At 42.0% G+C, this 441772-nt stretch overlaps 11 protein-coding genes across 41 annotated transcripts; 5 read left to right on the top strand and 6 right to left on the bottom strand.

Annotated features, from left to right (window-relative positions):
* The first annotated feature begins 1494 nt into the window (after window positions 1–1494).
* ART1 (ADP-ribosyltransferase 1) lies at window positions 1495–10462 on the top strand. Its single transcript, XM_033119104.1, has 5 exons — window positions 1495–1538; window positions 5671–5788; window positions 6096–6876; window positions 7986–8027; window positions 9590–10462. Exons 2-5 carry the CDS (start codon window positions 5726–5728, stop codon window positions 9685–9687), a joined length of 984 nt encoding a protein of 327 aa, XP_032974995.1. The 5' UTR covers window positions 1495–1538; window positions 5671–5725; the 3' UTR covers window positions 9688–10462.
* A 397-nt stretch (window positions 10463–10859) lies between these two features.
* Window positions 10860–17331, bottom strand: CHRNA10 (cholinergic receptor nicotinic alpha 10 subunit). Of its 2 annotated transcripts, none has more exons than XM_033119188.1 (6): window positions 15985–17331; window positions 15707–15867; window positions 14063–14208; window positions 13507–13661; window positions 12164–12696; window positions 10860–11518 (listed from the first exon to the last, which is right to left on the bottom strand). In XM_033119188.1, the coding sequence occupies exons 2-6, from the start codon at window positions 15855–15857 to the stop codon at window positions 11061–11063; spliced, it is 1443 nt and encodes a 480-aa protein (XP_032975079.1). In that variant the 5' UTR covers window positions 15858–15867; window positions 15985–17331; the 3' UTR covers window positions 10860–11060. The 2 variants fall into 2 exon arrangements, with proteins under 2 accessions (XP_032975079.1, XP_032975078.1); XM_033119187.1 differs by having other exon boundaries at window positions 16260–17331.
* Window positions 17332–23166: 5835 nt separating this feature from the next.
* NUP98 (nucleoporin 98 and 96 precursor) lies at window positions 23167–116404 on the bottom strand. Of its 7 annotated transcripts, none has more exons than XM_033119748.1 (33): window positions 116274–116404; window positions 106445–106548; window positions 104178–104279; window positions 103887–104063; window positions 102179–102318; window positions 100751–100858; window positions 99468–99648; window positions 97429–97592; window positions 94338–94475; window positions 92787–92925; window positions 86892–86984; window positions 81083–81223; window positions 75745–75878; window positions 73146–73333; window positions 66182–66298; window positions 64638–64936; window positions 62292–62405; window positions 61424–61562; window positions 54779–54956; window positions 53871–54035; window positions 47968–48150; window positions 47108–47264; window positions 45289–45718; window positions 43571–43800; window positions 41403–41669; window positions 36780–36937; window positions 35863–36006; window positions 34973–35115; window positions 32215–32436; window positions 29256–29497; window positions 28607–28761; window positions 24189–24300; window positions 23167–24052 (listed from the first exon to the last, which is right to left on the bottom strand). In XM_033119748.1, the coding sequence occupies exons 2-33, from the start codon at window positions 106518–106520 to the stop codon at window positions 23835–23837; spliced, it is 5454 nt and encodes a 1817-aa protein (XP_032975639.1). In that variant the 5' UTR covers window positions 106521–106548; window positions 116274–116404; the 3' UTR covers window positions 23167–23834. The 7 variants fall into 7 exon arrangements, with proteins under 7 accessions (XP_032975639.1, XP_032975638.1, XP_032975640.1 ...); XM_033119747.1 differs by having other exon boundaries at window positions 116149–116321; XM_033119749.1 differs by having other exon boundaries at window positions 92838–92925; window positions 116149–116321.
* Window positions 116405–116548: 144 nt separating this feature from the next.
* Window positions 116549–136644, top strand: PGAP2 (post-GPI attachment to proteins 2). 14 transcript variants are annotated; one of them, XM_033120836.1, is made up of 8 exons: window positions 123168–123259; window positions 123433–123453; window positions 126360–126534; window positions 130545–130713; window positions 134267–134519; window positions 134659–134765; window positions 135376–135484; window positions 135687–136644. In XM_033120836.1, the coding sequence occupies exons 1-8, from the start codon at window positions 123241–123243 to the stop codon at window positions 135815–135817; spliced, it is 984 nt and encodes a 327-aa protein (XP_032976727.1). In that variant the 5' UTR covers window positions 123168–123240; the 3' UTR covers window positions 135818–136644. The 14 variants fall into 14 exon arrangements, with proteins under 14 accessions (XP_032976721.1, XP_032976724.1, XP_032976723.1 ...); XM_033120830.1 differs by lacking the exon at window positions 123168–123259 and adding an exon at window positions 116549–116739 and having other exon boundaries at window positions 134267–134847; XM_033120833.1 differs by lacking the exon at window positions 123168–123259 and adding an exon at window positions 122168–122275 and having other exon boundaries at window positions 134267–134847.
* Window positions 136645–137272: 628 nt separating this feature from the next.
* Window positions 137273–149416, bottom strand: RHOG (ras homolog family member G). 4 transcript variants are annotated; one of them, XM_033121146.1, is made up of 3 exons: window positions 149273–149347; window positions 138796–138828; window positions 137273–138469 (listed from the first exon to the last, which is right to left on the bottom strand). In XM_033121146.1, exon 3 carries the CDS (start codon window positions 138398–138400, stop codon window positions 137825–137827), a length of 576 nt encoding a protein of 191 aa, XP_032977037.1. In that variant the 5' UTR covers window positions 138401–138469; window positions 138796–138828; window positions 149273–149347; the 3' UTR covers window positions 137273–137824. The 4 variants fall into 4 exon arrangements, with proteins under 4 accessions (XP_032977037.1, XP_032977036.1, XP_032977039.1 ...); XM_033121145.1 differs by lacking the exon at window positions 138796–138828 and having other exon boundaries at window positions 137273–138468; window positions 149273–149416; XM_033121148.1 differs by lacking the exons at window positions 138796–138828; window positions 149273–149347 and adding an exon at window positions 148607–148753 and having other exon boundaries at window positions 137273–138468.
* Window positions 149417–158935: 9519 nt separating this feature from the next.
* On the top strand, window positions 158936–335887 carry STIM1 (stromal interaction molecule 1). Of its 5 annotated transcripts, none has more exons than XM_033119857.1 (13): window positions 158936–159687; window positions 253416–253546; window positions 279632–279746; window positions 302411–302522; window positions 305825–305940; window positions 313586–313763; window positions 317807–317984; window positions 324896–325063; window positions 325581–325681; window positions 325955–326190; window positions 329243–329309; window positions 331458–331494; window positions 333967–335882. In XM_033119857.1, the coding sequence occupies exons 1-13, from the start codon at window positions 159549–159551 to the stop codon at window positions 334009–334011; spliced, it is 1623 nt and encodes a 540-aa protein (XP_032975748.1). In that variant the 5' UTR covers window positions 158936–159548; the 3' UTR covers window positions 334012–335882. The 5 variants fall into 5 exon arrangements, with proteins under 5 accessions (XP_032975748.1, XP_032975744.1, XP_032975745.1 ...); XM_033119854.1 differs by lacking the exon at window positions 331458–331494 and adding an exon at window positions 327419–327511 and having other exon boundaries at window positions 158942–159687; XM_033119856.1 differs by lacking the exons at window positions 158936–159687; window positions 331458–331494 and adding exons at window positions 186070–186088; window positions 327419–327511.
* Window positions 335888–337739: 1852 nt separating this feature from the next.
* Window positions 337740–377962, top strand: RRM1 (ribonucleotide reductase catalytic subunit M1). The gene is made up of 19 exons (XM_033120407.1): window positions 337740–337975; window positions 346779–346867; window positions 349068–349245; window positions 350365–350465; window positions 352241–352300; window positions 353122–353161; window positions 353426–353588; window positions 357386–357527; window positions 358897–358980; window positions 360389–360550; window positions 360925–361004; window positions 361691–361892; window positions 364736–364885; window positions 365100–365321; window positions 369573–369649; window positions 373959–374094; window positions 374954–375049; window positions 376146–376334; window positions 377360–377962. The coding sequence occupies exons 1-19, from the start codon at window positions 337957–337959 to the stop codon at window positions 377546–377548; spliced, it is 2379 nt and encodes a 792-aa protein (XP_032976298.1). The 5' UTR covers window positions 337740–337956; the 3' UTR covers window positions 377549–377962.
* Window positions 377963–387405: 9443 nt separating this feature from the next.
* LOC117029920 (olfactory receptor 52K2-like) lies at window positions 387406–388377 on the bottom strand. Its single transcript, XM_033119246.1, has one exon. The coding sequence runs from the start codon at window positions 388375–388377 to the stop codon at window positions 387406–387408; it is 972 nt and encodes a 323-aa protein (XP_032975137.1).
* Window positions 388378–416262: 27885 nt separating this feature from the next.
* On the bottom strand, window positions 416263–423960 carry TRIM21 (tripartite motif containing 21). Of its 4 annotated transcripts, none has more exons than XM_033121325.1 (8): window positions 423838–423960; window positions 423521–423731; window positions 422419–422863; window positions 421843–421938; window positions 420512–420742; window positions 418640–418662; window positions 417869–417969; window positions 416263–417581 (listed from the first exon to the last, which is right to left on the bottom strand). In XM_033121325.1, exons 3-8 carry the CDS (start codon window positions 422824–422826, stop codon window positions 417031–417033), a joined length of 1410 nt encoding a protein of 469 aa, XP_032977216.1. In that variant the 5' UTR covers window positions 422827–422863; window positions 423521–423731; window positions 423838–423960; the 3' UTR covers window positions 416263–417030. The 4 variants fall into 4 exon arrangements, with proteins under 4 accessions (XP_032977216.1, XP_032977218.1, XP_032977217.1 ...); XM_033121327.1 differs by having other exon boundaries at window positions 423586–423731; XM_033121326.1 differs by having other exon boundaries at window positions 423521–423728; window positions 423838–423913.
* A 10326-nt stretch (window positions 423961–434286) lies between these two features.
* LOC117029922 (olfactory receptor 51G2-like) lies at window positions 434287–435240 on the top strand. The gene has a single exon (XM_033119248.1). It carries the CDS (start codon window positions 434287–434289, stop codon window positions 435238–435240), a length of 954 nt encoding a protein of 317 aa, XP_032975139.1.
* A 4084-nt stretch (window positions 435241–439324) lies between these two features.
* On the bottom strand, window positions 439325–440272 carry LOC117031279 (putative olfactory receptor 52P1). The gene has a single exon (XM_033121784.1). The coding sequence runs from the start codon at window positions 440270–440272 to the stop codon at window positions 439325–439327; it is 948 nt and encodes a 315-aa protein (XP_032977675.1).
* Between the last annotated feature and the right edge of the window lie 1500 nt (window positions 440273–441772).

Genomic DNA, 441772 nt, shown 5'->3' with positions numbered 1-441772 from the left:
GGTCACGTGGCGCCCAGCATCTGAGCAGCACCCCTCTTTCTCTTTACCGGGCTTCCCCGTCAGTAGGGTTAGATGAGATGCAGAGCTCTCTGTCTCAGATCCTCAGAGTCCAGCCCCCTCCCAGACCCTCTCTCCCTGGACTTCTCAGACTCAGGTGACAGTGTTTACAAACACTGACTGGCCTTTCCCCTTGCCTCCTGTGGGCCTTTCTATAAATAGCTTGGCCCTGAGCTTTGGATGCCCAATCGGAGGTAATGGGAGAAGGGGCCAGCTGAAGAATCAGTAAGCAGTTCTGGGAAGAGATTTCTGCCGGCCTGAACCACTGAGGCTGGGAGGGGTACTCCCCCTCAGCGGCCAGACGAGTTAGGGGTCCTGAAGGTCAGGATTTAAGAGATGTTGCCCGCTTCCTGCTGGGGCTGAGGTGGGCATGGAGGTTAGTTAGACTTACCCCAGGCTTCCATCCTGGTCTGGCTCGTTCATTTAGCCTCATCCCTGTTCCCCGATCTCCTCAGACTGCCAGCCAACTAATTTGCTTCACCTAGAATCCTGCTTTCTCCAAAAAGCCTTCCTATCGACCAAAAAGGAAGACAAACTGTGTGTTTGGGCTTGGGGTAGGGGGTTGTAGAAGGTGGAAAGAGTGGCATCCCAAAAACACCAGAGTGTTTTTCAGGTTAACAGCTTCAAGGCAAGTTCTTCTGCCCCCTTCCAAAGAGACTGGTCATCCCAAGGTCCCTAGATTAGAAAATCAGGAACCACTCTCCTATTCACCATTATTGTGAAAAGCAACATCTTGCCTACATATCCTGCATGCCTGGAGGGACTTGAGCGTTTATGGTTGCTGGAACAGAAGATACCATCTGGGACAACGTGGCCCTCTGGGACAGTTCCTGGGACCATATCTTCTAGAATCAGGCTTTGCCTTCTCTCCATCCTCTGGCTTTAGGGAATTGCTTCTCCCATCCCAAGACCTGGAACCCCAAAAAAGGCCCCAAGAGATGGAGTTAAATTTAGTCATTAAACAGCGGTCCTGAAGGAGGCAGAAAGTTTTCCAAGATCACACGGCAAAGTATAATAGTGCTGGAGCTGGGACCCAGACCGAGTCTCCTTAATCTGGGCATCTCTCCTTGCATCTTAGGTGATTCTCTGTGCTCACATGAAACAAACAAACAAACAAACAAAAAACCACAAACAAATGTAAGGAGATATTCTCTGAGATTTTTCTCAGGGGTGCTGAGCACGGGACCAATCCACCGGGGGGAGGCAGCTATTCCAGCCTGGATCCTCCATGCCACGGCCCACCTTCTCTCTGGCTTCAGGGATTCCCTTTCTTATGGGAAGAGCACTGGCCAGAGCAGGCTGGGCAAAGGCTAGTTAGTGTTCCTGAGCTTTGAGGAGACATCCAGAAATAGATGGGGGAGTGTCACATTTCTGAGCAGCTGTGTGGGGGAGGTACAATATAAAGGAGAAAGCTGCCCTCCCCTCCCCCAGTGGCCATGCAGGAGACCAACACCAGCTTCCCTGCCTTGGAGAAAGCTGAGGTAAGGGCCACACCATCCTCCTCCTGGGCACTGGGCAGGAAAAAAGTTTTCTTTAGGGGAAATTTGGCGTATTAATGGTGGAGTTTTAGCGTCATTAGGAAAAGTTTCAGGCAATCTTTTATCTTAGTGTGTTTTATCTGTTTCTCACATTTCTGGAGGATGGAAGTCCCAAGGTCAGGGTACTAGAATGGTTGAGTGAGTGCTCCCTTCCTGGATCACAGCCTGTACCTTCTCACTGAATCTTCACATGGTAGAAGGGGCTAGGGAGCTCTGTGGGGTCTCTTTTATTAGAATACTCTCCACCCTCATGAACTAATCACCTCCTAAAGGCCCCACTTTCTAATACCATCACACCTAGCACTAGGATTCCAACATTTGAATTTTAGGAGAGACACAAACATTCAGACCTTAGCACCTTTGATAGAGAGGTTTGAGACCATTGGAAAATTTGGGGGCTCCTGGGGAGAGATTTGGAGTCACATCCCCAGGAGGGAATGTTCAGCGAGGGCCTGGATGAGAGGAAACTGACGAGAAGTGTTCTGAGTAGGATGAGGACAGCAGGGCAGCTTGGATATGAAAGGGGATTGCCTGGTACCTCTACTTCGACTCCTATACCTTCCTCATCTCTCTGGCCCCCACCCTATTTCCTCCAAACACTAGTAATAATCTACATGCTTGCAATGGTCTACATTATTAGCTGCACCCAGAAAACCTCTCAGACCCTCAGCAAACATTCTGGGAGGCCTCACCTGGGCCTGGCCTCAGGCTGAGCTCTGGGGACACAGAATGGGTCATACCTAGTCCCTGCCTTCAAGAAACTCACAGGCCAGGAAGGGAGACAGACACATAAGGGCAGCACAGTATGATTAGGACAGTGACAGAGGAAGCACAGGCTGATATAGGAGCTCAGAGGAGTCAGAGGGCTTCCTAGAGGAGGTGACCCCTGAGCCAAGCCTGGGAGAGTGGGTAGCAGGAGAAGAGCATCCCTAGCAGATGGCAATGTACGCAGAGCCACAGGGAGGGAAATAGCAGAGCTTCGTCTGGAACTCTGCACTATAGCAGTCAAGCAGGGGTGGTGGGGCATGAGGCTACAGAGGTCGTGGAGGACCAGGTCACAGAGGACCTCAAATGCCAGCATGAGAAGGTAAGAATCTCTCCTGAGGGACTCTGATTGGCCCTGCTTGGGTCATGTGTCCGTCCGTGAGCCAAGCACAATGACCAGAGCATTACAGCACCAGTTTTGGGTCATGTGTTCCCTTCTTGGGGGTGCAAAGAGTGAGGAAAGTCCCCCATGAATCCATGGGCTGGATTCTCCACAAGAAAGAGAGGATGTATTATAGAAGCTCCGGCTTCTTGGGTGAATTCCAAAACAAAACTTCAAGTAGCTTTTTGCTACCACATACTCACATACTCTGCCTATTAGTATTCCATCCTGGTATTGGGGGGCAGTGTCTTGTGCTTTACACCGCACTGTGATGCCGTTTTCGATTCTATATACTCTGTACCTCCTCTGGTCAGCTCTTCATTTAAACCCCATTCCTGGTACAAATTTGTTTCCATTAGCCTCTCTTGGTTCTTTTTGTAACACACATTACATGTTACTTGAAATTACTCACTCCAGCTCCATGTCCACCTCGAAAAAACTTAAAGAAGAGGGATGTGGGTTTTGTTGTTGATGCTGCTATTCACAATTTTATCCTCAGTGCCTGACACATTACAGATGCTCAAGAATTTTTTGCTGAATAACTGAGTAAGTTAGTTTTGAGGGAAAGAAGATAACGAGTTCAGTTTGGGATATGTTAAATCTGATAAAAACTGCTGCTAATCTCATTGCCCAGAGAAGCTCGTGCCTCAATTTAAATTGTACAATGGCAATTATAGGATCTTAGATTTGGAGACTCATGAATTATAGACACATAGAATCCCAGTGTCAACGAACTATCAAAACTTAGGCCCCCCCCCCCCAGCGCCAGAGGGGATTATGGTGCAGGGATGCTTAACCTAAGTGAGATTGGGACAGAGGCATAACCACCTGATATTTGTGTAATGTTAGTATGAAGGGGCAGATATCTGCTTTCTGAGGAGAGGTTTCAGCTTTCATCAGGTTCCCAAAGATAAAGAACCACTGAATATATTACCATTCATGTAAAAGAAGGAAAACAGAAATACCTGTGAATTTGCTTGTATATGCATATCTCTGGAAGGATACACAAAAAATGGGAACACTGGTTGCCTCTGGGGAGATGAGGTTGGGGTTGGCGAATTAGTGAGAGGAAGATGTTTCACTGTATGTCTTTTGGACTATTGAAATTTTGAACAATGAAAATGTACTAACTCTTAGAAAATTAAACTAAAACTTCAAAATATTAAAAATTAAAGTTATGATTGATCCTATTAGTGAGAAGATATGTAAATTAAAAGTAGATACCATTTATGCCCACCAGTTACCTGAAAATTAAAAACAGATTAATAATATCCAGTGTTGGCAAAGATGTGGAGGAAAGGACAGACACTCTCATTGTTGGTGGGAGGCAATTTGGCAGTACCTATCAAAATAAAAACTGTTCATATCCTTAAAATATCGTTACTTCTTGATCTTTCATATAAAAATATGCACACAAGTAGACAACTATTTATATACATGAATGTTCACTGCAGTATTCTGTGTAATATAAAAACCTTAGGACAAAAACTTGTGTCCATTAATAAGGAAATGATTAAGCTGTGGTTTAATTATACTATGAAATACCGTGCTGCCATTATAATGAAGAAGGTAAATATGTCTGTATGACATGGAATGAAGTCTATGATGTGCTGTTTCCTGAAAAAGGTTATAGAATATGTAGGTGTAAGCATGTTCCCTTTTTCTTTTTGAATAAAATGACAATTAAAAAAAATAAAAACAGGCTGTAACACAGAAAACTATGTATATTTAGGCATATTAAATGTATGTATAAAACTATGTATGTACATTTAAATATTATATTATTTGTATGTTCATAGAGAAAGGTCCAGAAGGGTGGGTGCCATTGTCACAGGCCACCCCCCCACCCCGCCCCACCCGCCCTGGCAGGCATGGGTAAGAGGGAGAAGGGGGATGCAGAGGGAGAGAAAGAAGAAAGGGAACTTGGACTCTGTGTTTCACTCATACACTTTTTGGTTCACAACAAGCATGCATTACTTTGTAATAAAATAAACAGAAAAGCAGCAGCAGCACTGACTTAGAAACTGTCTGTTCCAATACTGACCCAAAGCTGGGACACCTTCTCCTTGGTGCTACTTCAGGCCCCCAGGTTCCTTCCCGCTTCCTTTGGGGAAGCAGGTTCCCTCTCTCCTCTCCCCCTTCGAGTCCCTCTTCCCTCACTGCCTGGGGGTCTACATCTGTCCCTGTCCTGGAAGAAGTTGAGGGCTCAGGGGAAGAGGGCTCAGCTTGCTTCAGGACTGGACGGAGAAGGGAAGACCTCTGGATCCCCAAGCCCTGCTTTCAGCCTGTCCCTGGAATTCTGCTGTGACTCCAGCAGCTGACCACTCCTGGATCTGCCCTGTTCCAGCTTCACATTCTCCATGAGGTGAAGCTGGGACCTCTTACCATGTCAGTCTTTCTAACAATCTCACACTGCTAGCTGTGCCACACTAGACAAAATGTCTCTTACTCTTTACATCCTAAGAATTCCTAGCTCCAATACCTTTGCTCTACTCATTCCTGCTGCCACAAACTCTTTCCCACCCAAAATTCCCACTTTTACTCTCCCAGTCTCCACTGATTGAAACCTTATGCTCCTATGCATCCTACAAGACCCTATTCACACATCACCTCCTCCAGGAAATCTCCCATGTTGCTTCCAGCTAGAAGGGTCCTCTCTCTCTCTTCTGAGCCTTTATTTCTATGTTGTGACTCTGTGCCAATTTGGCAGTGCCTATCAAAATAAAAAATGTTCATATCCTTAAAATATTGTTACTTCCTGATCTTTCGTATAAAAATATGCACACAAGTAGACAACTATTTATATACATGGATGTTCACTGCAGTATTCTGTGTAATATAAAAACTGTGCCAAATACTAGGAGTGGTACAGAGTAGGTGTCAATAAATCTTTATTCAACTGTATAGATTAACATTCTCATTTTCCAGAGGAGGAAACTGAGACCCAAAGAGAGACAGTAACTTACCCAAGGTCACCTCCACCATGCAGACTCCTGCCATGATGTTTCTGCTGCTTGTGTCCATAAGCCTCATGGAAGTACTTCAGGTATGGTCCCCCTACTGTCCCCATGCCAGCAGGGAGCTGAGCTGTCAGCTTCATTGGAACTCTGGACAGAGGAGTGGAGGGAGGAGAGAATGTCTTATGCTTCCCTTGGGGCTCACTCAGCCTGCGGGGACAGCCCCAAACCCCAGTCTTGGGGCATTGGCAGTGAATAGTTCCCAACCCTCCTTGCCCTCCACATGTGTTTGGGGCCTTTACAGTGTCTTTCTCAGCTCAGTGGCGGGGAAAGCTGGATAGGCTCCCGTTCTCCGAGGGTCCATCCTGTCGGTCCCTGCTGCTCCCTCTCCCTCAGGGTCAGAGCCACCCCATCACACGACGAGAACTTTTCTCTCAAGAAAGGCCCCTGGACATGGCCCCAGCCTCCTTTGATGACCAGTACACTGGCTGTGCAGCAGCCATGACAGCTGCTCTCCCAGATCTCAACCGCACCGAGTTCCAGGCCAACAAAGCGTATGCTGATGGCTGGGTGCTGGCAAGCAGCCAATGGCAGGAGCGCCAAGCCTGGGGGCCCGTGTGGGCCTTCAGCCCCACCCGGCTGCCCCCACCGCCCCCAGGCTTCCGAGATGAGCACGGGGTAGCCCTCCTGGCCTACACCGCCAACACCCCCCTGCACAAGGAGTTCAATGCGGCCGTGCGCGAGGCGGGCCGCAGCCGGGCCCACTACCTCCACCACTTCTCCTTCAAGACGCTCCATTTCCTGCTGACCGAGGCCCTGCAGCTGCTGAGCAAAGCCCAGCGTTCACCCCAGTGCCACCAGGTGTTCCGGGGGGTGCATGGCCTGCGCTTCCGGCCAGCAGGGCCCGGGGCCACCGTCCGGCTGGGAGGCTTTGCCTCCGCGTCCCTGCAGAACGTTGCAGCCCAGCAGTTTGGTGAGGAAACCTTCTTTGGCATCTGGACCTGTCTTGGGACACCTATCAAGGGCTACTCCTTCTTTCCTGGGGAGGAGGAAGTGCTGATCCCCCCTTTCGAGACCTTCCAGGTAATCAACACCAGCAGACCAGCCCAGGGCCCCTCCCGCATCTACCTCCGGGCCCTGGGCAAGCAAAGCACGTACAACTGCGAATATATCAAAGGTGAGCGGGGCATGTGCAGGTCAGCACCTGTGCAGAAGGGGGGCTTCCCACCCGATTTTCAGGGGATACATACAGAAACATTAAAAACAACCCAACAGTGAAGGGGATGCAGTCCTGTCCCCCCACTCCTCCACCCTTGCATCTAAGGGGAGACAACCTTCTGAGGTAGGACGCTTCTTGTTCCTGGTGGTGTCTGAGCCAGAGCTGGCCACTTACCTGCTGGGAGGCTGAAGAGAGTTTCCTGACCAAAGCGGGGGTCTTTGGCCATTTGAGGGCCAAACAGACCTGGTCAGGCTTTTCTGGCTGGAAGCTAGAAGAAAATTAATTTCTAGCCACAGTACTCACACTCAGACCATTGGTGAAAGAAATGAGAAGAGCCCAACTTCAGTGTCTGAGAGGAGTGTGTTTATTCAATTGAACAGAAATCCTGTGCTGTCGTGTGGAGGGTGGGGGCAGGGGTGGGAGTGGGGAGCCAGCAGGGGGTTGCTGTGCCTCTAACTTCCAGTTCAGGCTGTGGCTGGCCTCGGATACTCTTCCTGCGTATCCCCCCAGGAATGGCCAGGAGGAATCATGAAGATGGGCCCAGTTTCCTAATCTCTGACGGGGCTGTAGGCTCTGGTCCTGGCTAAGTGATGCCCAGGGGCTGGTGAGGCCTGGTTTTCATAGTTAGAGGCAGGCTATTGACTGGAACTGTGGACCATATGCAACACAGAAGGCCCAGTGTGACTTCAGGTCCCAACCTAGACAGCATCACAGGTGTGCATGAGTTGGTGGAAGGTGAGGAAGACATGCAAAGAACATAAACTAGCTCCTTCTTGGCTGGGACAGGCATAGAGAGGGAGAGGCGGGTGTGCCGGGGAGGCGAAGTTCCAGGGCCAAGGGAGCAGGAGGAGAACCTGGAGCAGGCCCTGGCTTTGAGGGCTGACTCCCTTCTGGGCCCACTGCTCATGGATCAAGTCTAATCTAGGCAAGGGAGGTCTCACCATAAGGAAGCAGAACTGAGGAAAATGTACCAGCTTTTCCTAGAGCAAGTTGGGGATGGTCCACAGGGCCTTTTTCCATCCTGAGAGCTATTGAATCTTTGATTCTTTACCATTTCTTCCCTACAGACAAGCAGTGCAAGTCTGGGCCCTGCCGTCTGGATAACTCAGGTAAGGGCTACAGGCATCTGTGACAGGGGCTCCTTTCTGGGATGAGCAGGCTGCCCTGGGGTTGGACCCATTACCCAGATGTCTACCTTATAAGAAAAACAATCCTCTTTTAACAAAAAAAAGTAAATCCTCTAAAGCAGACACCTCTGGGGGTTGCTAACCATTCCCAGAGGGTGTATTTTTATGTATGGGGTGGTGGTTGGGGGAGCTGACACACCTGCCCCCAGTTGGGCTGACCCTCCCTCCCAGGAGATAGCTGATCAAGGCTCAGAGAGATCCAGGTTGCACAGAATTGACAGAAGGGAAGGCTGCTTCCACAAAGTCCTCCCTGGGGCCTGCTCTTTCAGCTGCACAATCCTCTGTCTCTTGTTATTGCCCTTAGTGCTCCCTCAGACCACCTGCCAAGGTAGAGGCCAGACCTTAGGTACTGGAAACCTGGGTTCTAGTCCAGGCTCTGTCTGAACTTTCTCTGTGACCAACCATTAACTCTCTGGGCCTCAGTTTCCCTACCTGTATAAGCCGCTTGGACTAGATGATCCCCAGGTCACTTTCAGCCATGACTTCTCTTCCCTTGAACACCTGCTATGCCAGGGCCTACCTGGACCACCACTTCTCTAGGTGGGAACAGGCCATTCCCAGAGAAGAAACTGCAGCTGCCCCTCCCCTGCGGGTCCCTCCTCCCTCCCTCTGGGCTCTGTGAACAGTGGGCAAGAAGGAGGCCCAGCCTCCACTGTGTTCCCACCATTCTTCATGACAGTGCCACTGCGGTGTGCCATTGTTCCAGGCACATCGTGCCATGAATCCTCACCATGGCCTGGTGGTGTACGTACTGGCATCACCCGTTCTACAGATGAGAACCAGGCACAGAAAAATTAAACCATCAGCCCTCCACCACACAGCTGGTAAGGGGTGGGGTCCAGACAGTCTGGCCCTAGACCAAACTCTGAACCCCATGCCAGGCTGGCCCCCACCTCCCTAGACACCATCTCATTTTATGCTTATTGCACAATAATCTTTTGGAAGGAGACAGAACAGGAAGTATTATCCTATTATATAGTAAAGTGAGACCCAGAGACAGAAGTGACTTGCCCGAGGTGACAGAATTAGTGGCAGAGGCAGGGTCAGAAGTCAGGTCTCCAGCCTCCAACCTACTTCTCTGAGTTCTGATAATGAAATTTCAAGCACTGGAAACTTGAAGATTCCCTGCCATCCCCTGGCCCACCAGCACCTCTCCTACCAGGGTTTGGGCGGAGCAGCCACGGTCAGCATCACTAGACCCCATTCAGATCTCTACCCATGTTTCATCCCACCCTGCAATGCCTCATTTGTATCCATGGGAGGCAGAGGGACAGACCTAATCATCTCTGGAAGGGGTCCTGGGGCTCTCCCGGTGTCTTCATCTCTGTCTACTTTCCTCCCTAAATTCTTGCTCTTTATTTCTGTCTCCCATTGCACTGTTTGCATCAGTCTTTCCAGCTCACCCTGCTTGTTTCTCTGTCTTGTTTCTTCTTTGTGTACCTCACTTTACCCCCAAATCTCTCTTTCTGCCTGTTTCCCTGCAGCCATGGGTCAGGACTCCCTTTCTGCAGTCTGGTCCCTTCTACTGCTGCTCCTGTTCTTTGTCGGAGGAGCCTTTCCAGAGAGTCCAGGACTCCTCTGATCATCAGACCCTGACGCACCCTGCCAGCCGCCTCTGCCCAGCGTGAGGATGTCAGCCACGTGGATGCTTTAAGTGTAGCTAAGATCCATGGAAACTCCATCTGTGGGGAACTCTGGGACCTTCTCTGGCAGCTGCCAGGCCTGCTGCTGGAGAAACAGGAGAATTCTGGGTCTGAACCTGACTCGGGGCTCTAGAAGTGAGACACTGAAGAGAGGTAGGGAAACTCCAGCACAGGCAACGACCCACTTGGAGGTAGAAGAGTAAACTAATTTGGGGTGGTGGGTGACTGAGGAGAAAAAGCACTTGGCCATGGTACTTGAGGGTGTTCTTCAAAGGCCTCACATGTGCACGTGGAAAACTAGTCACTTCTCCAGGAAGCCTTCTCTGCCCCCTGCCACCCTGCTGGGTTAGGGCTCTGCCTTTGTGCTCCCACATGTCCTGGGGGCTTCTCTACCCCACATGTCCACGTCTGTCACCCTGTCAGACTGTGAGCTTTCTGGGGGCAGGGACTGGTGCCAGGAAATGTGTGAAGGTCAGAAAGGGGCAAATACCTTGTGAATGGCTGGTCTTCGCATTGCCTCTACCTTGGACACTTTCAAGTTCCCTGAATCTCAGTGTGTGGGAATGGAGTTAATCCCTGAGGGAACAGAACAGGAGAGATGGCAGAGAGCTTTAGGTCCTCTGCCAGGGTTTTGGTTGAATCTCAGTCATTTTGTCAGCAAAGATGTAATTTCTGTGCTGATCCATGAGTCCTAAGGTTTCTGTTTCTAGAGAAACAAACCTGGATCCCCATCTCCCACCACCATGGGCTCCAAGGGTAAGACAGGAAATTGAGGAGATGCCAGGCACACACTTTAGGATGAGTTGGGGCTTTGGGGCCAAATCCCTGTGTGGCCTCCTGCTCTGGAAACTAGACCATGAATCTGAATCCCCAACACCCCTCCCTGAGCCCCTACGCAGGGATGGGTAAAACCAAGTAACAGCAGCCACCGAGGAAGGAAAAGAAGGAAGAAAATATGGCAGTTCTGTTTCTCATATCGTAATTTGCACTCTCCCCACTGAAAGCTCTAACATTCAGCATTGACGTTCAATTCTGTGCCTCCAGGACTGCACTTTGACCTTGACCCTTCTTACAGTTCCTTCTCTGTAGGAAGTAGGGCAGTGGCGAGCTCTGAATTTCCCTTAGAGTTTAGCGTACGTACACAACAAGTGCTCCCTCGTGGCTTGTGAAGTCAGCAGTGCTGATCCTGAGAGAGGGTATCCCAGGCTCTTAGGCACAGTAGGGAGAGATTGGGCAGCCTATCTGAAGGCTAACAAGCGGCTGGCCTTTCCACCCCATCTGGGATGCTGTGGCTGCCGCAGACTCCCAGGACTCACAAGGCCTGCACCAGCACCAGGAGGCTCATGACCAGGGTCATGAAGAAGAAGATGCCCAGGAAGAAACGGTCCATCACACGCGCCAGGCGCTTCCAGTCCTCATGTCGGCGCTGGGCAGCCCGGTGGCTGCGGAAGGTGTTGGCAATGGTGGCTACATGGCGCAGTAGGGCTTCCTGATGGCATAGACACCGGGGCTCATGGCAAGGGCCTGCTGTGGGGCCAGCCCCTCCCTCGGGAGGCTGGGGACTGGGAGGTGACTTGGGTGGTCTAGACTGCCCACAGGGCTCCCCTCGTTCCCGCACACACAGGCCCCGTGCCAGGCGTCCCAGCAGGAATGCCCGAGCCCAGGCTGGCACTGGGTGGGCACTGGGACCACAGTAATGCAGGTTCATGATAAGGATAGTGAGCGCTGTGGAGAAGGTGACCATGGTCATGGTAGCCATGTAGTACTTCCCTGAAAGAGAGAGTGAGCTGGGACCCAAAACAAGAGCTCAGAGGGCCTGAGCTACCCAGCCTCCTCAGTACAAACAGGAATGAGCTCACCCTCCATGAGGCTCTCAGGACCCTCCAAGCCCAAAGGATGAAAGAGGAAGGCCTCCCCAGTCTGCCTTCCTCAGTGGGTCCTCAGAAACTACCTGCTCCCTGATTGTTCCCCTCACTGCTGGAGGCAACACTTACCCACAACCCAGGAAAGTCACCCTCTCAAATAGTATGGCCATGATCTGGGGCAAGTGACTGATCCTTTCAGCACAACTGGGATAACAACAGAACCTGCTGTAGGTCTGAGTTAATAAACAAGTGTTTAGTAGAGTGCCTGGCACACAGTGAGCACTCAATATACTTTGCCTATTATTACAACCCTGGGGACATCGACCTTCCCCCATCAAGTCTTTGAGAAAAGAACTGACTCCTTCCCCCGCCTCTTCCAGTGAAGGGAGGGTGTCCTCCCTGGAAGAGGCCTACTCCTTTCCCCTCGATCTTGGAATCAGGCATGCTCCCAGGAGGCTCCCAGGACGCCCCCACCCCCCCACACACACACATACTGGGTCCAGTCTGCCGACCCAGGCCCGCCCCCCAGGCGTGTCCCTCGCCCACTCACCGATGAGCGGCACACTCTCCGCCGGTGGCATGCTCTCGGCCAGGAGCAGCTGGAAGACGGTGAGTGCCAGCAGCACGGTGACGCCGAGGGATACCTTCTCACCCGAGTCGGCAGGCAGGTGGAAGGCAAGCGGGGCGAGCAGCGATATGAGCACGCAGGGCAGCAGCAGGTTGCACACGTAGGCGGCAGCGCGGCGGCGCAGCAGCAGCGTGAAGGTCACGTCCGGGTAGGGCTCGGAGCAGCAGCCGTAGGTGAGCACGCGGCGCTGCGCCGGCATACCCAGTACGTGCCACTCCACGTTCTCCACGAAGTCCGCCAGGCCGGCCCCGCTGCCACGTGGCCGCACGTCCAGCTGGTGCCCACCGTGCGTCCACGAGCCGAACGTCAGGCCACAGCGCTGTGAGTCGAAGGGGAAGGCTGACACGTCCACGCGGCACGAGCTGCGCGTGATGACCGGCGCGTCCCAGCGCACCGCGCCGTCGTGCCGCAGAACCACGTTGGTGCTCGCCGAGGCCGGTGGCTGTGCGTCTGCCCTGCGGGAGGGAGTGGGGATCTCTGAGGTGGTGGCTGCCCGTGAAACTGTCCCGGGGTCAGCTCAGGACACCCCTGTAGGGGCTCTGTGATTACAGGGGCCCTACAGCCAAAATGCCCACTCATGGAGGGTGGATTTATGACTTCTGTGCTTTCGAGGTGAAAAAGGGCAGCAACTGAAGGGTCTAGCCCAGGGCAGCTTAAAAAGTCCTCTGCAAAAGTTGGCACCTGACAGCCCAGCGTCTTCCGTTGGGTGTCATCTACAAAGCTCATAGAGGAGTCCCTGGGAAAATATGCAGACCTGTGGGTTGTCTGGAAAACACAGAACTGGCTTAGGCAGGATAAAGGGAAGCTCCAGAAGGCTAGGCCCCAGAGCAAATCCCTGTGCAGGCCCTTGGGGAGCCCTGAAATGCACAGCTGGCCTGGAAGGGTTGCGTGTGCCATAAAGAGGCACTTGTGCCCCAGAACCCTCTCTGCGAGAGATACAGAATTGGCCCTGGCCTGTGCAGTGGGTTCCTAGGAGATACTCAGTTGGGTTGCCTTGGGATAGCCTAAAGTGGGGGTGCTGTGGAGGGGCTGGACACCCAGCAGGCCCTTGCCATGAGCTGCAGTGTCTGTTTCATCAGGAAGCCCCACGGCCGTGTAGCCACCACTGTCAACATCTTCCTGCCACATTAGAAGAGTCCCAGGGGAAAGCTTACAGGGCAGCATAGCAACCTGGTTGGCGTGGGGGTGGGGGAATAAGTGCATATGCAGAGTCAGGGGCAACTCTAGAGAGGGCTAGGAGAGGGGAGGAGCCCAGTAAGCAGTACTTATTATAGAGTACGATGTCAGGCCGCCACACAAGACTGCTGGGAATGCGGATGGCATCCAGGCCACCATAGTCATCGGGGTCCCATTGTAGGTAGGCATCTGTCCACTCCTGTCGCATCCACAGGTACAGGGTCAGCACCTGGTTGCGCTCATCCTAGTTGAGGGCAGGGAGTGAGCACATATGTGGACATGTACATGCATGTCTTCCTGTGTATGGGCACACTCACCTACAGAGCTCTGGTCAGCACCCACAAACCCAACTTGCCCATACAGTCCAGTTCCCACCCAGGCCTTGTGACCTTGGCAGGTTCTCTTCTCTGGGCCTCAGTTTCCTCAGCAGTTACATGGATGATAATCCCTGCTGGGCAGGAATTCAAGTGTGCAAAGTGTTGGGCACACCGTGGGCACCCAGCAGTTAGTATCCAACAGATAGTAGCTGCTATTGTTAACGTTTACAGAAAAGAATTGTTTGGAGAATAATCCCAGTTTCTCACCCCCAAGTTCCTTGACACTGTCCCCAGCACACTCCACAGTTGTACAACCACTACAACGCACCATGTCGATGATCTGGGACAATGTCACCTCCAGGGTCATGTTCAGAGCCTGGTCTGTGTCTGCCACTGGTCTCAGGGCACTTGTGTAGTTGGCGAAGAGGTCATGGAACAGCCTGTGAGCCAGCCTGCCCTCAGCTCCCAAGCACTCTGGGGGACCAGTAAGAAGGGTTGTCCATCTGAGACCCTAGTCCAGGAGCGCTGCACCCCCACAACGCTGGGGCTGTCACCTGCTCCACTATCTCACAGCTGTCTGACTGGTCTTCCTGATGTCTGCTTCTGTCCCTCTAGCTGTGACTCTAGTTCCCCTTGGCTTGCCTCCACGGATGAAGGCGGTGGAGCAAATGGGTACTATCTTCAGAAGCAAGGCTGCTGGGTTTCTTCCTTACCCATCCCATCCCAAGGACCTGGATTCTGCCTGCCCTGCCACAAATGCTACAGGGGACCAAATAGGCCACTGGAGTCTCAACTCCCACCCAGGCATCTTAACCCCATTGCCCCACCCCATCCAGTCTCTCAAACCTGCCTCCACTTCTCCAGCTGCAGTTCAGTTGATTTCTTCAAAGCTTTTGACACTATGGGCCAGTCCCTCCTTCTGAAAACATACTCTTCCATAGGCTTTTGTCACGTACTACATTGTCCTTAGTCTCTGACTTAAGTATTGCTCCCCAGAATCCTGTCTTTGGCCCTTGTCTCCTTCTTCCGCCCAGACTTTTCTGCTGAGCTCCACTTCTGAATGTCCTACAGGCACCTTAAACTCTATAGTTACAAAATAGGAACTCATTTCTCCGCCCCATGCTCTGAAACCTGCTTGTTTGGTGTTCGCCAAGCAGGGGACTGCAGCTGGAAATCCAGCAATGATCACTTCCTTCTCCTGCCCCTCCCCTTGCAAACCAACCAGTGCCCACATCCTGTCCGTCATACTGCTGAGCAGCTCTTGAATGCTTAAGGCAGGGTGTCCAAACTGCAGCCCGCGGTCCATTTTTTATTGGCCCGCAGCAAATTCCAAAAATATATTTAGTTTACTTAAATAAACCAGGTGAGGCAATATGTACTTCACCTCGAGTGAGTGGCCCGGCTGTTTGTGTATTTTACCGCATATGGCCCTTGGTGAAAAACGTTGAAAAAGTTTGGACACCCGTAGCCTCATCCTCCCTCATTTGGACCACGGCAGTGGCCTCACTACTCTCTCCTCACTTGCCTTAGGTTCTGCCTCTCTGACCATTCTCCACACTTCTGAGAGATCAAGCTTTTATTATTTTATTTTTTATCATTAGTTTCAGGGAGATCAAGCTTTTAAACACACCAACCTGACCAGGCCAGTAACTGCTTAAAACCATTCAATGGCTTCTGATTGCTGGCTGGATAAAGCCCCAACTCAGCCTGGCATTCAAGGCCCTTCATGATCTGGTACCCTGGCTTTTCGAGCCCTATCTCTGGGAGCTCCCCTCTCACTGCGCTCACCCCAGCCAGGCAAGTCTTCTCTCACCCTCTTCTGCAACCCTCCCGCCACCACCTCCATGCTCCCCAGATAGCTTGTTCCCAGCACAGGTACTAAAGAGAAATGAAGAGAGAACATGTGGAGAGAGATTGGGGAGGACGGGAACAGCAGCAGTGCCCAGAGAGGCTGGCTTATTGAGCATCATACCTGGAAGGAGTGGGAGCAGGAGCAGGAGGCCCAGGCTGGAGACAGAGAAGCCCAGGCTGAGGTAGTGGTTGCCGGGCCCCCTGGCCCTGCCACAGCAAGAGGTGGGGTGGGTCTCTGGGTATGAGCCTCCTGGCCCACCCGAGGGCAGCATCAGGTCCTGCCTGCAGGGATAGTGTGGACAATGCCTGGAAGTCAGCAGTAGGACAGATCTCTGCTGCGTTCAGCTACCCTCCCAGGAGCCCTGCGGCCCTTCCAGTTATCTGACCCTCCTTTTTTACCTGCCCTTGGACTTTGGTACTTGGTCCTTCGCATCTGCTGTTTCTCCTTCTCTGCTGGTCTTTGCCTCTTCTGGCCTCTGCCTCTGTCCTTTTCTCTGCCTCCGCCATCCCCTTTACCTCTCACTCAGCTTCTGTCTCTGTTTCCTTCTGTCTGTTCCTCTGTAACTCTTAGTCTCTCTTGGCTTCCTGACTGTGATCTTCCTCTTTCCACTCTCTCTTCCTTTCTTCTCCTATCTCAGTACCCTGCCCCCCCTTCCTGCCTGCATTCCCCATACCTGAGCTCTAGATGAGCATGGCGCATTTTCAGCAGGATGGGGCAAGGACTGTATCAGCCCCGAGCCCTCCGAGGCACAGGACAGCAGCTCCCACCATCACCCTTGGCCCTTTCCATTAACTTAATTACAGCATCTGGATGCCTGTGCCCATGGGAACACAGCAACTGAAACTGACACCTCAGGTCACTGGGACCTGAATTATTCATCTTCTGTAAGGCAGCACCCAGGCTCTGCTCAGGCCCAGCTTGGGGGGTTGGAGGGTAGAGAGGATCTGCAGGACACTGGGGCTTAAGCGTGTGAGGGGCCAGGGCCTATGGATGGTAACTGTCCTCACAGCTCTGCCACCACTGCTGAATCCTGGAGGCTCCCTTTTGACTCTCAGCTCTGCCCCCAGGGAGGGACTGAACACACCTGTCCAGGTGCTTGGTGCCATGCAAACTCTCTGCTACTGGTGGGAGTGCTGCCGAGCCTCAGGCTGCTCCAAGTGGCTCCACAAAGCAGGAAATGCAGCCCACATCCTCGCCTCCAAGTCCCCACAGCCATCTGGATCGGAGCCTCAGTATGCTCCCCATGCCCATACACCACGGGCCATATTGAGTAGCAGAGAAAACAGCCTGTAGAGTCACTTTCAGCTCTGTCTTAGGAGCTGTCTGACCTGGGCAAGATGCTGAAACTCTCTGGGTTTCAGTTTCTCAAACAGGATAATGGGATTAATAATACTCACTTCAAAAGTTGCAAGGATTAACTGAGACCACCCACCAATACAAGGCAAGCACCTGGCATATTGCCTGATCCACAGTGTTTGTAGATAATCAGCAGTATTTGCACTATGTTTCCAGGGAATTAGTCAGGATATCTTCAGAAACACACTCAGAATGACAAGCCTCAGCCCCTGGCAACCACCATTCTACTTTCTGTCTCAATGATTTTGACTACATACCTCATATAGCATTTGTCTTTTATTTCACTTCATATTATGTCCTTAAGATTTGTCCATGTTGTGGCATATGTCAGAATTTCCTTCCTTTTTAAGGCTAAATAATATTCTATTGTGTGTATTTACCACATTTTACGTATCCATTCATCCCTTGATGGTACTTGGATGGCTTCCACATTTTAGCTAGTGTGACTAATGCTATTATAAACATGTATAAATTGTATTTCTTCCAGACTCTGCTTTCAGTTCTTTTGAGTATATACCCTGAAGTGGAATTACTGGATCACATGGTAATCCAATTTTTAACCTTTGGAAGAATCTCCATACCATTTTCCACAGCAGCTGTGCCATTTTACATTCCTACCAGCAATGTACAAGGGTTTTTTGATGTTGGTTTTGCAGACATTTATGTTTGTGGAGAAGACTATTTGCTACAGGACCTTACTGTGTTCATTTATCCAGGTAGTAAAAACCATCTTCCTGAAATCCTTTTTAAAAATATTTTATTTATTTTTAAATTTTATTTGTGTGTTTTTCCATGACCCATCAGCTCCAAGTCAAGCAGTTGTTTCAATCCAGTTGTGGAGGGCGCAGCTCAGTGGCTCATGTGGGGATCAAACCGGCAACCTTGTTGGTAAGAGCACTGTGCTCTAACCAAGTGAGCTAACTGACCGCCCCTGAAATCCTTTTTGAAGGGATATGAACAAATAAGTGAATGGTCATAAATGATCAGGGGAACGAGGAGGGCCGTTTGAGAAAGGAGGTGTGTAGGCGAGCCCAGAGCAAATGCTACAAGCCAATGTTTGCAGAACATTACTGCTGAATTCTGTAAGGCTGTTATGAAACCACATACAACTTTCAAATAAATATGGTACATTCTGGGAGGTTGAATGAGGAGACATCGCTGTTATGAAAACACATACAACTTTCAAATAAATATGGTACATTCTGGGAGGTTGAATGAGGAGACATCATTCTCTTCTCTGTGCTTGGGGTTTTACCAGGGGAGTAAGATTATTAGGAAGAACTAACCCATGAGTTCCTGTATCAGGTTGAATAGTGTCCCCTTAAAATTCATGTCCACCTGGAACCTCAAAATGTGACCGTTTCTGGAAACAGGGTCTTTATAGATGTAATCAAGTTAAGATGAGGTCATACCAATTTCTCCACCAACATTTATTTTTTGTTGTTGATAGCAACGATCCAAAATGGGTGTGAAGCGGTATCTCATTGTAGTTTTGATTTGCACTTCCCTAATGATTAGTGATGCTGAGCATTTTTTCATGTACTTATTGACCATTTGTATATTTTCTTTGGAGAAATGTCTATTCAAATCCTTTGTCCATTTTTCAATTGTTTATTTTTTTGTTGTTGAGATTTAGGAATTCACTATATATTCTAGATATTAATCCCTTATCAGATATCTAATTTACAAAGATTTTCTCCAATTCTCTGGGTTGCTTTTTACTCAGTTGTGTTTTGATGAATAAAAATTTAAAATTTTCATGTAGTTCGACTTATCTATTTTTTGTTTTGTTGTCTGAATCTTTGGTGTCATACCCAAGAAATCACTGCAAAATCCGATGTCGTGAAGCTTTTGCCCTATATTTTCTTTTAAGATTTTATAGTTTTAGGTCTTAAAGTCTTCGATCTATTTTGACTTTAATTTTTGCATATGGTGTTAGATAAGGGTCCAACTTTATTTCTTTGCATTTGGATATCCAGTTTGCCTACCACCATTTGTTGAAAACTCTGTCCTTTCCCCTATTAAATGGCCTTGTCAAAAATCACTTGACCACGTATACGAGGATTTTATTCCTGGGCTCTCTATTCTAAATTTATATGTCTGTCTGTATGCCAGTACTATAATGTTTTGAGTACTATAGCTTTGTACTAAGTTTTGAAATCAGGATGTGTGAGTCCTCTATTTTTGTTCTTTTTCAAAATTGTTTTGGCTATTTGGGGTCCCTTGAGATTCCAAGACTTTTAGGATGGATTTTTCCATTTCTGGAAAAAAAAATACCACTGAGATTTTGTTAGGGATTGCATTAAATCTGTAGATTGCTTTTGAGAGTATTAACATGTTAATATTGTGTTCCAATTAATGAACAAGTGATGTCTTTCCATTTGTGTCTTTATTGTTTTGTAGTTTTCAGTGTACATGTCTTTTGCCTCCTGGTTGTTTATTCCTAAATTTCAGACATTTTGATGCTATTGTAAATGGAATTGTTTTCCTAATTTCCTTTTCATTGTTATTGTATAGAAATGCAACTGATTTTTGTGTTGATTTTTTTGTATCCTGCTACTTTACTGAATTCATCTATTAGTTCTAATAGTATTTTTTGGGGGGGGGGTTGGTGGAATCTTTAGAGCTTTCTACATGTAAGAACATATCATCTGCAAACAGCGATCATTTTACTCCTTCCTTTCTAATTCAGATGTCTTTTGTCTTCCTTTCCTAACTGCTCTCGCTAGAATTTCCAGTATTATGTTGAGTAGAAGTTGTGAAAGCAGACATCCTTGCCTTGTTTATGATCTTAAGAGGAAAAGCTTTCAGTTTTTTGCCATTATGATGTTCATTGTCTTTTTTTCATATATGGCTGTTACTGTGTTGAAGTAGTTGCCTTCTATTCAAGTTTGTTGAACGTCTTTATCATGAAAGGGTATTGAATTTTGCCAAAGCCTTTCTGTATCAATTGAGATGATCATGTGGGTTTTCTTTTTTATAGTTAATGTGGTTGACTGATTTTCCTATGTTGAACCATCCTTGCATTCCAGGAATAAATCCCACTTGGTCATGGTATGTTATCTCTTTTAAAACTTTTACGTGTGTTTTTCCAGGACCCATCATCTCCAAGTCAAGTAGTTGTTTCAATCTAGTTGTGGAGGGTGCAGCTCACAATCGAACTGGCAACCTTATTGTTAAGGGCACTGCACTCTAATGAACTGAACTAACCAGCCACCCCAGGTATGTTATCCTTTTGATATGCTGCTGAATTCAGTTTGCTAGTATTTTGTTGGAGATTTTTGCATCAATATTTATAAAAGATACTGGTTTGTAGTTTTTTTCTAGTCTGGCTTTGGACTCAGGGTTATGCTGGTCCCACAGAAGAGTTTGGAAGTGTTACCTCATCTTTAATTGTTTTGGAAAAGTTTGAGTTCTTTAAGTATTTGGTAGAATTCACCACTGAAGCCATAGGTCCTGGGCTTTTGTCAGATTTATTTTTTTATTACTGATTCAATCTTCCTAGTGGTTATAGGACATTCAGACTATTCATGATTTTATCACGGCATGTTTTGTGTTCTAGGAATTTATCCATTTCATCTAGATTATCTAATTTCTTGGTGTACAGTTGCTCATAGTATTGTTTTATAATCCTTTTTATTTCTGCAGAATTTGTTATAAATTCCCCACTTTCTTTTCTGATTTTAGGAATTTGAGTCTTTGTTTTTGTCCATCTAGTTAAAGGTTTGCCAATTTTGATCTTTTTCAAAGAACCAACTTTTGGTTTCATTGATTTTCTCGATTGTTTTTCTATTGTTTCATGTATCTCTGCTCCAATCTATATTATTTCTTACCTTCTGCTATCTTTGGGTTTAGTTTGTTCTTTTTCTAGTTCCTTAAGTTGTAAAGTTAGATTGTTGATTTGAGCTTTCACTTGTTTTTTCTTTTTATTTTTTTAGGAGGGTTCAGCTCACAGTGGCCCATGCGGGGATTGAACTGGCAACCTTGGTGTTATTAGCACCATGATCTAACTAACTGGCCACCCCCTCATACTGTGTTTCCCTGAAAATAAGACCTAGCCAGACCATCAGCTCTGATGTGTCTTTTGGAGCAAAAATTAACATAAGAGCCAGTCTTATTTTACTATAAGACCGGGTATAATATAATAATACTGGGTCTTATGTTAATTTTTGCTCCAAAAGATGCATTAGAGCTGATGGTCTGGCTAGGTCTTATTTTCCGGGAAACACAGTACTTGTTTCTATTTTTAAAAGTATTTCATTGGGCAAGGGGAACAGGACTTTATTGGGGAACAGTGTGCACTTCCAGAATTTTTTCCAAGTCAAGTTGTCCCCTCAATAGTAGCTGTGGAGGGCACAGTCCAGCTCCAGGGGGCACAGCCCACAATCCCTTGCAGGAGTCGAACCAGCAACCTTGTGGTTGAGAGGATGCGCTCCAACCGATTGAACCATCCGGGAGCTCAGTGGCAGCTCAGCTCAAGGTGCTGTGTTCAATCTTAGTTGCAGGGAACAGAGCTCATCATCCCTTGAGAGAGTCGAGGAGTGGAACCGGCAACCTTGCGGTTGAGAGCCCACTGGCCCATGTGGAAATTGAAACGGCAGCCTTCGGTGTTAGGAACATGGAGCTCCAACCGCCTGAGCCACCGGGTCGGCCAGTATTTTTTTTTTAATGTAAGCATTCATAGCTATACATTTCTCCCCTAATACCACTTTCACTGTGTTCAATACATTTTGGTATGTTGTGTATTCATTTACACTCATTTTAATGTATTTTTAAATTTCCCTTGTGGTTTTGTCTTTGATTCATTGGTAGAGTATATTGTTTAATTTCTATTGTTTAATTAAATTTTCCAGTTTTATCTCTGTTGTTGATTTCTAACTTCATCTAATTGTGGTCAGAGATAATACTTTGTATGATAACTACCGTTTAAAATCTACAGAGACTTCCTTTGTGGCCTAACATATAGGTAACCTGGAAAATGTCTCATGTGCACTTGAAAAGAATGTGGCATTGTTAGGTAGAGTATTTTGTACACGTCTGTTAGATATAGTTTATTGTGATCTATTTCCTTACTTATCTTCTGTCTGGTTGTGCTATCCATTGCTGAGAGTGGTGTATTATAGAGCTACTATTCTCCAACTATTATTGTAGAGCTATCTATTTCTCCCTTCAGTTCTGTCCATTTTTGCTTCATATATTTTGCTGGTCTGTCTCTATGAGCATAAATGTTTATAATTGTTATATGTCCTTGCTATACCATTCTGCATTCCACAACCAAAACAAACAAAACAGTACTCATTAGTTTCGTTTCATCCCTCTCAAAAACAGCCCTGTGAAGCAGCAACATCAAGGATCACTATCCCGTTTACACAATGAAAACTGATAATTAGAAAGGTGAAGTGTCAGAGCAGCAAAGCAAGGAGGCTAAGTGCATCCCATGGGCAATTTGGGACCCCTTTCCTCCCCCCACTAGGAATCCAAGCACATAAATGTATGTGCAGCAGTCAGGATTAATCAATAATCTCACCCCTTGACCTTGTAAGTCTAGCCTTTGATCTAGTCTGTGTCCCAGTTTAGCCAAACTGTGTTCTTTTAATCAATGGCCCATCTCCCTTTAGATCGCAAATCAAACTAGGCCACCATAAAGCTCCTTGGGGCAAGCAGCTCCAAGACACAAAGCGAAAGCCAATTCCACGAATGCTATAAACATTTCATTTATTTCTTTCTTTTGTTTTTTTAAGAAAGTAGCTTCAGAAAAGAGGAAAATAATCTAGATCATTTATTTATATATATGTATATATATATATGTATATATATATATCTTTTTTTTTCTTTTTTTTAATAAAAACCTTTACATAGTCTTCATGCATAAAGACCCAGGAGTGGCTACGTTGTCTGTGACAGCCTGACATCAGCTGTCTCAGGCTGTACCTGGGGCTCCCCACAGTTGGCAGTTTAGTGAAGGCCCTCGGCCTATCCCTGAAGCCAAGATCCTTGCCTGCCTCAGTGATGGTTTTACCTTCTGGAATTGTAGATGGAGGGTGGTGAATGGAAGGGACAGGGAGGGCTACCCAACCCGCCATGTTTTATCCAAACTCTTCAGGCAAATCCGGACAGGAGGCCTAGCAAGATGACTGAAAACCAGGGACCAAATGGAGTTCTGGGACCTTCCCAGAGACATGGGATCTATGACCAAGGGCTCCTGCACGTGGTAGTAGGGAAGCTTTGTTGTTAATGGAACATTTAAGACAGGAACAAACAAGACTTGAAGACCCACCTCTCCATGGCTGGCATGCACTTCTATCCTAAACAAGTCAGAAAGACCCTGTTCTGCTTCCTCATTCAGTCCAACCCTCGTTTGATTCTAAAACCCAGTGTTAACTCATCGGTATACTTAAAAGACAGATTCTCTTCCTCCTATGGATAGCTCATCTGTTAAGGAAGGACAGTCCTAGATCAACACATTTGTACCGTCACCTGTCCCACTCCTAAAGAGTCCTTGTGTAAAAGGGCCCGGGAAGGAATAGGGCAGCCGGTAGGCAAGGAGAGTCTCAAGATCCAGAATGGATGAGGGTGGAAAATGATTCCCTGGTTCTTTGGGGGGAATTCTGCCAAAGGTGATTTATTGACCACTAAAAAAAAAAAAAAAAAAAAATGTCTTGAGGATGGTAAAAAGAGGCTTGGCTCCTTTTTGGGGTACCAAAAGCCCTTATGCTTTGTTCTGTATTAAGAAAAGCCCTGAACAACTGCAGGATGTTGCTTGGGGCAGCAGGAAAGGAGGATGTATTCCACAGACAACCCAGAGAATGGCAAACAGGGTCAACTCAATGCAGGGGACCTTTGTGTGGTGAGTGTGAATGAACATGTGAATGTGATGGAATAAGCCTGGGGCTTACTGGCTCCCAACAGTCAGTTCTTGAAGGTAGGACTGTGTGAGGCTGCGCAGTTCTTCCAAGGCATAGTCCTCAGGCATGGGGAGCCGGCCAATGTGGGGAGCCAGCAGGCGCAGAGGGACTCGCTGAGGGTCTGGCGTTGAGTCAGAGGTTGCATCAGGGGCATGCTGAAGGCTCAGTACCACACGCAGCAGGTTGGCTACACGTTTGGCCATGTCTGCAAAGAAAAACAGAGTGAGAACCACGGATGGAAGGTGGGGAAACGTGAGCACTAGGGTGGGCTGGGGTGTATGTGTAATAATCATTAAGACAGGAAGCAAGCAGGCAGAAGTGGGGAGAGGCTAGAGGCTTACCTGACTGAGCCAGGCGATCCTTGGCATTGTAACACTGGATCTGCTCGATCCGGTTGCACAGTGAGGTCACTTTGGTATGTAACCGCTCCAGCTCATAACCTGAGCAATCCACCTACAAAGCAGCAGATAAACTAATTAGGCCAAGAGGAGACCCATCACTGCCACCTTACTCAAACTGACTATGCAAAACTTTGAAACAACGGAGAGGTGAGGGAGGGGAACCCAAGAAGCTGGCTGGCAGTGCCATGTTATTACCATCCTCCCTAGTCGCTGAGGGCACAGTACACCTGAGCAGTAATACACAACAGGAAAGTAATATAGTGTACAGATCCTTGGATTGGGCAAGTCTTCAGATCAGCATTCATGAATCATGTAACTAGCAAACTATAACATGGCTCCAAAAATCTAGATAAATCTGGTTCAGAGAGACGCTATGACTTCTTAAGATCAGTTAGCAAGAGGTGGAGCCCAAACTAACATTTAATTTAGGTCTTCTGCCTCCAACTTCACAACCTTCTTCTCACTATACAGCCTCTCCCTCTGTGTTGTGCTCCATTCCTATGGCTTCTTTCACAATCAATGTGCTGATGATTCCTCAATCTCTATGTCTAGGCTAATATTCCAATCTTCCATCCTTTTTGCCAGAGCAATTGCCTTAGCTCAGGTTACCATTACTTCTCACTTAAAATATTTTAAGAGTTTGATCACAACCTTCAATGTCATCCCCTCTACATCCTTTTTTTCTACCATACTGTGGCCAAAGTAATCTTTTTTAAAAAACAGTCTATATTTTTATTAATTATATTCTGAATACATTCCAGCTGCACCTTAGCCTTATTTGTCTCATGATTTTTGGTTAGCCCTCCTCTCTCAAAATCCGACATTAAACCACCTACCTACTAAGTCTCCCATCACTTCCTTCTCCAAATGGCTCACTCAACCCTTCCAAGAACTATCTCTCTCATCAAATCAAATTTTTTTTTTGGAGGGGGTGGTTGCAGAGTGTACCATTTAATGTCTACAGAAGCATGATCCTTTCATCCCCAGAATCCAGTCTTTAACTTGACTTTGAAAGGTGGTAAACAAGATTAAGACAAGGTCTTGCTCTCATGAAAGTTACAGAAAATAAAGAAATAGTATCAGACAGTAATAAACCTACAAGAAATAAGCCATGCAGATAATTCATACAGGGGATGTGACAGAGAAAAATTGGATGACTACTTCAGATTGGGGAATCAGGAAAGGCTTACTTGAGGAAGGTCGTATCTAAGTGGAGAGCTGAATAACAAGGAGAAGGTGAAACTTTCCAGGCAAAGAGAACAGCTAAACCTCAGCTAAGGTAGGAATGCAAAGAAAGTTTATGTCTGAAATGCAGGGTAAAGAGGAGAGTAGAAGATGAAACTGGAGCGGTATTACATAGCTGGGGATTGTAACCAAGGGTCCTTAGAATTCAAAGGGTCTTGGACTTGAACTGGGAAAAATAAAATCTTAATTTTTACTAATTTTTAACTAAAAACTAGCATTTATTACTGTAGATATTAGCAGTAACTGTGGCTTTGTTAGCAACAGAAATCAGTTACTTTCGTATCACATTACAGTTAGTGACTTTTAAATATAGTACTTCAAAATTACAGTAGTTAGTAGATCCACTGCTAAAACTTATTTGTTAATAAGCACTTACTAACCACAAGTTTTTAATATTTTGATAACTGCATTTTAATATAATTGATTTCCCTTGTAACCCTATATATTTAAATTTTATGCATTTAAAAACATTAGACATCCATCCATGAACTTCACCAAACTGCCAAGGGGGTCCACAGCACAAAAAGGTAAGAATTATTATTTTTTTAAGAGTTTATTTGAACCAAAAATGACGCCATATGCTGGGGACAATGATATCAAATGCTGTAGGGTAAGAATTATTGATGCAGAGCTTTGTAAGATTTGCAAAGAAGCACTTTATTTTAAGTGAGATCAGAAGCCACTGGAAGGTTTTAGACAAGAGAGATGATGATTTGTCTATTAAAAGATCGCTCTGGGGGTGGCTGGTTAGCTCAGCAGGTTAGAGCGTTGTGCTAATAACACCAAGGTTATCAGTTCGATCCCTGCATGGGCCACTGTGAGCTGCGCCCTCCTTAAAAAAAGCGATCACTTTGGTTGCTGTGTGGAAATGAACTGCAGAGGACCAAGACTAGACAGAAGCAGGGGAAACCAATTAGGTTGCTATCATAGTAGCAGTGAGCGATATGGGGTATGATAAAAAAAATAGGGTGAATGTTTAAATTAAAAAAAAATTATTGCAATAAAAGACACATTGCCATTAATTCCCCTCGAAATACTCCCCCTTTAGTTGCACTGTCGTGGCTGCCTCCATATCCTGAATTGATTCAAAATGTTTTCCTTTCATGGTCATTTTGACTTTAGGGAAGTAGAGCCAGAAGTCGCATGGTGCCAAATCCGGTGAATAAGGTAGAGGAGGACACACTGTAATGTTTTTATTTGACAGAAATTGCTGTACCAGAAGCGAAGTGTGACACGGAACGTTGTCATGATGGAGAATGAAGTAAAGACACTCATGAAAGAGGACTTCCAGAACTGCTTCAGAAAGTGGCAAGAACGATGCGATAAGTGTATCTGAAGCGAGGGGGAGATTTTGAGGGGGATTAATAGCAATGTGTCTTTTACTGTAATAAAATTTTTTAATTTAAACATTCAACATATTTTTCGATCGTATCTCATTATCTGTGACTTTACCACATCTACATGGTTCCCCCTTCTACTCTATACCCCAAAACCACTGAATCTATTATAAGTTCCCTGGAAGCACAGTGATATCTCTGATCTCTAGACTTCTCCCCATGCTGTTCCCTCTGCTGAAGCACTCTTCCCCACTCAGTCTCCTTTTTCATCCTTAAGAGCTTAGATATCACTTCTAGAAAGCCTTGTCGACTCCCTCAGACTGGGTTAGGTACTTCGTTTATATATACTCTTTGCTTAATCCCCACACTTATTATTCCATAGTAATTGCGGGTTTACCTATGTATATTAACATCACCCCCACCAAAATTATGACTTTGGTAAGGGCAAAACACGTACACTTTACCTTTACATCCCTCCACTCCACCAGTGCGCGGCACATGGCTCTCACTAACTAGGCTGGGTAAATGAGTAAATGTTCAAATAGAAAAGGGTTTCTTCAGTGATAATTTAGGGATGATGTTCTTAATCCATCCTAAAGGTATAACAAACACTGAATTATGAATATTATGTGCCAGATACTGTGTCAGCAGTTGGCACTTTAATGAGGATAATAGATAACATTAAGCATTCAATATATATAAAATAGTCTGCTAAACACTTTATGTATATTTTGTTTAATCTTTATGACAACTCTGTCAGATATCTACTATAAGCTGTAACCCCTCCCTGCCGCCATGAAACAGGGAGGTTAATTAACTTGCTTCAGGTCTCATAGCTAGTGATGAGGAAGCCATGAATTGAACCTAACAGTCTAGCTCCAGTACTTGATTCTTAACCTCTATACTTTATTGCCTTTAAACTGAAAATAAACATCTCCCCAAAAGGAGGTCAAGGCAACCTGAAGAGAGATGTGGATACATTAACTATACTATGGTCAGGTATGCTAGTAGACAAATGCATCAGTATTTTGGTAATGAAAAAAGGAAGTGCGATAAACTCTTCCTGGGGGAAAAGGAGAGCGAAGGAGAGCGAAGTAGAGCTCACTGCAATCTCGATCTTAAAGGATGAGTATGAGTGTCTAGCTAAAGAGTGGAATAAAACAGATTTGTTGGGAACCCCAAAAGTAATTAGCATGAGTAGAGCAGGCTAGTAAGGCTGGAATGTAGGGTAAGCGTGTAGGGTAGGCGTTAAGGCAGGAGTGAAAGGTAAAGGCCTCTACAGGGCCTGAATCCTGTACTTATGAGTTTGGTGTTTGTGCTGGGAGCAGTGCAGATCTATCTTATGACCACCAAGACCGACCCAAGACATTTTAACGAAGACTGAAAAAACTGTAAAGCTTGCATTTTTAAAACATGGCCAAATGATGAGGGAGACAATTATCCTCACCAAATCTCTGACATTACTGTATCTCTCATTCCTGAGTTTCTCACTCAAACTAGGGCTGGACCAGGGGAGGAGACTATGGACAAGCTCAGAAATGTCTATTGTACATACCACTTGGTAATAAACACAAGAAAGTGTTTCTATTAAATTTTGATACAGCTATAAAAATCACTACATCAAATCAGCCTCATCAAAATGTCCCTCCTGAACTGACAGTGCTCTCTCTAACGCCTGTGAGTTTTTCAAGTCGGTGCTCAGGCCGTTTGAGGTCTCTGTGGCTCTAAGGGCCAGGGAAAAGGAAAACCATGCAGTCATTTAAGGAACTTGGGTACCTGTTGTATATGGTGGAGCATTTCAAGGACCTGAATATAGTCCAGGTAAACAAGGCCTGATGTTTCCCAGTCCTGGATTAGGCTGCTGCGCTCAGGAGGTGCCAGGTCTTCCAAGAACCCCTTCAGGTAGTCATAGTTCTCATTAATGATGGCATCTGAAGAACAAAATATTGAGCACTGTGTCTGCACAAGTATATGATTCCCAAAAGTACAGAGGAAGTATATGGCAGAAATCCAAGACAGGAAGAAAGGGGAAATAATATTGGGTCAGACTTGAGAATTTCAAGTAGGTATTTTGAAATTCTCCAAAAAAAATGTGAAGAATTTCTGGCTTCAGTTCCCCAAACAGGTATTTTTGGTGCTGTTGAATAGAATTCCCTAAATAAACAAAGCTCTTAACATAGTACAGATCAAGAGTATTCCTGACAAATGATAACAGTACTGCTGCCTACCCCGGCTCCGGCAGCCCCTCATCCTGGCCAAGACTCTTCTGCACAGAGGGCCTGCAAAGTGGGATCTGATTCACTCTGACCGACGTCTGCCATGTCCCACACTGAGCATCACCTCGGGCCTGACTCATCACGGTGTGCAGAGGTGGAAGAACGCGGTCTGGTTCCAGGAGACACAGGCCCTCATGTGAAGCACTCACCAGAAGCTAAGTGCCGGATGACGAGTTTGTGGCAGCGGTTCCAGTGGCCGGCTTTAAATAAATAGAGGGCCTCCAGATGCTTGTCGGATTCCATGTGTGCTCGCACTGCTTTGGCCTCATGAATCCATTCAGCAGGCACACAAAGCTTCTGGGTCAGGAAAGTCTCCTTAGCCCAAGATTCAGGCGTCTCCAATAGTTGGCAGTGCCGGGTAAGCAGCTCTCGAACAGCCTTCTCACGCATGCTGTAAGAAGAGATACTGGAATAAAGCGAATTCTCGTTTATGGAGAAGGCTGCCTCAGACAGCTCAGAGTGGCCCCTGCAGCAGTCTCTCAAATTGCAGGTCTCAACCCTTAGTCGATCAACTCAAATTTCACTAAAAAAAGTCAAAAGCCATCATACCAGCATTTATTTTTTAAACAAAATAGAATATTAAGTATCCACACACATTATATTTTAATGGCCAAAAAAGTCTGAAAACTAATACTCTAGGGAAGATTATCACTGCCCAGAAAAGGCTTTCCCTAGCTAGGATCTCTCCTTTATTTCCTTTCAGGAGATCAAAGACTGGGATAGGGGAATTCTATATTCTACAGAGCAGTGCTCTGAAGTTCACTACTAACTTTCTCCCTTCTCTTACTCTCACGTTGTCAGTACAAGTAAGCAAAATAGTTTGTCTCTTCCAGGTTCTTGTTTTTTCCCTCAAAGCCATCAACCTTCTTAATTCATTTTTTTTTCTACCTCCAGATTTAGGCTACACTCACTCTTTCTGCTCTTGAGGTCCCTTAAGGAGAGTCCTTTTCTGTCTGGGCAAAAGGACCAGCCATTTTAATTTTAGACCAAAACTATTCTCATCTTAGACTCTTTTCAGAACTCCTAGGTTTTTCAAGAACTCCCAATCTTATCACAACTGCTTCCCCTCTACTTCCTCCGTCCCCAGCAAACAGGATCTGCTTCCCTACAGTCAACTCTGAACCATCAGATATCCAATTAGCCTGCCTTTTACCATGTGAAATAAACTCACAGGAAAAGTCTGGAGTTGTTTTGCTTCCTGGTAAGGGAAAAGAAAAGAGAAACTCCTTAACGGAAGGGCTGTGCCAGATGCTTTATACTTTTACTTCTTTAATACCACAATCACCTTTGAATAGGAATTAGTATTATGATCTTACAGATTAAAACATTGAGGCTTGGAGATTATTACCCAAAGTCAAATGTGAGTAAGCTTTACCCTAGGTCAAAATGAGTAATGTTGGATCCAAAATTGAGGCAGGTCTGACTACAAAACTCAACTTCTTTCCATACCATACAGCATGACAGTGATTGACAGCATAGACTGGGTGTTTTGAGTTGGAAGCCTCCTCTGCCATCTACTAGCTATGTGACTTTGGGCAAAAGTTACTTAATCTTGCTGTGTCTTGGGTTGCTCATTGGTAAAACAGACAATAAAAGTGTATCTCATAGGTTCATTATGAGCATTAAATGAGTTAATATATGCAAAGACTTACAACAAAGAATAAACAGACATAAAAGCACTATATAACAAAATATTACATAGATGATTGTTTTTGTTATTATTGTAATGCCATGTTGCAATGGCTAACAAAAAGCCACCCCCCCAAACCAAAAAACCAACATACACAGCATGAAGAAAAGGCATTTCTCTGGTTCTCTTTCAGGAAAGAGAACCAAAAGATTACGTATCTAAGCAAGGTTGTATTGGTAAATACAATACGATTAAACCTGAGGGGTAGAGGAGGGTAGATGGCAAGGGAAGGCCAGAGAGGGAGACAGCCAGTAGACAGAGATATAGCAGGGCCCTCCCTGCACCATTCCACGGATCCACTGAGGCAGCTCAGCCAACACTATTTCTGAATACAGTAGTCCCCCGTTATCCGAGGGGAAAATGTCCCAAGACCCCCAGTGGATGGCTGAAACCATGGAGAGTACTAATCGATATATATATATATATACTATGTTTTCTCCTATACATACATGACTGTGACAAAGTTTAATTTATAAATTAGGCACAGTAAGAGATTAACAATAACAATAAAATAGAACAAATTTCACAATTTACTGTAATAAAAGTTGTGTGAATGTGGCCTCTCTCCAAATACCTTATTGTACTGTAGTCACCTTTTCAACTTAACAAAAGCACTCTACCGCTTCTCTATGGCATACCAAATTGTGACCATGACTACTCTTGAGCTTTGGGGCCACTACTATGTCAAACAAGGGTTATCTGAACACAAGCACTGTGATACCATGACAAGTCAATCTGACAGCTGAGACAGCTACTAAGTGACTAATAGGTGGGTAGCATACACAGCGTGCATATGCTGGACAAAGGGATGATTCTCGACCTGGGCGGGATGGAGTTGGACAGCAAGAGATTTCATCATGCGACTCAGAACAGCATATAATTTAAAACTTATAAATTATTTCTGAAATTTTTCATTTAATATTTTCAGATTGTGATTCACCACAGGTAACTGAAACTGCAGAAAATGAAACCACAGAGGGGGATTACTGTAATTCTAAACATGTCATATTCAAGTGAATCTGAGCCTAAGTTAAGGGGGTTTTCCCACCTGGGCATATCTTTCCTTTTCCACTAATCATTTCCTATTCCAATTTTACAGGTTCTTTGAAACTTATCTCTACAAAAATTCAGAGATTTTGCAGTTCAGAGATCTCTTCTCCTTCTCAGACATGAGAGAAGTCTTAGGATAAACAGCATAATTTGGCACTCAATCAAAGGCAGTCTCATTTCTAACTTGTTCACAGGAATACAGAGATAGTTTGGGCTGCAGGTTGAACCATCTTAAGGTTTATCACAAGGCTAAACCCAAAATATATTCTAAACACGTACTTGCTGAATTGAACTCTAAGAAACTGATTCCTTTAGCACTGCCCTGTAGCTCTAGATGTACACAGTGGGTCTGATGAATTCTCACTCACCTTGAATTGTCAATGTGCAGGAAGACAAAGATGGCCCACTCCCAAAGCCCCTCACTTTCCAGTTGGCCAGCGTAACTGGCCTGCAGCACACCCTCACACTGCTCTGAGAGATGGGTGTAGTTAAGAGCCCGCAGCACCTCCCACAAGTGCCAGCTTAGACGGTAGTCCAAAGGATCCACTGTTATGCTTCGAGGCTCTAGCAGCTGGTTGAGATCATAATGTCTGCAAAGGAGAATGGGCGGAGAATTACCATATCCAGCCAGCAGACCACGTGTAGTGAATGACAACTGTTCTGGCTATGGCAGGCAGGCCACTCAGACCAGAAGCAGTACAGGTCTCATAGTCTCCCTCTTAGGCAGTGTTATAGCAATCTATCTCTACGTTCAGCTAGATTATAGCTCCTAGCAAAAATTCAGGCACCTTCCCTTCTGTGGCAGTGTAATCTACTAGGTTTGCTGATATTTGGCCTATATATTTTACCCTCCTCATATAGGGAGTCTCCACAGCTCTCATCCTTTTACTACCTCATTATAGTGTCGATTACTTTTCTTAACTATTAAAAAAACAGTTACCTTAGTATCTTTCAGACTGTTCCACTATCTGAAGTTGCTGGAGTGCTAATTCTCCAGTTTGTTTGAACAACTAAATAGTCTTCATGACGGGTAAGCCATAGTCTACGTATAAACTATAGATGTAGTATACAGCTTATAATTTTCACCTTTGATTTTATCTACAGTAGTTATTATTCTTTTTATAGAACAGGTGCCCTGGGTTTTGAAAGTGTCCCTATACAGACTTTGCTTTTTCTTTTGCTGGGGGCCCAGGGATTTCAATGGTCCTGGACCAGCTTATGTGTTAAGTTCCTAGCTTGGAATTCCCAGATCCTAAGAACAGTATAAACTAAGATCCCACACCTGCAAGTTTTAAAGATCCGGGGCTTAGATTACCAACCAGTAACTTCCCTTTCACCTAAGATCCCTAATATTTCATAACTACCTAACACCTCTGTGAATGAGCAGTTTTTCTTGACCAGTGCTTGAAACTGAACTTTGTGCGATGAGGGACATGTGCTATATATAGTCTGCCTTAACCAATATGATACCCACTGGCCACATGTGGCTAGTAAACACTTGAAAGGCTAATGTGAATGAGTAATTTTTAAAAATTTAAATCATAAGTCATATGTAAATAGTAACTATTATATTTAACAGTGCAGTTCTAGACTATTTTTAAGAGACAGGATGTGCATTTTATATAAGGGTTTTAGTCACAGCAATTCTCCCTTTCATGAGAATACAGTTTACTATCTCATCCTGGCTTTGGTTTCTCTATTTCTGGTGCCTTGAGATACTGCTTTCCTCCTCTTTTTTTCTTTTTAAATTAAAAAAAAACTGACATATAAAATCAACTGCACATATTAAGAACGTACAATTTTTGTAAGTTTTAACATATACACGTATACCTGTGAATCTACTGCCAAGGTCAGGAAAACAAACATACTTATCACCTCTAAAAGTTTCATTCTGACCTTCTGTAACCTCTCTCTCCTGTCCCTCCCTACAGCTGCCCTTCTCAGGCACCCACTGATTGCCTTTCTGTCATTCTAGATTATAGTTTGTATTTTCCAGAATTTTACATAAATTGGAATCAACAGTAGGTACACTTTTGGGGTATTTTTTTTTTGTCTTGCCTCAAAACTAAATAAAATTATTCTGTAATTCACTATATTGTTGCAGTGACTGAAGAAAACCACTCAGTGTTTCTGATATAATGTAAAAAGACACTTCTGAGTTTAATTAATTGATTAGATATAATAATAGCATGTGTTACTATGTTATTGTAGGATAAATAAACCATTTTTCATTTCTTATTCACACACACACACACACACACACACACACACACACACTACTATATGAGATACCACTATATGCCCATGAAAATGGTGAAATTTTTAAAACTGACAATACCAAAATATGAAGGGATATGGAACAACTAGAAATCTTGGTGGGAATGTAAAATGATACAAGCACTTCTGGATATAAACGAGCACTTTTGTTATGTTTTTTTTGTTTTAAGGAGGGTGCAGCTCACAGTGGCCTATGTGGAAATCAAACCAGCATCCTTGGTGTTGTCAGCACCACACTCTAACCAACTGAGCTAACTGGCCACCCCTAAATGAGCACTTTTGGATATAAGTGTACATAGCAACTATATTCATAATAGCCAAAAACAAGAAAACCTAACTGTCCATCAACAAATAATATTATGCAATAAAAAACTTCTAATATACATTATTAACGTAAATAAATCTAAGAATCATTATGCTGAATGAAAGAAGCCAGGCACAAAAGATAATACACAGAATGATCCCAATTATATAAAATTCTAGAACAGCAAAGCTAAACTATAGTAATGAAAAGCCAGTCAGTAGCTGTCTGGGATGGGAACTGATTGCAAAGGGGCACAAGGGAACTCTGTGGGTAACGTAGACGTTATCTTGACTGTGAGTAGTTACATTACATTAAAACCTATCAAACTACACACTTTATTATATGTAAATTGTATCTCATTAAAGTTGATTAAAATAAAATTTAGATTGCTAAGTCTAGTTCCAGTGTTCTTTGTACTCAACTACTATAGGTTGTATTTTGGTAATTTATACAGACTAATGGCAATTTGGCCATGTATGAAAGGGAAAGGACTCCCTAGGGCTGATGGCGCCCTCAAGTGACTATACTGCAGGGCTCTGATTTACCTGTCACTGTAGAGTTTTAGAAGATGAAAGCAGACGTCTTGAAGTGGTCTCCGTGAGTCTTGCTCCTCTTCTACCACACAGCCAGAGCCCTCCAGGTATGAAGGAAGTGGGGAGCAGGCATATCTGTCACCCTCAGAGGTATTCTGAAGTTAAGAATTTGATAAACAATACATCAGCTGCCAGTGTGTGTCACAGATACTATGTCTCAATTACTCAGACATGTGTATTAACAACGTGACACCTTCTAAAGGAAAGTGCCAAAGATTTTAAACTTCTTTTGATCAGTGATACATTCCACTTGTCTTTAAGGAAATGGCTAAGACTACAGATAGCTCTCACTAATCTCACCACCGTTCTTGCCACAATTCTTATTACACTCAGTTTCTTCAGTGTTCCCTTTTTCTTGACAAATAATATTGGGCAGTAAGAAAAGAACTGAAGAAATGATGGCATTAAAAACAGTAATAATACCTCAACACTGACAAGGAATATGAAATGTGTTATTTACAGGCAAATTGCAGACCTAATTTGGGGCTACACCAAATCGCAAGTCAGGCAGTATCTCAGGGAATTCCCAAAGAAACAGATACCATTAGGAATGAAGAAAAACCCTCTGATTTGGTGGCAGAAAAACAGCAATAAGAAAGTCAGCTGTGGATATTCATCATATTAAACAAAACAGAAGCAGACACCTGGAAAAGTTTAAGAATAGCCCTGTCCAGAGGGCAGAAGACAAGGAAAATATTTCCCATTGGATTTCCTGGGTTCATTTCAATTTTATGATACTTTCAAAAAAAGCAGTTAAGAAAAAGTATTATGAAATGTGACTTGATGGTTTTTTCCCTGCAGTCTTTCCAGGACTCTTGCTTGGCTCTACTGGACACATATACCTGAAATGCTTCTTCATACATGCTGAGTGCCCTGGAAATGGAGGCTGTTGGTGGAAGCAAATACCAAAGATGGACAGCCAGAGAGCGTTTCCAGTCCAACTGGGAGCATACATTGATTTGCTTCTGCTCTGAGAGCTGCCATACCTGCAGGAGACAAAATCACCATCACAGTTATACAGTATGTTACCTTGTTATTGCACAGGTATGTAAGTTATTCACTTATTCAAGTAACATTTTAAATGATCTAGTAGCAGTGTTAATGATCCAGATATAAAATACATCCCTGGGGCAGGTGATTAGAATCACTGCTCTGAGAAGAAATGAGAATCACTGACAGCAAGCAGGAGGTCTTCTCACTGCCCGCAGTTGCCAACTTATAAAACTTTAAGATGTGAATAAATTCTGACCAACTTTTTCATTTTTGGAAATTGACTTTAAGATGGCAGCAATAGAGACCAGCTTAAAAAAATTAGGGCATATCACTCATAAAATGGAATAGAAGTGGCTATTAAAAAGATGAGGCTGCATGACATGAAAAAATTATCCCTATAAAGTATGATAAAAAAAAGTTGCAGAACTGCTATGTATAATTGATTTTATTTTAATATACACATATGTAAATATGTACACATGTATGTTGATATAAACTTAAATACGTGTAGAAAGACAAATTATTCACACTGTTCATCACTATGATATGGTGTATATTAACATTTTGATTTCTGTATGGCTAGGTTTTTTTTTTCTTTTTACAATGCATATATACCTGTATAATCTGAAAATATTTCCATTAAAAATAAGTTGCTTAGTTATGTGTATTAGTGTACAATTTACAAAAATAGCTCTTTGCTTTAACCTCAAGCAAGTTTGTATTTATGAGAAAATTTATGTGAATTTATGAGAAAAGAGGAAAATACCGGTTTGCCAGCCAACAGAGCAAAGATGCGCAGTCTCTCGTCTTGGATGAAGCAGTCAGCCTGGAGCTGATGCCAATCTACCAGCTGCATCGTAAGCAGCTCCCGAACCGACTGGCTACCCACCAACTGGGATAAAAGAAGGGCAAGACGATGATCACCTACAAGAAAAACAGAAGTTGTCTGGTGATACTGAGAAGTTACAGACTTGGGGAAACATGTGGGGGCATTACCTTACTTCTTCTAGCCCTCAGGACAGAGACCTGTGACTGCTTTCTGCAGTAGTTCCAACACAACCACCAAAAACTTAACCATTTTCTTCTTGGGTAGAAAATCTTCCAAGTAGTCTAACCTAAATTGCATATGGACTGTATAATAGGCAGAGTTCAATGACAAATCTATTACTTCTATAACCCTACACAAGGCACTTCATCTATAAAATGGAGGAAAATATCATGATTCAAAGGTTTATAGTGAAAACTGAGATGGCATGACTGAAAACATGCCCAACTAGAATGTACTATATAATGACACTGAGAAATGGCAAACTCAAACCTAAAGGAAAACACATGTATTTGATATAAAGAGAATGGGTGAGTCTTTTACCCTCACAGACCCAATGATCTTTTAATAAAAAAAAATTTAAGTACAAGGGGCTAATTAACCAGAATGAGGGGATAGAAATTCCAGTTTATGAAAATTTCCAGTTAAATTGTGAATTAAGAGAAAAATTCTTTGTCTCAGCCCTTCAGACAAACTTTCTAGAAGTCAATAATCCTTTTCCTTTCGTTTTTGTGTATCAGTCAGTGCTACATGACTATATAAAGTATTGTCCTGCCAGAAACTAATGTTCTCATCTCAAAGAGTTTCCTTCACAAACTAGAGAGGCCTGGAGGAAAGAAATCATACATCAAGAACACACCTAGAAATGTGCTACTAGGCCAAGGTGTCTCCCTGGTTGTATACAGGTAACCAAGCATGACTGGAGTATGATTCACGCAGTAAGTACTGCAGCCCACTTGACCATGAGTTGCTAATGCTCCAGGTGAATAATAAGGGAAAAAAGAAAAGATTATTTCTGTGTATCTATAGAACCGCAAAGACAGGATTTATAAGCCAACAAATATAAATATCCTGCTCACTAAAGATGATCAAGTTCAGAGAAGAAACTGGAGTATCATATCTTGAAACAATCATTCATTAAGATCATTCCTCTTGGCTCTGATCACACAACCAACCAATCAGCTTCTTCCAATCCTTAACTTTTCACTTAGACTTTCTCATTGATGACAGCATGTATTTGAGCAAATGACAGGATTCTAGGGTAATTTCTCAAGCTGATTTTAGTGTGTGATGTGAGGTTAGGATCTAAATTCATCTTTTACATGTGAATATCCAACTATCCTAGCATTATCTGTTGAAAAGACTATCCTTTCCACATTTAAACTGTTTTGGCACCTTTGTCAAAAATAACTGACCATGAGTGAAAGGGCTTTATATTTGGATTCTCATTTCTGTTCCATTGATCTGTATGTCCATCCTACTATCAGTACCACATCATCCTGACTGCTGTAGCTTTACAGAAGTTTTGAAATCAGAAAATGCTGAGTCCCCTGACTTTGTTCACTTAAAACACTGTTTAAGTTTTTAACATTTCCATATAAGGATCAGGACCTGCAAAAATGCCGGCTGGAGATTTTGATATAGATTGTGTTGAAAGCATAGATTAACTTGGGGAGAACGGACATCTTAACAATACTGAGGTTTCTAGTCCATCAGTGGTTCTCAACCTGGGTGCTTTTGCCCCCTAGGGAACATTTGGTAGTGTCTGAAGATATTTTTGGTTGTCACAACTAGAGGGTAGAGGGCAGAGATGCTGCTGAATATCCTACAATGTCAGGATAGCCTCCACAACAAAGAACTACCAGCCAAAAGTGCCAGTGGTGCTGAGGTTGAGATGTAATCCATGAACAGGGACTTTATTTATTCAGATCTTTTATTTTTCCAGCAATGTTGTCCAGTTTTCAGTGTACAAGTCTTAAACTTTTGTTACATTTATTCTTCAAGTATTTTATTCATTCTGATGCTATTAGAATTTTAAAAATTTCATTTTTGGATGGTTTGTCACTAATACATAGAAATACAATAGAACTTTGTATATTGATCTTGAATCCTGAGACCTTGCTGAACTATTAATAGGTCATTAATCCCACTACTGTTTCTGTGGATTCCATAGGACTGTCTACATAAAGAATTATGCCATCTGTGAATACAGACAGTTCTACCTCTTCATTCTTAATCTGTATAACTTTTGCTTCTTTTTCTTGTCTGAATACACTGGCTACAATATTCATTACAATACTGTACAGAAATACCAGTTACAGAAATTACAATACTGTACAGAAATAGTTCCCAATCTTAGTGTTCAGTCTTTCAGTATTAAGCATGATGTTAGCTGTAGGTATTTTGTAGATTCACTTTGATATCACAGTAATGTCATCATAGATGCACTAGAAAGTATTTCCTCCTCTATTTTATTTTCCTTTTTTTTTAAGGAGGGCATGGCTCAGTGGCCTATGCAGGGATAGAACCAACAACCTTGGTGTTATTAGCACCACGCTCAAACCAACTGAGCTAACCCCCTCCCCTATTTTCTAGAAGAGCTAGCTGTACAAGATTGGTATTCATTCATCTTTAAATATAAGACATCTGGGCCTGTGCTTTTCTGAGTGAAGATTTTAAATTACGAATTCAACTTCTTTACTTGTTATGGCTCTGTTTAGATTTTCTACTTCTTCTTGAGTCAGTTTTGGTAATTTATATCCTCCTAGGAATTTGTCAATTTTATCTAAGTTGTTGAATTTGTTGACACAATTTCTCATAGTATTCCCTTTTCTGTAGGGTTAGGAGCGATGTTCCCTTTTTTACTCCTGTGTCTTTCCTGTTTTTCATGATCACAGTAAAGCTTTGTAGACTTTCTTGATCTTTTCAAAGAACTAACATTTAGTTTTATTGATTTCTTTATTGTTTTTATGTTTTCATTTCCACTGATTTGTTCTAATCTTTATTATTATTTCCTCCCTTCTCCTACCCTTTGTTTGGGTTTAGTTTGCTTTTTTGCTAGTTTCTTAGGTAAAAGCTTAGGTTATTGATTTGAGGTGTTTCTTCTTGTTGGGTAGTTACCAGGTAACACTGGTTGACACTGTTAAAGTATTCTATAGTCTTGATTTTCTGCCTAGTTGTTCTATCAATATTGAAAGTGGAGGTAGTGAAGCAAAAGTTTTTAGTAAGCTGAAAGGTAGTGCCTTGCCAAAGGTTTAACCTTATGGTAAGAAAAAAAGGGTGGGAAAAACAGTTTGTGAATGAATAAATCTAAGGACCTGACTTCTGGCATTTAAGATTCTCTTTTGCTACATGTATGTATGCTGGTGAGCATAACTTTATCACTTTAGTGATTAATAATCTTGATAACTTTATAGAAGATCAATCCTAAAGACAAGTTCTTACCATACAAATAAAGACCAATAAAGGCACCGAGCTCAATGTGTAGTGATAGTGAAATGCAATTAGCCATTTATATAAACTATGGATTCTAGCTTTTCTTGTGATTTGTTCCTTATAATCCCCAAATTGGCCAAGACCTCAAAAAATCCAGTGGATGGCTTCAGTTAATTGGCTTCCGATAAATTAAATTCCAACAAAACAAGGTTTGATCAAGGATGAGAATAAGTTGAACTATTGTTATCCTTTATTCTTATCAAGATTTGTGTGTAGACAGTCATTAAGTACTAGCTGAATGCTTCTCATTAATATTATGTTGGTGCAAAAGTAATCGCGGTTTTTGCAATTGTTTTTAACCTCCTAAACTGCAATTACTTTTGCACCAACCTAATAGAAAAGGAACTAAGAAAAGCACAAATATATATATAGTAAGTACTAAAAAAAAGCCCAGTGAGTATCTCAACCCAGAAATTAAATTTCTACATATTTATTTGAGTGAGAGAAGTGAATTAGTGCAAAACACCTGTTTAAGAGGTTCAGAATATTGCTTATAGTGAGGGGGGAAAAAGCCTAAATATCAAAAAAGGAATTTGCTGACATGAATCATTTACATACAAAAGAATACTGAAAAGCATTTGACTGTAGTATCTATATTATAAGACATTGTCATGTATGACATGAAAAGAACAGAGTATGTATGCATGTGTATATAATAGCAGGATACCATCTTTGAAAAGTTTATATGTGTATCATATGTTGCTCTGTGTGCACATATCTGTATATACTTTATATATTACAAAGCAAATAGTCCAAGTATAAATTGCACACTGAAATGTTTGTAGTGAATAGTAAAGGATTTAGGAGTTTTTGGTTTACTCCTTTTTGCTTACCTTCATTGTCTACTTTTACTACAAATGTGTATATAACATATAAAATTAAAATAATTTTAATAAAGTAAATTTAACATTTAGGTTCTAAAAAAGAAAACTAGAAGACACAATCTCTATTCTGGAGGAACCAGCAATCTTCCTGGGTAGTCTATAATTAATATTCAGGATAGACGACAAAGACAAATCCACAATTAAGAGGTATGGACGGTAAGTAGGAAGTAGGCATATGCCCTACCTGACTGCTGGGCCAGACAGCAGGCCTCACTGATCCTCTTGCCTGTGAGGTAGCTGAAGACAGCCTCCACAGGGTTGTCTTTTCGGGTTAAGGAGACTTCTTCCTCAATCTGAGGTGCGGCAGTATGGGATAGCCAGCGAGAGAAAGCTCTTCTTCGCTCCAGAATCTGAATGTATTCACTAGATTCATCCAGTGGGCTGTCAAGCTCCTTCAGATGGCCCCATAGAGCTTCACATAATGTCCATGTTAGGCTCCAGTGCTTCACAACTAAGGAAGGGACAGGAAAACAATGCTATGACACTAAGTCCTACAATAACTATAGAATACATAAATTAACATACATATGCTTAAGAACATATAATAAACACCCCAACAACCACTCAAGTCGATTACCCCTGAATCTGTCTCTGCCTAACTCAGTTGTGTCGTACAAGCTGCAGAGATGGTGGTGTAGCTGCTTGCTCCCTCCATGTTCCTGTAGTACTTATGAGGTGTGATCAAAAAATATGGTGAATGTTTAAATTAAAAAAATTATTACAGTAGAAGACACATTACCATTAATCCTCCTCAAAATACTCCCCCTCACTTCGAACACACTTATCCCATCGTTCCTGCCACTTTCTGAAGCAGTTCTGGAAGTACTCTTTTGTGAGTGTCTTCAGTTGTGCTGTCATGGCTGCCTTGATGTGCTGAATCGATTCAAAGTATTTACCTTTCATGGTCATTTTGACTTTGGGGAAGAGCCAGAAGTCACACAGTGCTAGATCATGGTCACTGCGGCATCACCATAAACTAATTTATCATTTTATGTGTTTCTTCAGCACTTTCTTGCCATTTAAAACAAAATTTCATGCATTGTTCATGATCCATGATTTATTTACTTTAAAACACACCTTCTCTCAACTGTAGCTCACACCCGACTGACTGCACCGCACAAGTTGAAACTTGTCACACACTGTCACTACGGTTCGATGTGTCGCTTCTGGTATTAAAGATCCCTGCCTTTCCGATGGATGGCACTCAGCAGCAGCATTCACCGTATTTTCTGATTACACCTCATACATAACAAATGAAACTCAATGCTCCTTTAAACTGTTTCCTCTAGCCTAATTATAGTTAATATAGACTCAAATGGTAGAGAAAAGTCCTCTAAATTGATCAAATTCTGTTTACAAAAGGCTTTAAGGAATATGAAATGCTCTAAAAATTTGTAAGGGATTATTCTCTCCTGCTATAGGCACAGCATAACATCTAGTGTCTAAATGAATGCTCAAAGCACTTAAAAGTAAACCAACTCTAACATATACAATGTGACTATATAATAGTTACTATCTTCATTTTACAACTGAAGAACTGAGGTACAGAGTGTTAAGTAATTTGCTCAAAGTTACAAGCAATATGTAGTAGACCCAGGATTCAAACCCAAGTAATCTGAGTTCAATTCTATACTCTTAACCACTATACTGCCCAAGAAGGAAAACAAAAAAGAACTATTTACCACTTTAAGCCACTTACAAGTATGCACTGGGAAGGTGACTCACATGTTTGAAAAGACAACTGAAGCAAACACAAAGACGTGAACTCAAGCAATTTCTAAAATGTGTAGTATGGAACATTCTAAAATAGTCTCCATATTCCAATAAAGGTGATGTGAAATGTTGTGAAACACATAATTATGATTTTTCTACTATTTGAAACAGTAAGTTCCTAAATTAGAAATGCTCTTTATCAAAGTATTGGTTCAGAAAAACATGGTCACCATAGTTACAGAGAAGTAATAGTATGGGAGGTCAGGAAGGGATGTTATAAACCCCAAAGTTGTTGGGGAAGACCAAGTGGGACTTGAGCTGGACATGGAACAATGGGTAAAATTTAGAAAAGCAAGAAGGAATCTCTCTCTCCCTATGTTCTCTGTGGGGAGGAAAGAATGCAATTTCATAAATACAAGAGATTTGACTGGCTACAGTTCCTTCGAACAAGGACTTGTATGTTCAAGGTCATAAGAGTAATTGTAAACAATGTAATTTCTTTTTGCTTGGGATTTTGCTCATCCCAACTCAACTGCAGACAAGTATAAGCTCAGGCATATGGAAATCTGTCCTCCTATAACATATGCTCCTATTCCTATTCCTGGGACATCAAAGATTAGAAGCATAGTCCATACTCACTTTGTGCTTCCAATAAATCTCCTGATGCTTCCTTAACCCAATCTGCATAGTCATGAATGACAGCAACTCCTGGATTGGGAACAATGAGAGGACACAGCTCATCCACGTGGACAGTGCTATGTTTTAATTTGAGCTCCAGAGGTATCTGGTATAATTGCAGGTCTTCATCCAGCTTCTTTTGTCTCAAACTGAGTTTTTCCAAATGAACTTTGAATGGGGATTCAGTTAGGCTACAAGGGCAAATGACAAGATAGAAAATAAAGATAAGAGACGCCAGAATTTTCCTACAACCAAAACTTTGTTTCTTTTTATGATTACAGATAGAATGCAAAACATTGTACTGTTATTTAAAAGAAATTTTGTTTCCTAATGTCAAATTATAATGAAACTATTTCCTATATACTGAGTAAATAAATGATTTGGCCCATGCAATCAGAATCCAAAGGCTTCTTAGGTCAGGTTATAACAAGCATGGGAATCAGCACAGTTAGACATGGAATTGGCTTCAGCGTGCATCTAAATACTATGCAGTCCAAGGACCAAAAACTTGTGAGATACCTATTTCTTAAATTATACTTAGTGAGGTACCGTGTGTCCCCGAAAATAAGACCTAGCTGGACCATCAGCTCTAATGCATCTTTTGGAGCAAATATTAATATAAGACTTGGTCTTATTTTAATGTAATATAGGACCCGGTCTTATTTTAATATAATATCGAGTCTTATATTAATTTTTGCTCCAAAAGACACATTAGAGCTGATGATCCGGCTAGGTCTTATTTTTGGGGAAACACGGTATCAAAAGTAACGAGGTTAAGCTTATAATAGACACTGAAGAACTGACTCAAAATTAAGATAAACATATAGTCAATTTAGCCTTGAATCAATTTTTAAGATTGCTTTTAACAACCTCCAAAACATCATGACATCATGCATGGTTTCAGGTTTAGGATTAACATTCTTAATTGTGAGGTTCAAGAGATGCTGTTATTTCTTCAAAATCTACTTTAAAAACTAAGAGTAGGTGATCATAGCCACTTAATCTGTAGTAAAGATAGAACAATTTGTTATAATTCTAAAAAGGAAATAGGAAAATGTTACATATTTTGCAAAGAACAACTGTATACTTAGTGCCTAATAACTACCAGAAAACTATACATATAATCTATCAATCAATCAATCTGCCTACCTACCTACCTATCTGGTATATATAGAACTATAAGCACACATACATACATGCTGATGGGATTGTGCAGAAATATGTAACATCCATAGTTACCAGATGTCACCATATTTCCAAATACTTATGCATGGATTATCCACAGTTCATACATTAATCTTATCAGGTCTAAGATATAGGAAATGTGTACTTAGTTGAGAATATACCTTATATTTGAATAAAACACAAATATTTAAGTGAGAAAACAGAAAAAATGACTAATAAAAAGGGTGAAAATCCAAGGAATACTGCAGCATTAGCTTGGGTCTGTTACTTTTCCAACTAAAGTTTAATGACTTGGTAAGTATTATATACTCTTCATACCTTGATAATACAAATGGAGTTATCTTACTGATCATTTTAGTTTTTAATTATACAAATACCTTCTGGTATCTAAAATTGTGCTAAAAATATATCTAGAAAGATCTCCTGATGATCAAAAGTTTTTTTCTCACCTACCATGTTGCCTTTCTCAAAAAGCATAAGGAAATGTGACTCACGATTTAACAGCCACTGGATTAGGCAGGAATCCATATTCCACAGAATCAGTAATCTGATGATTTTCCAGTTCATGAGAGGCACTCAGCTGTTCTCCACTATGAGCAAGAATCCAGTTGGGGCCCCAACCAACCCGAAATGAGCGTCCCATAAATAGGGCTATGTCCATCAAGAGTTTCCCCTTGCCATAGGTGACAGACTTTTCAAGAGGGACTAGGCCTGGTTGTCTGCGTGTACCCACTGTTTTCAACTGAACCTCAGCGGCTGGGCTGGGTACTGCAAACACAGAGGTCAGGGGTGGAGGGACAGACCAAGGGGATGTGGACGGGATATTCATCAAAGACGATGTTCTGGGAGAGCGACATTCTTGCACAGAGGCACTTGGTGAGAAAAAAGCTCCACTTGTAAGTTTTGATTGTAGTAACCCACCAACTAAAGTAAGGGGGAGAAAGGCTATTAGAAAATGCAGTCGATTGCTTTTTGAACAACAATCAGTGAGGCTGAAATTATAGCTTTACCAAACTAATTAAATCAGGTATAGAAGACCAGAAGCAGGTTAAGTCAGATACTACAGAAATTACTCATTCAACCAGACATCAATGCGGGAATTATCATGACGATGATGTCAACAACAACATTAATAATAAACACGGCTACAACTATTTAAAAAAACTTATTTAGCACTTATCTGCAGCAGACTCTTTATAAGCAATCTGTATACAGTTTAATTCATCCTTCCGTAACTTTAAATGAAGAACATTATCATCTTCATTTTATAGGTGAGAAAACTGGGCTCAAATAAGTGACTTGTCCAAATTCACAAAGATACTAAGTGGCAGGGCTGAGAGATAAGCCCACGTAAGTCTGACACTAATGCTCATGCCCTCACCAGAATGCCAAATGTTAACTGTTTCTCAGTCAATAGAAAAAGCTTAATAAAACCCTACCACTCTAACGCTCAATGCTGGGATTAGGAAACAAGAACCCACTGAGGCATCTTGTGATTGCACATGTGCCTTTCAGAAAAACTGTTGTTACTACTGCCAATTTTCCAATTTTACATGGTTCTTGTCTAAAGTAAGGAGCTAGCTATTCAGGTATGAGATTTTCATGTAGTGCCCATTATAGAAAAGGTTGCTACGAATATTTACTTGATGCCTTATTAAAGTATTAAAAGAAGGAAAGTTAATACCTTAGGGCACTCAAAAGAAATGAAAAATAAACGTTTAGTTTAGGCAACATAAATCTCTTCCTTTGTTTTTCAAAATATTTTGAAATTACATCTGCTTAAGTCCTTTGTCCTCTACCTCCAATCCCACCCACATAGCTAAAAGCCTGCTAGAAAAGGGAAAGCTTTGAAATGAAACGTATAATCACTTCCCTGGGAATTTGGGAAAGTTTAGGGAAAGTACAAATCTGACAAGTTTTTTGCATTATGAGAAGCAACATTTGCCCCTGGAAGGCAATAAGGAGAGTGTTAGGACTGTAAAAACGAGTACAATTTGCTGTTTCCTCTAAGGTGTGATAAAAATTAGGAAATCTGAGATTACTATCTAATCCAGATTCATAAGCAAATAAAAACATGACTCTAAACAAAACAAATGCTTTTTTTCTCCATACAACTTTTGCATCAGTACCAATAAAGCAAATCATAGCTTTTAAAAACTGGCCCCACTAAACAGATATTTACACATTTCCTCTTGGATCCTTATGTCATACACCTTTAAGGGAGATATTTGCTAGAGAAGTCTGCTCAACTTACAAGATATATGAAAAGCAGGACTTTACACCTTTCTTATAAAATAGCATCTTTTACAGTACCTAACGAACGGGATTTTGATGAGTGGGCTGCTGAAATGGGGAGTCTGGGAGAACAGATTTCTTGAGAAGTATCTACTTTACAAGGAAGGCGGCTGAAGCGTTGATCCAGGACCATATCTACATCTTCTTCATCAGCAAGCAATGATGCTTTCATGATCTAAAAAGGCAATATCTATAGAATGAATGTGCTCCCCCAAAGCCAAAGGCGATAAAAGAAAAATGCAGTTTATAACAACCGATAAATCCCTCTGCTTCAAGGCAGTATTCAGAGCAGGTACAGTTGTATAACTGACTTAATTACACTTGCATGTGCCTGAAGGGTAGAAGTTACATAATATTCCTCTGCTTTGTACTACAGTCTCACCAGAGCCTGGCACACAGCAATCTCTCACATGGTTGCTAAATGAATAATCTGAAAGGCAAATAAGCCAAAGGTTAAACTCATAATATGCCAAAAAGCATGGGCAGGGGAAGTTGAAGCAGAGCTTAAAAAGAAACCTGCATCTACTAAGTTTTTTGTTCATTTTTTAACTTTTGTGGAGCACTTTCAAGAGCCTCAAAACCAATCTCTGAAGTAAACACAGTAATATTTTATAGAGAAAAATCAGTGCTCACAGATACTAAGTGACATGCCTAAAGTCACACAGTAATAGCGACAAAACTGGGGTTAGCATCTAGGTCTTTTGAACCTTCCCTTCCCAAATGGGAAAACAAGGCCCACACATGGGCCGTAGTCCTGTTCTTACTCCAGGGAGTATTCAGTGCTCTTAAATGGAGGAAGAGGCCCAATGTTATGCAAGGGAAGTAAGTTATTAGTTTGGCTTTCTTTCTGTTGAAGAAGGGGTGGGTTAGGACTTCACCTGTAAGACATGTGGATTAATTCCCAGAGAAGATGCAATGTGTGTTGAAGCAGACACAGGTTCCTGATCCTCAGGCACGCTCTCTTCTAACATGGAATCCAAAATTGGCTCCTGGGTGATATCTACCATGTCACTGTCCAGTTCCACAACCCTCCCTAACTGCTCCACCTCTGGACTCTGGCTCTGTAGATAGTAGAAAGATCAGGGAAGCAGCATTAAATTACACTAAACAGAGCTTCTAGACATATTTAGTTTATTCAGAATATGATATAGCAATGTTAGATTCTGCCCATTCCACATAATGTGAGGTAGCATATTTGCTAAAGAGGATTTAACAACAATTACCAAAAAATCCCCCCTATAAGTACTTGGGATATTAATGAAGATTCACAGACTCACACTTTTGTAATATTTCGGTCTGGTGTCTGGAACCTAAGCCAAAACCCACAATGAAAAAATGGTGGTCTTCAGACAAAAACTATGCCTTACCTGATTTAGCTACTAACTACAATTTTCCAGTTTATACAGGGTCACCCTGCCCTTACACTGCCTTATAGCCAGAAGCCATTGGGAAAAGAGAAAAAAAGGTATAAATATCAAAGTCTCCAGTAACTTTGCATGTTTTTTTAAAGAAAACATTTAGAAACAAATTTCTAGTTAACACAAGTTGGGCCTGGAATTTATCTTTTGAGTAACTGGATCCTAAGGTCAGCTGGGCTCTACCTGTGCCGTACCATGTAAGTAAGATACAAAAGGAAAAACAAAGTAATATTTTGAGGAACAAGTTTAATCTGGGAATAATTCCTTTATGTTTAAAAATGTCAAGTTATATTTACATTTATCAAGCAGTTTAAAGATATAGGTAAACAGAGTTGAAGCACACTAAAATAACTAGTTCACTACAAATTCATCAAATATGTCCTAAACTTTCATATGACCTGGCAAAATGTTAACAAGTGGCTAAGCCAAGTTATGGAATATTCTCAATCTAAAAGTTCTACCAATTTTTATCACCATATCATTTTAGATTATTAACCTTCCACAATTTTTGGTTTATCTTTCACAAGTGGCCTATTTCATGCTAAACCTCAAATGGATGCTATTATATGTCAGGTAGCTTAAAAATTTTTTTTTCATGATTTCTTTGGACAAAGAAACCATTAGTACAACTTTTTCTACTTTATTTTTAATGACATGTTAGCTATTGTTCCCCTGCATTCCTTTAACAAATACCCTTACCGAAAGAATGACTGCTCCCATTTTTAATTGTAGAAAAATCCAGGTGTTGGATACATGGTTAACTGCCACTTAAGATGTGAACAATTCCCAAGGACTGCTCTAACAAAACTTGAAGCCAGATAATGGTCAAAAAGCAAAGATGACATTATTTTTTTTTTACCTGTTGGGGAGGCTACAGGCAGGTCTGACTACTTTTATGCTTTAAAATTCTGGGCAAAAAAGGCAGCCTTGGTGATGATACTCCCATTATAATTACAAGGATTGTGGGAACACTCTCACTCCAACAGCTCCCTAGTATGTTGATTTTTAACCAATGCACTTTTAAGAAAAGTGGTGAAACTTTCCATCTTCTGCCAACCTACCAGTTAGGATACCCTATCTATACCTATTTTATATAATGTATCACAATGTATTATAATTTCTTGCATATACAGAGGGTGCCAAAAAAAATCTATACACATTTTAAGAAAGGAAAAAACTGTATTAATTGTAATACTCAATATATATCACTAACAAAAGATGAATACAAGTCACGTTTGACTTCTGCAATTACAAGAGGTGCTCAAAGTGGTTACCATCAGAGTCCAAACATTTCTGATTATGGCAAACTACTGCTGGAGCATAGATAACCTCTCTTAAAATGTGTACACATTCTTTTGGCACCCTCGGTATACATTTGTCTCACCAGATTGTTAAGGCTTGAAAACAATCATGGCCACTGTTTTCTGTATCTACCACCAAGAACATTGTTAAATCCAATGTTCACTGACCACTTTCTTTGTTATTTCTATTGCCTAATGCAGTGCCTTATACATAGAGAAAGCAATTATGGAAGGACAAGAAGGAGCAAGAATGGGTGGGAGGAAAGAAAAAAGGGGGAAGATGGTTCCAACTTATTACACTACTCAACAAAGGAGTACTGACAGCAAGAGACATTCACTTAGAACACTTTTAGGTAAAATGGGAAGATATCAAATAACTGGGTTACGGACCTAAGGGACCCAGCATATCTTTAAGAAGAATGCTAAGGATCAAGGTTTTATTTGCTCCACCTTCATGTATAGACTTCAAAGCTATAAGGTATCTTAAATGGACAAGGAGGAAGTAAATTATTATGAAAGTGTGAGGACCTGATAAGCTCTTAGAACCCCCTAGATGCCTATTTTGCTAAAGTATACCTAAGTAATTACAATAAACCCCCACTGTGTACTTATTTTCAGAGAAATCTTGGGAGATCAGGTGCTTCTTCAAAGCAAGTCCTGGAAAAAAAAGTACACTAAATAAAAAATGATGGCTCAGAAGGAACTGAAGAGGAAAAAAAAAAAAAAAAGTCCCTGGGGGGCAAGGGCTCTATAGAAAAGAAAGGCATGTACTAGGAGAAGCAGACAAACAGTATTATTTTAACTTGCCCTTTCCTACACTGTAATAGGATATCTTATTTATGTCTAAATATCAGCACAGCATATTACAAATGCTAAGTACACAAATTATATCTGTAAAATGGCTATTCAGACATATGGAGGGGGGGGAATTCATAACTTAAACCTTTAATGACCAAGAAACCTCCACTCTTCAACTCAAAATAATTGTCCTTATACAAAGCTGCCAATACTCTAAACATAAAGCATCTCCTAATCCAGTAGGTTAAATGATTCAAATAGGTACAGTATATCAAGACACCCATATTCAACAAAGGATAAATGACCAGTCTACAGTAAAACAGATGTGAAAACAATTCATACTGTCCTCTCATCCAAGTAGTTTAACCAGTATAACTACTACTGTTGCCTGCCTCCAAAACAACTTGCTTTCTAACTGCGACGAATGTTTTATATTCATTTTGCTGGAGAAGCAGACCTGTCAACAATATTGCATTCTCAAGAGAAATTCCATGTCAGGGTTTCAAGGGCCCACCAAAGTAAGTGTATGTCTTTACACATACAATCAGGGATATTACTGTAAGAAGCATAGGATTCAGTAACATTAATGTCTGAAGCAAACAGGCTTGTAGCTATAGAATTATTTTATATATATGAAATATCTACAAATTAAAATATATATTAAAAATATATATTGGCTCATTGGATAAATTTAGATAGCTGCCATTTTATTTTTCAAAAAAGTATACACAGATGAAATGGAATTTTCTTCTAAATTGTAACCACTGCTTTCCTTTTAAAAAATTTTAAACTTATGTGAATGTACTCACTAAGTGAACAATGCTAAGTTTCTGAGCAAGTCAGTTAGTCTGTCTTGATGGTACTGAAAACAAGTTACATTTCAGTATAAGGCTGAGGTTAAAAACAAAACAAAACTGCATGTCTCTCTACCTGATGCCAAATATCCGAGGCTTTTCAACAAACAGTTCTGAAGCCTGGCTGCATATCTCAATCATCTGGGGAAATGTAAGCCTGAGCCCCATGCCAGATCTATGAAATCAAAGCTCACCAACGTACTGATGCAATCCATCAGCTGAAAACTGGACCCCAGGTCAGCATTCTGGAACTAATGATCTAACTACCAAACAAAACATTTCTGCAACTGCACTAATTCATCTGTGTGAAGGTTTTTCTGCCAAAATTTTCTTTAACTTAAAAGGCATAAGAGAAGATTACATGAAATTTTAGTTACCTTTATGTTTTCTGGTTGCTTAGATTTACTTGCTTTTTTAGGAGCAAAGTAAGGCTTAAGAATGAACTGTAAAGAAGTGACTGAGGATATTGTAAAAAAGACAGTGGAATAAATGTGACCATTAAACAAAATCATAAGTCTTCCTAGAACCTGAGATCCTGTACAGGGCAAAAAAAAAAAGGGGAAAAAAACAGGAAAAAAGAAAAAGCTACAGCAGACTGAGAACGCTATATCGTGAAAATCAATCTCTCTAAGGGGGCCAGGTGACAGCACTCTTGAAGATAGCACTTTTGACACTGGAATGAGAAGACTGGTCTGTCTATTCCAGTTCATTCAGATGGTTCAAGTATTCTCATGCCAAGTAAAACATAGGTCTTTGATACTAATAACTAAAAACTTTGTAACCACTGGGAAATATGAAGGAAGAGTTCTTCAGAATCCCACATTATTGTTTTAACACATCAGCCTGAATATCTAAACTCTACCCATTTCTCTCATTTCTGCTTTCCCCATCCAAAAGGTCAAAAACCATCCACCTCCTCAAATCAAAGGAGATGTCTGAAAAAAGACCCCTATTTACTATATTCTCTTCATCCATTTTGATCCTCATCATCTTTTTCCTCTAGAACCTTGTTCTGAAATATTTTGGTGCTCAGTTTTTCAGAATTCTTTCTTACCTACTCAAGTGTCATCACAGGAATTTATAGTTATCTGTTACTATTTATACTTTGAAAATTAAAGAGCCTAAAAAACCACTGGTTATCAAAATTATATAAATTTGCTCTGTCCATAGATAAAGCTTTTTCCCCCCAGCTGTATCTTTAGGATCCTTCATATTACTTTCATTGGCAGAAAATAAGTCTATCTGACTATTATCCTAAGAAATATCTGTAAGATATAAAAAGATACTTTGGAAAGGATTATATAAAGTATATGATTCAGACAAAACGAACATGGGTAACTGGAAAACCAAGTTCATTTACAGCATTTCTTTAGTTCAGAAGAAATTTCTTAGGCGTATCCTAAATGCTACAAAGATAAAAGTCAACATATTTTCCATCTCCCACTTTTATCACACCCTCCCCTTCACCCTGTACGCGCAAACATGAACATACACAATAATCTCAAAAAATGCCTCCCAAGAAATTATTTAATAAATCATAAAAAATCACACAAATCAGTAGCCATAAGAATTGTTGCATGGAAAATTCCAAAAATCCTGCTTTTAGCAGCTGAGAGGTAGAGGATGCTTTACAAAGAAATTCTGTATCAAGTTCTTTCTTTGAGGGAGTTATGGCAGCAAAGAAAAAAGTTTTTGTAACTTGATTTAATATAAACAATATCCAAATGAAAGTAAAACTTTTATGAGTTGGCAAAGAAACTACCTGATATTTAAATTACAAACCTTTCCCTACAAGGACAGAAAGTTTATGGCTTAACAATGCTGAAAAAGAGTAAGATACAAATGATTGCAATGCAGCCCATACTCTCCCCGAGCCAAACAATTCATTTGCATTCTAAAACTTTATCTATTTTCATAGAGTATGCACCGTTAATATACAAATATCAAGAAGTATAAGAGAAATATGGAGTTAAAAACCCTTGCAAAAGCTGATGGAACTTTAAAAAAAAACACGGAGGTAAAGAATAAGATTAAACTACACATCAGGTAGTCAACAAAAGGAGGATTTACTTTGCATCAACCCACACAAGCAAAAGGCTATTATCTTAAGTTGATCACTGAGCAAAGAATTTAGCAAGTCCAAATGAGGTGGGGAGGGGAAGGGTTGTTAAAAAAAGACAATCTGTAGATGGAATGATCCAAACAGCAAGAGAATTCTTTAAATCTCTCAAGTAAAAAACGGATGCCAGTACCACCTCATGCCCTCCCTTGTACTTGTCTCAATGTGATTGCCAATGTATTTGTACTCTTCAAAGTTCCAGGGGTCATAAAACAGTTTTGTACTAGCTGAATGACTTGGTTTCAACTTCTGTATCACGGATTCCATTCAAATTCATTGTCCTTTCTCTACCTGGGGTGGAGGTGCTGGTTTGCCATTAAGAGCCATCTGGAAAGGGGTGGCCTGGCCTGCAGGAGGCAAAGGCGCAGTCTTCAACTTCTTCGTACTGGTTTTGGATGGTCGTTCCTCCTCTTCTTCATCAGAATCTTGAAGGCCATACTTAGAAAAATGAGATACCTAAGGAAGAGGAGAATCCAACAAAATCAAGTTTAATACTGTTATATTCAGAAGAGATTCCACAATATTTGCCCTCGCAATCCTGCAGATTAGCTTTAAAAAAAATAAAAAAAATTAAGAGATTATCACAATATTTATTTAAAGCACAATGCAATGTCACCTATCACACCTTACTGTTTTTCTAAGATTTAGATGTTATTCGGTGAATGTACTAGTTGCTCATATAATTACTAAATTAATATATTAACATAGAAAACTGAATCCTAAAGAGCCATTACAATTTTCACATCTATATACTACCTAACTGTTCTCTACCAACACAAGGGCCTTCAACAAGTTAAATAATCCAATTAGCCTAGAAGAAAAAGACACCAATGGGTTAAACTTTATAAAAAAAGGCAGAAAGTCAACCTCTACATCCCAGAAATCTTCAAAAGAATGACAATTCTTTGGGAAGAGTTGATCTATGAAGAGACAAAAGTTCTGCCTGATGTCGCTGATGATGCCACCCAGAGAAATCACACCTTAGAAATGTAGCTAAATGTTCACAGGATGGGATAGAGGATTTGAATCATGATCCCTAGGGTTTATCTAGATGTGTATGTAATTTGGAGCAAATCATAATGTATTTCTACATCTATTTCCTAATTTGAAAATAAAGAGAATCAAAGAGAGGATCATTTCTAACAAGCATTTTATGACTCTCATTACAGTTAATTAAAAACAAGGTTAAATGACTATACCTTAAACACCCAAGAACCTGTTTCAGGACGGTACTCTTTGAACTGAGCACCCTGTTTCCTCGAAACTGCTTCTAATCTTCCCTCATAGTTGATATCAGCAAGTCGATCTGGGCTCTTTATTAAACAACGAGATGTTTTATCTGTTGGCCAAACTCCGTCCAATGTAACTTCAGCCTTCCTGTAATGTACAACCAAGTAATGTATAAATGTTTCATATTTAAGGCCAGAAATCAATTAACATCTATATAAATAGCAAATAAAGGCACCTATGTTACTTTGGAATTATTCTGGTGTTTGCTTGCCAAAGTAGATAAGCTTAAGAGAAATGGGAATTACTCCCACATCAACTAGCTCAGTATCTGGTACGAGAGTCATACTCCATTTATTCCAAACTACTAAGGTACATCAATTATTTCCAATCTAATTTTAATAACATTTAAGCTATGCATCCTTGACCAAGTCCATTGCTAATAGTTCAGTGGTTATAGTCCAGTGCTAAGACCTAAGTCTTAGCGAAGGTCTTAGAGAACTACTGTACTTAACAGCAATATTAACAGCAGCAACTACCAATGATAGATAACATGCTTGCAAAGAGAAGTATCAGGAATATCCCAGTATTAACCATTAAATAGTGAGTGTAAAGATGACTATACGTGGTTATATATCCTTCTAATATTAGTACCTGAGATCAAGGACTGTTTTCCTATTCATTCTGTATGCCTTGCATCTAGTACAGTGACTAGCACATGACAGTTGACTTTTTAAAACATTTTTTATTGTGGTAAAAAGGAATAACATAAAATGTACCATCTTAACCATTTTTTTTTTTTAAAGATTTTATTGGGGAAGGGGAATAGGACTTTATTGGGGAACAGTGTGTATTTCCAGGCCTGTTTTCCAAGTCAAGTTGTTGTCCTTTCAGTCTTAGTTGTGGAGGGCGCAGCTCAGCTCCAGGTCCAGTTGCCGTTGCTAGTTGCAGGGGGCACAGCCCACCATCCCTTGCGGGAGTTGAACCAGCAACCTTGTGGTTGAGAGGATGCACTCCAACCAACTGAGCCATCCGGGAGCTCAGCGGCAGCTCAGCTCAAGGTGCCGTGTTCAATCTTAGTTGCAGGGGGCGGAGCCCACCATCCCTTGAGGGAGTCGAGGAATCGAACTGGCAACCTTGTGGTTGAGAGCCCGTGCTCCAACCAACTGAGCCATCCGGGAGGCAGCTCAGCTCAAGGTGCCGTGTTCAATCTTAGTTGCAGGGGGCGGAGCCCACCATCTCTTGCGGGACTTGAGGAATTGAACTGGCAACCTTGTGGTTGAGAGCCCACTGGCCCACGTGGGAATTGAACCGGCAGCCTTTGGAGTTAGGAGCATGGAGCTCTAACTCCCTGAGCCACCGGGCCGGCCCCCATCTTAACCATTTTTAACTGTACCATTCACTAGTGTTAAATATATTCACATAGTTGTGCAACCAATCTTCAGAACTTTTTCATCTTGCAAAACTAAAACTCTGTAACATTAAAAAACAACTGTCTATTTCCCATTACTGTTATCCACTGGCAACCACCATTCTACTATCTGTTTCTAAGCATTTGACTCTTTAGGTGCCTCAAATAAGTGGCATTATACAGTATTTATCTTTTTATGACTGGCTTGTATTACTTAGCATGTCCTCAGGGTTCATTCAAGAGGTAGCATGTTTCAGAATTTCCTTTCTTTTTAAAGGCTGAATAATATTCCAATGTAGATACATTTTATTTATCCATTAATCTGTCAATGGATACGTGGGTTGCTTCTACCTCTTGGCTACTGTGAATAGTGCAGTTATGAACATGGGTGTGTAAATACTGCTTTGAGATTCTGCTTTCAATTCTTTTGGATACATACCTAGAAGTTGAATTGCTGGATCATTTTTAATTTTTTAAGGAACCACCATATTATGTTCTATAACAGTGTACCATTTTACCTTCTCATCAACAATACAAATGGATTCTAATTTCTCCAAACTCTTGCAAAAATGTATTTTTTTAATAGTAACCATCCTAATGAGTGTGATAGCTTACTGTGGTTTTGATTTGCAATTCCCTAATTATTAGTGGTGTTGAACATCTTTTCATATGCTTGTTGATCATTTGTATGTTATCTCAGGAGAAATGTGTATTCAAGCCCTTTGCTCATTTTTAATTTTGTTATTGTTGTTGCGCTACAAGGTCGGACAATTAAGTTCATGAACTCACACTAGAAAAAGTGCTACCTACCTCACTGCTGATATCACTACGGTCACCTTTGAAGTACTCCCCTTGGAAAGTTATGCACTGACGCCAGTGCCTAGTCCACCCTTCAAAGCAATTTTGGAACTGTTTTTCCAGAATGGCCATCAGAGCTGTTGTCGTATTACCATTGATGTCCTGAAATGTCCTCCTTTCAATATTTCCTTTATCTTCGGGTAAAGAAAGAAGTCACTGGGGGCCAGATCAGGCGAGTAGGGAGGGTGTTCCAATAGTTATTTGTTTACTCGCTAAAAACTCCCTCACAGAGAGTGTCGTGTGAGCTGATGCATTGTTGTGATGCAAGAGCCAGGAATTGTAGGAGAAAAGTTCAGGTCGTCTAACCTTTTCACTCAGCCTTTTCAGCACTACCAAATAGTAAACTTGGTTAACTACTTGTCCAATTGGTACAAATTCATAATGAATAATCCCTCTGATATCAAAAAGGGTTAGCAACATCATTGCAACAAGTTCGCAAACTTAATTGTCACACCTTATATAGTTCTTCATATTCTATTAATCTCTTATCATATATATGATTTGTAAATATTTTCTCCCATTCTGTAGCTTACCTTTTCACTCTGTTCATAGTGCTCTTTGATGTACAGAAGTTTTAAATTTTGATGTAGTCCAATGTGTTTATTTTTACTATTGTTGCCTGTACTTTTAGTATCATATCCAGGAAATTACTGTCAAATGTATGTCATAACTTCCCATTTTATTCTAAGAATTTTAGTTTCAGGTCTTTGATCGACTTTTTTTTTTTTAAATAAATTTTATTGGGGAATATTGGGGAACGGTATGTTTCTCCAGGGCCCATCAGCTCCAAATCGTTGTCCTTCAATCTAGTTATAAAGGGCGCAGCTCAGCTCCAAGTCCAGTCACCATTTTCAATCTTTGTTGGAGGGGGCGCAGCCCACCATCCCATGCAGGAATTGAACCGGCAACCTTGCTGTTGAGAGCTTGTGCTCTAACTGAGCCATCTGGCCGCCCCTAAGTTAATTTTTATATACTGCACAAGAGTCCAACTTCATTCTTCTACATGTGGATATCTAGTTTTCCTAAAATCGTTTTTTGAAGAGATTGTTCTCTCCCCATTGGATGGTCTTGGCATCCTTGTCAGAAATCATTTAACCACACATGAGGTGTGATCAAAAAATACAGTGAATGTTTAAATAAAAATTATTATAATAAAAGACACCATGCCATTAATCCCCTTCAAAATACTCCCCCTCACTTCAAACACTTATCCCATTTTTCTTGCCATTTTCTGAATCAGTTCTGGAAGTCCTCTTTCATATCTTTAGTTGCACTGTCCTGGATGCCTCGATGCCCTGGATGCCTCGAAGTCCTGAATTGATTCAAAACGTTTGCCTTTCATGGTCGTTTCGACTTTGGGGAAAAGCTGCCAGAAGTCGCACAGTGATAGATCTGATGAATAAGATGGATAAGGATACACCATAATGTTTCTGTTTGACAGAAATTGCCATACAAGAAGTGATGCGTGACATAGAGCCTTTCCACTGTGATCAAACAATACAGTGAATGCTGCTGCCAACTGCCATCCAATAGAAAGGCAGGGATCTTCAATATGGGAAGCAGCATGTCGAACCTTAATAAGTGTGTGGTTGTTTCAACTTGTTCAGTGCAGTCAGTCGGGTGTGAGCTACAGTTGAGAGAATGTGTCTTAAAGCGTGCCATAAAAAATCCTCCATCATGACAACGTTCCATGTCATACATCGCTTCTGGTATACGGCAATTTCTTTGAGGGGGTATAAATGTCTAATCATTATGTTGTTTTATACACCTGAAACTAATAAAAGAAAACCTAAAACAAAACAAACAAACATTACAATGTATCCTCATCTATTCACCGGATCTGGCATCGTGCGACTTGTGGCTCTTTCCCCAAGTCAAAATGATTCAGGCCATTGAGGCAGCCATGACAGTGCAACTAAAGATACTCACGAAAGAGGACTTCCAGAACTGCTTCAAAAAGTGGCAACAACGAAAGGATAAGTGTGTTCAAAGGGAGTGGGTGTATTCTGAGGGGGATTCATGGCAATGTGTCTTTTACTATAATAATTTTTTTAAATTCAAACATTCACCAAATTTTTTGATCACACCTCGTGTGTAAAGGTTTATTTCTAGGCTCTCTTATTCTGTTCCACTAGTCTGTATTGTCTGTTTTTATGCCAATACTACACTGTTTTGGTTACTGCAGCTTTGTAGTAAGTTTTAAAGTCAGAAAGTATGAGTCCTCCAGTTTTATTCTTTTTTAGATTATGTTGGCTATTTCGGATCCCTTAAGATTCCATGTGGTTTTAGGATGCATTTTTCTATTTCTGCAAAAAATGCCACTGGGATTTTGATACAGATGCAGTAAATCTGTAGATTGTTCTGGGTAGTATAAATATCTTAGCAATTTTAAGTCTTCCAGTCCACGAAAATGAGATACCTTTCCATTTATTTATCTTCTTTAATTTCTTTCAGCAATAGTTTGTAGTTTTCAATATAAAAGTCTTTTGCCTCCTTGGTAAGGTTTATTCCTAAGTGTTTTATCTATTTGATGTTATTATAAATGGAACGATTTTCTTAACTTCCTTTTTGGGATGTTCATTGTTAGTGTATAGAAATCCAATTGATTATTTTTTCTTTAAAGATTTTATTGGGGAAGGGGAATAGGACTTTATTGGGGAACAGTGTGTACTTCCAGGACTGTTTTCCAAGTTGTTGTCCTTTCAATCTTAGTTGTGGAGGGTGTCGTTCAACTTCAAGTTGTTGTCCTTTCAGTCTTAGTTGTGGAGGGCACAGCTCAGCTCCAGGTCCAGTTGCTGTTGCTAGTTGCAGGGGGCGCAGCCCACCATCCCTTGCGGGAGTCCAACTGGCAACCTTGTGGTTAAGAGGACGCGCTCCAACCAACTGAGCCATCCGGGAGGCAGCTCAGCTCAAGGTGCCGTGTTCAATCTTAGTTGCAGGGGGCGGAGCCCACCATCCCTTGAGGGAGTTGAGAAGTTGAACTGGCAACCTTGTGGTTGAGAGCCCACTGGCCCATGTGGCATGTGTGTCGAACCGGCAGCCTTTGAAGTTAGGAGCACAGAACTCCAACTGCCTGAGTCACAGGCTGCCCCCCAAACTGATTTTTGCGTGTTGATTTTGTATCCTGCTACCCTGCTGAATTTGTTCATTAGCTATAACACTTTTTTGGTGGAAGCCTCAGGATTTTCTTCATATAACATCAAGTCATCTGCCATCTACGAACAGAGATAATCTTATTTCTTCCTTTCCAATGTGGATGGCTTTTATGTCTTTTTCCTGCTTAATCGCTCTAGTTATAACTTCCAGTATTATGTTGAATAGAAGTGGCAAAAGTGGGCATCTTTGTCTTGCTCTTGACCTCAGAAGAAAAAATTTCAGTTTTTCACTATTGAGTATGATATTCACTGTGGGTTTTTCAAATATGGCCTTTATTATGTAGAGGTAGTTTATTTCCAGCTCCAGTTTGAGTGTCTTTACCATGAAAGGATGTTGACTTTTGTCAAATGCTTTTTCTGAACCAATGGAGATGATCATGTGATTTTCTTCATTCTGTAAATGTGACATATTACACTAATCGATTTTCATATGTCGAACCATCCTTTCATTCCAGGAATAAATCCCACTTGGTCATGATGTATAATCCTTTCAATGTAGTTAAATCCTGTCGTTGAGGATATTCATGTCAATATTCATCACAAATATTTGTAGTTTTCTTGTAGTGTCTCTGTCTAGCTTTGGAATCAGGATAATGATTGCCTCATAGAATGAGTTCAGAAGTGGTCCCTCCTTTTCAATTTTTATCCTTTATTCTTCTTTATTCTTCTTTAAATGCTCAGCAGAATTCACCATTGAAGTCTACTGGTCTTGGGCTTTATGGGAGGTTGAGGTTTCTGATTACTGATTCAATTTCTCTATTACTCATAGTACTGTTCAAATTTCCTATTTCTTCATGATTCAATCCTAGTAGGTTATGAATATAAATTATTTTAACTATGGCCCTTTCACCTTTCTAAAGAGATATCAGAAGCTAGTGTCTCACACTAAAATACAGAGAAAGACTTGAGCATGGGCATAACAAAAATATGAAAAAAAAGTACTACTAAAAGTGATGTTTGGAAACCAACAGTTGGACCTGATAGTAGGGAAAAGGAGTCAAGAAGTCATAGTGTAGCATTTCTTTATCATTTATACTTTAAAATGAAAGTATAGAAAAAATAATCGCACACTATACAGTAAGTTTAAAAAGCAAGTTGCAGAAAAATGTATATAATATGAACACATTTGTATTTACAAAAAAAAAAAAACTGATTTAGCTGATTATTTTCTAAATATGTAAATAAATTCATACCTATTTAGTCCTTCACCCACAGGTGGTTTTTGGTTATCATCTAAATAGACAATAACTTCTTTCCTTCGGATATGCACAATGTCATCCAAATTTAGATTTGTCAAATTCACCTCTCCTTCAAAATAGATTGAACCATAACCTACAAGACAGAGCAAATAGTTAAAAACTCATCCTGTATAGAGGACAAATACCTATATTACATTTCTAGTAATTAAATAATCAGGAGCAAGCTGCTTTAAACATTAAGCAATATTTTCAATCACCCAGCAAAATACCTTGTATGTGTTATTTCATCCATAATATGTACCAGAGGGTGACATTAAATATATTACCTGGTAAACATCTGTATTTTCACAGCACTTATGTTGTCTTCAAAACAGCCTTCTTAAATCTCTTCCCAAATATCTACACTGCTCCTATCTAAACAACTCATAACACCTAGCCTGCAGTATGAGTTAAAACACGTGAGCCTGTTTTTGAATACAATACAGGAAGATGAGATTTTATTCCCCAAGAAAATTATATCTGTAATAATAATTTAAAGTTGAACCTAAATATAACCCATCTTTTGTCATCTATTCAATTTTCTCACTTAGTATTTCTTGCTGTTTACAGTGTTTTAATTGTAGAAAACTGCAATGAGACAAGTAATTAACAGAGAATGTTATCAGGCTCTAGTCTTGTTTTTTAAACTTTTTTTGTTACTATTTTTTTGTCTGTTTTGTTACTTGTTTTGTCTGCTCTTCAGGCCAAGGTGGACCCAAATGTAGGAAAAAAATGGATTTAGCTATGAAGAGCTTCCCTTACTTAATTAGAAAAATAAGGTGCAGATCTCTGGCTTACTACTAACTCCTAAACACATACTCACCTTTACGACCAATAGTGAAGTCCGAGACAATGCACTCTCCTTTTTCATTGGTAATTTTAGCAAGGTCATCCATAGATGGAATAGTATAATAACCAACCTTAGTGAGAACAATGCCTATGACAAAAGAAACAGAAAATATTAAATTGTGATTGTCCTTAGGTATCGGAATTTTCAGAAATATTTATTTCACTCTCTTGCCTTTTTAAAAATTTTCTACAAAATGAGTAATTTAAAAAAATTACCTATATAATCAGTAACTAAATTATTATATAAAGAGAAAATATATAGGAATAAAGCATTTTTCCAGACTTGTTTTCTAAGAAACACTAATCCTAGGAAAAGATTTTTTTTTTTTTTTTTTTTTAAAGCTTCATGGTCAAGAAAGTTTGGGGAACATGCACAAAGCAGTGTATTACAGGCTCTGAAAACTCACAAAATAATGAAGTCTATGTAATTTGACTTAATCTAGTGTTTCCTAGATTTAATTAACCACAGAACCTTCTTTTCACTGACACCCATTAATATACTACACTATGAAAGGCATTCCATAGTCTACATCCTACAAAAAAACTTACTTAATCCATTTGTTTCTTTTATTGTACACAATGATACCAAAATCTGAGGTGGAAAGAACCTGCCTTGGTTTACACAGTAATTCAGTGGTACAGGTAGAGCTAAAACTCAAAACCCAGTACTTTTTGTTTTATAGCCTATTGTCTTCCAGACACCTCTTGTATCTATCAAATTTACACCTCAAAATAGAGCACTAAAATCAAGATGAAAAATCCTACATGAGAAAGTTCCATAGACAAATGGAAACTTAAAGGACCATATAATTAGTGTTATTTTTTTAAAGTATCAAATAGGTGGACTTCTGAAGTCAAAGAAAATACGACACTGATTCACTTGTTCTAATCACTCCTTCTCCCATTTATATGTAGAGATCGAGCTACCTTTGTGAAAAGAAAAAAAGTAAGGCCAGTATCAGATTAAACTCCAGCCTTCAGCAATGTCCACTTATATATTAAACTTGTTTCTCTACTGTCAAGGTTTAGAGGATTATTTGTGTCCTTGGGAATGAAATTTTAAATTGGGAGGTGGCAAACAAGATCAATGAGAAAACTAGAAACAATAAAAAATCTAGACTGGATATTTGAAAAAAAGATGCAGTACCATAATTCATGCAGATAAACACACACAAGTATATATACTTGAGATTTTTGAAGTGAATGGATAAAGTTATTTCCTTAAGGTACCAAGTGACCAGAAGATATGTATGAAGGCAATAGCATAATTAGATATAAAAAAGTTTTATAGACACTTCAAGAATAACTGTACAATGACCCAAATGTTTGCTAACAGAGACTATATTAACCAATGTGGCATATTTAACAGAATACTACTGAGCAACAAAAATGAAGTGTTGATATATATACTATGGATGCACTCTCATAAAAATTATAGTCAAAAAGACTATGTATAGTATGATTTCATTAATACGAAGTTGAAGAATAGACAAAAGTAATCTATGTGACAAAAAACTGTGATTGGCTTTTGGGTACGGGGGCACAGAAAACTTTCCAGAGTGAAAGAAATGTTCTATTTCTTGATTGAGGTATTAGATATCTCAGTACATACGTGCCAAAATTCACTGAAATGAACACTTAAGATCTATGAACTTCATTTTATGTGAATTGTACCTGTTTTTTTAAAAAAGGGAACACATAATGACATTTATCAAAACCCAAAAGAGCTGATGTATCAACACAGAAAAAAGGCAAGCTTTTAGTATTCAATCAAAATACTGTAATCTTGTAGTTTATATTACTTGTTTCATGGATTACTTGGGAAAAAATTAATCATTCATTATTTGGGAGGGTGGGGCACAGAACTGAGGTGATAATAAACAACCATAGCAACAGCTACAATTTGAATGCCTATACATGTTAGGCATTATGGTCTATATACTTCAATCTAATTCAGATCTCAAAAAACATATAATTATCACTATTGTTTTCATGAAAAAACTAATAATCGATCTATGTTCATTTATAAAGCAAGGAAAAGTTTGAGGATAGTCTCTCTAGCTATAAAATTTGGGATCTTTAAACTATGCCAAGATACTTTAAATAACATGAATTTTAACTACTCCAAAGGTACAAAAAGTATGTGAATTACAAATCGACTAAAGCATAAGTGAGAAGTGTTTAAATGTTAATTTTTGTAAGATGCAATAAAACACATTTAGAAGTTCAGATAGCTGACTTTCATTATGTTGAAAATCTGTGACAAACGAAAACAGGTTTCAAATAGAGATTACTCATGTACCACTAATCTTAACCTGACCTGCTGGATGCATATGGTAAGTATTATTTTCTATTTCTTCTCGGTCATCCTGCAGTGACTCCTCATGAAAAGAGGTCTCGTCACTGCTTCCTTCCAGTCCATTTCGCAAGGCAGCACGCATGTTTAACGCAACAATGGTATCATCCACACTGCTGCTGCTGTTGTGTTTATTGCCAGCACTCTCTGGGGTTTGAGGAATGGGTTTGGCAATAGGGTTAGTATAAAAACGTGACACAAGAGAATCATCATCTCCATCCTGCTGATGATTCTCATCAACAGGTTTGCTCAGGAAACTGAATCTGAAAAGGGAAAGTAGAAACATTTTAGTCTCTTGTAGTAGTAGTAACAGTGATAACAGCGAATACTTACTGAGACTTTACTAAGTGTCTGGCACTGTTCTAGGCAAGGTCACCATTCTGGGTAATTAAATGAATATTAAAAACTCATTTAATATTCATAGTAATCCTGTAACACAGGTTACTATCATTCTATTTTATAGAAAAGAAAACTGAGACAAAGAAAATAAAGTAACTTGACCAAGGTCATACAGTAAATGCTAGAGTGGGGATTTTAACCCAGGAAATATGGCTGTAGATTCCAAGCCTTTAACAGATCTATTTTCATGAATAAATGGATCTGAGCATCCAATTTTAGTTTAAAAACAGGATGCTTTACTATGTGTGTGTGTGTGTGGGTGTGTCAAATAACCAGTGGTGAGTTTCAAATTAAAAAACTGAAAAACATTTAATATAATCAGCAAGGTATGAGAAAATGTTTCATTAACAAAAAATCAAACTAGAATTTTATCCAAAGAGAAAAAGAAAGAGTGCAAATATTTCAGGGATTTTTCACTGAGGCATTATTTTGAATATAGAATTATCAAATAATCTAAATGTCCTCTAATCGAGAACTGACTGAATTGTCTTACATTCACAACTGGCTAGAGAATCATTTAAAAAGAGGGGGCAAATATATTCATACTGATATGAAAAGGCATTTATAATAAAATAAATGGAAATCAGGTTACAAAATATATATTATTCATTCATAACTTCTATAATGTATATCTATAAAAATATATTTATAAATAAATTTCTAAACTGTAAGAATATACACCAAACTATTAAGGATTAATGTATATGTACTTCCACTTTCTCCTTTATACATTTTATATACTCCTGTAGGTATTTTTTTTTTTTGGCTTGGTTATAATGACTACATATTAATTCAACAATTATCACAAAATATCCCTTATTTTAAGGGAATGTCAAATGCATGCTAACCCTGTCCAAAATGACATACATAGATATTAAAATAGTTTTGCAGAACTGAATCAGAAGAACTCTAATAATTTTAAGGTCTAAAGTACTCAAAAAGCAAAAACATAACTTAATTTCTAGGTGCACCTATGCTGTAATACTTTTATGTAACATTCGCCAAACTTCAAAAATTTTCACAGAATGAATAAATTCTAAGCTCAGAATCTTTTCAAAATGAGACTAGGGCTCTCTACCAAAAACAACCCAAAACAGAATTCAGTTTACCTCTCTCCATTTTCTGGATAATCAGATGGTGAAGCTAGATCTTCTGAATCACGGTTAACCGGAGAGAAGAGATTGCTATTGCTAAGGTTTTTCAAAACCAACTTCTTAATGCTCTTCCTATAAACAGAGACCAAAGTGGGGGGGAAGGGGAAGAAGAGCTCAGGCACATAGTTACATCACAGACATCATCTTCAAAACCAGAGTTGAAAAGGGCACTCTTATTCAATTCTTACGTATCTAAAAATGACCTAACAAATTCAATTCACAAACTCTTCCTATAAATAGATAACCAGACTATAACATCTCAAATACACTGCACTCTGGTGTTTGGAAGAAAAGCTAAGCACATTCAAAACAAAGTGGGAATTCCTTTTGAAAATATTATTCACAGTTCTCTGAACTGCTGAGCACTTTATCCACTTAGTTCACTCATCACACTATGACTTATATTTCAATTATTTCTCTACACGCCTTTTCTCTCTTTAAACATTTTCTTTCTTTCTGTGGGATGATCAGAGTTTATGACTGTATTCCTATCCCATAGAACTCGGCAGGCTGCCCTGAAGAAAAAGTAGGTAAATAGATACTTGTTGACTGAATGAGAAAAGATTTTTAAAATAAGATGACAAGAAATAGGAGTGAAAAACCCTGATGTCCAATGATGCAAATGCTCACAAATACCTAAAAAGTTCAGGTTTGTGTACAGCAGGTTCACTTAAGGCAAGAATCTCTACAGTACACACAAGCTTCAAGTAGAAGAACTTTAATCAACCTCCACTTAAATCACTGAATTGACAAATGTGCTCCATTCCCTCTTTAAAAACAAACAAACAAACAAACAGCAGACTACTCCCATATATTTGTTTTTTCTAGTCTCAACAACTCAGTTATGTAACAAACATCAGTAGTATTTGTTCCAAACCTCTGTACGCTACTTATATTCTGTAATGTTATATTTAAAGTGAATTAAACAGGCACTTAAAATGAAGAATTGTTATTTCCATGAAAACTAAACTGAGACTTGCCCTTCTTTTGGTAGACTAGGTAATGGAGACTAATTCTCCTAGGAAGGATAATTAGAATAGTTGGAGCTCTTTGCAGGCATCGACAGGCAACAAGTTGTAAAAGTCTCTATCCCTGAAGATAAAATAAAAAGGAAAAATCACACTGTTTTAAGTTCAGCTTTGACTCAACTCAATAATGAACTTGCCATAAAAAAACAAATCTCTCAAAGTCCAAGAAGAAAAACGGCCAATAAACACATGATTGGATGCTCAATATCATTAGTCACGAAGGAAATGAAAATTAAAAGCATGAGATACCACTTCACACCCACTAGGATGACTATTACCAACAGACAAGATAGAAAATAAATGTTGACAAGGATATGGAGAAAATCGAACCATTGCACATTGCTGGTGGGAATGTAAAATGGTGCAGCTGCTATGGAAAAGTTTGGAAGTTCCTCAAAAGATTAAACATAGAATTAACATATGAACACAAACAATTCCACTCCTAGGTATACACTCAAAAGACTCTGAAACAGGAAGCCAAACAGATACTTGTACAAGGTGTGACCAAAAAATACAATGAATGTTTAAATTAAAAAAATTATTACAGTAAAAGATACGTTACCATTAATCCCCTTCAAAATACCCACCCTCACTTCAAACACACTTATCCCTTCGTTCCTGCCACTTTCTGAAGCAGTTCTGGAAGTCCTCTTTCATGAGTATTGTTAGCTGCCCTGTCATGGCTGCCTCAGTGTCCTGAATCAATTCAAAACGTTTACCTTTCCTGGTAATTCTGACTTTGGGGAAGAGCCAGAAGTCGCATGGTGCCACATCTGGTGAATAAGGTGGATGAGGACACATCATAATGTTTTTGACAGAACTTGCCAGAAGTGATGTGTGACACAGAGCGTTATCATGATGGAGGATGAAGTAAAGACACTCTCACGAAAGAGGACTTCCAGAACTGTGTCAGAAAGTGGCAAGAATGATGGGATAAGTGTATTCAAAGCGAGGGGGAGTATTTTGAGGGGGATTAATAGTAATGTGTCTTTTCCTGTAATAAATTTTTTTATTTAAACATTCACTGTGTCTTTTGATCACACTTCGTACACCAATGTGCACAGCAGCACTATTCACATCGCTAAAAGGTGGAAACCCAAATGTCCACCAACAGATGAATGGATGAATAAAATGTGGCATATCCATATAATGGAATATTATTGTTCAGCCTTCAAAAGGAATGAAGTTCTGATACAGGCTACAACATAATGAACCTTAAAATCAGTATGCCAAGTAAAATAATCAAGACATGAAGAAATATTACAATTCCCTTTATCTGATGTCCAATGTATCTAAAATAGGCAAATACATACAGTCAGAAAGTAATATTAAGGTTAACAGGGGCTGAGAGGAGAAAGAAGTGGGGAATGACTGCATAATAGGTACAGTTTCTGTTCGGGAAGATGGAAAAGTTCTGGAAATAGTGGTGCTAATGGTTACACAACATTGTAAAAGCTATTAAATATTAAAATGCATAAATTTAGGAAAACTGTAGATGTGTTCGGATTTTTTTTGTGTGATTTTAGAAGGAAACAGTAGTTCAAATATCCAAACCAAACCAAACCAAAACAGTGTGGCTACACAACACCTAAATGACTAGCAAGCCATACCCAACAAGTCTAGAATACACAGTTTTCAAAAACACATGGAACATTTATAAAAACTAACCATATGTTGAACCATTAATGAAATAGGAAACAATCACAGAAGAGCATCAATGTTGCCAGAAGTTAGTTCTTCTAAATGACCAATAAAACTGGTAGATCCCTGACAGACTGAGAAAAAAAGAAGGCGCACACACACAAAAAACAACCCCATGTCAGGAATGAGAGTGGGGATAGCCCTAATATTCTACCCGAATGAAGAAAGCTGAATAGTCCTGTAACTTTTAAATTAATTTAAAAAAACAAAACACATATCACTGCAAATACTACTTCAGGCTTATGTATCTTTACCAGTATCCAACATTTAATGAAGGGGGAAAAAAAAAGCCTATCTTACACACTCTTCCAGAAAACAGAAAGAAGAAATATTCTCCAATTTGTTTATTTGATCAGGATAATCTTTATACCAAAGCCAGATAAGGAAATGATGAGATAGAAACATTCAGGTCAATCTATGTCATAAACACAGAAAACAAAAATCCTCGACAAACTTTTACACAGTGAATCCTACAAGCAAGGAAGTTACCAAACATTATCAGGGCCCCTAGAAAGGACCAGGAGCCAACCTGAAACGACTCCTGCTGGTCAAAGACAGAACAATTTGATCATTATACAAAACAATAACTGCAATGGACTGAAACGCAGTGACAGAGAGGGAAAGAAGAGAGAGACTGATAAAAGGTTAAAAGACATGATAAAAGACATGATAAAAGGATACTGATAAAAGGATAAAAGACATGAAAAATATAAAACTAGAAGACAAGGAACAAAAAACGTATCAGACAAAAATCAAGGGGATTGGGATCAGAAATACCAAGTGAGGGAGGTACAAAGAACAGATACAAGAAGCCAAAGAACAGAAAACTGTAGCAAAACTAATTTGGTAAAGACATTTAATAGAATACTAATTAAACTATGTTTACAAAAACATTGAAAAAAATACTGGAAAATAAGATTATATCTATTTGAAAAATATACGCATAATTAAAACCAGAAACATATCAAAATATTTCCTCTGCATGACTGTTTTCCCTGTCCCTCTTCAGTTTAAATGATATATCCCCAGAGAAGCATTCCTTCATCATTATCCTGTTAAGTGTCTCCTGCAGTGGCAATCGCTACTCCTTTCTGTCACTTCTCTCACTTGTGATTACTCTGTCAGCATCTTCCCTCCATAGATTGTGAATTCAATGACAAAGCAATGAGTCTTGTTCACAGCTGCATGCCCAGTGGCGATCACACTTAGCATTTACTAGTTGCTTGATAAATTAGTTCAGAAGTTGAGTGAAGGAATGAACAAAGGTATTAAATATTTCCAAATTCTGTCATTTAAAGAAAATTATTGACTTGCTCCATAGTAAATTTCCCCTGACTAGTATGAAAAGGCAAATGGCAAAAGATATGGCACTGGATAGGGTCATCACACTTGTCAATCTACCAAATTCATCTTTCAGAGCAAAAAGAGTGCAGTTCTAGAACTGGCCGTGGTTATAAAGTCCCTCATCAATCCTTTACCATCTGTGGTATTATATGGCAATTATTTACAGCCATAAAGTGGTGACTCAAGGCTTAGTTCAGAAGCGAATAGTGGCATGTGCCATTGTCATTAGTGAAATACAATTAATATTAAATTCTAATATAAAATTATATACTAACAACTCAATAATGGAAAGCTGACAGCAGAAACTAAAAGGACCTTTTAAATCCCCATCCCCTCTTGTCCCTTGGTTTAGATGATCTCCATCTCTAAGTCCCTCCCTTCCATGAGGGGCTACAGGAATAAAGTTGTGGGATTCCCTATGATTATTTAGCTGCTTTTATGCCTCCTAAGATCTATTTGTATGTTCAACATTTACTATGATCATTTACTATGTCACAGGAACTGTTTTAGGCACTTTAAGTGACAAAAAAAAAAAAAAGTACCTACCTACCTACATAAAATTTTTGTTCTGGAGGGAGAAAGCAGGCAAAAACCACACACACACACACACACACACACACGAAAAAGGATAAAGATGTGAGGAGTAATTGACAAGAGAAATGATGGGTGCAATTTTAAAGAGGGTGGTCAGAGTAGTCTTTATTGAGGTGACATGTGAGTAAAGAATGAAATTTAGCTATATGGATTTATGGGGGGAAGTGTTTCAGGTAAAGAGAACAACTGGGGCTAAGATCCAAAGGCAAAAGCATGCCCTTCCTACTCTAACAGCAGCAAGGAGGTAATAAGATTAGAGTGGACTGAACAAGAGATAGATATGTTCACAGAGGTAATGGAAGGTCAGACCTTACAGGGCCTTATATGCCATTGTTAGGACCTGGGCTTTTACTGCGTAAAGTATGAACCACCATAGCGTTTTGACAGAAGAGTGACATGATCTCACTTATGCTTCAAAAGGATCACTGTGGTAGCGACACTGAGAACAGAATGCAAAGGGGTAAGAGTACAAGCAAAAAGATCAGTTAGGATAATACTGTAGAAGTTCAGTCAAGAGAGCATAGCTTGGATCATGGTAGTAGCAGCGAAGGTGGTAAGAAATGGTCAGAGTCTGGGTAATTTTTGAAGATAGAACAAAGATAATTTGCTGATGGCTTGGCTGTGGGGTGCACGAAAAAAAGGGTAATTCCGAAGTTTTTCATCTGATAACTAGAATGATGAAAATGCAATTATCTGAGATAGGGAAGGCTTTGGACGGAACAGGTCTGAGGTGGAAAATCAGGGGTTCGGTGTTGGACGTGCTGATTTAGAAATAAATGTCTATTAGACATCCAAGTGGAAATGTTGAGTAGAGTTGGATATAAGAATCCAGAGTTTGAGGGAGAGGTCGGGCTGGAGATAAAAGTTTAGGTATCATCCTTGATTTTTTATGTATATCCTTTGACTTTTTTCAACTATAGATGATACTTAAAAATCATGAAACTAAGTTACTTTGGGAATAATGAAAATGTGATCATGAACTGAGCCCAGGATCATTTCAATTTTAATAGACTGGGAACAATAGGAACCAGCAACGGAGACAGAAGTAGTGACCAGTAAGGTAGGAAAAAAACTAGAGTGTGGGGTTCCTGCAAGCCAATTAAGAAAACAAATCAAAGAGGAAGGAGAGATGAACTATATGAAATGCTTCTGATACATTAAGTGAAGACCTTGAGAGCAACACCACAGAAGTGGAAACCAAGAAGGGAATATAGTATTAACAGCAAAATATGCACCTTCCCACCTGAATCCTTTCTATCTGTGTATTATACTTTCAAATCCTAAGGTGACCTGGTGAAATTGCCCTGGGCAATGGTTGAACTGGTAAATGCAAGCCCTTTTGATCTACTCTGTGCTGAACAATTTACTAAAAGCTGGAGACATAAACATGAATTATACACAGTATCGGCCTTCAAAATAAACTAATGCCATTCTAAGAAATGTGTAAAATTGGACTTTCCAACTTTTCTGAAGCAGCAACCCAACATATTTTTAAGGAAAGAGAAGTAATTTTTTAAGTTAACATTAATAGACAAAGAACTGTAAGTGATGAATTCCCACTTTTTCTCCAAAGCCAAAAAAAAAAAGTTAAAAACCACTGTTTTCTCCTGATTAGAAAAGTACTTGCTGTTTAAAAGCCTGTCTCGATGTGTCTAACTATGTATCTAGAAAAAATAAGCAACCCAGAAATAAAATGCCCTGAAGTGACATCTCCAGATGTTAACTATCGTTAAGAGTTTAATATGTATTTTTCTTCCATGCATATATTAACACTCTAGGCATATTTGCTCTAATACATAATTTAAGTGTTAATTTTTTATGTTTACCAACAACTCTTCTAAACACTTTCCTGTATTTTTTTTCTGTGTGATTATTTTATTATTGGTTCAACAGCTGTATAGAAATTTCAAAAAATATATTTAGATTCTTCTTAATCAGTTTGGCCAATTAGTTCTAAGAAAAATGTGTCTTCTGCTTAAAATAAAATTATGCAAGCACTAACCTCTCAAAAAAAACAGCAAAAGCATATATATGTAAAACTAGAAGCATAGTAGTCAGAATATATTTATGTTAATTATGGTTATCCTCAGGAATGACCAGGTCATTTTCATTTTTCTCTGTGATGTTCTGTATTTTTCAAATTAAAAAATAAAACTATATAGCATTTGTAGTACATTTAAGTAAATAACTACAAATTATATTTACTACATTAATACTTTACATTTAATTTATGTTAACAAAAATAAACTCACTTGGGCATAAACGCTCCATTGGCTAAGGATGGTTCATCATCATCCAGTCCATCAAAGAGATGTGACTTGGCTGTGCCTGTCGTTTGTAAAGCCTTTGGTCGAACTCTAGTGGCAGGGCGGGGTGTCAATTTATAATGAGTGGGTGTAGTGAGAGCCTTCTGCGCTGCTGGATTTGTTGGTTTCAATCTCTGAAAAACAAAAGCATCCAGGAAAGTCCTAGTTTAATTCAAATGTATGGTTTTGGCCTTAAAAAATGAGACGATCAGAATGCAAACCTCATCTCTGCCACTGACCTAGATACCTCTGGAAGTCTTTGCTTCCAGAAAACAAGGATGTCAACACACCGGATGTTGTATGTGTATGTGAATGCTAATGTAACTGTATTTCTTTATAATTGATTTTTACTCATCTCTCCAGCCTCCATTTCAACTGTTTGTCTGACTTGTTTCAAAATGTAATTAAGATACTGCATTTGAAGTACCTTGTATATTAAACTATACTAACATGTTATTAATATACCTTGTGCATGTGCATTTCTCTTCATCTTACAAAAGAGAACAGCATGCATTAGTAGTGTTTTCTAAAACAAGGATGACAATATTTATATTCATTTAAAAAAATATTTAAAAATTCTAAGCCAAATTATTATTCAATTAAACCAAAAATCTTATGCTTCAAGAAAAACTGAGACACAGCTATAAATTAGTGTTCAACTTTTATGTAATCCAAATCAGTCTGAAAAAAGATTGTTATTAGCTTGCATTTATCCATCATTTAGTAAACATTGGTAATTACGGGAACCAAACACTAAGTACTGGGAACAAAAATAAAACTACTTTCCCTGATTTTTGAGGATATTACAAGTTAGTAGAGGAGACACACAACTAAATTGATTAAGACTCTAGGTTGATTTTGATGGCACCTTTACTATGTTTCTATAGCATTTTTAGGATGTTATACATTTGTGTCCTTAAACAGTATACACTGAATTATATAACTACTTGAAACAATAATATCTAACATATAAAACTTGTCACAATTTATTCTTCTCTTCACAATGCAGACTGTTTACACTTCAGTAACAGTGAAACTTCCCAGATCTTTTTGTGATCTTTCACAATTCTGTGCCTTTCTTTGGAAATGTCTTGACTTAGGTCTACTAAATTTTACATACATACACAAAAAGAATTAAATGTTACCTCTTCTGAAAAGCTTCACCAAACTCACTCAAGAATCTATGCTCTTCTCTCTATTATGTTTTAATTTATTAAGATAAAATTCATATAACATAAAAATTACCATTTTAATACACGTAATTCAGTGGTTTTTATAAGGTTACACATCATTAACACTACCTAATTCCAGAACATTTTCCTTACTCTAAAAAGAAACCCTGTATCTCCTAATTCTTCTCCTTATCCCTTAGCAAACATGAATCTACTTTCTGTCTCTATAGACTGGCCTATTCTAGACATTCCATATAAATGGAATCATTAAGCCTTTTGTTGTTACACTGCATCTTCCACCCAGCATACATAATGTTCTCAAGGTTCATCCTTGTAATAACATGTATTATGGCTGAGTTATATTCTATTGTATAGATTATACAACATTTTGTTTATCCATTCATCAGTTGATGGGCCCTTCTATTGTTACATATACTATATTGAGCTACAATAAATTTAAACACTTACAGGTCTGATCTTCCTCACTAGATAACAAGCTCTTAGAGAATAAGTTTTTGTTTATTTTCATATTTTGTATCCTCAGTGCTGAACACAGGGACTAGCACATACTTAGGCACCTAAAATTATGTTGTATGAACAATATAATTTTCATCTAATCACAACTTACATTTACACAGCACCTTAAAAAGCACTTTAAATTTATATTTTGCTTCTCATTATATCTACTTACACGGTTAAGTGGATATTTAAGAACTAGCTGAGGAATGAGATGACATAAATGACTAAATAATAATGTCTGTATACCGAACAACTTACTATAAACCAGGTTTGCGTTATCTCATTAAATTCTCAACGCTGAACAGTATTACTATTCCCATTTTACAGGTAAGAAAATAGATTCCAGAGAGGCAAAAAAGATATGCCCAATGTCTTACAGACTGTAAGTGTTACACAAAGATTAAACAGACCAAAGACTATACTTTTGATGCCAAATCAGTGAGCAAAAGATCATTTCTTTGCCACTAGAACATAAAAGGTGAAGACAAAGCTATATAAAAATAAGGAGAAAAGATTTTGATTTGCTGCTAAACAGTATTACAATTTTAGGAAAATCAGCCTCTCTGAGCCTTAGTCCGTTCAACTATAAAATGAGAATAATATCTGCTTTATTTCAGGGCTGTTAAAAAGTCTCAACCCTTACCTTTTCAGTCCAGTGCTCATTTCACTGTTTGTCATACTGCCTTCTAATAGCAAAAATAATTTATCCCCTGGCCAAGTGAAAAGCATAAATAAATGTGTCTTAAAAACTTATTTACACCTAAATTTGCTTAGCCTATATACATAAGAAATTACATTCTGCCCAGTTTCTCCTACGCTGAGAATAAATTTTACAGAAGCATCCTTAAATTTACCTCTTCTTTCTTCTTAGGGTCTGACATGGGATTCCGAAAGAGAGGAGAGTCTCCAAAAGGTGAGTATGTTAGACTGTTGATGTGCTGTTGGAGAACAGCCTGCTGAGCAGCGGAGGCGTTTGGATCTGTCAAAGCTTTTTAAAAAAAGAAAAGAAAAAGCAAGATGTCAGTCCAAGGATCCAATGCCTTTATAACAAGAGAACTCAAAACTCTTTTTGGAGATGTGGTCTTCAAAATGTTCAGATTCACTCAATGGCATTATTGGTGGGGAGCAAGTGGGCACACTGGAAAGAGATCAATAATCAAATAAACTAATGGGTTAAAGATATGAAGAGGCATTTCATAAGAGACAGCATAAATAAAATTTTTTTAGGCGTTCAGTGAGCAAAGAAATGTAAATTAAAACAACCTTGAAGAAATATTTTATACCTCATTACCTATCAGTGGCACAGTTGTATAAAACGAATTATAGTCTTTGACTTCTAAAAACATTACAAATTGGTTTAGTCTGTCTAAAAGAAACACTATGACAGTACATAGAGCAAGTACTGTTGTAATATTTTTTAACATAATAATTTCAATCATAATAATTTAACCCAAGGACTTAAACTAGGAACAACATAATGTTTGTTAAGTTCTGACACATGTAATAGCCAAGACTTGGAAACAACTTACGTTCAACATTTAACAGTAGTAAAAATCATCATACATCAACATGGTGGGTTAAGTACTATTAAAAATAATGATAATGTGTTTCATTGTGGAAATAAAGTACCTTTGATTTAATAAGTAAAAATTCCAGAATTAAAAATATTATTTATACTACTAGAGCATACCAAAAATGAAAATGGCTATTAAGGTATCCTTATATGTTCATCATTTACATTTAATACTCATTACATTGAAGTAAAAATTGAAAGAAAACAAAAATCACCCAATTAGTCTAATTTTAGTCTAATTTTCTTTCAAAGTGCTAAGAATTAACGTGTCAAAAAGAAAAACCCCACCCTATCTGCATTGTACTTGACTGATGAAGCAAGATAAATTAAATACTTCCAAAACTACTGATAAAAAATCAGACCATACTTATTTTAGAGACGTACTTTTTTTCTTTTATAAACATTTAAAATAAGGCTAAAGCCAAAATATAGTAAGTCAGTATACATTAAAAGAGTACCATAAACAAAACATTTAGAAATTTTTAATGCTCACAACAGGAGTTAAAAAACACAAGAGTGGCAGCAAAAATAACAAGAAACCCAGAATCGAACAGCTAAAGCTAAATTTATGACAAAGGAGTAGGTCCACCTAAGTCAAATTAAGTGTTCTTAAAATTAGATGGATTCATTAAATACAAAAATGAATATTTAAGGAGAGAGTGCAAAGTTGCTCAAGATTGTGAAACCCAGAGATGTGAATTTAAAGAGCATATAGTAAATCACCTGTATTCAGAAACTTTCATAAACCCATTTTTAAGACCACAGGTAACAAAAATATATAAAAAAGTGTCTTTTGGTACACAGTGCCACAAGTAACAGAATGGTGTTATTCTATGGACTATTCAAGGAGACTTGAGAAAACCTGGATATTTTGAAAGAACTCTAATATTCACTGGTCAGTTTGTTACTTGACAGCCAATTATCCATTAGAAAAAGCCGACCGGCACCAGCTGATTCCATCATTTAACAAGTGTAAGTAACCCCATCTGGGTTTGCTCAAAAGAATAACAACTTCCTTTAACAAATCCAAACATAATTAGGAAAATGTGTGAGGATGTTTTTATTTTTGTATGTTTAAATATGAAATCTTCTCTATGTTAACTGTATTACTTAAAAATACAGAAAAGAGAGCTGATACATTAGCAATCATAAGATATGAGAAGCAAGCAAGCATAAGCACTAGTTAAGCTACCACTGGTGGTGTATTCAATTTTGGTCATAATAATTGAAAACATACTGAAAAACTACATCACAACCAAATGATTAAAGGGATAGGAAAAAGTATGAAAATCAAGTCTTCTGAAAACAAAAGAAACTGATGATACTTTATCTGGAAGACAATGGGGTTCCACGAAGAAACTGTAGCAGACTGGTCTATTTAGCTTTCGGAGATAAAAGTAGAATCATCGGGTGGAAATACTATGGAGGCAGGATTTGGTTTCTAAACAATCTGAACAAAATGGACTGACCTGTTAAAGGAAGCCACCTTAACTGAGATTTTTCAAGACAAGTAAGGGACTCTCACAGTAAGGGTGGCCTCTCGTAAACTCTAAAGCACCTTCCAACTAAGATTCTGTGATGCAAGGACATACATTTTAAAAATCAATACAACTACATTTAAGTAGGCAGTAACACTGATATATGCAACTGTAATATTAAATTCTTTGGTCAGGAACTTTCAATTAGCTTTGAAAAACGATGGGATTATTAAAAACCATTTAAAAAGCCATTCAAGTGAAAATGGAATGTTACAATATTTATGCTACCTCCTTCTACTGAAAACAACCAAAAATAAGGACAAGAAATCAAATGAAAATATCATTTTTAATGATAAAGCTGATTCTAACGTTCACACAGATATCAATTAGAATTCTAATTCACTTTTGCTCCCTCCAAAAACCTAACTAAAATCTATGGTTAATAAAATTAAAACATATCTATATAACCCACAATGACAAAGAATGGGAATGTAGTAAATGAACAGATGAGAAAATATAAAAAATTTCTAGGGGAAAGAAGTAGACACAGGAGTGATAAAGCAGGATAGAGCAAACACTATAGCTTAGAGTACACTCAAAGGGGATTACAGCCAAAAACAGAGCATAAATATCCTGGAGAATCCCAGAAAGGTTAGGGATTCAAGAAGACCAAATTTGATGAAATGAGGCTGAAAACAGAAGGAAAGAAGAATCAGTGCAAAGTATATATACAAAACAACTACACAACTGGCATCCTCTAAATCCCTGATGCTTGACAGACAGGCCAGAATACCCAAGAGCACGCCTGTGATGAAACCTAGTTAACATAGGGAAAGAACAAATACAACTAGTTTGAGTGCTTGCATCATCCCAGAGCTAACATTTAGAGGATAACAGCTGGTTCCTGTACGATTTACCTTAAAGTGAAACCTACTGGTAAATGAGCTCTACCCCCACACACAAGTAGCCAGTGAGCCTTTTATTACTTTATTCTTAAATGTAAATGGAGAGAATCACCAAGCATTAAAGATGAAAAAAAAATTATCCTGAAGATTTAAGGAACAGGAGAACCTTTGCGAATGTTAGAATCAGCTTAACATTGAAAAAAATTTAATGCCAATTAACAAATTCAGGTTTTCAAGAAAAACTGCTTCTTAGAACCAGATGCTTAAAAAAAAGGAACTTTCAGGGGGACCGGATGGATCAGTCGGTTAGAGCGCAAGCTCTGAACAACAAGGTTGCTGGTTCAATTCCTGCAGGGGATGGTGGGCTGCGGCCCCCCCGCCCCCATAACTACCATGTTTCCCCCAAAATAAGACCTAGCCGGACAATCAGTTCTAATGTGTCTTTTGGAGCAAAAATTAATATAAGACCCGGTATTATATTATATATTATATTACCCGGTCTTATACTATACCAGGCCTCATATTAATTTTTGCTCCAAAAGACGCATTAGTGCTGATTGTCTGGCTAGGTCTTATTTTTGGGGAAACACGGTAGATTGAAAACGGCAACTGGACTTGGAGCTGAGCTGCGCCCTCCAGAACTAAGACTGAAGGACAACCACTTGACTTGGAGCTGATGGGTCCTGGGAAAAACACACTGTTCCCCAATAAAGTCCTGGAAATACACACTGTTCCCCTTCGCCAATAAAAACAAAAAAAAACAAAAAACAAGAGCTTAGAAAAGGTCTAAGCAAAGCACTGAAATTTCAGGACAAAGGAACAATCCTAAATGCTTGTGGGAGTGCGGGTAACAAGTCTCAAGAATCAGAAAGGCTTCTGTTCAGTGATGGTTAATGCCAGAAAGAATATAGTAAAAGTTCTGAGGGTAAATTATTTTCACACCAGAAGTCTGTATCATTGAAGTGTGAGGAACAAATGAAGGCATTTTCAGACCTGTGAGTACAATTTACTTGAAAACACATTCCAGAAAATTCAGGATATAAACAGAGGAAAACCCTATATCCAGGACACAGCAGTTCCCACTGAGTAGACTTGAAGGGAATATCCCGGGGGAATGCTAAAGGCCTAGGGAATAATCAGAGTTTGTATGGCTGCAGGAGGGCAGAGAGATCAAAGAATGAGGGACCTAAGGTAAAATTACGATACCTCCCTTAAAAATTGGGAGTTTAGAAAGGTGAAAAGGGCTGATAATGCAAGGGAAAAAAAGAATCAAATCCCAGGAAAAGCTGCATGACAAAGGTGTACAGCATTTTTTTCATGGTTATAACTTTTATGCTTTAACCAAAGAAAAGGAGACAGTACTAATTGTAGGACAGACAACATGTTAACAACTTCATCAACACAAAAATATAAAGATGGCAAAAGAAATGAGGCAAAGAGAAAGATAAGGAAGGGCACTAATGTTCTTACTTCTTACTTGACCAAGGGGAGTCAAGAAATACTATCTCCTAGTTGACAGAAGAAAAAGTATACAAAGACACGGCTTAACTTTGCAGTCTTCTCAAAATGTGGTACATGGAGATGAATTTAAACTCCTTCCTTCCCTCCCTCCCACCATTCCTATCTATCATACTCTACCTATGCCAGGTGGTATCTATCAATTTTTCCCTTTATGGTAGAACACAGTTTTCTTTAAAAAATATATTTAAGTTAAAAAGTAAGTTAATTTTAAATCAGAAATAATAATAAAGGTGGCAGGCAGGTATTGCAAAAACGAGGAAGGGATGTTCCAATAAATTAAGTATGAAAAACACTTCAATAGATAAAACTAAACTTAGGGACTTTAGTAAACATAACTACATTGGGAGAAGTGAATAATGAACATAGAGGTGATAAATGGGCTAAATTCTCCTGTACCATTAACTATTTACTCAGATTTAATAAAGCAAAACACAGCAATATAAGCACATCATTTAGAGAGATGAACTTAATTACATACCAGGTGAATTAAAAGCTGTAACAAAAGTGCTTTCTTTGGGGTAGTAGGCCTGAGGATGGGGAAACAGGGAAGGCCAGGATCTATTACAAGCCCTTTTGCACTACATAATGATTCAATGACATGTATGTATGTACTGCTTTGGTAGGGGTGGAACAAAAGTGGCATGGAAAATTGGGTTAGCAAATTATTAGCAAGAAATAAACTGAGTAAAGCCTTCTAAAGTTGACTGACACTTACCTACTGGGGCCTGGGGGGCTCCAAAGCCCAAAGTGGCTGTCGTGGTATTAAATCCAGGGGCCCCAAAGGCTCCTGTACCAAGAGGCCCTCCGATCTTAGGTTGGTTGTTCCCAAACAAAGATGCCTGTCCAGCACCAAGAGCTATGGAGACAAGAGGAAAGAAAAAAGCGCCACAGAAGATCCTTTCAATGTTGTACCAGGTCAATTACTTAAAAATATAAAACATTTGGAAACTTCATAATGACCACTCACTTCAACAAAAGAGCTAATAGAGTAAATGCTAACTACATGCCAGGCACTGTGTTGAGTATATTATATACATTACAGGCAAAATAGTTTCTCTCTCTGTGTTGTTTCCTCAACTATAACGAGATAATAATACATAGCTTAGATATTTAGCCTAAGATTAAAATGAACAAACACATATTAAGCATTTAGAAGATGTCTGGTAGATATTAACATTTATTAAATATTAACCACTACCATCTTATTCAATCTTCATAAGCCTGAAAGTAGAAACTATTATCCTCATTTTACAGATAAGAAAACTGAGGGTTTAGTAATTAATTAGCTCAATGTCACAAACATAGTAAATGATGAAACTGGGGATCAGACCTCAGTACATCTGACAATACAACCAAGGGCTCTTAACTACTACTCTGTAGTAAAACAGATTTTGAAAAAATTTTAAAAAGTCAATTCTCCTTAAGTTTCAATCTTTCAAAATCAAAATACTCAGCTGAACCTATCACAGTATCATCTTTTTGACTAACTATGGCTAAACTACAGAAAATCAAATCCAACATACTTTCTTCCAATAGCAAAAAGTAACACTTTCTCAAGTATCTATCTCATGAAAACTACTTTAGACAAACTTTTTGTTTTATAAAAAGCTAAAATGCCTTGTGATAAGGTTACCAGATTCAATTTTCAGCATGAATCAGATCATACGGAGTAAGAACTTATTTTCGCCAGAGGGAAACCCACGGCAAAAACTTGGAATGTTTTAAAGCCTAATGAATCTTGATTATGGATCTTATTATCAGCAGTGATTTTTAAAGTATAAAATGGGGAGAATTTATTTAGATACAAGTCACTGACATAACTTTTTAAAAAAATTTTCATCCCCTCCACCTCAAAAAGTTATTGGCAATTTGTAAGAGCCGAAGTGCCTTTTAATGCATCAATGCATATTGACAGCATGTGGTTTACCATGAAAATCACAAAAATCACTTCAAAGATAATAACTTGCAAGTCAAAAATCTCGAATGAGAACTGCTTTGAGATCACAACCAAAAAAAGGATAGGAAGTTTATACTAAGAAAATTCACATAGCAAATTAGTGAGGATGACTAATGACTGAATGGACTAAACATTCCCTAACTGTCCAACTGCATCAATAACAAGACAACAATGTAACAATGAGATTATTTCACCTAAAAAGCCCAGCTTTGGAACAGGGAATAAGTACTAAACCATTAGAAATTGGTAAAAATTACAAGAAAAACTAACATTATATTACTCTGTCAAAGGACATGGTTTATAGACAAATTTCCAGATTCCTTATTTTTCCAGGTAGCAAAACATGTCCTTACCTCCAAACAAAAATTTAGATGAAACCCAAATATATAAAATGGATAAAAATGTCTGTTCTGGATGGGTGTGTATTTCCCTGATCTTTGCAGCAGCTCTGGGTAAAGAACCATGAAGCAGTCTAAAAACCACTGTATTTTAATAACCCACAAAAGAATTAAAAAAGGCATTGCGAGGTTCAAGTGACCTGGAAAGGGACTGTCACAAAATGACTTGCATATAGTATTACAATTTATCAATGGGAAAATACGTATTTTTATCCAGATCTGTCTGATATTATTTACAAATGGCTTTTTATGCTTAATGAAAGGACTTACTAGGGACATCCTGATGTAAGACAATGTTGATTTATGAAATATTCTATATTTATGATTAGTTGTAGGAATCATAAGGAAGCTATGTGGGGGGGCACCATGGTATAGTGACCCTAGAAACTCCAAAGATGCTGATGGAAAAAGTGAAATGACTGTATTTCTTTTGAGATCTTCTAATAAATATTAGAATTTAATTTTATCTATGGTTATCTATCTTGGGGTAGATTTCTCTGTGTATATCTCAGTATAAAATCAACTTTACTAGATGTACCCTTAAACTTATTACTTCATAGAAAATTATGAAAACTAAAACTTCTTAATATTACTAAATAACTACCAAGAAAATGGCATACTATTAATACTGCTGATAGTTAATATCACTGTGAAGAAGAAACTGATACGTCCATGATTTAATGAGTACTCCTTAGTCTGAGCACATCAGGGGAAAAAAAAGATCACATGCCAAAGGATAAACAAAATATTTTATACTAATATTAACCACTTAAATCTAAGTGTACAAAAAAACTTACGTATTTGTACATGTAGTATCTCTATAATCAAGTATCATGAAGTATGCAAAGGCCAATATTACCGGTAAATTTACTTCTGTTGAGTTTGAGTCCCCATCACTCAAAACAAGAAGCCACATAGGAATACCCACTTAGCTAATGTCCCCCCCCACCAAAAAAAACAAACACAGCCTAAAGCTACAGTGCTATTCTATTTGTGATACCATGGAATGCAGAGTTGATCTATGTGGGTGTGTATGTACAATAGTCTCCAGATACAGTCCTCTCAAAACTAAGTATGCTTTAGCAGATGTAATCATGAAAGAATTCCAATAGTGTTCTCTTGGTCATTCTCACAATTCTCATTTCCGTTTATGATCTGCTGTCAAGGTTGGGGGTGTAAAATTCTTTCCTTGGCTTTTAGTTTCTGGGGACAAGGCATTAATGAGGAACATATAACAGTAATAAAAATGTGATTTGTTGTCTATAAGGTAGAGCTGTTTAAGAAAATCGGAATATAATCAAATTAATAAAAAGGCTATTATATTACTGTGGAATAAAAGACAACAGCACTAGAAAAAAGTTACAGAACATTTTATAATCTTGGATGACTAGAAAAGACATAGGCTGCAAGACCCAAAAGACAAAGAGATGATGATAATTTTGACCACATAAAACTAAAAACTTGAATAAGAATATACCATAAACAAAATTAAAGACTTAGTGGAAATATCTGTAACTGACAATAGAGTAACATCTTACCCAGCCCTTAGACTTTTGGTTCATAAACTCTCTAGAATCAAAATTACCCTGGAAAAAGACCCTTAATTTGTCCACGGCAAAGCTAATTCTTCCTTTGGGATTAGAAGACAATACTGATGTCAGGTGATGTATTCTACTTAAGTTCAGGGATCACAGCACACAAAATACTAGAGCTTTTTGTTTTTATTTCTTGCAAATACCAGGGATGCCAAAAAAAAAATGTATACATATGACTTGTATTCATGTTTTGTTATCGGTATATATTGAGTATTACAATTTTAATACAGTTTTTTCCTTTCTTAAAATGTGTATACATTTTTTGGCACCCTCTGTAATGCAGTACAATTTGAATAAGTTAAAAAGCTCAAATGAAACTCTGCCATACAACCAAAAAGAGTTAATATCCATAATACATAAAGCAGTCTCATAAATAAACAATGATCAAATGTTACGAATCGGAATTCAAAGATTCAAATGGCCAGCAAACATACATATGAATATCCAGTCATCAGTGAAATGCAAATCAGAACATACCAATTTCCACCATCATGCATGCAAACATGAAAAAGCCCAACAATATGAAAAGAGTATGGGAAAAGGAGTACTTTTATATGTGAGCAAAAATGCAAACTGGCATTTTTTTTGGAAGGCAAACTGATTAAGACTGACCAAAATTCAAAATATGTGTATGTTTGCACAATTCCAATTTTAATAATCAATCCTATATAACACTAACACACACAAAATTATGTAACAAAGATCTTTATTATTGCATTACTAATAATATTAAATAACTCAAATGACCACGGTATACCGTGTTTCTTTCTACTCTGTATTCCCGAAAATAAGACCTAGCCGGATAATCAGCTCTAATGCATCTTTTGGAGCAAAAATTAACATAAGACCCGGTCTTATTTTACTGTAAGACCTGATCTTTATAACATAACATAACACAGCACAACATAACATAATACTGGGTCTTATATTAATTTTTGCTCCAAAAGACGCATTAGAGCTGATTGTCTGGCTAGGTCTTATTTTCGGGGAAACAGGGTATCGATAACAAAAGATGAATACAAGTCACGTTTGATTTTTGCAATTACAAGAGGTGCTCAAAGTGGTTACCATCAGTGTCCAGACACTTCTCATTACAGCAAACTACTGCTTGAGCAACGTTGACCAAAGTGTCCACTTGTATACATTTTTTGGCACCAGCGGTGGTGTACACACACACACACACACACACACACACACACACACACACCGTGGGTGCCAAAAAAATGTATACTCATGACTTGTATTCATCTTTTGCTATTGGAACATATTGAGTATTATAATTTTAATAATGTTTTTTTCCTTTCTTTTTTTTTGGCACCCTCTGTATATGCACGTTTGAGAAATGTATATAAAGGGGTCTGAAAAGATACACACCAAACTTTCACTAGCTATTACTGTAGGACTTTTCAAATTGTTGATTTTTTTTTTTACAAGCACTTATATTTTTTATTTTAAAAAGAAAGTGAAACAGTTCACAGAGAACAAAATATGGTTCTATTAAAAAAGAGACGACAGGGCAGCCGGATGGCTCAGTTGGTTAGAGGGCAAGCTCTCAAAAACAAGGTTGCCGGTTCAATTCCCATATGGGATGGTGGGCTGTGCCTGTGCAACTAAAGACTGAAAACAGCAACTGGACTTGGAGCTGAGCTGCGCCCTCCACAACTAGATTGAAGGACAACGACTTGGAGCTGATGGGCCCTGCAGAAACACACAGTTCCCCAATATTCCCCAATAAAATTAAAAATAAATAAACAAATAAATAAAGTCCCCCAAATTTAAAATATGAATAAAAGAAAAAAGAGATGACAGATAAATGATCAGAGCATAGAAGCAAGATAGCAGATAACTGGACAGTGGAAGCGGAGACCATGGAAATAAGTGGTCTGCAAGTAAATAACCATACCCATGGTCCGATGAATTTGGAAAGCAGGCATAAGTATATGCTTCAACAACCTTGTTGAACTATACACGCTGAAGCATGTATTCATTTTATGAACACCACCACCCTCCAATTGTTTAACACAGCTAGGCAGGTAGAACAGTCAATGTCTTCAAAGACACTGAAAAGTAATTATCCATAGCAGGAATAGAGACAAAGGTGTGACATTTCATCTGTATATCAAGGTGAAAAGGCTTACAAGGTAGAGACACCTTGCAAAAACTCAGTATTTGTTAATCACTTCAGCATGTGCTCTTTCTATTAGAGTAATAAAGCTTACTTGATAAACAGTTCAGTCTCAAATCTCTACCAACAAAGGTAACACAAGGGAACTGAAAGTTAATAATCTCACCACACGAACAAGTCTCACATTAAATACTGAAAATCCCAGATAGACCAGAACTATCAGAGAACAAACATTTTGTAGAAAGGGAACACACAGCCTCTAACAGAAATGTGCCAATGTTTTAATACCTGGTAAAGCCTAACTGCTGGAAATGTTTTATAAATCCATTTGTGAAAATGAAAATTTAGACCTCTTATTTCCAGGCTTATGATCAAACACAAGTCTTAAGTTCCAGCAAATAGAAAGCCAGGAGGTATCACTTCCTAAATCTTGTGGTACAGTTCCTTACCTGTTCCAAATCCTGCACTAAGCCCAGTTCCCAGAGTCCCAGGTCCTGGTTTACTTCCAAAAATACTATTCCCACTGGTATTTGTGCCGAAACCTGAAAAGACAAAAGAATGAGTGGACTGTACTTTATCACAACTCTCACTTTCCTGTACAAGGGAATTTAAAACAAAGCAGCTTAACCCTAAGTTTTATGTCCTTTCAGTTATTAATATTTAAAAATCCTAAGTGTAGGCTAATTTAATTTTTTAATTTAAATTTGATGCTTGTAAACAAACCCTAAAAGTTTTCCTATTTACTTAATTACATTTCAGACTTGAAACATCAATTCAGTATAGGATAATAGCTAATATTAAAAAGCAAAGTGATTGTGCTTGAGCTTGGGAAATGTTCCCTTTGTAGGGCTCCAACCTACGTTTCATATAATTACTAGAAGAAAAACTTATTTCCTCAATCTTTCACTAAAAAATAAGCAATCAACAAATAAAGATGCTTTATTGAACCTAAAGGTTCTAAGAGAAAATTACCTATAAAAATCTCTATAGCAGCTTTTGAACAAATGGACCTTGTATGAATAACAACATGTGACCAATCACACACAAGGAGCTTTAATGGCATCATAGTTAGTTCATAGGAGCACTCAAGGACTCAGCTAGCTGATATTAAAAAGAGAAGATAATCTATGAATAACTTTTCTTGAATTGTTTCACTATCAGAGACGATGGAGTTGAACGAACCATCCTCCTTCACTATGACCCATCACCTACAAAAATCCTGATTCTCCTCTTGAATCTACAGATCTCCCCACAAAGATATCCACATTACATTACTGTTATTATTTCTCTTTTGTTCAGATATGTGCACAAAGTTTTTGTACTCCTTTTGGATTAACAACATATCATTAATCTCTTTTGATGAGAGTAAAAAAAAACACAATAATCAATCATTGGCCTGCAAAACCTGTTTGTGAAAAGTCTTTTTAAAAGGCATCATGGGGGGAATAGTCATCATGGAGAGGAACAAATACAGAAGATTTACAGAATAGAGTATCTTGAAAAATATTAGGTTGGTGCAAAAGTAATTGCAGTTTAAAAGGTTAAATTGCAAAAACCGCAATTACTTTTGCACCAACCTAATATGACAGTATCACCAAGGATATTATACTGTCTTGTCAAAATATGGATTATTATCTCAATGAAAAAGATCAAAAAAAAGTTGAAGAATTTAAAATTTGAAAACATATTTCTAATGTTATTTAAAAATCCAAGCAAATAGTCTGACTCAATCTCAGTATATTTAATTCATACATTAAATCTTTTCTGCAATTGTACTAAAGCTGTGCCACAAAACTGAAGTACTACTTACTCAAGCACAATCAACTATTTACAACAAAAAACTAGAAAATGTACTTAGAGATATTCTTTTTCTTTTTGAGTTAAAATTTAACCAGAAAGGATCATCCATCCCCATAAACAGCAGAAAACAAAATATTTTTGAACTACCTCAAACCCATGAGGGAAATAAGTCCCAGCTTACACTGTTTATACCACACACTTCCTCCGATTCTTACTGACAAAAGTTTATCAACTGTTATTTCGAAAACAGTTTTTAAAATTAAGGACAATTAATTAATAGTCAATTAATTTACAACAAAGGAGACAAGAGTATACAATGGGGAAAAAAGTCTTTTCAATGAATGGTGTTGGGAAAACTGGACAGCCACATGCAAAGGAAATCAAACTGGTTCACTACCTTAAAACCATACATAAAAATTAATTCAAAATGGCCTTCAATGTAAAACCTGAAACCATCTAACTCCTACAAGAAAAACAGGTGGTAAGCTCCTTGACATCTGTCTTGGAGATGGTTTTTTGGATCTGACATTAAAAGCAAAAATAATCAAGTGGGACTACATATCAAACTGTAAAGCTTTTGCATAGCAAAAGAAACCATCAACAAAATGAAAAGGTGACCTACTGAATGGGAAAAAATATTTGCAAATCATGTATCTGATAAGAGGTTAATATCCAAAATATATAAAGAACTTATTCAACTCAATAGCAAAAGAACAAACAATCTGATTTAAAAATGGGCAGAGAATCTGAATAGACATTTTTCCAAAGCAGACATACAGATGGCCAACAGGCACATGAAAAGGTGCTCATCAACTTCACTAATCATCCAAGAAATGCAAATCAAAACCATAGTATCACCTCACATCTGTCAGAATGGCTGTCATCAAAAAGACAAGAAATAACAAATGTTGGCAAGGATGTGGAGAAAAGGGAACACATGTGCACTGCTGGTGGAAATGTATGGCGCAGCCCCTATAGAAATCAGTATGAAGGTTCCTAAAAAACTTAAAAGTAGAACTACCATATGATCCAGCAATTCCACTTCTGGGTATTTATCCAAAGAAAACAAACTTAACTAGAAAGGTATATGCACCCCCATGTTCACTGCAGCATTATTTGCAATAGCCAAGATATGGAACCAACCTAAGTGTCTGTCCATTGATGGATGAATAAAGAAAATGTGGGTCACACTCACACACACACACACACACACTCACACACACACACACACACAAAATTCAGCTATAACAAAAAAATCTTGCCATCTGCAACAAGATGAAACTTGAGGGCGTTACTATAAGTGAAATAAGTCAGAGAAAGCCAAATACCACGTGATCTCATTTGTATCTGGAATCTTTAAAAAGAAACACTTGAGCTCACAGATACCAAAAACAGAGATCAGTGGTTGCCAGAGGCAGAAGACAGAGGACAGGCCAAATAGGTAAAAGGGGGTCAAAAGGTGCAAACTTCTAGCTAAAAAATAAGTCATGGGGATTTAATGTACATCCTAGTGACTACAGTTATAATACTGTATTGCATATTTGAAAGTTGCTAAGAGAGTAGGTAAAAGTTTTCATCACAAGAAAAGAAATTTTGGGGGGGCAGCCGGTTAGCTCAGTTGGTTAGAGCACATTGCTACTAACACCAAAGTTGCCGGTTCGATCCCTGCATGGGCCACTTTGAGCTGTGTCCTCCTTAAAAAGAAAGAAAAGCAATTTTTGTTAACTATGTATGGTGATGGGTATTAACCAGACTTACTGCAATCATATCGCAATATATACAAATATTGAATCGTTATACACTTGAAACTAATATGCTATATGTTATTATAATATTATATTATAATATTATAATATGACTTTTCTTATATCCCAAAAAAGCAGCTTAAAAAGAAAGATGTTTATGTATGCAAATAGCTCTTTAACTGTCCCTTAACTATGTAGCATGGAAGAACTTAACCATGTAGCATGATTTATTACTCAGCACCATCTTACCAATACCCAAAGATGGTCAACCTCTTTAAATTGTTGCTTACAAGTGCTGCCATAATCTCTGTAATTTCTCTCCTAAAACAAAACTATTCCATTCATTCAGAAATTCAGTCATTATCATACAGTGACTTAATCTTAACCTTGTCCTGCCAGGAATAATTATTTACCAACAAAATGAGCTGATGACTTAAGGATCTGGCAACACCAACTGCAGCTGGTATCCCAACCTTTAACTCTGTGGATTAATCACCATCAAATTGAAACACAATCCCATGTTGGATAATGTGTAACTAATAATGATAGAATGATGCTCCAAATCTTTGTATAACTTTATTCCATTTCCAGATTTGTTACATGGCTTTTTTCTAAATCAGAAGATAATCTCTGCCCACAAAATCAAAGTTGACAGCTTCCCAAGAAAACAGGAACATCAAAGAAAGCCTTACTTAGATCTGGATCCCTTAAGTAATAATGGAATCATAAGTTCACCCAAGAGTAGAACAAAACTTGCCACCCTGCAATCATACCTGACTTATAACTAAAGGGAATCCTTTTTCTCACGGCCATACTTATTCATTCTTTCATTCATTTAACAAACTTTTACTAAGCACCTAGGTCAACATGGGGGATAAAAAAAAAAATTAAGGACAATTCAAATTCAGCACGTAAGTTAGTGAGGTACATCAGAAAAAGATGAGACTATTCATTTTCAAATCAATGAACATGAGTATAAACGTACTCACAAAACAAACAAAAATCTCCAAACAAATCAGAAATTTGCAATCATGGAATAACATCAAATATATTTCAGAAGTCCAGCATATTTTATCAAGTATAGCCTATACAAGCATGCTGTCACGTGGAAATGACATTTAATTCTGAACACGAAGTGTGCTACAAAAAAACAAGCATTTTCAAAGGGAACATAAACTGGTTTTTTGAGGGAGCTAAAAAAAAAAAAAAAAAAAAAAATCACAGATAAACCATAATTTATGGCCCTCCAAAGGGTACATAAACAGATACATAGCATATTATGTGCTATCAAAACATCATGGAGTGAGAAGACAAGAAAAAAATAGTCTACAATGGCTCCTGGAGAAATAGTGAAAATGATGTTTGAAAAGGCTGAAAAACATTGATTTAATGCTTAAGTATCTTTCCCACCTTAACTTTATAGATAAAAAACAAGCACACAAAAAGGTATCTATACTGGAGCAGGCGGTTGGAGCTCCATGCTCCTAACGCCGAAGGCTGCTGGTTCGATTCCCACATGGGACAGTGGGCTCTCAACCACAACGTTGCCGGTTCTCTCCTCTGGTCCCACAAGGGATGGTGGGCTCTGCCCCCTGCAACTAAGATTGAACACGGCACCTTGAACTGGGCTGCCACTGAGCTCCCGGATGACTCAGTTGGTTGGAACACGGGCTCTCAACCCCAAGGCTGCCGGTTTGACTCCTCAACTCCCGCAAGGGAGGGATGGTGGGCTGTGCCCCCTTTATCTAACTACGGCAACTGGACCTGGAGCTGAACTGCACCCTCCACAACTATGATTGAGAGGACAACAACTTGACTTGGAAAAAGTCCTGGAAGTATACACTGTTCCCCAATAAAGTCCTGTTCCCCTTAAAAAAAAAAAAAAAAAAAAAAAGGTGTCTATACTAACCAAGTCCACTGCCTCAAAACCATTCCTTCATAGAGTACAACCAAAAAGAATTATAGGCCAAAAAGAATTATACGGGTGGCCGAATGGCTCAGATGGTTAGAGCACAAGCTCTTAACAAGGTTGCCGGTTCAATTCCCGCATGGGATGGTGGGCTGTGCCCCCTCTAACTAAGACTGAACACGGCATCTGCCGCTGAGCTCCTGGACTCCAGCAAGGGATGGTGGGTTGCGGCCCCTGCAACTAATGGCAACTGGACCTGGAGCTGAGTTGCGCCCTCCACAACTAAGACTGAAAGGACAACAACTTGACTTGGAAAAAGTCCTGGAAGTACACACTCTTCCCCAATAAAATCTTTTTAAAAAAAACAAAAAAAACCTGAGTAATCTTCCAAATAAGAAAGGCTTCAACATTCAGTAAGAATCATCAAACCTCAAAAAACAAAAACAAGAAAACCAATTAAAAAAAGAATCTGACCAGCGCACTACTACACTGTTTGAAATCTGGCCAAGCACAATGTGTTATCTCAACCAAATGCATTTCATTTATAGTTTTTCAACCACTAGTGAGAAACGATGTTTCGATATTTTGGGAAAAAAAAAAATCTATCCTCATTAGAGAACCAACTTTCTGCAAAGTACTGCTGCATGTGAATGGTCCATTTTATCCAAAGTAGAGAATTCAAAAGAACAGGAATGAGAAAAGGCAGTTTACATCTCTTCTAAGCATCTCAACCTACATCAATGAATTTTAAACCTTTCCCTCTTGTACCTCACATCAAGCCACCGCTTACCTGAAAATTTTAAATTATTCCCAATCATATGAATCAGGAGAATGATGTGTGGTATAGTCAGTGTAACTTTAAGAGAGCCAAACCTGCTTTTTATATGTACCAAAATTGGAAGTGTTTGTATTGGTTCCTAAAGTCAGGGTTGGTTTGTTACCAAAGAGCCCGCCACTGGTTGTACCAAATGAAGGAGCACTGGTTGTGCTGGTTCCAAATGTAGTAAGCTTGTTATTGCCAAACAGGGTCTAAAAAGAACAGAATACAGGAAAATTTTAAGTAGTACAAAAATACACTCCAAACAGTAAACAAAGGTCACCTCAGGTATTCTAGATTAGGTGTGGGATAAGGGAGAGAAGTGGCAGGAGGATAAATAAAGACTACCCAAAAAATAAACTAATCTGAGCAAGATTAACTTTATAAATACAAAATGCTCTTAGCCTGAGAATTTAATGGGACCCCTCAGCAAATGTTAAGATTTCAGTAAGGCAAAGAAAAAAAATTACAAGGGAATCAAATATGTTTTACCTGGTAACAGAAATGTATCGTGCATTTATTATGCCAGCAGAAAAGTACAATATTTAAACATGCTACAACATGAATGAACCTTCAAAACATTATGCTAAGTGAAATAAATCAGTCCCAGAAACCACATTATTATATGATTCCATTTACATGAAATGTCCAAATCAGGTAAATCCGTAGACAGAAAGCAGGCCTGAGGTAATTGGGAATAACGAAGAGTACTACTGAGTATGAGGTTTCTTTTTAGGGTGATAAATATGTTCTAAAATTGACTACGGTGTGATAGTTACACACGCTGCGAATATACTAAAAACCACTGAATTGTAGACTTTAAAAGGGTAAATTGCATGACGTGTGGATTATGTCTCAATGAAGTTGTTATTAAAAAATAAGTACTTGGTGAAACATTAAATAATTTTCTCACTTCAATAAGCTGCCCACACAAAGTTAAGAAATAACAGATTTCAATCTCCATAAAAACAGAACTACATGTTTTGGAGATTTTTTTTTTTAAACGACCCACAACAGCATATTCAAAACTTTTTATAATGGGTACATAGTATAGATTGACTGTTTCATACTGATTCTCATATAGTTTAAGTGGAAATATAGAATTTACTGTTGTTTTTAGGTCAAGTATATTCCTAAATAGTAATTGTTTACTTAAATGACTTAGCAAGGAAAATAATTCAGGTAAGCCTTCAGCAGTATAAGAACAGTGAGAACACCAACAATTTTAGCAACTGTGATCCACACCAAAATATTTAATTCTCAAATACCAACCTATCACCCAAAACAGAGGTTAGAACTAGAAGTTAAAACTTATCTGAATTTAAGCGTGAAAGCATCTCAATTTAGACTCAACAATTTAAACAAACAAATTGGAGTGGTACTTTGCTATCAGAAGTAAAGTACACACAAGTACTGAGGCAGAGTTTAAAAAAGAACTTACTATTTGAAAATTAACCTATTAAGAGTTACCTAGTTGTTTTATTTTATACCAAATAACTTTTAGTTACCATCAGTATCATACAATGTATCCAATACGATATTTGAAAGACAGTCAAATCTTTCTTAGAAGTCCTTTAACAGATTTAGACACATCTTCGTATTACAACCAACTATGAAAACCTACCGAAGTAACAGCACCAAATCCAGTATTGGTCTGCCCAAAGAGACCTGTTCCTGTTCCAAATGCTGTCCCAGTACTGGTGTTTGTAGCTGTCCCAAAAAGACCGCCAGGCTGTGAAGCTTGGGTTACTCCAAATAAACCCTGCAAAAGGTAATCTAGATTAAAAGACATCCTAGAAGAGTCAGTTTTCTTTAAGAGTCTTAGATGAATAATAATTGGCATTTTCTTAAGTTTAAATGACAGGTACCATGCTAAATACATAGAACATTTCTTTTGTTCAAAACCCTAAAAAGCAGAGCGATTTTCCAAAGGAAAATAAGGCTCAGAAGAGTTAAAAATTTGCCCAATATGTCACAGCTCCTGAGTGGAAGTACAAGAAATTCATATCTACATCAAAGCCTAATGAGTTCCCAGGTCCTGAGCAACTATACTAACTCTGCTCTAAGAGATAACAGGGTTGCAACTCTGACAGCAAAGTGATATGATAAGGTGCTTCATCTTCAGAGTATGTCAAAAGAACTAATCAGTACTGAGGTGGGAAATGGACTTTGAATCAAATAGTTGATAATCAGCTGAAAAGAATCAGATTAATCTGGTAGGAATGTAATGTTAAAAAGTCTTCTTAATTTAACATGAGAAACTACACTAATTTCAAATAAGTCTCTATCATCCAATGTTTAAGAAGATATTTTATGCATTAGTTAACAAAAAGAAATACTGAACTGATAAGACTATTGTTGAACTGAGAATTCAAAGTAGTGTTTTTAAACAGCTTCACTGAGACATAATTCACAGACCATAAATTTACCCATTTAAAGTGGACTATTCAGTGGTTTTTGGTATGTTCAGAGTTGTGCAACTATCCTAACTTTCTAAATGTTCTAAATTCAGAACATTTTTATCACTCCAGAAAGAAACCACAGGTCCATTAGTAGTCACTTCCCATTCCTAGATAACCAACCACTAATTTACTTTCTGTTTCCATGGATTTGTCCACTCTGAACATTTCATATAATGGAATCATACAAAATGTAGTCTTTGGTGAGTGGCTTCTTTCACTTAGCATGTTTAAAAGATCCATCCATGTTGTAGTGTGTATCAGTACTTCATCCCATTTTATGGCTAAATAATATTCCACTGTACGGATATACATTTGTTTATTCATTCAGCACAAATGGACATCTTGGTTGTTTCCACCTTTTGGCTATTATGAAAATGCTATTATGATCATTTGTGTACAAGCTTTTATGTTTTCATTTCTCTTGGGGAAATACCAAGGTGTGCAACTTGGTATTTACTTATGGTATAGATGCTAACCCTGCTTAACATTTTGAGGAAGCACCAAACTGTTTTCCAAAGTGTTGCACCATTTTATATTCCTACCAGTAACGTATGAGGGTTCCAATTTCTCCAAATTCTTGAAAACACTTATTACTGTCTATCTTTTTGTCTATAGCATTCCTAGTAGATATGAAGTGGTATCTGTTTGTGGTTTTGATATGCATTTCTCTGATGACTACGGATAATGAGTATCTTTTCATGTGCTTATTAGCCATTTGTGCATCTTGTAGGAGACATGTCTATTCAAGTCTTTGGCCCATTTTTTATTGTTATTGTTTCGTTATTGAATCATAAATGTTCTTTATATCTGGATAAAAGTCCTTTATAAAGTATATGACTTGCAAATATTTTCTCCCATTTGCAGGTATTCTTTTCTTTCTTGATTGTATCCCTTAGACCTGCTAAAGTTTTTAAGTGTGATAAAGCCGAATCTATTATTTTCTTTTGCTTTTGGTGTCATATCTAAGAAACCATTGCCTAACTCCTTTTCCTCCAAATTTTATATTTCAGCTCTTACTTTTAAGTATTTGACTTATTTTGAGTTAATTTTTATAGTCCACAATGGCGTGAAGAGTCCAATTTCATTCTTTTGCACATGGAAAATCAGTTGTCCCAGCACCATTTGTTGAAAAATTATTCTTCCCCCATTGAATTATTTTTGTACTCTTATTGAAAATCAATTGTCTGTAAATGTGAGGGTTTATTTCTGGACAATCACATCTATTCCAATTACCTATATGGCTAGCCTTATGTCAGTACCACAATGTCATGATTACTATTGCTTTATAGTAAGTTTTTAAATTAAGAAGTGTAAGTCTTCCAGCTTTCTTGTTTTTAAAAACTGTTTTGACTATTCTGGGTTCCGTTTTATTCTTTGTTGAGTTTTTTTTATCATGAAAGTGTGTCACATACTTTTTTTGCATGGAGGTGATCATGTGGTTTTTGTCCTTTTTTCTATTTCTGTGGCTTATTATATTAATTGTCAAATGTTGAACCAACTTTCCTAGGATGAAATGCCACTTGGTTATGGTATATAATCCTTTTTATATGTTGCTGAATTCTGTTTGCTAGTATTTTGATGATTGTTAGGTCTAGCTGTAAATTGCTATTTAATCAGGCAGAGTATCTCTAAAACTCTGAACATACCAAAAATTAGAGATAGACCAGGTAAATTCTAATATTTCTAATCAATAAATCTCAAATTAACCTTTAATTTTATACTTCCCTAAAAGACTCCCTAGAAATAAACTATTAATGATGTAAGGACTTTCTTTTACTTTCTGCACAGAAGTACCAGTTATCCGATAATGGCTGAGTTTTAGTTCTCCCTTTTTTTATTTTAATAAACTAAACTTCTTTGTCTGACTGCTTAAGGGAACAGGGTGAAAGAACATTCTGAAATATAGCCAGTAATTTATAAATAAATATTTTCTCCTATACTCTATAGAATGGCTTGAGTCCAGGTGTAGCCTCAGAATAGCAAATTCTAGCACACTAAGCAGCTCTAAGTGATACGAAAATATGGTCAGAAAAAATAAATGACTTGCTCAATAGCCTCTCAATGAGTACAGAGGATAGCCTAGACTGGAATCTAGGTCTTAATTATTCAAAGATTTTTATTTCTTCCCTTTATTACATACCATCAATCCTTAAGAAATGTAATAGAGATAGAACTTGCTGGTTTGATATGATTAGAAGCCTCATTACTTAGCTGTACAAAGACCTAGAGTTAACTAAGGGCCTGTTTCCTTACCATGGTGTTGGTGCTCGGCTGTCCTAGTGTGCTGGTATTACCAAAGGAAAAGCCAGTGTTCTGGGTGGTTATGGGCTGGGCAAATGGTTTGCTGAAGAGGCTGGTCGTTTGCTGATTCTGTTGGCCAAAGAGACCACCTGGATTTGTTCCAAATCCAGTTGTACCTTTCAGAAAAAAGAAAAGAAATATTAAATGGAGAAAAAAATCCCAAACTTCACATTATCCAGTTACTACAATAGTTTTATGATACTGATTATATATCGAAATTATCCTAGTCAAACTGGATACTGTTTCTTTTTCTATCCTCCTTTATCTAACTCCAGACTTGCTTCAGACTTTAATTCCTACAATATATTCTGACCCCAAGAACCCTGGCTGGGCTGTGTATAATCTTCCTTTGTGAGCCCACAGCTTTCTTCTATTTTAGAAGATACTACATTACACTCAAGAGTCTACGTGTGTACTTTAACCTTGTTAGACAAAACTTCTGAGAACAGAGGCTTTCTCTTTATATCACCATACCAAGCAGAAGTACACAATAGTACTTAAAAATGTAGCTAAACTAAATCACAGAATATCAAGATGGAAAACAATGTTAAATGCCACTTAAATATGTGTTTATTTCTATATTTGTGTGTGTATCCTTCTAGAAGGTTACGAAAAAAATCTAACTTTTGCTTGTTTCTAGAGGCAAGCTGGTGGCTGGGGAGAAAAACAAGAGAACTTTGGTTACACACTATTTTTGTATTTCATGAACTTTGTTATATACATGTATTACCTCTGCAAAAGTAATATATTTATAAAGCAATTTAGTAATCACCCTAGACTTCCCTCTTTCATATCCACATCAAATCAATCCATCAGCAAATTCATCAGTTCTATATTCAAACTGGGTCCAGAATCTGACATTCTTACCATCTCTACAACACCATTCTTATCCAAGCCACCATCATCTTTTGTGTAGATAGAGCAATAGCTTTTCTAACTGATTTGTTTTCACTGTTCCCCTACAATCTACTTTTAATATAGCAGCCTTCAGAATGATCCCTTAACCATAATCACATGACTTCTCTTTCTAAAGCCTCTAATGGTTTCCCAATTCAAACAACAATTCAAATCTTGAGCACACAAAGTCCTATAAAATATTGCCCCTATATCCCCCAGTACTTCCCCTTGCGCTCTCCTCTTGGGCAAAACTCAAGATTTTAAGATTTATAGTTTTCTCTAGGTGGCATGTTCTTCTCCCAGAAATCTGTACAGCTTTATCCTTCTTCACCTTCTTCAGACACGTCACTGCTCAAATGTTATCTCATCAATAAAGCCCTTAACCATCTTCATTTAGAAATGTACAAGGTGTGATCAAACAATAAGGAGAATGTTTAAATTTTAAAAAATTTATTACAGTAAAAGACACATTGCCATTAATCCCCCTCAAAATACTCCCCCTCACTTTGAAAACACTTATCCCATCATTCTTGCCACTTTCTGAAGCGGTTCCGGAAGTCCTCTTTCGTGAGTGTCTTTACTTCATTCTCCATCATGACAACGCTCTGTGTCACACATCGCTTCTGGTACAGCAATTTCTGTCAAATAAATACATTACGGTGTGTTCTCATCCATCTTATTCACCGGATCTGGCACCATGCGACTTCTGGCTCTTCCCCAAAGTCAAAATGATTCAGGACATCGAGGCAGCCACAACAGCACAAGTAAAGACACTCACGAAAGAGGACTTCCAGAACTGCTTTAGAAAGTGATAAGAATGATGGGATAAGTATATTCGAACTGAGGGGGAGTATTTTGAGGGGAATTAATGGCAATGCGTCTTTTACTGTAATAAATTTTTTGGGTAATTTAAACATTCACTGTATTTTTTGATCACACTATAGCATGTCTCCCCACCCCCACATACATATCAGGCACTCCCTATTCCTCCAGCATTCCTGCATTATTTTTCTCTATAGCTCTTATGACAAAATGGTTTACTTTTAGTTGTCTGTCCCTCCTCAATACGACCCAATATGATGTCAAGTGCTTACTAGTTCCAAAGCCTGTTTTGTTCTGACCATATGCAAAGCCTGAATTAGTGGTGGAGGAGCTGAAGAGTCCTGTCGCACTGGAAGTGGCCGGAGAAGACCCAAACAAGCTACTCGTGGTACCTGCTCCCACCTGGTTCTGCGGGCCTTTCCGGTTTGCCTGATAATCCTCTAAACGAAGTTCCTAGAGGGAGGGAAAACATATTTCCAATCTTAATATGCAGCCAAAAAAATTATTTAAGAGACTAAATACTTGAATTTAGTATTCAAGTTCTATGTTCACATAGGAACGATGACCAAAAAACAGAAAACTATGAATGACATGAACTTAATATTACAAAAAAACATTTTCAATAGTGTATAGTGGACTTTACATCCATACCATAATTACCATTAAAACTACAGGCCAAAGGATCAACCAACCACATCTTAATTTTCATTTATAAATAATAATACTTTTAGTATAATGCTATATAACAATCTTGTCTACTCTCACTCCAAATATAAAAGTTAGCTGATTAAAAGACAGAGGATTCTGGAGAGTTCAGAAAATTTAGGGAAAGAAGGGATAAAATTTAACAATTTTATCTCCAAAGTTAGGGTGTTTCTGCACTTTCCAATAAAGCAAACACAGTTGGGATGCAGGAAGAAGCAACAGCTACAATCAGGGATGACAATCAAAATGTACCCAAAACTATTAAACAGCAATAAAAATAAACTAATTTCATGCAACAACATGGATTATCTCAATTTTGAAAGACTTAAAAGTATGTAATGTAAGATTCCATTTATATACAAAAATGGGTAAAACATGGGCAGTCAGGATAGTGATAGTGCTTACCTTTGAAAGGGGAGGACTGTGACTGGGGGACAAGACATAGGGGGACATTAGGGATGCTGGTAATGCTGTGTCTTTATTTAGATTCTGGTTATATGGGTGTGTTCACTTAGCGAAAACTTACTACTACGTTGTATATTTATGACTTTGCATAAATTTACCAAAAACACATGCATGCGCACGTATGCACACATTGTCCAGTGTGGGCAACATTCAATCAGAATAGACTATTAGAACTAGCAGCACATATAAGCTCAGTATTATCATTGCCAAAAACAATACATATCTATAAATAATGCATTAATTAAAAAATAATTTGATTGTTAGTTTTTTACATAAACCCAGTATAAACCACTTGATCCTAAAAATTATCTAAATCATTTTCAGAAGCTGCTTTCCAATAGAATCAAAAGGTCAGGCTGGTTTTTCTGTGTTGCATTTTACTGACCTCTAGTGACTTGCTTTCATATTCTTTCATAGCAGTAATACATTGGTGCTTAGTACTGATGTTAGTACTAACTCCAGCTTTAACCATAGTATCTGTACCAGTTGGAGGCTGCAAAGGAAAATAAAGGCAAATTTGAAAATCTGAAACAGATGGGCAAGTCCAAACTTTATATCCCTACTCTCACAGACACAATTCTTCAACCACTGAACTCCATAACTAGTCCCCTAGGTCTTTTACTAACGAGATGGTTTCAAGGGTACTTGATTAAATACACTGCATTCCTGATATCTTCCTACATCAAGGTTATCTATTAATAGTTATCACAATAGTAATAGCAACAGTTATCACAAACCTAGAGATTAATCTCATAACCAAGCCATACAATTATCTACTAAAATATACTTAATATTATATATAAGAAAAGCTTTATCCAATTTATTTAACATAACAGTTAAACATATATTTCTGAGTTGTACCTCCTTTTCTGCTCTTAAGTGTCTGCTTTACAACTGTTGTTGCATTTAAAAAATACGGAAGTCTGTTTTTTTCCCTATAACCATATGAGGAAATAGGCACGATAAGAAACTAAAGATTCCTACTTACATTATCAGCTTTTTCAATTATTGTACTTTCTAAAAGACAACACATAATATTTTTCACTATCATTTATATTTAACTTTGTTTTAAATTCAGGATTCTAAATTCAGTATTTGAATTCAGTATTATAAATACCATGTTGCCTGAGAAAGTCTTTACTTCCTGGAGTAAGTTTTAAGTTTTGCCAAGCCCTATTTTTGCCAGAGATTTCCATTAGTCTAACAGTACCTCTAACCTATCCGAAGTATCTGCCAACCAATCACATCAAGTAGTATCTTAAATGAAGTGGTATTCCACATATTTTTGTAAACAAAATCTTCCATTCTAACTCTACCCAACTCCTCTCAAAAAAAATCAAACACAAAACTCTAATGCCTCATTTTGCTATTTCATAAACGAAACTTTTATTTTTAACTAGCATACAGAATATTGATGAGCTATTCCATGTATCTCCTTAAACAAGCCTTATTTTCAAGTATTTTTCTATAGTTTGTGCCCACGTTTCTTATTTCTATAAAGAATGGTTGACGATTCAGAGACCAAATTATGAACACAATAAACACAAGTTCAACCATATACTAGCTATTATAATCAACAAACTTGACTGGGCTGAGCATAAATCAAATATGCACTATAATCTAGATTTATGTTTCAAGACTTTTCCTGTCTACTACATAACTATTTACAGATTTTGTTCTTAAAAACACATCTTTCAGGAAAAGTGAGACAAAGCTGTGCATAACTGGAAAGAAGAACAATTTTTTTATTCATCCTGCAAATAAATATGTAAATGGGAGAAAAATTCCACAAAGACTGGAACAAAATACTTACATTAAATTTAATAGTAGTCCCAGTAGGAGTAGCTGTAAAACTACTTGGCCCAAAGAGAGAGCCAGATGTGCTACCAAAAGGATTAGAGGTGGTATTTGTGTTTCCAAAAAGTCCCCCACTGCTAGTACTTGTTCCAAAATCTGTAAGTTAGAAAGAAAAATTAGATGGTAACAGTAAAGAATGCAAGAATCTGTAAGGTAACTTGGAGTTCAGCTGTAGTACTAGAGCAGCAGTACTTTCACATCTTCAAATTTTCTTTCAAATCTCCCTAGCAAGTAACTTCAAAAAGATATTTCATACAGAAACATACCTAATTCTAGACTCACAACTTTGAAGTGAAACCAAATCTGAAACCCTTAGTCAGCTAAATGTCATGCAGCCCTTCTTGAGCATACTTGAGAGACAATATTTTGTTTTGTCATAAATTTCACCTCATTTCTCCTTTCTTGGCAAGAATAGATGCCGAATGAGCTTATATTTCTGAAAACACCTTATCACAACAGGCTTAAATAGGGGACATAGTATATTTTATTTACGTATATTATTACAAACTTCCACACATAACTAAAAAGTTTAAAACATACAGATTGTCCTATTATGGTGAACAAATACAAGTTAATGTAAAATTTCACACCCAGAAAAATAATTTAGAAAAATCAGTAGGCATGTTGATCATTTTATTTGAGAGAGAGAGAGAGAGACAGAGAGAGAGAGAGAGAGAGATCCTGATTACTTTTTTCAAAAAGCTGATTTTTTTTAAACGTACACAAAAGTGAATTTAACTGTTATCTAAGGATATATTTTTCAAAATGAGAGCTACTACTTCTACAGAATTATACATATGGTGCTAGAAATGTCAGTAGCAATAAAAAGTAATCTCCAATATTTAATATCAAGTGACATCCTAATTACCAAGAGGAATATGATTTCACACTTGCAACTACTATTTCTTTTCTAAAAACACGTCCTAATATATTGTTTAAATAGGCACATCTCTTTTGAATTAACACTTTAGATTGCATTTTATGTTGTCACTGTTAAATATTTAACATCCCCACAAACAACTTTCCCTTTGTAAAATACTGATAGCTGGCTAACTTATTCATTCTGCCATTCACTTATACTGGGAATGGCATCAACTCACAGGGCACACCTGTCCAACTTAAGTACTGTGTGGAGAAGTATCCCTAGGCCACACTTAGACTTACAGAGAAAAAAGCCATCAATTGAAAACATCTCCCATGTACAAGAAACGAAGGAGTAACCATGTCATGGCCAACATCTGTCATTCCTGCTTTAATCTCTTCCTACCGAGTGTGAAACTAAGACAAGAAGAAGGTATCCCTGCAATACAATACTGTAGACCACACACATTCCTCCTTGAAATTCTCCTGTCTTAACACCTATGACACTACTCTGACCTGGCTTTTTATCCTATCATATCTGGTCATTCTACATCAGGTGCCCCTACCTCTGCATAGCCCTTAAGTACTAGTGCTTCTCTGATTTCCATTCTTGAAGAGATGTATACATCCCCCTCCTTTCCAGCCTATTAAACTTTCAACACATTTTAAAGTTTTCTTCTCCCCATGTTTTTACCATTTGAAAGGAAAGGAGGTACTGAACACAGGGAAAAGGAGAAGAAAGAACACATTCAATAAACAAATCAAATTGTTACATGCAGAAGTGTCAATAATGTCCTACTTACTCCCAAAGCCAGTTGGTTTATTTTGTGCAAAGGCATTGTTTTGGGATGAGAAGAGACTGGTCCCTGTGCTTGCAGTTCCAAACAAGCTATTTGATGTTCCTGTTGATGTGCCAAACCCAAAGCCAGTGCTTGTGGAGGTAGCTGGCTGGCTAAATGAATTGGTACCAAATAATCCTCCTGGGAGATGGAAAGGAGTTAAAAACAGTTAAATTGATAGACTAGAGCCACTATCTATGTGAAATCCTACACCAGCTACAAATAAACCAACTCTATTCCAAAAAAAGCCTCTACCTGGTTTGGTCTGTGAATTTCCAAACAGACCTCCAGTATTGTTGCTAGAACCAAATGCAGATGTTCCAAATGCCCCTCCACTAGTAGTGCCAAAGCCAGTATCTGAAAAAGCAAAAGCCACGGTCAGAATAAGATTTAAAGCTGACACAATGAAAAAGAGTTTAATACTTCCTCACATTCTGCATTTGGATAGGGGTATTGGTCTAATCCGAAAACTATTTTTTCAAAATTCCATCAGACTACTAATTAGAATTAAAATTAAGCCACAGACATTTTATTCATTGTTCCCAGCTGAAGGAAACTTAAAGTAAAAAGGCATGACTTTTCAATAAAAGTTATAGATGTTGATAGGTTGGAAAAAAACCAAAGTGTCAACATAACTAGTGACGGAGTTACATACAAAAGTAAAATCATCAAAATTAAAGGGTTAAAATTCTCTCCACACACCGTATACTCCATAGTTACTGGGATGAATGGTCCTTAATTTGGGGAGCACATCAGAATGACCTGGGAAGCTTTTTCAAAATATGCATGTTCAGGTTTCAACCCCAGAGACCCTAATTCCATAGTTCTATGATGATAAATATGTACTGTGGGGGTGGGGGGAAGCTCCAAAGGTGACTCTTCTGGACATTCTTGATTTAAAAACCAAGGACCTAGATGTAAAGCATTTTAATAAGAGGTGAGGAGACACCGGAAAAATTTTCTCTATTGTTATTTTTATTAGGTATGATTGAGGTTTGGTAGTTATGCTTTTTAAAAATCCTCATCTGTTAAAGGAAGTTTCTGGGATTTGCATTAAAATATTCTGTTCAGAATTCTCCTCTCCCCCTAAAAAGAAAGGGATAAAAACAAGACTGGAAAAATGCTGATTGCTGAAGCTGGGAGATAAACATATGACAGTTCATTATACCATTCTTTCTACTTTTGTGTAAGAATAATCACCTCATCCCTGTTAGAATGGCTATTATCAAAAAGACAAGAAACAAGTGTCATGTACAAGACTGGGTGGGAGGGGAAGTGGATCTCAGGAAGGCTGGTGGGGATTAAGGACTTTGACATTTTAACAGTTCTCTTTCTGAATGTCCTATCGTATTCACAGAGCCAATCTCAGCGCAGGATGGTGAGGATGTGGAGCAACTGATACACTGTTGGTAGGACTGTAGATTGGTACAACCACTGTGGAAAACAATACGGAGGGTCCTCAAAAAGTTAAGACTAGAACTACCATATGATCCAGCAATTATTCTTCTGGGTATTTATCTAAAGAACATGAAAATGCTAATTTGAAAAGATATATGCACCCCTATGTTCATTGACTGACTCATTATTTACAAAAATTAAAATATGGAAACAACCTGAGCGTCCATTAATAAAGATGTGGTATACACACACACAATGGGATACTATTTAGTCATCAAAAAAATGAAATATTGCCATTTGCAACAACATGGATGGAGCTTGAGGGTTACTACACTAAGCGAAATAAGTCAGACAAAAAAAGGACAAAAACCATACGGTTTCACTCATATGTGGAACATAAAACAAAAAAGAAAAAATAAACAAATTAAATAAAAACACTCATAAACAGACAACAGATTGGCGGTTACCAAAGGGGTAAGGGATGTGAGTGGAGGGGGTTCAAATGGGTAAAGGGAATCAAACGTACGGTGACAGAAACTAGACTTTTGGTGGTGACCATGCTATAGTGTATAGATATCAAATTATGCTGTCCACCTGAAATTAATGTCATTAATCAATGTTACCTCAAAAAACAAAACAAACAAAAAACCCCCCACACACGAAAATTTTTAACAAAAAGTTTAAAAATGAGAGAATAGAGGTTGTTATACATGACTAGTGCCATGTACAATACTGGTGGAAGGGGAAGTGGATCTCAGGAAGGCTGGTGGGGATCAACGACTGACATTTTAACAATCTCAGAACAGTTAATAATTGCATTAGACTTCAATATTTAAAAAGTTATTTCCTGGTCTGAAAATTAGTAACAAATTATACCTTTCTGCTAAAAAGAACCAATTAATAAAAATATGTTAAGTATCTTGTACTGATGATCAGAAAGCCACAAAAACTCAGAAATAATTTCTATTTTCTTAGAAAATTTTCACAAGATCTTATCCTGGTTATTTTTCAAAAAGTTATAAAAGACCAAAGTATGAATAAAATTCCTATCTAAGGCCATCAGAGTGGATATGTTCTTTATAAGAATAGCTTAAGATCCCCCCTTTGGATTTTTTAAAACTTACTCTGCCCAAATGTTGAAGTTGTGCCAAAGCCACCAGTGCCACCCCCAAAGGGTGTTCCAAATGACTTATTAAACATCTTTGAAATGAGTCTGTGCTTCAGAGAGCTGAAAAGAAAAAAAAGGTCACTTTTTAAAGACCACAGAATACAATGTAATTGTTTCAGAAAATGTACCAGTCTACAAACTTTGTTAGGCCTGTTCCAACTATAGCATAATGTTCACTCACTCAATATCCTAAAACTCTGTATGATAAAATAGCCCTTGTAAAATTGAACTCAATGAGCACCATAATGTGAGGTTAACTTCAGATCCCAACAACCATCCCTTTAAAACAATGTTTTCCAACCTTTTTTCTTTTTAAAAAAAACTCAGTCCTTTTTAAATAAAGATTTCAGGTACACTATGCCAGATTTTGACATGGCTTACCTAGGAGGTTATGTACGACACCCATCAAAAATTACAATGATGTTTCTTCGTCAGGGTTTATTTTCCATAGTTTTGCATTGTAAAAAGGTGTGTTCCCCTCCCCCCCTATATAAAGTGTTGTAGTAGTAAATGTTTTCAAACTATGCATGCCCCTCCTCCCATCTCCAAATCACAGACATTCTCTTTGAGATTACTTCTTAAGACTATGCTCTATGGTTTCCTACTTATCTATCTCCTACTACTTCTGGAAACATCATAGAATACCTCTGGTGAAAAGTCCCCAACCTCATATGAACCCAAACTATGTACCCAAGTCACTTAACGAATTGTATTAAAAGTGTTCCAAGAACAAAAGGGAAGTTTGGTTTTTCCCCCGCTTGATTTGGATAAAAACAAGTTAAAGGTAGTCTACTCAACAGTTAAAGCTATCCCCTTCCATAAATTTTCCTTAAACCTAAGATCTGCTACCACTTACCTGCCAGCAGACAAGAAAATAATGAGTAAACTACTTTTAATATAAGAACTCAGAAAACAGCCAATCATGCTTACTTGGATTTTGTGACAGGTACTACGATTTTTCTATTACATACACATAATGGAGCAGTTTTTTCCTAGTGAAATATGTCTCGTTCATATAATAGAATTAAATATAGCATTTTGAAGTACTCCCCACAATGTTCCAGGGTCCTATTAGCACTTCCAGGTATACTAACACCTGAAACATTTGGTACAATACTGGAAAAGATGAAGCTGTCCCTAAATACCTAACGTGTTTATAGAAACTAACATTCTTTCCCCAAAACTTTCCTAGAAAAAAAATTCCAACATTTAGTTCTTTATTCCAACATCTAGGAATTTAATAACTCTTTTGATTAAACAAAGCTCACTGAAACCAGTGGTTCAAGAGAGCCACATCAGAATTAGCTGGCAAGCTTTACAAAATACAAACCCCCCAGGTGCCATTCTAGAAATACTGAACCAAAATATCCAGAGTTGGAATGTAGACAATTGTATTCTGAAAGGCTCAAGTGACTCTAATACATTCCCTTGGAACTAGAGGTTCCAGTTCCAAGGGAATGCATTAGAGTGACTTGAAATCATCATTTCTCTTTCAGTAAGGAGATGCTTTAAGTTTCCTGCCTTTCCAATTTATCAGGTGTCACAAAGTGGCAGATTGGACCTTCACCATATTAACTGGTGACTCTTTTCCAGGGGAAATATTTTTGGAAGTACTTAGCAGAAGTCTAAACCTCTATGAGTCCATCTACATATCTGCTTTTCAACAGTTCATTCAGAACTGACAGTTGTGCTAGGGGTTAGATGTCTGGACCAGCTCATTTTAATTGCAGTCTCTCTCATCTGGTCTCTTGGGTCATGGCCCTACTAGATCCACTTTCCTGGTATCTGTTGACTTAGCTTTTCTGTAATATTTCCTCTATTAACAACAAAAGATTTAGAGTACAGATACTTGCATTATTTTCCCATTAAAAAAAAGTAGAAAATCCATTCAAAAAGAGAAAGGAGTAATCCTAGAGCTTGAAATGTGTGGAGCTTTTAGATTCATTTGCGTTTAAAGGCATATCATACATTCCTGGGATAAACAATACTAACATTTAAGTTCTTACTATGTCCCAGGCACTATTCTAAACAATTTTTATGAATCCTCATATAAACCTCCCATGAATCCAATGAGATATTTTTATCCCTATTTTACAAACGGTGAAATTGAGGCACAAGAAGTAACTTGTCCCAGATCACAAAGCCAGTGGAGTCATGCGCAGCACAACAGTTCAGTCAACGAGGAGCTGAGTGCACACAGGACAGTGTTCCATAAGCTCATACTGTACAGCCTCAGTGTGTGGTAGTTATACCATCTTGTGCTCTACGATGGTAGCACAATGAAACCACCGAATGATGCATTTCACAGACCATAATTCCTGTTAAGCGATGCATGACTGTACTATATTGATTCCAGAAGCTGTGGTTCCCAGTCAAACTAGAACCTAGAGCTGTGCTACAGAAAGAATACTGACAACTAAAGGGAAATTACTGCATTCACTATAAATGACGAGACTATAAATCTAAAATCTGGCAGCACTGATCCAGCATTACCAGGGGAACAAGAACTGCTCCGCAAACCTGGGTGTTCCAGTCACCAGAAAGGTAATGTGTCTATGGACTGACAATTTTATACGGCATCCCCAAGGCCGAGATGGAATTTCCTACAAAGATTAACCACTTTCTTTATAGATGAACATACTTACACTCACTGCATTTATTTTTTTTGTATAAGACTTACTTATTTACTTATTTGTTTATTTATACCCTTCCTCCCTTCCCTGTGTAAGACATATTTAGAAACGATAAAATAAAAATGACTTAGTGCTACCTGAAACTAATTTAAAAATTTTTTTAAAGAATTAGTGCTCTACAGAAAGAGACAATGCCCTTAAATTTACTCTGCTTTCTGTGCTCCATCTTCTAATAAATTAATAACCCAGAATGTCAGCTACAAGAAAGAGGTAGCCTTAATAACAGACACCAGTAGTCCAGTATTCTCCCACTGTCCCAACTGAAGCTCAATAAACTCATGTCCTAGCTTATTCATCCAACTTTTGTGAGCTTCGTGAACTCTGCACACAATGACAAAACTTAGTTTTCTTCCGGAAAAAGTGCTGGACAGAACCAGACACATGGTAACAACCAAGCAACTACCAACTTTAAGTGCAATCTGAATTACTAAGCAAGCTCGCTGCTCTCTGACAGCAGAGTTCCACAAATGAGATACTGCAGGTTCGGTTCCAGACCACCATAATAAAGTGAATCACAATCTTTTTGCTGTTGGAGAGTCGTGCCTTCAATTTGTAAAAAATGCAACATCTTTGAAACGCAATAAATAAAGCCAAGTGCAATAAAATGAGGTATGCCTGTAATTTTTCCTTTCCACCTCACTGAGTTCCTTTGTATCAAACTCAGTCAAGAACAATAACAATAAATGTTAGATGAATGGATTAGTATAATACTTCTCAATTTATAAAATACTTTTTCATATATTCTCTCATCTAATCTTTAAAAAAGTACTAGAAAAGGCAGGAATTATCATCCACAGTTAAATTGAATGGAAAAATGTTGATTTTTGCCTTGGATGAGAAATGAAGGATGGGAGAGTTGGGCAGAGTTGCAGGCAGAAACTAGTTTAATCTTAATCATTTTATCACCTAATATCACATCCCAGCAAAACTACCCTATCTTCTAAATTGTCATACTGTATCCTTCCTATGACTGATCCCCAGAACAAGCCATTTTCCCTGTTAGAACATTTTTTTCCTCTAAAAACTATGTCTCCTTTTCTTTCTAAAAATTGCTGCTCAAGCCTCACCAGCTTCACAAGATGACATGTCCCAAATTAGACCCTTCAGACTTATAGAAACATTTCCCCTTCCCCTCCCCCTTTCCACCCCTATTACATAAACTAATGACTCCCAGCTGTTTGTAGTTACGCAATATATTTGTTGTCATACCTGCCACTTAAGTGTGGCTGTTTGCCACTCTGGTAAAAGCATCTTGATTTTTTGCTCATTTCTCACTAGGGTGTAAATTAATTTAAAATAATCCATAGTATCTAATTCAGCCCCTTCCTTATAGTGCTGAGTAGCATTTTCGTTTTCATCCCCTTAACATAACTCTCATTTTAAAAACAGAAGTAGTGAAAATACATTCACTTTGGAGACAAATCTGTATTTAAAACTCAGCCATTTAGCTTTGCAATTCTCTGTAAACATAAAATTCATTCAAAGTAAAAAGTTAAAAAAGGAAATACAAAAACCTGTCACTTGCTACTGTATAATTGTAGTTAAGTCATGACACTCAACCTCTTAGACTTCAATTTCTACATTCGAATAGACATTATAGGGCCTACACCAAAAAAGGTCTGTTAGAAGGATAAAGTTGCTTCAAACTAGAGCTCCTCAAAAGCAGGTTTTTAATTTTTCAACTGTCTTACAATATTTTTAATTAGAAAAGTGTAATAATAATTTCCCCTCACTCTAAACCATGATTGATCAATGCCTAACTAGAACTCCATACATAACACGATTTGTTTCCCAATACTTCAGTGTCATCTACTGACATTTAACACAACCATAAAGCACCACTGCAAACAACAAAAACAAACACCCCCACACACACACACAACATACTCAGGTCACTCTGATCATCTATTCTCTTCTCATCTGACATCTCTAGCTTCATTGCCAACTACTCACCTTTTTAATTTACAAACTCATTTGCCTATTTCTTAAGAAGCTTATCTCAGGTGTGCAGATAACAGTAATCTTTGTGTCAAAGAAGCAAACTAAAGCAAGACTAAACAAAGGTGTGAAGTAGTGAGTGACTGCAACTCATATTCATGGAGGATGAATTGTTCCCTTCCTGAACACAGTCCTAATTCAGGCACTTGGTTCTTTCTTTCTTTTTTTTTTTATACCAAGCACTCGATTCTTTTCTCCTTGATCAGTGGTTTTCAAATATTTTTACCTATGGAACCCAGTACATAAAATAGACATCAGCAGAAGCTACCCTGGCTGAAGTAAAGAGGGATGGGTACAATAGAGCCCTTTCAAAGAAGCTTAGGGCTGTATGAACTAGTGTGAAAAATCACTGTCTTAGATTAGTGGTTCTCAAAGTGTGGTCCAAAGGTCTCTAGACTTCCCCAAGACCTCTTTTTCAAGGAGTCCATGAAATCAAACCATTTTTATAATAAGTATTAGATAGTATTTGCCTTATTTTACTGTGCTGACCTCTGCAGTGAGGTGCAAAAAGCCATAGTGTATAAAACTGCTGTAACCTGAGCATGAATCAAGACAATGGCTGCAAACTGTACTAACAGTCAGTGAATTCTACACTGCCACCCACTTACAGTACAAAAAAAATCCACTTTGACTGGAATGTCCTTCATGAAGCACTAAAAAATATTGATTGTAAAAAAAAAAAAGAAAAAAAATTGATTGTACCAATTCTCAATGTTTCAGTACACATCTTTTTAATAACTCTGACTATTCTTTGGGATGAAATGGGAAGTACTCAGAAGCATTTGTGCATATTGAAATACAAGGATCGTCTCAAGATAAAACACTTGTGTGATTATTTTTGACTAGAGAGCTGAACCAGCTGAATTTTTCATAGAACACAATTTTTATTTCAAAGAATGAATGACAAACCATGGTTATTCAGATTTGACGTGGAAGTTAGAATTTTGAAAACCACTATGAGCTTGTCAGCTTCTCAACTCTTAAAAAGAATTATCTGATGATATGAATGGAAACATTATCAACTGTACAATTAAAGTTATCATCATTTGGAAGAGTTGCATAACTCAATGAACCAATGATTTCTAAATGACCAATGTATGTCATACAATCATGCACGATTAAAAATCCATTCAAAGTCCAAGAACAAATGAATCTCAATGTAACAGAGCACAAAAGTTGAATGATATAATTTCAGATTCCATATTGCAACAAACCTTTTAAAAGGTTTGAGTGTAGTGTCAAAAGAATAGTACAATTATTTGAAAAAGCTATTTTAAAACTCCCTTCCATCATTAAAGTCATCCAAACTGTCAAAACATACAAACCCTCCCCTTTTCAACTACTTATCTGTATGAGGCTGGATTTTGTTCACATACTTCAAAAAAATATATATTAGCCATCTGAATGCAGAAGATCTGCAAATCCAGTAGTTTTCTATTAAGCCAGACATTAAAGAGATTTGAAAAACTGTAAGACAATGCCACCCTTGTCACTAAATTTTTTAGTAATTTTTTTCATAAAATTATATTGTTAACAGATTTATTTTTTAAATCAATAAATCTTTTTAAATTTTGTTTTAATTTCTAGTACAGTAAATACCGTAGCTACAACCCACATAATTAAAAGCTGTTTGGAGTCAATAATTTTTAAAAGCATAACAAAGTCCAGAGACCTCAAACTTTGAGAACTGCTAACCTAAACTATTGCTATGCCTCCCTCTAACTCGTCTGCCTAACTAGTTTCACATCTTCCAATCTAGCCTACTACCAGCCCAGCTTAAACTCACTTAGTATCAGACTTAGCTGGATTTTAAGAAACAATTTGTATTTCTCTACAAATTTGCAATTGTTCTGCATTACACTGAATTAAGTACAAACTCTTCAATATGGCAAACAATTCTTAGTATTTGTTCTCAGTGGTAGTACAATGGGACAAAACCTCCGATCAGTGCCTATTTATGTGGCATCAAGTGTATCAGTGAAATGGAAAGATAATGGAATCACACAGCATTACAGTTAATTTCTAAATGACCACTGTATGTCATAAAATAGATATTGTTTTATTTACCCAGTGGTCTATCCCCTTTCAAACAAGACCTTGATTTTTCCTATCTCAGAGAATGGGGGACTACCACAGAAATGAAAGGAGAAACTAGAGAAAATGAAGTCTAGTAATCTTAATCTTTTCAGCTTCCCACTAGATTTCGACAATTTAAGGTTTTTTCAAGGACAATTTTAACGAAACACAACTTATTAGCTGACTTTACAAGCATACACCAGGCACCATAAAGATATGATTTTACGGAAATATTGGGAATGTTTTCTCTAGAGTAATGGTCTCAATCAGGGGCAAGTTTGCCACCCAGGGGGCATCTGACAATGTCTGGAGACATTCTGGATTGTTACAACTTGGGGAGGGGGTATTACAGGTATCTAATAGGCAGAGGCCAGGAATGCTGCTAAATAAACATTCTACAATACACAAGACAGCTCCCTCATAATAAAGAATTATCCGGCCCAAAGTGCTAAGCGCCGAGGCCGAGAAACCTTGTTCTACAGACACACTATGTTGAACACAGCAAGTCCTCCAATAATATCATTTCACGCAACATTGTCATTTTATTATAACGTTGATGAGATGTGATTGGAACTCTTGTTAATATCAATTCGCCTATGGTAAAACTGGTTTCGTTATACAATGTTTTGCTGCAGGTCCAAGAACCTATCGACGATGCCACATGAGGAATTACTGTATTTAGGTTCAATTCCAAACATAAAGAATGCACCAAATTGTCAAGAAATGTTTACATAACTTGGCTCTAATACTTATTGTTAAATCTCTAAATCCTTCAACCTTTCAACAGATTTCATAACTATAAATGTGCTCTTTATTTGAAATTAAACATCAGCACTACTACCCCTTACTTCCTAGGTTAATTACCACCATAAAAATATCACAATAAAAATAACTTATTTTTCCTAAGCTGTTAAATTGGTTCCCTAAAAGTTCTACTTGCTCTTAGCTATCTAGGTGCTAGTGGACGTGAATAAGGTCAGGTACCAAAGTACCATGTGAACTCTAACCTGGGCCCCACATTTCAGGAGCACACAAATACCCAACCTCTTTATAGACTATTTTTAGGTTTAACTCCTCCGTATTTATTTATTCATTCAAGCAAACACACTTACTGAGGTCCTACTATGTGTCAACCTGAATACAAAGACAAAAATATTTTACCAGTCTAATAAAAAGACAAACAGCTAAAACACAAAATGATTTGTGCTATAAATAAAAGTATCAAACAAGTGTTACGGAAGCTTACAGGGGAGAAAATGCCAGGAAAGGCTTCCTAGAATAGGGTGATGCTTGAACTGAGAAATGTCACAGAAAATATACCTTGTTCACATTTTAGTATTTAGACTACAGTTCTCTTCTGCTCTTACACACTATCTTTCAGTTTTTGCTTTGTCATCTAAACAAGAGCAAAGTGGTGATCCGAGTGATGTAAACAGACCAAAGCAGCAACAAATTCAATTTCATCAAATCTTAATGAAGAGTCAAAAAATACTTTTATCAAAGTATTCCCCAGTACCTCCATCCTGTCCAACTTCTGGTTTTGTGTTTTAAATATCCTGACTTCTTCCACCAAATAAACATAGCATCTGTCACCCAATTCACAAGCATTTCTTTCTGAATTTATAAGGCTGTCACAGGGACCGCTTACTTCTCTTTTCTTTCTTCTAGTTAGTTTCCTCTTCCAAAACGGAGTTTAATTTTTCTTACCTTCTTCTACTACAAAACTTTAAATTCTGTACCAGAGAGAAGCCATGAGTTTCAAGATACAAGAACTACAAAATGACTGTCTGCCTTTCTAAGTCTCAGCTATATTTCCTGCTTTCTACTCCAATACTGCTGTGGGTCATTAACCAGACACTTTCTTCTGAGTCCCCTGCAGCTGCTACAAATAAAAATTTTAGGTTTGGAACAGGAAACTAGCCAATGACTTCTGGTTTTACCGATTCGTTTTTCCAATACATAACATTACTAGCATTCTTTAACCAAAGTTTAAATTTAGTTTTCATGGTCTAGTTTTAGGGTACCACTAATCAAACAGAGCTGGTGGTAACTAAGTCGGAAACGCTACTGAAGACTGTACCTACTTCTAACTACCGACAGCCCCCGTCCCTCACCCCTACAACCGAAGGGAGTCCTCATAATGGAAAGTGGAACACCAAGGGAGAGTGATGTAGTAGACATATTTTTAGACTGGGCCAGATCTGGAATTGGCTAATTCTGTCCCTTCACTGGCCTCGGTTTCTTCATCTGTAAAACCTGTACGTGATATGAAGTAGGGAAATGGGCTTAATTTCTAAGATCCTTATGGCTATATATTATAGTAATCCAGAAACCCCATCTTTCTTCTCATCTAGCTTTACATGGAACACGTGGGAGGCCAGAAAATAATCTTTTACTCCACTAAACCGACCTTAATTCTCGGGTGTTTTAAAAAGCTAACAAACTCCCGACCCACCCACCCCAACCCTGGGGCTGCAAATGTCTCCTGTAGGAGAGGACAAGGCAAATAAAGCCCATCCCACACAACAGTCAAGGAAGTGCAGGGAGACCATATTCCTGGTGTTAAAGCGCTGTTCCCGCTAAGGACCGGCCCACCTAGTCACCGCCGGGCAAATGAATGAGCCTGGATTGATGGACGCTCCCTCAGCGTAGGCTGCGACCGGAGACACCCCGGACCCAGACCCCACCAAGAGCGATTCCCTTCCAGTTCCGGAAGAGCCGGGCCTCCCGGCCGCAGGATTGCGGGCCCCGCCCCCTCCCTCAGGGCAGAAGGTGCCGCCGGGGCGCGAGACTTCGGCGCGGAGAGGCCCTGGGACGCCCGGCGCACCGCCCGCCCTGAAGAAAGGAGGAGCCTGCCGGTCCCTGGCCGCCACCGCCCCGACTACCGACTTACCGTGGTGCGGTGGGGGAGGGGAAATGTCAAGAGTGAGGGCCTAGGCCCGTCCACCACCCGCCGCTCAGCGAGCAGCGCGCGGCTGCCACGAAACCGTCGCCGCCGCTGCCACCGCCGATACCTACCGCCGCTTCGGGCGCAGCGCACAGTGGGCCCGACTGCGTCACACGCCGCCCGCCGTCAGAGGCTCGCTCCGGGCGCTCCGCCCTCGCTGCCTGAGCATTGGCAAACGCCGCCGCCACTCTAGGCCCACCCTGTTACTCATTGGGCAACGACTCTTTTGAAACCCAACGTGAGGGAGGTCTTTGAGAGAAGGGGAGAAGAGGAAGAGGAGGGGCCTAAGAAGTTAGGGGGAGGAAGGGGGAGGGTTGGTGGGAGGGACGTGGAGCTCTGGCCCTCACCGCCGCCGTTGGCTGGGAGAGAGTCGTGACGTAACACAGGGCCCCTCGAAGTGGGCTGGTGAGTGGCTACGTTGGGCGGGGTGTGGGAGAAGAGCGGTGACGCTTATCGAAGCTCCGCCCACTTCCTTGGAGCGAAGAGACCCGCTGCTGAAGCTCCAGCCAATCAGAGGAAAGGCTCCAGGATGGCATGGTAACTATTCTACCCACACCTTGCCCCAATCCGTGGGCGGTGATGGGAAGGTTTCCCGGTCGTCCTTCCCTCACTTCTTGGCCAGACCTCTTATAGAGCTAGAGGGCCCCCCTGGGAACTCTGACTGCCCGCGTAGCTTTCCTGCAGCTGCTCCGAGGCCTTAAAACCAGGCCTTCTGGTCTCCTGTCCCACGCAAGCCCCAGCACCTTTCCCTCTCGGAATCCCTAGAATAGATGTTATGAGCATCAGAGATGCCCTAAGGGGATGGTTCAGCAAAAAACTTGGTACAAATGAGGATTCTTGGAACTTCTTTCCCACCTGCCCTTTAGGAATCCCCAGTTATTCTTAAAGTTCTGTTCAAATGCTCCCACCTTCTCTAGGATACATTCGCTGAATCTCTCTCAGCAAGTTGGGTTAATGCTTGGGCAGGCCTCTGTTACAGCCTTGTCACTTTGTATCCTATTACTTTCCTGTCTTCTGTGCCGCGGCTCTTGGAGGTCAGAGCTGCATTTTCTTCATCTTGGTGTTAAAAAACAAAATTCAACCAAGTAAATTTGCAGATCTGATTGGCTTTATTAAGCCATTCATTAATTGGGCAGCATCCCATCTAGCAACTGGAAAGGCAACTGAGAGGTTGTACAAATGGAAGGATTTTATAGGAAGAAGGGTGAGGCAAGGGAGCTATTAGCAAAAGTAAGGATTATTTTGGGGCTCTGACATCTTTTCTTTGAGGGAGGAGAAGGGGAAGGGTTTTTATTATGTAGATTACTCCTTTCTATGGAGGATGGAGAGGGCCTGTGTGACAGGTTACCTCACTGGTGCTTGACCAGAAATTTTCATAGTGGTTTGATTAAGGTCATGTTTCTAGGAGAGGTTGAAAATACAATTAGATCAATTATTAAATCGAGGTTTGGTATTATGGGCTTTTGGCATCAGTGATGCCATCTTGGGCCTATGGTTTTTTTCTTTAATATTGGTGTTCCTTTCCCTTGGGCCAAGCCTGGTGCAGAAGCCTGATATTACAAAGGGGAGGGTTGAGCATGTTCTAAAAACTAGGCCTAGTGACTGAGAGTCCCACATAGAATAGCACCGACTGTGCTCAGAAAGCCTACTTGATTTACCTCTCCACCACCGCCTGCCTCCTCCTGGGGCATCAATACAAAATTGAAATGGGCTCTGCCCAAAAGTAGGTGACCTTAAATCCCTGTGGGTTTTCAGTGGTGGCAAGAGATTGGAGATAATTGATTAATTTGTCAAACAGTGGAGTGGTCATAAAGATGAAATAAGATAATGGATAGGAGAAATCTGGTACCTTGTAGGTGCTCAGTAGATGCTTGAAAGAAGAAGGAAAAAAATACGTGGAGTGTCGAATAGTAAAACTAGTTTGAATATCTGACTCCAACCACCTTCCCCCAACTCCTCCACCCAAATATCTCTCTTTTTCCTCCACCCTCTCTTACCTATGTGCTGCATCAGAAAGTCATCAGTTCTCCCCGGATAGTTACAATAGCTTCCTCATTGCCCTTCTGAACCTTTGATTTGTCATCTTTCAATCCTCAAACCCAACCAAACCTTTCCCCTACTTACTGTGTTTCCCCGAAAATGAGACCTAGCCGGACAATCAACTCTAATGTGTCCTTTGGAGCAAAAATTAATATAAGACCTGGTCTTATTTTACTATAATATAAGGCCCAGTCTTGCATAATATATAGTATAATATAATAATATAATATAATACCGGGTCTTATATTAACTTTTGTTCCAAAAGACGCATTAGAGCTGATTGTCTGGCTAGGTCTTATTTTCGGGGAAACACGGTATTTAGTCTGGTGTCCTTAAGGCCAAACACACAGTACAGGCGCACATTAAATGTTTGATGCATGAATGAGTGAATTATTTTCTTAAGTAGAAAAATAGAAGTGTGAAATTTTTGAGTTGGAGAAGCCTGGGTTTATATTTGAGCCCAACCATGTATTAGCTGTATGAACTTGGGCAAATTTCTTAACCCCTCTGAGTCTCAGTTTCCGTGTCTGTAAAAATGGGGATAACCCTACTTTCCCCACAGGGTAATTGTGAGAATTAAATGTGATAAAGCACTTATCAGGTACCTGGTACACAGTAATCCCTCAGTGAATGGTAGATATTATTTATATTCTTTAAAAATGTCAAGGAATTCTAATTAGTCTAAGACATGATTCTTAGAAAAGGGGCTCAGAAATATGTCTTGAGGGAGTGAGGACATTCAGTCCAAAGTACTAGTGGGTGTGCAAGACCTAGGACCCTTAAATACTTGCGGGAAAACTGGAGGGAGAAGAGGACGAATTGGATGAGGAATGCTCCAGGGAGGAATTCCCTGTGAACATGGTGGTTTCGAAGTGAAGGACTCTTGTTAGGTACTCTGTAGGCATGTGGCCCACAAGCTCATCATTCTCAGGGATTTCTGCCCAGGGAAGAACTTCTACAGACATGGAGTTTGGTGTATGTTCACAAAAGCTTGTGGAGCCAAGCCCTGTTTTGGCATCAGTAGCCCAGAGATGTCCACAGCTCAAAACTCTGCCATGGCCAGTTCTGTCCTGGGAACCCCCAGTCTCTCACATACATGCCCTGAGAACTCACTTTATGCAGCAATGAGGAATTGGAGCTCAGGGAGGAGATAGTCCTCTAGAGATTGCAGAATCATGGAAGGGCAAGACACTTCCTTGGGATGGTTCTAGATTTCTTACATGGTGCATTGGAAAGAGCAGCAGAATTGGAGTCATACAGCTAAGTTCAACTGCCAGATCTGCTACTTTTTAGACTTTGCACAAATTATTTAATTGTTCTGTGCCCCAGTTTTCTTGCTATAAAATGGGCACAGTAATTCCTGTTTTATAAGGTGGTTGTAAAGTTCAAATAAGATAATGGAATTTGCAAAGGACTGGACTGGGTACATGTTTGGCACATAGTAAGCACTCAGTAAATGTTGACTTCCTTCCTCTTTTCCTATAACTTGATAGTGAAGGGTGATGTTTGCAAATAGCATGTATTTTTATAAATCTTGTGTGAATACCTTTGACTTTTTTTTTTAATTACTTTTTTTTTAAGATTTTTAAAAAATTTTTTTTTTAATTGGGGAAAGGGAACAGGACTTTATTGAAGAACAGTGTGTACTACTTCCAGGACTTTTTTCCAAGTCAACTTGTTGTCCTTTCAATTTTAGTTGTGGAGGGCGCAGCTCAGCTCCAGGTCCGGTTGCCATTGCTAGTTGCACTGGGCGCAGCCCACCATCCCTTGGAGGAGTTGAACCGGCAACCTTGTGGTTGAGAGGACGTGCTCCAACCAACTGAGCCATCCGGGAGCTCAGTGGCAGCTCAGCTCAAGGTGCCGTGTTCAATCTTAGTTGCAGGGGGCGCTGCCCACCATCCCTTGCGGGACTCGAGAAATGGAACCGGCAACCTTGTGGTTGAGAGCCCTCTGGCCCATGTGGGAATCGAACGGGCAGCCTTCGGAGTTAGGAGCATGGAGCTCCAACCGCCTGAGCCACCGGGCCAGCCCCAATACCTTTGACTTTTAACTAGAGCATTTAGTTCATTGCAGTTAATGAATTTACTGGTATATTCAGGATTTTATCTAACACTTTATACTTTCTACTGTCCTTTCAATTATTTTTCTGCCTCTCCTTTATTTATTTTTCCTCCTCACATTTCTCACTTGCGTTAGTTTATGAGAATAACTGTTTTCTTTTTTTAAGATTCTACTCCGCCATATTGACCAGATTTCTCCTCTCCTTTATTTATTTATTTATAATAATAATTGCCATTTATTGAAACCCAGATCTTTGTCAGATTTTTTAAATTGAGATATAATTCACATAACATGAGGATATAATTCACGTATAATAATAATTCACATATAATTCACATTCACCCACTTAAAGAGTACAATTCAGAGGTTTTTAGTATATTTAGTATTTTAGTATATTCACAAGGTTGTGCAACCATCACGACTGTCCAATTTCAGAACATTTTCGTAACCATGAATAGAAACCCCAGCTCCATTAGCAGTCGTTCTCCAACTCCCCCTTCCCCAGCCCCTGGCAACTACTAATCTGCTTTGTCTCAATGGATTTGTCTAGTCTGGACATTTCATATAAATGGAATCATAAATATGCGGTCTCTGTGTCTGATTTATTTCACTTGGCATAATGTTTTCAAGGTTCATCCATGTTGTACATCAGTACCTCATTCCTTTTTATGGTCAAATAATATTTTATTTTATGGATATCACATTTTGTTTATACATTCATGAGTTGAATAACATTTTAGTTGTTCCATCTTATGGCTACTATGAATAGTACTGCTATTAACACTCATGTACAAGTTTCTTGTGGACATATGTTTTCATTTCGCTTGTGTTTATACCTAGGAGTGGATTTGTAAGGTTACATGGTAACTATGTTTAACTTTTGAGGGAACTGCAAACTGTTTTACAAAGTGGCTGTACAATTTTACATTCCCACCAGCAATATGAGATCTGATAATTAAGTAAGCAAACTCATCCTAGATAAAGTACTACATACCTCATTGCTGAATATCACTATGGTCACCTTTGAAGTGTTCCCCTTGGGAAGCTATGCACTGACGCCAGCGCCTAGTCCACCCTTCAAAGCAATTTTGGAACTTTTTTTTTGGAATGGCCATCAGAGCTGTCATTGTATTACCCTTGATGTCCTGAATGTCACCAAAATGTCTTCCTTTCAATATTTCCTTTATCTTCGAGTAAAGGAAGAAGTCATTGGGGGCCAGATCAGGTGAGTAGGAAGGGTGTTCTAATACAGTTATTTGTTTACTGGCTAAAAATTCCCTCAGAGAATGCCATGTGAGCTGGTGCATTGTTGTGATGCAAGAGCCATGAATTGTTGGCGAAAAGTTGAGGTTGTCTAACTTTTACGTGCAGCCTTTTCAGCACTTCTTGGTATAAATTCATAATGAATAATCCCTCTACTATCAAAAAAGGTTAGCAACATCATTGCAACAAGTTTACAAACTTAATTGTCCAACCTCCTACGTGAGGATTCCAGTTTCTCTACATCACTGCCAACACTTGTCATTTTCCCTTTTTTTTTTTTTTAAATCACATCCATCCTAGGGGATGTGAAGTGTCATCTCGTTGTGGTTTCCATACACATTTCCCTAATGACTAATGATGTTGATCATCTTTTCACGTGCATATTGGCCATTTAAATCTCCTTTTTTGCATTCTTCCGGATTATTTCATTTTTTTCTCCTGCACCAGTTTGGAAATTAAGTTCTCTTTTTCTATTATTTTAGTGATTGCCCTAGAAATTACCACATGCATTCCTAACTTACCAAGTGTCGTGCTAATCACTATCTTTACAGGAAGAGTAGAGTGCTGAGCTGGAGGAAAAGAAGCACTCCAAGCCAGATAAACAGGGAAAATAAAGATGTGAGACCAGGAAAGCTCAAGACAGGGAATAAAGGCCAGAAGCAGGCATCTGTGGGTTGGAGCTAAACAGAGGATGGCGCAAAGCCCCAAGGTAGAAAACCTAAATTTAGTTATTGAAACTAAATGGAGATGGTTCTTTCAGTAAAGTTTTATTAATTGTTCACTTGCCCTGGGACCTTAAAGGACAGGTGAGGAGAATTCAAAATCAAGAAAAGTAGTTTTTAGAGTAACACACCTTTTCTCCAGACTTCACGCCCCCAGGAGTCGATCCGAGATATCTCTGGGTCGCTCACCATTGCCCAGCCCAGGGCCTGCCCCAGAAAGGGCCTAGACTGAATGAATAAACAAGAGAATGAATGCATGTAGTAAACTGGCAAGTTGATCAAATTGGAGCCTCTGTTTCTCCATTTGCAGAGCAGTGATTATAGCTACCTTGTGGAATTAACAGTATATAGTGATTAAGGGAATGACCTCAGGTACCGGACTAGCTGTGTGAGTAGGTAACTTATCTTCTCTGTTATCCATTGGTAAAACGGAGATATTAATAGTATCTACCTTATAGGGATTTTGTGAGGATTAAGTGGGCTACATAAAAAGTAGAAAAGTGCCTGGGACACAGAGGATGCTCAAAACGTGCTAATTATTACTGTGAGGATTCAAATGGGGCAAAGGTGATGGTGGTGTGTCTGGCTCAGAGGTCCTCTACAACCCCTGCAGGTGCTCTAACAACGCTGCACTGTGCCTGCAGGAAGGATTACTGATCCCTTCACCCTGTTTCCATGTTGGGGTAGGAGGGCCTTTGCAAAGGGAGCCAAGAGTCTCCCTCCGTTTCCTTTATGGGTCAGTCAGGGGAGGGAACTCTGGGGACTGATGTCTGGTGATCCACCTTTTTATGGTGGAGAGAGACCCAGGGCTGTGTCTGGAGATCCTCTCTCTGCCATGTCGGGACAGGGCTCCCTCTCCTGATCAAAGGTGGGAACAGCTCTGACCCAGAGTTTCTGGGGTGGGCTTCACTGGAACTCACTATCTCTGTAAGGTGTTTTTCTCTTTGCTGAAATGCCCCAATCCGCTCCAGGTAACAAAGTTTGGGGGAGGGGCGCCGAGTCTGGAGCGAAACTGACTTAATATTTTAGAAGGGTGAAGCTGCATAATTCTGCTAGAATGGACGGGAGGGGGCAACAGAGACTGGGGTCGGGAAATAAAGAGAATTCAGGGCCCTGTTCAATTAATTTTATGTTCTCTCAACAGGTGATGGAACGCAGCGGAGAGGTAAGGTGACAACGTGGCTTATCCAACGTGTCAAACCCGGGTTTCCAGGGCTCTTCCGGCTGCCCCCACGCAGCTGGAATTAGTGGGGCCGACCAGGGCTGGAGAGGAATGGCAGGAAGGGATGCCAGATTAAGGGGGAGAGCCTGGGGGGCCTGGGTCCGCAGAAGCGGGGAGGAGCCAGCAGAGGATCTGGGCGCTGTTTCCTCCTCAAGTTCCGCCCCAAGCACGCGGGCCCGGCCCCGCACCCACCGTTCCTACTCCAACACCCCCCTCCCTGCCGTTCGCCCCGGGCCGGGCCTGGGCTACCCCCAGGTCCCCAGGGTACCCCAGCTCCTGGTCTGCGCCGGCGCAGTCTCCTCTCAGCCACAGCCTGGGTGAGTTGCGGACGGGTGTGTTGGACCGCTGGGCAGCCCCACTTGGGGGAGCTCCGCCACGCGGTCCAGCCTCCGCAGGGCCCGTTCTCTAACTCTGGGGGTCCTGGTGCCTGCTCGGGAAATGCTGCTGTCCGGACTTGCTGAGCTGACCTCTTGCCCCTCCGCCCTCATGCTTGGGGCCGGGTGTGCAAGGGTTGAGCTCTCCCTTCTTCACTCCACAGGGACTCCTGGTCCGTATTCCTTTTAGGTGCCGGGGAATGGAGGTGTGTGTGTGGGGTGGGGGGTTTGGTCTCCATAGATTCGTTTCAAATCCCAACTCTGCCAGTTATTAGTATGTGACCTTGAGCAAGTGTTTTTAACCTTCCTGAGCCTCCTTTGCATCTCCTATGAAATGGAAATATAGTGCCTACCTCATAGAATTATAGTGAGGATTAAAAGAAACTATATGTAGTGTTAAGCAGGGTGCCTAGATTTAGAAGGCACCCAGTAAGTGTAGATTTGGACTGGAAGCTGAGCTCTTTTGGGACCTTCGGAGATAAGGTAGGGGCGTTCCTAAGGAGGCAGTTTTTCAACTAAGCACCTATGAGGAAGTTAAAGCTGACTGGGGCTGAACGGCTCTCCTTCAAGTAATGAGCTCCCCATCCTGAGGCCTGGAGGAGTTGAATGACCAAGTTGGAATGGCCTTATCTAAACCACATGGTCTCCATGGAAACAAATGTGGAAACAGGCTCAGAGTGCTTAGGTGACTTGCCCAAGGTCACACAGCTAAAAAGGAGGCCAGGCGGATCCAACAAGTGGAACAGCTTGTTCTTGGGCCTGCTTATCACCCCCCTGCCTTGGGCAGTGCCTGTTCATTCCCTGAGGATCTGGGGTTCAGTTTGGAGATCCCAGTGTCTTCTGAGGAGCTGGGCCTCAGGGAGGAGTGTTGGGAGGGAAGACTAGCACGTCCACAACCACAGAGTGGGTTTGGGTTGAGTGGGGAAGGTGTTCCCTTTCCCGGGCTGTGAGGGGCTTAGAGTCCATTTGGGGATAATCCAAGGAATGAGGCTCCTAGAGCCACTTCCAACTCCCCTGGGAGACCCCCTTTTCCCCCCCACAAAGAGAAAGGAGCCTGAGTAATTAGGATAGGCTGCCTAATAGGACCTGGCAGAGAGGTGGGTGGAGGAAGATATTTACCTGTTTTGTTCTGGAATGGCAGGAGGCCAGCCAGTGTGGAAGTCAGATTCTTCCGGAGGGTGGGACTAGAAGGGCGAGTCCTGAGGGTGGGTCCTGAAGAGTTGGCACTTCGTCTGACAAGGCCCTTGAGTCCAGAAGGGTGAATTATTTATGTATCTCAAGCCAGTCCTAGTTTGGCAACAAGAAGCCTAAGTTCTGAGGATCTTTCCCTCAGGCTCAGCATATGGCTTTGAGGAAAGGCCTTCCTCTCTGTGTCTCTGTTTCTCTGTGTTTACGGTGGAGCCAGGGGTGACTGCCTCATCTCTGTAGGATTTGGTTTTTACCTTTCTCCCAGGGACAGGCACCCTTTTTCTCTCCTCTTCTCACCTGACCTAATCTGCTATGGCCCAGAGAGGAAGGGGTCAAGAAAGGTCAGAATTGCAGTTTTTGACTCTGTGAGCCACATCTTCCCACTGCTGGCTCTTCTTTTTGCTGTGTGACCCTGAGCAGGCTCCTGTCCTTCTCTTGGTCTCAACTTCCCCCTATACCCTGAGGGGGTGCTGGGCTATGCTTGCCAGTGTATATTTGGCAATTATAGTTCCTGACCTTAGATACCCTCATCTGAGGGGGGAGTCACATTCCTCCGGAGCCCTTACCGACTCTCCAGAGGCGGGGTAGACAGGCCCCTGGGCACTGGGAAGCCTCTAGAAGCTGACCAGGCAGCTCTCTCCAGCAAACAGCAAGCCCAAGCTAGCATCAGGCCTGATTCTGCAAAGCTTTTCACCCTCAGAGCTCGTGAGGCAGCAGGCGGGGACAAACAGGGGGTCCAGGTTCTATGGGCTTTCACTGAGTGCTTGCTGCTGTGGACTGTGGTGCAGGCATCAGAGCTCACAGGATCTGGGAAGGGACTGAAGGTGCAAGGGGTCCTGGGCCGGTGGGTAAAGCAATGAGAGCTGATAGGAGGCCCTGAAGCCTGGAGGCTCAAGGACCTGGGGGAGGAAATGGGCCATTCTGTCCACTAGGAGGTTTGAGGGTTGGTTCCTGAAACAAGAGAGACTAGTTACACCAGCTCCTGTAGTCCTAGGCTTGTCAAGCCAGGCATAGGGATGACGAGGTCTCCCAATCTATTCAAGCTTCATCGTAGCATACGTTGCCTTCGTTGTCTTTCCTCTGAAATTGAGGGTGAATGTTCTCATGGGATTCCAAGTCAGTCTTCCTCATCCAGGCATGGTAGGAGCTGTCCATGCTTAGGAGCTGGGTGGCTTCCTTCTCAGACTCCTCAGTCGTAGCTTGGTTTGAGTACTGAGCACAGGGTTGACTTCACCAGAGTCCCAGCCTCTGGCCTTGGGCTCTGACAGCATGCCACTCCATCCCCAGGTCTGACAAGATGTACCAGGTCCTACTGCCACTGGACCGGGATGGGACCCTGGTCCGGCTCCGCTTCACCGTGGTGGCCCTGGTCACAGTCTGCTGTCCACTTGTCGCCTTCCTCTTCTGCATCCTCTGGTCCCTGCTCTTCCACTTCAAGGAGACTACAGCTACACACTGTGGGGTAGGGCTCGGGGGGTGGGCACTGATACCTCATTCAGGCCCAGGTGAATCTATTTAGATCCCGATTCTATTGTAACAGGATTAGCAAACTCTCCAGTTGGGGCATCATACATACTGGGTCCCTGGGGCCATGACTGCAAATTGAGGTCACAAGAATTAATCTCCCTCCATTTTCCATGGAGATTTTTGGGGGCTGGGGTCACTGAAGTGGGGCAGCCCCAGAACCCAGAACCCAATCCTTCACAGAGGGACAGATTCAGGAGACCCCGGGTTTTCTGGGGGATGGAGAGAGAACAGCACTGGGCTAGAGGGCATTTGGGGCCTCTTAAGTGTGGCACTGTGGGCTTGTGCCTGTCTCTGTGGGAAAGTGATTATATGTATATGTGTAACTGTAAGTGACGTGACCATCATGGCTTGGAGTGGGGTATATGTGTGAGAGTGACTGTCTTTCTGCCTGTCTGGATGAGGACCAGGTTATGTGTGTATGTGTTCTGGGGTAGGTCTCATGCCCTCTGAGGTTCCACACGTGGCCGTGTACCCTCTGGACAGTGATATGGGGTGCTGGGCCAGGAAGAAAGATGTGAAAGTGCTTTCTCTGTAGGATACTGGAGTAACGGGGGCGAGGCCTGTGTTGACCTGTTATACTCCTAGTTTATCTACTAACTCTGTATATTGCCTGAGAAGTGGACACTGAGCCTCACTTTCCCCAGGGCTAAAGAAGGTTCATAATTCCTGTCCTCCTCCTCCTCAGGGCTAGTGTAGAGCTCCAGGTAGAGGAAGGATAGGAAGGCGGTTTGGGGAATATACGGGTGAGGAGGAGAAAAGGAGGTGGAGCAAAAGGAGACTGTCAGGATGGAAGGCAGAGCAGGAGAGGAAGTTAGCCTAGGGGATCTAGGTAGAAAAGAGGCAGGGCCTGGACACGGACCCTTGGATTATTCTCAGAGAAAGCTCTGAAGGCCCGCAGTCCGCTGAGCTTCCCCGCTTCCTATAAAGAACATCTGCTCCAGAAAAGGGCGCTGACTAGCAGTGGCGTCTGGCTGGGGATGGCGGGGCACTTCTTTTCTTCCTAGGACTTGAAGTTTTCCCTCTTGATTTGTCAGTGGGAGTAATGGGCCTTGAGCTGTGGGCAGCCAGTCTGATGAGACCCAGGACTGGGAGTTATCAGAAAGAACAGGATTAGAAGAAAGGGAGTGACCAGGTGATCCGAAGGGGGCGAGGGGGAAGGATGAGAACGGGTACACCAAGCAGCCTTTCCTGACTTAGTTCTTACCTTAGATAATACATCAAATGTTTTTATTATCCTGCCCAACTTCTCTTCATCCTGCAAAACCCTTCTCAGGTGTCTCTTCCTCCAGAAAGCCTTCCCCAACCTCCTTGGGGCAAACTTAATCACCCCCTCCTCTGGGTGCCCACAGTTCCCTGTGTTCTCTCTCACAGTTCTATTACATTATATTTGTGTCTATCTTGCCCACCAGACTAGGAGCTCCTTGAAGGTGCTCACTGCATTTGAATCAGTATTTATTGAATAAGAGGAGAGGACTCACCTCCCCCCCGCCCCCGCCCAGTGCTTTAGGAAAAGGAAGGCATGTATAATGCAGTCGTAGTCCATACAGAAAATTATAATATTTGTGCAGCATATAGAGTTAAACGGAGTAGGCTGTTTGCTCTGCCCCTCATGGCTGGCTCCGAGGGATAAGGGATCAATAACCTCAGTACACCTGGCATACCTGTGACCCATTCTTGGCATACTGGTTATGGAGCTAAGGCATAGGTAGTTGCAGGAGGAGTACCTGGCCCCTCTGTGACAGGACTAGGCCTAGTGACGCAGGGGGTATTTTTATTCCCACTCCCTGGGACTACCGTATTGGATCTACTTGGGGATTTCCATCTGTGTTCTGAATTTCTCCCCCAGAGTTTCCTAAGAGTTGCCAACTCTAGGAATAAAAGAAGTAACCTTAGTTTAATACATCTATAATTAGATGACTTGGCCTCTGCTTGCATATCCCCAGTAATGGGGAGTTTTTTTCCTCCCTAGGAAGCCTATTCCAAGGAGGCTTAGTGGCTAACAGTTAGCAAGCTCTTCCTTACAGTGAGCATACACTGTCTTCCTGGGGATTCTCTGCCTTGGGAGCCTTAGGTCTACTGTTTCCTCCAGACTTCCTGCCAGCCCTGCTGCGATGGGAAGACAGTAATGGGAGTCCCTGAGTCTCCTCTTCATCGGTAGCATAGCTCTAGTTCCTTCAGGCAACCCTCGCAGGATATGTGCCCCTGCACTTGGCTCAGTTGGGAATTGTTTTCTCCATGCTAGGGCCTAATCTAGGCGTAGGACTTCATATGGCCTAGGCAGTACAGGTGAAAGCAGGACTGTTCCATTCCTATTATTAGCTGTTAGGCCTCTGTTAATGCAGCCTGAGCTGCCAGTAGCTATTTCTGCACAGGTGCAGGCTGGACACTGATAGTGTGGATTCAGGCCTGTCTAGATCTCTTTTGGATCATAAATCTATTGTCATAAGATTAGCTAGCTCTCCAATGGGGCCCAACAAACATACTCAACCCTACTCCAACAAAAAGGGACCAAATCCTATTCTGCTTTCTCTCTTTCCCAAGAAACCTGCCTGTAGCCCTGGACACAACCCCCCAGAAAGGTCCCCACCCCCACAACTGAGAAGGAAACTGCTGTGGGCTGACCTCAGCCACTATCACTTCATACCTTTACAGAGTGTTCCGGAATTTATGATATGGTCTTCTTGGTCCTAGGAAGGCTGTATGCCTGGTCAGGCATGGAGATCCGGGCTCTGTGGGTGGGAAGGCAGGCCCTGGGGAGCTGGGGGTGGGACCCTCTAGTCTTAGAACAGTCTCAGTCTGGCTGGAGCCCTCAACCCAAGCCCCGGATCCTTCAGCACCCAGTGTGAGTGTCTCTCAGTGAGCCCCCCTCCTGCCCTGCCCCATTCCCTGAGGCTGAGCTGGACTAGTGGGCCGGGATTTCCTTAATGGAGGAAGGTATGAGTCCCAAGGGGAAATTTGGTCCTGGGCTTAATACAATGCCATCTCTGTCTGACACTGAGAAGGGAGCCCAGCTTGAGGGGTCATGGTGGTTGGGAAAGTAGGTGGTGGGAGGAGGGAGTGCTTCTCCTAGAGGAAGAAGGGCAGAAGCCCAGCTCCCTGGGTCTGGGTCTCTACTTCCTGGGTCTGGCCAGCACAGCAGGCTCAAGCTGAGTGGAGCAGGTTCCTATAAACCTTGGATTGGGTGACATGGTCTTCTCAGAGAGGAAGGAGAGGGAGGTCTGGGCCTCTGAAGGACCCTGGTATCTTGGGATCAGAGTACTGCTGGCCTGAGGCTTGGATCATTCAGAGCCTGGGGGTGGGATGGTTAGTAGCCTGTGGTCCTGCTGAAATAGGTTCTGGGGCACGCCCACTGTTCCTAGCTGAACTTGAGTAAAGAGCAGGAATGTGGTCAGACAGGGTCAGTGAGAGGGCTTGGGCCCAGTCTGAGCTAGGGTCCTTTGTCTAGATTACTTGGCCTAAAGAAATCCTTAATTGGAGCCTTAAGCTGGCAGGTGACAGGAGGCCTTAGTTATAATGTTTGATCCTGGCATAGTTCTGGGCCTCAGTCTCCTCTTCTGTGGAATGGGAACAATAACCTTTCCATCTCTGACCCTTCTGAGTGGGTATGAGGGCGGTGAGAATGAGGTGGGCCATCAGATCTTCTATGCCCGGGCCACTAGGAGCCTCTATTCTCCAGACTCCTCAAGAGGTGGCCCTGTAGGACAAATGTGCCCAAGGGGATTCCTAAGAGCTGATTCTGACTGTCTTTGCTGCTCCTGCCCCATCTCCCTCTGCATCTTTTTCTCTTCTGCACTGTTTTCCTTTTTCCCTTATGCTCTTTCTATTCTGGCCCTTTTCTATACCCTGATAAACCAGCTCTGGAAAGGGCCCCACTTTCCCAGGCCCAGGTATCCCACTAGGCCCTAAGGTGTATCCCTCACCCTGCCTGGGCACCACTTCCTACAGGATGTTCTCTGCAGCCTCCCAGCCCTTGGACCCCGATGGGACCATGTTCCGGCTCCGCATCACCGCCATGATTTGGTGGGTCATCACTTTCCCCATGTTCGGCTTCTTCTTCTGCATCATCTGGTCCCTGGTGTTCCACTTTGAGTACACGGTGGCCACTGACTGTGGGGTGAGTGTCAGGCTCCCCAGCACCTGGGTCAGGGCCAGGTCGGCAGCTGGCGATAAGGGTGAAATTGGAGAGTAAGAGAGAAGGCGGAGGGTCAGGAAGAGGGAAAAGAAATAGAAGGATGGTGGGGGGCAAGTCATAGTCAGGAGTTCTGGGGGAGAGACCCAGAGAGTAGAGTGACAGTCCGCCAAGCATAGACGAGGATTATAGAAAGTGCAAGAGAGCAGAGGGGAGGGGGGGGAGGGAAGGGAGTGGGAATAGGCCAGAGAGATCACGAGAGGGAGAAGGAGACTGAAGAAAGGCCAGACTGGAAGGGATGCAGGACTGAGCAGGTAAGACGAGAGCAGGAGTAATAGGTGCTTTTAGCCGCGACAGAGGCCTGACCGAGAGGACCCCTGCCCTGCCCTGGCACCTTTTAGCCCGGTGTCTCTCTCTGGTAGCCTCAAACCCGCAACCTGTGTCCACTGAGGGCTCTGTCAGCTAGAAACCTGGATGCATTCCCGCCTCCACGAGCAGTCCACCAGGCCTTTGCTCAGGGCCCACAGGCAGAGATTCTATGTCGGAGGCAAGGAATTAAACATGGACTTGCCCTTGGCATCTCATTCCTACAAGAGATAATCCTAGACCCAGGCAGCCAGTACAGAGTGAGACAGGATTCCGACTGGGATACAAGGAAGCACAGGGATGGCAGAGCCCAGTGGAAGCATTCAACCCAGCTTAGGGATTGGCGAAGGCTTCCTTCCTGAAGGAGTGGGCATTGTTGCTGTGGGGGTGAAGAAGAATCTTTGTGAACGCCCGGCTGACAACTTTTGATTTTATACAGAGGGCGGTGGGAAGTTTGCAAAGATTTTAAACAGGAAAGGGACATGATCACGTTTGTGGTTTAGAAGACCAGTCTGCCTCCTGAAAGGCAAACAGATTTAAGGGCACAGGACAAGAGTAGGGAACCCAGTGAGGCAGTCAGTACAATAGCTTGTGCTACTGGGGAGACCAGAGCTAAGATGGGAACCGGGAGGATAGACAGGAGGAGATGGAGTCCAGAGAAGAAGAGCAAGTGGAAATACCAGGAATGTGAGTTTTGTCCAGTTAGCAAAGGGCAGGAAGAAGTAAGGTAAATAGAAAAGTCCTCCATAATTTGGGGGGACTTTTATCGGAAGCCAAAAGGAATGAATCTCTAATGATGAAATCTGAGGTCCAACGATAGGGAATTTTGGTGGCTTTCTCCCTTTATCTCATGTGAATTTCTGCCCTGCTGCCCTGCCACAGATTCACTGAGCAGGGTCCTGCAAGCCAAAGGATTTCTGTTCTCGGGGAAAGGGGTTATGTTCCCATTTCTCAGTACTCTTAGCTCTGGGCTCATGGGGAGATTTGAGGTGAGCTGTCTACCTGGTTTCTGATAGCTTCTGATGTTGCTTGTTGGTGGCATGGTTGGTGAACAGGGAACTTGTAAATGGGGCATATATATGAGTCTCATATATATGAGTCTCTGTACCTTGTTGTGCGTGTGTGTGGTGAGAGGTCCCTACCCCTAATCTGAGAGGAGCTTGTGAGGACAGGACTGGTAACCACAGGGCCCTAATTCTCTCTTCCTCCTGAGCGGTCCCCCAACTCTGTGCCATCTCTGCCCTTTATCTGTTTTCCAGCATCGGTCAGGGCTCTGGACCCTTAAATGCTGTGGGCTCTCCCAGCTAAGCTTTAGAGGCTGGCCCTGTTCCCCTTAAACAGCTGAGATTGGGGCAGGAGTTTTCAGAATGAATATTCTAGGAAGTGGAGGCAACACTCCCACTAACCCGACTCAGAGGACCTACTCAGAGAGTCAAAAAAGTCAAGTAAGGAGATTTAGAGGCCTCAGAAGTGTCTGGTGAAGATACAGTTCCCACCTCTCATTCATATGTAGGCCTTCTCATGTCCAATAGCCATGTAGTAGCTTACTGCCTATCTGCAGGCTTTTTAGGGAAGTTTGTCTTCTGAAAGCCATCACTTGTACCCACTGTGTGTCACACACTGCAGATGCTTTGCACACATTATATTTAGTATTCACAGTCACCCTGCAGGGTAGGTGGTGGTATCCCTATTTTGCCAATGAGGAAATTGAAGCTCAGAGAGATGAAGTGACTTGCTCAAGGTTACCCCACTAACAAAGGCAGAGCAGTGATGCAAACCCAGGATTGTGTGGCTCCAAAACCTCCATGCTGCCTCTTCACTGATAACTCAGAGTGAATATCTGAGCCTGGTCTCAAGCTATGGTATCTCAGGCCTTGGCCTTGAGAGCAGCGCCCTCTCTTTGAGAGCTCTGCATTGTTTCCTCTGACAGTGCCGAGGGGAATCCATCTCCTCTGTGAAGGCTGTGAAACCGCTGGCTAGTGCTTCCCCAGGCCCACCCCTTCTCTGTGAGCTGCCTCCATCATGCCTACCATCCCAGCTGCTTTGGAGACCCATTCAGTGTCCCCATTGGGAGAAAGGAAGGGATCTTGCAGAACTCCATCTCTGAAGCCTGGTCCTGCCAGAGTCGCAGCAGGATCATTCCCTTGCTGGGCTCTGGCACTGCTCTGGCCCTTGTTGAAAGTCTAAAAAAGTCCATGAAAAGTGTGGGCAACAGACTGGTAGCTTCCACAGTCCTGGAATCTTTTAGAAATGCAGATTCTCTGCTTCCAGAACTTCTGCACTCTCATACTATCCCTGGTGAGTTGTATGCATATTAAAGTTTGAGAAGCAGCTCCAGGCCCTGGAGTCTAAGAGATCCTGCTGCCATCCCTGGCTTTTCTGTCCCTATCAAAACGACTGTTCACTCAGGCCCCATCCTCTCACCCTCACCCACATGAGCAACACAACAATCCTTGCAGCCGTGCAGTATTATCTCCCCTCCTTTCTTAACTTTAAAGATTGATGCTCTGATTCCTTAAGGAATGAGGAATCCCAGGCTTTGAGAAAGATAAATGGGAGAGATGTACAAGAACAGGGTCACGTTCTTAGACTACCCTGGGTTAGGAGCACCCATGTTCTTACACATGATCAGGGTGGGGCACCCTTCTGGCCCAGCTTCCCCAGGATCTCACAGTACCCTCTACCACCTCGGCACACCTGCCCAGAAGAACAAGTGGAGCTGGGAGCCGTCAGAGGAACAGCTCGGCTGGGCAGTGAATCCAGCACTATCCGAAGGCAGCTCAGATGGTCTGACTCATCTGTCCCTGGGCCTGAATCTGGTGTTTTGGGCTCATGGAACCTCTCACAGGGCCTTCTGCTACTGGCTCTGAACCTGTCTACAGTTTTCTCAGCCATGTGAAAGTTCCATGTGTAAGGAGATTGAGAAGGTCACTCCACGCCCCTGCATAAACACCAGGCCGTCTGGGGAATGAGAACCAAGCACATTGGGAACCTGGGACCTGGAAGGGGAGGTCTCCTAGGAGAGCTCTGGGGTTGCCTGGAGGAGGGCTTTCTGGAAGGGAAGGGGCTGGAGCAGAGCCATGTGAGGGCTGGGGTGATCAGATGGAGAGAAGGCTCTCCAGGTGGGCAGGGCTGGCGGGGGCTGGTGCCCAAATGGGTCACAACTCTCTAGGTGCCCAATTACCTGCCTTCGGTGAGCTCGGCCATCGGCGGGGAGGTGCCCCAGCGCTACGTGTGGCGCTTCTGCATCGGCCTGCACTCAGCACCCCGCTTCTTGGTGGCCTTCGCCTACTGGAACCACTACCTCAGCTGTACCTCCTCGTGTCCTAGCTACCAACTGCTCTGCCGCCTCAACTTCAGCCTCAACGTCGTCGAGAATCTTGCACTGCTAGTGCTCACCTATGTCTCTTCTTCTGAGGACTTCAGTGGGTGCCTGGACGAGGGAAGGAGAGCGGGGAAGGGTTCGGGGAGGGGACACCCCTGCCCCGCCTTCTTCAGACCTTCAGAGGTAGGGTTTGGGTGCTCCCTGCAATGCGTGCTCCCAACCCTCCTCTATCCCTCCAGCCATCCACGAAAACGCTTTCATTGTGTTCATCGCTGCATCCCTCAGCCACATGCTGCTCACCTGCGTTATCTGGCGGCTGACCAAGAAGCACACAGTAAGTCAGGAGGTACGGTCTATCCCGACTGGGGCTCCAGGCAGCCCGGAGGAAAATCAAGGAGACCTGTCCTTTGGATGCGGGTACTGGTGAGGTGGGAACTGGAGTTCTCATTGGAACCTGGGCTGGCGCTGGGGCTTGGGGACAAGTGGAGGGGGACTGGCTGGTCAGAATCCAGGACTATGTGTGGGTAGTACAGGAGCCGGGAGAATAGAGGAGATGGAGGCTCCAAAGGGGGTGCAATGAGGGGCAGCACCCAGGCTGCAGTGAGTTAGGAGCACGTGTTAGGGTCCGTGGTCTGTAATAACTCCAGTTGCCCTCCCACACACACACCTTTCGTCTCCCCACAGTATCTGGAGGTGTTGGGTTGGTTGGTTTGACTCCAAGTAATTTCATATTCCATCCCCCCAAAGTAGGAGGGGCAAGGACACCATGGCTCTTTGGGCCCATTATGTCACAAATACAGGGATGTGAACGTGCCTGTCATTCCTGCTGCCCCTGCCTCTGCCCCCTTCCATGACCAAGGGAGGGGAGACTCAGCCCTGAAGAGTTGGGGCTGAGAGGGGAGGCTACCCGTACGTGTCCAACAAGCTGCAGAGTGATCAGACAGCCCCCCCCATAGGATCACAAGTCCTACAAGTGGAAACAGAGGCTCTTCATCATCAATTTCATCTCCTTCTTCACGGCACTGGCTGTCTACTTACGGCACAACATGTATTGTGAGGCTGGAGGTGAGGCCAGGCTGGGATCCATAGGTGGTCACAGTGGGTACGGGACAGTTGTTTTCTATAATGTGCAATATGGCGGTGGTCTTGGGGGCTGGCTGCCGTTGTGTTCCCTGTGTGGTGATGTGGTGGGGGTTTATCAAGAGGCCCCGGGGCAGGGGGAGGGTAGGGGCCAGAGCTCACCATGCCCTTCCTTGTATCACAACAGTGTATACCATCTTTGCCATCCTGGAGTACACTGTTGTCCTAACCAACATGGCGTTCCACATGACAGCCTGGTGGGACTTCGGGAACAAGGAGCTGCTCATTACCTCCCAGCCTGAGGAAAAGCGATTCTAAACCTTTCTCTTCTGTGGGGAGGGGCCCACTGCCCAGAAACTAGAAACAAGATCCCACTCTGGCCTTCCCCACTTCCTATGTCCTCTCTAGAACCTACTGACGCTGGGGGAAGGGAGTAAGAAAGGAGGAAGGGCACAGGATAAGGCTTTACCCAGCCCAGCAGCTTCTTTTCCTCCATCCCACTTGAAGGCACAGGGGCCTTCAAGCAGCATCACCCTTACGTGAGAGGCCCCCGGCTGAGCAGGCAGGAGAGCTCCACCGTCTGGTGCTAAAACAAGTCCTGAGGTTCCTAACCACCATCCGGTTCTTGGCCTTAACATAGCCACCTCTTGTTGAGGTCAGGGACCACTGAGCAGTGGCTGCTACCTGAAAACCACAGCCATTCTCTCCATGGGGTCATTTGACTCATGTGTCTAATGATTTGCTCTGCGCATCAGGCCTGTGACCACAGTCCCCTGCTAAGGTTGCGCAGGTCTAGTCCCTGCTTCACCTCTGACTTGGTGTGTCTATGTGGATGACGGGGGGTGGGCAGGCTGTAGGATTTCCAAGGGCTCTGCCAGTCTGCTTGCCATCACCTTGCAGAGGGAGGTGGTGGTCTGTCGCGGAAGGAAGACCTGCTCCAGAAAAAGCACTGGCACAGCATGTATTTCCCTTCCCTTCTGAAATCTGGCTTATAGACTCTTCCCCCTTGGCAAAAGTGGGGTAGAGAGGTCGGAGGCAGATTCCTACCCCAAACTGGTATTCTCCCCAGCTATCCTACTGTCCCAGGCCCTTGAGCTCTTTTGGTTGTACACTTTATTTCAAAGGAAAATAAAATTCTTGCCAACATTCTGGGCTAGGCTTGTCTTGGGGCTTGTCTCTGTTTAATGAACTGAGGCGAGGGACAGGCTCCAGGATGGAGGGAGTAAGTCCATGGCAGGGTATGATTCCATGTGGTACCCCCTCACCCCGAGGTCTGGGTCTCCTATAGCTAGTCTAAGCCCCGATTTTGGTGAGCATGAGTGACTGAGCTATCCCTGTAATGACTCCAGGCCTGGAAGCTGAGGTACCTGAGTCTTGGGTGGGGTCAAAAGCCTGAGTTCTAGCCCCTACTGTCAGTAAAGATCTTTCCCCTTGGGGGTGTAGGGGGACAGCTCTTAGATGCATGACTGAGCACCTGCCTGTTGGCTGATGGCTCTCAACCTCTCCTTTTCTGAGCCCTGAATCAGGAAGTCTTCATGCTTTGCATCCCACTCCACTACAGAATCTGTGGCTGGGTCCCAGAGCAAGACTGGCCCCTCCAAGGGAGCCTAGAGCTTTGTTAGGGAAATTGGGGGGTGAGGGGACCACAATGAAGCCTATTGTCTCCTGTCCCCTTTTGCAGGAAACAAAAGGCTCCCAGTCTCTGGGGAGCCCTAGCCCATGCTTGTCCCCTGCCCAACCCCCAATGTCCAGCACACAGGGAGGAGCCAGGGCCACTGGAGACAGGAGGTTTTATTGATGCTGATGGGGGTAGGAGCCCAGGGGGTAGGGTGGGGGCTGAGTCAGTCAGCGATGCATAAGGCCTGAGCACATGGAGGCAAGTTAGGGCACATTCATCTTAGGATTCTGTGGCTCCTTTGAGGGAAGAGAGAGAGCATCTTGAAGGGGGAGCAATTCGAAGAGCAGCAAGGGAGAGGTTAGGGACAGCTGAGAGTCCCTAACCTGAGGGAAGGCAGCAACATCTGTGTAGAAAGCTGGATCAACTGGTCAGTAGGGGAAAATGGGGAGGGGGCACTGGGTTGGCTTCTTGGGGAGGGATCCAACCTTGGCCTGGGTGAGCTCTCAAGAATACCTGGTATTCCCAAGCAGATTGGGGCAGGGCCCACAGCCCTTTTCCCTGTGGGCCTCCTTACGGAGAAACAGGCATTCAGGGAGCCCCCTGGCAAGGGGTGCCAGAATTAGTCCTTAAGGCACAGCTGGGGGCAGACAAGGCGCCAAGGCACAACTGGTGGGGGGCAGGGGCAGCCTCCAAGCTGAGTCCCAGGGTCACAAGAGGACGCAGGACCGCCCACGCTTGACCGGCGTGGGGTTGAGCACAGCCCGGACAGCCTCAGCGAACACTTCCTTGACGCCGTCCTGCTGCAGGGCCGAGCACTCGAGGTAGCGCACAGCATGGATCTGCTTGGCCAGCGCCTGGCCCTGCTGCGGCGTGATGGGCGCCTGGCCCTGCTCCTTGAGGCGCCGCAGGGTGTCAGGCTGGGCTCTCAGGTCCTTCTTGGTGCCCACCAGGAGGATGGGCACATCGGGGCAGTGGTGGCACACCTCTGGGTGCCACTTGTGCCGCACATTCTCATAGGAGGGCGGACTTGCAATGGAGAAACAGATGACAAAGACGTTGGTCTGAGGGTACGAGAGTGTGCGGAGGCGGTCGTACTCCTCCTGGCCCGCTGTGTCCCACAGGTTCAGGTTCACTGTGCGCCCATCAACTGCACTCTGGGCGCTGTAATTGTCGAACACTGTGGGGATGTATTCCTTGGGGAAGGCGTTGGTTGTGTAGCAGATGAGCAGGCACGTCTTGCCCACAGCCCCATCGCCCACCACCACACACTTGATGCTCTGCATCGTGGGTGCAGCTGCTGCAGTGGAGGCAATGCCTCCTCCTCCTTCTGGGCCCCTCTGGATGCAGTAACCTAGGAACAGATGAGAGGGACGTTCTTGGTCAGGGAGGCCTCTACCCATTGGGAAGAAAGAATGGGGGCATACAGAACGAAACCAGCTCCTGTTCTCTTAACCTGACACCATCCTGCAAGCCCATCAAGACAGACCTGAGAGAGACAGTTACACAATGAGAGCAAGGCCCTGAGACCAAGCAAAGATGCCCACGTGTAAGGAGGCTGGCACTATAACATGTAGCGTGTTCTGTGAAGCACATAGATTCTGGTGCCAGACTGACGAAGGTCAAATCCTAGTTCTGCTATTTCCTAGCTGTGTGAGCCTCGACAAATTACTTACCCTCTCTATTAGTGAGTAGTGAGGCTCAGTTTTCTCATCTGTAAAATAGGGATAAAATAATACCCATCTTATTGGGTTATTATGAAATTATATAAAGTAACACATGTAAAGCATTTAGGACAGTGCCTGGCCATAAGCATTTAATAAGTATTAGCTACTTTTATTTTTCCTCCAGGCAGTGTAGACACAAAAGGAGGGTGCACAGGTGTAGGGATCTACCTACAGATCCTCTACCAGATACAGACCCTTCCCACCTAGTAGATGAGAGGGGTTCTGGCACAGGGTGCTGTCCCAGGTCTCTCTGAGATGCAGCCATGGGTGGAATCTCTCCCAAATCAGGGCTCGCCCTGCCCAGTGCACTGATATTTCAACCCCAATCCTGACATCTTGGCTACTGAGTACAAACCAAAAGGCACAATAAGAAACCTGCTGAGTGAGGAGCATAATTCTCTAGACAGCTGCCCTATCTCAATCCAGGGTGCCCTGGGGATAAGGGAAAAGCAGGGAGAGCTTACACCATCATTTCTGTAAGCACGGTAAACCCTGTCTGGCCACACACCCAGGGTGGCAACTTCGTACAGGGGAATATGGGAGCATGAGCTAGGGCTGGGAGCTGGTCTGGAATCTGGGTAAGGAGTGATGAACGAAGCAGAGGATGTGGCTCTTAGACATGAACATCTTTTCGTAAGCCCCTGGGTGGATGAGGCAGACCCTCCAAGCCCAGCCAAGAGGGAGGAACAGAAGAGTAAAACAAAAACCTGATTTCCCCCTTAATCTTCTATACCTTTTTTTGAGATCATAGCACCTGCCTCTAAAGAATTTCAGGGACTTCCAGACTCTTGGGTAGAAAATACAGTGCCATTAAAGCTGTTATCACTGAATACAAGCTAGAGTCAGATTGGCCAGGGATTCTAATCACAGCTTCACCAACTACTCATATATGGTCTTGGACAACATATCTGAGTTTCCTGAGCCTCAATTTGCTCATCTGTAAAATGGGGAAATCTTGCCTATTGTGTTAGAATTGCTCAGAGTATGAAATGAGCTAATGTGTAGAAAATGTTTGGCCTGAGGTGTGGCACATTGGATGGGCTGCTACCAAATAATTATTACTGGGATGAGTATGAGAAAAGTCCCAACTCTAGCCATTACTCTTCCCATTTGCATCTCACAGGGCCTCAGGGTGAGGAACTGCTCTTCTGAATTCTGGAACAGAACAGCTTCCGGAAACCCTGTGATTATTTATAATGCTGTGGCAGAGGTTCTCCTCTCATTGGCTACTTCCTCTTGGCCATAAGGGACTTTTGCTGGCCAGTATGTGACTTCCTTTCCTTGACTCTCTCCCACAACCAGGCCCGTGCTCCCGGGGAAGGGACAACCTGTTTTAGACACACCCAGATCTCCAAGTATCCCTTGTTCTGCCAAGCACCATCACCACTGGCACATTCTCTCCATTCCACTTTTATACAGTGTGAGAAGGCACCCTGCTCTGAGAACCCCTTATCTCTCAGCCTGACCTCTCAACCACTGGTTCAAAAGCCTCAAAAATCAAATTGGGGATTGTGGGGTGAGGGATTCCCCATTGGGAAGTGAAAAGGAACTCTGGTGGTGTAGGACCTGCATAGGACCCAGGGTTTGGTCCCAGCTTCCTCCCAGGCCCCAGCTTCCCCTGGGACTAGCTGGGAGGGGAAATGGCTTCACTCTATGAGGTTGTCTCTGGTTCGCATTAAAAATATTTCCATCTTAACTTGCATGAATAAGTGTGTGTGTTCATGAGAGGATGGATCCGGGAATGGCTCCGGCAAGGAGATAAGGACCCTCTAGGGCAGGGTTGTCCAAACTGCGGCCCGCGGGCCAACTACAGCCCACGACCCATTTTTTTATTGGCCCGCAGCAAATTCCAAAAATATATTTAGTTTACTTAAATGAACCAGGTGAGGCAATCGGTACTTCACCTCGAGTGAGTGGCCCGGCTGTTTGTGTATTTTACCGCATATGGCCCTTGGTGAAGAACGTTGAAAAAAGTTTGGACACCCCTGCTCTAGGGCAATGGAGAAAAACTCAGACTGGAAGTCAAGAGAACTAAGTTCTAACCCCAGCTCTGCTCTTCTGCTGACTCACTGCAAGCAAGCCTGAGGCACTTACCCTCCCTGGGTCTCAGTTTCCCAGTCCATGAAATGGAGAGAAAAATGCCTGTGACAAGGTCATAGGTGGATGAAATCAGATATGCAGATTTCATCCCCTTGGAGCAGGGGATAGGATGATGGGAGCAGGAAAGGCCCCCAGGAGCACAGGGTGGGGGAATGTGAGGGGGTGGAGTCAGTTAGCAAATGCATAAGGCTGGGCACATGGGGGCAAGTTAGAACACATCCTGTTAGGATGCTGTGGCCCCTTCCTTGGGGAAAGGAGAGAGCATCTTGTGTGTGTATGTGGGGTGGGGGAGGTCGGGAGGGGCTGTTTACTTATATCCCTTGGATTACCTGGGAGACCCCGGCATTTTGAGAGAACTCCTGGGCCTGTAACTCTTTAGCTCCACACAGAGCAGGGGCCTGGGCAATGGCAGTATGTCTGGGAACTCTACCCCCACAGGCCCAGCACTGGGCTGGCCCAGGCAGGAAGGCAAGGAGGGAACTCTGGTCAGCAGTCACAAGGCCTAAGAGACTGGAAGTGCAGTGGCTCCAGGCTGCTCTCTAGGGAGGTGGTTATCAGCCAGCGATCAGTAAATCAGCCCTCAAAGGATTGGTGGGGGCAGGGGGGCGGCAGGGCAGCTTCCGAGCTGGCAAGGGAACAGGACTGACAGCAGAAAAGGATCATGAGTAGGCAGTGTCCAGAAACCAGCAGGGCAGAGGCAGTGTGGTACACGGCCACGAGAAGTGGATACCCGCATGTGACCTCCTCGCTTCACCTGCTGACTGCCCTCACGAGGTATAACCCTTGACAGATCCCATGGTATTGTGATTTGACACTTCTAACAACCTATTGGTACTATTCCTATTTACAGATGAGGAAACAAACTCAGAGTTACAGTAACCCAGCATCACCACAGCTAGTTAGCATGGGGGCCAGCACACACACTCCAGTTTTGCCATCCAAAGTCCTGTTTTCCTCAATGCATCACACGGCCTCCACGTTACCCTTTACCAGCTAAACTTCATGACCTTGAGCAAGTAAGTCACTTCCCTTCCTGGTGCCTCAGTTTCTTCATCTGTACAACAGGAATGACAATATTTGCCCTCCCTGCCTCAAAGGGCAGCAAGGATCCTGAGCATGGGAATAAGTGTGCTTTGTGAACTGGAAAGGATTGTGTGCACGGGAGGTGAGAGGAGCAAAGCCTTTCATCCCAAAAGGCAGGAAGCACTGTGTATACAGGTTTCTGAGCGGTGGCCTCAGCCCAGAACTCCCTATTCGGGTATATCCCAGACCCTTATCCTCTCTCCCAGCACGACTTTTTTCTCGGAAATCTTACGGCCTGAACTGAGTCAAGTAAGTTCCCACAGCTCATTTGAGTGTGCTTGATAAAGGTTAGGATCTAACCTGTGCCAGAGGGCGAAGGGACAGTCAGTGTTGCAGGAGCCAAAGGACAGTGGATGGGCCGAGGTTAGCGGGCAGCTGGAACTTACTCGCTAGTTGACATTTTTTTAAAGAACTTTTGTTTAGTAAGTAAATTAACAGTTGCTGATCTGAATAGTATGAACCAAATGGTAACGACCTGTTCTGACTTTTTATTCCCAGCTTAATTCAGATCATGTATGGTCCCTCATTTTGGTGTTCACAGTTCTTCATAGTCTGGTAGGGGTTTTGGAGTCAGATCGACCTGGGTTTAAATCCTAGTTCTGCCCCTTATAAGCTAAGCAATAATACCAACCCCATAAGATGTTATAAGGATTAAATGCATTGATGTGCAACCTACGTGTACCATTCAGGCACTCTGCAAATGTGAGTTCCCAGCTCCCTGCTCCCAAGGGGTCTTCACTGGCCTCTGTAAACAAGCCCAAAAGATTCTTGCCTCTGAACGTTTCCTCTCGTTCTTCTGTTTGCTGCCATTCCCTCTCCCCTCTCAAATCTTCCTGACTCCTCAAGGCCTAGCCCAATCTCACAGTCCCATGAGGCTACCGAATTCTCCTTTCTTTGCACTCCCATAGCATGGCCACCCCTTTTAACCCTTCCTTGGCTCCACGTGATTCTCCTTCCCCAATAGTCATACATAAGTTTCCTGGCTTGTGGGTACCCCCCAATGCTGGAGGCCTGAGCTTCCCTCAACTTTCCTACAGAAAAGCTGAATACAGTACAGGCTTGAGGACACAGGAGAACGCAGCCAGTGCCTTCTGATGTGCTGGCTTCTGCCCATTACTGAGCTCTGGAGAGTTGCCTCAGAAGCCCAGAATTGGACTAATGCCCCCACAGCCAACACTGCAATGCTGAGTCTTTTTGGACAGCAATGGCAGCCAAAAGCTTTGACTGGGGTAGGCAGAAATCTCTCTTCCCAGTATCAGGGGACCTGGCTCTGGCAGGGAGCACAGCCTATGGAAGTACTCCCCATGGGGGCCCAACTCTGAGTGTGGTCCCCAGTGCACAGCATGCACCCCGTGGAGCCTGGTCTTGGGGTATGGCCCATGCAGGCCCAGAAGTGAGGGAAAGGAAGCAGAGGATTGCCTGATTACCAGATCTCCGTGGCCGTTACAGCAGGGGAAGTGTCCCAATTGGGAGTGGGGGAGGGGAGGGATGGCCCCTCAGAGATGGAGGAGTGTGGAAACAATGGGAACCAACGTACCACAGCCTCCTAAGCTGCCTCCCTGACACGGGGCTCCCCTTCTGCAGCCCTCGGTGAAACTCACTGTAACTATAATCCTTCTCTGGGATTCTGATTCTGAGCTCTGGCCACACCACCCTGATCCTGTACAAGGAGCTTCCACATTCCCTTCCCCAGAACACACCAAGCAGCACGCGTATTCGCTGTCCCCATGGGAATCCAGCATTTCTTCCCCTTGTCCACCCTCCAACCCGCATCAGGCAGCTCAGAAGGCTCCAATTGCCTCAAGGGACCCCACCTCTTGGTCCTCCAGAGCCAAGCACCGTTGCCATCTCCTCCAGGAGAGTTTTGGTAAATTACCCCAGTTACAAATGACTTACCCCATCCAAGATCTGGTCCCTGTTTCTCTCACAGGCACATTGTATCCTGCGTCACAGGGAAGCTGTGCTGAATCTTATCTTGTCACTAGACTGGGAGGGCCTAGAGGACAAGGTCCTGGCCCGAGTCTCCCTAGGCTGAGCACAGTACATAACTGAACTCACTCACTCCGTCCTGCATGTCTTTGCACATGGGAGTTCCTCTTCCTGGAATTCCTGCTCACCCCCTTCAGAGGCACCGTCCTGCACAGCCCAGTTCTGTTCCCAACTTCTCTAGGATGTCACAGCAACCCCCTCTCCGGCCCTACCTTCCCCAGCACTGTCTGTACTGTTCACTGCACTGAACGAACTGGGTGCCTCATGAGGAGGGAAGCCTGTCTTGCTTCCAGAAGCCCAGCTGCAGACTGACACACATCTTCTCTCCTATCAATCCAGACTTTGATTCTGGGGACAAGGAAGGGCCCCTATGCCCAGGAGATACAAGACAAGGGCAATCAACAACTTCCTCCCCCTGAGGAGTACAATTTAGTGTAATAAACGCATAGGCCAGACTGCCCTATCCTCCCCTGAAAGCGTGAGTGGGGTGCAGCAGGCACAGCTAGCCCAGCGTGATGAGGAAGAAGGGTAGGAAAAGTGGTCCTGATAAGGCTGAGGGCTGGGGCTACCTGAAGACCCTCGGGCCAAGGATGAGGCGAGGGTCAGGGTCAGTGTTGGAAATGGCTTCAGAAGCTCTGCAAATCTGTTTATTTGTTTATTTGGAGAGGTGATATGAAGAGGCTCAAAGAGGCTGCAGCCGGCTGCAGCTGGGCTGGGAGGAGGAAGCTGGGGGAGACATGAGATCACTGTAGGGCTGGGACCAGGCCAAGGGCTGAGTTTCTCTCTTCCCCTTCTCCCCATCAGCCGGGACACAACCCAGAGAGCCTAGTTCCCATCCTTAAAAAAAAAAACCCATGCTGGTGAACTCCCTACCTCTTACCATTCTCCACCCTTCAGCCCCTGCACTGCACTAGGTAGGGTAAGAGCCAGAAAGAGTTGCCTCTACCCACTAGAGGGTGGAGAGGAGGAGGAAACAAGAAACAAGACAGTTGTAGCTGGGAAAGCAGTTAGGGGATGGGACCCTTTCACCAAATCCCAGTTCCCTTCCTTCTCTCACCATTCCAGTACTTGGGGTGCTCCAAAAAGCATGAGCCCCTGGACCGGAAAGCTCTGGCAGGGGGAGCTAAGGAGGCTGCTCCCCTCCCCCACCAGGCAGCAGAGAGGAAGGCTGAACACTTGCTTCCTCCTCCCTTCCCCCTAGCAGCTCAGCAGTCCCGGGGCCCCATGAAAGGCCTGTGAAGTGGCACTTCCTTTGCCTTTGCTCATTTCGCACAAGGCTGTACACAAGTGCCATCCTCCCAATTCTGCCTCCCCCACCTGTAAATACCCACAGAGACCCAGGATCACCGTGTCCCTTCAGACCGGCCCCAGGCCCGCGGGGGTTTCCAGAAGGGAAAAAAACATCAGGGAGGAAACTCCGGCATCTATTTTCCACTGTCAGTGGGGCACAGCTGGAGCAGGGCACAGGGTACTCTCCCATCTTGCTGTCCCCTGGCAAAATCCCCAACACTCTCTGCTCTCATCTCTCAACCTGTAACAATCCTTGGGCTTTGGGGCAAGGGGCCCCAGTTCCTGTCCCTGGACAGATACTTAGAGACTACTCAGGCCTGTCAGCTCAAGGCTGGCATGAGACAGGAGGGCCCGGAGTGGAGGCCACTGCTATGGGGAGCCTCTGGGGGAAGGGGAGTCAGAACTATCGGTATTTTGCACGCTCTGTGTAGGCACTGATAGGCAACTCCTTCATGTTGAAGCTGAGCCACGAGGGACAAAGTTGGTCAGAGTTATACAGAGATTTGGGAGCAAATCCAGGACAAGGACTTGGTTCTCCTAACCTCCAGCCTGAGGTTACTTCTACAAAGCAGAGAAGGTGAGGATTGTTCCTCAGGCCTAGGAATGGGCCCACCATCACTCTGGCCTTATTCAGGATGATTCTACCATGATTTATCCCTTCAGGAAATGGACCCAAGGGGTCAGATTGATGTCTGAGACCTTTTTGCTTCTAAGTTCTCAGGCTCTCATGCCTAGAGCATACTGGGACATCTATGATGTAGAACTGACATTACTGGACAGACAGCCATCCTAGCCCTGTCCTAGCTGAGGAGCTCCTCCTTTAGCTTCTAGCTCCTGGGGAGATGCCCTCCCCCGCATGACAGGAGGACAAAAGAGGAAGCTGGATCCTGGACAGGAAAACCAATCTGTTCTGGCCTAGACTTTGTCTTTGGTTTCCCTCCTCACAGATCTCTACAAGCCTCACCACTAATGAATCTACACTGCTTATGGAGGGAGGGGTCTTCAGTCTGGGCCCTGGGGCCTATCCATCCTCATTCTAGTATCTTCTCAACCATCTCACTACAGCCACAACCTCTCATACCTTCCCGCTCATGACCCCCTAAAAGGTCATACTACCCACCTTATTTGCCCTAACATCTTGCCAGAAATAACTCTCCAGATCCTAGATTCCCAACCAGGATTTGTGACAATCTCACATCAGCCACTTCTTTTCATGTCAGGACTTTGGCTTTATTTCTTTAGCCAAGAACTCAATAGCAGCCTCCTAGGTTGCAGGCACCCCCCGCCCCTGATATTTTCCCATTTAGACCTCTCCTACCCTGGTCATATTTTTTCTAGCAATGATTTTCTTGCAATTAGCTCAAACCTCCAGTGGGACCAGATTGTGCCCGGGAGAACCCATCTCATCCGTCCTATCTTCACCCCCAGAGACCTGTGGGTTGCTCAGTTATGCAGAATCCTAAAATAAGTACCCATCGGCAAGGCGGGAGTCAGGACTCCTGGGTGGTTTTTTTACTGAGCCGTGATGCTGGGAGGGGGTCCTGCAGGCACATCCTTCCCTGAGCAGGATTTAATGTAGGTCCCCGAGATTTCCTCTCAGGGCCAAACCCCTTATACCTCCCAGAAATGAGAGTAGAAGACACTGGTGTGTGGACGAAGAGACAGTTCATGGGAGAGGGCAGCTGTGAATGGAAGAGGACAGAATGGGGAACAGGAATAGCCCTTAAATCTAGCTGTGCTTGGGAATCCCAAAAGAGTAGCACTTGCTGCCCTCCCCCCCTTTTTTTCCTAGTGGAGGGAAATGAATAGAGTAGACTGGAGGAGACAGAGAGAAGCAAGATCTCACAACATGCATCTCAAAGGCTTGAGGAAAGAGCCCTAGAAAGGGCTTACAGAGCCAGTTGGACTAAAGTTAGACTCAGGAGAAATTCCTGATAAGAGAGGGAGTAGGATCTTAGGTAAGAGGGGGAATATTAAGGAATCCTGAAGGCAGAGGGCTCAGCAGACTGCAGAGGATTACTGTCACCAAAGCCCTGATGCAGCCAGGGCACGTAGGTACCCAGCCTGGGCAGGCCCCGGAGGGCAGCAAGAAGGGCAGAGGGGGCAGATACCTTTGCTTCCCGCTCCTGTTCTTTTCCTGAATTGGCACTAAAACAGGTAAGAATGAAGTTAGAACAGCTCTAGTCTTCTCTCCAGAACCCTGCCTTTGCTTCCTCCCTTTCCTTCTGTCACACCTAGCAAACTTGGTCCCATTCTCCCCACCAGGCGGTGCTGGAACCAGTAAGCACTGGAGTCAGGGGCCTTCGGGCTGTCCTCTGGCCTCCAGGCCTGGCCTCTTGATCAAGCACCCAACGGTCTGAGTGATTTTGATTTCCCACGGCCTCTCTCAACAGTCTTATTACTGTGCCACTCTACCCTGACCACCACAGACTGCTTCCTCCTACCCTACCCACAACCGCACTCACTGCAGGTTCCCTTCATTCTGCTGGCTTCCCCTGCTCTGGGCCCTCTCAAGGCTGAGAGCAGTTATTTTGTCTCCAAGAGATAAAAATGTCGACACACAAGACGCACGCACGTACACATACAGAGAGGTTTTCTAGCCCTTTAATCATCTCTATTACTGGGAGGTTGCAGCCTGCCTCTCTGAGCTGGGGAGGTTTGAAAAGGCTCTGAAACTCACCAAAGATCCTGACGCCAAAGCTGGGGATAAGTGGCTGAAAGGAAAGGAGACAGAGGGATCAAAAGAATGAAGCGAGATGGAAGAAGCAAGAGGGTAGATACATCTGTGGGAGACAGAAGCTAAGCAAAGAAGGGCGTGGGGGTAGGCTGCAGGGGACAGAGACGGACAGAAGGGCAGGGTAGGTGAGAGGTCAGGGCCTTGGCATGACTGTGTGTTTGGGGGAAAAGAAACTGAAAAAGATTCGAGAAGTGGGTGATGGAGGGTTTGTGGGTAGAGTCTGAAGAAGGAATGGAAGAAGACAAAGTGAGAATGTATAGAATTTAGAGACTGCCAATGAGGGGTGCGGGCCGGCGAGAGGTCAACTAGGAGACGGCTCCTAATCATTTCCCAAGGCCAGAACCCCTGCTGTCTCCCACAAGCCCTATTAGTCTCTCCATCTCCTGAAAACAGTGCTGCTCTCAGTGATGCCATCTTGTCAGGGACTATCAGTACCTCTGAATGAGAGTCCTTCCAACTCTAGTCACAGGACAAGACCAGGCCCTTTCTCTTCCTCAGTTTACCCACAAAAGAGCAAGGCCAGGCACCCCTCAGCCAGGCACAGCAGGTATTTGCTCACCAAATACCTGTTGCTTGGTTCCATGGATGGAGAGGTTGGGCCTCAGCAAAAAGACGCACACAGAGAAAGATTGGGGTCAGCGGGGCTCCCGCGCCCTCCTGAGTGCAGAGGACCCTTGGGCTGCAGCCTGCGAGCAGGTTCTGGGTTGGTACCGATCTTCCAGTGAGGAAGCTCGTCCTCTGCAGGCTAGGGCGAGAGGCCAGACACCGCCCCCCTCTCAACCTCACAAATGTCACAACTGCCAGACCAGTGGGAGCGCCATCTCTAGCCCAGCCCTCCCACCCCACTCACTGCAGAATAGCTCCCCAACTTCTGAGGGCACCCCACCTCTGAGTCCCACATCCCAACTCTAAACCCTTCCACTTCAGAGACTTTTCTCTCTGGGCGCGAGACCTCCGATCTCAGGGGCCCCCCGCGGCTCCAGGGAGCCGGTACAGCCGCCCACGGTACAGGAACCCACCCTCCAGGAGCTGCCGCCGGCTCGCAGTGGCTCGGTCCCCGCCCCGCCCGCCCGCCCGCCCGGCCGCGCCCGCCCAACTTGCAGTGAGCCCAGAACCTCCCGCCCGCGGCCTCCCGCAAGCAAACTTCCTGGGCCGGCGCCCGTGCCCAGTCCCGGACCGGCCGGGCTCCCTTCCCCGGGACCCCCAGCCCGCCGGCCCGCGCCGGGCCTCACCTGGAGCCCTCCCCGCCGCGGGGGAGCTGGGGGCGGCGGCAGCAGCAGGCGGCTCGAGAAGGAAGTGAGAGCGGGAGGCCGGAGGAAGTGGGGGGGGCGGTCCCGGCGACCGGGGCGGAGCGCGGGGGCGGGCCGGGGCGGGGCCGCACCAGGAAGTCCGTGGGGCCGGTCCCCCCACCCTCTGTCTCTTCTCCACCCCCAGCCTCGCCCCCGGCCCGGTCCTGGGCTCCCTGACCCCAGCCCTCTCCCTCCGAGGCTCTTAACGTCAGTCCTCCCAAGGTCAGTCCTCCCAGTCTCCTCCTTGCCACCCCCAGCCCGGTAGAGGCCCTAGCCTAGGTTCTAAGCTTTTGTCCCCCTCCCCGTTTTTGCCCCCACCAAGCCCTGCGGGAAGATGCTGAGAACAGGCGCCCCTAAGTCTTGATGTCTTCAAGCCCAGGAGTCGAGCGATATCCAAGGCTCGGCGTTGGTCAGAATGGGTCAGGCTGGGGCAGTCCCCACCCCTGCCCGGAACCCCGAGGGAGTGCGGGGTGGTGGTGATTCAGCAGTGGGAAGGCCCCAGACCCCTGGGGAGAGTGCGGAGACTGGGGGAAGGGGAGCTGGCGTCAGCACCCGGGGAAAGACAAGATCAGCAGAGGCGCAGGCGGAGCCGCGGGCCCCAAAAAACAGGATGTCGCGTCGTCGTTCCGCACCCGGCCACTCCGCGCGCTTGTGCTCTGGGGAGGGGGCGGGGCGGACAGAGGACCTTGGGCTCCCTTCGCCCCCTCTTCTCGCCCGAACGCGCAACTGCTGGGGCAGAAGGGCCGCACCCAGGCCTGAGATCCTGCAGCGGCCCTGGGGACAGGCGGGTGGACAGACTCGTGGGCGCCCTCTGGTGCTTCTGTTCCCCGGCGTTGCTCTTGGAGCTCTGACTTGAGAATGAGCATCCTCAGTTCAGCACAAACTTTCTGAGCGTCTACCACGTGCAGAGCCCAGTGCTAGGCGCTGTGCCGGAAAACTGAGAGGCGCTTAAGACGGGCTCCCTGTCTCCAAGAGGCTTTCCAGATAAAGAGGAAGAACAATGAAAATAGCGTAACCTTTCTGAGCCTTAATTCTATCTTTGGTAAAATAGAATAACCTCTTTTTCATCCTGTAGTTGTGAAGATAACATGACAATGGATGTAAAAGACCTGCTGTCAATGCCTGGCTCAAAGTAAACACAAAACAAATGCCTTTAAAAAATAATCATACTAATACAAGAATGAGTTCCCTAAACACAATGTGCCTGCCCTCATCTTTGAGTCTTTACCCATTCTGTTCCCTCTGCCTGATTTCTTTCCTGTATGGAATGCTAGGGGAAAAAATAAACTTATTTTTTCACGATATGACCCTAATGGACTATACTACCTGTCTGGCTGCCATCTTCGCCAGTCCAACAAGCACACACATACTACTTCTATCATGAACTTGAGAGTCTCTCCTAGAACTATCCAGTGGAAATATGTGAGCCAAATATGTAGTTTAAAATTTTCTAGTGATGATACTTTTTTAAAAAGTCAAAAAAAGGTAAGATTAATTTTAATAATACATTTTACTTAGCCCAATTTATCCAGAATATTATCATTCAACATGTAATCAATATAAAATTATTGATTATAAAAATGAATAGGATATCTTACATTCTTTTTTTTTTTGGTACTAAGTCTTTGAAATCTGGTGTATGTTTTACACTTACAGTACATCTGAATTTTGTTTAGACCCCTTTCAAGTGCTCAGTAGTACATGTAGCTAGTGGGTATGACTTCACACAGTGAAGTCAGAGTCTCCGTCACATACAGGCTGGTAAGTGACTGAGTAGATGAATTTACTCTCTATGATCCTTCTGGGGAGGCTTCCCCTGACCCCTCAGGCAGAGTTTGGGTCTCTCTTCTCCTTCCCCATAGTACTTGGGACAAACCTCCTCTCTGTGGAGGAGAGGAGAGCTGGAAACACAAGGGGAAAATCTGATTCCTCTTCATACCCTACTGGGAGTACATGGCTAGTACTTGGCATTTGATGGTGAAGAAAGGTTTGTGAATTTCCATAAAAGACAAGGTTTCATGGAGGACCACACACTACAACAGCTTTCATGAAGCCATTAAAAATCGTGTCCCAGAACAAAGGTTTTTGAGTTGTGTTCCTAGAGTTCCCTTTCCAGGATTTGAGGGCAGGAAAATAGTGGGGCTCCCTTTCCTTTAACCAGAGTTGGTTAACTTTTATCTGATTTATATACTACCGTTCTGGATGAAGAAGTCATTAAAAAATTTTTTTTCTGTAACAATACTTGAATATCAGTTTTAGATTCATAGTGGTAAAAGTAAGGTACACGGAAAAGTAGGGTGCAGTAGACCAAAAGGCTGGATTGGCAGCTTGGGGTTAGACTTGGGCATGCCTGGCCCTGGTTTAGCTTGCTTAGGTGGGAGAACCTGATTTGGCCTTGAGAACTTCATGGTCTGGTGCGATATGGGACTGCTGTATATGAAGCTACTGGAAGACAAGACCTGAGGTCTAATCTTGGCTCAGGCAGACTGGCTAATGAGACTTTGGGCTAGGCCTCACCCTTCTCTGGGTCTTAGATTCCTCCACTGGAAAACAAGGGTTTGAACCAGATGATATCTTTGAGCTCTGACCTTCTATGATACACTCTTCAAAACAATAATTAAGTAATTAAGGTTTATGCATGTAGCATATTGCTCATAGTTTTTTCATACCATTTAGGTTGTCTTGTTTTGTGCTCTGGTTAATTGTATCTGTGCCTAATGTCTGTATCCCCCACTGCCTAAGTCCTTTGAGGTTGTGTCTGATTCATCTCTGTGTCCACCCACTGGGCCTGGCATAGGCAGGCCTGAGTGCACATTTGCCTTCAGTATACATACATCTGTGGAATTAAATTGCCTTAATAAAGCACTAATATGTGTAAAACCATCAGAAGCTAGGTGACTTGGAATCACTTTTGTGGCTCAGATATAGGAAGGGCTGATAGGCCAGAGGAGAGGGAGACAGGTAGATAAGTAGGGCTGTCTGCAAAGGCTTCTTGGAGAAGGAGGATGCTGAGCTGAAGAGGGTAAGAAGAAGGTACAATCCCAGATGGGCTATTTCTTCTTCCTACTCTTTGACTTGCTTTCCTTGAATAGGTGAGTTCTTGGCAGGTGGTGTAGGTTTGTGTTTACAAGCATCTGAGAGACAAGGACACTAAGCTGGGACATTTATAAGTGAGACAGCATATGACAGCATACTTGGTGAGGGTAGGATAGAAAGATCACAGACAGGTTCTGGAGCCAGACAGTCCAGGATTCAAATCCTGGTTGTGCGACTTATATTGTGAACTTTGACAAGTCACATGACCTCTCTCATTCATTCCTTGAACACATATTTATTGAAAACCTTTTCTGGGCCAGGTATAGTATCATATCAATGATGCAATGGTGAAAACATAGACAAGCTCTTATCCTGATGCAACTAGCAAGGGAGGTAGATCTTAAACAGGTTAATCAATCATACAAGCGTACAGAGTGCTGTGAGAGCATATAACAGAGCCATTTAGTTTCCTTTTAAAATGGGAATGACAATACTGTGTGCTTTGTGGGATTGTGAGGATTAAATGAAATAATGCAAGTGGAGCATCTAGCAGGTTGCCCGCGGTACAACAAATAAACATTAAGTAATTTCTCTATATGCCTGTAGTGGTCTTAGCTTCCCCCCCTCCTCGCCCCCGACCAATTCCTCCCTCTTTCTCAAGGTCAAAAATGCTAAAGCTGATTGATTGGGTCCCCCTCAAAGGGCAGGATGGAGACGGAAAGGAAGAGGAGAAGGGTCCTGAACTGGTCTCACCGGCTAGGGTGGCTTCCAAATGGGTCTTCCCAGCCTGTCCTCACTGAGCTCCAGCTCAGTGACCAGTGGCCCACAAGCATTTTCCACTCAGTCACAGTCCCAGCCTCTTCGGGCTAACCCTAAATCTGAGTTTTCCTTTGTCTCTGACGTGGCTCCAGGGATGCAACCTTTTTGAGACTCCTCTTGATTCTTTGTTCTTTGCTCTCTCAGCCTGCCTGAGGAGTAGAAGTAGGAGTCTTCCCCTCATTGCTACCCCCAAAGACAGCCTGATGTCCCATTTTGTGACATGGGACAATGATGGGCAAGACAGAAGATAGCAGAGAGAACATGGGAAGTGACAAATGAAACTAAGTTCTAGAGTAGCATCCTATGATCCATTGTTCCGATTCCCTCTGAGGAACTAACTGGGTGGGGGAAAGGAGGACGAAGGGCATGCCTGTTCTCCAGGAGGGTCCCTTCTCCCAGGCAGGCAGAACGATACTTGTCCTGTTTGCCTCCAGGACATCTTTGCATCTTTGAGGTTCTCCGAACTGGATGGTACCTAGGTCACCTGGATAATCCTCTCTGGGAAATTCCTCCTTCAGCCCTGGGGTGTTCAGGAGCAACTTAGTTTGCCCAGAGTCACACAGCAGAACTGGATGTGAATCTAGGTAGTCTAATTCCAGAACCCCTCACCCTTACCCATCCATGTGCCTCTGCATCGCCTCTGACTGCTTTAGGCAGTTACTTGTCCCTCTTCCGTGCTTCCTCACCCGACCCTGTACCAATTTCTCTCAAGACATTATCAACAAGTACTAGTTGCGCGTGCTCTCTCTCTCTTTCTTTCTCTCTCCATATATATATTATATATTTTGGATCCATTGAGTAGCTGTTCGTAACAACCCAGTTCATACCCTCATACCCTCAAAGAGCTCAGTTTTCATATCCCTGAAAACTTTGAGGGTATGAACTGGGTTGTTAGGAACCAGCTACTCAATGGATGTTAAATGAATGAGTGAACAATGGCAGTAAGATTCTAAAACTGATTCTGGCAGGGGAGATGATTCTCTGTGAAACTAGGTTGGGAAGAGTTGTTAGAAGCCAAGATCTCTCTTTCCTCATTCCCTACGCAGTCAAGACCCTGGGCAGCTTCTCAGTGACGGCTGTATTTTCCATGTTTGGACACCAGGGAGCTCCACTGATAACACAGTCCAAACTCAGGGATTCCTAAACTTTTCTGAGCCAGAGATTTAAGACTCTGTTACACTTCTGCTGAAGATTCTCTCACTTTCCAAATGAAAGCTATTGGTAACCAGAAGCCCTGTGGTGTAGAAGAATGACAGCTAGACTGCAGTGCAGAACACACATCATTCATTGATTCACTCAATCATTTATTCACTTTTATTAAGTACCGGGTATGTGCTGGGTAAAGTCCCAGCCTGGGAGAATATAAAGATGAATGAAATGCAGTCCGTGATGAGTTTAAGGCTAATGGGGAAGATAGATACTTATTAGATAATCACAATCCAGTTACATGAGTTCTCTAAGGTATAGCAGGAGACCGGAGAGACAGGGCAGGTCAGGGAAAGTGCCAAAGGAAGGAAGGGGTGACTTTTGAGCTGGACTTTTTTTTTTTAAACTAATCATAACTTTTGGTTGATGCTAGGCTGTCACCATTGGTCAAGGTATGGGTGCTTTTATTTCACTGGAGCTGAGAGTTGAAGGATGGAGAGTAAATCCCAAAGGAGAAAGAGAGCTTGAAGTGGTTGCCACTTCATTTCCTCAGCTTCAGTTTCCTCCTCGGTAAAATTAGTATAGCATCCAATCTAGTAGAGCTCTTGTGAGGGAGGAGATGAGATAATAGATATGAAAACTTTTGCAAATTGTGGAATAGAGGCATAAGAATTCTTCATCCAATTTGATTTAATCAACACCTGCAGACTATCTATTAGGAGCAAAGCCCTCAGAGTGATTCAAGAGACATACACCTGGCACATGGTAAAGGCTTCGTATATAGGATTAAAAATGATAAAGATGAAAAATGAAAAGCTCTCTTCTTACGGACATTACACTCACATGAGGACCCAACATAGGAGCTATTGAGGTGAGAGTCACAGCTTTTGATCCAGGCACTTCCATGAGGTCTCAGGATTATCCTGTCTTATAGAATATTAAAGCTGAACTAGATCAATAATCTGGTACCTATCTATCCTATAGTTGGGGAGGTTGAGATCAAGAATGGAACTGGCTTTTCTGATGTCATATCATGATCTTGGAGGCAAAGAGGAGACCAGAATGTTCCTCCTATTGTCCAGGCCATGGTTTGGCTCCCAGACAGTATTTATTTTTATTCTCAATTGTGGTAAATACACATAAAATTTACCATCTTAACCATTTTTAAGTGTACAGTTGAGTTGTGTTAGGTATATTCACATTTTTTTTGCAATCAATCTCCAGAACTCTTTTCATCTTGCAAAACTGAAACTATATGCATAAACCTTAAACAATTCCCTATCCTCCCCTACCCTCAGCCACTGGCAGCTGCTATCCTACTTTTTGTCTCTCTGAAATTCATTACTCTGGGGATCTCACGTAAGTGGAATCATAGTATTTGTCTTTTGTGACTATATAGTAGCATACAAAATTTCCTTCTTTTTTAAAGCTGAATAATATTTCATTTTATGTATATGAGGTCTGACAATTAAGTTCTCGAACTTGCTGCAACGATGTTGCTAACCTTTTTTGATATCAGAGGGATTATTCATTATGAACTTGTACCAGTCAGACAAATAGTTAACCAAGTTTACTATTTGGAAATGCTGAAAAGGCTGTGTAAAGAAGTTAGACCACCTGAACTTTTTGCCAACAAGTCATGGTTCTTGTATCCAACAATGCACCAGCTCACACAGCACTGTCTGTGAGGGAGTTTTTAGCCAGTAAACAAATCACTGTATTTGAATACCCTCCCTGCTCACCTGATCTGGCCTCCAGTGACTTCTTTCTTTACTCAAAGATAATGGAAATATTAAAAGGAAGACATTTTGATGATATTCAGGATATCAAGGGTAATACGACAATAGCTCTGATGGCCATTCCAGAAAATGAATTCCAAAATTGCTTTCAAGGGTAGAGTAGGCGCTGACATTGGTGCATAGCTTCTCAAGGGGAATACTTTGAAGGTGACCATAGTGATATTCAACAGTGAGGTATGTAGCACTTTTTCTAGGATGAGTTTGAGAATTTAATTGTCAGACCTCGTATACCACATTTTTTAAAAATCCATTCATCTGTCCATGGACACTTGGGTTGCTTTCACCATTTGACTATTGTGGATAGTGCTGCTATGAACATGAATGTACAAATATTTTTTTGACACCCTGCTTTCAATTTTGGGGGGTATATACCCAGAAGTAGAATTACTGGATCATATGGTAATTCTATTTTTAGTTCCCAGACACCATTTTAACCTCACAGGAAATGCAACAGGTTCCAAAAGGTTCAAGTTCTTGGTATGAAAAGTTAACAGACCCTCACTTCCTGCCTCTAAGATCCAGGCTCTTTGTACTGAATAGGTTATGTGTTTATACCCCCAAAGAAATCATGTGGTAGCTAAGAGAAGCGATGCAGTTGAGTTTAAAGGAAGTTGTGTTAAGCATGCTTTCCTTTCCTTTCTTCTTGTGTGTTTTCTTGGACAAAGGAGTAAACAGGCAGGTTTGTTGGCTTAGGCAGAAATGACAAATTACCAGTCTGAGTGATTAATTTAGGCTGCAGATGTGTTTTGTGTGGCCTATGCAAGGTTTTACACTTTTCAAAATTAGTTGCTAATACTAAAGAAAGGGGTATGTCATATAAAAGTCTAGTTTTCCGTCTTCTCTTGAAGATGACCCAGCAATACTGAGCCCACCTTCCTGTCTGCTCTGTCCAGTGTGCCACAGTCCGGTCCCCACCACTCCCTATTATTCCCACCTACTTCTCTCCATTTTATTACTTATCTGCCCACTTTGCCATTTGAGTTTAAGACCCTTGGCTCAGAGCATTAGTCTACTAGAACCTAGGTTAGGAGTTCATCTAATGTTCTGGCTAATTTTTGAGCACATAGTTATTACTCAAGACATATTTGAGTGCATTAACTCATGTCCACTTATTATGTGCAAGGCCTATGAATGGATGGATCCTCTTTCCCCAGAGATGAATAAGGCATAGCCCCTGACCTCTTAAAACTCACAATCCAATGGGGTGGGAGGAGGCTGACATGTATGGTCCAATTCTGGACCAGAGGGAGTGGTCAGAATAAGAGTTTCTGAAGAGGAGCCCTTGAACTATATATGGAGGAGGGAGAGGCTAGCTATATGAGGAGCTGGGAGAGAAGAATTTTTCAGGCAGAAGCAACAGCAGATGCAAAGGCCGTGAGGTGGTTAAGGCTCTATGTGTTTGAGGAACTTAAAGAAGGCCAGTGTGACTGGAGCTTAACAAGAGTGGGGAGAGTGGTAGTAGATGACGTTAGATGAGTATTTTTGTATCAACAGCCTAACCCTTAAGCCAGGCAGCTGTTGGGCAAATCCGTGTTCCCGGTTTGGAGGGCTTGCGCAGAACAGGTAGCTGGCTTAGCACTGTCAGTCAGGAGAGGGACTGGGCCTAATCCCTTCCCCTGTCTCCGGTGCCAAGGACAGGGTAGGGCACAGAGCAGGTTTCAGTAAAGATCTGCTGACAGTATACTTGAGAAGAGAACAGGAAGTGCAAGCTCTGTTGAAGGAGGCCCAGGCGCGGCTCTCTCTTTACTGGGTAATTCATTCTCAGGTCGCTAACACCTCCTCCAAACGGCTGGGAGAGTTAAGATTCGGGGAGGAACCAGCTACAGGTCCTACCCGCAAAAACCTCAAAGGGGAGGGGATTTGAGAGGCAGGTAGGAAAACAGGCTGTGAAAGTTAAGGGAGGGCATCCTCCTTAACTTGGGTGAGGCGGATAGGGTTGGACCCTTTAGCCTAGACTTAAGGGATGTGTAGGGCAATTTTACCTTTAGTGGTTTGGACGTTTCATTTTGTTTTCTGGCATCATTTCCTCTGAAAGCAATGGCAGTCCCTAATGGGCCTCCCGCGGGGCGGGTGCTCTTCATTTACCCAACCCTCCGCAAAAGGGCGGGGCCTCCCAGGAGCTGGTGTTCTGTCAGCAGCACCCAGATTTGCCCGCCAGGGGCCGCTGCACACGGGTGAAGAAGCAGGCGGGTTCCTAAGCTGCAGAGAGGCGGAGGCCGATTGGCTGCAAGACGCGGCGGAGGGCGGAGCCTGCAAAGCCGGCTGCGAGTGGGGGTTGGGAGCGCACCCCCGGCCGAACAGGGTCCGGCGGTTGTCCCCTCCAGCATCCTGGGGCAGCAATCTTTGTGCCGCGGGCCTCTGTCCAGCCTGGCTCTAGAGCTTAGGCGAGTGGAGCTGCACTGAGGCCCATAGATCCGGGCAGGGCAGCTACTACCGTGGTCGCCGCTGCCACCGCAGGCCTGGGTTACCTGAGTAACTGCGTGTCAGGGGCCCGCCCGCGTGTTTGACGGCGGTTAGCGCGGGAGCGACTCTCTTGGGGGAAGAGGAGGCCAGGACCCGACCCTTGGCGCCAGAGAGGGGTCCTGGCGGAGCCTAGCGTGGACTGGGGCTTGGAGAGCCCGCCTGGGGCTAGGGACACCCGGTGGCTGCCTCCAACAGGTTATTCCGGGATAAAGCCGGCGCTGGGGCGGGCCCCGGCTTTGCTGGGGGCCGGGCGGCGCGGGGCGGGTCTGCGGGAAAGCACGCCCCCGCCAGCCCCGGGCCCGCCCCGCGCTGCCCGCCCGCCCGCCCGCCAGCCAGGGAGCCGCTGTCCCGGGCCTGGCCCGTGCCCGTCCGCCTGCTGAACCTGGGCACCGCCGGCCGCCTGGGCACGGGACTGGGCGGGGGTGCTGACCTCGGCCTAGGAGGCCTGGGATCCCGGAGCCGCAAGCACCCGCGGGGGCCTGCGAGTCGCACGCCCTCCCCGAACCTGTGCTGCTCGCTCGTCGGCGGGGTGAGGCCAGGTGCCCCCCTCTTCCCCTCTCTTTTTTCCCTCCCCCATTCCCCTGCCCGCGGGAGATCCCGCCTGCCCGCCGCCTCCCGCAGGGGTGTATCCGGCTGCGGAGCTGACAGCGGCCCCGCAGCCACCCAGTCCAAACTCTCCGGAAGCGGCCCGAGCAGACTGGGCGCTCAGGCCGCCGCAACTCCCGCAGACCCACTGTTGGACCGGAGGCGACGGCCCTCCTCCCGAGCCCAAACTTGGAGCATTTGACCTTTGGCTGTCGGAGGAGGCAAGTCCGCGAGTGCCTGGACAGCTGCGGCGCCTCGAGGGCATCTTGCCTGAGGTTCCAGGACCGACGGCCGCACTCCTGGGCTCCCGGCTTTGCCTTTGGGTACCCGAGGTGTTCACATCAGGCGCATGTTTACTGAGACCTGGAGTCATGGATGTGTGCGCCCGTCTTGCCTTGTGGCTCCTTTGGGGGCTCCTCTTGCATCACGGCCAGAGCCTCGGCCATAGCCACAGCGAGAAGGCGACGGGAGCCAGCTCGGGGGCTAATTCTGAGGAGTCCACTGCAGAAGGTAAGGCCTTGCTATATCGGTTGGATTGGGCTGGGGGCTTTGACTCAGAACTGAGGTGCCCAAGTGGGCAAGTTGAATCTTAGGTTTTTACATGTGCAGTTGATGGAGGACCACATATGGCACTGCCTGTACCTAGTAGTCCAGCGAATTGTTTCCATTCAGGAGCCATGGCTATCTGATGTCTCTGTCTCTCAAACAACTTTCCTCATCCCTCCTCAGGATGTCTTTGTTGGCAGTGAGAAGAGCTCTGCTTATGAAGTACCGTGGCCTTTCAGATCAGCAAGCCAAGACCCCTTCTCAGGGCCACTTGTCTGGAAGAATGGCCTGGGCAGGTGATAAGTGTTGCTCTTGGCCAGTTTCAGCACTTGGCAGCACAGGGAGGTTGAGGCTACTTGGGTTACGCAGGGAAAGTCAGGGCTGGACCAACTCTATTGGTGTTCAGGTATGCCTTTCTGTTCCAACGAGCATGGGAACCCTAGGCCCTCCCTTCCCTTAGGTAATCTGCGGTGTTTTAGCTGTGCCCATTTGAAATACCAAGGCAGTTCCTTAGATGGAATCCTATTGACCACCAAGGATTTAAATGGCCTTTTCTTGACATGGGCGTGTTATAATTTCTGGGACCACTTGTTGACTTTATTCTATTTCTTCTGACTGATGAGGATAGGAATTCTATGATATTTCATTCTGTCCTGGTTTTTCCTATGCACTCATGGAGACTTGTCGGACAGCAGGAGCCCTGGTGTTCTGTTCCAGAATAAAAGAGCACTTTTAAAATTCAGTTGTTTTACAAAGGCTTAGATGGAATTCAGTTTTCTTTTCCTATTTCCCTCACTGTGTCACTACGTTCTGCCCAAAGCAGTGGGCTGCAGCGTGGGGAGAGTTTATAGCTGGGTTCTTTTTGAGGGTGGGCAAACTCATGTGAGGGGACCGCTCAGTGGATACCTGTTGATACTCGGAACAAAAGGAAATATAGGTCATGTGACTGGGACGTTTCATGGATGGATCCAGAGGCTGGCTTTGGTGGTGTACCCTTTCTTAGGAAACCCCTTTTTTAACTTCCTTGGCTGGGCTGGGTGTGATTCCAGGTATCCCAAGGGCTGCATTCAAGGTGAGGCCAGGGTTGCTCTCTATATAAGCATGGCACCTAGGCTGTTGCTTTGAAGATAGGTCCTTGCATATTAATCTTGTTTTTCCATGTGTTGTCTCCTTGGCTGCTGAAACCTAGCTCATAGCTTTGTTCTCATTGGGCTGTAAAGGGAAAGACTAGTAGGCAGATGTAGGTCAAACTATGAAGTAGCCTTAAAGGAGCGTCTCTGCAGTTCCAGTGACGTCCCTGTTTATAACTGATAATATGTCCTTTTTTCACCCTAAAATATGAGTGCCTGATACAAAATAAGTATTTTTTGGGGGGGGAGGAGGTGTTCAATAGTTTAGACACCAGCTAAAGGGATGAAGTTTTGAATTTTAGGCTTTAGCTAGCTATGAGAAGGTGTGTGTGTGTGTGTGTGTGTGTGTGTGTGTGTGTGTGTATGTGAGGTAGGTAAGAGGCATTCCAACATCCCTTAGAACCACCCCCTGAGTTTAGTCTATGGAGACAGCCCTTCACACAACATGTTTCAGAGGCCTGGCTGGGTTGATTATACCACTTAGGCGTCTGTTTTGGTCTTTTCTTCCTCTCGGTTCAGAAATTTGTTTCTGTCGTCACAATAATACTGAATCCCAGGGAGGGAAGTTGTAGAGACCCTAAGTGCTGGTAATGGCTATGGTTTGTGGGAACCTGGAGGCCCAAGCACTATTGTTCTGGTAGGTTGTCCCCTTGGGCCTGTCTGGAAGTTTGTCTCTGACTCAGACAGGAACTCATTTTTGCAAAGAGGTGGCTAATGGAATGGGCTCTGCTACAGGATCTGGGGAGATGTAGCCAGGAACCTTGTAGCTTTTCCAGTCCACCTGTATCCTCAGAACACAGGAGTTTTACTTGCCTTTAAAGCTGCTACTTTTCTAAATCAGATTCAACATACCCAGTCAATTTGTATATTCTCTGAAGTTTACCTTTTTCAACCACACAGCTATTTTCCTACAGAAGTCTCACAATAGGCCTATTAGAATGCCGGGCATGTGGTATTAGTCCCATTTTTATGGGTGAAGACACTGGGTCCTGTGCTAAGTCTTACAGGCAGGTCTTCTGATGTTTTAAGTCCTAGACTCCTCCCATCTTCTCAGCCCTGCTCTGTTAAAGGAGTGCTAGGCAAGACCAAGAGAATGCTACTTTCCTCCTGGTGAGTTAGTTTGGCAGGCCCTGGGGACTAGAGCAGAGAGCCAAGGAGAGGACGGCCTTGTTTTCCTCTGGAGAGTCTTTTGCAGGGGCCAGAGAATTGGATTTTTTTCTCTTGTTGGCTGGTTATGCTCATCTTAAAGGCCTAACCCTGCAGTGAAGGCAGGTGCTCTGCTAGGAGGCCCTCTCCTTGGGCAGTGGAAAGGCCATTCCTGTCACCTCCTGGCTCTTTGATGCCTGTATACCCAGCTGAGCTAAGTCCCTTTCTCAGTAAAGATCTGTGCCTGGCTGTGCTACTTTGGGGCCTGCATTTCTGAAGCTGGCCTGGAACTCATAACCTGGAACTTCCCTTAGACTCAGCTCATTGCCTCCAGAAACTCAAAATATTCTCTGCAGAACATGTGTGAGGGGTCTCAGGTGAGTCTGGAGTTGTGACTGCCAGTGTTGGACGTATTGAGGGCCTCTAATCATGAACTGTGGTTTGACTCAGTACAGCTAAAACAGCCTTGGAGCATAAGCATCTATCTAAGCAGTTTGTCCAGTGGAAGCTGGCTTTCCCTGATGGAGTGGGAGGCCAGAGCCCTGCCTGCCCACCCAGCTAGTTGCTGTTGCCTCCAAGGCTATAAATGGTTTGGCCATCTTGGTGGCTATGCTAATTTTAGCCTAGGGTGGCTCCCGGAACTGGACTGGGGCCACGGGCAGGTGGGTGGAGCTTGACTAAGGTTAATATTGGGGGCTGGGGAGAGGGTCATGGTAATCCTGGGGCAACTGGGACACCATCTTCATCCATGCCTCAGCTTTGACAATCACCCTTAGCTAGGTTAATTTATTTAGCAAACATCAAACAGTGCCAGCTCATGTGCTATTTATTCAACAAATATTTGAATGCGTGCCTCTGGGCCAGGCAATGTTTGGTGTTGAGAATTTAAGGATGAACCAAACATGCAGGTTCTCAGTCCTCATGGAGTTTACAGTCTAATGGGCAGATAGGAAATTAACACCTAACTACATATATTATCTTGTGGTAAATTCTGTGGAAGGAAAAATAAAAGGAGTGCTGTGATGGAGAATGGGAGGAAGACAGAGAGCCAGTTAAAGTAGGACCCTGGATATTAATAACATCAACAATAATAGCAACAAACATTTTTTAGTGCTTACTGTATGGCAGGCACTATTCCAAACATTTTATTCCACTTAATTCTTACAGTTATCCTGTGTGCTTGGCATGAGCCCCATTTTATAGGTGAGGAAATGGAGTCAGAGAGATTAAGTAACTGGCTCAAGGTTAACAGACATTAGGGAGTAGAGCCAGAATTTGAACCAGGCCGTGGGACTCTTCTCCTTCCCCCCACCTTAGCTACTATGTTATACACTTTCTCAAAAACTTTGTGACAAACGTTGTAATAGAGGTATTGTATATACATTCAGAAGCTGTGGGAAGCCCAGGGGAGCAAGTGACTAACCCTGCCTGGGAGAGCTGGGGGAGGCTTTTCAGTTTCCCCCATAATTTTTCTCAGATCTCAGGGAGATAAAAAGTGGTTGCCTGATTCAGAAGTTAAGAGGTGGAAACATCAGTTAGTTCAACCAACTTATTTTTACATATGAGGAAATTGATGTCCAGAAGGGCATCAACTAGAAGTTCCACAGAACGAGACTAAGATATTTGAGTCACGGATCCTGATTCAGTTGTTTTTTCTATCCACAAGTCCATAATAAGTGCTTACTGCTTGCTTTGCACTTAGAGCTACCAAAGAAGTCTAATTCTGTGGTTAGCAGTGTGGATATATATATATATATATATTTAGAGGCTATTAAATACAACATAATCCACAGGCTTAATGAAGCACAAAACCAGGCCGTGTAGATAGTGTAGGCTAAGGATTAAGAGAGCTCTGTGTAGACAGGTCTAGGCTAAGGTGGCTGGGGAGGGCTTCTGCAAGGAGGGATTGGGTGGAGGCAGAAGAGAAGCAGGAGGGAGTGGTCTGACTTGGGGGAGACTGGAAGAAGGGAATTGGAGATGTCTGGGTCACCAGTGACAGCACATGGAGTCTCACTGTTTGGTAGCTGAACAATGACTGGGTAGAGTTGTTTCATAGTTGGCCAGCTAAGAAGGGCCTGGAGACAAGAAGATTGCAGTCGTGTGTGATCTAGTGGCAGATCTAAAAACTACCCTCATTTTGAAGTAATGGTGAGTGTAAATAATATTTTGAGATACCTGCAACAATGTAATGTGACATGAAAATATCTATAATTTCTATTGGTGACAAAATCCTAGGTACTGCTAATAATATTGTAGTTGGTTGCTTACAATACATAATTGAAATATGTAAAGGGAATGCTGACTTTCCGTAAGAGAATATTGAAAGTAAAGATGTAAATTCTTTCCTATCCAAATTCACAGATGCCCCTGAATTGTACTCATGGGTCCCTTAGAAATGTGGAGCCTTCGTGTTAAGAACTCCTGCTGTCTGGCAAGGGAGGGACAGGTCCTGTTGAGGGGAGTGTTTTCCTGGGTCTCCACAGGACTTGGGTTTGAGCCCTAAGGGGCCCCTCATTTCCTGCTGAGTAGCTTTGACATACATTGCTGAGTGACTTCGTGGGCATGCTGTGGTACTTTTCCCTTTGTGGGAAATGATTCTCCAGGAAACCTAGAAGCCTGGCTGTCAGACTTTTAGGGAGAGAGAAAGATACCAAACTGGGCCTCCATCAGATCCTTCTTTTATTTGCTGATAAAAAAAAAAAAAAAAGAAATATTTAAGATATACAACAAAGTATAAAGAATAATACATTGAATGACCATGTGCCCGCAGCAGTTTAAGAAATAAAATAGTAACAGCACAGGGCTTTCTTTATTATCGTCAGGACACTTTGTATAAATTTCTAATGTAACACCTCATACATTGTATATATGCTTTCTCTCGCAAGGGTAAGCTCTTTGTAGAAGAAGGGAGGAGGGTTGTACTTTATCTCTGTTTTTATTGTGTCCAGCCTCTGTTAAAGTTTGTTGGAAAAGTTAGAATCAGGGCCTGTTTGAATGGGTCATATTTTCTTTCTTCCTTTCAAACCATCTCACATGTCTTAGTACACATTCTGGGCTTTTTTCTCAACTCTTGGCAGGGTTGCTCGCCCAGGGCACTTTGTATTTTCATCCGAACTCAGATCTGTTTAATCCCTTCTCAATCTATTATTTTATTTCATCCTCAACTTTGGAAGTAGGTAGGGCTGTTTTTATTAATATGCCCATTTTAAAGATGAAGAATTTGTAGTTGAGAAATTTGTGTTCTTGGTCACATAGCTAAAAAGTGGTAGGACCAGAACTATAACTCTGGGGATCTGTGTACCAAACCCGTGCTGTCTTTATCAAATACATTACCTGTGGATGTGTCGCTCACTGATCTGGCACTCAGAGCCTATAGCTTCAACGGTATGGAGATAGCTGGATGAACAAAGGTGTTTGAGTAGTTCACTTATCATCGCAAAGCGCTGCTCTGGAGAAGGGTAGTCTATAATCTTACCTGCCATGCTATGCTGTTGGAGTTCTCTGTGTACAAGTGTGTCTGCCTTCCTTGATATCCCATAGCTCCTCAAGGATTAGGGGAGCAAGCTTCTAGCACAAGGCTTGGCATGTAATGTACTTTATATACTACAAAGTTTGTAGAACTGAACTGAAGGGTATTTATTGTCTGCTTCTGATTCTACTGTAATTTATGGCACTTGCTTAGAAGTTGAAAAAAAATTTTCTGGGAAAAGTTTAGGTAGAGTTGAGGCCATAAGCTTCACTTATTTAGAAAATTCACTGTTTTAGAATTTCTCATTCTTTGTTATAAAAAAAATCACCCAGATCAGTTTGAATCCCACAGCCTCACTTCACGTGGAAGAAATCGGTCTAGCAGTCCTTACCAAGAGAATACATTTAAGAGTAGCTGGTAAATTGTCTCATTCTACAAAGGACCTATGTGTAGTGGGGAGGAGAGAGTTGGGAAATGAGTGGGTAGGACTGGATAGAAGCCTAGATGTAAAATGAGATGATTGGTTTTGGTTTGCAGAAAGATCTGAGTTGGCTACAGCCATCAGACATAAATATCTGGATTTAGGGGAGCTTCAGAGTTCCACCTCTTTTCATTTTTGGCTGTGGATCTAGTGGAGGGTAAGTCATCTCATCTCCCTCAGCCTTCGTTTTTTCATTTGTACAAAGGGAATAACCTTAACAAATAGATTTGTAGCGAGGATCAAATGCGATAGCTTATGTGGTGAAAGGCCTTTATGAATTCCAAAGTACTGCACGATTGGGGGTCGTTGAGTCCTCTCAACCTTTGCTTTTGTGGGCTGAGAAGCCTCAGTCAGAATCTGAGTGTCTGCTTATGGTAGCACGTCTCGAAGGGTAGTTGCTTGTCTGAACCTGATCTAGTTCCATGGTTTTACTGCAGGTGTACCCACCAAACGTGGACTCTCGGTGTGGCCAAACTAGGCTTTTAGTGGAGGCTTACTCTACCAGGCCACAGGGAAGCTGCTGATAAAGTCTAGGTGCTAGTATTTGACCTCATTTCCGGCCCATACCCCTGTTTCTTTTATTGAGTGTAATCACTTCCCTAGCACCATCTGCAGGCTGGAAATGGCTGACTAGATGGGCATGGTCCCCACCCGTACTGATGCATAACAAATTATCCCCAAACTTAGAGGCTTAAAATAGTAAACATTTACTATCTCACAGTTTCTGTGGGTTATGGATTTGGGTACTGCTTAGCTAGGTGTCTCTGGCTTAAGGTCTCTAATCCGGTCGCAGTAAAGCTGTTGGGCTGGGGCTCAAGGCTCAGTCGGAGGGGAGGGTATTTGGCAAGCTTTGGTCCCTTGCCACATGGGCCTCTCCACTGGGCTGCCTCATGACATGACAGTTGGCTTCCCCCAGGACAAATGACCTAAGAGAGAGTGAGAGGAAGTGCCTAAGATGGAAGCCACAGTCTTTGTATTACCTAATTTTACAGTTGAGATGCCACAACTTCTGCCGTATTTTATTTGTTAGAAGCACGTCGAGAGGCCTAGCCCATGCTCAAGGGGAAGGGATTACAGGAGGGCATGAACACCAGGAGGGCAGGGGGCCATCTTAGAGGACGCCTATGACGTCCCCCAGGGCCATGATCTTGGGAACAATGGCTTCTAGGTGCTGTGTCCTTTTAGCTTTTCTTTGCTTGCCTCCTCAAGTCTTGTGGGAGTCTTCTGTCCTCCTTTTGTTATTGTGTCATCTTGGTTCCTCCATGACGTCATTGCTTTGACATGTAGAGGGGACATGGCCCCTCTCTAAATTTGCTTTTTATCCCAGGTTCTAGTCCTCCTGCCCAACTGCTTGTTTGATAACTTCAGTTCTGGAGCCCATTGTACAGCCACTGACCTTGGAGCCTTTACTGCCCCAACTTGGCTTCTGAGAGCTAGACTTGTAAGTGGCATTGAATCAGGACTTACACATTGACAGACAGAAAAGTTACTCTGACCTTTTAGGCCATTGGTGTTAGGTGCTAGGACTTAACATCCTAAGATGTTAAAGCTGGAAGGTCTTTTAAGGACCATCTCTTCCAAACTCATTTTACGTATGAGAGGAACAAACTTGCGTAAGGTCTTAGCCAGGGCTAGAATCTAATTTTGTCGGATTCTCATTCACATGCTGCTTACACTCTGTTGTGGAGCCTCTCTACCTAATGCAGCCAATTTGGGGTGTTAGGGGGTCTGAGGACTGTCCAGAGGAGAACTAGAAAGCGGTTCACAATATTGTATTATGTTCACAGAGATTGGGCTGGGCAGACTTGGGGGTATACAAGGCCATTGTCAAATGCCGCTTCTGAGGTGTTTCCTCCCAGCTAAGCTGGAAAGCTATTATATAAGGCATAGAAAAAGAAGCCCAGTAATAGGCATGGCATATGGTGACTTATATCTGCATTCTCTACTGCTGTCTTGGCAATCTCAGTTTAGAATGGGAGATCTCTGTTTGTTGGGATATACAGAATGGGCTTCCTGAAGTGGGTGGGTCAGGGCGTTGTACTGTACGTCTTATTGTTGTTTGGCTCAGCTGGTGTCATTATGTATGGACTTGGGGCCTTCACAGGCAGGGTAAATGTATCGAAAGACTTGTGGGGTTATTTGTGGCCACCTGGAAAGTGCCAAGGAGAGGCTTTCTGGGCACTGGGAATTTGACAGAGCCTTGCCTGTGTTGGCACAACTTGCTAGGGCAGGTGAGACTTGAACGGGATGGCTGTGGCCCTGTCGTGTTTATCAGAGTGGAGCAGATTTATTTCATAGTGAGAGGCCATGCAAAGAAAAACCTGAAGTGAGCCAACAAAAATGCTCTTTTGTTTCTGCTGGGGACTTGGAATAGAGACGGTGCAGGCTCTAAAACCCCTTTGTGGGTGGTCATTTCCTTCCTGACCCAGGGTTCTGGCCCCAGACCACTTTGCCCCCTCCTCTTCCTCTGTCCCCTCTCTGTATCTTGGCCCGGCCATGCTTTTTTTTTTTTTTGTCCTGGTCTGCAGAACACACTGTATACAGCTTCTCTTTCGGCTTTACTTATATCATTTTACGCTCCTCCCAGAAGGTCCTCCCGTCTCCTCGTTTCTTCCTATCTAACCTCTCAGCCCTCTGTGAAGCGTTCCCTCTCATCTCGGATCAAACTCTGGTAGCACTAGTGACCTGCAGCAGTCTCTGCACTTCACTTATGCCTCTCAGAGCAACACACGGCGTGTTGTCTAATCAGGAGCACGGGGCACTGGCTTGAGTCCTTACTGACAGTATGCCCCAAACTGTAGTTTCCTCACTTGAAAAATGGGGTCAAAAGAGAGTTGGTTTATTGGAAAGGGTTGTCTACATGTTAAAGTTTTTTGGTGCATGTCTTCCCCTCTCTTGGGCAGGGGCCATGTCCATTTTGCTGACCAGAGTACCTATCTTTAGTATGTATCACAGTGCTGGTCAGAGAGTAAGTGCGCAAAGGGTATTTGTTGAATAATTGAATGAGTAACAACGAGCCCATCCTTGGATTACGTAGGCGTGGAGGGACAGTGCCAGGTACATTGTCATCAGTTCCTGCGAAGAGCTTAGACAAGAGTGCCCTGAGATTAGGGGTAGAATTCACATGGTGGGTTTTCGAGGAGTTCTGTGGACACTGTTTTTCTGTTGAGTAGTACTTCATCTCTGCTTATTGAGCACCAGCTGAAGCTCTGCTCCGTGACAGTTATCAGTCATACTAGAGGATGATTTGGCCTTTGACTCTCTGGCTGCCGTGTTTGGTTGCCACTGTGCAGGTGGCTGCAGTAGGAGTGGAGCAGGGCTGTGATCACGGACGGCTGACATGAGACTCACGGGCAAGGCTCTCTTGGGTCCTGCTGCTCCCTGTCTTTTGTTCCAGGGGTTTGCCTCAGGTCAAACTTGAGGCAGACAAATGAACAGAATGCACTTGAACCGCTTTTCTTAACCTGGCTTGTGGGACGGCGGAGGGAGCCTTCTTTTATGCTAGGCTTGTTTCGTAGCGGGGAGGTAGGATAGGTCCAGTGAAGATCACTGGCCTTTTCAATTTTATCTCTGATTCTGAGAACTCTCCGGGCCTCAGAGAACTCCAGCCTGAGCAGATATCACACTAACTTTCCTTCAAGGCATTGGTGGAGGGGACTTGGTGGAGGGGGCAAAGATATAAGAGAATCAGCTGTGCTGTCCTGTCAGCATGGCCCCGCTGGAACAAACCTGACCCTTTCCGCTGTAAACTACATTTACAGAGCTCCTGGCTGCCTCGTGTTGAATTCTGGCCTAGGTGATGACCAGAAATCTCACTGGAAGGCAGGCAGGCAGGCTGGCTTTCAAATCTCATATGCCTCTAATTTTCTCCAGTGCGATCCAGGAGCTCTGCTCCTGTTTGGCCTCTCTGGGTTATCTCAGGCCTCTCAGGAAGCTCTCAGAACTCTCATCACTACAGCGTATGTTAAAACAAATGTGTCCTTGTTTGCCAAGTTCCCAGAGCCAGCACCTACAATGTTGTGGCCGGGGGGGTTGGGTGCCCTTCAGGTAAAATATACGCATAGGTTAGAAAGCAGCATATGCCTGTGTGTTTGTGTGTGTGTGTTGCTGGGTCATCAAACTTGTGGAGGTCTTGTTTCAAGAAACTTTCGCTGACCAGGGCAAAGTTCACTGGAACTCACACTTCATATCTCTAAAGAGATAAATATGTAATTAAGACAACTAACTTGAGTGAGACAAACGCTGATGATAGCTAGTGTTTACTAAGCACCTGCTATGTTCTAGGCACTGGGCTGGGTGCTTTACATCGATCCAGCACCCTTAAAGGTGGATATTTTTCTCATTTTTATAGATGGGGAGACAGTGACTCTGAGAATATAAATAATTTTCCCAAGGTGACTAAGCCAGGATTTGAATTTAGGTTTTGTTGACCCAAAGGTCAATGCTCTTTCTATTTTTGTTTAATAACTTGTGTGGAGGGAAAGAAACAGGTATATAAATTAGGTAGAGATGTGCATTTGGATTAAAAAGTGTATAATTCATCAGACTATTTGTGGCTTTGGTTCTATCACCTAACTGGCCTGGAATTAGGATTTGGGGGTGAGGGAAGGACTGAGAGGGCATATTTCACCTATAAATTCTGAGTGGGAGTGGGAATACCACATTGGTGAACTGTATAGCTATAGAGTGATGTCTATTTCGTTTGTATCTTCCAAAAATAGCATTATGGTTGAGCTCTTGTGGATATAAGCTTTGGGATGTGGTCTGTATCTGTGTAGTGTTCTTTACCTCTTCAGTTAACATTTAACATGTATGTTATGTTACAGAACGATCCCTGCCCAGTAGAAGGACTGAGGAATTAAGATGTGCACCCACATTTTTCTTTACTGTACATAATAAGAGCTCCTGTTTATTGAGCACCTACTCTGTTCCAGGCCTGGGCTCGATACTTTCACATACGTACGTGATCTTCTTTAATCCTCACAACGGATCTCCCATTTTATAGTTTATTGTGCAAGGCAATCTAGGTTCGGTGCCCTATGAATGATGTTGATGGCCCTACTGGGAAATGGGGTCACCTCTGCCTGGAGAGATCAGGGAAGTTTTGTGGAGGAGGTAGCAGCTTAGTGGGTCTTCAGGTACTTCATGCAGGAATATAAAGGAGGTCGAGGGGAGTATTCCAGCCAGAGGAAATGTCATGAATAAAGCCACAGAGTGGGAAAACATGAAGAGTCTTTAGGGGGCATTAGTTAGTCCAGATTGGCTGGCGAGTGGCATCTATGAAAGAGAATACTATTAGGTTGGTGCGAAAGTAATTGCTGTTTAAAAGATTAAAAATAATTGCAATTACTTTTGCACCAACCTAATGTAAAATAAGGCAAAAGAGATTAATTAAAGAAAAGATCCTGGAGAGCCTCCATGTCAGGCTAAAGAGTGTAGACTTCACTTTGTAGGCAATAAGTAAGTAGTCCTTGCAGGTTTTGAGCAGGGGAGATACATGAGCTGAGTTTTGCTTTAGAAAGCTTCATCTTACAAAGAATGCACAACGCGTTGGCGGGGGTGGGGTTGGATACAGGGAGCCTACACAGGGGACACAGTTGTTTGTGAGCAGAGATCAGGGTCTGCTGTGCCTTGTGGAGGTAGAATTCATAGGACTTAGCGTTTAAGTGTATGGAGGGAAGGAAGGAGAAGAGTCAAGGGACGTCCATGTTTTGAGTGTGGGTAACGAGGAGCCTGATGGTGCCACTAACAGAAAATTTACTTGACCTGGAGCTGAGATGCGCCCTCCATAACTAGATTGAAAACAACGACTTGACCTGGAGCTGATGGGTCCTGGAAAACACACTGTTCCCCAATGTTCTCCCATAACAATTGAAAAAAAAAAATTATTGCAGTCCGAAGGAAAGTCAGGGCTGGGGGCGACGAGTGAACGGACTGCACTTCACAGTACTTCAGGAACCACAGAATTCTTTTCTCTCTACACTTACTTCACATCACTCCATTTTACACGTGAGTTTTCTGGTGTGCAAAGAAGTGAAACAATTTGCCTCAGGTCATACAGTAACTCTGAGAAGCCAAGTCTCTTGTTTTTTTATTTTTAGCTATTAAGCTTCCTAACAAAACTGGGCCTTCACTGTTGGAAAATCAGAGTTGTAAAGATAGAAAAACCTGGGTTCAACTCCAGGCTTTGCCATTTTTGGTTTGTAAAATCTTGAGCAGGTTAGTTTTTCTCTGTGAGTATTAGCTTTCAAATTTGACAAAATAAAGGGGGGGGGTTACTAAAAATAAAGGAGGGGGGTTGCTTCCATAATCTCTACCTTATGGAAGCAATGGAAGATAAGGTACTTTGTAAAACTTAAGTGCTGTGTGAGGGTGTTATTCCAGGATTATGGCTTGAGTCGGAGCCCATATTTGTAGTGAGTGTTTTGGCCAAATAAGAGCAGACGTAAACTCAGTTTTTCATGGAAGGTCTTTCATTTTAGACTGACCTAGACTACTCATCTGCAGGTGGGGCTTTTTGGTGTGGGACTGTGCCAAGTTTTCCACAGTCACACATCTCAAGTTTTCTAGTGGGAAATGGAGTTGCCATAAGAACACTAAGTGATCACATCCTATCAGCTGTTCTCGGCCTGAGTGAAGGCGATTACCGTCCCTTCCCCCCAGGGTCTTCTGTCAACCTTTAGCTGGTTGAAGGTGTGGGGACAGAGTGATAGTTGAATTTAGGCTATTCTTTCTGGGGACGCTCCTGCTAGACGAGGGTAAGCCCTGGCTTGGGACAGAGGTACTCGATGCAGCTGCTGGTCAAAGCTGATGCCTGGAGTTCTCTTGTGGTCATGTCTTTGGTTTGCTACACATGTTCCCAAGTCCTGTTGAGACGGCAGTAGGCTGCTCATGGATTGTCAGGTAGCAGGTCTGTGGTTGTGTTAGCTCTCTGCCATGGAAGCAAGCCTGAAACTGGCCATTGTGTTGGATGTCTTTTCACACACCCTCTGAGAGAGTGGAGGGGGAAAGCAAGAAGATTTTCTGATTAATAAAATAGCTGCTTACTGTTTTATAGCTTCTGTCTTAAAGCATTTTCTTTCCACTTATTTCCTTTGAACCTTTTTTCCTTTTTCTTCCCCCTTCCTAGCTTGGTTCTCTTGAGTCTTCACAGCTTTCTTTATGGAGTATCTAGTTTCATAAAAAAAGAACACTAGACTAGGAATTAGGTAGACATGGTTTAGCTTGGGTTGTGATAGTCTTGACCTTTCTGGGCCTCAGTTTCCCCATGCTAGGTATTTTGGGGATAACAGAACCTATCTCACAGGCTGACATGTGCAGATCTTCTGAGATAATGTGACAAGTACTTAGTGTAAAACAAATGTAAGTAATTTATTATTATTAGTTTTCCTCCTCTGAATTGTCTGATCATCTATGTAATTTCTTGGAATATCCCCTCTCTTTAGTACCCTATGTCTGCTAGGTTCTCACTTTTCCTTGTAACCTTGCTTTTATCCTCTTATTGACGACAGAAAAAGTGAGGCTACACAAGCATTGCACCCAGCACGCTTGCAAGGGAGAGGGCCTGAGCCTTTGGGAAATGTAAAGTTCAGTGGCTTTGGTGTATAATACCTTGTCATTAATTTGAACAAAACACTTTACCCCTTTGTCCCTCAGTTTTTACGCTTGTCTCCTGGTTTACCATGTAGTTCTCTTCTTTTTGGTTTTGAAATCACCTCCATTTTGGAAGATCCCCTTTTCAAATGCAAGTATTACTGGGCTGAGGTAATAACTAAGAATCAAAACTATCGTTTGCTAGGTTTTCAATGTTGATTAAGTTAGGGTATAGCCACTGGGAGCACGTGTCACAGTAGGACATGGGGGTGAGGGATGGAGCCTGGTAAGAGGACAGGTCTTAGTTTACTGATGCAGGAAGGGTGTCAGGGCCTCAGAGCATTGGATGCTGCCTCTCTCTCAGCCCACGCTGCTCTTTCTGAGCTGAGCGTCTGCCTGTACTTTCGGTCAGAAGTCGGAGCTTGGTGAGGCTTGATTCCCCTTAAGAATTCAGTGATGGAAATTAGGGCACTTGAGCAGATCTAATTGGCTGAACCATGTGAAGGGCAGAGGCTTTCCCTGGGGGCTCCTTTTAATCTCTTGTGGTTATAGACTTTTTAAGGTTGGACTAATTAAAATGTTGGCAGCTGGACTCAATACTTTCCTTGCAGTAGGTCCTGCCCCAGCCTCCTGGAGTACCAGAAGTTGGCTCAGGGCTGTCTTTCTTGGGGAGTTAAGGAGCGGGTTTCCATGTCCTCATCTAACTAAATACATGATGATGTGATATTTGTCCGGAATGGGCTGCTACACATCTCGTGGTGGAGGAAAGATCTGGATCCGGATTTGCCTGGATTTGCTACTCTCTAGCCTCCTGAGGTTCCCTTTTAGGTCAGTTCTCTGTCTCTCAGCCCCCATGGGCTTTGCTCTGTTAGCTGGCAAGTAATTTCCATTGCCCTGGGGAATTCCTCCCTGGTGTGTGTTCCTATTGTAACCAGAATAAGGGAGAAGGAAAGGACATTTATTAAGTCCCATCATGTGCCAAGCTGGAGCTAGTGTTTTACATAGCTGCCTTGTGAAAAATGCCCGTATCTTTTCGTAATTCCCATTCTACAGATGAGGAAATATTCATAAAAGGAAAGTCATTTGCCTGACTGTCATTATAGCCTGTAAGCAACTGACCCAGAAATAAAATCTGGTTCTCTCCCAAAGCCTCTGGATACTTTCTTTAGGTAGCACAAATAATTTCATATCCGCCTGTCTTTCTAAGCCCAGTTAACTTCCTACCTCCAGAAAGTCTCCAATTCCTACGCCAGAATTATTTTCTTGACCTGCATTTCTAGAACACTCTGCCCCTCTCTGTAATCTGGCTGATATTCAAGGAGGCATGGATCTACCTCCCTCATTTGACTACTCCCCCTCCTGCAGGGTGTGGTACTCAGGATGTGTTTATTAAAGAACCAAATGAAGTTGCAGTGTTTGAATTTCAGGTGTCATGACAGGCTGGCAAAGGGGAGGGTTTTGGGCAGAGTGTTCACTAGCTCCCTGAGAAAAGTCAGCCCTGGGTCTTCTTGATTTGCCCAGAGTGTGCTGTGTTAGCCCGGAGGGAGCAGGGCCTTCTAGGCAAGATGTCTTTTGAGTTCCCAAGGAACAGTCCTCTCTTTCCTTAGGTCATTTTTTTGGCATCTGGCTTTAGAGTTTGTTTCTCTCCTGTGGCCTCCTTGCAATTAATAGAGCTAATGGAGCGGAATGGTGTGACAAAGCCTTCATTCTGGCCTTGGTTGCTAGAACGTACCTGTTGACTGTGGGTGCTTGTTTTGTTTGTTTGTTTGTTTGTTTTTGCAAAGAGCATATACATATACCAAGTTATTGGGACTTAAACTTTCTACAGCCTCTACCTACTGGTGTGTCACTTCACAGGATAAAGGCTTTCCTAGAGAAGGCAAGCCTGTGAAAGCATTTTTAGAAGTTGAATTATCTTTCTCACTGACTTGAAAAAAATTATGCAAGTATTTTCAGGCCTTTTCCTGTGCATGTAGCATATGTGTTTAGTGTTTAACATCAAAAGTTTTCCCTTTGGGAATAAATGGCAAATTAGAATATAACAAAATACAGTTAAAACACTTTCGATAGGAAAAGTAATAAAATTTGGATAACAATCAAAATAAATTCCACAATAGGATGAAACAAACATTGATGTTTGTTTTATTTTGATACAGTGGGGAATCTGAAATAGCTTAATCAAACAGAGTGAATTAGAGAGACAGAACACACTTTTGGTTTCTCTTATATGGAGAAGAGATGATGAGGGAGAAGGGAAGAAGAGTGCACCCTGGGACCGGGCAGCACTGTGCTTTGCTTGGTTCCACTACTCGATTGTGTCTTAGGATACAAGTAACGAGTACGTAGTAACTGAGCTTTCTGGGTGTGTCTGTTTCCCTATTAAATAGCAATATACCTACTTTGTTGAATTTTATGAGGATTAAATAAAATAATGTCTGTAAAGTCTTCTGTAAACTCTAAAGTACTACTGTCATCCTCATTGGGTGACTGGAGCCAATTTGCTAGCAACGTGAGGAAGCTTTTGGTTTACGGTATGGCTTGACCTAGGTGAGAAGAAGGATGCAGGATTGATAAGTAAACAGACGAATGCTCTTTGGACAGCAGCTGAGAGGAATTCTTAGGAGGGGAGGGAAAGGACCGCATTCGTTCCTTCAACATGTATTTGTTGAGTCCTGCCTGGTGGAGGAGAAAGAATTCCGATATCTACTTATTAAATGTGTGGTGTGCCAAATGCAGAGGCTGTTTGGTTTAGGAATGAAAACTCCATAAAGACAGGGGGTTTTGTTTGTCCCCCTGCACTGGTAAATATATGCACTGCTGTATATTTACCCAAGAGTAGTGCTTGGCACATAGTAGACTCTCAATAAACATTTGTTGAAAGAAAGGTTAAGTTTTGGAATTAGACTGGGTTCAGATTTCGGCTCTGCCCTTTACCATTCCCTCTCCTGAGCAAGTTGCTTAATCTTTCTGATGCTCAATTTCCTCATTTATAAAATGGGACTAGGATTAGCTATCATACAGGATTATTGGGCGGATTAAAAAAAATTAAAAGTTTGAAAACCTTTGTACAAGTCCTAGTAAGTGCTCAGTGAAAGCACCTTTCTATCTCCCTGGTTTGTAAAGTGTGATGGGAGCACAGAGGAAGAAGCAGATGTGCTTGGGGGAGTGTAGGCCGTGGTCTCATGGGCGTGTTCTGACATGTCTTCCTAATGTAGAATTATCGGTGTTATTTTCTCCCAAAAGGAACTCCCTGGGATTAAGCAGGGATGTTGGTAATAATATGCTTTGCTTCTCTGCATTTTCTATGGTCTTGGTGGGAGGCCTGGCTCTTGTCTTTTAAGGTATGGTAACATTTGCACCACACGTTTGCACAGAGGTTGTTCCCAGCAAAAGCAGCTTCCATAGGAGAGTCTGGACTCACCTGATTTGGATTAGGCTTTTATAACTAGCCACCACCCCTCCCCACAATGCTCCCAATCCTCCCACCTCAATAATTGTTAGTTGTAGCTTTGAAAATGTGTACTCAGCTTGACTTCTGTTCCGGATCAGTTGTAAATTCTCACAGGACTTGGAGCACAGCATGTTGGCTTGGGTTAATCAGGTATTTATGAGTTGACCTTTACTAGTGAAAACCTCATTTTCCCCTCATGCCTGAGTGACTCTAGCAGGATGAGGGCCTTGCTCTGAGACATTCCCAGCTGGAAGTTGCAGCAGGTTTGCCTGCCCTTGTCATACGTGCACAAGGCTAGTGGGACCCATCTGCTCCTCAAGCAAGGGTGCCCAGCACCTCTCCCTTTTGTCCTATGGTTTTAAGACCCTCTCTTTTATCAAAATTTTAGACTTTGGAGCTTTCTCCTTTGGTGCTACTTCTTGGGAGGATGTATAAGCAGGTAGGAATCGTCTGACCATCAGGCTGAAAGGGCTCCTTGCCTGCAAATTGAAGCCACTTGGCAAGAAGTGGGTAAAGAACTTGTTCATGGATGGGGTGGTCAGGCATTGGCTACGTTAGAGTTAGTTTGGGGGTTAAATGGGTCTGGTGCCTCCTAGAAGTAGAATCAGTAAGTGCCCTAGCTAGGTCCTCAATGCCCTGTGGGAGCTGAGCATTGTCACAGGGACATCTCACATATGAGCCTGGGAGAAGGAAAAGGGAAGACGGGCAGAGGGAAGAAAAGGGAACTTTGCTGAGCTGTTGCTTTGTGCTAGATGCTTTGGACCAATTATTTCCTTTAATCTTCACAACAACCTTGTGAAGTTTACAAATGATGAAACTGAAGCCTACAGAAGTTAAGCAATTTTCCCAAGGTCACAAAGCTAGTGAATGATAATGATAATAGTTATCATTTGTAGTATGTTGAGAAGGCACGTACCAAGTTTCTGTTTTTAACGACTTTATATCATTTAGTAGTCACCGCAGTCTTATGAAAGATGATGATTACGTCTGCATTGCTAATGAGGGGAACAGGAATCAGAGAGCTTGGTTACTTGATGATGGTCCATCATCTGGCAATGGCAGCACAGGGATTTGAATCCAGAATCCTGTGATTATAAAGCTTGTTCCCTGATGCCCGTGTCACTGCAGATGGAAGAGCTAGGACTCACATGCATAGTCATGATGTATTTGCCCATCTGTGTATCCCGATAACCTGTGACAGTGCCCCTCACATCACTGCGCCCAGTACATGGTGGCTGTGAAATCAGCTCTGCCCTCCCCCACGGCTCCCTGTTGCCACCTGTGTCCTGCCCCAGCTCCCTGGTCCGACTGTCTTCTTTCCACAGTGTGGCCTTGCCCTGCTTACCCATGGAGGCCTCCCTGACCTGCTAACACCCGGCATCTGATCCAGCACGGTTACCCTCCTGCGTCTTCACCCCTCTTTTCTCTGCTGACACACCGTCGCTGCTCCCATTGCCGTTCATCTCCTGTCAAGCCTGTGTGTTCTTTTCAATGCAGTTTCTCTGACTAGTCCCAGTAACCTCCCCTTTCCAGACGATGATCTTCTTAGTCTGTGCCATATAATTTGGCACCTAGTTGTCTACTGTTTCACCTTCTCATTGTCTCCTGGACGTTAATCTTCTCTCTGGCCTGCTGGTGGTAGTCAGATCATAGTGACTCCTCGGATAGTTTGTGCTTTGTGCTTTACAAAGCACTCTCCTGTTCAAGACTGGTCTTTTTGCTCATCATACCCATAGCAAACCTGTGAGATAGGACGGGAGGGGATTATTATAATATTTCCATGTTATAGCAGACCAAACAAATGCAAGGAAGACAAGTTGACTTCCCAAGGTCATGTAACTAATTAGGGGTAGAACTGAGACTAGAGCTCAGGTCTTCTGATTTCTGGCTTCGTGTTTTGTCTGCCATGCCTTCCACGTTTGTGTTTGTCCCTGGCATTTCCTCTCTTGCCTTTAAGGGCCAACCAAGGCAGAACATCTCCCTTGGGGGCTTTCAGGAGGCTTGGTTGGTGACCGGGGGCAATGGAGTGGTTCAGATAGCAATCTCAGGTACCTCTCAGCGCTGTCAGTGCCTGGGTTTCTACTGCCTGGGAGGTTCTATCCCTGTGGCTACTAGGATGAATTTTAAATTAAGAAGCATTGGTTTATTCTGAGTGGTCAGAGCATTTTCTCTTGGAGATCCAGGAAATAGTTAGGGCAGGATGTGTAGAGCTGGGCAGTTCGTGTCTTGGCAATAGCCTGAGCTATGGAAGCGGGCAGACCAGAGTTTAAAATCTGGCTGTGGTGTTCTTTATTAATCTCATGACCTTGGATAAATCATTAATCTGTATGAGCCTTAAGGCTATTGTAAGAATGTATTAGGTTGGTGTAAAAGTAATTGCGGTTTTTGCAATTGTTTTTAACCTTCTAAACCGCAATTACTTTTGCGCCAACCTAATATTTAAGGGCCACACAATAGCCCTTAAAAAAGGAAGTATTTGTTGGTAGTTATTATTGTCAGTACTCCTATAAGTATAGGCATGAGGAGCCTGAGGAGGGTGTGCTCCTTGTGGGGTACTCCTTGTGGCTTGAGCTCCAGGCGTCCGTGATGATACGGTGCATTGCAGCCTTCCGGCTGCCAGGGCTGAGCTTGAATGCTGTGCCCAAAGTTTCCAGGTCCCCAGGCCCTGAGCCCAGTGGACGGCTAGGGTATGGCTTCAGTGTCAAACTGGGGGAGTAAAACTTGGCTTTTCTGAAAGGCTTTGGCTTTAGAATTGTTGCTTCTGAAAAGTCAAGAACCCAGTTGTTATTGAGAGATTTCAGTTATTTTTGAAACCAGATATTGCTCCAACGCTGTTTGTTAAATACGTCTCTTTTGTTCTTGAACCCTCACCCCACCCCCCAAAAATGTAAAGCAGATTTAGAGCATTGTGTAGTGATTATATCCTTGATCACCCTGGCCACCCAGCCTTCAGCTCCCTCCTCAGAGATAGTATCAGTCCAAAGTGCTGCTGCAAGTGAGGTCGTTCAGTGAATAAAGAAGCTGTGTGTCACACACACACACACACACACACCCACAGTGGAATACTCAGCCATAAAAAGAATGAAATCTTGCCATTTGCGACAGCACGTATGGAACTTGAGGGTATTATGCTAAGTGAAATAAGTCAGACAGAGAAAGATAAGTACTTGTGTGATTTCACTTGTATGTGGATTTAAAAAAAAAAACAAAACAAATGAACAAAGAAAACAAAACAACCAATTTCATCAATACAGAAACAAATTGGTGGTTGTCAGAGGGGAGGGGTGTTGGGGGGTGTGCAAAATGGGTGAAGGTGATCAAGAGGTACAAAAATTCCATTTATAACATACGTCATGGGGATATAATGTACAGCATGGTGACTGTGGTCAATAATATTGTATTGCAAATTTGAAAATTGCTAAGATAGTAAATCTTAAAAGTTCCCATCACAAGAAAAAAAATTCGTAAATTTGTATGGTGACATGGTAAATAGACTTAGTGTGTTGATCACTTTGCGGTATAGACAATGTCAAATCATTATGTTGTACACCTGTAACTAATATAATATTATACATTGATTATGCTTCAATTAAAAAAAAGAAATATTGTCTAGAACATTTAAATAAAAAAATATTAAATTGAAAAAAAAACAAAAACCAGGTCAGTCAGCCTCTATCCCCTTACTCTCTCTACTTATGGCTTGGTCTGTGCTGCAGGGGAAACAGCAGAAGTACACATGGGCCCTATTGAAAAGAGAGCTTGCTTTCTCGCTGGGGACTTTAGACAGCCTGATGCAGGAAATGACTAGAAAATGAGAGCAAAGGAACATAACTCATTGCTAAAATGGCAGGTTTGGATGGCTGGCTGCAGGATGGGAGTGCAGGCTTACTTGAAGGGCCGGAAGGAGCAGCTGGATGGGGAAGTATCAGTGGCTTTTGAGTTTTTCCTTTAGAATATGGTGCCATTCATCTTTTTCATTTTTTTTTTCAATTGAGGTGAAATTCACATAACATGAAATTAACCATTCACATACACAATTCAGGGGCATTTAGAGCATTCACAATGTTGTATAACCACCATTTATATCTAGTTCCAAACCATTTTCATCGCTCAAAAAGAGACTCATTACCCATTAAGCAGGTGCTGCCATTTCCCCTTCTCCCACTCCCCTTGCAGCCACCAATCTGTGTTCTGTTTCTATGAATTTACCTATTCTGGATATTTCATATGAATGGAATCATAAAAGATGTGACCTTTTGTGTTTGGCTTCTTTCACTTAGCATAATATTTTGGAGGTTCATCCATATTGTAGTATGTAGCATGTAGAATGAAGCAGTACTTCATTCCTTTTTCTGGGTGGCTAATATTCCATTGTATGGATATACCACAGTTTGTTTATCCCCTCATCTGTTGGTGGACATTTGGGCTGTTTCAGTAGTGCTGCTATGAACATGTGTGTACATGTATGCATACTTGTTTGAGTACCCATTTTCAATTCTTTTGGGCATATACGCCTTTGTTCTAGAAGTAGAATTGCTGGATCATATAGTAATTCTATGTTTAAGATTTTAAGGAACTGCTAAACTGTTTTCCATCATGGTTGAACCATTTTATATGCTCACTAGCAATAGATGAGGGGTCCAATTTCTCCTCATTCTCACTAACACTTGTTACTTTCTGGGTTTTTTATTATAGCCATCCTAGTGAGTATGAAGTGGTATCTCATTGTGGTTTCAACTGCATTTCCCTGATGACTAATGATGTTCAGCATCTTTTCCTGTGTCTGTTGGCCATTTGTATATCATCTGTAGAGAAATATATATTCAAGTCCATTTTAAAATTGGGTTTTGTTTTTCTTTTGTTGAATTGTATGATGGTTGATTTTATGTGTCAACTTGACTGGGCTAAGGGATGCCTAGACGGCTGGTAAAACATTATTTCTGGTGTGTCTGTGAGGGTGTCTTTGGAGGAGATGAGCATTTGAGTCAATAGACCGAATAAAGACAATCACCCTTACCAGTGCTGGCAGGCGTCATCCAATGTGCTGAGGGTCTGAGTAGCACAGAGAGGGGGGAAGAGTGAATTTGCTCTCACTGCTTGAGCTGAGACATCCATCTACTGCTCTTGTACATTGGAGCTCCTGGTTCTCTGGCTTTTGGACTCAGACTGGGACTTACATCATTGTAACCTCCCACCCCCCGCCCCACGCCAATGCCTTTCCAGGCCTTTTGACTTGGTCTGAATTACACCACAGCTTTCCTAGTTCCTGAGCTTGCAGATGGCAGACTGTGGGACTTTTTGACTATGTGAGTCATTCCTATAATAAATCCCCTCTTACAGCTAGTATTTATATGTGTATACATTCCCTGTTGGTTCTTTTTCTCTGGAGAACCCTGACTAACACAAATTGTAAGAGTTCTTTATATATTCTGGATACTAGGCATTCATCTTTTTAAAAACAGAATTTTGAGGCAAACCTTCTCTCGTGGCTAAAATTGTAATTGTTCTTCCAGGCTCAGGTCAGATATCACCTCTTCTGCGAAGCTCTATTGACCCCTTTCTCCTCCTTAGTCCACTAGTTAGGTGCTTCCTGCTTGAGCATCTCTATAATGGCACACTTTTTTATTGTCTGCTTGAAACCACTAGGTTGTATTTCTAGTCAGGTATTGTATTTTGATTCATTTATGTCCTTATCATTTAGCATATGGCCTGGCGTATGATAAATGTTAATAAATGCTGAATTAAACGACCATAGATTATAATTTTGAGTGTAGACTGGAGGCTTACTTGGAAGAAATGGTGTAGAGAGGATCAATCAGGGGATGCACTGGATTTATTCATTCATATAATAAATATTAAAGCCTTGCTTTATTAAATATTAAAGTGCCAGGACCTCTGCTAGGTGCTTGATATGCAATAGATGATAAGAATAATAACCCCTGTTGTTTTATATTCGAGTAGGAAGATAGGCAATAAACAAGTAGATATGTAATACGATTTTAGGTAATCATAAGTTCGAGAAAACAAAATGAAGCAGGACAGAGGGTTAGAGAGTGATGGGGGTACCATTTTAGGCAGGTGGTCAGGGAAAGCCTCGCATTGGATGGCCCTTAAAGTCCACTCGCAAGGGTCTGACCAAGAATCAGCAGACCTGCGTTCTTTTTCAGCCTCTGTATCTTTATGAATTAACAAAATCACTTCAGATTTCAAGGTTGGAGTTTCTTTGTGTATAAAATGGAGGCAGGGATTCCTGCCCTGGTATTGTAGGGAGTGTTGTAAAGGGTCAGTTGGTTAATGGAGGATGAAAGTGCTTTCCTAAGTGGTGAGTAGCGTGATGCTTGGCTCTCCCTTTTCTAAGTCAAGAGGATGAATGAGCAAGCAGTGTGAGAGCCAGCCGGATGTTTTCAACGCCCTGGAGGCCAAAGGAGCTAGCTTATGCTAGAAACTATTATATCATGCTACCTTGCCTGGAGCACTGACTGTTGCAGCGCTGAGTCAAGGGCTGAGAGTGAATTCCAAGTGGAGCTCTAAGTGGAGCTCCACGTAAATCGGCAAAAGGGAATTGGCCCGGAGAACTTAGAGCTTGTTTTGCTCTGCCCTCAGGAGGACAAATGTGAAGATCACTCTCCTTCTCTCTCTCTCTCTCTCTCTCTCTCTCTCTCAGTTTGGCTTTATTTCTTACTATATCTGAATCTTAATGTAAAGGAGTAATAAAAATCAACAGTCCTTCAGAAACAGTTATTTGAGTCAGCTTGTTTTGAGTTTTCCTCTTTGCTGCATTGTGGGCCATAGAAGGGACTAAAACGTGGTCTTTATTCTTGTCTTTGAGGAACTTACAAATCAGATAATTTCTTAACAAGTTAGAGAGCAGCTAAATATAAAATATAAAAGGAGAGAATAGTGTGGACTGGAGTAATCCAAGAAGATGTTCTGAAGGAAATGGTGCTTGAGTGGCCCTGAGTACAAAATGAATAGAGTTAGATTAGTGGTGGTTTTTCATGCTTCTCTAATGAAGTCTTTTTTTTTTTCTCCTACATCCCGTTGTGACCTCTGTTCTTTTGAAATTCTCTAGCTATTTATTTGGACCTCGTTTATGACCATAGCACATTTTACCTTTATTACAATCATTTGTGTGTACTGTAGTGGTTAAGAACACAGACTTTGGAGTCAGAATTCGCGGGTTTAAATCATGGCTCTGCTTAATAGCTGTGTGACCTTAGTCAAGTGATGTAACTCCTACAATCTTTGATTTTCCCATCTGTAAAATGGAAATGATACATAGAATTGTTGTGATAATTAAAAGAGATACTCCCTATAAGGGTCTTGGGGCAGTGTCGGGTCTATTGTAACATCCATTAAATGTTAGCCATAATCATTCTAATCATCTTATCCTTTTAGACCAGCACTGTTCAGTAGAACTTTCTGTGATGATGGAAATGTTTTATATCTGTGCTGTCCACATAGTAACCACTAGCTAAGACAGTAGCCACTGGGGTTCTGCAGGTATGTTGGGGAGGGGGGCTGATGATGGAAGGTCTTGACAGTGAGGAAGGCAGAAGAGTGAGTTAAAATGTTTTAAAAGGTAATTTGGCCTCTGAAGTTAAATGTGGAGTTACCATATGACTCAGCAATTCCATTTCTAGGCATACAAGTATACTCATTAGAATTGAAAATATGTTCACACAAAAATTTGTACACAAATGTTCATAGTATTATTTATAATAGCCCCAAAGTGGAAACAATCCAAGTGTCTATCAGCTATTGAAGAAATAAACAAAATATGACATATCCATATAATGGAATATTATTCAGCTATAAAATGGACTGAAATATTGATAGATGCTACAACATGGATGAATTTTGAAAACAACAAGTAAGTGAAAAGACCACGTGTTATGTGATTTCATTTGTATGAAATGTCAAGAGTAGGCAAATCTATAGAGACAGAAAGCAGATTAGTGGTTGCCCGGGGCTGGGGACGGGGGGTTATGGGGAGTGACTGCTGATGGGTGTGGGATTTCCTTTTGGTGTGATGGAAATGTTCTGAGATTAGATTGTGGTACTTGTTGTACAACTTTGTGAATATCCTGAAAACCACTGAATTGTACACTTTAAGAGGGTGGATTGTATGCTATGTGAACTACATCACAATGAAAACAAAGAAATTTGGGTTTGTTGAAAACTGCTGGTTTTAACACAGTTGTAGAAAGTTTCTTTTCTAATTGGAAGTCTTCTCCCAGGACTTCAGCCTACACAGGTGAGGCCTTATGGGCCCATTCCCAGTTTTAGATGGGAGCGTGAACAGGATCTTAGGCTCGGGCCCACCCGTGGGTAGGTAGGTGCAGAATGCAGCATTGTCCTGCTTAGGCTCAAGGGGACTTTTTCTGCCTTTGGCAGGGATTATCATGAATGAGTCACTCCCAATAGTTTGACGGATGTGGGATGTGAAGAATGAGCTGTCATCTCTGTTCTGATGACATCTTGAGTATCACACAGTTGTAGGCCAAATATAGGTGCTGAACCATTTGGCCTGAATTCTTTACAGAGAATTCCCTGGGAACCAGTTAAGGACGTGGAGAAAGAGAGATAAGCTAAGCCCGTGGGAGCAACCAGGCAAAACCAGGTGAAAAATGACTGACAGATATTCTTTCTACCTTTTCACAAGTGACCAATTGAAATCTCAAGGGAAGTTGATTTTTTTTTTCTCCCTCACTCTGTATTCTGTTATTGCTGGACTACCTTGTGGCTGGTCCATGGGCCATGTCCTCAAGGAGTTCCCAAATGCACCCAGGAAGTGAAGGTCCAGGGATAGGATTGTGCACAGTCACAGGAAGGAGTGATGGCTGTCAGCTTTGTGATAAGAGAGGAAGCCTGGGAAATCAGCCTGAGCCCAGGGCCAGAGGGTGGGGCTAGAGGCATGACTCCAGAGAGAGGAAGGCAGGATACATTCTTGTCCTTACACTTCCTGTCCTATTTCTGTACTTGCTCACTTTTGTTCTGCAACAAACAGGTCTTTGAGCATCTGCTCTAAGCATGCCCTTGGCTGGACAGAACTGGAGATACAGGCTTATGAGACGTGGGCCCCGCCTCTAGAAGTGAGTCATGTGCTGAGGGAGACAGACCTGGGAACAATGGACTCTCATGGCGTGGATCAGGTTGTGTACCAGACAGGGACGCTGTGTGTAAGATTGCAGACTGACTGGCTCTGACCTGGGATTAGGTAAACAGGCATTGAGACAGGGCCTCAGTAGAAGGACCTCTTACGGTCATTGTCAGAAGATGAAGCAGAGGTACAGAATGCTGCTTTTTCTGGTATGGGCTGCTTTAGGGCCTTTCATTTTGCCCTCGGATTTGACAAGCGAGTAGGGGTCTCTGTCCAGGAATAGCTCTCCTTGCCACCCCTTCAAGCAGTGCTGGGCTGACTGCAGAAGGCCTTTCACTTGTTCTGCACTTGTTCCATTCTGTTTTGGAAAGATGAAGCGTGAGAGGTGCCAGAGCTGTGCCAGTTGCTGTGGGGCCAGAAACAGGTGAGACTTCTAGCCCTGCTTGAGTGAAGGAGTGAGGGGTTTGTCCTCTTCAGCCAGCTTATGGCCTGCCTTTGCTATGAAACTGGATAAGTAGTCCACACAGTTTGTTTTTCATGCGGAGCTATTTTCAGCCTGGAGCCCAGCAAGGTGGAATGATTGAGATGCTTTTGTGGGGTTCAAGCTTTTGCCATATCCTATTTGTCAGGATATGAGCCTGGCCTTTTCCCGGGAGATCAGCTTTTCCAAACAAGCGGTGCTAAAAGGAAGGAGCACTTTCCTTCCCGCTCAGTGGGGAATGTAGGAAATGTGAGGGTAGGTGTTCAGTTTAATATTCCAACCCAGGTCCTAAGTGGAGAGGCCATATAGTTGCCATGTGGTCTCTAAAGCAGTTTTGAGGGAGTCATTTAGATCCTTCTTGTATTTTTCTGGTCATCTCCAGCGCTAGGCTCTACCATGGGAGGGGCTCTGTAAGTGTGCAGACCTGCTGCTGGCCGGGGGCTTGATCTCTTCTGTGCCTGTGTATCTCTAGGGCTAGCAGAGCAGATGGCTTGGCCTTGCTGTACTGGCAAGCAAGCCACCAGTGGTCCGTGTCCAGCAGTCTTCTCGGGAGTTCCCTATTGAGTGAGTGCTCACTGTGTGTCACGCAGCTGTGGGGGGCACCAAGCGAGATGCTGAGGTTCTATCAGAGATGCCCAAGACAAGAGCGTCATCTTACCCCTAGGGCTCAATGCACTGCTCAGCATATAAATAAACAGAGAGATGGATGATAAAATGTGCATAGATTACCATCTAATGGGGGAGATAGGTAAACAGGTGTTACAGTGTAGCAGGTAATAAAGGAGCCATAAAAGTAAGGAGGGGCCCTTTCACTTTGCATGGATGCCACGTGGGCAGGGGCTTGTACCCTGAGGCCTTCTGTACCTCAGCTCTTGATCTTCCTTTCCATGCCTGCAGCTCCTCATAGGACTCTTTCTTACCACCTGACCATGTGTTTTTAATTTTTTATTTAAGTATAGTTGGTATATGATATTATATTAGTTTCAGGTGATAGTGATTCAACATTTCTATACCTTACAATGTGATCACCACACTAAATCTAGTAACCATCTCGCTGTGCTAAGTTATCACAGGATTATTGACTGTACTCCCCTTCACCTTTTCACCCATCCCAGACCCCCTCCCCTCTGACAACCATCAGTTTGATCTCTGTTTCTATATGTCTGTTTTTGTTTTGTTTGTTCATTTGTGTGTGTGTGTGTGTGTGTGTGTGTGTTTTAGATTCCACATGTAAGTGAGATCATGTGGTTTTTGTCTTTCTCTGTCTGACTTATTTCACTTAGCTTAATAGGTCCATCCATGTTGTCGCAAATGGTAAAAATTTCATTCTTTTTTATGGCTGAGTAATATTCCATTGTATGTATGTCCCACATCTTCTTTATCTACTCACCTATCACTGGACACCTAGGTGGCTTCCATGTCTTGGAATAATGCTGCAGTGAATACAGGGGTGCACATAGCTTTTCAAATTAGTGTTTTCATTTCCTTCAAGTAAATACTGAGAAGTGGAATTGCTGGGTCATATAGTCGTTCTATTTTTAGTTTTTTGAGGAATCTGCATACTCTTTTCCATAGTGTCTACACCCATTTGCAATCCCACCAACAGTGCAGGAGGATTCCCTTTTCTTCACATTCTCTCCAACTCGTTATTTGTTTTCTTCTTGATAATAGCCATTCTGACAGGTGTGAAGTGGTATCTCACTGTGGTTTTGATTTGCATTTCCCTGATCATTAGCGATGTTGAGCATCTTTTCATATGTCAGTGGCTATCGGTATGTCTTCTTTGGAGAAATGTCTATTCATGTCATCTGCCCATTTTTTGGTTGCATTATTTTTTTGGTTTTGTTATTGAGTTGTATGAGTTCCTTATATATTTTGGATATTAACCCCTTATCAGATATATAATTTGCAAATATGTTTTCCCGTTCAGTAGGTTGTCTTTTCATTTTGTTGTTTTGACAGTTTATGAGTCTTACCTTATCATCAAGAGTGTTACTCTTTGAGACTAGATGCTCTCTGTTTTTTCTTGCCGCTTCTTAGATATCTGACCTGGACCACGTCACATACCCTCTCTGGACTTCAGTTGCATTATCTTTAAAATGAAGTTACTGATAGGTATATTACAGTCAGAAAACAGGGGCCAATCCAGATTGCGATCTCTGGAGATCCATATAGTTCTCCCAATATTATGATTTCTGTCATGGTTCCCTTCTGGTCCTAATGTAGAACTGGGCATCCAGGAGACTTTGAGTTAAATTTGTCACAGAGATTGCTGAGAGTACTTTATGACACCTTAGAAGTCTAAAACGTTTCTCTATCACCCGTGTTAGGCCTAGCATCACTGACAGAAGCTGCTGGCTTCTCTGACCAGTCTCTTGGACTGAATCAGCTTTTCTAGCCTGGCAGTAAGGATTTGACTGAGGTTTTAAGTTCAAGAAGATATTGCATTTAAGTATGTGTTCTAGTGTGGTTTCTTTTATTCTCAGCTGGGTCAGCTGGAGGTGGTAGTTTCCTGCGTTTGATTCTGGAGGGCGTGGCTTAAGCAATGTGATCAGGACCCCACCTTTAGAACTTTCACCTCTAGTCCTTTAGACTAGAAAGCTAAAGCTCCATGGAACAGTCCGTTGATGTACATTACTCACTTGAGCTCTATACTTGTAAAATAATCAACTTTGGTAAGACTTGGGGGTGGGAAGTCCCAAGGAACCTAGTAGGAAGTAACAGGAACTCCTCTGAGCTACAGCTAAGTCTACCACTAATCGGACAGTTAATAATAACAAAAAAATAATGATTTTAATTGTTATGATAAAAACAAATGTATATTGAGTACTTATATGTTAGATACAATTACATGTTTACCTTATTTAATCCTCACGATGAGAGGGATATTATTCTCACTTTATAAGCGAGGACTCAAAGGTCACATAGATAGTAATTGGTGGAAGTGGGACTCAACCTAATTAGAAATTTTATGTTCTAATTCCAAAGCCTGTGTTCTTAACCATTGCACTATGCTGCCTCCCCAGTTATCTGGATACATGCTTATATTTCTGTGGGCCAGACAGCCTTTCTGGGAGGAGGGAGATGTGTGCAGGCTGGCTTCCTTAGCACCTGTGGGAATTATGTTTGGAATGGCTGCTGAGTGCCAGGCACTGTTTGGATTCCAGGGATGCTAATTTTATTCATTAATATTTTAATCTATTCAATAAAAGACGTAGTATAGCATAGAGTTAAGAGCTTTGAGCTAGATTCAGAATCCTAGCTTCATTTCTTACTAGCTTTGTGACCTTGGACAAGTTACTCAGCTTTTCTTAAATCAATTTAGATTTTTAAAGATCTTAGAAAGGTGCCTGGAATAGAGTAACTGCTCAATAATTGTTGGCTATTATTAATATTCCTAAATTGAGGGCTGATAAATTTATCAGGCTGTGGGAATACAGTGGTAAACAAGCTAATCTCAATCCTGTCCTTACGGAGTTTACAATGTAGAGAGAAAGACAGATTTTTAAACAAACGATTAGAAATTTGATGAGTGCTGTGAAGAAATGCAGAGTGCTGTGGGTGCCTGTACAGGGGACCTAACACCATCTGAGGGCTCAGGATTCTCTGCATAAATGTCAAACGTGATACCCCAAGTGGAGTCGGAACAGCACAAACTCTGGGGCCTGACTGGCTGGGTTCAGATATTGGGTCTGCCACTTACTAGCAGTGCCACTTTGGGCAAGTTGCTTAATTACCCTATGCGTTTTATCTGAGTAACAAGGATAATAGTATCTATCTCACAAAGTAATTATGAGGGTTAATAAGTGATATTTTTAAAGTGCTTAGGGAAGTGCCTTGCACATAATAAGTATTCTATGTATATGTTATATAAATAAATAAATGAACTATACACTTTTTAAAATATAAATCTTGGTATTCCTCTTTTTAAAACCTGTCATTAACTTGTCCTGACTTATAGGTTACTGTCCAGGGTCTTTCATGTGGCATGTAAATAGGGTAATCATATTTTCTTGGGATCGTCCTTGTTTACAACTATTTTTCTGGCTCTCTTACTCTCAGAAGGTGCCCAGTTTAGACTATAAATTATATGGTGACCCCTCATCTGAAGCTTTCCATGATCTGACTCCTTTATATTGCGCCAGTTTCACCTTTTGACATTGCACCTTACCTAATTGTTTCTATGAACTACTTGTCGTTTCCCAAAGGTATGTCATATATATTTTTTTGCATATGCTATTCCCTCTGCCTGGCATGACCTCTCCCTTTATTTGCATCTTTCTTCCCCTACTAATGTCCTCCTGGCATAAACCTATTCATTCTTCAAGATACACCTCAGTTATCTTCTCTCTGAAGACTTAGTCTTGCATGCTAGCTAGGTTGTTCATTTTCTCTTTTGTGCCATTACTGTAATTAGTATAGCTCTTCATTATGATTCTTATCACCATTGTACTGCAGTTATTTACTTTTATGTCCTTCTACTGGATTTTCAGTTGCTAGAGGGCAAGGATCAAGTGCTCTTTATTTCATTTCAAAAAAAGTGTTGCGTGATGGCATACATACAATAAAATGAATACATGCTTGCTCAATTTTTACATATGCCTGTACCCATGTAACTACCACCAAATCAAGATAGTGACACATTTTTGAATCTCCAGAGTCTAGCATAGAAGTTGGCAAACATTTTCTGTAAAGGACCAGATAGTAAATCTTTTAGGCTTGATAGCCCATATGTTTTTGTTGAAATGGGAAGTTGTAGTAGGAAAGCAGCCATACAGACAGTATGTAAATGGACATGCATGGCTGTATTCCAGTAAAACTTTATTTGCAAAAAACAGGTGTTGGGCTGGATTTTGCCTGAGAACTACAGTTTGCTGATCCATTGTGACGCACAGTGCCCAAGGCCAAAATAGAAATTTGAGTAAATGTCTGTTGAACTGTAGACAAAGACCTTGATCTCAGAAACCCTTTTCTTGATTTTCTAGCAGTGGAGCAGCTTGTATCTCCAGAACAGGACTGTGCTTTTGAGAGGTACTCTTCAAAGCAGGTTGCCTTTTTAGAAGTTGTTTGCGTTCATAAGGGAATAAAAATGTCATTTCTTCCAGAACAAGTTTGGTGGTCTGTGGTCTCTGGAACTTTAGGGATCCATGAATGCAGTAAAGGCAAGTATTCATATGAATCCCTTGAGGGCATGGGCTGTCATTCATTTTGTCCTTAGTGCCTAGCTAGCATAGGGTCTTGGACAGGGATGCTTAGTAAATATTTGTTTTTGAATGAATAAATGAATTTAAGTTGCTTTTAGAGTTCAACAAGCCTAATGATTGTCCATTTACCTACAATAAAAGTATCTTTGCTTTTGGTTTCAATTATGCCAGTTCTGTGTGGTAACACGAATTTGCTCATGCTGATTGGTGCTTTGACTGGCAGTTGATAGCATCATAGGACGTAAACCTATCCAGAGAGTGAATGACCTTGGACACAAGTATAGAGCCAAAATAAGCAACTGGTAAGAGGTCCTTGTGCTTGAATGTCTACGTGTTTCCTTTCACTTTCTTGCTCATTAGCATCAAAGCCAGGGTGGTGAGGTGTGTGATTTCACAATATTATTACGAAGCTTTGATGATTGTGTACGGTTGGTTAAATTCTGGGTCTGCATTTTGAAAAGAAAAAGTAGTGATAATAAACACAGCTGAAAATGTTGAATTATTTCTCAGTAAGTGCTTTTTGTTTATAGCCCCCTCAAAACATGGGGGCTATGAAAAGAAAATAATGTGTTGATAAAAAGGATAAGTCCCACTATTTCTCAGTCAGGAATAGGCAGTTAAACACCGTCATTAACACTAAACTTTTCCCCCTGATGGTTGGCTTTCCTCACAAGGGCCTTTTACTTATTTATTTTTTGTCACTCGGGACCGTTAGTTTAGAGACCTAGATCCAAGGCGGAAGGTAAATTTTCAGTAATCTCTGGGGCACTTTCCCATTACCTACCCACCACCTCCAAACACACACACTATAGCTGGCCAAGCACACAAAGGTTGCCCACTGAGCAAATCTTAAATCCTGTTGCCTCTCATGTCTTCATGAATATTTATGTGTGTTTGCTGATGATTGGGAGGGATTGGCATGAAGTTTAGGGTGGGGTGGGGTTGAGTAACTTTATTATTAGGAATAACAATAAATTGTCTCCTCAGTGGTCCTGGTAATGTTCATACGTACTTTTAGAATAGAAAAGATTTCAATCCCCGATTTTATTTGAAGCCAGGTTCTCTTACTCAGGTTTCTGTATTCCGTATAGTGCAGTAGTGGTTTTCAAACTGTTTCCAGATGTCCTAGGGCTTCCCAGGGGTGTCTCAGGAATCACTGTGGGAGCGTTGAGTCATTGGGAAGAGCTCCAGGCTTTTCTTACATGTCTCAACCATAGCCCCTCTACACTAAACCTAATTTTTTAACTAAAAAAAACCCTGTTTTATTATGTGAAATTTGAAACGTATTTATAACTAGAGAGGGCAGTAGAATGAACTGCTATGTCAACGTAAGAACATCCAAACCTGTAGAAAATTTTTGTAAGAATTTATTAGAGTTTATTTGAGCCACCCAAAAGATACTCCTGGAAGCAAGATCTCAACAGATTGAGAAAATGCTTTGGAGAACGACAGTTTTCCAGTTTCTTTTATTCATTGGGTATTAGGAGGGAACGGAAGGAAAAGGACAGGAATGTGGGAGTAAGCAAGGTGGGGATTGGATTACAGGATAGTTAAGATTATGTGCCCTCTTGAGGGTGGTTACTTCTTTGAGGGGTATTACTTCTGGCATTTCAAAGGTGTGTTAACCTAGATGCACAAGAACAATAGGGCTGGCTTAAAAACCTAATAAAGAAGTTATAGGCCTGGGGTGTGACTACCACTATGACCTGCCTGGTTTGGAATTTATGATCAGATCACCCTATGAGGTTACTTTCCGTTAGATTTATTACAGAGCCCCCTTTTCGTCTACACCCATTTGCCCATTACCCCCCATCCCCATCTACAATGATGTACTCGTGGCCATCTTATCAATCTTGTTTCATTTGTACCCTCTCAACTCCTTGGATTATTTTGAAGCAAATTCCAGAAATATTTCATTCGTAAAAATTTTAGTATGTATTTCTAAAAGAACTGAATTCGAAAGCACAACCAAAATACCATCGTCACGTCTAAAACTATAACAATAATCCATTAATATCATCAACTAGCCAACGTTTAAATTTCACCTGACGCAGAAATTTTTATAAGTTGTCTTTGTATTAATAACCAAATAAAGTCTACGCACTGGTTGATCTAAATCTCAAGTCTCTTCTAATCCATAGCGTGCCCCCCCCTTTTTTTCTTTTTCTGGCAATTTTATATTGAAGAAACTTGGTCATTTGTCCTAAAGAGTTTCCCAGTTTCTGGATTTTGCTGATTATCTCTCTATGGTGGCATTTAACATGTTCCTATATCATCTATATTTTCTATAAATTTGTGTTTGGGTCTAGAAGCATAATCAGATTCAAGTTCAATCATTTGTTTTGTTTGTTTTCTTTTTTGAAAGGATGTCCAACCATATCTGATTTTTCTCTCTTTTTGTATTGTTAAGATTGATAAGTGAGTTCAGATGTTGTCAACCCGATCTATTCAGTAAAATGTTTACCATCAGCTTTTTGACTAATGATTTTAGGAGCCATTGATGTTTACTACCTTAGATCCATTATTTCATTGGAGACCTAATTAGATATTGAGATTCCTAATTAGATTTAATTTGAACTGCATTTGAAAAAGAGGGTTACACAGTTTAAAAATAAAGTTTGAAAACTATTGGATTGTAACCAATTACGATAGGACCCAGGAATTGTGAAGTGGGGACAGTGACTGTAATGAACTTGACTTTTAAACCTTTACTTCCTCATGTTTGTTGCCTTTGGCCTGCATTCTTTCCCAACCCAATACTTTAGCCCTTACAACACAAAAGGCCCATGTGTTTTAACTTTTTTTTTTGGTAAGGGCACAGCTCACAGTGGTCCATGTGGGGGTTGAACCGGCAACCTTGGTGCCATCAGCACCACGCCCCAACCAACTGAGCTAACCAGCCACCCTCCATATGTTTTAACTTTTGAAGGCCCCAGATGGATGGACTTTCTTATCCTAGAGCCAGGCTTGGGGTAGGGCCCCCTAAGGGACAGAGTGAGAGTTCTGCTTTGATGATCAGAGGAAGTGATTAAGTCCCTGGGGCCTATGCAGCCTGAGGAAGAGGCTGAAAACTTGCCTCGGGAGCATCTAAGACTAGATAGACACTCCCAACTGAGAATGAGAGGACCAGTTCCTAATCTTTACCCTTTATTCCATAGCATAAGAGGACTTCCTAGTCTGTCCAAAGGGCCTGGCTGGTTAGGCTTCAGTTGTGTCACAGCTGACATGTTCCAGGCCCAGTATTCTGGGTGCTGTGTTCAGGCCTGACTCTTAGGAATTCTAAGTTGATAACCTCAGGACAGCTTGAAGGCTCCTTGTTCTGGCCCTGTTCTGAGGAAGGCCAAGGGTAGGAACCTCTTAGCAATAGCTTTGGCTGATCCTTGGCACTCTGGCCCAGAAAAGAGCTGCTGTGGAGCACTTGGTGTTCTCTAGCCTTTGCGGAGGTCACAGGCAGACAGGGCAGGGGAGCAAGGCCTTAATTAGCTAGGGACTGCTGGAGCAAAGCCACCTGGCAGTGTCTTCCCTCAGCTCCTCAGCGAGACTGGCTCCTCCTAGTGACAGTGCAAATACTCCCTCGTTTTATAGCTTTTAGGTCTCAGAGCGATCACTCTTCTTCCGTGAGCTTCAGGACCCTTACATGCAGTGTGGTTCAAGGCTGATTTTAAAAGCCAGATAGGTGGAAAGCCAGAAATTCCTTCAGTCTCTGCAGTGCTTTTTAACCACTCAGACACATTTTATTATTTCATTTGTTCCACACAATTGCTCTGTGAGTCGTAGATGAGGAAATCGAAGCCCAGAAAGGAGAATTATTTAACTAAGATTATAGCTAATTAGATTCTGGATTCCCAGAATAGTGCTCTTTCTACCAATATATGTAGGACAAGGGGAGAAGAGGAGTATGGTAAATAAAATTGAGTAACTTTTATGTGCGAGGCATTGTAATAAAGTACGTACCTTAGTTTTCTCAGAACGTTATATGGTCAAGCATTTTACCACTCTGAGCCCCAGTGTGGTTAAGTGACTTAGCCATATGGCTATGAAGTGGCTGTGCCTGGATTCAGATCTAAGTCTGTTTGACTTTAAAGTCTGTTCTTTTTTTAACATTATACTATATTCTTTGATAGTTGCTTATCCTAAAAAATGTCTATTGAGCCGCCGGTGCAATGCTAGGTACAAAGAATAGCAGGAAGTGTAAGATTTAGTAATCTCTGCCCTCATAGAACTCATAATTTGGTGATACTGCTATGATAGACAGAATGCAGACAGAGGGATAGAGAGAGAGAGATAGGGGACAATGAAAGCCTTGGGTGGGGGCGCGCGGGGGGAGGCATCTCCTAATCATTGGTGGTAGAGGAAGTTGTCAGGGAAGGCTTCCCAGAGAAGTTGGTACCTTGACTAGTCTAGTGATGAAGAACATGGGGTCAGGGTCTCATCAATGGCTAGTAATTTTGGGGGCAAGTTACTTAACTTCTCTGAGTCTACTTCCTTATCATGGAAAATAACATGGAAATAATTATATTATCTACCTCATTTGGGCTGCTGCGATGATTAGATGAGATAATCCATCCTGAGCATTTAGCAGATTGCCTGACACATAATAAACTCTAATTATTAACCTCTATAATTATCATTGTCTAATCTGTCTGTGTTTCTCCCATATTCAGCTCAAGTGGGGACAAATGAAGACAGGTTCTCTTAGGACCTCTTATCATCAATAAAGTGGGGGTTTATTTAAGTGATTTCAAAGTAGTCCTTTCAGGCCTAAGATTCTGTCAAAGTAAAAACTGCCAAGTTAATTGTTACCAGGAGGACAGCTGTCAAGTAACTTTGTATCTGGTGGAAACCCAACCTGGCTTGGATTCCCTAAAGCCATCTCTGGTTAGTTAGCCCTTGGAAATACTATGTCTGATAAAGACCCCTCTTTTCTCTGCCACCTCTTCATTGGATAGGCTGGAAGCTGGCCTCTTGTAGAAACTGGCCTATTCCCCCAGAGCCGATATCCTTCTTCACTAGACTAGCTGAGGTACCAACTTCTCTGGGAAGCCTTCCCTCACAACTTCCCCTATCATCCACGATTAGAGAGCCCCCGAGCTTTCATTGCCCCCTATCTCTCTCTATCCCTGTGTCCCCATTCCCTCTATCATAGCAGTGAGCATCACCAAGTTTTGAGTCATGAGGGCAGAGATAATACTTCTTCATATCCCTTGTACCTAGCATTGCATCTGCAGCTCTATAAACATTTTTAAAAATAAATAACTGTCAGGGAATATAGTATGATAACAAAAAGAAAGAGGCTTTAAAGTCAAACAGACTTAGATCTGAATCTAGGCTGACCTTCCCCCAAGCATGGAGAAAGTAATATAATTTTAGTAGTCCAAGTAGTTTAACCATCCTCTTCTACCCTAGGGTTCTATCCATATTGGGTAACTGTGGAATAACAGTACCTTTATACATTTGTACAGTATACTCTTTAAAAATAAATATTCCTCAGAATACCACTATCATAAAATGACAATAAGTATTACTCTATAAAAAGACCTTTGAGATCAACTTTGGAAAAGCTAGGAACCTTTAGGGTTTCCTGCATTTTTTTGGGATCATGGAATCTTTTTCCCCCCAAAAGAACACCTATTGACATTTTATAAGATCTCAGTGTTCCATGGAAAACAATTAGGTAAATGAGCACAAAGTGTCTCCCTGATTTTCTATTAGTAGGGCTTGGAGAAAGTATGGCAAGCTGTTCTTTGGCTGACAGGGTACCTCCACGGCTCCCCTTCTTTTCACAGGCTGGGCTGTTGTTGCAGAAAGCTGGAGATCTTGGTTAATTCACCAGTCCCTGGTTATGTCCCAGACCCAGTGGTAGGAGAGTTAGGTAATCAAGCCTCTATAGTTGATCTAGTCTTCTGCTTCTGGAGGGGGAGATAAATGCCCAGCTTTGAGGGAATAACACTCAGTTCGATCAGAGAACTCTCCGAGTGCTCTTGTTAATTGCAACTGGTGAAGAAGTGAGTTGGTGGGGCGGGGGTGGTAGTGGAGATTGCAGTCAATATTTTATTTAGTCTTATGGAGTTCTGGGTTCCAGTCTTCACTCTGCTTTTTTTTTTTTTTTTTTTTTAAATTTTGTTGGGAAATATGGGGAACAGTGTGTTTCTCCACGGCTCATCAGCTCCAAGTCATTGTCCTTCAATCTAGTTGTGGAGGGCGCGGCTCCGCTCCAAGTCCAGTCTGTTTTCAGTCTTTAGTTGCACCCTCCCATGTGGGAATTGAACCGGCAGTCTTGTTGTTGAGAGCTGGCGCTTTAACCAACTGAGCCATCTGGCTACCCCTCCAGCAGCTCGTTGTCTTCAATCTAGTTGTGGAGGGCGCAGCTCACTGGCCCATGTGGGAATCGAACCGGCCACCGTGTTGTTCAGAGCTCGCACGCTAACCAACTGAGCCATCGGGCCGCCCCTCTTCACTGTGCTTTGACTGAGGTACTTCTACCTTCTCAACCCTGGTTTTCTCATTTAAAGATGATGAAGTTGGATTAGATCAATTGCATTCAATAAATATTTATTAAACACTTAACTATGATCAGTCACTGTTCTAGGGTAATAGGGATGTACTGATGAAAAACCAGACACTGCTTCATGGAGCTTAATTTAGTAGAGATGATTAGATGATATGAGTGTGGAAGTGTATATTACAGATTAAGACTTTAGTAATTAAGGGAAGGCAAACATTTGTATGAGTCACTGTACTCTGGCAGGCTTTCTGGAGTTCATGTGACTTAATTAGTCTCTGAAACTCTGTTTATGGTTTATATACTGTGGAAACTCAGAGAGGCATTTGGATTGTAAAAACGATCTGAATACAGGTAGTGAGCATAGAGAATGCTCAGGAGAAGCACCCAGGGACACTGCCAAGGGGGCTATTTCGGGGGCAGCTAACGGTAGCATTGCCAGGGAGAATTTGTAGCTAAGGACAGAGGGAGCAGCTGGGCAGATGGGGATTGGTATTGTGAGTAGTGGGAAGTGATAAAGTCAGAAATGAAAAAGACTGGTAAGTTGTAGAATGTGAAATGGTTGGAACAAACAGTTCATGTCTCAGGCTATGAATGACAGAGGGACTGGAAACCCGAATATGTTTATATGTAATTTACTAAGTTCTTAACTATGTGCCAGGTACTTTTCTTAGCATTTTTTTTTAAAAGGAGGGCACAGCTCACAGTGGCCCATGCGGCGATCGAATCGACAACCTTGGTGTTATTAGCACCACACTCTAACCAACTGAGCTAACTGGCCACCCCATCTTCGTAGGATTTTTAATGCTAAGCTTTTTTAGTTCTTATTATTAGTGTATATGATTCTTATACCAACCATAAGAGGATAGGTACTATTATTTTCCTATTTTACAGGTGAGAAAACTGAGTCCCAGAGAACTTAAATAACTTGCTCAAACTCACATGGTTAATACATGTTGGAGTTGGGATTCAGGCCTGGCTGATAAGTTTCCAGAGTCCTTGCTCTTAATCACCATGCTGTACAGAGTTAGGCAGTGAGAAGCCATCTTAGATTTCTGGCTAGTGAAGCAACTTGTTGCAAGTAGCGTAGTACAGGGCAGTTTCCCAAGGAGGGGGAATTGAAGGCAGCAAGACTAGCCACGGGTTGTTGTAGTAATTATCCCAGTTACTTTGGAAGGTATATAAAAGTCTTGAAGTTATTTCACAAATTACTTCCTGAGATGGAACTGGCAGTTGTCAGCCCCACCTGTAATCTCAGCCCATTTTAGAAATCATTTTCCAAAGAATTTTAATTGACAGGAAGCTCTCTTATCCCTGTTGAACAGGCTGTTCCAGGCAGAGGGGCCCCAGGAATCAGGTCAGGAATAACTCCTCTGGAGTCAGAGTCAGTACAAGCAGCATTTGCAAGAGGGGAGGTTGAATCTATTAAGACTTCCTGTAGCCTTTAGAGTCTGTGCTCCTCACATGGGGAGGGGGTGGTGGTTAGTATCCTCTGTCATGATTAATAGTCAGTCTGGTTGCTCCTTTTGAGAAACTGGGCAAGTGGGCTGGGGTACAGAGATGTGACAGACATAGTCCTGGACCTTGAGCAATCCACAGGTGACTGAGTGCACACAAGCAAGTGCACTCAATATAGGGTCACCAGTGCTACAACAGAGGAACATAGAAAATGTACTGGGAGAGAAAGGAAGGGAGGTCTAAATGCAGAGAGGGCCCCAGAATGCATTCTAGACAGGGTAAGCGTGGAAGCGCATGGCATATTCAGGGAACGGTGAGTTGTTCCTTGTGTTGGACTGTTGGGCTGCTTGGAAGGGAGCCTGACTCGTAAAGAGCTTAACTCCTATTGGATATTTGTGATGGTGTGACATGATCAGAGTGGGTGTTTTAGAAAAATCTCTGATGTTTGTGCTTAGGAGGCTTAGAATGGATAGATTAAAACTAGAGGCAGGGAAGCCAGCTAGAAGACTGGTGCAGTAGCAAATGATGACGTTGGAAGAAGGGCAGTGGTCGTGGGGGTTGATTTAAGTTGTGTGACTGAAGGGTGGGGGAGGAAGTATTAGGTGACTGGGTATTACTCTGACTGTTAACACATGGGATACAGGATGGAGAGCTGCTTTGGAGAAGTTAACGTTGGTTTGAGATGCCTACGGATGACATCTGGGAATGTATCTGGTACTTGGGGAAGAGAATAGGAGTTTTGGAGTTCCTGAGAGAGGTGGGAACATAGATTTGAGAACGCTGACTTCTAAGAGAGTGTGGACACCATAGATATAGGTGAAATCACCTGAGTAAAATCCATAAAATGGGGAGAGGAAGGAGTGTGAGGCTAGAGTCCAGAGGAACTGTGGTGCGTAGAGACAGTAAAGTTAGCGAAGGAAGCTGAGGAGCAGTCAGAGAGGTAGGAGAAAGTCCTGTCTAGGATACCAGGAATGAGAAGTTTCTGGAAGAAGGTAAGTAAGTGTCAGTCGCAGCTGAGAATAAGCAGGGTGAGCCCTGAAATGAGACTACTGAGTCATTGGTTACCTGGTGACAGCAGTTTCAGTGGAGGGGTGGGGCGGGGAGCTAGTCTGCTGTGGCTTAGGGAGTGAGCACAGGTGAGGATATAGAGTCAGTAAGTATAGGCTTCTGAGAAATACAGTGGCAAGGAAGTAAAGAAGAGGGAGGGTGATGTTTTGAAGAGGAACCCAGGCTTTTTTCAAAGTTGGGGCAGTGGAGTGGAGAGCTGGTGTCGGTTGAGGGAGAGAGAGAGAGAAATGCCGTCCGTGAAGGTGCCATGCTTCTCTGAATATTCCATATTATTGTGAAAGCTAACCAGCTAACCCGTGGTGCTGTCTGAAGCCTGCAGTCACTAGAAAGAGTGTGGGGTGGACAAGAGAGACCTTGACATGAATAATAATTAGTGATAACACCATATATTGAGTAACCTCTGTATGCCAGGCTTTTGTTTTTGGGGTACATCTACACACATTAGGCAGAATTCTTAATGCTCATCACATCTCCTAAAAGTAAGATACAGCTTACTTCTTCCATTTTCCAGATACAGAAGCAGACAAGTTAAGAAACATGCAGCTAGTTAATGGTGGAGCCAAAGTTTCAACCCAGGTCTGTGAAACTACAAGTTATTCTTTTTCTACGCCACGGTGCTGCTTTTCCATTAGGAGCTCCATGTAGAGACTCGAAAGAGGAGGGGGGTAGTGATGGATGGCCCAGAGGGACAAAAGTAGAATTCTGGAACTGGTCCTAGCCTGGAGGGAGGAACATGACTTAATCTCTGGAATGAAGGAGAAAGGTCTTGGTCTGGCCTTGCTCTGCCTTATCTCTGTTTAGCCATTGATCTTGGTGACTGTTGGCTTTCCTTTTATTTTTCTCCATCTTTCTGTAATTTCCTACCAGGTCATCTGAGATCCCAGTTGCTGCTTATTACACTGTTTATAGAGGAAAAAAAGGACCAACCTCTTAGCCCAAAGGAACTCATCCTTTCTGACAAGCTACGTGTGAGGAATTGCTGAACTGTAGGATGGCACTGTGTTTGGCACAGAGCACATAGTAGGCGTATTCCTGATAAGTACAGAGGGTGCCAAAAGAATGTATACACATTTAAGAAAGGAAAAACTGTATTAAAATTGTAGCACAATGAATAACTCTAGCATTCATTTGATTAACGCCATCTTTTGAGGGAACGTTCTACTACACATTGCTACCGTAATTCAATTCAACTTCCAAAAGTAATACATAGATGACATTTCTTAAAATGTATACATTTTTTTGGCACCCCTGGTATTTTAATTTGAGTGGAATAATTTTGGATCAGTTGCAAGAGCAAACCACTGAAAATTATAAGACATTATTTTCAGTGTAAGTGATTATGTAGGTTACCTTGGTCAAGTCACTTCCCCCTTGCATATTTACTTGACATAAGGTTAGGACTGTATTTTACTCACTCCTGTACCCCACATACTTGGCCCGTGGCCTGACTGAAGAGGTCTAAGTTTATTATGGAGTAAGTTAATCTGCTCATTTTTTAAATGAGGGAATTGGAATTTTTGATTTCTAAAAGTCATTCCAGTTCTAAAAAATATATTGTTCTATGAGGATTTATATGCTTTAATGAATTATAAAACAATAAGTACTGTCATTTATTTAGCACCTACTATTTGCACTGTGTCAAGTTCTTTACATATTTATTTAGATGATTTTTTTAATTTTAAAATTTTTTCTGGGTCCTTTAGAAATATTATGGTCCCTTGGGCAATAAGGCCCATGAGGACAGTACCTGTGCCTGAGTACTATTGTGGTACTAGTGCTAAGCATAGTTCTGGGCATGTAATTGATGCTCAGTAAATATTTATTGTACAAGTGAATGAATGGATGTCTTATCGTTACAGCAATCCTGTAACTTAGGTTCTTAGCTCCATCTTACACATAAGAAAATTCAGGTTCGAAGGTCATAGAAATAGTAAGTGGGTAAGATGAAGGATTCAAACCCAGTCCTATCTAATTCTAAAATTGGTATGTTTACTTAACACCACAGTGCCTCTACTTATCTGATGTTTTAATTGAAAATTTGAAAGGAAGGAAGGGATTTGATAGATTGGGGATGGGCTTAGAGGTTGGGCACTGAAGTTTAAATATACACGATGAGAGTTGGCAAGTATCTCTAGCACCTTAAGGAAACAAAGGGGTTATAATAGCAGTTACTATTCATTGGGTACTTCATTTATTGAGAAATAAATGGTATTTAAAAGCCACTTTCATAGTTTTATTTATCATCTCTTTGTTGACAACTCTCAAATTTGTGTTTCCAGCTCAGACTTCTACTCTGCTTTAGACTTGTATATCCAACCTCTTAATTGACATTTTGGATGTGTAATTGGCATTTTAAATTTAACAAGTTCACACTTACATTCAGTCTGTCAGCAAATCTTGTCGTTTCTACCTTTAGGCCTCAGATCATAACCTCTTAATTAGTTTCCCTGCCTTTGCTCTTGCCTGCCTGCAGTTTGTTCTCAACAGAGCAGCCAGAGTGATCTTTTCAAAACAAATCCAATCATATAGCTCTTCTGTTCAAAATCATTTAGTGGCTTCCCATAGCTCTCAGAGAAAAAGCCCAAGTCCTGAGCATGACTTCGCTCCCAGAGTTACCAGCTTATCTTCATCTCCTCTCTACCTGCTCATCCTGCCCCACTGCTTCTTCACTGTTCTTTGAACAAGACAGATAGGCTCTTGCCTCAAGGCCTTTGCATTTGTTCTTCCCTTTCTCTTAACTTTGTACGGGGTTCTTTATCTCATTTCCTTCAGATCTTTTGGTCAGATGTCATCTTCTCGGTGGCCTTCTTCAGTCATTTTATTTTAAAAATAGTAGCCCCTTCCCCGTAGCATACCTCAACCTCTATTTTCTATTTTATTTTTCTCCGTAGCATTTATTACCCTCTTTTTTTTTTTTTTTTTTTTGGTCAGGCCCTTTACCTTGCCCCTCCACTACCGGTTAGTCCATCAGAGCAGTGATTTTTGTTTATTGCTGAATCCTCTGTGCCTAGAATACTGACTGGCACATAGTATGTGCTTAGTAAATATTTGTTGAATGAAATATTTTGGACCAGGTACACTGCTATATGCTTTATATATATATATATATATACACACACACACACACACACACACACGCACACACACACACACATATAGATATATAGATATATATGTATATCTATCTATCTATATATATTTGTTTACTTCTTAACCTTGCAAGATATCACTATTACTTCATTTTACCAATGAGGAAAGTGATTTGCCCAAGATTGTATGGCTAGAAAGTTATAAAGCCTAGCTCTGTTCTACTTAATACATTGCCAAGCCCAAATAAAATACTATAGAATGACAGAGTCTAAATATTATTGCTTTGCTACTGAATGGAGTGTGTAAACCGCAGGTCTAGGAACCAGAAGAAAGGCAGAGTCTGAATGTCTTGAACTGGGCATTGTTCATTCACTCACATGGGAACCCACGGATACTTATGATGCTGCTGCAGCTGGAAACCCGAAATACCTAGAAAAAAACCTTTGTGTGAGATCTGCCTGTGTACTATTTGACACACCTTTGGCTTGTGTACATCGAAGAATTTTGTGATGATTTGGAAATTTTTCTCCCCTGTTCTCTAGAAAAGACCTTTCTTTTCCTAGTTTAGAATAACTTTAGGGTTACTTTGGGCCAATTGCTTCATATCTCTTCTTTACCAAGGTTTAATGTTAGCCAAGGTCAGAGTGCAAACCATCTCCAAGGTATACTTAGTGTGACTTTCTCTGTGGTATGGTGGTTGGGAAGGCCTAGGTCAGAGCTGTCTCCAAGGTAAGATGAGGCTGGAGTCAGAGATATCTCCAGGGTGAAATGAGGCTGGATTCAAATGACATCCTAACAGAGCTGTGTCATTATGTCAGAAAAGGAGGTGAGGGAGAATAAGATCAAGATCCAACCCCTCAACTGGCTGGGGTATAGTATCTCTTAAGTCCCAGGTACCAGTGACTTTTAAAAAAATTATTATTAAGTTTATTGGAGTGACATTGGTTAATAAAATTAGATAGGTTTCAAGTGTGCAAGTCTATAATACATCAGCTATATATTGCATTGTGTATTCACCCAAAGTCGAATCTCCTTCTGTCACCATATACCAGATGTGATCAAAAACTACAGTGAATGTTTAAATTAAAAAACAATCATTACAATAAAAGACACATTGCCATTAATCACCCTAAAAATGTTTACACTCGCTTCAAACACACTCAGCCCATCGTTTTGACACTTTCTAAAGCAGTTCTGGAAGTCTTCTTTTGTGAGTGTCTTTAATGTGATGTCATGGCTGCCTCCATGTCTTGAATTGATTCAAAACATTTTTCTTTCATGGCATTGACTTTGGGGAAGAGCCAGAAGTCGCACGGTGCCAGATCCAGTGAATAAGGTGTATGAGGACACACCGTAATGGTTTTATTTGACAGAAATTGCCATACCAGAAGTGATGTGTGACTCGGAGTGTTGTTGTGATGGAGAGTGAAGTAAAGACACTCACAAAAACATACTTCCAGAACTGCTTCAGGAAGTGACAAGAACAATGGGATAAGTGTGTTCATAGCGAGACGGAATATTTTGAGGGGGATTAATGGAAATGTGTCTTTTACTGTAATAATTTTTTTTTATTGGGGTGACAATTGTTAGTAAAATTACATAGATTTCAGGTGTACAATTCTGTATTACATCATGTATAAATCCCATTGTGTGTTCACCACTATGTAATAATTTGTTTTAATTTAAACATTCACCATATTTGTTGATCATTCCTCGTATTTGACGCCAATAACTTTTTTCTCCATATTTTTTATTGTGGTAAAATACACATAAAATAAAATTTATCATCCTAACCATTTTTAACTGTACAGTTCAGTAGTATTAAATACATTCATAATGTGTAAGCATCCCACTATCATCCGTCTCTGTAACTCTTTTCATCTTGTAAAACTGAAAACTCTGTACCCATTTAAACTATAACCTCTCCCCATCCATTTCCCCCCAGTAGAATGGCAATCACCATTCTACTTTCTGCTTCTATGATTTTGACTACTCTAACACCCAGGTACCAGTAACTTTGGGGTGAGAGACCTGGTGAAGCCCTGGGCTTGTAGGAGATCCAGACAGAGGGAACGGAAGCAAATGTATTCAGGATAAGGCTGTTCTCAGTAATATGACAGAAGTAGGAGAGGAGGAGGTGGAAAAAAAGTCGTCCTGTGGTGTGATACGGTCAATGACGTATCTGGAGAATAGTGAACAGTGAACTGTGGATCAGCATGGTCCCCAGGGTAAAATGAAACTGGGATCAGAGCTGTTCCCAGGGAATAATGAAAATAGGATGAGAACTTTCCCCAGGGTAAGATAAGCCTGGGGGAAAAGTACATGGGGGTGACAACACCATTCAGAGTGAGAGAAAGAAAATAGCATGTTTGAGCAGTCACAAGTAGTAAGGGAAACACAACGAGAGGAAAGAATTTTAGGGCAACATGTTTAGGAGATGAGGCTAGGGAAACAAGCAGATGCCAGATCGTAGAGAGCCTCCTATGCCGTGTTAAGGATTTGAGGCTTTATTCTTTGGGCAGTGCAGAGCCACTGAAAAGTTTCAAATAAAGGTTAGACATGGTTAGATTTGCTTCTGGTCACTATGTCCTGTGTTTCCAGGGGAGCTGAAATCAGGAAAGGCAGAAAAAAGTATGGCAGCGTATGGACTGTAGGCAGATATTTGCCAAAGCCACAAGTATCTGGCACATTAGTCTGAGCAGAGATGCCTGAGAAGTGGGCAGAGCCTGACTTCGGTGAAATCACAGAGGCTTTCCTGTACCTTGTCAAAAACTAAGAACCTCGGTGGTTGCACAGCACTGTGAATTACTAAAAGCCACTGAATTGTTCACTTTGAAGTGGTTAATATTTTATGTGAATTTTACCTTAATAAAACAAACTTAAAACCAAACCAAACAAAACGAAGACCTTGTCCTGCTTCAGTCTTTGTAGGACTTGGCCTGGGGTTCTGTTACTGCCTTTCCTCTCTGTCTAAGGGCCTGGTTTATTGATGGTGGCCCTGGGGAGTCAAGGAAGGGACTAGGCATAGCAGCAAGGATGTGAGCCCAAAGCTTTCCTTATTTTCATCCATCCTCCCTATTGGCTGCCAGAGTCATCTTTCTAACAAGTCAGTCTAGCCATGGCCCTTCCCTGCTCAGAAGTCTCTGTTGCTTTCCCATCCCGTGCAGATTCTAAAATATAGGCTTTTGATTGAATCTGGTTTTCATGGCATTTCATGATCTGGCTTCTGTACCTTGTCTTTTCAGCAAGTATCTCTCTCTCTCTCTCTCTCTCTCTCTCTCTCTCTCTCTCTCTCTCTCTCGCTTTCCATTTTGCTTGGAATGTCTTCCTACCTTTTCTATGTGGTAAATTCCTCATCCTTCAATATTCAGCTCCAGTGCCACCACTTTTTTGAAGCCGTCTCTGTTCTCCCTTCCCATAGTCAGGCAGTCCATTCCAGTTATTCTTCTATTATACTTTATATGTCTCTCTGTTAACTATCTCACTGTATTGTGGTTGCTATACAGATTGGGTGTGTTTTAAAGACAGGGACCTACTTTGTTTTTTTTGTTTTTTTTTTCTGCACCCTTGGCCCAGTATTGCACAGAGAGAGCACTCACTGTTTTTGTTTTGTTTTGTGTTTTGAGAAACTTTTATTTCTCTACCATAAATACCCAGTCACAAAAGGCAAATAATAGGCTATGTTGGTATTGGTCAATGTAGTAAGGCTAACAGGGGCATCAATCCATACAAGTCTTGTTCTTCTTTTCTTTGCATCCTAGCCAGGAGGTTCCCCTGAATAATAACTGCAGACCTCAGGGTAGCTGGGCTTGGGAATAAGTATTTTGTTAAACAAGACAAAAAAAAAAATCTGAAGTGAATATAGTAGAGACTGTTGGTTGTTTTTGCCAATACTGACTCAGTTTTTCTTTACTAATAGAACACCTGCGTTTTAGTGGGGCCCATAGCTGCCCAGCTTCCTTTGTAACCATGTGTGGCCATGTATCAAAGTTCTAACCAGTGGGGTCTAAGTGGAAGTGGTGTGTCTACCACTTCTGGGCCATGTGCTTAAAAAGAGTGGATGAGTGCTTCTCTTGCCCTTTTCTCCTTCCTGCTGGCTGGGAGATGGTAAGACTTACCGCTCTCTTTTTGGTCCCAGAGATGGAAGTGTCGTGTTGAGTGAGGATAGCAGGGCTCTACTTGCAGTCCCTGACGGCCACTGCTCAACTGTTACACGGAGAGGAACACACTTTTTAGTTTAATCTTCTCTAAGTGGGGGTCTCATAGTTACAGCAGCTTGACCTGTACCCTCACCAATGCAAGGAGAACCACGTTGCTGCAGCATCAGGTGACTGCTTGCTGCTGTTCCTGGAACACTGGGTTCCTGACCATTTCTTGCTGGGCCTTGCCTCTTAGCCTTAATTCTTGCTACCCAGACAATTCCCTGAATACTTTCATGTACTAAAAGAAAAATAAAAAAAATATATTGAGGTGAAAGTCACATAACGTAAAATGAACTATTTTAAATTGAACAATTCAGTGTGGCATTTGGTACATTCTCAAATGTTGTGCAGCCATTACCTCTATCTAGTTCCAAAACATGTCCGTCACTCGACAGTAAAACACCTTACCTGTTAAGCAGTGTCTTCCCATTTCCCCATCCCCCTGGCAGCTATCAGTCTGTATTCTGTCTCTGTGGATTTATCTCTTCTGGATATTTCATATGAATGGAATCATATAATATTTGGCCTTTTGTGTTTGCCTTCTTTAACTTAGCATAATAGTTTTGCAGGTTCGTCCACATTGTAGCATGTGTCAGTACATCATTCTTTTTTTTTTAATTGTGGTAAAATATATAACATCAAATTTGTCATTTTTAACTGTTTAAAGCGTACAGTTCAGTGGCAATGCTTACATTCACAGTGTTGTGCAACCATCACTACTGTCTGTTTCCCAAACCTTTTTCATCACCCCAAACAGAAATTCTGTACCCATTGAGCAATAACTCCCCATTTCCCCCTCGCCCAGCTCCTGTTAAACTCTAATCTACTTGCTGTCTCTATGAATTTGCCTATTCAAGATAGTTCATATAAATGAAATCATACTGTATGTTCCTTTTGTTTCTGACTTATTTCTTTAGCATAATGTTCATAGGTTTATCCATGTTGTATGTATCAAAAAACTTCATTTCTTTTTATAGCTGGTAAAAAAATATATATATATATTTCACTATTGGTTTATTCATTCATCTGGTGATGGACACTTGGGCTGTTTCTACCTTTTGCCTGTTGTGACTAGTTTTGCTATGGACATGTGTGTACATGTGCCAGTTTTCAATTCTTTTGGCCATATGCGTAGGAGTGGAATTGTGGGGTTACATGGTAATTCTATGTTGAACTTTTTTGAGTAACTCCCAAACTGTCTTCCACAGCAGCTGCGTTTTACATGCCCACCAGCAGTGTATAACGGTTTCATTTCTCCACGTCTTTGCCAACTCTTGTTATTTTTCAGCTTCTTTTACAGCCGTCCTAGTAGGTGTGAAGTAGTATCTTGGTGCGGTTTTGACTTGCAGTTATATCTGTAGTGACTGATGATGTTGAGCACCTTTTCCTGTGCGTGTTGACCATGTGTATATCTTCTTTGGAGAAACGTCTATTCAAGTCCTTTGTCCATTAAAAATTACATTGTCTTTTCGTTGTTGAGTTGTTAGAATTCTTTATATATTCTGGATACTAGACCCTTATCAAATACGTGATCTGTATGTATTCTCTCCCATTCTGTAGGTTGACTTCATTTGCTTGACAATGTCCTTTGTTACACTGTAGTTTTTAATTTTTATGGAGTCGCATTTGTTTTTTTCTTTTGTTGCTCATGCTTTTGGTGTCATATCTAATAATCCATTGCTAATCCAAGGTAATGAAGATTACCCCTATATTTTCTTCTAAGAGTTTTATGGTTTTAGCTCTTATATTTAGGTTGTCGATCCATTTTGAATTAATTTTTGTATGTGGTGTGAGTCTAATGCACTTTTAGACCCTTGAATGTATGCTGTTGGGGTTTTCCTAGTCAGTAATGGTTTTCTGGTGTTCAGATCCCAGCAGATACAGAAGTTGTGTTAACTGCTATTAGCTGAAGTGCAGCTTCTCACTAGGTGCATCTTAGAAGACATTTCTTCGTCCTCAGATCCTGTCTGCTGATAGGCAGTTGATAGGTCTAGAGCTATTTTGAAAGTAAGGCTACTGATTTTCAGGGCTGCCAGTCAGTTGAGTGACACACCCTTATGTAAATGCGTTGGGATTCTGTGCCATGGGCTTGTTGATGTCAGCCTGTGAGGAAAGGGAGCAGGGTGAGGCTTGATTGAAACGAGCAAAGCTGCCAGGGGCAGGGGAACAATGCTGTTCGGTAGCAAGTCTGTACTGAGTCCCAGCAGGTTCCCAGCCCTGAGTATGGCTTGCTGAGAACTGTGCAAACCAGTAAAGCGTAGTGAAAAGATATTTGGAGACAGAGGCCTTGATTTCAAATCGGATGACTTCAGATTAGTTATTTCTCTCTGAGCCTCAATGTCCTCAAATATACAACGGGAATGCTGACTCCACAGGGTTTTGTTTTTGAAGATCAGATGAGGTTATCAATGGGAAAGTAATTTGGGAATTGTAAAATGCTGCACACATTTAGGAACGTAATGGAGAGTCAAGGAGAAGACAGTTTTCTGGGAGCTTTTTAAAAAAGATTCTTTCCCTGACTGTGATTTATAGTAAAAATTTGGAGTTTACTGAGCAGATGGAGGTTTAGGGTTTATTAACCAAATGGGTGTTTTTCCATGTTTTCCCCAAATTATTTTATTTTTGGTATGACTCTTTGTTTTGCAGGTGATGGAAATACAAACTCTTACTGACGGAAGCCAGAGAGAGGGACTTATTGACTGAAGTAACTATAATAAAAAGCCTAGAAGTATAGATCTACCTTTAGACACAGCAAGATCCAGGGACTTGAGTGATGTCATTTGGACCTAATCTCTTTCCTCTTGGCTCTGCTTTTCTTTGTTTTATCTTTCAGTAGTTGTTGATTTTAGTAGTGGAACCTGTCATTCTTAGGCAGGTTCCACCCATGTAATAGCAAAGACAGACATCACCTTTGGGTATGCATTCTACCAGCTAAGCAACCACTACTGAAAGATAATACCTCTTTCCTGATGGTGCTGGCAGACTTGGGTATGATTTTGGCTTGGTTCCTGTGCCCCCCTAAAGTAATCACTGGGGCCAGAAGAATGCTGGACTTTCTCTGGCCAAGAGAGTTCAAGTCAGCTCCCCTGGAATCATGTGGACTGAGAGCAGGGAAGATCAAGGTGCATTTACTCAAAGAAGGGTTTGGGAGGTAGGGTGATCATTTTAAACAGCAAAATTCATACAGGTCTGCTACATAATTGAGCCATTTTTATTTTAAAAAGTTTATCTCCAATGTTTAAAATCCAACGGAAATAGAGCTGCTCTGCCAGAAGAAGTAGTTGTTTGCCAAGGAGTCTGGGCAGGAGGCTAGGGGAAAGCAGGGGCTGCAGAGCATAATTGAAAACTGCTAGACAGTTTCCCCAATAAATATTTGTTTGAAGTGTGATAGTTCCTCAACCCTTTTTCCCTATGTTTCTAGCCTTTTGTAGAAGAGATTGTATTTTCCTTCCAAGCAGGGAGAGTGAGGTAAGTAGCAGAGCCATTTAGGGCCTGGGGTTGAGCATGCCAAGGATCTTGCTTAGTCCTGACACCAAAGGGTACTTTAAAAAAAAAATCCAAAAAACGCTATGAGTCTTTCAGGTTTAAATAGGGACACATACAGAAGAGGAAGAAGTGTATTGGTTAATATGAGTGATGAAATATATTTGTATCCTATGCATTTTGCAAGCGTTCAGTGTGCTAGAGTATATAGAGCCTGAGCTGGATTCTGTATTGTAAATTTGAGTGAGGGTGAAAGCTGCCCTCATATGCAGCCAGCTCATCAGGCAGCCAACAGCCATTCAATTTTTTTTTTGAGATATAATTCACGTAACATAAAATTTGCCATTTTGAAGTGTACAACTTGTTGTTGTTTTTTAAAAAACAACATTGTACAACTGTCACCACTATCGAATTCCAGAACATTTTCATCATCCCCAAAAGAAACTCCATTACCATTAAGTAGTCACTCCCTATTCTCTAGCACCTGGCAACGGTTAATCTACTTTTTGTCTCTGTGGATTTGCAGCTGCTTTATCAGTGGTTATACTTAAGTAGTTTCCCCCCCAAAACTTTATTTTTTGTTATTTAAAAAAATAAAGCTTTATTTTAATAAAAGAAACCTTATACTGTACAGGGTATTTCTTGTACATTTTTCCTTTAGTGGTCCTTAAAAGGCAGTTCCTTTTGTATTTCAGTACTTAGCAGAATGTAGCAAATACCTTTAACTGGCATATGAAAGAAAACATGTATCTACTGCATAGCAAATCTCTCATGCTCCATAATTTGTAATATTAATTTTTTCAAAATGTTAAGAAATATTTTGTATATATCATCTAGACAGCATTTGATGACAATTGAGTGCAGTTTAAAAAATATTGCTTTTCATGTATTATTTAATCCCGTTTTTTACTTCCATAAGAAGGAACTAGTGTTTCACCAATGGTATGTGCTTTTTGTTTTTCACTATTAAGCAGGAAACCTATACAGAGACTTCTTTTTAAAAAATTTTTTAAATTAAATTTATTGGGGTGATGTTGGTTAATAAAATTATATCGGTTTCAAGTGTACAATTCTATAATACATCATCTGTATATTGTATCGTGTGTTCACAACCCAAAGTCAAATCTCCTTCCGTCACTGTATATTTAACCCCCTTTATCCTTTTCTACCTCCCCCCTTCCCCACTTTTCCTCTGGTAACCTCTAAACTGTTAACTGTTTCTCTGAGTTTTTGTTTGTCTTATTTGTTTATTGCTTTTAGTTTTATATCCCACATTTGAGTGAAATCATATGGTTCTCGATTTTTTCTGTCTGACTTATTTTGCTCAGTATGGTATTCTCAATATCTATCATGTTGTTGCAGTATTTCATCTTTTCTTACAGCACAGTAATATTCCATTGTATATATGTACCACATCTTATTTATGCAATCATCTGTCAAAGGATACTTCAGTTGTTTCCATATCTTGGCCACCATGAATAATGCTGTAATGAACATAAAGGTACATATATCTTTACTGATAAATGTTTTCAGATTTTTGGGGTAGATATCCAGAAGAGAGATTGCTGGATCATATGGTAATTCTATTCTTAATTTTTTGAGGAACCTTCATACTGTTTTCCATAGTGGCTGTACCAATTTACATTCCCACCAGCAGTGTATGAGGGTTCCATTTTCTCCACAACCTCTCCAACATTTGTTGTTACTTGTCTTGTTGATGATAGCCATTCTAACAGGTGTGAGGTGATATCTCATTGTGGTTTTGATTTACATTTCCCTAATAGCTAGTGAAGTTAAGCCTCTTTTTCTGCATCTGTTAGCCGTTTGTATGTCTTCTTGGGAGAAGTGTCTGTTCGGATCCTAAAGACTTCTTAATTGGATTGAGTATCTCCAGACTTTAAACATCACAGAAAATTGATAGACGTTTATCTTTAGATTTAATTTTTAGATGTATTTTTCATCATGATAGCTTTATTTCATCATTAATTAATACAAGGGTCAGCAAACTATACCTGCTTCTATAAATAAAGTTTTATTGAAACAGCTACATTCATTTGTTTACATATTATCTATGGCTACTTTTATACTGTAATGGCGGAGGTATTTAGTTACAATAGAGAATATATGGTCTGTGAGCCTAAACTATTTAGTATCTGGCTGGCCCTTTACAGAGAATGTTGGCTTACCTCTGGTTTAATATATATATCAAGGTACAGTGAATGTATATTTTAAGTAGTCTTTTGATAATTTTGAATTTTTGGGGCCAGCTTTTTGTTTGAACCAATTAGATTGTTTTTACCTTGTGATGTAGCCGATAGAGAGCTTATGCTAGGAAATACAAGGATCAGCTCTGTCACTTTCTCATTACTATTTATTTTTGTGTGTAATTTTTATTTTATTTTATTTTTTTAAGGGGGGGTGCAGCTCAAAGTGGCTCATGTGGGGATCGAACTGGCAACCTTGGTGTTATTAGCACCACGTTCTAACCAACTGAGCTAACTGGCCACCCCCTTGTGTGTAATTTTTATATTATGTTCAATTCATCAGGATTATTATTTTTTTGTTTACTTATTTGCAATAATCCTTTAAAATCACTTGTCTGCATGGTGAAAGTTGGTTTAGTTGGGAAAAAATAGAAGCCATAATTCATAAGTTCATTTAATCAGACATGTGTTAACCTCAGTATGTCATAGTATTCTGAAAGCTAACGAGTGACTGCAGACACTGGTGTTCTCCCTTCAGTACTGTGGAGTTCCCACGCTAATCTCAGGGCACCTTGCATGTGGAAACACCCTGCATACAGACTCAGAGAGGGCACATTGGTAGTCTATACAGTTAATACTGGTAAAGCAGGATTCTTATATTTAAGATTAAAATTAATATAAAGTAAGAGTTTTAATTTTTCTTTCTGTACTTTTATGGGAAAGTTTTATACACCCCACTTTGGAGCTGACTGTCTTAATATATATTATTTGTGTAAATTCTTTCTGAATGTAGGCATAATCCCTGAATATAAATAAAAGGTTGTAACATAATAAGAATTGAGCTGTAAGTCCGGCAAACACGACCTTGTGTGGGTAGTATTGTCGGCAGCTGCAGTTAGAGAATCTGGAAGCCAAGTAAAGCCTCATCTCGCCTCGATCGATGCTTCATCTGCTCTTGTCCTGTGTGGACAGCCATTTCTCTTCCAGTAAGATTTTATATCTGTAGCTAATTAAATCGAGAATTTAACTTTAGAATGGAGAACATAGGACTGTGTCTTCCTGCCAATCTGTAACCCGTCAGAAACACTGCAGTGAGCAAGACAACCACCTAACAGGCTTCATTAGGTGGGGATTTACTTTGGGGAGGTGACAGAAGTTTAAGTATGGAGTCATACTACCTGGGTTCAAACTGTGGACTCCTGTTTTATTAGCTGCATATTCTTAGGGAAGTTTACTTTAAGCTCTCTGTGTCTCAGTCTCCTCTTATGTTAAATGGGGAAAATGGTACCCAATTTATAAGGTTGTTACAAAAACTTAGGTCATCCATATCGAGTGCTTGGGATATTGTCTAGCACATATGAAGTACTCAGTAAATGTTTGTTTGTATTTCACTTTTTGAAGGTTCAGATTTTGTCAGTACATTTGAGAGTATTTATCTTTTCAAGCAGACTTAACCAAGTTCATGAGGCTGCTACATAAAACTAGAATTTTTAAGTTTACCTCAAGCAATAGATCTGTCACATATACTGGAATAACTGTGTTGGTGTGACCAGTACATTTGCCATCTTTGGGTACCATGGAGCCCCAATGCTAATCATAAAGGGTAGGTGACCATAGAATCTGAATCAGGGAGATCAGTTAGATGAATCCAGTGTTTTGTGTATAATTTCAGCTGAAGTGGCTGAAATGAATATTTATTACCCTTTCCTGCATTTAAGACTTTCTTCACTTAAAATGCCAGACATTCACTTTCAACAACCTGTTTTGCAGTTTGCCATAGGTTCTTTTAATTTGGTCCCCTCACCCTGGGCTTGGACTCTGAAGATCTGGTGATGCAAAGCAGCAGAGACTGCAGTAGTGGTGGTGTATACAGCAAGGTCGAGTTCCTGGGGCAGCAGTGCACGCTGGCTGCTGCAGTAGCTGTGTTATGGTGGCTAGAGACAGGGGAGGTTGGCAGTGGAAGCGGGTGTGCTGACCAGACGAGTTCTACTGCCTGATTGTGGGCATTGTTCTTGGCATCCATCTCTGGTTTTCCACTACGCCAGGTGAGTCTGAGCTTCTCTTTCAATAAGTTTTTTTCTGCTTAGACTCGCCAGCATCCGTGTTGGTTGTTGAACTTGCAAACTAAGTTGTTCTTGCAACTAAGAACCCTGGCTGATACAGTGGCTACAGTAAGTAGCCCGATGCGTTCGACTCACAGTAGGGATGGAAAGGTCATGGGAAAGCAACTGGAATGTTTGGACTTTGTTGGCGCCCTCCCTCTCTCCTTGAGAATGTTAGGAGCACTGTATTCCCAGGGCCTAGAATTGTGCCTGGGATGTAGTAAGTGCTCAGTAAACCTTTGTGGAATGAATGAATGATGGGTTCATTCTGTCCACAAACCCAATTGTGTATCTGCCAATATATGTGTCTGTGACTCTGCTTTTTCTTAGCTTCCATGTCTGACGAACCTTCCTGATAAAGGACACATTTTTTCTGGCCCGTCAGCTCGAAGTCACGGTCCTTAAGTCTAGTTGTGGAGGGCGCAGCTCAGCTCCAAATCCAGTTGCTGTTTTCAATCTTTAGTTGCAGGGGGCGCAGCCCACCATCCCATGCGGGGATTGAACCAGCAGCCGTGTTGTTGAGAACTCGCGCTCTAACCAACTGAGCCATCTGGCCACCCCTCCGAAAGCTCAGCAGCAGCTCGTGGAGGGCGTAGCTCACTGTCCCATGTGGGAATCGAACTGGCAACCCTGTTGTTCAGAGCGCGTGCTCTAACCAACTCAGCCATCTGGCCGCCCCTATTTTGTCTTTTAAATTTACTTGGTTTATCTGTACTCTGTGGATTTTTCAGTTTAGCCCTGGGATGTGTGATTGTGATTATGTGTGTGTGCGTTGAGTATGCGTGTAGAAGAGCACCTCGCAGAGCCCCAAAGCACCGAGCCTTCCTCGTGTTACAGCTTTCCTGGCATTCTGGAAGTCATCACTTCCTGAGTCTTCCTCATGAGGCTAATTGGTGGGATAAAGAAAAGCCCATACACCCATGGACACTTCCATACTGCACACACCAATATGCATAATTGCATTTAAATCTCATATCTGCCATCTAATTACTTTAGACCCTCGGTAAGTTTCCTGCAAATGTCCTGCTTTGCTTTTTCTCGGATGGTGGCACTGAGATTGGGAAAGACTGGAAATACAGGCCCTTTATATCCTCTTTTCCTTTTTTAATTTTAAAGCTGGCAGACCTCTGTTCCAGGCCTGTCCTTTAAGGAACTATGTGGGAATTGGCAATTAGCACCCACACTCGGATGCCATGAGGTCATTTGCGTATAATTACTGAGCCCATTCCTGGGTGCTATGAGATGATGGCCTTCTGAGGCTGGAGGTGCTGGGATTTTGAGAGGTTGGGATGGCTTGTTCCCAGTTCGTTATATTCTTTGTCTCTCTTGTTGGTGGAGTGTCTGAGGCTGGTGGCAGAGGGCAGTACACCCGTGACCCTTCTCTCCCCATTTCTAAACACAGTGTTTTAGACTTTGTATTCTCATAAGTCAGGGCTGGGACTTTGAGATGAAGATGTCTGAGCAAACCATCAAGATGTAAGCATCATCTGGCTTAGCCTTCTTGAGTTTCAGATGTAGACCCAAGCCTAGAGAGCAGTGACTTGTCCAAGGTGACACAGTCAGTCCGGACAGAGTGAGTATGTGAAGATATTTCCAAGGGTAAATTGAAATCCCTACAAAGGCTAAGCCTCATCGGAGGCCTACCGATACATAAAGTTAGCAGGGTTAGGGAGGGTGAGGGATTATATTTTGTGGTTTCCTTCCCTGCATCTTGTGAAGAGTCAACACCTTATCTCTGATTGGTTTGGTTTGCTCCCATATTTCCTTATTTAGAGTGGACCCCAGACTGCAGTGCTTGGTCTGAAACACACCCCAGCCCTAAATTGTCTGTCTTGGGCTGTAGGTTACCAAGTTTACAGACAACAATCCTGTGCCTCTCTAGACACGTGACCAGGCTATTAATAGATCTGATGTTCTGGGAGAGCCTCAGCTCTTCCCCCACCTCCCCACTCCCAGCAGCCCGCCTACTGGTAATTTCCTCAGACAGCTAGATAGAGAATGGAAACAGGGCAATCTGCCCATCCCCTTTTAGGAGGCAATGTGGGCCCAAGTCTGCATGGGTACCCTTCGCCTCTGGCCTCTTGGGTCTCTGCTGTATCAGATCAAGTGAAGGTGCTTAGCATTTAGGGGGAAATAATAATCCTATGCCCTGGGTGGGTTTTTTTTAACCTGTGTTGGACCCTCACTATATGAGGCACTGTACTGGGCCCTTTGCATGTGTTATCTCAGTCTTCCCTACAACCTGTGAAATAGATATTATTCTTATTTTACAGAAGATATTACTAAAACTCAGAAAGATTCACTAAATAACCTACTATCACATAGGTAACACTTGAATCCAGGTCTTCTGATCTTGTCCTTCTTAAATGACAGCTTCCCTGTTCACAACTTTCTGTAGTAAAATTGGGCTAGGATAATTTGGAGACTATCCTTGGGGTCACTTGTGTTTTTTAATGATCACATACAGCTTGGAGAAATGGGGGTGAAGCTGAAGGGAGGGGAAGAAGGCCAGTCAGTCTGTGGGCAACAATAGGAGTGCTGTGGATGGCTAAGCAGGATGGTACGCACCTACCACAGGCCCGTGGGACCTTAGTGAACCCAGGTCAGACAGCGGCTGTCCTGCAGGCTTATAAACCATATTCCTTAGGCACCCAGAGGTGGGGTTTCTGCTTCATAACCCCTACTTGATCTCTCCTTACTTTGTATTGTTCATTAAATCTCCGGTTTTCTTCCATGCATGGACATTTGTAGGCTATATTAAGGTTCTGCTCAAAAAGTAACTATTGACAGTTTAAGGCTGAGCAAGCAGTTTTGAGTCTGCAATTACCCCAGAGTTATTTTGGGCTGGAGCTCTTTCATTCATTCATTCCTTCATGCATGTATTCAGTCATTCTAACATAGTGGGTTGGCACTCCCTCTGTGCCAGGTACTGTACTAGGCCCTGGGAATCAGTATAATGAACAAAATAGATATGGTTCCTGCACTTTTAGAGCTTACAGTGTAGCAGGAAAGACTTCACAGTGAATTCTGATAAACGTCATGAAGTATAAATAAGGGCTGTGATGAGAGGGTACATATTGCAGGGGAAGTTAGTATTGTGTAGGGTGTCAGGAAAGACCTCACGTAACCTGAAGAAACGACATTTAAGTTGACCTGAGAATTGAGAAAACTTAGCTAAGTAAATGGGGATAAGAAAGGTGGAGTACTCAGCATTAGGAATAGAGAGAGTGGAAATGTAATGGCTGTGTGCGATGTCAGAGGGGTAGTGGATGGGGGAGGGGGTTGTCACTGTGTGAGGGATATCAATCATAAATGTCTAACTGTTCCATTGTTTTGTGCACCTGAAACTAATAAAAAAAAAAGAAAGAAGGAAAAAAGAAAGGTAGAGTACTATATATGCAAAGACCTAGAGGACAGGAGATAGGGATAAGGCCGAGTCCATAGTGGTTCATTTATGAAGCAACCATTTATAGCTGGTAGATTATATCATGCGCTGTGCTAGGGTCAGGGGACGTACAAAACATCAGACATGGTCCCTACCTACCCTGGAGAAACTCAATCAGGAGCAGTGGCATCACCCCTTGGTAACCAGGGTGCTAAGGTCACCCTAGATTTTGGATTCAGTCTCCTGGGTCTCATGTGACAGTAGTTAACACCTTTAGAGAAACTGCCTGCCTTTCAGTGTTTGGCCCACCGGTCAAGCAGAGAGGACATGGACCTCAGCTGGAAACTTGTAGCATTTGCTCTTACCCTTGGATTCACACGCACAAGATCCTTGGTTGATGGGGTTCATCTAAAGACTTCAGGTTGATGGAGGTCGAGAAGTTCGTTTTTACCCCAATAGGAACATAGAAGAGCCTTTTTGGTTGAGATGAAGTTGCCTTGGTTTTCAGAGCTCTGTGTTCCTGGTGTCTTGTATTTGTTACTCGGATTGATTGTGTGGTCTCAGACCCATCCATTGTCTTGACTACACCTGCAATGATATTTTAGCTCTGTTTTTCTGAGTTCAGCCCTGCTTAAAGACAAGTCTTAGTGGCTGCCTCTCTTGGACTGTGCATTGCATAACTGCAGGGTGCGCTGTTCACACAGACTGTGTTGTAAATGGGGCCACCTCCCCCTAATTGTGCAACAGCGCATCTCTCCGGCTCTGGTTAAAGGGAAGAGAAGTAAAGTTTTAAATAACTTTAAATGCACTGACTATATGCCTCAGGCTAGGTGGTTTATATTCTTTACTTCATTTAATATTCCTAATAATGCTCTGAGGTAAATACTATTACTATTCTCATTTACAGATGTAAAGGCTGCAGGTTCAGTGAAGCTAGTAAGTGGTGGCTTGGGAGCAGAGCTCAAGTCTGACTCTCAAGTCCCTGCTTCTCTCCCAGCTGTTTCCCAGTGTGGTTACTGACTTCAGTTCTTGTGTGTCATCTTGTTTCCATGGCTTCTTTGGTCTTGTTTACTTTGACTTGTCTGCCTGGCCTCCCTGTGTCAATAACCTAAGGATTCTCAGCATGGCTGAGGCTCAGAAATGTGTCCTGCTAGAGTCATTTTTTTCCCATCTAAAATTTATTTTTGTGTTTAGCATGGGACAACCATATAACTGTAGCTAAAGCCATTTTTAAAGCCTCAGTCAGCTCTGGATTTGTTGGCTGCCTTTCTTACTCCCGCTCCCACAGCATTCTCAGGAGGACAGAAGCCGGAGATGGCTCACTAGAAATGAGTCTGAGTTGAAAAGCGTTTTGGATCTGAGCTTGGGTGTTGGGATGAGATGTCCTCAGCCGTTCAAACTTGCATGGCTGCTAGGGTTAGTTGGATCTTTGTAAATTAGTACTTAATGTCCCTTTTCTTAAGGTTCTTATTTCTGTCTTTTACTAGAGGACTTGCCTATTCAGCTGGGGATTCTGGAGCTTAGAGTAGGGAGTGTTTTCCGTCCTAGAGTTGTCAGTGGTGTGTGTGGTGTGGGAGAGGGATGTGTGTGAGGCAGAGGCTGGGGAAGGGCAGGAGAGGAGGAGGTGGGATGCGTATTTGATGCCTTGCCTGCTTTTCAGCACTCTTGCTTCTTTTCTTTTCTTCTCTTGGAGGCTTTGCAGTCCCATTTGAGAAGTGGGTCTTAAATAACACAAGGCTGCTGCATTCACCCATCGTGTGTTCCTGCTCCACCAGATAGCTTGCAGTTCCTGAAGCATGACAGACTTTTTCCTATCTCAGGTCTTTGTATATTCTGCTCCCTCTGCCAGGAATGTCCTTCCATCTTCTCTACCCCATATATCCCTACTCACCTTCAAGACCCACTTTAAATGGCACCTTTTCAGGACACCCCCTTTTATGTCTTCTCTCTGTGGAGGTAGGCACGCCTACTTTTATGCCTCCACAGGACTTGGTAGAGGCCCCTGTTGTACCGTGATTATTCACTCAACTGTCTGCTTCCCTCGTGGCATCTTGAGCCTCTTAAAAGCAAGAAACTGAGTCCGTTTCATCTGTCTTTAGCAGGCACAAGGCCTCAGGGAGACCAGAGGATCAGTAATTGTTGCATTGAACTTCGCTGACACCAGAACTCCAAGTACACGATTCGGTACAACTACCTTGTGTACCTCCATAAACTCAAAGGATTCCCTTGCATCATTCACTGGATTGTGTGTCTTCCCGGCCCCAGAGCTGACTCCCAGAGAGAACACTGTTGTTCTCCACAGATGTTATCTTTGCCTGCTTTGCCTTATGTTGCCCTTCACCTCATGGTGTTCTTCTAAGCCCCTGGGCCTGACCCAGGGAATGAGGAGGGAGGAAATGCCAGAGATGAGCCACTCTTGGCATCCTGCTTAACTTAATTCTCAGGTTTGGCCCTGTGGGGCAATGTGGGGTGAGAAAATGGAAATGAACCCGGTCCCTGTAATAGCAGCTGCAAGGGATCTTGTCCAGATCATGCGTGCCATCACTGCTGCTGCAGCAAGGAGGCCCTCCCCTTACTGCATTCTGGATCGAAGACAGAATCAATTCTTCTAAATTAGCTCACTTGGCTCACCCAGAGATTTCTCTCAGGGCTGAGAGCTCAAAACAGGTCCTCTTACACCTGTTTTTCTACCACCGTCAGGCCACAGACTGAGATTGTTTATTAGTATCCTTTCATTTTATAGAGGAGGAAACAGGTTCACAGTGGGCCTGGGACTACTAGTTCAAGGTCATGTGACTCGTGCCAGCTGAGGCTAGACACTGGTCTTCCAACTCCCCGCGGAGTACTCCTTCACCACCTTGCTGTCTTTGATGTAAGTCTCCTTTTTCTTTTTGCAATTCCTGTAGTTTGTGAACTTGGTGACAGTGAGGCAGCCAGGAAACTTGATTCCTTTGCCTTCTGTCACTCCCTAACTCCTGCACAGGCTGGGCCCGGGAGAAATTCAGGGACAACTTGGTGAAGAACTGAACAATCATCAAAGTTGGCCCAGGAAAACATTATGGTCTAAACCAGAAAAAGACTAAAAAAAGCAGATCCCTCCCAGTTTCATTGGAATATCTCTGGTTTTGATCATGATTCCTGTGGTTTGGCTTTCCCTGTGTCAAACTCAACCTCGGGTAGAGCATGGAAGGGGTGTGGTTTGTAATACTGGTGTTTTATCTGGTGAAAACCAGGTCTGTAATGAAACTTCTGGGAAAAGACCCAAGGCTGGGTGCCTTGGGTCTTCAGAGCTCTCCTTTGCTCCCCGGCAACAATCCTAGGACACAGACATTGTGTGCAGCATTGCAAATTCCATTACAAATAGATAACATTTGTTGAGTGCTTACTATGTTTGCTGGAACTATTTTAGATGTTTTACAAGTCTTTCAATTCTCCGTGAGTAGTTACCATAATTTTCTTTAACTTTTCAATTGATTTTATTGAGATATAATGTACATGTAATAAAATGCAATTATTTTAGGTGTTCAGTTTGACTTTTGACAGATATATACATCTCCATAATCTCTCCCCTGCAATCAAGGTATACAACATTTCCATCCATAGGTACTTTTATCATCCTCATTTTACAGAAGGGAAAATGGAGGTAACAGAGGAGTTAAAGTGATTTGTCCAAAGTCTCATGGCTACTAAGTGATAGAACCAGGAGCTGAACCCAGGCTATCTGACTCCAGAGCCCCCGTTCTTAACTACTTTGCTATACTGCCTTCCATCTCTTCATTTGTGATGCAGCCATTGCCCCTCTTGCGCTGATGGACAAGTGCATTAAGAGTAAGATGACATAGGATTACAGTCTAAGCACTAAAGAGTCTTGGGGAGCAAGAGGCCCAGAGGGAGGCAATGGGGAGGGATGAAACAGTTATCTCAGTACCCCTAGAATCCCAGGACCAAAGCAGGCAGAGAGCTACTTGCCTTTTGCCCAGCCTTTGCGTTTCCAGGCCGTGAAGAATGGAGTAGACCAGGGAGCCTCCTAACAAGGTATAATGTGGTGTCTGAAAAAAGGACTGGCTCCTAAGCTCATATAACTGCGATATAGAAATAGAGAAGAGAAGTCACAAGGGTCTCATATGCTCTGAGAGTGGTATCAGTGGAAGGCTGCAGCCAGTTCTGGTTGGGCACTGTATAAGGGCAACGTGGAAAGACTGGAACGTCTGTAAAGGAGGCAAGATCTTGGAGAGGGGCCTGGAGACCTAGTCCTTGTAAGAGGGGTTGAAGGAGCCAGTTTTGCAAGCCTTGAAGAGAAAAATGTAATCATTGTCTTCATATCATTGAAAGGTTGTTCTTTGAAAGAGAAAATCAACTTGTTTTTCTATGTGGCTTCAGAAGGCATAAGTAGAGCCCTATGACTGGATGACAGTGTAGCATATTATGGAAAAATTAAAGTATGATGGATATGACATACCCCATTAGCTTGTCAACAGCTTGGAGTACAAATAAGGTCAGATCTCTTTTCATTGTTAAGATTAATCTCTTGAATGAGTATGAAATTATCTGGAAATTTAGTATGTTTCTCTTGGGGCCTTTCCTCTTCCCTCTTTCTCTTTCTGGAATATTCAAGAACTCTAAGGGCTCATTTAGTCCCAAGGGGTCAGGCTTAGTTCTGAATAGAGAACTAGAGAATCTTACTGGTGTGCTAGTGGGCCTCATTTTGTAGCTTCTGTTGATGATACATAGTGCGGTTTTCAAAAACGGATCTCACAGTATGCTGTTTCCTCATTCGCGGTAGCCACGAGGACTTGGTTCTGCGTAAGTTCCAGTGGTTTTGGAGAGAGGACGATAGTGCTCCTTCAGTGTCACCTTGGCCTAGGCTCCACTAGGCTTGAGTTCTAAAAGTGAATGCTCTTAACGTTCATATATATGTGTAAGCTCGTTCTCTAGAGGAGGGAACTCCTATGATTTCCAGTTGCATGGGTCTAGAAGTATTTCTAGATTTCAGTCCCAGAACCTGTCTTCCTCCACGAGCATTTTGGTTGTAGTGTTGAGCTGTGAATACCCAGTCAGACTTTTTTGTTTCCTCCGCTTGAGCACTTATTGTAGGCTCTTAGTGTCCTTTCCTACCTTTAACTTGACTTAGGATCTCAGTCTGTCAGAGAAATTCTCCTAGCCATGAACCTCCAAAGAAAGGAGGTCAAGGTTTCAGTGTCTGGTCCTGGAAGGGCTTTGGACCCTGTGCATATTAGTATTTATTTTCCCCAGCTTTGCATACCAAAGGGTCTTGGGAACAGTCTTTGTCAAGTCCCAAAAGATCATGTTGTATCCTTTTCCCCAAGGGTAATGTGTGCCCACTTGTTTTATATTTATATGGTTAAAAGGGGTCCCCTCAAGAATAAGGGTCTGCTCCAAGACGACTTGATGTTTCTAAGACAGAGAGGGGCTGACAACTTTAAAATAGCAGTTTCTCTAACTACAGTAGTTTACGCTGCTGTTTATTCTGGTCCCCAGCTGCACAAGGAAGATTTTTCAAACTACTAGAACTCCCTATCGTTGGAGTGGGCCACCCAGAAATACAAGTGCTTTGACATTACAACTGTTAAACAGTGACGAGCTGCCTAGGGTTACTGTGAGGAAATGCTGAATTTCTCATTAAGACCACCACCCATAATGAGTAAGGTGTGAGAAAGGGCAGCTGGACCATGTAATCTGTTTTTTAAAATGTTGCTTCATCTCTGGGGTCTCTTAGAGGATATAGGTACACATAGGCGAGGCCCTCACAATGACCTGGTAAAGGGCTGGAAGAAAGATGAGAGATGGGTGGGGGTTAGGAGGAGCTGACCTCTAAAGGCCCTCTAGCTCTGAGAGTCTATGAATCTTCTAGGCCTTCCCAACCTAAAAGGTCTAGAACTGACTTTGTGCTGTGATTCCTGGAAATCCTCCAGGCCCAACAGAGGGTCAGGAAAGTGGGTGACTATGACGAAGCTGAGGTTATCCCTGATCTCATTTCCGCATTTTTCCCAACCACCGCTCTCCCTTTAGGCCAGAGAAATGCAGATATAAAATAGAGCCTCTTATGTTACGTATGCTTTACCACAATTAAAAAAATACAGCTTTATACTTTGTCCATGATGTTAATCTGTCCTTTTCTCATTTGAACCTCTCAACACCTTGTGATATGGGCAAGTAAGTGCTTATTAAGCTTTTTAGAGGTGAAGAAATTGAAGTCCAGAGAAAGTCAGTAATTTACCTGTCTGGATCGTGAACTAGATCGACTGGTATCCTCAGTACTGTTAATAAATACTTGATGAATAAATGAATGAACCAGAACTGGAGCCCAGGTTCTCTGTTACCTTGTCCAGTTTTTTGCTTCCATCTAATTCTGAGCCCTGTGGGGGCTTTCTGTGAACAACTTTAGGATTGTCTGGGTTTTGCTGATCTCCCCTTTGGGATTCCCTCATTCTATAGCTGAAGCTGTGTGCACTCGTTAGAGAGCATCACCCCAATTGTGTTCTCTACAGAGTGGGAAGGGAAAAAAACACTCCACCCACTGTAATTCTTTTTTTGTTACTTGTTTTCTGGGATCGTCATATCATTGCTGACAAGAATGACTCATGAATGACTTCACTATGTGATTTTTTGGTTAAGAGAACTTTTTCCTTAGCTCTAGAAGAAATTAATCAATAGTTATGTATGGTTATAGCACAGTTGTTTAGCATCTTTACCCCGAACACAATAATTTTCTCCTCTAGCTGAACCCAGACCTATTGCTTTATTAGGTTGGTGCAAAAGTAATTGTGGTTTTTGCAGTTATTTTTAACCTTTTAAACCACAATTACTTTGGCACCAACCTAATAGTTTGGTAAAACTCTGTAGCTCCTGTGTGCCTAGCTATGTGTTAGGTGCTGTAGGGGAAGCCCCTGGGGTGACAGGCTCAGAGTCCAGTTGGAGAGACAAGGCACATACATAAACAGGAAAATAGTTTGAGATAGTTTTCAATAAAATGCAAAATCAAATAGTACACGTGTTAAGTTTTTCGGTGTGGGGAATAGGTCATAAGGGGCTTAGAAGGTGTAATGGAAAGTGTGTGTGCCTCAGAACTGTGGGCCATTCTCAAGTTAACTTGGAACTGCTTTTTCCTTACTGTCCAATAGGCGTAGTAAGAGCAGCCTCACAGGGTTGGGAGGATTCAATGAGGTAATGTGTCTAAAACACAAGCCTAGTGACTGATACATGGTAGGCATTAAACCAACGATAATTCCCTCCCTGGAGGAGCTAAGCCTGAAAGGTTGACTAGGATTGGGGGAGAGGAAGAGGGGAAGAACAGTGATGGGAGGGGAGGGATCGGAAGGGGGCAGGTCCCATGAGTATGTCAGTCTGGTGGGAGTAGAGGGTACATGGAAGAAGCAGTGAGAAGTAAAGCTAAAGTGACAGAGGTTTGGACTTTATGTAAAATAGATGTTACTATGGGAAGTGTTTGTAAGCCCTGTATACCGGTATGCATATATATAACTATATATATATATAAATATATATATATAGTTATATATAAAATATAAATATATGTATAAATGTATATATATGTAAAATACAAAAATATATATAAAAAGATATATATATATATATATATATATATATATATATATATATATCCTTTTGATACTCTGCAGTGTAGTGTGGTAGCTAAGAGCTTGGACTCTAGAGCCAGACTGCCTGTCTCTAAATGCCACCACTTAGTTTACTTCTTTGTGCCTTAGTTTCTTTTCTTTTTTTTCCAGTTGAGATAACATTGGTTAATAACATAAGTTTCACATGTACAACATTATAATTCAGCATCTGTATATACTACATCATGCTCAGCACCAAAAGTCTAGTTTCCATCCATCACATACAGTTGACCCCCTTTACCCATTTTGCTCACCCACTACCCCCCTTCCCCTCTGGTAACCACTGATCCGTTGTGTGTCTCTACGAAGTTTTTTTTTCTGTTTGTTTATTTTTTTTTAATGTTATGTTTTCACATATGAATGAAATCATACTGTATTTATCTTTTATGTCTGACTTGTTTCACTTAGTATGATACCCTCAAAATCCATCCATGTCACAGGTTTCACCTTTTTATGGCATGTGTACCACATCTTTACCCATTCATCTGTCAATGGATGTTCAGGTTATTTCCATGTCTTGGCTGTTGTAAACCATACTGTAGTGAACGCAGGTTTGCATAAATCTTTTCAAATTAGTTTTCGTTTTCTTTGGATAAATACTCAGAGTGGAATGGCTGGATCATATGGTAGTTCTATTCTTAATTTTTTGAGGAATCTCCACACTGTTTTCCACGGTGGCTGTACTAATTTGCATTCTCATCAACAGTGTATGAGGGTTCCCTTTTCTTTGCATCCTCTCCAACACTTACTTCTTTTTTTAAAAAAAAAACCTTTTATTTATTTTAAGTGTGTTTTTCCAGGACTCATTAGCTCCAAGTCAAGTAGTTGTTTCAATCTATTTGTGGAGGGCGCAGCTCACAGTGGCCCATGCAGGGATCGAACCGGCAACCTTGGTTTCATGAGCACCGCGCTCTAACCAACTGAGCTAACTGGCCGCCCCCAACAGTTAATTTCTTTTCTGTCTTTTTGATGATATTCTAACAGGTGTGAGGTGGTATCTCGTGGTTTTGATTTGCATTTTTCTGATAATTAGTGATGTTGAACATCTTTTTATTTGTCTGTTGGCCATCTGTATGTCTTCTTTGGAAAAAATGTCTGTTCAGATCCTCGGACCATTTTTTAATCGAGTTGTTTGTTTTTTGTTGTTGAGATATATGAGGTCTTTATATGTTTCTGATGTTAACCTCTTATCAGATGTATGCTTTGCAATATCTTTTTCCATTCTGTAGGTTGTCTTTCTATTTTGTTGATGATTTCCTTTGCTATGCAGAAGTTTTTTAGTTTGATGTAGTCCTATTTGTTTATTTTTGCTTTTGTTTTCCTTGCCTTTGGTGTTGAATCCACATAAACATTACTAAGGCCAATATCTGAAGGAATTTACTGCCTATATTTTGGTCTTTCATGTATTTTATGGTTTTTTTTTTTTTATGGCTTTAGGTCTTATGTTCAAGTTTTAACCCATTTTGAGTTAATTTTGTTTGTAACCCATTTTGAGTAAATTTTGTATGAGTTAATTTTAACCCATTTTGAGTTAATTTTTGTATGTTCAAGTTTTAACCCATTTTGAGTTAATTTTTGTATGTGGTTAATTTTGATAGTGGAATAAAACTTTATTCTTTTGCATGTGGCTGTCCATTTTCCCAACACCATTTATTGAAGAGACTTCCCTTTCTCCATTGTTTTTTCTTGGCTTCTTTGTCGTAAATTAGTTGTCCATTTATGTGTGGGTTTATTTCTGAGCTCTTGATTCCATTCCATTGATTGTGTATCTGTTTTTCTGCTAATACCATACAATTTTGGTTACTACAGCTTTGTACTATAGTTTGAAATCAGGGAGTGTGATATCTCTAGCTTTGTTCTTTTTTCTCAGGATTGCTTTGGCTATTTGGGGTATTTTGTAATTCCAAACAAATTTTAGGATTTTTTGTAAAAAATGCTGTTGGGATTTTGATAGGGATTGCCTTGAATCTGTAGATTGCTTTAGGTAGCATGGACATTTTAACAGTGTTAATTCTTCCTATCCATGAGCACAGAATATCTTTCCATTTCTTTGTGTCTTCTTCAATTTTTTTCAACAATGTCTTTTAGTTTTCAGTGTACCAGCCTTTTACCTCGTCAGTTTAATTTTATTCCTAGATATTTTATTTTTTTATTGCAATTATAAATTGTTTTCTTAATTTCTCTTTTTAATTTTTCATTGTTAGTATATAGAAATGCAACAGATTTTTGTATATTGATTTTATACTGTACAACTTTATTGTATTTGTTTTTTATTTCTAATAGTTTTTTGGTAGAGGTTTTAGGGTTTTCTATATATAAAATCATGGCATCCACAAGTAGTGACGACCTTACTTCTTCCTTTACAATTTGGATGCCTTCTTTTTCTTTTTCTTTTTCTTTTTCTTTATTGCTCTAGCTAGGACTTCTAATACTATGTTGAACACCATAATGGGCATCCTTGTCTTGTTCCTGATATTAGAGGAAAAGCTTTCAGTTTTTCACTGTTCAGTATGATGTTATCTATGGGATTGTCACATATGGCCTTTATTTGTTGAGGTATTTTCCTTCTATACCCATTTTATTGAGAGTTTTCTTTTTTTTTTTGTTATCATAAATGGATATTAAATCTTGTCAAATGCATTTTCTGCATCTATTGAGATGATCATATGATTTTTATCCTTCATTTTGTTCCTGTATTGTGTCACGTTGATTGATTTGTGGATATTGAACCATCCTTGCATCCCTGGTATAAATACCACGTGATCATGGTGTATGATCTTTTTAATGTGTTGTATTCAGTTTGCTAATATTTTATTAAGGATATTTTATTAAGTATATCTATGTTCATCAGAGATATTGACCTGTAATTTTGTTTTTTTGTGTTGTCCTGTCTGGTTTTGGTATCAGGGTAATGTTGGCCTTGTAAAATGAATTAGGAAGCATTCCCTCCTCTTCATTTTTTTTTTCTTTTTTGAAGAGCTTAAGAAGGATATGTATTAAATCGTTGAATGTTTGGTAGAATTCACTAGTGAAGCTGTCTGCTCCCAGATTTTTGTTTTTTGGGAAATTTTGGATTAGCATTTTAATCTCCTTACTAGTGATTGGTGTCTTTTAAGAATGATTCCAAGAATTTACTCATTTCGTCTAGATTTTCTGACTTGTCCTATAGCTGTTTATAGTAGTCTCTTATGGTCCTTTGTATTTCTGTAGTATCTGTTGTAACCTCTCTTTTGTTTCTGATTTTATTTGAGTCTTCTGTCTTTTTTCCTTAGTGAGTCTAGCTAAAGATTTGTCTTTTTATCTTTTCAAAGAACCAGCTCTTAGTTTCATTGATCTTTTGTCTTTTTAGTCTCTATTTACTTATGTTCTGATTTTTATTATTTTCTTCCTTCTATGGACTTTGGGCTTCATTTGTTCTTTTTTTCTAGTTCCTTTAGGTGTAAGGTTAGATTATTTATTTGAGATTTTTCTTATTTCTTGAGATAGGTCTGTATTACCATAAACTTCTCTCTTAGTATCAATTTTTCTGCATCCCATAGATTTTGGTATGTCCTAATTTTATTTGTCACCATGTATTTTTAATTTGTTTTTTGATTTCCCTATTGACCCAATAGTTGTTCGGGACCATGTTATTTAGTAGTTGTTCAGGACCATGTTATTTAATCTCTATAAAATCACACATATTTGTGATTTTTCTAGTTTTCTTCTTGTAGTTGGTTTTTACTTTCACACTGTTGTGGTCAGAAAAGATGCTTGATATAATTTCAATCTTCTTAAATTTATTGAGACTTGTTTTGTGTCCCAACATATGGTCTATCCTTGAGACTGTTCTTTATGCACTTGAGAAGAATGTGTATTCTGTTGCTTTTGGATGCAGTGTCCTACATGCCTACATGTATCTATTAAATTCATCTGGTCTAACATATCATTTAAGGTCACTGTTTCCTTATTTACTTAATGTCTAGATGATTTATCCATTGATGTAAGTGGAGTGTCAAAGTCCCCTACTGTTCTCATTTTGCTGTCAATTTTTTCCTTGAGATCTGTTAATAGTTGTTTATATACCTTGGTGCACCTATTTCTGGTTCATATGTATTGATAAATGTTACTGTTCTTGATGGATTGCTCCCTTTTACAAGGTGTGATCAAACAATATGGTCAATGCTTAAATAAAAAAAAAAATACAGTAAAAGACATATTGCCATTAATCCCCCTAAAAATACACCTCTTTGCTTCAAACACACTTATCCCATCATTCTTGCTACTTTCTGAAGCAGTTCTGTAAGTCCTCTTTAATGAATGTCTTTAGTTGTGCTCTCGAGGCTGCCTTGATGTCCTGAATCATTTTGGGGAAGAGCCAGAAGTCGCACAGTGCCATATCTGGTAAATACGCGTAAGGTGGATGAGGACACACCATAATGTCTTTATTTGACAGAAATTGTATACCAGAAGTGATGTGTGACATGGAACATTGTCATGATGGGGGATGATTTACAACACACTTTAAAACATACCTTCTCTCAACCGTAGCTCACACCAACTGACTGCACTGAACAAGTTGAAACTTGTCACACACTGTTACTGTTTGATGTGGCGCTTCCCATATTGAAGATCCCTGCCTTTCCATTGGATGGCACTTGACAGCACCATTCACTGTATTTTGTGATCACAATGGAAAGGCTCCTTGCCACACATTGCTTCTGGTATGGCAATTTCTGTCAAATAAAAACATTACCGTGTATCCTCATCCACCTTATTCACTGTATCTGGCACTGTGCAACTTCTGGCTTTTCCCCAAAGTCGAAATGATTCAGGACATCGAGGCAGCCATGACACCACAACTAAAGATACTCACAAAAGAGAACTTCCAGAACTGCTTCAGAAAGTGGCAAGAACGATGGGATAAGTGTGTACGAAGCAAAGGGGATTAATGACAATGTGTCTTTTCTTGTAATAAATGTTTTTAAAATTTAAACAGCCACCATATATATATTTTTTTATCACACTTCATATCATTATTTAATGTCCATCTTTGTCTCTTGTTACCTTTTTGGGGTTTAAGTCTATTTTCTCTGATATAAGTATGTCTACACCCATTTTCTGCTTGGAGTATCATCTTCCCTCCTTTATTTTGAGTGTATGTTTGTCTTTAGAGCTGAGTTGCGTCTCTGGCAGGCAGCATATAGTTTGGTCTTGTTTTTTAATCCATCCAACCACTCTGTGCCTTTTGATTGGTGAGTTTATTCCATTCACATTTAGGGTAATTATTGATATATGAGGGCTTACTACTATCATTTTATCTTTTGTTTTCTATTTTTCTCTATATCTCCATTATTTCTTTTCTCTTGTTTTTCTGTCTGCCATTTTACTTTGGTGGTTTTCTGTGATTTTTTTTTTCCAGTTTTTTTTTTATGTTTCGTGTCTCTGCTCTTGATTTTTGTTTTGTGGTTAGCATGCAGTTTGTATAAAACATGTTATAGATAAAATTGTTCTTTTTCTGATGATAGAGTCTTCATTTGCCTATACACGTTCTGTCTTTTTCCTCTGTCCCTTTTATGTTTTTGTTGTTACATACTGCCCCTTTTTATGTTGTGAGTTTGTTACCCAATTGAAGATAGCTACTTCAAATAACTATAGATAAGTTATTTTTAAATGTGTTTTCCCTTTAACCTTTATGCTAAATTTTAGTGATTAACAGCCAATTCTGAAATAGCTGTGCAATTTTCTGATTCTGCCTGTCCATTTTTCATTGTACTCAGGTTTTGTATACTTTCATTTCTTTGGTGGAAGAGCTCTTTCCAACACTTCTTGTAAGGCAGGTCTAGTGGTGGTGAACTCCCTCACCTTTTGTTTGTCAGGGAAAGTATTTCTCATATCTGAATGGTAACTTTACTGGGTACAGTATTTCTGGCTGGTGGTTTTCATCTTTCAATATTTTGAATATGTCATTCTACTCTCTCCTGGCCTGTCGCGTTTCAGTTGAGAAATTTGCTGATAGCCTAATGGAGATATCTTTGGAGTTACTGTCTTTTTTCCCCTGGCTGACGTTAAAATTTATTCTTTATGATTGACTTTTGACAATTTTATTGTCAAATAAATATTGTCTTTTGAGAAGTTTCTTTTGTGTTGAGATAATTAGGCATTCTGTTAGCTTTGTGGATTTGTATATCCAGTTCTTTCCCCTAGTTTGGGAAAGTTATTACTTCTTTAAATAAGCTTCTCCCTCTCTTCTCCTTCTGTGATTCCCATTATCCTTATGTTGCTTTTACTAACTGAGTTGGATAGTTTTCGTAGAGTTTTCATTTTTTTTTTTTTTTACGATCTTATTCTCTCTCCTATTCCACCATTTCTAGATATCTACCTTTGTGCTTGCAGTTCTCTCTTTCATATGGTCTACTCTATTTCCAATGCTTTCTGATACATTCTTCATCTCATTTATTGAGTTCTTCAGTCCCAGGATTTTTGTTTTGTTCTTTTTTAGAATTTCAATCTTTCTGATGAAGTAGTTCCTCTGTTCATTAATTTATTCCTGAGCTCACTGTTTGCTGTGGTATTTATCCATTAAAAAAATATGCAGCGATGCTTTTCCTCTGATGGCACTGTTTGCTGTGGTATTGCTGCATTTCTCTCACCAGAACTCAAGTTCTTGGACAAGGTTGTCCAACAAGGTTGCCTTTCTGAATTATCTTGAAGTGCATTGAGGTTTTTCATGACAGCTATTTGAATTCTCTGTTAGATTGCAATCTTTCTTGATTTTAAGTTTAGCTTCTGGAGCATTGTCATTTTCCTTTTTGTGATACTGTGTTACTGTAATTTTTCATGGTGCTTGATGAATAATTCATTTACTGGCACCTCTGGAGTAGTGCACATTTTTTCTGAGTCGCCCCTAGTTCTCTTTGAGAGCTAGTGCTTTCCATCCCCTACTGCCTCTGCCAGTGGCATTGTTGGTGCCCTTGTTGCTGTTGCTTATGCCTCAAAGTTCACTGGTTCCTTGCTGCTCTCAGTGTCGCTGAGTCACAGGTGCCACCACTGTTCCTGGAGCCTTGGGTCTCGGCTGCTGCAGAGGTTCCTGGAGTCTCTGATCTCAGGAGCAGCTGTGTTTACCAGAGCCTGCAGTCTTGGGAACAATGCCTTAGTTTCTTGATTTGAAAAATGGAGATAATAATGATACGTTATAGGGTTGTTGTGAGAATGGATGTGATAACAAATAGAAAGTGCTTAGAATGGTGCCTGTCACATAGTGAGACATAAATGGTAGCTGCTGTTATTTAAATGAGACAGAACTTTTATAAAACCGTGTATGTCCTTACTGATGAACTCTGATAATTAAAACAAAAAAGTCAATCCACTAACTGAGGGATTGACATCTGCACTTTGAAGACCTCTGGTATAGGTAGTGAAGAATCATCAGCATAGTGAGCAAGGTGAGGCCTGCATAAAGCAGTGGTAAACAAGCTCTGATTGGGAGGAGCAGGATGAATTACAGGGAGGAGAACTGGCAATGCTCTTGAGATAGGGTGTGTCCATGTTAAATCATCTAGTGTAATACATTTGTTATGTTTGGAGGGAATTCCTGGTAGGTTTAGGCAGTAGAAGTGTAGGAATTGGGCAACCTTGTTAAAGAACTTGAGTTCTGGTGAGGGAAATGCAGCAATACCACAGCAAACAGTGCTGTCATAGGAAAAGCATTGCTGCATATTGTTTGAGTGGATAAATGGTGATCACTGAGAACTGTAGGAGGTCAGCAGTTCCCCTCAGAGGAGGCATTACATGGTTTGGGCTTGAAGGTAGCGTAGGATTTGCTCATCTGGGGGGACTGCATTGAGGTCAGAATGGGTATAGTGTATGATCAAGTTAGTACCCAAACTTCAACCCAGTTTTTGTATTCCAGAGCAGCACTCCTTAAATGGCCATATAATATCTAGACTGCACGTGGCAGTCTTCTTATGTGGGCTGCATAAGTAGCCTTCTTTTCCTAAGCAGAGTGGTCTGTGGTGCTCAGGTGGCACATTGCCAGCTTCTTTGCAGATTTCCAAATCCCACAAGGGCCAGGCTGAGCTGGCAGCTACTCTCTTTTATTTGGATAGCGCTTCAGGGAAGGGCCTGAGGACCTGCTCCCCTATACTTCTTTCTAGTGCTGTGTGTCTAGGCTGGGCCTGGCTGGGACATGAGTTTGCTGATGGGTGGTCAGGGTAGCAAGGACTACTGGGTTTGGGGCTTCCACTGAGTGGACCGTGCTTTGGTGGGAGCTGTTTGTTTTGCTTTGTGTTTGTGCACCATTAAAGGACTTTTGTCTTCATCTTTGGCCAACTCAAGGTTAAATCACTAAAGGTTGCCTTTGAACTGGATCATTTCTCATTTTGGCTGGCTTTAAATATTAAGACCATTAATGGTAGTATCCACCAGCTGAGCTCTTTGTAAGAGAAGGTGGCTCTGGCTACTGTGGAAGCAAGTTTGCAGGCAGGAAGCAGAAGTGTGTGAGGGCAAGATAGAGAAGTGTCTAGTAGTCTCAAGCTTATGCTCAGAACTTTGGGTCTGTTTTGAGTATAGGGTAGAGCTAGGTCCATTATAGAGTTTGACGGACTTTACCAGGAGCACATGCTTCAGGGGGTAATGTCTTTTTTGAAGCAACCAGGGCTATAGCATATTTCTTTCATCCCAAGGCAACTCCTGTTATGAACCCGCACTCTTTAGTCTGCTCTTAGAGACCTCTTCAGCCCTGCCTGTGCAGGCTCAGCATTCTAGCTTTCAGATGTTCCATGTTCCCTAATGCCAAGCCTATAGCATGTTTTCTGGGAAGCCTTTTCCTGACCCTTAAGGGAAAACGAATCATCTTGCTTCCACAGAGCTTGGTATATCTCCCTTGATTGTAGCTCTTTCCTTGTGTCCTGATTGCCTGTCTTCTCTACTAGAAGGTTAGTTTTTTGTTTTTTTTTGTTTTTTTCTGGTAAAGCTGTTGTGCTTTAATAAAAAAAGATTATTTACTGGTGAACATAGCTTTTTCCAAAGGAGCCATAGGCCAGTTCAAAGTTCCCCCCAAAATAAAAATCTTCTGGAATAGCTGGAAAAATATACCAGAGAACAAATACAACTTTCCTTCATTTCTCCTCTCCATATATCTCCCATGGTCATATTAGTAAGACTTAAGAAAATAAGTGATTATACACGCGCGCGCGCACACACACACACACACACACACATACACATACACACACAGGGTGTCAAAAAAATGTATACAAATTTTAAGAAAGGGAAAAAAACTGTATTGAAATTGTAATAGAGTAGTACCTCGGTTTTCGAATGTCTCTGTTGACGAACATTTCGGTTTACGAATGCCGTAAACCCAAAAGTAAATGCTTTGGTTTTCGAACATACCTTGGAAGTCGAACATGTCAAGTGGCTTCCGCTGAGTGCAAGATCCTGAGACCTAGCTGTGGGCTGTTTTTGAACGTTTCAGAACTCCTCCCGGAACGGATTACTTTTGAAAACCAAGGTACCACTGTACTCAATATGTACTGATAACAAAAGATGAATACAAGTCACGTTTGACTTCTGTAATTATAAGAGGTGCTCAAAGTGGTTACTATCAGTGTAATTTTAATACAGTTTTTTCCTTTCTTAAAATGTGAATACATTTTTTTGATATCCTCTGTGTATATATGTGTGTGTATCTATATATAAAGTTCACATATGCAATAGAAGCAGATGAGTTAGTAAAAAAATGGCTTTATCTTTAACAATGAAGTGCAAGCTAAAAGGTAAGCTTTTTGAAAGCAAAGGCTTTTGTTTTTCAATTATGTGGCTCTAGCAGTTATATAAAAAATAAACATCAATAATGAAAAATGAATTAATGAGTTAATGGTGGATTTTCAGTACTTTTCCTTATTTGGAGTTCAAGGCCCACTGAGTGGATCTGCTGGATAAACCTCAGACTGGGGCCAAATTTGATTGATGTCTGCTGTACAGACTTAAGATCGTATGAAATGTTCTCCCCTCATAGAGTGTTTTTCCCTGGCCATTTCTTTTTCTGCATTCCTCTCATTTCCTTAATTGCCATTTAAAGATCTGTATGCTGAGAATGAGCTGGTGGAAGGGAATGTTTCCCTAAGGACATGGTGTCTAATGGCAGTGAGGCTTTGTGGTTGATCAACTCACTGATTGAATCACTGACTTTGAGGCACCAAGGGAGGGAAACATGGGTATATGTAAGCAGAGTTTAAGAGCTCCGTGTACGTGTATAGTGCGGGATTGAGGTGGGGATTCGGAATGGGAGTGATGAGAAGATGAAAAGAGAATGATCAGAGAAATCCAGAGCTCTAACTCTACCTCAGTACCACGTTTTGGATTTTTCCTTTTTGTGATCTCGAGTCAGAGTAGTCTAGTAGAAGAACAGAAGTCAAGAGACTTAACTTTCTTCTGCCACCATCTCACTGGGCCACCTAGGTCAAATCATTGCTGCTCTATTGGTCTCACGTTCCTCGTTTGTCAGCTGGTATCAGGACTGTCTGTCCTGCCTGACTCCCTTTACTGTCGTGAGACTGGTGAGAGGTTGCATGAGAAAGCAGAACAGAGGTAATGGTGCCTGATCAGAGTGGGAGAAGAGAACAGTGGCTCTGGTCACTGTCCCATCTTTCTCACCCGAGTCTTCCTGTCTCTGGAGAAATCAGTGATTGCAGCCCAGTCCTTGATGCTCAGGTTCCTTTGACCTTTCTGTTCTTTCCAGCCTCTAGATAGTCCCTCTTCACTATATATAATGTGGGTGACCCTGTAAGGCCAATTGTCCCAGTAAGACTCTCCGCTGCCTCTGACTTCCCTTTATCAGAGCACTCACCGGGCTGTCTTGCCATTATCTTTTTGTAGGTAGATATTAAGAATATAGGCTTTAGAGTCAAGTTGCCTGGGTTTAAATTTTTACTTTTACAACTCACTGGCTGTGTGCCCTTAAGCAAGTTACTTAATCTCTCTGTGCTTTAGTTTCCTATCTGTAAAATATGGAGAATAATAGCAACTGCCTCACTGAGTTACTGTGAGAATTAAATGAGGCAACATATATGGAAAGCTTAGAATAGTGCCTGGCACATGGTAAACATTCAAATGTTATATATTATTATAATTATTACTTAATGGTCTCATCCCTAATTGGAACTCATACATAGGCCAGGGACCATGTCTATTTCCTCATTGTATCTCTAGACCTTAGCACAGGGTTGGAGCAGCAGGCACTTGCTAAGGATTTCTTAAATGAAATTTAAGTTTGAATACTAAATCTGCTGTATGCAGATAATAACTTTGTGACTGTGCCCAGGAGACTTGTCTTCTCTAAGCCCCTGTTTCCATATCTGTTAAATGGGAATCATAATCTTTTTTTTTGCAGAGCTGGTGTGAGGGTTGAGTATGTATGAAATTCTAGGTGTTGTGTAAATATAATTCCCCTCCATTGTGCTAGCTTTGTGGCATGCGGGGGCATACTGTAGTACCCTGTAGTGGCCTGCTGATCCCTGAGTTGCTTCTGAGGTGATGTTTTCTGGATGTTTGGGCTTAGGACAGAAGAAAGAAGCAGGATTTTAGGATTTCCCTTAGCATTTCTAGCCTTTTCTGTCTGCCTGCCCTACTTGTCCTTCCTTGAATTCTAAGTTCCTAGAATAGCCAGAATATTTTTCTGACTCTTAGTTTTCCAAAGTATCTTAATCAACCAGAGCACTTTTGTTTTGGCTCCTTTAAGTGTGCTCTGTTTGGACCTTGTCATTATTCATTAGCTGTTAGTATATCCTGCTTATTTTCAGTTTCCTGACCTGTTGTACTTTTTCCAAGGCCAAAACAGCATCCACAGCATATGAGGTAAATCACTTTATCTGATTAACTTTAACCAGTGGGACGCACACTGGCCTCTAAGGTAGGAGACCTGAATTCCATTGCCGGCTCTGCCACTGTCTAGCTGTGTGACCTTAGGTAAGCCTCTTTCCGTCTCTGAGTCTCAGGCTTCTAATCATTAAAATGAAGGATTTGAACCAAGGAAGTGGTTTCTAAAGGTCCTTAAATTCTGAGTGTGAGTTTCAACAAGCCATTTTTTTGGTGGTGGTGGTGGTGGGGGCAGTACTTCGCTTTCTCCTCTGTAAAGTTCAGATTGGACTGAATAATTTATAAAGTCTCTCTTAGGCCTGAATATTTTCTCCTCGTTCTTTTTTTTCTTCTGTCTTGTATTGCTTTCTGGAGCATTTCTGTGACAGTTAGCAGCTGTGGACAGGAAACCCTTGAACACTTCTGACTTGGCAAAGGTCGTTGCTCCCTCTGAGCCTCTTCCCAGCCCATTTCCTGTGTTTACAGCGTTTGGGTTTTTCACTTAGTGACAGCCCTGATAGGTCATACTCCACTTCTCTCTCCATTGCCTGGTGCAGGGTAAACCACAATGAGCACCAATTTGGGAGTTGGGGGACAGAGTTTCAGCCTCCACTCAGCTGTGTAACCTTAGGCAAGTGACCTCCCCTCTCAGCGTTCAATGTCCTCATCTGTAAAACCAGAGAGTTTTAACTAGTGAGTCTTTCTGAAATTATAGGATATGAATGTTTGCCTCCCGTTTATTCCCCCTGAAGGACCCTCTGTTTAGCCCATTTCTTCTACATATTCCACCCTGGAAGGGACTCAGGAAAGCTCCCTTTGCATTTCCTATAGGGGAAAAAAATAAGAGAAAGAAAGGAAGTCAAACAGCTATCTCAGGCCCAGCCAGATTGGCAGCAGGGAGAAATTGAGGTGGGGAGCTGGTGTGACCGAATTGACCAACAAATTAACCGTTTGGTTGGTAACCAGGTGGACACCAATATGCATTTATTCTTATTAAGGCTCTGGAGACAGACAGTATCCCAGTTCCAGCCCTACTTTCGTCATTTATGTGACTTGATCAAGTCACTTAGTGTATCCGGGCCTCAGTTTCCTCCTCTTATATTAAGGATAGTAAAAGTATTGACCTCACAAAGTTGTCTAATAGAGGAGACAACATATGTAGAAATGCCAGCATAGTTCCTGACATGTTCATCCTCTTGTTCTCTCTTAGACATTTACAGTGTACTTGATTCTATTCTTGTGGAGATAGCAGGAGGACACTGAAGTCCCACTCCAGAGGAGCTAACAGGCCAGCTGGAGACAGAATTCAGTTATGGTTAGAAGAAACCTTATGAGGTGGTACCTCACCCAGACTGGGCGCAGTGCTCTGATGTCAGAGGGGAAGACGCACAGGGCCTGCAGTGGTTAATGAAGGTTTCGTGGTGGATATCGGGCTTTCCTTGGGCCGTGAAGGGTCAGCAAGTCTTAAACATGAGGAACTGGAGGGAGAGTCCTTCTAGGTACCCACCTACCCTTTGTCAAGCTCTGGTGCTTTGTACAGGTCAATTTCACATGTCTCTTCCCTCTCTCTTCATCTAGGTAGTTATTATACAAGGGATTTATCCTTTTTCTTCTTAAAATTTAAGAGAAAACAATTTTAAGACAAGGGGAAAACATAACATTTATTCAGAGCAAACTAATTTTACTTTAATTAATGGGCCAGGTAGTTTGCTTGTGTAATCTTAAATATTTAGAAAATTGTATTATTATGCCACATTTTACAGATGAAGAAACAGTGCCTCCAAAAGATTAAGCAACTTTTTCATCTCAATATGAACAAGTTATAATGACAAATCAAAGGAGCCCTACATAATAATTGAGTACAGCTTAAGCCCGTTTAGAAGATATGTATAATTTAGCAGTTCTCATTTTTTTTGTGTGTGTTTATTCACCTAAGTTCTCCTTAATCTGTAATAGTCAGAGTCTTTCTGTGCTTATCTTCCAGAGATGGCAATCTTATTCCTGGCTCCTACCTGTACTTACCTCCTGCTGTTAGCAGTAATTCCCAATTCTCTAGACCCTCAGTTCTACCTTCAACTTTGATTCTACCTTCCTACCAACCTTAGATCCCTTAATTCTTTCCCCAAATATTTACCAAGCACCTCGTATATGCCAGAGATGGATACAAATACCAGTTCTTACTTGGATCTTTCAGTGTAGTGTCTAGATAGACAATTACAACAAAACAACTAGGTAGTAATTGAATGCTTACTGTGTGCCATGCTCTATTTGAAGTACTTTATATGTATTAACTCATCTCATTCTTACAACTCTATGAGGTTGGTACTGTTTTCTCCTTATTTTAAAGATAATGAAATGGAGGCATAGAGAGGTTAAGTAATTGGTCTAAGTTGTGATAGAGAGAAGCAGAGGGAAGAGGAGAGGATAGAAGAGCGGCTCCTAATTTAACCCTGGGAGTCATTGTAAAGAAGACGTCCTGGAGGAATTAGAAAAAGCCTGAGTAGAATCTTGAAACGTGAGTAGGAATTAGTCAGGTGTAGAATGGGGCAAGGACACTGCAGGCAAAAGGAGCATCATGTATGTGCAAAGCCACACAGTGAGCCTTGTGTATTTATGGCGTTGCAAGTAGTGTAGTGTGGTGGGAGTGTAGGGTGTGTGTCATTGAGTGAGTGATGTGGGGTAAGGCTAGCGAGTGTGGTGGGGACCACCTCTTGAAAAGCCTTGAATGCTTTGCTACATTATATTCACTGGACAGCCCAGCGATTCCTGATCTTAGGGATCTGAAGCTCTGAAAGGGGGCCTTGAAGAGTATCTCATGAATCCATATTATTTCCTCAATCACTTTTTAATCAGTGGATACTAGAAGTACAACTATTATTACCTGGAGCTTTTCTGAATTCCTCATTGAGAAAAGCTAGGAATCACTGTTGTAGGACTTTGGGAGTCCTGCAAAGGATTTTTTTTTTAATTAATATTTTTTGTTGAGATAATTGTAGATTTTACATGCAGTTTTAAGAAATAATACAGAGGGATCACCCGGAAACTATGCAAAGTTTCTCCCGCAGTACCATTTTGAAAAATTAGTAGAATATCACAACCAGAATATTGACATTGACAAAATCCACCAATCTTGTTCAGATTTCCCAGTTTTACTTGTACTCGTGTGTGTGTGTGTGTGTGTGTGTGTGCAGACACATGTAAGTTCTGTTCTAACACACAAGATCCTTTATGTTGTGCTTTTATAACCACACCCTTCCCTCTTATTCCCTTCCCTGTCCCTAACATTTCTAAAATTTTGTTCTTTCGAAAATGTTATATAAATAAAATCATAATGCATGTAACTTTTTGGAATTGACTTTTTTTTTGCTTAGCATAATTTCCTGGAAATTCATCCAAGTAGTTATATGTATCATTACTTTGTTCCTTTTTATTGCTAAGTAGTATTTCATTGTATATAAGTACCAGAGTTGAACCATTCACCTATTGAATGGACATATGGACTGATTCCAGTTTTTGGCTATTACACATAAAGCTTCAATGAACATTTGTGTACAGGTTTTTGTGTGAACCTGTGAAATATTTTACACAGGAGAGTGGTCTAGTCAGATTTGAATTGTAGAAAAATTACACTGCTTTGCTAGAGGGTGAATTTGAGAGAAACCAGAACAGAACAGAGACAGGGAAGATCAGTGAGGAAATCAGTTATAGAAACCCAGGCAAGAAATACTGAGACGTGAACTCTGATCTCTGGGAGCTGGAATACGCTTTGCCATAGAGGCCTTTTCTCAGGAGTCACATCAGGCTTGTGCATATGAGGGAGCAGGACTGGGGAGCCTGGGCTGTAAGGAGGCTCAGTCACACTTCATTCTGGATAGTCAGTTCCCATTCAGGGGCTGCGCTCTGCTACCATAGCTGCCAAGTGCATTAAGTAAGGAAGGGCTGCCGTCTTAGTTCTTAGAATGATCATCCTGACTGCAAGGTTTTTCAGTAGAGGTCCTTGGTTATCTTCTCTGAAGAAGAGAAGAAGGGGGGCCAGTTGACTTTCTTGTATTGTTTGTTTGAGGCTTATGTGGGACAGAAAGGTGATGAGAAGCTCTCTCCTAGTTCTGGTCTCTTTTGGAGCCCAGGCATGTGTTCGCTGGTCAGCCAGCCAGTAGTGGGCCTGGGAAGCTTGAGGACGACCTCTTGTTGCTATAGAAACTGGAATTCACATTATTTTTACCCCATGCGGTGGTGTGCCTGGCTCCTCAGTGTTTATATCTTCAGGCGTTTATCACTGTGCTCTTGGGGCTGCTGTGATCAAGACTGATTGTTGGGAGCCAGCCCCACTTCTGAACCCAGAAGGATATAATCCCTAGAGGGTCCACTAGTGTGTTGGGCACCTCCCCTGGGCACTGTGTAAAGTCCCCATTATCTGGGCAAGGCGTGGGTGCCCATCTCAACACTTTCAGGAAACTTTCCCCAGCAGAAACCTGTTTTGAGTTGTCTCTAATTATTTTTTTGGCCATCTCAGACCCTGACAAGTGCTGGCCAGAATACAAGAATGTTTGGGTCAGGAGCCAGGTCAGAGAATTTGGGGTAGCTTTTGAACAAGTGTGTGTTGATTTAATTTCTCTGAGGCTGTCAGACTTCTTGGCACAGATACCTTTAGAATGTAAAAACCAGTGGAGTGTGGGACCCCAAAGCTGAGAAAGCAAATCTTCAAAATCCGTACGCAGCTTTCAGTTACTTGTCCCTTGACCAGGTATTGTGTTGCCTGGCACTGGGCCAGACACAGGGGACACCAGAGAAATCAGCCTTCTCTTGCTGTGACTGGGAAGATAAGACTTACAGGTAAAGGAGAGAATAGAGAACCGACAAATGAACTACTGATGCTTTTATAGGGCTTTACTGTTTTTCACAGGACTTTACTGATTTTTCAGATGAGCAAATTAATCCCTAGCAGTAGTCAGCACATAGGAAAGTTGGAATTCACCACTTCTACAGTTCAGCATATATTTTAATAATTAGGGGGACCCTGGAGGCCAGAGAAGTATCTTTTCTTTGTATTCCCACTGCCTTTGGCTAGTTCAGCTAGCTACTTCAATGTTCAGCAAATAGCTGTTTTATAATCATAAATGAGTGTTGACATGGCAGCATGTGAACACTGAACTGGGGGTCAGACACTTTTAATTCAGTCAGAAAGGTCATACAAGGTCTGACAAGTTTGAGAACTCATCCTAGAAATAGTGTTACATACCTCATTGCTGAATATCACTACAGTCACCTTTGAAGTACTCCCCTTGGGAAGCTATGCACTGACTCCAGCACCTAGTTCACCCTTCAAAGCAGTTTTGGAACTCTTTCTGGAATGGCCATCAGAGCTGTCGTCGTATTACCCTTGATGTCCTGAATGTCATCAAAATGTCTTCCTTTCAATACTTCCTTTATCTTCGGGTAAAGAAAGACGTCACTGGGGGCCAGATCAGGTGAGTAGGGAGGGTGTTCCAATACAGTTATTTGTTTACTGGCTAAAAACTCCCTCACAGACTGTGCTGTGTGAGCTGGCGCATTGTCGTGATGCAAGAGCCATGAATTGTTGGCGAAAAGTTCAGGTCGTCTAACTTTTTCACGCAGCCTTTTCAACACTTCCAAATAGTAAACTTGGTTAACTTTTGTCCAGTTGGTACAAATTCATAATGACTAATCCCTCTGATATCAAAAAAGGCTAGCAATATTGCTGTAACAAATTCGCCAACTTAATTGTCAGACTTTGTAGAAGTAAAGGGCAGGCAAATTGGCTGTTAAGCAGATGGACAAGAATCTAGGGACCTGCAGGAGACCCAGGACTCAGAATAGCCAGAAGACCCCTGCACCAGAAGCCTGCGTTTTTGAGGTCATGGCCTGCTTGGTGAGGACTAACCGGGTATCAGCCATCTCCTTCTGGAAGGAGGCTTCTTGTGAGATCAAAATTTGAAGAAAAGAATATTGAGAGGAGGAAGAAGGTAGAAATGGGACACAAGAGGTGTGACTGACTGTCCCCCGTCCCCACCCCCTGCATCTCTTCTACCTGACGGTTAGGTTTCATATGCTTACACAGCAGCATATTCCTTTGCTCCTTTTGCTTCTCCCAGCAGAATATACCAGGGACTCAGTAGTCCTTCTTTTGTATCTTTTTAGCTTTGTTTCTAGTCCTAATGAGGAAGAGGCCTTTGGCTAGTGCTGGACACTGAAGAAGTTAAGGCAAAACCAGGAAGTTCCATTTTATCCTGCTTGGTATGGCACAAGCCCAGTTAGGACTTCTGTGTTTGCTCTTAATAGACAAAAAGTACCTGCTGGAACCTGCCCCTATTTTTTTCTGTTTTTGAAATTTTGTTATTTTTTGTTATTATTTTTTATTTTTTTATTAAAGTTTATTGGGGTGACAATGGTTAGTAAAGTTACATAGGTTTTAACTGTACAATTCTGTAATATGTCGTCTATATATCACATGGTGGGAACCTTGGGGAGAAAGAATTAGTATTTCAAGGAAGCCCTCTTGCACAGGCTTATCTGGATCTCCCAAATGTAGCCTTGCTACAGGACGTGGCATGAGTGTGGCTTCTAATCTGGTTGTGCTGGCCAGCCTAGGGCAAAACAATCCCATTTGATGGGCTCAGTTTTCTTCTCTAGTTGTAATGTGAGCAGTGACCCTTCATACCCTGCAAAGCCCCTCCAACTCTGCCATTCAAAGGCTGAGTACAATGAGGGATCCTGATATCCGTTAGTCCCACTCTATGCCTGTAGCTTTTGCAAGACTGGTTAAGAAGAATGCTTTGTCTTTGGGTCCTTTATTAAATTAAACCGTGTGAAATGCTGTGCTTCTTTCTCTTGGACTTGCTTTGCTTGAGTTGCTCTCCCTTCTGCCCCCACTGTCTTCTACCTGTTGTTCAGACTGTGGTATTTCCTGCTACTCTGGTCTCCTGCTCCTTACCATATTCTACTTTGCATCTTTGTAATTCATACTGTGCTCATTCTTGTACTTTTGTGGGCAACGACTGTATTTTTCATCTGTTTGAATTTGCTCCTTCATGCAACAAGTTCTTCTGGTCATTCATTTGTTCATTCAACAAACGTTTATTGAAGCCCAATGGTTATGTTAGGGACTTTGCTAGGTGCTAGGTGTTGTCCACAAGCCAGGATTCAGCCATAAAGAAGACAGCCATGGTTCCTGCTACTATGGAGCTTACAGCTTATTGGAGAAGACAGACATTAAGCGAATTATCACACAAATAATTACAATTGTGAAAAGTATTATAAATGAAAAACATAGGGTGCTTTGGAGAATGAGTAGTGTAGACCTAAACCAGTTAGGGAGGGTAGATGAGTCGAGGATTTTAAAGAATTTAAACTGAGACCAGCAGCATGAGTCTGAGTTTACAGATCAAGAAGGAATAAAGAGCCTTCCACATAAAAGGGATTCTAGGTGGTTCTCAACTTGGGCTGCACATCAGCATCACCAGAGAAATATAAGAGAGCAGATGAAGCGATTGGACTGGGGCTTCATACTGACTCTTACTGTTGGGAGCATAAGTGATACAACTACTTTGGAAAACACTTTCACACTTACTTAAAAAGTTAAACATACCCATATCATATGACCTAGCAGTTCCACTAGTGGAACTCAAGATAAAAGTGAGAACCTATTTTCACTAAAGAAAAATGAAAACATTTTTCCACGCAAAGGCTTGTACAGGAATGCTCATAGCACTTTATTTGTAATAGCTGAAAACTGGTCACTGGATAAATAATGATGGTATATTCTTTCATTGGACTATTACTCAGCAATAAAATGGAGGAAACTACTGATACACGTGACAACATGGTTTAATCTCAAATCATGCTGAGCAAAAGAAGCCAGACACAAAAGAGAACATACCGATGATTCCATTTATTTGAAGTTCTAGAACAGGCAAAATTGATTTGTAATGATGAAAGTCAGATCAGTGGTTGTGTAGGGTGGGAGATGAGGGTTGGATCAAGTGGGAACAATTCGGAGTGAGGAAACAGTCTGTATTTTGATTGGGGTGGTGGTTATGGAAGTACATATGTTTGTCAAACAGATTGAACTGTATACTTAAAATCGGAGCATTTTATTACGTGCAATTATACCTTAAAAATATCCATGCTCCGGGGGCAGCCGGTTAGCTCAGTTGGTTAGAATGTGGTGCTCTTAACAACAAGGTTGTTCGTTCGATCCCCACATGGGCCACTGTGAGCTGCGCCCTCCACAACTAGATTGAAACAACTACTTGCCTTGGAGCTAATGGGTCCTGGAAAAACGCACTTAAAATAAATAAAAGTTAAAAAAAAAAAATCCATGTTCCACATTTGTAAATGTCAAGAATAGGTAAAACTTACTTATGGTGATAAAAGTCAGATTAGTGTTTACCACTTTGGGGAGAAGTGGGGGTAGTGGTCGTGGTCATATTGATTGGACGGGGCAAGAGGGAGGGAGTCTTCCTGGAGTGTCAGGAATGTTCCATATGTTGATTTTAGTGGGGGTTATATGGATATATACATATGTAAAAGTTAATTGATCCATATGTTAGTTTATGCACTTTACTGTATGTATGTTATGTCTCAATTAAAGGGAAAACAGAAAAACAAACCCCTCAAAACAACAAAGCCATACTAAGTCCCATTCATGGAGATACTGATTGAATTGGTCTGGGATGGGGCCTAGGCATCAGCAATTTAAGAGCCCCCGGTGACTCTAACACGCAGCCAGAGGTGAGAACCGCTGTGCTGTGTGCAAAGGAGGGAAGAAACTTGACACATCAGAGGAGGATCACACGAAGGTGAAGGAGTTGCTGGCCATGACACCAGAAAGGTGACAGGTGGCACATCATTCTGGGCCCTGCAGGCCACATTAAGAAACTTGAACTTTATCCTAAGAGTATTGGGAAGCTTTTGAAGGGCTTTAAGTAGGGAGATGACTTGGACAGAGAGGTTCAGCTGTCAGGCACGAGCACTGCCTATGGCTACCGTTCCTGCTGACCTTTCTCCCGGTAAGGATGGATTCTGATTCCGTCGAGTCACTGCAGAGCTTGCCAGTCTTGGCTGGGGGGTGGGAGGTGGAGTGAGAGAAATTATTCTCACAGATGAGGCTCTTGTTTGTAAAATTTAGCAATTTCCAGATTCCCCTCAGGTTCCAACCAAGCACTAAGGAACAGTCTGACCAGTGCTTTCTCTACCCCTAATCTGGACCTTCTTCCTTGACTGCTGTTTCTCTCACTTCTTTCCCTTTGGGCTTGTGTCTCACATCAGACAGTCCATTGTCAGGCTCACCTGCAGTGCCTCTGCTTTACGTGCCCACAGATATGTGCTCTCTGGCGGGTGAGTTACTATTCAGTGATAAGGGAAAGTGGCTGGGAGAGAAGAGGCATTAGGTGGATGGTGAATATTGGTGGTGGGAATTGATGGGTTGTACTCAACACTTTCTTGCCTTTTGGGGAGATATGGTTTGTTATGAATCCATTCTTTGTGCGTTTATTCATTCAGCCAGCGTTTCCTGAGTGTATGCTTGACAGGGCAGATGTTCGTGGGGTGCCATCGTGGGCCCTGGGGATAGAGTAAGTCAAACTCAGTCCTTGCCCTTTTCTGGATGTGGCATGTGAACAACTCAGAGCATGAGAATTGACATAACAGTGTTATGTACAGAGTGCTTTGGAGCATCCCGTAGTAAATGATTAATTCTTCCTGGAGAAAGGAGAGGTGATTTGGACATGATGGAAAGAACTTGGCTGTTTTATTGGCCAGTGGTTAACAAAGTGTGGTCTGCAGAGCACTGGGGGTCACCAAGATCTTTTTGAGGGTCCAGAGGTCAAAGCCATTTTAATAATACTGCTCAGATTTTATTTGCTTTTTTCACCGTGTGTACATTTGCACTGATGATGCAAAAGCAATTAGGTAAGATTGCCGACATCTTTACAGGAAACAAAGCAGTGGCACAAAACTGTGCTAGTAGTTGCTGATTTCCTCACCTCCACGCACTCTGTTTTTTTTTTATTTAAGTTTTTAATAAAGAAGTTAAAATGTATTAATTTTATTAAATTGTACCCCATGAATACATGTCTCTTTAGTATTCTGTGTGCTAAAACAGAAAGTTATGCATAAAGTACTTCTGTTGCATGTAGAAGTTTGATGTTTATCTCAAGGAAAAGCACTTGTGTGATTGAGTTACAAGCTACCTCCTTTTTTTCAGGGAACACTATTTTTACTTTAAAGTATAACTGGCAGCAAACTATAGTTACTCAGACTTATGTATATGTGGACATTTTCTTGAAAATTAATGAAGTGAGTCTGCTACTTTAAGGAAAACAACTGGTAGTATTTGTTGCCAATGACAAAATTTCAGGTTTTAATTGAAGTAGAATTTTGGAAAATTTGTATCTGCCACTGTGAGTTTGACAGCTCTCTTAGATTTAAAGCTTTTCTTATGAAATTAGTGGTGATATTAATATATTAATAATAGTGATTATTTTGGTATTGTACAAATGAAATGTGTCAAATTTGGAAACTCTGCCTAACTCATTGAATCAGTAGTTTCCAAATGACCAGTGCATTATATTACAAAGTCACGCATGGATAAAAGATCTGTTCAAAGTACAAGATAACCAATGGATTTTAATGGAGTACAAAAAATTCATCCATATAGTTTCAGATTTCACATTGCAACTAACATTTAATAAACCTACTACTTGGTGAGTTTTGGTGTAGTATCAGAGGAGAATGTCCACAATTATCTGATAGGTTATTAAAAGACTCGTGCCTTTTACAATTGCATGTCTGTTTTAATCTTCAACCACAACACACTGACTGTGGAAACAGATATAATAAGACTGTAGTTGTCTTCTATTAAGCCAGACATTAAAGAGATTTGCAAAAATGTAAAACAGTCCCACCCTTCTCATAATTCTTTTTCCAGAAAACAATTATTTTCATAAAAACACATTATTTATATCAACACATAGGAGATTCATTGTTTTAAAATGAATTATTGCTAAATATTAGAATTTGTGTTTTTATTTCTAGTATGGCAAATATCAAATAATTTTGGGATTAAAAAATTTTAAGAGTATAAAGGGATCTTCAGGCCAAAAAATTATAAAATCTGGTCATATGCTATATTCTCCACTTAGAATTCTTCTCTTTTCTGCCTAGCGAATCCTACACATAATTTTGGATTTGGTATTTTATTTAGTCATTCATTCAAAAAAACATTTACTGAGCACCTATCAAGAACTGGCTTTTGCTTGCTGCTGGGGACAAGGTCCCAAGCCCTTAAAGAAATTATAATCAGATGGGGAAGACAAATTAAACAGGCAACTGCAACAGAGTATGATAAATGTTACCAATGATCGCCACGTAAATGTGGGAATCAGCATCACTTGCCAGCTTATCTAGAACGTGCGACTGGTCGATTTGATTGGACTATACCTCCTGCATTTGAGTCTTCAGGGTCTGACAGGGAAAGTAGCTGGTTAGCAGAAGATGGAAACTATTCATTTGCTGCTGTAAGAGAAAAGAAAGAAACTACAAATGTATTGAATGCTGGCTTTATGCAGGACCTCTGCTAGGTGTTTTAACAAATGTGGTCTAATTTAATTCTCACAAAAGCCCCATGCAGCAGAGATGATTATCCTCATTTTGCACATGAGATATTGGAGGCACAGAGAAGTTAAGCAACTTGTTCAATATCATATGGTTGTAACTGATGAAGCTGAGATTTTCACATACGTGTTCTGACTGCAAGTCCAGGGCCTTTCATTGCGGTAATAATGTGTTGCTAAATGGATGGATCTTCTAAGGTATTTCCAGATGGCTCTGGGAAACCTTGCCAGATGAGAATTTATAAAATAAGGTAGAAAAGGTCTCAGTTGAAGGGGTAATTTGTGAATTTTGGCTGACATGTTTTCTCTGGACAGGAGTCCACAGCCATATGGGATATCAAGATTTTATACTCTCTTATCCTTAATCCCTTTTATCCTTCTCTATGCCAGATGATGCCAGCAGCAAAGGTCACCTGTCTGATCAGGTTACAAATCAGAGCCTGGTGTTTGAAGCCTAAACTTCTTGGACTTGCCGTGGGCTTTTGGGAAAGGGGCTGGCAGACCTCAGGCTAATGGTGCCTACTCTGGAGAACCCCAGTCCCTAGAGCTTGGTAAACTATTTCCATTATTTTAAAAAGCCTATTAGAAGTTGTGCTTTACTTAGTATAAACCTGTGTGTGGTAGATATAGTCTAATGAAAAGATTGCATTTCTTTCCTTTGGGTCAGAAATTTGTCAGTTCAGCGTGGTTCAGGTGTGCTACCAATAGTCCTCTAGAACAGGGGTCCACAAACTACAGACAGGGGCCAAATCCAGCCCACCACCTTTTTTTGTAAATAAAGTTTTATTGGAACACAGCTAAGCTCATTTACTTCTGTTTTGTCTATGGCTGCTTTTATGCTCAATGATAGAGTTAAGTAGTTGTAACAGAGAGTAAATGGCCCATAAATCCTAAGTTGTTGACTCTCTGGTCTTTTACAGAAAAGTTTGCTGACCCCCAGAGTAATCTTCATTCTATCATGGCACTAGGCACATAGTGTTTTAATTGCCTATCTCCTCCACTTTTATAATGGAGCTCCTTGAAAGCAAAGATGAAATCTGATTCATCTGTTTATGCCCCATGCTGATTACAGAGCCTGACATAGGAAGAACGTTCAATAAATGTTGTTTAAATGGGCATATCATATGCTGATCAAAAAAAAACTCCGATGGGAAATCGTATGTACCTTTGAGCAATGCAAAAACAGGAATAAGGAAGGAAAAGTGTTATGTTGGTTGTGCTAATCTCAGTACTGTGTGCTTTATCTATGAAGTACTTATTGCTTATTGCTTCATTGCAATTTTTTTTGGATAGCTACGTCACGAATAGGAGTCCATGAATGAAACAGTTATGCCAAGTGCTCTTGCTAGTGAGGAAGTTGAGAAACAATGCCTTAATCTTTGGCTACTTTCTGCTCTTTCCTTCAGTACCCAGCACCCCTCGACCCACCCTCCACTCCCCACTCCAACTTGGCAGGACAAATATAGGGGAACATAAGGTTACATGGAGATACTTCTTTTGTATGCATACTATTCGTCTTACTTTTTTTTTTTTCCTAAAGCCATTTTTTCAGTGTGCCTCTTACCAGTATTACCATTTGTGGCTTCCAGAAGATGAAGCCTGCCTAACACCTCTGGTCACCTGGGCATAAAGGCAGTCAGGTGAAGTGCTGGCCTGGGAGTCGGCAGACCTGGGCTCTCACTGTGGCTCTTCAACTGCCTTTGACTTGGGACGTAGTAGTTAACATCTGTGAACTAAATATTCAAGATACTGTTATTGAGTTACGTCTGGGACACTTAAAATTTTTATTTGTATACCCCTGTCTCATTTTTAAAAGGGTTGGAGCAACTAGCAAGTGCTAGGGAGGGGACCTGTCTCGACCTGTCAGTGTCTGACCAGCAGACAAGTAAATGATTAAATGGATTAGAGTGTTTCAGGTCTTTGATCAGTGTCTTCTAGAAGGCTTCAGAGCAGCAGTCTCTTTACCCTGTCTTTGCTTTCCGTCCGGTGACAGCTTCTTATATTATCTGGGAATTCAGGGTTTTTCTTCTATCTTCTTTGGGGGTGACCCGAAGAGTATTTTGCCTAGAAAGTAGTTATGAAGATCAGGGTCAAAAGGAAAGAGGAATTTTAGAATCTGGGAATTGGAACAAATACTAGAAACTATTTAAAATATCTTTTTCAAATAACGAACTTGAGGCCCGGAGAAGGGACGTGACCTCCCTAAGGTCATGTGGTAGAGCTGAGACTAGATTCCAGACTCTTTGTGATGTGCACATCCGTCAGGCGAGCTGTTTCTCAGGCTTGTAAGAGAGGTGTCATGGAAGACCCAGGTGGCCTAGGCTCTTGAGCTGGTTTTACTTCTGCGTGACTGGCTGTGTGTGCTGGTGGGCAGAGGAAGCCGCACTCCAGGCTTCCCAAGCTGTTGCACCAGATGAACTCAGGACCTTCGATGCCTAACAGATATTTGCTAAATGTCACTGTGGGAAGGCATACGATATGAAGGGTTTCCCCAGTTAACCTGTGGCTGGCATTATATGTCCCAGCAGTGACCAGGTGAACAAAAAGGAAAACTACATATTATTCTGGTATTGGAATGAATGGGCTATTTTCCTGTCTCTAGAAAGATTTGTATTAATTTACACTTGTTTGTTGACTGATTAAAAATAATATTTCATCTGAATATGTATTTCTTTGGTTACTAGTGAGGCTAAACTTTTTCCTATGTTCACTGGCTATTTGTATTTTCTCTCATTTGTATTTTTTTCTCGTGAGTTACCTATTCATGTTCTTTGTCTGGGTCCCAATGTATTCTTAGTCTTATGCTGGGCTTCCCTGCATTGTCCCTAAATGAGGGAGCTCAGTACGTCCTTGGGGAGGTAGTTAAAGGCAGGATGAGACACTTGTCTCACTGTGCAAAGAGCCGGTCCGGTGGCTACATGAGGAATCAGGTAGCAAAGGATACTGAGACAGGTGGGTAATAGAGCTTGGGTGGCAGCCCCCCGGTAATGTTGTCTCTGGCTTTTCCTTTACAGAGTTTTGCCGGATTGACAAGCCCCTTTGCCACAGTGAGGATGAGAAGCTCAGCTTCGATGCGGTCCGCAACATCCACAAGCTGATGGATGATGATGCCAATGGTGATGTGGATGTGGAAGAAAGTGATGAGGTGAGCCCTCTCGCCACCGCGGCTCTCTTCTTTTCCTCTGTGAACTATCCCCAAAAGCTGTCTAGACAGGCTGTTCTCTGTGGAGAGATGTTCTTGATACTGGCTTGTTCTCGCAGAACTCGTCCCTGTCAGGGGAGGTGATTCTCAGCAGAGCAGTCTCTACGAGCCAGCTGCTCAGAGTGCAGGCCGTGTGTCTGTGTCTTGTGCCTGGACTGGCTCCCGTCTGCCTATCGGCTAGAAGCACAACGCTGACTGAGCTGTGCTGTTTGAGAGGAAGAGGGAGCCCCACGGTTGGTCTCTACAGTTTCCCCGGATCCTTACTGTAATCCTGCTGTAGATGGAGGGTATCAGGCTGTACTTACTCTGAGCTCAGCCCTTTGTGGGCATGAGGGAGAGAAGGGAAGACAGTTAGATCTTGCCCTCTGGGAGCGTATACTCTATTTGGGAGGAAGAAACAAATGTTTCTAGAAAGATCATTCCAAATTCCAGGCTGCAGTTACTGGGAACCAATTCAGTGGTCCAGAGAGTAAGAACGAGAGGAACCTGTAGATGGGAAAAACTCTGTTATTGTTTCACCTTTTGGCATTACTACAGCTCCAATCCAGAGAGTACAAAGTCAGTAAGTAAGTACAAAGTCATCATGTGTGAAAAGATGGAAAGGTTTCAGTTGATTTCAAGCTCAACACGAGCCAGCAGTGTGGTGGACCTGCCAAGTTGTGCCAGATTCGTAATAGTGATATGTACGTGTCAGGAAGGGCAGGTCATCTGAGTCTCTCCTCCCTGGCGCTTAGCCTGCCTTTAAGTTCTCAGTTCATTTTTGCATCTCACGTTGTCAGAAGCATTTGAACAGCAAGAGACTACATAGAGCGGGGTGACGTGAATGATGAAGAGTATAGAAACTATGAAATGCAGACAGCATTCAATACAATTCAATATTTGTAAGTGTCTATTATGTATGTACCAGGTTCTGTTCTAGACTTGGGGATGTGGCAGTAAATAGGACAGATACATCTGCCATCATATAATTTATAATCTAGTGAAGAAACTTTAGCCTTGGGAAGAAAAGATTTGGGTAATATAATTTCTGTCTTCAAACACATTATAAGTGGAGGAGTCAGACTTAAATAGCAATGATGAAAACAAAGAAAACCACAGCACTAGCTTATCATTTATTAAACTCTTACGCTATGCCAGGCACGGTGTTAAGTTCTTTGCATAGTTACTCTTTTAACTTTATTAACAACCTTATAAAGTTGGTATTATTATCAAGGACTGGAGCCTTGGAAAGGTTAAGCATTTTGTTCAAGGACACACTGGATATGAGCAGAGATCTGATTTCAAAGCTCATGCTGTTAAGTACAGCTGTATTGTTTCCCTTATTCTAAGGGCAGAGCCAGGACAAATGAGGTGAAAGTAAAATATAGGCACATTCTTTTAGAATAAAAAGATTGCGTAACTGCACTATCTCATCGTAGAACAGACTTCTGTGGTAGGTAGGTAGTGAACTCTGTGTCACTGACGATTGACAAGTAGACACGGCCTTCCACTGATTGGGCAGGGGATGCTGGTATTAGGCTGAACTAGATAATGTCTAAGGGGTTTATAAGAGGGGAAAAAAAGGCTCCCTGGAGGCAAAGTAGAATTTGGTAGAGTGGAAGGGGGCAGCCTGAGTAGTAGGGAATGAGCGTGAGCCAAGACGTGGAGGTAGTAAGAAGCGTGGTGGGTGGGTTTGGTTAGACAGAGTGGCTGTGGGAGAAATCCACAGGACAGAAACCTGGAAAGTGGGGCCTGGGCAACCAGGCTAAGATTTGCATACTTCCTGAACGTGACAACTGTAGGTTCTCGAGCAAAGACAACAACCGTGATGAAAACATCTGCACTTTTGGTCACAACTAGAAGTGTCCTTGGTCCTCGCAGGACCCAGTTTTGTCTGTGCTGAGAATAGAGCCATGTTCCTGGGAGTGAATACGACCTCATGGTGTCCTCATCTCCCTCCAAGGGCCTGGCCATGGGAGGACTAGAAGAGGATGGCACCACAGTTAGGAAGGTGATAGGATCCAAGATCCACGAATTCCTGGATATCTTTGTCATCGTCCCTCCTTCTTTTTTCACTTTCTACTGAATTGCTTTATAAATGAGAAGAAGAAGAAAATGTTCTTTTTACAGGAATGTTACCACAACAAAAAGCTCATCAGCACAAACTGTTCTAAAATAACACAAAAGCTGTCACCCTGCACTGTGCCTGGCGAGCTGTTCTTTTTCAGCATAGCTTCTGCCTGCCGTGGCTTCAGCTGCTCTTCCTGCAATTTCAGGCCTCTGGTGCTTAGAGTAGCCTGCTAGTCTGGGTTTGCACAATCACTCACACACTACTGTCTTTGAAAGTAAAAGTCATGTTAGCAAAATGCGTGTGCTTAAGTCAGTGTAACCACATGTGAGCAACCTCGGAGATCAGGATCTAACTAGAAAGTTGGGTGGACAGCTCAGGGCTTAGGATATTGGATAATGGACACTGAGGCACCAGAGAGGAAACCGTGGTTGTGGTGGCCATCAAGGACCCAAGATTTTTCTGACTCCTTTAAAAGATGATTTCCCAAGGACCGTAGTAGAAGTCTGAAGATACTCTATTAAGGCCTCGTTTATTCAGCCTCATACGTATCAGTAAGTTTTTCAGATAATTGAACTATAACCTCAGTAGTAGATCTTTAAAAATTTTAGCCTTTTTTGAAATGTTTTTTCTTACAGATTATTGTGAGCAGAGTGTTAACTTTATTTGAATAATTCAAAGCATGTCTTCAGGGCCTCTTGCACTATTACCCCAGTGTCTACATTGTTATGTGCAGGGTTGTGATTTCTTCTTACAGTGTCCTGTCTCTTTAATTCATTCTCATTTCTGAATGCTGTATCTACTCTGCTGTGAGCTGTGAAATTAGATTTATGGTAAACTGAGACTCAGCAGGCATTTTATAGGAAATACAATCTCGTTTCTGTGGGGGGGGGGCAGCTAGTTTGTCTGATCAAGTGCTGTCTTTGCTTGCTTTTGTCCTTCAGATGAGCAACATGGCACTGCTGGTGACTGCCTTTCTTGCCAAGATGGCAGGGGGTTCGACCAGCCTGGCAGTGTGGGAATTCATCACCTATGTCTATTCAGAGCCCTGGTGGGGTACTGCCATGTGTCCATCCTGCAGACTGTTGTCCTGACAGGTCTGAGGTGGACAGACGAGGGCCTAAAACCACTGTCCCCTTGACTGGACCAGACTCTTTGAAAGAAGTGTTATTTTCTTTTCTGGAGCCTAGATGAAAAATTAAGGACATTTATTCATCATTAAACAAATTCTTACTCAATACCTATTATGTGCCTGGCACTATTGTAGGGCTGTAGATTTCATAGTGAGCAAAACTGATAAGATCCCTACTTTGATAGAGCTTGCATTCTGGTGGTCTGCATGTCACAGGTGACTGAGTAATAAGTAAACTTTGAAATTGGCCCGAACTGTGATCAGATTATAGGAGTTTAGTGACTTCCGCTTTGATTTTCTCAGGCTAAAATGGTGGTTAATGATTTCTACCTTTGCAGGGTTGTTTTCCGAACTAAGTGAAATAAGTGCTGTTAAAAGTTCCCAGTACAAATAAAGAACTCTTAAAATTCAACAATAGAAAACAAGCAACTCAATAAATAATGAAAAACAAAATTGAACAGACACTTCATCAAAGAAGATATTTGGGTGACAAATAAGCATATGCAAAGATGCTTAATGTCATTAGTCACTAGGGAAGTACAAATTAGAGCCACAATGAGAGACCACTACACACTTAATAGAATGGCTAGAATTTAAACACGGAAAATACCAAGTGCTAGGCAACGAGGAAGAGTCATTGGAACTCTTGCTTATAAAGTTTCTTATAAAGTTTAACATAACTTACTACATGGGCCAGCAATTCTACTTTTAGGTATTTACCCCGATAGATAAATGAAAATTTATATTCATGCTAAAACCTGTGCACTAATGTTTATAGTAGCTTTGATCATAATCACCCCAAACTGAACACAAATCAAACGTCCTTCAATGTTTGACTGGATAAAAAACTATGGAACACTACTCAACATTGCAAAGGAATGAACGGTTGATGCACACAGCATAGATGAATCTCAGCGGCACTATGCTGAGTGAAAGTAACCAGTCTCAAAAAGTTACATACTATATGATTTCATCTACATGACATTCTGAGAAAGACAAAGCTAGAGGGATGGAGGCTAGATCAGTGGTTACCAAGGATTAGGAGTGTGGGGAAGGTTTGACTACAGGAGAGCATGAGGGAATTTTGGGGGGTAATAGAATTGTCCTGTCTGGATTGGAGAGGCAGTTACAAGAATCTAACTGTGTATTAAAATTAAAATAGAACTCTATTCCCTCCACCCCCAAAGTTAATTTCATAATATTAAAAAAAAAAATTCCCGGCACGTTACCTGACACACAATTCAGGCTCAATGAATGCTAGTTACTTTCCCCTTTATCTTTCCTCTATATATCCAGGAAAACTACCTGCCTCTGAAAGTTATATTTAACAGTTTGTTCGACTGATGTGTTTCTCTCACCAAATTGTGAGCCTCTTTCGGGCAGGGACTGACCTTATGGGGTTTGTTTGCCTTGGTTTCTCCGGTGCCCAGCAGAGTCTGGTAGATGCTTAATCAGTGTGTGGAATGATTGACCGCCGCCACTGTAGCAGCATGGTGTCAGGCTTGAGTAAGCCTGTGATCACACATTTTGGGGGATGGGGTGGGTAGGTGGCACTAGGAGCCTGGGAAGCTGGAAAATCTACTTAAGCTTCTGTTAGTGTCTGTGGTTTCTGGTGTAGAAATATAGCACAGGGTTAAGAGTTTGTGCTCTAGAGTCCCAGAGACCTGGCTTTAAACCTGGCTCTGCTTTTACCAGCTGTGGAAACTTGGAGAAGTTACTTATTCCTTTTAGCCTCAGTTTCTTCATTAGAAGTGGAGTAACAATAGTAGGCACCTCATGAAGTTATTGTAAAGGTTAAACGAAATAATGCATATAAAGCGCTTAGTGCAGGGCCTGGCACATAGAAAAGGCTCTATAAAAAGTTAGTTTTTGTTATTATTGTTATTGTTATCCTCAGAAAGCATACATTTTGATGCAGACGGACTTGTATTCAAAACTTGGCGTTGCCACTCACTGACTATGTGACAAGTACGCAAATAACTTCACCTCTGTGAGCCTCATTGTATTCAGCTTTTTGAGGAGGGTAACTCTTTGCACGGTTGTTGTAAGAATTTAATGTATGCAAAGCCCCAAGCACAATACCTACCACATATATGTGCTAAATCCATGTTTTTTCCTCCCATAACATGATGGTATAGATAGTGAGGGCTGGCAAGAATTCCAAATGAGCTCTCTCATCATCCCAGGGCATCCCAACATTCTGCTGTGGGAGTCATCCCCACAGTAGGGGGTGGGACTCTGCAGGCGCTGGTTCTATCTTTGCTGAGTGGCTGATATTAAGGAAAGGGGGGCTCGGTAGAGCAGGGCCACATTTTTCTAGGAGCTGCAACTTCTCTGGTAGCTCACCCAGCCTCCTGTCTATTTTGAACAACAAAGCCGTATTATAGCACTGTTATGAGATCTACTTGACTTTAGCATGGTAGAAGTTAACTTGTTTTTTACCTTTTTTTATTGTCCCACCTGAGAGGCATGCTAGGTCTTAGGAAGTTGTGAGAGTTGGGAAAGGATGGAATCTGGCACCAGGTGGAATCCCGGCTGGAGGAACTAAACCCTGAGGGGAGCAGCCAGTAGTTCCACTTGTGATATGATATCCAAAGGGCCAGTAGGTTTTGGACTTGATGGGAAGTGTTATATCGGGAGTGAGAGAGAAGCCCGGTGCTATGGCCAGAACGGGCTAATCTGGATGAACGTAAGTAGCTGAGTTATGCTCAAAAGTTATTATCATGATTACTAATAATTGTTATTCTCTCCTCAGCGTTTGGGCCTCCTTTCCTTTTATCCAGTTAGCTGTAGACACCTCTGAGTGTTCCCTTGCCTCCGATTTCTCTTCTACCAGCCCATGTAATATATGCTGCTGCTGATCTTCCTAAACTACGTGTTGGCTTTGTGTCTTGTGCATGATTTCCTTTTCTTGTTCCATTTGACTTCCTGTGCCAAATACTCCATCCCTTCAAATGTGGTCTTAGCCTTCTTCGGAAGACTCTCTAGACACACCTCCTACCACTCTTGTCCTTTGTCTCATAGCTTTCCATATTTATTCCAGTTCGCTTTCTTTGCTCAGGTAGTTCTCCTTACCTGGAATTAACTTCTCATACCTCTCCCTCCAACCCCTGGCCCTGTCTGTATCAGTTCCAGGTGTCCTCTGGAGTGCTCCAGTCTTACTTTTCATGAACCGTCCCTGACTTTCCCACCCACTGACCTTTCTCATCTCAATACTAACTCTCTCTTTTTTAAAAAATTAATTTTATTGGGGAACAGTGTGTTTCTCCAGGGCCCATCAGCTCCAAGTCGTTGTCCTTCAAGCTAGTTGTGGAGGGCACAGCTCAGCTCCAAGTCCAGTTGTCATTTTCAATCTGTAGTTGCAGTGGGTGCAGCCCACCATCCCATGCGGGAATTGAACCGGCAGCCTGGTTGTTGAGAGCTTGTGCTCTAACCAACTGAGCCATTCACTCGCCCCTCTTGAAGCTCAGCGGCAGCTCATTGTCTTCAGTCTAGTTGTGGAGGGTGCAGCTCACTGGCCCATGTGGGAATTGAACCGGCAACCCTGTTGTTCAGAGCTCGCGCTCTAACCAACTGAGCCATCCGGCTGCCCCTCAGTACTAATTCTTGTAGCACACAGTCTGTCCCATAAAATTTACCTAATGATTTCGATTATATTGCCTTGCTTGTAAGTTTGTCTTTTTGCACTAATACTGGAATTACTAACAAGCACAACTCTGATCATTACTCCTACCTTGTAAAGGGAGTTGGTGAGACAGTAGCATCCCTCCCACGTGCCAAGCCCGATGCCAGCTGATGACATACACAGTTTCATTCAATCCTCAACCACTCTGTGAGCTAGGTGTTAATAACTATTTCAGAAATGATGAAATTATAAGCAAGTGGCTTACCTTTGCTTACTAAATTAATCTAAACTCTAACCTGCCCTTCAGTGTTCCCACAATCAGACTTTAGCTCACCTGACTAGTTCACGTTACACTGCATTCCCTTATTCTGTCCCTTATTCGCTCTTCAGGTCCCATTCCTGTGCCTTTGGTCCAGATAACTCCTCATCCTGGCATCTCTCTGCCTCCCATTTTTGCCTGTAAACGTTCCACTTGTCCACCAAGGCCTAGATCATGGTTTGTCAACCTCAGCATTATTGACATTTTGGGCCAGATAATTTGTTGTTTTGGGGAGCTGTCCTGTGCATTATAGGATGTTCAGCAGCATCTCTAGCCTTTACACACTGGATCCAGTAGCAAACCTCTACCCCGCTCCACCCCCAAGTTGTAACAACCAAAAATGTCTCTGTTGCCAGTTGTCAATGGTCCTGGGGGACAAAATTGCCCCTGATTGAGTAGTTTTGGCCTAGATTAAATGTTTCCTCCAAGAAATCTTGTTTGTTCCCCTACAGTGGGAGATGATCCTTCTTTACTTATGTTCCAGAACACTTGACATGAATCTCTCATTTGGCATGTTGCTCGGCATTGTAATTAGTTGGGTCCATCCTTGTCCGTCCTACTAGATTGCGAGTGCCTCCGGGGGGAAGGAACCAGGTCTTATTCATCAGTGTTTCTCCCATTATGCTTGGTGCAGGGCCTTAACTTAAAGGTGATGAGTTAAGCTTTTTAAAGCAAAGATTCTGTCTTATCTTTCTGTGTGCCCCTTAAATTGTTTCCTTAGGGCAGAACAAGAGTATAAAGTTGGCTGGTCAGCGGTATGGGGGGACAGGGTGCTTTGGACTTGTGAGTTCTTGGCAAGATTAGCAGCTGAGTCGGTGGTGTGCTGTTTCTAGGAGTTGCTAGGCTCTGGGCTCCAGACATGTTAGTGTATGATGTGCACGTCTGATCTTCTCTGCTCCCCTTCCCTGTCCCTCTACCCTATGCTATGAATCACATATAGAAACCTGAATGGAGGTGAAAATCACTGTAGTTAAAATAATTAAGGAAAGACTTAGAGAAAAACAGATACTAGAGGAGCATAGACGAAGAAAAGAAAAGAAAAGACACTGAGAGTGCTGAAAGGATTTTTCCATATAACCGATAAGGAAACTGAGACTGAATTAGCTCCTAGTTATTTGTTTCTTGGGTTATTGGGGTTATTGCAACTCAGACCTGCATCAGGCTGATGAATACGTTAACTGCTGGTAATAGTTGCACACTTCTGTGAATCTGCTAAATAAAAACCCTTGAGTTGTACACTGAATTGGCATGTGAATTATATCTCAGTAAAGATGTTAAAAAATAGAAGTGTCACTGCATTGGTCACCTCCCACCTGCCTTTCCGTAGCTCGGTCCATAAGAATCCGTAGGACCCCATAGAAAACCCTTCGCAAACCATGCTGATGTCTCTCCCCATTTCTCCCACTCCAAAGTTTGGCAGATAAGTAGAGGTGTTTCCAAGTCTGAAGCACCATGGTTTCTGGAAGTGGAGATCCTTGGTTGGCTAACTGACAGCTAGGTTGCCTGTTTTTCTGAGAAGGTGTAGGTGGTTTTTGAGGATACCAGACTGAAGAGCCCTGAGATATTCTGTTTGGGAGAATTTCTCTCCTCCTTCACTCCCTTCGTTTTTCTTTTTTGTAACTGTCACTTCTGGGGAAGCTAAGACGGCAAGAAAGCTATGGGAGAATGCTGGTGGTGATTCCCTCTCACCTACATCAAATTCAGATCCCTTACCATATGGAGTCCCATGAGGGGAGCTAAGTCATCCTGTTTTATTTTTCCTGGACTCATCTTGTGCTCAGAGCCTCCTCTGATTCCCACTGGTGCTCCTGTGCCAGCCCCTGGGAAGCAGAGCTCTCCCCTTGGCCCCTGGGCCCAATCCAAACAGTTATTCAAATAACCTCAGTACAGGTTTTGATGTATACATTTCTGTTGCTGCAGTAATTATTTTTTGACCTAAAGGACTGTTAATAGTTTGGAGGTAGCGCTCTGGTTTTTTGCCTTCTAGCTCCCTGCCTGTCTCCTGGTGCAATCACCATTTTATTTCCTGCCTGGTAGAACATTCTGAGAAACTACCCTAAATCTAGGCAAAGCACAGATTGAATTCTGCTCTGGCCCTTTGGACAGAACAGAAAGGACCGATACCATGAATGACATCATTCATTCTTCAGGCGAAACCTGCTCCTTAGGCTAAGGAAATGACCCGCCGTAGGATGGCTGTAGCATTCACCTACCAGGAGTGGCTCATAGTCAGCTTAGAGACTGCAACCCCCATTGAGTCCAAGTTCTGTGGCATTGCTCATGCATTCAGCATTCAGCCCTAACTTTTGTGAGTTTCTTGGACATTGATTTTTTAAAAGTCTAAAGCATGAGCTTTGGAGTCGAACCTGAGTTTACAACCAAGCTTTGCAATGTAATAGCTGTAAGGCCAAGTAATTTGGAGCCTCACTTTTCCTTATCTGTAAAGTAGAAATGAAAATGAGACACTCTGCCATTGACAAGCCCTCATGCTAGTGAGAGAGGCAGATACATCAACTGGCAATGACAGTAGCACATTTTAAACTATAATGGTGGTATGCACAGGGATTGTGCAGTTTCAAGAGGAATAAGGTTGAGGTAATCTAACATATGCTGGTGTAGCAGGAGACACATTGTCAACCAGCATCAGGGATGGGTACCAGTTGCTAGACAAGCTGACTTACATGTCAGAGAGAGTAGGCATGGTTTGCAATCTGTCCAGTGCCTTAGCCAGATACAGGATGAAGCAGCAGCTCCCCCAGATGGTACCTCTCGTGTTTCTAGGAAAACCCAGCCCGTCGTTTGCTTTGACAGACAGGGAAATTCTTTCTCACTAAGCAGACTGTTGTTTTCCTTCCTCCCCATCTTGTTGGTGAGTCTGCTCGGTCTATTATGGATGGCAATCCTGCTGGTGACAGGGATTAGTTACGCTTGTAACATTTTTCTCTGTGTGTGCCCGTGTAGGTCTGTACGTTTCTATGTGCCTTCCTGTTTGTTTACTTGTGTATATACGAGCACATCATTTTGTGCCTTTTTGTATTTGTCTGTGTCTTGCTATATTTAGACGTCTCTGTGTGCATGACAGTTAGTGGAGGGAGGGGAGGAACACTGAGCCAAGGAAGTAGGAGCTGAGAGAAGCCCATAAGCCAGGTTGAGGATTACGGAGAAGGTTAAGAGCAGAAGTTTCGGCTACAGTACAGTACGCAGGACCTAGAGGTAAGAGCAGAGCCAGAAGTGGAATCAGAAACCCCAAGGGGCTGTTAGTGTAGGCAGGATCTGGGCTCTACAAAGTGGTAGGCCGAATGCAGTGGTCATTTAGCAGCCAGAAATGGTCAAGCCAGCAGAGAGAGAAAAGCCCTGCTTCAGGTAGTAAGCTTCTGACTTTTCCTGTCTAAGGAGGACTTAGCAGCTGGCTCCCAGGGCCCCGCTTGCCTTCGGACCTAACTGGTGTTTGTGCCTAGGGGCCCAGGTTCGGGACGGTCAAACATTTATGAAGCACCTTCTACGTACAGGCACTGTGAAGGACTGTGCCTTAAATGATATCATTTTCTCCACATTGTAACCGTGAGGTAGTCTGCATTTTACAAGCTCAAGATGACATAGTGAGGAGGTGGCAGAGATGGGATTCGAATCTGTATCTGTAAGATTCTTTTTCCTATATGTCACTTCCCAAGATTTCTGATATTTCTGGGTGGTGAGCTAGCTCCCTGATTAGTTGAGAGTGAAACACTGTGAGGGCTCAGGCAGTGTGGGGTTGGGAGGCTTGGAGAGAGAGTTTCTGGGCTCTGCTTTTGAGATTGAGCACTTTCCTCCACATAGAATAATGGTTCTTGCTTTCAAGGAGTGACCCTCCTCTATATATCTGTCTTACCTAGGTGCTTTCAATATGTCTGTTAATCTCTGTGTCCTTGGATCCCAGCGCAGGGCATGTCACATACTAACTGCTCAGTAAATGCTGGTTGGGCAAATGAAAGAATAAAATACTTCTTAATAAAGGCTTTTAGAATATGACCCAACAATCCCTCTGCTGGGTATCTACGCAAAAAATCTGAAAACATTTATCTGTAAAGATATATGTATTCCAGTGTTCATTGCAGCTTTATTTACTGTGGCTAAGACATGGAAATAACCAAAGTGTCCTTTGATAGATGATTGGATAAAGATGTGGTGTATATACACAATGGAATGCTATTCTGCCATAAATAAAGATGAAATAGTACCATTTGTGACAACATGGATGGATCTTGAGATTATGATGCTGAGCAAAATAAGTCAAACATAAAAAGTCGAGAACCATATGGTTTCACTGATATGTGGTATATAAAACTGAAAACAACAAAAGAACAAGACAAACAAATGAAGAAACAAAGACTCATAGACACAGACAATAGTTTAGGGGTGACCAGAGGGTAAGGGGGGCGGGGGGTGGTAGATGAAGGTAAAGGGGATCAAATGTATGGTGATGGAAAGAGAACGGATTCTGGGTGGTGAACACACAATGTGATATGTAGATGATGTATTACAGAATTGTACACCTGAAACCTATGTAACTTTACTAACAATTGTCACCCCAATAAACTTTAAAAAAAAAGGCTTTTAGAACTTTTGATGTCTTCACTATTCCCTTCGGCCTTCTTCTGTGATACTGTGATGCTCTAATAGTATCATAGACATTTTATTTTTATTTTTTTGGTATTGCTTATTGACCCATGAGCCTGCATACTTCCTCTTGGAGTTGATTAGGAGTCAGAAGGTTCTTAAAGAGAGGCTTGACTTTGTCTTATTCTCCTATTTCTGTGTTCCCCAACCTTCCCCCTCACCGCCCAAAGGTGAGTGGCATTCTTAAGGAACACATGGTGAGCCCTCAACTTTTTTACCAAGTTGACTGAAGTTGGTGTTCCGTTTTGGAAATGAAATCCAGGAGGTTTTTCTGCTGCTGAGTGCTTGGCTGGGTTTGTGTTTCCCAGGGTCTTAGAGAGCCATGCATAGGGATGGAGTATGGGGAACACCTGAGAGGGGAATCAAAGCTGACTAGTGTTTATGGGGATTGTAAGGGAGAGAGATTTCCTTACCGTGGTTCCCTGAAAATAAGACCTAGCTGGACAATCAACTCTAATACGTCTTTTGGAGCAAAAATTAATATTTTTTATTACAGACCGGGTATTGTATATTATATTGTATTATATTATATTACATTACATTATAAGACCCGGTCTTATATTATAGTAGTATATTATAGTAAATTAAGACCAGATCTTATATTAATTTTTGCTCCAAAAGACTCATTAGAGATGATTGTCCGGCTAGGTCTTATTTTCGGGGAAACACGGTAATACTGGGAACCATAATGGAGAGAAGGTGAGGTGCACTTAGTACAGGGGTCAGCAAACTATGATCCCCTTCCTATTTTTCGTAGTCTGCAAACTAAGAATGGCTTTCATATTTTTAAATAGGTGGTGGTGGTGGGGGGGGGAATCCAAAGAAGAGCTTTGTGATGTGAAATTTATATGAAATTCAAATTTCAGTGTCTATAAATAAAGTATTGGCACAGAGCCACTCGAACCCATTTACATATTGTCTATCATTGCTTTCACACAAGAACAACAGAGTTGAGTAGTTGTAACAGAAATTGGATGGCCCAACAAACCTAAAGTATTTACTCTCTGATCCTTTACAAAAAAAATTTGCTTGGTCCCTGGTCTAACCCATCAATTTTTGAAAACCGTTTAATTGAGATATAATTCACATACCGTACAATTTACCCATTTAAAGTATACATTTCAGTAGTTGTCGTATATTCATAGATACGTGCAACCATCACCACTGTCAGTTTTAGAACATTTTTGCCACCTCGAAGAGAAATCCTCAAAGAGATACATTAGCTATCGTACCCCTATCTTCCTAGTCCCCCCAGCCTTCAGCAACTACTAATCTACTTTCTGTCTCTATGTAGTTGCCCATTCTGGACATTTCATATAAGTGGAATCACATAATACATGGTTCTTTGTGACTGACTGACTTCACTTAACACAATGTTTTGAAGATTCATCCATGTTGTAGCATGCATCAATGCTTCATTCCTTCTTATGGACGAATAATATTCTATTGTATGGACCCACACAGCATTTTGTTTATTCACTCATCAGCTGATGAACATTTGGGTTGTTTCCATCTTTTGACTGTTATGAAAATGCTGTTATAGACATGTACAAGTTTTTCTGTGGACATATGTTTTTAATTCTCTTGGTTATATACCTAGGGGTGGAATTGCTGTGTTAGATGGTAACTCTCTGTTTGCCTGTTTGAGAAACTGCCAGACTGTTTTCCAGAGTAGCTGAACCATTTGACATTCAGGCCAATAGTGTATGAGAGTCCTGATTTCTCCACATCCTCACCAACACTTGTAATTATCTGATTTTTTGATTATAGCCATCCTAGTGGTGTGAAGTAATATCTCATGGTTTTGATTTGCATTTCCCTGGTGACTACTGATGTCAGATATCTTTTCATGTGCTTGTTGACCATTTTTATCTCTTCTTTGGAGAAATGTTTTATTCATTCCTTTTCCCATTTTTAATTGGCTATTTGGCTTTTTATTATTGAATTGTCAAAGATCTTTGTATATTCTAGATACAAGGCCCTTATCAGATATATCAATTGCAAATATTTTCTCCCATTTGGTAGGTTGACTTTTCACTTTCTTGATAGTATCCTTTGAAGCACAAAAGTTTTCAATTCTGATGAAGTTCAGTTATTGTTGCTGCTCATGCTTTTGATGTCATATCTAGAATCTGTTGTCAAATCCAAGAGTATGATGATTTACCCTTGTGTTTTTTTATAAAGAATTTTAAAGGTATATGAAGCTTAACATTCTCCCAAATGGATTTTAAATATTACCTCATCCAAAACCTGCTCTACCCACAGCCTTCCCTGTCTCAGCTGAAGGCAACTCCATTGTTTCAGTTGCGTGGACCAAAAATCTCTTTGAATCGTCCATAATTCCTCTCACAACTCACATCCATTCATAAATCTGGTGGGTTCTATCCTCAAAATAGGTCCACTATATAATAATTTCTCATCACCATTCCACTCCAGGCACTGAGGCGCAATAGTCTCCTAACAAATTGTTATGTGTACAGTCTATTAATATAGCAGCCAGAGAGTTTTCTTTAAAAAACTAAATCAGAATATTTTACTCCTCTGCTCAGAACCCTGTAGTCCCTACATTTTCATTTAGCATGAAAGCCAAAGTTACCACAAGAGTCAGTAAGGCCCTATGCGATCTTGCCCCCTCTTATCATTATGTTCTCTCCTTTATCTCTCTCCCTTGGTCACTCACCCCAGCCACACACCTTGCTGTTCCTCAAAGACCCTTGTTGTTTGTGTCTTAGGGCCTTGGTTCTAGCTCTTACTTGTGCCTGGAATATTTTCCTCCCAGATATCCACTTTGATAACTCCTTCATACTCCCAAATACTTTGCTTTTCTCATACTTCATCTTATCAATGAAACCTTTCCCAGACTACATATTTAATAATGAAATCTGCAACTTCATCTCATTTCTGGCATCTAAACCTCATTACACATCACTTTTTTTGGTTTGTTTGTTTATTTTTTATTTTTAAGGACTTGTCACCTACTGGAGTCTATCATTTAATCTTTTATTTTATTGTTTATTGTCTAGACTATCTGTTCCCTAAGGGCAAGGGATCCATTTTATTCAATGCTAAATCCCTGGTACCTAGAACAGTACCTGCCTCAGTGTTGGTACTCAATAAATATTGTTGAGTGAATGAATAAATCTATTTAAAAAGAAGCAGATTTATTTTTTCATGTGGATTCAAATTACTATTTGGGGTTACTTGCGAGCCTTAAGAACTTCCTTTAGTATTTATTTTTTTAAGGGTGTCAGCTAGCAATGAATTTTCTCAGTGTTTGTTTATTTGGAAATGTCTGTTTTGCCTTTACTTTAAAAAGATAGTTTTGCTGATATCAGGTTCTTGGTTGACAGTTTTTTCTCTCAGTTTTTGGAACATGTCATGCCACTGCCTTCTGGGGTTTTTGGTTTTTAATGAAAAGTTAGCTGTTAATTTTATTGTGCTTCTCTTGTATGTGACAAATCATTTTTATCTTGTTGATTACAAGATTTTCTCCTTGCCTTTGGCTTTCAGTATTTTACCATGATGTGTCTGTTTGCAGATCTCTTTCCATTTATTCTACTTGGAGTTTGTTGAGCTTAATGGATGGGTAGATTAATGTTTTTCAATAAATTTGGGTATTTTCCTGCCATTACTTCTTTAAATATTTTTTTATGCTCCTTTCTCATTGGCCTCTCCTTTCGATTACTCCCATTATACATATATAGATGAGCTTAATGGTGTTCCACATTTATCTGAGACTGTTCATTTTTCTTCATTCTTCTTTCTCGCTGCTGTTTGGATTGTGTAAACTCATAAAATTTGTTAAGTCTTTCTTTAACTGGTTCAGATCTACTGTTGTGCCTCTCTTCTGAAAATTTCATTTTAGTTATTGTGCTTTTTAACTCCACAACATTCATTTGATTCCTTTTTTAATGATTTATATCTATTGATATTCTTTATTTGATGTGACATTATCATCACACATTACTTATTTAATTATGGTTTTCTTTAGTCTTTCTTTGAACATATTTTTCATGGTTGCTTTGAAGTCTTTTTCTGTTAAATCTGAAATTTGGTTGCTCTCACAGTTTCTGTTGCCTGCTTTTTTTTTTTGGTGTGGGGGGTCATACTTTCCTGTTAATTTGCATGTCTCATTTTTTTTATTGGAAACGGGATATATTTGATAATATATGTAACAACTCTGGGTACTGGTCCAACCCCTCTGGGGCTTGTTATGATTTGCTTATTTGTTTGGTGAAGATTGGGTTATTTTAGTGGTCTTTTCCCACCACCTCCACACAGTGTGAAGCCTCTGATGTTGCTCCTCAGAGGGTGTAGCCTTGGTTATGCTCACAGTCACATTTGGATGACAATGGTTTTGGCAGGGCTTTCTTTGACTGTCTCTTTCCAGAACCACACCCAGCTGTTAAACTTTATTAATTACCATCTGATTACTCTGTTGTTTTCAACAGTGCCCTGGGGCATAAATTTGCTCCACAGTCTGGTCCAATTATATTAGGGCTCTATTGAAAGGACAGTTCTTGAGAATAGTATTTGAGATTTGCTCTTACCCCAGAAGGGCTCCTCCCAGCTGTCTCTTTCCCGTGTTCTCACCAGAAAGTTCTCCAGCCTGCAGTTTAGCCTATATCTCCAGTTACTCCACCTGTCTTCTTCCAAATCTTTTCAGCACAACTTTCACTGTTTCTGAGAGCACCCTTAGTCTCAAACTTCTTCACACTCTGTTGCAAGTAAAATAATTTCCTCTGGGAAGAGATTCATAGCTCTCTGTTTTATGATCTGCTTCTCCCCCAGACAAAATCTCTGAGTCATAGTTCTGGTGCTGGAGTTGGGAACAGTGATGTGTTTCTCTGTGAGTGTCACTTCCAGTTTAGGAGCTGAGCACTTGGTAAAGAGGTGGTGGTAGCCTCAGGTCTTCTTGGCTTGCTTCTCCCAGAGTATTAACTGATGTTTTACAAACCAGGGCAGTGGCATCAAGGCCCCAGTATTCTCAATGGTGCTGTGTTCAAGGTGAAGCCCCTGTTCCATGAGTGGGGAATAGGTGGAAGAGGGGAGGCCTACTTGGTTGCACTCATCTAGAATGTAGCTTTAGCAACAGGTAGCTGGAGGCAGGATGAGAGAAATGATGATGTCCTGCCCTTTCAGGCATACAGCCCTCCAACTGGGAGCTTGGGGGTGAGGGAGCCCTGTGTTCTTGGCTGCACCAGTCTGGTATGGAGTTTCTCTCTTACTGATTTGGAAGAGGGAAGGAGGGAGAGAGCAGGTGTTAGTTCAAATACTGCAGACTCTCACTGTTCTTACTGAGTTTTTAGTAAATCTTCTTCAGCAGATGTTTTTTCATTTGCTGTGTGCCATTAGGACCATTTCTATAGACTTTAAATGGTTGCTTTAAAAAATAATTTTCCCCAGTTTCACTGGAGAGTGGGTCCATGGATCTTCTCAATCCAGAAGTCCACTCCACCTCATCAACTTACCTAGAATTCATTCTGTTTAGTGCTGTGTATTTATCCTATGTGAATGTGGCAGTATGACCTCAATTAAGAAGATACTCCCTTCTCTTTCTGGAAATGTTTGAACATTAGTGATCTATTTCTATCCTTTTTTTATAAGTCAAAGATTCCCCAGCTGGTAGTCCTTGGCTAGCTTGGATACTTTGGTCCTGATGGTTTGCAAGACTGGAGATACCAGAGTTTCCCAGTCTTTGCCATTCTGACCAGATACCTAGCAAGCTGCAACCTTAGATGATGTTTCTAGGATTTGACCTGTGTCATGTGCCGAGTGTCACAATCTGAGGACATCAAGGATGATTCCATGACAAGGACGGAGCTTTATTCTCCTCCTCAGGGGGATTCTCTGCACCTGCATATGTGCTGGGTGCTAGATATATAAGAGTAAAAGGAAAGGTAAAGTTACTGCCCTGAAAGAAATTCCTTTAGTGGTAGAAACAGCCATGTGAACAGAGAAGGATACTACAGTAGCAGAAGTGAATAGTGTGATGGGGTCACAGATGAGGAAGACCGACATTAGTTTTACCCATGTACACAGCTGCTGACATGTAATCCAGGTCTGAAGAGACGATTAGGAGTGATCAGGAAAAGAAGGAGAGTGTTTTAGGTGAGGGAGTAGCATGTACAAAGACATTAGACTGGTGAAGAGTCTGGTACTTTCAGGGAATTTCATGTAATTAATTATCACTGGGGATGGGAGAAAGTGGCAGTTGATGTGGCAATGAAGACAAATAGGGGTCAGCCCAGAGATGGTTGCATAAGCTTATGAAATTTCTATTTTAAATGGAGCTAAAGCTTTCAAAGGAAGAACCATAGAGTAGAATAGAAAAGACCATAGAGGCCAGTAGGTTACAGTGCCTTATCTTACTTACCTCTATTGCTGATCTCTTGGTACATGGCCTTTACATAGCAAACACTTAGGAAGTATGTATCTTCTCCTTCCTCTATGGGTCTCCTTTACATATGAGAGATCAGTATCACTTTAACAGTAGACTCCAGGATTACACATTCTTAGCACCTTTATATTCCTCTTATAATAGGAGTATTAAATATATTAGTATTTAGGAAAACTTAATTTACACACAGGAGAGCTTATTTCGTGCCAGGAACTGTTCTAAGTTCTTTTTGTGAATTAACTCATTTATAATACTGTCAACATGAGGTTTTGTACTGTGAAGTTTTGTACTATGTATTATGTATCTCCATTTTACAAATGATGTGCATGATACACTGAAAGTGAGTGATAGAACTAGGATTCAAACCCAGGCATCCTGGTTCTAGAATCAAACTCTAAACCATCATGCTATACTGTGGCCCCTAGCTAAATACCTTTGCTTCAGACTTGCTGACAGTTTGGGGACCTTTTTCTTTCTTCTGTATAGTAGCAATGTTTGTTGACTAACTGTTGTAAGCTAAGCACTCTGCTGGGTGTTGTAGGGCAAACTCAAGTGAGAGACATTCATTCAGTTATTTAATAACTACATATCCTACTCTGCTAGGTCCTATGCTTAGTGGTGAGTTTATGGAGCTAAATCAATTATTCATGTGGGGGTACCAGAGAATTTACAAGATGCTGGGTAAAGAGATAACTGACAAATAAAATGCAGTTTCTGTATTTGTATTTGAGTTGCTTAGGGAGAGTGAGAGGGGGGTAATTAAATAGTAATTTTAGTGTAATGGCATAAGTATTATCATAGATGTATACGCTGAGAACTGAGAGAACAAATAGGAAAGTGCAATTCCCTTGCCTGGGAGAGGTGTGGAAAACTTCACAGAGGCAGTGATTTTTTCTTTAGCAGATAAAGAGGGAGAAAACATTTTAAATGCAGTATCCTGTGTAAAGGTTTAGAGGTATAAAAAAGCTTTTTCAAGGAATCTGAAATGGCTTGATGTGTCTAGAGCAAATGTCGGCAAACATTTTCTGTACAGGGCCAGATAGTGAATAGTTTAGGCTTTGTTGGCCACACATCTTCTCACAACTCAGCTCTCTGCCTTTGTAGTATGAAAGTAGCTATAGACAGTACATAAATGAGTGTTGCTGTATTCCAGTAAAACTTTATTACAAAAACACGCAGCTTGCTGGATTTGGCCTATGGCCATAGTTTCCTGATGCCTTGTCTGGAGTTGTAGATAATCTGGGAAGGAGGGAGAAGAGTGGCCAGGGTGCTGACTGGGAAGTTAGTTTATGGGCCAGATTGTAAAAGGCCTTGAATACAAGGCCAAGAAGCTTTATCCTGTAGGTAATGGGAGCCATGAGATTTTAAGGAAGTATGTTGGAATAGTTAAGAGTTGTACATTACAAAGGTCATTCTGGTGACTGGCAGAAAATGTACCAAAGTAAGTGAGAAGTGACCGTCCACTCCCTGCCCTCGAGCAATAGCTTCTGATCTCACTGGAGACAGATGTTTCACCCCTGAGACATCCATGTCCCAGCACTCTGTATAAATGACATTCAGAGCTGTTACAGCTAACGTGTGGGTCCTCGCTAGATGTTCAAGAGCTGAACAAGAGCTGGGAAGCTTCTCAGATCTGGGGCATGTGTCTTGTGCGTTCTAAATATTGTGTGAGTGGTGACATGGGAGTGAAGGGGTTGTGGTTTGGTTTGGAAGACATGGAAGGTGAGCAGTGGGGAACAGGGTTGGAAAGGGGAGGGAGGAATAACTAGTTCTAAGGAAGAACCCAAAAGACCTGCCCAGATCCCTGCCCCCAAAGATGTGCTGCTCCTCTTCTGGTTTCATGTCAGTGAATTCTGTTCACTGATGGAGCTGGCCAGGCCTATTCTGTGGGAATTCTAGAGAGGTGTCTCCCCTCCTCTCCGCTCTCACCCACACCCCTTCACTACGGCTTAATACTTGGGATGGGGTTGCATGCTTTGTGTCTCTGCCAGGAAGATCACTTTTATGAGCTCATAGGGCTAAATATATCAGGTGACAGCTGGTACCTTGGCTCTTCAGACAGCTATTAAGCTGCATCTCCAGCCAATGCTGCATTCCCCATGGTAAGGCAAGACTTTTAGGGAGCCTCCTTAGACCTCGCTGAGAGAAGAGCTGCTTGTCCTGAGTCTGAAATAGTAAATCCTTGTGGAGCCAAAAGTTGCCTCTTTGTTTTGTTTTCACTTTTTGTTGCTTTTAAACTTGGTCTTAAATCAGAGGTTAGCTATTAGCTGGATGTGAGACAGTGTTCAGGGTAATAAATGTTGGTAATACCTCCCTTGAGTACATTGAACATCAGAGTTCTAGTTCAGTACAGCATTCTTATATGCTATACAAATTAAACCTATGTTTAAAAATCAAAACTGAGTAACTGGGACCTTCTCTCAGAGGTATGTGGTTTGATAGGGGAGGTGACACATAATAAGACTGGTAAAGGTATACACAGGGGAGCACAGGTATATACATGGGAGCATAGAAAAGTCACCTTTGATCGAGAAGCTTTTTCTCTTACTTTCTTTCATGTCCCATCTCCCCCTCCTTCAGTAATCATCACAACTAACATTCAAGTTGTGCTTTACAACTTACGGAGTGCTTTTGTGTCCCTGAGGAATCACAAGCTCCATGCTTCTGAAGGGCTGGGGGGTACCACGCCCGAGTACCGCGGGCTGTATAAATGCACATGCAGAAATCTGGGGTGGGGGAGCTGTGGCAAACTGGAGAGCACACGACATGCCTCTTCAGAAGGGGACAGCTGCTGCTCTGGCAGATTGTCGCCAGGGCCAGGTAGATATGTGAACCCCGGAGTGGTACCGGGGGCGGGGTTGAGCCCTCATTGTCTCCTGCAACACTGACTCCCCTACCTCCCAGCTGCCCCGAATTACAACATATATAATATTCCTTGATATAGAAAACTGATTTTTTTCTTAATTTTAAGTAAAATGTGAATAAAAATGTCTTCATAAAATGTTGCATTTTAAAATGAATTTGTATTGAACAATCTACCTAAAAATAATGTGTTTGTTATGCAAACACAACTTCATAACAAGTCCCTTAGCCACTACTCTCCCTTCCAATCAAATTGCTGCCCTTAAGTCTCTCCTATTTTAAATTCTAAAGTGGTCACTGGAGTTCAGTGCTCCTAGATCTTTTGATTTTTTTTTTTTTTAAAGATAGCCTGGAAAACGGACTTTTTTTGGTAAAGTTCCTGATTTTTAATCATAGGTTTAATTTATAAAATGCTCTGCGGGCCATTAAAAGACACATGCAAAAGCAGTTTATGATTTGTGCAAACAGGTCTCATTTAATCCTTTTCACACTCAAATGAGAGGGATAATTCTCCCTCATTTTGAGGGGAAAAGAAGCTCAGAGAGGGTAAGTAGCTTGCTCAAAAGTCACACAGGAAGTACGGGGTCTGTGTCTATAGGTTCTGAACTCTTTGTAATACACTGCCTTCCCGACTCTTAAGACTTGATTGTTGTAGGTCACTTCTTTATTCTCTAAAGAGATTCCAGTCAGCGCTAGATCCTTCCTTCAGCACTAGTGCTTCCTTCAGCACTAGTGTGGGTTTATCAGCCCACACTCCACATTTGGCACCATCTTCTTGCTGGCCTTGTTTTCTGTCCCACACTCCTTTGCATGCTTTGTGGCACCAGTAGAGCCTGTATTTGAGCCCCTGTGCAAATCCTTTTTGTACTTTCTTCCCATGAGCCTCTCTGTTCTCCATATATACTTCAGTATTCAGACTTCTCTATAAAAGCAGTCTATTTCTTGTTGGTTCCCTAGAAGCAGCTGGTATGTCTCGGATGTTTCCTGGTAATGGCAGAACATCCCCTTCCTTGGAGATTTTGGCATTTTTGCTCCTAAGGCCTGCATGTGTTATGTGTTTCTCTAGTCTTAGATTAAGAGGGTTTGGTTTAGAGCCTAAGAGGGCCAAAGTAGGGTATACTTTAAAGGACCTGATGAATCAAAACTAAAACAATTATGAGAATTAGAGAATTGATCTCTTTAAAATATATCCCAAAGCTGACAGCTCATTACCCGCACACTACTGCCTTGTTTCAAGCCACCATTAGCTGATACCTAGATTATTGTAATAGCCATCTGACTGGTTTCCCTGCATCTGCCCTTGTCCTCCTATAGTCTGCTTCTCAACACAGCATTCAGAGAAATTCTTTTAAAAATGTAAATGTGATCATGTTGCATCTCTATTCAGATTCCTCCAACAACTTCCATGTCAGAGTAAAAGTCAAAGTCCAAAGCCTACAGGTGCCTTTGTGATTGTAGCTTCCCTGAGCTCCGTCCTACTAGTCACCACCTAGTCTCTTTTCTCCTCTGCCATCCTGGCCTCCTGGCTGTGCCTTGAACATACCAAGTACGTTCTTGCCTCAGGACCTTTGCATTTCCCATGCCTGTCCCTGAGATACTCTTCTTCCGGTTGTTCTGCTTGCCTTTCTCTAACATCTTCAGATATTTGCTTAAAAGTCAACTTCTTAATGAGACCTTGCTTGACTAATTAAAATGATAAACCACTAATATCACTGCGTTGGCATTCATTATTCTTTTTTCCTGCTTTAAAGAAATGATTGTCTGTTTCACACAAATAGGATGTTAGTGTCACCGGTCCAAAGTCTGTGTGCCTGACGCTTTGAAAGGCCAAACTCAAAACGTTAGGATATGGAGTAAGGAGAGGTTTATTGATCAAGAAGGCGTCAACCGAGAAGGTGGGAGCCCTCATCCTGAAAGTTCAGGCTTCTTTTATGTCCAGGGAAGGGAAAATGGGAGGGGCTGTTTTTGTAAAAACTCAAGCCAGAATTCCTCTAATTATAGTGTCTAAAGCGGGAGCTATTAGCCTGAATGCCTTGGGAACCACAGCAGGCTTGAAGAAGTTAGAGTTTGAGAGAAAGCTAGCATTTCACTGTTACATTAGCTCAATGAAGACAAAGATTTGTATCTGTGGTTTTTGTGTGTGTGTGTGTGTGTGTGTGTGTGTGTGTGTGTGTGTGTGTTTTACCACTTACTGCATTTCTAATGCCTGGAACTATGCCTGGTACATAGAAATCTTATATTTGTTAAATAAACGAATGAATTTCTGTCCCCAGACTGGCTGTCTTCAGACTGCTTGTGACTGCGTCTTCTCTGAGGTGTCTTAGTGTCTGATGTGTAAGGTCTACTGATCTCATCATGTAGGTCCCCCAGCGAGAGCAACCAGACTCTCAATAAAATTAACATTGTTTTAATATTATTCATTTTGAAAATTAAGCAGCTGAGATTGACAAGAAATATTCTGAAACAGGAGAGCTCTGGGAAGAGCGGGGGGTGGTCCAGACATTAGAAAAAAACTTTTTAAAGTATAAAATAAAATAAAAAGTATAATAAAAATCAAGTGCTAGCACAAAAATAGAAACGAAAGAATGGAGAACCTGGAAATATACCCTACTCCATATAAAGACTTAATTTATTATTAAATCACAAAAAGGAACGAAAGATAATTTAATGAATGGGACTGGGGTAACTGGGTGGCAACTTGGGAAAAAAATGTTAAGATTCACAACTTACAGCATAATAAATTGAATGTCAGATGGCCTAAAAGGCTGACTATTAAAAAATCAAGAAGTACTTTAATCAGTTTACTTTTCTAAGAACTGACAAAAATCTTGCTCTGGACTCTTCACCTTGTCAACTACTTATACGTATTAAAAAGCAGATCCTCTCAACCATTTCAAATGAGAGATTGGACAGCTGGAGAATCTAACCCTCAAGTGTCAGAGGGACTCCGAATTTTGTTCTTGCCAGAGGGCACAAAGAGCTGTTAAACCCATGTATGTGAGCCCAGCTTGGCTTTTATGGCCTCATCTAACCAGAGGTCTTGACTTCCCCCACACCGTCCTAGCCTCTGTGGGCGTGTAGCTAGACCATCACCTATACCCCAGGTAGTATGTTGAATGTATTAGAACTGCCCTCCAATATCAGCCATTAGCTGCATGTGGCCATTTAAATCTAAATTTTTTAAAAATTTCAGTTCGTTAGTCGCTCAAGCCCCATTATGAGTGCTTAATAGCCATATGTGCCTAGTGGTAACTGTTTGGGCCAGGACAGATGTTGAACTTGTCCATCATTGCTGGAAGTTGTATTGGACAGTGCTACGTTATAGTTGTGGACTTTGCCAAGTTCCTGTGCTCAGCAGCCTATACTCTGACTAGGTTGAGAAGTTATACTATGGGCTGTCTTCAAACTTCTCTCCTGGGTCATTAAACTCAGATGTCTTAATGTTTGCAAAATCCAGGGAAGGCAACCACCTCTTGATTATGGGTCTAGGGAATCTGGGATCATACTGTCAATCATCTATTCATTTAGTCAATAACATTTACTGACATTCCTCTGGGTCAGACCCTTTCCTAGACCCTGGGATAAAGAAAGATGGATAGGAGGACATTTTCTGAAAATCCTATTAAAATGTGCTCTTGTGAGAGCAGTGATCAGAATTGCATATTTCTTTGATGTTTGAGGCTCTGTAGAAAGCAGTGATCAGTGTTCAATCCTGTGCATACTAATGAGGTTAAGGATCAGGCCGATTGAGTATCTGTGACGTTAATTACCAGTTAAATTTCTAAAAGCTTTGATTTACTTTGTTTTCCTTCTTTCTTGTAAGAGTATATTATGAAAAGAAATACAGATAATTAAAGGACAGCATAGGCAGTGCAGGGGGACTATAAAGTCAGGTATCTTGGGTTGGAATACTAACTCCATCACTTATCAGCTGTGACCTTGAGCAAATGTTTCATTCATCTAATGCTCTATAACTAACTTCCCTCCAAACTTAGTGGCTTTAAAATAGCAACAACATTTATTTGGCATGTATTTGCAATCTGGGAATGGCTCAGCAGGGATAGCTTGGCATCAGGTGAAGTCACTCAAAAACTAGGGGCTGGAATGACCTGAAGTCTCAATCACTCACATGTCTGACTCCTGGGCTGGAAGTCTCACAGCTGCGGCTGCTCAGACATCAATCTCTACCCCTATATGGTCTTTCTATATAATCTCTCCAGTGTGGTGACTTTAGGGTAGCCACACTTCTTATGTGTTGGTCCAGGAGTCCCAAGGCATATGTCCCAAAAGGGAGAAAGCCAGGTGGACTCTGTATTGCCTTTTCTAAACTAGCCTTGGAAGTCACTCAACATCACTGCTGCACATTCTGTTAGGAGATGAGTCACTAATGTCAGCCCATACTTAAGGGCAGGGAAGTTCACCTTTTGGGAAAGATTATCAAAGAACTGTGAACATACTTTAAAACTATCACAGTAAATAATTTAACCTCTCTAAATAAACTTAATGCAATTTGGGGCTAATTGCATTATCTTTGAGAATATTACTCTTCTCATTTGTAAAATAGGTGTGATAATTCATGGGTTGTGAGGATTAGATGAGAAAATATTGTAGAAGTTCTTGGAATACTGTTTAGTGTATAAATAAGTGCTCAAAAATTATGAATTCTTCCTCCCTTTCCTTCTTTTCTCTTCTAGCTTATTGAATTCCAGTTAACTTTCATTTATTATCTTTTCATAATTTAAAAAAATGAGGAAGGAATATCTTATTCATGTTTTTAAATTTTTTCAAGTGAAACATATAACAAAGAAGAAAAGGCTGTCTAGTTGGCAACTAGGACATAGGCAAATGGAAGGATACATGAGTGATATGATACACTTGTGCATTGGGTAGACGGGGTGTGCTGTGGACAGCTAGACGACCTCCATGCAGATCATGGTGGGCTGGCTGCCAGGTGTCTCTTGTGACTTGTGTGCTTTTTCCCTTGCAGTTCCTGAGGGAAGACCTCAATTACCATGACCCAACAGTGAAACACAGCACCTTCCATGGTGAGGATAAGCTCATCAGCGTGGAGGACCTGTGGAAGGCATGGAAGTCCTCGGAAGGTAATAGGCAGCCTGGTTGTCAATCCTCGTTGCTGGCAGGTTCAGAAAAGAGAGAAGAAGATGGGCAGCAACTTGTCCTTAAGAGGTTACGAGTATAAAATGCTTAGTAAAGAGCGAATTATTGAAATGGTTCTACATACAGTTGCTGAATAAGAATGGTTCTAGTCACTCTACTCGGGATGGGGGGAAAATGCTCCAGAGTTGGGGCTGTTTGCTAGAATTATAATTGAATTCCATCCTATCCCTACTCCTCTGCTCACTAGCTTCTCCACTCACCCACCCCTATTTTCTGTTGTGTCATCTCCAGAGATAGGGAGCTTGCTGGCCTTTTGAGGCAGCCCCTTTCTTTCTGTAGCTCCCCACTTGGTTCAGCTTTGCTGAATCCTAGGTGATTCAAACATTGGGTGGAAGTAAGATGGTCTCTCCCTAAGTCTTCTCCTCTAGGTTAAATAGCCCTAGTTCTTTGAAGAAAACATGTTTTCTCAGCTTCCTCCTCATCTTGGTTTTCTGCTGGTAAACACTTCTGTTAATATCATTCTTAGGTCATGGCTCCTAGAGTTGGACGCAGACCCCTAGGTGTGGGCTGGTCAGCAAAGAGTTGAGCAGGACCATCAGCTTCTCAGTTCTGGACCGTGTGCATCTGTTCATGCAGTCCGATTAGACACTGGGGCCTTCAGCAGTCACATCACTCTGTGGACTCATGTTTAACTTATTAAATAAAAACTTCAGATGTTTTTCATGTGTAAAACTGCTAAACCATGGTTACCATTTTTTCCTGGAGCATTTGCTTCAGAGTTCTGAGTGACAGACCATGTTTAATTGTATGAGGACTTGACAGGGAAAGGAAAAACAGGGCTGTTTGCACCTGTGGCTAGAGCTTCCTTTGATATTAACAAGATTGGAAGCAGTCTCTTCCCTACTCTGCCGTGGGTCTTGATGCTGAGACTGATTGAACGTAAGTGACCACCAGGGTGCCTGTTTTGCCGATGAGGAGCCTCAGGCCTAGCTTTATAAAGTTGCTGTTCGTTGTCATGCATTTAGTCAATAACTGGAGGCAGAACTTAGACCTGGGCCTTCTGCTCTCTGAGCCAATGCTTTCTCATACCATCTTGGTTGAAAGCACCAGTCTGGTGGTAGAGAAGACAAGTTTTGGTAGGAATGAGGTAGTTTCTATTTTTGTATAAATTGTTACCTAGGATGATAGAATTTTAGATTTGGGAGAGGGATCATCTGTATTGTAGATAAGGTAGCATTAGATTTGAAGCAGGAAGACTTGAATTCTAATCCTGGTTCTAGGATGGGCAGGCTGATAGTTCTTGTTAGCTCTGTGTTTTTATCAGTTTAGAAGAAGCCTAAGTTCACTCTACAGACAGCTTTCTGGAAAGTTTGAGAAGCTGAGTTCCTTGTGGGGCTTTTGTTTAATAGCTTCTGAGCAACTCGGGCTGTCTACTGATGAGAGATCAGCAGTGAAACGATCTTTGGAATTATACCAGCACTGCCAGGAAAATTCTTCTATTAGGACCATTTAATTTTAGTTTACTTCTTTTTCTGTAATAACATGAGGACATGGCGCCTGGGTTTTAAGAGAGGGTTTCATAAGTAGGAACTTCGAATGAAAGATGACAGGGAGAGCATTCCTGGCCTTATCTGAAAGCTCACACTGAAGTAGCTTGGAAAGGAAAGTGATCAAGAAAGGGCAGAAACAAAGGGACTAAATCATAATACTAGAAAACAGCCCAGGACAATTTTCTGCTAAGAACCTTATTTCTGGACTCAGCAACTATTTGGAACACTTCCAGTTGTGTTCTAAATGACAAGAAGATGGAAGACAGTGGGGTGAGTTTTCAGAAGTTGGTCCCCATTACCGATGAGCAGAAAAAAATCCCAATTGTAAACCAAAATTAATTTTAGACTGTAATAAAGAATTAAAAGCATTTATTTGAGCAAAAGGAGGTGCAGCCCAGGAGACACAGATTCAGGCAGCAACCTAGATTATGTTCCCCTGAGACAAAGGGGAGGCTGCCTTTTATAGCGAAAGTTCCCTGCCCAGGTTCCTAATTAGGTCCTTTTTATGTAAATGAGGTATCCAAATCGTGCAGTTCTGATTGGACAGGGCAGGTCTCAGTCCATTGGTAGAAAGACAAAACCAGGGCGTCCTTGCAGTTGTTGACTCAGATGGCATAAACAAGTTGGGCATAGTGCAAGGAAGCCCCGAGTTCAGTCAGGTCCTTCTCGGCGTATAGAGTACCTGAGAAGCCTCTGTCAGCAAATGGCCACTAGACTCTTATTATTTATAAAATTTGGGCCTTGCGTTGACTGTGGGGAGTCCATCTCATTAGGTAAATTTCTTCTGGGGTTCAGTCAAATGAATCTTTCTTCTCGGGTCTATACAATGCACAGTGACGTAGCTCATAGCTAAGCTGAGAAGTGATATGATGTGAACCATTTTAGGATTTGCTTACCATGTGTCTTGCCTGGTGGTTAGACAAACTGAAAGTGAGAATCTTCTTGTATACTAGTCCTCCCAACTATTTGCTTCATTTTTCAGAGTGAGGCTCCTAATCTCTCTCGAGTGATGATTTCCAGAGCTACAAAAAGCATATAATACTCTGGCGCTGGCTCAAGCCGGCTAGTCTGAGTTTCGCTAGATAATGTAGAAATCAACAGTGTTGATTTGTGTTCAGAACATTAGTTGGCTAATGTCAGTACCATCTATGTGATTAGTGTTGTTAAGATTTCTGACTAATTTTGGGAACCAGTATTTTCTCTGTGTTATTTAGATGTTACCAGAAAATCCTGAGAATCTCTACATTAGCCAGCTCTGGCTTTTATTAATAAAAACAACTCAAAAATTACTCTAATATTTACATTGTGTTTGGTATGTGTTAGGCACTGTTCCAAGTGCTTTCCATATAATAACTCCTTTATTTCTTACAAAAACCTTCCAAAATGTAAATGCTATGATTTTGTATTTAGTGTATTTTCTCATCTCCATTTACAGATGAGGAAAATGAGGCAGAGAGAGTGGTTCAGTGAAATAATGTAATGCAGTTCTGTCACTAACTCCCCAGAGTTAGTGCTGACTTCACAAGTTAAGGGCACAGTCCCCTTACTTCAGACACCACACCAGCCATAAGCTGTGTGTTCAGGCCAACAGTGCTCTGTTCAACTGGCTATAAACCAGAGATTTCCATTTTCCCCTCATGTTTGATAGTTTGCTAAATGATTTACAGAACTCAGGAAAGTGCTACATTTATGATTATAGTTTTATTATAAAGTGTAAAAATTAGGAGCAGCCAAAAGAAAAAACTTACAAGGTGAGGTCTGGGAGCGTTTTGAATGTGGAGCTTTTGTGTCCTCTCCTGGTGGAATCAGGACATATCATCCTCGTGGGCCATCAATCATCAATATGTTTGTTAACCAGAAAGCTCAACTGACCTTAGTGAGCAGAGTTTTTATTGGGGTCCTATTATGTAGGCCTGATTGAATCATTGGCCACATGATGGAACTCAGTCTCCAGCTCCCTTTCTCTCCCTGAAGATTGGCCTGATATCTGTCACCTGACTCAGAGCCCCAATCCTTTAGTCACTGGTTGGTCTTTCTGGTGACCAGCACCCATCCAGGATTATCTCATTAGGATGAACTCAAGTGTGATCCAAGGGGCCCACCTGAATAACAAAGATACTCCTATCACCAGGGAAATTGACCTGAAGATAAAGACCAGCCAAATTCTTTATTGTACAACATAAAGTGATTAAGTGGGGAAGAGCTGAACTAGCGTGGCTGAGGAAGGATGGAGTACAAGGGCAACTTCAGGGATCCCAGCAGCAGGAACGAGGGGATTGGCCTTTTGTACTCTCAGATATCTCAGCTTCATTGATTTCTTATCTCTAAGTGTCTTCGCTCAAGAGCCAGATAGAGTGGAGGGAGAATCAGATTGGCATAGTTTGGATCACAGACTTATGCAAGGGAGTGAGAGACTACGTGTGGGGTTTGAGGGATGCTGCAATTTTTAATCCCTCTAAGACCCTTTGAGGTAGGGGGGGTGGCAGTTCTTTATGGAAGGGATGTCAGGTAGATTTTGTCGAATCTTTGGGAATAGAATTGTTTGCATATTTGAGCCAGTGGAAACAGTAACAGTGCCTTTTGTAGTGAGAGGTGGTGGGAGGCATTTATTTAAGAGGATTCTTCTCTAAAGCATGGCTTCCATTCTTCTAAGTAAAGTGTGGCATTTCTGTTTCTTCTCCCTTTTCCTGGACATGAGATTTAAAAGATGCTATCTGCCAAAAAAAAGCGTATTTCTTAAGTAATAATTTCTTTCCCCATTTTTATGGATCAAAGACATCTTAACTATCAATTTTGACTCCAACTAAATAATATGATTCCAACTGAAAGCAAAAGAACCTGCTGTTCTAGTGTGACCCTGAACTTTGCCTTGAGAAAATGTTTATTTTCTACTAGGCTTTTGGATATAATGAAATAAGCTCACAGATCTCCAATTCTGTCTGTGCTGTTCTTTGTAGGACAGGATTTTTCACAAGAGACGGTGGAGCAGTACTGGAGAACTAGGAGGGGTTTATAGAGAGAACCCAGTAAATCTGGTCTCTGTTGACATAACATGGCGGGGGGTGGAGGTGGGGGGCAGGTGGCATTGGACTTCTGTTTAAACAATTTCAAAAGTCAGATCAATCTAAAAGAGTTGATATTCCCTTTTTGCTTTTACATAAACCCAATGAGAAATATGTTTATTCTGTCCTTTTAGCTATTTAAAAATTACTTTGCTAAGTGAATCAAGTACTTCAGTTAAACGCCTTAGCTATTAGTTGTTTGTTGCTACATTTTGGGGTGGGGTGGCAGAAAGATACGATTGCCTTTTTTTCTCTTATATTCTTTCATATAATTATTTTTCTGATAACAAAAAACAACTAGCATCAGTGCAGTGATTTAACACGTATCACAGTTATTTTCTATTTGTTAAATATTCCCATTTAATAAAGAAAACTGAGCATCTCTTGCCTATTTCTGTGACCAAAACCTGAGGATTCCACCTCTTTGATACGCGTCTATTTTATGTGATCTCCTATGATACTGCCTTAGCTCAACTTCCTCTTTTTCAAAAATTCATTATATTGTAACTAACAATACAATAAGGTGTTATATATTTGAAGTGTACAGTTTAAAAAGTTTTATCATATGTATACAACTGTGAAACCATCACCACAATCGAGATAGTGAATGTATTCATCATCCCTCCAAGTTTTCTCACAGCCCTTTGTAATCTCTCCCATACAGCCCCCAGACAACTGCAGATCTGATTTAGCTACGATAAGTTAGTTTACATTTTAAAATTTTATATAAATGGAGTAGTCATATAACATGTACTTAAAAAAATCTTCTTTCACTCAGCATAATTATTTTGAGATTCATTCATGCTGCATATTTATAAAGAGTTCACTTATTTTTATTGCTGAGTAGTATTACATTGTATAGACATACCAAGATTTATTTTTATCCATTCACCTGTTGATAAACATCTGAGTTGTTTCCAGTTTGTGGCTATTACAAATAAAGCTTCTGTGAACATTCATGTACTAGTCTTTTAATGGATATATATTTTCTTTTCTCTTAGTAAATACCTAGGAATGAAATGCCTAGATTATATGGTAGGTATATATTTTTAAGACACTGTCAAACCGTTTCCAAAGCATTTGTGTCATTTTACATCCTCATCAGCAGTGCATGAGACTTTCAGTTTTTCCACATCCTGGCCGACACTTGTATGGTCAGCCTTCTTAATTTTAGCCATTCTAATAGTGTAGAGGTATCTCGCAGTGGTTTTATTTTGCATTTATCTGATGACTAATGATGTTGGGCATCCACTGTGGCCTGGATATTCTCTCAAAGTCATAAACTGGTGAAATTCAAATTATGACTTGCCTTATTTGTTTATTATCTCTCAAAGATCACTGTCCATCATAATCTCATCCAGTGTGTTGGAAACCATTGTTTCATATATTTTTGTCATTCATTCATTCATTCATTCATGTACTTATTTATTTATTTATTTATTTACAGTTGTTTCAGGAGGGAGGGTAAATACCATCCTTATTACTTCATCTTAGACTGAAGCAGAAGTCTCAGCTTTATCATCTTTTGCTTGGATGCTTTCATGCTGTTCTTCTTGGCCCAGTCTAGCTCTACTGCTGTCTGTCCTATAATTGGTTCCAGAGAGATCTTTCTAAAATAAATATCTGACCATGTTTCCACTTACATTTTTCAGTGGATCCCCTTTTTCTGTTTCTTTTTAAATAATGAAACAAACATGCTAGGACACCAAATTTCTGGGTGGGAGAAATATTTTTAAATGGAACCTAGACAAATAAAAATATTGCTAAAGATGTTCTAAGTAAATTCCAGTATAATCATATGTAATAATCATACATTATTTTGAGAAGGTAAATATTGGCTTTCCTTTTGGCCAAGTAACACTTGAGTTTGTGTAGAACCTGCAGTAAAGTTAGATCACAACTGTTGTTTCATTTGGGACTCAACAAAATAAGGCACTGAAAGCTCAGTGGTTGTTGACGAAAGAAGTTATTATAGAAGATGCCACTGATTTATTTCATGTTTATCTACGAGATGTTAGTCAGATGCATTGAAATTAAATGACAATTTGTAATCTCAAAATGAATTACCTCAGCTGTGAAAAAAATCAGTATGTACATATAAATAATGATCTGGTGATGCTCTTTTATATCTTGAGATTTTTTAGATTTTACTGCTGTGATTCTCCATCATTTCTTATTTACCTCTATAGCATTGGACCCCAAAGTTACTATTGCTCTCCTGTAATTTGTGCAAACATGCCTACATGAAAAAAGAAAATTAACTGCGTACCTTCTATACACCATTGTGCTAGAGTAGTTTAGCATTGCCAGGCCCATACTTATTCTGTGATTCACTTACTGTCTTATTTTTTTACCACTCTTTATCATGTCTCTTTCTTTGTAGCTGTATTGATTTATCTGCAGCTATTAGAATATGTCATTCTCTTTCATCCTATGTGGAAGGGGGAAATTTTCCCTTTCCCTCCTGTGGTTCCTTTTGACTGGCTGAATAATCAAATCAACAAGAAGCAGATTGACAAGAGAAAAATCAAATTTAACATTGTGTGCACGGGAAGCCCACCTACATGAGAGAGTCAGAGACCCCTGTCTATACATGAGAGGATCAGAGATTGAGGTATATAAGACATCTTGAGCTAGGGATGAAGTAAGGTGCCTTGGGAGCTTCAAAAGGTCATTGCAGGATGATAATAAGATGATTGCAAATATAAGTTTGCCCTGCTCTATAGATAGGTCAAAAGAAGTTATTTCTGATAATCTCTTATGGGCAAGGCCTCTAATTCAAATTCTTCTAGGTAGTTAAGGTGGGGCGGAGGGTGTCAAGTTTCTTTTGAGCCTGAAGCTAAAATTGCCTTTAGCTTAAAGTAATCTGCATACCACTGAGGCACATCTTGGGGTGAATGGTTCTGAACCCCCACATTCCCTCTTCTGAAACTTCCCTGGAAGTTTCACATATTAAAAGCTGAGCTGGTTGCTATGGAGAGATAGAACGGGTTAATAACCTAGTGATCTACAAAGAGAGAAAAAAAACACAAATTATAATGAGAATGAATAAACAGAAAAGTACAAATGGAAGCACACTTCCCCACACCTTGTTAAACCAGTTCCCCAATCCTGGGAATATGTCCATCCAATAAAATATCTTTGCTTCATTTATCTGATGGGAAATATTAATCCTGTCTTTTAACAGATTTAAATTAGACACTACTTGTCCTATTTGATTTACATAGAAGCAACATTTTCCACCAATTATCGTACAAGCTCCTCCTTGTTGAGCAGTCGGTGTGTCCAAAGTACTTCGATGTTGGAGAACCACAGAGGCTAAGCTGTCAACTTCCGTCTGGAGTATTTTCAAAGTTTGCACGATAGTATTAACTCTTGTTCTATTACCATGGAGAGGTTTAGGATTGCCTTTTCCAATTCATATTCTCCAAAGTTTGGGGATAAGGCCCTCAATGCCGAAGAGAACTTAGAATTGTGATACACCAATGGTTTTCTATAATTTCTTGACGGGCACATTTCTGTGGCACAATTCTATGAGCAAAGGAGCCATTCAAGTATAGTTTCTTGACAGATCTTTCCTAGAGTCCTTTTTATATCTAGATTTTTACATTCCACTTACCCCCGATGATTGAGGATGATTTAGGGTATGAAATTTTAATGAGTACCCCAGAGTTTTTGCAAGCAAGTACTTTATCTCTACTGTAAAATGAATACCTTGGTCTTATTCAATCCATAAAGGAATGCCAAACTGAGAAATAATCTCAGTTATTAATCTCTTTACCACTGTAGTGGCATGAACACGTCTACTTGGATAGTATTCGTTCCACCCACTAACCACATAGACAATAATCAAACAGCGAGAATAGCCTAAAGCCAGGGGCAAATCTATAAAATCCGTTTGGAGTGCTGCCAAGGGAAGTGTGGGCCTGGGAGAACTTCCCGAGGTACATTGATTTCTTCCAAGAATTTGGTGGGATTTACAAGTAGTGCACTGGGAAGTAATTTGTTCAGAAATTTTGTGGATACCAGGGCAAAACTAATTGTCTTTTAGTTCCTTAATTATCCCTCGTCTGCACATACGTTCTATTTGGTGGGATATAAGTGCAACCCAAAAAGTTAAAAGAAAAGGAGCTACAGGAAATCTGGCCCAATGTATAATCCATCAGATAATCATTTGGCACCCTTTTCTGTCCATTTGTCTTTCTCAGATTGTAGGGCATTTGCCTGGTAGTTAACATCAGTGAGAGATAAAGGCAGGTTTAAAAATTGGGTGGAGAAAGGATAAGGGGGTCCATTTTGAGCTGCGTATTTAGCAGCTCTGTCAGACCTATTGTTTCCTAAAGATTCAGTATCAGTCTCCTTAGTATGGGCTGAATAGTGAACAATAGCGATTTTAGAAGAGAGGTGAATGGTTTGTAATAGGGCAGCAATTATATGCCCATTAGCAAAAGGAGTACCTGCAGAAGTTAAGAATTCATGGGATTTCCAAGTTACACCAACAGCATGACAGACTCCAAAGACATATCTTGAGTCTGTGTAAATAGTGGCAGTTTTTCCTTCAGCTAATGTGCAAGCTCTAGTAAGAGCTATGAGTTTAGCAGCTTGGACTGATTTGGCAGTGGGCAAAGAATATGCCTCAACGGTTTTATGTGGGGAAACTATGACATAGCTAGTGATGTTTCCCCAGAAATGTCATTTACAGGGACCATCACAAAATCAAAGTAAGTCTGGCTTGTCTAAAGTGATGTCTGAGAGATGATCTTGTGACTTGGAGACCATTTCTATAACTGCCAGGCAACCCTGTGGGATATCGAGGTGCTCTCCATTATCAGGAGGGGGTAGTGAAGTAGCTGCATTCAAAGTGTTAGAATAATGTAAGATGATGGAAGGGTTAGTTAAAAGTGCCTGTTCATAGGTGGTCTGTCGTGGGGAGGTGCTGTGTCCTGTGAACTTGTGAAAAAGCAGGCACAACATGGGGAACATAGAGGTGAATGGGGGAGCCTAACGTTAGATTACTGGCTTTGTCAATCGAGGTGGCAGCTACAGCCACTGTACATAGGCCGGGGGCATGCCTAATGCAACAGGGTCTAATTGGTATGAGAATTATGCTATGGGATGTATCTGAAAGGCAAAAGATTGTCCTAGAATGCTTGCAGCAATCCCATTATTTTCATGGCAGCATAAGTGAAAGGATTTGTCAAAGTTAGGTAAGCCAAGAGCCAGGGCTGTGCACAAAGCTAATTTTAGGGCTTCAAAGGAGGTTAATGCCTCTGAAGGCCAGGAAATAGGCTCTGAGATGTTATCTCAGAGAAGAGCTACAGAGGTTTAGCAAGGGGTGCAAAATTAGGACTCCATCGGCAGCAATAACCAGCTACCCCTAGAAATTTATATAGTTGTTTGTTTGTTTGTTTGTTTTGTCTTGGGGAGAGGGATGGACAAAATTGACTCAAGGAGTATTGAGGTTAGCTTTTGATATCCTGAGATATCTCCTGTCCCAAGTAGGTAATAGTAGCTTTTATCCACTGAAGTTTAGATCTGGGGGCTTTGTGGCATCGTTCAGCTAGTGCATTTAGGAGAGTAAGAGACTTTATAAGAGCTCCCTGCTTAGTTTTATTACAGAGTAAAAGATCATCTGCATACTAAACAAGCTTGGACCCTTGGGTAAAGGCTACAGAGTCTAAGTCTGTTTTAAGGATTTGGGGAAATATTGAGGGGGGACTCACAAAAATTTGAGGTATATAAGTCCATGTTAATCTTCTCTTTTTAAATATACATGCAAAAAGAAACTGGGAGTCAGAATGGACAGGGATTGAAAAGAACGTTGAGCTGAGGTCAACTACTGTGAACCAGGCTGCGTCAGCAGAAATTGAGGTAAGGACAGTAGCAAGATTAGGAACCACAGGGTGGCGAGGAATTACAACAGTTTATGGCTTTTAGGTTCTGAACAAATTGATAAATTTGACTCTCATCTGAGTCAAATTTGCCTTCTTTCTTTACTGGCAAGATTAGAGTATTATAGGGTAAAGAAGTAAAAACTAGTATACCCTGCTGCAAGAGGAAGTCTGTTATAGGTTCAGTGTCTCACTCTGCATCTCTAGAGAGAGGGTATTGGGCTACTGATGAAATGGTTTATTTTTTTTCCAAGTAATGTGCAGGGGCTTTGAACTCTGTAGCAGTCCGACTTCATTTGCATGTGTGGCCCAGAAGCTAATTGGGTATCTCTTAAAGACTCATCCTCTTCAGAAAAATTTAAATTAGGATGAGTTTCTAATAACAAAAATAAGAGATTTGGGGCTTGGTCTGAGGGCAAGGAAATAAAAACGCCCTTCTCATTGCATTTTATAGTAGCATTAAATTTACATAATAAATCTCTGCCAAGGAGATTTGCTGGTGAGCTGTATTAGCAAGGCATGATGGGTGTTAAGAGAGCCTAAGGATATTGGAGTGGGCTCAGATATGGGCAATGAAATAGATTGCCCAGAGATTCCAACAGCTTGAATAGAATCAGAGGTGACAGGTAGTGACTGATCCTCTAAATGGATAGTAGAGAAAATCACACCAGTGTCAATTAAGAAGTCCAGTTCCTGATCCTTTATGTTTAATGGTAGGTTCTGGGGTGTGACTGAAGATTGGCTGACCCTATCATTTGAGAGGAAATTGCCTCTCCAAAGAAAAATGAACCTTCTGAGGGTGCTGGGATCTAGGTGGGTTGTTTCCCAAACTTTTCTTCCTCTTAAGTGCAGGACAATTTCTCTTCTGATGTCATGGGTTCTTGAAATATCTGCAGTTGTCTGGAGACAAATAGGAAGAGCTGTGAGTGGGCTTTGATTTATTCTGAGTCACAGTTTTGCTTCTCTAAAGATTCAAATTGAAGAGCAAGAATTGTTGCCTTTAATTCTTTTTTTCTTCTGCCTTCCTGTAAAATATTCTCAAAGAATTACATGGCAGCCTCCATTATCACACTTACTGGTTGCCCCGACCAGCCAAACACACTATTTTGAATTTGTTTTTTTCTATTGGGGAGAAAATTTCCCACTAGAACAGTTATTAAGAGGTTTCTGTGCTCTGGAGCTTCTAGATTTAATGCTTTGTGTCTTTGCGAAGTTTGCATAAACTGTTCAATGAATGCTTTTGGATGTTCTCCTTCTTTCTGAGTACATAATTCAACTCTTGACCAATTAACTTGAGGAAGAAAGGCATCTAGAATCGTTTCTATTAAACTTTGAGTATCAGCCTCCAGCAGAAGCATTTCCTGGTCATTTGTAGGAGGGCCTGGAAGAGGGTCTGGCCATCTGTTTCCCCTGTGTGAGGGGGTTTCTCCAGGGGGCCTTCTGGCCTGTCTGATAACTACAGTATAGTCATGGGCAGGAAGAACACCCCTTAGGAGCCAGTCAAAGCCTCTGTGAGTGGGATTATGAATTTATGAATAGCCACCAAACTTTCTAACTCTTCTCTCAATTTTGTTGGATGATCTTGAGAGTGGCACTAAGAGAGTTTTATAATTTAAAAGATCATCCGCTATTCAGAGGATATGAATTTCGTGGTGGAGGTACAGGATACCTCCACAAGGGACATTACATATGAATGTCCAAGGCAGGCAAGACCCGGGAAATAAGGAAATCATAAGTTACAGTAAAGCAAGGCTTCCTGCTCTTTTTGGCAGCTCCCACTAAATGTACTTCCTGACTTTTAGCTGTATGCTTGAAATGCCTGTATGCCTTTAGCTGGAAGGTCAGGTCTGAGTACACTCTGTAGGTCTTCTAGAGAAAGGGACGTTAAAACAGGCAGCTGAACTTTCTCTGGCGAAGTTGGAGTCCTAAGATCTGGCTGAGCTGATTGAGCTGGGTTTTGAAAAGGGGGTTTTTAGACCAGGTACCCAGAGATCCAAAAGATCTTCTGGAGGGTCAGGGAAAGGAAGTTGGGGGTACATGGGAGTATAGGAGGGAAATTTACATCAGATTTGATTTTTAATTTTTGTTCTAAGTCTAACTTTTGTTCTTTTATTTTATCAAGGGATCCCTTAAGGCTAGCTAGCCATTATACTTTTTTGTGCTTTCCATTCAATTTGATCCTCCTGTAACCACCAATAAGGCAGTTGCTTGGAATGAGAATTCGCTAAAAAGTTTTTCAAATAAAGAAGTTTTTCCTGGTGGCAGGTTGGCTCAGTGGTTAGACCATAGTGCGCATAACACCAAGGTCGCCGGTTCGATTCCCACATGGACCAGTGACCTGCACCCTCCACAACTAGACTGAAAACAACGACTGTCTGACTTGGAGCTGAGCTGCGCCCCCCACAACTAGATTGAAAAACAATGACTTGACATGGAGCTGATAGGTCCTGGAAAAACACACTGTTCCCCAATTAAAAAAAAAAAAAAGTTTTTCCAGTCAAAAGATCCATCGTCTGAGATGAATCCAAGATGGCAGAGTAGATAAATGCTATGTCTGCCTCCTTCCATGAACTCATTAAAATTACAACTAAATTATAGAACAATCAACCTGGAGAACCATCTGAAGTCTATCTGAACAGAAGTTTTATAACTATGGATATAAAGAAGCCACATTGAGACTGCTGCTTTTAACCTTGGGCTGCCACCTAGCAGTGCTCTTCAAGAACAGCTGGACACAACAGCAGAAACTTTCTGCAGAAGGAATTCCCTGGAATAAAAATACTGACCATACAGTGTCATGGAACAAAGTTCTTATTAGTTTCTCTGCCAAAAAAAAAAAAAAAAAAAAAATCCATTTTCTGGCCATTGATAAGTAGGGTCTTATTTGCAACTCAACCAATAAGCCTTTTTATGGAAAGACCCAGGGCTAACTTTCTAGGCTTAGAATAAATCTTTACTATGGATGCAAAAGGTGTCCGTGGCGAGGATACAGATGGTGAAACCCCCATAATCCAAAAGAGTTTCACTCCTCAAAATAGTTAAGAGACAAAACTCCCTTAAGAGCGTGGCATGGCGGACACAGAGAGAGCTCAGAGCCCCAGTCTAATTGGCCACCAAAGTGCACCCTCTGGATGGTGGGGGCCAGGGAGAAAATATTCTCACTGGTCATAAAAAAAAAAAGAAGACCTAAGTTCTCAGGATATAGAACAGGACAAAAGGAATACCCTCATCAGTAGGGATGGCTTGGCCTTCCCTATGAATTTTAGTTGTTATGCACAATAGGCAAAGAGACGCAAAGAACAGAGACTGTCTCTAGGAGGAAATGGATCAATAAAACCAAGAGTACTCCACCAAATTTACAAGAGTTGCCAAAATTCAAGGAACTAGTTTCACCAATATTTTCTCCTGCCAACTTAAATTTAAAAAGAGAAAAAAAATATTCTCACCACTCTCGTTCCATTGGACCCCTGCAGACAGAGATCTTAGGGAAGGTGACAACCGTAAGAAGTCTTACTATTTTTTTTAATGTCAGCTTAGATGTCCAGGATCCATTTGTCTGCAGCAGTCCTCAGGAGAAAGCAGTTTTCCCAGCCAGGGAAAGCAGTTTCCAGTTAGCCAGTGAAGAATTTTACCAGCCAGTGAAGAACTAGCTCACAGCGCCAAAACTGTGGGGAAGGGGAAAAATTCCCCTTTCCCTCTTCTGGTTATTTTTGACTGGCTGAATAATCAAATCAACAGGAAGCAGTTTGACAAGAGAAAATCAGATTTAATATCATGTGCAGGGGAATTCCACATACAGGAGAGTTTCAGAGACAGAAAGGGGGTATATGAGACATCCTGAGCGAGGGATGAGGTAAGGTGCCTTGGGAGCTTCAAAAGGGCATTGCAGGATGATAAGAGCAGGCCTTTAGTAAATATAAGTTTGCCATGCCCTATAGATAGGTCAAAAGAAGTTATCTCTTGATAATCTCTTATGGTCGAGGCCTCTAATTCAAATTCTTCTAAGTAGTTGGAGGGGGCAGAAGTTTCTCTTGAGCCTGAAGCTAAAATTGCCTTTAGCTCAAAGTAATCTGTACACCACTGAGGCAAATGTTGGGGTGGTTGGTTCCAGACCCAAACGATCCCTGGATGCTTTCATATACAGTTCCTCCCTCCCCCATCCTTCCACCTTTGTTGATCTGGTTAAATCCTACTTGACAAGTAAGACTCAACTTAAGTATCCCCTTCTTTAAGAAATCTTCCCTGGAAACCACAGGCTGGGTTAGGTGCCTTCTTCAATGTTCCCATAGCCTCTTAATGCTTAGCTCATTGCAGCACTTAGCACATTAATTGCAATTATCTACTCCCCTGCCTGTCTTCCCACCAAGACGGCGTGAGGGCATTACCTTATGTGGATTTATATATCAATATTTAGCACAGGGCTCAGCCCAGAGTAGGGATGTGGAAGACAAAAGTTTGTCCTTGGTCCAACCACTGTGTATCTTATATACTACGAACATTAGTAACTGTGTGACAAGTTTCAACTTGTTAGGTGCAGTCAGTTGGGTGTGAGCTACAGTTCAGAGAAGGTGTGTTTTAAAGTGTGCCATAAATCATCTTCCATTATGACAGTGCTCTGTGTCACACATTGCTTCTGGTGTACGGCAATTTCTGTCAAAAAAAAAAACAAACATTACGGTGTGTCTTCATTCATGTTATTCACTGGATCTGGCACCGTGTGACTTCTAGCTCTTCCCCAAAGTCAAAATGATTCAGGACATCAAGGCAGCCACGACAGCGCAACTAAAGACTCTCAGGAAAGAGGACTTCCAGAACTGCTTCAGAAAGTTGCAAGAACGATGGGATAAGTGTGTTTGAAGCGAGAGGGAGTGTTTTGAGGGGGATTAATCGCAATGTATCTTTTACTGTACTAATGTTTTTTTAAACATTCACTGTATTGTTTGATCATACCTCGTAAGTTGTTTGGCTTATTCAATATTCTAGAACCTAGATTCTCTTACTGTTTTGTAGCCATGTAGACCTGCTTTTTTTTTTTTTTTTTTTTTGCCAGGTAGCCTTATGGGCCTATCACATGAGGCCCAGGCCCAAGGACCAGATTATTTTTGCATCGAAGGTTCAGGGCTTGATATTGACATCATATTAGAAAACTAGGCATATGTGATAAACTGCTAGTGAGAGCCAGAAAGAAATCACTCAGAGAGATAAACCATATGTCTAGGTCACAAGCTCTCTTTAGGGAGGGCCACTTTGGTAAGTTTTTGTAGGTGTCTTGGACTGCTCTGTATCCAGAGGAGCCAGATAAGAAGCTAGGCTTTGTAATGCTTTTTCTGACTCACTTTGGCAGTTAGTCACTCTTTTCTCTATGCTCCCATGTCACCCCACGTATCTCTTTGACCTAGCATCTATCATACTGTATTATACTCATTTATTTTATTTTTTTAAAATAAATTTTATTGGGGAATATTGGGGAACAGTGTGTTTCTCCAGGGCCCATCAGCTCCAAGTAGTTGTCCTTCAATCTAGTTGTGGAGGGTGCAGCTCACTGGCCCATGTGGGAATCGAACCAGCAACCCTGTTCTTCAGAGCTTGTGCTCTAACCAACTGAGCCATCCGGCCACCCTCGTTTATTTTCTTGTATGTCTCCTTCTCTAGAAGAGAGCCCTTTGTGATAGAGATCATACAGATTGATTTCTACATCTAGTAACTCACCCAGGACCTACTAGAGGAGAAGCCAATGAAAGCTTGGTGAATGGAATGAATAAATGAATGGTGATAATAATAATAGATAATATCTCTTTCATCTTTACTGTATGCTAGGAGCTTCCCATATCTTTACTGCACTCTTACGATGTGAGAACTCTGATTCTCACCATTTTACAGGTGACAAAAATGAGGCACAGAAAGGTTAAGTAACTTGCTCATGGTCTTACAGTGGCAGATCCCAAATTCAAAACAAGGCACCTGGTTCCAAAGCCCACATTCTTAATCACTGTGCTATATCTGACTGGCTGACCAGAGGCTGACTGAGTGACCAGGTAACTGACCAATAGCTTTGTGAAGGAGAGGCAAAAAAAGCACTGGCAACCTTCTTCCCAGACATAGTTCTTTTGGGATGTGGGTTTGAAACCATAAAAGTAAGTGAGGGCTCCATCTGAGGCACCACTGGTCCATTAGGGGAAAGGGATACTGAGTTGGAAGCCCATTTCTTACTGCCTATTCTTTCTTTGGCAAGAGAAGGGATTGGCCAAGCCCAAGGATCTGTCCTGGCATATCCTGGAGGTATCACCAAAGCTCAAGTGCTGGAGAGTAATACCTACTGTTCCAACTGCCTGGAATGCCCTCCCCCAAGTAATCTCATGGCCCACAGCGTCATTTCATTTTCTGCTCAAATGTCACCTCATCAGAGAGCCCTTTCCTGATCAGATCTGATATAACACTGCTCTTTATCCTCTTACCCTGCTTTATTTTTCTTCATTATACTTATCACTACCCAACATAATTATTTGTTCAGAGTGTTTTTGTTTGTCTCTCTCCACCAGAATATAAGCACCAGGGACCTGTGACTCTGTTTAGTATACTGTTATATCCTTAGCTCCTAGAGCAGTGCCTGGCAAGTAGTGGTAGGTGCTCAGTAAATGGTTTTTCCCCCTGCAATGTATAAATGATTTTGGAGCTTGAGACTGCCTGCTTTCAAGGATTTTTATTATCTGGCCTCAGTAATGCCTTGCTCTCCTTGTTCCGATATGTAACCCTTGGACTCCAGACAAACTCAGTGTTCTCTGAGCAGGCCCCACACTTTATAGTTCTTATCTTTGCTCGTGTTTCTTTTCTCTGATGGGCCTATATCTCCATCCACCCAGATTCTGAGCAGTCCTCAATACCTACCTCTTTTTGAATGGAAAAAATCACAACATATATATGAAGAAACAATTATTATTGTGTTTATATTAAATCTTAGGCATTTCCAAACATATGAACTCATTCAACAACTCTGGGTGACAGGTATTGCTAGATAGTAAGCTGCGTGGGGGTAGGGATCTCTGTCCTGATACTGCTCTGTTCCCAGTGCCTGGCACAAAGTAGTGCAAAATAAACATTTTGAATGACTGGATGAATATTTTATAGGAGGGGAATTGAGGTTCAGAATGTTAAGTGATTTACCCAAGGTGGTCCATGGCAGATAGGATAGAAATCAAGGTCTTCCAGCTTTAAATCTAGTACTTATTCTAATATATTCTACAATAAAAATCCAGTGTTCTAGAAAGCCCAGCGATTTGGCAATCCTGAATAACTTTATTTGTTGTGGTTATCTCCGAATAAAACAGGAGACTTTGCTCATTTAATATGAAAATATTTCTCAAATGGAAAAGGCCCCTTCCTATTTATAAAACATAGCATGGAAGCCAGGCTATATCTTTGCTATATGAGAAGCTAATTAAAAATCAATTTCTGGGGTTCCTTGCTGATACGCATAAGTTCAATGCTTTTAAAAAAATACCCCCTTCCATAAGAAATGTGTGGCAGAGAGTGACACTGATAGTGAGAAAATATAACATAAATACTGATGGGATCTACAACAAGTGATCCAGGACCCACAGATGGCCATCATTTGTTCATTCTCTTATATCTATTCTTTTGTCCATTCAGTAAACTTCACAGAGTACCTGGAACGACCTAGCCCTGTGTTAGACATTGGGGAATACATAGCGGAAAAGACATGTTCCTTATCAAAGTGCTTACAGTGTAGCGGAGAAGGGAGATCTGTGACTTAAACAATATAACATACATGGTAGAAAAGAAGTCTGTATAAAGAAAGTGCTATGTAAGTAGAGAAGGGACCCCTAGAACTTTTTTTGATGGTTTGAGAAAAGGGGATTTAGAAATGGGCTCCAAAGAGTGTCAGCAACCAAAGAAGTAGAGCTGGGTTTTAAGGATTAGTTGGTGATTAGCAGGCCAAGAAAAGGGAAAAGAGCTTTTCTGGAAATAGCAAAGTTCGAGAAGTCATTGTTCAAGGATGAATAAGTAAATAATTCAAGACGCCGGTTCTGGATGAGCACTGCGAAAGTAAGAGCTACAACAGAGGCGGCCTCCAGGGAAGCCTGTGACGTTCAGGTCATTTGTGTTGGGATGAGATAGACTGTTAGTCCAGTAGTTTCCAAAGGCAGTATGTATGCTTCAGGAGGCCCATGCAAGGCAATGGATTGGGGTGCCATAAGAAAATACTGAGCTTGTATTCTATTGCATTTATTTCTATCTCAGTATGTAATTTTTATGTATGTTTCACATTACATTATATATTCCTAATGTCACTACATGAGTCTAATTTATAAACACATATTCATATATTGGCAATATGTACTCAAAATTTTTTCACAGGTAGATTATACCATTTAAAAGGTTGGAGACTACAAATTGAATCACCTTGTTCATTTGTCTTGTGAAGGACTATTTGTTGCAGAAAATTCCTGGGCTTGGCCTTCTCTGAATGTGTGTAGTATTATTTGTCATTTTGCACAGAGATGTTGTCTTTGATCTCTCTAGGAGACACATGGACAGGCTCAGGGGGATAAGAGACTGAGGACTTTAGAAGATTATCTCTTGTTTGAATGTCCTCCTAGGATTTGGACATGTGAGTCATTTGGAGCCTGTGTCTGTACTCAGCTCTTTTTGCCAAATGCCGTAGCCTCCATGGACAGCCACAGCTCTCTAAGCCTGCTGTGGCCTTCTTCCTCACTTTGGCACAGGGAATCTTCTCATTTTCTCTTTGGGAATGAGAAAGCAGTACAAGACTTTCAACTTTTAGGGACTTAAACCTTAGGGACAAGGGACTCTGATAGTTCCACTTGACTGTGAGTGAGCTAGCTCTTCATGCTGGGACACAGGGTTGCTGTTTGACAAGAATGCAGCTCATCCGGGCTTGCTTTCTTCAGACTGCCGGCAGTCTGGTTGGATAGCACCATGCTGCCAAGCCCTACCTAGCTAGGGCATCTGCCTAGGCAACAGAATGCTATGTAGAACACAGTAAACAAAAAACAAGTGCCTTGAGGTTTGGCCTAACACACCGAAGCCATTATCTTCGTGTCCTATAGCCTCGCGATACGGGGGCCGGCGATGTTCAGAGTCTGTCCTCACTGGATTGCATCCGCCCTGACCCCCTACGTGCATTGCCTAATGTCCTGTTTAGAGCAGTGGTTCTCAGCTGGTGGCAGTTTTGTTCCCCAGGGAACATTTTTGATGATCACAACTGGCAGCATGCTACTGGCATCTAGTGGGAGGTGCCAGGGTTGCTGCTAAACATCTTACAAAGTACAGGACAGCCCCCCCGCAATGAAGAATTAGCCTGTCCAACATGTCAGCGCTGCGGAGACTGAGAAAACCCTGGTGCAGAGTGACTCCTGCCCATTTCCACTGCAGTGGAGGGTACAGATAGAGGAGTTCCTGCATGCCAAAGGTCTATGCTCAGGCTTGTATCAGGGCGTCCTCCCAGTAGACAAAAGGCTTTTGTAGCACCGCTGGCCTCCAGCCTTTCTAGCAATAAAAAAGGGGCCTTTTTTCCACTCCACATGCCCAACAGAAAGGCCCCTTTGTCTTGGATGAGGCTGAGCTCCCTTGGCAGCGGTGGCAGGAGTATGTTGTTCTCTGTTCTTTGCAGGCTAGCACTCGTCTGTCTGTCTGATGTCTGTGTGTCACTGTGCTACACATTCATTACCTGATACTCCAAACCATAGTAAATGATCACATTTGTAACGTGTGTGGCTACGTATTCATTTTCAGGAGTAAACACTCTACTTTCTGTAATGCTTCTTTAATCCCAGCTCTGTCATCTCTCCTTCCCCAAACCCTGGGATTTCAACGTATCTCTTGGAAATTCATTCCTCTCTTCCCTCCAATATATTCCAGTCTGGGAATTAGGAATTTAACCAAGCAATGACTAGGCACCCTTCACCTAAACCTTAGGACCTTGTCTTCTAGGATGCAGTCTCAGGGCACTATACCTGCTTCCTTTCATCCCCTGGCACCTTTCCCTTCTCACCCCCTGTGCCTCTGCAAATAGTCTAATCTACCTCCAAAGTCTCTTGGCTTCAGAACTTTCCTCCCGAGTTCCAGTAGCTTCTTGAGGACATTGAGAGATTGGAGCATTTTTGCCTTCAACTTGGTTTCATTCAGGATGGCTTTCTGGGTGCGTGCTTTAGACCAGTGCTGGACTCCACTGTAGGGGAAGTAGGAGAATGAAGGGACAGGGCCCAGCCTTCCAACTTCTCTAGCTTATGTGAGAGTGACAGAAACAGCCTAAGATCTGCGGTGTGCCTACCAGAGGAATGCTTGTTTTTGACAAGCATTTCAGAAATTAACCATCCACATGAACTGTGTATTAGTCTAAGGAGATTGTTGTTGTTTTTTGGAGGCCCACAGTCAGAACATTTCTGGAACTCCTCATTTAGGGCAGTTATTCTTTGAGTAAATTCTTACTGATGCCACTGTATAGGAAGCTCTATTTCAGAGATAACAGTGAGCAAAAATGAAAAAGGACATGGTCCATGCTTTATTGTTTCCTGATTATTAAAGAGAAATTAGATAGCATTCTGATAAAAGACAGTTTTTGGTAAAGAAACGAATCGTAAGAGAGGAGGGTCATGACCCTCATCATTTTGTTCTGCTTCAAAACTTTCAGTTTTCTTGCTGCTCACAGCTGTAGTTTTCAAACTTGAGGAATGTACACATTCCTTTTAAGGGAAATAATTTATCTTGGACCTGCAACGTTGACGTAAATTATTTTTATTATAATGTTATTTAAATGTGTACAAACATAAAATGAGGTTTCAATAGCTGCATAAAATTTGCGTACAAATATAAACAAAAACAGATTTATGCATTAAGTAAAAACAAACTTTAAATGCAATACAATGACACTTTTCTGCTGCAATTCAGTGGCTCCCAGGCTCTGTTAAGTTCAGCGTTGCCTGTATTACTGGGTGCCACCTGATGACTCAGTCTTCCCACCATCTTTCGCAATTCAAGCTACTATGCAACTTTGATTTATATAATATATTATGATGTCATTTGACCTTCGCTTGGTTTGAACTTATTCCTTGTGTGTTATGTCCACTTCTATTCCTTTACTGTTGACTCTTGACAAAGTATGGAGATAAATTTGTTATCTGTGTATCTAAACACTACACAAATATTAAACTTATTTTAAAGGAATTATTTTTATAATTATCCATATAAAAATCACAATATTACAATATTGAGGAACGATTAGCTACAGTGGTCCATGTACAGTGATGATGTGATTCGCCGTGTTGTGAGTGATCACTCAGTAATTGTTTCAGTTAGAATTGGCTACTAATGGGACAAAAAGTCTTTTCAATCTGATCTAAGCCAAAGGGGAAATTTAGTTGTTGCACAAAACTGAAAATAGGGTTGTCTGCAGGTGTAATCTGACTCAGGGCTTAAGTGCTGTCATCTGGATCCATCTCTCTATATTATGTCATATATATTTGTATATGTGTGTATATATACACATATATATATATCCACACACATATATACATACACACAGATATATCTGTATATATCTACACACACACACACACACACACACAGTAGAGTGTATAGTCCTTTCATACACAGGATTTGATGGGAGAGAGACATGTTAAACACGTAAACGTGGTAAATGTTAAGCTCAGTGTGACTCCTCTTCTCACCTTCTCCCTGCTCTGGAGAGAACAATCTTGATGTTTGTACATCCCTTTATAGAGTGCTTTCCTACCTATTATTTCAGTTGATTCTCACAATTCTGGGAGGAAGGAATTACTATCCCAACTTTTGGGTGAACAAACTGAATTTCAAATATTTTATGATTTATCCAAGCTGGTAAGTGGCAGAGCTGGGATTTGAACTAAGGTCTGTCTGGTTCTAAGTGATGTACTTTTCTCACTGTATCTTCCTCTTGTCCCAGGTAGTTGAAGATGGACTTCCTGGAAATATTAAGTTTAATTCTATGTAACAAAACTTTACCAAGCACCTACCATACGCCATGCTCTCTCTGGGCACTGAGGACCAAGACATGCATCAGATCTCTCATCTGTGTGCGTGGTACTTGGCATTCTGGAGTCATGGCTTTGCTTGTCTCTCCCCACAGTGTACAACTGGACCGTGGATGAGGTGGTGCAGTGGCTGATCACATATGTGGAGCTGCCTCAGTATGAGGAGACCTTCCGGAAGCTGCAGCTCAGTGGCCATGCCATGCCGAGGTCAGGAGGAGACTGGGTTCTCTCACTTGGGGGTACAGGGAATGGGCTGGAGTTGGCCTGCCTTCAGGCTGCTCTGCTCAGTTAAATGAGGTTCCACCCTTGTAGGGCAGAATTTATAGAGCTCTCCTCTTCTCACATCTACTGTGCACTTGCTGTACAGTATGATGGGTATTTAGCATCCATTCTCCTATTTGGTATTTCTATCAGTAATGGGAATAGTACTAATAGCTGCCATTTATTGGGTGCTTAGTATATGCCAGACACTGCTTCAACACTTTATATACAGTATCTCATTTAATTCTTACATCACTCCTATAAGGTAGGTATTATTGTTTAAAGATATGAAACTGGCTAAGTAACTTTTCCAAGGTCACATGGCTAGTTAGAAGCAAAACTGTGATTGGAACCTAGATCTGGGTAGACTTTAAAGCCTGTGGTGTTTCTCTTTTCTTTTGCTGTCTCCCCAGCAGCTGCCTCTTTTATTACCCAGGAGCCTCTGGGCTCTTTTAATTTTCCCTGAATTATCCATGTACAGTTTATCTACTCTAAAGAAATGGTGCAGCAGTGGGGGCTGACTACCATTGGGCCCAGCCTGCTCTCTGGAATGACTCTCCCAACAGCTGTTGTGTCCTAACTCTGCCTCCTTTATAGGCACAATATGCTTGGGCTCGGGGTGGGAGTGGGGAGGGGATAGAGTACTGTTTGGACTTCTTGTTATGTCAAGCTAGTGCCATATGTCATTCAGTCATTAATCCACTTACTTATTCATTCAACAAATATTTACTGGGTACCTGCTCTGTACCAAGCACTTATGCTCGGTGCTGGGGATAAAGATGACATCAACCTGCCCTTGCCCTCAAAGGGCTTACTGTCTGGTAAGTGCCGATTGTGTATCATTTGTCATCTTATCTGCTTCTGGTTGTGAGCCTCAGCAAAGGGGAAAGGGGAAGGGGAAGCTGTTGGAATGCCCACACATTGCAGTCTTCAGCCACAGAGCTACCAGGCACTGCTGTCCAGGCCCAGCTGAGCTGGCTGTTCCCTCCTGCTGCCTTCAGCCTCTTCTTCACAGCTTCTCCCTGCTCTGGAGAGAGTAATAATCCTTATGTTTGTACATCCCTTTATAGAGTGCTTTCCTACCTATTATTTCAGTTGATTCTCACAATTCTGGGAGGAAGGAATTATTATCCCAACTTTTGGGTGAACAAACTGAATTTCAAATATTTTATGATTTATCCCAGCTGGTAAGTGGCAGAACTGGGATTTGAACTCAGGTCTGCCTGGTTCTAAGTGATGTACTTTTTTCACTGTATCTTCCTCTTGCCCCATGTAGTTGAAGATGGACTTCCTAGAAATACGAAGTTTAGTTCTAGTTCACCAACTTTACCCAGTATCTACCATATGCCATGCTCTCTTCTGGGCCCTGAGGACAAAGACATGCATTAGTCCTCGCATCTGTCTGCCTTTAGGAACTCCATGTTTAATGGGAGAGACAGGTAATTGAATAGGGGATTGACCATGAAGTTCCAGGATTTAGGTTTCTTCCATAATACCGATGGAAATAACAGTATTGCCTTGTGGATCACTGGACCGTTTCAATCTTAAGAAATGGCTGTGGTTTGTATTAAAACTGTAAAGCATAGCATAAGAAGTCAGTTCTCAGGTAATGGGCTCACTTAGCCCTCCTGCGGCTACGATTAGACAGACCTAAGACCAGAACCAACTAGACTGGGCTCAGGAATAGAGGAAGCCAAGCTGTGGCACCTCAGTGACAGCAGGAAGCATGGAGCCTTCGGTGTATGGAGTTGGGGTAGGCCCATCACTTGGTAGCATGGTATAACGGAAAGCATCTAGCAGATTTGAGTTTGTCTCCTGCCTTTGCCACTTATGCGCTATGTGACTTTGGGCAAGTTACTCAACTCTAAGTCTCAGTTTTTATATCTGTACAGTGGAGCTAATAGTAGAACTGGGTTCTTACAGTCATGAGAACTAAATGAGGTATTGTATGTAAAGTGTCAGAACAGCACAAGATAAGTAGCTGCTTAGTAAATTTTACCTCCCTTCTCATTTCTCTCATTACTTAGAAGTAGATAGCATTCAAATTCATAGGTTTCTTTGACAGATAGACTCTAGAAAAGATGACAGTTATTTTGATAAGTCAGACGAAGGCCAGTACACTCGGTAGAAGTGCTGTAAAGAGGAGCTCCAAGAACTGCCAAGCTTGTAGGAAACATCTGATTTTACGTAAGTTTACACAGAAGGAAACTGAGGCCTCAGGGGGAGAAACCAAGCAGCTTATGATTGGACAAGGAAATCACTCAATGACAGAGCCGAGACCAGAAACTAGATCTCCTGACCACCCCCAACCCCGCAACTTCCCATCAGTGTCTCATTGCCTCTCTTGTCGGTGGTCTTGATTGCTTCCCAGGGCTAGAGAAGGAAGTAGCTGCTCCTGCATATCCAGGCAGGAGCACCAACACACACTGTGATGTCAGAAGCTTCTTTTCTACCTGGGGAAACACAGCTATGCATCCGAAAACAACACTGATCTTAGGGAATAGTATAGTCGTAAATGCTCACTTGTGGGACATAGACCAGTGGTTTTTCAATCTTTCATATCTCATACCCTTCTCCTATACATACCCTGCATTCCAACAGAAGAGAAACAAAGTCCAGTTTTTCCGAGGTCATTTTTTTGATTACAGGTCCTCCCCCTTATGAGAGTTCTCAATAGTACAGTTGAAGGTCATAAAAAATTACAGTTATCTGATTGGAAGTAAATCACAGTGACTCAAATACAAGCCAACAAGACAGCTACAGTGTTTGTCATCAGCAAGTTTAAATTGAATGAATATTAAATATATTCATTATTAAATATATTTAATTGGGTTAGGATTAGGATAATTCAGAAGTCACCAAAATCACTGGGTCATGTGGCATGACATTTTGACGAGGGATAGACAGGAAAATGCACTTACAAATAAATGGTGGGAGTGTGGGTACAGGGATATGGTGGATAATCCCTACAAGGGGAAGCACCACAGAAAATTTAGTCAGGTGTGGGCATGGTCACAAATAGATAATCCTTACAGTAGAATGCTCTCTAAGAAATGGTGCACATGAGTAGAACGGCACACAAATTTTTGGTCAGTGTTATGTGTTCCTGCATAGTCCTCATTGAGACCCAGTGGCACAGACTCTGTTCTAGAATGCAGAGGGGAGCAGTCACCAAGAGCTAGAATCATGGAAATGTTCCTGGAGGAGGTGGGTAATGTCAGCAGGATTCTTCCTCTTTGTCTCAACAGGCTCGCGGTAACCAACACCACCATGACGGGAACTGTGCTGAAGATGACCGACCGGAGCCACCGGCAGAAGCTGCAGCTCAAGGCCCTGGACACGGTGCTCTTTGGGCCTCCTCTCTGTGAGTCCTGTGGAGAGAGGGCTGCTACTGGCCGTGGAACCCAGGGCGGTTGGGATGGCTGGGCTGAGGCCTGGCTCTCCTAGGCACACCTGCAAGGCAGGGCCTCCACTTTTTCCACTGTCATTAATGGATGAAATGTATCACATTTTAGTCCAGCCAGCTATCAACATCCATTCATTAAATGCATTAAGAAAATACCTACTTTTGTGCCAGTGCTGTGCTGGACCCTGTAGGAAGACCTGGATGAATCATATTCTGCCCTAATGGGATAAAATGAATGTTCTGGAGAGATGCGCAGTGCTTCTGAGGTCGAGAGGAGGGGTAGAGAAGGCATACTGTCGAAGAGGTGGCACGTGAGCTCTGCCTTTAAGGATGAGTAGGACTTTATTCCATGGAGGTGACAGGAGAGGGTGTTCTGGGTGGAGGAAACAACCTGAGCAGGCATACGAAGGCTAAAATATGAAAGGTATGCTTAGGGATAAAGTAACCCAGGCGGGTCTGAATGCCATTTAGCTGTTTTCTGCCCTCACCGTGGGTGTGCAGAATGTATGAAACTGATTGCTGCACGTCTCGTGTCCTTGGACAACCAAAGAGGACTAAGTACGCTTTCACATCACATTTACCAGTAGAGATAAATCAATAGAGATAAAGGGTGTTTTCTTCCTCCAGTCATTAGCTGGGAGAATTGGGTGGTTCGGCTTCTGAAGATCTGCAAGGTGGGAACAGCCAACCCTGACCTCCTTTTTTTTATTCTAAGTGATCTCAGTTGGAACAAAAGTGGTAAGTTTCCTTAGAAAATTAGCCTCGACCAAACAGACTCTTAGGATCCACTCCCTGTCTTTTGGGAGCTGTTGGCATCGGTTGAGGGTGCCAGCAGCAGAATGCTATAGTGCCAAGAACCAGTCCAGAGAAACGGCTGGCAAGCAGGGTCAGCGGCAGTACCATAGTCCCTCCCCTTATCCACCGGGGACATGTTCTAAGACCCTCAGTGGATGCCTGAAACCGCGGATAGAACCGAACTCTATATGTACTGTTTTTTCCTGTACGTATATGCTTGTGATAAAGTTTATAGTTAGGCATAGTATGAGAGTAACCAGTAATAACTAATAATAAAATAGAACAATTATAACAGTATACTGTAATAAAAGTTATGTGAATGTGGCATTATTAAATAAAATAAGGGTTGCTTGAACACAAGCACTGCAATACCACAGCAGTCGATCTAATAGCCGGCGTGGCTACTAAGTGACTAACGGGCAGGTAGCGTATACAGCATGGATATGTTGGACAAAGGGATGATTCACGTCCTGGGTGGGACAGAGTGGGACAATGTGAGATTTTCATCATGCTAGTCAGAATGGCATGCAATTTAAAATTTAGGAATTGTTTATTTCTGGAATTTTCCATTTAATATTTTCATACTGTGGTTGACCACGGGTAACTGAAACCGTGGAAAGTGAAACCGTGGATAACAGGGGGCTACTGTATAGCATTTCCCTGTTCGTGCATTTGGCTTGACAAGTGTCCAAGCTGATAATCTCATTACAGATGGGTCTGTACCTTTTTTTTTTTATTATTATTTTCAAATTTTTAATTGACTTTATTTTTTAGAGTAGTTTTAGGTTCACATCAAAACTGAATAGAAGATACAGAGATTCCCCATATATTCCCAGCCCCCATGCATGCACAGCCTCCCCCATTATTAACAATCCCCAGCAGAGTGGCACATTTGTTACAATTGATGAACTTACATTGATACATCATTGTCACCCAGAGTCTGTAGTTTACTTTAGGGTTGACCCTTGGTGTTGTGCAAAGGGGTTTGGATAAATATAATATCGTGTATACACCACTAGTTTAGTATCATACAGGATAGCTTCACTGCCCTAAAGATCATCTGTGCTCCACTTATTTATCCCTCCCTCCTCTGCAACCCCTCACAGCTGTGATCCTTTTTACTGTCTCCAAAGTTTTGTCTTTTCCAGAAGGTCTGTACCTTTTGAAAGTGTGGTACAGAACAACATGGGAGAAGGTTGTCCCCCTCTCCTTTGCTGCCTTTTTATTTTTGGTCCTAGTACACATTTTTGCTTACCATTCATTTGTAAGTTTTGAATAAATGACGCAATGAATGGCTCTCCTCTTTATGTGAGCCCACCCTCTGTACTAAGCAATGGCCTTTCATTTACTACCATTCGTTGAGCACCTACTCTGAACCAGTATAAATGACAGGGTCTCTGCTCTCCAGAAGTTCCATCTATATTTATCCAAAGAAATCCAAAACACTAATTAAAAAGATATTTGCATCATTATGTTTACTGCAGCACTATTTACAATAGCCAAGATATGGAAACAGCCAAAATGCCCATCAATAGATGACTGGATAAAGAAATTGTGGCATATATATAAAGGGTGCAAAAAAAAAATGTATACACATTTTAAGAAAGAAAAAACTTTATTAACATTGTAATACAATAAATGACGCTATCATTCATTTGATTAATGTCATCTTTTCAGTGAACATCATACTACACATTGCTACCATAATTCAATTCAACTTTGAAAGGAAATACATAGATAACGTCTCTTAAAATATGTACATTTTTTTTGGCACCCCCGGTATTTTGGCAGTAAGGGGTGAATATCTGTATCTGCCAGGGGCAGGATATTGTGGGCAGTAGAGAGGGTGGAGAGAATAGATTGGGAGAGGGATTCCAGAAAGTGATAATGATTGGAGGCTCACTGCCTCAATTGTAACTGTCACCTTGAAAATTCTCACCATTATCCTGACTCCGTTAACATTTCCGCATCTAATTTGTTTACACTCTGCTCCCCTGCTTTAGGCCTGACTGTGTTAACAGTTGACCTCATTTTGCTAAAATCTATTTATAGCACTCAGACTAGGAATTCTGCCACCCTCTAGGTCCTCAGGTCCCAGCCAGCTTCCCTGGATTAGCTGCTCTCCTGAAATCTCCATGGGCTCTCTGCCCTGGCTATATTCCCTGGGTGCGAGGCGGATTCTGAGAGATGAGCTTATGCAGGGGCTGTGCAGGACAGCTGGTGTCCTCTTTCTGTCCCCAGGAGCTGGGTTTTGCCATTCATGTACACTTTATATTGTACACTTCCTACCCGCTTCCTGCTCAAAACCTCCATTCCTCCTTCCCTTTTTCTCTGCTTTCCACCTTTGCTGACTACCTGCTCTGGTCAGGATCCATGCTAAGCATGGGGCTACAGAGATAAATAAGTCTTGTGGCTGGCCCTGGGGAGCTCACAGACTATCAGAAAGAAGGTGACTGACATGAAAGCCAAAAAAACACAAAACAGTTCCTGAGATAGCAAGAGATAATCCATGTTTACCTGACCAAAGAGTGGATTGACTAAGGGAATCCTAGTTGAGAGGAGAAGGAATGGAAGGATATTTGTGGACTGTGGGGCTGGGAAGGTAGTAGGAACTGAAGAATGGGGATGGGATTATGATGGGAAGAAGTACATCATTGGTTATGCATAGATTAGAGTCTTCTCCCCCCTTCTTCCGCCTCTCCCACCCCCATCCCTACTCCGGTTCAAGCCGTAGTTTCTCAGTCTAGTTGTGTAGCTCCCTGGCCCGTGCTGGTATTGTGAGCCTTGTGCTCCCCCCGGCAGAGGCAGTTGGTTGCCAATCTGTTGGCCACTCACAGCAGCTCAAGGCAGCTCTCGGCATCCCACGCCAGCACTCAGCAGCCCCGCTGCAGCTCAGGGCAGCTCATGCCAACCTCTGGCTGCTCACGGCAGCCCAGCTCCAGGGAGAGCTGTTGTTCACAATCTTAGCTGTAGAGGGCGCAGCTCACTGGCCCATGTGGGAATTGAACCAGTGACCTTGGTGTTAGGAGCACGGCACTCCAACCACCTGAGCAACCGGGCAGGCCCAATAGATTAATATTGATTTCCTTATTTTCTCCCCTTTTTCAGACACCATAATATATAGATTCTGTATTATCCAGCGTTCTCCAGAAAAACAGAACCAACAGGATATGTATATAGATATGTATAAGAGGACATTTATTATAGGCATTGGCTCACGTAATTATGGAGGCCAAGAAGTTTCATGATTTGCCATCTGTAAGCTGGAGAACCAGGAAAGCTGGTGGTGTAATTCCGTCCAAACCCAAAGGCCTGAGAACCAGGGGAACTGATGGTTTAAGTCCCTATCTGAGTCAGAAGACCCGAGAACCAGAAGCACTGATGTAAGAGGGCAGGAGAAGATGGATGTCTCAACTTAATCTGAGACAGCAAATCTGCCCTTCCTCCACCTTTTTGTTCTATTCAGGCTCTCAGGGGCCTGAGGATGATTGGATGATGCCCACTGCATTTGTGAAGACATCTTTACTCAGTCTGCCATTGAAATACTGAACTTGGGGACAGTCTGTTAGCTCAGTTGGTTAGAGCGCGGTGCTCTTTAACAATAAGGTTGCTGGGTTTGGTCCCCACATGGGCCACTGTGAACTGCACCTTCCACAACTAGATTGAAACAACTACTTGAGTTGGAGTTTGTGGGTCCTGGAAAAACACACTTTAAAAAAAAAAAAAGGAAATACTAATCTCTTATGAAGACCACAGACATACCCCGGAATAATGTTTTACCAGCTATCTGGGCATCTCTTAGTCCAGTCAGGTTGACACATAAAATTAACCATCACGGATTCCTTTAGGACTGGGGTTCAGCCCAGGGCTCTACTGAATGAACCTGATAATTCTCACATCCACTTCTCCAGCTTCTATCTCTTCCTCAAACCCATATCCATATCCTTAATTACCTACTGGATATGTCCATCTGAATATTTCCAAGACACCTCTAAGCGCTTACATTTACAACTATGCATTTGTGATAATGCATTTTACAGGAAGTTGAGGTCCAGATGGGGGAAGTGAATTTCATAACAAATTGGGCACCGTAGAACCCAGACTTCCTAATACTCCGTGCTGGATGCCTCTTTTGATGGCACAAGAATTTCTCCACATGAGGCCTTATATTTAACCTTAAAGGCCTGTCCTGATAGCAATGCCACAGTCAGCTCCCAGGAGGTTTTTTGGTGGCAAAACTCAGGGCTTGGAACTTTTGCAGTCACACGCAGGCTAGATCAGGAGATACAGGCATCTCCATGGTGGAGAGATGTTTGCATGTAACAAAGCAGAAACAATACCTGCTGAAGTGTGTGAAAGTTGTAGTGAGAAAGTGGTAGCAGAAAGACCATGCAGTCAGGCAAATCTGGGGTTGAATCCCAGCTCTGTCACTTTTTATGAACTCTAGCAAGTCAGTGCCCCATACGAGCCTCAGTTTTCTGGTTTACAGACTGGGAATACTACTCTACCTGAGAAAGTAGTTGTGGGAAGTAGAGATGATGAACATAAATGCCTGGTACATTGTGTATTTTCTCTATTTTCCTTCCTTTCTTATGTGGATTAAGGAGAGGGAGACATCATACTTGAGACTTATCAGTAATGATTCAATTCCATGAATATTTATTGAGCACCTTCTGTGTGTTGGTCGGTGCTGTGCTGACACTGGCATATGGACAAGTAATGATCACTAGGGGCCACAGAAAAACTCAGCCGGCTTAGAGTCATTTTCTTCCTGCCAAGCTTGGTTGCTCATAGGATGTGACAGGAAGTATAGCTGAGCTTTAGCTATGCATTTGGCAAGGCAGAGGGATGTGTGTGTGGGGTAGATTCTTGTACATTTAGGTGGAGTCAAAACTGATTGACGAGATCCAGAGGGTACTGATAGGTGGATCCTATCCCTGGTCATTTGCAATTTTTATTCATGACTTGGATGAGAATATGAAGCTGGAAAAAATAATAGAATCGTGTTCCAAATTGATCTGGACAAGGTGGCATAAGGGACTGAATAGAATAGCTAGGCACCTACTCTGTATGTCCACCTTCAGAGCCTTGAAGTGTTGGCGGTAGTCGGGGGATGCCGCTGGTTGCATGGCGTCTTCTTTGAACAAGAGTACCTTTGACTTTGGGTAGGAATGTATAGGGAATGTTGGAGTTGAGAAGCTCTGGGAAGCCAAGATTAAAAGTTTTTAACAAGCAGGAGCCAGAGAGTACACCAGCCTCCGGTAGAGGCTGTGTAGGAGGCAGGTGTGTTCCAGAAAGAAAGGCAGCTCTCTGTGCTGCATAGATATCTTTTCATGGGACTTGAGGGGCAGGAAAGTGAGGATTTGAGTATGGCTGGAAGTGTAGGTCTGCCGGAAGGCTAGAGGGTGGCCACTGGATGACCCTTAGTTTTATCTACGAGAGTCTGGCATAAACATGTAAAGGACATGGCTACCACCTGGACCTGGTAACTCCCCTCCCTTGGATGGAAATAGAATGTACTAATCTGTCTTTGATCCCACACCATCCTCATGTCCTGCCGCTCAGCATGGGACCTGAGGACCAATGAGGACCTATGAATGGAACCCTTTTTCTCAAACTGGTTCTCAGTTTCATGCAGTTTCCAGTTCCATGAGTTTTTTCGTGTTGTCTAAACTGCCTCAACTTGGTGGCTCCCCCACGGTCCTTTTAGGTTCCCATTATTCCCTGTCCTTTCCAGGCATTGGGATCCTGTCAGTCCTTCCTTCTTCCTCTCCCCAACCTGAGGGTAACCAGGAGGTCATTCCCTCTTTCCTTCCTTCCTTGGCTCCCACATCCAGGGCCCTCTGAGCTCACAGCTACTCTATCCCAAGTGTGGTACAGCCCAGGTAGGGGCTATCCCAGCAGCCACCTTCTCCTCACGGTATCTCTCTCAGGTCTCCTGCACTGTGGCCCAGATGCAGTATACTAGAAACAATGTGAGGCTCCAGGAGCGCCCCTCTTCTGGTTGGCTCAGTTCTTAGGATATGGCTTTTGCTCTTATCTTCTGTTGTTGTCCCTTGGTTAGTCTTTCAGTTTTGCTCTGGAGACTGATTATTGCTCTGAACCCCAGCTGGTGACTGGGGTCCTGGCCCTCCACCAATTTGTTACCAGGCATTCTCTGCAGGGAGATCTGCCCCTCTGTTCCTGGCATGTTAATGTCTCATGTATATCACTCTCTTGAGGCGGCTCCTATTCTGCTTGGTCTCTGGTTTGGGCCACAGCCCAGAAATGCTCTCCATAGATGAGAATTACAGCCCTTTACCTGACTGGACTTTGCACCTCATACCTAGAATAGCCTAGTAGTCCAGGAAACCTATTTCCTGTAGTAACTTTAGTCCCACAGGCAGACCTCAAGCTCTGTGACATTGCTATATACCCATACCTTTCTACCTACTCTAGCACCCTAGCATTGTTTACTCTGTAGGACAGAAACCATTGCTTCTGGGCACCTGGGCTCATCCTGGACCAGAGATGGCTGGGATATATTGAGAAAGCACTAATGCTTTTGTCTTTCTTGCACATTAGGGAAGCATGATTTAAATAAGTTTCCTGTATTGCTCTGAGGCCTCTCATCCTTCCCGAATTAGGCCTTGACATAGCAGAGAAATAGGCATGGAGCTTACTATAAGTGTGTGTGGCAAGTGTGTATCTAAGAAGAGAAACTAATTCCTCCTGAATGGGAAGCCTTCATGGGAGGGGATGCAGTGGAGCCTGCAAGGCTAAGTGTGCAGTGGCCAGCCTCACTGACCATGCCCTTCCTCTCTCGCAGTGACCCGCCATAATCACCTCAAGGATTTCATGCTGGTGGTGTCTATCGTTATTGGTGTGGGCGGCTGCTGGTTTGCCTATATCCAGAACCGTTACTCCAAGGAGCACATGAAGAAGATGATGAAGGATCTGGAGGGGCTACACCGAGCTGAGCAGAGTCTGCATGACCTTCAGGAAAGGTAAGACCTGCCCCCTTCCCATAGTTCTGGTGCTGCCAGCTTTGGGGAGCCTCCTGTTTCCACTGGGGCTGTGGGCCACCTGGTACTTGAGACCATGTTGACACGGCCGCCCACACTGTGTCATCCTTCCAACGCTGCACTGGGAGTCTAGGTTCCTGCCACTCAGTTGCACGGGCAAGTATACCCTGGGCAGAAGCTTACTTCTGTCTTTTTTCACTCTGAGCTTCAGAGGGAGAGATGTGCAGCTGTCAGAAGTCTTGAGCTTCCCTGGTTGGATGGCTCATTAGGGGTCATTCTGTCCTTCATCCTACCTCTGGACTGCTTCCTTCCCGTAGAAATAGACACAATGAACTGTTCTGCACTGTTTCCCAGAGAAACCGCACAGATCTTTCTTCCTAATGCCTTCTAAAGCTCATAAGTACTCACTTATTGTATGACTTTGGCAAATCCCTTTCCCTTCTAGGACTTATTTCCTTATCAGTAATATGAGGGTGTGGAACTGGGAGAATACTACAGGCCTTGTAGCTCTGATAGTCTGGGATTCTGTTTAAATAAAACATGGCCTAACAACTATTGTAGAAGATCTAGCTGTGAAAAATGGTGCCAGCCAGTCGATCTAAGTACTCCCTGACATCTAGCTACCAGGCCTGTGCTGGGAATTGTAAGGAATTCACTGCTTCTGGAGCAACAAAGCTCACACCTGAGAAGGAGCAATGAGCACACACTTAGTGCAGTGACTCAGTGCCAGCTTATGGGACAAGAACCCTAAGGACTGAAAGGGCACAGAGGTAGGAGATGAGTGGATGGACTGTGAGGAGGTGGCCTTGAAAGAGGGGGAGGTCCTGGTAGTTAGGGTTCAATGCATAGATCGAGGCCAGACCCCTGCCACCTGAAGACTCACATGGAAAAGTTTAGTAGCATGCAAAAGGCCGTAGAGAGTCAATGCAGGTGTTTGGTTTTTGCTTTGTTTTGTTTTGTTTTTGAGGAGAGGACTGTATTTAGGACGATTGTTCTGGCAGCCTAAGGACTCAAGTTGGGAAGTCTTTCAGGAATCCATGTAAAAGGAAATGAAGTCTGCCTCTCTTCTGTTATTTTTAAATGATAGATACTATTTTCTTTGGAGGGATGGGGAAAGGATTTCTTGTGAGCTAGGTATTAAGTCCTTAAATGCGTTACTGTTTTTAATCATCACAATGCTGTTAGGTAGGTGCTATTATTATTCCTATTTTAGTGTTGAAGAAATGAAGGCTCAGAGAGGGTGAGTGCTTTGCTTAGGGTCACATATCAGTAAGTAGTGAGCTGGGAATTCTGACACCCAAAGGGTGCTGTCTCGGGAAAGGCAGCGCTTTCAGATTCATTCCCATGGGCCGGTCTTCTAGGGGGCAGGAGGAGGAGTTTTATCTCTGAGTTGATTCCTGGCTACTTTACTGGGCTCCTAGTTCCCAGGCTGTTTGCCAACTGGGGGCTAAATGCTGCTGTCTGGGCAGTCCCCATTCTTCATTTGTCTGAAAAACATGTACTGTTTTCATTCCAAAGGCAAAGAATCTAGGCAGGAGACATTCCAAGTTTGGGGATAAAACTAAGCTTGCAGTCCTCCCTGATCCCCAAGGCCTCCAGAGCTAATTGACCACTGTGGCACTTAGAGAAACAAATGCACGCACATGCCCAGAGACAGGCTAACACGTGTGTGCACACACATATCTTCCTCTGACGGTGTCCAAAGCCACATGCTACCTCGTCCCTCCTTCCTTTGATAGGCTTGCACTACCAGCCACCATTGCCTGTTTTTTTTTTTTTTGCAGAGTTCCTGATATTTTGGGTGAATAAATGTAATGCTACATGTGCATTCCAGTTAGGATTTCATTGGGTTTCAAGATAATTCTTTGAGGCAGGCAGGAATTTTGATTCCCATTTAAAAATGTAAAACACGCCCGGTACAGGGAACAGACTTGTCCATAGTCAAACAACTACTTTAGAGCCAGGGCTTACAGTCAGGCAGGCTGTGTAATTTTCTTACTTGTAATGCTAATTTATTGCTGCCTTCAAGATGCTCAGTCTTCTGTGGAGATGGAGTGGGGCAAGGCTCGATGGACATTTATTTGCTCATTTCTGTTCCCAGGCGTACTTATTGGTCTTCATCTCTATTAGATCCTGTTAAAACTACACAAGTGAGTCAGTTTTGATTATACTTTAAAGGAGCTCCCTATTATATGGAGAAGACAGATATATCATAGGCTTTTCTCAAGAGGCTGCTTTCAGAAAGGAGAATATTTCAGTGAAGAATTGAATCCCTAATGGTGTAATTTCAGGCAGTTGGGTCATGGAGGAATACAATAAAGGAGGGTATTCACCCAGGGAAGGAGATAGGGCAGGAAATGGCGCCTCTGATTTGTGTTTAGCTATGTATGTAGCGCCACCTGGTGTGTACCTTGAGGGGTTCAACTCCCTTTCTCTCCATGGACAAAGTGGGCAGAAGACTGCGTTGCAGTTTGTCAGCAGGAAGCATGTAGCCTAGACATTTCTTACTCTTTCCTTCCTGCTTGTCCCAACATTTTCTGAGGCTTCAGGTATTGACAATCTGGACTTGGGATTTTTTTTAGAGGTTGAGTTCTGTTTTTGCCTCTTCTGTTTCACCTGTTATACTTTGACCTACTTAACTCAGTGGTCAGCGCTCGTCTGTGGGTCCTGCTTGTTCTGTAGCCTACCCTTTCTCTGCTGTACCTCAAGTCTAAGCCATATATCACTTGTCTTCTTCATCACGCTTTTCCCCCTTCTATCCTGGTCCCCCGGTTATTTGGTGGTTCCGACTAAGGTAGGAAGACCTGACAGTGGCTAAATCCTTTCCCTCATCCAGAGGAATTAGCCAACTCTTACTTTTTCTTCTGGGTCTAGCCCATGCCTTACCTTTGACTCCTTTCACGTGAAGTTGATCACTCCATCTTTTGGGCCCATCCAACACCTTGTATGTCTCTACTGCAGAACTTGCTGCACTGTGTACAGTTATCTGTTTACTTGTCTAAATTAGACTAGATCATGAGGTCCTCAGTGACGGGCAGTTTTCTCATTCATTTCCATATATCTAGGGCTTAGCACAGAGCTTGGCATTTAGTAGACACCTGAAAGGACTTGGTGAATGAATGAATGAATGAAGATAGATACATGGAAGAAAGAAGGGAGGAAAGTAGGAGGATTAGTTGGATAGAAGGTTTTGTCAGTGAACAGAGAGATTGTGTGGGTGGTTAAAAGATATATTTTCATTGTAACCAATGCCCTTGAGATATTACCCATCATGGAAGATACTTACGAAGGGAACTCAGGCCTGAGGGAGGCAGGGGTTCTCTCCCAAGCCCTGTCCAGCCCCTTTGGCATGAATTTTATTTTTCTGTGCTTCTAGGAATAGATACTCAGGAGTCAGTCCAAGAGGTACAGCTCAGTGGTTCCTTTTTCATCTTCCTTAAATCTCCCCATTACCACCACCCCAGTCATATCTCAGCCATCAGGCTTTTTCTGGACCTTTGGTCTAGCTTGCAGGGTATTCTACGTTTGTATGGAACCTTCCAGATACCCCAGTATAAGGGGAATAACTATGGGATTTGACGTCATACAGATTGGAATTCTAGTCTCCGTTCTACCTACAGTTACTTCCCCTATCTACGCCTTCATATCCACACCTGTCCCAGGCTGATAATAAAATAATACATCTGCAGGGAGGACAGATGTGAAATGAAATATGCTGTAAACTAGTAGTTATTATAATTTTTGTATGTCAGACACTTTACAGGAAGGATTCAGATGCCCGGGAACCTAGCTTCACAGCCTTTATTACTGGCAGCAAAATGATGGCCAATGTAAGAATAATAGTAACGACTGTGGTTTCTGCTGGCCCTGAGCTAACTCAGAGCTAGAGAGTCAACAAACTAGGGAGAATATGTGCTGAGTGCTGGAGCCCTCATTTTCCTCTTCGATGCCATGGCTCATGGCGTGTTGGCTGGCACCCCCTTGCCTGACCTCCTCCAGCTCCCTGCATTACCCCCCCTCCCCAGGCTGCACAAGGCCCAGGAGGAGCACCGCACAGTGGAGGTGGAGAAGGTACATCTGGAGAAGAAGCTGCGCGATGAGATCAACCTTGCCAAACAGGAAGCCCAGCGGCTGAAGGAGCTGCGGGAGGGCACTGAGAATGAGCGAAGCCGCCAAAAGTATGCTGAGGAGGAGCTGGAACAGGTAAGAGAGCCTGCAAATTCCTGGACACCTGAGGGAGGTGGGTAAAGGACAGGGGCCAGAGTCTGGCTGGAAAGTTTCATGTGTGAGGACTTTGAAATATGACTCAAAGAATATCTCCAAGAGTTACTAGACTCTTACCAATAAGAGTAGTGAAAAAGTTGCAAAAAATTGTCACTGTGATTTTCAAAGAACCGTGGATAACAGGTGATAACAGTTTTTTGTTGATTTTTTTTATTGAGGTATTTACATAGAGAAATTAAAAGTATACAGCTGACAAGCTTTTACATATACATATGCCTGTGTAACTGCCATCCAGATCAAAATATAAATCTTTTAAGCATCCCAGAAAGCTCACTTTTACTGCCCCCTGCTGTCAGTATTGAATCCAAAAGGTAGCTGTGGTCATAATCTCTAAACCAGGTTAGTTTCACCTGATTTTGAACCTCATATAAATGGCATTATATAGTATATAGTCTTTGTGTTTTGGTTTCTTTCACTCAACATTATGTCTGTAAGAGGTATTTATATTATTGCATAAAGTGATAGCTGGTTTATTTCCATTGCTGAGTAATAATCCATTGTATACTGTAAATTATATATCCATTCTCCTGTTGATAGACATTTAGGTTTTCTTTCGCCTTTTGTAAACAACACTACTATGAACCTTCTTGCATATGTCTCTTGGTGGGTATAAGCATTTATTTCTGTTTGATATATAACGGGCATTACATATTTAGCTTTGTTAGAAACTGCACAACAGTTTTCCAAAATAGTGGTACTGATCTGTACTGCCATCAGCAATATGTGAGAGTTCTAGTTGAGTTACAACTTTGGTATTTTTGGACATTTCAGTTCTACACATTCTGGTATGGATGTAGTGATATCTCATTGTGATTTCAATTTTCATTTCTCTAATTGCTGCTACTATTGAATACCTTTTCTTAAATTTATAGACCATTTTCTTTGAGAATCTCTACTCGTTTTTAAAATTGGGTTGTCTGTCTTTTTCTTAATTGATTTGTAAGAGTTCCTTATATATTCTGGATGTAGGTCATTTTGTCAATATACATACGAGTACATATATATTGCAAATATTTCTCCTAGCCATGGCTTGCTTTTCTGCTCTCTTAATATTATCTTTTAGCAAATAAGTTCTTGATGTTAATGAAGTCTGATTTAATCAATCTTTTTTTTTTTTAATGGTGCTTTTTGTGTCCTGTTTAAGAAAACTTTTCCTATCCCCAAGATATCTTTCTAAATTTTCTTCAAGAAGCTTTATTGTTTAACTTTTCATATTTAGGGATATGGTTTATTTTAAATTAATTTTTGTATATGATATGCGGTAGGAGGTCAAGGTTCATTTTTTCCCTCAGGAAGATATTAGATTAGGTGATCATCCAGGAATCTCCATCCTGTTCTGTGGTCTTCCTTCTAGTACACTTTCTTATAATAAGTCTTGATAGCTGATAATGTTAAATTCTTAAGCTTTATTCTTCTTCAAGATGGCCTTGGCTGTTCTAGGTTCTTTGCATTTCCATATTAGCCTGTCATTCTGCTTCCTACCTCCTGCACCCCAAACCCCTAAAAAAGCCCTGCTAGAGTTTTTATTGTGTTGGCATTGAATGTATAGATTAATGTGGGGGAAAATTGACATTTTAACCAAATGATTCTTCCAATCCATGAGTATTGTTTATCCTGTCACCTATTTAGGTCTTTTAAAATTTCTCTCAGCAACATTTTATAGTTTTCAATGTAGAAGTCTTACACTTAAAAACATTTTTTTTTTAACTTGCTCTTATTTTTCTAGCTTCTTGAGGGGGAAGATTAGGTCATTGATTTTAAACTTTTAATCTTTTCTAATATACGCATTTAAAGCTATAAATTCCCATTTAAGCTACTTTAGTAGTATTTCCCATAAATACTACTTTAGCTGTATTTACCAAGTCTGATATTTCATATTTTCATTATCATTCAGTTCAAAAGATTTTCTAATTTCTATTGCAATTTCTTTTTTGGCCAATGATTATTTAGAAGTGTGTTGCTTAATTTTCAAACACTTGGGGACTTTTCTGGTTATCTTTCTCATTGATTTCTAGTTTAATTTCACTGTAGTCAGAGAACATATGCTATATGGTTTCAATCCTTTCATGTATGTTGAGACTTAGTGTATGTAAACAGACTAAATAGTACGAGTACAATTGAAAGGCAAAGAGTGTCAAACTGGATAAAAAACAAAACCCAACTATATGCCGTTTACAAGAGACACACTTTAAATATAGTACGAAAAGGTTAAAAGTAGAAGGATGAGTAAAGATACATGATACAAACAATAATCAAAATAAAGGAGGGGGTCACTATGTTAATATCAAGCAAAGTAAACTTAAGAGCAAGAAGCATTATTAGAGACAAAAATTGACATTTCATAATGATAAATGTGTGAATTCAACAGTATATATAACAACCCTTAATTTGGATATAACTAATAATTTGAAAATATGAAAAGCAAAAGTTGAAAAAAAGTGAAAGGATGATAGACAAATTCATAATCAAATTTTAGAAATGTTAATACATCTCTCTCAATAGTAAGCAGCCAAAAACATTAGCAAGGATTTAAAAAATTTAAATATGATTAATCAATTTGATCTCATTGATAACATATAAAGCATTTACCTAACAATTACAGAATACACATTTTTTTTTCAGTGTTCGCATGTTGCTTCTGCTCCACTCTCTCCTCTCCTTCTGGGAATCCAGTCCTTATATTAGACATTTTAACTGTATTCCACATGTCTCTTAGGCTCAGTTCTGCTCTTTTTCTCTCTGTGCTTTGGTTTGGTTATTTTCTATTGATCTATCTGTGGGTTCCCTAATCCTGGATTCTGCTGTGAACATTGCACTATCTAACCCATTCAGTAGAATCCTACTCTCAGATAATGTATTTTTCAGTTCTAGAATGTCCATTTTACTCTTTTATAGATTCTGGTTCCTGGTCCACATTTTCCATGTTTTCATCTATTGTGTCCATCTTTTCCTGTATCTTCTTCAGCATTTCAATCACGCTTATGTTAAAGTCCTGGTCTGGTAACTCGAACACCTCTGTCATTTATGGGACTGCTTATTTTTCCTCTTGATTATTGGTTATATTTTCCTGCCTCTTCTCATGTCTTGTAATTTATTTGTATTAAATGCTGGACAGTGTATATAAAAAATAACAGAGAATCCTGGTTATTTTATCTCCATCAGATACAGGGTTCCCTCTTTATTCAGTTAGATTTGTAGGCTGAGGACCTGTTCACCCCAGGCCAGTCAGACATTGAGCTATGTTGGAAATGGCTTGTAGTTTTAGTAAGACTTGGCCTAGTGCTCCTTTCTCCTGGTTTCTCAGGCATGCCCCTTCCTGACTTTTTATTGTGAGCTGGTGTATTTCTTTCTTCTCAGCCCTGAAAGACTATAAGAGATTCATTTCTGTCACTTGGAGGTTTTGAATTTAGTTCTCTAGTCTCATGCACCTCGTAGCTTCAAAATATTGCAGATGTCTTGAGGAGATGACTGTGTGTTTGAGGCAGTTCTCCTCCTCTTGTAATGTTTTGTCTCCTAAGCATTATTAAGGCATGGGAGATTTTATTCCACTCTTTGGCCTAGCTACCTATTCTCCTGCACAGCTCCAGAATTCGGTAAATGCCCCCAAAAGAAATCTGGATGTATGTTTCATAATTGTAATAATTTGTCTTTCAAAATTTTCATAACTTATATAGCTTTTTCCAGATGTCGTGTTGAATCAGAACTATTCTTTTGCCATGACCTACTGCATCCTATGGGGAAGTTGAAGTCAGTTGATAATACTTTAAAGTATACAGACCAGTGGTTGTTAACTTTGCTGCATTTTATTTTACTTTTTTAAATTTAGTTTAATTTTTTTAGATGTATGAATCTTTTCTTTTTTTCAGTTTCAGGTATACAATGTAATAGACATTTACAGCCCTCACAAAGGGATAATCCTTCTCCCCCCAATTTACTATTCCTCTAATATCGTATATAGCTGTTATAATTCCAATGACTCTATTCCCTATGCTGTACTCCACACCCCATGACTGTATATATACTGGGAGTGACAAAAAATGTTTACAAGTTGACACTTTGATCAGCATTGCTCAAGCAGTAGTTCGCCATAATCAGAAGTGTCTGGATGGTGATGATAACAACTTTGAGCATCTCTTGTAATTGCAGAAGTCAAACGTGACTTGTATTCATCTTTTGTTATCACTATATATTGAATATTACAATTTCAATAGTTTTCCTTTCTTAAAATGTGTATACATTTTTTTGGCACCTTCTGTATATATTTGATTATAGTTGACATTCAATATTATTCAGCTTCAGCTTCGGTATACAGCACAGTGGTCAGACATCTACACAGTGGTCTCCCTAATAGGACAAGTGCCCATCTGACCCCCTACAAAATCTTTACAACATTATTGATTATATTCCCCATACTGTATTTCATATCCCCGTGACAATATTGTAACTACTACTTTGTCCTTTCTAATCCCTTTCACTTGGAAAGTGTTACAGTTTGTTTGATGCTCAAGCCAACACTCCAGGTCAGTGAAATCAGAATCTGTGTTAGGATCCAGATATCAGCATTTTTAAATGGTGACTCCAGGTGATTCCATTATATGACAAGGCTGAGAACCATAGCCATAGAATAAAACAATAGGACCAACGAACTCTGACTTGCCCCAGTCCTTATCTGTTGTTTTCTTCTTCTTCTTCAGGCATTTGTTACTTGTGTGTGTAAGATGTGTCTGTCTCTGTCTCTTTGCCTCCCCTCTTCCTATTCCCTGTTACCTATTTTGTAATTATTTCTCCGATTAAGCAGTTTTTGAGCCTGTTAGGCTAGCCCTTTTGTGTGTCTCCCCAGCTATCAGACTTCCCTCTATTTGTTCTCTTTTTTCTCTTCTCTCTTCATTCTTCCCTTCTTAGCTTATTCCATTCCTTTAACTGTTAATGTAGAACTTGGTCATACATTTCAGACTTGGTGTGTTAGACTTGAAGGTATCTGTTCTTCATTTTAAATTTAAAAAGCCAGGAGTGGGTCGTTTTATAGTTTCTTTTTCAGGGGACAAAAACCAAGTGAAGACTGGCCCTCTTATTGGCTGTTAAGGAATAAAGGTGTTCTGTCCTTAGCTAGGGCCTTCCTAGTTGTCTTAGGCTGTGGAGAGGACTTGGCCCGTTGGCTGAATTTGGGCATAATGAGACGGCTCTCAATCCCCTTTCTGTGGGATTCTGACCAGCTGAAGGTCAGTGCCCAGATGGGGAAGTTGGGGATCACTTATACTCGTAACCTGAGTGAGATAGCAAGGAATCCAGTGTATGTACTGTCTGTATGTACTTTCACATCTTTCTCACTTGAGTGCTTTGTGACTGCTTCATTGTATGATCCGTACTGAGAAGTCTGTGGGGAGATTTCTGCTTACACATTGGTCCTTTTATGTCTTGGCTTCTGTTAGCAATGCCCATGTTAAGAGTAAGCATGCTTCTTGTCTTCTCAAGGGTACTAAAGAGTGCCCTTCAAAGCCTACCTGCCCTGCTCGATGGGAGAATCATAAGCAAAGTCTAGGCTAGAGAAGACTTTGGAGAGCATTCAGGCCAATTCTCTTCTGGAGTAGCAATTATTTTTAAGGTCTCTCTGTCATGCACTCTTCACATCTCTCTCATGATGGAGAGTTCACTCTCTCCTGAGATCAAGAAAGTCTTTCTTCACACTGAATCGAGGTCTGCTGTAGGAACCACAGGATCACACAGCAGGTTGCATGACAGACCAGGGGCCAGAACCAAATTTCCAGATTCCCAGTCAAGTGCTTTTTCTGCCACATTGTCTTGACCTCCAAGCACAGACCCCATCTTTCAGAAGGAAGATGATTCACTGAGCTGACTGGTGCCTCAAGAGAGCAGGGAAGATTGCTGAGCTTGGCTGCATGACCAGGAGAGGCAGCTAGTGGCTGGCAGCAGAAAAAACAGCAACAACAAAAAAATCTCAATTCGAGTTCTGGTTAAAATTATAGTAGTCTCCCCTGACCTGAGGTTTTGCTTTCCACGGTTTCAGTTATGTGCTATTAACTATTGTCCAAAAATATGAAATGGAAATTTTCAGATCTAACAGTTCCTAAGTTTTAAATTGTGTGCTCTTGTGAGTAGCATGATGGAATCTCACGCTGTTCCGCTCTGTCCCGCCAGGACGTGACTCATCCCTTTGTCCAGTGTAACCACGATGGTTAGTCACTTAGTGCCCATCTCAGTTATCAGATGAACTGTCACCGTATCACAGAGCTTGTGTTCAAGTAACCCTTCTTTTACTTAATAATGGCTCCAAAGTGCAGGAGTAGTGATGCTGGCAATTCGGACATGCCAAAGAGAAGCCATAAAATGTATGTACATACAGGCACGCCTTGGAGATATTGTGGGTTCGGTTCCAGACCACCACAAGAAAGTGAACATTGCAATCAAGCACTTATAATCTTTTTGCTGGTGGAGAGTCTTGCCTTCAATTTATATAAAAAAGTACATCTGTGAAGTGCAATAAAGTGAAGCGCAATAAAACAAGGTATAACATATAAAGGGTTTAGTACTAGCCAGGTCTCAGGCATCCACTGAGGTCTTGGAACTTATCCCCCATGGATAAGGGGGGACTACTGTACTTTCTGTATGACCTTGAGTAGGTTCTTTCCTTCTCTGGCTTGCTTCCTTGCATATAAAATACAGAGACTAATCCTTGCCCTTTCTCCCTCTTGGAGAGTTGTAAAGCTCACATAAGATAGCAGATAAGAACTCTGAATTCTGAAGTGTCATTCAGAGGCATTGGGGCAGGTGATGGCAGTAGTAAGTGCACTCACATCCTCTTGGCTGCACAGGTTCGGGAGGCCTTGAGGAAAGCAGAGAAGGAGCTGGAATCACACAGTTCATGGTATGCTCCAGAGGCCCTTCAGAAATGGCTGCAGTTGACACATGAGGTGGAGGTGCAGTACTACAACATCAAGAAGCAAAATGCCGAGAAGCAGCTGCTGGTGGCCAAGGAGGGGGTGAGACTTGCCCTCCTGTTGCCCTCTTCTCTTCTCTTTGCCTCCCTCCCTCTCACTTGCCCTTCCTCCTTTCTACCTCTCCCTATCCCCCGTTGGACAAGGAGATATCCTGGTGCTGGGTTCTATTTCTTTTCCTAATATATCGCTCCTGACAATGTCCTCAAGCTTCTGGAGCAGGGAATGAGGGTGTGGGGGTCTCCCACCTGCCTTCTGGGAAAGCAAGTGGAGGCAGGTAGAGGGAAGGCTCTGCCAGCCCCAGACTGTCACAGGGGCAGAATCCTCCTGGGGCTAGGGTACTGTCAGGGGATCCTTTGCTTCTCTTGTTTCCTCTATTTTCTTTCTTTCCCAAATCTTTTCCTTCTCCTTGCCTTCCCTTTCCCTTTCCTATCTTCTCTTCCTTTTTCTTGTGCAGCCTAAGCTGTGCTAGGGAGAGGGGGACCCCGCCACAGAAAGGCATTCCTCATTTTCCCAACCTCTAATCCCTGCGCTTTTTAAGCTGAGGCCTTCATCTTTGCAGGCTGAGAAGATAAAAAAGAAGAGAAACACGCTCTTTGGCACCTTCCACGTGGCCCACAGCTCTTCCCTGGATGACGTAGATCACAAAATCTTAACGGCTAAGTAAGTAGCACCTGCTGCCCAGCTCTGGCAAAGTCCATTCCATCCTTAGAGTTGGAGGGTGTACAGGGCCTCCAACCCCAATTTTACTTCTTCACTGGCAGAGGGACAGCTCTGGTCTCCTGCCCCAGCCCTTATTCAACTCCCACCTTGTTCTTAAGTTTGTGATTTGTGTTTTTTATTTACACGTATCCCCCCACGTTGCTCCTCTAAGAGGCCTCCCTGATGGGGCTGACACCCAGCCCTTGTCTGCAATTCTCTTTCATTTGTCCTCAGGCAAGCTCTGAGTGAGGTGACGGCAGCACTGCGAGAGCGTCTGCACCGCTGGCAGCAGATTGAGATCCTCTGTGGCTTCCAGATTGTCAATAACCCTGGTATCCACTCACTGGTGGCTGCCCTCAACATAGACCCCAGCTGGATGGGCAGTACGCGACCCAACCCTGCCCACTTCATCATGACTGACGATGTGGATGACATGGATGAGGAGATTGTGTCACCCTTGTCCATGCAGTGTAGGTGACCTCTCGCGTGGGGACGAGGGAGGGAACCTTTGATGCAGAAGTTGAAAAGTCATTGGTCACTGCTGTGCTTAAACAGCATGAGGGGCAGATACCAAGTTCAACTCATGACCTTGAACAATAAAGCACAATTTGCGTCAGAATATTCCCTTACAGTTGTCCTTTCAGTGGTTTTCCTTGTGATGTGCTCTGTCTGCCCTTCTGGGTCTTGTGTTAAGTGTGTCTCCCTTCACTCTGTATTTATTTTTTCTTAAATCCCTTCATTTACTCCCCACCCCACCCCCCCAACGCTGCTCCTCATCTACCTTTATAATCTCCTTAGTGGTTTGTCATGTAAAATATGGCATTTATTTTGACTCATTTGATTCATTTCATTACTTTTATTTGTTTTCATTTTACATTCTTTGTTCTTAATTGCTAAAGTACATGAATGGAATGACGTTTCTTTCTCTGGCTTTTTGTGTAAGACCCCAGGAAGGAAGAGTCCCTTGAAGTGATATAGCCCTAAAAACTCCAAGCCAGAAAGATGTTTTTAATCAGGAGGGATCTCCTGCACAAGCATGTCTGGCTTTCTACCTGAACTCTTGGACCTTCCCACCCTCTGTCCTGGATCTTCCCTTTCCCTGTTCTCCCCTGTGAATGATAAGAGCTGAGTAGAGCAGAGTCGAAAGAGACAACACTCTGTGGGAATTCTTCAATGAATGAAGGGACTTCTAATCCCTTACTGGCCCCATTGAGGTTTTCTCTGGATCAGAGGCTCTATTAGATAAGAGTACACTAGAGCCTTATGGAAAAGCTGTTGTCCTCGGCCAGTATCCCATGGGTGCAGAAGGGATGGCAAAAAGCTGAGGCTGGGTTAGGGGCTGACTTTCAGAAAGCCAGATTCTTTAATCAGGCTGGATTCCAGCTCCAGACAAGATTAATTTGTAAATTTCTTCAATGATATTTTGCCTCTGGCCAAGACCCTTTGTCTCTCTGGTCCGATCTCTTGTCAGGGCTTTTACTCGAAGGCCCAACAAGGTTAAATTCACTGGCAAGCAGAGCATGATCATGACATACGGATCTAAAAGCTCCTATGTTCTCTGGGTTGGGAGGGACCTTAGTTAGCTCTGAGCTACCCACCCCTTGCCCCTCGGTCCTTCCCTTATCCCATTAGTGGGCAAGCCGAAGCCCTCTGTAAATCAGATTCTCTTCTCCTTTTGGCCTGGCTGTTGGACCCTAGATGCTGCCTGGCTGATGGGGCGTAGGTTCAGTGACCGCTCGCTCTGCTCAGCATCTGCCGGCTCGGATGATCAGTCCCTCTGGAAATACCCGGGTTTGAGGAGCCCCTTTGGGGCTTTTGTTTTTCCGACTTTTGGGACTAAACCAACACTCCTCCCCCATGGGCCCCTTCTCCTGCCTGCCTCACTCCCCTGCCTGCTCCCTCTATTCCCTCAGCACACCCTTACTAACTGCAGGGAAGGGTTCGGGGGTGAGAGGAATCAGCCTGCTCAGCTGAGGGCTGGAGAGAGAACATCCATGGTGATGGAAGGCTTGGGCTTCTTCTTTCAGCCCAGCTAGACAGATGTCCTGGTAGCCCTTCTTCCAGCTGGGCTGGGATAGAGAGAGGGAAGGAAAGATCCTCCCCCTCTTTTCTCTTTTTTGCGTTTCTCCCTTTTCCTCTCTGTTTCCCCCTTCTTTCTCCCTTTCCTTCTCCCTATTCCATGCTTCCTCTTCCTCTTCTACCCTGCTTTCATGCCTTGAAAGCCACCCGCCATAGAAGCCCTGCCTCACCAGCTCTCCATCACCGTGGAACTGTGCTCTCTCCCTGGTGGCCCTTCCAAGGCTTCTGCCACCCATGTAACCTTTCTCCCATTTTTATGGAGAAGGCAGGGAGGCCATTCTATCAGGGTAGAGGAGAAAAAACAAAGTTGTGAATTCTGTTTTCAGCCGGGGTTTGGGGTGAGCCCCAGGGGACATTCCTCAGTTACATGTTCCTCAGTAACATTCCTCAGTTACCTGGTGCCCACGTAGTCCTTAACTGTGTGTGGTGGCCATCATTCTCCAAGAGCCTGATTTGCAGCATTAATCCAAGAGCTGGTTCTTTATGTTTACATGCTAATTAGAGGAAATTTGGGAAGTAAGAAGAGTAAATATGAGCATAAAAAAGACATCCATAGTCCCACCATATTTGAGCACCTTTTCTTTCAGTCTTCTGTCTGAAATTTTAAAATAATATTTTAAATTATCAATATCAATATCAATTATCAATATCAAGATAATGATAACCACTATCATTTATTGAGTGCCATGAAGTGTGTCAGGTACTTTTAACACATTATCTTCAAGCCTCGTGACAACCTGGCAGGATATTATAAATCAGGCATTAAAACAGAGAAGTAAGTTGCTCAGGGTCACAGCTATAAGTGGAAAGGCCTGGTTTCAAACTCTAGTCTTTTGTATTCCATAGCTCATACAATTTTGTATCCTTTTGTTTTCCCTGAATATTTTAATAGGAATTTTCCTATGGTTTTAAAATCTTTTCGTAAACAGCATTTTTAATAGCTATATAGTCTTCCAGCAACTGGTTATTTTATCCTTTTCCCATTGTTCCACTTTTATGTTTCCTTTCATGCAACTATTGATGATGTACTGAATATGTTTCTGTATAAATCCTGGTCTTAGCTGTGAATTATTTCCTAAGGTTGGCTTTCTAAAATGGCTGGTTCTTAGTGCTCTCCCGAACCTTGCCCCAAACCCCTATCCTACCCTACCCTGCCTGTGTCCTCCCATTAACTGCCTGCCATCTCCCTTTATAGTAATGTTGACCGTAGGTCTCATTCTATTGGAATTGACACTAAAACTGACCTGGGCACTTTACCTTCAATTTCCCCTTGATTTCAGGACCCCTGGTGGGAGGTTTCTGGGAGGAGGTGCCCCATTCTTCAGACTGGGGACCAAAGGTCCAGTGTGGTCTCCAGCAAGCATTTCTCCATGGGCAAATTTGCTTGCCTGCCATCCCAAAGGAGGCTGGCCCTTCCTCACACTGTCTTCACTCTCCTTGCAGCCCCCAGTCTGCAGAGCAGTGTCCGGCAGCGCTTGACGGAGCCACAGCATGGCCTAGGATCTCAGAGGTTGGTAGAGGGTGAGGCTGGCCACTTCTTGACAAGCCGGGTATCTCTGCGGCGAATGCGTAGCCTTTCATCTGGACAGTCTTTCAGTTCTGACGGCCACGGGACCAGCTCTCCACCTGCCTCTGCTTCTTCTTCCTGCTCCTCTACCACCGCCACCACCACCACCACCACTACCGCCACCACCGCCACCACCTCCTCCATCACCACCGTCCATGTCCACCCTGTTTATTACCACCACAGCACTTCCTATTTCCTCCAGATGGATCCCCACCCTGACCCATCCCCTTCTGACAGCACCGCTGTGATGCCTGGGCATTCAGAGAGCTTGGGGTATCAGCTATCTCTCTTCTCTTTCTTTCTTTCCTTCCTTCCCTTTCTGCTGCCTTTACCTTGGCCTGTGCCTGCTGGCTGCTGCTTAGTCAGCTGTGGTAGTGTGTGCAGTGGGGCATCTTCTCCTTGTCCTGTCCTTTTCCAGCGCTGGGACTCCTTCTCAAGGGCAGCCTAACTCCCCACACCTTTCTTCCCTTCTCTGTTTGGGGTTTGCTGACTCTAAAAATGAGTAACAACCCCCCTCCCTCATGGTTCCATAGCACTTTTGCTAAACTGTGCACTTTCATATCTATTATTTCAGTGGAGTCCTCATTTACTTCTTCAACAAATATTTATTGATACCTACTCTGTGCCAGGCTCTGCTGGGCATGGGGATTCACAGATGATAAGATACAATCCCAGCCATCAAGAATTACAGTCTGGTCTGGGAAAGGTACATAATTATGGAACAATTTGCTAAGTGCTATGGGGGTGTTGAGGAAGGAGTGACTAACAGTGTGGACTTGGGTGGAACACTTCACGAAAGAGATGACATTTGTGCTAACATCCTGTGCGCAGGAAAGGAGAACGTGTATTCTAGGCTGAGGAAACATTATGTGCAGAGGAATGGAGGTTCAAGAGAATCTGACATATTTGTGGTTAGGACATTGGATACTCATATGTTGGTGGGGAGGGGTAGCAGATGAGACTAGAGTGATGAAGGGCTCCGAATGGCTAAGGGTTGGCCATTACCCTTTAGGAGATGGAGAACTGCAAAAGGGTTTCTACAAGGAAGTGAACTGGTCAGATTTGCATTTTAGAAATAACATGTTAATGGTCTGTATAAAAGAAAGAAGGGAGAGACAACAGGAATTTGAAAGTCATTGCAGTAGACCACTAGGCAAGGTAAAAGGTCTTGGGTTGGAAAGGAAAGGATTAATTTGGTAACTGGCTCTGAGGGGTGAAGGAGAGGGAGGAGTCTAGATGACACCCAGATTTCTAGCTTGGCGACTAAATGGAGGTAGTACCCTTCATGGAATTAGGAAACAGAAGAGGGGAAACAGGTTTAGGAGTTTGGGATAAGAAAAGTTTTTAGGTGGGGCAGGCATTAAAATACTTTCAGCATAGGAAGTTAAGGCTCTGAAAAGTTAAGTAGTTTTCCCCAGGTCCCACAGCTAATTAGGAGCAGAACATAGATTAGAACTTGGCTTTCTGTTCCAGGACACTGTTGGATACTTTTGTCCTTCCACAAGTTCTTAGTAAGTGAACTGTGTGCTTTCTCCCACAGCTTGTTCTGGCAGCTATAGGGACTTTCTCAGTTGGTAGCTCAAGATGATAGGCTAGGGTCAGAGATACTTGCCTGGAACAAGCTTAGGGGACCCTCAGAAAGTCCCTGTCCTCTGGAAGAACCTCTCATCTCTGAAGTTGTGACCACAGCCCAGTCCTGGCCTCCAGGCTGCAGCCTGCTTACCCTGTTGCTTCCTTTTGGTCCTGCCTCACTCTGGATACCAATCTCTCTAGCTCTGCCCCTTGAACCTCTGGATAGTTGTCCTTGAGGACATTCCTTTTTCTTTCACAAAGGGGCTGTCTTTACTAGTGTTATCACCCAGCAGAGCTGCTCATCTTCATTCTCATCCTCATTTTCATCCAAAAGCCTAGGCAGGGAGACTTCCCTTCCCAATACAGATGGTGAGGACTGAGTTGGTTTGGGGGCACTAGGAGATGCTGTGACCCTCATGTTCCAAGGCCCAAGTTGAGCCCGTGGGGAGGGCGGGTGGGGAGGTACCTGCATCCACCTGGCCTGTTCACTACCTAATTTTCTTTTGCCCCACGCACCAGAGGATCGTCTCTAAAGGCAAACAGGCTCTCTAGTAAGGTTAGTAGCTTGGGGTGGGAGCCCAAGGCAGCCCAGCCTTCGGGGAGGGACACCCCTGGACTGAATTGTCTCAAAGATTCAGGGAGAGAAGTTGAGCTTGCCTCAGTGGGATTTTTCCTTCCTACATCTACCCAGGCTTCCTCCCAGGTTATTTTCTTGCTTTGGCAATTACAGCTTTTAGTTGATGAGAAAGGCATAGGAGGATGGGAAACACAACCACATGGGGCTGTGTGCCTGGTGGAGTGAGTCTGGGAAGATCCCAACCCTTTGACCTCTCTTCCTTGGTATTAGAAAGGTGGGCTCTTAGGGTCTTCACCTCCTCAGCCTAGAGGTCCCCCTTCCCCAGTGTAGTTGCTCCTCAAAACTCCCTTGGCACCATGCTTGGTGGTTCATGTGTGTGTGGAAAAAGAAGGATGTGGAGAGGATCATTTTGGGGCTTAGAGAAACAAGGGCACATTTAGGCAGAAGCAAGGACAGCGTCAGATATTATGAAACCAAATATGAGACCAAATATTAGTAAACACTAGAGTATGTGGCTGACACAGTAGTTGTAGAATGGGAGTTGGAGAGGGAATTGTTCTCTGCTAGCCCATCTCCAGGAAGGTACTGACCCATGGGGATGGCTACTTATTTGTTTCCTACTGAAAGTTAAACCTATAATAGCTGTAAGCCAACCTTCTACTTTGGCCTGTTTTAGGCCTGGTGCACTCCCTAATTTTTGACCCTCCTTTCCAGGTCCTGTTGTGCTCGCCTCTCCCACTTCCGGCTCTTTCCTTTTGGCTTCCTGCCTTGGATGTTTAAGCATTTGTTCTAGTCCTCTCCTCTGCCTCTACTGTGGGTTCTTAGGCCTCTGGGAAAGCAGAAGGAAGGTTAAGGGACTGGCAGGGGACCCTTATATCTGCCCTTTTGTCTATAGAGGCAGGCGGGGTGGCATCTCGATTGGTCCATGGCCTTCTTAGGAATAGCCAGCCCCTAAAAGGGTCTCGACTTTTCAGACTAGCCTCTGTGTGTGCATGTCCAGTGTGCAGTGCCACGTCCCCATAACTCAGCCTTGCAAAGAAGCCTCTTGTGACTGGCCCACATATGGGTCTTCCAGCTTGACTGGCCTCATTATCTTCATTCCCACAATACTGTCTACATTTCCAAGTGCTTTGCCAACAACAGTCTTGCAAGATAACTGAATTGGTATTATCTTCATTTGGCCCCAAATTGAGGACCAACAAGATTAGATGACTTGTCTAAACCTCACACAGAGATGGAAATTGAGTCAGTCCCTATGACGTCTAGTGTGCAGCTCTTCTGAACCACTGCTTAAAGGCCAACATCCTGTCTTTCTGCACCTCCTCCATTCTCCCTGTCAGCAGAGCTCTGAAAAAGACCTCACCCTTCCTGCTGCTAGTTGATTTTAACTTTGAAACACTTCTCTATGACCCACTTTGAATCCTGTGAGACGGTTGGAAGAGGCAGCATCCTGGCCTTTTGGGGTGGGTGAAGGATCGTTTGCAAGGCTGTTCTAACTATCTCCTCCCCAGCCTGGGTCAGGCCCACTTACTGCATGTGCCCTATTTCTTGGGGCCTGGCCCAGACTGGATGTGTCCAAGGGTGTGACAGGAGTAAGTGGGGGAGGAAAGCATGGGAAATGGTGACTCAGAACAAGATGTGGGTTCTATGTTAGCTTGGGGTTGAGTCCTAAGAAATCTAGCTAGTTACCGTGTTTCCCGGAAAATAAGACCTAGCCAGACAATCAGCTCGAATGCGTCTTTTGGAGCAAAAATTAATATAAGACCCGGTCTTATTTTACGATTGTAAAATAGATAAGACCGGGTCTTATCTAACATAATATAAAGTAAGACCGGGTCTTATATTAATTTTTGCTCCAAAAGACGCATTCGAGCTGATTGTCTGGCTAGGTCTTATTTTCCGGGAAACACGGTATTGGAAGGCAGAAAAGTTATTCAGGAAGATGCCCATGGGACTGAAGCCTATTGTTGCCCTAGTGTAGGGCCTGGCTATTCATTAGGGGTGGGGCCCAAGTGTTAGAAAGCCCTTTGCCCTACAGATGATGGTATAATGACACTGGTTTTTGCTTCTTGTCGTCTGTTTCTTCTATCCCCATCACTCTTCCCTTTCTTTTTTTCTCTCCCTCTTGTCCTTTTAATTTCTACCTGTTTCTCCTTTTGCTTTTCTTCCTCCCCAATTTTATTGTCTTTTCTCTGTCTCTTCTCCAATCTATCCCCATTTCCTTTTCTTGCCTCCTCTCTCATCCTGTACTTATGGCCTACTCATCTTCCTTCTGTTTCTTGTTCTCTCTTTCTCACCTGCTTGTTCATCCTGTTTTATCTTTCCTGCTCTTCTCTCCACCCCCGTTTTCCTAATCTGTCCTGTCTTTTCATGTCCCTCTTTCCTCTTCAACTTTCCCCTGTCCACCTGTCCTGTATATGTCCCTTTCTTCTTCTCTGCCCTGTCTTGCAGGGATTTGACCCATTCCGATTCGGAGTCCTCCCTCCACATGAGTGACCGCCAGCGTATGGCCCCTAAGCCTCCTCAGATGGTCCGTGCTGCAGATGAGGCTCTCAATGCCATGACTTCCAACGGCAGCCACCGGCTGATTGAGGGGGTCCACCCAGGGTCTCTGATGGAGAAAATGCCCGACAGCCCTGCTCTGGCCAAGAAGTCCCTACTGGCGCTGAACCATGGGCTGGACAAGACCCACAGCCTGATGGAGCTGAGCTCCACAGCCCCACCTGGTGGCTCTCCACCTTTGGATTCTTCCCGTTCTCACAGCCCCAGTTCCCCAGACCCAGACACGCCATCTCCAGTTGGGGACAGCCGAGCCCTGCAGGCCAGCAGAAATACACGCATTCCCCACCTGGCTGGCAAGAAGGCCGTGGCTGAGGAGGATAATGGCTCCACTGGTGAGGAGGCAGACTCCAGCCCAGGCCGGAAGAAGTTTCCCCTCAAAATCTTTAAGAAGCCTCTTAAGAAGTAGGCAGGATGAGGCTGGCAGTGGTGGGACAGCTTGTCTTTCCCTGGTCTTCTGCCTCCCCTTCCCTGCCTTCCAAGATACCTGGCCCCTAGAATGGGGCATGGGAGGGGTTGGCCCAGGGGCCCAGGCACTGTATATACCTGCCCCCCTCATCCTTGGGTCCTTCAACATTATTTATTAACTGACCACCATGGCCTGCCTACCCTGCCTCCCTCCCATCCACGGGCTGCTGCTGTCACTCCCTCTCCACTTCAGTGCATGTCTTAGTTGCTGTCCCCTCAGCTACCAGCTCCACCTCTGGGGTCCAGCTTCTGTCTCTGCTGTCCCAGTTTTGAGGTTTGGTTTCTTGTTTTTCTCTGTCTCCTGCTTTCAGGCTCCTCCCTCCCACCACACCCCAACTTCCCCTAGCAGCTAGGGGGGAAAATAGGAGGAATAACTACTGATACCTGTGCCTCAGATGTGTTGCACCCCACCTACAATAGTTCTGTTTGCTCCAAAATGAGTCCTAGGGCCTAATATTCGAAGTTTATTCTTTGGGAGTGTGGTGGGCCAGAGGGAATCTTGACCTGGAGCTCACTCAGGCCTCCGTGGGTCCATGGGGGAGTGAAACCAATTCCCAGAGAACAAGCTATTAGAGAGTTTCAAAGAGAGGCCAGGCTAGAGGACATATCGGGAGAGACTTCTCTTAGTTGGAGGAGTAGATGCCAGAGTTGTGGGCTACAAGGCAGTCACCTTTCTCTCTCCTCTCACCCATACCTGCCTCTCTCATCCCTGCTCCCCCATACTGGAGGGTTTGTCTATGAGAGGTGCTGCCCAAATGCTCCTTAAGCATCAGAACTCCCAGGGCTCAGGACAATCAGCTCCCTTGGCCATGGGAGTCTGTCATGATACAGGGCTCTAATGGGCCCTGGAGTTGTTGGGCAGGACGTTGCATTTGAACCAAAACAGTTTAAAATTGAAAAACAAAAAAAATCTCCTGACTGAATTTCCCAAGTGCCTGCACCACATAGTCCCCTTGTCAGACCCCATTTTCATGTTACTGCATAGGCTGGGCCAGAGGCTCAAAAAGGACACAGCCGGTTTAGGGAAGGGGGTGGCTAAGGAAGATGGTGTAGGTGAAGGTGGTTGTGTGACCACTTCCCCCCACCCTTCCCACCCTCTACACAACCCTCCTTTACCTGTTTTTGCTATGGCTGTAAAGGTATTTTTACTCTGCCCCACTCCCAGACATGCCTTTACTCTGGGATCCTATTTTGGGCCTGAGGTGGGGGCACTTGGGGCTGGTCTTAGGAGGGGGCTAGGCTGCAGACTGCCTTGTACCTCCCGGACACCCTCACATGGGTTTTTCTGTGTTATTTCATAAGACTCTTTGAAGTCCAATAAAGCATGTAGGAGATTTTAACCTCTGCTGGCATTGACTCTCATTGTGTCATCTGTGCTGTCTGTGGCATAGCAGACAGGACGAGGAAGACTGTTTCTGCTCTGCCAAGGGAAAATGGAACTAATACACATACCCAAAAGCCCTCTGGGTAAGAATTACCAGATGAAATGGATGCCCAGTTAAATTTGAATTTGAGATAAACAATAATGTTTTTAGTATAGTGTAATTATGTCCCATGCAATATTTGGGACACATCATTTTTATTTGCTAAAGCTGACAACCCTATGTCTGGGCCATCTTGACCTACCTGTCCTATAGCTCACCTATGGCCTATGACTCTTACAATCACTTCACAGGGAGGTTGGGATGCATCTGGAAGGTATGTACGGCTGAAGAATTGTCTTGCAAGTTAAGGCTTCCCCCTTTCCTATAAAACTATATATAAAAACTTACTTTTTTCTTATGAATGAAAGGTTTTAGGGAGGGGATGCCACGAGATTCATAAAATTCAGTTGGTGTAGCCTAAAGCAGAAGCTTCTACGTCAACCTTGTATATTACATCTCATCTGTTCTTCCTCTCCACATTCAATCACCAAGCCCCATCTATTCTACCTCCACAAGGCCGTATTGCAGACTTTGTCTCTGCCACCATCCACTGGAGAACTCTAAAAGCAAGTGGGTTTTGGCCCTGCCCTCCTCAAAACTCGCCCAGGGCTCTCACTTCCTTCAGGATAAAATCCAAATGCCATTGGCCTAGTCAGGCTCCCTTCCAACCTGACTAGGCTTTGGGCTGACCAAAGAGCCCACATCGGAGGGCAGTGTCGTGTTAACATAATGTAACAGCCGCCAAGACAACAAAAAGTGTTTTGGATGGTCGTGAGGCAGGACTTAGGCAGCCTAGGAAATTGACAACCCCCTCCAGGATACAACTGAGGCAGCTCACTGGCTCCACAAGTGACTGTATCTGGCACCTACAGCTGGAGAACAAGAACCAGTTTCATTCAGCAAACTAATCCCTACGAGGGGAACCTGACCTTTAGCTAGTTATAGTATCATTATAATTTCATTTACATTGCAGCTGCATACTACAACTCTCATCATGCATCTGAGGTCATGACAGTTCCGGAAGAGCCAAATAAGGAGGAAAGAATGGGGGAAGCTGAGGGTCCTACATGCTGGGAGGAAACTGAAGGCCACGTTAGTGGGACGTCACCAAATCCTGACCCCGGGAGGTATACTTTTTTTTTTATACTAAAAGTCCTGGTTAGGATTTCCTCGGCGCGACTCAATCTCTGAGTTTGCCTGCACTACCCTCTCAATTTGTCCTTTCATCTCAATAAATCTCACTTTCCTGCATCTGCTTTTTTTTTTTTTTTTAGCGTGGAGACAACCTGGTCACTGGTACTCCAGGTTGAGTCCTCTCTTGGACATCCCTGTGAGCCTCCAGAGACAATTGGGTTCTTGTTATTTCAAAAATACTTGAACCATCTTGACCTTGACAGGAGCGAGCTGCCAAAGAGCGGCGTGAGCAGGCCTGGCGGGCTCTGCGTGCTGCGAGCAGCCCCAGACCCCACTTTAGCTGCGCCCCCGCCCAACACGGCGGCGAGAGGACAGCGCTCCCGTCCGGGCCCACCACATCCCATGCCGCCGTGGGAGACGCGCGGTCTTCTGGGCGCTGCGCAGACTTAACATGGCGGCGGGAGAGCAGCCTTCCCCCGGGCGTGCCCACACCCAACACTCCTGTGGGAGACGCGTGGGCTTCTGGGAGCCGCCCATAGTCAACATGGCGCTCTTGGGTGAGGCTGACTTCCTGCTGTGTTAGTCCTGCCCCCGGGCCTGGACGCTGGCAGCGTCGAATAACGTCATTCGTGCTGCGTCTTGCCACTTTTGCGTCCCCGGTGGCGGGAGCGGAACGGAATTCGGATTGTGTGGTGTTTCTTTTCTGCGGAAGAAAGTGCTCTCTGGCCCAATTCCACTGCCTGCACCTGAGCAGCCCCTGGAGCCCGACCTTTCGCACTCTGCCTTCTAGATCCTGCTGGCGCCTCAGCGCTGCAGTCCCGTCTCGAATCCCTCAGCGACTCCGCCACTAGCTGCGATGCATGTGATCAAGCGAGGTGAGAGGCTGAAGAGAGAACGGTGGGGTGGTGGGGCGCGGCCAAGGGGACGCGGCTGCCGCTGCTGGAGCCCTTAGCCGCACCCGCCCGCCTCCGCCGCTTCCCGCCCTGCCGGCCGCGGCTTCCCGCCTTGGCCTGCTGGCTTCCCTCTGCTTCCCCTCCCCCTCCCCTGCCCTTCAGTCTGCGCCCCTTTCACCTTGTCATCCTGCCACATTTCAAACGAATAACACGTCCTCTTTATCGAGTAGTTCTTGTGTACGCCGAGCTCTTCCCAGGCAGTATTTTATTCACGGGGAGCCCCTGAGGTACGATTATGAGCTCCACTTCCGCAGATGAAGAAACTGAAACGCACAGGGCGGTTTGGTGACTGATGCAAAGTCACCAGTAAGTTGATGGTGAGGCCAGGGTTCGCACCCATGGCTAACGGAGTTTATTTGAAAACCGTGGCGTTGGTGACCTGTCCTAGGCTCTGGGGAGGGAGGCCTCTAGGAAAAATGGGACTCTATTCTACAAGGGCATCTATCAGCTTTCTTTGTGGGGTGAGAATAGGAGTGGATGGAAAAAAAAACCCAGATCTTAGACACAGACATCTCCCTGGAGTTTGCCCTTTGTAGAAACGTGTTGCCATTTGTCTCAGGAGTAGTCTCAGAGGAGTTTGGGACAGTTACTAGCTCTTCCTCCCCTTGATGGGAAGAGATACTGAATCAGACTAGGATGGCCAAGACGTCCTAGATGGAGATCTAGGAAGAGCCAGTGACTTGTATTCTTCCTCAACAGTTACTTCCAATTAGACTTGCTGAGTGCCTTCATTGTGCCAGCCTTTTGCCTGGCTGTGTGAAATAATGGGAGGAGATAGTCTCTCCCTTGGAGAAGGGTTTAATCGGGTTGACAAAACACGATCAAAATGTACTTTCAGCAGAGAACCATCTGAGACAGGTAGGAACACGTTTTGAGTTTAATCCACTTGCCTATGTTAAAGCAATAAAGTCATTTCAAAATTGTAGGTACTTAGTAAATACTGGTTGGCTGGATGTTTTATCCTTTAGGCTGTGAGTTTCAAAGATGGGACTTTATGCCCACGCTTAGCACTGGACCTGCCATGAATAAATGCTCAAAGAATGAATGAGAATAATTATTTTAAAATGTAGGATATGATGAGTGCTGTGGGCAGGCAGGTAATTGATGTGATTGTGGCTGGGTGGTTTAACTATAGCCAGGAGGTGGAGAAGTGGACAGTGGTGACCCCTCTTCCTGTCTTTATTATCTTGAGAATATTTTCTGAATTTCCCTAGTCTCCCATTTTGGCTAATGAGACCAAAGACCAAAATATATCGTGTATTTTTATTGGTTCATTCCTGTGTTTGAGAGATGAGCATCAAGTTTTTTAGATCTTTAGAAAAAGGTATGGAAGGATGAGGATACTCTTATGTAAATCTGTAACAGATGAGTTGAAAACTTCTGGATGTAGATAATAGGAACGGGTAACTCTTCTGTGTTGAATTTTTAAACTTTTGGGTCCACTTTCAAATAGTGTCGTTTAAAAAGTACTAACTACAGTAAGCTCTAAAAGGCAGGGCTTATTTTCTTTCTCATTTCTTCGTAATTTGATCCAGATGGTTTTGTAGAATCTTTCAGTGTATCCTTCATCAATTTTTGTTAATATACAAAATTGTGCTTAGATTTGTTTATTTTATCTTTGACCTTTAATGTGCTTAGGGATTTTCCCCTTTCTTATTTTTGGTATGCTAATGTAGTAGCAGACTAACTCCTGTAGTTTTTGTTAATTGTAATGTAATTATTCAGGAAGGCAGCTGGTAGTCAACCTGTAAGTATTTATTGAATATAAATATCTTGCACTATGAGAGAAATATTAGAGGGAGAAGGCAGCTCTATCTTCAGAGATCTTAGGATAGTTAGGGATATAGGAATAATCTTTATGAAAATTGATAGATAACAGAAGGGAATAATAGTAGATGAGTTTTTCTTATCTGCTATCTTGAGCTATTTTTCTTGATGGGAGAGTATATTATTTAAGGAAGAAGACCAGGGTTAAAAAATAAAAGTTGAGAACCATTGGAATAACTGCAGTGAAGCTAAGTTGTAAAGTATGCTTTCGAATTAAGTAGTATATATAGTATTTTCAAAATTTTGGATTATAGCCCAGTATAAAAATTACATTTTACATCATGACTTAGTGCACACGTGTGTATACGCGGTGTGATCACAATATACAGTGAATGTTTAAATTAAAAAAAATTATTACAGTAAAAGACACACTGTCATTAATCCCCCTCAAAATGCTCCCCCTTGCTTCAAACACACTTATCCTATTCTTGTCACTTTCTGAAGCAGTTCTGAAAGTCGTCTTTTGTGAGTGTCTTTAGTTGCGCTGTTGTGGCTGCCTCAATGTCCTGAATTGATTTAGAACGCTGACCTTTCATGGTCATTTTGACTTTGGGGAAGAGCCAGAAGTCTCATGGTACCAGATCCTGTGAATAAAGTGTATGAGGACACACCCTAATGTTTTTATTTGACAGAAATTGCCACACTAGAAACGATGTGTGACACGGAACCTTTCTGTTGTGATAAAAAAATACAGTGAATGTTGCTGGAGAGTGCCATCCAATGGAAAGGCAGGGATCTTCAATATGGGAAGTGGCACATTGAACTTTAGTAACAGTGTGTGACGTTTCAACTTAGTGCAGTCAGTCAGGTGTGAGGTACGGTTGAGAGAAGGTGTGTTTTAAAGTGTGCATTAATCATCCTCCATCATGACAATGCTCCTTGCCACACATTCACCGTATTGTTTGATCACACCTCATATGTATGAGTTCCTGAACTCATTCTAGAAAAAGTGCTACATACCTCATTGCTGAATGTAACTACGGTCACCTTTGAAGTACTCCCCTTGGGAAGCTATGCACCGATGCCAGTGCCTAGTCCACCCTTCGAAGCAATTGTGGAACTCTCTTTTGGAATGGCCATCAGAGCTGTCGTCGTATTACCCTTATGTCTTGAATGTTATCAAAATGTCTTCCTTTCAATATTTCCTTTATCTTCTGGTAAAGAAAGAACTCTTTGGGGGCCAGATCAGGTAAGTAGGGAGGATGTTCCAATGCAGTTATTTGTTTACTGACTAAAAACTCCCTCACAGACAGTGCCATGTGAGCTGGTGCATCGTCGTGATGCAAGACTGATGAATTGTTGGCGAAAAGTTCAGGTCGTCTAACTTTTTCACACAGCCTTTTCAGCACTTCCAAATAGTAAACTTGGTTAACTGTTTGTCCAATTGGTACAAATTCATAATCAATAATCCCTCTGATATCAAAAAAGGTTAGCAACACTGTTGCAACAAATTCGCCAACTTAATTGTCAGACTTTGTACATAAAACTGAAACCAGTTTGCAAAATAACACCTAAAGTATCCATTTGCACGCTGATAATCTCTTTTCTATTCCAGATTGTTTGTCTATCCCTTTCTTCTGCCTCCTTCTCTAATCCCCTTTACAGCCCACTGTATTTTACAAATATATGTAGATACTGTGCTGGGCACTGAGATTACAGTGGTGAGTAAGCAGAGTCCTGCTTTCAAAAATCTTGGATTCAGGGGCCGGCCCGGTGGCGCAGGCGGTTAGAGCTCCATGCTCCTAACTCCGAAGGCTGCCTGTTCGATTCCCACATAGGTCAGTGGGCTCTCAACCACAAGGTTGCCAGTTGGATTCCTCGAGTCCTGCAAGGGATGGTGGGCAGCGCCCCATGCAATTAAGATTGAACACAGCACCTTGAGCTGAATTGCTCGGGAATGGATCAGTTGGTTGGAGCGCAGCCTCTCAACCACAAGGTTGCCAGTTGGATTCCTCGAGTCCCGCAAGGGATGGTGGGCAGTGCTCACTGCAGCTAAGATTGAACACGGCACCTTGAGCTGAGCTGCTCCTGGATGGCTCGGATGGAGTGCAGGCTCTCAACCACAAGGTTGCCAGTTGGACTCCTCGAGTCCTGCAAGGGACGGTGGGCAGTGCTCCCTACAACTAAGATTGAACACAGCACCTTGAGCTGAGCTGCCTCTGAGCTCCCAGATGGCTCAGTTGGTTGGATCATGTCCTCTCAGCCACAGCGTTGCCGGTTCGACTCCCACAAGGGATGGTGGGCTGTGCCCCCTGCAACTAGCAGTGGCAACTGGACCTGGACCTGAGCTGCACCCTCCACAACTAAGACTGAAAGGACAACAACTTGAAGCTGAACGGCACTCTCCACAGCTAAGACTGAAAGGACAACAACTTGAAGCTGAACGGCACCCTCCACAACTAAGATTGAAAGGACAACAACTTGACTTGGAAAAAAAGTCCTGGAAGTACACACTGGTCCCCCAATAAAGTCTTGTTCCCCTTCCCCAATAAAGTCTTTAAAAAAAAAAATCTTGGATTCATTTTTCCCATTTAAAGAAAGCTCTTGCACCTAACTGAATTCAACCAACAGAGGATTTGAAATTTAAAAATACTAGGAAATGAAGCAGACAACATCTGTTGTGGACAACTAACGCAAGATTCCAGGTGAACCCTGTATAGTCTACACCTTCATTTCTTTTTCCTTACTTGAGTTCCTATCTCACGGATAATATGAGAGGCTGAGCACTTACTATAATAATTATTTCATTTTTGCCTTAATTTTCGGGAAGATAACATTAGGCACCATCTTTAAACCTACTTCTCAGGTCAAAATGTGTAACTGGTTACATATGTAGTCAAGGATGTTTAATACCTGATGATATCAATCCTAGTAAAGAGACTAAATTTGGAAAATACTTTTTCCTTGGGCAGGTATGACAATAAATAAATAAATAAACACATGATTAAACAGTTATCAAAATCCTTAGAGGAAATTGCTGGAGCTACCTTTAAAACAGTAACCAACAAGGAAAAAATCTTCACATTTCTTTGCACGCGTTTATTAGACAATAGAATTTTCATGACTATATCCTAGCTAAACAAGGTGAGGTTTGCTCTGTGTTAATACCTTTTGTTGTACTTAGATAAAACACTTCTAGTGAAATAGTGGTCTAACTAAATAAAATCCCAGCACAAGCCAAATGATTACAGTGCTCACTGACACCTCATGATGCTTCATCTTCAGTTGAGTGCCCTCAGGTATTGCCTCCTGGTTCAGATCAATTCTGCAAATTGGATTTAGTATTTTGTTCGTTATTACAGGAATTTTTTCTATTATAAAACTTTGCGTAGCTCAGTATTATAAAGACACCACTCTGATGGTTGCTCAACATTTTGAGATGATCACTAAGGCCTATGAGATTTCATAGGAGAAACCTCAAGAAGTTATTTGCCCTTAAACATGATAGTAAACATTCCTCTGTTCTGGTGCTCTTCTTGCTCAAATGTGGCCTAAGACTCCTAAGAAAAAATAAAAGCTCTTTCCTTCTTACGTGGGACATGACATACCAGGAATGAGCCTTCCTAGCATTGAGGGACCCACAGTACTTTTAATAACTGACAAATGTCGCTTTCCATTTTGGTGATGCTTTCAAGGAAGGATCTTGATCAAAAAGGGAAAATGTGAAAAATATAAATGGAGCCAATTTAAAATGGAGTTGGAGCTGCCATTCCAGAGGAACTGACTTAAACATCTTACTCTCCAAACCTTTGGAATGTTAAAACTGGGCAAAGTAACCTTTGGACTGGATCTAAAGCAGCATTGTATCCCAGATAACTGTTTTCAAAGATAACAAAGCTGATACAATGGCTACTGGACTGAAAATTAAAAACATTCTTTAGAATTAGCATCACTGTGTTAGCTTATCTGCACCTATAGAAATTCCTTCTATTTATGTAATTGTCCCCCTTCCCTTTGTCATAAATATCCCTTGCCTTTGCCTTCTAATGGGAACACTTATTTGGGTTTCTGCCTGAATCAGTGCTTCCAGAATAGCTATTCTATTGGATCTCAAATAAATGCTTATTGCCTCTCATTTTGGCCTTTTATTTTTAGGTTAGAGACTGATTATGTGGGTTGCCTAAGGTTAAAGCTATTTAGTGGTTGGATATAGCCAATATTCCTGGTAAGAGTAAATAAAGGTGAGATGAGCTACTATTTGAAGTTAAACTAAGGATAATAGGGTTTTTGTTAGGAAGGACAAAGAGGAATATGATCTAAGTCCAAACATCAGAAAGGACTAACTAGATAAGGTCTGTGTATTGGCTTCCATATGCCCAAACTATTAAAACTAAGAGTTTGCCTCTGGAAGATTGTCTTGGATTACAAATAGAACTACTTTATGTGGTGTGAGGTAAATTCAAAATCAATTATTACCCTAGGAGAGTATGTAAGCCAACTTTATCATGAAGTGTTAGACTGCAGACAGGTTTATAAGTCATTTAGCATTGAGTACCTATTTGGGTACCTACTATGTGCTAGGCTTTGGTCCTTTGGGCATTGCAAATAAAATAAAACATGCAAATGTTTTTTTCTTTTGGAAGTTATATTCTAGTGGATGGGTGGGAAGAATCACAATAAATATAATCCCTCCTTATGTGTGGTTTCAATTTCCATGGTTTCAATTGCCCACAGTCAACTGGTCCAAAAGTATTAAGTGGAAAATTCCAAAAATAAACAATTCATGTTTTAAATTGCACACTGTTGTAAGTAGTGTGATGAAATCTTGTGCCATCTGGCTCCATCCCACCCGAGACGGGAATCATCCCTTTGTCCAGCATATCCATGCTGTATGCTACCAAGCTGTCTCGGTTATCAGCTCGACCGTTGAGGTATGACAGTGCTTGTGTTCAAGTAACCTTTATTTTACTTAATAATGGCACCAAAGTGCAAGAGAATTGAAGTTGGTGATTTGGATATGCCAAAGGGAAAATAAAGTACTTCTTTAACCTTTTCACTGCTTTAATCGATTTCAAATTCTCCAAAATGTGTCAAAAGGCCACCGAAAATTATTACAGTATTTATATTTTTAAGTAAATACAGTTAAGGTGCTGCTTTTTATTAAAGTGATTAAACCATACAACTTTCCTATTATTACTCATTCTTGAAAACACTGATCTCGTGGGGTAAAGTCAAACGCTGCAGTCAGCGGCATGGAGATATGAGCCGCAGTCAGCGGCATGGAGATATCATTGGATGATATCCGAACGTCGTAGCGAAAATGTTAAAGTGAAAAGCTGAAAGTTTTTTGGCATATCGTGTATTGAAATTGCTAAGATCCGCAGTAACATCGAATCATCTTATACGTGAAATTGTGGAGAAGGAAAAATCCGTCCTAATTTTGTCGTCGCACCTCAGAATGCGAAAGTTACGACCACAGTGTGTGATACGTGCTTAAGACGCAAGTGGCATTATATTTTTCGATGGAAGATATGAACAGAAAACGTTCTGATTCACGGCAGATTGTTGCTCCAGAAAGCATGAGCTTATCTATATTAACTTCATCAAGGGATCCCGTGAAATGAGTGACACCAAGCCATTTATTGTAACTGAAAGATGGTCACGTATTCAAGAATAGGTTTGGACTGAAAATATAAAGATTACTGGGAGCCTGTGTCTGATGAGGAAGAAGCTGCTGCCATGTTACCCATAGAGTTGAAGAAGTTAAGATTAAGGAGAAAGGTATGCATATATAGGAAAAAGGTATACATAAGGTTCGGTAATATCTGCGGTTTCAGGCATTCACTGGGGGTCTTGGAATGTATCCTCTGGATAAAAGGGGACTGTACATAAGTAAAATATATAGCATGTCAGATGACAATAAGTGCTATAGAGAAAAGGGATAAGAAGAACAAGACTGTTTTGCAATTTAATTAAAATAGGGTGATGAGTGAAAGTGTCATTGAGATGCCATTGAGCAAAGACCTAAAAATAGGTGTAGATAGCAAGGCAGTCAGGGTAGAGTAAATGAGGGGAGAGAGTAGGAGGTGAAGTTGGGAAAGGGGGCACACAGGGTAGGTTGTCAAGGAGTCTATGGACTGTTGTAATGATTTTGACTTTAATTCGGAAGAAGATGATCAATCACTATTGGGACTTTTTTTTTTTTTTAAAGGTTTTATTGGGGAAGGGGAACAGGACTTTATTGGGGAACAGTGTGTACTTCCAGGACTTTTTTCCAAGTCAAGTTGTTCTCCTTTCAATCTTAATTGTGGAGGGTGCCGTTCAGCTTCAAGTTGTTGTCCTTTCAGTCTTAGTTGTGGTGTTGCGGGAGTCGAGGAATCGAAATGGCAACCTTGTGGTTGAGAGCCCGCGCTCCAACCAACTGAGCCATCCAGGAGGCAGCTCAGGTGTTCAATCTTAGTTGCAGGGGGCGGAACCCACCATCCCTTGCGGGACTCGAGGAATCGAACTGGCAGCCTTGTGGTTGAGAGCCCACTGGCCCATGTGGGAATTGAACTGGCAGCCTTCAGAGTTAGGAGCATGGAGCTCTAACCGTCTGAGCCACCGGGCTGGCCCACTATTGGGACTTTTGAAGTAGGTAATGACATGATTTTGATTTAAGTTTTAAAGAATAATTCTAGCTGCCATATGGGACAAGGGGAAATGTATGATTTGGGATGTTACTACAAGAATCCATCTGATTTATAACGTAAGGAAATGGAAGACTTCAGAATAGAATCTCCTTTTTGAAGATAAAAAAATAGTGTCTTGATGAATCTATCAGGGGTCTGAATCTTTTATCTGTTAAATAACATTTCATGTTGGTTAATTTATAAAGTTCATGCATTGATTACATTGACTCCTTTGACATTGCTATCTTAATAAGTGCTAATGTAAATTGAATGGTTTCATTCTTCAGATGGACGCCAAGAGCGGGTCATGTTCGACAAAATTACATCTCGAATCCAGAAACTTTGTTATGGACTCAATATGGACTTTGTTGATCCTGTAAGTAAATATGGCTTATATCTTGGGTTCCTTGCTTCATGTGATTCTTTTTACTTGTCTCTTAGCTCTGCCCTTCACTCACTTGACATATACATATTTTGTTGTGGTATTCTGCTCAATCAAACTTCTTTTTAAAATTTTCGTTCTGTGCTATGAGTAAAGATTAAAGCTTGACATTGACGTTTCATGTTAGAGACTTCCTTGAATAAATTGTTTTATGCATAAGTGAAAAAGCCTGTAATTAAGCTTGTTTTGGAATTGCGGTCATTTGGGTAGAAAGTAGTTTGAAATTTACTTTGTTATCTGTGTAGATGAATACATTTAATATAAAGTAGATTTCATGGACAAGATTTAAATTAAGGAGAACAGACAATTTATATAAGCAAGTCGCTCTGCTTTTCTCCTTATGTTCTATAAATCCTCCCTCCTGGACCCTCATCATCCCTTATTGAGATTGCTGTCTATAGTGCTCTCTAAAGTATCCTCCTGGTCTTCCTCTAATCTTGCCCTCTTCAAATGCATCTTCATATGGCTTCCTAAAATGAAGTCTGTAAGAACCTTTTTTTCTAAACCCACCCATATTGCCCCAGCCTCATTTTATGTATTTTGTCTGTACTGCTGTAGGACTTGTGCTGGCTATATAGTGTTAACGACATAATATGGAAATTAATGATATGTTAACTTAGGTCCTCCCCTAGGATTGAGGGTGAGCTGTATCTTATGATATCCATAATGCGTGGCACATACATAATTTGACACTTGATAAATAGTGAATTGACCAAAATGGTCAAAAGAACATAATTTTATACAACTTTAAAATATGCTTATTATAAATTCTCTTTTACATTTAGGAATTCTAGACATTAATTAGAATAGTAGAATGTTAGAGTCAGAACCAACCTGAGAGATCATCCTATTCCCTCTTCTTTGTTTCGTAGATAAGAAAAGTCCACAGAGAGAAGGGGAGTGACTTGTACAAGTTAGTGGGAGTGTAGGGAGAAGAACCTAGGTCTCTTGACTTTTAGATGTTCTGCTGCCTAATGCAATACTACATTTCAGAGTACAAGGGTGCTTGAGTAGACTCAAGCTTTCTAGAGTAGATTCAGCTGAAAAAGTCTGTATGCTATGAGATCTGGCATGGTTAGCACACAAATGTTATTTTATCCTGAGTTCTGATTACTTGCCATATAGCACAAGAAACTGTTTAGAACACTTCACTACTGTTTTACCGAACATAATTTATCTGCGGGATTTGAGAAGAAAGTGATCAGGAGCAACTTGACTTTAGGGAAAATGTAATGAGAATAGATTGTGAACTAGTAATGACACACACATTTTTTTTTTCTGAGGGGGTCATGTTTTAGTTAACTTAGGCTTTTCTAAAAAAAGATTCAGTAAAAACATGTACACAAGTTAGTATTTGTTTTTCTTAAAAATGCATGGTAATAATTTGTGCATTGTGTATTTTTAAAAGGGGAACCTTTTACAGTATGGTCTTAAAAACAGTGAGATGCTGTGAGGTTTAATGGGATGTGAAGCCAGAAGACTTAAGACAGTCAACTTGGGCAAGTCTGAGTAACCTGAGCCTCAGGTTCCTTATGTAAAATGGTGATAGTAATCACATCCATCTCACAAGGTGGTTGCGAAATGTCAGAGAAGATTATGAAAGTTGTGACACTTTGTAATTTGTGAAGGGCTAAAGTCATTAAATTATTTGATGACTCAGCCTCAACCTTGATTTATACTTTCATCTCTAATTGGAATGATTAAAGTTTGATTCCTTTGCTTCCTGTACTTGTCCTTAAGTAGATTTGGGGAAAAATTGGTTAAGTAGGTAGCTGGAACCCTGATCACATAGGGAGAATTTGAAAGAAAGACAGGGAAATGCTTATTGAACCATTGATCTGTTTTCAACTCTTTCTCTGTGAGACTTGATCTTTGTTAAACCTATACTTAGATTTTAAAAAATTAATTTTGTTTTTAGTGACCACTATTGTACATATAATACGTATTTTCTGGCAGTTATGTTGATTTATGAATTCTCATTACTAAGTTTCCCACAGCCCACCATTCTAAAATATAAGTTTTCAGAAAAGGAAATTGTCTGTTCTACTTTGATATAAATTTTATTTTCTTCATTGCCCTCTTAAGCTATTGGTTCTTGGGAGAGCTCAGGTAATTCTTGGTTTTGTTTTTATAGGCTCAGATCACCATGAAAGTAATCCAAGGCTTATACAGTGGGGTCACTACTGTGGAACTAGATACTTTGGCTGCTGAAACAGCTGCAACCTTGACTACTAAGCACCCTGACTACGCCATTTTGGCAGCAAGGATTGCTGTCTCTAACTTGCACAAAGAAACGAAGAAAGTGTTCAGTGGTGAGTCTAGAGGAAAAAGAAAGAATTTAGTATACTTTTTATATTTAAATTTATAAGAGTACTAGAATGAAACCTTGAATATCAAAAGAAAAGTTACATCTTGTTTAAAAAAACAAAATGTACAAATTAGTGGCATGGCGGGGCTAGAACTTCCTATTTCTCCATGCTGCTAATTTGCTGCATAGAAGGGTCAGTGGCTCCTTTTCTTTATCTTTTGGTTTGCTCTTGTTCTTTCAGGTGCCATGTGAGCCTATCTATCTCTATCTCTATCTCACTCTCTGACTTTGAAACCTATCTTTAGGTAGTTGGTGGTGGTGTGGTTGGAAAAATGAGTAATATTTATTGACAAGTCTTGGGTTACATTTAATCTTTTGTTACCATTAGCATACACTTCATTCCATCACTGCCATTTTACAGCTCCGAATGTGGGCGAAGGAAGGTTGAATAATTTGTTTGGTGTGTAAAACGTGGTATATAAGAAGTCAGATGGTAGACTGAGATAGAAATCTTTGGCTCTTGATTCCAGATCTAGTTTGCGGGGCCTCAAACAGTTTATCTCCCTCTTTAGTAAATTTATTGTAAAGATAACAGTTTTCCCAAATTGATCTATAGATTCAAGTCAATTCCAATCGTAACACTGACTCTGTGTGTGTGTGTGTGTGTGTGTGTGTGTGTGTGTGTGTGTAATTATTGCACATAAATGCAAAGGGCCAAATACTGCTATTATATCTTCAAGAAGAACAAATGAGAGGGCTTACTAAATGTGCATTTATAGACATGAATGCTTGGAATGATAGATTCTGTATTTCAAGTTGAAATTTTATGTTAGATCTTTATTTTCAACCAGTAATTCTCAATGGCATTGGGTATCAATCACATGGGAATTTTTTTCAAACTACAAGAGCCTGTGCTCACTCTAACTCTGGAAGCTTGTTTTTGAAAGTGAGGCATTATTATATATTTATTCAACATGTATATGATTATTGAGCACTTTCTATGCTAGGTTCTGGGGTGGGTTGGGATGAAAAAGTTTTGGGAACTACTGTATTAAACTATTATCTGAAGAGTGAATTAGTTGTTAAGTGTTTTTGACATTTTCATTTTGTATTTTTTTTTTAGATGTCATGGAAGACCTCTGCAACTATATAAATCCACATAATGGCAAGCACTCTCCCATGGTGGCCAAGTCTACACTGGATATTGTTTTGGCCAATAAAGATGTATGTATAATGGTTTTCTGGTGAACATTTTTTTGTAGATTTCTTTTTTTTTTTAAGCAACAAGCATATTTTTAAAAACTTAAACACTACAAAAGATACAGGTAAAAGTAATTATCATTCTCTAAATCCTAGTTTCCCTCTCTAGAAACATTTTATTTTAAAATGCATTTTTTCAGCACTGTTCTATAATACACCTATGTCTGTGTATACATACACATTTTTTAGTAGTATTATATTGTGCCTATTGTTCTTGCTGATACTTTATCTTAGAGATAGTTCTGTATCAGCATTTAGAATTTATTCTTTCTAACAGCTCCATAGCATTCCATTTTATAGATATGTTGTCATACATATATGTAAGAATTGCTGTAGTGATGAATATTTGTTTTCCATTGTTTGCTGCAGTGAATGTCTTTGTATGGTAATGTTTTGTTCATAGATGAGTCTATTGATAAGATAAATCCCTTAAGTGGAATTGCTGAGCTAAAGAATATGTATGTGCATTCAGAATTTTAGTAGATAAATTGACTCCTACACTCCTAAAATTTAGTAGCCAAATTGACTCCTAAAATTTAGTAGCCAAATTGACTCCTAAACACATTGCTCAGGTAAAATTTTGAAAGATCTTGCTCAGCAACTTAAAAATTATCTGCTTGTGTTCCAAGCCCTTTCTTAACTAGATCCCAGAAGACAGAAGGGAAAAAATGTATGGGTCCAGCCAGCCCTTTTGCACACAGAATTTATTTATCATGGTTACCTGCTCAGACAGAAGGCAGTGTTAGTTTTAGGTAATCAAATGATTATTAGTTGGCTGTCTCTAAATATGTATCAGGTGTTAAAAAAACTGAGAGAAATCTGAGTTGTTTTTGTGTTCATGTGTAAAATCTTGAGGACAGGTTAAAAACACAAATAAAATAATTGCAGCAAAAACCTGTATCTAAAAATAAAGATAATACAATATTTCAGTTCTTCATTATTCATGGAAGTCCCCTACCTGCCTTTGGCAACAAAGGGGTTCTTAAAACTTTAAGAGAAAGGGAAGAGTTTCATATAGATTTTTCTAGTCCTGGGATGTGGATCAATATAAGGAAACACCAATAGTATTTTTAAAAACTGGCTCAATTTTTCTGTATTCAGAATGACTATTTGTACCTAAATCTTTTTGTTTTTCTCTAAATGGCTTTATAGCCTACAAAAACTGTAACAAAGGCCAGGTCTTCTATAAAATCTTATTGTCACAAAAGTAGTTTGTATAAAACCTGTTAAAGGACCATGGATTTTGAAGAGACTTAGATTTAATGTAATCCTACTTTCAGTCATTGTTCATCATACGTATGGTCGTGTGCATTTTAAATTGGTCTAATTTTTGTCCTAAAAATATGTATTACTAAGTATGTGGTACCAAATACTTTTGGATTAACAGCTAATTTAAAAACATGTTTAAAGATGATATATAGTCCCTTTTATGCACGTGTTCTTTTCCTCTTTAGTTAGAGATGTACTCTAAAAATAATAGGAAAAGTTTGGAAAGTCACATTTATATTTTTATTTCTAGTCTTTTAATGTACATGTTTTTAAACCTAATTAGGATATTTAATTTATATATATTTTTTTCTTAACGTTAGATACGAATTTCTATTCTACAACAATAATACTTAGTGTTATCTCTTATGTATCCTATGTCAATTTTAATTCTGGAGTCAGGGATGAAACATACCAGATTTTGTGAAAATAAGTCTAATTACTTCAATTATGGGTTCTTTTTTCATCTCCAGCGCCTGAATTCTGCCATTATCTATGACCGAGATTTCTCTTATAATTACTTTGGCTTTAAGGTAAATAAAGTGGGAATTCCTCCTTATGTCAGGAAATACAGGTGTTTGTTTATTTAGAAATACAGGTTTTTGTTTAATTATTAAGGCAATAAGCTGTTGGGAATTGGGATAGACCTGGGGGACTAGTGGGGTTAGAGTGATGGTGATTGTTTGAATTAAGGAAAGATAGCTTACCATTTGCAGTTTTCAAATTTTCCAAATATTACTTCTGGATTACCTGAGGAGTTATGCAGATAATTTGCAATAATGATTCCATATTCTACTGTTTATGCAACAACTATTTATTGAATCCGTACTGTGTGCCAAGTGCTTTTCTTGGTACTTTTGTGTTGATAAACAGTGATTGAGAATGTGAATGTTGGTGTCAGACCACCTGAGCTTGAATCTGCTCTACTTCTTATTAGCAGGTTACTTAATTTCTCTGTGCTTCAGTTTCCTCATCTTTAGAATGGGGGTAATAATACAATTTCACCAATAAATTCTGTTGAAGATAAGTATATGTGTGTTGCTTAGGCCAGTGCCTAGCCTGTTATAAGTACTTTTTATTAGTGTTAACCATTATGATTATGATGAATACCACAACTTCTGCTATTAATGTTATAGAGCTGGCTTTTTCTAGAAATTTTCATGTAGTCTTCCAAAACAAGCAGCCAATTGATAATGTTCCAAACTGAAGCTAGTAAGAGTAAATACATTACTCTTATCATTTAAAATTACATAAAAACGGAGAAGATTTAAATAGTTGCCTTATTGTAAGTGATTTGTCCATTGTATCTTTAAAAACTGCACTGGAAGTTTTTTGGTTGCTTTGCTTTTTCTAGACTCTGGAGCGATCCTATTTGTTGAAGATCAATGGAAAAGGTGAGAAATGAACATGTTTGTGTGTTTGATTTTTTGTTCATTATACTGAAAAAATGAAAAAAGAGCTTTGAGCTATTAAACTTAATGTTTCTATTTAAGCTAACATTTTTAACTGTAGGTTTAGTTTATGAAGTCTTGCTTACTGGTATAAAATTTAAAAAATTGTCTTTTGGTGTTCCTTTTTTGATTCAAATACATGTCTTAGCTTAATTTTTCTGACACGTGCCATCATATGAAAACTCCTTTTTTTTGTTTTGTTTTTAGTGGCTGAAAGACCACAACATATGTTGATGAGGGTATCTGTGGGGATTCATAAAGAAGATATTGATGCTGCTATTGAAACATACAACCTTCTTTCTGAGAGGTGGTTTACCCACGCCTCTCCCACTCTCTTCAATGCTGGTACAAACCGCCCACAACTTTCTAGGTATGTGTCACCTATAGTCGCTTTTAAAGTTCTGAAATGGTTTTGACTAGAGAAATAAACTTTGGCCCAAAGAAATTAGGCAGTTCACAAAAAATTAATTTAATGAACATTTAATCACTCTTGCTCTGATTAAATGAGATTTGCATTCTGGAAAGATCTCTCACTTAGGTGTGGTAAATGAATTGGAGAGAGACAAATGCTGATAATGAAATTTTAAACTTGATTGTGGTGATGGTTGCACAAGTTGTGAATATACTAAAACCATTAGTTGTACACTTAAAATGGGAAAATTGTATGGTACGTGAATTATATCTAAATCAAGTCGTTTTGAAAACAGTAAATACTGACAACTAATTAGGGGACTCTTAAAAGTAGTCTGTACAGGAGATTATGGTATTTTGGACTAGGAAGGCACAAGTAGAGATTAAGAAAAATAGATTCAAGAGATATGTAGGAGGTAAAATTGTCAGAATTGGATGATGTTTTGGATACGAGCTAGGGATGATTCCTGAGTTTATTGTTAGAGTAACAGGATGAATGGTGATGCCATTTTCTGAGAATGGGAACACTGGAACAGAGTCCGGTAATATGTAAAAAAAAAAAAAATACACACATAAGTTGGTTTATCCCAGGAATTCGGATGCGCTAACATCAAAAAATATATTAATGTAATCCATTGCACTAACATTTCATACCATTTAATACTCTCATAGTAAAAAATTTAGCAAAATCAATACAGAAAATAACTTCCTTAATTTGGTAAAAGATATCCACTAAAAACTTGGATCTATGACCTGTTTTCAGTGTTATAGTGGAGGCCTGAGCCAGCATTGTAAGAAAAGAAGGAAAAAAGATTGGAAAGGAGGGAACAAACCAAATTCATTCACAGATTATATGATTTTTACATACGAAATTCAAGAGCATCTACAGATAAATTATTAGAATTAAAAAGATTTCAGTAAAATATTTGGATATATCCAATGTAAATTAATTGTGTTTCTATACTTTAGATATTCAAAGATTAAGCTTTAAAATATATCATGTATAATACTGGAAGTACCCAGGAACAAGTCTAATAAAAGATACGTAAGGCTTTTAAAGACAAAATTCTAAAACATAGTTGAAGGACATTAAAAAAAAAATGGGGACTGATTTTATATTAAAACATGGATTTAATATTGTAACGATGTCAGTTCTTCCCAAGTTATCTATAGATTGAGTGTAATTCCAGTCAAAATTTCAACATGCTAATTCCAAAACTCGTGTGAAAGAGCAAAAAACTGCTCAAAGATAGATCCTAATCCCTAGAACTTGTAAATTGTTACCTTACAAGGAAAAATGGTCTTTGCAGGTATGATTAAGAAAGATTTTGACATAGGGAGGTTATCCTTAATTATTCAGGTGGACTCTAAATCCAATCAAAAGTACCCTTATAAGTGAGAGGCAGAGAGATAGAATACATGCAGAAGAAAAGAAGGCAATGTGAAAATGGAGACAGAAATTGGAGTGATGTGGCTATAAGCAAAGGAACCACAGAGCTGGAAGAAGCGAGGAATATATATATTCTCCTCTAGAGCCTCTTCCGGAGTGTCCTTAGTTTTTGGCCCAGGGAAACCGATGTTGAACGTTGGACCTCCAGAACTGTGAGAGAATACATATCTATTGGAAGCCACAAAATTAGTGGTAATTTATTAGGGTAGCCATAGGAAACTAATATAAATAGCAAGACTGTTTTGAAGAAAAAGCCCTACCAGATTTCAAGACTACTATAAAACCATGGTAATTAAAACAGTGTCATATTTACCCTGGGATAGAGAAATAAACCACTGGAGCGTAATAGCCCAGAAACAGATTCAGGCTTATATGGGAACTTGGCGAATAACTGAGGTGTCATTGCATTTCATTAGCGAAATGGTGCTAGGGATGTTGGTTATACTATGGGGAAAAATATCATTAGATTTCCCTTCTTCATGCTATATACAGAAATAAATTCAAGAAAAAGAATCTAAATGTGAAAGTAAAATCTTTTAGAAGAGCATATAGAAAATACCTATTTTCCTTTTCATTTTTTTACTATTTATTTCAAACATTTAGAAAATTTAAAGGACAGTGAATATCACCTGTACACCAATCCCTGCCTAGATAAAAATAATAGTAATATTTTGCCATATATATTTTTTATTTTTATCTTAAAAAATTTTTTTTTTTTGCGGGGGCTGAGTTATTTAAAAGTGAATTGTAGACATCATGACTCTTAATACTACTTCAACCTACATCTTGTTAGGAGAATGTATATGACCTCAGTAGTGAAAGATTTCTTAAAATAGAATAAGCAAAACAAAATAAAGGAAAAATTGACTACATTAAAATTAAGAAGTTCTGTGAACCAAAAACAAGTTTCAGACTGGGAGAAGATATTTGCAATGTATATTTACCATTCAAGGGATTATAAGAAATAGACAGACAACCATAGAAACATGGGCAAAGGATGTAAAAAAATTCCATAGAAGGAGAAACTTGACTGGCCAATAAACATGTGATATGATGATAAACTTTTCTGGTAATTAGGAAAATTAAAGTTAGCATCATAATGAGATATCATACCCATCAATTTGATTAAAATGAAATTGATAATCCCAAATGTTGGTAAGAATGTGGAACACAAGGAACTCTCATACATTGCAAGATAGGCTATGCTTATCCATTCACTTTGGAGACTCTTTAGTAAAGTGGAACATATGCATATTCTTTGACCTAGCAATTGTCACCTAGGTTTATACCCTACAGAAATCCTTAGACATAAGCACAAGGAGACACGTTCAATAATTCTCACAACAGCATTGTTTAGAATAGCAAGCAAATTGGAAATAATCCAAATGTCCATCAATAGACAAGTGGACAACTATATTGGTATACCATGGAATACCTTACAGCAGTGAAAATAAACTACAACTACATGTATCAGTAGGAATGAATCTCTAATGCAATATTTAGTTAAAGGCAAGTTGCAGAAGATAAATATTCAACCAGAAATTTTAAAAAAATGTAGAACATATAAAAGTGCTAAAAGAAGGTAGAAATGCATGGAAATGATAATGGGATTGGAATTAGGCTGTATTTATAGTGTATAATTTTTTGAGGTAGGTAAGGTAGTAAGTACAAAGTATACATTATATTATTTTCTATATCTTCATGAATGTCTGCATATTCAGTAGAAGTTAGTGGATAGAATCCATTTTATTGGTTGAATATTCAAGGTAGTGAAGGGATCCTTCGTAGAGTAAGGTTTCTGAGGTAGAGAATAGGATGAGATCCAGTGCACAGGTAAAGGGTTTATCTTCAAAAATGACTGTAAGGGAGCTAAATTTTGGCAGACATATCAAAAAATTGGTTGATCATTGGATAGATGTTTCTCTTTTCATAAATGTGTAATTTTTCTTGCCTACTAATAGGTTGAGAAGACTGTTATATATGCTTAGGAATTTGCATGAGAAAGTGTGATAATGGCACATTTGCAGTCTGGTGAACAAGTAAGCTAATATTTTAGACTTACCTCTAAGACTTCCTACTAGGCTGAGCATCTAGGGTAGGCAGCAAGGTGATTTTAAAACTATGATATGTTGATATGTCTTACTGTGTCATAGTTCATACAAGTTTTTTCCCTTCTCAACACCTAGGAATTTTGTAAACTTCAAATCTTTTATATGCCTAACTTACTGTCTTTGGATTGTATAGTCATTTTTGTGACTCTGCTTTGCTTCATTTCCTTGCTGAGTTGTGACTTTTTCCCCTCATAGCTGTTTCCTTCTGAGTATGAAAGATGATAGCATTGAAGGCATTTATGACACTCTAAAGCAGTGTGCATTGATTTCCAAGTCTGCTGGGGGAATTGGTGTTGCTGTGAGTTGTATTCGAGCTACTGGCAGCTACATTGCTGGGGTAAGCTTCTGTTGTATGGCTAAAAATGTGTGAACTAGAGGGATTCGAGTCCGTAAGCAACCAAGTGTATGGTTGAGAGGGCATATCCTGGCTTTTGAGAGACCTGGGTCTCTGTTAATTATTAAGTGGCTATATGACTTGGAGTGAGTCATTTCACTGCTTCTGGCTTCATTTCCATCTCTTATTGGATGTTTAAATTAGATCTGCAGGATCCTTTTTAGCTCAGATTTTGGAATTCTGATTTATTTTACCATAATAGTAGCAACTGTCATTTATTGATTGCTATGTGCTAAATCTGTTATAAAAATTTTACATGAATTACTCTTTTAATTCTTACTACATCCTTATGAAGTAAATATTACAGACACATGGTAGGAACTTTAAGCCTTGCAGTAACTTTGTGAGTATAAGCACTATTGTCTTCATTTTACAAGTGAGGAAACTGAGGCTTGGAAAGTTAAATTACTTCTAGAGATCAGTCATTTAATATGTGATAGAGCCAGGATTCAAGCTTTAAACATTGGCACCTTGTGATGTAAATTCAAGCCTTGCTAGTTTATTCTTTGGGAGTCAAGATAATGATTTTAGGTAAAACCTGGGTTTAAGTCCTGTCTGTACTACTTACTAGTAGTGCCTAGCGCAAGTTATTTTACATCTCTGAGTTTGTTTTTTCATCTGTAATGTGAAGAAAATATCTAACCTTATAGAATAAAAGTAGAGTCCAGAAGGAAACCATTCCATTATGTGGTGTTTTGGATGTGCTGTGATACATTCAGCACTTTCATAAAATAGTAGGGTGAGCCATTGCTTACTTATCTTTCTAGACTGTTTAAAGGCCTACCTTAGGTTAAAAGGATTATTTTTGACATTCAGTGAGGTTTCTTCATTTTGCCATATATATTAGGAGTCTCTGTTTTCTTCATTCTAGAATCCATTTATTGCCGAGAATCTCCATTTACTTTATCTATTGTCTTGATTTATCCATTGCATGCAATTGTTATTTTAAGTTGCCTTGAATTCTTTTGGAAAAAAGACATTGTAGTGGTGTTTTTACTTTTCCCAAAATACATATTTATATAATGACCTTTAGAAGGTGCTTTTATCCTGATTTTGGATTCTTTTGACTTGTAATTATTATATCATTGTAAATTAGAGATGCCATGAAATAATTTTGTACATAATTGTAATTTATTTAACATTTTATTTTATATTGTGCATTGTGTTTTCAAAGCAGAGGTAGAACTGGAGAGCAGATTAAATTTTACAAAGACTGGGATAGAGTAATTTGTTCATTTTTGAGCCATTTTGTTCTTTCCCTTGTCGAGCTCCCTTTCCCTCCAGATACCTTTATTCTCAGTCTCTCTTTCAGACGAATGGCAATTCCAATGGCCTGGTACCGATGCTGAGAGTATATAACAATACAGCTCGATACGTGGATCAGGGTGGAAACAAGGTATGCTCTGTTACTTGAAAGTACTGGAAATCAGACCTAAAAGTCTTTAGCAATGTATGCCTATAATAAGATGGTTCGTTGTGTATGCTTCTAACAACTTTGCCTATTTTTTTCACTTTTAAAATCAATATATTGAGTATAATATACTTACTCTAAAGTGTACATACTTGAAATGTACAGTTTGATGGATTTTGACAGATGTTTACATTGTGATCACCACACTAATCAAAATATAGAATATTTCCATTACCCAAAAGTGTTTCTTCATGCGCTTTTGTATTAATCACCTCCACTACTCCCACACATGCATATTGGCTCCAGGCAGCCAATGATCTAGTCAGCAGCTTTTTTACATGACAGTTTATTTGCAAAGAATTTTTAAAGTTGTGACTCATATTAATACCTAACCTTGAAAAGGGGTTATAATATGTCTTTTAGGTATTTTTCTTTAAAAAAACAAAACAGAGGGGCGGCCAGATGGCTCAGTTGGTTAGAGCGCAAGCTCTCAACAACAGGGTTGCCAGTTCAATTCCCACATGGGCCACTGAGCTGCGCCCTCCACGAGTTGCTGCTAAGCTTCCGGAGGGATGGCTCAGTTGGTTAGAGCGTGAGCTGTCAACAACAAGGTTGCCGGTTCAATTCCCACGTGGGATGGTGGGCTGTGCCCCCTCCAACTAAAGATTGAAAACAGCAACTGGACTTGGAGCTGAGCAGCACCCCCACAACTAGATTAAAGATAGCGACTTGGAACTGATGGGCCCTGGAGAAACGCACTGTTCCCCAATATTCCGTGATAAAAAATTTTATAAAACAACCAAAAACAGAAAACAAAACTGCCTATTTGATGGAGGGAAAAGTAAAGTTGAGAGGATTGGGTCATTTATCCAATATTATCAGCTGGATTATTTTTAACCTGAGCCTGCCTCTTATGGATATATGTAGGCACACCAATCACCTCTTAGTTTATGAACTCTATCTGGTGTACTTTAGGAAAAAAAAAATGTAAGGACCTTGATAAGACATCATCTTTTTGACCTTTTTAATAAGAGCACAACCTGTTGTCAGAGTTAAAGTGATTTTCTTTGGGCTTTACATACATATGTAGTGTAAAGTGAGCTGGACGACAACTGAAGAAGCAGCTCCATCTCTAGTTCACTGTATCACTTTGGACAAGTTATTTAATCTTTTTCTACATTTTCTGTATGTCAAATACTCTCTTTTACTCCTAGATTTGTAAGAAAAAATTATTGCTACTTTATATTTTTACGGTACTTTTATTTGTATTATCTCATTTAATTCATTAATTATAGTGAAGACTTAAGGAGATGTTATAAAAATGCTTTGGGTGATGTGAAGTTTCTTTGTTTCATTCTGATTCTGAAAAGAATGATGATTTATTTACCATTAGCGACCTGGAGCATTTGCTATTTACTTGGAGCCTTGGCATTTAGACATCTTTGAGTTTCTTGATTTAAAGAAGAACACAGGAAAGGAAGAGCAGCGTGCCAGGGACCTTTTCTTTGCCCTTTGGATTCCAGATCTCTTCATGAAACGAGTGGAGACTAATCAGGTGAGAGATAGATACCTGTTATTAATAACGACTTGATTCATATAAGCTTTCTCTTCAATCATCTTAAATCATACTTAGGAAGAATCCACCTATGTGTTTTGCTACAGAAGTCATTTTGAGCAAGTTAAGAGATGCCATTCCTGTCTTGGATTTTTATTCTCTGAAGTAGATGCTGTGTGACCTAAATGCTTAAAAGATTGTATACAGACAGGCAGAACTAAATGTTTGGTCCTGACCTAAAATGATTATTTCTACAGCTGATTTCCAAGACTATGTGTGTGGAAGACACCTTATCCCTTATAGTGTTTTTAATGGACTATGTATGGTTGGTTATTTGAAGTGTCTTATGGCTGGTACTGTTCTTCCCTTTGTAGAACTGGTCTTTGATGTGTCCAAATGAGTGTCCTGGTCTGGATGAGGTTTGGGGAGAGGAATTTGAGAAGCTATATGAAAGGTATGGGAAAAATATGAAAGTGATAATGTTTTACATATTTTTTTCTTATTTGGGGAGGATCCACATTTCGAAACAATACCATTCATTAGCCAGTTTCTAAGAGCCTTTGGAAGCATCTAGAAGAGAATGTGATTAATAATTTTATTTCAGTCAGGTTTTCTTCTTGAATCTTTACCAAAATTTTGGTTTCCGTCTTCTTTCTTGAAACTTGTGGACATGTAAATTTTTGCTTGGGTTTCTCAATTGATTCTTTTAAAAATTAAAGCAAAGAGTTAGCAGGGTTATTATTTTGCTTTGTCATATAGTACATCTGATAAAATAAGTTATGCTTTATATTGTACACAGGAATCAAGAGCAGCTAAGACACACATGAATAGTTCCTTAAATAATAGCACAATAATACCAATTTAGTGCAGTTTGACCACTTTAGGTTTTGTCTCTATTTGTTATGGAAGGTATTATTGATTTAGTGGGTTTGGGGAGTATTTGAAGGGATTTAAAGCTGCTTGATTTTCCTCTATGGCTTTAGTGAGAGTAAAATGAATATCATTCCTTTTTTTTTTCCTTAGCAAAATTTAGTGAAAGATTTAGGAGTTTTCATACTATATTTTAGTGTCTTTCTTCAAGTTTTTGCAATAAAGGTTTTCTTAGGAAATATTAAAATAATAATTAGCTTTGCCTTTCAGTTATGAGAAACAAGGTCGTGTTCGCAAAGTTGTAAAAGCTCAGCAGCTTTGGTATGCCATCATTGAGTCGCAGACAGAGACAGGTACCCCATACATGCTCTACAAAGATTCCTGTAACCGGAAAAGCAACCAGCAGAACCTGGGAACGATCAAATGCAGCAATCTGTGCACAGAAATAGTAGAGTATACAAGCAAAGATGAGGTGGGTAGAAAAACTTCTGCCTAAATCTAGTACTGAAAGAAGAATCTTAGGACATTATTGTGTGTGAATCCCTCACTTGATTTCACTTGGGAAGGGTGAAGGAAGTTTCCTGTGTTGTTGGTGAGCAGAAGGGCACTAAAATAGACAGAAATTACAAAGGAAAGAAGAGATGTGATCTGTGCCCTTGATTATCTTTTAGTCTAAGCCATGTAGAAAAGACTGTCAACTTTTTCTTACACACATATTGTTATAATGATCTTTACTTGAGAAAAATAGCAATATACAGTTACGGTGGTTTAGGACAAACACAAAAATGTGTTAGGACGCTCATTCAGTTTAAAGTATATAAACACGTAGAGAGTCCTTTAGTGAATGGTGTCTATGTGTAAGACGCTGTACTAAGTACTCTGGGAATACAAATGAATATGTCTCAGTCCCTGCCCTCTGGGAATGTGTAATTTAGTTGGTGGAAATTAACATATACTCAAATAACAATTCTATAAGATAGATTATATTATAGAGACTGGTGAGACGAAATTCTAATCTCAGATCTTTAAGGTGATTCACAGAAAAGGCAAGGCTAGAAATGGGACATAGGTTCATGGTTTCTTTTTAAAGATTATGGAGAAGCCTCTATTTGGGAAGAACAGCCTGTATGACAGATCAGAGATAGGGTTAGGTGTTGTGCAGTGAGGGTCAAGCTGGTTTGTTTTGATGGAGCAAATACGTTAAGATTTGGTATATGGAGAGATGGCTTTGGCCAGGGGAAAGAAGTTAGTAGGTGAAAGCTGGCATGTCACAGGTAAGAAGCCCTTGGAGGTTCTGAAAAGAAAATACCAAAATGCTAGGATGAGAAGGATAGTTCTTGATTCTGGTTATAGAACCGGTTGGTCTGAGAAGAGGTTAGAGATTAGTTTAAGGAGTTTGTTGCATGACAGGCTGCTAGAATATTGGATGTAAAGTGTAGAAATGAGGAGGAAGTAGATCACAAATTCTAGGACCTAAAAAAACATGACATGAAAAAATGGAAGAAAATAGTAAGTGAGTTAAACATACTGCTAAAGTTGCAGTTTAATTCAACAAAATGTATTGAACACCAACTATGTGTAAGACGCTGTACTAAGTACCCTGGGAATACAAATGAATATGTCTTAGTCCCTGTCCTCTGGGAATGTATAATTTAGTTGATGGAAATTAACATATACTCAAATAACAATTCTACAAGATAGATTATATTATAGAGACTAGAGTGACTCTTTTTAAAACAAAAATTAGATCAGATCATTTCTCTGCATTGTATTCTTCTTTGACTTTCCCACCCATCCAGGATCTATTCTTTCTTTTTTAAAATTGAGATCTAATTCATATACCATATAAAATTCACCTTTCTAAAATTGTGCAACCACCGATTTCTCATTGGGAAATCGGGAACAATCGGGAAAAAGGGAACAGTTTTATCACCCCAGAAACCTTGTACTCATTGGCAGTCACTTCCTGTTCCCTTTTTCATCCTGCCCCTGGCAATCACTAAACTATTTTCTGTCTCTGGGTTTGCCTATTGTGGGCATTCCATACAAATGGAATCTTATAACATTAGGCCTTTTGTGTCAGGCTTCTTTCACTTATGTTTTCAAGGCTTATCCGTGTTGTAGCATGTATCAGTACTTTAATTCCACCCAGAATTCTTACAGTGCCCTACAAGGTCCTGCACAATTGGGTATCCCTACCTCATCTGCTATTACTCTTCCCCTGGCTCACTGTGTTCCAGCCGTACTAATTTCCTTGCTGTTCCTCAAGCACAGCAAGCATGCTCCTGCCTCAGGATTTTTGCTGTTAATGCTCTTCCCCCATATAGCCACATGGCTTGCTTTCTGACCACTTCAGTTCTTTGTTCATGTCTGATTCTCAGTGAGGTCTTCCTTGACAACTCTATTTAAAAATGGCACTCCTTCCACCCCTCTCCCCAGACTCGCTGTCTTCTTTTTCGTGTCTAATTTTTTTTATCAGAATTTTGTGATCCAAGCTATGTTTTAAAAGTGGGTACTTTGGCAGCAAGTATAGAGTTGAATAGGTATGAAGGACATGTGATAGTCTAGGTGAGAGGAGTTGAGTGTTTGTATTGGAATAGTCATAATCAAAATGGAAAAGAAGGTGGATTCATTCAAAATTGTTAAGCATTTACTATATGCCAGATGTGTTGCTAGTACTAAAAATATAGGGAAAAATAATATATCCTATCTGAAAAAGGTCACTACCTAGTATAGTCAGGGTAGTGGGAGAATCACCTGAAGAGCTTTTTTCAAATTCACAAACTTGGATCCTCTGTTGTTAAGGGCTTATCAGAATCTCAGTGAGAGTGATGTAGGCCTGTGTAATTTGGAAGAGCTTCTGCAGTGATAGAAATGTTATATATTTGGTGGCCATTAAGCACTTGAAATGTGACCAGTACAACTGAGAAACTGAATTTTAAATTTCTTTTAATTTTAATTAAATAGCTACATGTGGTTTGTGGCTCCTGTATTGGACAGTGCACATCTATTGAGTAAGACAGATACACATAAAAATTATAGTACAATGTGATACAAGTCTCGTAAGGGAGCCATGTATTATGGAACACAGGGTTCTCTGTTCATGTTACCGATTTCACTTGTGCATGTTACAACGGACATATATGAATAGGTAATAGGGATTTAGAAATGAACTGGTGACTGATGCAGAGCAAGAAGTTAAAGATTTAAAAAAATGTAACGTCAGAGAGTATTAGAGGCTTATATGGTAGTGTCGTTGACACAGGGAAGAAATTAAAATTGTGTGATTCTTGACCTTTCTTCTTTGCATTCCAGGTTGCAGTTTGTAACTTGGCTTCCCTGGCCCTGAATATGTATGTCACATCAGAAAACACATACGACTTTAAGAAGTTGGCTGAAGTCACCAAAGTCATTGTCCGAAACTTGAATAAAATTATTGATATTAACTACTACCCTGTCCCAGAGGTATGAATAGATATCTCTGCTTATTGGTAATTATTAAAATCCAAGGTAGAGGGAGATTATCACAGTCTCTCTGCCAATCATCATTTAAATGGTTATCACCATTTAAATTGGAATTGTGTGAGAAAAGAGAGTGTGTGTGTGTCATTTGGTACAGAATGTTGCATTTTTCTGTTCAATAATATCTCTTTCCTTCTGTAAATCTATTGGCACAAAGGCACACGTATCAAATAAACGCCATCGCCCCATTGGAATTGGAGTACAAGGTCTGGCAGATGCTTTTATTCTGATGAGGTATCCTTTTGAGAGTCCAGAGGCCCAGTTATTGAATAAGCAAATCTTTGAAACCATTTATTATGGAGCCTTGGAAGCCAGCTGTGATCTGGCCAAGGAGCATGGCCCATATGAAACCTACGAGGGCTCTCCAGTCAGCAAAGGAGTAAGTATATAGATAAAATTTTTTTTTATTTTTAATTCTGTGTGCCTCCCTCTCAGGTACCGCTGACATGGCCTGTGCTTTTGTCCTGCCCTCTGCCTGGTTTCCCGTGTCTGCTGTTCCTTCTGTCCATGGTAACCCTTCTGCACGGTTCCCCAGCGCGAACTGTCCTCTGCTCATGAGCTTCAGCCTTGGTGGCACTGCTGGTGACGAGGCAGGCAGGCCAGCTCTGGAGCCGCTTGCGTTCCATAGGTTCTGCTGCAGCTGGCACGGCCTGCACATGCATGGTGTGTGTGTGTGTGTGTGTCTGTGTGTGTCTGTGTGTGGTCACATTGGATAAAATTTCTTTTTGCCTTGTAAATTCCTATAGTAGGCTGAATGATAGCTCTCTAAAACATAAGCTTACATCCTAATTCCTGGAACATATGAATGTTACCGTATTTGGTTTAAAAAAGGGTCTTTGCAGATGTAATTAAGGATTTTGAGATTATCCTGGATGATTCAGACAGGCCCTAAATCCAGTCACAGTTGTCCTTACAAGAGACATAGAGAGGAAGAGGTTGGAGTAAGGTAGCCATAACCCAGGAATGTTGATAGCCACTAAAAGCTGAAAGAGGCCAAGAACATAATTTCTAGAGCCTCTGCAAGGAGCGTGGCCCTCTCAACATGTTGATTTTTGGGCTTCTGGCCTCTAGAACTGAGAAAATAATTTTTCATCATTTTAAGCCACCAAGTTTGTGGTAATTGTTACACCAGCTATAGGATATTAATGTGGTACTTTTGTCCTCTAAATCTCTTTTATTTAGAACTAGTCATTGCTAAAATGGTTTAAAAAATGTGAACTGTATTAGTTTTCTAATGCTAAACTTAGTAAATTAAAACAACATACATTCAGGACAGGCTATGCCTGGGTCAAAATGGCAGAGTAGGTAAACTGTGCTTGCTTCCTCCCATGATCATATCAAAATCACAACTAAATTATAGAACAACCATCACTGAGAACCACCTGAAAACTAACTGAACAGAATCCGGATAATTAAGGATATAAAGAAGAAGACATGTGGAGACTGGTCGGAAGAGCTTCCGAGGTGTGATCAAAACAACGGTGAATGCTGCTGCCGAGTACCATCCATCGGAAAGGCAGGGAGGGATCTTCAATATGGGAAGCGGCGCATCGAAGCTTAGTAACAGTGTGTGACAAGTTTCAGCTTGTTCGGTGCAGTCAGTTGGGTGTGAGCTACAGTTGAGAGAAGGTGTGTTTTAAAGTGTGCCATAAATCATCCTCCATCATGACAATGCTCTGTGTCACACAGAGCTTCTGGTATATGGCAATTTCTGTCAAAAACATTATGGTGTGTCCTCATTCACCTTATTCACCGGATCTGGCACCTTGCGACTTCTTGCTCTTCCCCAAAGTCAAAATGACCATGAAAGGTAAGTGTTTTGAATCGATTCAGGACATCGAGGCAGCCACCACAGCACAACTAAAGATACTCACAAAAGAGGACTTCCAGAGCTGCTTCAGAAAGTGGCAAGAACGATGGGATAAATGTATTCGAAGTGAGGGTGAGTATTTTGAGGGGGATTAATGGCAATGTGTTTTTCACTGAAATAAACTTATTTAAACATTCACTGTATTTTTTGATCACACGTCATAAACATGGACCAGGCAGGTCCCATACCCACAGTATGGTGATTAAGAATCAGGAGGGATATCTTGGCTGTGGAGATCCCCCTGAAGAATGAGGGGTTCCAGCCCCACACCGAACTCTCCAACCAGGAGTATCAGTGTCAGAAAGAGGAGTCACCAAAACATTTGGCTATGAAAAACATGGGGTTTACTTCCAAGAAAGACAAAGGACTGCAAGAGACCAGTCACAGTAGGTCTTAAGGGCCTGCCCACAGACTCATTTGCTCACAAACTCACTCCAGTCTCCACAGCAGGGGGAGCAACTGGAAAAGCATCAGGGACAGATGGGGAGGAACTAAATTGACTAACTTCAGGACAAGGGCTGGGGTTGGGGCAATTCTCTCCAGGGAACGAAGTACTGGCAGGCGCCATTGTTCCTTTGTTGAACTCTCCTCCCACCCAGCAGGCACTGTGTAGGTTGATGTCAAATTCGTGCTCTCCGTTAACCTGGCTAATACCGTTCACCCCATCCAAGTCGCCTGCCTGGTTGGAGCCTCTTCCAGCTGCTCTTCCACACAAGCACCCTATCTCAGCTCACGTTGCAGACTTCCTCAAAATGTATCAAAGGTCCACAAAACCCAAACAAGCAGTGGCAGGCCTTGGAGGGCCTTGTACCGCTTAGTAAGCACCCCCAAACTCAGCACAAGCAACATCTGGTCTCAACTTGCATTGTAATTTCCATCAGGTGGTTCCAAGCCTGTCATAAGTAGTGACCTGTCTTGGTCTAGAGCATAACTTCAACTAAGTGGCCACAAACCTGGCACAAGTGGCTGCTGGCCTTAGATCACATTGTAGTACCTACCAAGGGTTCTGAGGCTAATACAAGTGGCAGCCAGCCTCGACTTGCAGTGTAATCTCTCCCAAGCACCTCCAAGCCCAGCAAAAGCAGCGACCAACCGCAGATGGTTTCGTAGCACGTACCATGAGGCCCCAAGCCTGGCACAAGTGGTGACTGACCTCAGCCAGCACCAGAGACCCTTACAAGAGGCCCCAGAACCAGCAAACCAGATTGCTGGCTTCAGATCACATCAGAGCACGACTCAACCAGCTCCACAAATGACACACCCAAAGGGCAAGCTCTGCTGGCACCAGAGTCCTGCTAAAGCAACTGCTGCTCTGTAGGGTCAGGCCCCACACAACAGCTTGTCCGCTGTAGTCATGGTCAGCCCTTAAAGCCAATCAGGCTGAGGATCAGGAACACCCAGTGACGTGCCAACAACAATCAAGGTTCAACTACAACAGGAGGGCACCCAGTCCACACAGGGAACACCCCTGCAACACCTGGTTCAGGTGACCAGCAGAGAGACTACCTTTGGGTCCCAGAGGACACCTACATAAGGCCACTCTGTCAAGATTGGGAGATTTAGCAGATCCGAATACACAGAAACCAACTCGGAGTCAGCAAAACTTAGGAGACAAAGAAACATGTCCAAAATAAAAGAAAGACAAAACTCCAGAAAAAGAACTAAACAAAAAGGAGTCAGAGCATTTGAGATCTTTCTCCCCAGCACATACCGTCAGTTCAGCTCAAATAAACTCATTTAAAGAAAAAAAAAGACAAGCAAGCTACCAGACACAGTTCAAAACACTGGGTATAAGGATGCTTAATGAACTTAGGGAATAATAGATAAACTCAGTGAGAATTTCAACAGAGATACAGGAAACAAAACTGGAAATAGAAAACAAAAAAGAACCAGTTAGAAATGAATGACTGAAATGAAGAATACATTAGAGGGAATCAACAGCAGATTAAATGAAGCAAAGGATCGAATCAGCAATCTGGAAAACAAGGTAGTGGAAAACATCCAGTTGGAACAGCATAGTTTTCCATAGTGTCTGCAGCAGTTTACAATCCCACCAAGAGTGCATGAGGGTTCCCTTTTTTCCACATTCTCTCCAGCACTTGTTTGTTGATACTGATGATGGCCATTCTGACAGGTGTGAGGTAATACCTCACTGGTTTTGATTTGCATTTCCTTGATGATTAGTGATATTATTTTTTATATGTCTAGTGACCACCTGTATGTGTCCTCTTCAAATAGATTTTCAATTTTTTGCGCTCTCACTTCTTCTGGTACCCCTGTGATATGAATGTTGGTATACTTGATGTTGTCCCAGAGTCCCCTTAAACTACGCCTTTTTTTTATCAGTTGTATAATTCTCTGCCATATTAGCACATTAGCTAAGTAAATAGATCAAGACATATAAAGATGAGATTAGAGTAACATTTTTATTGTAGAAAAAGAATGCATCTCAGTAACACACTTTCAGGAATGTTAGAATTTTCTGGTTTGTAGATATGATACAGGTCCTCCAAGGGGGCTCAGCAGGGATGTGGGAAGAGGTAAGCCTTAATCAGTTTTGTTTGCTTGCTTCTTTTTAATATGACTTAATGGAAATTTGCCCAGAAAAATCTCTGGACCTTGTATTCCTTACATAGTTCTACTAGAAGACAGTATTTGTTGGGATGTGAGGGCATGGCCAGTTAGTCATTTGTTTGGTTTTGTTATAGTTTTAAATTGTCATAGAGTGATTTATCATAAATTGAGTTATTTGTTCCTTAGATCCTTCAGTATGATATGTGGAATGTTACTCCCACAGATCTATGGGACTGGAACCTTCTCAAGGAAAAGATTGCAAAGTAAGTAAAGACATATAAAGTAGCTTTGAAGTAAGGAGTGTTCAAGTTTCATCCCAGCTCTTCAAAAGTCAGCTATGTTATTTTAACTTCTGAAACTCATTTTTTTCCCCTTTAAATGGGGCTAAAATGACCTATCAGAACTATTTTTTAAATACTTCATAAAATAATACGTGTGCTTGGCACAATGAAAGTATTTCAATACATGGTAGATATTATGAGTTGATTTTGTTTTAAAGGCTTAACTACCTAGATGAAGTAATTCTTTTTTCTCATTGAACTTTCATATTGCCAACTGTGCTTGCTTTTTAAATGTGTTTCACTTTTATTTATTGCTTAACTACGTTGGGCACATAAGTGGCTTCTGTTGAATTGATTGTCATAGGAATAAGGGATTTTGGAAGAGCTTTTGGAGGGTAAAGTGTTAAACTGTGAAAGAAAAATCTAAAAATTGAGTCTTCGTAGGTCTTTCAAACTAATAAACGTAAGAAATTTGAGGGCAGGCAGAATGTTTTGCTGAGGGAATAAGGAAACAAGTTGCTTTCATTTTCTGTCATGATCAGTTCATCTCTGGGTTAATACATTTGTAAAATTTTAATATTTACAGAAGTAGTAGATTTAAAATGCTCTTTAAAACATCTATTTGCCTTAAAATCGTTTTATTATTCAAATAATACATGTTCAGAAATTTAGAAAAGCATGAAAAGGTTGTAAAATGAGAATTATCTGCATACCATCCCCCCCTCAAAAACCTGTCTGCGTCTTTTTCTTCGTCATCCTTAAGACTTTCTTCTGAGCATGTGTACGTATGTATTTACATGCAAATGCAACTTTTACAGAAATGTCCCTGTACTCTATTTTATTTTGTTTTTCTCAAAATACTATAGTTTATATATAATTTATATAGTCTTTTTAAATTTAAAAGTTAATACATGAATACACATTCATTTTTAATAAAGTTCAAATATAGAAATAAGTGAAAACCCTTCTTTATACCTTTTCTGCCAATCACTTGTCTCACAAAACAAAAAACCAACTTACTTCTTTTTCTAGAGATAACCATGATGTGTTGTCGTGCTGGGGACCCTGCTCGCTCTGCCATTTGTCGTGCGAGGCGGCCTGCGGGGCCTCTAGTCCTGCTTCCCACATAAGAATGCAGGATATGGCGAGGCCAAAAAAGAACACCCATGGAGCCATAGGTAGGGGAGTCATACCACTATAGTCTCACTGGAGGCTGGAGCCACACGACCTGCCACCTGCTGTCCGCTTCTCTGCCTGCCACCCAACTGACTAACCAACTAGCGTAGCCGCGGCAGTTATATCAGTGGCTAATTGGCTAACTGGTAAGAGCTTATGGTTACTACACAGCTGACGGCCATCTACTACCCGAGCCAGCACCTTTCCACGTGAGGCCGAGAGCCTGGAAACTGCTCTCTGGGACTCTGTTCCCACATGTGAATTTTTTAATGATGTATTTTTCTAGACTTTTTTCGGTATGTTTGCAGATGCACACATATGGTTTTGTTATGTAAATGTGATCGAACTTGATACATTTGGAGACTTTAATGATTTATATTAGAGATCTTTCTTTTTTAGTCATGTTGTTCTACCTAATGTTTTTAATGATTACAGATAATTCCATAGTTTGGCTATATCACATACATATGACTTTTCAAACATTTTCCTGTCTATGAACAGGAAACCACTGTCCACAGTAAAGACATGGACATAGCTGTTGGTTTGCTTAATGCCTCACAAGTAGAGTGACAGTGAGAGCCCAGTTATACACACTCCATTAGGCTATAAGCCTCTGTGCTAAGCACTGTATGAATCCAGAGGTATAAAATGTAGGAAAGACAAGCTCTTTGGGTTTGAGAAACTTAAGACTAAGTAAAGTGAGACATGTAATACAAATAATTAAAGTATACGGTGGGGGCAGAGCCCCAGAGAGCATTTTCCAGGCTCTCGGCCTCATGTGGAAAGGTGCTGGCTCAGGTAGTAGATGGTCATCGCTGTGACTAGTTAACCATCGGCTGTTACCGGATAGCCATTAGCCGCTGTTATAACTGCCGTGGCTAAGCTAGCAATTGCGGAGTATGGCGGAGTGTGGATTGCGGATTCTGTGGCTCTTGCTTCCTGTGTCTCCAACCCAGCCGCCAGCGAGAATATAGTGGTATGACCCCCCCACCTATGGCTCTGTGGGTGTTCCTTTTTGGCCTCACCATGTCCTGCGTTCTTATGTGGGGAGTGGGACCAGAGGCCCCGCGTGACTCCCTGCATGACAAATGGTGCAGCGAGCAGGGTACGGTGCAGGCCAAAGCTCTCCGAAGGGCAATGGAGCAGTTTGTGCGTATGAATACTCAGTCTCAGGAAAACCATGAGGAGCAGCTGCTGGAGAGCTGGACCCCCGTGGAGGGGTGGAAAGATGTGGACGGTTCCCCAACCAGCATAGGCTGGAGAAAGCGAAGGTCCTTGCGGCCCTGTGGGCTGGGAAGTGCTTGCTGAGGCAGCCCGGATGCAGGACTTGTAGTCCCAGGAGGAAAGGCTTGCTGAGTCCTCTTCGGGAGATGAGGGTGAGGTCAAGGTTGTCCCTCACCCCCAGGACAGCCCTGGCATGACTGTGGACTATGGGGAATTGGCATCCATCCCTAATTTAATGGACCGTTTGACTGTTTGCTTGGGAACATACCGCCATGTAGTGGAACTGGCGGATGTTTGTTTTTTTGTCTTGACTGGCCACCATCGAGAATATGTAAGCACCTTGACAGTGAGTCGCTGTTGTTCCAGCACGGTACCCTGAGAGGCCCAGAGAGAGTGGCATTGCCCTGAGAACCCTGGCTGAGCCCAGGAAGTCTGGCTGTGCCCAGAGAGTGGCAGTGCCCTGAGAACCCTGGCTGAGTCCAGGAAGTCCGGCTGAGCCCAGGGAGAGTGGCAGTGCCCTGAGAGGCTCTGGCTGTGCCCGGGGAGACTGGTGGTACCCTAAGAAGCCCAGGAAGTCTGGCTGTGCCCAGAAATACTGGTGGTGCCCTGAGAAACCTTGGCTGTGTCCAGAGAGCCTGGCTGTGTCCAGGATATTGCATTCACTTCCAGGCTCCTCGCACAGGGACCCTCGTGGAAGAAGACGCTTGTCACGTAGATTATGAGGCGAGACCCTGTAGGGATGGAGTGTGGGGACACAGCCCCAGAGAGCATTTTCCAGGCTCTCAGCCTCACATGGAAAGGTGCTGGCTTGGGTAGTAGATGGTCGTCAGCTGTGACTAGTTGGCCATCAGCTGTTACCGGTTAGCCATTAGCCACTGATAGAACTGTCGCGGCTAAGCTAGTAAGCACCGAGTGTGGCGGAGTGTGGATTGCGGATTCTGTGGCTCCTGCTTCCTGTGTCTCCAACCCAGCCTCCAGAGAGAATATAGTGGTATGACTCCCCTACCTATGGCTCCATGGGTGTTCCTTTTTGGCCTCACCATGTCCTGTGTTCTTATGTGGGGAGTGGGACCAGAGACCCCGCGTGACTCCCTGCATGACATATACATAAAGGTGCAGGTCATGGAAAGTGTTTGCAGAGCAGATACTTATATTTGACCCTTAAGTGTTGTCTGCCCGGTCAAGAAAAGATGTTCTAGTTAGGTATCTCTTAGGCTGAGCTTTGGAGGACGAGCCGAGGGCAGTTGGAAGATGTCTCAGTGTTCTTCCTTAAGCACTGTCTTTGACACCAAATAGAGTTAAAAGATGTTAACATTCTTCTAGGAACTTATAACTGAAGAGCTAATAGAGGAAGTCAGGAATGGACTTTGAGTATAATTTTCCCTATTCATTGTCCCGTTCAGGCTAATGGAGACTTGGTGATAGATGTCTGTTTCTGACTGCTTTTACATCATTATGTTTCCTGAAAGGCCTAGCACAGTGATTGCAGAGGCACTTGGAAGAGAGTGAGGGTTGAATGAGTGTACTCAGATACAAGTGTGTCCTCCCCAACAGCCATTGAGTATTCCCTTGGGCAAGAGAGTGTATCAAGTGCTGTGGTTCCTGAGTGCCACAGTGCAGGTGCCATAAGTCATGACCTGATAAGGATTGCCAGCAATAGAAATTGTGCTAATTCTGTTTAGGAGTTAGGCATTTAGGAGAGGGGTGAGCTATACCACCCATAGTGTGGAGCTGCATCCCTGTAGGGATTAAATTCAAAAATCTGTATGAGTCTAGTCTAATGTCGGCATTATGTTACTCACTGCTGCATTTACTACAATTACTTAAAATAGCTGCCTTCTTGGCAGATTGTAGCTTTAGTACCAGCGCCTAATAATCTCCTTTTCTTTAGGTATGGTATAAGAAATAGTTTACTTATTGCCCCGATGCCTACTGCTTCAACTGCTCAGATCCTGGGAAATAATGAGTCCATTGAACCATATACCAGCAACATCTACACTCGCAGAGTCTTGTCAGGAGAATTTCAGGTGAGAAGATCACAACTAGATCAACGGGGAAAGCTTTCAAAAGCCTGATGTTGGGAATAAATACTAACACATAGTTAATATGCCTCTTCATCTTAGTGTGGGGCAAAGCTTTGATAAAGTGAATCATCTTGATCTCTAGTATTGTTCTATGTTATTTCATCGCATAATAGACATTTTAATATCTGCCAAAAGAATGAATGATTGTGGGTTGAGTAGGAAAGTAACTTGTTGATATTAGAGTTCAAGTGATATATAACTCTTCTGTAATCATCGTGATAAATACTATAACCTCAGATGTTTAAGTTGATACTAAGATAAATGTGGAAGCATCATTTAAGATAGTGGTTCTCAGCCTTGGTTACAAATTAGAAGTTTTGGGGGTGGGACCAGTGTTTGTTTGTTTTTTTAAGTTTCCCGGGTAATTCTGATATGCAGCTAAGGGCTGAGAACCACTAATCTAAAAGATTTTTATTTGTGAGTTTGCTGATACCCTGTAATATATTTCTGTAAGGTTTAGAGTGAAGACATTTCTAATTTTTCTTAAGTATTTATTGTATTCTTGCTTAGGGAAAAAAAGAATCAATCCACATAAATTTACCCAGCTTAGGCAATGTTAGCTCTTTTCACTTTTGCAAATACTATATATTTTGTTTCTTGAATAAAAAAGAATTTTAAAGAAATATAGCTTTCTTGTGTTGTAATGGGCCTTTCAGCTTTATAAAAAATAGAAATTATCAAGCAGTCTAATGTTAAATAATTCTTCAGTGATTTTATTTACTTTAAGTTCTAGGCCTGTGATCTTGTTTAGTGCCTGTCACTGTTATTTATTTCTTCACATCTTTTCTGCTTTTCCATTCAGATTGTAAATCCTCACTTACTGAAAGATCTGACTGAGCAGGGCTTGTGGAATGAAGAGATGAAAAATCAGATTATTGCATGCAATGGCTCTATCCAGGTATAGAATGAAAAAAAAAAACGTGAGCTAAGTTGGACATTGGTACCTTCTCACTTACCTGAGGCAATGGAGAGAAAGAATGGGTATTCACTATGGTTATATAGGCTTATGCAGCTCTGTTCACCTCTGTATTGTTGTGCTAGGATTATATACATCTTCACATAGCTAGACCTTACCCTTTTGTTTGTGCAATAATATAAAGTAGTGGTTCCCAACTCCTATAACATTAGAATCATTTGGGGAGCTTTTAAAACCCTGAAGCATAGGTTGCACCCCATGTCAATTAAATGAAAATATCTGGGAGTGGGAGCCAGGCATCAGTATTTTTTAGACTTGCTACATAATTCCAAAGTGCATTAAAGTTTGGGGACCACTGATAGAAAGTCTGAAATAAGAGAGTCAAACATAATTAAAAAGTATGATGGAAATTGAGGACTGATAGAGCCACAAGTAGTGTTTAACAATAAAATATTTGCAACTGAGAATCAAGAAACATTTATTTGTAGGTAGAGGCCTCTGGCTAAACATTGGTCTGATTGGCAACAGATCAAAGATTCCTGTAACATTTCAATATTTTTTTATAGAAACTGTAGCATTAGCCCAGTCTATGTTTTGGTGCAAAGTTAACCCTGGACCTCAGAAAACTTTTTCTATTGATGCCAAATGGAATTTGTGGAATCCTAACTTATTTCAAGTATTTTGTCTCATTGCTTCTCTGGATCATGTCCCTGAGTGTTATAACTCTGATTATTTGTGTTTTCTGCAAAACTCAAGGGGCACTTATTACTCTTTAGCTCTGTTTCTTCCTTTATTAAGTGCCTCTAGAACAATGACTGTTTTGGCCACAAATCAGTTTAGATGGATCTTAAATCACTACCTGATATTTTGTTGGTTAGATGAGAGATTTTGTTGGACTTGCTAATCTAGAGGTGAGCAGTCTTTGGAAACTTGATAAGGATCATAATGTGTTATACTGAATGGTAGTGTCAGATCCGGCAGGAAGTAGAACCAAGGCCAGACCCTTGAGTCATTATTCTATTAATCATACAGCTTTCTTCAACCAGAGTACAATAAACATTTGGTTTTCCTTCTTTAGAGCATATCAGAAATTCCTGATGACTTGAAGCAACTTTATAAGACTGTATGGGAAATCTCTCAGAAAACAATTCTCAAGATGGCAGCTGAGAGAGGTGCTTTCATTGATCAAAGCCAGTCTCTGAACATCCACATTGCTGAGCCTAACTATGGCAAACTCACTAGTATGCACTTCTACGGCTGGAAGCAGGTTGGTAGAGGAAATCGAAGAGGTCTTACTGCCAACTTGGGACATTTTGAATTCAAAACAGAATTTTATATTCCAGCTACCTATTAAATATTGCCACCTAGAAGTTCTTCCTTGCCTTCAAGTCCAGTATGTTAATACTAGCCCATGGTTTTTGTATTAGATCAAGTTCTCACTGTGGACTTTTTTGTTTCTTTAAGATTATTTCATTCCTAGGTTTGAAACCTTGGACTTATCCATGATCTTTCCCTTTACTCCATGTAGTCATTCACCAAGTTGTGTTGGGTGTTCCTTTGTACTGTTTCTTGAATATCTTCCCATTCCACCACTATTATTCTTAACTTCTTAACTGATCTCTGCTTCTGGTATTTCTGCTCTAGGCCATCTTGTGCACTGCTCCCATTCCTAAAATAAAACTTTATACATGTCAACCAACTTCAAACATCCATTGTTTCCCCACTTTATCTATGTATAATGTAAAAGCCAATTACTTAGCTAGTCATTGCCAATTGTAAAATCCTATGATTCTGGATTGTATTCTTATTCCCTGGCAATGTTCTGGGTCTTTACATAGAATTACAAATCTATCTTTTTCTTTAATAAACATTTATTGAACATATACTATATGCCAGGGCTGGGGAAACTGAATAAAAGATGATCCTTATCCTTGAAGTAGTCATAATCTTTTCTTACACAGAGATACAGTCTAGCGCTCTAAATAGTTATAATCTAAGGTGGACGTGTTGTCTTAGGCAAACTTGGAAGTAATACACATAAAAATAAAAAATAAAAAAGTAGAGAATAAGAACACTTGATATTTCCGAAGAGATAAGCTTGTGTTAGGGGCAAAAGGAATAGAGTATATTGTCTGACTCTTGAAGCGTTTTTGAGAGGGCTTCTAGAGGAGCTAGAATTCCAAGTTTAGAAAACAATTTGACCTGGTTTATGGAAATGTATTTCAAACATTGGTCTTGAATGTCTTATATTCTCACAGTTTCTCCTAATAGTTCTATTTACTTCCTTTGTAGGGTTTAAAGACTGGTATGTATTACTTAAGGACAAGACCAGCGGCTAATCCGATCCAGTTCACTCTAAATAAAGAGAAGCTGAAAGATAAGGAAAAGGCATCAAAAGAGGAAGAAGAGAAGGAGAGGAACACAGCAGCCATGGTGTGCTCTTTGGAGAATAGAGATGAGTGTCTGATGTGTGGATCCTGAGGAAAGACAAGAGACCAGCAGCACTTCTTCAATAACCAAACTCCTTTTTGAGCACAAATAAGTATAGTAGGTTTGCTTCAAGTGGTAAGGCTTTGCTGGACCGTTTTGCAGCAAAAGAATCAATTGAATTCAAGTATCGTTTTTATATAGTGTTAAAAGGAATGATTTTTATTTTTATTTTTTATTGGCGTGTTAAGAGTCAAAGTAGAAGTTTCAGGAATAAAAACGAGTTATCTTGCAAATAGGGAGTGATTAAGTAGGGTTTCCTCACCCATCTGGTACCCCATTTTCTGGTGACTTCAGTTTTTGTAATGAAACTTATTGCTGCTTTGACTCATAACACATGAGAAGTGCTGACAAGACTTGGATAAAAACTCTGTAGATTATTTTGAAATAAAAAACATTTCCATGTGATTGTGTGAGACTAATTTTGTCATCTTCATACAAAGGTCAAATTTGAGAGAACATTTTCTGTTCTTTAAGAATTCAGGGAGGGAATTTTCAGACAATTACCTAGATACTATATAGAATTCTGATTTTAATATATGCCTTTTCCCTCCTTTTTTATTATGGTAAAATATATATAAGTGTTACCATTTTACCCATTTTAAACCATACAGTTTAGTGGCATTAAGTACATACACAATTATAACCGTCACGACTATTTCCAAAACTGTTTCATTAATCCCAAACAGAAACTCGATACAAAAAACAGTAACTCCCCATTCCCTTCTCCCCTGAGTCCCTGGTAATGTCTGTTTTACTTTCTGTCTCTGAATGGGCCTATTCTAGGTACCTCCTATAAATAGAACCACACAATATGTGTTCTTTTCTGTCTGGCTTATTTTACTTAGCAAAGTATATTTTCAACGTTCATCCATGTTATAGCATATGTAATAATTTCCTTCATTTTTAAGGTTGAATAACATTCAGTTATATATATATATATACACACACCACATTTTGCTTATCCATTTATCTGTTAATGGACATTTAGGTTATTTCTACCTTTTGGCTATTGTGAATAACGCTGCTTTGAACATTGATGCACAACTATGTTTGGATTCCTGCTTTTAATTCTGTTGAGTATATATGTAACAGTGGAACTGCTGGAATATATGGTAATCTATGTTTAACTTTTTGGGGAACTGCCAAGCTGTTCTCTACAGCAGCGACACCATTTTACATTTTCACCAGCAGTGCCTGAGAGTTCCAGTTATTCCATACATTTGCCAACACTTGTTAATTTATTGTATTTTTTATAATAACCATTCTAATGGCTTTTGACAATTTGATTCTAATGTGTCTTGGTGTGGGTCTCTGAATTTATCCTACTTGAAATTTTTTGAGCTGCTCGGATTGGTAGATTCACATCTTTCATTAAATTAAGGAAGTTTTTAGCCGTTATTTCTTCACATAATTTTTTTGCGTCTTTCTCTTCCTTCTGGGACTTCCATAATACATCTGTTGGTCCACTTGTTTGTGTCCCACAAGTCCCTTAGTTTCTCTTCACTTTTCTTCATTCTTTTTCTGCTCTGCATACTCCATAGATTTCAGTTGTCCTATCTTTGAGTTCACCTTCCTGCAAAAAACTGCTGTTGAGTCCTTCTGTGAAATTTTCATTTCAGTTATTCCTTTCCTGCTCTAGAATTTGCTTTCTTTTCTTTCTTTTTTTTATTTTTTGATAATTTCTGTTTCTGTACTGATACTCTGATTTTGTTAATACGTTTTCCTGATTTCCTTATTCATGTTTTCCTATACGTCTTCTATATTTAAGACACTAGTTTTTTTCAGTTCTTAAAAAGTTTTATTTTTTATTTTTCAATTACAATTGACATTCAATATTGTATTAATTTCAGGTATACAGCAGAATGGTTAGACATTTAATTAATTAATTAATTTATTTATTACCATAATATAAAAGGTGCACTGTGGCAAAGACAGGAAAGTTGCTGGGAAGACCTCGTCTTCCTGGACCACAAACAACAGGCTACAGAGATGTGTCCCCTCCTAAGCCCCTATAGACTGGCTGTGGGGCCTCCTGCCTAGCTTTGTCCTCAGTGTCATGGATGCTGACCTCATTTTCCTTTCAGAATGTAAGTTCCAGGAGAGCAGGGGTAATAGCATACTTCTGGTGTATTCACTGGAGCTTCAAACAGCCACCGTGGGCTCCCAGGAGATGATTGAACATTGCTTGTTTGTTGAGTAGTCAAATGAAGAACAGAACGATAGGAGGAGGCTAAACATTTAGTTGGGCTGGGCGGTAATTTCAAAGCTTTGGCCAGATTTTTGCATAATTAAGAGCAGATATTAAAAGATAATATGATTCAGCAATAAGCCCACATCTTAGGGCTCCAGATTCTTAGGGAGCACACAATTTGGCGGTGGTGGGTATGATGATAAGAGGACCTAACACTTAAAAATAGCTAATGCCCTTTGGACATTTCCATATATTAGGCAGTGTTCTAAATGCTTTTCATGTATTGACTTTTTAAGATCTCAGTCTTACCAATGAAGAAAGTGAGGCACAGAGTTTAATGTCATACAGCTAGTAAATGGCAGAGCTAGATTGGAACCCAGGCAGTCAGAATCCAGAGTGGATGCCCTTAACAACTTCAGGATGACTTGTCCTGGTTTGCCCAAGACCTTCCTGGTGTTAGCACTGATGTCTGGGGTCCCAGGAAACCTTTCAGATGAACCAGGCAGTTGATCACTTAATGATTACCCCTAACTACATTGAAGATTAGAGAAGGCTTATAAACTGGGGAGCAGCTAGGAAATATTCTTATAGTTTTAGATGTATTGTCTCTGAAAGTCAATGTTTATATGGGTGTTACTATAGCCACCCTCTGAATACTCAGAAGAATAAAGAGGCAATCTTTAAATTCACAGGGAGACCTCAAAAGGAAGTGGATTTGGAATTCCAAACCCGCCGTGGAATGTGTTTCTGGAAATCTTAGAGCATTATTTTAGAATAACTCAGACTTCGGGTAATACACTGTTGTTGGGCAAGGGCCAGACAGTCCTTGTGGGTAGGTGGTGGAACCCTCATGGAAATCTATTGAAGACTTTCATGGAGGAGGGTGGAATTGAGAAGTGGGGAGTGAGGTGAGAGGCAGTTCATGATTGAATAAGAGTGTGAGGAGGATAACGCCACCTGGAGGAGCAATGGCCAAGAAGGTGTTTAGGGATCTCTGTTTTTCCTTCCCAAATACCAGAGGGTGATCATCGTTAAGGGGGAGAAGAAGCTGGCATGGGCCGCCCATACCTCTTAATGTGGATGAGGGTCAACCTCTCATATAAACTGTAACTTGCTCTCCTGGTTTGTATTTTAGGATGACTCAGGAAATTTCCTAAAGGAGCTGCTTGGATACTGGGCTCCAAAGCAGTCAGTAAAGCAAATGTAGAATAACAACCTCCCCAAGAAGGGGAAGAAGGTATGAAAAACTGAAAGATGAGATCAGTTAACTGACTGATGAAGGTCTTAAGAGAACTGAAGAGATATTTCTAGAGTCAAACCAGGTAGACTTAAGAAACAATTGAAAGTGGAGAGAGACAGGAATTAACAATAATTTCAAGGTTTTTTTTAGCTATAATGACTACATTGGAGCTATTAAAAACGGACAAAGGAGGTACAGGATTGGGGTGCCAGGAGGTACAATTAATGAACACATTTGAATGTTGTGAGGACTCGAAAAGACGTCTAGTCAAGAACTGGAAATACTCTGTTTCCCCGAAAATAAGACCTAGCTGGACAATCAGTTTTAATGCGTCTTTTGGAGCAAAAATTAATATGACCTGGTATATTATATTATATTGTACTATACCTGGTCTTATATTGTAGTAAAATAAGACCGGGTCTTATATTAATTTTTGCTCCAAAAGATGCATTAGAGATGATTGCCTGGCTAGGTCTTATTTTCAGGGAAACACGGTAGGGATGGAGTGTCCAGATGAAGGATTAAGGCTGGAGATGGGGATTATAATTTATTAGAGGGCATGAGATAGAATCCAAAGAGGCAGATAGAATAACATGTCAGTGAAGGAGACAGAAAAAGAGGGAAGAGGTGAGTAAGAACCAGGAGTAAACGGAGTTCAGGAAACCAGAAGAGGGGATTCTGTTGCTTAGAGGCTTCAAGGTAAAGGAATTTACAGACTAATGGAAGTGAAGACCAACACAGCTAATCACCCTATAAGGCTTAATGTTCTGAGTAGTAGAGGAGTGGGACAGAGAGAAGGACTGAGAAGAAGATGCCAGACATGTGCTCTCTGCAGAAAGAGGCATAGCTCCTCCGTGTAAGTCAAAGGACACAAGAGCTCCTCTAACCCCTCCCTGTCCCCGCAAATGAGCTGATGTGCTCATTTTCTCTCCTCCTTCAGTTCCCAGTGAAAGAGATATCTCTGTCTTCTGTCCTCAGGATATCTTCTACTTCTCCCCTCTTCCCCTTCAGCACATGAAAAAGTTCAAGTCTGTCACTGCGGAAAGTAAGCACTTCCCTAACTTCATACAGCCCTCCAGCTTCCAATCTTTCTCCTCACCTTTAAAGCTAAGGCCCTGGACATGTCTTTTTTTTTAAGAAAAGAAAAAAACTATTAAAATTGTAATACTCGATATATACCGATAACAGAAGATGAATACAAGTCATGTTTGACTTCTGCAAGTACAAGAAGTTTTCAAAGTGTAACTTTTTTTAGTTTCAGTGTACAAAACAATGTAATAGACACAGCTATCTCCCTGCTAGACTGAAAGTGTGGCTAATGGGGAGACCATGTCTTATTTATTCCTGTCCCAGCTCCTGTCACAGAGCCTACTGCAGAGCATGTGCTCAAGGGTTGTGTTGAAGCAATAAATGAATGCACAAAGGGATTTTAATAAATATTCTCATTTGCAACTTACAACAGTCCTTTGAGGTTGAATGAATGAGACATTAGCCCCATCAAGGCTCAGAGATTCCAAGTGATTTGCTTAATTTCACCTAGCAAGAAGAGCCAAGCCTCAAATCTAGTTCTTCTAGGACTCTTCCATCTATACCACAGCTTTCCCCTCATACGCCACATATGAGGCCGCACTGGACAGGTTGGAAGCATTCTTAGTCTCAACAACGATACTAAGTTAGTGTTTATTGAGTATTTACTACATGCTAGGCATAGTTCCAATGGGGTTTTCCACATAGCATCTCTTCAATATTTACAGCAGCCTTAAGGGGCAAATACTATTTATTAACCTTGCTATTGTGTAGATGAGGACACAGGTTTAGAGAAGCTAACTAATTTCCTTAAAGTGTCATAGGTATTAAATGATAGAGCTGAGATGTGAACTTAGGTTTGTCAATAGTGAAAGGCAGAGTTCCAGTCTCAGCTTTACCTGCCTCTAAATCCCCTATAAATCTCTTGTCTTCTCACCCCCAATCTCACCATGGCAGCCTGTAGAGGTGTCCCGTTAAGTCATAGCCTGCTGTGGCTTTGGTTTCACCTCTGAAAAGGTAAGGCCTGAGGTCTGCCCAGCTCCAAGGCACGGATCCATGAGGCGAGGGGGAGGGATGGATAAGTGGACTGTTGCTCAAGGGGAGGCGCATCAGAAGATTCCCAGTGGAGAGGCATTTTCAGGGACTCAAAGGGGGAACAATGAGAAACCCAGAAGAACTTAGGCTGTCCAGATCTTTTGCTTATTTTACTGCTGCTTTGTCTGTTTCTTACTAATTTGTAGTTCTTTGTATATCCTGGATACTAGGTCTTTATTGGTTAAATTTATTGCAAATATCTTTCCCAAATCTCTGGCTTGACTTTTTACTCTCTTTTGGCATCTTTTGATTGAAGCTGTGTGTAGTACAAATTACAAAAATCCTCCCTCTCTGATGGCTTTCCAAGTGTATGGTGGGCTGAATTTCATCTTCCACTTGCTTTTGTCCGATGCCTTTGTGTCGATTACTACATAATCTATATAAAGTGGCAGCTCTGATTACTAAATGTTCTGAATTTTAATATAGGCAATTTTGTCACTTTTTTCCTTTATGTAGTCAAATTTATATCATTTTTTTCTTTTCCTTTATAAAAAGCTTGGTGCTTCTTGTGTTCTATTTAAAAAGACTCATTATCCTGGTGTCATTAAAATATATTTCTTTATTATCTTGTTAAAGCTTTAGCGATTGGACTTTAACATTGAGATGTACCTTTCTTGAATATTTCTGATAAATAGTTAACAAATGAAATGCATACCATAGATTATATCATGTACATAGCCCCTTCTGAGGTGTGAGCATACAGAGCCCTCACCACAATTTCAGGAAGTTCCTCTGGCTTAGTGTATCGCATTCACTTTGTCTTTGCTCTTACATTTGCTGCTCTCTTAGGTTTCCATGTGGCCTTGTGATTTTTGTGGCCTTCAATGAGGGGGTCACACTATAGAGTTTGTACACTTTTGCTGTTTTCTGCGTTGTCCTCTTTCTCATCTTCCTTCTTGCTAGTAACTGAACATTTTCTCCATTTTCCAAAGAGAATCGTTCCACCTACTCTTAAGGTTTTTTTTAACTTTTAATTTTGAAATAATTTCAGACGTAAAAAATGTTGCAACAACAATACAAAAAATTCCTGTGTACCCTTCACCCAGATTCCCCAATGTTACATATTGTATAACCACAGTACAATGATCAAAGTCAGGAAATTAATATTGACACACTACTATTATCTAATTTACAGATGTTATCCAAATTCTGCCAAATGTCCAAGGAATGTCCCTTTTCTGATCCAGGATCCAGTATTACATATTTGCATTTAGTTTCATGTCTCCTTTCCTTTAGTTTGGAACAGTTCTTCAGCTTTCCTTGTCTTTCATGATCATTACACTTTTGAAGAGTACCAGCAAGTTGTTTTGTAGAGCAGCCCTCATTTTGGGTCAGTTTCATGTTTCCTCTTGATTAAATTCAGGTTACACATTTTTTTTTTTTTTGCAAGAATACCACAGAAGTGATATTGTGCACTTCTTAGTGCATCATTTCAGAAGACAGATGATATCACTTTGTGCCGTTACTGGTGACATTATCATCTATCATTTGCATGAGAGACTGCCAGCTTTCTCAATTGTAAAGTTACTTTTTTCCCTTGGTAATTAATAAGTACCTTGGAAGAGAACACTTGGAGATTCTCTATATTATTTTCTATCTCATCATACTTTTGCCCACTAATTTTAGTATACATCAATCATTCTTGCTTGAAATACTTATTACTGTGATATTCAACAAATAGCGATTTCCTATCTTTATTATTCCTTCTACATTTATTAATTGGCATTCTTAATAAATGTAGAAGAGCTTTCCTATCTATCTATAAATGGAAGAGCTTTCCTATCTATCTATCTATCTATCGTATATGTATTATCATCCATTACTATATTTTGTTGCTAAAATTGTCCCTGATTTGGCTATTAAAAACCCCTTCAAATTGGTCCCTCTATCCTTTTGACACGTCCCTAGCATTTTTTGAGCTCTTTCTTACTTTGTGGCACTATAAGATAATCCAGGATTATCTTGTATTTGTCATACCCCAGCCCTAGAACCAGCCATTTCCCCAAGTGTCCCTGATTCCTTTTAGTGGAGATTGCCATTGATTGGAATGAGCACTGTCCCCTCACCTTAATACCGTCTACCTTTAAGCACTTGTCAATGTATTTTTTCTAACAAACAATGACTTTCCTATTAAAAGAATAACGTTTTCTCACTACCTCACTCTGATGTCTTTAAAATACAGTTTTTGCACTTAGAGAACTCATCGTTAAGCAGTTAAAAAGACATTTACCCAATACATGTTATGTGATAAAATGCAATGTGATAAAAGAAGACTAACATTTTAAAAATTAAATTTACTTGCGTGACATTGGTTAATAAAATTATATAGGTTTCAAGTGTACAATTCTGCAATACATCATCTATATATTGCATTGTTTGTTCACTACTGAGAGTCAAATCTCCTTTCGTCACCATGTATTTGATTCCCTTTACCCTCTTCTATCTTCCCCTCTTCCGCCTTATCCTTTGGTATCCACTGAACTGTTGTCTGTGTCAAGGAGTTTTTGCTTGTTTGTCTTGTGCATTTGTTCCTTTCAGTTTTATATCCCACATATCAGTGAACTCATATGGTTCTCGATTTTTTCTGTCTGACTTATTTGGCTTAGCATGATAATCTCAAGATCCATCCATGTTGTCGCAAATGGCAACTTCACTAGCTATTAGGGAAATGCAAATCAAAACCACAATGAGCTATCACCTCACACCTGTGTTGGAGAGGCTGTGAATAAAAAAGAACCCACATATACTGCTGATGGGAATGCAGACTGGTGCAGCCGCTATGGAAGGCAGTGTGGAGGTTCCTCAAAAGATTAAGAATAGAATTACTGTATGACTCAGCCATCCCTTTTCAGGGTATCTACCCCCAAAATCTGAAAACATCCATAAAGACGTATGTGCTCCTAAATTCATTGCAGCATTATTCACAGTGGCCAAGACATGGAAACTACTGACTATCCTTTGATAGATGATTGGATAACAAAGATGTGGTACATAGATACAATGGAATATTACCCAGCCATAAGAAAAGAAGACTAACTTTTATTGTAGACATACTGTATATAAACCATTGTTTAGTCATTTTGTCAGTTATTGCTATATTGCTGCATGACAAACAGCCACAGGAACTCAGTGGCAAACATTTATTATAAGTATTTATTGTTCACATACTTGGAGTGGTCAGCTAGGTGGCTCTGCTGACTTGCTTGGGCTTGCTCATGTTTAAGGGTTGGCTGGCTAGCAGCTTATCTAGGTTAACTTTGGGTGGGATGGCTGGGGCAACCCAGCTCTGCTAAATGCGTCTTTTGTTCCTCCAGAAGGCTAGCCCAAGCATGTTCTCATGGTTATGGCAGACATACAAGCACACAAGTGGAACTACTATCGAAGAAAAACCAGAGCTGGACAGTAGTTAAAGTGGTAAAAACAGATTTTATTCAGGACTGTTGTAATAGGGGAAAGTAGACCTTGATAAAGAACTGGACTCAGCTCCAAATACAGCAGGGCAAGTGGGAATTTATAGCCAAGGAGCAGCGTAGGGGTCAATGGATAGAAAATTACTAAGAGGAAACATTAGGGGGAAGGGGATTCTGGCTAAACTGACCTAACAAGATTCTTTGCTGAAGACAGGGCTGGGTGACCAGATCAATCTCAAAACCAATGTCTTGCATTTCAGGTTTTTATTATACAGCACCCCACTCCTGGTACCAATTTCTCTATCACTTACCTATTGCCCATGCTGTTCCTTTGGCCTAGAATGCCTTTTCTTCTATCTCCTTCCTTTCCAGTAAACACTTTATTTTATCCTTCAAACACAATTAAAATTCACCTTCTCTGTGAAGTGTTCTGTTAGTGATTGTCCCTCCCCTATGTTCTCGCAGAATTTTTTACTTAAAGCTATTATTGAGCATTACACATCTTTACAGCTTGCTATATTGGGACCTCCTTCAGGGTAGAGATCAATTTTTGCTCTTTGCAATTATAGGATAGCATAATGTATGTATAATGTTTGATGAATAAATGAGAATGAATGAATGAATGAAAATCAAAAGTAGAAGGAAGGGGAGAAAATTTAGAAGCCAGAGACAGAAGCTGACTTTGACGTTGGTTATTGTGTAACTCTGGATGAGTAGCTATTTTTCAGAAAATGGATAAAAGGCTCAAAGATGAATGCAGATAACCAAAGCCAAAATAGAGCAGGGTTGACTTGTCTGCACATTTACCCACTTGCCAGTGAGAGTGATTATAGGACCTATAAGTTCCACAGAATCAGACAAGAAGCTTCCTTTGTGAGGGCAGAAACTAGGGCTTCTCTGTGGGGACCTGCAGCTGTGCCCTTTGGAACAGAATTGCCAGGTGCTGCCTGATTTCCTTGGTCCTGGCCCCGTAGATGACAGGGTTGACCAGACATGGGAGCAGCAGGTAGAAGGCACTGAGCAAGTTGTGCACGTCCTGGGAGGCGGTGCGGGCCACACGGTAGACGATGGATGAGGACATGGTGGAGGAGTAGACAGTAAAGATGACCAGCAGGTGGGAGCCACAGGTGCTTAGAGCCTTGGAACGTGCTCTGCCTGATGAAATGCGAAATGCAGCATGGATGATGCGGGAGTAGGAGGCCCCAAGTAGCAGCATGTCCAGGACTCTGTTGAAGATGCGGACAGTGAGCCCCACAGTCTTGTTGAGGGTGATGTCTCCGCAGGAGAGCTTCATCAGGGCCATGTGCTCACAGGCAAAGTGGTGGATCACGTCTGAGCGGCAGAAGCGAACCCAGGAGGCCAGCCCCACCACAGGAGCAACAATGCCCATGCTCCTGGCAGCTGCCACCCCCACCAGCCCAACCAGCAACTGGCCGGTCACTATCTTGGGGTAGCGGAGTGGGTAGCAGATGGCGACGTAGCGGTCCAGGGCCATGACTAGGAGGATGTTGCAGTCAAAGGCAATGAGGAAGTAGATGCAAAACATCTGGACCAGACAGCGAGTCAGGGAGATGCGGTTGAAGCAGGTGGAGAAGCTGAACAGCATGGTGGGCACCACGGTGGTGGCGGCACAGATGTTGACAGCCAGGAGCAGGGCGATGAGCAGGTACATGGGCTGGTGCAGGCTCCGCTGGGCCACCACCGTGTGGATGATCAGGGCATTGGCAGAGATGATCACCAGGTAGAGACTAAGGAAGGGCAGCACCAGGAGTATGCGGGACTCCTGCAGCCCTGGGAAGCTCACCAGGAAGAAGCTGGTGTAGGACACATCAGAGCTGCCATTGCTCCATATTGACATCTTCCCTGGGAAGCAGGATGGTTCTGGGAAGAGAAAAGGGGCGGCAGGCCTGGTTTCTGTACTTGGCCCCTACCAGGGCCTGCCACAGCTTTTTTTGATCTTCATGATCTTCCAGTATCTTAGGGAAAAAATGAGAAGATAAGTGTCATAATTTAATGAGAGATGTATCCTTTAATAAATCTTTGCCTGCCTTTCAAATAAATCCCTCAGGGTAAATTTTGGATGTAGAATTACTAGGTCAAATGACATGATTATTTTTGAGAGTGCCAAGTAGATTTCAAAGAAAGTTGTATCAATCTTGTCACTGAATCTCTGATGCTAGTATTAAATTGCCATAATTAAAAAAATTTGTAATCTGATGGTTGAAAAATACTCTCTCATTTTAATTTGCATGTTTTCTTTTGTGAATTTTCTATTCATGTACTAGCAGGGACTAATTGTTTCTCTTAGCAATTTAAATATTAAAATCCTTATTCCTTTTTTATCCATTGATTTTCCAAATCTTGTTAGTATTTTTATTTATGGTGTTATTAACACTAAGATTTTTTAATTTATAAAGTTAAATCTATTGACATTTCTCATTGTGAGTTCTTTTCTTGTTTTGTTTTCTTGTTTGTTTGTTTTAAGTGGAACAGGACTTTATTGGGGAACAGTGTGTACTTCCAGAACTTTTTTCCAGGTCAAGTTGTCCTTTCAATCTTAGTTGTGGAGGGAGCAGCTCAGCTCCAGGTCCAGTTGCCGTTGCTAGTTGCAGGGAACACAGCCCACCATCCCTTGCGGGAGTCGAACCAGCAGCCTTGTGGTTGAGAGCCCATGCTCCAACCAACTGAGCCATCCGGGAGCTCAGCAGCAGCTCAGCTCAAGGTGCCGTGTTCAATCTTAGTTGCAGGGGGTGAGCCCACCATCTCTTGCGGGACTCGAGGAATCGAACTGGCAACCTTGTGGTTGAGAGCCCACTGGCCCATGTGGGAATCAAACCAGCAGCCATTGGAGTTAGGAGCATGGAGCTCCAACCACCTGAGCCATTGGGCCGGCCCCTCTTTTCTTGTTTTTAAGCTTAGCATGTTCTTCCTCATTCAAAGATCAAAAAGATATTATACTATATTGTGTTCTTTAAAATATGGCCTAATTTTTTATACTGTTTTGATTAATAAGAAATTCAGTTTGATATGTGACATGAAGTGATAATTTAACTTGATTTTTCCCCCCAAGTAGCTGGATAACTGGTCTTGTTCCATATTCTCCACTGCCTTGTGTCTTTATCCTAGATTAAGTTCTTATATGTGATGGGGTTGTTTTATAGATAGTGAAGTTCTGTTTGTTCTGTGGCAATAACCATACTATTTTAAAAATAAAAGCTCTATTGAGATATAACTGGCATCCCATACATGTTACCCATTTAAAGTGTGCCAGTCAATGTTTTTTAGTAAATTCACAGAGTTGTGCAACCTTCAACATTGTCATTACCCTACATAGAAATCCTGAACCCTTCATAGTCACTCCGCATTTTTCCCAATTCCCTTAGCACTAATTCCCTTGGCACTAGGTAACCAACCACTAATCTACTTTCTGTGTCAGTGGATTTGCCTACTTGGAACACTTCATATACAAGGAATCATGTGGTATGTGGTCCTTTATTGCCAGTTTCTTTCACTTAGCATCGTGTTTGTAAATTCCTCCATGCTACAACAGATACCAGTACGCCATTCCTTTTTAATGGCTGAATACAATTTCTTGTATGGATAGACCACATTTTATTGATCCGCTCATCAGCTAATGGACATTTCAATTGCTTCCACTTTTCGGCTATTATGAATAATGCTGCTATAAACATTCAAATACAAGTTTTTGTGTGAACATATGTTTTTTTTCTTCTGGGTATATACCTATGGGGTATATAGGAACTTTATGTTTAACCTTTTGAGGAACTACCAGATTGTTTTCAAAAACAGCTGCACCGTTTTACGTTCTCACTACCAATGTATGGGTGTTCCATTTCTCCACATCCTTGCCAACACTTACTGTTTGCCTGTTTTTTTTGTTTTGTTTTTTTTTTTTTAAATTCTAGCCATCCTAATGATTTTGACTCGTGTTTCTCTGAGGGCTAATGTTGTTGAGCATTATATTTTCGTATACATATTGGCTATTTCTATATATACATTTTGAGAAATGTCTTTTTAAATCCTTTGCCCATTTTTAACTGAGTTGTCTTTTTGTATTGAGTTATAAGAAAGTACTGTACTATTTTAATCACTATAGCTTTGTCATTTATTTTGATTTCTAATGTAACGTATCTCTAAAGTACTTAAAGACTTTTTGTTATTCTCAAATTTTATTCTTCCAACATTTAGAATCACTTCAACAATTAAAAAAAATAATCCCATTGTGTTTTTTACACATTGGGATTTTATTAAACCTATGATTTAATTTGTGGAGGATTGACATCTTGACAACATTCAGTCTTTCAATCCAGTATCAAAGCATAGCGTTCTAAGTTTTCAAGTCTTGATTTATATCTCTCAGAAGTTTCTGAGTTTTATTTGTATAGGTCTGCGACAGCAGGCACTCTGTTCACTTCGCTCACATTTATATCCTGGGAACCTAATACAGAACCTGACACTCAGGAGACACTCAGTAAGTATTTGTTGAATAAAGAATAGTGTGCTTAACATTTCTTGTTAAGATTATTCCTACGTGTTTTGCTATTTGTTACCATTGACAATACAATTGTTTTCTATCATATTTTTGAATTGGCCACAATCTTTTATAGGAAAGTTATTGATTTTGTACATTTATCTTATATACTGCCACTTTTAAAATTCCCTTATTAACAGAAAAAATTTTTGGTTGATTTTATTGGGTATTCAAGGGAGAATTGTCCTCTCCTTTTTTCTTTAAAAAAATAATAACTGGACTTTTATTTCTGTTTTACATTTTATTTCATAAACGAGAACTTCCAGAACAATGCTAAAATGTAGTAAGAGCAGGTATATCTATTTTCCCCCTCAATTTTATTAGAGCTTTGTTCCTCTGTTAAATATGTTGTTGCTTGTTGGTTTGAGATAGACACTCTCATGTTAATGAAGTATCTTCCTGCTTCTAGTTTTTAATAATGAAAATCAGGAATTTGTGTTTAATGTTTTCAAATGCATCTGTGGCATCAAATATAATGAGCTAATGCTTTTAAAATTTGACTTGTTGACAAGTAGATATATTACACAGTGGTTATACTTTTAAATTCTGTGGAAAGTGGTTTGCTACTATTTTATCGAGAATAGATCCATAAAAATTAAAGAGAGCTTTTGAAACTATCTTTATGAAGTTTTGGTATCACAGTATGCCAGTTTCATACTGAATCAACTCAATTTCTTTTTTAAGTTCTATTTTCTAGAATAGTTTTTATAGCACAGGAATTATTCTTTCCTTGAAAGCTTGGGAAAAAACTCAACAATAAAATAATCAGAACACAGACATTTTTGGGTGATTATTTGGTAATGTCTTCTGATTTCTTTCATGGCAATTAATCTACTAAGGTTTTTAATCTCTTCATAAATAAACTTGGAAAATACATCCTTCTGATGATTTGCCCATTTTATAAAATATTTTAAATTTATGAGCATAGACTCCTACAGGGTGGTTTGCATCTCAATAAGGCAATTAAATACCTTAATCTAAAGTATAAATCTGTAAGCTGGTGATATTTTGAGTCACGCTCTGTCCAGAGCATCTCAACTCACTGTATGGAGTAAGAACTGTAGTCCTTTAGGGTGTGTGTGAAAACATATATACACTCTTACTAAAACACTCAGTGACACACACCAGCATCCATAAGCATCTTCATCTGGAGAAGTGTTTCTACCACAGACTGAATCCCATAACAGAAACATGGTTCCTCTCCTCACTGCTTAGCCCACGATCACTGCTGGGCAATTGCCTCACTGACATAAAAAACTCAGAAGATGGAGGATTTGGGCCTCAGAAATGTAGGCCATCAGTGAAGGAAGATTTTCTCCTTGCAACCAAGGAGCTTAAAAGGAAGATGGGAACTACCAACCTTCCAGCACCTGGAATGGTGGTAGCAGGGATCCCTAAATATCCAGCCCCAGGGCAGATAAGCGCCTCCTCCCATCCACTTCTGGGTCTCTGTGACCATCCAAAACATCGGGAATCGCGAATGCACAGCCAAGTGCCGCAGAGGACCACAGACGTCCTCTTGTTCAGTCCCTTCCCTGATTCGAATGCCCTCAACCTGCACAGCTCTACAAGCTGCTCACTGCTCCGTCGTAGACCATCAGTTCCAGGGGTGGGTGGCTTTACCTAAACATCTTCCTTTACCTGAGCCGGACATCTCTCTTCATGTAGTATCATTCCTATGGTCCCAGCTCTGTCCTCTGTTAGCGCTGAGAAATAGTTGTCTTCTTGGGGTTGCTTTGATAGGAAGGAGCAGAAGGAAAACTAACAATTTTTTGAGGGCCTATCATGGTCTGGGCTCTGAATACTTTCACATAGGGTCTCCCCGTTTTTTAGTAGCCATAGAATCTCTATTAGGCAGGTACTACAACTGAGAGTCAGACATATAAAGTCACCTTGTATTCATTGATTCATTTGTTCATTCAACATGTATTTTGACATTTATTATGTATCCGGCACTCTGCTAGGCACTGGGGCTTCATGGGCGCATTAGACATGGTTTTGTGAGTCCAATGGGGAGAACCAGAGTGCTGTGGGGGCCTGGGGGCGTCTCTCACAGCCTCTGGGACAGGGAAGGCTCCTCACAGGACAAGATGTCTAATCCGAGAGCTGAAGCTGGAGTCAGCCAGAGGAAGGGAAGGGAAGGTGCAAATAGCCTAATGACACAAAGCCTAGAATTGGTGGGGGTGGGATTAGAACTCCAAAGCCAAGGTCCCTGTCACTGTCACCACATCTCAAAGGAGACACCTGGGTTTGGTGAAAGTCCCATGGAAGAACATTATAAAAAAAAACAAGGTGGGAGAGTAGAAATGAGAGGATGAACTAAATTTTTGCTGATTTTCCACTATTGATGAGACTCAGTTTGAAAAAGGAGGGAAACAAGTTAGGCTTAGAATAGAATTTCCTTCTGAGAAGACCTGGAACTGGAGAGGAGAGGACATTGGTGTGCACTGGGGTTGTGGCCTGATTGTCCAAGAGAGGTGATGACAGCCAGGGGTGTGAGGCCAAGTCACCATCTTTCCTTGTGCCTACCTTGCTTATCCCCTACTCCCTCCATCACCTTCCTGGCAAGAGACTCCCCTCAGCCCCCTTTGCCCTCCTGGGCTGCCCCTCCCCCCAGAGCTGATACTCACAGTTAGGCAGAAGCAGAGAGAACCAGTGGGTCTCCCTCAGTGCAGTTAAATGCACCCCTATTCTTTCCCCAGGGAGCCAGGCACTGGCTGAGCCAACTGTAGTGCCCTGTGACTACTCCTCGGTCCCCTAGGATACCCACAGGACAGCCTAGAGCCCGGTCTCCTGACATCCAGGCCAGGCGCATCCTACTGGTCTGGGTTGCCCAAGATCTCTGCTTTGGAGCTAAAGGGGAATAACTCAACACAAACGGGGAATGCAGACCTCGAGTCCCCAACTCACGCTGTAGCCTACCCCAGGGGTGGCTCTGCCAAAGCAAAGTCAGGGAGTAGAGTGCAGTGTGTTGGTCAGTCCAGCAGGTGGCTCTAGTAATGGGGAGTGAAAGCTTCCAAGAAAGTGCAACTTTTATGGAGCACCTACCCAGGGGGATTTTTGAAGGATCAGTGGTACTTACATAACGTTTATGGGAGAAAAGGAGGAACTGGAAGCAGGAGAATGAGGTTGTGGGAAGGCCTGTTGAAGGGAGGATATTATCACCCCATTTTAGAGGCGGGCCATCTAGGGTTAGACTTTGGTTGACCCATCCAAGGTCACTCAGCAGATCTGTGGCAATACTGGGAAGGGTCATCTGACCCAAATCTGGCTTTCCCACTCTATCCCTGTCTCTCATCACTGCTCTGGGCCCAGTGGAGGAGCCCATGGGGGTCAGGGAAAGCTTCCTGGAGGAGGGGACATTGGAGCCAGGCTTGGGAGGTCCTGAAGGGGCCACAGAGGCAGAGAGAAGGACCTGGTGTGGCTGAGGCTGAGGCTTGACACAAGGGGCAAGAATGGCAATGACGGTGGGTGTGGGGCTGCGCAGTTGGTCCCAAAGCCTCAGGATGGGGGAGTAGTAGGGCAGGAACCAATCGAGATTTGTGTGGTTTGAAGCCCAGGATCGCCCCCACCCTGCCCCCTACACCCAGGGCATCGTCTTGCGCTTGCCTCAGCCCTGCGGGTTGAGGTGGCAGAAGCAGAGAGAACCAGTGGTCAGAGGTGACCAGTGGTCTGAGAGGGTCTGAGAGGCATCAAGAGCTTTCCAAACCCTACTCACTCTCCAAGCCCGTGTGAGGTGTGTCAAGAGGAGGGACTTCCTCACACGAGGCTGAGCACTCCTCGTGCATCTCCCTTGGGCTCTCCTGTCCCCTACTCTCTGGGCCCCCCAGGCAGCTGCTGCCCTTCTCGCCGGGCTTCTTGGAGCCCTCCAGTTTGTCCATGAGCTTCCTGTGGGGCAGGGCCTGGGCCTGGAGCCAGAAGCCCAGGGCCCTGGTGTCTATTGCTGGACATAGCACTTAGTCAGCTCACACCGTGGCCAATGTGAACTCTGAGAACTGTTTCCTTGATGTTCTTAAGCCTCCCCATTAATTTTCTGGGGCTGCTATACAAACTACCATGAACTGGAAAACAACAGAAATGTATTGTTCTACAGTTGTGGAAGCTAGAAGTCTGAAATCCAGGTGTTGGCAGGGCCATGCTCCCTCTGGGGCTCTGGGGGAGAATCTGCTCCTCTCCTCTTCTGGCTTCTGTGGCTCTTGCTACATAACCCCAATCTCCGCCTCTGGCTTCACATGGCCTTCTCCTCTGTCTCCTTTAAGGACATTTGTCATTGGATTTTTTGACCTACCTGGGTAATCTCATATTACCCAGGTAATAATCTCATATTTCCCAATCTCATATGAAGATCCTTAATTTAATTATATCTGCAAAGATCTTTTTTTCCAATAGGCCACATTCAGGGGTTAAGACCTCGAGATGCCTTTTTGCGGACCACCACTACAACCTCCATATGTGGAGTTCAAAAGATGAGAAAAAGACAGCGAGGTGGCCTTGGCCTTGGCCTGGGCAGGCCCTGGGTGCAGAGGGGAGCAGTAGGGAGCGCATGTGTGTGTGACAACATGATGAGGAAAGCAAGGGGCTACTCTTAGGGAACCCATCTGGCCTGGGGCATAAAGTCCCTGACTCCAGGGTTCACTCAAAAGGGTAGAAACTCAGCCCTGCATGTGGGGCAGGGCTAAGCCAGAAAGGCTTCCTGGGGGAGGTGAGCTTCTCGCTTTGCCAGAGAAAAGAGACCAGCTGAGGGGAGCACAGTGAGCAGTACAGGCTAAGGGGTTGCCACTCAAGGGTCCTTTTCACAGCAGAACTCTCCATCTTTCCTTCCCTCAGCTCTGGGGCTTGGGGCAAGGATGGGCCTCCCCCTCAGACTGGGACACCCGCTGGGGTGCGGGGCAAGGTTAAGTGACAGGGAGAGATATGGCTGCAGAGCACCGAGAGATCATGAGGGCCTTGGGGGTGCCTCTGCTGCCCTGCAGACTGTCACCAGGACTCCACACCAGGGGCAACCGGGGAGGAGAGATGTGGGGTGGGCACTCGCACCTCAAGTGCACCATGGCTGCCACTGACTGCACCGCACCCACCCTCCTACCTGTTGGCTCCTCCTCTCAATCCCCTTTCTCAGGGAGTCCAGCCCATCACCCGAGCCAGGTTGTGGGGCTTTATTCTGCTCGTCCCTCTCCCTCATACCCTGATCTGGTCTGGCACCAAGTCCTGCTAATTCTACCTCTAGTCTCCTCTCTGGTCCAGCTCCTGAAGACTCAGTCGGGGTCACCTCTAGGCCTCATGCTAGCCCTAAGCCACCACTCCCTCTAGTCTTCCTCCACCTCTGCTGCCAGAGGATCTATTGGGAGAGGAGACCGGACCTTTTCAACCCTAGTAAAACCCTGCAGAGGCTCCCCACTGCCAACCAGGTAAAGCTTAGTCTCCCTCACTGGCGCCCCTCTCCCTTTCCTGAGGGGCGGCTGCCGTCCAGCAAGGCCAAATTACTTGCAGTTTGCTGCCTACTCCTCTGCCTGAGCTGTCTGTCCTGCCCGCTCAGTGTCACCTGGCTGCTGTCTCTGCTTGCTCTAGGTGCTCAGGTGCACCTGTTGTAGGACGCCCTCCCTGGCTGTTCTTGCCCCAGCTGCTCTGAGTCGCTGCAGCGTGAGGACTCCTGAGTCCAGGTCTCACACTGTGTCCCACTGTGGAGCGCACCTGGGCAGCCCAGCTAGCCTGGAAGCCCCCTGGTAGCCTGCCTGCATCCCGGACTCCCGTGCAGCCCACTTGTCCACTGCCTCTCCTCCCTTTCCCTCTTCCTGGCCCCCATGGCACCCCTGCTTAAAGTCTCAATCTCAGATTTCTCTCCCAGTCAAGGTGGTCATGATTCCCCACATCTGAACCTGCTCAAACCTGCGGTGGCTCAAGTTCTGAAGCTACCTCACACTGAAGTGGAAAAGCCTCCTTTGCCCCATAAACAAGTAATTTGGCTCTGGGGCCCTTGGTCTCTGAGCGAAACTTTTGGAGCAGCCTGTCCTTCCCCATCCATGTCTGGCCTGGAGGCCTCACCCAGTATCTGTGGACTGGTGGCTCTCTGGCTGCAAAGCTCACGCTCCCTCCGCACTCTGAGACCTCTTGGACAGGCCAGGTGCAGCCTGCATGGCCCAGATCAGTCACCAGATGGCACCCAAGCACCACGTGGGGCAGAGGCTCAGGCTTGTGCTGGAGGGACTGTGCCTGGGGAAAGGGGCAGTCTGCTGGCCTGGCTGGTTAGTTTGAGACTCCCCATCCTCGGACATTCCTGTGGTGCCTCCACTTCCCCTTGGACTGTGAGCTTGAGTCAGTCAGAACATGCTGGTGTCAGGTGTCAGGGTCTGGAGCAGGACCTGGCTCTGTGTGGTCCTGGCAAGTTGCTTTCTCTTTTTGAGCCTCAGTGTACTCTTCTGAAAAATGGGCATAATAATAACACCAACTCCATCTTTGTTCACTCATTCATTCAACATATTTATTGAGCACCCAGTTGGCTAGGTGTAGTATACAGCTGTGAACAAGTAAAGCTTCACAGGAATGTCCTCAGGCTCACATGAGGTAACGGCTGTACCTTATTTAGCGCAGTCATTAACACACAGTATGGACTCTATAAACAATAGCTAGGACTTTTCTAATCCTCACAAAAATCCTGTGTGGTTGGTCCTAGTATTATCCTCATTTTATGGAGGATGAAACAGGTAAAGGCCACACACTTGTCCAAGGCCACTGTAGTGCAGGGGATCCTGCCGACTTCGCCAAGTGTCGTGCGGGGCGGCAGGCGGGGCCTCTGGTCCCACTCCCCACACAAGAACGCAGGACATGGTGAGGCCAAAAAGGAACACCCACGGAGCCATAGGTAGGGGAGTCACACCACTATACTCTCACTGGCGGCTGGGTTGGAGACACAGGAACCAGGAGCAACACAATTCTCAACCCTCACTGTGCCGCTTGCAGGCTCAGCCACCATCTTCTTGCTAGCTCCCCCTTTTTTTTGCTAGCCTAGCCACGGCAGTTATATTCATGGCTAATGGCTCACTGGTTACAGCTGACGGCCAACTAGCCACAGCTGCTGGCCATTTGATCACAGTCGATGGCCATTTACTACCTGAGCCAGCACCTTTCTATGTGAGGCCGAGAGCCTGGAAACTGCTTTTTGGGGCTCTGTCCCCACAGCCACACAGCCAGAAGGTAGCAGAGCTGGGACTTGAACTAGGGCTGTCTGATTCTAAACTCCATTGCTGCCGTTCCCATATTTAATGTGTGTGTGTGTGTGTGTTCACATGTCTCCTTTGTGCTCCCTCCAAATCCTCCCGAGGGGCCTTGGATCAACTTGGGTCACCTTCTCAGATCTCCCACCCAGATCCTTAGCCTCTTCCCTCCCCCCGAGTCCCCAACTCCTCCTGCAGGTTTGGTCCTTTCTAGAAAAGGAAGTTGGTGGCCACCAATGATTTAGGGGCCCTCAGAAGGTCCCAGGCCCAGCTCCCTTCTGCCACCACCTGGGGTCAAGGCTTGCCAGTGAACAGAGGTCAGAGCTATTAGGCCCGGTGTGGGCCCCACCATGATCGCCCCTCACACTGAGCTGAGACTCCTGAGCTCAGACCTTTTCTAAGGGGCAGAGAGCAGAGAGCACCCGACAACTTTTCTCTCAGAGAGATTGTGGGGCCCCATCTGATTGGAAGGGGGCTGTGGTCTTGATGCTGTGTGTCCAGAGCAAGCTCTCTGATTCTGCATAGCTTGTGGGTTTATTTGGAGCGTAGGAAGATGAAGAGAAAGGATCCTGGAGCTCACAGTGTACACGCCTGAGCAGGGAGAGGTGGGGAGGGGTCTGTCACCCCCATTCCCTCTGCATGCCCCGTGGCTGGGTGTCCCTTCTGCATGTATTTTGAGCACTTCCTGCTTGTCTTACTGACCCTTTCAGTTGTGAGTTTTATGGGAAGAGGCAGGGCCTGCTCCTACATGTCTCACCTGCCGGTCAGGTGTCCAGCCTCAGCCTGTGTCAGTGACGCTGCAGGGTGAGTGACTGAGGCGGAAGGCTGAGGAAGGCTGCCGTTCCTGCTGGGTGTCAGCATTCTCTGGGCCCAAAAGCCCTGGGGCTTAGCCACCAGCAGTTGGGTGGCCTTCGGCAATGACTTGTGTTCCCCAAACCTCAGCTTCCTCATCTGTGAACTGGCAGGGATATTCTATATAGCTCTGGAATTTGCAGCCCGAGCCTACCTGCACTGTCACACACAGTCCTCGTGATAACTCTGCGGGGCAGGTATTGCTCTAGCGTTTAACAAATGCTCAAGCTGGGCTTGGAGGGCTTAAGTGGCATCTCAGACTGACCCCTGATCTGTCCTCCCTTCCACTGCACTGATTTCCTGGTCTCATCTGCTCAGGGAGAGCATCTAGCTGACACTGGAAACTCCAGGGCCTGGTACAGAGCCTGGCATGGATTCAGGGAGCAAACACATTGTTTGAATTGCTGGCCCTAAATCCTCTGCCTTTTTTTTTTTTTTTACTCCACAAGCAGTAAAAGTGTATTAACCACAGTTATTTAATGAACATTTACTCTGAGCCTGGACTAGGATAGACATTTTCTATACACTGCCTTTGATCTCAAAATCTCATGAAGTAGATATGGTCACGTCCCCTATTTACAGATGAAGAAACAAAGTCTCAGAGAAGTTAAATAACATGCATAAGTTTACACAGCAGTTAAGTGGCAGGGGTTGGAGCCCAAATTAATCTCACATCAAAACTAATACTGTGTTTCCCTGAAAATAAGACCGGGTCTTATATTAAGTTTTGCTCAAAAAGATGCATTAGGGCTTATGTTCAGGGGATGTCCTCCTGAAAAATCATGCTACGGCTTATTTTCCGGTCAGGTCTTATTTTCGGGGAAACATGATATTCTCTGTTGGGAAAGGTTGTATGAGGTGGGTGAGATTTATGTCTCTGAGTCTCAGTTTACTGATCTATGAAATAGGGGTAAGAATTCTACCTCCTGGGGCTTTTCTGAAGAGTAAAAGGGCTGATGCAGAGAAGACAGTTAGCTCTGAAACATACTCTTTGTTTATTACCATCATCATCTTTGCATCTTCTTCCCTCCTTCCTTCCCTCCCTCCTTTTCTTCCTCCTTCTCTCCCTCCCCGCCCTCCCTCCCGTGGCTGGTGTGAGGAGGAAGTAGGCTGACGAGGGAGGGAATGAGGCAGCGGCCTTTCTGAACTTCCCAGGGACAGGGACCCACGGTCATGTTGACATCTAGGCATCTTTTCCCCTTCAGGGATGTTGTGCTCAGCTTGGGAGTGCCCAGGACCCGTTCCCTGGGTGTGGAAGGGCTGCTGTCCCACCAAGTGTCCCGAGCTGGGGTGGGGAGTGGAGGATAGAGCTAGGGCCCCCTTGCCAGGTTCAGGGCACCTGAGAGGCTCTGGGGAGCCCCAAGGTGCCTCAGACCGCAAGCCTATGACTGAGGGTTACACCAACCCCAGAGGTGACAGCAGCATATCAATTGTGCACCTGGGCCTGGGCAACCTGGTGAAACCTGGGCACAAATGGGGACCTTGGTGCCTCCCAGGGCTGGGAAAGTTAGGGCCACTGCGGAGAAAGTTGAGGCCGTGTGGGACAAAGTTTTGATGGCTCAAACTTTTCTCACTCTGAGCTCATTGCTCTCCATCCCTGAGGCTGGCTGAGTGAGTTGCCACCAATTAAGCCATAATGAGCTGGACCTCACTGGCCTGTGAGGTTCCCTGGGAGACAAGGGCTCAGCAGGACCCTTGGGGCCCAATTACAACAGCCTGGGCCTGAAACTGGGTTCAGCTGCAGCCTGAGCCCCAAGGAGAGCTGCCTGCCCCCAGGTGCCCACTTTGCTCACCTGGACAAACTTTTAATGAGTTGAAGTGGCGACTTCTCTCACTTGACTGTGGCCCAGGCATGCCACCTGGGTTCTGCTTGCTCCCTTCTTAAAGAGCCAGAGCAATTTCTAGAGTATGACTTACTACAGTTTCAATTGTCAGGTCAACCCCAGGCGGGTCATGTGAGGTCTAGACGCTGACCCACTGTGTGACGCCGGGCAAGCCCCAGTTGCTCTGGGCGTTAGTTCTCAGGGGTAATAATCACAGGGTTGGTGAGGACCAGGGGAGACAACTGCCAACTGTAAAGTGCTAGCACTTCTGAGTGGTCATTATTGCCCGTAATGACTAGCCTGGCTGGGACCTTGCCCCTGGCCCCCACTCCTAGCTGAATCAGAGCCAACTCAGACCTGAGTGTCCACAGTGGCAGTCGTAGGGGTCCCCTCTGCTCTGCTGGCCCCTAGCCGGCCCCACATACCTGCCGGGCAGTGCCGTTTCTAGGTTTCTTTTGGCTCAACCTCCCTTTCCCTCTCTCCTCCTGCCTTCTAGGTAAGCAGGCAGGCACCACCAAGAATGTAACAGCCATGGTATTATCATGTCCAACTCTTACTTCACAGATGGGGAAACTGAGGCCTGGGAGGAGCAGGCCCTGAACCCAGATTCCTTCATTTTCTGGAGCTTAGTAACAATAAACCATTGTGTACGTGTAGGGCTTTTAGTATCTTTTGGCCTCAGCAACCCTGCCAGGGTAGATAGGCAGCCATCTGTTCACGTCATTTATTGTAGCTAAGCTTCCAGGCTCCAAAACCAGACTGACTGGGTTCAAATCCTGTCTCCATTATTTACCAAGCACATCTCTGTGCCTCAGTTCCCTCACATGGTACTTACTTCATAACAATAGTATTTACCTCATATATTTGTGTATTAAATGAGTGAAAATCTATGTAAAATGTTGGGAACTGGGCCTAGTACACAGTGGATGCTCCATAATTAACATTAGCTATATTTCTTGTTATCATAATCCAATCATTCATTCAGCAAACATTAATTGGGCTCCTACTGTGTGCTGAGCTTTGTGTGCTAGGCCCTGGGAATATAGCAGTGAACAAGACCGACCTTTGGAGCTCCATTTTGTGGGGGAGACAGACACATAAAGTCATAATTTCATGCCAAGGGGTGTGGCAGGGTGAGGTGGGAATAAGCCAGGGACACAGCAGAGGGGTCCTGACCTGCCTGGAAGAGGGGGGAGGCACAATCAGGGAAGGCTTCCCAGAGGAGGTGGGGGTAGGTGTTGGGCCATCATTTATCGAGTGTGTAAGATGGGTTGGACCCTGTGTTAAGTGCTTTATATTCATTATCTTAGTCCATCCTCACACAAACCTGTGAGGTAGAAGACAGTCTCCTTACTGAAGAGGAAACTGATGGTTGTTACTTGTCTAAGATCACCCAGTCAGTAAACAACGGGGCTGGGGTCCAATTCAGGGTTGTTTAACCCCAAATCTTATCCCCTTTCACCCATGAGGGTGCTTGTGGTGGTGATTATGAGGGGCAGATGGAATGGGCAGGCTAGGGGGAAGTGGCCCTAGATGGAGGAGAGATGCTTTCACAGGGAATTTGGGCTTTGCTTTTGGGGGCCCAGATCCAGGGTTTCCCGTCTACCTCTGGCTGAGAGGCAGAATGTATAGTGGTGTAGTGGGTACCAGCATAAGCTCTACCCCAGGCTGCCTGGGTTCCAACTCACTATCAGTGTGACCTAGAATAAGTTACTTAATATTTCTGTGCCTCAGTTTTCTTCTCTGTAAAATGGGGATAATGATCTTAGCAAGCGCTTTTAGTATTTTTAAGAGCTTTCTTCTAAGAATTTTACATCTATTATTCATTTAATCATCATGATTTTATGTCATTTTTCAGGTGGGGGAAACACCTGGGGAATTGTAAGGTATAAATTAGTGAATACACACATAGCACTTAGAACAGTGCTTGGCATATAGGAAGTGCTCAGTAAATGTTAGTTATTATTACTCAATACTACAGAGTGGCCAGAAGCCATGGACAGGATCCCTAAAAAATAATGAAGAACATGATGATGACAACAATTAAAATAATAATAAAGCATGCCCTTATAGCTCTATAGCACTTTTCAGTTCACAGGGACTTCTACATCTGTTCTTTCATTTGAGACTAAGGAGGCAAGTGTGTCCCAAAGTGTATTTCACAGGCACAGTTCCACAGGATACTAATGACTGTCTTTTCAAGAAAGAGGTTCCCTGTTTAAGAAAGTTTGGAAAACACTGAATTAAGTCAAGGTAAAGTTGTCTTCTCTGAGAGAATGTAACTGGCTAAAATGCATTGTCAGCCCCCAGAAAAGCAGAGGTAGATACAATATCCAGTGTGTCTCCAAATTATTGGGCCCTGAAATCCCTTGCGCTGAGGAGTATTTGTGGGGGTTGTGACCCCTGGAAGACGCGAAAATACTGGAGTAAAGAGGTTTGGCTTTGAGCCACTCACTGGCCTGGCCGTGTGCCTTCAGGTCAAGTGACCTGATCCTAGGCCTCAATTTTTCTATCTGTAAAATGAGAATAACGGTACATATGACAAGTCCCATCAGTGTTGTTATGAGGACTAAATGCGATAACTGGTGTGCTAATGCACTCAGCATAATTCCTGGCAAATGCTAACTGGGCAATAAACGTTAGATTATTATCCATACAGCCACCTCTTATTATCCCCATCCAGATAAGCTGAGCTCAGAGAGGTGAGTGGGTAGCTCCCAAGCCCCGTCAATTTTATGAGTATTGGCGGAGCACCCACACAGCCAGGCTGAGAAGGCGCCAGTGACTTTCCCTTGTAGATAGATGAGCCCTCTGGTCACCCAGGTTTTTGGTGGGGCGGGGTGGGTGGCCCGCTGGCCCCCTTGCACTGCGGTGGGCACGGGAGAGAGCCCTTTGTCCCCAGCGCGGTCCTCGACGGCAGCTTCGCGGCAGGGCAGGGTGGCAGGCTCCCTGTGTAAAGCGGGGGGAGGGGGGGAGAGGGGGGACGGGGCGCTGTTGACTTGGGTGGCAGGAAGCGGGAGAAGGTAGGAGGTCGGCCTGTGCAGCGCTGGGAGCATGTTGCAGGGCCAGGTTGCCATGGCCGTGCCTTCCGCCGCCGCGCCCCTGCGGGGCTCGTTAGCTCGGCTGGGCCTCCCGCCGCCGCCACGGCCCCGGGGAGCACGGCGACATGGCCAACAGCAGCTCTGCCGGGCGTTGACGAGGCCCGGGGGAGACTGACAACTGCGTGGGTCGCCGGGGTAGCTGCGAGCTCGCCAGCGCTACGCCTACGGGGACTTGCCGCTGGGATCCAGGGCACCCGAGGCAGGAGCGCCGCCTGCCCGCGGCCGCGCGGGGGCGCCCGAGTCCACGGAATGAGCTCGGCGGGAGGCCGGCAGCAGTGAACGCGGCGCCGGGACCCAGCCGGGCAATTTGCCTGGGGTCTGAGCGGCCTGGGTGGTGCCATCAGGGAAGGCACTTGCTCACCTGAGGGCAGGTACACAATATGGGGGGACAGCTGAGCCCAGGGCTGCCCTGCGAGGTGGGGCACCAATCCTGCGTCTTGCTCACTCAGCTACCTTCAGAGCAACCACGAAGGCTTGAAGCCGGAGTCTGAGGCTAGTAGAGCTGTAGGAGAAGGCCTTGGCTTTAAGATTTTTGGATGACTCCTCATAACTTTCCCTCTTTCTTACCTGGCAAGACTATTTTTCTCAACGACTATTATCTGTTCTAGCCTTAAACCCAGTTCATCTGTCTCCTACTTCTACCAAAGGAAAAATAATCAAAATCAACCTGGAGTGTCTCAGTCCATCTTAAAGTTTGTACTCTTTATTCATGTTGTTGCCTGGGGTCTCAGGATGTGCATCAACCCTCCAAGTAGCCTAACTTTCTGGAGAAAGCAGGCGCCAGGTCTCACAGGTGCACGTGCTGATGGCTTAACAGGCCAGGGCTGTGCCTGTGAGGCTCTGACCTCCGGCGGCGCTCGGAGCCCGGGCCTGGTGCTGCCTGACTGCCCTTTCTGTTGTATCATTATCCTGCAGCCCAGAAAGCGACAATGCTACCCCTCTACAAACGGTTTCTGTGTCCTTACACCTAAGTCCTCACCTCTTTTGCCTGCATGGCTACATTATACCGCAGTGGTGATGTCTGCTGGGTGATGACGCTTCCTAACAGCGGCAAGTCGTACCCTGTGTGTAACTCCCCCTGCCAGCTTTCTGAGTCAGGGTCGTGTGTGACTGCAGCGGGATCGTGAAGATTTGGCTGCTATGTACGGAAGGTCAGGAAGTCAGGGCTTGGCTAAAAATGAAATTTGGCCAAGAAATTACTTCCTCTGGCTCTTCAAAATCCTATATTTTATAAAGTGTTTTCTATTTCCCCTCTTAAGGTGTGGGTTACTTGGATTACAAAGAAACTTTAATTCCTTTAAAAATACTGACATCATCATCTAGAGCTGCTTGAGGACCTTTTTTGAGTAGTAACTCTGAACGGGAGAATTCTTAGGAAAGGCCTGTGTCATGCAGGGTGTCGTGCGGGGCGGCCTGCGGGGTCTCTGGTCCTGCTCCCCACATAAGAACGCAGTTCCTTTTTGGTGAGGCCAAAAAGGAACACCCACGGAGCCATAGGTAGGGGAGTCACACCACTATACTCTCGCTGGCGGCTGGGTTGGAGAAACAGGAAACAGGAGCCACACAATTCTCAACCCTCACTGTGCCGCTTGCAGACTCAGCCACCATCTTCTTGCTAGCCCCCATTATCTGTTAGCCTAGCCACGGAAGTTATATTAGTGCCCAATGGCTCACTGGTTACAGCTGACGGCCAACTAACCACAGCTGATGGCCATTTGATCGCAGTCAACGGCCATTTACTACCTGAGCCAGCACCTTTCTATGTGAGGCCGAGAGCCTGGAAACTGCTTTTTGGGGTTCTGTCCCCAGACTCCATCCCTACAGGGTCTCGCCTCACAATCTACGCGACAAGCGTCTTCCGCGAGGGGCCCTGTGCGAGGACCCTGGAGGTGAATGCTATTTCCTGGACACAGCCAAGCTCTCTGGTCACAGCCAGGGTTTCTCAGGGCACCACCAATACTTCTGGACACAGCCAGACTTCCTGGGCTTCTTAGGGTACCACCAGTCTCCCCGGACTAAGCCAGGGTTTCTCAGGGCACCACCAGTATTTCTGGGCACAGCCAGACTTCCTGGGCTTCTTAGGGTACCACCAGTCTCCCCGGGCACAGCCAGGGTTTCTCAGGGCACCACCAGTACTTCTGGACACAGCCAGACTTCCTGGGCTTTTTAGGGTACCACCAGTCTTCCCGGGCACAGCGAGGGCCTCTCAGGGCATTGCCACTCTCTGGGCACAGTCAGACTTCCTGGACTCAGCCAGGGTTCTCAGGGCACTGCCACTCTCTCTGGGCCTCTCAGGGTACCGTGCTGGAACAACAGCGGCTCACAGTCAAGGTGCTTACATATTCTCAATGGTGGCGGGTCAAGACACAAAAGCAAACATCCGCCAGTTCCACTACATGGTGGTATGTTCCCAAACAGTCAAACTTCCCATTAAATCAGGGATGGAAGGCAATTCCCCATAGTCCATAGTCATTCGCCAGGGCTGTCCTGGGGGTGAGGGATGACCTTGACCTCACCCTCAGCTCCCAAGGAGGACTCAGCAAGCGTTTCCTCCTGGGACTACAAGTCCTGCATCCGGGCTGCCTCAGCAAGCACTTCCCAGCCCACAGGGCCGCAACAAACTTTGCTTTCTCCGGCCTCTGCTGGTTGGGGAACTGTCCATGTCTTCCCACTCCTCCACGGGGTCCAGCTATCAGGCAGCTGCTCCTCCTGGTCTTCCTGAGACTGAGTGTTCATACACACAAGCTGCTCCACTGCCCTTCGGAGAGCTTTGGCCGGCACCGTAACCTGCTCGCTGCTCCATTTGTCGTGCGGGGAGGCCTGCGGGGTCTCTGGTCCCACTCCCCACGCAAGAATGCAGGATATGGCTAGGCCAAAAAGGAACACCCACGGAGCCATAGGTAGGGGAGTCACACCACTATACTCTCACTGGCGGCTGGGTTGGAGACACAGGAAACAGGAGCCACACAATTCTCAACCCTCACTGCGCCGCCTGCAGACTCAGCCACCGTCTGCTTGCTAGCTCCCTTTGCTGCTAGCCTAGCCACGGCAGTTATATTAGTGCCCAATGGCTCACTGGTTACAGCTGACGGCCAACTAGCCGCAGCTGATGGCCATTTGATCACAGTCGATGGCCATTTACTACCTGAGCCAGCACCTTTCTATGTGAGGCCGAGAGCCTGGAAACTGCTTTTTGGGGTTCTGTCCCCACAGCCTGGTATTCGGACCAACCTGGCCATTTTGGAATTAGGGAATGAATGCAACGTGTTAGAATGGATGGCAGTACTTTGTAGCACCCAGACAGAGATTTGCATATAGGGGGAGGAGGCCGTTCCATATGTCCTCTGTTCCCCTTTGCACCTGGCCTCCCCTCTAAGATAACAACCATCTTTGTAACTGTTGACCCAAATGCAATGAAATTAACTTGGCCATGTTGGGTGGCAATCATGGCTACTTTGTTCTGGAAGGTACAGAGGTGGCACTGGAGCCAGGTTGCTGTCTGGACGCTAGGGAGACCCACCTTGGTGGAACTGCCTGACAACTCCTCCCCACCCCCACAAAGCAAACAAATAAACAAAAATTCTTCCATATAGCCCGTGTGCCTTCAGGTCTGCCCAAGGTGAGCCTCCCTTTAGCCTGCACTGTTTCCCAAGGGCTTCAGCTGGCTGGATGCTTGGTGAGGACCCACACTTGGCAGGAGCTGAGAAGAGAGGGAAGAGGGTCCCTCCTGGGTCTGCAAGGTTACACTCCCACTTGACTACAGGGAAAAACCCACCAGATAGGAGTCAGATACATCTGTACCTCTCTGCTCAGTCTAACTCACCAGGGCCCTGGACAAATCAGTTCTTTGTCCTTCTCAGTATCTTGGGCAGAACAATCCTTAAGGGATCTCTCAATGCCTGAGTCTCCTCCTCCCACATCCAGGCCCAGTTGAGAAAGGAGGGAAAAGGGCAGGGTTCCTGGTGCACACTGTATAGTCTACTTCTCAGCAGGGCCTGTTGGAGAGAGGCCTTGGATAGGAAAGGCTCAGTAAGACCTTCAGTGGGACAGAACACACAATGACTTCTGGGCCAGAAGATGACCTTCAGCTTCTCTTAAGGCTTTAGGGAGGTGAGCGCTGGTCTGTGGGTGGGTTGGCAGCAGCACTCCCTCCTGTGCTAGGGGTTAGTTTTTCTATTGCCCAATACTTGTCTGGCACCAAACTCAGTTTTCCTTGTAAGGCTCATGTGAAGCTGTGGCCACAAAGGTGTAAAGCGGGACAGAAAAACAGGAGGGGGGCCACTTTGTCATGGGCACCGCTGGGTGTCGTTAATGTGTGGGGGCTGAGGAAGCCGGTTGCAGGGGTGGGTGGATGGTTCATGCTACAGTCCTTTGCCCTGGGAGCTCCCCGTGTGTGAGACAAATAGTAGGGTGTCAGGAAGAAGTGCAGACAGAGAAGGGTAGGCTGGATATTCCGCCTGTGTTTCGTGTATGGCAGTACCAGTTATTAAAATATTGAAACACCAGGTACCATTTGGAAATGGCTGGGGCTCCAAGCCCCATGAGTATCCCCCTATTGCATTGGCCCCCCAAAACCCTGGGGGGCATCATCAGGGGTTGGAGGCCTGATGTTCATTGGCCCACACACTGTCAGCCCTGGACTCTGGAGAAAAGACCACGTTCCCCGGGGACAGTGCTGGAATTCCTAGGTAAACTCGTGGGCCCCTGAGGCCGTGACGGCCAGACACTCTCATGGGGTAACTTGTGGGAACTACTACCTCCACTGTGAACTCTATCGGTTGTTAAATAGGTGACAGCCACTCCTGGAAGGGGGAAGGGACAGTCGAGTGAGAAATTCTGTTCTGGGAATAAGGTCTCTCCTTATCGGGACAGAATGGCAAAACCTGGCAGGCTTGTGAGAAAGAGGGTCAGCTGTGGTAAAGAGGGTTGTGAGTGCCAAGCCCAGCCCATCGGGGTTTCCAGAGACTCTGGCGCCTCCTCCCACAGGCAGGCTCATAAGTTTGGCACAGCAGACCACGTTACCCACTCTCCCTCCGTGCTATCCCTGGCCCGAGTCCCCTGCTACTCTGCTGGGAGCTGAGTCCTGCTGGAGCTAGTGCCTGCCAAGGGCCCAGAGCGATTTCTGCCTGTACCCTCTGCAGGCGATTGGTCGGTTGGCAGGCTGAGTCCCTGCTTCCCTTGGCCAGTTCCTGCCACTGCTAATCTCCCTGTGGTCCCTTCCTGGCAGAGCCCTCCCTGGCAGAGCAGGCTGCACGTGGGGTGTCTGCCTGGCAACCCTCCTTCCATCACTGGCACTGGCCCCATTTCCCTGCAATCCTTCCTGGGTGGCGCTATCCCTTACAGAATTCTCCTGGGAGCCTCCGAAGTGCCTCTCTCAGGTGTTCGGTGCCTGATCACTTTCCTGGAGTTTTCCCCTTAAACTCTTTGGTATTTGCAGGTGCTTTACTGTTCACAAAGCACTTTTGTATTTTACCTCATCAGATGCTCAGGAGCCCCTCAAAGAGCAAGTGACGCCCCTGAGCCTGAGGGCCCAGGAGTGGGCAGATTTCCTGAACAATTTGCTCTGACTCTGCCTTTGTGCCCTGGGACAGGGCTTGGTGGGAGAACAAGTCTGCAGGGTCTAGATGGGGCAGGTGTGTGGCAATCTCGTTGGGGACAGTGGGGGAGCCCTTTTCTTCTGGGGAAGGCATCAGAGGGGTCCGGAGAATCTGGAGCCTGCTGTGACTTCCTGCTTGCCGGATCTGAAACCAACGGGGAAATTCTCCTACAAGAGCAACAGCTTTGGGGTTGCTCTTGTAACTCCAAGGCCAGTGACAAAGTGTTGGTAGGTTGGGTCTCCTGCGTTACCAGGCCACATGGAGGCATTCTTGGCTTAGAGCAGGCACAGGGAGCTACTTGATAAGGGGGAGTCCATAGGTGAAAGGCACGGGTGGAGATGGAGCTGGGATCAGCTAGCTGATCCATAAGTTAGGTCCACATGATACCTCATCTCAAAATTTGGGGATATGCTGTTTTCCAAAAATGGAGGCAAATTGAAGTTTGCAAGAGCTGGTGAACTAGCCATTCCTTCTTGGTGGTGTACAGCAGTCTGCTGCCCAGGCCATTTCAACCAGATTCTGTGACAACTCGCAACTGCCTGGGCTCCCTCACCTAGCCTCCCTGTTCCTTCAGTAGGTTTGCATGGCTTCAGAGCTAAGGTGGGCTTTGCAGTGTGGGAGTCCTTTCCCTGCAGCCTGGGGCGCCCTTGTGGCTTTTGGCTCTCCCCTTCACTGAGCCTCCCCACGATGACACTGGGTTACAGTGGAGCAATTTGTGGACTGTGGGGCATACTTCTGGGAGGTGGCCTGCTTTCCCTCCATCACCCCTGCTTCTACCTCCAGGGCCTGGAGAGGGGAATAGCATCCTTGTGGTCTGAGGTTAGCTGCTAAGAGGCCGAGGGGTGATGGGAGCAGCGTGGTGGGGTGACAGCTCAGGGAGGGATTGTCAGGGTGCAACTCTTTGCTGGAAGACACTTCCTTTCCATAGGGGTGGTGGGCCCAAGTGAGACCTTTGGTGCTCCCATTGGACAGAATCCAGGAGCCCCCTCCCTGGTCCCCCAAAGACCCACCTAGTTAATGCAGGATGACTCTAATTAAGCTTTTGGGGGTGTCAAAGTTATATTCAGATTTTTGACTATGTGTGGGGTTGTGCCCCCAATTCACAGATTCCTGATATTCGGAGGACAGAATCCTTTTGGTCCACCCTGGCTCCCACCAGTTGTATGCAAGCTGCCCCAGGAAAACATGCACAGCTGCCTGCCATTGGGCTGGGGGTAAGGAGTGAGTAGCTGCTATTGTGCTATGAGATGAAAGTGATGAAAATTCATCACAGTTTACTGTCCGTGCCTTCCCCTGGAAGTTGGAAGCCTCCAATAGGTTCCAGAGTTCCAAAACTGCTATGTGAGACAGATTCTACCATTACAATTTTTGTCTCGGTGGGGACACACATTCCTGGTGATTTATACCCCACCATCCTCCCAATTTATCTGGAGGAAATACTAGGTTAGGAGTGAAAGCCTCTGAGTATGAAAAGGCACAGCTATACACACATAAAATTTGAAGATAGAGATCTAATTACTGGAGGTGCCTGAGGACCAGGTGTCAAGAGAAAAAGGTAGAAGGAAGTAGGCATAATGAGTTGGTCCATGTGGGACCTCAGGTGAATTGGTGGAGTCAAGTGCTCTTCTTTTATGGGCCTGGGGTCTTCTCAGTCCTCACTCAGCGCTTTGGACGCCACATCCCACTACATGTGCATATCCTGCTGGCCAATGTCAGTATGCTGGCTCCACCTTTGCTGAATCCCATCATTTATGGGGTTAAGACAAAACAAATACGAGACCAAGTGATTTATGTGTTATCTCCAAAACAGAAATGACTTTAGGAGTAGTTTAGGGATGGCAGAGACTTGTTTCTCAGAAATCTTTGGTCTCTCCGTGATGTGCTTTGACAGCAGTAAACAAGAGAACTAGAACTGAGTCACCGGGAGAAATGGCTCATTGAGTTATGGGCCTCTGGAGCAACCTACTGAGACTGTGAGACTTGCCTCTCTGATCAGTGTGAAAGCAGTACATGTGGGTTGACTGAGATACTTACAGATTATTATTTGAGGAATGGACAGGTTGCTCTCTAGTAGTCAGGTCAACTCAACTTTGGAAATAGTCTAGTTTAGATAAGTAGTAAGTTTTCTGTCTTGAGCTATGTAAAGCCCTGAGCCGCCTACCACATTCCTGAACACCTATGGAAAACCTTCATTCCTTCAGGCTTTCTCAAAATATGATATGGGTGTTAAGAGGACAGTAACGGAGCTATGCTCCTAATATTTTACTTTCTGGGAGTTGTTTCTCAAAGATCATGTTCCCCCTTAACATGGTACAGAATAAATTCAGACTTCCTTTCCAGTAACAGTTTCCATATTCTTCCATGCAACTTGTGCTTCAGTCTCCAGGAACTGTATCTCTAATTCCTCCATGTTCAGTTATGTTTTTAAGTGTACTAGTGCATTTTTTCTAATGATCCATTTACCTTGAATAACTTCTCCTTTCCTTGACCTTTGAATGAATTCTCATCATTCATCTTTCAATGCCCATCTTGGTGTCATCTATTCAATGAAATCATTATTAACCACCTGATCCCAAATTTAAGTACTACTTCCTCTGTGATATAATACCATAGTGTTGATACTTCTTTTCAAAACATTTACTTCTTTTTATATAAGTATTCCATAGAAAAATGATAACAAGAAAATTAAAATTAAAATTGCACATGATCCCACTACCCAGAGAAATTTACTGTTCCATTTTACAGGGTAATACATTTAGAAATCTACAATTTTAATGACTGTATTTTATACCTTTTAATTATTTATTGACAGCATGCTTTAAAAAATTTCTTTTTACTCTAGTTGAGGTAACGTTCACCTTTTTATTTTGTAATACTTATGTTTTTTTTAACAATTAACAATATAAATTCTATTCTAGGGACACTTTTATACATAAGATTTGTCTTTTTGTGTGTATTAAGCTTTGCATGATTTTAGCCTCAAGAAGAATTACGAGGTCTGGGATATGAAGATTTTAGGCTCCTCTGGAACATTGAAAAATTGCATCTGAAGTTATTAATTTTCACTTATCAAAAATACATAAAAGGGCCAACACTTATTGCACCGTTATTAACATTCAGTAAGTAGTTTATTTAAAAACTTGCTATGTGATAGGGTGAAATCATTTTCTCATTGTCTTTTAATTTGAATTTATTTAGTTAATAGATATATTGAACAATGTTTATTATGCTTATTGGATACTACATTTCTTTGTGGATTAATAGTAAAAACCATTTATTGAACCTGTGCAAAGCTTATTTCATACCTTATATTATTAAATCCCCACATCAGACTCATTATTGTTTCTATTATTTCCATTTCATAGTCATGTAATTTGAGACTCAGAGGATGCATAACTTCCCCAAGGTATTAATATTTATTGAAAGAGATTTCTCTGGTTATAATTTCTGTAATTTTCTTTGGTTGGCTTTTGTTTTACCTAAAGAGATATATGAAATATTTTCAAATCCATGATTCTTTTCCTTTGTAGGTTTTATTGTTTTAATGTTAGACTATTATCTTCAACCTAAGATTTGATTATTATTCTTAGATTTTTTTTCTAGTGTACTTTTAAATATTTAATTGTTTAACAACAAATGTTAACATGTAAACAAAATTAAACAAAATAAAGAAAACAAACTTCAATGACTAATATTCATGGTTGCTAAGACATGGGAACCACCAAAGTGTCCTTTGATAGATGAATAGATGAAGATGTAGTACATATATACAACGGAATATTACTCTGCCGTAAGAAAAGATGAAATACTGCCATTAGCGACAACATGGATGAATCTTGATATTATCATGCTAAGCAAAATAAGTCAGACAGAAAAAGTCGAGAACCATATGAGTTCACTCATATATGGGACATAAAACTGAAAGCAAAAAAACCAAGACAAACAAAAACTCAGAAACAGACAATAGTTTAGTGGTTACCAGAAGGTAAAGGGAGTGGCGGAGGTAGAAGAGGGTAAATGGGGTCAAATATATGGTGACAAAAAAGGATTTGACTTTGGGTGGTAAACACACAATGCAATATACTTGTGTGTGTGTGTGTGTGTGTGTGTGTATAAATCTCAATAAAGCTGGAAGGAAAAAATTATGGTAATATACAATGGCATATTATTCAACCATAAAAAAGAAATCCCATCATTTGTGACAACATGGATGAACCTGGAGGACATTATACTAAGTGAAATAAGCTAGAAAGAGAGACAAATACTGTATGATTTCTTATATGTGGAATCTAAAAGTTGAACTCATAGAAACAGAAAAGCAGAATGGTGGTTGCCAGGAGCATAGGCTGGGGTTAATAGGGACATGCTGGTTGAAGGGTACAAACTTTAGTTATGAGATGAATACATTCTGGGGATTTAATGTACAGCATGATGACTAATTAATAATACTGTACTGTATATTTGAAATTTGCTGATCTTAAGTGTTCTCATTACATACACACAAAAGGTAAGTATGTGCAGTAATGGATGCTAATTAGCTTGCATTTGGGAATCATTTCATAAAGTGCACACCGTAAATATATAATTTTTGTCAATTATACTACAATAAAGCTGGAAAAATTGAAAATATAAGTTTCATAAATAACAAGGGAGGGGCACCATAATTTTTAAATTTCTTGATTACACCTTTATCATACAGCTGTGATAGAACTAAAAAGTATGAAGATTAGACATGATCTTGAATATGCATGACACAGAATAAGCAGTGGATAAAATTTTTAACTACCTCTGCTTTAGCTTGTTTAACTTCAAAATTACGGTGTAGTAATTCCCGCCTCTTCTTATTCAAAAGGAAGTTGAGAATCAAAGGAAATTACAACAGTCAACAGGTCTTATTTGCATTTTAAAAGATAATATTAATCAATATTGGAATTGGTGCTAGTAGAATCTTCCCTCATTTCTCAAGAGAATTTTTGTGTGACATGCAGTAGTGCACCTGGATCACTTGTTAGAAATTACTGGTGGGGATAAAAGTTGAGGTAGTATGAAATCTATACCACTTAATTCCTTTTGGTGGAGAAGAGGGGACGGTAGTACGTCATCTGTATAATGTACATCTCCAAGTATCAGGGCAACAGGATATGCCAAAGTATTCAGATTTTGAGACATGAGAATATTTAAGTTTACATCATTATGGTACTGTCCTCCCACCAGTATATCAACTGAAGGGAACAAGGCATCATTTAGCATTGGTCAACCCCAAGGTAGAAACACAGAGTAGCAGAAAAGCTGATTTTATAAGTTACCTTTCTCTTTAAAAATATTCCTCCATAACCCTGATATAGATTCTAACTGTTCTCCATGACATCCCCATTCACATAGGACTGAGTTCTCCTGTGTTTTCTTTCTCCAGTTTGTGAACCAATGCACTGGTTGACTTTGCCAACTTATCTTATTTAGCTCTGTAATGTCATCTTGCCGGAGAATTTTATCCTTCCTCCAAAGGACCTCCTTTCTGTCCAGTGTTAAGATAGACCATTACTCATCCTTAGAAACAACTCTTTTATCAATAAACTCTTTTCAAGGTCACTGACATCTTTGCATCGTACCTGAATTTTTCTTGAAATACTTAGAAGTTCTGAGGGCACATCTGAGATTCTATTTTAGATAAGGAATCAAGGTTCCTGGAATGACAGCAGGGGGCTTTCTCATCTACTATCACCCAGATAGATCTTCAGTGTTCCAACCTTAAAAGCTTAAACTCAAGAAAGTGTTTGCTGTCACCAGGTGATGCTGTTACCTCAGCTCTGGCCTTCCTACCAATCAGGGCTCAACCAGAGAAGCAGAACTAGTAAGAGATAAAGATTGAGATTTATTGCAAGGAATTCACTTACCCAACAATGGGGGCTGGCAAGGCAAGTCCTAAATCAGAAAGGGCAAGCTGAAACTCTTGGGCAGAAGCTGAAGCTGCTATTCATAGGTGGAATATCTTCCTCAGGTGTGGGGAGCCATGATTTCTTGTTATTCTAAAAGCCTTGCAGACTGGCTCAGTTTATGATTAACTTGTTTCGGCTTCTAAGGCATTATCTCTGCCTGTTCCTGGAGGGTGCTTGCGAGCTGCTGAGAAAGTAGGTGGGAGTGACCGGTTCTCGGACACTGAGGACTGAAGACTAGCAGGATAATTGGTGGGCTTTGCCATGAGATAATGACTTTGGGAAAGTTTCAAGGATTTTGTATCTTGTATGTAAAAGTTATAAATTTACTCTTAATGAGATAATAGCATTGAGGCTTGTTTAGTAGTTTCTTCTTTTCTGTGTTTTAGGTAAAAGATAACTTTCTGTGATGTAATGCATTCCTTTATCTGCTGACTGTTAAAACTGCACGTATTCTTAGGGTATATAAACGGTGGTAGTAAATAAAGCCGATGCTTCAGCATCACTGGAGACCGGCCGCATCATCATAATTGTGAGTGTCTTTATTTAATTCCCACTCCCCCTTTCAGGTTCTTCGTTGATTTGTGGCTGCTGGTCGGCCACACTCAGGGAAGCCAAAGTTCTGCTCTGAATGCCTTTCACCTGATGGAATGAGGCCCACCCTGTTTATCTTCCTTAAAGTCAAATGATTATGGACTTTAATGACATTTACAAAAGACCTTCAGGGCAACATCTAGATTAATGTTTGATTGAAAAACACTTAGCCTAGCTAAATGGACACATCAAAAAACCATCACACCTTCCATTTAGATTGATATGCCCTTTAACCAACTCTATCATTAACAAGATATGGTTGGGAAATAAAGCGGGATATGGGGGAGCACCGCAGGCTGGATATTTAACTTGGTAGTCTAAGGAATGTATAATTCAGCCTTTCTTTAATAAGCGTGGCTTTTTTCTATAGGCAGTGTGGAACCACTTATGGTCAGGTGGGTTGTCGGTCAGACGTGTATGAGAACAAGGATTGAATGGGATGCATTGCGGCCTAGTATACTTAGGAAGCCTTTCTGCACACCACGTGTGAAATATAATAGCGATCTGACCAAAGGCCTAGTAATGGAGAGAAGAGAACAAAACTTGAGTCGCGTAAACAAGGCAGAAACATGTTTTGGTTAATCCAGATGAGTTCGGACCGAATATAGTTTGTTTCATGGAGGGAACCATAAAGAAATCTAGGGCAGGAATATTGATGTTCAGGGTGATTTGACACAGACTTTCAGTGACCTCCTTGCCAGTCTGCTTGCTGGTATCCTGACATCCCTGCAGAGACAAAGGTGGTTCAGAGTTCCTGGGAAAATGAAACAGCGTCAGTGGCTGAGCAGGGGTACCCACGAGGCGGGGGTAACAGTGTCCAGAGAGAGCCATCAGCAGGCAGTGGATCCCTACCATCCCATCCTCAGTGGACAGAGGGTTAGAGGGGCAGCGTTTCTTCCTCCATCATTGAATCCAGGATTGAAGAAGGGCCGCAGGGGTCCAGTGAAGGCACATTCAGAGAAGGTGTAGATGAGGGAGCCGTGGTCAGTGATGTTGTAGAAGGAGACAGTGCGGGCCTCGTAATCTAGGAAGATCCCAATTTGGCATGGAGGCACCGAAAGTTGGAGGGGAGTCTCGGGGCAGGTGCCAGCCTCATATTTTTGTTTGTCCCACAGCCAAATTGTCCAGAAGCCATTGTCGGGGTTAAGCAAGAAATACCCCTTCCTTTGCACAGACTCTCTACAAACCCCTAGGTCCCAGGCTGCCTTTCCTGTCACATCTACTTCCCAGTAAAATTTTCCAGACTCAAAGCGCTGAGAACCCAGGACCATGGGATAAGTATCAAATCTCTCCTCATTTTCAGGCACCTTCTGCTGGGTCTCTCCAAGCTTCACTAGTTGCCGATCCTCTGAAAGGATGAGCCACGGATTGGCTGTGTGTGGATCCAGAGTAATGCGTACTGCAGAGAGAGGACCAGAGTCAGGCTGGGCGAGTATGGGGAGGTCACTAATCCGGTGCCAGTGGTGAGGGGATGAGGAAGAGGGGGTGACCCTGAATCTCATTATGGGAGGAAATGATCCCCCCCAGCCAGCTCCAGCCCTTGCCCTGACCTTTGAGGAAACCACCTTCCCTAGCTCCACCTACTCCGATCTGAAATTTCTCCCCAACCCTGGCACATACTCTGCATCCTTGTTATACCATTCTGCGGCTCACAGGCCCGTCCCATATTCCTGGCACTCGCCTCACCTCCACACGTCCTCAACATCTTCTTCAGCCCTGGCACATGGCACACACTCCTCAGGTCTGGGGAGTCGATGTTTAGCTCTTTCAGGTTCCAGGACTCACTCCTGTGGGAAATAGAGTTAGAGACCCTGTCTCCAACTCCTACCCCACCCCCAAACCCTAATGCTATAACCTGCCTTGTGGATGACTGATGATTCAATCAACACAAATTTATAAACACCTCTTATGTTAGGATCCCTGGGAGTGGCAAGCAAAAGGAGGCAAGATTTAGCTCCTATTGCTGCCTTCCTGGTTACATGGGCCTCTGTAGCACGTGGATAGTCTGTATCTTGTCTCTGAGTCTGAGGTCACCCTACAAGCACATTCTGTTTCATTTTATAGGCAGAATGCTGAATCATTTCCTAAGGAATGACAAGAAGTCTTACCTACCCTGTGGTTCTTACTCATGACTCTTTCTGGGACGTTTGTAACTGGTTAGATTTAGATTTTTTTTTTTTTTAAAGGAGTCCCAGGAGGCTGCAGACTCAAAACTCCCCCAAATTTCCCTGTTTGTCAGGGCTTAATTTGGTGAAGATGTTACAGTCCAGTTACTTTGGGCAACTCACCAACTGAGATATCCATTAATCAGCCCTCTGAGATCAGAATATATTTTATGGAGGACTAGGTCTTTGACAATAGAAACTTCAGTGCATGTTTTTCTAACTCGATAACCTTTTTCACAGGTGTATATGCTTCCTCCCATCCCTTCCTCTAACAAAGAAAACCTCTCCTTACCTTTCCAGGACACTTTTCACCTCCTGAGGGAAAAAGAGACAGAGTAATTTTCAGAATCACTGGTTCACCATTGAGACTTCAGTCCTGTGGGTGATGCAATGCCACCCTGAGGTCCACAAGACACTGCTCTGCCCCATTCCGCTGGGCCATGGCCCAAAAGACATTTTTGACTAGGTTGGAGCAGAAAGGATGTGTGGATGCTTCTAAGGTAACCAGAAACCCACATGTGACCTAAGGTACGGAAAGGACGATAAGTATTCCAATTCAGAAAACACATTAGAAAGACCAGATTCTTGGGGAGAGGAAGGGAGATGGGAAGAGTAGAAAGGGGTCAAATAGCCCAGCCTGGGTGAAGCCCAGAGACAGTCACAGGGAAAGAATAGACAGGACAGGATGCACAGATATTGTTCTACCTCATTTGTGGGCCTGAGTTGTTTGGGGAGAAAAGGCTGGTTAGTTAAAGCTCTGTCCTCTGCTATAGTTAATGTGGCCTCTCATGTAGGTGAAATAAAATCACCTGAGAATATTCTGTCGCAGGGGTAGGGGGCCCTTACCTGGGAACTAGCAGGCTCCTAGGCCCAGTCAAAAGTGCATTAGAAGCTTGGCTCAATGCTGGGCTAAAGCAAGATTTAGATAGCAGGAAGAAGAGAGCCTGCCAAGTGAAGCCAATCTAGTCACCATTTTTTTTTTCCCCCCCACAGACCAAAAAGAAATGGCTTCACGACCACACTTGAAAGAGAGACAGTGAAAAGGTATGGGAAAAAAAGAACTGTAGAATGTTACAACAGAAGGGACTTTTGAGACTATCTAGTTCCTAGATACCCAAAATGAGGTAAACATATCATTGGTGGATGTGAGATCATTTTAAATAGAACATACATTGGTAATTATTTTAATCTTACCTCTACCTCTTACTATTTGGGTGAATTTGGTCAAGTTATTCAGCTTTAGTCTTTCACTAAATCTCTTAACATCTCTGCACCTTAGTTTTCTTGTTTTTAAAACGGGGATAACAGCAGTACCCACCTCATTGCGTTGCCATGAGGGATTGAATGCCTGTCACGTACTATGTGCTATTGAAGAATATGCAGTTATTATTATTGTTATGAAATAAATTAGAAAAAATATCAGTAACATATCAACACATGATTTCTTGGCTACTATTGGTCAGGACAAATTTCCTTTTAAACTAAATTTATTCTGGTAAAAGAGTGAGACAATGTAAAGAAAAATAACATGTTAAAATTGCTTAGGTAGGTCATAGTAGCAGAAAACGTAAAGATGATAAATTTATGACTAAAGTTTGGGGAAACCCTTGTTATGTCGTCCACTCCCTCCTTATTTCACCAATGGAGAAATAAAGTCTAGTAAAGGAAAAATGACTTAACCTAGAGTAATGGAGAGAATTACTTACAGGGCTGGAGCTGAGCTACTGTCTCCTAATTTTTAATTCAGTATTTTTAGTTATTTATGAAAACCTTCCCAAACACTCATAGAGCCTTAGCGTATTCTCTCATTAAATCCTCACAAAAATTCTTTGATATGTAATATCATAATATCCATTCAGCATATGAGAAACCTGGTAACTCAGAAAGATTAAGGACCTTTCTCAAGGTCATGAACCTGGTATATATTAGAACAGACCCTTATCAGAGGTGTCCATTTTTAAAAATTGCTGCATGGAATATTCCTTCCTACATCTGTATCTCTCCATGGCTTAAATGCAAACCACTCATGGGTCCAAATTCTAGCTTGTTTTATTTAAGAAAATTCCAGGGACCAGGTTTACATTTGCTCTGAGGGTAGCCCTAGAGAACTCGGGCTTTTTTCAGTTAGTCTTTGAATTCAGAGTGGGAGCCTCTCCCACCTCACCTGCAGCAGTTCCAGGTCTGAGCTCCGACTCCTCTGCTCCAACTCTGCGATCAGCTCCTGCAGGTCCTCCCTGTTCTGGGCCAGCTCCATTTCTGCCTCCCCCAGGATTCTCAGCTGTTCCCTCTCATCCTTCTCCAGCTTCTGCAGTTGCCTCTGCTCCTCTTCAGCCAGGAAGATTTTCTGCTGCTCAAACTCTGCATGAATCCTCAATTTGTGTGTCTCAACCTTTCTCTTTGGTGTCATTGGAAAGAGAAGTGGTTTTTATCAAAATCCCCCAAGCTTCAGGATGAAGATGTCCATACCTAATTCTATTCTCTATAGACTCAACACTGGTTCTTTTTGGGAATAAACACACACACGCACACACCCACACAATCAATTTTGCGGGGAAGGTATGAGTAGGGAGGTGAGGCTTCTGGAACTAAGAGGGGAACGGGATTGGTGGGGGAGGGTGCATTGTAGCTGCCCTACAACCACTGCTGCATTGGCCCATGTTACCAGAGACTTTCAACCTCTTTCAAAACCCAGTCAGCACCCACGTATGTCCTTTTGTCTTCCTATCTTGGAGAATTACTAAGACAGTAACACCTGTCCCCATCCCAACAAGCTCACAAAGATAACACCATTCTTAAGTCCTGGGGAAAGAACGTCTTTGTGATATTCTTTGCTTGCCCTTTTGTGTTAGTGATTGAAGAGTCACCGGATAACACAGGATGACCCTTTTTGCCACCACAGGCTGGTACACTTCCCCGGTCCCAAATCTTCCTCTTCTGGGTTCTACTGGTCATGAGTTCCTTCCACTCCTCTGGCCCTGACCCACCCCACCTCCAAATCACCAGTGCAGGACAAGCTTTAGTTCTCCGTTCTGTTTGAACCAGTGATCTGGACATGGTTAAGCAATCACCTGGTCAGACTGGTTTTCCTACCTCAGGCCTTGGTGGTTCCCTTACGTCTGTTCATCACAGCCCTTGTCATTTCCTAACAGGCCTAGCCACTGGTCATCTCTCCTGGAATACCTGTCCCAGACACCGTGGTGTGGTCATCCCCTAAGACTGGGCTCAAGGAAGAGGAGATTTAGGGTATGGCTTGTCCCTCAGTACCTTCTCCTAAGACTTGATCTTTGTGTCTGATTGGGAGTTCTCTTTGAGCTTCATACTCTTTATGCCCCTCTATCAGGAGACCTAGAGGACTGTTGGTTTTTGAAGAGTGAGATACACACACTCTATCACTCCTCAGACAGGCACAGCTATGGTCAGGGCTTTCTTGAGGCCAGGACCCTGGACCCTGCCTAGGCTTCTGATCTAAGATTCCCTTTGGGATATGACTCTTGCCTTCCAGTCTGTTCTCTTTGTAGCAATATCCACTTCCAACTTCTCAACCGACTCTTGTTCTTGTCTCAGTTTCCCTAATGCCACCTGGAGCTTCTCCTGCACAGAAAGATAGCAGGTTAATGTCCGACCAGATCAAGAAGTAGGGTGGGGTAGCATGAGGTGGGGGAAGGTTTACTGGTTCTTAGAAAAGCTTGTGTGTAGAGAAGGGAGGACTAGTCTGATTGGGGTAGGAATTTTGTGGAAAGGAAAACTTTGGAAAAAGCCTCATGTTTCTTACAAAACAGAGCCACATTGTTGGGGTGGCAGGGGTGAGGGCACTACTTATTCCTAACTAACCAGGAAGCCACAGGGAATCATGATCCTTGCATCATTTTACCATAGCGTCGCCCCTGCTCCTGGGGAATGAGAAGGCTGTGCTGACCCTTAATTTAGACATAAAAAGTGGGGGACACCCATTCTTTCTCTAATCTCTTTACTCTATGGGTGACTCTCTCCCATCCCAGCTCTGGGGAACAAAGCACTCATCAGGGCCCCCTCTCCTTTCTACCTGTTCATGCCTCTGTGCCAAGGCCTCACCTGGTATTCCTGAGCAGCCTCCTCAATCGGGACCATGGGATGGTCACGGTGTTTCCGGGACTGGGAACACACCCAGCAAAGGGTGGTCCCATCTTTCTCGCAGAATAGGTGAAGTTTCTCTCCATGTACTCTACATTGCTTCTTCTGTGTGCCCTCCTTGGCATTCTGGCTGATTTGTCTTAGGTTGTCTACCAGGTTGGCTAGCTGGCGATTTGGCCGGAAGTTCCTGAGCAGGAATTTGTTCCGGCACACAGGACAGACACTGCCTCCACCTTTCCCAACCTGAGAGATACATTCGTTGCAGAAGCTGTGGCCACATTCAATGCTCACAGGCTCCACCATAGGATCCAGGCAGACAGGGCATGTGACTTCCTCCCACATCATTGCCAAGGGCATTGCTGAGGCCATGAGGGGAAATGTTTCTATGAAGTGGCACTATGGAGATCTTGCAGTGACATAATGGGGAGAGGAGAAAAGGAAGGAAGACGACGAGAAAGGTTGTGTGAGAAAAGCGAAAAAAATTAAAAGGCAAACATGAGGGAGAGTGACCGGTAGGGGTTAAAACACAAGAACATTAAGCTGAATGACAAGAGCTTCTCCCCCCCAGTCTGCTCCATTGATCCAGTCACACAGAAGGGGGAAGTGAATCCCCAAAAGACAGTGAAGTTGTTGGGAACTTCAGCAATAAAGCTGTTCACAATTCTACTTTTATCACATTTATCTCTGCTTAAACCCTCAGTGCCCAGGCTTTTCCCATCCATCTTCTCCCATCTCAGGCCATCAGTTCCTTATATATAGTAACATGAATATATACAGAAGAATATATTTATTCTTGTAAGTATATACGTATATCTGTAGGTGCACCTATATATGCATATATGTATACGTATCTGTATATGTATATATGTGTATATGTTTATACAGACACGAATGTGTGGTTAGCACTCAGCACTCCAGGCCCTTCTCTCGGCTACTCCACCCTAGCAGCTTCATTTCCTCCAGGGCATAGATCTATAAACTTCTAACATCCTAAACAACTCTGTCCCTCTCTCCTCCAGAAAGAGACTTTTGGAGATGGGAGTCTCAAGGATTGCAGACCTACCCTGCACCGGGCCCTCCTGGCCCACCCTGCCTCCTAGGTTTCTGGCCTGGTGCTCCCAGCTTCACCTGGCCGCTCGTCCCAGCTCTAGTGCCAGCAACAGGGCAGCCCGAGCTCCTTCCAGGTGACTTGGTCCCGTTCACAGCCCAGCCTCCTCCCAGGGCAGCCGAGTCAGCGCGGGAAAAACTGCTGGGTTAGGGCTGAGTGAGCCCTGCTGCGGAGAAGGTAAAACTGAGAGTGAAGGTTCTAGGGGTGGGCACTGGTTGGAAGGGGCTTCTCAGGGAGGACTGGGGTACCTTGGTCTAGCCAAGTTCACTCACCTTTTCAGGGACTCAGCAGATGGCAGCCGGCTTTTTATTTCACTTTCGATTCCTCTAAAAGGGAAGTCTGAACGGGAGGTAGGCACACGCCCGAGAGTAGGAGGAGCAAGAGGAGGAGAGTACACTGAAGGGGTGGGGAGGGCAGGAGAGGGAAGAGGAAGTGGGAGGAGAGAAGGAGGAGTGGAGGGTCTCAGTATCCGAAGCTGCTGACACCTCTGTCTAGTGCTTCTTGGAGGTTGGGACTGAGTGGAAGCTCCGCAGCGTTTAGTTCTTACTTCGTGCTCCCTCCCATGTCCTCATTGTCTAATACAGTAAAATATCGTATCCACTAGATGGAAGCGTCATCACCCCATGCCAACATGCTATGCCTACGTTTGGGAGCTCTTAGGGAGGTTTGGATGGAGAGGAGAGTGCCTGGAGCTCTCCCTCACATGCCACCATCTGCTGCCTGCTTTCAGAAACAATTCCTTTTCAGGCGATTCAATATTTTAACTTAAGGGTGTAAAAGATTTATTGTGCTTGACCCCAAGGCAGATATCACACCAGTGAGTGGTAAGAAGGGAATTGACAGTTAGTTGTTGAACACCAACTGGGTTCTTGTCACTGAGCTAGGGAGTTTCTCAGGTTACTATTATTTTTATTTTAAAAATTGTAAAATACACCGGACATAAAACTTACCATCTTAATCATTTTTAGGTGTATAGTTTGGAGGCATTACATACATTCACATTGTTGTGTAATTATCACTACTATCCATCCATAGAACTTTTTTTCATCATGCCAAGCTGAAATTGTACCCGTTAAACAATGATTCCCCACTCAGCCTCTGGCAACCACCATTCTATTTTCTGCCTCTATGAATTTGACTATTTTAGGTACCTCATATAAGCGAAATCACACAGTATTTGTCCTTTTGTGTGACTTACTTCACTTAGGGTAATGTGCATGTTGAAGCATGTGACAGGATTTCCTTGCTTTTTAAGGTTGAATAATTTCCATTGTATGTTTATCCATTCATCTGTTGATGGACATTTGAGTGACAACTTCCACCTTTCGACTATTGTGAATAGTGCTGCTATGTCAGGTTATATTATTTAAGCTGCACAACATTTTAGTGATTTAGGGGTTGTTAAACTCATATTACAAAAGAGGACACTGAGCCTGAACGGAGTGTAGTGACTTGTTTGAAGTGACATAGTAAGCATACTTGTATGATAACTAAAGGGCCAGGGAAGATCCTCATTTTAGTGACAGCTGGGACATAACAGGCTGCCCTGTCAGTTCAAGCAGAGGCTTTAGGAACAGCTGGAAGGGATGTTGTTATAGTTGTAGAGGAGGAAGGAGCAAAGAGGAAGGCTAGAAGAATCCTCAATTCCTTTCAACTCTGACATTCTTTTTCTTTTTTGTTCTTTTATAACTTAAGGTAAAAACATCAGTTGAACTTTGCTTGGTATTTTCTATAGATTTAGGAAATGTAAAAACATTTCATGCTTTTTTGAAATTTCTAGTTCTGTTTTTAAGATAATTTACTTAATGCAAGCAATGTGAAAACAGAATGAAAAAAAAAATCCAAGGAAGAAGAGACCTGTACGTGAACTTGCACTCAGAAAAGGACTGGGCTTAACACCACTGCAGCCCCTTTGTTGTTTCCTGCAGGCACAGAGTTAAGCAAGCTACTGTCGGTGGAGGTAGAAAAGAGCAGAGGTCTCACTATAGGACAGGATTCAGTACCAACCCTGCTGTTTACTAGGTATGTACGACCTCTCTGAGCTTCAATTTATTAATTAAATTAGGATATCAATATTTATCCTAATATTTATCCTAATATCTATCAATATTTATCCAGGGTTGCTTTGGTATTGTTCAATAATATGCACACAGATATTTTAACATGCATAACCGCAACAGTCCCCATCTTGGCAATTGGCTATATGAATAATGTTGCCACTCATTTCAAGTCCCCTCACTCACTGCCAGTACTTTAACACTTCAGTGTTCTTTCCTGGTGAGGTGACCCATACCTTCATTCTTGAAAGATCAGTGTTCTCAATGTTCCTGTTTTTAACACATTGGCCATTGCTGTTGGACAATGATATCTAGGAATCTCTCTAATGTGTATTTTCGGTTTTAGGCATAGTCTTTCTTGCCCCTATCACATACCAGCAACCCCAGTTCTCCTTGGTCATAGAGGTAACTCATTCCAGCCAGTATAGAAACCCCATCCTCTTCCTATTTCTTCAGTGGCTTAAGAATCCCCAAAGAGCCAGGAGTAGTTGCAAATTCCCATTTCTTAGAACTAGATTTGCTTACTCTGGTGGAAGGGTTTCTCCTTGTTTTTACAAGACCCTCCAAACAGGGCTGAGCCATATGTTGAGGGATGGAAAGAAAACTTTCCGTAAATGAATTACTAGTTTGATGGTAACAGAGGCCACTTCCACTTTTCCTCTTGATTCTGTGACGAGTGTATGTATACAGGATATGAAAAAAAAGTCACCATATATTAGTTGCTGACTTTAAGCATGTACCAGAATTTATGAGACCACCTAATAATCTCGCAGGGTGGGGTTTCCAAACTGGTGCCATCCCTGAGCCTTTAGTGAGGCATCCCATAGCTTTATTGGTCCACCTTTTCCTGGCTGACGGTGTACATTGTAAGATCAGTGCATTCCACAGGGCAATCCCATTATCAGAATTCTTTGATTGTAAAATCAGATCCTTGGTTGCAGGTGATATTGTCGGGATAGCCTGATGGTGTAAGTTTAAAAATGGTGGTGCTGGCAGAACCAATTTAGAGGGTTTAGGGGGCCAAATGAATTGGTCTCTGGAATATTACCCAACTTGTGAGGACAAATTGCTCTTCGTTCAATGTAACTAACTGTCTTGATTCTCTTAGAAATAGGGAAGAATCTGGCTCAGAGTTGGCCTTTTATGTCCAAGTGCCTACAGCAGCAGGGATAGAGGCTCTGCCTGAGTATGCATTTGCTCTCACTAAGGTTTATCTGTTTACCACTATGGATAAGGATTCTTGTACATAAACCCATTGACCAAGCAACAGGTGACTGGGGCAGAGGCTCAGCAACATCGACGGGGTGAATCATCTTATTTATCTGGTTAGAGGTACCTTCTCTGCATTGTATGTTCTCTAGTGGGTATTCACACGGAACAAAAGCATTTTCACACTCTGGATACTTTCCTGGAAGTTCCATGTGTCCTTCTACCCATAACTCTGTTACCAGCCTTTCAATCTTGTTTTCTTATTTTTCAGCTCCTGACCTGCAGGCCAACCTGTTAGACACGGTGAAGGTGGTATATAAGTAACGTACACCAATTCATCTTTTCTCTCAAGCAAAGTATAGAACCACTTGCTTCAAATACGGTCCACTGGGAAGATTTTCCTTTATCCTTGTCTTACAGGGTGAAATGTATTGGACGCCAATCTTGGCACCATCTCAGATTCCCTCTCATCCTCTTACTCAGCACCCTATCAGTGCTGGGACACCACTCCATACTCATACTGTCACATTTGGATGAAACATCACACTGCAGGGTGTGCGATCCAGATTTCTGAACAGCCATTATAGGCAAATGACATAAGCAAAAAGTACAGGGAGTTAGTTTTCCATGACGTGAACATTGACCGATGAGAAATGGGAGATAGGAGTGGGACAAATAAAATCCCCTCCTTTCTCTCCTCTGGACAATTTCAAGGCGAAGTTCCTCACTGCAGTTCTTCTCGTGAGCAAGCCCACTGGCTGATGGCTGTGTCCTTTTGAAACTCATGAATCATTATCCAGTGTGATAATGCATTTCATTGTTCTACATTTTTTCTTGCCTCACTTCCCTTCCCCCAACTCTGAGTGCCCTCTCTCTCTCTCTCTCTCTCTCTCTCTCTCTCTCTCTCTCTCTCTCTCTCTCTCTCTCTCTCTCTCTCTCTCTCTTTCTCCTCTCCTTGCCTGGTGAATAAAGATCACTAATTTAATCCTACTCCAATTTCATCTGGATGACCTGGTTAATCTTCCTCCAATATTTGCAATGCCTAAACCCAGGTAGAAACCAGATCACCGGAGCCTGGGAAACCCAGCAGTCAGGGATTAACCTCTGACAACAAAGAGGGGAAATGAATATATTTGAGAGCAAACATGCAAATGAGTAGCTCAATTTTATATACGTTTACATTTTTCCAGCTATTCTTAATCATTTATCATCTCAATTTTACAGAGTGGATACTGATGCATTTAGAGTCTAGATACTGGGCCCAGGGTATCTAGTTTAATAATAAGGAATTTAATTACGTTCTGTTTTATTTCATGTACAATGATCTTAACTGTAATCCTGGCAAGCCCTTTATTTCTATATATTTAAGGCCAATCTATTCTCAAAGTCTCAACTCAGACACCATCCTCTTATATATATAAAGCCTTCCCTATTTCTCTGTTGTCGACTAAAATAGAGTGTAATATATCAATTTAGATTTTACACATGCTTTACTTTCTTTTAGAGGCATAAGCTACTACAGGATAGGATTGGTGCCTGATTAAATCTCTAGGAAAAGCACAGTGAATAAAGGAACCCCAATTTTGTGAACCACTTCAAAGACTACTAGATAATGTAGATTTCAGAATGAGTAGAATAGGCAAAAATCTCTCATGAGCAGATAGAATGGGTCTTAGGTTCTACCCATCTACTTCCATTTATCATTTTCTCTCCCATCCCAGATTTGAGAGACAACTTGGCACCAGCCATATTTATTAGTTTTAAGGCAATGAAAGCATCCCAAAATGAGGTGCTAGAAAAGATAAAAAATTATTTCATCAAAGAGATGTCAGTATTTCAACAAAACACAGTTAGAAATCCATTACAAATTATTTCTTTATCTTTAAAGCCTGAAACATGATAAGAACCTGCAAAATTTCTAAATTTCAATGAATGAAAAAAGGGGTATGTGATAGGTGTGGGAAGGCTTATATTGGGGTGCAGACCATGGAGGACAAAGATTAGTCTTCTAGTTGGAAGAACCACCTGGAAACCCTCAGGAATTGCTAATAGCCTCAAGCAGATGGACTGTGAGCTGTCCTGTCCTCTGATCTGCAGGACACACTGGGACCTGGAGTGGAATAAAGAGGGGGCAGGACATTCCGCAGTGTAGCCTGTTGCCTCTACATTGTTCTCCCTTCCACACTGGAGAGAAAGGAAGAGAGGATGCTGAAGTTAGTGAATTAAGAGTTCTGACCTTCTAAAAAAAAAAAAAAAACTGAACAATTTTCTTAAGGACTCTCAAGGTCATGAAAACTGAGAAAAAACTGAAAAACTGTCACAGACCAGAAGACACTAAAGAGATATGATGACTAATTGCAAATTGCAATGTGGTACCCTGCATTGGATCCTAGAATGGAAAACAAACACAAGTGGAAAAACTGGTGAAATACAAATAAAATCTGGACCTTAATTAATAGTAATGTGTCACTAATAATTCCTTAGTTTTGACAAATACACCATGTTTATGTAAGATGTTAACATATATACAAAAATTCTTTATACTATCTTTATAACTTTTTTATGTAAATCTAAATTTATCTGAAAATAAAAAGCTTATTTAAAAAATACCCACAACTCTGAGTATGAGTGGTGGTGGAAGTGTGCTGTGCAGATGGGCAATGCAGAGAAGTCACATAGATTACTGAAGCCTGTTCTCAATTTCCTGTCGGAAAGAAAAGGGAGTATGTATGGAGATTCTACAATGTGCCAGGTCCTGTTTTGAGTGCCTTCCTACTCTAATATAATTCTAACTATGATCCCATGAAATAACCATTATTCCCCGTTTACAAGTGAAGCATAAAAGGAATTAATTTGCTCATTGTCACACAGTTGATAAGTGACAGATCTAGAAATAGATCATAGCTTTTCTACTACACCATGCTTGATGGCTAATCTCCAAGGGTAATATCAGGAGAGAGGGGGAGAAGGAGAGAGAGAGAGAGAGAGAGAGAGAGAGAGAGAGAGAGAGAGAGAGGAAGAGAAAGAAATATTGCTTCATCATTATAGGTTTATTTTCAACTACCTTCATCCCCTAGGTACAGGCATAAAGTTAGATAGAGCACTTCTTTCTTCTCTCTGACACTCTCCCTGTGTTTAAAGCACTCACGCACACCTCTTCGGCTACACAGTGTGATTTCTCTTTGGCAGAATTTGGAAAGAGCTTAGGCTCATTGTCTCTAGAAATGGAAATTCCACATTGCCTTTGTTGCTCCAGAAGGACAGAGTGTATCCCAGTCTCTAACCATCCTCTTTGTCCCCACCTGCCTCCATCTGTCACCAGACAATTCATGGGGCTGGCTTTTTGGGAAGAGCAGGTACTCAGTAGGGTCACCTTAGTATTCTTCTGGTGCTCTCAATGAAAAATCATCAGGATGTACTGCCTGATGCTTCCTTCCAAGTCCCAGAGCTGCCTGGCCCTGCACTCAGGGAGTTCAGGAAGGTCAACTATGAAAATCTCTGGTATTTGCGCCCGGCTCCCAGCAGACTGGTTATTTCCCTACCTCTACCAGGAGGATTATAAAGTACTGGTCTTTATTGATACAGCAAGAAATGCTTTTCACAGACAGAGGGATAGCTGAGAGGAGATACAAGCTCTGGAACTATGGTGAGTGCTGGAACTAGAGTGTCAGTGGAGAGACTGAACCCCGAGGCCTTGCACCACTTGCCTACATCAGTGTTTCCACGCCTGGGCAGCACTGAACCTTCCCACACATCTGCTGTTCATCCATAGAAGACAATTAAAGCTTCACACAGTTAGAAAGCTCTTGGAGGGGGATGGAGTCTGAGTTGTTTCTGGGGAGCTGGAGAGCCTGCAGACAGTTTGTGACTGCCCAGGGGCAGATGTCCAGCTTAGACATGTGTATGCTAAGCTTACTTCTGAGCAGAGCGGAATTAGAGCTAATCTTGGCTAAAGCATAACAGCATGGGGAAAACTTGTTTCCCTAGCTCCTCACAGTCTTTGCTAGGCTGGGGCTGCAGTGCCAGAGCCTATTTTTCTGTAACCTCTCTTTGGCCCAGGCCTGGGTCTTCTTCAGTCCCAGGACTCAGCTGGTAAATCCAGAGGCTTAAAGCCTTACATCCTCTTGAGTTCTGGAATCTGATGCCTGGTTGCCATAGAAATCTTGTGGGAAAAGAGTCTCCAACCTTCTCTAAGTAGGCTTTTTTCCTTTTGGTGGCTCATAGTTTGGCCATGAACAATTTGGGGACAGAATTCCCTGCTTAGAGAAAGACACAGTCTTTGCACTATTCATGGTCTTCTGGAACCTGATTGAGTAAGATGGTAGAGAGGTAGAGAATGTTGTTTAATTTTTTTCTTCATCCTTGGAAGGGTCTGCTCTACATTGATTCTCTCTGTCCCTCTGTCTTTCTCTCCCTGCTTCTCTCTCTCATTGTTTTTCTTTCCAGATACAGTTTTATTACGTTTCTCCTTTGCTCTCTCAGGAGATAACTTCTTTTAGGAAAAAGTTCTTAAGCCATGAATCTGTAATTAAACTCACACAATATGCAACATAGGGATGTTCAATAAGCACATGGACCGCTGATAATCTTAGAACTTTTCTGTGGGGAAGTTCAAGGATTGATGCATCTGAGCCGTCAGGGAGGAGGCAGGAGTGGTGAATGAGGAGATCACATAAATCTGCAATCCTATTTCATCTTCTTTTGGGATGAAAATTTTCAGCATTAACAATATTAAGAATCATCATAGCTAGCAGAAAGAAGCAACATAACACCATGCTGAAGAATGTGGGCGCTGGAGTCAGACTGCTTAGATTTAAACCCTGCTATATGTCATGTGAGTTTTCTTTGCTATATGTCATGTCCTAGCACAGTGCTTTACACATAACAAAGTCAATTTAGAAAGATGGTACTTGTAAAACAAATCAAACCACCCATTCATTCCTTCAACAAATAGACACAAAGTTGAACCTAGGAAGGCAGATAGAAATTATACTGCATGATTCCAGTAGGCAAAATGAATCTGTGATATTAGAAGTCAGGATGGTGGTTATCATTGAGAGAATGACTGCAAAGAGTAATAGGGGGTTCCTGAGGGGCTGACAGTATTCTGTTTCTTGATCTGGGTGATTACGTGCGTGTGTTTACTTTGAGGAAATTTATTAAGCTTTATACTTAGAATATGTAGGCTTTTCTATGTGTATTTTAAATTTCAACAAAAAAGATATTTTAAGAATTATCAAATATGGTAAATTTGTTGAGTAGAAAGATGTTTTATGAGTAGTGTTCATAATGTTTAGGGGAGAGGTGACTGAGTTGGTTACAGCTGGTGGATGGACAAGGTCCTTCCCTTTCTGGACCTGGTATAAAGGTCTTGCTTAGACCCGACTCTGCAGCATCAGGGACTAGTGATCATCACTAAACAAAGTTATGAAAGGAGACATCTCCCTAAAACAAATCTGATCACCATGTTTCCTCCCTATGCATGTACTCATTTAAATGTCCACACTTGCTTTTTCTTAAGTCTTTTGATCATGAGGCTAATGGAAATTTGGACAGTAAATCAGAATACAGAAAGACTGAAGAAAGTAGGTAGGAGGCTATTATAACATCTAGACAAATGATGGTGATATTTGGCTAGATTAGTTTCACTGGGATCTGAAAGGAGGAGGTATTTGAAATATAGTTGATTTGGGGAATATGTTACAGAGTGAAAAGACATACTGTGTGTGTGTGTTTCCTGGAGGTTTCATGGATAATGGGAAAGGGAGGAAGGCCTGACAGGTACTGCAGGGTGAGCTTTAGGGGGAAAGTAGAGAAATTGCAAATTGTGGTTCTGCAGGACATTCAATTTATAGTGCGAAGCTATGGCAAGCTACTTAGTAAACAAATGGTGATGCAGTCCTGTTGCTGAGGACAGAAGCTGGGGAGACTCTGTAGCCTAAATGTGTAATGTGACGTTGTGGGAATGAATGAGCTCACACACTACACTCTGGGATCCTTGCTTAACATTATTAACCGTGGGGTTCTGAGCTCATGCTTCTCTGCCTGACTCTTCAGGTGGTGCCCCTCAAGTCCTGTCAGCCTCACCCTTCTGTCTACAACTGAGAACTTCAAAGTAGCTGGGGCGGTCATAACAGCTTTTATGGTAAAAGGGACAAAAAAGAGATATTTAAGAGGAAAATGCCTTCAATTTGAGTCTATGTCCACAGGACTGTCTCAAAGGCAGAGTCAGAAGAAAATGTGTAAACTTCAAGCAGACTGTGAGGAGGAGGTGGGGTTGTTGGGGAAGAAAGAATCTAACAAAAATGAATGCACCTGAGTTCTCATCTTGTTTACCAGACTTAGCTTTGAAGAACTCTTGAGTACTTCTTCTAAGCCAACCAATCTTCACAGGAGAGAAATTTGTACCATTGAACACATTGAAAAGAAACTTTGGGGCCCAAAGGTATTTCCAGAAAAAATAAAGAAAAGATGAAATCGTACCAGTGTGACAACATGGATGGATCTTGAGATTATTATGTTAAGTGAAATAAGTCAGAAAAAGTCAAGAATCATATGATTTCACTGATATGTGGGATATAAAACTGAAAGCAACAAAGGAATAAAACAAATACAGAAACAAAATCTCATAGACACAGACAGTAGTTTAGTGGTTACCAGAGGGTAAGAGGATACGGGGTGGTAGAGGAGGGAAAATGGGATCAAATATACGGTGATGGAAAGAGAACTGAGTCTGGCTGGTGAACACACAATGTGATATATAGATGATTTATTACAGAATTGTACATTTGAAACCTATGTAACTTTACTAACCATTGTCACCCCAATAAACTTTAATAATATATATATGTGTGTGTATATATATACATTAAAAAAAAAGAACATGTTAGTTGCGTAATAATACCAGAGGCAAACCCAATCAGCCTCTTCAGAAGATAATTTTGAAAATACATCATTTGTTTTAATGTGTCCTTTCTGGTGTATTTGCTAACATGTATGTCAAACTGTGGAAAACCTGCCTCTAAGAATAAATAGAAATGGAGTCTATACTGCTTGTTCCTAATATAATCCTAAATTTCAACAAAAATTATTCTCCTTTTTTCATTATTTTGTCTGAGAATACACTCTGAAGATGGGTTTTGGGTGTAGCTTAAGTGGAAAAAGGAGGTTGTTTAGGCCCAAGAGAAGACTGATACTGAGAGGCTAAAGTAATAAGCAGAGATTAATTCATAAAATTTATTCAGTACTACTTATTCAAAGAGAAGATTAAATTAACCAGGAAAGGAAGGAGAATGGGAAATGAAGGAGAATTCCCCTCAGGGGAATAAGGTTTCTTTCAGGGTCCAAGAAAGGGTTATGGGGCAGCTCTTCCTTTATAAAGACTTAGGGTCTTTATAAATGATGATCAAATGAATGAATGCCTCTTACTCGTAGAATGGACAACTCCCTCCTGGAATGTTCTCCTGTAACACCAGCTCTTCTGGTCATTCAACCTTCCTCCTGACTGGCTTTCCAGGCCTGGAAACTTCTCATCATTGGGTTTCCATCCCCATCAACCTCATCTGTGTGGTTTCCATCATGGGTAACAGTATCATCCTCTTCCTGATCCGCACAGATCCAGCCTTGCATGAACCCATGTACACCTTCCTGTCCATGTTGGCGTCCTCCGATCTGTGCCTCTGTGCCTCCACCTTCCCAACTATGGTGCAGCTCTTCTGGCTGGGTGCTCGTGAGCTGCCCTTTGATCTCTGTGCAGCACAGATGTTCTTCATCCATGCCTTTACCTACGTGGAATCTGGTGTGCTGCTAGCCATGGCCTTTGATCGCTTTGTTGCCATTCGGGACCCTCTGCACTATGCCTCAATTCTGACCCACTCAGCTATGGCCAAAGTGGGGGCTGCCATCCTGGTGAGGGCTGTCCTGCTCAACCTGCCAGGACCTATACTCCTGCGGCAGCTGCTCTTTCCCCAGATCAGTGTGCTCTCTCACTGCTACTGCCTGCATTGTGATCTTGTGGGACTGGCCTGTTCAGACACCCAGATCAACAGCTTGGTAGGCCTGGTCTCCATCCTCCTCTCACTAGGCCTTGACTCCTTCCTGATCATGCTCTCATACGCCCTGATTCTACGGACTGTGCTGGGCATTGCATCACCTGGGGAACGGCTCAAGGCACTCAACACATGTGTCTCACATCTCTGCATTGTTCTCATCTTTTATTTGCCCAAACTGGGGCTGTCTGTGCTGCACCGAGTAGAGAAGCACAGCTACCCTGCTCTGGCAGTGCTCATGGCCAACATGCACTTTTTGGTCCCGCCCTTCATGAACCCCATTGTCTACTGCATCAAGTCTAAGCAGATCCGTCAGGGCCTCCTAAAGAGCTTCCAGCAGAAAAGGGTTGATGTTTCCTAGAATAGCAGAAGATACCATGACCCCTGTGGGCCAACCTGGATCTTGCGGTGGATGAGGATTAATTGTGAAGAGTTAATTTTTGAGGGTTTTAGGATGATTTAGTTCTAACTGTTGAGCCCTTTGGGGGCACTATCATCTTCTATAATTATAGTTGTTGGGGACTGAGACCATTGGAAGCATATCAAAGTATCACCTTTCATTGCTGTATTGGATTAAAGCTGAACTATTTCAGACTCACATATACTGTAACATCTCCTCACCTAGAGCCCCGAACCACACTGAGAGGATGTGTGTGCATCTCTATTTGTGCAGGTCCCTCTCCCCTTTTCTCCACTGGACTCCTCCTCCATTTTATTTCTAAGCCTAAAGAAGAACTATAATCCTAGTATACATAAGAATATTATGTCTAAGTAAACTATATTCACCTTAACACTGGCTCTTTTCTCCTAAATTTAATGTTAACCAGCTCATATACCAAGAAATAGAAAGGGGAGTGGGTGGTGGGAAATTCATAGGACAACACTTTATGTGCTGAATTTATTTAGCATTTATTTGCAGCTCAGGGAGTGATTTTTTCTCTTGGTTCTCTTCATGTGTTTCTCTACTTTGAGCTAGAGAGAAAGTTTGGCCCTGCCAAACCCAGGAAAGCTCCTCAGTATAACTTTTGAGTAGTGCTCAAGCATCAATAGTAAAGGTGGAATACTCAGCCACTCATTTCCAATGCAGGTGGTGTGCTAGGATGTAAGTTCCATGAGGTCCGAGATTTGGGGACTGTTTTTCTCGCTGATGTATCCCCAGCTCCAAGAACAGCATCTATTATATAGTAGGTGCTCCACATATATTGTTAAATAAATGAGTAAAGAAGACAAAGGGGCAAAATCCCCAGGAAAGGAGAGGACTAGGAGATCTGAATGTTTGAGGCCCATGGGGTTAACAAGCAGTTGATAAGCTGCAATAGAATAGGTGAGGATAGATGTCACAAACTTTGGAGACAAGGACGATTCTTTCTATACCATAGAGTCAAGAAGGCTATTTCTCAGATGCAGCTCAGAGAAGAGCTAAGTTTTTTTGTGGAGCTTTTTCCAAAGCTACTTCCAAACCCCTAGGGGGAATTTTGCCCAGAAACTGAAGACATTTCAGTCCATTGACTCAAGAAAGTCAGTAAGCCCCAAGCAAAATGAAGACAAATTACATAGACACAAAGTCAACCTGATGAAAAACAGAGATAAAGAAAAAAAAATGTAATAGAAGCCAGTTTAAAAAATACATATATGAAAACAAAGATAAGAATGATGACTTTCATAAGGAAATAATGAGGAAAAAAAATAAAGGAACTTATGTAAAGTGCTGAAAGTAAAAGTAAACCTGTCAATTTAGAATTCTATAGCTAGCAAAAATTTTTATCAAAAGTAAAATTGAAATAAGGTCAATTTCATGAAAAAGTGAGAGAATTATTTTATTAACAAATCTGCCCTACAAGAATGCTGAAGAGAAATACTACATAGAAATTTGGATACATAAGAAAGAAAAAAGTAGGGAAGAAGGGTATTACCTGGAAGAAACACAAGGGAACTTTCTGGGATTATGAAATAATCTGTATCTTGATTAAGATGGTGATTATATGGATATATACATTTGATAGCTATCAAAGTACACACTTAATATATTTATTTATTTAAGGTAAATTATACCTCATTAAAAAATGGTTTGGGGAAAATAAATCCAACCATAACCAATGTAGTCTCAAATAGGATGTAGTTGTTTCTGTTGACTTTCCCTATAGTTCAAATTAAACATTCTGGGAATTAGAATTTATTAGCCAATATGAGTTCTCTGATTTCCTGGCAATCTGGATTGTCTGTGGAAAAATGAAAGCTATTAATTTCATGTGTGCTGAACCCTGGAGTGAAAAAAGAATTATTATGGTAACATGGGAGTCACAGAGGGTATATGAGAAAATTTTTCTGAGGTTTCATATTTGACTTGTCACCAAGTATTTATCTTCCTGAATCACCATTATATTTCCAGCTCTTAGAATAGTGTTTTCATGTTGCATGTTCTCAGAAATGTCAGTGATGTTAGGAAAAGAATTATCCCCTCACTCCCAGGTTAAAATTTATTAGATTCTTGGGCCTAGGGTCTACATTTATAGGAACTCACCTGGTAAAGAATTAAAAGTACAGAATTTAGAATTAGAAAGATCTGAGTTTGAATGGCTGACATTTACTTTCTTTCTTGGACAAGTTGCTACCTCCCTAGTCTTTTGCCTCTGGTTTTGTAAAGTGGGAGTAGTTAATTATATGCTCCTCATCAAATGGTTATGAGACTACAATAAAATACACATCCTCTTGGTGCACTACCATGTTAAAAGCTAATCGACCCATTAATACTAGATGAAATTCTGGTAGCTTAAGTCATCCTGAGCCCGCTGAAAACCTTCTCTTGTGTAAGCTCTTTCTTAGCTTATTAAAATATTTCACTCAGAGCCAAATACCTATCAATCTGCCTGTAGATTCTGAGCAGAGATGTCAGAACCAGAGCCCCTGAGAACCCTGGAATCTAACAAACCTTCTAGTTGTAGCCATCACTTTCATTTTTATAAACCTGCTCAGGAAGTCAAATTGGATGTCTTCTGTTTTCTCTCCAAAGAAGGTGCCTGGTTTCTTCCCTGGATGTTTGAGGCTTGGTGGCAGCTCCACTTGGCCATTCCCAGGCTGGGGACGGAAAGACTAAGGATGTCAGACTTGATGTCATCTAGCCTGAGAATTTGTTCTGACACCTTACACACAGGCATGGTCAAAGACTTCTGGGACAGCAGCCTTTCATACCTGTACAGAGGTAGGGTAAGATGAGATAGGCCCTCGGACCTCATTTTCTCTGAGAAAGTTAGGTGTTCTTGCTCAATACCTATGGTCCTTGTGCTTACCCTGTATGTAGGTCTCCTCTAACAGTGAGGAGTCACCATGAAAGAAGGATTTTTAACCTAATCAAGTCCATACCCTTAGATTTTAACAATATATTTGGTCCATAGTGCATGTTCAGCAAAAAGATAAAAGCTCTCATCTTCCAGAGAACCTTCCTAGATTGACATTACACCTCTGCATAACAGACACAGTTTTCCCATGACTATTTACTGCTGCCCCTATGACCCATTGCTAAGTGCTCTGATTTCATCTGTGTTAGTTTACAAACTTGTCCCTGTATATGGAAGACAGGGAGAGACCTAAGACAGAGGCAGACCACTTTAGATTGGTAGGTGGCAGGTTTAATAAGTCAGGGAACTTACATATGGGGCTTGTCTTGGGCAGCTGCAAGATGAGTTGATCTCCACACTGGCCCACCAGAATCTCAAAAGTTCATAGTTAACTGGGTTCAGTTCTTAACATGTTAAGTTCTTAACAGATCTTAACATGTATTCAGTTCAGGTGGTCTCAACAATACCTTAACCTTGAGAAAGCAAGTTCTTGAAACAGCTCCCACTGTGGGAATGGTAGACAGAGTATACGTTCCAAGGACAGGGGAGGAGGTGAGGACCTTCGATTGCCCTCATTCAGCTTGAGGATCAACCAGTAGTCATGTCCTCTTGAGTATGTCCTCCAACCTTCGCTCTGCCTCTCTAATATTCTCTTTCCTCGCTCCCCATGTGTGTTTCTTCCAAAAGACTTAGCACTCACTGAGGGAAGTATCCATGTATCCCTCTTAGAGTAGAAACACCTGACTGTGGATGACAGTTATTTCTCCTTGTGAGACCAGTAGTCAAAGCTTTCTCGTTTTATCAGGATCTCCTGGAAGGTAGGAGCCAGGTCAGAACAGCAGAGTGGGATTCCCTGGGAGACTATCATCAGCTTGGTAACCATGTTTCCCATTGGACAGGGCTCCCTGATCTTTGTAACAGTACCTACATCACAAGTGGGAAATACCTGATTGTTCTTGCCCCATCAGATTTGTGCTATACCTCCTTATCAAAGTAAGGATACCATTGAGTGTGGGTTTTTCTCCTCACTATGCTGGGAACCACCGGTCTCTTAACCTTTTCCGAAGGGCTAAGGGGATAGGATAGGGTTCTAGGGTGGGGTTGAAGACTTCATGACTGAGCAGAGCCCTGCTTCAGCAGTCGGAGGGCCCCATCCCGGATCTGCTTGGTCTTCATGCCATAGATGATGGGGTTGAGCATGGGTGGCACAACAAGGTAGAGATCAGCCAGGAGGATGTGAATGTGCTGAGGCACATGCTGGCCAAAGCGCTGCGTGTAGAATGAGAACAGTCCTGGTGTATAGAAGAGAAGGATGACACCCAGGTGGGAGCCACAGGTGCCAAAAGTCTTAATCCTTGCCTCCTTAGAAGAGAGGCCTAACACAGCCCGGAGGATGAGTGCATAGGAGACAGCGATGCAGATGGAGTCAGTCCCCACCACCAATGTGGCCGTGGTGATGCCATAGATGTTGTTTGGCTGTGTGCCCCCACAAGCTAGCTTCACCACAGCCATGTGCTCGCAGTAGGAGTGGGCCACCACTCGGTTACAATACCTCAGCCTTGCCAGCAAGCAGGTGAGTGGTGTCATGAGCCCCAAGCCACGAAACACAGCTGCAGCCCCCAGCTTGCCCACAGCCTCTGGGGGCAGCAATGACCCATAGTGCAGTGGTCGGCAGATGGCCAAGTAGCGGTCAAAGGCCATTGCTAGCAGGACCCCAGATTCTACAGCTGAGAAGCCATGGATAAAAAACATCTGAGTAGCACAGGCTTCAAAGGCAATCTCAGTAGCATTTGTCCAAAAGAGTGCAAGAAGCTTGGGTACAATAGAAGTACAAAGCACTAGGTCAATGATGGACAGCATGCATAGGAACAGGTACATGGGCTGGTGCAGTGCAGACTCTGAATGCACCACCAGGAGCACCACCATGTTGCCGAGCACTGCCAGGGCATACATGGAGCAGAAGGGAAATGCAATCCAAAAGTGGGAGGCCTCCAGGCCAGGAATTCCCATGAGCAGGAAGGAGTTTGGGTTCTGATGGCTGCGGTTTGTGAATTGCATGGCTAAGTCGAGGTCGGGTGGGTAAAAATGCCTCACTTCTTTGCTCTGAGCCCTAGGAAGCCAGGAGAGATGAAGCTATTGGGATTCATTCTTATGCTGTGGTTGAAACTGAAATGATAGCAAGAAATATTTTACTTAAACCTCATGAAAAACATCTGGGATGAGAATATTGAAGATCATTGGGAAATGATGTAAGGCAGGAGGTGAAGTTATCATTAGCAGGTTTCAAGGGAGTCCTTTTTACTTGTGCCTGATTGAATGATGTCATGGCTGTAGAATCCTCTCCATGGTGAAGGTGAGAGGCAATAGACTCTTACAGCTTTCTCCTCTGTGCCTGTGAATGCTCTTCTGCCTATAGTCTGTTATTTTCTTCTGAATCATTTGCCTGTGTAACAATATAAGAGTAATGTAGTGATCAAAGCTCAGGTAGATTGGAGAGAAGACTCAAAGCATTACTTTTCAAGATGGGAAGATCAGAACTGAGGGGTAGAGCAGGGAAAGTTGGGAGATCTTGGATGGAGTTTTCAAGCTATTAATACCATGGTTACTCATAGATGAGGTTCAGAACATGGGTTGATCAGGAATAGAAAAGCACAATTGGGAACACAGAATCATTGACTGTAAGCAAATGTGGAGACTAACTGTGGTCAAATGGCAGTAGTGAGCTTCTACACATTTCTACTTCATTTTTGTCCGTTACACACACTCTCTGTGTGCCCTGATCCTCCCTTACCTGCAGGCACCTTCTCATTTTTCACTTATCTATTAGCCAGCCAGTAATTGAGAATTTGAGAAAGAGGGAAGATTAAATTTAAAAAGTTAGGAAAGGGACATTAGAGGGAGAGGAGATGAGGATGAAGAGTTAAGAAATTTGAGAACAAGAAGTAGACATAGAAGAGTAGAAAAGAGAGTGAGAGAAAACCAAGTACCTTTCTCACAGTGGTTTCTAATGTAATGGGATGTGACTGTGTTTTGGTTACTAGTTAGGACAGAGGTAGTGGAACTAATTTGGCCCCCCAGAGATAACCTACTTGTGTCCCTCTCCTTAAGCCACAATACTCCTTGCAATCCCTCACATTGGCTATCCATATCCAGAAAGAAAGAGACAGGAAAAAGGGAAGGAACCCTGGACCAGGATGCCTGGTTTTCCATCCCAGTGCCAACTGTGACTGTCATCGTGATATTGAACAAGTCATCTTGTTCCTTTCTGTCTCATCCCTTCCTCTACATGTTTCCTATTTTCTCTTCTGTGCTATCTTTCTCCCTGAGTTTCCACCATGCAGCCTGTGCCCAAGCATACCCAGAGGATATTTCAGATTTGGTGGTGGCTGGAGGATCAAGAACAGAAAAATATGAGTGGGGACATCTTGTGAAATGATGAATAAAACTGTTCCATTCTATAAATTAGCTCACAATGTGTTTGTCTGAGCATGTGATTGTTTACATGTGTTGCTCTGTAAAATGCATGAGCAAGGCTGTACTCAGAAGACACAGGTAAGA

This window comes from Rhinolophus ferrumequinum, chromosome 11 (assembly GCF_004115265.2).
Source record: "Rhinolophus ferrumequinum isolate MPI-CBG mRhiFer1 chromosome 11, mRhiFer1_v1.p, whole genome shotgun sequence".
Classification (NCBI taxonomy): Eukaryota; Metazoa; Chordata; class Mammalia; order Chiroptera; family Rhinolophidae; genus Rhinolophus; species Rhinolophus ferrumequinum.
Note: the sequence above shows the minus strand (reverse complement) of the source record. Positions and strands in the feature narration are given on the sequence as shown.

What these genes read in the sequence shown, in the direction of transcription:
- ART1 (XM_033119104.1), top strand. Translation starts at nt 5,726, where the DNA reads ATGCAGACTCCTGCCATGATGTTTCTGCTGCTTGTGTCCATAAGCCTC. An exon ending in CAACTGCGAATATATCAAAG is followed by an intron (nt 6,877 to 7,985) that starts GTGAGCGGGGCA and finishes TCTTCCCTACAG; the next exon opens with ACAAGCAGTGCAAGTCTGGG. An exon ending in CTGCCGTCTGGATAACTCAG is followed by an intron (nt 8,028 to 9,589) that starts GTAAGGGCTACA and finishes GTTTCCCTGCAG; the next exon opens with CCATGGGTCAGGACTCCCTT.
- CHRNA10 (XM_033119187.1), bottom strand. Translation starts at nt 16,285, where the DNA reads ATGCGCCATGCTCATCTAGAGCTCAG. An exon ending in CATGCTCATCTAGAGCTCAG is followed by an intron (nt 15,868 to 16,259) that starts GTATGGGGAATG and finishes CTATCCCTGCAG; the next exon opens with GCAGGACCTGATGCTGCCCT. An exon ending in TGTCCCAGATCATCGACATG is followed by an intron (nt 13,662 to 14,062) that starts GTGCGTTGTAGT and finishes GCCCTCAACTAG; the next exon opens with GATGAGCGCAACCAGGTGCT.
- NUP98 (XM_033119748.1), bottom strand. Translation starts at nt 106,520, where the DNA reads ATGTTTAATAAGTCATTTGGAACACCCTTTGGGGGTGGCACTGGTGGC. An exon ending in GTGGGTGAAGGACTAAATAG is followed by an intron (nt 54,957 to 61,423) that starts GTATGAATTTAT and finishes TGTACATTACAG; the next exon opens with GAAGGCTGAAGTTACATTGG. An exon ending in TTAATCCACATGTCTTACAG is followed by an intron (nt 47,265 to 47,967) that starts GTGAAGTCCTAA and finishes TTGCCTTTTTAG; the next exon opens with ATCATGAAAGCATCATTGCT.
- PGAP2 (XM_033120826.1), top strand. Translation starts at nt 123,562, where the DNA reads ATGGCAGGAAGGGATGCCAGATTAAGGGGGAGAGCCTGGGGGGCCTGG. An exon ending in TCCTCTCAGCCACAGCCTGG is followed by an intron (nt 123,828 to 126,359) that starts GTGAGTTGCGGA and finishes CTCCATCCCCAG; the next exon opens with GTCTGACAAGATGTACCAGG. An exon ending in TGGATGCGGGTACTGGTGAG is followed by an intron (nt 134,848 to 135,375) that starts GTGGGAACTGGA and finishes CCCCCCCCATAG; the next exon opens with GATCACAAGTCCTACAAGTG.
- RHOG (XM_033121145.1), bottom strand. Translation starts at nt 138,400, where the DNA reads ATGCAGAGCATCAAGTGTGTGGTGGTGGGCGATGGGGCTGTGGGCAAG.
- STIM1 (XM_033119853.1), top strand. Translation starts at nt 159,549, where the DNA reads ATGGATGTGTGCGCCCGTCTTGCCTTGTGGCTCCTTTGGGGGCTCCTC. An exon ending in GGCATGGAAGTCCTCGGAAG is followed by an intron (nt 279,747 to 302,410) that starts GTAATAGGCAGC and finishes CTCTCCCCACAG; the next exon opens with TGTACAACTGGACCGTGGAT. An exon ending in CTGAGGAGGAGCTGGAACAG is followed by an intron (nt 317,985 to 324,895) that starts GTAAGAGAGCCT and finishes TTGGCTGCACAG; the next exon opens with GTTCGGGAGGCCTTGAGGAA.
- RRM1 (XM_033120407.1), top strand. An exon ending in CTCAAGGAAAAGATTGCAAA is followed by an intron (nt 369,650 to 373,958) that starts GTAAGTAAAGAC and finishes CCTTTTCTTTAG; the next exon opens with GTATGGTATAAGAAATAGTT. An exon ending in TCTTGTCAGGAGAATTTCAG is followed by an intron (nt 374,095 to 374,953) that starts GTGAGAAGATCA and finishes TTTTCCATTCAG; the next exon opens with ATTGTAAATCCTCACTTACT.
- LOC117029920 (XM_033119246.1), bottom strand. Translation starts at nt 388,377, where the DNA reads ATGTCAATATGGAGCAATGGCAGCTCTGATGTGTCCTACACCAGCTTC.
- TRIM21 (XM_033121325.1), bottom strand. Translation starts at nt 422,826, where the DNA reads ATGGCCTCAGCAATGCCCTTGGCAATGATGTGGGAGGAAGTCACATGC. An exon ending in AGGCTGCTCAGGAATACCAG is followed by an intron (nt 421,939 to 422,418) that starts GTGAGGCCTTGG and finishes CTTTCTGTGCAG; the next exon opens with GAGAAGCTCCAGGTGGCATT. An exon ending in CAGACCTGGAACTGCTGCAG is followed by an intron (nt 418,663 to 420,511) that starts GTGAGGTGGGAG and finishes TTTTTCCCTCAG; the next exon opens with GAGGTGAAAAGTGTCCTGGA.
- LOC117029922 (XM_033119248.1), top strand. Translation starts at nt 434,287, where the DNA reads ATGTTCTCCTGTAACACCAGCTCTTCTGGTCATTCAACCTTCCTCCTG.
- LOC117031279 (XM_033121784.1), bottom strand. Translation starts at nt 440,272, where the DNA reads ATGCAATTCACAAACCGCAGCCATCAGAACCCAAACTCCTTCCTGCTC.